General features: G+C 41.3%; 1 protein-coding gene across 4 annotated transcripts; it reads right to left on the bottom strand.

The window, feature by feature from the left end:
* Positions 1–223,179: 223,179 nt before the first annotated feature.
* LUZP2 (leucine zipper protein 2) lies at positions 223,180–510,774 on the bottom strand. 4 transcript variants are annotated; one of them, XM_053389373.1, is made up of 13 exons: positions 510,357–510,774; positions 369,034–369,151; positions 367,992–368,062; positions 363,923–364,004; positions 350,462–350,524; positions 306,505–306,567; positions 299,859–299,921; positions 283,864–283,980; positions 275,781–275,855; positions 274,141–274,305; positions 241,751–241,840; positions 225,635–225,715; positions 223,180–223,611 (listed from the first exon to the last, which is right to left on the bottom strand). In XM_053389373.1, exons 1-13 carry the CDS (start codon positions 510,416–510,418, stop codon positions 223,507–223,509), a joined length of 1,155 nt encoding a protein of 384 aa, XP_053245348.1. In that variant the 5' UTR covers positions 510,419–510,774; the 3' UTR covers positions 223,180–223,506. The 4 variants fall into 4 exon arrangements, with proteins under 4 accessions (XP_053245348.1, XP_053245374.1, XP_053245358.1 ...); XM_053389399.1 differs by having other exon boundaries at positions 369,034–369,147; positions 510,357–510,589; XM_053389383.1 differs by lacking the exon at positions 283,864–283,980 and having other exon boundaries at positions 510,357–510,764.
* Positions 510,775–534,027: the final 23,253 nt, after the last annotated feature.

Genomic DNA, 534,027 nt, shown 5'->3' with positions numbered 1-534,027 from the left:
CAAGGGGTGTAAGAGAACAAACTTACTAGTCAGCATAACAAAAAGAAGATCTTCAAGGGGTTTGCCTCTTTAAAAGGATCAGTCCTTCTCAGAGGCCCAGGGTGTCCTAGGCCACTTTCAGCTTTTCAGGCCCCTAGCTATTAAAAAAATAATAACACATACAAGAACAAAATAAGGCACCAAAAACAAGAGTGAAAATAAATTGGTTTTTTTTCATTTAACAAATGCTTCTACGCAATTAAATGGGGGGGGGGGGCTTTTGTGCAACATCACAGTTGCTATTATGCCATAGCACAATCTATATGTTTCAACAACAAAAAAGGACTTTTACAAATCACGTCTGTCCTTTGCTTAAATTATCACCTGAGAGAATGCATCGTGATTTGGTCGTATACTAATAAAACAAGTTGTGAAAATGATAAAATGCTTAAAAACAGTAATGCCAGTGTCTACAGCTGAGGCTCTGTGGCTGTTATTCCTTGTTGGGCTTTTAAAATGTTCAGTTGCAACACTCAAATATAAACCATCCCTACCCCAAATCAGAATGACAGTCAGTTTGGAAGGTGGTTTGCAACACTTGTTTGAGGTCAAGCACAAATCATAGCTGGCCAGCTAATAGGTAACGATAAACTATAACTTTTGCTAAGGGTGTGTAGTGTACTTGTTCACTGTTTTCTTACCATTGCTTTTAGTAACATAAAAACTTGTACCTCATTGGGATTGCACATGAGCAGGAACCTTCAGTTTTACTTTGAATTTTATTTATTTAGTTACAATTATATCTCAACCATTTCCTCCAAGGAGCTCAATGTGATGTACATAGCTTTCCCACTCCTCAATTAATCCCCACAGAAAACCTGAGAGACAACGTTTGGACCAAGATGGGGATTTGAACCCATGGCCGAGCTGGGGATTTGAACCCTGCCCTCTGATGTTCTAGTCTAACACTTTAACCACCACATCACACTGGCACTTTGAGGTTTTCTGTATTGTTTTGTGAATCTCCTTAACTGAAATGATTAAATACTTCAAGGGTTCAACCATCCTCTGTATATTAAAATTACATGAATGTACTTTTATACTGAGATAAAAGATTTCAGCATGATCTTAAAACGGCATTTTACAGTAAATTAACACAATACATTAAAGGGATACATTCATAGTTCTCCTCTACAGCATCTATTGTCAAACATCACCACCTTCAGGCTTGTTCATTGTAACGAACACAAGAAATGAGAATCCTAAACTGAACATCAAAACAACCAACCAAAGGTTCCTTTTTTTATCCCTCAGGATACAATAGTTGCACTGACTTCCAGATTCAATGTATACACAGTAAGACTAACTCCGCTTGTATAATTCAGGAAGAAGTGGCCTTTTTAATATTGTGCAAAAGTTGCTTTTAAAGCTATGCAAGTCTGGTTGCACAAATTGGACCGATTCAGATGACGTGTGATATAATTTGACCAAGTGCTCAACTTGTCCGAAATCCTTAGCCCCCTGAGAGACAGTGTGGTGTAATGGTTAAAGTGCTGAGCTGGAAACAGGAAGGCTTGAGTTCAAATCCTTACTCGGTGAAGTCGGTTAGTCTCTCATTCTGACCTACCTCACAGATTTGTAGTGAGAATATAATGGGGTGAACTATGCATGCCACCCTAAGTTCCTTGGTGAGATGAAGATGTAATAAACAAACTCCCACCCTCTTGCAAACAGATCAGCCTATGCAATTCAGACCTCATTGTCTCACAATTAGAATGTTCCACTGTAGGGTAACTTCAGACTAATAGATTCAGAGGAATTAAGCCACCCAATTTATGTACTATAGGGGACAGTCTGACATGGACACAAAGCCCCCCTGACCGACTCTGGAAACACTTGCATACAGAGAATGCAATCTAGGTCCCAGTTGTTCATGATTTCTATTATAACATTTCTGACACAATCACAGAAATCACCTCCAGTTAGCTGCTGATTACTGCAAATGATCTGGTTTGCACATTATGTACTCAGTATGAAAGTGTTCTCAGAAACCACCATGAGACATTTCATGTGCATTTTGAATGGTTAACTATTTAGGGGATAGACTAGAGTTCAGCGGCAGAGTAGGCAGACGATCCCAAGTTCAGTCCTCAGCATCTCCAATTAGGACTGGAAAAAGATCTGTCTGAAAAGCCTGGAAAGTCAGGTCCAGTCAGCATAAAAACATGGAGCTAGATGGTCCAGTGGTCTAATGAGGTGGTTATATATATAAAGCAGAGACATCACCTTGCCAACAAAGGTCCGTATAGTTAAAGCTATGGTTTTCCCAGTAGTGATATATGGAAGTGAGAGTTGGACCATAAAGAAGGCTGACTGCCGAAGAATTGATGCTTTTGAATTATGGTGCTGGAAGAGACTCTTGAGAGTCCCATGGACTGCAAGAAGATCAAACCTATCCATTCTTAAGGAAATCAGCCCTGAGTGCTCACTGGAAGGACAGATCCTGAAGCTGAGGCTACAATACTCTGGCCACCTCATTAGACCACTGGACCATCTAGCTCCATGTTTTTATGATGACTGCGGGAGGCAGTGGAAGACAGGAGTGCCTGGTGTGCTCTGGTTCATGGGGTCACGAAGAGTCGGACACGACTAAACGACTAAACAACAACATATATATATATAGATAGATAGAGATAGAGAGAGAGAGAGAGAGAAAGCATGCTTCCATAGGTAATGTGCTGAGGGGCAAGTAGGGGGGAAGTCTAACCTGAATCAGTAGCATTTCCCAAGTGCTCCATGACACGACAACATATTCTAGGCACTGGTGCTTTCAAGGCATAGAGGGAAGCAACAGCATTTGGAGTACCAGCACAGAAACTCCATGTTATAAAATAAATCCCCATTTTAACTATCCTCTTTGTCACATGAACATTTACAGTTCTTATGCCTAAGTATTCTACCTTCAGGCCTTGCTATGATTTTGCTTGCAAATATTTTAGTACGCAGAAGGTAAAGGCAGTAAGCTTGTGGGTGGGGTAAGGGATCTGTAGGTCGGGGCACCAGGAAGAGTCTCTTTTTAAAAAGTGCTGAATTCTATCATTGGCTGACAGGTGTGCTCCCAACGCCCCATTCTTCCTTTTCATGGCTTTACTTGTCCAGCACCTGACAGCATATGACATCAGGTAGATGGGCAGAATGGATGTGGTTTGGGCTGAACCATGCCATAGGCCAAATGAGGAGGCCTAGTGTGCTTGAGGTCACCCACAGTTGCTATGGGGCAACCCTAAAGGGTACGATCCAGCCCAGAAAAAGCAATGGATATTGCATTATGACAACTTTTAGACACCACTCAATTTTTAAGAGTCTACAGAAGTTTTTTTGCCACTTCAGAGGAGCTTAAAAAAACCAAAGTTCAGCAGAGGCTGTTAACCTCAAGACACTTTTCCAGATCAAGGAAATGTTCCATTTAAAAAAGAAAAAAGAAAAATCCAAGTTCATATTATATGTACAGAAAATGCAGCTGACTTTGTACTACATTGGGCTTTCTGAAGCTACAAAGATGTGCCTGACCTTTTCAAACCAGGCAGTAAGACAGTAATAGAAATCCTTTGGTTTCCATACTAGTGCTCTCTCAAGAGTAATTATTTGCTATCTCTGTCATCCCCATTTCCTTCAAAGTATTACAGCTTATCCACAGGTCAGTCACACTTCTTACTGGGCTCTCTGAATTAATACTCAAATAGCCATTACATTCTTGCTTGGGTTAACGTTAATTTTGCTCAAGGTAATTGGATAGAATTTCATATTCCTTCATTTCCATATTTAGTCAGGGATTAATTTGCTCCTTTGAACAGTTATTTACATTAATATATTAGAACATTGACTCTAAATAGGGTTGACGGTTAATATCTACTTAAATAATTTGCGAGGGGCGCAGCAAAATCCTTAAGTTTTTGTGTAACATTTTGTAGAGGGATGCAATAACTATACAGTATCAGGTTTAATGCTGAAAATCAAAGTATCTTATCCAATAATTTGGTATTGAAAGGAATGTGAAATAGGATGGCCATGTGTCTGACTTTATAGAGAGCAGTCCTCTTATTCAAAGGTGTTTATTTGAAGACCTGCCCAGCCCAAATCCATTTTTAACATAAAGAACCACATGAAGGGAGGGCAGGAGCCTTGAAATTGCCTCTCAACAGTGTGGGACAGAAGACTGAGTTCACACAAGGGCACTGTCTTCCTCCACTCTGGTGCAATATACTGTATTTCTATTTTAAGTAGAGTAATTGTTTCTAAATTTGCATCTAAACGCATAAATTAGCATATGGAAATTTTATGCAAGTCCCCCCCTCTTGTTTGTGTTGATGCATTTCATTTTGTGGGGCAAGTGGCCACCCCAAATGAAAACAATGTTTATTCATCATGTCATTTTTCTGTAAGCAATTTATGCACCTGAGAATCTGGATTTGCACTAAAATGGACACTTAACAATAGCAAAGGGCAAACTGCTCCAGGTTTTGTTCAGACTGGAATCAAGAGTCAGGGGTGGAGGTGGAAAGTGTGCAGGAAAGCATTCTGTCCCTACAAGAGTTCTAAATTAGCTCATTGTTGCTGGCTTTTTCCATAAGTGACCCAGTCCGCCTGCATTTGACACTCTTTCTCTCTCTCCCCCCCTTGAGTAACAGGAAGGAAGGATTCCTCTACCCTTCCCTCCCCCTGTCTAATGCCTGCAATGCCACTACAAGCATGCCGTTTTCCCAATTAACAGCCAGGATCTTAAAAAAACCTACACAATACACATTTTTGTTGCAATCTCACTTAGTTGTTTTTTTACACCAAAAGCATCGTATCTGTCCACATAAACATAAAATGTGTGAATGTCCTGTATATTGTGATTTGTCACTATAATTAAGCACACTGCAGAGCAAACCTGCGACATCTATAAGGCACAATTATGTCAAAGCTTAGATGAGACTTGCTTATTAAAAGCCAATCTCAAATTCAGGGGTGGGGAATGTTATGTAGCTGGTTGGCCAAATCCTGAGCTTCCTCACCGCTGTGGGTGGCTTGGAAACCTGGGTGGGGCCAGCCTCCTGTCACTTCCCTGATGTCACAATGACATCAGGTGACCCAAAGTACCCCCCCCCACACACCTTTGCATCAGTGGCTTGAAACCGAGCTGGCAATGCAAACTATTATGTATGCTTAAACCCCCATTTTGGAGCTTGCTATCACCACTGATCTGCACTGACAGCAAATTCACTTTGGGCAGGTATTGGATGACCATGAAGTTCCCAATTTGAATGGGCAGTGGGTTAAGTTTGTGTCTGCCGCTGGGCATCACTAGCACCTATCTAATCTCAGCAGCCTTTTTTGGAAGCAGTGGGCAGTAGAAACAAGCAAAAAGCCCAATTTTTCTTCTTTTAGGTGAGACTCTGTGGAAGCAGGATGGATCAGATTTATGGGTTAACACATGCAAAAGTGACATGGAGTGGAACTAGACAAAGACTCCATACTTGTCTTTGCAAATAGTACTCTGTTTTCTGCTAGGCTTTTGTAGGCCTGGTAAGGCAGAAGGTGAGCTTTATCATGTAGGTTTCCATTCCCTGGGATATGCAAATGTGACTCCTGGCCTACTTTTCTCATCAAACTGGAATGCTTGAACACATAAATTGCAAATCCTTCCATTCATCTTCTTTAGCATAGAAAAATGTGTTGATCACCCACTACCTGCAGCAATGTATACCATAGTATGGGGCTTATATGCTCACCTTTCACTTGAAAGTTTCAATCTCTACAACACTGGACTGCTAAGCGAGCAAGGCCATGCTGAGGCTAAGTTTTAGAGAACCAGGGAGGATCCACTATGTTCGTGAGGCAGTATTTAGATGATTTCCAGTATTAGTAAGCTGCTGATACAATTATCCAGGGAGGAAGCCATTGTGTGGCTGGTTGAACACAATCCATAAATGCACAAATGTTTAGTCCAGGCTTTGACAGTCTTAGGACCAGCAGAAGCAACTGACATGTTGCCCCCAAGAGCAATCCCCATCAACAGAGAGGTTTATTTGTCTCACTCTGGTAAACACTGTCATTTGACAGTATTGCCACATTCTGCTGATTCACTCTGAGTCACAGAAAGTCCAGGAGTCACACAACACCGTGGGTGTTTATTCCCTGTTGCTATATTCAGTGTGTCGATGTGAATTCCCCCCCACCCCCGATCTAGGCTGTAGAAAGCACATTCGTGTTCAGCTTGCCAGATCTAGACAACTCTTACACTTCTCCAATTTCTCATTTAAGCTCATCTTTTAAAAGCAATGATTAAAAAGCCAAGGAAAGGTTTGTACATTTCTAGATCAAGCTTCTATGGTTGATAGGCTCTAGCCCAATTTGGGCATACAGCTTGCCTGTAAAGGTTACAAATGAGCAGGGCAAATGGGGACGAATGCATTGTCCACCACTTGACACATCACTAAGACCATCCGTTTCTACAACTTGTGCTGTTTGAAGTGGAGAGCCTCATCTATTTGTGAAGGCTCCTTGAATGAATTAGAATCCCAATTTTGCATTGTTCCACATTGTGCTGGGGACAGTTACAAGGACCAGAGGCTCCCACTGCACTGTCCAACTCATGGAGAACAAACAAAGGAAGACAAAGGGGGTGGAGCTTAGTGCACTTCCATTGTGTACATGTAGTTTTTATGCATATGCAGCACATCCAAATAGGGCTTTCTGTGATTTCAGTGGCTTCTTGCAGGTTACAAGGACGCAGAGCCATGTGTTTTCATGTTTCCAGTGTGCAAGTTGTACGAAGTGGCTTTTCCAACAATGAGACACACCAGCCCCAGAAATGGAGAAGGCTGAAGAATCTCACAAGGGAAAGAAGCCCTAGTTCCTTGTTTGAACATTACTCAAGAAATGTTGATCGAGGGGAAGACTCTGCAAGGTCTATTGTACCAGCAACTGTTCTCTTCCCCTCTTTTTTTGAAGGAAAAAGACCCTCCTTTTTGCTTCCCCATGAATGCGACCCCCCTGGTAACATTCCAGCTGTGGCCTAAAGACTTCATTCTGTTAGTCAGGCCTTACAAAAACCTAAGTAGATGCCCCTCTTAAAAACATGTCTTTTGTACACATATGTAAGGGCATGTGTGGGCTGGCCAAATACCCCACTAAACATTTCCACAATTCAGACCAAATAAACCAACCCTAAAGGAGCTGCAGCTGCACATCTGTCAAGACCAGTCTGCTTACACACACACATACACGAATCATAGTTCTGTCCGAGTCCCATTTCTGAGGAAGCAGGGGCTATGAGTCTACGAAATACACTTGCCTGAGAACAGAATCCACATACAAAGTCAGACAGTCCAGGTCAGGAAATCACAGAGCCAAGGGCCCAGTCCAGAGGTCAGGTAATCCAGATGAAGAGCAGTAAGGCAGGTCTAAGAACCACAGGCATTGTTTCCAGCATCTGACTCTGCTGAGAGCTCTGTTTAAGAAGGGTGAAGTCAGCTGGTTCTCATCAGTGCCTTCTCCTCCTGTTTTTGAAGGCTGATCAGCTGCAGGTGGAGTCATTCCACCTTTTCATCCTTCAGGCTGCTGTTCAGCAGGTGAAGCTGACTCTGAGCCCATGACACACACACACACACACACTTCCAAACAATGTCCTGCCTTCAAAACATTAACTATTTTCCTTTGATCTACCAAATTTGCTTCCTATTTCAGAATCCTGAACACATATCTCCTGGATCCAAATTTGCATAAAAAGCACAGACTCTCTGCTTGCTGAGCACATAAAGTGTAAAACAAGGACACTTCAACACAAGACCTTGTTACTCTTGAGCTCCACTCCTTTCAAAATGCTTAATGCTCCAGGCTCCTCAAATCATTAGAGGCATCAGACTCTTATCTACATATGCATCTCGTTTCTCTAAGCATGGCCTCCTGGGGGTAAGGTCAAGACTGAAATGGCTAGAAGAGCTGTTCTAAAAAGTGGCTTGTCTCAGTTAAATCACATTTAACATTTTCTTACTTGCCCATATGTCCTTGAAAAGAATGTTTCAAGCATGCATGTGAAAAAGCCAAGGGCAGAGCTGCGTATGTGGCTATATCTGCCACACTGCTAATTAAATCCTTGAAAAATACTACCAAACTGAAGTTCATGTACAGTTAAAAGTCACTTCTTCTCAGTTGTGGATAACACAATCTTGTGGGTGGAATTTAACATTGCACTCTTCCCAGTGCTTTTTGTCTTAAAAAAAAATGTTTAGGGGTACTCTCATTTTGACTCAATCAAATCACCAATTTATAGTTCAAATCGGGAAAAATAAATACAGTAAAAGGGCAAAAGGACAAAGATTCACAAAATGTTTAGGGGTATGCATATCCCTGCATCCCCCCTGAAAAAAAGCACTGGCCCTTCTCATTGTTGATTGCAGCTTGCCAGATAGACCGATCCCCACTCTTCTCCCTGCATGCTGTTCTGGGGGTTTCCCCAACCTCCCTCCCGCAAGCCAATTTCACAGGTGCAGGGGGCATATGGGGGTGGGGGAAAGCAGATGTTGCACAAGCAGAAGTTCTTCCACTGATGGGCCTTGTTAGATGAATCCTAAACAGTGTATATGTACTCAGAGGTAAGCCCCAATGTGTTCAAGGGGGTTAAAAGTTAGAAGCTGTGATGGTTATGTTCTACCTCTACAGCAGGCTCTTCTTATGTTCATATGATAGTTACTTAATTATAGATTTGTGTACCCAAAGATTTCATAGAATCATAGAGATGAAAGGGACTACAAGCATCATCTAGTCCAACCCTCTGCAATGTGGGACTCAAACCCACAACCCTGAGATTTAGAGTCTCAAGCTCTACCAACTGAGCTATCCCAGTTTCATGTGGTTTTTACCGAATATTCTATATCCCAACCCAGCTTTGGTAAGAGAAGATTGGGGTTGGGGGTTGGATACCAGAAGATCCAGACAAGGACCTATCTAGCCTGGCATTCTGGCCCAGGCAAGTAGGACACTGAGTTCAACTTCTTTGTAAGCACTGGATAGCCAAACCATAATTTTCTATGATTTGGTTCAACGTGCTTTTCAGAATACAAACATATAAAGTTGCAAGTTTAAAGGTTTCTCCAAATGACTTCCTGGAACAGTTATTAACAACACACACCAGGGAAAAGATAGCAAATTCAACACCATATGCTAGCAACTGCATATTTTACTTTTTCACATCAAATCAATTGCTTAAAATAATGCTTGGGGAATTTTAAAGGCCACTAGAGGGAGCTCGTAGTTTACATATGCATTCTAGTTACAAATAGAATGAATGAACTTTTTCCTAATATCCACATATCAATACTATGAAAGTTTCACTGAGAGAAAACGCTATTGTACCTTTTATTAGCAACAACGAGTTTAACACAAAGGCTGCACAGGCACTGTACACTTAAAAAAAATGTCTTTCCCCAAAGGATCGTGGGAACTCTAGTTTGTTAAAGTTGCTGGGAATTGTAGCTCTGTGTGAGTCAAACTGCAGTTCCCAAGGTTCTTTGGGGGAAAGCCATGTGTTTTAAATGCATGGTCTGCATGCAGCCATCTACCAGCCAGATGGGGGATGATATTCTTGATAGGGATGGCTCTCCCTACTGGAGACAGACGGGTCTTCAACTTGCAACATCCTCTCCAGAGTGAAGGACTCATCCCATGTATGTGTATGACTGAAAAGGTACAGCTCCAAAAGTGTACCATGAAGATAGGGACACATGCGGCGCTGTGGTCTAAACCGCTGAGCCTCTTGGGCTTGCTGATTAGAAGGTCGGCAGTTCGAATCCCCGCAACGGAGTCAGCTCCCGTTGCTCTGTCCTAGCTCCTGCCAACGTAGCAGTTCAAAAGCACGCCAGTGCAAGTAGATAAATAGGTACTGCTGTGGCAGGAAGGTAAACAGTGTTTCCATGCACTCTGGTTTCTGTCACAGTGTTCCGTTGCACCAGAAGTAGTTTAGTCATGCTGGCCACATGACCCGGAAAGCTGTCTGTGGACAAACACTGGCTCCCTCCGCTTGAAAGCAAGATGAGCGCCGCAACCCCAGTCGCCTTTGACTGGACTTAACCATCCAGGGCTGCTTTACCTTTTTTACCATGAAGATATGCTTGACATGCTCAGGTCAACTGTGCCGTCTCAGATCAAAATGGCCTCTTCAGTTAAAGCAGTGTGGTGCAAGGGTGTGTCAGGAAAGGATGGCAAATGTAGCAGGAGAATTCAAGGACAATCAAAGAAACATTTAAATATTTTAGTGTAGTATAGTATGGCAGAATGGCAGTATGGAAGTGAGAGATGGACCATAAAGAAGGCTGATCACCAAAGAATTGATGCTTTTGAATTATGGTGCTGGAGGAGGCTCTTGAGAGTCCCATGGACTGCAAGATGATCAAACCTATCCATTCTGAAGGAAATCAGCCCTGACTGCATTGCAGATCCTGAAGCAGAGGCTCCAATACTTTGGCCACCTCATGAGAAGAGAAGACTCCCTGGAAAAGACCCTGATGTTGGGAAAGATGGAGGGCACAAGGAGAAGGGGACGACAGAGGACGAGATGGTTGGATAGTGTTCTTGAAGCTACCAGCATGAGTTTGACCAAACTGCAGGAGGCAGTGGAAGGCAGAAGTGCCTGGCATGCTCTGGTCCATGGGGTCACGAAGAGTCGGACACGACTAAATGACTAAACAACAACAAAGTATGGCAGAATAGAATAGAATAGAATAATATTTTTTGTTTGCAGAATACAGCTAGATATCTTTTCAAAGTGAGAGCAAGAACATCAAGTGATACTACAAGCTCACACCTCTTGATGAGTTTGTATACTTACTTAAGAGAGGAGGCTCATTTATAGTTATATTTTGGGAAAGATTCATGTTCTCTTGTAGCTGAATTGGTTTATACAGTCGTACCTCAGATCCCGAACGCCTTGGTACTTGGATATTTTGGCTCCCAAACACTGAAAAAACCCGGAAGCGAGTGTTCTGGTTTGCGAATGTTCTTTGGAATTTGAACATCCGGTAGGGCTTCTGCGGCTTCCTATTGGCTGCAGGACCTTCCTGCAGCCAATCAGAAGCTGCACTTTGGTTTCCAAATGTTTTGGAAGTCGAATGGACTTCTGAAACAGATTCCATTTGTCTTGCAAGCTACGACTGTACTTTCTAGATGTCCCATGAATGCATTACAAAGTAGTTGAGTTCTATGTTGTAAATCAAGCACTGCTCGCGATTGTTTCTTTTTTGTTCCCCAATGTATATCTTATCAATAAAAAAAACCAAAACAGTGTGGCAAGAGCAAATATTTATTCTGAAAGTGTGGCTCAGAGAAAAAAGTTTGAGAACCACTGGGTTAAAGGGTTCAGTATGAGAGTGGCAGACTAGCCCTGAAGCATGTGCAGGATGTCAGAAAGGTTTAGCTGTGTGAGAGAACTAAGATGCTGGCTAAATTCTTTCACAGGAAGCTCGGAAAGTGCACTAATATTGTGGCTAACAATGCAAACTGGGAAGTGCTTGATTTGGATGTTGCCTTAGCCTCAGCTTCTCCTCTGCAACCTGAAAAGAATAATACTGACCTCCCTCGCAGCACAGATTATTAAGATAAGCTTTGTAAGATATGCCAAGTCACAATGTCGTCTTTGACAAAAGCAGCTGGAGAAGAAACTCAGGTTCACTTGAATACAACAAAAATACATACCAGGCACAACCACATACTGCGCTAAACCAGGCCAGAGATGTAGCAATTGCCTTAAGGGCACTGTTCTCAACTTACCCATATTTATGGGTGCAACCAACCCAAAGCCATAGGCATTGTCTTTCCATCTGTTGAAGAAATAAAATTTTGCTGAGCAACCAGCAGCCCTTGCTTCTGAAATGGACTAAACATCCACAGCTCAATGCTTACTTGAAAGCAAATCTCACCTTGTTCAGCACGACTTGCTTCCAAATTGTTCTAACCAAAGGGCTCTAAGCTCAGCATTGAAGTTAGTGACTTTTCCCAGGATCCTTGCATGAAAAGAGCCAAAGGGAAAGATGACTTTATTATTATTATTATTATTATTATTATTATTATTATTATTATTTGATTTTATATACTGCCCTATACCTGCAGGTCTTTTATCTCTGCATAGTACATGTAGTTCTGCAATGCGAAAAGCAAAAAAAGTGTTTGGATGATGCTCTTATGCCTAGATATTTATTTATTTACAGATAATAGAGAATAGATATTTACAGATAATAGAGAATTATCAATCAAGCATGAATTAAGTATGACATGCTCTGCAATTAAAGCAGCAGATTTTCTGTCGGGCTCTGCAGGAAGCCACTGGAACCCAACTTGAGACGGAAACCAAATCTTGTTCTGTCAACCAGTCAATCATGCTAGTTCAGGGAATATACAAAAACTGCAAAATGTGGATTTAAACCAGTGACTGAAATTAGGCTTTTAAATCCTCCCTGGTGAGACAAGTCTACCATTAGTCACCATCCTTCAATCAAAGTACTTTAAAGAGGCACAGAGAAAAAAATGGAGGCATTAAACAGAGATCATTTTCCCAATGCTCAGCTCTACAAGGAACAGATTTCCTGCCAGAAGCAGCAGGTGGTAATTGCCAACTCATTTGAATCTTTTTTTTTTTCCTGTTTCAAAAGACCCATGTTAAAAAAAAGCCATAGAAGGATCAATGCAGAAAATGGGTCTCCACTCTAATTTCTTTCTTTCTTGGAGTTCCTGCAATTTCAACGCCATTTTCCATAGCAGATGCCTCTTTTTCTTCACACAGTATGCCTTGGGGAAGGAAGGCTCTCTTTTAAAATAAAAATAAAAAATGCCTGCTCACAGAATCCATGATGAATCCTTCTTAAACCTGGTGTTTTGTTTACAACACCCTAATCCCCGATCATTGGTCATGGTGGCTGGGGTTGAAGGTCATCCAAAAGCCTCTGGGGGCACCATGTTGGGTATAGCTACCAATCTGTGCTGTTGAGATCTTTAAAAACTGTTTTGAGGTTCTTTACGATCAAGCTGTGTAGACATTTTATGAAACAAAATAAAACAATCTTGGGAAACTAAATGCACAATTATCTTCTAGCTCAGCCACACTTTCCAAGACACCAATTAGATCACAACATGTCATTCCAGGAAGTTCCTCCAGGCCAGAAGCTGGCATGTGGAGCACACTGCAAGTCTTTTGTTGTTGTTGTTTAGTCATTTAGTCGTGTCCGACTCTTCGTGACTCCATGGACCAGAGCACGCCAGGCACTCCTGTCTTCCACTGCCTCCCGCAATTTGGTCAAACTCATGTTGGTCAAACTTCAAGAACACTGTCCAACCATCTCATCCTCTGTTGTCCCCTCTCCTTGTGCCCTCCATCTTTCCCAGCATCAGGGTCTTTTCCAGGGAGTCTTCTCATGAGGTGGCCAAAGTATTGGAGCCTCAGCTTCAGGATCTGTCCTTCCAGTGAGCACTCAGGGCTGATTTCCTTCAGAATGGATAGGTTTGATCTTCTTGCAGTCCATGGGACTCTTAAGAGTCTCCTCCAACACCTCAATTCAAAAGCATCAATTCTCCGGCGATGAGCTTTCTTTAAAAGCAAGGCTTTTAGAAAGATTTAAGAGCAACCAACATCCCATGGTCACGGGGGCATTTCAGGAAGTGCTTTCCAGCTGGAAGCCAGCAGGAGAACTTTGTGCTCTCTGATAAGAGTGAGAATGGTGCTTTCCCTTCCATAGACAAAGCCACCATGTTCAAGCCATCCTGAACACTAAAATAAGGGAACTGCAGCTGCCCCTTTAAAACTGTATGAGAACTTTTCACGGTGCCTTCCCAGTTTGCAATGGGGTGACTGGTCCTGCAAAACTAGGGGAGAAAGTTTTGGCCCAGACACTTAGTCACCTTTTTAGAACAAGAAATAACAACAGAGTGGGTATTGGGGCAGGGGAGTTATCAAGATCAATCTACCTGTGCCAGCTGCATCCTTGTGCCATTGAAGTCCCAGACTGACCTCAAGCTATGACAGCTTACATCTTTTTCTCCTTCTTCTTTTTGTCAAAGGGATACTTAAATCACACTTAACAGCCACCTGGCAGCATGCAATTCTCTTTCACCTAGAGGGCTTCTGCTTGCAGTATTCCACCAGTATCAGAGCTTTACTACTTGGGGAGATTGTATCCATTCAAAATGGTGTTTACCTGGAGAAATTAATGGGATCCAGGGGAGCCATTTAAAGGGGCTACACAGCAATCATATTGCATTTGGGACTGGAGATAAGATGCAGCTGTGCCAGCAGAATAGCTACCGTACCCAACCCCTGCTCAATCCAGGAAGGGAGGGGGGAAATAAGCAACTGGAAAATACTAGTGTTGTGCTGAAAATGTACACACACACACACACACCTGCCACCCTGGTACTCTTTTGTAAGGTTATTTGGGGTGACTTTTGGGGGGGGCAGATTTCCTCAAGGAGGGCATCAACTCTTCCAGACTTTTGTTGGATTTTTGTTGAGGGCTTTACCATTAAGATAGGAGGCAGAAAATTAAACTCCCTTATGTCGATTACAGAATAAGATTTACCACTACCCGAAGCTCAGTGGTGCCATAGTGCAGCAGTCTCATTCCTTAGTCCTATAAAATGTCCCATTGAAATTACTCTCAGTGAAAATGCCAAGTTCATCTGGCCAGTGGGACCATTGTCCTGCACTCCTCATGCCTCTATGAACACTTTATAGGACTGAACAATGGTGTGCTCATTGCAGCTCTGCCACGATCTACTGAGCACACTTATGCTTGACACTAGCAGACAACCTCAGGAATCCCTTCCTTTCTGTCCAGGTTATAGGGCAGTTGAGAAGATTTACAATACACCCCCAAGTATCTAGGACCACAGACTGCAATAGAATCAAAAGTTATGCAGACTCATTTCTTATGTGGTGAGATTTATTATCATGCAGTCTAATGAACAGGTAAATTTATTACAGCCACATGCCAATAGAAGTTGATACACAGAGAGTAATTAACCTAATAAGAGTTTGAGTAGAGCCAAAAGGTCTTACTTCACCATCTGCTTCCTAATTTGTAGAAAGAATTTTGCTACCTTTTCAGTAACGTAGGAAGACTCATCATTTCAATCCACCAGTCTGCATTTGGACTGGATCAGTTTTTAAGAAGTTTTCATTGGGCTCCAAATTAACAAACAACAAATTAACAAACAGAATTTAAATAGATCTTCCACTAGAGTTCATCATAAAGGAAGACTCAGTCTCCCTCTAGATTTGTTATATACAGTATGTAATGAGTATGCCTGTATGCCTGCTTGATTAGAGGAACTTTAGCCATTCCATAATTTAGGATATTGCTGAAGAATATGGAGAGTAGGATACAGGGGTGCCAACTTGAATAAAATATGGGGGGGGCAGATAAGCCCTGCGCCACATAATTCAACACATGGCATGGCACATGCACACCATTTGAATGGCAATGCCCATCAACTTTGCAGGGGGGCAGTTGGCCCCCTCAAATATTTTATTGGACGGGGTGGGGACCTTCTCCTATGGTGAGATATGTCAACTACAGTTCCCAGCTGAGCTAAACCTCTGGTCTCCTTGTTGCTTCTGTAGACTATGGTTACATCCAAACCATACAATTAAATCATATGGCTTCCCCCAAAGGATCCTGGGAATTTTATTAAGGGTTATCCCTTCGGCTGAAACTTTATGCACAGTTAACTGGGAGTGGGTCCAATTGTACTCAGTAGGATTTACCGGTACTTCTAGAAGACATGCACATGATTGCATTGTTTAGGTTTATATCAGTTGCATTTATAGTTTTGCTTGGTGTTACTGATTGGTATTGCGGTATATCAGGTGGGCACAAGTGTCTATTCACTCCAGTCTATTCTATAAGCACCTGGAATTCTGAAGATACCTTTGTGTGTGTCTGCCCAAATGCCCTGACCTAGTTTTCAAACTGTGCATTATAATGCATTAAGATGAATGGCAAGTGAGGGTCACAAGCATTCCTTTTCCGAGCCTGTATTTCTTCTGAGTTCCCATTACAGTTATTACTTCAAGCTTTACACTCCTTATTTACGGCTGTTTTGAAAGTAATAACAATTTCCTGAGGACGAACCTGAGAAAGTCAGGGAGACATCATGCATTTGTCTTTTCATTTTATATTCAGGTTAGGTTTGTTTGTTTTTTTGTATTTTTGCTATTACCAGAAACAAAATAAAGGCATGTTATATAGGAGACTGTCCTATGTTTTTAAAGGGAAGACTAAACATTAAATGAGATGGGAAGAGACCCAGGTCAGGCCTGAAATCATACTTTGGCCAGACCCGTGTATCTTCTCTAAATGAAACTTTGTTTCCCACAGGAAATAGTTCTCTGCTTCCTTTTGAAATTTATATCTTGCCAGGGTTAAAGTCGACATGCATTTGGCACAGTTTTTCACATCAAAAGAGAAAAGTGATTCATATTTCTTGCCTAATTAATTGCAACATCACAATACGTGCATTTTTACTGATTGTGAAGATAAGATACAGCATTCTTTTCCCCCTCCCTCTTTATGTTATTTTATTTTGGGAAAATCCCACATAAGAAACTGAGAACCCCAACTGACACTGAACTTTTCCCATTTCCTTCGGGCAAGTCATCCTTTCGGTGACTATCTCAGTGTTTTGTTACTACATGTGTTTGCATTTATTCAGTTAAAGCTGAAACCCTGTGAAAATCAAGGTCATGGTTTTCATTTGCTTATTCCTCTCCCTGCTTCCCAATTTGGGTTTCAGACTATTTGTCAGTCCTTATGAGAATCTTCTGCACTGTCCCCCTTTTGAAACTTCTGCCTCTGAGAGCTTTGGGGCATGTATGAACTGTGTGATTATGTGCACTCTGCACTGGATTCAGGCACCTTTCGTGGGGTGCTGTACACATGTCATTCCCATGTCCCACCCTATTTGTCCATCCAAAACACATTCTGCTAGAAAGGTTATAATTTAATTTATGCCAAGAATGTACTTCAAGATACGGAGTGTTGCCAAATTGCTCAAGGAAGTTGATGGTTGTGCTACTTACCTGAAGTAAGTTGCTATTTACCTTAGAATCATAGCATTGTAGAATTCGAAGGTACCCTGAGGGTTATCTAGCCCAACCCCATAACACTGGAAGACAGGAAGTGTATTGCACAGTAAGTACTTCCTGTCTTGCACAGCACAGGAAGGCAGGTAGTGAGCACCATCTACTTGCTTAGGTAATCTAGAAACACTCTCTCAGTTCCTGCATGCTGGGAGCTGAAGGGAAGACAGAGAAGCTTCTACTTATCTTCTGCTTTTGGTGTGTAAAGCGCTATAAAAGAAGCAAACTTAAGGTAGGTTTGGCAGAGTGTTTCATTGAACAAGAGAATATTCTATGCTTCATATAAACACACATTCATACACATCTACTTCTGAATGTTATTTCTAAAACGCTGTTCTATGATCCTCCAGAGAAAATTGTTTTCAGATATACAGAACTATTCAGACTTGCTGGCCATCTGTTCAGAAGAGATTTGCAATTTTATCTTCTGCTTCATTAAGACTAATGAATTTTACATTTTGAAATAATTGCCATGACTTAGTTTCCATTTTAAAAGGGCCCTGTGTCTTCAGTACACTCATATACTGATTGTTCTAAGTCCTGAATTTAAAACAAATTAAATTTCAGCAGGTGTGCATAATAATGGCAATCCATTATGACATGCCAACACATCTAAACATGACCAATGGATATTGCCGTCAAGGACAGAAAAGTGCCAACTTAAAAAGTGAAGCAAAAACCAAGCTGGACACAAGCGTTGTAAGTTCAAACAGCATATTAGATGCAAATCGAGGGCAGGCTACAGCATTAAAACACTTTTTTAAAAAGAAAAATCTTGCAAACATAAAAATAAATTGAGTCCTAAAAACATGCAACTCAGGTGTCAAAACTAGGGTAAAAAGTTGCATCTTCAGCATTCTCTGAAAGCTTAATTATGAAGGCACTGTTGGAGAGAGAGGTTTGGAAGAGAGATTCCTACTCTCCACTAGCAGAGTTAAGCACAATGGCAATTGTGTGGCATCTGCCCACATCCACTTTTAAACAAAACTTTTAAACAAAACTTCCCCACAAAAATCCTTAGGCTAGAACAAATCACAGACACTTAGCTTTGCAAACAAGTGAGGATTTTACTCACAGTTTACAGAAGTTACAGCAAAAAGTCTCCATCCATTGGCAGTAAAATGAGGATGAAAAAGGTTCCAAATGACTTAAAAAGGAAAAGAACTTGGTGCCCTTACAAAAAAGAAGTCTATCTGAAGAAGTGTGCATGCACATGAAAGCTTATACCAAGAACAAACTTAGTTGGTCTCTAAGGCGCTACTAGGCAATTTTTTTATATGTTTCAAAAAAGAATCATGCAATCTTTGGGTTAACAAAGATGCAGGCTGTAAAATCTCCATTTTCAGCTCACTTGCAGCATTTGCTAAGTTGGGAGCCAAGTTGCATTGCTCCTTTTTTGCTTGTTCCAGGAAGGAGGAAGAGAAAAAAGAAAAAAGAAAAAGCTTCTGAGGCCCAGCTAAGCCACACCCACTAGCAACATGAGCTCAGGGCTCAGGCTAACCCTTTTAATACACACAAATGTGAGTCTACAGTATAACTGTATATTACAGCACGTACCAGACACACCTTTGTAGGGTGGAAGTTCCACAGCTTAGGAGCTGCCACAGAGAACGCCTCCTTCCAAAACATCACCACACCATACCCCAAACCTCTGAGGGTGGAGAAATTACCAAGAAGGCCCCCTCTGCCCATCTTAGCACCTGAGAAGTTCTTGGCATTAAGCCTGTTGTGCTATCTATGGCCATTATAAATGAATGAATGAATGAATGGCAAGTGGGAGTCAACATTACATAACAATTATTTTCATCATGAAGAAACTGCAGTTATGATCTTTAAGACACCATATTTAATTACAAGTGCCACCACAACTTTATATTTTCCTTCTACCACCAAATTTGACAAGAATCTGGGGAATTTATTTGGAAATCTACCTCTGCTTCCATCCATGCCCAGAATCTGCACGTTTCAATTGATTTTCTGTCAGGAAGGTTTTATTCTTTCAGTACAAAGCACCATACTTCTTTTAGACACTTGAAAACAGAAATGGGAGGAGAAGGGTGGTTTTTTTTTTCTCACAGCAAATTCTTTGGACTTTAAGAATCCTCGAACACACCTGTGGGTTATGGAGCAGAAAGATTCAGCCAGAGGATCTTAAATTCTTCAGGCTTCCCCACCCCTTTCAGATAAAACCACAAATCTGTCTTTGGCACCAGAGGTGCTCTTTTTAAATATCCAAGTAAAAAGCTTATACATTCAAAATGAACCCCCACCCCCTGCACTGGATATGGATCAAGGTGGTTCCGGTTGTTCTGCACTTTTTCTCTCCAAAACGAAATAGAAATACGTTTGAGATTTCAGCATTCATTTGATGCCAAGATCTCTACCTTTTTAAAGCAAGGGTTGCCTTTCACATGCATCTGAGTCCCAGAAGAATCATACAGGGATAAAGAAAGCAGCTATTCGTTTGCACTTGTGATCCTAAGAACACACAACAAAGCAGCCATTGAAATCTATGGGGACCATCTTTCACACACATATATAGTGGTAGGCTGTCAGAGAGCCCAAGTGTGCAGCACATTAGCTTCAAACCTCTCTGCTTTACCAAACCTCTGATCTGAAGCAATGGTAAGATAACAAGGTGGTACCTCACTTCTTTTTCATTGTTTCTGTGCAGGTGGGTCATCCAATTAAACTCCAGAACATGGAAATGGCTTAGACTAGACCTGCTCAATGCTGCAATCTTCTTGGCATAGGGACTTATTTTCTTCGCTTACGCTCTAAAGCACCACTGGTGGCACATTAAATAATGACAATGTAATATGTTATGACGTCAAGATGCTCTGATTTGTATAGTTTCTGATTTAACAAAGGGTTTGTCAGTTTAAAAATAAGTACCTATATACCAGAAGAAAAGGGAGATATGCGAAAACTCTAGTTTACATGCTTTTCTCAGAAGTAGAACTCCCAGTTAAGGGCAAACAGGCAACCCTCCCTGTTGAATTTCCAGAGCCGACTAGAGACTTTTTTTTTTATTCCAGCAGGCATTTTAACTGACTTCTGGTTTTTATTGTTTTAACCAATCTTTTACCTTTTCTGATTGTAGCTAAGCAGTCTACATATTTACATAAGTTTACATATATTTACATAAGTAATTCAAAAATGGCCTTAATTTCATGGGATTACTTCTTGGAAAACATGCAAGGACTGCAGTCTTGCAGCATACTCCTATGCCTACTCAGAAGGAATCCCCACTGAGTTCAATTGAACTTTCTCCCAGATGTATTAGGGATGGGGAACCTGTGGTACACCAGAGGTTGATGGACCAGCCCGAGCCAGCAGGGATTGCAACCTCAATCTCAACACGTCATTACTGGAAACTGTGATATTATATTTGTTTGACCCACACCCCAATGAAGTTGAAGTACTTGGTTAGAAGCCAGTTCTAGCTTTATCAGTGTCAATAAACTAAGTGACTGAATGGCAGTCTCATTAAAGCAGCGTTTTGATACTCATCAGCTTCAAAGCAAATGATCATAACAGGGGTGTGCACCTGTGTCCATGCAGGAATGTCTCCACTCTCTTCGATGAACAAAGGAATGCTCTGGGCACCCAGTGGAGAATTATCATTGATCACAGAACATTGTATTTCATAGAAGAAAATAATTACCTGCTATGAGAGGGAGTCCTTTCATCTGGGCCTAGCAAGTGTACTTTAACTTCAAAGACAAAGAGTTTGGTTTAGGAATGCTCAAGGATTTCATTCAGACCACACTTTTAAATGAACTGGTCTGATTTACACATCCCAAAATAACACGCTGATTGAAACACAGTTATCCTTTGGTTTTCACACCTCTTTTCACAATACAGTTCAGCTACAAAAAAGTGTCAAAACAGTAGTGGTATATATGGTGGTACAGGACTGCAGAAAAGTCTGCCCACACTTTTACTGCTGCTGCTCACCCGAATGAGGCTGGGTGGGGAGCAGCAGGAAGACCAGACCTCACGGTTGTCTCTGGATTGATGGTAGTGCTCCTGGCACTACCATTAACAACAAGTTAACACCACCCATCCCCATCCAGGTAAAGCAAAACTGCTGTCAGAAGGGCAGCTCCATGGTCCCACCAAATGGAAGGTAATGCAATGTTGATCTACACATTAGTCTGATTCATATAAGTATGAATCAACCAGTTCATTTGCCTTGTTCCTCCATGTGCCCATTGCACCAAGGGAGAAACAAGCTCCATTGGCCATGGCGCCTTGCCGGGATCCAAGATGGCGGCAGCAGCAGGAAGGTGAGAGTAAGGTTTACTTGTGGGGTGACAGCTATGCAGGCGGGCAGGCAGCGAGGCGTGGAGCCGCATGGCTCTGCTGGGAGGTCACTCCAGCGGTGTTGGTGGCTTGCCTGCCCCGGGCACCAATAACTCATGCTATGCCACTGCATACTTTCTATCCAAAGGTAACTCTTACATTCACAGAAATCCCTCGGTCCAGACATGCCTAGGAATGAAGGATGTGATTCCCACCGTTTCCTTCTGCCCTGCCATACCACCTCCCATGTACAGTAGTTCTAGAAATGCCTACAACTCGCTCTTGTACACATTTTCAGGGTGGGTTTTTTTTTATACAGGTACACTATTAAAACATTTTTTACTATCTTTTACCAGCACAACCTATGTGCATTACTATTCAAAGGACTGTGTTCCTTGCTATTTGTTGTGCCATGTATATTCAAGTGCAGAGCACAGGTCTCATTTCACATTTCCCTCTCTGCAGAAGAAAAATGAAGCATATTCACACGGAAATGTGTCTGTGATGGTTCGGGATTAGTCTTTGAAACATAACTGGTACATGCAACATTCCTAAACCTCTTGCTGATATTGTTGATACACTGCTTTCAGGATTTTCTGTACATGTATAATGCAAAGGGATCAAGAGCTTTGGGGGTAGAGTGTAAAGCAGCTCCTCACAGATTCCTTTCTGCTCAAATCTGTACTGCAGTAAATTCCACTAATCCATTTCAAAATGCATCGGCCTATGAAGAGCTTCAAGGAATCGCAGGTTCTGGTTAGCAAGTAATGTGGCAAAATGAGCGGCTGCTGCAAATATCAGACAACACGGCGTATCAGACAATGAGGTAAATTGTGGGGTAAAAAACATGCTGATGTTCATTTCCAAGTAAGAGTTCTCCTCACCTGTAATGGCATGGGAAGAATATATTTTTGAGTTTCTTATTGCAGAAATATGGAAATATAGAAAATATGAAGAATATATGCGCATTTTTGTCTAACTGGAATTTTGGGGCAAAGTTTGAAGTTGTTGTTAGGGAATCTGAAACATCTGAGAAATTAGGAGGCAAGAAAAAAAGATAAAAAAGAGATTCAGTAGGGTAGAAAAGTACAGTTTACCTTAGTGATGAAATACATATTTATACAATATGTGTGCTATTCCAACAAATGAGTAAAAAAAGCTGAAGCTGACAAATGCACATTTAGTATTTGCATTTCCTCCTCCATTAAACAAAGAAACAGCAGCAGGACAACAAAATGCTGCGAGATAGCAGTAATCTCACAATACAAGTTGTTTTATAATCAATATGTGTGATTTAAACATCCAGAATCATTAGCATTTCTTATATAAATAAACAGGCAGCGGGGAAACTCCATAATATTTTGACAATACAGAACTTGATAGTAGTATCAAGCTGGGTTGATGACATCAGGGTGTGAAACAATATTATTCCATTTCTTCTTTTTAACTTTCTTAGAAAATTAACTCCAGATCATTAGATACAGGAGTTCATCACCCAGTAATTATCCTTTGCTCACCTGTTACATTCTGACCCAAGGGATTTTAAGAACATCAGAAAAGCCCTGTTGGATCAGGCCTAAGGTAATGGGCAGCATTTATTTATCCTTCTGTAGAAAACTGAGATTCTCCTGCAGAAACAAAGTATTTCTGCTGAATCAGACCAAGGTCTATATATAGTCTAACATCCTGTTCCTGCAGTGGCCAACAAGATGCCTATGCGAAGTCCACCAGCCAGACCAGAGCTCAGTTTTCTGATTCTGAATTTAATTATTTTTTATTGGATAAAAGCAAATGCTATATTTAATATAAGGCTACAAATTATTAATAACTATGATCCAGTTAAGGTTGAAAAGGGAATTCATAATATTTCCAAAATACATCATTCCAATCATATTGCTCTTGACAAAGTCTAACAGCAGCCAATCCTCATTTTGAAACATGTTGTCAACATATAACAGAAGGCACTTCCAAATGTAATGAAATCAGGTTAAATGGGAGGTTGCAATGCCAGTTTTATGGATTAAATTGGTCAGCACAGGCAAACGGGGATGATGTGGCCTGCCCTGGGGAAATCTGATGAGGTTTACGGTGTTAAGAGAAGGCACAATGCATGTGAGGTAATCTCGATGTGACTCATCTTGAATGGTATTACAGTAAATGGAGAAGCCTGTACTAGCCTTATCTAAAGACCAGGTCTGATTCTGCTCAAGGAATCACAAGGGAATGGAAAACCGCAAGGGAATGCAACTAAAGGAAATTCTGTCATTTGGAGGGAATCATGTCAGGTTCGAGCTAGGCATGATACACAGTAGCATCTAACTTTCTGTCAATGTTTTCTTTTAACAGGGGTGTCAACCTCTTTTTAAACTAAAGGCAGGGGCAGCCAGTGAACTGGCTAGCTAGGCAAAACTGCTGGCCACCACCATGTGGGGGAATCATTAGGTGTGATTCCCACCCACATCTTGACACATGAGGAACTGGTGGTGGAGGCAGTGTGTTAAGATCACTGTTGCTGACTGGAGAGTCAACACTCTGGTCTGTATCTACACCAGTGAATAAAATGACAAGAGTATCCACATCCTCTGCCCAGAGGGCGCTGTTGAGCAGAAACATTGTCCAAGGGAGGGGAAGTGATATCATTCCTCTGCTCAAACTCACAGGCTTTTGGAAGCTGTTTCGTGATTTGTTTGTTTGTTTTAAACATATAAGGGAAAGTACAGACAACTGTGTGTCATACCTAGTTTAGCCCTCGAAGACTGAATTGGCTCGGCTGGAAAAGCTCAAGCCTTTCCCATAAAATGTTTGCTTTCCACAGAAATGGTTATACCAGAGCATTCTGTACCATGACAAAAAGCAGATAATTTTATGGAGAAACTTTCCAAACTGTTTAAAGTTTGCGAAGCCCAGGTTTATAAGGTTAACCCCAGGGTTTACACAAAGCATAAACTGTTAAGTTTATTCATGTCTTCCTTTTTAAAAGACTCGGCGTAAAAGCCTTGCAGTTTATTTCACAGGCAGGGATAGCATCTTCCCAACCTTTAACCCAAAGCGTGTGCTGCAAAGGAGGGAGCCAGTTTTGCCACTTAAAACTATTTTTTGAGCAAGTGGAAATGTAGGCAGAATCAAACCTAGTGGCTTTGTCATTTTAACTTTGCACTCAGAAGCAGACATGGCCAAGCTTCTGGGCTTAAAACAAAATGAAACCTCTCCTCCTTATTCAATTTAACATGCTTCTGACATGAACATTTCATAGATATTAAAATATACATTGACTCTTGGGCTTAGCAATGCACGTAAAGAAATGGTTTGCATTTTTGGAGAAGATCAGTGGGGGTTTTTATTGATTTCTTTGAAAAGTTACCAGAAACTGTGGAGACCCCATGGAGAGAAGAAAGACCAATAAAAGCAAAAGAAATACTGCCATTCTAAACATCCCCTTGCCATGCAACCTTAATATGATAGGAAAAAGCAACACAACTGCATAGATTTTGTATTGCTTGCTATGGTGTAACTAAGCCGATATAGGTTATAATTATTAATATACAAGATTACTGTTAGTATTCCCCTTATCCAAACTCAAGACATTCTAAGCCTTCTCATAATCAAGATGATGCACACATGTTCACTAGAAGATGGCAAAGTGTGGCAGCATGTTAAAAAGTGTTCAGCAGGTGGCAGCAGTCAGTACTGGAGTTTCAGCTGCAGATAGCTTATATGCCCTCAGTTTTGCTTGCCAAAGTGAAATTGTCTCATTGATGCACAAAATCCCAGAGGAAAGCAGTTTGTCTAAACACCCAAACCTAAGGCTCTGTGTCATCTTCTGGTGTATTCTGCAGATACTAGTGTGATCTCCCAACTGATCAGCTCTCTCCAGTGGGTTTAATACACTCTAAAATACAGTATTTCTAAATCATCAGAGCAGGTTGTGGAATAAGTAGCAACGTACATGTCACTGGGTTAAACTAGGGCCACAATTTTATTACAGAGAACTGCAACAAAGGTGAAACTGAAGCAAAGGTGGAGAAACTCTTGAGCTTGAGAGAGGGAGTCCTCCTACCTTCACTAGTTATAGGTGAGCTCTACCTGAGGAGCATTCCTTTGTCTGCTTCTGAATCTTTACAGCCACACCTTTACATATGGTGAGGAAGGTTTGCTTGTATCACACTACAGGGAGATGGGTTAAATACTCCCTCCCCACATGCCATGATTCCCGCCCCCCCCCAACAGGACCACTATTTAAAAATAGATACAGTGGTACCTCGGGTTACAGACGCTTCAGGTTTCAGACTCCACTAACCCAGAAATAGTACCTCAGGTTAAGAACTTTACCTCAGGATGAGAACAGAAATTGCACGGCGGTGACGCGGTGGCAGCAAGAGGCCCCATTAGCTAAAGTGGTACCTCAGGTTAAGAACAGTTTCAGGTTAAGAAAGGACCTCCAGAACGAATTAAGTTCTTAACCCGAGGTACCACTGTACACAAATTTTACTCATACATTTCATGCCTCACCTAATTTGGCCCTGAGACTAGGGAATGTTGTTATTCCATGGTGCATGTATGTAACACAACTTTGCATGGTGTTTTCTTCTGCATTATTATTTCTGGTAGTATTAAATCTAAAAGAGAAAGAGAGATGCAGAAAGCACTACCATAAAATGAACTTTGGGCAAAATAACTGCCCATTGTATTAAATCTTTGGGGGTGGGGTAAAGGAATCCAAAATGTCACATAGATTTAAATAATGAATAGAACAATAGCAAAAGAATAGAGGAAAATGAGTAGCATAGAATATGATAACATGTTAGGAGTCTCTGTTCCTCGTTGCTGGTAATGAGTTTTACTATTATTATCAAATATTTGCTGAATAAGTATTATTATCAACAAAAATACAGCCTGTGAGGATGTGGTGTCCCTCTTCCAGTTCTGGAGAAAGAGCATGTTTATCATAGGAATAAACAAAAGACATTTTTGCTGCAATATCCCATTGACTTGGCCTAAAATTAGAGCAATGGTTTTCAGACTTTTTTCCTGGGAGAGCCTGGGGTTTTTAGAAGTGTATCAGGAATTTCTCCATAAGATGATCTGTACTGGTGGACCAGTGTCCAGCTTGCGCAATGGTGGGGTGATGGTGCTCACCTGACCTCCTAATATATGAGCCCTTGCTGTTTACCAGTAGGGAGAGGAGGGGATTGACTCTGCCAATATGTTTGCACTGATCCAACCTACCTGCTCCTCATACCCCGCCCCCTCCTTCCCCCAAAGCAGCAGTGACTCAGCTGTCAAGAGGTTGGGTGAGCACCACCACTCCACCCTGCCATCCACTATTGTTCTTAAGCACTACAAGTGCCAAGACAGTCATGGAAGGATGATGTTCCATGTATCAGTTCTAGCCAAGGTGGGGGTATCTTTTCTTCCTGGGGATCCTGGGACTTGTAGCTCAGTCCCAATTCCCTCACCACTGATGGTGCTCACTTCTCCCTCAATGCAATTTTCATTTTCATTTCATTTTTTTTGCCTTAGCAAAAGGAAAGGAAACCAGAGCCAGAGACCACTGTCACTCAGGCATTTAAATATTCTCAGGGGGAGCAGAAGGATCAAGGAACATCCTGGAGCCCCAATGCTTGCCCAGTGTTCTGCTTAGATGACTTACTGTGTGTGCAGAAACCTGCCCTCCAGATTCTTGAAAGTTCTTTAAACCCATGAAGGAGGCTTCCATTTTTCTTCCTAATTTACAGGCCGCCTTTGAATGTCTGTAGAATTTCAGCCAGCATGGTTTCAAGCTTACCTCAAGTATCTATTAACGATATTATCTAGTTTTCTGCATCTTCCCCAGGTGCCCATGCTTTCACTTAAATTACGACATCTTTCCCTGGTGTTTAATTAAAGCATGGGAATCTAGGTGAGCCAGCTCCTGAGCATCTGAGATTAGTGTGCTCACTGATCATGTCTGTAAGGGAAGTTCTTCCTTTCACCTTTGAAGAAAATCCGCACACCAATTTCTTTCAAAGTAAAAAGACACCACTTAAAATAATTAACAATGAACAGCTGTCAGTTGGACATTAGGCACCTTTTCCACTTTCCCATGTTTGCAGAAAAGCCCAGGAAATGATGTTTTGGGTTTTCCAGGAAGTGCTGATGCTGGGGAAGGCTGCAGAATGAGGACCACTGGAATGAGTGAGTATTTGCAGAATGAGGGAAAACACACAGCTTGGCCACCTTGAAAGTGAGGCAACAAAACCCCTGCACCCTACTGATAAGAATTTCAGCAAAAATTTCCCAATCTGATCTCTACTGGAGACCAGAGCTATGTGTACGCACATAGGCTTGTTACGCACATGCTAGGAGTATCCTGCTGCCTCCTTGTGGCCGTTGCCAGTGCTGAAGTACGTCTTGAGTGCCTGTTCAATCAGCTTCTGCTCATGGAACAGGGAAAGGGAGTTGTCAACTCACCCTTGGCTTTAGGCAGAAAAATGTATTCATAGAATCATAGAATCATAGAGTTGGAAGAGACCACAAGGGCCATCGAGTTGGGCCTTATCATTTATCCATGATTGGGTTTCACCATGTCATCCTAAAATGCTGCAAAATCTAGATTTCTTACCTTTCTAAGGTATTACTTTCATCCACTCGGGAACTTTTTTCATGAATACTTTAGGAACTCTACTGGCAATTGCTGGTGAGATTATTTAAGAAATGCATGTATGGAAACTCATACATAGAAAATGTCAGACATTTTTATCAGGTTGGTATGTGTTTTTCATTTGTTTTGTTCTTGCTGTCAATTATATAATTAAGGTTTTATGTTTTCCACCCTGAAATCCTTGGATGTAGAGTCAATGACAGGTATTTTAAATATATAAATATAAACAGCAATGCACTGTACTCCCAGTGGCTTTCAATGGCCTTCTATAGGGAGGTACATGATCCATGCATATGGGGAAATTTTCTTCTGATGCAAAGGGAAGGGAAACACCTGTAGCTAAGCTCTATTTGGTCTATCAGAACAGCTCGATTTCAGCTTTGTTTACAATTCACTACAACTTTCATCAATACACTGTGACTGGCCTCAATAAGAATGTATATGTATTCATGAATTTTCAATCAATATTTCACTTTTATCCACAAAGTTAATGAAGTTCAAATGAAATGCGATCTTGACTATGCTACCACTCAGTGGATTTGTAACTGTCTGACTGACCGAACCCAAAGGGTGCTCATCAATGGTTCCTCTTCATCCTGGAGAAGAGTGACTAGTGGGGTGCCACAGGGTTCTGTCTTGGGCCCGGTCTTATTCAACATCTTTATCAACGACTTGGATGATGGACTCAAGAGCATCCTGATCAAATTTGCAGATGACACCAAACTGGGAGGGGTGGCTAACACCCCAGAGGACAGGATCACACTTCAAAACGACCTTGACAGATTAGAGAACTGGGCAAAAACAAACAAGATGAATTTTAACAGGGAGAAATGTAAAGTATTGCACTTGGGCAAAAAAAATGAGAGGCACAAATACAAGATGGGTGACACCTGGCTTGAGAGCACTACATGTGAAAAGGATCTAGGAGTCTTGGTTGACCACAAACTTGACATGAGCCAACAGTGTGACGCGGCAGCTAAAAAAGCCAATGCAATTCTGGGCTGCATCAATAGGAGTATAGCATCTAGATCAAGGGAAGTAATAGTGCCACTGTATTCTGCTCTGGTCAGACCTCACCTGGAGTACTGTGTCCAGTTCTGGGCACCACAGTTCAAGAAGGACACTGACAAACTGGAACGTGTCCAGAGGAGGGCAACCAAAATGGTCAAAGGCCTGGAAACGATGCCTTATGAGGAACGGCTAAGGGAGCTGGGCATGTTTAGCCTGGAGAAGAGGAGGCTAAGGGGTGATATGATAGCCATGTTCAAATATATAAAAGGATGTCACATAGAGGAGGGAGAAAGGTTGTTTTCTGCTGCTCCAGAGAAGCGGACACGGAGCAATGGATCCAAACTACAAGAAAGAAGATTCCACCTAAACATTAGGAAGAACTTCCTGACAGTAAGAGCTGTTCAACAGTGGAATTTGCTGCCAAGGAGTGTGGTGGAGTCTCCTTCTTTGGAGGTCTTTAAGCAGAGGCTTGACAACCATATGTCAGGAGTGCTCTGATGGTGTTTCCTGCTTGGCAGGGGGTTGGACTCGATGGCCCTTGTGGTCTCTTCCAACTCTATGATTCTATGAAAACAAAGCACCACTTGTTTTGGTAGATTTCCCCCTCCCCCACCACATACACACTTGCAAGTTCTTATATTATACACTAAACTTGGAGTTAGTCTCATTATATGACAAATAACCAATAATAATATAGCTTCCAATATGAGTCTTCACTTCCATTTTCTGCTTTTTAAAGGAACCTGGTAATAAACTCATTTGATGCGAGCTGTAGCCTCCGGGAAGTTTATTTTCCCTCTGACAACCGTATACAAGGATTAAACCTAATCCCATTAGAGATTCAAGACTGATTGTAGGAATGAGAGTCTGCTTTGTCTCATGCTTGTTGGTAAGAGTAAACAAAACAATATACTATTCACAGGGTCCTCACTGTCAAATACCAACAACTCATGACTCTTTCTGACATAAGGGAGAGTACTGGAGTTGATAAGGAAATGCAAAGACGATCCAGTTGCATGGCAGGCACTATGCAAAGCAGCCAGCCACAGAACCTCATGCCTTTTGAATAAGCAAAATATAGGTGTCAATCAGGAGGAGAAGGGTGCAGGATCTCGGTCAGAGTCCTGGAGAATCTGCTTTGTTGGAGACACCATGAGGAAAAACAACTGGACATGTCAACAATATATGGGAATGCTTCCACTGATAGAATATTTTCTGTAGCATGGCATCTGTTAGATAATTCCGATTACTTCAGGCTTTTCCAGATCTTTATAAGGAATTTCTGAGAAGTGGATGTTCTATTTTGCTGAATCCACATGGCAAGGGGTGTGTAGCACAGATCCCAATGCCTGGTCATTCTGAAGGGTTGACACACAATAGGGCAATCTTGTGTATGCCAGGACCTAGGCCACAGTAAGGTAAAGGTAAAGGCACCCCAGACCATTAGGTCCGCTCACGGATGACTCTGGGGTTGCGGCTCTCATCTCACTTTACTGGCCAAGGGAGCTGGTGTTTGTCCGCAGACAGCAACTGGGTCATGTGGCCACTTCTGGTGAACCAGAGCAGCACACGGAAATCCCGTTTACCTTTCTGCCAGAGTGGTACCTATTTATCTACTTGCACTTCGTGCTTTCGAGCTGTTAGGTTGGCAGGAGCTGGGACCAAGCAACGGGAGCTCACCGCATCGTGGGGATTCGAACCGCCAACCTTCTGATCGGCAAGCCCTAGGCTCTGTGGTTTAACCCACAGTGCCACCCATGCCACAGTAGCCAGAGGTAAATGGTAGCTGTGGGGAAAGTCACCACACTATAGCTCCAAATCATAGGGTGAGTTGTTCTGAAATGGTCAAAAGCAGGTAGCATTCCATGGTAGATATAGCACAGGAGTGGGGGACGTTTTTCATGTCAAGGGGCACATTTTCTTCAGGACAATTTTCTTGAGACCACTGTCATGAATGGGCAGGGCCAGAAATAAAAGCATATTCACACTGGGATCAAACAGAGAGATTTATTGGAATTTAAAAGGCTAATACACAATGTATCATTTTGTTGTTGTGTAATGCTTACTGTTTGCAACTAAATATTTTAAAACCTAGTTCTGCAAGTAAAGCTTTAAAAACTAATTTCTTGTGGTGAAGGGAAGCTATTTCTACACAAGAGTCAGAACAGAAACTTCCACTGTACCATATCTAACACACCAAGCCCACGAATGGCCAGTAATGTGAAATTGCTGCCATACCAAAGGTGCAATTTCTTGCATCCTCCACTATAAGCATTCTTGAACAAATATGTATGTCATAGTCGCCAAAGCGGTTTTCAAACACTTTCCTGTTGCATGTTGGTGGCAATGTGAACAGCTTTGATCAACGTTAGCCATCCTAAAAAGCAGGGGACCTGTGAAAATGTCACATTCTAGCTGAAAATTATGGCACGCTATTACAGTATGTAAATGAAAGGCTTGAGATAGAAAATAGTTTTTAGCATAATTGAAGGTGGTCTTATTCTGTTTAAGAGGACTGTGTTTCTAGCTTTCTTGTGATACCAGACTGAATGAAACTAACCAGTAGAAGATTCAGGACAGATAAACGGAAGCATTTTTAACACAGTGGGTATTCATGAAACTGGATGCCCAAAGGTGTGGCTATTAGTGTTGATGGCCTCAGAAGCGGATTAAGCAAATGCAAGGTGGAGAAGGCTCTCAATGGCACAATGATCAGTGCTATTTTTTTTATAGAAAAAGAGGTGCCAAAACTCACTTCAGATGCCTCTCTTGTTCTCTTATAATGGCAATGGTGCCCATCTGAGAGGTGCCGGAACTCAGTTCTGGCGAGTTCTGGCTGAGGAAAAAGGCCTGGTCATGATGGCTGTATACTAGAGTTGCCATATTTCTAAAAGTGAAAATCTGGACACAAAAGTTGTTGAGCTATTTTTTTGGGCAGAATTGATTGAGCTATTTGGGGGGAAATTCACCCAAAACTCCAAACACTTCTGACATCAGCTGCCATACGCCCTCTTCTCCCAGACACCCCCCCCCCATTTTCAACAATCCCCCCCACCAACCTGGATGCTATTTCTGATGAATGAATCCTGGATATGGGTGGGCAGGAAATTCTGGAGGCATGGCAACCCTACTGTATGCCATCTCCCGTTTTCTGAGTCAGCAGGTATGTACACATTACGAGCTTAAAACACAGTTGAGTTGTTCTTTGTCTCATTTCAAAACTGGGTGTTTTTTGGGGGGCGGTTGTGCATCAAAACACAGTATTTCATAAGAAGTGACAGGATAGCTACAGGATAGGCATGGATTGTGGCTAGTGTTGTGCATATACCGCTTCCCACATCAGCAGTGGGAGCACCCTGGCTTCAGAATAAATGGGAGTGACTACACAGCCAGCATGCTGCCTCAATATTAGCTACTGGGGAGTAATAGCAGGAGAATGCTTGCCACCTTCATGGCTCTTTTGTGGGCTCCCAGTGGCATCTGATTGGCTACTCCTGGAAATGGGATGCTGTACTAGAGAGGCCTTTCAACTGACCTAGGAGGGCTCTCTTTCTGTTTTTGTGACTTGGATATCTCAAGTTCTTGTAATCTGGATGGTTGGGTATTGTAACAGAAAATAAAGGGTGGGGCAGGTCTATTTCTTTGAGGCCCCTCACCTGAGATTCTTTGCTGAGGCTCTTTTCACTGCCCCTCCTCTGAGACTCTGGGATACAAAACTGGGAAAACAAAGTTACCTTCAAAATGCCAGACTTTCAAAGAAGCTTAGCTCTGAGAAGTGATGGGAGATAAAATGACAGCTCTCGTATTGTTGATTTTCTGCTCCCAGGGTGGCCCTGCAATTGCTTTCATGTCAAACAGAGCAAAATATTCTATATTACTAAGAGATTTGAATCAGGAAGCTCATCCACTGTGGTGTATCTGACAAAAGTACCTGCCACGATGGAGAATGATTTGAATTTCACTGCTTATTTGCTTCCTCTCCTTTTTTTGGAGAGCCTATTTTTCTTACTGCCATATTTACAAAAAAGAAAAAAGGATATTAAGCTTCATTGCCTTGCAATGAACCTTTGCTATAAATATTTGCACCGTGTAGAATACTGACATTCACTTTATCCTCTCTGGATAGAACATAAATGTGGATTTCAACCAAGTAAAATCAGGGTGGCCAGCCTGCAAATTAAACAGGCCATTGACAATGTTCTAGTTTCTCAGTCTTCCTATTATATGTTCATATTTAAAGTTTAACTGAATGGGCATAATTACTGTTGCAATGCAAAAATGATTACCAATAAATCATGATAAGAGGTATTTTATTGCCAATGTATGATTGCAAGTAAATTATCCTTTAAAATGGAAAAAAAAAGTCACTGGGAAGCTTGTTTAAGATGTTGCATATTTCATGCATAGAATTTCTGGCAGTGCTCTGCATTCTAATTCCAACTGAATTTGCTAAATTAAAAAAAGAGAATTAACATTTCATTAAAAAAATCCACACTCAGAGTTGCATTATGTGCACTGTGTTATTCAAGCAACAATATATTTCCATTTGCATTCTGATTTTCATTTCAAGGCTACTGTAGTTGCTTTTCATGCTTTCAAGACTCTCCAAGTTTGTAGGAGCAGAAGTGATTCTTGTCACCTTGCCAGCTTTGATGCTATCTAAAAAGGTAAAGGGACCCCTGACCATTAGGTCCAGTCGCAGATGACTCTGGGGTTGCGGCACTCATCTCGCTTTATTGGCCGAGGGAGCCGGCGTACAGCTTCCGGGTCACGTGGCCAGCATGACTAAGCTGCTTCTGGCGAACCAGAGCAGCGCACGGAAATGGTGTTTACCTTCCCGCTGGAGCGGTCCCTATTTATCTACTTGCACTTTGACATGCTTTCGAACTGCTAGGTTGGCAGGAGCAGGGACCGAGCAACGGGAGCTCACCCCGTCGCGGGGATTCGAACTGCTGACCTTCTGATCAGCAAGCCCTAGGCTCTATGGTTTAACCCACAGCGCCACCCGCGTCCCTTTGATGCTATCTAGACAGCCATAAAATTAACAGCCAGTGGTGTTTGCAACAAAACTGCATGTTTCCTTAGATTTCCTCCCCCCCGCCCTCCCCGAGGAACAGACCTGACAGGCACTTAGCCATCAAGTTTCCTATTGGGGGGAATTTTCCCTGATCTTATGGACACAGCAGAACACAACACTGACCCATAGCACTGGACTTTGCAGAGGTTTTACATTGTGCGCTCCAGAATACAGTATAGCTAAATCCTGCCTCCCAGCATGACAACTGGGTCTGTTGTAATCCCTCTGATATTTATTTATAGTAACCATTTTCATAATTTGCATGCCATCTTCCAGAGTTTATAAGGGGAGACAGTCTCTGCCTTCAAGAATTTACAATCTAAATTAGACAAATATAGAATGGAGAGATTAACAAAGGAAACTGAGGTTAGGCAAAAGGAAACAAGACTTGTTCTAGCTAGTGGAGACAGTCAAGTTACTGCTTATGCATGATAGGAACCCGTAGGAATTCTAAGAGAGAGATAATACAAAGTTCTCATTTTATTTACTATATTTATAGATCTGCTAATAATGCACATTGATATTGGCTTGCAATACACAGGACACAAAAGAGAAAGGGAGAATGGGGGGAAAGAGTCAGTGTGGTATGCTGGTTAGAGTGTCAGACTAAAACCTGGGAGACCAGGGTTCAAATTTGCAAATACTGAGCCCAGATGGTGACTGGATGATCTACAGTATACCTGAAGGAGCGTCTCCACCCCCATCGTTTGGCCCAGGCCCTGAGGTCTAGCACCGAGGGCCTTCTGGCAGTTCCCTCACTGCGAGAAGCAAAGTTACAGGGAACCAGGCAGAGGGTCTTCTCGGTAGTGGCTCCCGCCCTGTGGTTTAATTAGCCAAAAGCCTGGGAGAAGAGGAATGTTTTCGCCTGGCACCTAAATATATGTAACGAAGGCACTAGGCAAGCCTCTCTGAAGAGAGCATTCCACAAGCAGAGAACCACTGCAGAAAAGGCCAATTCTTGTGTTGCCACCCTCCAGGCCTCTAATAGAGGAGGCACATGAATAAGGGTTTCAGATGATGATCACAGGGTCCAGGTTGGTTCATATGGGTAGAGGCGGTCCTATAAACTAACATGGCTATTTAACACAATGTTGACACATCAGGTGATTCACACTTTGCTGTAAGCTGGATCTTTTATTTGAAGAAGTGCTACCAGCATGAGTTTGACCAAACTGCGGGAGGCAGTGGAAGACAGGAGTGCCTGGCGTGCTCTGGTCCATGGGGTCACGAAAAGTTGGACACAACTAAATGACTAAAAAACAACAACAGCAATTTTGTATGTATTACCTGATCCAGAGCACTAAAACATGGATTGCCATTCTATACCTCATTCAAATACTATTTCTGAGAATGAGCAATGCTAGCCTATGGCAACATGATTGGAATGTCGAAAGAAACAGCCTTCTGACAGTGATCAAAGAACATAAGAAGATCCATGCTGGATCAAGCCAGTGTCCATCTGGATGGCCAAGAGAACTGCATAAAGAGGATCATGCTAAAACAACAAAGGGACATGCACTATCCGAAGTGGCAACCTAAAAGGCAAAGAAGATTGTGAGCTTGTTGTCTTCTTTGGCATATTGGCATATTTTGCTGGATGCTGGGGATACGTGATAATAACTCTATTTCCTCTGATGAAATGTCATAGTCCGCAGAGCCCAAGCTGTTTATGCAGAAGTTCCAGTAAGCCTTTGAGTGTCTCATACTTCCTTCCTTAGTGGTCTCTGTGAACTCTGTGTTCTTTTGAAAATGAACACTGGAAGAGAAAAATATACTAAAATACATTCGTTCCATCGTCTGGATAAATTAATCCAAAGGACAAGGACAGCTCAGTCCCCAGAAAGAGAGAAAAATGCAGTAAACACTTATGGGCATTCCACTGTCACTTTGAAAGCCGAGAATAGTCTGAGAAGATGTTTTCCTTCATGTTTACATCTTGACATTCTGGTTATCATTCAGATATATATTTGTCACAATCAGATGCTTTAATTACAAAGCTGATTCTGTCCTCTTCGTGTTTACTTTGTCTACGAAAGTAAACCATGGATGAATCAGGTGCGCTGAAGATTTCATATGTTCCTCTAGTGGTTTCTGAAGTATTGTTCATCCTGCTACCACAAAGGGGGCAACTAAGACACTCCCTAGAGGGGATCTGCAAACTATCTTAACTCTGGCTGAGAAGTAATGGGGTGGAATGGAGTAGCAGAGTCACTGCTACACCCATAGCCCCTGTCAAGGGTGCCAACTTGAATAAGCCCCACCCAGCAAAATTGATCACAAGATGTGGCACACACAAACCATTTGAATGGCAACAAGCATCAACTTTGTAGGGGCTCCAGGCCTTAAAAAAATCTAAGGTGCAGATGATATTGACTATTGGGCTATTTCACCTATGTGATACCTATAGAGGCAACCCTATATATATATATAGAGAGAGAGAGAGAGATACACACACACACACACACACACACACATATATATATATATATATATATATATATATATATATATATATATGATCAATGGTTGCAATTGGCCAACGAAGTATAGGATCCAGCTATGTGATTTACTGAGTCAGTAATGACCGCTCCCCACATTAAATGGGGGGCACCCTTTGCGTGGTCGTGCACAGCCCCCTGGACCCTATTTGCACCATTAGCACAGGCTTGGCTTGGCCTTCCCCAGGTGGGATACCTGGAAGTCTCTGCCCACCTCAGCCAGTTGCCCAATCCCGCCTGGGGAGGCGTTGCTAAATGGGGGTGGGCATGTAGTGGTGACCCATGTCCCCCTTCTCTTTGTGGAGCTGATCCCAGGGTTCCCCGTTAAAGGGGTTGTTTTGAGGGGAGGCTTTGGTCGTACGCCTAGTGGTTGTCATTGCTCTCCCCTGCGGCATCAGAGTAACAGGGGTGGGCTCTCTCTGCTTGAATATGTTCTCCAGAGCCAGCCCATCCCCCCCACACACTATGGATAACCCTGATGTTCCCAGATCCCTGACGGGGGACTGGGAGGGATAAACACCCAATGCCTGAGCCAAGGTCTACCCGCATCTGAAACATAATAAAATTGTGGCCAATTTTAATTCCATAGCAAGTTGTCTTGAGTCGTTATTCCATACAGGAGCTGCCCACGGTTTGGGGGACTCCGCCTGTCCACGCAATAAAACATTCCAAAAAGTGTGGTCTATAATTACAAAGAACTCCATGGTCTAAATCAAAACAATTACAGGTTTTTATATCTAAAACAAAGATAAAAAGTAGCCTTGGACTGTACATGCAGACACTTGCACAGACCTGTGGCTCCTGAATGCTCCAGAGCCACTGTATTTGTATATAAAATAAAATTAGATCAAGTGACAAAGATGTAGTCTTGATCATTTTGGCCCCTGTACACTTTTAGCTTATGCAATATTTTTTTCAAGAAGTACGTAGGTATTAGGTAACTTGTGCTAAAAGGTATTTTTATCACTTTACAAGCTACATTACCAAGATCACCAAACCAAAACATTTTATAACAGAGAGGCCGTAAATGGAAAGGTCCACTAATTCAGTCTTCACTCTACAAATCACTCTTCACAAAGGAGATTTACAAACACCCACACCCATTCCAGAGGGAGACTGCAGAAGAACTAAACATAAACAAAAAGGAGACTTTTATATATGAGAATAAACAATTCTAACCTTGGGCTTCCCTTGGCTTTTCCTTTGTTTCAGCAACACAATTCCTGTCCTGACCACATGGTCTGAAAGTTCGGATCAGGTTCTGGCTGTGCACAGGCCTATGGAGACCAGATGACAGCTACCTCTGAACCTGGCACCTTGGAAATGTCAGGCAGGGAGAGGCTGGTACCTGGTGTTTAGCAGTCAAGCTCAGGTGAGAAAGAGGAACTGCAGAGGGATCCGAAAAAGCTAGATGAAACAGCTTAAACACCACATTGATCCGAGTAGACACCATGTGACGAAACTCACCCTGATAGCAGCTTCAAAGGCAGCCCTAGTTTGGTCTGAGCAACAAGGATTCAGCTTGATGCTAGGGTAGTTCACCTTCCCACTCCTATGATGAATAAAATGTTTGTGTGGTGTGACAGGGGTGAAGGGAATACAGTTATACCTCGGGTTACAGATGCTTCAGGTTGCGCGTTTTCAGGTTACGGACGTGCCGAAACCCAGAAGTACCGGAACAGGTTACCTCCGGGTTTCGGCACTCACACATGCACAGAAGCACTGAAATGCACTTTGTGCATGCGAAGAAGTGCTGAATTGCAACCCGCGAATGAGCTGTGGATTGCGGACACTGTGGATTGCGAGCGAGCCTCCCACACATTCGCAACCTGAGTGTCCACTGTAGTCCCAGCGTGCAGCAAGAATTCTTTGCTATCATGCATACATTTGGCCAGTGTGGGAAAGAGCTAAATGTGCATATGGTTGTGAGGGCTTTATGAGTGTACATCACGTTTTCATAATGTACAGAAGACAGAGAAACATTTCTACAGCACGAGGTTGTGCCAGGGGCACAGCATAGGCATGCATCACTTGGGGCTAGCACAGGTGGGTCTGCGACCCCCTCCCATGCCCCTTGAATGCACTAGTGACTGTATAAATCTCCATATGTTCCCATTACAGTTTAATTGGCTTTTCTGCACCTTACCTTTAGCCTTTTCTTGTTCTTTCCCCCTGAACCTTCATGCCCTGTGTATTTCTCACTAAGAGAGCAGGAGCTTTGCCAGTTAGCCACGTCCTCCGCCGAATCTAACGACACGGCTGACTTTCAAGGAAATGACAACAACTTCTGAGTGATTAAATCTGCTTTAGCTAAGAATATTTTGGAATGAAATTCATCAGGGCCACCATGTGTTTTAAGAAACAAAGTTCTTGTGGCATGAAAATACAAAGGCAAACAAAGTTAACGATAAGCATAGTATTTGTGGCCTAAATTTATATTTAATATTTTGCAAGCCTATTTGATATTCATAAAGGATGCGTTGGCAGGTTGCTTAGTGCTGAATATTCTTATCTTTTCTCCCATGGGGAAAAAATGCAGGTTGGACTGGAGATCATTTTGAGCAGAAAAACCACCAGCAAATTCCACTGGCTACATACTCTGTGATGAAAGACTCCCTTTTGCTCTTCCCGAAAGCAATTCCAATCAATTCCCTTGGGAAAGCTGTGGTTCTAATGTCATGAGAAACATAAAGAATTCTCTCTGTTCATTATTTTCCATGCTTTGGGTAATTTGATAATCTCTGACATGCCCCCCTTTTTAGTCATCCCCAACATTTTTGATTTAGTTTTTAGAGAGGATGCTCTAGTCTCTTGATAATCTCTGCACTCTTTCCAGTTCTATGGAATTTGCCTTGTTCACATTGTAGATCTTTATTCCACCCTTGTTCCTGATGCAGATCTTCACTCACCCTTCCTTCCCTGGTGGGACAGGAGCATTTTGTGGTGCACCTCAGGTGCCAAAATGTCTTGGCCCAGCCCTGCCAATAAGCTGAAAGATAGGGAGGGGTAAACTCTTCTCTGGCTCAGATGAAAATCCGAGTTCAATAAGGATTCAGGAGCCATAATTTTAGATTCACAACTGGAAGTGAACATGATGAATCCCGAGGGTTCTTTCTTGCCTCAGAGCTACATCAGTACCTGTTAGTTCCCACCGGTTCAGACAATATTAATGTGCATATGAAATTGACAGTTGCTGTCCTAATGAACATTACCTTATGAGTAGCCAGATGTTTTGGACTATAGTTTCCATCAGCCACAGACAGGCTGGCCAATGGTTCCAGATGATGGGAGTGGTAATCCACAATATCTGGATGACACCACATTGGCTAGTGCTCTTCTACAAAGGCACTGAACATAATTTGCCATTTCATTTCTAATTCCACTGGTTTGGAAATGTTCCTTCTGTAGTTCTTTGCAGCACATTTTCATTTTCATCTCCTTAATATTTTAGTGCTATCAGGAGGTTTACTATATCACCACTTATTCCTGACCATTTATTAAATAGCACCAGACCCAATGCAGAGCGCTGAAAAATATCAATGCTTATGTTCCTTTCATTTTGAGAACTGCCCATTTATTCCTGCCCTCTACTTTGTTCTTTAAACTGTCCTCTTCTGCCGTGACAGTGTTGACACAGAGTAGAAAATACAAAGTGTAATGCTCATTTATGACATTCTTTTCCAATGCCACCTTGTTAAAATTTCACTGTTGAATCTAGTTCCTTTCACAGAATACAGAGTGCATTGAGAGGTAGGTTACATTGCAAAATTCAGGGCAGTTGACCTGAAATGGTCCGGCTATTTTTTTCGGTCTTGCAAAACAAAGTGAACATCGGATAAACAGAAGACTAATTAACAACATTTATATAAATGTACAATTCCTGGTGATACGATGTCAAAGTGAATGGCATTCATAGTAAATTAGCATTGTACAAGCAAACATGGAGACTAACAGGCAGCCAAATTCTCATTTAAAAAAATATTTAGATTTTCCAAGCATCTTTCAGATTCCTTTTTATTTAGAACATTTGGCTTCCTATATATTTCAAATATGTGTGTATATACTACCTGCCCTTCCCCTTTCTGCTGCTGCTGCTGTGAGTGGCAAGGCCAGGGAGTCACATCTGTGGCAGCAGTATGTTATGATTGCTCCATAAACTGGGATTAAGACCCTTCTTTTTTTGTTCAGCCACAAAGTTGGATTCATTGGTTCAAATAATTTTTTAAGTGCATGATTCAACTAAATAGCTTAACTGGTGGAAGCTAGCACAATGACTCCGGCTAGTGCAACAAAACTTCCCGCTCTCTCCATCCCCAGGACTCTGGCAGGTTGGATGAACCCCCAGAATGCAGGGGAAAGAGCGGGGAGATCGTTTTGTCTGGCAAACAGACCTACTTGAGCTGATGGAACAATCACCTTAGCCTGATGTTGAATTGCACCCTAATAACGGAACATTTCATCAGAGGTGGGGAAGAAGATTGGAGACAAGCCCCTGCTTGCTCTTTACAAGAAAACAGGCAGAGGCTTATCTCCAGTCTTAGCACGGTGGGGGTCACAGCACTAAGATCAGACATAAGCACCTGCTGCTGAATTTTACCATCAAAGAACAAGCAGAGCCTTATCTCAGATCAAAGCATCACATACCATATGTCATTAGGTTAAAGGTAAAGGGACCCCTGACCATTAGGTCCAGTCGTGACCGACTCTGGGGTTGCAGTGCTCATCTCGCTTTATTGGCCAAGGAAACCGGCGTACAGCTTCCAGGTCATGTGGCCACATGATTAAGCCGCTTTTGGCGAACCAGAGCAGCACACGGAAACGCCGTTTACCTTCCCTCCAGAGCGGTACCTATTTATCTACTTGCACTTTGACATGCTTTCGAACTGCTAGGATGGCAGGAGCAGAAACCAAGCAACGGGAGCTCACTCCGTCTCGGGGATTCGAACCGCCGACCTTCTGATCAGCAAGTCCTAAACTCTGTGGTTTAACCCACGGTGCCACCCACGTCCATGTAGAATCATAGAATCATAGAATCATAGAATCATAGAGTTGGAAGAGACCACAAGGGCCATTGAGTCCAACCCCCTGCCAAGCAGGAAACACCATCAGAGTACTCCTGACATATGGTTGTCAAGCCTCTGCTTAAAGACCTCCAAAGAAGGAGACTCCACCACACTCCTTGGCAGCAAATTCCACTGTCGAACAGCTCTTACTGTCAGGAAGTTCTTCCTAATGTTTAGGTGGAATCTTCCTTCTTGTAGTTTGGATCCATTGCTCCGTGTCCGCTTCTCTGGAGCAGCAGAAAACAACCTTTCTCCCTCCTCTATGTGACATCCTTTTATATATTTGAACATGGCTATCATATCACCCCTTAGCCTCCTCTTCTCCAGGCTAAACATGCCCAGCTCCCTTAGCCGTTCCTCATAAGGCATCGTTTCCAGGCCTTTGACCATTTTGGTTGCCCTCCTCTGGACACGTTCCAGTTTGTCAGTGTCCTTCTTGAACTGTGGTGCCCAGAACTGGACACAGTACTCCAGGTGAGGTCTGACCAGAGCAGAATACAGTGGCACTATTACTTCCCTTGATCTAGATGCTATACTCCTATTGATGCAGCCCAGAATTGCATTGGCTTTTTTAGCTGCCGCGTCACACTGTTGGCTTATGTCAAGTTTGTGGTCAACCAAGACTCCTAGATCCTTTTCACATGTAGTGCTCTCAAGCCAGGTGTCACCCATCTTGTATTTGTGCCTCTCATTTTTTTTGCCCAAGTGCAATACTTTACATTTCTCCCTGTTAAAATTCATCTTGTTTGTTTTGGCCCAGTTCTCTAATCTGTCAAGGTCGTTTTGAAGTGTGATCCTGTCCTCTGGGGTGTTAGCCACCCCTCCCAGTTTGGTGTCATCTGCAAATTTGATCAGGATGCCCTTGAGTCCCTCATCCAAGTCGTTGATAAAGATGTTGAATAAGACTGGGCCCAAGACAGAACCCTGTGGCACCCCACTAGTCACTCTTCTCCAGGATGAAGAGGAACCACTGATGAGCACCCTTTGGGTTTGGTCAGTCAGCCAGTTACAAATCCACTGAGTGGTAGCATAGTCAAGACCGCATTTTACCAGCTTCTTTACAAGAATGTCCTAGCTCCTGCCAACCTAGCAGTTCAAAAGCATGCTAGTGCAAGTAGATAAATAGGTACCGCTCCGGTGGAAAGGTAAACGGCATTTCCGTGCACTGCTCTGGCTTCGCCAGAAGCGGCTTAGTCATGCTGGCTACATGACCCTGAAAAACTGTCTGCGGACAAACACTGGCTCCCTTGGCCAGTAAAGCGAGATGAGGGCTGCAACCCCAGAGTCATTCACGACTGGACTTAACTGTCAGGGGTCCTTTACGTTTATCTTTTTTAAAAAGTTCATTTAGTATGCAACAATGCATCAAAATTTAAGTGAGCATAAAACTAACAAGTGGGAAAACCCAATAACCTCCTATTCCAAAAGTAATCCCAGAGCTGATAACCTTATTATCTAGAAACTCCTCCCCACCTTATCCCTCAACCCAAAAGTCCCCTCAGAGTTCTTGTGGAATCAGCTCCCTTATTAAGGGTCCTGGGACTGGCAGGTAGGCTAAGGCTGGTAGACATTGCCATTCTCCCAGGACCAGCCCTATGATGTGGCAGAGTGAGACAGCTGCCTCAAGCAGCAGCTGTTGAGGTGCAGGGAGTAGCCAGAGATATGAGTGCCATGGGGTCTGCATACCCGCCAACATTTCTCCGATGAAAATAAGGTAAAGCTAAAAGGACCCCAGACCATTAGGTCCAGTTGCGGACGACTCTGGGGTTGCGCCACTCATCTCACTTTATAGGCTGAGAGAGCCGGCGTACAGCTTCTGGGTCATGTGGCTAGCATGACTAAGCTTCTTCTGGTGAAACCGGAGCAGCACACGGAAACGCTGTTTACCTTCCTGCCAGAGCGGTACCTATTTATCTATTTGCACTTGGGGCATGCTTTCAAACTGCTAGGTTGGCAGGACCTGGGACTGAACAATGAGAGCTCACCCCATCGTGGGGATTTGAACCGCCGACCTTCTGATCGGCAAGTCCTAGGCTCTGTGGTTTAGACCACAGTGCCACCTGCATCCCAACTTTACCCACTTCTGATGAAACTAGGGATGTCCTATTCCATAATAATTTTACAAATTATACACCACCCATCTGACTGGGTTGCCCCAGTCACTCTGGGCGGGTTCCAACATATATTAAAAAATAAATAAAAGAAACTTCCCTATTCAGGGCTGCCTTCAGATGACTTGGGAGTCCCATAACTCCATATCCTGCAACATTTCTCTGATGAAAATAGGGATGTCCTAAGGAAAAGTGGGACATTCTGGGATCAAATCAGAAACTGGTATGGCTTCTGTAAATCTGGGACTGTCCCTGGAAAATAGGGACACTTGTAGGGTCTGGGCCTGCCCTGTGCCTCCTACTCTGGTCTGCTGCCTTCAAGCGCAGTGAAAGGCACTGTCTTTTCACGAGTACTGGAGTAAGATTCAACTACTAGTATGATTGGCTTCTGTATGCATCATGTTGCCCTTTGCCACAGGAAGAAAAATGTCTTTAGCTGGTCTTTCATTTCTCTGGTAGCAAACACATAATCTCTCTCTCTCCCACCACCTCCCTCACTTCCTAGGTTCCTGTTACAGAACTCTGGCATTGGTTCTGTAGTTTTCAATGCCGTTCGAGCATTCTTAATGTAGGGAATTTTTTATGATATCCTTTCGGATGAGTAAACTGCAGGATAAATGGCATCTGTTTAGAATATGCAGCACATGAATCCTTAAAATCAGAGACCTGGTAATACTAGGGAAAAGCATTAGAGATTAGAGACATTACACATTATCATGCCCATTTATTGCATAGTGATTTGTTTTTATTTTTTTATTAGTATATATTTTCTTCCATTTATATCTTGTTCTTTTTCTCTTTGGTGTTTTGTTCTAATCAGTTCTAATTTGGAGAAGTGTGGAAACTGAAGGAGTCTAAGGTTCATATTAATCCAGAAGTATGAATCATATTGTTTCCCATAAAAAAATGTGTATTGAATGATATCTTTGAGCACCCCTAGTCAGTATACCATAGAACTGTAGCATCAACGAGTTGGAAGATCCAAAAGTTATTGTTGTGAGTGAGGGCAACCCACCCACCAACTCCTCAGAACAAACATGCTTGATCCTTCCAGACCTTCATGTGCCACAAATAGATGTGTTTCAGAAGGTGCCAAGCCACAAAAGTCCAAAGAAACCATAAAATTGACATTGACCTGGGGAACATCAGCTGATCTTGGGAAAAAATCCTTCCTGACACCAAATATGGTGATCAATCAGACTCAAGAAATGATGAGCAATCCCATCTGCCGAGTCTTCCCAAGGGAAATTTGTCTGGAGGACAAATCCCCATTGGCCAACATCTTATCCCTGGTTGTCACGGTCCCCTGACAAAGTGAGAGGGAACACTATGTGGGATGGAAAATTTCTACTCAGTGGGACTTCATCAGCTGGAAATGACACTGGATGAATCTGATCTAAAGCCTATAATATAACCATGAGCACACATGCTTTTCATGATGGTCTTTGTTAACTTGTAGGAAGCAGCTCTGAAGCAACATCCATTTTATATATATATATATATAAATACAGTTGAGACCTGTGACAAAATACTGCTGTGGGTCCTGACCTCTAATAGGAGTGCTCCTGGTCAGATTTCAGCCAGCCTCTTTCCCCACTGGGATACAAAAAAACTGCACAGAGCTGAAGTAGCAGCTGTGGGGAGCAAGAGAAAGCTCTCTCACTTCTGCCTTTGCCCCCTACTCCTCCCCAGGAGGCAGTGATGGCAACCATGATGGTTGGCTTTAAAAGAGGATCATGGAGGAGAGGGTGATCAACAGCTCCTAGTCAGGATGGCTGTGTTCTACCTCCACAGTTGGAGGCAGTAATGCTTTGATATACCAGCTGCTGGAAACCATGGGAGAGGAGAGGGCCTTTGTGCTCATGTTCTGCTCCCTGATTTCCCACAGGCATCTGGTTGGCCACTGTGAGAATGGGACACTGGACTAGATGGGCCGTTGGCCTGATCCAACAGGTTATTCTTACGTTCTCCACACTCATGAGGTATGCACAGTTTTTGCTTTCTTTGAGGGCTTTTGTATCTTCTTTCATTTTTAAGTTTTCTTCTTTTTTCTTTCTTTTTTTTTTGGGGGGGGTTGTATCTATTTTCATTATTATCATCATTGTATATTTTATTTTTCTTGAGCGTGCTTTGGAGTTCTTCTGAGTCCCCTGTTGCATATTTATTTGTGTTTGGGTGCTGCTGTTTTCAGTATATAAGCAATAGCACTCTACCCCTGAAGAAAAAGATGAATGAAGATGACCCTACCAATTATGCTAGAGGACGTTTCTTCTTTTCTTGCCTTACATTATGCCTTTTAAAATCAGAGGTGGATGACTCTCTCAGTGTTAGTTTCTCCGCAATTTTTTATTTTTCCAGTCTTCCGTTCAGTTCACCACATTTCTGTATGAGTTTTCACTTTAAAAAAATTCCTCATTAAAGTCTGTTAGCATTTTAGTGTATATTTGTCCCAATATGCCCATGTTTGTAAGCCATCTCCCCTAATATAATTTTCTTTGTTACTTTCAGTAATCAGTTAGGGTTGCCATATTTCAAAAAGTGAAAATCCGGATACGAAAGTTGTTGAGCTCATTTTCTTTTGGCCCAAAGTTGTTGGGCAAAATCTCCAAGGGAAAAAAAAGTTTTTAACCTTTTTTAAAAAGGAAAATCACCAAACCCCCCAACACTTCTGATATGGACTGCCAGGCACCTGGGTTTTCCCAGACATTTTTAGTCGCATTTAGACAATTCCACCCAGATGCCATTTTCGAAGCACAAATCCTGGGAAATTTGGGACGCATGGCAGCCTTATAATCAATGCATTTTTATGCACACTTCTCTCTAATACATACATTTTTGTACACATATTTTGGCAGAAGAATCGCACTGCAAAATTTAGAGAAGTGCAATGAAAGTGTTTTCATCTGCATTTTTTTGGGGGGGGGAATTAGGCAAACTAGGTGCACAGAACCAAATTTCTCCCCTGCTCTCTAATTTTGCATATAGCACTGCTTTTTGTTAGTGTTCCATTAGCCTATAGAATAAAAACAAACCTGAAAAGGCAATGTTAGGAAGGGAAGCCTTTCCATTTCAAAAATGTCAGGGATATTGTCCTTTTTCGAGGAGTTTAGATGGCTGAGTCTGTGTCTGCTGACATAGGCAAGCTGTCCCCACTGAAGAGGAGAGGGCTTGAGTATAGAGGGGGCTGAGTCACTGGTAACCAAGAAACAAACTCTTTCTGAGACTGAGAGAGACAGACAGAAAGGGAAGTGAGAGGGAGCTCCAAGACAAGTTACCCATTCCTCCTAGCCATACACCAGCATATCTTGATATGTCGACCAACACAATTCAATACCTGCTGAATCAGCCAATGTCATTTACATATTTTGCATGCCAACCAGTGCCGCCTACTATACAGTATGTTCTGGGAAAGATGGCCTCTTGTAACAAAAAAGACAGCTGCCTGTTGCTGCCCCGTCATAAATCACTGCACAGTTTTCCTTTAAATAGACTTGGATTTGTGGAACTGCCCCCCTGTCCCCATCTTAAAAGTAAATAGTTCATTAGTGGGAGGAAGAGCACACAAGAGAAATAGGGCCTTTGGGAAACATTAAACTTCTATATCCAGCGTAGTTTCCATCTGTTTCAGCCATGCAAGGATGTAAGTCATGAACCTTGAGGGCAGAGGTCAATGACTCAGCACGTTAGACTTCTGTGTGAGCTTTAAATTACCCACTGGCAATGAACCCTCCGCATTTGAGGAAAGAGTATTTCAACTCTTTAGTCATATAAATCCCCCTCTCTTTCTATATATATGAAAATTGCATCCACCCCCCCAAAAAAAAATCAAGACAAAGATCTTTAATATTAGCACAATGTGGTCCAACATGACTAGGGGCTTTCATATTGGTTCCAAAGGGATTAACTTGTTATTATAGCATCTAATTCAATTTTCTCTCCCTCTTTTTAAGAGCCAGTGAATGATATTGCCAGAATCCCATGGATCATTGCATGCAAGGGTTGCCATGATCTATCTTCCTAGGGACACAAGGCCACAAAGTGGATTATGTTCCTAGGGGGAAATATGTTTTATCAATTGTTATTTATTTATTTTCATTTCTATATTGCCCATCCTCTTACGGGAGCTTAGTGGAAACCATGTAAGACTTCAACCGATACAATGAAAGCATCTACAGAGTACATTTTTACCTAGTGCAATACCAGCAGCTGAAATCTGAGTAGACATTCATGATTCAAAGGCCCAGATGAACAGCAATATCTTTAACTGGCACCTAAATACCATCAGCATAGGGAACAGACATGCACTGTCAGGGAGGGAGTTTCACAAATGAGGGCCTGCCATGGAGAACACCCGTCATTACTCACCACCCTGCAGACCATAGAAGTAAATAGGAATCCACCTTATATCTCCATATAAGGTGAACAATCCTACTATATGTCCCCCAAAAATGGCCTAGGAACAGAATGGAAAGATTCTGAAGACCATTGGTTTATCTATGTTGTCTGCACTGACTGGAATTGGTTCTCCAGGGTTTCAGGCATGGTTCGTGTGGCGCTGTGGGTTAAACCACAGAGCCTAGGACTTGCCGATCAGAAGGTTGGTGGTTTGAATCCCCGTGACAGGGTGAGCTCCCGTTGCTCGGTCCCTGCTCCTGCCAACCTAGCAGTTCGAAAGCATGTCAAAGTGCAAGTAGATTAATAGGGACTGCTCCGGCAGGAAGGTAAACGGCGTTTCCGTGCACTGCTCTGGTTCACCAGAAGCGGCTTAGTCATGCTGGCCACATGACCCGGAAGCTGTACGCTGGCTCCCTCAGCCAATAAAGCGAGATGAGCGCCGCAACCCCAGAGGCGGTCACGACTGGACCTAATGGTCAGGGGTCCCTTTACCTTTACCTAGTCTGTTTTTGCCTGAGCTTGAGTCTGGACTAAGGATTCTGAGCTCCTGTGTTCTAATTCAGTACAGGATATCCAATCACAGAACATTTCAGGATTTGGGCCTCTGCCATTGGCCATGAGCCATGAGTCGCAGCTTGGAAGTTTAGACAGCCAATCGTTGGGAGTGAGAGTGGCCCAGGGCTTCAGAAATGTATATGAGCAGTTCTTGCTGTTATCACTGTGTCTTGCCTTGTGGGAACCCACCTACACTTCAGGTATCTTCCAACTGTAACTGGAGATACCAGGGAAGGGGGGGGGGCAAAAATTGAACAGGTGGAGCCTTTTCTAGTATGGAAATACAATTATGGGAAATGCGTCATCTGTGACATTCTGTCTGCAAGATATCTTATTACTTGTGTGTGGCCCCTCCAACACACCTATCCACAATGAGGATACAAATTTGCATATTACACAAAGCATACGCTAATGTTGCACAAATCTGTGACCTCTTTTGCAAGTCAAGCAGAGCGCCTAATCTGCTTCTAGGTCTAGAAAATCCTGCTGGCATCCCTGCTTAGATATATTTTAATTTTATTTATTTATTTTCACATTCAGTGATCTTAGAGGAGGAACTAAAATGACAGCTATGTCGGGCAGGAAAGGTTTGATGGGCATGGCTCCTAATGTTTTCTTTCCAGGCTTCCAGGGTCTTTCCATTCTGTTCCCAGGCCATTTATTTGGGACATATAGGAGTATTGTTCACATGTTATAGGAACAAAAGTACAAGCTGTCTCTCTCTATGACATTGTCCTCATTTTTAAAAATGGTGAGCATTTTTTCCTGACAGCCAATCTCAACTTTGTCAACACTGGTGACAATGTACTGAGCTACCTTTCAGAATTAAGAGTCTCAATGTTAGCCATTTCCTTTTTAAAATGACACGCATGAGTAGGGATAGTAGACTGTCTCTTCATTTTACTTCTTATGCTCAAGGCTCTTATTACAAGGATGTGATGCTAATTGAACATTACACTTCCATTTGGACTCCTAGGTAAAGTCCAAATTAAAAATGACAACAGCTCAGTAAGACATCTATAGTTATCCTGCTACCTATCAGTAATAATGAAATGGGTTTCACAGAATCCAGAGGTCAGAGAGACTTCTAATAATTTATATTCTACTTTGCAAGTCCACTACATAATTATTTCTCTTGGCAGCTTTGAACTTGGCCTTGTGTTCCTGGTCACAGCTCATTGAAAAAGATGGATGCTGAATATTGATCTTAATTGCCTTAGCTGTCACAAGAACAAGATTTTACATATATAAATGCTTGAAATACAATTTCCCACCATTTTCATTCTTCATCATTATATATATATATAATGATGAAGAGTGAAAATGGTGAGAAATTTAATTTAAGCATTTATTGCAAAAATGAAAACCAGGCCAAGTAGACTGACCCAAGACTTTCATAATCTGGGTCCAAAACTGAATACTCGTAGCCAGTGCTATTTTTCTAGAAAAAGAGGTGCTGGAACACCTCTCTTGTTCTCTTTGAATGGCAGTGGCGCCAACCTGAGAGGTGCCAGAACTGAGTTCCAGCAAGTTCCGGCTGAAGAATGGCCTGCTTGTAGCAGACTTGAATACTATGTTCAGTCATGTTGCTTACATTTGAGAACCCAAAGAAGCCAAATGACCAACAGGGTTCTGGAAACTATAGCACTATAGTCAAAAGCATGAAAAACCCTTTCACTTAGCTGTGAAGTCATGGATAGCCTAAAGCAAACCTCATTTTCCTCGGTTTAAGCTTCTCCCATTTCTTAGAACCAAACTAAGATGACACGTTACGCATGCAATTAGCAACTGAGGGAGCAGAGGGTTAAAGCAAATGACCCCAACCCCACCCCCCATGCAAAGATCCCAAATACAGATCAGAGCTGCAAAAAAAAAAATATCATTTTTTCTTTCACCATTAATTGTACATCAATTACAATGTTCTGTACATTTTTCTCCCTCAAATCCATAAGCCATCAGCACATTTGGTTTTAACAGCAGTTGACAAGTTTCCGTTACAAAAGCAAATATTGTTAAATACCCTTTATTCCACTTAATAGGGAAAGGAATACATACTGATTAAGAACCTCAAGTGTTTGAAAATAGCCAACCACAAAATGTCAAGCAAATTTGTCTGTTAAAATCCATCATAACATAAACAAACATGCTGTTACAAATCAGGTAGTTTAGCCAAATCTGTTTCAGATACATATTAGGTTGATTAGCACATAGTGCTAAACCATAGTTTAATATTACAAGAATGAGTCCCCAGGACTCAAGTACTCTCCATTCCCCTGGAAAGACTGTGAGGAGGAGGTTTGAAGCTTTCACTTGATTATCCACAATTTGCCATGTTGTCCAAACCCAACAAGCCAACTTCTAACTATAGTTTATAATGCTGGCTGTTTTTCACCAACCATAGTTAAGATAAATCACAGTTGAGGGTTCAGATGACATGTTAAACTGATTAATCTAAAATTAACGTGGAAGCTTCTGATCTCCTTGTAGTTGTATCAGAGAAAGAGAGGAGAGACAGGAGGAGCATACAAGCCCACACAGGGCTAGTTTTACCTAGAAGCACAGCATTTGCACAACCTTATTGTTTGGCCTACTTCTCACAAAAGATTTCAAACTTGAGTATGGTTTCTTAAAAGGGACATGTTGTTTCATAAGTTATGAAGTGGCTTAGATGTTTTAAGCAATGTTATTTTCTCTCTCTCTCTTCAACACACAGGGAAACTGAAAATACAGTGGTACCTTGGAAGTTGAACAGAATCTGTCCCGGAAGACCGTTTGACTTCTAAAACATTTGGAAACCAAGGCGCAGCTTCCGATTGGCTGCAGGAAGCTCCTGAAGCCAACTGGAAGCTGCAGAAGTCGCATCAGATGTTCGGGTTCCAAAGAACGTTCAAAAACTGGAACAATCACGTCTGGTTTTCGATCATTCAGGAGCCAAAACGTTTGACTCCCAAGGCATTTGAAAACCAAGGTACGACTGTATGGACCTGATAGCTTCTCACAATGTATATTAAATGTGGAAAGCTATATCTGAAACATACATGAATGTTACATTTCTGTACCGAGATGTGCATGTTTGAATATAAAAACAGAACATCATGCCTAAGATAATCTCGAGCTTTGACAGCACTAAATAACTTTCAGAAAGTGCCTCTGTCTGAAGCAGAATTAACCAGATACAGGTTTAGCATGCTAGTAAAAACTAGGCTTTGAGAAGCTGCCTAGAAACAATCAATGAACCAAGAAAATAAGGCCTTATATTTTGGCTGCAGTAACAAAGCCCCATTTTTATCAATGGTGGTGGCTCGATTTGTATAAATCTCTCCTAGGAGACAATATTCGGAATGCCAGACAGAATTTGTTTACAGTGATTCATTCAAACCTTAGCTAAACCATAGCAACATATATATCAAAGGACTTTCTTCCTACTTTAAACCTCAGAGAGAGAATTATAGTGCCATTTGAAAAGAAAAGCAACCCTCAAGAATCTGATTAAGATAAAGTTCTGGTGCTCTGAAAACGTTGATAATAAATGCTGTCACTTTTTCAACTCATCTCTCATTGTACTTTGGTCATTCTTTGCAAGAGCAACATTCATCAACATGGATGATGAGGAACGGCTAAGGGAGCTGGGCATGTTTAGCCTGGAGAAGAGGAGGTTAAGGGGTGATATGATAGCCATGTTCAAAATATAAAAGGATGTCACATAGAGGAGGGAGAAAGGTTGTTTTCTGCTGCTCCAGAGAAGCGGACACGGAGCAATGGATCCAAACTACAAGAAAGAAGATTCCACCTAAACATTAGGAAGAACATCCTGACAGCAAGAGCTGTTCGACAGTGGAATTTGCTGCCAAGGAGTGTGGTGGAGTCTCCTTCTTTGGAGGTCTTTAAGCAGAGGCTTGACAACCATATGTCAGGAGTGCTCTGATGGTGTTTCCTGCTTGGCAGGGGGTTGGACTCGATGGCCCTTGTGGTCTCTTCCAACTCTATGATTCTATGAACATGATACACATTGTTGTTAAGTTGCTTTTTAATCCATCTGCTGTGAGAAAATAATGCTTAACTGATTGGGGCCACTGTTGGGAAAGCTTATGATAAGCTTGTCAGCATCTCATTAACTTCAGGAAGCCTTTGGAGCTTGCAAATTGATTTAGGGAATCAGCCTTATACAGGGATGTTATTTCAGGCCCACCCCAAATACCAACAACAACCACTATAATGGGAGGTGCTTAAGAACATCAGTTTGAAAAGACTTTGTGAGTGTATTATGTTAGACGCATCCAGCAGATCTCTTCTGCATCTGAAAATGTTGTTGTGGGAAGGGTTCTAGGTTATTCTACATACAAGACTGCTGACATTTTAAGAGCAGGTCAACATATTTGCTTCTCCCTTTCTCCCGAGAAGACACTTTCATAACTCTTACCATGTTTTTGTAACTGCGGATGACTTACAATTGACTTAGATAGAGCCTGAAATATGATTCCCAAGTTGGCGAAGCAGGCTGGTTCTCACATATTACCCCCCCCCACACAAACCCATATAGTCTGGTGAGCAGTGGCAGGGGGTGATATAGTTGGAGAGGACTGGTGTCCAGGTGGATGTACCGTATTTTTTGCACCATAACACTCACTTTTTTCCTCCTAGAAAGTAAGGGGAAATGTCTGTGCGTGTTATGGAGGGAATGCCTATGGGTGGCATGCCTACGGATTTTCCTCCTCTAAAAACTATGTGCGTGTTATGGTCGGGTGCGTGTTATAGAGCGAAAAATACGGTAAATCTTTTTCTGATCCTCCATCTAACCTGCAGGTACCTAGCGGCCTGATTACTGTGTTATTTTCAGGGCAAGCCCACCCATAAGGCAAGGTGAGGCTACTTAGCAGTGTCTGTGAATGCATTCATATTGGGTTTTGTAATTTCCTTCTCTGGTGATTAAGCAGACATGTGCATAATTGCAAGTTATGCAGTATTTTCATACGGTTGCCAACTGATCATTGGTAGTGGTGGGGAAAGCTGCCTTGTCCTATTATGTCAACATCAGTTCAATGTGCAGAAATTAGCAGTGAAACTTTTCACAGAAATATTATTGCCTGTAGTGTCAGTTGCCGAAGATCAAATTGTTGAAGACAGGACTAAAAGGTTCAGGTTCAAAAGCTGGCAACCTTATTGTCTATGGAGTGCAACACTCACTTTGGCTTAGACTTGCAAACCAGTGTTGGAGGAGGAGTAAAACAGTTCTCAGACATCCATGCACATGGTGTCAGGATGGGAAAGAGCTGAAGAGGCAGATGGGGGGTCAGCTATAATAAGAAGCAAGAGCGAGAAGAAAAGGTGGAAGTTCAGCACTAGTCTGGCAAGTTCACAGACACATCCCTAGATGGACAAAACTCTTGCCAAGTGCCATGAAGTTTGGGGAAATGTTTCAAGCAGATCCATGAGTCTTTAAGAAATGAAAAAAATGATGGTGTTGAAGTAAAAACACAGAAGAATATTACCAGACTCAGCCTTGGCTGCAAGATAACGGTAATGAAGTAAACTCAAAACTTTAAAAGGTGTTTCAAAAGGGGGCCTGTCGTTGGCTGCAGTGATGCAACATCGCTCAGCTGTCATTGTGAGCAGCAACATTCATGACTAGAGAGTCAGCAAAAATATTGCCTGAAGTTTGGCTATACCTTGCACTACGTCGATAAATTAAACACAAGATGTCCATACTTTAGTGCAGGGGTGGAGAATCTCAGGCTTGGAGGCCAAGCATGACCCTCCATGCCACACAATCTGGCCCTCGGGGGTCATCACAAGCCACACCCTCTTTTCCCAGGCCACAGCCCTCACCAGGTTAGCTCCACATCCTCCACAAGTATTTTTGCTTTGTTGGAGTATGCCTTAATTCAAACATTTCTGCTATGATATGCTTAAGGTTAGAAAGTGCAATTGCTAAGTCAAGTTCAGCGGAAAACAAGAACCCAAATCCATTTGCTTCAAGCTGTATCTGCATGTGCATGTTAATTACAGCTTACTATAGTTTACATTTATGTCCTATTCCTATGAGATGGTTCCTCTTTCCACTAAACGAACGCAGATCCATGTTTACATTCAGGTGTGGTATGCTTCTTTTGCTTGTACTTCCTGGGGAAACAAGTGATTATACATCAGGTGCAGACATAAGTCAGTCAGAGACATCCCCTGTGAGTCATGTAAGATGACATTCATTATGAAATAGGCTGCGTACTACAGTTAAGGAAGGCAAAGTAGAGATCCAAACTGCAGTTCTTCAGTGAGTGAGCCAGGAATAACGTGAATGGAATTAATGGGGGGGGGGTACATGCGCTCAACAATTCATTAAACAGATGCTTATGAACATTTGTGATATTGCATTGTATTTTTCTTATTTATTTTGAGACAGTAATTTCAAGATTCCGGCACCAAGAGACCTCTCAATAAAAAAGCAGGTTTTGCGTAGGCAAAAGAAACCCCTCTATAAAATTCAGATCTCAATCAATCTTCCACAAAACCTCTTGCAATGTGTCCTCATAACAGTCTGCTGGTGCTCTGGCACCAACTCACAAACTAGCAGCAGATCTTGGCCAGCTATTTCTAAATCACTATTTTAAAGCAGCAGACATCTATCCAATGTATAAAAGAGTCTAGGTTGGTGGCGGCATGTTTCAGATGGTCACACTTGGGATTAATGAGCCACAAATGTCTCACACAGAGATCTGCCACTCCTCCCTTCACAGCTCAGGAAATCGGACAAGGCAGCCTTTAATTAACCAAAGTTTCCCATTTCATCCAAACCTAGAAAATGCAGCTCCCCATTTTGGAACATGTCATGATATTAAATCAATTATAATATCCTAGTTTGTTATGAAACTGGCAACCATAGATTCCAATTTGGGTAGACACATAGATGACAAACTTGGCTGCCCCATCACAGCTTGGTTGTCTTCCACTCGCACCCACATTGGTGAATGTTGATTCTATAAAGCTCATCTACAAGACCAATCATCATCATCTTCCCCACCTGCCCTACCATAATATGTGTGCAAATGTGTTGGCTGGGGTGGGGGAAGCCAATGACAAACAGAGAAAGTTGACATCGCACATGAGGCCTGCTGTCAAAGTAGATGGAGTCATGAAATTAGCAAGCGTTATACTGACCCTTCCCTTTCGCAATGGCCAAATGTGTGTGAGACCCATTCCTGGGAAGGATTGAGAATAATTGCAGAAGAAAAAGGGTTTCAGCTATTCTGTATAGAGACCCAGATAAATCTTTGAGGTTTTGTCATCTCATTTGAAAGTAATAATGATAATTTATTATTTATACCCCACCCATCTGGCTGGGTTTCCCCTGCCACTGTGGGCGGCTCCCAACCAAATGTTTAAAACACAAGACAGCATTAAACATTAAAAACTTCCCTAAACAGGACTTCAGGTGTCTTTTAAAAGTAAGATAGTTGCTTATCTCCTTGACATCTGATGGGAGGTCATTCCACAGGGCAGGCGCCACTACTGAGAAGTCCCTCTGCCTGGTTCCCTATAATTTCACTTCTCGCAGTGAGGGAACTGCCAGAAGGCCCTTGGCACAGGACCTCAGTGTCCAGGCTGAACAATGGGGGTGGAGACACTCCTTCGGGTAAACAGGACCAAGGCCGTTTAGGGCCTTAAAGGTCAGCACCAACACTTTGAATTGTGCTCGGAAATGTACTGGGAGCCAATGCAGGTCTCTCAGGACCAGTGTTATATGGTCTTGACGGCCACTCCCAGTCACCAGTCTACCTGCCGCATTCTGGATTAATTGCAGCTTCCGAGTCACCTTCAAAGGTAGCCCCATGTAGAGCACATTACAGTAGTCCAAGCAGGAGATAACTAGAGCATTCACCTCTCTGACGAGACAGTCTGTGGGCAGGTAGGGTCTCAGTCTGCATACCAGATGGAGCTGGTAGACAGCTGCCCTGGACACAGAATTGACCTGTGCCTCCATGGACAGCTGTGAATCCAGAATGACTCCCAGGCAGCACACCTGGTCCTTCAGGGGCACAGTTACCCCATTCAGGACCGGGGAGTCCTCCACACCAGCCTGTCCCCCAAGAACAATAGTTCTGTCTTGTCAGGATTCAACCTCAATCCATTAGCTGCCATCCATCCTCCAACTGCCTCCAGACACTCACACAGGACCTTCACTGCCCTCAGTTGTTCCGATTTAAAAGAGAGGTAGAGCTGGGTATCATCTGCATATTGATGAACACCCCTCATGATCTCTCCCAGCAGCTTCATGTAGATGTTAAAAAGCATGGGGGAGAGGACGAAACAAGTGAGAGCCCAAGGGTCTGAACACTCACCCCCAAACACCACTTTCTGAACACTGCCCAGGAGGAAGGAGCGGAACCACTGTATAACAGTGCCCCCAGCTCCCAGCCCCTCTAGACGGTCCAGAAGGATGTTATGGTTGATGGTATCAAAGGCCGCTGAGAGATCCAGCAGAACTAGGAAACAGCTCTCACCTTTGTCCATAGCCCGCCAGAGATCATCAACCAGCGCAAAAGTATATGAAGATGGACAATGTGGACATCCTTATTGTATATACCACCAGTACCTGTTCCCCTGTGTCCCCTACCAGTTCAAAACGTTGATTAATTGCACAGATTGCAGCAATATAATAACACATTGTAGGACTAATACAAATCTTAAGTCTAATATAAAGTGCAGTCTTTCCAAATGCCTTTAAAAACAAACAGACCCAGAAGTCTTAAAGATCTAAATGGTCCATCTATTGGACAGGATGCCTTTAACCAGCCCTGATAATTTATCCTGACACATATAACTGCTAGTTGTCAAAAGCCTGTTACACATGTGATTCCAGACACATAATTAGATAAAAAGATGGCACTTTAAAATGAATTTAAATTCAGGCTTACCACTGGGCAAAGAGACTGAAGAATGAAGTTCATGTTTGCACCAATCCACATGTGAATTGCTGAAGTTGGTCTCAAAAATTTCTGGCTGAGAATAACATCTGCCATCCACATCTTCAGGAGAGAGAGTGTCCAGTTCAATTTTCTCAAGTGACATTGCAAAAATAAAAATAAAAATTTGATAAATGTTTCAGTTATCCGCTGGTTATGATGAAGTGACACCAGGTGAATCCATGGCTTGGCTGCCAAATAAAAACTTCAAGAAAATGGCCAGGGGTTCACAAAAACCCAGAATCAGTAATTCCAGTAAAGTGGGTGCAAGCTCAGGTACATCTCCTGGACTTCATAGTTTTCTCCCAGGATTAAAAATGAAACAAAACCCCAAACCCTATTCCTGTTAAGAAAGGTTTTCTGTACTTGTGTGACAGCAGTGCTATGGTGTCTCTGTGTGGCTCCTGAAGAAATAAACAGGATAAGTGAAGACATCTGTATGCTTGCTAAGATCTGCTCTTAATAACTTTGTTTTAGCAGCCCTAATTCACATTTCAATTCTCATTTGTTGAGCTGGGAGGGGCTTAGTCATACCAATGAAAACAAGTGGATTCCACATTGCAGTAGGCAGCTGAAAAGTGGAAGTTAGTTATGCCAGAATTCCCAGACTTTCTCTCCTGGGAAATTTGCAGCAAGGTACCTAAAATCAAGAGCAAACATATGCTTGAGACCAAATGATGTACAGCTGCAGAATCCATGCCCCCAAATACAAATGATTTTCAGCAGCCCAGCATTAAAAAAACTAACCATTTCTTGTGTTTTAATGGTATTATTATTATTATTATTATTATTATTATTATTATTATTATTATGTTATGCCAATTGGTGTGTGTCATTGTGGTTATACACCTTGTGCTTTTATGTGTGGAAAGGTAAGTTGTAAATATAAGAAACGAAAATGAATCAACAAGTAATTGTTAGGCTCACGTGTCTTATGGTCCTCGTGATTTTAAGTAGAAGGTCATGATCACTGGTGTATTTTCACATTACAAAGCAAAACTGCATACCCTGAAAGCATTGTTCAGTCATTGCGGAATCCTGTGTACTTTTCTCAGGGCCTGTGTCAAAGTTTAGCAACCAATAAGCACTCAGCAATCCACAGGAAATTGGCCAGTGACCCTTAAATGAGTAAGAATCTATCTCTTACCTATTCCTCCCATAGAAAATGTGCTCCACTGACCCCTACACCATACATTTAAAGCACATGTCTTTCCCTGACAAAATTATGGGAAGTGAAGTTTGCTCTCCCACAGAGCTACAATGCCCAGCATTCTTAACAAACTACAGTTCCCATGAGTTTTTGAGGGAAGCCATGTGCTTTAAATGTATGCTGTGGATGTGACTCATTTCCAGAAGGAATGCACCATAGTATTCCTGATGTTTTCTCTCCACTTCTATCCCATATGCTGTGCAGATGTACAGAGCATCGCACATCAAAAGAACTTGTTTTCTTCTCCTCCCTCCCTTCAGTGCCTGCCCCACTTTCCAAGCCCAGATGAAGAGTGCTAAGAGAGGCACCTTCTGGCCACAGTAAGAAATTGCAACACAATGTAATACATGGACTTCGCGTTGAAGTTATTCTGGGGCCTTACGGTTTCCTGTATGCCACAGCTGATGAAAATTAGGCCAAACAGTGGTTGATAAACTAACACCACATCAACGGCGTTCCTAATGAACTATAACAAAACAAGAGGCAGTCACAAGGAAATAATCCATAGATACAAAAATTACCATCCCGTGTAGATTTTGGGTGCCTTCCACTGCACAAAATACAGTCCTTGGAGATCATAATTAAGTATATATTTTGCATGACATTTTTCCTTTATGGCAGAAAAATTAATCAAGAAAAAGGGAGGAAACATAGAAGCTAACGCTGTTATCCTGTGCAACTGATGTACTTATCTGATAGCAGTAAACTCAAATCTCTCCAAATCTCCTCAAGGCACAATTTTGTGATGCTTGTTTTGTGGATTGGATTCACAGATAGAGAGAAGCCAATCCTTGCCATCAACAAGGCTTTGGGCTGATTAACATTCTATACCCTTTCAAATGGGTTGGTGGGAGAAGGGGGGGTATTGATTTGGTTTGTTTTTGTTCTTTTTTATTATGTATTTATTGTTATTACTATTATTATTATTATTATTATTATTATTATTATTATTATTATTATTATTTATATACTGCCCTATAGCCAGAGGTCTCAGGGCAGGTCACAGAAAAGTTCAGCATAAAAGCCACAATATATACAGTGCTTTTTTTCTTTTAAAAATGTTTAGGGGTACTCTCATTTTCCTACTCATATTGAAATACTCCCCCTCAATGAGGCCAAACTTAGATTCACAAAATGATTAGGGGTATGTGTACCCCTGCGTCTCCCCAGAAAAAAGCACTGAATATATATAATCAAAATAAAAACAACCCAATAACACCCCGCCCAAAAAAGAGCCACAGTTTAAAAGGGTATAGGATGTCAATCAGATCAACCAAAGGCCTGGTTAAAAAGGAAGGTTTTTGCCCGGCGCCTAAAGGTGTATAATGAAGTGTTTTTATCTTGTACCTTTGTGCTGTGAACTGTCCTGAGATCTATAGATGAACACATTTAATAAATAAAACATTGCACTCACTTTCAACTCCAAATGCTGGCTTTTTCTATTGAAGGAGGGCCCCCACCACTTTGCCATCTTGCACTGAGCCCTTTAATCCCCCCCCCCCCCAATGGCTCATCATCCAGGATGTCACCTCACTAGGAGGCTAGCCTGGCTATTCCAAGAATGAGAAGCCTTGATTAAATCCCAACACTTGCTGGATCCAGGGATTAGAGGGGTCTAGCACCCATTTTAACACTCCAAAGTTATAACATTATGTTTTCACTTGGAAAATGTAATCTCCTGCTAGAGGGGCAAATAAATTGTTAAAGTAATTACGATATGCAAATTTAACTGCAAATGTTTCAGGTCCCATTACCTGGGACATTGCTAAAGCAACAAATGCACCCATGCCCCACACCAAAATGTGTTTTGTTACTATTGTTTTAATTCTCTAGAGTCTAGATGCTTCCTCAGTTTAGCACCAAAGTAAAAAGCCTAAGGGTGTTTATTCTGGTGCTGAAATGATTGACTCCTACCTTTTAATAAAAGTAGTCATCAAAAGCCCATCTCTGAAATGGCAAGGTTAACCGCCACCAATAGCATGTGAACTGAATATCACCTTTGTAATTTTTTATTTTTATTTTTTAAAGAAAATGCAGGCCTATTCCTCAAAGACAAAGCTGCAGCTAGGGCCTGATTATTTGGATAAGCATTACATCTCTTTTTTCAGCATTCTCGCCCTCAGAGGTAATTTTCTTTTCTTTTCTTTTAGTTCAGACAAGCTTTTATCCTTATTGTTGTGCAATGGAGAGAAAGTAGGGCTTGGAAGGCCTGGAATTAATTTCCACTTCTGAGAAGAGTTCTTTAGGTGGCCTTGAGCAAGTCATCTCTCTCAGTCTAAAGTGAGAGTGTTTGTGAAACTGGCAAAGTAATGATGAATGAGAGGAGGATCGTGGAATATGCTGCACTTGACAAGTCTTACATGAATATTTCGTAGGATCACAGAATTGTAGAGTTGGAAGGAACCCCAAGGACCATCTAGTCCAACCCCCTGCAATGCAGGAATCTCAACTAAAGCCACCATGGCAGATGGCCATCCAACCTCTGCTGAAAAACCTCCAAGGAAGGAGAGACCACCACCTTCCGAGTGAGTCTGTTCCACTATCAAACAGCTTTTACTGTCATCCCTTTTCCATAACAAGATACTTGAATGACCATCTATCTCCTGCCTGGCTCCCAACCTGTCTAGGTGTTCTCAAGAGTGAGCAGAGGTCCAAGTTGGCATCCTATGTGACAAGTCACTCTATCACCATTGTCATTTGGAAGATGTCCTATCTATTTCAAAAAATGACGCAATCAACTTCCCTTCTTTTCTCCTCGAAATTACCGCACACATACCTACGTTTCACTTGGATTTGGCACTCTGGGTGAATTATAGTTTTCATTCCATAGACTTCATGTTCCATTGGACAGTTCGCAATTGAACTGCAAATATAGTATTATGTATAAGAGCCCCTCTTCACCAATTCTCACTCTCTCATTTGCCATCTGCCAGCTATGATAATAATTGTACTTCATTTCAGCCTAAAATGAGTATTTCAATATGAGTAGGAAAATGAGAGTACCCCTAAACATTTTTAAAAGTCCATAATTTTCCCTGCTGATCTGCTTGAATATAGCAGTTATGCCAAGACCAAAGAAGGACCACACAATTCATCACTAGAAAGAAGAAAAGTGAGCCACGTCTCCTAATTCTCCTGGTAGAGTGCATATTTATTTTCTTCCCCGTGTTGTATTGTTTCTCATTTCTAAACAGAGCTGAATAGATTGTTTTATGTACAGTCATACCTTGGTTCTCAAACGCCTTGTAACTCGAACGCTTTGGCTCCCAAATGCCGCAAACCCGGAAGTGAGTGTTCCAGTTTGCGAACTTTTTTTGGAAGTCGAACGTCCATCGCGGCTTCCACAGCTTCCAATTGAGTGCAGGAAGCTCCTGCAACCAACCGGAAGCCACACCTTCATTTTTGAACATTTTCAGAAGTCAAATGGACTTCTGGAACGGATTCCGTTCGAGAACCAAGGTACAGCTGTGCTTCTGGGGAGAAAAGGGAAGAGGCGTGAAAAAATACAGTGGATTTTACTATAGTATTTACTTTTTGCCTGATTCCACAGGTGAAGAACTTTAATACTTAGACAGGAAGAGAAAGTAGTTAGAGGCAAGATGTTCTGAATACTAGTTGCTGGAAACCACAGTAGTCCCATTTTCAGGTTTCCACAGGTATCTGGTCCACCACAGTGAGAACAGGATGCTGGGCTTCCTCACACAGTAGAAAGTTTCAGACCAGTTTTACATAGGTCAGTTTCCTGAGGGCATTCTGGAATCTGCTGGTATTTTAAATAACAGTTGTTTAGTTGCAAATATATAGGATGAGTAGCTGGAGAGCATGTATGCACTGCTAATCCCAAAGCCACACCAGTCCCTCAAAGCAACAGCAGTACTGAAGAGCTCTAGCTCTGTGATGGGGCATCTGCTTTGCATGCAGAAAGTCTCAGGTTTAGTCATGGGTTTATCTGTGTCATGCTGGGAAATTCTCCTATGTGAACATCTGGAGAGCTTCTGCCAGCCAGTGCGGACAATACTGAGCTAGTATAAAGCATTTTGCTATGTTCTAGCCCATCAAGAGGACGCGGGTGGCGCTGTGGGTTAAACCACAGAGCCTAGGACTTGCCGATCAGAAGGTCGGCGGTTCGAATCCCCACGACAGGGTGAGCTCCCTTTGCTCGGTCCCTGCTCCTGCCAACCTAGCAGTTTGAAAGCACGTCAAAGTGCAAGTAGATAAATAGGTACCGCTCCAGCAGGAAGGTAAACGGCGTTTCCGTGTGCTGCTCTGGTTCACCAGAAGTGGCTTAGTCATGCTGGCCACATGACCCAGAAGCTGTACGCCGGCTCCCTCGGCCAATAAAGCGAGATGAGCGCCTCAACCCCAGAGTCAGCCATGACTGGACCTAGTGGTCAGGGGTCCTTTAGCCCATCAAGACAGCTGCTGTTGCCAGCTTCAAGACTTTGAAATCTGGCAGTAAATGCAAGCTCTGCTGGGATTGGTTCGACTTGGGAGCTTCCAGAACTCCTGAGGGGAAGTAACTCATGGCAAAAACAGGACTTGAGAGTGCCACTGATCAGCTCGCTCCTTTGTTGATGCTTTTGCATCTGTAAACCAGCTTGAATTCAAGCCAGTAAATCCCATATGCATGGATTCCCCCACGCTGGCACTAATAATAATAATAAAGAGCTAACAACTTGTAGCCTTTTCACAACATCAAACGTCTGCTGTCTGAGGCAGCTGCCTCACTGCCAAATGATAGGGTCTATACAGATGCACTTAGTTTTTCTCTTCTCTGCAAGGGTTAAAAATAGTTAAAATCAGTGCTGGATTTACATATAAGCTAAACAAGCTATGTATAACTTAGGGCCCCATTCTCTTGGAGCCCCCCCAAAAAAAAATTAAAGGAAAAACATTGTATTTCACTATTAATATACTTCTTAATTGTATTTCAGTTCAACAATTACTTTGATAAAATACATATTTTGTGATGTGCAAATGGCTTTAGATACCTATTAGGTCCATAAATTACCATATAGCATATATTTAACACAAAAAACAGTGACAATTTGTTGTTGACAAAGGAAAGCTGGACATATAAAGGGCCTCATTCCCTTCAGTTGTGGGAGCCACAAAGCCCTGGCAAAGGTTTGTAGTGCCACCTGGTGTCTTGCTGACCCAGTGACCAGCATGTCTGTGCCTTACCATGTATTGGGATTGTATTGACCTTAAAAGGAGTTGTGTTTCCTCTGGGCAGTGATGACCCTATATGGTGTGGGTGGGTTTAAGCCTTGGCCAGATGAGGTAACATGAGACACTGGGATGCAGCCATGCGGCTGGAGAGAACAAAGGGTAATAAAGTAACCGGAGGAGAGGAGAAGATGTCTGAAAGGGCTGCTCCTCAGTCCAAGGAAAAATACTAGCTCTCTGCGTCTTTATTTTATATTTAATTACGCCATTTGGAACAGCTGGACTGCTACAAGTGGTGCCCTCTCTGAGGCTGAATAAAAGAATACGGCTGAGGGTTTTAAAAGAGAAAAAACAAGCAACTTGAAGCAAGCAGTCTCAGACAGACTGAGAGAATTTTAAAAGACACTGTGAGAGGATTTTCGATCCAAGCAGTGGATATCATCGGCTCATTGCGCCCGGCAAGGGTTTCACAGCGCTGAATTCATCTTTTAAAAAGATCCAGGTGAGACCGATCCCTTTTCTCTTTCTTTTTACATTGATTTTAGAAAAATGGGCAGCTCTTTGACTACTCCCCAACAGAAATTTTTAAAAGACTTAAAATTTCTCCTCTCCTGCAACAAATTGGAAGTTCCTGAGGGAGATTTGATACAGCTCATTCTGGCAATTGATGAACATTGTCCCTGGTTTCCTGCAGATGGGACTTTGGAATTAAAACATTGGGACAAGATTGGAACACATTTTCATGGGCTTCCCAGCATTGGTGTTCGGAATTTAAATGCATGGTGCAAGGTTCGATATGCTATGGGTTCTTTATCACCAAAAAATATCTCCATAGCTGCATTGCCAACACAAGCTTCAGCTTCTTTAATTCAGCCTGCTGTCCTGCCATGTGTTCCTGCCCTTGCTTTGCCTGCAGCCCCAGATCCCAAACCTCCAGACTGCAGTTCCTCACCAGAGGACCCAATCCTGCAAAAATACCGTGGTCTGGCTGGAAATGATCCTGCTCTTCCAGCAGCAGAAGTAGCTACCCCATTGCAACGTGCAGTACTTGCCTGTAACTTAACTCAGGATACTATGGCATTCCCTGTTATTGTGCCCCCTGCTGGTGCTCCAGCAGGAACTCAAGCCCAGCACCAACCTTTTGACTTTAAAATCTTGAAAGAGCTCCAATTGTCAGTTAGGACAAATGGACTGCAAGCTCCTTTTACACAAGTTCTTTTGGAAGCCACATTAGCCCAGCTTTTGGTTCCAGATGACATCAAGCTTTTGGCACGTACAGTTTTACCCCCATCAGCTGGTGTATTATTTGCTCACGAATGGGAAACTGCCTGCCGTGGTTATGCTCCAGCCTTGTTACAACAAATCAGAGGAAATAATCCTAATCTTACCCTCGCAGAGGTGATGGATGCCATGATGGGGCATGGCCCCTTTGCTCAGGCTTCAGTACAAGCCACACTGCTGCAGATCTTATTGAGGGATACTGCTCTTGCTGCTAAACAAGCAATGAGAAAAATCCAAGGACCTAGAGAATCATATTCTTCCTTTATGGACAGGCTGATTACAGCAGTGAGTAGCCAAATTGAAAATCCTGAAGCCAAACAAATAATTATCAAACAATTGGCCTTTGAAAATGCCACTGAGGATTGTAAGGTTGCGTTGCGCCCGATAATACACAATCCTGCCACAGACACAGCAGCCATGCTTCGCATTTGTCAGTCTGTTGGTACAGCCACCCACAAGGCCCATTTGCTGGCAGCAGCGCTAAATAAAAACCAGCCTGTAACCATTGATAAAACTTGTTTCCAGTGTGGCAAACCAGGACATTTTAAGGCACAATGTAGATCCACGCCACAGCCAAGGCGTCCTTCTACCAAATGTCCAATCTGCAAAAAAGGCTTTCATTGGGCCAATCAATGCAGATATCTTCCTCAAAACCAACAGCAGGGTCAGCACACTGCCCGAAATCAGCAAGGACAACAGCAGGGAAACTGGCAGCAGGGCCCACCCCGGGCCCAGACAAATCAATAGGGGACCCCCCAGAGTCCAGGGAAACAGCACCACAACTTCGCCTGACTCAGGACGTGGAATTCCATTTGCCTTTCTGCCCTTTAAAGACTCATGTTCTCACTGAAACAGGGTTAGACAATCATGCCACTTGTCTGGTATTGCCTTTATTATCTGCACAAGCAACAGGAATTCATGCGGTACCGATGCTAACACACGGACCATATGTGAATTTCCCTGAGATCACGCTATATGCGGATCGTCCATGCAAAATACAATCAAATACTTCAGTGGCGAAAATTATCATTTTCCCCCCATCCGAACAACTACCCCTCATTGCAGCAGCCATGAACATTACAGCCTCGCGCCCTTCTGTGTCTCTGACAGTGGGAGGTCGGCGCATTGTGGGAGTTCTGGACACGGGGGCGGATGTAACAGTCGTGGCAAAATCTGCTTGGCCATCCAGTTGGCCCACCTGTCCAGCCACACAAGTTATTGGTGTGGGAGGTGAATCACAGGCACGGCGCAGTCTCCACCCAATACTCATCCAAAGCGATAGCGGGGTTCAGATCACCCTCTATCCATTAATAATGGACATTCCAGTCTCCTTATGGGGGCGCGATATTTTGGCTATTGCAGACACCAAATTGGAGTCAAATTTATTCTAAGGGCCGCCCCTGCACTTCCACGCACCGCACTGCCGTTACGATGGATCACCACTACCCCAGTATGGGTAGAACAATGGCCTTTACCAAAAGAAAAATTAGCAGTGGCGGCCCAGCTTATCTCTGAACAATTGACTCTTGGCCACATTGAACCGTCCTCATCTCCCTGGAACTCCCCAATTTTTGTTATTAAGAAAAAATCAGGCAGATGGCGTCTTTTACAGGATATGAGGAGAATTAATCAAGAGATACAGCCAATGGGAACTTTACAACCTGGCATGCCAAATCCAAATATGCTCCCACGAGAATATCAGTTGGCTGTGCTTGATTTAAAGGACTGCTTTTTTTCTATCCCACTGGATCCAGCGGACAGGGAACGGTTTGCTTTTACATTGCCAGTATATAACAATTCGCAGCCCACCCAGCGATATCAGTGGGTTGTTCTGCCACAAGGCATGCGGAACTCCCCTACACTTTGCCAACATTTTGTGGATGAAGCATTGAAACCTTTCCGCAGGCGCCACCTAGGGGTCATATGTTATCATTTCATGGATGACATTTTAATCGCTGCTAAGGAACTCCCGCCTGGCATTTTTCAAGAACTTTCTGCCACGTTAGCAGAAGCGGGACTCTACGTAGCACCTGAAAAAATTCAATTGACGTTGCCTGCCACCTATCTGGGACATAAAGTCTCTGCGCAAGCAGCACTGCCTATTGTTCCCCAACTGACTATCCCTTCAAACATGAAGCTTGTGCAATTACAACAACTTCTTGGGCATTTGAATTGGGCTCGCTCTTTCCTTGCATTACCTACCAGCACATTATCACCATTGTTTTCAGCGCTCGCAGGACACAAGGATCCAGCAGATGTAATCCAGGTCACTTCGGCAATGATCACTGCATTACAAACTGTTAATCAGCAACTGCAATCTGTTCTCGTGGACAGGATCACAGAGGCCTCTGCACACGAGCTGCACCTGGCCGTATTTGCTACACCATTGTTGCCAACAGGAATTTTATATGCTCAGACGGACAAGAAGAAGACTATCTGCATTATAGAATGGTTACATTTACCTCATACCCCTCCGAAGAACATTTATTCCGTAATTGAATCCACATCAGACATTGTTATCAAAGGACGTTCACGTGCTATAGCTTTGAGCGGTTTTGATGTTGCATCAATTTATTTGCCTTTTTCACAGACTGAACAGCAGCATTTATTGATCACAAATGCTGCCATGCAAATTGTTTTGGCTGATTTTATAGGTCATCATTTTTAATCCTCCAAAGGATGATCGTTTGACATTTCTGACACAAGTCACTTATGTTTTGGCTAACCCCTTGTCTCTCACACCTCTCCCCTCTACACTAACCCTCTTCACGGATGGAACGAAAAATAGGGGGGGGGTGATGAGGGAGGAGGGAGGAAAATGGAAAAGTTATTTACCTCTCCACAGACTTCTGCCCAGCGAGCAGAGCTAGCGGCTGTGATTCTTGCCTTTCAATCCTTTCCTACTCATTCTTTCAATCTTATTGTGGATACTCAGTATGTATATCGCTTTTTGCTATTTTACCAATATCTTATATTACTCCTTCCTTGGATTCTGACTTGTTTTTCTTGTTTCTTGCCCTGCAAGCCTTACTTCAGCACAGAGAGTTTCCTTATTATGTTGCACATCTTCGCTACCACACATCACACCCAGGGTATTTAGCAGGGAAAATTCAAGAGCAGATTCAGCTCTGAAGAACATTTCTACCTTTTCTCTCTTTTCTGGATCCTATACTAGGTCATAACACCTTTCATCTCCCTGCGAAAGCATTGGCTAAGCAGTTTTCTATTCCTTTGGCCCAAGCTAGGGATATTGTGTCCCAATGTGCTTCTTGTTCTAAATCTCAGCTGGCCATCCCTTTTGATGCTGTCAATCCTAGGGGCACGTCTGCATTGGCGTGTTGGCAGATGGATGTCACACACACACCTGTGTTGGCTCCACTCTCCAAGGTTCACCTCACGGTGGACACCCACTCTGGATTCATATGGGCTACGCCCATGAGGGGGGAAACAGCTCGGCATGTCATTCAGCACACTATCCGCTGTTTCTCAGTCATGGGTAAACCTGCACGCATCAAAACTGATAATGGTCCAGCATATATTTCTAAAACATTTTCGGAAATTTGTATGTTGTGGAATGTGAAATTAACTCATGGTATACACTTTAACTCCATAGGGCAAGCAGCAGTTGCCTGAATCCTACACTGGCTGGCAGTATTCACGGCTCAGCCACTCTCGAACTATAAGAACAGTGTTGTTGAATAAGACTTTTAAGGGTGAAAATTATCATAAGATATGGAGGAATAATATTTTTGTACAAGTTATGATTAAGTTTACTAGTTTATTGCATGCTTCTAAATGTTGGGTATGTATGCCTGCCCCCATTTGTTTTCAAATTAAAGAGGGAAAGAATCATGGGGCATATATCCAAACTGTCAATATACATTGAAATTCATGTTTAATAGCTCTAGTTCTCTTACAGGAACATACAGTGACCAATCTCAGTGCTATAGAAGCGATACCAGTGCATGGCTAAAAACTAGAAAGGAAGCCTACCATGCAGCTTGGAATCAGAATTCTTATATTCTTAGCTTCCGGATGGAAGTTGGCTTCGACATTTATTGATTATAATGATTATTATAGTAGTTATTTGCATTATTTTGTGTTGCTATATACAATGTATTCCTTCTTTAATTTCTGTATGTACTGCATGGTTCTCCAGTCCACGGCCCGCTTCCGGTGTCAAAAGAGTCGCTTATCTCGCTCGACATAACCGTATTGGTACTGATATATATGATTTATGCTTAAAATATAAAGAAAGAGGGCATGTGGGAGCCAGAAAGCCCTGGCAAAGGTTTGTAGTGCCACCTGGTGTCTTGCTGACCCAGTGACCAGCATGTCTGTGCCTTACCATGTATTGGGATTGTATTGACCTTAAAAGGAGTTGTGTTTCCTCTGGGCAGTGATGACCCTATATGGTGTGGGTGGGTTTAAGCCTTGGCCGGATGAGGTAACATGAGACACTGGGATGCAGCCATGCGGCTGGAGAGAACAAAGGGTAATAAAGTAACCGGAGGAGAGGAGAAGATGTCTGAAAGGGCTGCTCCTCAGTCCAAGGAAAAATACTAGCTCTCTGCGTCTTTATTTTATGTTTAATTACGCCATTTGGAACAGCTGGACTGCTACATTCAGTAGCTTAGGGCCTCATCAAACCTAAATCCGGCCCTGGTTGAAATGGATTTTTAAAAAGAATCTGCTTAATTGAAATAAAACAAACAAGAAAAGGCTCAAAAATGATATACAGTATATGTTGGCAACAGCATTTTCGTTCAAAGAACTGAGAGGCTAAAAGAATGTTATCTGGATTTCAAAAGCACCTCATGAATGAGTAGAGAAACAAATTAAAGCATTCATTGTTCTGCTGTTTTGTTTCAATGCGTATTCAGCCTGTTTGAGAAACTGGGTACAAAATTGGATTGAACTTCAAGACTGACAACTGTAGCTTTTACATCCACCTGGGCCCTATACTGTCTTTGAGAAGCCAAAAGTGGCAGCAGCAGACTGGAGTGGGTTTTACCAGCTACGTCTGAGAGCCAATTTCTGGCAGAAATATAGCATGGGCAGAAAGTGTCCGCCAGAAGGTGTGGTGGAGTCTCCTTCTTTGGAGGTCTTTAAGCAGAGGCTTGACAACCATATGTCGGGAGTGCTCTGATGGTGTTTCCTGCGTGGCAGGGGGTTGGACTCAATGGCCCTTGTGGTCTCTTCCAACTCTATGATTCTATGATTCTACCCCTATTCCATGCTCCTGATGTAGACTGGGATGCCCGCAGTCCCCTTTTCCAAAGATTTTGGAAAAGTTCTGCTGGAGATATTTTATTTATTTATTTTGTTAAAATATTTATAGTCCAGCTTTTGACTGGAAGACCCTCCAGACAGTGTGTGAAACACACTTTAAAACAATACAAGAAATGCAACCTACAAAATAAAATAAAGAGCAAGATAATATACTCTCAAAAGAAATAAAAATGGGGGGGGGGAGAGATTTAACATCCTACTAAAGCAAAAGTTCCACCAGCACAAGCATTTCTCACCAATTTAGCTTTCGTGTGTGCGAGAGAGATGTAAAACACGACCTATCATATAGGAGAAGAAGAAGAAGAGTTTGGACTTAATATCCAATTTCACTCTCCTTAAGGAGTCTCAAAGCGGCTAACAATCTCTTTTCCCTTCCTCCCCTACAACAAACACTCTGTGAGGTGAGTGAGGCTGAGAGACTTCAGAGAAGTGTGACTAGCCCAAGGTCACCCAGCAGCTGCATGTGGAGGAGTGGGGAAATGATCCCAGTTCACCAGATTACGAGTCCACCGCTCTTAACCACTACACCGCGCTGGCTGAAAGGTGATGACCTTTCAGATATCCTGGTCCCGAGGTGTTTTTGGATATTTATACATACGAACCAGCACCTTGAAGTTGGCCTAGAACAATTGAAGACCATTGTAATATGGGAAAGCAATTGGGCATTTCATACCACCTGCAGTTTCTAAATACCCTGCAGGGGCAATCCTGTCTCTACAATCCTGCTCTATTAGTTTAATTGGAAATGAGTACCGCAGACTTACTACAACCCAGCAGGCCCTACAATGATACACAAATGCCGGCAGGCACCATAGACACACACAGGCACCCACCTTCCCTCCACCAGCAACATTGCCTTCTTTCTGTGGTAATTAGACTTCATACACAACCCTTTCATTGTGATCAGGGAGTGTTTTTGACGGGGGGCACAACCACAGGCAGGGAAGGAGCAATCCTCAAATCACCACTCTTCCATTGTACTTACTCTTTAAAGAAACCTATCATAGAAAATAGAAGGCTTCTTTGATGTCTATTTGTGACTCTGGGGTGTGGTTTTGGTGGGGAGTCACAGGTGTAACTCTCCTCCCCTCAAAAATTGCCCCTGTTGTGTGATTACAGCTGCAGGAGGGGTAGGACAGGGGATGCTGCAGGTGTCAGGGAAGGCCTCTGTGGAGGTCATATTTTGAGCCTATCAACTAAGGTGTGGATTATCTTTTCCAGGAAGCAGCATACCATGTGGCACACCAGGTGAGCAAAGGCATTCCAGGCCAAGGTCGTCACTTGAGCATCCAGGAAGAAGCCTAGATCTGGAACCACTGCCCAAGCTGCACACCTGATCCTTCAGAGTACAACCCCACCCAGAAGAGGCTGGACCCTCAATTTCATATCACAGTGGCAGACTTTGGGATCTTAAATTTCAGTGGTGCCCTTTGTGACACTAAAATTTGGCACCTCCTTCCACACCCCATTCTACAGCATTGTTGTGGCAGCCCCTGCAGTGCAACACCCAGTGCAGTCGAACCGATCACACTACCCTAAAACTGCCTCTGCATATCAGATTGTCTACTGGACAACAAAGCCTCTATCTTGTCAGGACTGAGCCTCAACATGGTAGTGCATCCTATCAATGGTTCAGGATATCCACAACCTCCTTGGCATGAGTTTAAAAAATGAAGTGCACTGGGTATCTCCAACAAAATGGAGCTGTAGGCATCTGTTTTAAGACTTGTGCTTGATGTAACATTAAGCTTGGCCCCAAGAGAAGTGTTGCCCGAGACCCAGCCTGCAAAATAAGAACCTGGCCACTGTGGCACACTGAATGCACCTGAAATGAATTTGGAGCAGAGAGGTAGCAGATTGAAGGGAAGGCTGCATGAGCTGTTCTGCCTTGCTGCATGGTAGCTTTGTTTCTATGTGTCATTTCTAATAAAAGGAAGATGTTTATGAACCTCTCTAGTGAGTATTGGCCTAAAAGCAGAACCTGCCAGGGAAAGGAAATTCCATCCCTAGAACCTGCAGGTAAAGATAAAATATTAGAGCCACTATCATTCATGGGTTTGTGGCAACATAGCTGGTGCAGAATTCTGCTGCTCATCTCTTTTCTATAATTAATGGCCCATTGTTTGCAAATCAGTCTATAGAATATGCTGCCATAAAAGTAATTCGGGAGATTCCCCTTGGCCAAGGCATGATGATAAACTTGTACTTCAATGCTTAAGAGACAGTTTTAATGTCCAATTCTTTGGATGTTTAAGCTACACTTCTAAAATTATTGGTTTTTTTCAGCAATGCAGCCCATAAACATACATCTCTGTATAAAAATGTCCATCTCCTATTTAATGCTTATAATGACATAATCAGCTCAGCTTCTGTGTTAAACTCTAATGGAAATATTCTTATATCCAGTTGGAAATCTTTCGTGGTTACATTGACCTAACATTTTACACAGGTGTTTCCCTCAACAAACAAATTACCTAATTTAAGGATAATAAAGCAGTCATCTTTTAAATAAGAGGAGAAAATGATGGGTTCATCTATCATAACAGGGATTATTTTATTGTCCATAAAACTGATGAAAGCAATGAGCTGCTGGAGATAAAAAGTGAAAGCAAGAAGACATGTAGGACTTTGAAAGGTCCTCCAAGGGCAAAATTAGGTGACAGCTTATTGCACTGAATAATGCCCCTCCCCACAAAAAAAGGGCAAATAGTGGCAGTGAAGCAAAATTTGGATTATTGCGTTTTGTGTTTTAACACCATCATTTTCACCTGCAAAATGAAAATGTGTCATGTTTGTGTTCTTCTTCATTTGCTCAGTTTCTGCCACAATGGATCTAAAGAGATGGACCACCATTCTGTCTGTTCCTAAGAAATTTGCTCTGCCAGTTTTTCCAAGGCCAGAGCTCAGGGCCAAATAATTTGATCATTATTTTGATCATTGGTGAAGATACTTTGTTGGCATCTATCTGACTCAGATAAGGCATCTGAAGGCATATGGTTTTGCTGCTACAGGTGCACGATGGCATGTCTTCTCTCTGCACACTCCTTCCTCTGCAGTCATTTCTTCTCTGGTCACTGCTGTGAATACATGACCCAGCTGTTTGTCTCCAGACACTGTGATCATCTACAAGGGATTCCCATACAGTGAAGTTAATGTTGCCACGTTTGCAGATATCTTTGTAACACAGAGTTGATCTGCTAACAGGCCTAGTACCTGAAGCCAACTCTCTGCAGGACACGTCCTTGGGGATCCTGCCATCTTCAGTTCTGTGTACATGACTAAGCTAGCATAGATGTCACTGAAACAGAAATGCGAACATGCAGGACATGTGGCCTTGGAAGAGCACATCTTTGTTTGATACTCTGTCCTGCCATGTAATGCCCAAAATCTTCCTGATGCAGCACATACGGAAGGCATCGAGGCATCACTCCTGGAGGGTGTAAGTTGCCCACAACACACTTCCCTAAAGCAGCATACTCAATACGCAAGCCCAGTAGACCTTCATCTTGGTATTGGTCATTAACATCACATTCTCCCATACCCTTTTGGAGAGGCAACCCATTGCTGTAGCTGCATTGCCAATACATTTGTCCAGCCCAGCATAGATGGAAAGCTTGCTGATTATGGCGGAACCTAGGTAGACAAAATAGTCTATTGCCTCAAACATGTGGTCAACAATGCTGATGCATGGAGTGCTGGTGACATTCTGACCCAGAATGTTGGTCTTTGTTAGGCTGATAGTGAGGTCGAACACCAAGGTTTGGGCAAAATGGTTGATGAGTCTCTCTAGAGCTTGGAGTCCGCTGTCAAGGCTGCATCATCTACAAACAACATCTCTTGGATGAGAACCCGCAATACTTTATATTGGTGTGGAGACATACCAGGTTGAACAGACCCCTGTCACTCCTCAAATGAAAGTACACACTATCTTCATTCAAGCTGAAGGCACTGAGAGAAGAATATGCCAGAGAGAGTTGCGGTGAGAACACAGTCCTGTTTCACACTGCTCTTTATAGGGAAGGCGTCCAAGGATGAGCTGCCAAACTGAATGGTGTTGGGCATGTTCTTGTGGAAGGACACAATGATCTTGTGGAGCTTAGGTGGGTATCTTATCTTGCTGAGTAGTGTGAAGAGTCCTTTTTGACTGGCAAGGTAAGGTAATGTACAAGGTAATGTACAAGGAGTGTCTCTGCTCTCAGCATTTCTCCTGCAGCAGGTGCATTGAGAAAATCATGTCAGCTGTTGATCTCTGAGCTCTAAAGCCACATTGTGGCTCAGGATAGACCCTGTCAGCAAGTGACTACAATCTGTTGAGAACTACATGGGCAAAGGCTTTACTGAAACCATGGATATAAGTTCAAAATGACATACAGTTCCCTGCCTGAAACCCAGAGACAGTCGTCTCTGTAGACACTACTGAGATGGACCAATGGTTTGACTCCATATAAGGCAGCTTCCTATGCTCCTTTCCTTTTGATGCTCATGCAAAGGACTTGCAGGAAGCATGACAAAAAAGCACCTGAGCCACACGTGATTTACCCCCCCCCCATCACTCTGCATCTGTCTTGTGTCTGCAGCCATTCACACTGGAGCTCTGATCCTGGATTGCATCACATTTAAATTATGTTTTCCATATAGTGTCACAAGCATTCAGCTTCTGAGTAATAAAAAGGTTACTCAAATAATTGGCATTAGTGCCTGTGAAAGTGATTGTGTCAAAGGATTTTTGGAAATGAATCTCAATTAAAATAAAAATGTCACTGGTGTCTGAAGGAGAACATGTTCTCATAATGAAAAGTCAAAATGTGACATTTCGGTATGTCAAACAACTTGATGTGGGGAAGGAAACTTGCACTTACCATAAAAGAGTTAACCTAAGCCAAAAGTTAATTACCTGTTGCCCCAGATCTTTCAGAAGTGGAAGAATTTGTATCAGGCATTTGTTTTACACAGTCAGAGTAATAAGTCACAGCTTCCTGATTCTGGTAACAGTTACTCAGATTTTCTAAGTGGTCGATAGCTAGATGTCCATAGTTAGCTACTTTCAAAGTTACAATCAGATAAGAGAAGACCTTCTGGCAGTGAATTCGCTTAAATCCAAGCATAGAAAAATGCAACACCTGACTTTCCAGTAGCAAAGCTGAGTCCAGGATGGCACCCAGACTAGAGCTGCCACCAGATGTTACACAGCACAAAATGCAGAAGTGACTTGGGAAGTTCCAACATTCAATGAACTGGAAAGGAAGAGAGTTTTGATAAGGTAAATATTTCTCAGAGGAATGAGTCCTTCTCTGGAGGACCCACAGAAGCATTCATTTAATTCACCTTCTTAATGCCTTGAAGGCCACGGCCATTGCAGTTCCAGCCAAGGTGCCCAATGCAGTGCTTTCCCCTGATCTGTGGGATCATTTTCTGTTTGTGTAGCCAATGATGTGGACGGGACTCCTCCAATGATGTGGCTCCCTTCTTGCTCTCTTGATCCCTGCCCATCTTGACTAGTGGGGTGGGGTTGAATAGTTAGGCCAGGTTGTTGTGAACACATTTTTACACAATGGAGTTCTGCCTGCTGCCCTTAAACAGGCAATTGTGGATCCATCCACCCCGGAAGAAGTCCACTCCTGATGTTAGGGTTTATAACACTTACAGCTTGGTTGCAAACACCCCATTTTGGGGGTAAGGTGGTGTGGAGGAGGATGGCTGAGCAGGTGGAGGAGGTTCTGGAGGAAGCAAATCATCTAGATCCATTTCGGTCTGGGTTCATGTGCTGCTTTGAGACTGAATCAGCCTAGGTTTTGCTGATGAATGGCTTACAGTGGTACCTCACAAGATGAATGCTTCGTAAGACGAAAAACTTGCAAGACGAAAGAGTTTTTCGTTTTTTGAGTTGCTTCGCAAGACGAATTTCCCTATGGGCTTGCTTCGCAAGACGAAAACGTCTTGCGAGTTTGTTTCCTTTTTCTTAAAACCGTTAATATCCAGGGAATCCGTGCTTCGCAAGACGAAAAATTCACAAGGCGAAAAAACTCGCAGAACGAATTAATTTCGTCTTGCGAGGTACCACTGTATATGAGGAACTGCAACTGTTTCTGCTTCTTGCTAGCCCAATGGTTGCCATTAATTTGATTTGAATTAATTTTATAATGAAATGATTTTAGAATGTTATATTATTTTATTGTTGTTGGCCGCCTTGAGCCCGGCTTCGGCTGGGGAAGGTGGGATATAAATAAAAAATTATTATTATTATTATTATTATTATTATTATTATTATTGCTCACTCAGTGGATTTTGAGACCATTGACCATGGTATCTTCATAGACCAGGTCTGTGTCTTGGATATTCACAGTACTGTTCCACAGTGGTTCTGGCCCTACCTACAGTGTCATGCCTAGAGACTAGCATTGGGAGACTGTTTCATTCCCAATGCTGTTTAACATTTATATGAAGCCACTGAGTGTGGCTGGAGTTTGGGGGTAAAGTATTTTCAGTATGCTGATTTCGCAGAGCTTTACTTCTCCATAACATCTGAGTCAGGAGAGGTTGCCTGGGCACAGTGGTGGAGTTGATGAGAGCCAATGAGCTGAACTTGAACTCTGGTGGATGAAGGCCCTGCAGGTTCCATTATTCCTGCCTGCAGGAAATTGGCCAGGTGCCTGTTGGTGGAGTTGCACTCCCTCTAAAACAAGAGGTTCAGAGTTTGGGGGTGTTTGTGGATCCATCTTTGTTACTCGAAACTCAGGTAGGCACAGTGGCTAGGAGGGTCTTTTACCAGCTGCAGCTGGTGCACCAACGATGGCCCTTCTTGGACAGGGATAGTCTGGCCACAATGATTTGTGCATTGGTAACCTAAAGACTTGATTATTGCAACATGCACACTGTGGGGCTACCCATTAACCCGGTTGTGAGGCTCCAGTTGGTGCAAAATGCTGTGGCTGGATTGTTGATGGGGACAGGCTATTGGGAGCCCATAATTCTGGTGCTCCAAAGCCTGTACTGCCTGCCCCTGTGGTACTGGGCCAGGCTCAAAGTTCTTATATTAATTTACAAGGCCCTTAACAAGGCACTATGCCTCTGAATAGTTGCTGGGAATCACAGATCAAGAGAGTGCTGCTGTGCTAAGGTTCTGCTTGAAGGCATGGGCATCTAATTGGCCACAGTGAGAACTGAGTGCTGGACTAGATGGGCCTCTGGCCTGACCCAGCAGGACTCTTCTTATGTTCTTAAGAGTCCTACTGGATCAGACCAAAAGCCCATTTAGCCTAGCATTCTGTTCTCACAGTGGTCAACCAGATGAATATCCAGAGGACACCACATTGCCTCTTCCTGAAATAGTCACTGGATTTCTTCCTCTCTGTTTTATTCAAAGAAGCATCTTCAATGAAGCTACCATGTCTAAATTTAGTTGCTGGTTCAGTTGCATCAGGTGTGTGTGTGTGTGAGAGAGAGAATAAGAAGGCATTCTCTGTGCCTACTACCTTAATTTTAAAAATAAAGTAACCTTAACAGTATAATACAAAGACCGAAAGGACATAGGTAAATGGAACCAAATTCTAAATTATGCCTATCATGTGTTTCAAATGCACAGACATAGAGAGAAGTCCTATGGTCCTTTAAAGAGTTAGTCATAGTCAGAAATACACTGCATTTCCCATAATATATATTATGCTCCAAAACAGTTTACAGAAGAGGCTCAGGCCTCTGCAGAATTTGCATCCCTATTTTACAATAAAAATGCAAAGTATACTAAAGAGAATTGGAAGAAAGGATGTCAACAGAGCCAAAGAGTGCTATCTGCTAAACAGTTAACAGATTCTCATTTGCATCAGAAAGTAAGAGCTTGCAGGAATGCAAAGTATACAGCTTAGGAGGAAGGAAGCTCATAAACCTAACTGTTATGGTTCCTGTGTGGCTTCACACTTATTTTAGTGGAAATTACCTTGAGGAATATTGCATTGTGCTTAGCAGAGCTAAATGCCTTTATTTTCAGCAGTGACAACTCCCCCCACCCAAAAAAACCTTTTTTTAAAAAAAGTTGAAAAAGACTACCTGCCATCAACAAACATCATTCTATAACAATGTCTCAGCTAGAGTGGGAGAAGAAGCTTCTTTTATCTGGTAGATTGTTAACTGATTTGCATGTGGGGGGGGGGAATTTGATTGTGTTGATAGTTAAACAACAGAAAAAGATGCACAGGGTAGAATCCAAAGCAGTGCTTAAATCTTTCTGGTAAAAGCCAGCTGGCAGGGTGGGGTGGGGAGGGAGTCTGTTGACCAGGCAGGATATCCAGAGTGTGGTAAACAGGTCCCTATATGATGAAGTTGTGCCTGCTGCCCTTAGACAGTAAGTACAGTGGTACCTCGGGTTAAGAACTTAATTTGTTCTGGAAGTCTGTTCTTAACCTGAAACTGTTCTTAACCTGAGGTACTATTTCTGGGTTAGCGGAGTCTGTAACCTGAAGCATCTGTAACTCAAGGTACCACTGTAGTGCATCCACTCCTGTAGAAGCCCACCCTAGACCCCATAGCAAGGCTGGGAGGTTTTGCTGCTGAGGCAAAACCCTCCACCACCTCCTCCAATCAGAGCCGGATTTAGGTTTGATGAGGCCCTAAGCTACTGAAGGTAACAGGGGCCTTTATATGTCTAGCTGTCTTTTGTCAACAACAAATTGTCGCTTTTTTGTGTTGAATATATGCAATATGGTAATTTATGGGACCCTATATATAGAAATGAGCAAACCAGTGATATTTTAGGGAGCAGGCTAGCAGGCGGGGCCCATTACTTACACCATAGAAGCCTACACAACACAAAACACTGTTGCTGTATGTAGGTTTTATTTTGTTTGTTTTTTATCTTATATTTTGAAAATGTACATCCAGTTTTTTCCCTTTAATTTTTTCGGGGGCCCCCAAGAGAGTGGGACCCTAAGCTATAGCTTGTTTAGCTTATACGCAAATCTGGCACTGCCTCTGATGTGGGCACACCTGTTTGTTCCTCCAGTCCCATCCCAGGAAATTGACTAGACCCAGGCGGAACAGTAAAATAAAATAATTTACAGTCCAGCAGCTGCTTAAATCTGTTTGGAACAGTCACAACAGTTTGAAACTTGTGGAAAATTCAGTGCACAGGAACTTGGCCTCTGATGTATCTTATGGTCCACATATGCATCGGGCTTAGTTACCTGCACTGGCATTTGCCAGTCATTAATTTAAGCGACAAAAACAAACCCCTAATTGGAAAACCCATAGAACTCTCGAGGTGCCTTTAGCAGACCAAATAATTTTCAAAATATTGAATTGAAGACCATCACACCTATTATAAACAATTATTTTCTAACCCATCTGGCAGGACACAAGTCAGTAGAGGAGATACAACATGTTTTTATTTATATAATTGAGACCTGATCAAAATAAGTAGGAAAGCCATGAAAAATCAAGGGTTTATATTGGATCCTCTAGATTTGCATTTCAAGTTTCAAAGTTTCTAATTTACACTCTTCCCTAGTATTTAACATTTAGACTTCCTTGGCATTTGAAAGAGAGCTTAAATTGATCCCTTAATTATTCAGTTTAAATTAGACTTTATCCTTGAATTGCTGAAAGCTACTGCTTGTCATTTTTAGCAATAATTTGTTTCAAGGTTGAGCTTTGCCTTCCAAAAAAGGCATAACATATTAAAAGGTCACTTCCAACTTTTGTCTTCTCAAATGACTTTGAACCTATGTCTAGTTGAATGCATTTTTCAGAGAAGTGGGATTATTTATGTCAATTACGTATCTTCTGTTTTCATTAAAGACCAGAATTCTATGCCGACAGCAAAAGCTGTGTTTCTAATGTTAGAGCCAAAAGTCAGCCTGCCACTTTGAAAATCCATTTTTTAAAGGAAATTATGATTTGCTCCAAACGTGGGGGAATCATTGGGTAGGCAGCCATTAACAAAGCTAATAACTGCACTAACAGCACCTGTTATGGGAACAGAGTTTGCCAATGATACTTGATCTGTGACATTTTTTGAAAGCTAATTGTGCCATTATTTTTAGAGCATAAAGTAGAGATTCCTTACAGCTGCTTCTGCCTGGTACAGTTCTTAACTTAATTCGTTCTGGAGGTCCATTCTTAACCTGAAACTGTTCTTAACCTGAGGTACCACTTTAGCTAATGTTGCCTTCTGCTGCTGCTGTGCTGCCAGCGCACAATTTCTGTTCTCATCCTGAAGCAAAGTTCTTAACCTGAGGTAATATTTCTGGGTTAGCGGAGTCTGTAACCTGAAGCGTATGTAACCTGAAGCGTATGTAATGTTAGGAGAGAGTCAGAACTTACAGGGTTAAGAAGTTCTGAGTGACGCTTCACATTCCGAGAGGTGTGTTTAGAACACGGAAGTGGGAGTGGTCAGTATCTCTGAGAGAGAGAGAGAAAGACACACACAGTGTGCGTGTTTGCTCCGTTGAGCAAGCAAGATGGGTGAACTGTCCCCAGGCAGGAGATTTATTGCTGTTGTGTTTTGCTAAGGAATAAAGACTTTAAGATAAGGAGACTGCTGCGTTTCAGCCTGAGTTATTACCACACGACAGAACGTTCCTGCTTCTGCTTCCGCTGTGTTTTACGCGCTCTGCTGAGTCAAAGGTCCCAGGGGGGAAGACCAGAGCTGCGCAAGAGAAGTGTGCCGGACCCCTGGACGTAATTGACCCCACAACAGGTTATGGGGGTCAGCAATAAAGATAAGCAACGTTCGTGTGTGTGAGGAGGCTGCAGCCAAAGGCCAGCCGATGAGACGCTGGGAAGTGAAACTGCAGGCAAAGAGGCTGAGGAGCAGCCAAAGGCCAGCTAAGGAGTAGCTGGTGCCAGCCAGGAGTTCGCTGGGAGGATCTGATCTGCCGGACCGGGAGGTACCTGTAAGTAGGCTGGGCCCCCGGGGGAGAGATGGCAGACAGCCAGAAGACGTCAATTCCTTTTGATAAGGTGGACGGGAGCAAGCCCTGGGCCGAGAGAAGGCAGGCACTGAAGAAAGCAGTGGGAGCCAGGCGAGAGGGGGCTGAGAATTGCTCTGAGGAAGCACCAAGAGGCCCAGAGGGGGCTGGAAGTCCAGGAGGGGCTGAGGAATGCCCAGAAGGCCCAGAGGGGGCTGGGACTGTGTTGGAGGGCTGCCGGAATGCCCCTACACGTGAGCTGCATGCTGCAGAGCAGCTGGGAGAAGAGAGGAGCTTTGCACCTGAGAGTGGGATTGCAGGCCATTCCAATGGTCTTGAGAGTGCCCAGGGTGTTTGGCAGGAGCTGGAGGAGGTTTGCAGAGAAACCACAGCAGAAGCCAAAAGCCATTTTCCCAACGGCAGAAAAGCCTCGAGGAGGAGTGCTGCTGGAGAGGTTGGGGGGGCAGAGAAGACCAAAGGCAAGTTTGCAAAGTTTTCCACTAGGCGATGTTTTGTTTGTGCCTCGGCTGAACACCTGCGTCGGAGCTGCCCACAGAGAGCAAGGGAGCCAGGGCAGGATATGTCCAAGGTCGTTTCCCATGGGAACCAGTCGGGTTTCCATGGCAACAGAGGGAGCAGGCGTGAGAAAACTTATCAGCTGACTGCTTCGATGGCGGTTCTGGAGAACACCTGCAGCGAACGCCCCAAGGTCGGGGGCAGCAGGAAGGCAGTTGCTAAGGCAACAAAGAAGGACAACTCCGGAGGGGGGAGAGTCCTACCTTGGGTTGTGGACTTGGCTGCGAATGCCCATCTGGTCACAGCGCCACCTGATGGACAAATGTGGAACTGCAAGGCTGTTTCAACGGAGAAAACAGTTAAATTTGCTACAGGTTCACAGGGACGTGTAACCCATGTTTCTAACATGTTTGTCTCTTTCTTGCAGGCTGAATTGAAGGTTTATGTTCTCCCTGAGATAAAACATTGCCTGCTGTCTGTACCTTGTCTTTTACAGGAGGGATATTCTGTGAGTTTTGAAAAAAATGTTTGCACAATTTCCAGAGGTGGGAAGCAGCTCATAAGTGTTGCAAAAAATCAGAACAATCTCTTTGCTCTGGAATCACCTCTGGAGGGAGCGGGGAACACTCATGTTTCATGTGCATGCGTGTGGCACAAGAGAATGTCACATGGGTCCTGTGAGGACATTCAGATGTTATCAGAGTGCACCAAAGGGTGCAGGGTAAAAGAATGTGGTCAACCTTTGAATTGCAAAGCTTGCAGAAAAGCCAGAAACAAGGGATTTAATGATCCCAGGGTGGAGAGAGTAACCACAAAGCCTTTTGAGCTTGTGCACGCAGACCTGTTTGGGCCTATGCCTCAGCCAATTCTGGGCAAAGCCAGGCATCTGCTGATTTTGATCGATGATTTTACTAGGAACTCCTGGGCTTTTTCTCTGACAACGCAGGAGGAAGCAGCGCAACTGATCAAAGATTGGGTTGCGGAGGTGGAACAGAGGTTCTCCACCAAGGTGCAAGGTTTCCAGTGTGACCGTGGTTCAGAGGTCACTGGGTCTGCTCTAAAGGGTTTCTTTCGCCAGAGGGGGATACGTCACAAGGTGACTTCTCCTCAGAAGAGTGGCGTGGCAGAGCTGAGGAGTAAAGCTCTGGTTCGAGCATCCGAGATTCTACTGGATGACTCTGGTTTGCCTCACAGTTTCTGGGGGGAGGCAGCAAAAACGGCCAATTTCACGATGAACAGGTGCTACAATGCAGTGGTAGGTGACACCCCGTATTTCCTGCTTCATCAGCAGAAGCCGCTTGTGCATTTCTTTCGCACTTTTGGTAGCAGAGCCATGGTGCCTGTACCAAAGTTTCTGCAGCAGGAGGGTGGTTCAAGGTACCAGGAAATGATCTTCTGTGGATATGAGCCTGCGACAAAAGGGTGGAGATTCGCATATCCAGAAGGTGATCAGACCAAGCTTCTGGTCAGTAAACAGGCTGAGTTCTTTGAGCAGGATGGTTGGGCAAGGCGCAAAGTGCGCTCTGACGTTCACTCAGATTGTCTGTCTGACTCTGAGGAGGAAAGAGAGCCAGAGCCTGAACCTGCTGGTGGAGACCAGGTCCCTGAACAGAGCAGGGCGTCTCCACAGGTTGTTAAGGGAGTGTCCAAGAGTGAGCCCTCATCTCCTGTGCGCATAATGGAGAAAGCTCACAGAAGTGTCAAGTCAGAGGGGGAGTCTTCTGATGAGGAAGACGCACACGCTGGCCCCAGTGGGTCAAAAGGAGCACCCCAGTTTGTGCCCAGGCGGTCATCGCGGGCTACAAAGGGAATTCCACCTGAGAGGTTTCAGGTCACAAATGCGTGGGTTGGTTTCGCACAGTGCGAACCTAAGGTTTGTGAGGTTCAACAGGTGCCTAACAACGATGCCAGGAAGGGGCGGAAGGCAATGGGGAAGGTGTTGAACACTCAGAGGTCCTCTCAGAACGTGATTCGAGAGGGGGTGTTAGGAGAGAGTCAGAACTTACAGGGTTAAGAAGTTCTGAGTGACGCTTCACATTCCGAGAGGTGTGTTTAGAACACGGAAGTGGGAGTGGTCAGTATCTCTGAGAGAGAGAGAGAAAGACACACACAGTGTGCGTGTTTGCTCCGTTGAGCAAGCAAGATGGGTGAACTGTCCCCAGGCAGGAGATTTATTGCTGTTGTGTTTTGCTAAGGAATAAAGACTTTAAGATAAGGAGACTGCTGCGTTTCAGCCTGAGTTATTACCACACGACAGAACGTTCCTGCTTCTGCTTCCGCTGTGTTTTACGCGCTCTGCTGAGTCAAAGGTCCCAGGGGGGAAGACCAGAGCTGCGCAAGAGAAGTGTGCCGGACCCCTGGACGTAATTGACCCCACAACATGTAACCTGAAGCGCATGTAACCCAAGGTCCCACTGTACTTGATCTTACACCTTTAGTGGGTTGCATTTCACTTCGAATATTACGAAGTATAGATGGAGATAAATAAGCCCAGCATATTGACATTTAAATAAAACCCCAGATAATTAAATATATTGAGCTCAGTCCAGAGATTTCTGGGTGACCTGATAATTTCACAGATGCCTTGTACATTCAGCTGCCCCCATTGACCCATGAGTTGCCCCACTGAAGTGTGTTTATATCAGGTCACTTCAGTACAACAGAAAAGCTTCCATGATTGGCAGCTCTATGGAGTAGAATGCCATTGACTTGAAAGCTCTGTTTGGGGGATGGGATGCGGAAAAGACTCAAAAGTATGTTCTTAGCACCAGCAAAGGGGCAGTGGTTTTACAGCCTCTTTCTAGGCTAGATTTAGCAGTGCTCAGGTCTAGAGTACAGTCATACCTTGGTTCTCAAACACCTTGTGACTCGAACATTTTGGCTCCTGATTGCCACAAACCCGGAAGTGAGTGTTCCAGTTTGCAAATGTTCTTTGGAACCCGAACATTTGATGTGGCTTCCCATTGAGTGCCTTGGTTTTTGAAAGTTTTCGGAAGTCAAACTGACTTCCGGAAATGATTCCATTCAAGAACCAAGGTACAACTGTACTGCTTTTTGCTTTTTTCTCTTCTTGTTTTGTATATAATTTTTATTTGTCCATTTAACAATATGTAATTACATCATTATTATCCACTTTACCTCTCTGGCTCATTAGAGCCTATTGACTTTCCTCCCTCCTGCTTCATGGCTTTCAAAATTAACCTTTATATCATAGCATTTTATATATTTTCCAATTCTAAATACACTCATTACTTAACAAAAGTACTTTTAAGCATTTTGGGGGTCAATTACGTCCAGGGGTCCGGCACACTTCTCTTGCGCAGCTCTGGTCTTCCCCCCTGGGACCTTTGACTCAGCAGAGCGTAAAACACAGCGGAAGCAGAAGCAGAAACGTTCTTCGTGCGAAGGCAATAACTCAGGCTGAAACGCAGCAGTCTCCTTATCTTAAAGTCTTTATTCCTTAGCAAAACACAACAGCAATAAATCTCCTGCCTGGAGACAGAGCGGACATGTCGCTTGCTCTCTCAACGGAGCTAACACGCACACAGAAAGAACACAGTAAACCACTCCCTTCAGTGTTCTAAGCCCGCCCTCAGAATGTGAGGCGTCATCACTCAGAACTCTTAACCCTGTAAGTTCTGAGCCTCTCCTAACACCCCCTCTCGAATCACGTTCTGAGAGGACTTCTGAGTGTTCAACACCTTCCCCATTGCCTTCCGCCCCTTCCTGGCATCGTTGTTAGGCACCTGTTGAACCTCACAAACCTCAGGTTCGCACTGTGCGAAACCAACCCACGCATTTGTGACCTGAAACCTCTCAGGTGGAATTCCCTTTGTAGCCCGCGATGACCGCCTGGGCACAAACTGGGGTGCTCCTTTTCCTGACCCACTGGGGCCAGCATTTGCGTCTTCCTCATCAGAAGACTCCCCCTCTGACTTGACACGTCTGTGAGCTTTCTCCATTATGCGCACAGGAGATGAGGGCTCACTCTTGGACACTCCCTTAGCAACCTGTGGAGACGCCCTACTCTGTTCAGGGACCTGGTCTCCACCAGCAGGTTCAGGCTCTGGCTCTCTTTCCTCCTCAGAGTCAGACAGACAATCTGAGTGAACGTCAGAGCGCGCTTTGCTCCTTGCCCAACCATCCTGCTCAAAGAACTCAGCCTGTTTACTGACCAGAAGCTTGGTCTGATCACCTTCTGGGTATGCGAATCTCCACCCTTTTGTCGCAGGCTCATATCCACAGAAGATCATTTCCTGGTACCTTGGGCCACCCTCCTGCTGCAGAAACTTTGGTACAGGCACCATGGCTCTGCTACCAAAAGTGCGAAAGAAATGCACAAGCGGCTTCTGCTGATGAAGCAGGAAATACGGGGTGTCACCTACCACTGCATTGTAGCACCTGTTCATCGTGAAATTGGCCGTTTTTACTGCCTCCCCCCAGAAACTGTGAGGCAAACCAGAGTCATCCAGTAGAACCTCGGATGCTCGAACCAGAGCTTTACTCCTCAGCTCTGCCACGCCATTCTCCTGAGGAGAAGTCACCTTGTGACGTATCCCCCTCTGGCGAAAGAAACCCTTTAAAGCAGACCCAGTGACCTTGGAACTACGGTCAAACTGGAAACCTTGCACCTTGGTGGAGAACCTCTGTTCCACCTCCGCAACCCAATCTTTGATCAGTTGCGTTGCTTCCTCCTGCGTTGTCAGAGAAAAAGCCCAGGAGTTCCTAGTAAAATCATCGATCAAAATCAGCAGATGCCTGGCTTTGCCCAGACTTGGCTGAGGCATAGGCCCAAACAGGTCTGCGTGCACAAGCTCAAAAGGCTTTGTGGTTACTCTCTCCACCCTGGGATGGCTAAATCCCTTGTTTCTGGCTTTTCTGCAAGCCTTGCAAGTCAAAGGTTGACCACATTCTTTTACCCTGCACCCTTTGGTGCACTCTGATAACATCTGAATGTCCTCACAGGACCCATGTGACATTCTCTTGTGCCACACGCATGCACATGAAACATGAGTGTTCCCCACTCCCTTTTCCTCCAGTGGAGTTTCCAGAACAAAGAGATTGTTCTGATTTTTCTCAACACGTACCAGTTGCTTTCCACCTCTGGAAATGGTGCAAACATTTTTTTCAAAACTCACAGAATATCCCTCCTGTAAAAGACAAGGTACAGACAGCAGGCAATGTTTTATCTCAGGGAGAACATAAACCTTCAATTCAGCCTGTAAGAAAGAGACAAACATGTTAGAAACATGGGTTACACGTCCCTGTGAACCTGTAGCAAATTTAACTGTTTTCTCAGTTGAAACAGCCTTGCAGTTCCACATTTGTCCATCAGGTGGCGCTGTTACCAGATGGGCATTCGCAGCCGAGTCAACAACCCAACGTAGGACTCTCCCCCCTCTGGAGTTGTCCTTCTTTGTTGCCTTAGCAACTGACTTCCTGCTGCCCCCGACCTTGGGGCGCTCGCTGCAGGTGTTCTCCAAAACAGCCATCGAAGCAGTCAGCTGATAAGCCTTTCCACGCCTGCTCCCTCTGTTGCCATGGAAACCCGGCTGGTTCCCATGGGAAACGACCTTGAACACATCCTGCCCTGGCTCCCTTGCTCTCTGTGGGCAGCTGCGACGCAGATGTTCAGCCGAGGCACAAACAAAACATCGCCTAGTGGAAAACTTTGCAAACTTGCCTTTGGTCTTCTCTGCCCCCCCAACCTTTCCAGCAGCACTCCTTGAGGCTTGCCTGCTGCTTTTGGGGAAATGGCTTTTGGCTTCTGCTGTGGTTTCTCTGCAAACCCCCTCCAGCTCCTGCCAAACAGCCTGGGCACTCTCAAGACTCTTGGAATGGCCTGCACCACCAACCTCTGGTGCAAAGCTCTTCTCTTCTCTCAGCCGCTCTGCAGCATGCAGCTCACGTGTAGGGGCATTCCTGCAGCCCTCCAACACAGTCCCAGCCCCCTCTGGGCCTTCTGGGCATCCCTCAGCCCCTCCTGGGCCTCCAGCCCCCTCTGGGCTTCTTGGTGGTTCCTCAGAGCAATTCTCAGCCCCCTCTGGCCTGGCTCCCACTGCTTTCTTCAGTGCCTGCCTTCTCCCGGCCCAGGGCTTGCTCCCGTCCACCTTATTAAAAGGGATTGACAATTTCTGGCTGTCTGCCATCTCTCCCCCGGGGCCCGGCCTACTCACGATACAGTAGCACCTCCCGGTCCGGCAGATCAGATCCTCCCAGCGAACTCCTGGCTGGCACCAGCTACTCCTTAGCTGGCCTTTGGCTGCTCCTCAGCCTCTTTGCCTGCAGTTTCACTTCCCAGCGTCTCATCAGCTGGCCTTTGGCTGCAGCCTCCTCACACGCACGAACGTTGCTTATCTTTATTGTTGATCTCCATAACCTGTTGGGGGTCAATTACGTCCAGGGGTCCGGCACACTTCTCTTGTGCAGCTCTGGTCTTCCCCCCTGGGACCTTTGACTCAGCAGAGCGTAAAACACAGCGGAAGCAGAAGCAGAAACGTTCTTCGTGCGAAGGCAATAACTCAGGCTGAAACGCAGCAGTCTCCTTATCTTAAAGTCTTTATTCCTTAGCAAAACACAACAGCAATAAATCTCCTGCCTGGAGACAGAGCGGACATGTCGCTTGCTCTCTCAACGGAGCTAACACGCACACAGAAAGAACATAGTAAACCACTCCCTTCAGTGTTCTAAGCCCGCCCTCAGAATGTGAGGCGTCATCACTCAGAACTCTTAACCCTGTAAGTTCTGAGCCTCTCCTAACAAATTAAATATATTGAGCTCAGTCCAGAGATTTCTGGGTGACCTGATAATTTCACAGATGCCTTGTACATTCAGCTGCCCCCATTGACCCATGAGTTGCCCCACTGAAGTGTGTTTATATCAGGTCACTTCAGTACAACAGAAAAGCTTCCATGATTGGCAGCTCTATGGAGTAGAATGCCATTGACTTGAAAGCTCTGTTTGGGGGATGGGATGCGGAAAAGACTCAAAAGTATGTTCTTAGCACCAGCAAAGGGGCAGTGGTTTTACAGCCTCTTTCTAGGCTAGATTTAGCAGTGCTCAGGTCTAGAGTACAGTCATACCTTGGTTCTCAAACACCTTGCGACTCGAACATTTTGGCTCCTGATTGCCACAAACCCGGAAGTGAGTGTTCCAGTTTGCAAATGTTCTTTGGAACCCGAACATTTGATGTGGCTTCCCATTGAGTGCCTTGGTTTTTGAAAGTTTTCGGAAGTCAAACTGACTTCCGGAAATGATTCCATTCAAGAACCAAGGTACAACTGTACTGCTTTTTGCTTTTTTCTCTTCTTGTTTTGTATATAATTTTTATTTGTCCATTTAACAATATGTAATTACATCATTATTATCCACTTTACCTCTCTGGCTCATTAGAGCCTATTGACTTTCCTCCCTCCTGCTTCATGGCTTTCAAAATTAACCTTTATATCATAGCATTTTATATATTTTCCAATTCTAAATACACTCATTACTTAACAAAAGTACTTTTAAGCATTTTCTTTAACTCATTATATATCATTTCCCAGTAAGCCTTTACCTCTTTGCAAGTCCACCAAATGTGCTTAAAGGTATCTTCCTTTTCTTTGCATTTCCAACACTGATTAGATCTTGTCCTGTACATTTTAGCAAGTTTTGATGGGTTTAGGTACCATCTATACATCATTTTCATAACATTTTCTTTTAATGCAGTGCATGCAGTAAAATTAATACCTTCCTTCCACAACCTTTCCCAAGGTTCTAGCTGAATATTATATCCAAAGTCTTTAGAACATTGTATCATCACCCCTTTAACCTCTTTGTCTTTAGTATGCCATTCCAATAATAATTTGTACATTTTCAATAATATTTTCCTCTTGTCATCCAATAAATCCATCTCCAGCCTAGATTTAGCTGTGCAAAACCGGTTTTCTTTTTATCCTCCTTAAACACATCATTTACCTGATGATATTGCAACCAATCCATCAATAACTCTTTTATTTCTTCAAATGTTTTTAAACTTCCTATTTCTTTCAATAAATCTCTATACATGGCCCACTCTTCTTTCATATTTAAGTTTTTGACAGCTATTGCTTCTATTGCTTCTATTATCAATTTGTCCCTTGACACGGGGACATTCCCAGGGGAACTGAAGGAAGCAGTGGTGTGTCCACTCTTAAAGAAAACTTCATTAGATCCCTTGGACCTATCCAATTACAGCCCAGTTTCAAATCTTCCTTGCCTGGGTAAGGTAATTGAGAGAGCGGTTGCTGAACAGCTTGGTAGGTTTCTGGAGGAAACATCGGCATTAGATCCATTTCAGTCCGGTTTCCGTCCTGGTTTTGGGACGGAGACGGCTCTGGTTGCCCTAACAGATGATCTCCGTAGACAACTAGATCGAGGCGGGTCAGGACCGCTGATCCTTTTAGATTTGTCAGCAGCCTTTGACATGGTCGATCATGAGCTTCTGGACCACCGCCTCGCAGACATGGGGATACAGGGCATAGCCCGTAACTGGCTGTGCTCTTTTATCTCTGGTCGGGGACAGAGGGTGGCACTAGGGAGGGAAATGTCGTCGCGCCACTCCTTGGTGTGTGGAGTGCCGCAGGGCGCAATTCTCTCCCCGATGCTTTTTAACATCTTTATGCGCCCCCTTGCCCAGATTATCCGGAGCTTTGGGCTGGGCTGTCACCAATATGCTGATGACACTCAGCTCTATCTGCTGATGGATGGCCACACCGACTCGGCCCCGAACACACTGACCAGATGCTTGGAAGCTGTGGCTGGATGGTTTCGTGGGAGCCGATTGAAACTAAATCCTTCAAAGACAGAGGTCCTATGGCTAGGTCGGGCCCAATTAGTGCCATTGCCTTCCGTTAAGAGTTTGGGTGTAATCCTTGACGCCTCCCTTTCCATGGAGGCGCAAGTTACAGCAACAGCCAAGGCGACATTTTCCCACCTTCGCCGCATCAAGCAGTTGGTCCCTTACCTTTCCCGCCCCAACCTGGCCACAGTGATCTATGTGACGGTCATCTCCAGGTTTGACTACTGTAATTCGCTCTACGCGGGGCTGCCCTTGAAGCTGTCCCAGAAACTCCAGCGGGTACAGAATGCTGCAGCGAGGCTCCTCACGGGGTCTCTGCCATGGGAGCATATTCACCCAGTGCTTTTCAAGCTGCACTGGCTCCCGGTGGAGTACAGGGTCAGATTTAAGGTGCTGCTTTTGACCTTTAAAGCCCTTCACGGCCTAGGACCCTCGTACCTACGGGACCGCCTCTCCTGGTATGCCCCACGGAGAGCTTCAAGGTCCATAAATAACAACACCCTAGTGGTCCCAGGCCCTAAGGAAGTTAGATTGGCCTCAACCAGAGCCAGGGCCTTTTCAACTCTGGCTCCGGCCTGGTGGAACGCTCTGCCTCATGAGACCAGGGCCCTGCAGGATCTGATTTCTTTCCGCAGGGCCTGTAAGACAGAGTTGTTCCACCTGGCCTTTGGCTTGGAGCCAATTTGATTCCCTCCCTCGCTCTCTTTCTTTTTTCTTTTCCTTCTCCTCCTGCGATGAGGCTACATTTTAATATTTTAATGTTCCATTATTTTAATGTTGTATTTTATTTTTGTTTTTAAGTTGTAATCATTAATCTTGTTTTATTATTGCTTGTAAGCCGCTCTGAGCCCGGCCTTGGCTGGGGAGGGCGGGGTATAAATAAAAATTATTATTATTATTATTATTATTATTATTATTATTATTATTATTATTATTGGAGAGAGCCACCAAGGAGTTTTACATTCCAATAATTTTTTATATCTATTCCACACCTCATATATTGATTTTCTTATTATGTGGTTCAGAAATCCTTTATGCACATTTACTTTATCACACAAAAAATATGCGTGCCATCTGTATCTGTTGTCATAACCTTCCAAATCTAGCACAATTGTATTCTCTAATAAAATCCAATCTCTTAACCAACATAGACAGGGTGCTTCATAATATATTCTCAAGTCTGGCAGGGAGAAACCACCTCTTTCTTTTGTATCTGTAAGGAGTTTATATTTGATTCTTAGTTTTTTTCCCCTGCCAGATAAATCTTGATACAGTGGTACCTTGGCTTAAGTACTTAATTCATTCCGGAGGTCCGTACTTAACCTGAAACTGTTCTTAACCTGAAGCACCACTTTAGCTAATGGGGCCTCCTGCTGCCGCCATGCCGCCGGAGCACGATTTCTGTTCTCATCCTGAAGCAAAGTTCTTAACCTGAAGCACTATTTCTGGGTTAGCAGAGTCTGTAACCTGAAGCATATGTAACCTGAAGTGTATGTAACCTGAGGTACCACTGTAATACTTTTTGCCATTCTTTGAAATGCCCCACCCTGCTGATCACCAGGATTGTTTGAAATGAAAGCAACATTTTAGGTAGCACATTCATCTTTACAGACTGTACTGCTTCTTTCAACTATTTATAAACCACTTTACTCCTTCACTTTCTAAGTGATGTGCAATGAAAAATAAAGAATCAGTTAAAATTCACCATAAAATAAGGAAACCAAAGTTCTTAAAATGCCTGCTGACAGAGGTTTCACAAGGAGGGGAGCTGTCTGATCTCAGCCAGGAGGAAGTTCAGAGAATTGGGCCTGCGATACTGAATAGGGAGTCTTGCTAGCATTTAGTCCCTGAAGGGAAGCAGTTTTTAATGGCTCCCACTGATTGAATATCTGAAGCCCTTTCAATGGAACTGACTCCACACTGTATCACCAAAGCAAAAAAATTCTGACCTAGAGAGGGGGTGCTGTTTTTACCCCCCCAATAACGGGATCAGAGGGTTTCACATTATGAATTTAATACAGGGAAGATTCTACATGCCATCATTTAAACTCTATTCAGGCAGTGTTTTTACGCGGATAGTTTTATTATCAGAGAGCCTGAGGCATACCAGAGAACCTAAGCCTAGTGTGATGGAGAATTCTTTGTGCCTGCCTGAAGTAAACTGTAAAGGCTATTATAGCTTCTGAGATCCACTCTAGAGTTTTCTCGAAAAGCAATACTCCACAAAATACTTCTGCCACTTCCTGTGTTGTCAACATATGGAATACTCCGGAATGAACCAGCTTAAAGTAAATTAGTCTTGAGCCATCATTTAAACACTCTGACATGAAATCTGCTGGTCTAGTTGTGAGATCATAAAGAGCTGGGGAAATATGCATCACTCTCAGGTAAGCTATATTCATTCCATATTCCCAGGTTACAAAACTGACAGAAAGGATACTATCAGCCAGCATCATCAATGCAGCAGACACTGATGCTCATTCGGACACTATCTCTACTGTACTTCAGTATGTGTTTTAAATATAATGATGATCTCATAGCCTAGTTTCAAGATCTACCAGCCGGAGGTTGACAAATGTTATTCCTATTTTCAAAAGTGTGTGTGTGTGTGGGAACCCAGGTAACAACCAACCAGTCAGCTTAACGTCAGTACCAGGAAAGGTCCTAGAACAGATAATTAAACAGCCAGTCTGTAAGTGACTGATGTGTATGGGAAGCCCACGAGCAGGTCCTGACACAAGAGCACTCTTCCTTCCTATGGTTTCTAGCAACTAGTATTCAGAAGTATTGCTGTCTCAAAACTTGGTGGCAGAGCATAACCACTGTGGCTAGCAATCATTCATGAATTGCTCTAACCCTCTTTTATTGCCATGCAAGCTAGTGACCATTCCACAGTTTAACTATGTGATGTGTGAAGAACTACCGTATTTTTCGCTCTATAGAACGCACCAGACGATAAGACGCACCTAGTTGGGGGGGGGGAACCAAGAAGAAAAAAATTCTGAACCCCAGAAGCCAGTACAGCAAGAGGGATCTGACTTCTGGGATAGCTTCTCGCTGTTCTGGCTTCGGGAACAGCCTTTGAAGCCTCCGCAGGGCAGCGGGGTGCCTTCACCCCGCTGCCCTGTGGAGGCTTTGCGCAGCTAACCCCAAGCTAGAACAGCGAGACGTAGTGCTGCGCAGCATTCTGTCTCCCTGTTCTGGCTTTGGGCTTAGCCGCGCAGCCTGCATTCGCTCCATAAGACGCAGACACATTTCCCCTTACTTTTTAGAAGGGAAAAAGTACGTCCTATAGAGCGAAAAGTACAGTACTTTCTTTTGTCTGCCCTGATTCCTCCAACATTTTCTAAAACTTCCAAATGTATGGAATTTTATGACAGGCATGTAAGATTTCCTCGGCAGACACGTGCATATGGACAGTATTTCTGGAAGGTTTTTAAAATACTACAACTGGCCTATAACATGCTGCAGAATCCTCCACAAAAATCAAGGAGTTTCATGGCAAACATGCAGAGGTTGGATGGCAGGTGGACAGATCTGGAATGACTTCCCTGTGGGACGTAATTTTAATCCCCTCTGCAACAGCATCAGTAATGAACTTTAAGAGGGACGGGTGAGATAAATGAAGCCGTCATTCTCACTAAACAAACATTGCCGGGGTGTACTTGGTCAAGACAGAGCACTAATTCACAGGCTGTAATAGAGCTTTCAACAATTCAGTGGCCATTAGTTACAGACTCAGTCAAGCTGTCCCACTGGTTTTCTTAGAGAGCTAGCGAGGGGCGCTACTGGCACAAACAATAAGAAATAATGCTTGGCAGCCCGCTCAAGAGGAGCAATGTCATTTTAGGCTACGGCTATAAAGCTTTCCCCCCCTCTTCCTTGCTGATGCCTGGTGCTGCAATATGTCAAGTTAATTAGCAAGCCCTCTGCACCTCTGAAATTATGAAGAAAGTGTTGGGCTCATTAAGAACACACTGCAGTGCCCTAGAGTAGTACCACAGATAAAAGAAAAGAAGCTGAGCTTAGAGGGCTCTTTCATGGTGCAAGGGTCAAAAGTCACAAAACTTGTAAAATCTACCACAGATGAGTCTCTCTCACACAAAGTGCAGTTTCCTGAGAAGAATCACACAAGGTTCAGCTGCTGAAGAAAGATAAGTGTGTGTGTAGGGGGGGTACCATTTATGACGAAGCGATCTGCACCAGTGGCAACCCCTTTTGACCTCTGAGCTATAGAGCACTAGCACAAAAAATAGGAACTCTTGGAGTTTAGCAGTATTTTTGGAGAGACTGGGAAGCAGTGGAGAACGTAGCCTGGAATTTTTTTTACGAGATTCTCTTTCTTTGACATTCTAGTCATTTGAAACTTTTTGTTCATACGACTGCTGTGTGGATAGGGAAACACTGTTACCTGGAGCATTAAATGAGTGAGTATTGATTTAGTTTTCAAGAATCCATTGGAACTTGCATTTTCTCCCACTGTAGACTGTGATACAGGTAGGTAATTTTAGACTCTTGGCCAGATGAAATGGTCTTACCGGGGTGGGGCAGGAAGTGAGGAGCTCTTTAGATGCTCGTGTGTATTACTTCATTTACTTTTAAATGTGGTAAGCCAAACCTCCTGGATTTGTAGGAGTGCCAGATGGATGGTTGTAGCAACTACTGCAACTGCCCAGACTTGATTTGTGCACAGCTCCATCCGGCAAAATAAAAAAGCCAAAAAAAAAAAAAAGCTCCGTTCCATCACCTATGCTGCCACTGCAGTTACCATCTTTGATTCCTGAAACCTATACTTACATCCCTTTGTGCTGCAAAATATGAACACCAGATTTTGGCCCGGCAAATATGCATCCAGTAGATGCCCATAAACTTTATTATGAATTAGTTTAATGGAAAGCCTCGAGGGAAGAGATATTGCATAACCCAAGATCGTAAAATATCTGATACCACGGGCATAATGTGTGGTTGAGGTTGCAGATTTGTGACGTGCTGTGGAGCTTCTCCACGGTGAGAGAAGAATTATTTAAGCTGCGGGGGCCATTTATTGCCTTACATACTCAAAAGGTGAACATAATTATCCCATCAATTACCTGAAAAGCAATGAACCTGCCAGATGTAAAGAGCCCTGCAGTAGAAGAAGAATGGTTTGGAAATGTTAGAGAGAATAACAAAACCTCAGGAAATTTGCTTCACAATTGTCAGTTGTGAATCCCCTGGGGAGCTGGGGCGGGAGCCCCTCAGTGGCATGTACAGTACCTGGCACATACAAGGACTGTAAATATCACTATTCATTACAGCAAGACACAATTGGCGTGCCAGGTGTGAGGAGAAAGAGCCAGAGTTAAAGGAGGCAGGGAGAGATCTCTTGTTCTGTTTGATCCCTGGGTCTGGAAGACACTGGCTTATTTGCCATTCCTCAGAAAATTCAAGGCTGACTGAGATGGATTTAAAAGGCAGGGAAACAGAAAGGGCATATCACAAGTTTTGTGTTGATGACTTCTATGTGCGATGACTTCTATGTGGGATGACTATGTGTTGATGACTTCTACATTTTCTCTCTCTCACACACACACGTATGTATGTATGTATGTATGTATGTATATCACCATAGTGATTGGTGTTCGTCTCTTTCCATAACAGAACCAGTTGCTACTGTTCAGCAGTATTCTCAGCAGATAATTAGAAAAGCTTCTCAAATTCAAACCTGCAGCCTTCAGAAAGCTGAGACGTAATAACTATATAGATAGAATATAATCTGCAATCCTAAACAGCTGTATCCTTGATCCTATGGGAATTAAAACAGTGCATTTCCGGGAGATAAGAAAATACCCAACATAATGTGCAGAAGACAGGTGGTTTGCAGTGATTGCTTTCCTTTGCACTTGTTACCTTTAAAGATTATGCAGACTGTGCAGCATAATCCTTTGCAAGTTGACTCAAAACGAAGACCTGTTGATTTCAGTGCTTGCAATTTAGTATGCTTAAAATTGCAGCCTTAGACCTGGCTTGCAAAAAGTGTTCTGTCACTTGTCTGATCTTGGCAACAAAGGAAACCCATCTAGCCTAGTATTTCTCCCTCTCCTGCCCCCTGTCTCCTGAATACCAGTCAGAAGGGAGTTGGGGGAGGGGCTGTAGCTCAGCAAAAGAACACTTGCTTTGCATGCAGAAGGTCTCCTGATGTGGTTGGAGGAAAATTCCTATCTGAAGCCCTTGAGAGCAGCTGCCAGTCAGCATTGACTAGCAGTGCTGTCTAATGAGCTACGTGGGCCAATGCTCTGATATGGCGTGAGACAGCTTCCTATGTCCACCCCCCCTCTCTGGGTTCCTTAGGAACATGTAAAGGATTTATTTCTTTATTTCTGAAATTTGCCACCTTTCAACATTTATTTTCCCAAAGCAGTGCACAAATATAAAACGTAAACATTTTAAAACAGACGTCGAAATTCACAAATATTTAAAGAGGGAACAGCACAAACCAACTGATCTCAAGCCAACAATTCCATCACAAAATATAAGAAATCTAACCCACTGCCATTAGAATACAATGCCAGAAAAGAACCACCAACTGTATGAAAAGCAGATAGAAATAAAAACATATCCAAGGCCTCCCTGAAAGGAAACAAAGAGGGAGTCAACTGGACCTCTTAGATATGGGAAAGGGATTTCCATAAATGTGAGGCCACCACTGAAAGGACGCTGATTCTCATGCCATTAATGCAAAGTCATGATAACCACACTCTTCTGCTCACCCAAGTGGAAGTCCCTCAAATTCTGCATGCCCTGCTTCACACTAAATGCCATGTTAGAAGTTTCCTTGAAACCCAGGAACAGCCTTTGGGTTAGATTACTACAATGTACTCTATGGGGGGCTGCCCTTGAGGTTGTCTGGAAGCTGCAGCTGGTGAAAAATGTGGCTGCTCACTGGGACAAGATATCACCACCAAGCCATTCCTACCACAGAAAGAAGTATACTGGCTTTCAGTTAGCTACTGGACTATGTTCAAGGTGTTGGTTTTGGTGTATAAAGCCCTATACAGCTTGGGACCAGGATACCTAAAATATAATTTCACCCCTTATACACCTAATTTATTACTGTGCTCTGCAGACAATGGCCTCCTGCATATACCATTTAATCAGGTGATCTGCTCCATACAATATCAAAATCAGGCCTTTAGCGTTGTAAGACCTACTCATTCGTACTCGTTCCCATTAAATGTTAGACTGGTGCTATCTCTGTTGTCTTTTCTCTGTCCACTGAAGGCCTTTCTCTTCCAACCTGTCTTTTAAATAGGGATTTTTCCTGGTCTGTGTCTATAGTGTAATTGATTTTAGGTTGCTGTTTTTTTACATGTTCAAATTGTTTTTGTCGTTTGTGTGCTTGCCACCCTGGGCTCCTTTGGGAGGATGGGTGGGATACCAATTTAATAAATATTAATAAATTGTATTAGTCCCTGCAAGTAGGGATCACTTCCAGAAAAGCTGGCCAACAATATGAAAGTCAGTACAAGGGACTCCAGTTTGAACAGCAATGGCTACAGGTGGCAAAGAAAGTTAAGGCAAGAAGAGCAAGTGATAAAGTGTATATAGTTTTTTACAGGGATGAAAACTAAGATGAAGGGAAATGAAAGTGCTTTAAAAAAAATGAAGTGGGAATGAGGGTGACACCTGCTATAAAAGAGGAGCTGAAGGGGAAATAAAAACACCGCAAAAGATAGTGCAAGATTCTTTGTAAGATGAAAAGAGCAGGTGACAGGGAGCATAAAACTGGAACTGCTGACAGTAATCGTTCCTCCTATTATGGACTTGTGATATTGTCACCTCCTGCTCTGACAATAAGACCACACAACGTTTTCTCATTACGTGGAGATCATTTTTTACCCTGACTGCAGTGCCAAGTCATACTCCACTCATCAGGCATACTACAGAAGGGGCAAACCAAATCATCGCCGTCAAATATTGACAATGGCAGTGTTGCTGTGAAATCTAGGATTGCCTTTTTCTCCTGTTTGGCAAAGAGTGACTTTTTTTGGTGACCTCCATTACATTTATACACAGACAGTGGCAGGAACCTTAGCTGTCTTCCAAACAACGTGTTCCTTCATGTACCTTTTATGTTAGTCTCCAGAGGCTTGTCATTTTTATTCATGTATCAATAGCAGAGCTACAAAGACTGCGTACAATTACCTTTTAGGACAAACCAACCTATTACAGTGGTAAAATGAGCAATTGTTCTTCCTGTACTTTTTGATTAATATTTTCATACTGGGCTGAAAACCTTTGTAGTTTTCCCTCGTAAATTTCTACAGACTTATTTTTGACAGCTGTACTAATGCTGTTCTGTCCTGCTTTGTGTACATCTATGCCAGAGCTTTCCAAACTGTGTGTCGCGACACATCAGTGGGGCAGCTGCAGTGTGTAGGTGTGTCGTACAAACACTCCCCACACTCCTCCCGGGGCTGGAAAGTGGTTAGTTTAATCTCTAGTTTGCTAGTAAAACTGAATTACTGTGTTGCAAAATGATTCAAGTCTAAAAAAGTGTGTCACCAACATGAAAAGTCTGGAAAGCTCCAAAAGGCACAGCGCAAAGAGGGCTGCTTATGCAATTTTGTGACTGCACCAAGATTCTCTTTTCACAGTTTTAATCTATGTATCTGGTGATGTTCCTTGTATTGTGGAATGAAGTTAGACCATGTTGGAAGCTAACAACAAATGTTTTATTAACTTTTAATACAAAAGACCTCCATCTTCAATAACCTGCCAGTTTGTGCCTTTTCGACTTCTCTGCAGCTGGCCACAGCCTTTCATTCCTTGCGGCCACCATTTGAAAGAGCATTACTCTGGCAGCATGTATGTTCACTGGTAGCCAGTAAAGCTGTGTGGGAGAGAGAGAGAGAGAGAGAGAGAGAGAGAGAGAGAGAGAGAGAGAACTGAAATCTGAAGCAAATTGTGTATGCGTGAATGTTTTAAACAAAGTTCCGGTTTCTTTTAAGGGAAAAGTGCAGATTGAGACTATATTAGTGTTATTCTGCAAAAAAGAGCAGGTACTTCAGAACTCGGCAGACATTTGGAATGGGAGAATTTTGTAAAGATTCTTCTTTGTTCAATTTTGTTTATTTCCAGAGCAATCCTACTGAGGTTGAGGGGTGGTGGTGGGAGCTCTGATTGTCTCAAACGGGACAAGGTATGAGAAGCATTCCCCTCCCTTTTAATTCTAGTTCAGTTGTGTTTCCTGATACACCACACACACACACACACACACACACACACCTCCCATTGATTCTTCTGAGGTGAAAATTTGCTATACAACTTCCGGGCACTGACAGTAGATGTGGAATGGTCATGGATGCTGCAAAGAAGGCTACCTGCAAACCACCCTCTCTGCTGAGGAAAGTGAGGTCTATGGTTTCTTATGGCCCCTGAGAGACCCCACCAAGCAACACAGGAATGCGCCTTTTGAGAGTTTCTAGCCTGTCTTTTAAAGCATAAACCTTCCCTGCAACAAAATATAACACTAAGAAAAATTAAATTACTAGTAAAAAGAAGTAAATAACATTAAAATAAATTGTTGTTGTTGTTGTTGTTGTTGTTCCTCCTTTTTCCCTGACAGGAACTAAAGCTGGCTTATAGCTAAAATAGAAACAGCTAAAAAACATGGTAGGAGAGCAACTTTTTTTTTTTAAAAAAACACAATTAAATATTAATAGAATATATGTGTATGTGTTTGTGTGTGATTTATTAAAATATACAAAATAGCTTTGAACAATTACAAGATTGCATCCCTAGTCATGGAGAGTTTATTTCAAAATGCATATTCGTTCCCTAAGTGCCCCCCCATCACTAACTTCATCCTGTCCGAATGTGTAATATGAAGGTCTTACTTCCAGGCATCACTTTATTATAGAGAAAATAATAGCATCCTGTAGCACCTTAAAGTCTAACTAATATATTGCATAAGTTCTTATGGACCCTTCATCGGATGCATGAAGTATTATCATCAGTTGACATATTTATATTTACAGATACCTTGGTACAGCTTAAAAGGGAAATTGTGTTGTAAATAGTGGGGCCAAGTGGCAATGAACTGAACAAATGTCTGACGTTTGAATTAGAATTGGTAAAATAAACTCAACAGCAGTAATGGGTTATAATGTCTCTATGTTAAAGAACATTGTATTAGATTAAAAATAGTAATAATAACCATTTTGGATGTTGACCAACAGTGAAGAGGTTTAATTGCAGAGCAGGTTCACACCTGACTCCTGGACTACTGTCTTAATAATAAAGTGGATCCTGAAAATACTGAATATTTGTGCTCCCCAGTCAATGATTCAGTAAGGCTGACAAAAATGCTCTGACTTTGTTGGCCCTGGAAGTGGAAGTACAACATTTCATTCAGATAACTTTGTCTGCCATGGTGAATGGAACCACATAATCAAGAATGAGCTCTGTATAGTATATGGTGCTTAGTATGCATTTAGTATAGAGTTGCTTATTCCGGATGCAAAAACAAAAATAGCTTTTGCTATTTCATGCATGGGATTCAACTAAGGAGCCTCATCAATGGAAACTCTGCACAAAGACTCTACTTCTGCAATGGAGCTTTCTGCCCTCTCTTTCCCCAGCACATCCTTACCCCCGGAAATTGGCTCAGGTGGGGATGAGGTCAGGAGAACCCCCAAAACAGCACGGAGGGAGGAGAGAGGGGATCATTCCATCTGCCAAGCTGAAAGGCTTGGGCTGATGGAATCATCAGAAGAATGTGATGTGGAATTGCTTCCCATATTTCTAATGTATTTTTGGTAGCAGTGAAATACCCTTTACTGTGATTTTTTTTCTGATATTCATTTAATCTAGTAAATTTTCAACATTCTGATGCATTTTTCCTTGTTGCATTTAGTTAATTACATTTGTTTCTCAGGTAATCAAAAAGAAAAGAAACAAAGCACATAGCTGTATCAAGTAAGTTAGACCAGGCCTAGTGAAGTTAATAAACCTAAATTAGTCATGGCCGTTAATTTCAATGGCCCTGCTCTGAGTGTGACTAACGCTGAATAAAACTGTGTGTTTGTAATAGGCAGGAACTGTGTGCATTACTAGATATGACAATTCAGATGGCATTTATACACCTCCCAGCATGAAAATATGCACAAATTGGCCAGACCATTTTGTTTAACAGATGGCAGGAAGATAGAACAGGGCAGGCTCCTTTCCAAAATAATCTGAAAAATCAGTGTCTACATGCTCATATCTTAGTATGTAGGCTAACTCCTGGTGTCTTAAGGTTGGCTGTTCTGATCTGAAGCATGTTTAAATGTGAAATGACAGCCATGCACTGCAGCTGGACATCTGTAGGGCATTCTATAGCAGCACAGAAATTAAGAGTGTAAGCTTTCTTTGGCCACTACTTCAGTATGAAACACTTCCTGCAGTAAACAAGCTCAAATACTTTCTTCAAATAGTTTTCCAGATTTATGCCATCCTGGTCCAGTTCTCCTATTTTTGAAAGGCAACCAACCAGGAGGGTTACCGAGCCCGCAGCCATAATAAAAGGTAAAAGGTAAAGGTAAAAGACCCCTGGACAGTTAAGTCCAGTCAAAGGCGACTTTGGGATTGCGACGCTCATCTCGCTTTCAGGCCAAGGGAGACGGTGTTTGTTCACAGACAGTTTTCCGGGTCATGTGGCCAGCATGACTAAACCACTACTGGTGCACAGAGGACTGTGACGAGCGCCAGAGTGCACAGAAATGCCATTTACCTTCCCGCTGCAGCAGTACTTATTTATCTACTTGCACTTTGACGTGCTTTCGAACTGCTAGGTTGGCAGGAGCTGGGATAGAGGAACGGGAGCTCACCCTGTCGTGGGGATTCAAACTGCCGACCTTCTGATCAGCAAGCCCAAGAGGCTCAGTGTTTTAGACCACAGCACCACCTGCATCCATAATGGGCGTGGCTAGCAAGCAGAAATGTTTTAGCCTGTTCCAACACTTAAATCATTGTGGTGGGAAAGCTTCTTCTGCCCCAGCTGCAACAAAACATGTCTCTCCTGTATTGGTCTCTAACTGTGCTGGGGGGGGGTGTTACTGTGCGCCGTGGTCTAAGTCCGGTCCTAGGTCGAGGGTAAGGAGGCTGTCTGTCAGGGGCGAAGCGAGGAGTCGGGCGTGGTCAGGAACTCAGGAGAGCAGGTCAGGGTGCCGGCAGGAACAGGTTACCAATGATGTTGCTCCCGCAACCTGGGACTGGGCTGACTGGCCTTTATCTCCTCTGAGGCATAGGGCAGTCCTGGCCCACAGGTGACTCGCCTTAAGGTGAGCACTCCTCCTGTGAGAACTTTGTTCCCTCCGCCTCTCTGCCCTGAGCCTCTGCAGCTCAGGAGAGGCTGGAGGGTTACTGGACCCAGAGGCAACCTCACCTTCCCCTGACAGGGCTGGGAGAGGTGCACCTGTAGGCAATGGGTCCTCAATCACCTCCGGAGCCAGAGCGGATTCAGCTGGTGTCTGCTCCTGTGGATCCGGCACAGGTGAGGGCCCTTCAGGTTCAAGCCCCTGCCCCAGCTCAGCCAGCCCTGGAGGTGGGGACTCCTGTGCAGGCTGGGATTCCTCAGGTTCAGACTCTGAATCGGATTCCCAGGCCATCACACTAACCTTCGAACAGTTTGACTTCACGCCCTAAGGCATACTCCTCTGCTGTCTCCTGAGACAGATGGATGCCAACAGCAACAGGAGGATAAAAGTAGTTGCTGCCCATAATAAAATTCACCGCCGTGGCTCACCTAGATTATAGCCAAATCTTCTTCCACTCTGCCAGGTTCTATAAACAGTATCTAAGAAGCCCCTTCCCACTTCTGCTTCCCTTCAATTCAAGTAATGGCATGATAGTCATTCTACATCGGATTAAGGCAGCCTTCCCCAATCTTGTGCCCTCCAGATATTTTGTATTACAACTACAGGCAGCCAGTGCATCTAAATGGTGTGTGATCACTGACTCACATGCCCTTTTGGACCCAGAAGAGGGAAGAACAGAGACAGAACGAGGGGCAGAACAGGGTGGAATGGAACCCCTGCACAAGCTGGTCATCTCCTTCACCATCATACCTGACCACTAGTCATGCTGGGTGGGGCTGATGGGGGGCGTAGAACAACAACATCTGCAGGGCACCAGGTTATGGAAAGGTGGATTAAGGCAACTGTGCTATAGATAGTTCACAGGAGAAAAAGGTTTGTTGTTGTTGTTTAGTTGTTTAGTCATGTCTGACTCTTCGTGACCCCATGGACCAGAGCATGCCAGGCACTCCTGTCTTCCACTGCCTCCCGCAGTTTGGCCAAACTCATGCTGGTAGCCTACTTTGATGCAATGTCTTGATGTCATCATCTCTTTAAAAAGCAAAGTTTAAGTTCATTTGTTTGCACTGCGAACAGACTCTGAAATGCCAAACGTTTACAAGATTGCCTCTTTGGGACAATTTTATCTGCAGTGTAAAATGGCAGTACACACCATACCACAGTGTTACATGCTTTTCAACAATTTAAGTGCAATGAATCTTTATGAGGGGAATGCAAACAGGGACAAAAATACATACTGTAGAAGTTTAACTTAGTCCCCAAGTCTGCTCTTATGTAGGAGTCTAGCTCTCAGCCCTGCCAAATGGTAAACATATAGGTGTCTGCTTGTACTAGGAGCAACTGATGAAAGAATAAATCTGATTACTTGAAGCAGAGCAGGATATTAGTAAACAAGACAAACAAAAGATTGTTCTGGAAATATGTGTTCATATACAGGTAGTAGAGAACTCTTGTTAAGTAAGGAATGAAGTCTAATGGTGATATCACAAAACATATGGAGAAAGGAGCTGTTGTCAGTCTTCCACAACTACAAGATTTTTTTAAAAAAATCCATCAGGTATGCAGTTCAGTGTGGAGTTCATCCTGGTTTCATTTCATAGAATCAGAGAATCACAGAGTTGGTGGGGTCATCTAGTCCAACCCCCTGTAATGCAGGAATCTCAGCTAAAGCATCCATGACAGATGGCTATTTCTGGTATCTTCAGGTATCTTGCCTGAAATCCTGGAGACCCATTTTCTGTTAGCTTAGAGTTAATACTGAGCCAGATGGACCAATGCTCTGATTTGGTATAAGGCAGCTTCCAGTGGCGATGTGGGTAAAACCTCAGTGCCTAGAGACTTCCGGGGGCGGCGCGAACGGTAATGGCGGTCCCCTTTCACTTGTGAAGGGGAAGCTCCGCAGAAACGGGCTGTCCGCTACGGCAAAGCGGAGACCCCTGTCAGAAACCCACAGGTGGGGATAGCCTGTGGTCGTGGGACTCGGCGGGCGCCTGTAGCGCTCCTCCGCTACGTGAAGGGACCCCGTAAGGAGCTCCGGATCGTGTCGGGGGTGGCGCGGCGCTGTGAGTCGATCGCTCTTTTTGCGAAGTGAAGCCGCTAAGCTGCTGCCGGTGAGCGCTGACCCTTTTCCTGGGAACTATTTGGCTACAAACTTCAACCCGTAAGTAGGGGACTTTATTTGGTTCATGAAGATAAATTTAAGAATTTGGCACACAAGCGGGAGACGCAACCAGGAAGTCCGTCTCCCGGGTTTTGTTTCAAGAACAAAGCAAAGACTTTAAAAAAAACCCAAGCCCCGGACTTTGGGTTAAATAAGTTGCAAACTCTCACATCAAGCTTAAAGACCCCCTCTCAATTTTATTGAGGGGAGGAGGGGTGAAAAATCAGCTTTTTCCTGCCGATTCTTTGAACTTTGGGACTGGAAAATATTGAATCCCTGGTTATTGAGCTGCCAGGGTTTGGAATTTGAAGGCTACTTTGGAACTGTTACTTAATATCTCGCACTTTGCTGGGACAATTCATCTTTGTTAAAGAGTAACTCTGTGGAAATTTAAGGGATTTAAGAGGAGTCTGAAGGTCTTTTATAAATTGGATACTGTCCAACGCCTAGAGGGAACTTTTTAACTTTTATGAACTGCGACATTTCTGAACTTTTCTGAATACAGTATCCCCCTAGTGGAACAACTTAGTTTGGCAACCTACTGGGGGAATTTTCCATCTGTTGATTTGGGGATTTCCATGAGAAAGACAGACTGTGAGACTGACCTTGACGCATAGATAAGAAGGGGTATGAGCGGAAGGACAAGATCAGCTAAAGCAAAAACACTGCAAACTACTTTAACTTCTCAGCTACGCAGATCATCTGTCCCCACAATCCCTGTGGCACGAGTGGAAGATATAGAACAACCTAGGCCGGAAGGAATGGCCTCAGGAGGGGACTTTACTTCAGTGCTAAACAAAATTTTGGAAAAATTGGAAGGTTTAAGCAAACAAGTCACTGACCAGTCAGCTAAGATAGACCAAAATACTGCAAGCATTAACAACCTGACCCAACAGGTAAACTTAAATGCACAAACCATTGGAAAGCTTGTGGAAGACACTACTGTAAATCGTAAAATAGCTGAGGAGGCAAAGCAGAAAGTTGAAGAAGTTCAGGGAGAAATTAAACCTATGCGCAAACAGATAGGGGAACACCAGGCACTGCTGTCTATGATCGAACTGAAAAATAAGGAAAATAATTTGAGAATCAGATCTGTACCGGAAATTGATAATGAAAATCTAATCGAGTACCTTACAAAAGAATTTACACAATTTTGGCCCTTGGAAGAAGAAAAGGACTTTAAAATTGTAAGTGCATTCAGACTGGAAAAGGGAGGGAGGAAGATTAAGTCGAGAGACTGTCTGATCTCCCTTAGAACGAGGGAAGAAAGAGACAAAATTCTGAGTGCGCACTTCAAGACGCCTTTAGAGATTCAAGAATCAAGGCTGGAAATTTATAAGGATATTCCTAAGCATTTGTTGGAGCTCAGAGTGAACTACGGTGATCTGGTGCAACTTTTGAGGAGCAACAGGATTATCTTCAGATGGGAATTCCCCCAGGGGATTTCCTTTACTTTCAGAGGGAAAAAAGTCAAAATTAAATCGGTGGAAGATAAAGATAAATTTTTGAACGACTACGGAGAAGACCTTCAGAAAGGGATTGAAGAGCCAAGCGATTCAGGACCTGGATCATCAAGCCTAACACCTGCACCTGGGGAAGTGAAAGATCCTGAGAAAGACACGCCACTTTTGGGAGCAAGAGGAGGAAAATAACATCATCTCAATATGTCTCTGCAACTACTAAGCTGGAATATTCATGGCTTAAATTCCCCGGAAAAGAGGAGGAAAGTTTTTCATTTATTAAAAAAGGAACAATTGGACATAATTTGCTTGCAGGAAACACATGTGATTAGGCTGCACAGAAAAGTGCTAATTAATAAAAAACTAGGCCAAGAATTTATCTCATCAGACAAGGTTAAAAAGAGAGGTGTGGCAATTTATGCAAAAGAAAGCCTATCACCAAAGTTTCTTTTTAAAGATGAACAAGGAAGAATTTTGGCAATTGAAATCCAAACACAAGGAGAGAAATTTTTGATTTTAGGAATTTATGCACCAAATGAGGGGAAATCAGAGTTCTACAAGAAACTGCATGAGACATTGATGGACTTTATGGACTATAACAATATTATTATGATGGGAGACATGAATGGAGTGGTGTCTACGAATATGGATAAAGCACAAAGACAGACCATAACGAAAGAGGGCAGACTACCAAAAACTTTTTTTGAACTGACTGACAACATGGATTTGATTGATATTTGGAGGACTAAAAACCCCCTAGGTAGAGAGGGAACATTCTTTTCTGAAGCCAAAATGACATGGACAAGGATCGACCAAATTTGGACAACTAGAGGCCTGGCACCTAAGATAAAAAAGGTAGAAATCTGCCCAAAAACCTGCTCCGACCATAATGCGGTAAAGATGGAAATGAAACTAACACTCATCGGTTCCTTCAGATGGAGGATGAATGACACCTTATTAAGAAACCAAGACATCGTAAGGAAGGCCCAAAAGACTCTGAAAGACTATTTTGAAATAAATATGAGAACCACGGTTGAAAAAAGAACAATTTGGGACGCAAGCAAAGCGGTTATGAGAGGGTTCCTGATTCAACAGAATGCAATAAAAAAGAGATCTCAAAATGAGAAAAAAGGGAAAATTTTGGAGAAAATAAAACAAGGAGAGAAGAAGTTAAGAGCTAAACCAAACTCAAAAGAGATCTTAAGAGAGATTAAGTTATACCAGGTGCAATATATGAAACTGATTAATGAGGAAGTAGAATGGAAAATTAAACAAATGAGACAAAAGACTTTTGAGTCAGCCAATAAATGTGGGAAATTATTGGCGTGGCAATTGAAAAAAAGACAGAAGTTAAATACGATTACAAATCTTGAGATCGATGGAAAAAACATACAGAACCCCGAGGAGATTAGAAGGTGCTTCCAGAGATACTTCAAACAACTTTATATGCAAGGGCCGCAGAAAGAAACTGAGATAGATCAATTCTTAAGAACCAATGGATTACAAAAAATATCTTCAGAAAATAAATTAGTATTGAATCAGCAAATTACAGAACAAGAAATTGAAGGTGCCATTCAGAACATGCAATTGGGCAAATCTCCAGGACCGGACGGACTAACCTCCAAATATTATAGAACTTTGAAAGACTTTTTAGTTCAACCACTATTTTTTTTTTTTTAATAATATTTTTATTGAACAATTTTTTATATAACAGAAACAAAACATACATGAACAAACATTCAACAATAATGAAACATAAAACAAGTACCATTTCATAACCCAATTTCTAAACCTTACTTCCTCGACCTCCTCTTACTTCCCGTTTCTGTATTCCAAATTCTTACAGTTATTCAGCGAAATCTTGCCTTATTTTATTATAAATTTATGCTAATCACCCTTATTCTCTTTGTCATAACCATTACTGATAGTAACCATTTGTTTTGATCCAACATCATTCTAACTGTCTCCAATTTTATAATATTTCTTTAAATAGTCCTTGAACTTTTTCCATTCTTCTTCCGCCGCTTCTCTTCCCTGGTCTCGGATTCTGCTCGTCATCTCTGCCAAGCTCATATAGTCCATCACCTTCATCTGCCATTCTTCCAGTGTGGGTAGATCCTGTGTCTTCCAGTACTTTGCAATAAGTATTCTAGCTGCTGTTGTAGCATACATAAAAAAAGTTGTATCTGTCTTTAACACCCCCTGGCCGACAATACCCAAGAGAAAGGCCTCTGGTTTCTTGGGGAAAGTATATTTAAATACCTTTTTCAGTTCGTTATAAATCATTTCCCAGAATGCCTTAATCTTCGGGCACGTCCACCAGAGGTGAAAGAATGTACCTTCCTTTTCTTTACATTTCCAACATTTGTTATCAGGCAAGTGGTAGATCTTTGCAAGCTTGACTGGGGTTATGTACCACCTATAAATCATTTTCATTATATTTTCTCTTAAGGCGTTACACGCCGTAAACTTCAACCCGGTGGTCCACAACTTTTCCCAATCAGCAAACATGATGTTATGACCAATGTCCTGAGCCCATTTAATCATACTTGATTTTACCATTTCATCTTGTGTATTCCATTTCAGCAGCAGATCATACATTTTTGACAAATTCTTAGTACTGGATTCTAACAGTTCAGTCTCTAATTTTGATTTTTCCACCTGGAAGCCTATTTTTCTGTCTAGTTTAAACACTTCATTTATTTGGTGATAATGTAACCAATCTCTCACCTTCCCTTTTAATTTTTCAAAACTCTGCAATCTCAGTTTGTCCCCTTCCTTTTCCAAGATTTCCCAATATCTTGGCCATTTCGACTCCATATTTAGCTTTTTAACTGCCTTAGCTTCCATTGGTGATAACCATCTTGGAGTCTTATTTTCCAGCAAGTCCTTATATTTAACCCAGACATTCAGCAGTGCTTTTCTGACAATATGATTTTTGAAACTTTTATGCGCTTTAACCTTGTCATACCACAAATATGCATGCCACCCAAAAATATTGTTAAATCCTTCCAAATCCAAAATGTCTGTGTTTTCAAGAAGCAGCCATTCTTTTAGCCAGCAGAAAGCTGCCGCTTCATAGTACAATTTGAAGTCTGGCAGGGCAAACCCCCCTCTTTCCTTTAAATCCGTTAATATCTTAAATTTTATTCTGGGCTTCTTGCCCTGCCAGACAAATTTAGATATATCTTTCTGCCACTTCTTGAAACAGTCCATTTTATCCATTATTTGTAATGCTTGAAACAAAAACAACATTCTTGGCAAAACATTCATTTTTATAACTGCAATTCGACCTAACAAGGAAAGCTTCAAGTTTGACCATATCTCTAGATCTTTTTTCACTTCTGTCCAAGTTTTTTCATAATTGTCTTTAAATAAATTCACATTCTTAGCTGTCATATTCACACCCAAATATTTCACTTTTTTAGCCACAGTCAACCCCGTCTCATTCTGAAACCTTTCTTTTTCAATCTGTGTTAGATTTTTCTCCAATACCTTAGTCTTTAACTTATTCAATTTAAATCCTGCCAATTGACCAAACTCTTGGATTATTTCCAAAACTCTTTTCGTGCTAGCTTCTGGCTCCTGTAATGTAAGTACCAGGTCATCTGCAAATGCTCTCAATTTGTATTGTTTGACTCCGACCTGAATCCCTTTAACCAACTGGTCCCTCCTGATCATATTAAGCAAAACCTCAAGGACCGATATAAAAAGTAATGGGGAAATAGGGCACCCCTGTCGTGTCCCTTTTTCAATCTTAAACTCTTCTGTTACAACATTATTTACAATTAATTTTGCTTTCTGTTCAGAATATATTGCACCTATACCATTTTCAAACCCTTGGCCTACCCCCATCCCCCGGAGGTTCTTCAACATAAAACTCCAAGAAATGTTGTCAAAGGCTTTCTCGGCATCCACAAATATCAAAACAGCCTTAGTGTTTATATTCACTTCCAGCTTCTCCAAAATGTCAATTATATTCCTTACATTGTCCGACAAATGCCTTTTCGGGAGAAAGCCCGCTTGGTCCCCATGAATCTCCTCCATCAAAACTCTTTTCAGTCTCTTTGCTAAAACATCAGCAAAGATTTTGTAATCCACATTTAGTAAGGAGATGGGTCGGTAGTTCTTAAGTTGGGTCTTTTCAGTCTCTGTCTTTGGTATAAGTGTAATGTAGGCCTCTCTCCACGTATCGGGTGCCCTTTTCCCCTTCATGATCTCATTACAGACTTCCTTCAAAGGTTGTATAAGTCCTTCCTTCAAAACTTTGTAATATTTGGAAGTCAGTCCATCTGGTCCAGGTGATTTGCCCAACGTCATGTTTTGAATGGCATCTTCTATTTCCTGTATTGATATCTCCTGATTCAAAATTGTCTTACTTTCCTGCGAAATCTTTTTCAGCCCATTTTTCTCGAGGAATTGTTGTATATCTGTTTCATTCTGCGGCCCTTGTGTATACAATTGTCTAAAGTAGTTCTGAAAACAATTCCTAATTTCTGACTTTTTAGTTCAACCACTAAAGGAGGTGTGCAACGAGATCTTGGAAGGGAAAAGGGCGCCTGAATCGTGGAAAGAAGCATACATCACATTGATACCTAAGACAGAAGCTGAAAAGACACAACTAAAGAACTACCGTCCCATCTCCCTTTTGAATGTGGATTACAAAATTTTTGCAGATATTTTAGCTAATAGACTTAAAAAAGTATTAGCGGAAGTAATTCACAAGGACCAGGCAGGCTTTCTCCCAGGCAGACATTTATCTGATAACACAAGGAACATAATTGACATTTTGGAGTTGTTGCAAAGGAATATTAATATGAAAGCTGTTTTAGTTTTTATTGATGCGGAGAAAGCCTTTGATAACATTTCTTGGAGTTTTATGAAGAAAAATTTGACAGGGATGGGAGTGGGACAGGGGTTCGAAAATGGTATAGGAGCAATATATTCAGAACAAAAAGCAAAATTGATTGTAAACAATGTGGTGACTGAAGATTTTATGATAGAAAAAGGAACACGTCAGGGTTGCCCTATCTCTCCACTATTATTTATTTCGGTCCTGGAGGTGCTGTTGAATATGATTAGAGGGGACCGGTCTGTTAAAGGAATTCAGGTCGGAGCCAAACAATATAAATTGAAAGCTTTTGCAGATGATCTGGTTTTAACGTTACAGGAGCCGGAATCTAGTATGAAAAGAGCTTTGGAATTGATTAAAGAATTTGGTCATGTGGCGGGATTTAGATTAAACAGGATAAAAACTAAAGTATTAGAGAAGAATTTAACTCCAATGGAAAAGGACAGGTTTCAGAATGAAACAGGTTTAATGGTGGTTAAGAAAGTGAAATACCTAGGGATTAATTTGACCGCGAAAAATTTGAATTTATTTAAAGAGAACTATGAGAAATGTTGGTCAGAAGTTAAAAAAGACTTAGAAATTTGGTCTAATTTGAAGCTTTCCTTGTTGGGTCGAATTGCAGCTATAAAAATGAATGTATTGCCAAAAATGTTATTTTTGTTTCAATCCTTGCAAATTCTGGACAAGATGGACTGTTTCAAGAAGTGGCAGAGAGATATCTCTAGATTTGTCTGGCAGGGCAAGAAACCTAGAATAAAGTTTAAAATTTTAACTGATGTAAAAGAAAGAGGTGGATTTGCCCTGCCAGACCTTAAATTGTATTATGAATCAGCAGCATTCTGCTGGTTGAAAGACTGGCTGCTTCTCGAGAACACGGACATTTTGGATTTAGAAGGTTTCAACAATGTTTTTGGGTGGCATGCATATCTGTGGTACGACAAGGTTAAAGCTCATAAGGCATTTAAAAACCATATTGTCAGGAAATCTCTGTTTAATGTCTGGATGAGATACAAAGATTTGCTAGAAAGTAAAACCCCAAGGTGGTTGTCACCTATGGAAGCTAAGGCTCAGAAAAAGCTCAATATGGAGGCCAAATGGCCAAAATATTGGGAAATTCTGGAACAAGAAGGTGACAGATTGAAACTGCAGAGTTTTGAAAAATTAAAAGACAAAGTGCGAGATTGGCTTTATTACTATCAAATAAGAGAGGCCTATAATTTGGACAAAAAAATTGGCTTCCAGGTGGAGAAATCAAAATTGGAAACAGAACTGTTAGAACCAAAAACTAAGATTTTGTCAAAGATGTATAACTTGCTGTTGAAATGGAATACGCAGGATGAAACGGTTAAATCAGCAATGATTAAATGGGCGCAGGACTTAGGTCATAACATTATGTTTGCTGACTGGGAGCAGTTGTGGACCACCGGTATGAAGTTTATGGCATGTATTGCCTTAAAGGAGAATATTATGAAAATGATTTACAGGTGGTACATGACCCCAGTCAAGCTTGCAAAAATTTATCACCTGCCTGACAACAAGTGTTGGAAGTGTAAAGAAGCTGAGGGAACATTCTTTCACCTTTGGTGGACATGCCCAAGGGTTAAGGCTTACTGGGAGATGATATATAATGAACTCAAGAAGGTATTTAAAAGTACCTTTCCTAAGAAACCAGAGGCCTTTCTTTTGGGTATAGTTGGCCAATGGGTGCCAAAGAAAGATAGAACATTTTTTATGTACGCAACAACAGCAGCAAGAATACTTCTTGCCAAGTACTGGAAGACACAAGATTTACCCACCGTGGAGGAATGGCAGACGCAAGTGATCGACTACATGGAGATGGCTGAAATGACTGGCAGAATCCGTGACCAGGGAGAAGATTTGATTGAACAGGACTGGAAAAAGTTTAAGGACTATTTACAGAAATATTGTAAAATTTTGGAGTGTTAATATGATGTGGGAAGTGAAGGTGACAGGGTTTGTGTGACTTGGTTAAAGGTGAATTGAAAGAAGAATGTTAAAAAGGATAAGGGGTTATGAACAGAACACTATTATGTCATAGTATATAAGAGGAGATATGGATTAAAATATTGGAAAATCGGGACATAATAATTAGAAGAATGTAAAATTAAGTATGGCTAAAATAAGGTTTTGAATTTGCTGAATTGGATTGGAAGAAAGAGGAACACAAAAAAGGGGGATGTGAGGAGGTCAAGACAGAGGGGTATGGAACTTTAGAAATTTAAGAAAAAGGGTTTTCTATTTTTCTTTTTTTTTCTTTTTTCGATTTTTCTTTTTTGGTTATGTATTTTTGTTTTTCTGTTGTATTTGTTTTATATGAACCTTATGTATGGAAATGATACATTTTGAAATGATGAATCTTTTGTTTTTCAAAATTTCAATAAATATTTATTTAAAAAAATAAATAAAACCTCAGTGCCTAGGACTTGCTGATCGCATGGTCGGTGGTTCGAATCCCCGTGGCGGGGTGAGCTCCCGTCTTTCGGTCCCAGCTCCTGCCCACCTAGCAGTTCAAAAGCACCCCTAAGTGCAAGTAGATAAATAGGTACCGCTTTATAGCGGGAAGGTAAACGGTGTTTCCGTGTGCTGCGCTGGTGCTGGCTCGCCAGAGCAGCTTCGTCACGCTGGCCACGTGACCCGGAAGTGTCTCTGGACAGCACTGGCCCCCGGCCTCTTAAGTGAGATGGGCGCACAACCCTAGAGTCGGACACGACTGGCCCGTATGGGCAGGGGTACCTTTACCTTTACCTAGCTTCCAGTATTCCTAGCCAGAATGGAACTGGGTTTGTACTTAGGGTGAGATTTTTCCCCCAGCAGCTTTTATGCCTATCTGATTGAGATAGGTCAATCCATTTCTCCAAGAATGCATAACCTCATACTGAAGAACAAACAGTTGTCTCAAGTAGCACCCCATAGTGTTGATCCAGAAAAATCCAGTGTGACTGTTTCATGGTCACCCATCCTTTTGTGATTATCTGCCTATTGAAGCTTAAAGAACAGAACTCCTTATTGTGAGAAAGATGAAGGACGAGTTTCATTTGCTCGGAAATAGCTTCATTGCTTATCTCCCAGTGATATTCTGATTAGAAGTGAATCGAAGACACAAAGGGCTGAATGTCATCGGATCCCAACATCTTGGGGTTATTTCGTATGCAAGGTGATTCCTTGGACTTTGCCGTACTGATCTACACTGTAACAGCATATCAAACAGAAGGAGGGGGCAACATTTGAATTCTGACCAGAGGCAATTCTGAAAGTCAAAACTACAAATAAATAAAATGAAAAAGGCAGGGGGGGGGATAGATAAGGCAAGTCAGGAGGCCTGCCTAGCAATCCAGCATGTGCACAGAAATGGCAGGTTTCTGTGACAGGTGACAAATTGCATCAAAGGCTAACATATATCATGTCAGAAGATGGCAGCAAGTGAACAGCAGCAGTGACATTCAGCTGCACGAGACTGGTCCGTCATCCCTTGCTTCAAAAGAGATACATACATGTGCTGTGAAGATGAACAAGGCAGGCCCATCCAGTGGTAAGCTGGAGCTTGTGGCCAAGGAACAAATTCTGAAATCACAATGAAGAAGTAGGAAAGTTGACAGCACCAGAGCGAATAAGGAGTTCAGCTGGAAGACAACTTGATGCAGAGACAGCTAGGATGGGTTGCGGTTCTGCACTATTGTAGGGCAAGAGGGGCAGCACTGTTATGAGAGCATCGGGGGAAGGATATAAGGGCAAAGGAGGAGGTGAAGAGACAAAGCAAGGTACAGATTGGGGACAACTTCAAACTTGATAAGAACTTTGCATACCAGTGAATCACGATGTTTTGAGAAACCATCCTGTGTAATCATTAGGAAATTCACACTGAAAATTCTAAAAACAAAATCTCACTTGGATGTCTGTTTGAATAGACATATTAACACATAACACATAACGCGGGTGGCGCTGTGGGTAAAACCTCAGTGCCTAGGACTTGCTGATCGTAAGGTTGGCGGTTCGAATCCCCGCGGCGGGGTGAGCTCCCGGCGTTCGGTCCCAGCTCCTGCCCACCTAGCAGTTCGAAAGCACCCTTAAGTGCAAGTAGATAAATAGGTACCGCTTTATAGCGGGAAGGTAAACAGCGTTTCCGTGTGTAGCGCTGGTGCTGGCTCGCCAGCTGCAGCTTCGTCACGCTGGCCACGTGACCCAGAAGTGTCTTCGGACGGCGCCGGCTCCCGGCCTCTTAAGCGAGATCAGCACGCAACCCTAGAGTCGGACACGACTGGCCCATACGGGCAGGGGTACCTTTACCTTTTAGAAAAAAAACCTGAGATGCATAATAAGACATTTTATGTTTTGTTTTTTTTTAAAAAAAAATTTTATTAACCGACCAATCAAATCAAATCAAATCACATCACATAAATTCCGAATTACAAAGCCGAATTTTAAATTTTTGTTGGGGGTACCCATATTTCAAGTACCGAAGGGGATTCCAATCATCTTCTTGCTGCTGTATTACTGTCCACAAATCTGTCCAAATAATGTTCACAATTCTATCCAGTCCTATCTTGCTGTTCCCACATCTCATCTTGTTATTTTCATATATTTTTCTTTTTTCTTTGTGATCTCTTCTGATAATCTCCTTAAGCAGGTAAAAAAATAAAAAAAACAAAACATTTTATGTTCACATTTTGCTAAAACAATGATTTTGTGGTTTGACACCAAAACTGATCATGGACTCCTTATATTGTCTAAATTTATTTCTTACAAAAGCTTTTAAAAAATAATAATTCAGAAGTCAAAGGAAGGGTTTAGTGCTTGAATAATAAACAGAATTCCAGGAAGAGTTAATGTTTATTAGACAGGCCCAGTGGCTACATATCTGGACAGACCCATCAAACTCTTATTAAGAGGAATAAATCACTGAAACATCAAATGACAGGACCTGACTTTTTAAAGCTTTGTTGCCTTTAGTCTTTCACAGTCTGTTTTACAGCTTATCTCCTTTACCATATTGCAGCAGTATTTTATGGACAGGCTACTCAGTTTTCCATTAATCTGGAACAGTGTCTTGTGGATTCCTTTTAACATTTCTGTCATGCAGGATCATATATAATGTATATGGAAATAACAGGTGGATGGGCATGGTGATGCATTCAGTTCCTAAAATGAGCTTTCTGGCATTTTGGTCAGACATGGCACAGTCATTTATCTTCTACAGTTTACTAAATGAAGCCCATGGATGATGTTTCATTTCATTCTTTCTGTCCTGCTAAATTTATGCCAGGTGCTGCTTTGGTGGCAGTCAACCCTTTGAGTTGTAAAATCCTATAACTAAGCTCCTTCCTTCCCACAAACAACTAAGAGTGAGATGCAGACAATCTATTTTATTGGCTGCAATGGATGGTTCCTTTCATGCCTCACTGCAATGAAGGAAGGGCAAGGGTAGGGACCCTGTAGGCACAGGGGAAGGCCTCTGTAGGCCTTTGCGTGCCCCTGGGGTATCATGTTGGTGACCCCTGCCATGCAGACACCTAGCCATTACTGAATTGTGAAAATTAGATCCACACTTGGATCCTGGACCCAAATGAGATGTTTTATTGTTCTGTTAAGGAGGTTTGCAAACTTCTTATAGACAAAGGGAAAGAAACCTCAGGCTCAGGGAGCCCTCAGAATTCTCCCAAAGCCTCTCTGATCCTGTTTCACACTCCAAATGTTTTTGGCTGCCTGAAATGTGTTCTTGCACTCTGATAATGCCTCTTGCTTGTGTGGATGAAGGACAGAGAGGGGTGTTCTCTTCCTGTACAAACTTTAAATTCATTGCTTCAATCACTTTGGCCTTTGGCCCTGGCCACACTGGCATGCAGCCCTCAGAAGGTAGTCTATAAGAGAACCAAAAAAGATTCAAACGGAAAAGATTCCTCAACCCTATTATACATCTTCTTCTCTTCTTTTTCTCTCCTATCAGTTCACAGCAGCTCTCCCTTCAGCGGCGGACCTTGAGAGTCAATATGAGCTCTTCTGTGTGAATTCCATGATGATAAGTGCCCCAAAGGCTTTTACAAAGCATTTAATTCTCCCTTTTTCATATTGTGCCATCACATTCTCTAAACTAGCAATGGTGACTGCGTTCTGCTCCTGGGTAGAAAGGATCTCAAACTTCCTCAACACTTTATAATGTTATTTCCTGAAGTGAAGGGTGTATTAACACAACCTGGAGGAAATTCTAACACAGATGTATTTAAAAAATAGCAGTGCCTGGGTTCCATCTTTTTAGTCTCTGCCACTGTAGAAATGAGGATATACAGATTGGAATGGGGTTGATCATAAACAGCTTTTAATGACACAGAACATGGAACACGGAGCACAGAACAAGGCAATAAAGTTTCTGAAAAGGGAACCCCTGAAGGATTGTTCTGAAGTGATGAAGGAGGAGACAAATGTCAGAGAAAAGGGTGCATAAATAAGTCTGAATAAGACCCCCATAAGGTTAGAACAATAAGATGCATCTGGGGCTCATTTTGATCCAAGTGTCAGGTCAGTGTCAGAGCTCAGTGAGGGAACATGCAAAGTGACAACAAAGACCATGTGCAGAGTGCCTTTCCCTCACTACAAACTTACTAACTATATCACCCCTGCAAGTGAGGGATTAGGATGAAAATTGCCCCCTTTTGTTCTTTTTGAATAAGAGACTGAAATGATTAGCACCTTCAAAGCCTGACATCTCTTTATATGAGAGAAGCAATCGCCTGCTGGCTACATTCTTGTACAGATTAAAAGAAGGTGAGACCCTTTTGGTTTTTAAAGGATATTGAGTTTATCAAAAGTGTGCAATAACACGATAAATCCGGTTGGTGGCAGCAACAGCATCTGTTTTTTTACTCCTCCCTCCACCCACTTGCTTTTTTAAAAAAATAGCTCTGCCTTTCCGGTAAATTGAAGGTGAACAGGAGACTGGCAGGGATGAAAACAGGTGCCCATTAGGGGAAGGCACAAATAGGACTTCCTGGGGTGATGGGGGCACTTATTTATTTTCCCCTCCCTGTTTTTTAATAAATGTAAATAATTTGGCACTCACTTGGCATATCAAGCAGAGCCAACATGAACACACTAGATGTTAACGGACAGAATTTTTGCAACCCCCCACCCTCAGCTCAGTGTCTTCAGTCTGGCAAGTTTTTCCCGCCTGAGGTGACAGGACATGTTCCTTGTGTTAATTACTAACGGCACAGTTGTCAATAAATGTAGCATGCGTTAAGGAGCACAGAAAGCCAGCTATTAATGCCCCCTTTCCCAGGTGTTTAGAATGTGTTAAATCTGTACTTTTGTGGAAGTTGTTCAATCAATCCATTGCTGCTTCTGTTTTAACCCCACTACCTCCTGCAATAGCTTTTCTGTATGAATGGCTCATCTGCCGAAGCTTGCCAAGTCAATATTTTGGTGAATAAATTAGTTGCTAAATCAGGTTCTCTCCTTTTCATGGGAGATCACATGATTCGTAATCCACCTGGGTAACTTTTTGCATGCTCTGAATGTGCAGGACAAACTCCTTTTCGCAACATGGAACAGGAATGCTCTTGTTCCACAGGAACAATAGCCAGAGCAACTGATAAAAGCAGATGCCACAAAAAATTTAATTGTTACTTGTCAGATAAGACATTGTTGCTGTCACCAGGAGATAGATTGTGCAGTCAGTACTTTGTTGTGCTGAATTTGAATATCAAGGCAGTGGTACAGTGGCACAGAAACTGCAATTCTTAGTGCTCAAACTGCAGTATTTTGTCTGCAGCCAGCATGGTGTAGTGGTTAAGAGCAGTGGTAATCTGGTGAAATGGGTTCACTTCCCCGCTCCTCCACATGCAGCTGCTGGGTGACTTGGGCCAGTCACACTTCTCTGAAGTCTCTCAGCCTCACTCACCTCACAGAGTGTTTGTTGTGGGGAGGAAGGGAAAGGAGATTGTTAGCTGTTTTGAGACTCCTTAAGGGGAGTGAAAGGTGGGATATCAAGTCCAAACTCCTCCTCCTCCTCCTCCTCCTCTTCTTCTGCTTCTTCTTCTTTGGCTTAGCCTACCCATGCAGCAGAATGGGATGGTGCAGTAAAGTAGAAGAGTCCTAGGGTGGCAATAGGGGCTACATATGATTGAAGACTACAACTGTGGAATTATATTTTTTTCCAATGACACTGTACCAAACAAAAAAATAAATGCACTCAGGAAATCAGCACAGCCGGATGTGGGCTAGAAACAAATGTCTTTCCCTGATGCATTCGATGTTGTTGTTTCACTTGCAGGAAGTTTGGCACATGGGAAAGTCATAAAAAAAGGGGAGCCATCTGAGGTTTTACAGTTCACTTTACGAAGTCAGGATTCTGCCATCTTCCTGTGTTGCATTTGTAGACCTTACTTATTTTTTTTGGAGGGGGGAGGGGTTGCTAGCTAGGCTTGCAATACATCAGAAAAATTCCTGACATGTCCTGGTTTTGGGGTGTAAAAATGGCATCAGGGGAGAATTTTGCAATGTGAAGGAAAAAGCAGTGGAAACAGCTCCAAAGGCTTAAAATCACTATTTTGGGGGATGGTTTCCCCCCAAAATTGGGTGTCCACTAGCGAATGTGTCCACTGCAGTGATGAGTGCTGTGTGGGATGTGGTTGTGCGGTTGTCACTATTAGCCACTCAAGTTTCTTGAGACGTATCCTCAGGCTGCCAAATTCAATCAAGTATGAGACGATGTGTGCAGTATTAGGTATACACATGATGGAATATTGGGTGTCGACTAGCACTATAAAATACTGGCTGTGTTGCCATTTCCGTTCCCAACCTTCGAGTCTGCTTTCTGATTTACTTAAGGACTCATAAATCCAGATGGCTCCAACTCATACACAGCAAAATTAGATCTATTGGTATTGACTTGGAATTATTATATAATTCTGGAAAGCAATATATTTATCACGATATCCAAATTAGATGAAGGGATATTGAAAAACAAAACATTGAGTCAGCTGTAAATAAGATCTGCTCCCCCAACTTCTATGATTTAAATACAACTGGTAACAAGACAACTTATATCTCAAAGTTAATAATTCCAGCCCGACGCAGGACATTTATGTTAACCCAACTGAACATTTTCCCCTTAGCTATTTTTAAGAGCAGTTATTTAAACATCCCTTGAAATTATAGACATTGTGGATGCTATTTGAATGTGCCGGACACTATAGAACATTCTTTTCTACTGCCCACTGTACGACCAGCTACATAAACACGTTCTATCCCTCTTTTGGGCACAATGAAAATATCAGATTCTACCTGTCTGATATTAACCCAGAGGTAACTGCAAGGGTAGCTAAGTTTCTGTCAATAGTATCTCTTAGAGTGGTGAATGACACGGTTTAATGGAAGGACACTCCAATGAAATTTTCTGTTGCTATATATATTATATGGATGTTTCTTTGTATATATATATTTTTAAATTGTATGTGGATGTTTTAAAATAGTCTATATCTGTAATGCTTAATAAAGGTTTGGAGAAAGATAAAAGACTATTAGCCAGTGTTCATGAAACCACTTGTAACAAATAGCACAATACCTTCTTTCTAATGAAATGTCCGATATTTGGCATAACTCTAAACTGCATTTTATTTTTGTGACTTTTAATTAATTCTTGTAGGCTTTGTGTTGCTGTGCATAATGGGTATACTCATCTAGCTCTCCAAGCCAGGGATAGGGCAACTGTCACCCCCCAACTCCCATCTGCCCCAGCCAGCATGACCAAGTGCCGGGGATGATGGGACTTGTACTCCAACAGTACCTGAGGAGCCACAGGTTAGCCACCCCTGTTTTGAACCAACCAACAATAGCAAACACCAGCATGAGAACCCACCTCCAGCCACACTTACTTTTCACAAACACTTTGTTTCACCACATTTCCCCCTCTTTCTTCTCAAGCTGTATCTGGTGCTGTCCCTCCACAAAGCTGCAATGCACATCCTGCAAAGGAAGGAGGGAGGGTTATTCTACTGCAGAAAGGCATTCTCATTCTTAGTGGAGAGATGGGCTAGGATAATGGCTCTGAATAATGGCTAGCATTGGCATAGCATTAAGAAGAAAAAGACACGCACACCCAGCCATCTCAAAAGGCCCATAGTAAGAATCTTATGTGACCTGTTCAAACACTGTGGTCTTCCTTGTGGGCCGTTTCATTTGTTTGTTTTCAGAGACCAGTAATCATGCGGCAGGTTCTTTGAAGTGAACTGAAATACAAAATGAAAAATTGCCATTAAAAAAGAAACAAAAACACCAACCCAAACTGAAACCATGCTCATTTCATTAGTTTAAAATATATATAGTCTTTCAGGCCTTGAACCCAGCAGTGGGCAACCTGAATCCTAAGGTTCTTGGTCTAATTTAATGTGGGTGGCAAGAAGAGAAAGATAGGGGGGGGTACTGCAGAAAGAGAAAGGGGCCTCCACATTCATATTACTATTATTATTTCCTGGCTTCTCAGCAATTTACAATGATAAAAGCAATCCATAGTTAAAATATACAATAACAGTAAGACACCCTTAATTAAATATGCAATAAAGCAAACAATTAAATAGCAAATCAATTAAAAGTTTTTTTTTAAAAAAAACAAGTGAAACAATATAACCACCAGTTCAGGGAAATGCTTGCCTAAACAGGAAACAGCATAATGTCAACACCGATGGGGCCTCTCATATTTCAACAGATCTCTGTCTCTGCCCATTTTGGCTCTCACTCCAACCACCAATTCCAGCCTTGCCCATCACCAATTCACAACACCACCCAACAGTTTACCCGTCAGGGAATGCAGCCTTCGCCAGGAAAAAAAAATAATCTCCCTCCATCACTGCTTTAGTAAAGCGGGTGCTGTGTGGAAAATTTCTTCTGCATTTCCCCCCAGCAATTTTCCACCAGTTTACGAGAAAATAAATTGCATTCAAAATTAGCAAAAGGGAAAGAAAAGTTTGTTGAAATTCTGGTGGGTGGACTGTAGGGGTATTGTTGTGCTTACTGTACTTTCAAGGTGGCTGAGGAGTGTTTGTATTCCTGCCCCCTCCCTTTTCGTTCTACAAATTCATCTTCCTTGGCTTTCCAAGGGAATACACCACTTTTTTCTGATCAGGAAGTGTGGGCTGCCAGAGAGGCTGCAGAGCACTGGGGAAATGTTTAGGGAAGAAACCACAATACCACCCTTGGCTTCCTCATAGTGATGTGCTAAGCTTGAAACTTTGAACCTCCAAAAATTCAGAAGTACCCTAAGAATGCAGCAGAGAATTCAAGCTTCTTTGCAAGGGAGAAGAAAGCTTACGCAAAGTTGGAGGATAAATTTTGGCACAGCATTAGGTCAATCATTATTGATGCAATAAAAGGAAAGGTGGGTCAGGCAAAATAATGTATGCACAACAAATATCATTTATTTCAATGGGAATTAGGCACAGCCATGTTTCTCTTACCTGAACCAGCTAAGTACATTGAACAAGAAACAGTGAGAGATGGGTGCAAACTGGATATTTCAAGATTTATCCATTTAAATGAGTTCCTGGATTTGAACTGATGTGATTATACTCAGCATCAGTGGGAGGTCTCTGGTTTAATTTTGTTTTTTTAAAGTGGACCAGTATTGCCACCCAAGGTTTTTTGTTTTGTTTTGGAGTGGGGAGGCTGGTCCTTTAAGTCAGTCCTTCTTCAACTCTTGTTAGCTACCCAACAATAATCCACCCCATGCTTATCAGAAGTTACTACAAGGAGGAGGAGGAAAAGGAGGAGGGAAAAGGAAAAGAAAGGAAAAAGGAAAGGAAAGGGAAAGGGAAAGGGAAAGGGAAAGGGAAAGTTGAAAAAGAAGCATGAATCCTTTTTGTTCCAGTAATAGAGGATCCTGGCAAAGTTGTACACAATTTTATCATGAGGTGAAAACTCTGAAAGCCACTTAATGGTGTTGTGTGCTTATTTAAATAGTTGGTCCTAAACCAGTTTAACTCAAGTGGAAGATTATATCTTCTTATCTTTAAGCAGCCATTGCCTTAGAGCAGAGCTGAAATTCCTCTAAGTCATTACTTTTTCTGATAAAATTTATGAGATTTTTCTCTTTCTTGTAGGCTCTAGAAAAAGAAAGCCACTTTGGAGAATTGTGACTGAATATTCTCCAGCATTATCATTATTTATCTGGGAGGAGGTTAGTCTCCCCACACAGAAACACTGACCTGGACTAATCCTTGATTCCTGGCCATGGGAAGGATGAAAAAACAAAACAAAACAAAACACTGCCCAGGCTTCCAACATAATGCTACTTACAAAGGCAGCCCCAGTTCCAAAAAGAAAAAAAGCACACACCTTAGTAAAGAAGAAAGGAGTTGTGCTACTGCCACTGAAGTTGTGACCTGAGAAACACCAGAAATTACCTTATGCTAAGTCACTCTCCCTGCTGGTAAGCTGTAGTGATAGGAGGTCACCTGAATGCTGCTGTCTGCTACTGATGATGATGATGGTGATGATTAACCTACCTTTATCCCAGACAGTGAATCAAGCCAGCTTACGGAGTACAGTGGTAACTTGGTTCTCAAACTTAATCCAGAACTCCATTCCAAAACCAAAGTGTTCCAAAACCAAGGGGCTCTTTCCCATGGAATGTAATGCAAAATGGATTAATCCATTCCAGACTTTTAAAAACAACCCTTAAAACAGCAATGTAACATGAATTTTACTATCTAATGAGACCATTGATCCATAAAATGAAAGCAATAAACAATGTACCGCAGTCACACAATCAATCAACCAGTAGCTGAACTGGGTTCCACACAGTCACAAAAACAAAACGAAAAGAGCCGCAAAAACAAAAACACAAAATAAATAGCAAAAACAGATGGACCTCAGCCTAACACTCAAAACGGAAGTGTGGCACTCAAATTGGGAGCGTAGCACTCAAATCAGAAGTGTGGTACTCACATCGAAAGCATAACACTAAAAACGGAGCATGTTCGGCTTCCAAAAAAAAGTCTGCAAACGGGAACAGTACTTCTGGGTTTGCAGTGTTTGGGTTCCAAGTTGTTTGAGTACCAAGGCATTTGAGAACCAAGGTACCACTGTAGTGCAAAGGTGGCATAAACATTTCCTCAGTACACTTCAGCCTCCCTGGTTGCAAGCACTTCTTACTCTGAGAAAGCCCCATAGGAGGAGTTAGTTCAGGATGTCTATCTCTAGGCTCTAATTATAACTTTCTTGGCATAGTGGAGGGAAGGTGTTAACTGTGAGAGGATGGCTTGAAATGTATAACATTTGTTATAATATAAATGATTTCTTATACCAAATTCATGCTTTTTCTGTCAAAGTAACTGATAGCCCCATTTTGCAGCTACCTGATGTTTCTGATAGCTTTGACCATGCCCTGTGCCTCTATAAAACTGATCTCTTTTTAAAAAACAAAACAAAAACAAAGAATAATTGTCATTCTCCACTCATTACAGAGAACATCCTGGAGGATCAGTGATGTACGATGAAGGAGATGAGTCATCTATCACTTCTCGTACCAAATTAGCTCTATTGTCAGACCCCAGGAAGTTAGTAGGAAAGTAATTGAGGTATGACACATACTTAGTCAATGTTTGCTGGTGATGGCAGTCCATTGTGGAGGAATTCACAATATTTATGAGATTCCTTCATCTGAAACGCTACTACGCAGAGGCCTCAACTGTATTACAGTTAAAAATGAACAAAACTGTTGCACCATTAATTTATCTCAGATTCCGCCCCCCTCTTTCCCATTATGAAAGGGGTTTCACAATAATTTATCTCTTCTCTACTAGACACAGAATGGAAAATTTGGAAAGTGGAAACTTTACAATGACAGCTTAATGGGCGTGTATCAACTGGTCTGTCACGCGCAGCTTGAACATTTACATGTTAATGTCAGTTCACAGAATCCGACATAATTTCTCAGATTCCCCACCCCCACCCCATCACAAGGAGTGAGAATATTTAACTGTGTGCATGAGTAAGACGGGACTGAGGGTTATTGCCACCAGTTTGCTGCAGCTAAGCAGGGCTGGGTCTGACTTGTGGCTCAATGAGTGACCTTCTGAGTTTTTAAACAATAGCATTCTTAAGCATGATGGTTCCTTGTACAGCTAGGGAGAAGCAACAATATGATCCACTGCATTCCCCCTCCCCACAGTTAGCTCAGTGAGGATTATTAGCTCAGTGAGGGTGGGTGCTCACAGGATCGTACCTTGAGGCAGGCTATGTACACAAGATTTGAAATGCACAGGGCTCTCTACCCCCCCCAAGGGCTTCTGTATCTAACACTTTGCATCTGCACATTCCTTCACATGCTAATGTTGTCTAACGTGGGAGTTAATATTTGTACTATCTATACACGTGGGCCAAAGAATCAAACTGAAATTTTACATTGAGGTCCACCTGACAGTTACTAAAAATGAATCTCACTTGGCACAAAAGCAATTGCTTGTATTCTGATACCCAGGGAATATTTCAGGTGTCAGTAGTGAGGGGGGCAAAATACACACTAAGAGTCTATAACCTGCTGTTGGATATATTCGGATATTATCGCACTGAGGGGACAAAAGCAGTTCACTAAGAACTAAGATCAAACCTATCCATTCTTAAGGAAATCAGCCCTGAGTGCTCACTGGAAGGACAGATCCTGAAGCTGAGGCTCCAATACTTTGGTCACCTCATGAGAAGAGAAGACTCCCTGGAAAAGACCCTGATGTTTGATGGGATGCTATGATTCTATACATGACTGTGGCCTGCTGGGAAGTCTTGCTCCTAAGCTTCGCTCCTGTACATAATGCTGCACAAACCGTTCTAATAGATTCTATACATGACTGTGGCCTGCTGGGAAGTCTTGCTCCTAAGCTTCGCTCCTGTACATAATGCTGCACAAACCGTTCTAATACTAAGACATTCATTCACCACCTTAGAATGTTCAGTTCACATTGAGTTTAGGAAAAACATTGTACTTTGACCCGTTCTTAATGCATAGTTGATCACATCTACGGAACGTGATTATTATGCTCTTTTAAGTTTCCTATATCAATCATTAGTAATTGTTTTAAGTCTTACTATATCATTGGTTATAATTTAATTAGGAGGTCTTCATGCCTGTCTAGTTCTGTGCTCCCTTTCCCAGCCTTTAATCTATCGGTGATTAATGCCTATATGCAACCTTTTGCTTTGTACTTGTGTTAACCAATCAGCGATAAGCACATATGTGGCAATGCTGTAATATTCAATAAAAGAGGCTCCTCAAGACTTGCTCGGGAGATGCCTCCCAGATGACACTCACTACCTGTCTGTCGTTATTTCAACCCAACAGATGTTGGGAAAGATGGAGGGCACAAGGAGAAGGGGACGACAGAGGACGAGATGGTTGGATAGTGTTCTCGAAGCTACCAGCATGAGTTTGACTAAACTGCGGGAAGACAGAAGTGCCTGGCGTGCTCTGGTCCATGGGGTCACAAAGAGTCGGACACGACTAAATGACTAAACAACAACAAGAAGAACAGATGATGTGTGGAGTAGTAAATGGGAGCATAGAATTTCAAAGAAAACAGTCCTTTTGTAATATGGACACATGCGGCCACCTATGTACCCATGTGGCTCCCATCCCTTTCCAACACACACACACGTATCTCGGTGTCTGTGTCATTTATTAATTTGCTTACAATAACTTCTGTAAAAAGACATGTGGTCTTCTGCTAGCTTGGCCTCTGTGTATGCTGTACAGAACTAGAGGGCAACAATGGCATCAAGGATACAGCAGTTCAGATACCTGCCTTGATGCCCCTCTACGTGGTCTTTTTTCCACAATGGCTCATTTCATGGGCTCCTTCCCCCCATTTGTCATTGCCTATGTTTATGAGAAACCCTCACCCTGTATAAGTTGCTAGATAGCTCCTCAGAGTATCTTACTGTAAGAGCTCCTGTACCAAGGTTTTAGGTTTAGCCTTGCAAATTCAGTTTCTTATTTTTCCAGTCTTAAGTTCCATTTGCATTTTTTAAAAGAAAAACCCTATTAGTATTCATCCCCATGTTTGTGCACATTTCTCCTAATATACACATTTTGTATGCAATTTTGCTTAATATACACATGTTGGCAAGTAATGTCCCTTAATATAATGCATTTTGCATGTTGTTTCTCTAATATACATACCGTAATTTTCGCTCCAAAGCACGCGCTTTTTTGCTCCTAGAAAGTAAGGGAAAATGCCTGTGCGTGTTACGGAGCGAATGCACGGATCGGAGCCATGGCTGCTGTCAGTCAAGCAAAGCGGGAGCCGCTTACACGCTCTATGAGGCTCTCGCTTTGCTTGCTTTAAAACAACCTGGAGCTGGGGAGGAGTGAGGGAAGGAAGGAGAGCCATGGCAGCAAAGCCGGCAGCAGCCGCTTACACGGGAGGAGGGACAGACGCTAGCAAAGGTCTGCGCTCTCTCTAAACAGAGCAATGAGGCTGCAGAGGGACGGCAGGAAATTTAAGCAACCAGCAGCAAAATTTAAGCAACCAGCAGCAAAATAAAACCAACCTCGAGCTCTGAGCCACGAGCGCAGTGAAAACCAGGAAGTAAAAAAAAAAAGGCTGGGGAGGGATGAGGGAGAGGGGAAAACTTCGCAAATCCCCCGCGTCTCAGCTGATCCACTGGGAGGGAGCAGCTTGTTTTCAGGCAGGATAGATTTGAGCATTGTCTGGGTCCTAGTGCCCCTACCGCTTTTTTGTGCTCCATTCTATTGCTGCTGGTGGCTGCTTATCACTCAGGCTGCAAGGAGGAGTGCTTTTACACAGCTAATGGTGAATCCCCTGCAATCCAAGTCCTCCTCACTTGCCCAAATCTATTCTGCCTCAAAACAAGGAGCGGAAGGAAAAGGCTGCAAACTGTTAAATGGAAAAAAACCCAGGCACAGGGCAAATACCTTAAGTATACCTTTAAAGCAACAGTGCTCTTTCCCTCCCTCCTCCCCACTCAGCTCACCGAAAAGCTCCTTCTCCACACACCCCACGCTGCTCCTTGTCCCTTGAGTGCTTTTCCTTCCCTCCCCACTTAAAACGTGGTTACAAAGCACGGATCCACATGGATCCTCAGGATTTTTGCACTGGGTCACCCCCAATTCACCATCAGATCACATGTCTGTGGCCACAGCATGAACCATAAAAATCATACATCCACTGTTTCGTTTAGAATATTTTTTTCTTGTTTTCCTCCTCTAAAAACTACGTGCGTGTTATGGTTGGGAGCGTGTTATAGAGCGAAAAATACGGTACTTTTCTGCACACTTTCCCCTTACAAATGCATTTTTTTCCACACTTTCTTGGGTTAGAGAATTCAGAGAAGCGTGAATTTAAGAATGACAGCTGTGTTGCAGCTTGCATATTGTTTTGGGAAGTGCAAACAGTGGCGTAGCATGGGTTGTCAGCACCTGGGGCAAGGCAAGTAATTTGCGCCCCCTAACCCGTGGAGAGTGAGCCAGGTAGGGGCAGAGAGCTGTGAGTGCGAGCGCGCCCCCCCCAGATGTTGCACCCGGTGCGGCCGGCCCCCCCTACACCCCCCACGCTACGCCACTGAGTGCAAATTAGCTGGGTTCACATACAGAGATGGGTGTTGAAGCAAATTTCTCATTCAGTCCTACTGTGGCAAGTTATTTGCTGCAATTCACTTATTTTCGTCTTCTCGTACTAAATGCATGTGGCGTGGGAAGGGGGGTGCGGTGGGTGTGGGGCGCCCCGGGTCCCAACACTGAGGGGGGTGACAAAGTGGCAAAAATATGTGTTTTTGAAAAAAAGAATTCCCACACCCACAGCATGCCCCTTCCTACAGCACTGCAGGAGCACTCTCCCCTTGAGTGATTTCCAGAAACCAGACGCATTGCTGCCTCCAAATTTGCAGACAGAGCACAGCCTTTATGGCTGGTAGCCTTCTACAGCCCTCTCCTCTATGAATCTGCCTGATCCAGAGGTGTAGATAGGTTAAGGTTACCAGATTTTTTCCAAAGAATCCGGGGACACGTCTTCTTTCTTTCTTTTTTTGAAAAGAGAAAAAAAAGTTATTTTAAAAAAAGTTTTTCTTAAGAAGTAATATCTTCTCTTCTGTGGTCTCCTCTGTCACGTGGCCTTCCTCTGGGCCCCAGGCTGCTCTCTTGGAGTGCTAGCCGCCATGGAGTAGGCTCAGGTTGGGCCTGGGATCAGCCATGTGTCCTTGCCATCCCGGTGCTCTCCTACCTCTCTTTGTCAGCAGTGGTGGCAGCAGTGCGGCAAGGTTGGGGTTCCCCTCTTTTTTCTCCTTCCTCTTTCTCTCTCTTCCTTCTCCTTCTCCTCTTCTCCTTCTCTCCACGTCAGCTCAGGGTTTTTCCTGGCCCCTGAGTGCTGCTGGGAAGTCAGCCAGGCACTCTTGCTCTCGGCTTGATTTGGGTTGGGGGGGGGAGTCAGCGGTTCCCCCAGTTGACGCACCGGGCGTCCCTGGTTCCCCTTTGGCAGTGGCAGCGGCAGCAGCAGTTTCAGCAGCCTGGAGCCAGCCTGGTAGTGTAGTTGCCTCTGGCTGACTTCAGGAGCTGCTCACTGCCGTGGCGCCTGCCATTTTGCCTCGCCGGAAGCCCCCATATGATGTGACTTGTGCCATTGAACCAATCACACAACATTCATTCCTTAATAATAAATCTACAACACTTAAAATATACATCTGGGGACATTAAAAGAAATCTGGGGACATTCCGGTGATGGATTTTGTCCTGGGACAAATTTGTGAATCTGGGGAATATCCCCTGGAAACAGGGATATCTGGTAACCATAAGCTAGGTGAGGCGGGGGGCACAGGGCATCACGCTGTGGGGCCTGCAGCATGGCTGAGCCACACATCTCTCCTGAGGGGAAGGCGGCGGGCGGACCGCCTGCAAACTCCACACTGCTTTTCTGAGCAGCATGGGGCTTGCATCTGCCCACCGCCTCAGCCGCCCTACAGCTGAGGGGGAGGTTGTGGAGGGGCTCCACGCAGCGTGCCCTGCTTTGGCTCGCCCCGACTCCATGGGCAGCTTGCCCCGCCCCCATGGGCGGCTCGCTCCACCCCCGGCTGCAGGGCACACATGCCGCCCTGGGCACCCGAGTGGCTAGCTACACCACTGCATTCATACATAAATGGAGAATGGTTCCTAAATGATCAAAAGGTACACATATTAAGAGAGCAAAGGCATGGACGCACACAAAGAGAGAGAAACCTTAGAATGCATGGAATTCTGGAACAGGTTAATTGTAAAGCAGCACTGAATTTCTGTGTCTCAAACTTTGTACGTCCCTGCGCCCTGTGAGATGCTCTTGACAGTGATGCATGATCAGGCCTTTTCATCAGCAGCACAGATTATGGAACTTGCTCGGCACCCCAGGAGGTTCAGTTCTTTTCAACCTTGAGTGCATTCAGACAGCAGGTGAAAACTCTTATGATGCTTGAACAGAGCCGGCCCACTGATAAGGCATGGTGACACACCCGCCTGAGGCGGTAGAAGCGCCTGAGGTGGGGCTGCGCCTGCCCCCACTCTCACCAGCAAGCAGGGGACAGATAAGAAATTATAACTTATGACTCAGACAATATGGGGTCCAAAATCATAGTCAATATAGCTCCCCGATATTTTTTCATCCAGCCAGAATTATTTGCCTTGACTAGCAAATGCATCCACCACACTTATATTCAGCATTGTACTAAAAACTCCATAATATGGAAATGATATAGAAAAGCAGCTTATGGATACAAACAATTTTAACAGTACTTATAATTTGTAGCGTTTCTCACCAGAACGATTTCCCAGGTGGCATTTAAAATACAATAAAATAAAAACTGTTTCCATCATAGAATCATAGAATCATAGAGTTGGAAGAGACCACAAGGGCCATCGAGTCCAACCCCCTGCCAAGCAGGAAACACCATCAGAGCACTCCTGACGTATGGTTGTCAAGCCTTTGCTGAAAGACCTCCAAAGAAGGAGACTCCACCACACTCCTTGGCAGCAAATTCCACTGTCGAACAGCTCTTGCTGTCAGGAAGTTCTTCCTAATGTTTAGGTGGAATCTTCTTTCTTGTAGTTTAGATCCATTGCTCCGTGTCCGCTTCTCTGGAGCAGCAGAAAACAACCTTTCTCCCTCCTCTATGTGACATCCTTTTATATTTTGAACATGGCTATCATATCACCCCTTAACCTCCTCTTCTCCAGGCTAAACATGCCCAGTTCCCTTAGCCGTTCCTCATAAGGCATCGTTTCCAGGCCTTTGACCATTTTGGTTGCCCTCCTCTGGACAGTTCCAGTTTGTCAGTGTCCTCCTTGAACTGTGGTGCCCAGAACTGGACACAGTACTCCAGGTGAGGTCTGACCAGAGCAGAATACAGTGGCACTATTACTTCCCTTGATCTAGATGCTATACTCCTATTGATGCAGCCCAGAATTGCATTGGCTTTTTTAGCTGCCGCGTCACACTGTTGGCTCATGTCAAGTTTAGACTATACAAAACTGTTGTTCCTCACTGTTTTGTCAACCAAAAATAAGGCTTGACTTACTCTTTTCAAACACTGGGAAGCACAAGGCCAAAAGTTCTCCTATGTACATGGACAGTAGCAAGCCTCTTTTCTTTTAGTTTGCAATAATTGCCTTGCCTTTTATATTAAGAGAGCAGGATCAAGTGAATAACTGAAATTCAAAAGCAACTTATAAAAGGTACCCATGCAGTTTTCTTTTGTTCCATTTTCCTAAATGTACTCGAAGGCTACTCTGAGAATGATTGATCTGTGTACAGACTGATTTGTCACCTTTTTTAAAATGTATGCAAATTTAGGCTTTTCAGCTAGCTAGTAACATGCTTGAATGGCAGACAATGCAACAAAAATGCCTTTAGACAAAGCTTTTACTGTCCTAAATGCTACAAAGGACCCATTTATAAATCAATCACTCTCTTCCTCTATGCATCCATTGCCAATTGCCTTTTAACATTCCATCCAATCAATGCTCCTTTAACTTTTCGTATTATTTGCTGGCATTCATAAAAGTCACATTTGTTTTAGAAAAAAAATAATAATCTAGGAGTTGATATCACCGGGCCTGCCAGCATTTCTTACTTCTTTGTTTTTATTAAAAGTGTTATCAGATTTCACAGATACACAGAGACATTCAAACTCCAATGCTTAGTGCAAGTATATGACTGGGGGGAGAGTGTTTTCAAGCTCTTGTGGGGGGAGATATACCCACTGAATGGGGGGGGGGATTGGCCATACTCGTATACCACTAATATCTGCTATTAATTGTTCTTACACACTAATGAGCATCCTGCAGTTGTGCCCACTGCATATTCAGCAGCCCTCTTCAGTTCCACACAGATTCTGATCAAGCACGTTCACCAGTTGGGATTACCATGGTTTGAAATGTCTGTATCCATTCAAACTGTAGGAATCGGCAACACACCAAATGTATGCAATCTTGATGACCCTTTGGTGTTGTGATCCTTTGACATTTTGGCAATTCTGTATCATAACTGACATATGCCCTGACATTTCATTAGGGATCTGACAAATTACTGCATCTGACAAATGTACTGATTGCAATTGCTAACACACTGAGTGAGTGAAATTGGCCTTTCAAATGTTTCATAGTGGAGCTTTTTGGGTTGCACTTTCAGACCTTAACAACAAACAAAGAAACCTTATTCCATTAGACACTGGGATTATTTCATTGTAAGCTTGTCAGCCAGTGTTTACAAACCAATAAAAACCTGCGGTGCTTTCATACTACATGTTTAGTTATGTCTGGTAAAATGAAAAGCTGCCAGTGTTTTGAAAGAGATATGAATTGTTCTGTAAGTTTTGTTGTTTTAGAATTGCTATTTACCACAGAAGCTGTGATATCACTCTCAACACAAACAGCATGCATACAATGACTGAATCACTTTGTACTTGCAGTTATTTGCTGCTTTCCTTTTATGAAACATGCTTAGCCCCTTGTTATCAGCATATGAGTGTGTGTTTGTGTGTCACTAAGAACCTCATAAAAGTGGGGGGGGAGAGATGTTTGCAAAATGAATTCATTTTCTTTCATTCTGTAACGATTAAGAAGTTCGAGACAAAATTTCCTCTCAGAGTAGAGAAGTGTAATGGCTTGATCCTAACATCAAGAATTTGTACTGCACTGCAGGCTCAGCTGATGTTAATCTACCCCGTGTTTAACTGGCCATGTCTACCCTGTAGCATACCTTTTACCTAGAACATTGGTACTGACAACATCTGGGAGTTTATAGCTACTCCCAGTCATGGATCATTTGACTGTACCCAGTAGGATGGGCAGCAATGACTTGGCTCCATGGAATGGCAATACGTCACGCTGAAAAACCAAAGTGTTTGGTTTCTGGAGACTAATGGAGCTTGCACTTTTCTTCCTTGGACTGCACAAGCCCTTGGTAGTTTCCAACCCATCCTCAAGTCAGAAAGGGAGAAACAAAAAAGGGGAATATTATGAATGCTATGTGTAAGGATAGAACTGTTACAGTGTTCTGGCATGTGCATAGCCAGAATTCAATGCTGATACAGCTTGAAATGTCCTTGAAAATCTAGCCTGCCTGTAATTCCTGAATGGGTCATCAGCCCTGATTCTCAGGTGCTGAAATGAGGTGTTTGGTTTTTCCCCATGTGCCTATGCAGTCTACACAGGTGATGAGTGTAAGCAGTCACACTTAGCATCTGTTCATGGGCCAACAGAATGGACATTGGCTATTTACAATAACCATCAATGAAATATACCTGTCCTCCTGGATTACTGGAGTGAGGAAAAGGAAATCGTGGTTGTCTGGGTAATGTTTAAAACACAATATGTCCCCAAAGTGCACTTGAAGAGAGAGAGAGAGAGAATTATACAAATGTGTGGAATAAAGGAAAGTTTTCAATCACATTTTCATTTGTTCTTTCTGTTCCAAAATAGAAGGCGGCTCAGTTCACCCATCGCTAATTTCAACCATATGAATACAAGTGTTTAGCTGTAGGATGTGCTTTCAATGCTGAAGTGTAACACCACATAACTTACTTTATTCAGCATTCATTTTGATTTGCCCCCACAAAGCTTTCACAGTAGTTAGACTATATACAATCTTTACTGAGCATTCTTTTTGATTAATTTATGTGATGGTTATATGACCATGACCATTCATCCTGATTGCCTTGTGGGGTGTGTGTACACGTCTTCTCGTTAACCATTATTTCATCTAACACTTTTCAGTGCATTTCCCTATCGCTTCTGGAACTGCAGAAAGTTAAGTGGATTTGCTGTGGTAGGGTGACAAAGTGCATTTAAAAGTACAAGTCTAATGTTCCGGTAAACATTTGAACCCCTCTTGAAAAGGACAGTGTGGAGGCACTACAGAGGAAAAAATCAAGATTAGGTATAAGGAAGGTCGAATCTGTTAATTTCATTTTCTCCCATTTTCTCATCTCCACCTCAGTCTCACATTCTGTTCTTCACATTTTCCGGGGTTGGTGTGTGTGTGTGTCTTTATTTTTGTCCTCATGAAAATTTGTCAGCATTTTAGTGAAGTTCTTGATAATATATAATGTTTGTAAGAAATTTTTGCCTAAGTTACACATTTTAGCAGATCAGTGTTCCCTCATTTCATGGGAGTCAACTCCTAGGGGACAAGGTCCCTTTGCTCTCTCCAATAAAATATTTGAGGGGGCTGGGCCTCCCCAAAGATGGACATTATAATTCAAATGGTCATGCGATTGATTATGCAGGACAGGGCTTACCTGCCCCCTCCTTGATATTTTATTCAAATTGGCACCTCATTTAATGCATTTTTGTAAACTATGTCCACTAGTATATTCACTTTTGTACATATTATTTGACTGGAGAGCAGCATTACAAAATTCAGAGATATGTGAATTTTGAAGTATATCTCTTTTCTGATGGCTGTGCTTCATATTGTTTTGGAAGTTGTGTATTCATCTTTCAATACAAACATAATTGATTTTTGCCCCCATCCCTAATCATTCATTACACCTATGAGGATACCAATGGAAACCGAATTGCTTGGATGAACAATCCCCATGTGCCAGAAACTGCAATTACCCATGGCTACAAAACACATATCTATTGCACATGTTGTTGTTGTTTTCACTGCATGGCCATGCCAACAAAACATTTGCAAAGGCAGAGATGCAATGTGTAAGATACATCAGTTGTATATTTTATTTTGTGAAATAATGGCTTTTTCAGAAAACAATTTTATTTTGCAGGAATAGATGGGAAATGTTAGTCCTCTTCAAATTAAATTACAATGAACATTGTGAGGCTATGCTCGAACATTTCTGAGACTCATTATTTATTTCCCAAAGATTTCAATAACTTTGAATCTTACATGATTACTCACATGAAGGGAATAGTAATAACACAGGGTGCATTTGTTCACAAGGGTATAGGTGATATTGTTCTACTCTTACTATATTGGGAAATAGAGGCTAAAAATCATTAGCACAGGAAGAACTGAACATACCGTAGTAATGAAGTTTTATATCCAGCTGTAAGAAAACTGATTTGTTTGTGCATGTGTATGTATGCATGCAAGCCAAACTCCATGTGGTGTCAAAGGTTCGTGAACTAATCTAACCTATGCACATTCTCTCTCTCTCTCTCCCCTAAACATAGCTGATGGTCAGATGAAGAAATCTGCATAAGGGCCTTAGTATGGAGCATATCCCTTCCATAACAGTTCCCTTATTTTATTTATTTATTTACTTATTTATTTATTAAATTTGTATCCTGCCCTTCATCTTAAGATCACAGGATGGTTCACAACATAAAAACACAAAATGAGAACACAAATTACATAATAAAGCAAAAACAAACCAATAACCCCCCTATGTAAGTCCATCAGCATAACTTAACTTTTCCCTCAATAGGCTACTGTAAAATTATGCAAAGGTTTTGCCACATCAAATATCAATGGCTTCACAAACATGCACAGTTAAGGACTGGCACACCTCCCGAATAAAGTTTACAAAATATTCCAGTGGAATACTACTTAGCACTTGATTCTTGAGTGACCTTTAAGTTCCCTGTTAACAGGAACCTCATTTGTCAAAACAAAATATATCTTTGCTTTATCCTTTATATTACATATTTGTTTTATTGTTGACCAGAAAACAAAAATGACACACCAGGATATTAAGATGTTCCCAGGGTAAGTTATCTGAGCGATGACTTGAGGCCGATTTGAAACCTTAGTATGCTGGATGAACAGAAGGCAATTTGATAATAATAGCAGGTTGTATCTGTAGTCACTACATTGCTGAGAAGCAGTCTGAAAATTAAATGAATGGATCTGGATTTCTCTAAGAATTTAGATATGTTCCATCATTCTAGTGCCCAAGGCTCTCTATTTTCATACTTATCATTCTCTTTGTATCACCCACTGATTTATTTTCCTGCAAAAACAGCTCAATCCATTAAGCTCCCAAGTCTACTTCTGCTGTTTTCAAACAAGACAACCAAAGGTATGTTTGCACCCCTCCTGCATGAAAATGCATTTTTGTACATTTGCTTTATCAACATTTCTGCCTTTTCAAGAGGACAGATAGCAAGAAGAGAAACCACAATTTATGACCCATGCACATGCAAAGGGTTGATAGATACCTGTCCCCCCTTTCTATAAAATACTCCTTCCTACATGTCTGGTGGACATTGCTGGGTCAGGGGAACTTATTTACGGAGAGCACAAGAGTCAGGAAAAAAACCTCAGACATAACTTTCACTTTGTCAGAGAATTTGACCATATAGGTCAAATTTGACCAGACAACCATATAATGTAACCAATAAAAGTATAAGCATAAGTAATATAGGAAGCTCCAGTTTTACCTGGAGCCACCAGGGATGGAACCTTGGACCCTTTGCACCTATGTGTCCTACTATAGAGCCATAGCCCTCACCCAGAATAATTTTGAAAACCGCTAACAAAGAAAATATCCTCCAGCTGGAAGACTGAGCTTATGACTCCACATTAAGTGGTCTAGAGTGCCCAGCTTGAGTGATGTTTCAGTTTACCCAAGATCTCAGTTTTGCAGGACCAGTGGTGATGAGAAGAAACAGTTCAAAAACTGCAAAAAGTATTGGGTGCCATTTTGGTCAAGAAACAAAGTGGCCCGACATTGAAACGTTCTTTAAGAGAGAGAAGGGGTTTTAGATATAGGAATGCTTTCAGACAAGCAATAATCCCAAATAATATAGAGAGCAGAGGCAGTGAAGTGTCGTGACCTCCAGATCTTACTGGACTGCAACTCTGATCAGCCCCAGCCCAGCACTGCCAATACTCAGGGATGATGCAAGTTGTAGTCTGGTGGCCACCATATTGATTGCCTATAGTCCAGAGTGTACAACTGCATGGAGCATTGTGCCCTACTAAAGTGGCATAGCTGGAGGCAGACTATGGCTTGAAACAAAACAGCAGAAACATCAGCAGGCTTTCCCCCCTCCAGTTCCTGTCCCTATTTCCCCCTCCCAGGAGAGAGAGAGAGATGCCATGGAAGTTCAGAGGGCCCTCTGGAATGACTGCCATGGAATAGATAAGGGAAGCTGTGCTGGAGAAAACTCTTGATCCATACAACATTTATAGGTCTTTAGTTGGCTTATCACCCCTTTGCATTGCAGGCTCATTTCCCTCCCTGTTGTGATGGGTCAACAAGACTTTGCAAGCTTTTGCATTAGGTAATCCATACTCTCTGTGATCAGAGTGTTTGGAGTCTAACCCTCATAAGCCTCAGTAAGCAGGGACGTTTGGAGCTGTGGTCCAACAACATCTGAATGACCATAGGTTGACTATTCTGTAGCATTGGGGAATTCTTGTTTTTAAATGTATCTGATTGACTGATCAGTTAGTGCTCATTAAAGCAAGTTGGTTTTTACAAACCCTGTTTCCCAAGCCTATCAGACTAATCTTATATTTACTTCTAGAAATATAGCAACTGGATTAGAACGGTTTCTTCTTTAATACTTTGTGATCAGCTGCTAAGCACTGTAGGAAGCATTTTAATTAAGCAAGAGTGAATTCTAATCACATGTGACTGGCTTGTCAGAATCAATATTAAGGAATAAGAAATCTGTTGATTTGCATAAAAACAAACAGCTTTTATATGGTAAAAAAAAATGCTTACAAAGAAGCAAAACCATTTAATGGTGCATAGTGATGAAAGCCAAACAGGTTACGCTCAGACCACAATAAATTGCAAGTCTAGATATGTGGCTAACGTAAAGGAACCTTTCCAATATGGAATACACAGCGTTGGCTCTTTGGGATGGCCCTTGAGCATTTCACCCTTCGTGGACCTTTCTTCCTCAGTGGTTCTACCTCCCCACTGAAGCAGGTCCAAGGGGCTCTTATCAGGGGACCTACTGTTGATATGTGGGCTCTTCGCAAATGCCAAGACATGCCAACCCTTCACTCTGGCTCAGGGAATGTGTCATCACCATAAGCTAATAAATTTCTATCCCACCTTTTGTCCCCCAGGAACCAAGGTGGCAAACAACTAAGTAGGAAACAGTGCAATTAAAAATGCAAGGTAAAAACATTTATTTTATTTTATTTTGACAAATTAATAATCAAAAATAAATAAGAATAAAAATGTGCACCCCACCACCGACACCATTCCCTTGTAACTATCCAACCTCCAAAAATTTCAACACCTCTTGTGATGGTTTTACCCCTTTTTGTTTTAACAGTACAAATTCTACAAACTCCCTCCATATCTCCTCAAAATCATTTCTCCTGCATATTTCTCATCCTACCTTAATGGCACATGTTAATTTATCGTTAATAGCTATATCCCAAACCTCTTTATACCATTCTTCCATTTTATATTCTGCTTTCCACTTCCTGGCTATAATAATTTGTGCAGCTGTCAATAAATTTGTGAGCAAGTCCTTCATAGCCTATGAACCTTCCACCCCATCGTAAATTGATAATAATGCTACATATGTAAATACCTTTTTCAATTCATTATATATCATTTCCCAGAACGCCTTAATCCTGGGACACGTCCACCAAAGGTGAAAGAATGTACCTTCATTTTCCTTACATTTCCAACATTTATTGTCGGGCAAATGATAGATTTTTGCAAGCTTGACTGGGGTCATGTACCACCTGTATATCATTTTCATAATATTCTCTCTTAAGGCATTACATGCCGTGAATTTAATCCCGGTGGTCCACAACTGTTCCCAGTCAGCAAACATGATATTATGTCCAACGTCTTGTGCCCATTTAATCATTACAGATTTAACCGTCTCATCCTGAGTATTCCATTTCAGCAGCAAGTTATACATTTTTGACAAAGTCTTAGTTTTGGATTCTAGCAATTCTGTTTCCAATTTAGATTTTTCCACCTGGAAACCAACTTTCTTGTCCAAATTGTAAACCTCCATTATCTGATAATAATGAAGCCAATCTCGCACTTTATCTTTCAATTTCTCAAAACTCTGCAATTTCAGTCTGTCCCCTTCTTGTTCCAAAATTTCCCAATATTTTGGCCATTTGGCCTCCATGTTAAGTTTTCTCTGAGCCTTGGCCTCCATTGGTGACAACCACCTTGGAGTTTTATTTTCCAATAGATCTTTATATCTAGTCCAAACATTAAACAGGGCTCTCCTGACAATATGATTTTTAAAAGCTTTGTGTGCTTTCACCTTGTCGTACCACAAATATGCATGCCACCCAAAAACACTGTTAAAACCTTCAAGATCCAAAATGTCTGTATTCTCAAGAAGCAGCCAGTCTTTCAGCCAGCAAAATGCTGCTGATTCATAGTAGAGTTTAAAGTCTGGCAGGGCAAATCCACCTCTTTCCTTTACATCAGTTAATATCTTAAATTTTATTCTAGGCTTCTTGCCCTGCCAGACAAATTTAGAAATGTCTTTCTGCCACTTCTTGAAACAATCCATCTTGTCCAAAATTTGCAAAGTTTGAAACAAAAACAACATTTTAGGCAATACATTCATCTTTATAGCTGCAATTCGACCCAACAAGGAAAGCTTCAAATTTGACCAAATTTCTAAATCTTTTTTTCACTTCAGCCCAACATTTTTCATAATTGTCTTTGAACAAATTCCCATTTTTAGCTGTCATATTAATCCCCAAATATTTCACTTTCTTAACCACAGTCAGGCCTGTTTCATTTTGGAACTTTTCTCTCTCTATCGGTGTTAAATTTTTCTCAAGAACTTTGGTTTTTAACTTGTTCAATTTAAATCCTGCCACCTGACCAAATTCTTGAATTAGTTCTAAAACTCTTTTAGTACTAGATTCTGGCTCCTGTAGTGTCAAAACTAGATCATCTGCAAACGCTCTTAATTTAAACTGTTTGGCTCCGACCTGTATACCTTTAACCATCCGGTCCCTTCTAATCATGTTCAGCAAAACCTCCAGGACCGAGATAAAAAGCAGAGGGGAGATTGGGCATCCCTGTCGTGTCCCTTTTTCTATCTTAAACTGTTCTGTAACCACATTATTTACAATTAGTTTAGCCGTTTGTTCTGAATATATTGCACCAATACCATTCTCAAAACCATGGCCTACCCCCATACCCTGTAGGTTCTTTTTCATAAAGTTCCAAGAAATGTTGTCAAAGGCTTTCTCCGCGTCCACAAATATCAAAACAGCCTTAGTGTTTATATTCACTTCTAACTTCTCCAAAATGTCAATTATGTTCCTTAAATTGTCAGACAGATGTCTCCCCGGGAGAAAGCCCACCTGGCCCTTGTGAATCTCCTCAATCAGCACTTTTTTCAATCTCTTAGCTAATATGTCAGCAAAAATTTTGTAATCCACATTTAATAAGGATATGGGACGGTAGTTCCTAAGTTGAGTCTTTTCAGTCTCTGTTTTTGGTATTAGTGTGATGTAGGCCTCTTTCCACGATTCTGGAGCCCTTTTCCCCTCTAAAATTTCATTACAAACTTCCTTCAATGGTTGCAATAGCCACTCTTTCAACAGTCTTTAGTAGAAGGAATATACCTTCTTGAAGAAACCAGAGGCCTTTCTCTTGGGCATGGTCGGCCAAGTGGTGCCAAAGAAGGACAGAACTTTTTTAATGTATGCTACAACAGCAGCAAGAATACTCATCGCAAAGTATTGGAAGATGCAAGATCTACCCACTCTGGAAGAATGGCAGATGAAATTGATGGACTGTATGGGACTGGCAGAATTGACGAGCAGAATCCGTGTCCAGGGAGAAGAGTCGGCTGAAGAAGATTAGAAAAAATTCAAGGACTATCTACAGAAATATTGTAAAATTTAAGAAAGTTAGATGGTGCTGGATTGAAATTGAGAGGTTTCTAGCTGTAATGATATATAAGAACATAGATGGGGAAAAAAGGGTTTGAAAAATAAGGTAATGTTACAAGCTGTAATGCTTTAAATGAAGGATTTGCTGAACAAATAATCTTAATTGGGATACAAGAAGGAGAAGTATGAGGAGGTCTGAGAAATTTGTTATTTAAAAGTATGGTTTATGAATTTTATGCCTTTGTTTAATGTTTCTGTTTGTTTTGTTTTTGTTTGTTTGTTTAAAAAATTGGAAAATTTAATAAATATTCTTTAAAAAAAAAAGATAATAATGCTACATATGGACTTTTGATGAGCTTTAATCCAGAGATTTCTGTTATCTCCTTAAACACCTTTTGCCCCCCCCCCAAAATGTACAAGGTGTCTTTCAGCCATCAAATGCCTGAGTGAACAGGATTTTTTTTTTAAAAAAAAATTTCTCCTGAATGTTAATAATGAGGAAGCTGCACCTCACCAGGGGAGTGCATTGCACAAATAGGAAACCACCACTAAAAGGACCCTGTCATAGCTCAGTGTCAATCAGGTATCAACTATCAGGAAAGGTGCCTGAAAGCTGAAAGAGACAGATGTCACTGAATGGTTTCCCCCTTTATCAATATTCTACCTCAGATACCGATTCTGAAGCTACATATGTTGCCCAGATTTTGGAATATCTGTGCTTCGCTCCTAATCTCCACTGTCCTTAATCTGTATGTCAGCAGCATCATAGACTTCAGCTTTCAAGCATACACACACATAAATGTGTGAACCCAGTAATTCCCAGCTGCTACCAAGTGCTTTACATCTAAACTTTAAAGGAATTGCAAAGTGGGAGGGGGGATGGAATTACCTTCCTCCCTTTTTAGCTTTGTCAAATAATCAAGGTGGTGGGTTTTTTGGGGGTGGGGAATAAACAAGCAAAGCTTCTGCATTGGCAGTGTCAATATTTATATAAAACATTTTTTTCACCTCAGTTTTTCACTGAAAATCTCCCAGCATGGCTTAGAAAAATCCGTAGTAAGACTGTCTCTGCCCTCAGGTGCCAGTTCTTAAAGTTGCAGATTCTTAGAACAACCAGCCAGAACAGAAACAGTTTAGGTAGCCTGATGGAATGAGTGCTTCTGTGTGTGAGTTGGGGAGAGTAAATGGGAATAGTCTGCTTCCCTTTTCTCTCCCCTAGTTATACTAAGGTGGAGTCATGAGCTCTTTGTTGCTATCTTCTTCCTGCTGGAGAGGGAGACAATAAGGTTCTTGTGTAGCTTTCTAATTTGCGTGTTATAAGCCTACCATGACAGCTTTAATCACTGTTTCTCTGTGCATGGAAAAGCTACCCCTGCCTGTCTGTTAAAGGCACAAAAAACCCTATTAAAAGAATCAGAAACTAGTAACCATGCCAACTCATCTTTGCAGTGGCACAAACAAGTAGGATGCTAGTCAGCTAAGAATGAGGAACAAAAATGAAGTATAAACACACACACACAGAGAGAGAGGCTATCCCCACACTGGGCACTTACTATGGAATAGCCACACTTTGTTTACTCAGTTTTCACAGGGCATCTGTACAACGACATTAACAAAACAGCCTCCTCTCATTTTTTCCATGTTCAGCATTTGTTTTCTTAATAGCTTAGAAAAACTCTATTTTTCTGTCCTAGAAATATTTATAACAATCCCCTTATGCATCCATACCTTTCCCCAAGCAGCATTCCATGTATATACAATGTAAATGATACAGTCAAATATTAAGCAGCTTGTAAAAGGTAAAGCTAAAGGAACCCCTGACCGTTAGGTTCAGTCACAGATGACTTTGTGGTTGCAGTGCTCATCTCACTTTATTGGCTGAGGGAGCTGGCGTAGAGCTTCTGGGTCATGTGGCCAGCATGACTAAGCCGCTTCTGGCAAGCCAGAGAAGCGCACGGAAACGCCGTTTACCTTCCCGTCGGTGTGGTACCTATTTATCTACTTGCACTTTGACGTGCTTTTGAACTGCTAGGTTGGCAGGAGCAGGGACCGAGCAACGGGAGCTCACCCCGTCATGGGGATTCAAACCGCCGACCTTCCGTTCGGCAAGCCCTAGGCTCTGTGGTTTAACCCACAGTGCCACCCGCGTCCCTAAGCAGCTTGTACAATAGTTTAAATTTTGTTATATCACCTAAGTGTCTTTTGCTCTCCATCTTAACAGGTTGTTCCGGAGTGAGCGGTGGTGAGAGGATAGCACTGTCCTTTCCAGTGTGTTGAAGTTTCAAAACCACAGAATCATAGAATTGTCATCTCTGGTCTATGTGGTTTTTAGTGCTCTAAAATGTCATGCCCCACAAGTGTCCCGGAAAAACCGTGGCATCCCATTTTCCCACCCCCACCCCACAAGAGCACAGTGGCCATTTTGTGTGCTGTGCTCTTGCGTGATTTTGTGCTGAGCTCTCACCACAAAGCAAGTTGCATTTTCACACGGTGCCCCAAACCACACATTTTTGCCACTGTGAGAGCATGCCCCCAGCCAAAAGCACATTAAAAAGTGTTGATGATTAATTTCATTGGTATTCTGCTTGGATTATAGCCTGTGTAAAGATTGCTTGGCCGTTTTCCAGATTCTGTGTTGCCATATCGTTTTCTATGGTCTGTCCCTCCTCTCTAGAAATCAACTCTATCACACTAACCCTTACCTTTCCCAAACAACCTTGGCTTTATATCCATTTTATTATCTTCCCCACTCCATCCCCATGGCCTAACTTTGCTGAGGAGGATGACTCATGACAGAAAGTGCAGTGAATAGGAAGGGACAATTTAACCCTTCCCACACACACCCCTGCACACTGCTTCCCCCAAAAATTCACCCCCCTCCAACATTCAGAGGGCTGCTCACTTGGCTTACAGCTTGTTAGAAGTGTGGAAGCTGATTTGTTATTCTACTTCTAGTTTAACGCAGAACCATGGTTTGGTCCTGCTTTATCTTCCCCCATCAGAGGGTGCAAGTATCCTCATAATCAATCTTAAAACTAGTTTTGTGTATGTGGAAAGTATGCTAAGAGCCATTAAAATGAACAAAGAGCTCTGCTTTTTGACACAGCAATTTCATGATAGACACGATTAGGGCATTTCTAGGATTTGTCATGCCTCAACTGCTAATTGTATGTTTTCTTTAAAATAAAATTTTAAAAATGTCCTGTGTTTCTATCCCACACAAGCACCATTAAAATGAGTGGAAATTATTAGCAGTACAGTCCTTGATAGCTGTTACCTCCTGTTAAACAGCACATTTCACACGCAGTGCATAGCTGGGGCATACTCAAGTGCTTTACAAATACGAACTAATTAATTAGAGGTGAACTAACCTTCAAAAGACCAGAGTTCGGGCATGGCACAGATAAGAATAATACTTAGCATTCATTGGTGAGTTCCATCATCAAAGTACTTCACAAACATTACCAAATTGAAGGTGTAACCTTGAAAGTAGTTTAAGTGTCTGGGGCTCCAAGTTAAAAAAGAAGAAAAAAACCATAGACCTTATAAACTGATTCCTCCATGATTAATTATAATTTATGATTAATAATGATTTTGCTGACACAACACACCCAAGCTGATTGAGGATGCAAAATGGGACTAGGACTTCCCATTTATCTTTATTTCATTTTATTGCTTATCACCATGTTCCTGGGGTCCAACACCGTCCGTTGGATTGCAGGCAGTATACGTCCAAACCATGGGCGGGGGAGCACCTGCCTTTGCAAACAAGAACAGCACAGGGAATTTCAATGGCGTTAGCAGAGGTGTATGAATAGCTATGTGCCTGCCTAAAGTCACTACTGAGCCCTGTGATTCAAGTAAGAATGGCTCGGCAGTCAGTAATGGCATTCCGGTGACCCCCCTTTTATGATCCTAATCTTTCAGCTAGGAAAGGTAGAACTTGTTTTGGCTAAAGGAACAGACCGTATAATTGTAAAAAAGAAAATGATTTTACTTGGTAATAGAAGTAATTAAAATACAGGAGAGAAGTATAAAAATCATGTTTTTCAATACTATGGATTGTACTAGCTGCTCAGCTTATACACCAGACAAGCCTATTTCTACAGATGCAATATTTTGCATGAAGCAAAGCTCATTTGTTATTCAGTTCATACAGGTCATGCTTATCAATATTACACAGTGTGTGCGCAGAGAATTACACCAAGGCTTTGGTTGGAAGAGCATGCATTTGTTTGTGTTTCTAGGTGCTGGGAGCTCTGGCTTGCAATTATGCTATTAACTATTTATGGGTTTTTATGGAAATTAATGTTGTTCTTTTGCTTCGAGCCTCACAAAGTCGCAAAAACAGTCTACCGTTTTTAATGATGTGCTGGAGTCTGAGGAAAAGGGGGATGCCCACACACATAACAAACCCCACCCCATTTAAGAGCTTACCCAGTGTATGTAGTGGCTGCAAATATCTCCTTGACAAACAAGCACAGATGGGCTGGATTCTGAAAGGATTTTGGAGTCACTCCTCGGGAGTGAATGAAGTACAACCCAGGAGGGACCTGTCAGAGAAAAGCTGACCCTGAGGTATATGCCAATATGGTCAGCTGTGAGAGGACTGCATTTTGGAGGCAAGCTTTGGATACAGAGTTTACTAACAACTGTAGCCTGCTGAGTGATGAGTTGCCAATGTCTTGGAGCTTATCGTCCAAATCAATGATGAGCACACATGTCCACTTAGGACAAGCCAAAACCCTTTAAAACATTTATTATGAGAAAAGGAAAATTAGGGTTCTTGCTGTTTTCATTGATAGAGAATCAGCTTTTACTAATTAAGTGGTCGATGACACCGGTGGTGTCACTGTACAACAACAAAGAACACAAAATTTGACCTAAACTCTGCAATTCTTATGAATGGAGAACATCGGATGAAACAGAGATTCATGCTGGTAACACTGTACTAAGATCAGAAGACTATCAAAGGAAGATTAAGATTAGAAGAGCTTATCTATTTATTAGTTTACCTATTTTCCATTCATTGCTGAAGAATACTGATCAGTCAGTAGGGAGAAATGAGTATTTTGTTACAGTCATCCTGAATAGATAGCACTGTGAAAAATGTATTTATGAAAGAAAACCATCTGGCTCAAGTCGATGTCAAGTGCCTTTTCATGGTTATCTGCAACAAGACATAGCAGCCCACACCACACAGCAAAGACCATTGTTATATAGCATTCCTGGGTGTATTATTTTATTATCCCCTACATCTGTGAATGATCCAGATAATCTGCTATTCACCCAGAAGCAACACAAGCTCATCCATGATGCCTGCAAACCGCTGTGCTAAAAAGCAAGGCTCCTTCAACCATAGGTTGAAGGCTATAGAGAATGACCTGTTTTGGTGACCAGCTGCAGCTCCCAGACTGGTTTTAAGGGAAGCACCATGCAGAATAACTTTCCAGTAAACCATCTGTGTGGTTATCAGTGGGCGGCCAAATAATCCCTGTCCATTAAAGGGCAAAGTTGGCATACCAGCCAAAGTTGGTAGTGGATGCTCCATGAATTTACGTTTCAGTGTTGACATTTGCTGAAAAATGCTTTTCTGCATGGTGGCACTTCACAAACCAATCCTCAATAGTGGCCCCTCCCTTCCCATGATGGTCACCACAGGGACATCTGAGGGACCATCTTGCCCTGAGAAGAGTGGAGAAGGAAAAGGAGCAGCTTTTTCTAACAGTCTTTTCCAATTTCTTGTAACTTTTTTTTATGACGCTTATTGTTGTAATCATATGGCAACAGCTGAGAAAGGGCCAGGGCCAGGCTTGCTTTAGGCACAGTGATGCAGCCATCTTTGGCAGTGTGTTTTGGGTGTCAGGAAAGGGCTGCAAATTGTTAGTTATTTAATTGATTTTTATAGCAAAAATAATACCCTGCCAGGGTGGAATTGTGGGATTTCCCACCCCTCCATTGCCAAAATAATTTGAGCGGTGCTGGGTACTATGTTCTTTGACTCGGTAGTGAGTGGAACAGCTCCATTTGCTTCTCTGGCATGAGCCAGCCTTGGAGAATCCTGAGGTGCTGGCATGGGTGGTTTCCATCGGGGAAAATCAAAACACAAGTGACAGAGAGCTGATAATGTTAATTCAGATGAAATACAGAAAACTAAGGACAAGCAGACACATAAGAGGCAGGCACTGTAAGAGGCAGGATGAAACAAGGAAAAGGAAGCAGGAAAGAAGCTAGCCTATTTAAAACTACTCTCTCCAAATGAACTCCACACAGTTAGGTACAAATAGGGATTGCTAGCCTGTAGATCCCCCCCCCTTCCATTAGCAGGAGCTGATAGGAAGCTGAAACCCAGGTGAACAGGGGTGGTCTCAGGTCCACCTGCAGCCCAAGGTGTGGAGGTGTGAATACTCATTCGGTGAGAACAAAAAGTGTTTTCATTCGTCATGCAGAACACCACCACATGAATTTTTGCTGGTGGTCTCCTCATGTGGTAATACTTGAATTACCCCTTTATAAAGTCTTTACAAATGAAAGAGATGCAATCATAACAGTTGGAGGGAAAGCTGATGTTCACAGACGTGTTGCAGTCTGAATCAACTGAAGAGGGACAAATCAGTAGGGAGAAAATTCAGAAAAGACAAAGTCCAACTACAGTAGATGAGCGATAACATGATCATAGATGATACTTTTTGTAAGGAGAAGTGTGTGGACCTGAATTTATGATATGGTATATACCAGTGAATATACCAGATATACCAGTGAAGTTGAGGCTCCAATACTTTGGCCACCTCATGAGAAGAGAAGACTCCCTGGAAAAGACCCTGATGTTGGGAAAGATGGAGGGCACAAGGAGAAGGGGACGACAGAGGACGAGATGGCTGGACAGCGTTCAGCTGGACATGAGCCTGACCAAACTGCGGGAGGCGGTGGAAGACAGGAGTGCCTGGCGTGCTCTGGTCCATGGGGTCACGAAGAGTCGGACACGACTAAACAACTAAACAACAACATATCTGCAGATCATGGCATAAGTATAAGAGTGACATAACTCTAATATGACATGGGACCCTCCATGATTAGCTTTGGTGACTATGGAATCAGTCACTGCATCTGGTGTTCAAGGAATCATAAGTGGTGGAGGGAATGCAGGGCTCATTCTACACATTTCTGCTTCACTGTTCAAACTGAATGTCAGAAGACGGGGAGATTTAGGTTTTATTGAACTTTACAAATGTGCATTTTCAGACTGTATAAGAAAGGAATGAACTTCGACCAAACTATGAACTAATTTTCACTTTCCATTTTGTATTCAGCCTACAAAAACTTGAGTAAACTGTATTTCTTAGCAAATGTAACATGATTATCCATTCCATACTATAAACTGACTATCCTGATCCATAAGTTGTGACTTGGTCAACCTTCTTTCTTTTTAAGTCCATAGCTTGCCTGCAACTATTTATTCTTGCGCAGAATTTGGATCAGATTTTTAAGTGAATGAGTGGATTGGACTGGCAGATGCAACAACTAAGTAGAAAATGTTCTCCTTTCTGGAGAACAAGCTCTCTAACTTGGAAGCCTTGTTATGAATTTTGCTATTTGAATTGGGAGGGGGGCACTCAATAATAATATGAGTTTGACTCTAGCTTTACTTTGTAGAGCCATCTATCACCTTTATAGTCCTTTATCAGACATGACATCTTTAGATTGTGGTTCATTTGTAACTGGTGACATACTCCTCAAAATTAAGCAAAGGAAACATATCACAAAATCAATTTATGCCTATTACTTTGATATAAAATGTTAATTATTGCATTTGTGAAATGTGGAAAACAATCCTCAAGGTTCTGTCAGCATATAAAACCATGGGTGAGCATAATAAGACTCCGCAGCTGACATTTCCCTTCCACTGAAATATCATGATTGGCATGCAATAGAATAGAAGCGTGGCTGAATTTATGTTGCATTAATCATCCTTATTTTCATGGTAACAGAGAGTGATGGGGAAATCTTTAAATCACACATTCTCCATTCACTTTCCCCTTCCTGTTCACCAAAAGCAAATATCAAAGCCTTTCAGTTTTAAGGTAACATGTGACACTGGGGTTTCCAATAATGCCAGTGCAAAATTCACTGAATGTGCTGACATAATGAACCCCAAATTATAAGTGCTGGGCAGCATAAGGTAGAAATAAACCTGAACATGACTTTCAGTAAGATCATTGTACATTCGCTGTGAAAGAGCTAATAAGATTTCTATCAGCAGTGACATTTTCTATTTTCCTCAAACTAAAATGTTGTGTCATTTTAGTGTACATGGAAATAAGATGATAAATACAGGATACCAGTTTCAAATGTGTAGGATTTTATGTTAATACACAGTAGCTCCATGGGGGGGGGGAGCAAGTGCCTGCAAAGTTTAAGTACAATCACAAATATACTAATTAGCTGGAGGCAGAGAATTTGAAACAGCTTGGCAGGAAAAGCAACAGCTGTGCTAAGGTTTTTGTGGATATTGTCTTGTCATGACCAGGCCACAGAAGAGAGGGGAGGGGGAACATTATCTCTTCCTTAAATTTCAAGCTGTTCAAGTTGGAAATAAATTAACAATTTGAGAAAGACAATGGGTGCTTTACTGAGGCTTCACAATCCCGCACCGCCCCACTAGCATCCTAAAAGCTGCATGTGAAAGCTTGGTCACAGAAACTGATGCACTGCTAAGTGGAGTTTCCAAAATGCTTCCTTCCATGCTTCGTGTCCCATTTATGGTAAATAATTATGGGAATCAGTTGTACAATTCCAGCAATCTTTACCAAGTAAACCGATTGTTCAAACGCAACTCTCTGTTCCTACCACTTGCAGGGGGTTGCCATATTCAGGTTCCCCACAGCCGGCTGGATTTTTGCACGTTGTGCAGATTGTTTGCTGGTTGTGCAAATTTTACTCTGACTTTGTGGGGAGGCTTTTTTTTTTTAAAAAAAAAGATTCTAAACATATTACAGCACAACACACATCAATAAGCTGTGAAGATGATAGAATGTTTGGGACTTCCGGGTTAGCGTGATCGACTAATGGCGGATTCTCTCTGAGCTCCGGAGGGAATCGGCTCCGCAGGATCGGGTCTTGCCGCTGCGGCGACGCGGGGACCCTCAAAAATCACAGGCAGTGAAGCCTGTGAGCGTGGTGACTCGGCGGGCACCATTTGCGCCCCCCCCGAGCTGCGAAGGAGCCTTTTTAAAGGCTTCGGAACGGGGACGGGGTGAGCGGCGCGGTGCTGAGATTCGACTGCTTCTCCTGCGGAGTGAAGCCGCACTGCCGTTGTCGGAGAGCGCTGACTTCTTCTTGTGAGCAATTGGACTTTAAAGTAACAACCCATGAGTAGTACGGAAATTGGAATTGTAAAGAAAATTTCTATGAATTAGGCACGATCGGGGAAGGCGAAAACAGGAAGTCCGCCTCCCCTCCTTGTAAATAATTTAAAGCAAGGACCTGCTAACTAAGGTCGAGAGAACCCTTTTTTCCCTTTTTTGGTAAAAGACTTTAATTTCACGGTTTGGCAGTATAAGAAATCTTACTGGAGGATAAAGAGCTAATTTTGGGAGCTGAAGTGCCACCGCCCCCGGACCCGGGAGTGCTCCGCGAGAGAGCCTGTTGATGAGGTACTGAAGAGTTTGACAGCTGTCAAATTAGCTGTCAAGACGGAAAAAGAGAACTTTGTTTCTGTTGCTTTTGCTGGTTATATTTGTTACAATTTTGTTACAATTTGTTGAAAACAAGGAAGAGCTGATACAAACTAACTTGATTTTTGGATTTGAACTGGAAGGAATATCAAGGAACCAAAATCCCTCTAGAGAGGGTTCTGGGACATTACAAGAATGGCTGGAGGAGGGAAAATTCAGGCTGAATTGGACAGAGTATTTGTCCTCTTGGGAAAGTTACAAGGCCAAATTGATGTTTTGGCTACAAATGTTACAACTCTGGACTTAACAGTAAACAACATCATTGAATTTGATAAGGATTTGAATCAGGAAGTCTATTCAACTGGGCAAAAAGAGAAACTTGAGAGCTTTGAGAATTTGGAGAAGGAGATATATGTTGTCCCTGAAGAAAAGGAAGGAGGAGCTGTAATTTTGCAGATGACAAAGGAGAGCTTGAGGCCTGACATGATGGCAACAAAGGAAAATAAAAACTTGATGTGGAAAATCTGGCCTGAGATTGAAAAATGGAGAGATCTCCTTATGTGGAGATCTGAAGACCTAAGGATTACGAATTTGCTTAAGGTGGAAGTTGGAGCTTTGGGGACATTTGGACTTGAAAGGAGTAAGAAACAAGATTCGGGCTCCACTTTTAAGTATGGAGGTCTGGCTGGAAGAAACATGGATCCTGTTGGGCCAGAGCTTCTCCAAGATTTGGTGTTTAATATTAAGGACTATCAAAAAAACCGGCAGAGAGGAATTGAGAGAGAACTAAGCGCCTCGGATGTGAGATCTCCAGGCTGATAGTAGATTAAGACTGATGGACATTTGTTGGGGACTGAAACCGGGATGGGGGGGTGGAGTTTGGGAATCCAAAGGGTACATAATTATAATTTGTTCTGTTTTTATTTTGTTCTGTTATTTGTATGAAAATTGGGAAATTCGTGGAAGGGAATTTGGGTTGACTTTAGAAAAAATGTTTTAAGAATGAGTATTGATGTATAAGTATTGATGTTTAAGTTTGGATAAGGCAAAATTGGTTTTTTAAAATGAACTAAATTAAATGAAAATAAGGTTAGCAAAAATAAATTGAGGAAATGGATGAAAGAGAAAAAGCAAAATAATAATATGTTAAATTAAATTATTAAGTTAAAGTTGAGAAATAAGTAATAAGGATTTGCTGAGTTAATAATTTGAATTGGAATACAAGAAGGGAAGGTGTGAGGAGGTCTGAGAAACAAGTTAAAAGAAATAAGCAATTGAAATTTTATGTGTTTTTAAGTTTTGTATTTTTGTATGTTTGTTATTTTTTTGTTTACTTTTGTTTTTGTTTCATTAAAGAAAATGCTAATAAATATTCATTAAAAAAAAAAGATGATAGAATGTTTGCACTGTCCTCATTCTCAGCAGCAGCAGTGCTGTATTTACCAAGATGGCTGGATTAATCAATATTGTGCCCTGCAAATGTTGGTCACGCTGGCTGGGGCTGATGAGCGTTGGAGTCCAACAATATTTGGGGACCACCACATTGCCCCCCTTCCCCGTCTATGACTTTAACATTAATCTTTCTCCTTTTATTTGTTTGCTGACGTCAGCCTTCATCACATCTCATCTAAAACCATGTTGTTGTTTCAGGATCTTTCCTTCCAGTGAGCACTCAGGGCTGATTTCCTTAAGAATGGATAGGTTTGATCTTCTTGCAGTCCATGGGACTCTCAAGAGTCTCCTCCAGCACCATAATTCAAAAGCATCAATTCTTCGGCGATCTTAAACCATAACATAGTATAATTAAAATAAACAAGAATGTGGACATTCTTGTGCCATGAGAAACATCATTCTTGATATATTTAGCTTTATCCTTTAACTTTCACTAAACCTAGTAGCTCTGGCAGATTCTCTTTATCCTGTGCTTTTTTTAAAAGCAAGGTTAATAAAAGTAGGATGTAGGCAGAATATAGAATATTATGCGAGCAAATACTGCACATAAGGAAGTGTTAAAAGTATTTTTAAAACACAGTAATGTCAGCCATTCAGCATTAGCTAATGTCTAGAGCTTTTCAACCTGGGAATAAATTTTCCTATCCTGCTATTGCTATGAACCACCATCCCCACTCCCTGCTGAAGCTGGTAAGGCATATTTTCATTTCATATTCTTAAAGAAAACTGCTGTTATCCAAACTCAGTGAAGTAATAATTTTAAATTAAGTTGGCATGCATCCAGTTTTTAAGTGGCAGAACTGAGTCCTTTAGTACCATTTGCAGTAAAGGTAGAACAATTGTGCTTGAAACAGTCATTATTAACTCAAAGTCCTTACGGATGTTTCCTCAGACACAACTTAAGGATATTAAATTAAGGCCTGATTCCATTTCCATTGAATTTGGTGGTGAGAGCATAAACAAACAGTGGATATATATATGTGTGTGAAAAATAGGAGCTGGAAAAGTAATTTTGGTTGATGTCCTGCCTTGGGCTAGGTTTGGGAGACAGTAAACTTTCATTCTTTACATAATATGAGTGAAGCTTTTTTTGTCAGCATCACATGGATAGGTGTCTTATTATTGCGTGGCCAGGTGGAGTCCCCCCAACCCCAGGCCACCCTAGTGGAATAATGACTCAAGACAACGTGCTATGGGATTAAAATTGGCCACAACTTTATTAAGTTTCAGATGTAGGGAGACCTTGGCTCAGGCATTGGGCGTTTATCCTTCCCAGTCCCCAGCTGGGGATCTGGGGGACATCAGGGTTATCCAGAATGTGTGGGGATTGGGTTGGCTCTGGAGAACATATGTTCAAGCAGAGAGCCCCCCCCCCGTTTTGCCACCGTCACAGGGGAGAGCAATGACAACCTCTTGGCGTATGGCCAATGCCTCCCCTCAAGACCCCTTTAGCAGAGAACCCTGGTATTGCTGCCACAAGGGGGGCGTGGGTCACCATTTCACCCCCTCCCCCCATTTAGGGAAGATAGACTAAAGGATTCCGCCCAAAGCCTGAAACTGCCATAGTTGTGACGTTTTGCTAAGGGGAAGGCAAAACCTGCCAATGCAGGAAAATTCCTTTCCAGCCCTTCAACAGCAACCATGATGTAGCAATGCCTGAGTACCTGTGGAGAGGAGGTTAACCTGCAAAAGAAGGCTTAACTGAAGGAGGGCAGGGTGGGAGATGCTCTGGAACCAACTGACGATTCCCAGGTAAGATCCACCATCTGTTATGTGAGCAGGGTGGTCCCTCCCCCTACCTGGCCAATCCCCTGGCAACACCTCCCCAGGCAGGATTGGGCAATTGGCTGAGGTAGGCGGAGACCTCCAGGTATCCAGCCTGGGGAAGGCGAAGCCAGCCTGTAATGCCAGGAGCCTCATGGGGTCCGGGGGGGGGGCCTGCGCATGACCACGCAAAAGGCGCCCCCCCATTTGATGTGGGGAGCGGTCATTGTTGGTGGAGCAAGAGATCAGAGGTCCCAAGGCATGGGGACAAACAAGGGAGGACACCTTCACCCTGGTGTGGCTCCCCTTTATTACATACACAAGGCAGCAAGAAAACTATTTTATGTACAGCTAAGCAAATCCATTTTTGCTAAACAACTTAGGTTGCAGTGGTGTCCAAAAAATTTTCAAAGAGGGCCAGATTTGATGAAGTGAAGGGCCATGAGGGTTTTTTAGGGTTAAGGTTGTTGAGGTTTTCTTAGGATTTTAGCCCAGGAAATAAATTGCCACAGGGGCTGGATTAAACCAACAAGCGGGCCGGATTAGGCCCCCGAAATGGACTTTGGACAATCCTAACCACTAACCACATTATGACTTACTTCTGAGTAGACATGGCTAGGATTGTGGTGTTAGTGCAACACTATGTTCTCTGCTTCCCTGAAAGCAAAATACTCTTAGTAATTCATCCATCATGGAGAAGTCAAACACAAACAAAAGCTCCCCTTTATTACAGCAACTGATCTAATGATTCTCTCTCTGTGTGTGTGTGTGTGTGTGTGTGTGTTGTGTGTGCAAATGTCCCTTACAGTGGAGGACAAGGGGAATGTACGTGTCACACTTTTCTAGATCTTGGTATATTATGATATTCTGCTTTTATCCAGGAACCTTCCTGCAAGGTATGCCTCTTAATTATACAGGTACAGAAGAGAAGGTTTTTAGAAGGACAGGTAAAAACCTCATTTACATGGCATTAGGAAACCAAGAACAGCAAAGCCAAACAGAGTTAGTAACATGGTGGTAATCTGCAATGTCATTAGGAACAATTGCACTACTACTCAATGAGTTGCTCCAGGGCTGTGCTATAATTTTCCCCCACCACCAACAATTTATTCTAATTCAAAAACTGGGAGACATAATTAAAATATGACTAGCAGCAGTTTAAAACCTTGGGAGAGAAGTACATCATGATGGATTTATACCAGTTAGGCCTTTACTGGGAATCGGATGCCTTTCGGCTATGGTGCAATTAAAAAGAAAAAATCTTGAGTTGTGGTTTCTTTATCCATTAATCTTCCCAGGGCCTTTTTCATGGTAGGACTATGAACCAAAGAATTTCAAGACCATTTATCATGGCAAAATGATTTTTGAATAAAACTGCAAAAGGCTAATGAATTTGCAATTAGGTTTAATGATGGGCTGTCTAAAGCCATTTCTTAAACTAGCCTGGTTTTTGCAGTGAAAATACAGTGACATTGTTTTTCCAGAATACTATATGAATAAAGGTGTAAATTAAAATACATACCTGGTTTCTTACTCTAAGCTCTTTTGCAGTGGAATAAGAATCCCTTGTTTAGATAGTTGCTTTAGCAGATAAACAGTGACACCTATGTATTTTTTCCTCTGTGTCTCTCTCACACACAAACAATGAATACAGGTTTTAGTATTGGGAATTCAGAATTCTGTTCTGGAAATTCTTGTGTCTGCACTGTGGTCAATTATGTTTTCAACAGATGTGCCTATGTTGATATAGGATCAGGAAACACTGGGAATTTCATGGAAATGGATCCAAGCCCCCTGGAATAATGTGAAAGATGGCAAAGTAATTGCTGGTGAAGAGGTAAATAGTGGAAATTGCCTCCTTCCTTCTGCCCACAAGAGCTACTGCTGGATTTCAGGTATTTTCATTTTCAGAAGGGCAATCTATGATATTTGCATTGTACTATTTTAAGCTTTCACAACAAGCCATCTTCTGAAATCTTAGCAAAACCCATAGCTGGTGGGAATGAAATAGGTATAAATCAAACAGACTTCGGTGTGTACTCTGCCTTCAGACTACAAAACTTTGCAACTATGAGCAAAAATACCCTCAAGGAAGTCAGGCACCCCAAGCCAGCAGGGATGATGTGCATATATACAAGTGATGCTCATGTACATGCTGATGCTAATGCACATTGCTTTTTTCCCCAGTCTTCCCTGAACTTGAGGCAGGTGTAGATTGATGGATGGCAAAACACAGCCCCATAAGGGGCCTGGGAGTGGCTCCCCCTGTGGGATAAAGCCATAGCAGTAGCCTCCTGGCAAGGAAGCCATTGCTGCTTAGTGGGAAGGATGAGGTCAGGGTTGTAGCTGTGCATCAGTAGATTGATCAGTAGATAGATCTAGGGCACTAGATTGGCTTTACCGGTGCACCTGCACAGCCTTGCTGTCTCCACTGTCTCCCTGGTAAGTAGCAACAGACCTGCTACTGCAAGGATATTGTCATAGCTCCGTTGCTGCTGGGGCCATTAGTAGCAGTTATCAACACATGACTAGAATGGAGCTAGGTAAGCTGTTTTCATGTGCATTCACAGGATTTTTTTGGGGAGAGGAAGAGTAAAACTTTGAAAGGGAGCAGGCTGATTTCTTACAAAAAGATTGAAAAAAAATAGTGCCTATATATTTTGCCTTGTATCTCAGGTTCTACAAACTCTTGACATCTTTTAAGAAAATGAAATCTAGAGGTTATGGTTCATCTGGGGGGCAGCTGTCCACCCATGCCTAAATGATTATACAGTTTTGAGGCTACAAGGTTCATGCCTCATTGCACACTAAAGGTACAATGAACAAGCTACATATATGGAATCATATCTAGGGGCACGAATTAGAGTGAACAACAGATCATGTACTGAGCGGAGGAAGTACAGCAAATAGTTGCCCAATGTTTTAATCAGTTTACAGAATTTTTTAAAATAAAAGTCTCTGTGCTTGAAGCTAGGGAAACTGAATTCCTGCTGCATGTTTCAAGGCTTTGTACTGCTCTTTAATTGCTTAAAGCGGGATATTACGTCAATGATACAAATATATAATATGGCAACACACATTCGCACTCATGAGGGGGGGAAATGAAACACTGCCTAGCAACTTGATGCGGTGTCTGCCTTTTCTGCTCCAAGTGCAGCAAACAATAATTAAGGGTGCAGTCTGCTTTAAATGTGAAATATAGGGTTTCAAATGCTGTGAACTAGAGAACTCCTTTCAAATGTAAAATTAATGAAATTTTGTCCTCCTTCCCCCCTTGATTTAGCTTCGTTTGTTAAAGTAAGATAGATGCTGCTATTTAGTCTCATTCATTTCTGCCACAATAGCATTAAACAGGAAATGAGTAATTAATGGAGTTTTCTACCACCACAGTGAAACAGGGAATGTATCCATATACCCCTATTAATAATATGAGGTAAGAGAGGTAAGGAAACTTTCTCAAGGTGATATTGGTAGCCTGCAGCCCAACTCAAATTATTATCCAGGGTTTGGTGTCTTTTGACCTATCAGTTTTGCCATAATATATTCTCCTTCTTCCTCCCTCCCTCCCTCCCTCTCTCTCTTTCATATTACCATTACATTGTTTCAGAAGGTGTTTTCTCATAGCATGTTTTTTCTCTTTGTCTGTGCCCTTCAGGGTATTATTTGTGCACAAAATTAAGTATCCAGAAACTGACCTCCAGATATCAGCAGAAAACAACAAAGGAAAGATAAATATCAATCACTGTGACTCCTCTTTCGAAATGAATGCAAGGCACAGTGAAATGCATTATCTACCTTCAATTTTCTTTTAATGTTTTCTCATACTGATAATGAGAATTCCAGTTAATTCCACCACAGAGTTTGAAAAGGGGAGAGAGTTGTTGTTTAAAAAAATGCTTGATTTGTATTGTGACCCCTTTTCTCATTTCTAAGAGGCTAACCAATTGCAGATGACTGAAGAAAACATCCTATCCATTTTGGGGGTAGCAGCTTAAATTAGAAACATTGATTCTCAGCTTATTACATCACAATTGCAACTTTCTCAACACGGGGGCTTTCTTGACTACTAATCACAGATTTCCAGGATCTGAAACTTAAGTAAACAGAAACGATTTCTCTTGCTTGCTCAGAGCAGGTCAGCAGAACATATAGCCTACCAGTAATGTGTTGTAGTTTTTGGAGACTTGATAGACCAACTGCATGTGCTGTCTTTGCTTGGGATTGCATAAGGAATAAATAAATAACTTCACTTTGTCAGATCTCAGGTTGTGCAGTCCGGCTTTAGAGTGAACAATCATGTGATTTCCCTATACAATTGATTCTGTTGTAGTGAAGCAGTCATTTCTGATTGATTTTTAAAGAAAGATAGATAACCCATAAAATATGTCTGAATAAGATTATTTGAAATAAATCACACTGCAATATGGTCAATCCTGGAAAGATAAAATACAGTTGCTGGATCACAATTTTAAAATGGAGTGCAGTAGTACCTCGGTTTAAGAACAGCCCTGTTTACGAACTATTCGGTTTACGAACTCTGCAAAACCGGAAGTAGTGTTCCAGTTAGTGAACTTTACCTCAGTCTACAAATGGAAGCCGAACAGTGGAAGGGCACTGGCAGCAGGAGGCCTCATTAAATAAAGTGTGCCACGGTTTAAGAACAGCTTTGGTTTAAGAACGGACTTCTGGAACGGATTAAATTCATAAACCGAGGTACCACTGTACTGAAATCCCTCCTCAAAAAAGCACAAGGAGGCTACATCTTCAACTGGATGTCCTTTGATAAGCTTTCAGATAGCTAAGCCACAATCAGACACATGCTGGCGATGCGAGAAGACCATTTGCAGCTCTGTGTGGCCACCTTTGGAAGTTCACTGCTGAAACTTAAGTTTACACATATGCCTGCCAAGGGCACTTCCAGTCTGTCACTATTTTCAAGTGGATCACAATCTTGCACATTCAGAAGCTGCACAAATATATAGTCGTACCTTGGAAGTCGAATGGAATCTGCTCCGGAAATCCCTTCAACTTCCAAAACGATTGAAAACCAAAGTGCAGCTTCTAATTGGCAGCAGGAAGCTTCTGCAGCCAATCAGAAGCCACGGAAGCCCCATTGGATGTTTGGCTTCAAAAAATCATTCAAAAACTGGAACACTCACTTCTGGGTTTTGATCATTCGGGAGCCGATTCATTCGGGAGCCAAGGCATTCGAGATCCAAGGTATGACTGTAGTTGATTGGCAGTCCTTGCACAACAAACCCACCCCACCCCCCAAAAAATGGGCCTCCCAACTAAAAAGAGTGAATGTTCATCATATCCCTGTAAGCAAATCAGTAAAGAAATCAGTAAAGAAATCATCGGGAATCACCCCTAAGTTAGAGCACACCTTAAGAAGTCAATATTAATTTTCTAGCAGACTTGTTCTAATATTCCACTCCAATATTGAACCCTAATAAAACTACCCTTATGGTTTAAGATGTAATCTTTGTCTTTGAGCTCCAATAACTTTTAAACTCATAAATGTTAACCTGTTTCAGGGCCTCCTGTCAGTTTTAAGGGCTGGTGAGAAGCACAATAAAGGACCCACAGCTATAGTCACAGAATATTGATACTTAGCACTGGTATATACAGCTGAGTTTATCATCTCTTTCTGAGATACATAAGCAAACAAAGGATAGTGTCAGCAGGAGTTCAGGGTATCTTGATATGGCATGGGATAGAAAGTTAAGGAAAGCCTTTCTTAGCCATCCACCGTCATGTTAACTATCCAAATTATGAAAACAGAGATCTCAATATTGAGGAATGGGGGGGGGTACCTTAAATATAGATTTTTTTCTTAGGAGGGGGCAGGGAATATTTTCAAGCAGACCTTACAGATGGGGGAAAGTGAAGACAATAGAGTAGCATCTGTTTAGAGACAGAAGTCCCCCATGTTTTTTTTTTAATTAAAAAACCCCTGTATGGGATGAAGAAAAGCTTGATGAACAAACATTAGGCAAATTTTTAGACATAGCCAGTTTATTTATATACCACATTTTTAAAAAATACATCTGTGTTGAAAGCAGTTGATATAAACAGTCTGAAAATAATAGATAATAACAAGTACAACATCACCACAACTTAGCACTAAAAATAACTAACAACTAACTTCATTTAGGGACGCAGGTGGTGCTGTGGTGTAAACCACTGAGCCTTGGACTTGCCGATTGGAAGGTCGGTTGTTTGAATCCCTGTGACGGGGTGAGCTCCTGTTGCTCTGTCCCAGCTCCTGCCAACCTAGCAGTTCAAAAGCATGCTAGTGCAAGTAGATAAATAGGTACCGCTCCGGTGGAAAGGTAAACGGCATTTCCGTGCGCTGCTCTGGTTTCGCCAGAAGCGGCTTAGTCATGCTGGCTACATGACCCGGAAAAACTGTCTGCGGACAAACACTGGCTCCCTTGGCCAGTAAAGCGAGATGAGAGCTGCAACCCCAGAGTCATTCACGACTGGACTTAACTGTCAGGGGTCCTTTACGTTTATCTTTTTTTAAAGTTCATTTAGTATGCAACAATGCATCAAAATTTAAGTGAGCATAAAACTAACAAGTGGGAAAACCCAATAACCTCCTATTCCAAAAGTAATCCCAGAGCTGATAACCTTATTATCTAGAAACTCCTCCCCACCTTATCCCTCAACCCAAAAGTCCCCTCAGAGTTCTTGTGGAATCAGCTCCCTTATTAAGGCTCCTGGGACTGGCAGGTAGGCTAAGGCTGGTAGACATTGCCATTCTCCCAGGACCAGCCCTATGATGTGGCAGAGTGAGACAGCTGCCTCAAGCAGCAGCTGTTGAGGTGCAGGGAGTAGCCAGAGATATGAGTGCCATGGGGTCTGCATACCCGCCAACATTTCTCCGATGAAAATAAGGTAAAGGTAAAAGAACCCCAGACCATTAGGTCCAGTTGCGGACGACTCTGGGGTTGCGCCACTCATCTCACTTTATAGGCTGAGAGAGCCGGCGTACAGCTTCTGGGTCATGTGCCTAGCATGACTAAGCTTCTTCTGGTGAAACCGGAGCAGCACACGGAAACGCTGTTTACCTTCCTGCCATATATTTAAAAAAAATAAAAGAAACTTCCCTATTCAGGGCTGCCTTCAGATGACTTGGGAGTCCCATAACTCCATATCCTGCAACATTTCTCTGATGAAAATAGGGATGTCCTAAGGAAAAGTGGGACATTCTGGGATCAAATCAGAAACTGGTATGGCTTCTGTAAATCCGGGACTGTCCCTGGAAAATAGGGACACTTGTATGGTCTTGGCCTGCCCTGTGCCTCCTACTCTGGTCTGCTGCCTTCAAGCGCAGTGAAAGGCACTGTCTTTTCAAGAGTACTGGAGTAAGATTCAACTACTAGTACGATTGGCTTCTGTATGCATCATGTTGCCCTTTGCCACAGGAAGAAAAATGTCTTTAACTGGTCTTTCATTTCTCTGGTAGCAAACACATAATCTCTCTCTCTCCCACCACCTCCCTCACTTCCTAGGTTCCTGTTACTGAACTCTGGCTTTGGTTCTGTAGTTTTCAATGCCGTTCGAGCATTCTTAATGTAGGGAATTTTTTATAATATCCTTTCGGATGAGTAAACTGCAGGATAAATGGCAGCTGTTTAGAATATGCAGCACATGAATCTTTAAAATCAGAGACCTGGTAATACTAGGAAAAAGCATTAGAGATTAGAGACATTACACATTATCATGCCCATTTATTGCATAGTGATTTGTTTTTATTTTTTTATTAGTATATATTTTCTTCCATTTATATGCTGTTCTTTTTCTCCATTGCAGAATCCAAGGTCACATACTTATGGCTGGCAAAGTCTCCCATCCAGACACTGACTAGGCACATGCCTGCTTCTCTTCGACACGTGGTCTCACGTGCTTTCAGACCATACCCTAGGCACGGGCACTCCCTTCTGTTTATATTTTATTAATGTATTTTTAGCATGCCTTTCAGAGCACAGCATGGCAAATAAATTTGGCAAGGCAGTTAAATTGATATAAAATAATTATATACATTATAGCAATTATACCCCCAGTTTAAAAACAGTGAAGTTTGGTAAGTATCATTTGTCTCATACGTTTAAATGTAACAAAATTGCTCCCATAACTGTAGCCTTTGGAGCATATTTTTCAACAGCAGGAATTATCATGAGAAGGGAAGGAAACCATGGATACCCAATATGTTGGGTTCCGCCCAGCGCAAATTTAGCTTCCCAGGTAACCAGATGTTTGGTTTCCTTTGGTTGGGGGAGGAGAGAAGGAAGTTAAAAGAGAAACCTTCCACTACCCTGCTACAGCATTTTCATGACTAACAGGTGTGCTTAAAGCAATCTCTCTTTTAAATCAGCTTTAATGTTTATTTCTAATTGCAAAGGTCTGCAGCAAATAATAAATTCATCTGGCATATATATTTTAAAACCGGTATTAAGAATAGTTGATTACCCCACAGATATTAATCCCTCATTTCTGCGACTCACTCGCATTTCATCTTGTCTTGCTAATAAATGTAGTGGCATTTATGTTTAAGTCAGCCAGCTACAGGATATGTGGCATTACGTATTTTATTCATTAATGGATATTAGCAAAGATGGTTAGGAAGCACATCTTCATCCTTCACGTATCTTTAATATTTTCTCTAATTGAATAACGAGATGGATCTCTTTAAAATTCCTTTGCATATTCAACCAAAGGCCTATCTTAAGCCATATTTGCCACCATCAGTGCCATGCAGCCTGTGGAGAAATAACCTTTTAAAGTGTATTGGAATACAGTGTATACACAGTGTGCATGGGAATGTTTGAAGGGTTCAATTTAAAATGCTAAGGGTGATCTTCACCTAACCAGAGCCAATGAAGCTTTGCTCATTGTTTTCTCTGTGTGTCCCCCATGCCACAGAAATTGACTCAGGAAAACCCCCAGAACAGTGCATGGGGGAGATGGGGGGACATTTTCTCTGGCAAACTGGAATGTTTGTGTAGGCAGAAGAACTGGAAGAATTTGATTTTGAATTCCACCCAAAGTATGGGGGAAATTCTGGGGAATGCTGGGCTCTTTTCCTACTGAGTTAGAGGATTGTAACATTTCACTTCTGATTATTTCGCTGGATACAAAATTTTGGTCACTTATCAGATGGGGAAAGTGATCTGATGAGGAGGGTAGAATAAATGGGGCAGCTGGTGTTTTGCATATTATTTTGTTTTATTTTCAATTGTGTTTTTCTTATCACTGATATGTTTGCCACCCTGAGCTCCTTTGGGATGAAGGGTAGGATAAAAATAATAATAATAGATCAATACACATTAAGTTCTGAACCCAACCCACTTTTCTAGTACCCTGAATTCCTTATCACTACTGTTTTTGTGGTCATGTGGAAACCTGTCAGTTTCATACCATTGTGAAGAGGTGGGAAAAGGTGGGAAGATGCTCAAAGCAGTCTTAATATTGTCATACACACTGATCAGATCAACATTCCGCTTTGGGGGACTCTGTTCATCTCTGATTCTTGTGGCCTTCTCCCAAGTATCTGATAATGGCCACTGTCAAAAAGAGACATACAGCGCAATTCTGGGCAACATGCTGTTGTGCTTAGGGCTTCCCTTCCCATCTGGTTGGCTGTGAAAGCAGGTTGCTGGACAATAATTAGTTCACTGCAGAATTAATATTCTTTATGTCAGTAATTGTGCTCAAATGTAATGGACAACTAGTAATTTCCCAACAAGAATTATTTCAGTTCTTTCACATCAATAATATTGCTCAAATGGAATAGAAAACACTGGTAATTTCCAATCAAAAATTCTATAATTAAACACTTTTCCCCCCCCAGTAGGCACAACTTAGTTGCTTTGATTAATTTGGTGATCATGGAGCTTTCTTCCACAGAAATGAATGTGTTTGGGATTCCAGATCAGAAAGAATGGGATGGTCCAAAGAAAGATAAAGAAACTCATTAAGCTCTTGAACTGTACTCTGAAAACCCTTTAATCTCAGTAAGACACCAGGTTGCTTTATTTTCTGCAGGTAATGTAACTGTACAAGAATGCTTCTTAATTCCTTTGTGCCACTTCTATGGATGTGAAATATATTTACGTGCTATTAGATCATTAGAATGAGAGGTAGAGTCGAAGGAGATCCAGATTGTTGTTTGTAGGCCTCTAGGGATTGTGCGTTCTGTGGGAGAGTGATTGGCAAAACTTCCTACCTCCAGTAAAAAGTATGGAGAAGGTACTGTGCATAGACTTACTTTTGTGTGACCCAAACACTTAAAAATTAAATTAAGGATATGCAACTGTTATGGCTGACACAGTTCTACAGCTTATGGAACGTACTCTGACAGTCAGAGGTTGAGGAAAATGCTGTGGGAAATTGAAAATAAAACTCAGAAGCAAAACTATAAATTGCTGATTATTCTGTTTTTAGATATCCCATAACAGCTGCTCCAGGAAGAACTTACACTGATAACCATGGCTCAGCCCCCATGAATACAATACTATACAGTCGATTCATGAATCAATTTTCAGAGGTAATTCTTTCCTGCATTTTCCAGAGTATTTTTTTCAATCTTTACCCCACCCCCACCCCCACATCCTGAGTGGTTCAAAATGTTCCCTTGCCAAAACAACAACAATACATTTTTTTAAAAAATTGATGTTCATAGTTTTCTTTTCTCTATCTCTCACTGTCCGAAGGCTTGCTTCTTCTCCAAGTGATTCCGGCCAATCAGGAATCATGTTGTATCCACAATAAAGTCATAGCACTACAAAGCTAAACATATTAGGCTTTACTGGGGTCACATTTACTGGACACATTTTGAATTTTGAGAGAGTGCTGGGGGCTCCAGTCACAAAATAGTTGCTGTGGAGGTGGAATAATGAAAAATTAAAGAGACAGCCACTCCTGACAACCTTATGCTTACCACGGACGGCCAAAATGTACAAGCTGTTCTCACCATGTTCCCTTTCGTTTCAGCTGCCCATGAGTACTGTGTTGATGACCATTGTGGTATACAATAATATCCCCTAGAATAAATGACGACAATTATTGCCTTCACTCTAAATTGGTGGGTTGTTTGGGGATGGGTTGGAAAGAGAAATGGAAAGCATTCCAGTTGCTGAGGCAGTAAGGGATATCTGTCATGAATATGGTTTGCCCGCTTTTGAGAACATCAACAAATTGCCCAAAGAGGAGACAATTTCTGTAATGACTGAAGATGTTCACAAAACACCCTCCTGAATACTTAGCCCTACTTTTCATTCAGCTTCTCTTATTTATAGCGTTCCGTAACCTATCACTAGATCCTTCACATACGCAATTCACAAAGATGTATAGCCCTCAAAGCAGACACTGAGGTTGATGTGTTTTGTTTTCCTTATGGCAGTAGATCCAAGATTGATGGAATTGGGTCAAATGAATTCATTGTTAAAACTCACTAAAAACCATCAAACTTTTACAAGGGTAACTGCATCTGCTAATGAGATCAGATATTGCATAGCAGTAAATCAAGACTAGTAAGATTGGAATTTGCTATCAGTAGCAATGCTGCTTCAAAATACTAAAACCAGCACAATTTAATGTTTTCCTCGCACATCCTTCTATTGCAGAGAACATTTTTAAGAAGCAATCAGAATATTTAGGCTAATCTTTGCAGTGACAATACCGAATCTCGAAAGGCTTTTTTTTGGGGGGGGGTTAACACTTTGTCACACTGTTGTTTTTCATACTATTGACCACAATTGGTACAAGTGAATGAAAAATATGGTGCTAGTTGAGGGCTTTTCCATTATAAAGCCAGCAATTTTAAGATTTGTATTCCGTGTTTTTCTTATGACTAGACACAGACTCGGCAAGCAAAATCTATTTCATTTAGATTGCACTTTCAAGTCATTCTGGAGTAGGAACATTGTGGCTTTTAGCCATAATATGTCTTCTGAAACTGTTTTGTAGCATTTATCTCTATGATAGGTATGTGCTACTGTTGAAAGAAAGAAAGAAAGAAAGAAAGAAAGAAAGAAAGAAAGAAAGAAAGAAAGAAAAGTGTGGGGCATTTTCTTTTTTCTTTTATTTGAGATGCTATGAATGAAATGCTACTTTATTTGCATAGAGATTATTTTTATGTACTTTTAAATAAAGGTAAAGGGACCCCTGACCATTAGGTCCAGTCGTGGCCGACTCTGGGGTTGTGGCGCTCATCTAGCTTTATTGGCTGAGGGAGCTGGCGTACAGCTTCTGGTCATGTGGCCAGCATGACTAAGCTGCTTCTGGCGAACCAGAGCAGCGCACGGAAACACCGTTTACCTTCCTGCCGGAGCGGTACCTATTTATCTACTTGCACTTGGACGTGCTTTCGAACTGCTAGGTTGGCAGGAGCAGGGACCGAGCAATGGGAGCTCACCCCATCGTGGGGATTTGAACCGCCGACCTTCTGATCAGCAAGCCCTAGGCTTTGTGGTTTAACCCACAGCGCCACCCACGTCCCTTTTAGAAGTGTTATAATTTGGACAATTGTGCATTTTCCGGGTTGACCCTATTGGAGGCTTGGATCACAAAATATAGTTTTGTGTTGGTGACAGCGAGGTACACAAAGAAGAGCGCAGGTGGTGCAGCAATCTGGCCTAAATCAGGCCCCATGCTGTCACATGACATGAAGAGGGCTGGCTGAAGATCCAATGGATCTCAGGCTGGGTCAGCCCCTTCCTGACCTCAAAAGACTCCACTTTTTAGCTGGCTGTCACCAACAGGGATCCTGCCAGTAGCACATTTGCCTTCCTGCATATCATTAGATGAATATAAGCCCTCTGGATGAAAATAGCGATTTTGCTAACCCAAAGTTGCATAACATTACGTTTGTCCTGCTAGCATTCCAAACCTTAACAGCTTATGTCACCAGGAGCAAAGTCTCTGAAAGACAGCAATCATTCAAAGTCTTACATCCTCTAGTTTGCCAGGTAAAGAAAAGTCTGTAAAAAAGATATACAGAAGTCTGTAAAAGATGTTAATTTACAGTGCAAGCCTAACTATATCTACTCAGAAAGAAGTCCTGTTGAATGCAATGAAGCTGACTCCCTGGAAAGTGGGGTTAGGGTTGCAGTGTTAATATAACTTATTTTTCTTCATTAGGGTCTTAGGGCAGGAAAAGCAGAATTCTGCACCTCTAATATATGTGAAATGTTAATGCATTGCGCAGCATGTGAAGGAACCCTGAGCTGACATTACATAATCAGTATCCAGTGGGCAACATACAGTCATGCGCCAGAGCATTTCATTATCCATCATTGTGCTGGTTCCAGCAAATATTCACAGCAAAGATGATTGAATTTAAAAGAATGCATTGAATTCACAATGCGCAAATTTAGACACAAAACCTCTCTCCTTATATTTTCAGCCATTGCTTTCCAATGCACTGGGAAGTGGTATTTCACATAATCACTGTGTGACATTAAATTAGATAATCAGGAATGTGGAGTTGATTAATTTGGGATTGGCTGTGTGTCAGATTTAGCACAGCAGCAAAGGCAAATGGCATCAGTGCAGGGGCGCCCACACAGTCCTTGCCTGCCTCAGAGTGAAATGTGTCTCTCTTTGGCCACATTTTCCTCTGATACCACTGGCAAGGGACGTGGGTGGCACTGTGGTCTAAACCACTGAGCCTCTTGGGCTTGCCAATCAGCAGGTCGGCGGTTTGAATCCCCGCAACAGGGTGAGCTCCTGTTGCTCAGTCCCAGCTCCTGCCAACCTAACAGTTCGAAAGCACATCCAGAAGTGCAAGTAGATAAATAGGTACCACTCTGGCGGGAAAGTAAATGGTGTTTCTGTGTGCTGCCCTGGTTTCAGTGTTCCGTTGAGCCAGAAGCGGCTTAGTCATGACCCAGAAAAACTGTCTGTGGACAAACGCCGGCTCCCTCAGCCTATAGAGCGAGATGAGTGCCGCAACCCCAGAGTTGTCTGTGACTGGACTTAACTGTCAGAGGTCCTTTACCTTTACCTTTTTACCAGTGGCATGTGGCCCTTGGAAGTTTTCCCAGAAACAAATGTGGCCCTCAGACTAAACTGGCTCCCCACCTTATCAATAGAGGTTCCTGTCCATTACACCATACTCCTTGAATGTTTGAATTGCTTCATAGTTTCACTGCCAATAGTTCAAACGTGTTTTTTTTTAAAAAATAAACAAACAATGGGGGGTAAGGAACATATATAAATTGTGAGGGATAGGCCATGGCAGCAGCCCTTTGTGAGAGAATAGACCCGGTGTTCATTGCCATTCTGAGTTGTGTTTGGTAACTCTATAGATGTTTCACTAAGGGTCTGGATGTTGAACAATGTGTGAAGAACTTCAGACTCCATATATGCAAGGGTTTAGTTGAGCACCGCCCTAAAATATTTCTTTTGCATTCCATTAAAGTAGCTTTGCCAATCTAGTGAAGTAACATATGGTTATTAATGAATTTATCACCATTAAATACTAAACTATATAATGCATTTGTTATGTCACTATCCCATTTACTTCGATATGCTATGCTATCTACTGATAGCAATTTTTGGGGAAGGGGCATGCAGACAGAGTTCCCAACATTGTGTTTCCCCCGATGCCCCTGGTTATGTATCCACAGCCCTGAACAAGCGTCTTTATGAAGGAAGATGGAAAGGGAGTGGGGATCTAAAATCTAAGAAAGGAAATTAAACATCAGCTTCTTGAAATGAGACCTATTTTCAGAATTCACAATTGATATAATGAGATTTGGAATACATGCATTTACTCAAGGTAGACTGTCAAGCAGGAGGATCAGATTCAACCATTAAGTCAAAGTGAAGTTATTTGTGTATCTATAGATAAAATGCTCTCTGTCTCCTGTTGGTTGAAGACTTAACTGGGTAAGACTCAATGGAAATACTTCATTAAATTCTATGTGTATACCAGGAATTATAGCTTTGCTTCTTGCTGCCCTTGTGATGCCCTTTTTGACGTTCCTTTTTAAGTATTCATGAAACGTAACGTGTAAAATCTGGCGGCAATTCTAACTTGAAAGAGCCACTGAAGACTACAGCTTGTTCTCAGCTTGCTTTTCTCTGTTTTTCTATCAGCTGAACTGCAGCCAGTAATAGCATTGTGAGCCAGAATTCCTCTACTGCTCTCAGAGAATCCTTACAATACTGATACATGGTCTATTTATATTTTAATGCCAGGCACAGTGCCTGCTATTTCAGGTAAGTTTTTATTGGGGATGGATCCAGTCATTTATGAGATAAGTTCAACCTTAGTTGAAATCTAATATAACTTTGCTTTTGTATTTCTCTAGTGAGTGAAGTCATTTAACTAAGTCTATAAAGAAATGCAGTGTGGGGTGACTTACCTACACACAAGTATACACATACCAGCCACATTTTTTACATGAATTGGCTTCATCATATTTTGAGTAGCTGTGTTTCTGTTCCATGTTCCTGGGCATGGCTGATCTATGAGGCAAGAGCCTTTTTAAGCCATCTGTGAAGAACCCTCAGTACATGGGCCTACTTAGGCCTGCAAACCCATTTTCCTCAAACCAGGGTCACTTGTGATGTCAGGTGTGGGACAAATAAAGATACAGTTGCCAAGGAGCAATTGGGAGTTTAAAAAGTGCACTCTTGGTTGTTCCTTGGCAAGCAGGGTTTGCTGACAGCACTGATGAGTAAGTTCTTCTTTGCTTATTTGCAGGCATGGTTTGCTTTAAACTAGGCTTCCTCAAACTCGGCCCTCCAGATGTTTTGAGACTACAGTTCCCATCATCCCTGACCACTGGTCCTGCTAGCAAGGGATCATGGGAGTTGTAGGCCAAAAACATCTGGAGGGCCAAGTCTGAGGAAACCTGGCTTTAAACCATGCCTACAAAAGACTTTAAAGACACAAGCAGAGGGGGAAAAGCCAGTCAGCTGAGGGAAACTGTCTGTTTGCAGGTGCCATTTGAATCCCAACCACACCTACAAATAGTTAAAGCGGGATTCTCAGTCAGTGCTACAGGAAGCTCCTTTGAAGCTATCACCTGGAAACATAATGATATCAGGTTATTGCCAGGTGGGCAGCCCTACCTATCTGTCAAAGTGGCATACCAGGTAAGTGGGGTCAGATTGTAGCACAGTTCCCTAGCCTTGCACTAAGCATTTCTGCACTAAACGTTTCAACTTGTGGACAAATTTGCCACAAGTGATGCTTATATTACTTTCATTTTCATAACAGTTCTTTTCACCTAGCTATTTTTGAAACCCAGGATGGTTTAACAACTGCCTGAAAGCCTGTGACACATCCTTTTGTTTTCATAGATTCTTCCTTCTAACTTGTTTTACTGCACATTAACAGAACTGTTAAACTTCCTCTCACTCTCACAGATGCAGGCAGCACAGATCCCATTGTACATTTTTTGTGTTTTGAAAAAGAGGATTTTTTTAAAAAAAGAAAACAGAGTAGGCAGAGGCATTGCAAGAAAATAAATGTTAAAATATTAACATTATCTGAGGGTCAAAAAATAGAAATGAGTCACAATGAGTCATTAGATAAACCACAGCAGTTTTTTAATCTATATACAGTGGTACCTTAGGTTACAGACACTTCAGGTTACAGACACTTCAGGTTACAGACTCCGCTAACCCAGAAATAGTACCTCGGGTTAAGAACTTTGCTTCAGAATGAGAACAGAAATCGTGCTCCGGCGGCGGGGTGGCAGCGGGAGGCCCCATTAGCTAAAGTGGTACCTCAGATTAAGAACAGTTTCAGGTTAAGAACGGACCTCCTGAACAAATTAAGTTCTTAACCCGAGGTACCACTGTAATAGCAGGCATGGGGGGGGGGACTTTCATGAAGACCCTGGAGATGACAAAGGAGGTTTAACCTGCAGAAGAAGAAAAAAGAGCCGGTCTCATGCAGTTTGTTAAAATGAAAGATTAGTTGATTTGGGCAGCAGTTTGCAAACAATGTTGTTACGCTGCAGGTCACTATCTCTGTAGGTTTCCCTGAAATCATTTTGCATCCACTTACTCAATTAAGTCTTGTTTTACTGGAGAGAACAGATGGAAGGTTTTCTGAGCCCTAACTGCAGATGCCAGGGATCCAACTGGAGACCTTCTGCATGCAAACATGTGCTGGAACTCTGAGAAGAAGCCTGTCTTGGAAGGAATAGCCTGGCGGTCACACTGAATACCTGGCATTGTGGTGATACAGTTGGGACTAACACAGCTGAAACCTGGCATGGAAGGAGGCTTCTACTGATGGCCTGAGGATGGGAGGGATTCCAATACTAGTCTGTAGGTAGAGGCCAACTGTACCTTCAGTTGTTTTTACTGCCGTTTTGTCATGTAGAACTTTGTTTGGTTATTTGTGACTATTAGAAATTATGCTTGAAACACAAAAACAATCTGTAGATGATTCTTCTTCTTTGGCGATCACCCATAGCCGAGTAAGATTGTCTTCCATAAACATGGTTTTAACATGAGTTCGTAAGTGACTGTGGAGGCCAATTCTGGATCCACTCGTCCTTCCACAGTGGGGACATTGGTTTCCAGGTGGGAGTTGATCATGGTGTGGATTTGCCAAGCATGCCTTCTTCTTAGCACATTTCTCCCTTGCATCCTGAGTTTGAGTGTCTTCAAAGCCCATGACACCTTTGGTAAAGGCTGTTCTCCAACTGGAGCGCTCTGAGGCAAGTGTTTCCCAATTGTTGGTGTTTGTACTACATTTTTTTAGACTTGCCTTGAGACAGTTTTAAACCTCTTTTGTTGACCACCAGCATTACGCCTTCTATTTTTAAGTTCGAACACATTATTGGGTGATTGGGCGAGAAATTTGATTCAATTTGTATTTAAAGGCAAACTTACCACATTCACTCTTCTGAAACAAAGTGCAAAGTGGAACACACTGAACCTTGGAAATTAACACTTTTCCAAGTTTGAGGTGCAGTTCTCTAATAAATGTTTGCAACAATGCATGCATTAGGAAAAAGTGGGTATAAAAAGGTATTCATAGAATTGTAGAGCTGGAGGGTCATTTAGTCTGCTCACCTGCAAATCAGGAATATTTCGTGAAAACAACATACAAAAATGCATTATATTAGGGAAAGTTGCTTGCCAACATGCATCTAAGAGTCAAAACTGCATACAAACATATGCTTATTGGAATAGATTTGCACTCATTTTTTTAATGAGGATTTTTCCTTTAAATCACAAATCATGGCAGAAAAGTGAAGAACTAAGTCTAAGACCAGGGGAAAATGAGAAACTTGCAGAACAGAAATGGGCAAAGTTGTGCAACCATAGAAACTGGGGTAGGCGAAAGCAGCTCTCAATGCAGTTAAATGATAGTTAATATACATTGCATCAGAATAATGCTCCTTTATCTTCTCTCAGAATACAACAATGTATGGAGAAATGTAAAACTGCTTCCTCTCATTTTCTATCAGCATGGCTATATTTTGTTTAAAGATTGGTGTTCAAATGTGATCTGCATGAGCTCAGCTTCCTTGACTAGCGGCCAACAGAGCAGAGATTCAATTAAGAATCAGTCAATATGCCTGGTGCACTGAGGCACAACCACTTGTAGAGCAGTTCTACGCAAACTAGCTTAGGTGTATTCTGTTGCATTTTTAAAACCCCAAAGTAGTAAAGCTAACTTTATTTCAGAATTATTAACTAACAGCAACTAGAAGAAATATCATTTTAATCCATACTTTAGCCCTGTATGTTTTGTGTGTGTGTGTAAGAGGAGGGAGGAGAGAATGCATATATATATATATATATATATTTGTACCTTGGACATAATTTCAGAACATCAGAACATCAGATATTAAGAAGGTACGTTCTGAATACTTGTTTGTGGCCACAATTTCCTCAGCATTTGGCACAGAATGGGGCCTTAGGGAGAAGGGCAGGTAATAAATTGCTATGATGATGATGATGATGATGATGATGATGATGATGATGATTTAACCATAAATACGATATGTACACGATAAAAATCATGACTACCCTATATGTCTACACAAAAAGCAGACATGTTGGTCCAGAATAAGAAAATCCATATCACAGTGATAGCTTTTTTCAGATCTATCAATATTTCACAAAGTGGTGTGCAAGTTTTTGAGTTCCCCAGAACTCTTCATCAAGCTAGATGGTGTACAAAGGAGGGGAGAGAATAAAGGTTGGCTGGTGGTAAAACCATGAGTCTGTTTTTTGTAAAAGTCTTAAGACCATACATTCTACATCTGTACAATTACTATAGAGTTATCTAGGTTATCTAAGCTAGTAAAAACAAACCTTATCTGCACTTGAATCTTTGCGTAGGAAATAACTACTAATCCAATGACTTTTACAAACTGGCTTTTGCATTAAATATGTATAAGTCTCTTCAGTCTGGGATAGACTGTAAAAGCACAAATTAAACTGGAGCTAAAATACTTTGTCAGTTTAAAATTCTATTAATGCCTTAGCTTGCTTTCCAGTTACCCACTCTCTTTATGAAACCAAAGTATAATTATTAGAATAGAAGCTGAAATCTTGTTTTTTCCCTCCCTTTTAGAGATTTAACAAAGACTTGTCCTGTTTTTTAGTCACTTCCTTGATGAGAATATTGAGATCAGTGGGACTCTTAAAAGCATTTTATTGCTAGATAAATACCCCTTAATGATACCATGGATTTGCCAATGCATTACCTCAACTGTTTTTATTACTTCTACCGCAAACAAGGGGGAAAAGAATGGCAAGTCAATTGTGAGAGGAAAGTGACATCCTAAATCATGTTAATAGGCAGTCTCCTAAATAATTCATCCCACATTTTTTTTTAATTATAGGCACTTGATAGGTACAATGTGTGTCAGAGTAAGTAGCAATTCAGGTTGCCTCCAGTATTTGCAAAAAAGATCCAAGCACATACAAGAAATTTAGATTTGTACAGTTAAAGAGTTCTGTTACACTAGAGCAATACATTAGACTTTTTACAGTTAGGTAAATGACAGGGATTTGTCACAAGGGCACAAGGAGAAGGGGACGGCAGAAGATGAGATGGTTGGACAGTGTTCTCGAAGCTACAAACATGAGCCTGACCAAACTGCAGGAAGCAGTGGAAGACAGGAGTGCCTGGCGTGCTCTGGTCCATGGGGTCATGAAGAGTCGGACACGACTAAACGACTAAACAACAACACCAACAAATGACAGGGAATCACCAATCAGAGTGAGAAGGACAGTGAAGCAGCCACAGGTAAGAGCAATAAGGGTACCAAACAAGATGTTTAAAAAGGCAGATATTTTCACAAAGTACTTTTTCAGAAATTCTTTCTATTCCACACAAATAATTTCTTTTCACACCGCTAAACTTGAAAACAGAAAATACTTGACGTAGTGCTATTTTTCTAGAAAAAGAGGTGCTGGAGCTCACCATGAATACCTCCGTAGTTCCAGCACCTCTGAGGTGGGCGCCATTGACATTACAAGATAACAGAGTTCTGGCAAGTTCCGGCAGAAGAAAAGGCCCTGATTTGACATAGGCCTAAAGAACTCCTTGGAATGTTTTGAGTGGTTCAGACTTCTTTCATCAGAAGTAAAAAGTTTAAGCCAGGAAGGTAGCTTAAAGTCTGGAATCTTTGAAAGCTACTTTTCACATGCTTCACATGCCAAGTTCAAGAAGAGGTTAGGAAGGTATTGTTGTCTCCACCAATATCTGCAACCACCAGCTGAGAAGCATTTGTAGATGGGCAGAAAATCTTCCAGCCTTGAGATTTAAGCTAAGTTAACCCAGGAGCCCGAGATGACAAAACAGCTGCCTCCTTTCCATTCAAGGTCTTCAACCTAGGTTGCCTATAGCTCCAAATGTGCACCCAGTTCCTATTACTTTTAGTTGAGATTTCTTAAGACATGTGTCTCAGTTTGAAATTCACCCACAATGTTTGCGTTAGGATTTCAATTCAGTCGCTGTGTTCAGCAGCCTACATTTGCGGTAATGGTTCTGTTGGAAATGGCTCACAATTACTGGGTCCCTGTAGATTACCTGAGTTTTCCCTGCTGGGCTTTGAGTCACTTCTGCTGGGCTGCCTGACAAAATTGAACCTTTCTTCTGTTAGCATTCTGAATCCATGGCATGTGTTTGACAGCGGAAGTCTTACAAATGATTGGTGGAAGAGAACACAACTTGACATCTAGGTTGAGCACAATGTTTGTCAGGCAGAAAATCATGCTTTTGATGTGAAAATTGGATCAAATTAACACAATATTCACTATACAAAAATCAAAGACGGTTGTATAAGTGTGTTTTGATAATAGGCCTAAAGCCACATACTTGCCCATCCTTCTCCTCCAGTCTTAAATTTGTTCACCTGGAGACGTGTGGGGCAGCTTCATTAAAGAGCTCAAAGATGTTTGGTTCCAAGGGAAAATGGATATAAACTAAGCAATTATCAATTCAAGAGCTGTAATAATGTTCAGAGGAAAAGAACATCAACTCATGATGTCAAAGCAAGAGAATCTCTGAAAAATGGAAAACAAACCAATAATCAAGTTGACTATTGCTTTGACGCAGTCAGTATGGAACTTCATGTTACATACAATCCCATGATTCCCCTTTGGGATCCTTTTATTAGATTTATATGGTGCATAGAAGCATGGGGAGGTGTTCCCAGTCAGTGGAGGCCAGCTTTCTCCAACCTGGTGCCTGCCAGATGTTTTGGAATATAATTTACATCGTTCCTGACCTTAGGCTGCAATCCAACCTTCTGCAGAGTGAGTGATGCAGTTGATAGTGGCATAAATTGGCAAATGATCTGGCCTGGTAATATAAGGGATCTTGAAAATAACAGCACAATCCTAGGCACATCTACTGAGAATTAAGTCTATTGAATTCAGGGGCTTACTCCCAAGTAAGCGGGTTTAGGAATAATAATAATAATAATAATAATAATAATAATAATAATAATAATACCAAATAGTGAAGCTATACCTTGAGTGGTTTTCTAACTTTCTGAAAGGAGAATTCTATTCTTTTGGAGCCACTTTCAGGCAATAAACAACACACCTATGGGAAAACTGAAAATTGCAGTAAACAAAAACTTAACTATTTTAGACCTAACTGTAAATTTTAAACAAGGAGAACGGCACTTAGGGATTTTTGAAATATTAACTGGTTTATAGATGCTTATAAATAAATACATTTTAATAAAGAAATAACAGAGAGCACGATCCAAGAAGCAATGTATGTATTCTGGAGGTTTATTAACTGTGGCAGTCCAAAAGTAAAATCAGCAACTCTCTCTTTCGTATGCAAAATTCCCTAAGAAGAACTAGGGGGCCCTTTGCATTCCAGGCAATAAAAAAGAATAAAATCAGAATAAAAAAGTATAGGAGTGCAAAAAACAACAACACTATTCTGAGGACAAGAAAGAAATGATTTTGATAGAGCAGATTTGATTTCCACTCATGTACATGTCAACAAAAAATTCAACAGAATCACCATGTTTGGGCAATTCAAATAGCTGTCCTGTCACTACTAATGTAAACGCTGTCAAACGGTTTCTCCATCTTTTAAATTGTGCAAGATTGATGCTCCAGTCCCATGCTGTGGAGATTCAGCAGGTGTTTGTGCTTTTGACTTTCAGGCATCTCCTGAAAACTACTTTTTCCCCTGATAGGCTTATGCAGTTGCATAGAATTTTCTTGAGCAACCCAGTTATGCTGATGATTGTCCTGTATTGCTTTTAATATATATTTTAATGGTTTTACACATGGGCTTTTTTTTTTTTTACCAGGCACTCGGCAAAAACGTGTTCCTGTACCTTTTTAAAATGTAATAACTTTTTTTGTTGTTAGCGGGGGGTGGGTGGGAGGGGAGGGGCTGGAACGGCTATACGCCCAATGCCTGAGCCAAAAAGCCACCTATATTCAATAAAGTTGTGGCCATTTCTAATCCAGACCATTGCATACTTGAGTTTATTAATCACATTTTGCATTAGCCACTGCATGGTGGGGGGAGGTGGCACTGCGACTGGGTCCACAATAAACTAACTTTGTGATGAGTTCCCCCCACACACCTTTTTCAAGAAAAAAACTGGTTTTTCATTGCATTATATTTTCTGACTGTGTGGTATACTGGGTCCTCCCTTAAAGAGGGCACGTGTTGCGGTGAGACCTGGCAACCAAACCCTGTGTTGTGGGTAGGTACGTTTGGATAGCCACAACACCCAGTTGGTAGGTCCCTTGATCAGGCCAATGGGACACAGGCTAAACGGATCAAGGGACCTATATATACCTATGCACGTGACCCAGAGCTTCCTCTTTTGGTGTGTGCATCAGAACACCCACCCACCTCTCCCTATATTTAGGGCTTGCGTGCTTGACCTTGCTATGCCTTAATGTGTCTTCTGTCGTTGGGACAGGGGCACGGCTGATTGGCTGCTGCCATTTGGGTTTCGCCTGCCGCGTAGCAGATCGTCACAACTTGTAAGGTTGCGGACAGGCTCTGGTTCAGGTGATAGGGATGGTAGAACGCTCTCGCCATCCCTATGTGAAGGGTATTCCGTTAAAGGAATCCAGGGACTCAATGGTTTGGTGGGGGGGTTGTGCCCATGCCTGAGTCCAGGGGGACACCTTGGTGGTGGACATAGCGTGTTCCCGGCTTTCTTCCTGTATGGGTGTTCACCCTTGGCTGACCTATGCTGGTGCCCTGGGTCAGCGCTGCCTGCAAGGGTGCAGGGAGCTAGTCGAACCAGAGCCTATGCAACCACTCACTTGCTGTAATCAATAAAGTTGTGGCCTAAATTCTGCTAAAAACCAAGCCAAAATTTGAGTCTTGTCTGAATTTATTTAAGGGGGAGGTTTAAAGGTCTGAACATGCAAATGAATACTTTTATACATACATACATACATACATACATACATGTATGACTTGATTAATTGGAACTAGCCATTTCCGGAGCTGTTCTCACACACCCATTCACATGTTCACTGACTAGTGAAAGGACACTCAAAGACACACCAGCTAAGGTCAGCGTGCCCCTCTGACTATGTCACCAGCAACTGCCCATTCAGCTGAACAAGTGAAAGGTGCCCTTGTGCATTTCCATGCATTTGGAAACCCCAATAACATGCCACTGTGTTCAACTGAAAGCACAAATATCAGGTAGCATGGCCAGTGAGATGCACCACTGGGGTATGTGGCAAGCCAGCATGGTTCTGCTGTGTCTTCATGCATTCAGTGAAATCGTTTTTGTGAAAAGGGCTCTGGTTAAGGACAATTCTGCCTTCGCCCATGAGCCTCAAAGGCCACCTTCTCAAGCCTTGAGAGCCTTTTGGGAGGCCTGTTCCATGTGCCCTCAATGAATGATGATAGGCAGGGAATCGTTAGGGCCTTTTCAGTAGTAGCACCCCACTTATGAAATAGCCTTCTTCAGTAGGCTCATCTGATGCCACATTTGTAGTATTTTCAGTGCCAGATGAATACCTTTCTGTTTTAAGTAAGTTAAGTAATCTGGGCTTCTGTTTTTAAATCTGTTTCCAATTTGGGGTCTATGGTGGGTTCTGGGGTTTGTATGTTTCTTTGTCTCTTTGTTGGTTCCTCCCCCCCATTTTCCATAGTTTCATGGTTTACTTTCACATAAAAAGAACAAGTGAGACCCCAAAAGATTTTTTGTTGTTGTTTAGTCGTTTAGTCGTGTCCGACTCTTCGTGACCCCATGGACCAGAGCACGCCAGGAACTCCTGTCTTCCACTGCCTCCCGCAGTTTGGTCAAACTCATGTTTGTAGCTTCGAGAACACCGTCCAACCATCTCATCCTCTGCCGTCCCCTTCTCCTTATGCCCTCCATCTTTCCCAGCATCAGGGTCTTTTCCAGGGAGTCTTCTCTTCTCATGAGGTGGCCAAAGTATTGGAGCCTCAGCTTCACGATCTGTCCTTCCAGTGAGCACCCCAAAAGATACTTAAGCTATAACTTTTTCAGTGGCAAGTCAGCAGCATAATATCTGGCTCCAAACCTAGAGAACATGCTGGAAGGCGTGCGGAGAAAAGTGACCAAGATGATAAAGGGTCTGGAATCCAAGCCTTGTGAGGAATGGTTGAGCCTGGAGAAGAGAAGATTGCAGGGTAACATGATAGCCATCTTCAAGTATCTAAAGGGCTCTCAGACAGAAGATGAAGCAAGCTTATTTTCTGCTCCTCCAGAGGATAGGGCCTGAACCAATGGATTCAAATGACAAGAGAGGAGATTTTGACTAAACATTAGGAAGACGTTCTGACAGTAAAAGCTGTTTGAAAGTGGAACTGGCTCCCTCGGAAATGGTGGACTCTCCTTCATTGGAGGTTTTTAAACAGATGTTGGATGCCCACTTTTTACATACCTTTAGAATAATTAAGATCTCTTTTACTTTACAATAGAGTGTATAAACGTATCAATGATTGGGTGCTGCCGGTATATGATCACTTTCTAACTCACTGTTTAAAGGCAAGACACTATATTTTCCTTGTAATAAAACAATCTTTTGAGAGTTTTTTGGTGTGGAAAGTTCTTTATTGGGGATAAAGGTAAAAGGAACAACTGCGAAAGTTGCATTTTGGAGTCATCTGCATGATGATACATATGTGGGTTTCAGACATACATCATTACAGGAGAGGTTAAAAGAAAATCCAGATTGAGGGAGTGGAAAGTATGGGAAGGTGGTGATTTGGATGAGAACGTCATATGGACAAAAGAGAACAAATGGGGATACAGGAAGCTTGCTGTCCACGTTAAACAACAATATAGATGAGCCCATAGATTCAGACTGAGATTGAATTCATTATTACAATTTTTCAAGATATGTAATAATTATAATACCTTTATTGTCATTGTACAACCTGTGTACAATGAAATTAAATGAGCCTCCTCACCCCACCCAAACACTCAATCTCTTATCGAACAACACACCACCTCACAAGTCAATTTTGCTATGTTATTTTCCATTCAACAGCCTAACAGCCCACAGATAGAAGGTATTTTTTAGCCTGTTGGTATGGCTGATTATACTTCTATATCTCCTGCCTAAGGGTAGAAGATTAAATAGGTGATGACCGGGGTGTGAGTCATCCCTGAGAATTTTTCTCGCTCTCCTAAGGCAACGATCCCTTGCAATGTCATCTAGCAGACTCGAGGGACAGCCCATGATATCATGTGCTGTATCCACCACCCTCTGTAGAGACTTTCTGTCTGTGGCTGCCAGGCCAGCATACAACACTGTAATATGTGTCTAATTCAGAACATAATCTGAGGGGGGGAAACTACTTGGGGTTGAAGAAATACACAGCCGAACATGGTGGTTTTTTCCACGTATACCACAATAGTTCTCGATAAATGATTCATGAAATCTATAGATAGCAGTGGAAGAAGATTAGCAGGCAACATAAGAGATTAGGTCCACCTATCATTAACTCCTACTTATGTCCAGTAAAAGCTATATGATTTCACAGAACTTGCTAAAAGCAGCAATCAGCTATGCTTTACAAAGCAGGTGTTGTAAAAAGCCACCTGAGAGCTCTCTTCAAGCATCACACGGAAATCAGCATTCACACAGTGGAGAAAGGTATAAAATCAAAAATTCAATGGTTTGAATTAGATGCTTTTCTCCCCTTGTTAGCTGCTATTCACATAATGCCTTGCTGGTTATTCAGTGCGGTTGCTATTTGAGATACAAACAGTGGCTGCATTAGAAACCACACTTCCTTTGAATGTTTTCATTTGTTTATCACTAATAATTCTGCTGCTGTGTGAAGTGTTGCAGATTAATGGACAATCCTGCTCTCAAAATTCCAAATAACTTAAAGAGAACTGCAATGTTTCCAGTGAATAGGCCTGCACTGTGCATGGCATCTAAATAAACATGTTGGACAAAAAGATGTCTGTGCTAAGTATCTAATACTTAGTCTGCAATCATCCTTTTTGTGAACTGATTTCACACGGCAACTTACTTTTGGAAGACCTAATGTCACAGTGTACTTTTTAGTAGGGCTGTTCGTTGTTCAAAACTTCTTGTGAACATTTACTAGGATGCTAGAAAACACAGTTACCATTTCTCAGCATTCCTTCCCAAAATATTTGCTTCTTCATTTCAATTGCCCCCAGTTGCCTTGACTTCTATCACCATCACATACCGTCAACGACATCATCAAATAGCTAAAGCTGACTGGCTATGTAACATCTGATGCCATCACTTTTACACTGCAATGCCAGATTGTGTTAATCCAAAAATGGGGGAAGAAGAAACGGACAGTGTAAAATCTGGTACTGAAAATGTATAAAGCAGGGGAAACTATGAAACCTAAGGGCACCAGAAAACATTGTTTATTTGCACTAAGTGATTTTAATGAGAAATGCCCCTTCTGCCAGAAGCATTAGTTTTTATTTGAACATTGATTGCAGATTGGTAGGGAGCCTAACCTTTTATTTATTTATGTATGCAACAACCTACTGTGTTTGAGCAAAGGAAGGATAAGAGTGAAGGATAATGTAAGTTTTTAAGAAATAGTGCTATTGCAATTCCCACTTTTACCCCCACTCTCAATCTCTTTCCGTCTTCTGTATTTTGGAATGGTTAAAAAGCTTATATTGTCATGAGTTGGCTTTGATCTCTTTCTGTCAGCTGACAGCTTCTTGTTAATTTATGCCACATTTGCCTAAAGCCGAGATTGTCAACTCAGTGTGTGGCACTTCAGCCGCTCAGGTCCCATTAGGATGAATGAAAGATGCAGAAACCAAAGCTTTTTGAACCAAATGGAAACTGGAAGGAATGCAAATGATCAACTTATATTTATCCAGAGAGGTAAAGGTTCTGTGCACGCTGGCCATCAATTCACATTACGCTCCTCACAAATTGAATTCACTTTGATGGGACTGCAATGGCCAAAGGCTACTCCACATTATCAGCACCTTTGGATGATATAAGTGCAAAGGTTTACACTGGAAGTTTCTTTGGTAGATATAAATGCAATGATTTGCTTCAGATCCCTGCCAAGTGGTTTACATAATGCATGTCATAGCCTGAATTTTCCAGGCTTTTCATTCATTGTGAGCATACACACACAGTTGAGGTTATAATGCAGGCAAAGTTTCTGGCATAGGAGCCCAATCCTAGGGACCAAGGTCCCTTCGGCTTCCCCAATAAAATATTTGAGGGCACCCCCCCAAGTTGATGGGCACTGCAATTCAAATGTTGTGTGTGTCGTGTCTTGTGATCGATTATGTGGGGCGGTGCTCACCTGGGTCCCCCTAATATTTTACTCAAGTTGACACCCCTGGTTCCTGGTTTTATTATCACTGGCCACAATAGCTTCTCCTGAATCCAGAAACTATCACAGGGTTTGAAAAATATATACCGCTGGGATTGTTTTTGCTTTCTTCTCATCCATTAGTCTGAAATAACCTTAAAATGAGCACATATTTCCCAACCCCACCTTGAAAGAGGTGCTTAATGAAGATGCAGTCTTCCTTTCGTCTTCTTTTTACTAAATCTGTTTGGCTTGCCATTTTTTTGCCGCTGACATTCAAAACCTGCCCTCAGGGCTCACAACTTAAACCAAAATTGATGTGCTAGAGCAGGGAGGCGGGAAAGAAACGGGAGAGAGAAAAATAACAACCCAGGACTAAGCTAACTGGCATTCCCCTTGGGAAGTGCAGTGAATCAATACGGCACTGGGAGAAATGAAAGCATTGGAGTAGGGAAAGAAACGGCAGTCTTTAATAGATGAAGTAGATTATAGGAGCCCCAGTCGAAAGCATTTTCTTCACACTGGAGTCCCAAGGAGTTCTTCATTGCCCATTGAGTTCTCAGGGTTCTGTTGAAGTCAGAATTTCCTTTGCCATTGTATTCTGGTAAGAATGACTTGGGGTTTCACTTTTACAACACCCTGTTGTAAAAGCATCCCCAGCACCTCAGGTTCATAAAGTGCAAATGGCTACTTGCTTTGCAGGGGTTGAGGAATTCAAAAGAAGGGTGAACACATTATGTCAGAAATAGTAAACCCTCTTGCTTATATCATTCAGGCAAGGCCAAGGTAGAGTACTTAATGGCTGCTACAAATCTATATGTGAGCCCTCTCAGAGGAAGTGAATGAAAAGGAAGGAGTTGTTATTCCTGTGACAGGTCATTGCACTCTCTATAGTGAAGATGCATTAGACAAACTATCTGTTCTCCAGTTCTCAAGGGCCCCCAGATTGTTACAAGTCATTTTGGAGAGATTCACTCTCACCAGGGGGAAGTGCTGCTGTCACAACAGGTTGTTGCTTATGCCTTGCACACCCTTCTGTACTCAGAAATGAAAAGGAAGGATGACAACTCACAACAATACAGTTTAACAACCTAACAATTATGACAGTTAAAAGATCAATGAAAACAAAGAATGAAGTTCAAGTTCAAGCATACTTGCCTAAGCAAGTGCGTCTCCAGGAGCTGGAGGAATGCCCATACTGATGGAGCCTCTCATATTTCAGCAGGAAGGGCATTCCATAACATTGGTGCCACCAGTGAAAAATCCTCCTCACTTTTTACCAAAAGCCAATCATCATTGTCCTTGGGCAAAACTAACTGGGTTCCATTTGCTGATCATAATTTGCTTAGGCGATAGTGGAGAAGAAGACAGTTTTTCAGAGTTGGTCCAGAGTTGTTGAGAGCTTTATATGTAAGTAGTGGGATGTCTAAAGTGGCATTGTGGCTAATAGGCAACCACTGCAGAAGCTGTAATACTGGCTTGATACATGCCTGATAAGGAGCACTGTTCACAACCTGGGCCACAGCATTCTGCCCCAGCTGCAGCCTCCAGACCAACTGCAAGGAAAGCCCCATGTAGTCCAAATGTGAGGTTACTAATGTGTGTCACAATGGCCAAATTATCCCTCTCCATGAAAGGGTACAGTTGATACACCAGTCAAAGCGGGTGACAGTAGCTCTTAGACACAGAGGCTACCTAGACCTCCACAGGGGAAGATGGCTCCGAAGGTGGTTCCTCAGTTGTGAATCTCTGTCTTCAGAGAAAGGAAACTGGTTCTTTATTGCTATGCATTAAGAATTACAATAAAAAATACTGTGTGTGTGTGTGTGTGTGTGTGTGTGTGTGAGAGAGAGAGAGAGAGAGAGAGAGAGAGAGAGAAAGGCACTCCAAAGCTTGAAAGAAAGATATTGACAACAAAACTGAGGGATTTACAAAAGTTTAAGTACACAGCTTCTGTCATTTGGGACTGATTACTACAGTTGCTTCCAGAAAAACGTGTTTAACGAGCAATCAGACTGATCTGTTTGCCGAAAGATTAGACAGCTATTTAATGAGTGTTCTTCCTGATCTGTTTGTGAAGCGATTAGATGATGTTTGGTCAAAGCAAGTGCTAGCCCACACTTCCCAGTGCATTTCCACTTCTCTTTCCTTATCGCTAAAAGTCCAGTCTTTTGCCGAAGTGGGTTTGTTTTGCAAGACTGAATTTTCTGTTACGAATCCCACCTGAAAACAGTGAGAGTTTGGAAGTGTGTTCCAGTCCAACTTAAAGGATGGATGGAATCTGATTCTGTCTGTTCTGCTCGCAGAATGGCTTTTGCTTTCCAGTTAGAGGAAAATCAGGCCAATATCTTCTAGCATCTTGCTTGAAGGTTCTTGGTGGGTAATTACTCATCAGACTTCTCGCTCTGCAAATTCTATCTCATCTCCTCTTTTGTTTTTGTCTGCAGTGCCTTTTCACTCATAAATTGAGACCCTGTTGTTTTATTCAACAGAGTTTGGCTTCATATTGTTTAATAGAGAGCACCCTATGCTGGTTCCCATTGATTTATTGCCCCCTCCATGCAGATTAGTCTGTTGTAAATATATTTCCTCTCATTTCAAGAAAAGAAAATCTGTGTTTCAAAAATGACAAGTGCTATGCGCTTTACCCTGCAATGCATTATGTTTTGACTAAGCGAATCTTCTGTCCAAAAGCCCATATTATTGTGATGGATAACAACACTGTATATTTCACAAGAGAAAGGCGACCAGACTGACTGACTCAATTTATGGCGAAGAGGCAGGAGTAAACAATAAGGAGTGTTCTTTTATGTAAGTGTCACATCGTAAAAAGAGAAATTACTCTATGCAACTTTTCAAATGACGACATGGTAGTAGGTCTCAACATACTTAGAAGCCACCCTAGATTTCTTCTTGGTTGAAGTTAGCAAGTAGTATTTTAAAGGCAATGGGGAAAAGTAAGAAGAGTAAATATTTACTCATACCCCAGATCTTTCCCATGTTAAAGGTAAAGGGACCCCTGACCATTAGGTCCAGTCATGACCGACTCTGGGGTTGCGGTGCTCATTTCGCTTTATTGGTCAAGGGAGCCTGCGTACAGCTTCCGGGTCTTGTGGCCAGCATGACTAAGCCGCTTCTGGTGAACCAGAGCAGCACACGGAAATGCCGTTTAACTTCCTGCTGGAGGTAATCTACTTGCACTTGACGTGCTTGAGCAGGGACTGAGCAACGGGAGCTCACCCCGTTGCGGGGATTCGAACTGCCAACCTTCTGATCGGCAAGTCCTAGGCTCTGTGGTTTAACCCACAGTGCCACCCGTGCCCCTCTTTCCCATGTTACATGGTGACAAAATCAATTTCTAATAAGAAGGAAGGAAATACTTAAAGGATATTGGTCACTTGCATATGTTTTAAATACTGTGGCTAGATGCTGGTGGGAGATACTTTGAGGGCTGCTGCCTTTAGTAGCAATATTCTTGCTTTTTCAAGAAAAAGACTGATGTGCATCAGGTGAAAACAGGCGGGTACACAGCAGACATGAACAGTCAAAGACAGGAGTGTGGGTCGAACAAGAACACCACTTTATTCATTGTGGTACATTGAGGATTCAGAAGAAAATAGGGAGGATAAATTACCCTCCAACACATCCTAAAGTGCTCAGACATTTAGTATTTGTTTTATTTTATGTGCTTATATACTGCTTTTTGTCACAAGTGACCTCATAGTGCTTTGCACCATGGTCTTCTTATGTTAAGTTTTATGATGGTGCTTCAGTTCTTGCATGTAGAATTTCTAAGAATTGTTAGCTGCTTTTGAGGAATATTCACCCTGTTTATTTTGAATGTAATTTAAATTGGTGAATGAGGGCCAATTAATTGAAAGGAATTAATTTGGGACAGGATCTCAGTGGGAAATTAATTGGGGTAAATTAACTGACAAGGAACAACTTATTTGGGTGATCCAAGGTGATGTACAAACTAGTTGAAGAATTGCTACTGGACTACACTAAGGACTCAGCTACATTAGTAAAAAAAACAATGTTTTGAATGCGTTATAAAGATGCAACACCAGATGGTGCAGGAGAGCAAAAGAAATTCTTTGCTGTTTCCCATAGCATGTTTCTCTCTCTTTTTATAACGATGACTTGTTTATAGAGGTTTCCCCCCTGTGTGTAGATCCACCCTCAGACTATAAATAAGTACCCAGGCCTATGAGGTAAAAGAGTAGATGCAAATTTAGCAATGATTACTAGAATTTATTTAATTTCTAATTTTCCACCTATGCTTATACATTCCTTTTTCATTTTTGTTTTTGGTACATATCTTCATTTTTTGGGGCAATGTGTAAGCTGCTAGTTTACAGTCACCTTCAGCCCACACAGGGCACAAAACATAGGCCCTAAGGGCTGTTACTACTCTTTCACCGCTTTGTTCACATACTGGTAGAACAGGTGCCTCAGGCCCTCTAAACTATACCTCACCTCCCACCGCTACCTCCCTCGCTTTAGTCTCTACACACCTCACAGGCCCAAGAACTGCAAATGAGGCCAATGGAGACAGGACGTAGGGCTTATGTAGCTCCAGCTTGTCCCACCACTTTGACTGTTGGGCTGGCATGGTTGACATCTACAGGTCCTGCCCCCATCTGTGACCGGGTAAAACTTTGTTTTCCCTGTTGCTTTGGAAGGTGGAAGATGGAGCTGTATTGTAGCTTCCTGATTATTTTGTAAGCCGGCGAGTTTCATTTTAAAACACGCTCGGTTATATTTGCAGCATATTACAGAAGTGGGGCTTGAGTCTGAGCTAAACGAAAGTGATGCCAGAAATTGGATCTCAGCAAGAAATGCAGCCAGTTGCTTGGAACATGCACCTTCATTTCCTATGGATGTCACATAGATAAACATCCCTGGACAGATTAGGCATTATTTACCCTTGCTTTTCTCACCACCCCCCACCCGCCGCCCACTACATATGTGTAAATGTATTCCTTCTGGGTTCCGTTCTTTATCTCATTAATGCAATTGGAGCATGTAACTCCAATTAGCCTTAATGGCAGGTGCTTGTGGGGCCTTAAGGGAAGATGATACTCCTGCTAATTTAATTCCTTTCTGGCACAGAGGAGCTAGCTTTATTATGGTAGGGGAAGTTGCAGGAGCGTCTGGCTGCCTTCACGAGCAAATAATATCATCTAGACAGTGCTGCAAAGAAAAGGAGAGCAGTATAAGCAGAGAGTTATGTAGGTGATGTAAACAACAACAACAACCCTGTGTTTATTTCTAACCTGGGGACAGCATATCATGTTTAAGAATCAGGAAAGAGGAAGATGCATTGTCTCTTTTAGGAATCGTTAAGATTTACTACACAAGAGCTGAAGAAGTTCCTTGAGGCAACCTTCTTCTGATGACCTCCTGCGTGTGATAGTTCATGTTCTGAACAGTGGGGTAGGAAAAGGCATTCTTTTTAATGATCTTATTTCAAAGAGAGGAGTATGTATGACTACAGAGAGAGTAGGGGGGAAGCATTCTTACAGAAGTTTTAGGATGTCTATTTTTTAAAGGAATATGTGTTGGTGTGATCTTTGGTTTTGCCCTTTCTGACCTTTAGCCGATGAGGACAGAGAGAGTTGTATTAGGCGATTGTTGCTTGCTGGAGGCACTCTCTCTGGAAAAGGTGTAAAGGTAAAGGACTCCTGGACTGTTAAGTTCAGTCAAAGGCAACTATTGGGTGCAGCGCTCATCTCGCTTCAGGCCGAGCGAGCTGCTGTTTGTCTGCAGACAGCTTTCCGAGTCATGTGGCTAGCATGACTAAACCACTTCTGGTGCAACAGAACACCGTGACGAGTGCTAGAGCGCATAGAAACGCCGTTTACCTTCCTGCCTCAGCCATACCTATTTATCTATTTGTCCTGGTATGCTTTCAAACTACTAGGTTGGCAGGAACTGGGACAGAGCAAAGGGAGCTCACCCTGTTGCACAGATTTGAACCTTCCGATCTTCTGATCGGCAAGCCCAAGTGGCTCAGTGGTTTAGACCACAGTGCCAAGACCCTGGAAGTGACTGAACTATTGTGCTTAAGAGAAATATGAAAGGGTTATAGGGTGAAATAATACTCCTTCTATCCAAATCCTACTTTCTTCCTAGGGTTACCAGCTCTACTCCCCCACCAGGTTCTCTTTTATTCTTATAGTTGCTCGTTTGGCAGAGAAATCAGAAGATAGATGCCGTAGATGATATATAGATAGATGATAGATGATAGATAGATAGATAGATAGATAGATAGATAGATGATAGATTGTTGGTTTTCTTTCTTGCAACAAATATCCATCACCATTACTAAACATTCATTTTCCAATTTCCCCTCTCCCTGTTGACTTCCCTCAACCTCCATTTCTGGTTTGTTACATCAAATGGTACAATCTACTGTTTATATATGATACTATGTTTTCCCTTTGTTATATTTCTTGTTCCCTGTAAATAAAATTGTAAATGTTTATTTAAATCCTGCCGGTGTGTCCATGTTTTTTGTTGTTTCTGCAAATGTTGTAAAGGGTTCCCATTCTTTTTCAAAGTCACTATTGTCCTTTTCACGCATCTTGTCCATTAATTTTGCTAACTCTGCATAGTTCATCAACTTTTCTTGCCATTGTTCTTTGGATGGTACTTCTCCGATCTTCCAATTTTGTGCTATTTACATTCTTGCTGCTGTTGTAGCAGAGAAATCAGAAGTTCTAATAGAAACAGCCATCTCTTTGGTCTCTAACTGCCTGTCCTCAGATAGAAATCTCAGCACATGGGACATATTTCTTGTAATCAAGAAATATTTCTTGTAAACATTGCATATGTCAATATGACATCATTGTAATGATTACTCATATTTCTTGCATGAATGCTACAAAAACGGCCACTCACATCAGTGTCAGTTGAAGTGACAATTAGTTCTACAAGTGCAACTTTCCCTGGTCCTTACCTGCCTGCAGTTATAGTCAAGATGGAGACTGACAGTCAAGATGTGGCCATTTGAAGGCAAAATGAGCTGGAGCTCCCTGGTTACAGAGTTGAAACCATTATAGTATCTTCCTCCAAGTGGAATCAGTTCAAATGGCTGAAATCCATATTAGGTATAAACTTTCCAATGTGATAGTTTACTTCCACTTAAAAATCTGCTGTGCCTTGGATTTCCAGTGGGGACACAATCCTGGGTGACTGCCTGGAACCCCCTGGAATCTTTCTGCCTCTCGGCAGAGATTGAGATGGCGTGTAACAATATTTTGAAGTCCTTTCTCTTTGGAAAGACATTTGATATGGCCTGAAATGCAATTTTATACTGTGCTGATCTTATAGGATCTTACTCCAGCCTAATTTTTTTTATTGCTTGGTAAACTGCCTTGGGTCTATGTTTTAGAGCAGGGGAAGGAAAACCTTTTAAGTCCAAGCACTGCAGGCCCTTGTGAGGAATTTTCCAGTGTGCCAAATGATAGTGGTGGGTGAGGACACATACAAAAACACAAACACCCCTCCATCCTGGTAAGAGGCATTAACACAATTCAAGGACACATTCTGACCAGGCCCAAGCACTCCAGAAATATGTGGAGCAGGACCAGAGAAAGTGTATGTCCTATGGAGGGCTGGTGTCCTAGGAAAGTGCCAAGGGCCAGATAAGGAAGCCTGGAGGGCAACATACACACCCACAAGGTTTCCCACCCTGTTTTAGGACAATGAAAGTATGACATGCAAAAATGTAGTAATAAATGAACAATATTAATATAGTTAATTCAAAATGGAAGGTGGTAGTTGACCTAACATCTGCACCGTGAGATTATTTCATGCTGTGCCAGTGACCTAAATCTTAAATCCTTCTTCCAGAAGCAGCTCAGTTCCTCCTTCACAATTTGCCTCTTTGTGAAGTGTGTGTCCAGGATAGCAGTAAATCCCAACAGAACCCTTTATCTTGGGCCAGCTAAGGGTGAGTTCACTCACTATCTTAATCATATGGTATAATTTCACTTACGGTCTGCTAACCTGAATATGTGGAAATGCTAGCATCTGTCTCCACATGGTGAGTCACCACAGATCATTGCCTCTTGCAACCTCAGGCACATTATCCAGTTGGGAACCAAGATATGAAGTGATAAGAAGCAATGATCCATGTAGACTCACCAGGTAATGATTGATGTTAGTAGCTTGACTATGTGAGTTAGCTGTAAGCCTGTCACCTCAGAGAAATTCAGAGATTGGAATATGAATATGCTAATAAAGAGACACTGTGATCTAGGGATAGAATCCTCTGAATGCAAACTTCAAGTATACATAGAAGCAGTTGGAAACTGGAAGTTCATACTCTGATGCTGACACTGAGGTATTCTGTCAGTTCACTCTTTTTCCCTCAGATATCAGCCCTTCACTCACTTCCATCCAAACTTCTTGAAAAAGCATAGGGCCAAACATGCATATTTGGACTTGGGGAATGGGCAGCTGTGGCAGGGACAATGTGGAACAGATAAGTAGTGGGCAAAGAAAGGGTTAAGCACCCATCACTGCTTCTCCTTATATAACCCCTTCCCTCCAGAGTGGCTTTGTCTGAGGCAACTTTATTGAAGACCTGTGTACACTGTAGCTGGTGGGTAGGGGAGTGCAGGAGCAGGCAGGAAACCTCAAGCAAGTTGGTTCCTTCCTTTGCTCTGTGTCCAACTAGTCTCTGGCACAATCTGAAAGAAAATCAAAATTACATACACCAACATTAGAGGCTGGGTAGGTTGGTCATCCTTTTATGTTCCTGGAGTGGACCAGACTCCCAAATACTTCTCTCTGGCTGCTTCAGAAGCCCCACCTATTTGGAGCCAAACAATATGGCTGATTGGCACCCAGCTCCACTCACAGACTCCTCTCTTTGCCCAGCTATGAGGAGCCTTGCCCTGGGCAGATGCTTCCTTAAGCTTCCTGCCCTTTCCTCTACGGCCACACTGGCCCACAATGACTGCTCCTAATAAGCTGAAAACAGGGGGGTAGCACTTTAGTGAATTACTTCCAAAACATACTGATGGATGGGATCTCAGAATCAAGTGTTAGCAGCCTTCCTTCTAACATGAACTGTTCATCTATGCTCTGAGACTCTTTCCCCTGATTTCGTAAATATGGACATATCAGCAAAATAGTCCATTAGCTCAGGAAGGGGAGCCCTTTTGATTTAAAACACAAATCTTAACAAAACAGAATTCCTATTTTGCATGCTGCTCAGCGCTGAAGGATAGGTTGTTTGTTTCAAATTCTCATGGAAACAGCTGGAGCCATCTCAATGGAAATCTCCACTGAATGAGATTGAATTCAGATCATTTCCTTACTTCAAAAGAAAGTCTCTGCTTGCTCTGCAATGTTGTTCATTACATCGAAGAGGCCCATTCAGGCCCTGGGCAGAGAATCGACCAACTCTTGAAATAAGGGTGGATAAATTAAACCTCTAAACCATATGTACTTAAGAGTCTAATTTCACGATTAAGTAAATCCTGTTGCAAGTATCATTGCCTACATCATAACACAATGAAATGGAAGTGGGAACATTTTAATGTGTTACACAGAAGCTCAAAGGAACAGATTAATCCAACAATAACCAACTACAGCATTTCTTGAAGTAAGCCTATTCATTTGGAGCAGCTGGCAAATTAGGATTGTTTCAAAAGGTGTTAGGGGACAGAGCTCTGTTGGCAATTTTAATATGGCATAAACTTTCATTTAGGTGGTTAGGGAGCTTGAAGAGTATTCAATTCAGAAGCAAGTGTTAGTTATGCACAATATATCAAATGCAGAACAGTTATTTTCCTTTTTTACATAGTTCCATGCATTTCAAATCTTGCCTGTACTCAGTTTTGGAAACAGATGAAAATACCGCTTAATTGCTTTTTTTTTTTTTAATCCTCCTTTCTATCCACATTCCAGTAACTCAGCTTCTCTGCAGTTACAAAAAGAGAAGGTAGGTGCCATACTGAAGGTCTCCTAAAATTCACTGCCTTTAAACCACACAGCTAATGAAGCTTTAACCATGACTGACCTAAGGGTCAAATTGAAATACCTTCAACGGTATTTAGTTTATTTCCTGGATGTTTGGTTTGTTGGGTGGTTTTTTTAATGGATCTGCAGAAGTTCTGTTATGCTTCAACAAAATGAAAATTCAAGTAGAGAGCATTTGGGCACATGCAAACAGATCCATCTCAAAATCCTTTTGTAAGTTTGGACCTATGTGCTCTGCCCCAGACCTTCCATGTTGAGTGTGAAGGTCTGAGGGCCACTTGTTTATGTACTTGATTGTACCTGCTTAGAACCAGTCAGGGACCCTGCATTATCATTGTTCTTGATTGCATGGAGGCTTCTCACTACATTCACTTGAGGACACTAAGAAGCCCATCAGTCTTTCTTATTTAACATAGGAACATTGGGGCAGGAACCTATTAAGGCCAGCATGTGCATAAAGACTTTGCAAGTGTGGTAAGACATATGCCTGCCCCCAAACTCTGTTTAAATTCCCTGTACAGGCTTAATGACCAAGCTAGGCTAGAGTCCGCAGACTAAAGTAGAAAACCAATACAGAAATTATCACTCACCCAGTCTCCTCATGCCACTTCTCCCACAAAAACGGTCTCCTTCCAGTTACATTTTGCCCCATAAGGGAAAATCTAATAGTGCATTATCTTTTATCATGTTATTCAAAGCAACCACTGGGGTTGGCTTTTACTAGTGCATGTAAAGAGTTCACTAAGTGCATGTGGATGTATGTCTTTGAAAAAGTTGTGTCCTGCCCTTTCTCTAAGGAGTTCAGTATAGGAAATTCCCAGGCAGTCTCTCGCTTAGGTATTGCTAAGATCGAGATTAATTTACTGAAAGGATGGAATTCCTTTGGTACCTGCAGACCATGTTCCAAATGCCCTTACAACACATCAAGAACTGGTAAGCAGTGTTTAACGCATGGAATTAACATTAGCTGTATTGCAGTCAGAAATGAAAGGGCCTTTTCAGATTGAAATCAGACAACACAGGGAATGCTAAAAAGTGCTGTTACTATGTTTGCTTGGGGCATGCATCTGCAGACTGCTTCGCCATAGTCCGGGGTAAACTCTTTGGGAGCAGAAATGACTAGAGCAATGTATCTCAGATTTGTGCTAGGGGAACCATTCCCAGCTGCAACCTTGTCTCTGTCCCGGAGAATAGGCTGGTATTTTTCCAGTAGGGCTGGCCTAAACTAACCAAAATTCCAAAAGGACCCAAGCATGGGTAGTTTATGGATTGTATATTCTAGGTAGTTGGGTGCCCATGCAAGGTATTCAATGGAGAAATGGAGATGATATCACAGCTTTCAAAAAAATGAAAATATATAACGAAAGAGCAGTTAAATGGTTGTCTCTTGAAGATGTCCCAAATCTTTCCTTTTGGGTCTTTCTTCCCCTCCTATGCCCTTTCCCCTGAGTCCTCTTCTGAGTCTTCTTTGCCTCCCTACACCTTTCTTCCTCCTCAAAAGTTTTGTGCACTCAAAAGTTTTTGCACCCCTGAATCATTATCCTCTTCTACAGGGCCCTCAAGAGGCCATAATTAAAGATCAGTAATCATTCTCGTTCTCATCTTTAAATCTGCTCTGCTTTTTGAAGGCCTTCTACAATTCCCTCTCCACCCAACTTCCCCTCAGTGCCCCATGTAATCTCAGGGGACTTGTTACTTGTCTGCATGTCTGGTTATGTGAGGAATGTGTTCCAAGAACCGTCATGTAAACTGCAGCTTGGTAGGATTTCTGAATTACATCATAAGTGAGTTGGTTAGAAATATTTCACATCTATGAACCCCTACAAATTGCTCCAAGTTATTCACCCAGGCATTTGATCAGGGCAAAATGTGATCAAAACTGGCAATGAGGGATTGTATATTTACTCTCTTGAAAGTGTAGCACAATAGTGACATGGACAGAAAGAGGCTTTTTTCCAACATGAGGGAACATTCAAACATCTGTCCCTACCTGCAATCTGAAGCAGTAACGTTTAATGCCAGTTTTAATATGGATGTTCTGAAGTGTGTTGTTTGGCTATAAGTCATTTACGGGGAACCTGTGGCCATCTAGGAATTGTTAGACTCCCATGGTTCCTGACTGTTGGCCAGCCTATTGGGGCTAATGGAATTTAGCAGTGGCAGATGGTCATCACTTGACCTACTGGGGCAGCTAAGTTGAGATGGAGCCGAAGGGAATATCCTAGGTGAAGGTAACGGGTTCTCATTTCTTCCTCATCCTATTTCCTTACAAGTATACTCTTGATTCAAGCACAACAATGGTGCAGTTACTTAGCATCAGACTTATTGATGGGGAACCTCTGGGCCACTAGGTCTTTTCGAGCAACCCACACCCACCTTTCCTGGACCCAACACCATATATCACATCAGACACAGGAAAATTCAAACAGTGGACAAATGGAAGGAGAATGTGAAGTCCTCTCAGAGTATTTGCAACCCTCTTTGAGGTGTTGTGAAAGGTACCAAACTAATGACTCAAAGTGCTGGCTTGGAAAAAAATGCACAGAGAAGCAAATATGTTTTCCTTACTTTCCTCTGACCAGGATGTGGCCATTCGCTCTACTTCAGAGCTGTGATTATTATGGCATCAAGGTAAGCACTGTGACAAATTTTAATGAGCTGGCTTAATATTCTTGTAACTCATTAACCTACTCCAGAATTGCCAATATAACCTTTGACTCTCAAATGTTTGAATGACCAGCACATTATTCTGCCACTTTTAAAACATTTTAAGTAGGATACATGTTTATACAGAAATTAATAGTGCAAGTTAATTATTTGATAGTAAGAAGTGGACAATATATATAAGTACCACTGATTTTAAAAAATATGCATAAAAATGGAATGTCTTCATCTACAAAAGAGTTGTGGTTCTTCTGATTCAATCTGCAGAGCAACATCTTAGCTGTATTTGATCATACTGCCTCTCTTTTAAAATACTACTTTTCCCCAAAGCTAATTTGTGCAAAATCTTAAAGGCGTCATTTTGGCAACTCCCCAGGTGACTATGAAGACCCCGTCAAAACAGGGGACTTGTCATATGGCTTATTTCAGAGTGACACAGTATGCATTTTAAATTCTGGGAATCAGCATTCAAGCTCTTGGCTAGCTAATGTAGGTGTGACGATATAATGGAGGGAAAGGATCATATTATTTTCAAGTTGTCGAAGTGGCAGGTTAGCTTGTGAAACCTGGGAATGGCTGTTAAGGGAAAGCAGGCACACTGACCTATGGTGTGTGAACTAATAATAATGCTCAGATGGGGGGTGGAAGAGAAATTCCTTTCAGGTTGCATTTAAAGGCAAATGTACCTAAGTTATACTTTCCGGAAAAATCAACAGACTGATGAGCAGCCAGTGATTTCATATTTGCATTTCTCTGAATTTTGCAAATAATGTGTACCAAAAAATTAAATTCATAAAATTCATACACTGCTTGATGGTTTAAAAAAGACCTCAATGAGGTTTACAAATAGATGGAACAATAAAATTGAGAAAAATCCACAACCATACAAAAGCTAAAATACTAAAATATTAAAATGACCTCAACTTTCTAAGCATCTGGGTAGGCTTGTCTAAACAAAAATATTTTGAGCAGGCATAAAAATACGTATGCTAGAGGAAAGCATGCATACAAATACATATAAATTAATGAAAATAACACACAAACATTTCCTAGCAAAGACATATATATTAGGCACAAATGATTTTTTTATTAAAATGCTGACCCATTTTCATGAGGACTGGTCTCCTGAGAGAGGCATGCTTGTGGTTCGAGGACCCGACCCCCGCGAAGTGAAATGAAGACACAAGGACAAGTGATATAAGGTTGATGGGCTAGAAAAGGCCACAACTTTATTGATTACAGCAATGAAAAGGTATTGGCTTAGGCATTGGATCGAAAAAGTGGGTTTATTCACCAGTAGGTGGAGCCTGTTGATGCTAATCCAACTATAGGCTCACCCCTGCTGTCACCGAGGGTCGTGCCATGGCCTCCCGCCAAGCAGGCATCGGACAGAATACACGACCGCCAGATTCCTTTAACGGAATACCCCTAAAAATTGAAGGCATAGGCGATGGCCACACCTAGCACTTCGACACACAACACATTATTCCAATGCCTAACCTACCCACCAATACCACAAAAGTTGTGACGATTGCTACGAGGTAGGCGAAAAAACCAAAAAGCCTAATGCCAAATGGAAAAACTCCTACCAGGCCCCCCGGGCAACCAGGGTGACCAACCTAAGGTCCATAGCAAGGCCAATGACCTAAGCCCTAACTAAAAGGGAGTGGAGGGTGGGTGACTTGCGATGGGACGACGATGAGGAATGAGGCCAGGGAGAGGCTGGCACTGCAGCAAAAGGCTGCTGAACACGCCCCCTCCACGGCACCTGGTTGGGTGGCCATCGGGGGGGCGTGAGCGCCAGCCAGGTGAGCTGGAGGCAGGGGGCAACGCCCCCTGCTGGGCGGTGCTCGGGCTCCCGCCCACAACCACTCCCCTCTCTTTCAGGGAGGAGAGTCTTTCCCATGTTAGGGTGAGAATGAAAGACTGGAATCTCTGCATAAGGAAAAGATAGTTGGTTAACAAGGAGTAATTTACTACAGTTAACTTGCAACCAGTTGGTGAGTCAGTCAACTGTCTTCTTTATCACTGTTGAGGAGAATTTTCCTTCTGGGTTTGATCAGATTCTGGCTACTAGTAAAAATTATGCCACTACGTGACTTAACAAATGCTGGCATATGCGTCACAAAAATATCACATAGTTCTGATTACCATCATGAGTTTGGTCAGGCACTTGGTGATATGGGACTATACATGGATTTTAAAAACGAGTTAATAAAATTTACGCAGATGGATATGCAGATGGGTACATAAAATTCACTCTAACGGTACACTCCTATGCATGTTTACTCACAAACGAGCACCACTGAATTCAGTGGGATTTACTCCCAGGTAAGCATGTGTAGGATTTCAGGCTTAATAAATCAAGAGGAAAAAGGATTGCAGTAATTATTCATAAGCTTTAATGGACTCAGAATCCATTACCTTAGCTAATGAAAGCCTCTTGTGTATCATAGGAGGCAATTCAGAGAAGACATCTGTTCAGTGTTTAGTTGTGGTTAAACAAGAAAATTATCTTATACTCATCCAAAATTAGGAGAGAGAATAATGGAATGCAGTACCATGATACTGTGATATAAGAAAATAGTGTGTGTCAGGTTGGATTCTCTGCATAAAAAATGTCTTGATGACATAGGAAGAGGATCCAGAGAGGGCTCTTGACCTCCCTTTGCCCTAAACTTCCTCTCTGAAATTTAGAAAGAGACTGTAGAGAAAAATGCAGCCAGGAAAGGCAGAGTGTTGTGTGTAATATGGTGGGGTTTTTTATTGGGATGGCTTGTTTTTTAAATGTTTTGGCTACAGTTTCCACTTATTTGAAAGTTACTTCTATTTTTATAATTGGAAGAGAGGGAAATGATGTGAAATATGAGCGAGTCAGAAAGAAAGCTAGCTAGTGATTACCTCACAGCATTCCAAGACAAAGCCAACTGAGTTTTGATTTTGATTTCTGCTGTACTCTAACCTGTAGTGAGGAGAGAAGATCTGCCTCCTGCTGCTTTGCACAGTGAGGGGGTAGAAAAGGTGCTACGGTTTAATGACAAGAGGGAGTCTTGTGCAACTTTCTCCTCCTAAGTAAACTCAAGTGCAAGAAGCAAATTCTCTTGTCAGTTTAGCCAAGATATGTATGTGCCTTCTGATATCTTGCAATTTTTATTCTTGTTCTTTTCTCTTCAGGTGGTTCTGTTTTCACTGGGCCACCTTGTACAATGCTGTCAAAATACAGAACTGACCTCCATTTAGCTCTTTCTTGAGGTCAATATTTTTTCTGACTACAGCACTGAAATATTCCATCTCTCTTTTACAAATATCTTTGGATGGATTCACTCCTGAGATCTATTACTGGTAGTGAGAACCTGGTATGGACTGTATGACTCCTTACCTTTACTTTTAGTTGGCAAAAACGGCAGAGAAGAAAGGAATGATAAGTTTTGGATAAGTCATTAGGTTGAGGTCTACTAACAAACTGTTCCTTGTACAACACAGCATAGGGTATATTCTTGTATTGAGCATGCAAGCTAACACAACAGAAATCCAAGACCCTGATCCACCACACTGTGTCCCAAATTTAAAGTGATGATGATGATGATGTTCCTGCCCAGTTCTTATTGGCTGCATTGGGGTCTGCTGGTGGGGGTACCTCTCTGAGAATCTCTTCTGCTTCTGTAAAAGGTGCAGCAGGGTAGACGCTGCTGCTGTCAGCATCACCTTCGCTGCTCCAATGGAACTCCAGTGGAATTCCCTGGAATGGGGCAAGGAAGATCACAGAGTTGGACCCAACAAGGAAACTGCTGGATCCTAGCCAGCCCCGGTACAAGCAGTGGGTCTGATTCAGCCCTCTCTGCTGCACCAGCCTATAACTATAGGACTGCCATATGTCCAGATTTCCCTGGAAATTACCGGGATTTCAAAGGCAGAATTGACTCCTGGGGGGGGGGAGGGATTTCCAAAAGGCTGTGCTTTGTCCTGGATCTTAGGCAATTGAAAAATTGTGCTTTTTGGAATTTTACTAAAAAATGCTAGCAGTAAGGACTATTTCCTCTGGCATCATGAACTGTTTTCTTTCAGAACTGACAATATAATTTCATATTCTGTTGGCATGTTACAGTCTGAGATAGTGAAAGCTAAATCAAAAGTAACTATGTTGTGCATTCTTTTTATTATTAACATCAAATTGGGTGACAACAATAAACTTCATATTGTTTCAGACCTATTTTTCATATCCTTAGGTTTTTTTCTTTTTAATTTCTCATATAGTAAGGTTTAATTGGAATTTGATTCCTATGAAGGTATTATTTCATGTAACCATTCCATATGTTCTAAATAGTTTTGTGACTGATTTACTACCAGTGCAAAAACTCTATTCTTCCTCTGCCTAGAGAATGGTTGATGAAATCTCTGTGGAAATGGACAAATTAACCAACATAATTCATCCAAGAACTTGATATTCTTGATCAATGAGCTGTGCACAAAAATGGTGCCTATTTATCACTCTGTAGTACTCAAAATGTAACTGTATGAGATTAGCAAGAAACTTACTTCTGGAATAATTCTGTTTTAGTTTGTAGTGTGAGCTTGTGTGTGTGCAAGCCTAACAGCCAGCTGTTGATGGTTGGGGTCATGGCTTGGGACCAAGCACAGTCACCTCCTTGCCAGCAGAAATATGTGCTGCTAATGGCAGAGGGAAATGACCTCTGCTACGATGGAGGCCTGAGATCCATCCAAATGGATGGAAAACTACAATTGGCAATCCTGTTGCCAGCAACAGCCAACAGAAAGCCCCAAAATTCACACTGTTCACACTGAATGCACTTGCCTCTGTAGTTCACATTAATAATAGATAGTCCTGGGTTTTAGTAGAGAGAAGCTCTATAATAGCCCTGCCCTCCAGTATTTTCTTATCTTGCTTGCTCCTTTGTTGCATGTCAGTACAGGTTCTGGTTCTATAAATAACAGGAATTGGCCTAAACTGACCACTATTTCGATCCAGTATTGTCACTCCTTAGGCAGAACCCTGAAAAACTTTCACTTGCAATTGTTGCTTTCCTTAATAAAATACCTGGGCTCCAAAAGTTTCTTCCCCTAGAGTTTCAGCTCTTGGGATGTTCAAGGAAAATCATGCAATGTTGACCCCTGACTCTTCTGGAATTGCCCAGCAGCATCCCTTCTTACAAAAAGATAATATTTCCTTATTTCCCCTCCTCCCCAATATATTCTCTCTGCAAGGCTTTCTCATCATCCAGTTCTTTCCAACTTCATGTTATCACTTTGACATTCTTTGCAAAAAATAAATAAGCAATAGCTTAAGAACAGTTGAAGATAGCGCTAGAACTATTTTGGGGTGCACATTGTTGATGGTGCCACTGAGGCTACCTGAGCCTCAAGCAACAGTGAAGGATCCATAAGTACCCCCAAATTATTACCTGCTTCTTCAGAGGGAATGTAGCCCCATCAAGAGCAGGCCACCTTCCATCCATTCAGCCTAGGGAATCGCCCACTAACAGTGCTTCAGTCTTATCTGGATTGAGCTTCAATTTGTTGGCCCTCATCCAGTCCATTACCAAGGCAAGACAACAGTTCAGCACATTCACTGCCTCACCTACCGATGGAAAGGAGAAGTAGAGCTGTGTGTCACCAGCATATTCCTGGCAATATATTTCAAAGCTTTGGATAACCCCATTCAGTGGTTTCATGTAGATGTAAAACAACATAGGGGATACGGCCTTCAATTTGAACATGGACTTCTTTATAGTATTGATTTTATATGTTCATAAAAGTGCTGAGCATCTAGATTTTCCTGGCACAAAAGAGCTTCGAAGCTCTCCCTCTGCCTTGCTTTCCAAGCAGGACTTTCTCCTCTCACAGGGTCTAGGAAGCTCTTGTGAAGTTCCACAGGAACTTGGATGGCCCCACAAACATCTCACAAGAGCATCCTGTGGCTTCTGGAGCTGGCACACCAATATCAGAAGCCCCAGGATGTTTGCATGGGAGATAATTTCCAAGGCTTTGCGTGTACACATTTCTGCATATACGTGGAACCTGTGGAAGTGAACCCCATGTAAGACTGTATTATGAGCTAAATCCAGAAAAGATTTATGGACCCAGATTTTTCACTGTCACCTTCCATTATGGGGCAACATCTTGTACCCAATGCCATGTTAGCCCTGCTGCCAATGGAAAAGAATATAAATCCAAATGTTAAACAAAAAGGGTTGGTCTTCTTTCTTATGAGAGCCGTGAAACAACTAGTTTCTTTCATTTTTTTAAAAACCCTCCCACCACAGAAACTTGGATCTAATATGTGTGGAATACAACACTTGTGGAACACTTAACTCACTACTGGAAGGTGATAAGATGAGTAGTAAAGAAAGATGGAATTGACTCAGTATGGTTTCAATTTATATCATTTATTAACAATACTACAGTAATCTTACTTCCATCTCAGTCACAGCAGCCACTATGGAGAAATTACCTTAATGCTTTAGACTGACGTATACTCAGTAGATGTGAGCTGAATCTGTAATGTAAAAGATTTCCCAAGTTTGTTTTGATGCCATGTGGATGTTGGCGTACAAGGTTTAACTTACAGTATGTACATGTATTTGTCTTGGAAGACTACACTTCATGTTTGGTGATTGCTTTTAAGATTTTCAAAAAAGTTTGTAGGAAATAAAACAGAACACCTGGTGGAAGGGTGGGGTGGGGACAGAGTGATTGCAGTCAAGTGAACCGAAAGCCATAAGGATACCACAAAATTTACAAATTGTCACCTTTATTCAGATTACCAGTGTTTTAAAGACTACTTTTGTCCATTTTGATAATGTATTCATCTTAGAGCAGTACCGGACAAAACATTTCTTTCCTCTGACCATGTGATTTACTAATGCAACTCTTCTCTCCTTTAACAATTGGAAAACGATGTCCCACCTGACCCAAAGTGCATATATAAAGTTTGCAAGAATATGATATACTTATAAAGGTAAAAAGGTTAAAGACCCCTGGACAGTTAAGCCCAGTCAAAGGCGACTATGGAGTGCTGCACTCATCTCACTTCAGGCCGAGGGAGCCGGCGTTTGTCCACTGGCGGCTTTCCTATGTGTTTTTTTCTGTTTTATTAAATTTGCTTAGTAACATAACATTATTATATATATTCTATAAAACAAAGAATACAGAACAAAATTCATTCATACCACAATGCCTAACTACATAACATTAATATATATGGTTTCTGGGGGAAAAGCCTTACATTACAAAATCAGTTCAAAATACCGTCCAGTTTACTATTTTTCTTTTTCTTTTTCTTCCCCTCCCCTCCCCACTCCAGCCTTCCCCACCCCGGTCAGGCCTTTCTTCTTCATATCTTTATCCATGTACACAGTCTGTTCATTTGAACTTGTATGTTAGGGTTGGCTTCCCCTCTTTCTATCCAATTCCTGTAAAATGCCCATTTATTTGTGATTCTTTGGCATTTATTTTCCCATCTATCCTCTGCCACTATCTGTGCAAATATTTCTGATTGTACGTATTCAAAAACATAATCATTCCATTTTTCCGTATTCCATTTGGGCTTTTCTTTCCATCCCAAAGCAATAACTGCCATTCCAGCTAGAATCATTACTGTTTACTTTGTTATTTCCCAGTATTCCTGAAAATAACAAATCCCTATTAACTTCTATGTTTATTTGAAATAATCCAGAAATTACCTCTATAATCTTTTGCCAATATTCCTTCACCAGATTACATTCCCACCACATGTGCGGATATAGTCCTTTTTCCTGACCACAATGCCAGCATTTGGGACTAAACCCTTTCACTATATAGGCGGCTTTCCTATGTGGCCAGAATAACTAAGCTGCTTCTGGCACAATGGAACACCACCAGAGTGCATGGAAATGACATTTACCTTCCTGTCGCAGAGGTACCTATTTATCCACTTGCACTGGTGTGCTTTCGAACTGCTAGGTTGGCAGGAGTTGGGACAGAGCAACAGGAGTTCACTCCATCATGCAAATTCAAACCGCCGACCTTCCAATCGGCAAGCCCAAGAGGCTCAGTGGCTTAGACCACAACACCACCCGCTCCCTGCCATTACCTGTACCTTATCAAAGAGTACCTGCTCTGGAAAGGTATTTCAACTGCCAGAGGCATGATTATTAAATAAGACATAAAAGGGTAAGGGTGTGTGTAATATAGCTAAGAACTCTTCTTCTTTTCTTCTTGTTAACCAGGAAATGTGGCAAAGTAGCTGAATCCATGTCAGAGTCTGTCTAGGGAATTTCCTCCAAACATCACCATTTTCAGTTTTGAGAAGAAGAGAGCAAGCAATACCGCAAATCATTCCAAGCAATGCCCACATGACAGTTACCTTTCGCTTTGCTCGATTTTATGTATTTCTCCTAGGTTCATTTGTAATAAAACTCTCTTCTCCTTAGCTTTCAAACAGAGCACACAAAAGTAATTGCAGTTTGCTAAGAGCACAAAACTTTCAGGAAATATAATGGCTGTCAAATAATTGACAATCATTTTCTTCCTTTTCATTTTCCCCTTCTTGTGAAGCCTATAAAAATATAGACCTTTTTCTTCTTGTGAAAGATATTGCTATTTCCTTTTTTAACTTCTCACAAATGACCTTTTTTTAACATTTCAGGCCAAATAGCTGAAACATTACGTCCTTCCCTGAAGCTCCTCTTGCATGTTAAGATCAGCAGAGAAAGCCCTCTTAGTAGTTCCACTGCTCTCTGAAGTTCAGGGGCGGTGGCAGCCCACCAGAGGACATTCTTTGTGATAACTGCTAGGTTATGGAACTCCTTCCCCAAAGAGGTATGTCTGGCACCTTCATTATACAGCTTCTATACTATTATACAGTGGTATGCTGAAGATGAACTGCTTTGCTCTGGCCTTTGACATTGAGACACATGTTTTTGAGACCAGTCATATTCCTGAAAACATGATTTTTTAAAACTCTTTTTGATGTTGAAGTTCAGATTGTTGTAATCCACCCCAGAGCCTGCTGGAGAAAGGTGGGTGTGGTGATCACACACAGGGCCCCGGACGTTTGACGGTCTATTGACCCTGTGCCACCACTGCGATTGCTTTTTCCACTGCCACCACCCCGTTTTTCACGGGGGCACACGGAGACCAGACAGTTGTTAACATTAACAAATAATCAAGTTTATTTTAAAATGCAGAACAAGCTTATGGTTTCAGTTAATTTTTCTTGTCAGTTTCTGAAACTCTTAGTTCCTAACAACTCCAAACTGATTATTCCCAACTAACTATCTGACTCCACCTGACAATTCCTCTCACTCTCTCACAATACAACTCAACCAACCCACTGACTATTCCTCCCTTTTACTTCACCAACTCCCAAACCTCAACTGACTTTCAAAACCTCCCACTCTAACTTTTACTCCTCCCTTGCATTCCCACTGGCCAATCACATCACACTCATTTTAACCCTTTCCTTACAACTCACCTAGGAGGCAAACACCACAGTGGGTTACAGAAATATTAACAATAGTTCTGTACATCCTCTTTTATATCAAGCTTCAGTCTACACACATTCTGGGTCTCTCATGGTAACTTCTCACAACCCCCCCCAACAGAATTAATAATTCTGTTCAAAGATATATGCTCTGCCAGAGAGTGAGAGTCTAAATGGTCATTTCTTTCTTGACACGTGGCCACGTAGATGAACAAGAACAGGATTTCTCAATCTCTGAATTGGAAAATAGATATTTGTGATACTTCATTACACATTCTTCTGCTCACATGGGTATTATTCCTTGCTGAGGCAAAGTAACTGAAGGAGCAGTCTTGAACAACTGACATTTAAACTTATTCTCAAAGGGAAAATAGAAAGCCAATTTAAGAGGGTGGGTGCTGAATTCAAACTCGCCTCTTTCGTTCAGGGTGGGATTGGTTTGGACTTCACCCATATCAGAATAGCTCTGTTTGCCCATTGTCTCCCACACATCATTTGATTTCTTGAAAGGAAATTGGCCCTGAGCCTGATGCTCCCTTCTTGTCCATTGAACCCCTACAGCCAGCAATGTCCTTTTCCCTCTGTGGAAAGGCATCCATCAATTGTGGAGAGCCTTCTCTGCTCACGGAACTCAGACCTTCCTGGATTCTAAATCCTCCAAGTACTGGTCTATTTCTTGGTTGTTAGGTGGAATTACTGTTCCTCATACTAGTGTTCCCTGGAAGGTAAGGGCTGTCATCAACACCACAGACTGGCTGTAAACAGGCTCCTTGCTGTTGCAGGATCATTTGCCCCATCAAGAAAGAAGTATTATGATATTAAGGTTATTACACCCTGAGAACAAGATCCAGCTGGTGATGCTAAATTTAGTTTCACACTGTGACTTGTGGGAATTTCTTGCAGATGGCAGTCATCTCATCTGCATTGGCAAAGGTAAAAGCAATGTAATTTCATTACTTGCATTGAGCTTCATTCTGTGGCGTATGGTACAAAGCACTGACACTCTGAGAAGACATATTAAGCTGTTGGTTAGATATCATTCAGATAATGAAATGGCCTCAGCCCTTGCGCGTGAACAACATAAGAATCATTTGGGTTTGCTATTTGCCAGGTGCTGTACTTTTACATTCCGCAACATTTGTGGCACGCCACACTTTCTGAGGAACAAACACAAATGAGCACTTAGCCATAAAGCTATCACTTAGTCCGGCATCATTTATCTGTCTTTGATTTAGAAACTCTTTTAACTGCAGGTATAAAATATGTGCCTGCTTTCATTCGATGAGAAATGGCTTTAAAATGAGAGTAAATTCACTTGAGATCATTATTTTGATGTCGTCTATAGCTGCTTCCCTGAGAGTAATCCCCACTGAAGTCAATGGGACTTACAGCTTAGCAGTTCTCTATATGACTGCATATATGACTATATGACTACTTTATTAAGCACAACATACAACCAAAGATTAAAAAAAAAAAGAATAAAGGCAAAAGTGAGTAAACAATGTCATTTTATTATTTTTATTTTCTTTGATTAAAAAATCATGGTCTCAGTAAGTGCAATTTTTATCACCATCAAATGAAACCAATAATAGGCTCCATTAGGATCACTGTTACTGGTATAGTAAAAATCACACGAGGGGAAACACCTGAAAAGGCCTTGAATCTTTTGGCTCCCAGCATTGTCCAGTTCTTACTGTTGGCTGTTTGCAGTTTAGTAGCGCAGAGAGCTTGCTGGGGAGACCATGCATTAAAAAATAAAGGACTCAAAAATAACTTAAACTAGGTTTTAATAAGAAAAACAAAAACTCCTTTTACACTAAGTACATTAACAACCAAACCAGACCCAACCACCAACCCATCCCCCAGGGTAATGGGAGAGCTAGGTGCTGCTCCTTATATACTACACCCAAATGCTGACACACCTTAATCAAATACAACTCAGCAGCACCTGCTATGCTTCACAGCTGCAAAGCTGGGTCTCGTTATCTTGCTCTGGCCCTTGCTTTGGCCCCTTAAAGACATACACATCGGGTGCAACAATGATGAACCTTTACATTTAAATAAACCATTCAACATTTCCCCTGCGGTTCATCATTGTGGAACAAAAACATAAAGCATACTTTGTACATGTCTTTCATGTGTAACCTTTGGAAGTGCTTTAGTAAAAATGTCCGCAATTATTTTGTTCCACTGCATGAGATGCATCGCAGAAAATTTCAAAACCTTTGTCAATACATGTTGTAAACTGCAACCTATAATGTTTGGTGTGTTTAAGGTACATTACCACTCTCTTAAGAGCAGAGAAACATTGTGTAGTAGGCTTTTCCACAAATTTTGCCAGAAAGTGAAAAGCATAAGTTATATCTGGTCTTGAGATTCTTTGAATGAAATTTAGCTTGCCTATAGCAGAACGATACAAAGTTTTGTTAGGAAATGGCTTATCTTCACCTGTAAAGGTGAAACCACACACCATAGGCGTTTCCTTGCCATTTGCATTTTCTAAACATAGCATTTTAACAAGATCATCAATTTTTGCAGTTTGATGAACCAGAAAAGATCCATTTTTGCCTTTCTCAATTTGCATGGATAAGTAATTTTTAGCTATGCCTAACTCCACCACATCAAATTTCTTCTGTAACTGTGATACTACCAGTTCATATTCCTGTTTAGTTTTTGTAGAAATTAGCACGTCATCTACATACACACATATTTTTGTTACAGAGTTTGCCCTTTCCTTTATAAACACACAGTTGTCTGCCTTTCCTTGTGAAAAACCAATATCCAGCAATTCTTTTGCTAAAGTTTGGTGCCAATTCCTTCCACTTTGGTGCAGACCATAAAGGGATTTATTTAATTTGCATACCAAACCTTCAGCGGCGTCTATGCCTTCAGGAACACGCATAAAAATTTGTTCTTTTAAGTCTGCAAACAAATATGCAGTTTTTATATCTAGGTGATAAACAGAATGTCCACGTTGTGATGCATCTTTTAACAAAAGCTTAACTGTTTCATATTTTACGCTTGGTGAATAACACAAATCATAATCTTCACCTGGAATTTGTTGAAAACCCCTAGCAACTAATCTTGCTTTGTACCTTACAACTTCATTTTTGTCATTCATTTTAACTCTATAAACCCACTTTGAATCAATAAGTCTCATATCTGGGGTTTGTGGTACAAGAGACCAAGTGTTATGCTCTTTTAAAGAAGCTATCTCAGAGTTCATAGCTTTATACCAATTTGCAGCTTGTTGCTTGGGTAATTTCTGAACATCATTGTAGCTTTTTGGCTCAAAAACTGCCTTATTGGCATACACAGTATTAAAATGTTCATCTGCAAAACGTTGTGGCTTCTGTCTCTTTCTATCTGAACGTCTTAGTCCAGAAGGAGAGTCAGACTCCTCAGACTTAATGGGACTAAGTGAACCACTAGTTTCAGGTTGTAAATCATTGTCAGATTGAAGAGATGCCTGTAGGCTAAGCTCACGGTCAGAAAACTCAAGAAAATCTAACCTCCCCTCGGGCCCCTTTAACTTTAAATCATCAAACAAATCAGATTCAACAGACTTTTTGTCTTTTTCCATTAATTCAGAAGCACCATTTCTTGCTGCTGCTGCTGCTTCTTCCTCTTCTTCCTCAGTATTATCTATACCATCAGTATCTTGGAAGACAGCAACTCCATTCCAATTTACAGTTTGTATCATGCTTCTGGTAATATGAAATTTGCCAGTTGCTGGTATGTAAATTCTGTACGCCCCCTGCTGGTAGCCCATTAATTTTCCCTGGACACTACGTTCACCCAATTTCTGCTTAGCGGGATAATGCATAATTACATCTGAACCCCAAATGCGTAGGTATTTCAGATTAGGGCGTTTTTTAAACAGCTTCTCATAGGGGGTGACATCTAAACCAGAATGATAACTGCGATTTCTAACATAACAAAACGCATTAAGCGCTTCAGCCCAAAAGTCTTTGGGCAGATTAGCATCGTGCAGATACGTTTTAACCCCTGCCTGTAGGTCACGCTGCACAACTTCAACAAGCCCATTTTGCCAGGGACTTCGGGGGCAAGATAACTCATGAGTAGTCCCCTGCGCTTCCAGGAATTTCTCAAAATCCTCAGAAACAAATTCTCCACCCCGGTCAGAAAACAGGTTCTTAATAGGTTTGTTAAAGTGCGTTTTTACCCAGTTGCAAAAAACTTTGTACTTCTCAAATGCTTGGGACTTCTCAGCTATTGCATAAGTCCAACAATATCTACTATACTGGTCTATCAGAGTAAGCCAGTACTTAGAACCTCCTAATGATGGTGGGAGTGGCCCAACTAAATCACAATGTACACGCTCAAATGGCTCAGTTACTTTCCTATCTGAGCACCTACCCTTGCGTGCAACCTTAATCTTATTCTTGCAACACGATAGACATTGCATAAATAATTTACATGGTTTTAAGTTGAGGCCATTAACAATATTCTTTGTCTTAACTACATCAGCAAAATTCAGGTGTCCCAGAATTCTGTGTGCCTCATGGACACACCCGGAATGTGGCCTTACATTCCTCAACCCCTGGCTTGACTGTGCTGCTCTGCAATTTATAGGCGATTGGGAGTAGGTGCGAAAATACAGTCTATATAAACCATCAGATTCCTGGGCATACAATAGACGTTTGTTCCCATCAAAAAACTCACACATTGACTTTAAGAAACGCACAGTTATGCCTTGACGAGCAAAGCACCTTACTGACAATAAATTGTCCACTGACGGGCAGTAAATGCAGTTCGCTATTGTAATGTTTAAAGAGTCAAGTTTAACAGTACCCCTGCCAAGCGACTGCAAGACTTGTGAATTGGCTAAATGTACATTACCAATTTCCTCTTCGAAAGAAATAAACAAGCTTCGATCATTGCAAACGTGCTGAGATGCTCCTGAGTCCACAACAAAAGACTTCCACTTGGCACGTTTAAGTCTTTTACGATCTGTTGTCCTAGCATGGAAAACTCGCGGCTCGTTTCTGTCTCTACTATACGATGTCGGCTGCTGGGCTGACGACCGTGACTGACGAACAGAAACAGGCTTGGGAGTACTTTGCTTTCTTTTGGATCTGCAGTCCTTTGCAAAATGTCCTTGTTTATTGCAGAACCAACAACGCTTTGCAGCTTTAAATGCAGTTGTATCACCACAGGTTTGCATATGGCGTTCCTCATTACTTCTGGAAATAGGAGTGCTTATGGCACAAGCCTCCCTTCTATCCAACTCGCCCATTAATCTTGCTGTTACCCCTTCCACAGTTAATTGTGCTGGTGGAACAGCAGATATCTGGCTAGCTATACCATCAAAGTCCTCGTTAAGGGAACAAAGAATGATAAAAACATACTGAATATCAGGTATGTCCATGTCCCTTCGAATTAATTCGCCGCGTATTGCCTCCAGACGTCTCAAGTGTGCTGCCAAATCACCACCAGGCTGCAACTTCGTCTGGTACAACTGCTTGAAAAATGTCAATGCTGATGCTGACTCTTTTCTAACATGCACTGCTGCAAGACTGTCCCACATTTCTTTGGCAGTTTTCTTATTTCTTATATAGACTACTTGCTGGTCGCTGACTGCCAAATTAATTATCGCCCTGGCTTTTGCATCTCCTTTTGACCAAGCATTAGTCACAGGGTCAGGAGGGTCATCAGTTACATAGGTCCATACTTCTCTAGAGGTCAAAAGCGCCTCCACCCGAAAAGACCATAAACTATAGTTCTCATCTGTTAGCTGTGGGAAGACCAGAGCCTTCTCAGCTTCAGGAACCCGGTCAACCATTCTGGAACTCTGCCAGACCCACAGAATTACGCTAACAGGAGAAGGAGTTTCCAAACCTTTCTCAGAGTCCAAAAATATGCAGTCATCCACTCAGCAGCTGGGCCCATAACCAAAGATGTTGGCTGTTTGCAGTTTAGTAGCGCAGAGAGCTTGCTGGGGAGACCATGCATTAAAAAATAAAGGACTCAAAAATAACTTAAACTAGGTTTTAATAAGAAAAACAAAAACTCCTTTTACACTAAGTACATTAACAACCAAACCAGACCCAACCACCAACCCATCCCCCAGGGTAATGGGAGAGCTAGGTGCTGCTCCTTATATACTACACCCAAATGCTGACACACCTTAATCAAATACAACTCAGCAGCACCTGCTATGCTTCACAGCTGCAAAGCTGGGTCTCGTTATCTTGCTCTGGCCCTTGCTTTGGCCCCTTAAAGACATACACATCGGGTGCAACAATGATGAACCTTTACATTTAAATAAACCATTCAACACTTACTACTTAGCTGGAGAGCTGAGGTACAATGAGATAATTATGGAGGTAGTTGGCATTTGCCTGGGGAGACAACGGAGGAGTGTACCTTTGAAGGTGAAGTCAAACTGCTGTAAGGTTATGGCGTCTGCTGTGGCTGTAGAGACTGATATGGGAGAGACATGTTCTGAAGCAGCTGGGGCAGATGAAGGCACCCAGTTGGAAGTAGTATGCCTCTGAATACTAGTTGCTGGAATCGACAAGTGGTGAGGATGCAGCTGCTCTCATGTCCTTTTGCTTGCAGGCTTCTCAGGCATCTAGATAACTACTGTGAAAACAGAGTTCTGGACTCGGTGAGCCTTTGGCCTCACCCAGCAAGGTTCTTCTATGAGAGATCTGTACATCACTGGCTTCTTCAGATCTGCAGGTGCCAAGCTAGTTCCCCACCCCCAACCCATGCCTCCATTATTATATTCTATTTCACCCAATAGCATAAAACTAGTGGTTTGGGTGGGCAAGCAGTTTCCAAAATAATCACAGAACAGAATTTTTAAGTTTAGACAAAAATTGTATTTAAGGTCTTGGCAATAAAAAGGGGAGACTTTGAAAGCTATATTTAGCGATGTTTACATGTCCTATGACACACTACATTCACGCCTGATTGAATTATGCTGCTTGAAATAGTGATGGCATGAACTCCACAAATCAAGCTCCGGGTTTGGCTTGGAAAACTCGGCTGTTTGGAAAACAGCCGGTGTTCAGCTGATCCCAAATTAGGTCCATGAAGATGTTATTGGAACTGAAGCAAAGTCCAAGACCCTTGGTCCAAGCATCTATTCTCCATTTCTCTAATCCCTTTACTTTGTCTGCTGCTCTGGTGATGGCTGCAGTTGGAGGAACAGAGGTAGAAGCATCACTGTTGGTCACCCCTTAATTTACCTTGCTTACTGCTCTGCCACCAGTGGAATGGAGGAACAGAGGGGAACTCCTGTCTCTCCCTTCTTTATCCAATGCCTGTGAATCTGCTACAGCTGCATGCTAGGAGCAGAAGCCTTTTAACATGGGGGGAAACTGCATGGCATACAGCCATAAGAGTACACAGGCAGACTGAAAAGGGAAAGGGAATAGCTATGCTGCCTTGCACCATTGCAGGAGCAGCAAGAAAGTTAGGTGAATTGGGTAGAACATGGGGGGGGTGTTATTGAGTTGTTGTTCTTTTTATTTTGATTATGTGTTTTGTGTTTTTATACTGTGATTTTATCCTGTGAACCACCCTGAGACCAGTGGGTATAGGGCGGTATACAAATTTTAATAATAATAATAATAATAATAATAATAGATGGTATGAACTAGCCATTAGACCAGGGATAGCCAATATAATGTTCTTCAGATGTTGCTGGATTGCAGCTCCCATCATCCCTGACAAATGGTCACTCTGGCTGGGGCTGTTGGGAGTTATAGCCCAATAACATCTGGAGGGGAACATCTGGCTACTTCTGCAATTAGGCAAAGGGAAATGGAGTCCTGGCTGCATTTCCCCAGCCATCCTCAAAACAGGTAAATAAAGTCAACGTTCCAAGGGTTTCTTTCAAAGGACCAAGGCCCTGTATATCCAGGGGCCGAGGAAAATACATTGCTAAAAACCCTCTTCTGGTGTTCCAATCAGCAGATTCCACACACGTGCATGCTAACTCTAATGCTCCAGCTCCACTCTTGTCACCCTCATGGTAACTGTCAGAAGTGGGGATCTTGCTTCTACTCGTATTCACTCCTGGTGTGATGCAGAACCCCTAATTTTCAGAACTGCCTCTTTCTTATTGCGCCCAGTGCTTTTCTTCTAGAAAAAAAAAAGTGCCGTTTCTGTGTTTCCTTGAGTACCCCCAGAAAAAAGTGGTTGTGTCACATATAGCTTCAGACTTCTTTGTTTACATAAACAAGAATGACTTCAAACATTTCTATTCATCTCAAGAACATTTGAGAAGAGAACAAACCACAAAACATTTACCCTGCAAGATGGCCTAATTGGGAGCTTATACTAGTTATTTCCCTTGAATGCTGAAGCTAAATCTAGGTTTTCATTTTTTATTTTTTTTAAAAAAGGAGCCTATTAACATACGCTGCTCTTTATGTAAGTAAAGACTTTGTTTAACTTTCCAGGTTAGCCCCTTTCTTTGAGTTTCCCTCAAATGGTGGCTGATGACGTTTAAAGGGGTCAATTTTTCTTCCCCTGCCATTAAAATGGCAAAGTCACATTCAAGTGAATCAGCTTTGTATGAGCACAACTTCAGAAGGAAGAAATGGAAGTATGGTAATTTATTCAAGAAACTGATGGATTCTTGACACTTAAATGATCTAAGCTGCAAAGTGATTTAAATTGTCGCATTGAACTTGGAACCTTTTCTCCCTCCTTCAGAAAGAAGCTGGTGGGACAAATTTTCTCAAAAGGAAAACTTCCGCCATTCAACTTCAACTCACATCAAAGAATAAAAATAGTCACTTTGTTGGGGGAAGCACTTATCAGTCCTACCAAGAGATCCTTCCTAGAAATGAAGAATTTCTTTGATTGGCAAGGAGGAAGGGGTGGTGCGAAGCTGGAAAAGTTGGGTCTTGACCTAGCCAAAGTTAAACACTCTTAAGCACCATTTATTTCTGTAAGAGCATCTGCTTAATTGTTCCCCCAAGAGACACTGACTTTCCCCAAGGCAAAATTTACCCTGTAGCACATGTTATGAATAGCATCCTTATTGCTTGGGGGCATTTTCACAAGACCATTGTACTGCACAAGAATAAAAGAGAGAGAGAGGGAGGGGGGAGTCTTTTCTAGATCAAAACTTATGATGTCCTTCAGTTTTTACTTACATGAAGCAAATATAAATATGCCAGAATATGAAAGTCTGTGACAGGACATGAAACACTTAAGTAAATCAACAAATAAATATTCTAGGAACAGCAAAAATAGCCAAGACAAAGGTAAGGATATCTGTTTTCCAGTGTTGTCAGATGGTATTCTATGAGATCTTTAATTAAGATGTTAACAACATTTTATTCCAATGCACATAATGGGTGTTCACACATCACATTCGGTGAGTATAATCTGTGCACCTGTGAACACAATAACTGAACTTTATTCACATGTAACAGTGAATGAGGGTACAGGTAGTGGACATGATAGTTGAGTTAGAAGGCGGGGAAGTTACAGTGCACAGCAAAAATTTGAAAAAGAAAAAGAAAGAGTTGTGCTAGTGGAACTATTTTGTTGGATGCCACCATCTCACTTTCCTTGTGTTGAGTCTAGGACCCTAACTGCACTGTGCTTTTAAAATGGTATTATGCCACTTTAAAAAGTCCCCCAAATAATCCTGGGAACTGGAGTTTGTTATGGGTGCTGGAGTTCCAGGATTCCTTTGGGGAATGAATGACTGTTCAGAGTGGTATGATACCACTATAAATGTGTAGTGCAGTTGGGGCCTAGGTCTCACATTCCAGTTTTGTCATGTGAATCAGCCCTTTGACTAGGTAGTGTTTGGTTGGTATGATGGGGCCACCAAGTATATCACACCTATAGTCAAGAAACTTCCACTATGTTTCTGGACACAGTGCTGGTTCTAACCCTTGCAGTCCTAAATTATCTAGAGCCAGGAAAACCCACTGAATGATCCTGTATGAACCTGCATAGCAGATATCATCACCAGCAAAGTCCCATGCAGGGATTACGATGCTGGCTATCAGAGAGACAGTTTTTTTCTAAAGCTGAGCCCCAACTGTGGAAAATTACCACAAAGCAGGTTTACCTGATGTCTTTGTCTCCATCTTTTAGGCAACTGGATCCACTGATGTTACTAGAGACTCAGAGAGTCTTAGTGGTTAGAAGCCTCTCTTGAACAGGAATGACTTGGCCACTGTCCTCCATGCTCTGGCAAACCACCACAAGAGCCAACTCCTAGGGGCTGAGGTCACTCCCCCCCCAATAAAATATTTGAGCCCCCCACCAAGTTGATGGGCATTGCCATTCAAATGGTGGGTGGGTGTCATGTCATGTGGGCAAGGCTAACCTGCCCCTTCCCAATATTTTGTTCAAGTTAGCACCCCTGTAACCTCCAGATTGGATTACTTCAATACACTCTACATGAGGTTGTCCATGAAGATGATTTGGAAACTTCAATAGTTCCAAAATGTAGCAGCCAATTTACTGGCTGGGGTTCCATGTAGCACTCAGGTAACCACTGGTTGCTAGTTTGTTTCCAGGCTCAATTCAAGGGGTTCACATTAGTGCTTAAAACCCTAAAAGATTTAGGCCCCATATTTCTGAAAGGCTGTCTCCATCCTTACCAAACTTCTTAGGTGTTAAGATCAGCAGGGGGAACATCTTGGTAGTTCCTCCACCCTTCAGAAGTGCAAGGAATGGTGGCCTGGGAGAGGGCTTTCTCTGTAGCAGCCCCTGAATTGTAGAACATCCAACAGAGGTGCATCTAGGATATTTGATGCATAGCGTTGGCAGTATGCTAAAGATGTACTTCTTTGCCCAAGCTTCCCACACCCCACCCCACCCACAGCTGAGGCATTCTGTTCTGGCTGGACTGGTTTTAATTTTATAATTGCAAGTGTTTGATCTGTTGTTGTTTTTTAAAGAATAACTGTATACTATATTATTGTAACCTGCCCTGGGAAATTAGGGCAAAAAGTGGGCAAGACATCAAATGAAATCAGTTAGTCAGTCAATAAAATCAGGCTTTATATATATATTTTTTTAAAAAAGTTTTGATAGCATTAGGGCCAAAACAAATAAATGGTTGCTGGCCATCTATGTTTTTATTGCTGTTGTTTATGTAGAAAGGCACACAGTCCTTTTTTAAACTGCTTATATTTCATTGTATTGATGTGTTCATAATCTGCAGGCAAAGTCACCTAGAATACCAACCACTGCAGAGAGAGACCATGCAATTTAAAATAAAACTAAAAATGGATAAGTGTGTAGTACAACACCCCTTTAAAAGAAAGACTATGGAAGGTGAGGTGTGATCCAGGTACCATTTATTCTCTCTCCATATTTTAATCCAGGCATAGGCAAACTCGGTCCTCCAGATGTTCTGGGACTATAACTCCCATCACCCCTAGCTAACAGGACCAGGGATGATGGGTGTTGTAGTCCCAAAACGTCCGGAGGGCTGAGTTTGCCTATGCCTGTTTTAATCTGAAAGTCAAGCTGCTTCAATGATCCAAGCTATGCAATGATTAGAGTTCTGCTCTGCTTCCAGCTGCCTTAAGTCCATCGGTCTTTCTTGGGAGGAAACGCAGCAGAAAGAGAATGAAGCAAAGCCTTTTTCTTGGTACTTTGGGCAAAGGGGAGCTGTCAGCTCAATGCAACTGCCCACTTCCTGAGCCAATATTTAGAATATTGTTGTTGAAATGAAGCTGTCCTGGCACTTTCCTATTGGTTTTCAACTTTTATTCTTTTTAATCCTTATTTATTCTAATGAATTGGAAAGATTTTACCAGGCTCTTAAAAAAAAGAAGAAGAAAGGACTAGAGCCACCTAAGGGAAGCTTTAACAAGTATGGTAAAATTTCCAAAGAAGCAGAGCAGGATTTTCATGCATTGCTAGGTTGCTCTTGAATTCCACCCAAAGCAAAATCCAATTCAAGTTTGGAGGTTCTTAAAGTACAGGAGGAATTTCATGGGAAACTAAAGGATTGGATAATACTTTTAATACTTATAAAAGCACAGTGGAGTACCACATCTTGTGTTTCATAAGGATTTGCAAATGTGTCAGTTTCAGTTTCTCATTTTTCCAATCTAAAATTTCACCCCCTCCCAGTTTTCTGCATCCTCTGCATTTCCACATCTTTTTTTAAAAATAAAATAAAATAAAAATCCATCATGAAAATTCATCAGTGTTTTAGTGCAAATTTATCCTAATGTACTATACACATTTTTATATGCTATTTTGCCTAATAAACATATTTTTCTGCACAGCAAATTTCTCATACAAGGCATTTTTGTATGCTATTTTTGTATGCTATTTTCACAGATTGTCATTGACACTTTACCCCAGTGTATGGATTTTTGTATACATTACCATTATTGCAAATTTTGGAGAATTTTGGAGAAGTGCAGATTTCATAAGATGGCTGTGTTTCATTGTTCCAGAAGGTGCAGATTATACAATTCATCTTTAAATGCAAACAAATTCAAATTTTCTTCCCATCCCTAGTACTTCATAGATCAGATTTGTAAGTTGTTCTGTGAGTTTCCTTGTAAACCTATTTCCAAAATATTCAGTATTTTTTACTGCACCTCTAAAACAACATTGCTACCTTATTTCCAGAGAGAATAGTATGTCCCTCACTGTCGCATGAAAGACAAAAAAATTTCCCCACTGATCACTACAACTCCATCACAGAAAAATGGAACATTAAAAAAAAATATGCCTGCCATCCAATTATGAAATATATGGAACCTCAGCCAGAAAAAGGACATGTCTATTTTTGACTTATTTTATATTAGATTGCTGCATCCTGTTTACTTGTGCCTCTAGCTTTGAAACACCCCAGTGATTTAAATTAGGATAATAAACCTTGTGGACTGTGAGAGCATTTGGAAAAATAAATAAATAAGCACCTACTGCTGGTGAAATGGACAGATACATAAATCTCTATGGTAGGGCTGCCTTATGTCTGGATTTTCCCAGACATTACCAGGATTTCAAAGGTGGAATGGATGTCTGGAGGGAAAAGACAAAAGACAGCATTTCTTTTTCACACTGTATAATCTAATTATGAATGTCCACATTGCTCCTAAATGACTTGAAGCCTCTTGCAAGCAACTATGCATGAGCTAGGCTGATACTAGTACATTCATTAATGTGGATGATTTTACAGCATCTGAACTAGGCCTTCAAAATAGATTGCCCCACTTCCTGCCCCACTCCCCCGTCTCACCCATTCTTCTGCCTCCCTTCAACCAAGCTCATTGTGAACATTTAAATAAGGAAGGCTTACAATGCAATCCTAGTCTACATAGAAGTATGTTCTGTTGAGATTGATGAGACTTACTTCCAGGTCTGGGTAGTGCATAGAATTTCAGCTTTAGAGGTTTTTCATAACTGTCACCAGGCCCTTTAAAAAGGTAAATTATTTTTCTCAGAACTTTTCTGAGAATCCGTCAGAAAGCTTCATCTGTAGCAGCTAAAAAACTCCAACTGATCTCAGAAAATGCATCTGAAGAGTAGCTCTTGTTTACATTCACTTTGTTTAGCAAAACCTTGTTCAACAGAGAGCTATAAATAATTCCAGACACTTGCAATTAGTGTTTGTTTCAGTGCCTGCACCTATGAAATTGCAATATTCATCACAAGGATGTACAAAGCCGTCCCTTGTTTTAGTACAAGGGACCATAAACTTTACAAAGCGGCGCTCTTTTCATGTAGCTTAATGTAACGCTTTTCAGACTGGTGAACACCGTATTTTACAATGCATTTTCATGAATCATTGCTCTGGGTCTTACCAGTTCCTGCGGAGTGGGGGGAATGCTTCCATTGGTTATCTAACTACTGTGTTCCATGAAAATATCTTCTTTTGCAGAATACAGTTTGTTATATACATATCATAGGCATCTAATTGTTTTTAAAGTCATGCTTGCTCAAAAGGTTTTGTCAGGGTTGGGCGCAAACCTCAGGCTCATAGGATATGCTTTGTTTTTCACTGGAACTCCAAGATCTAAGAAGCACAGCCAATTTAAAAGGCATATCATTGAAATGAAAGAACATGATTCTATGGAACATATTCCAACTATAGGAATTTTCCCCCCAGAACCAAAACTGTTCTGAACTCCAGGGCTGGCCCAAGACACTTTGACACCTGAGCAAACCACAAAATGACACATCTTCCCACAAAGGAAGAAAGGGTGGGTGTGTTAAGTATAATTGTTTAATTGCACACTGAAATGGAGAGTGCATGTATGTATATTGCTGAAGGGTTTAATGCTGGAAAATTCCATCAGAGTTTTCCTGAATATTGGCCTAGGGTAAAGATAAAGGGGACCCCTGACCATTAGGTCCAGTCATGACCGACTCTGGGGTTGCGGCGCTCATCTCTCTTTATTGACCAAGGGAGCTGGCGTACAGCTTCTGGGTCATGTGGCCAGCATGACTAAGCCGCTTCTGGTGAAGCAGAGCAGCGCACGGAAATGCTGTTTACCTTCCTGCTGAAGCGGTACCTATTTATCTACTTGCACTTTGACATGCTTTCGAACTGCTAGGTTGGCAGGAACAGGGACTGAGCAACGGGAGCTCGCCCCGTCACAGGGATTTGAACCGCCAACCTTCTGATCAGCAAGTCCTAGGCTCTGTGGTTTAACACACAGCACCACCCGCATCCCTAGGGTGCTGCTGGTTTATTCTGAGAAGTTTATTAAGAGAAGCAGGCCCATCCTGTTTCTGAAGCCAACAATATTCTGCTGGTCTTGCATCAGGGCTTTGGGGAGGGAGCTGGGAACATAGGAATCTGCCTTGTGCTGAGTCAGACCCATGGTCTATCTAGCTCGGTACTGTCCACATTAAGTGGCAGCAGCTCTCCAGGGTTTTGACCAAGTAGGCATTTCCAGCCCTACATAGAGATGTCAGGAATTGAACCTGGGACCTTTGACATGCAAAACAAATGTTCTACTGCTGATCCAAGGGGAGAGAAGAGAGAAGGGAAACTCACTAGGAAAGAGGGGCTGTTCTTATTATATGCACCATTTGGAAGTCAAAATCTAATACAGCGGCTTTTGAATTTTCCTGCTGGCCAATATTTACTGCATGCGTTTCCAGATCCACTATCCTTCTACCTGCTCTCAAACTCACTTTTTTTTTGGCATGCTTTCATTAACATTCCTCATTGTCTCTTTACTGGCATTAACATTTAAACAAGAAGTGGGACTTTTCTGCCTTCATTTCCAGAAAATAATGCTCAGAAGGCTATTTTCATATTTCTTTACAATTAAAAAGAAAATTGTGTCTGCTCAAATACAGTGATCTTTCCATACAAAATTGGCTGCTTGGCTTTCCTGAAAGTTGTTTGTAAAGCCCCTTTTAATTTAAGCATTTGAGATGGAAATCAGAGGAAAACAAAAACCCAGATGCAACACTTTTCTTTTCTACAATGAGCACTGATCTGAGCCAGCCTGCACTTGAAAAGTGTGTGGATGTGTATAATTATTATGCCAACCAAAGAGAAAAATAATAATCGTAAGATGTTAAAATACAAAATTACCCCAGATGCCCTTGTCTCTTTTTTTTCATCAGTTATTCAGGCTGAACAAGAAAATATGTACTCTTTATTTTAGGCTGAAAATACACTTTTAAAGAGTTGTCACTTGGAGTTAACCATGTTGCAGAAGCAGCAACAGCTCATGAAGTAGTTTGCTGGAAGTATAATAAAGGCAAAGTGTTGCTGATCATTGACTGGGGGCATGGGATCTAGTGCTGTTATCAGAGACCAGTGCTTTTTTCTGGGGGTACGCAGGAGTATGCATACCCCTAAACATTTTGTGAATCTTTGTACTTTTGTCCATTTACTTTATTTATTTTTCCTGATTTGAATTATAAAATGGTGATTTTTTTGAGTCAAAATGAGACAACCCCTAAACATTTTTAAAAGCAAAAAAGCACTGCCGGAGACCATCATGAAATAGCACTGTAACTACAGGCACAAGGAGATCTAAAACTGCTGAACTGCTCACAGAGCCAAGTGCCTCCTCCTAACACCCCAACAATTTCTCAAAAGATTTCTTCCCCTGCAAAGCAGGCTTCCATTTTCTTGCCCAATTCTTTGGGCACTTAAGGTTTCCCTTAGGATATCTGCAGGTTCTGAGCTTAGCATAGCATTGTGAGACGGCTAAAAGTAGTGTATGGTTTCTAGCCCGTCAACTCAGCAAACTCCCTGGCTGCCAATGCTTCTCGATATGAAAAAGCCCCATAAGAGAAGCTGCTATATCTTTCCCGAGCTTTAACTGAAGGGTGGGGGTTCTGGGCATGTCACTGGTGAGCTTGGTTTGATTTCTCAGGAAAGAAAAGGGGTGGGAGATCATGTTTTAACTTTCTGGAGAAACCAAGCTACTCAAAAGATTGGGAGCCTTCCGGATCTCCCTCAGCATGCATTGGTAATGGCACAGCCTGGCTCTGGAGCATGGAAGTCTGACCCAAATCTCCCTGGTTTGCCTTGTTATTCAGGGTACCCATAGAGGGCCTACATACCCTTACTAGATGTTCTGCTTCTCTCAAGCTCCCTCACAATATATAGTCCACTGATAAAAAGCTATACTCTCCACCACCCTTTTTCTTTTCCCCATTCCTAAAATCTGTCTGGTGGTGGCAACGAGAGGCTAATGGCAGGGCCATGTTGGGCAAGTGTTTCCAGTGGCAACATTGGATGAGCCAGTTGGATCACCTTAGAGGGCCACAGTCAAATAAATAAATACCAATTCCCACAGGAGGTGTGTTTTTTTAACAAGGGTAGTAGCAGTGTAGGATTTACAAGCTGCATTTTGAATAACTAAATTATATTTACCTCATGAGTCCATGAGAAGTTTGACACATTCTCCAAGAGGATGGGTTCGAATTACCCTGGTAGGTGAAACAGAAAGATGGCCTTGCCCTTTCTTCAAGTTTCAAGGCTTCAGCCACAACCATTGAAAAGGCACAGCTGCCTCTCTTTTCTCAGGGTTTCAGTTCTTTGGCTCAAGGAGCCCCCTCAGCAGATTTTAGTTATCTGTACAATATGTGTGGGTTTCACATGATGGTAGCTCCTCCGATGGGATTTCTGCCCCTCCCCCCCATCTACATCTTGGCATTTCAATATTAAATGAAGCACATACTTTAAATATGAATTTTCTCCTCCTGCTCCTGCTGCCAAACCGCCTACGGTGCTTTCCCCACAAGCCTTCAGTAATATTCCTTTATTCCTCTCTTTGACAGATAATCCCTTTGGAAAGTTTTGAAGATGTTTTTAATAGACTCAAGGACAATAAATGCTTCTTTCTACATTGCCTGATTAAGAGGATAAGAAGCCCCCAAACCTTTAAGTAGTCCGTTATATCCTTTGAACAGTAGTTTAAGTGTAGGGATGATTGTGCAGGTTCTCATGGGATGGCAAGACAGAGGAATGTCCTCCAGCATCATTTGGCAAATTAGCATCTCAGGGATAAGACTCAGCTAGAGTATCCCCCTTCAATACAATTCTTGTACTAGTGTACACAGCCCTGAATAACAAGCCCAGGATACCTTAAGGACCACCTTATCCTGTTCACTCCAAGTCAATCACTGAGACTATCAGGAGGAGCAGTTAGTGGTTCTCTATGGACCCGAAGCAGCAAGGAGTCAAGGCTTCAGTGTGGTTTTCCCAACTCTAGGGAACTTTCTCCCTCAAGAAGTTAGACGAGCACCGTCCCTACTGAGTTTCACGCACCTTGCCAAAACCGTCTTACCAGGTTGAATGTGTGCATGTGTGTGCAAAGTTGCTTGTCGACCTCGATATGCAATAATGATACTTATGAAACAGGATTGGTTAATAAAATAAAAATTCTTAATAGCATTTCTTTACAAAACAGAGTGATTTATAATAAGCAAGTTACAGATCAGGGCAGAATAATATTTCAAAAAACTGGACTGTATTACAAAGCATTTTTTTTCCAAACATCCATATCTCTTGGATTATTGCTGAAAGATACTAATCAATCTATTTCAGAAATCTCTAGACTAATTTACAAACATCCATAAAATAGTGAAAAAATTGCATGCTTTAGAAACCTGGTACATTTTCATGCCTCTGGACTAAAAAGATGAAGACGATAGCAAATGAAGAACGTTTTAAAGAGAGCTGGGTGATGTTTACAGAGTCTTTCCCTTGATTTTAGCCAATGCTTCAGGGTTGTTTTCTTTTCTCTCTGTTGATTTTTTAATTTCTGGTTTCATCCATGGAGGACTGTGTGACTTCTGTTAACAGATGGAGAAAAACGCAATCAGTGTTAAAATATTACAAGTGGGACTTGCAGCACAATGTTGCAAGGAATCTCCAACCTTCGGTACTTTCTTTTAAACACCTGCTGAAAACTTTCCTATTCTGCCAGCCCTATGCAGGCAATTAAGAGTACACCCCCCACAACGGTCTATTGTTTTTATTTTATTTTAGATTTCAACATGTTTTTTTAACTTTTTAGGATGTTATTGTTTGGTTTTATGTTTTTATATCGCTGTAAACCATGGTATATTTTTATGATGCAGCAGTATATACATATTTCTTTTTATAAATAAATGCAATAAAATGAATGAGTGAAATTTCCCTACCCCAAAAGAGAGTGGTAAAATTTCCTTTGGTAAGACCCAGGCTCCCTTGAAAGGAATGTAGCAAATCACTTGCCTTGCAAGGCTTTCAGAGCCTCAGCAACAGCAAGGGGGATTTTTCTGTTTCACTCCAGACCAGGAGAAGAGGAGAGAAATCTTGCTCACTGGCATTCCCTCCCCATTTCATCCACTAGGCTATTTTCAGGAACCCATGTGCACCTGCCATACATGATGTCAGATGTGGGACAGGTCTGCTCCCCTTCCTGGGGGACAGTATTGTGGAATGGGATCTGGGACCTCCCAGTGTCCCAGCTGTGGGCGGAGGGATGCCACCCATGTCATAGGGACTCCTGGCCATGTCACACACCCCGGCTGACCAATCAGAATGGCTAGGGGGCATGGCTGTTTGCTGTTTAAATGGTGGCATGGCTGGAGGGCGACCTCCTTTTGCCTCCCATTAACCTAAATATTTGTGTCCGTGTGTTTATTATTTAAGGGAACTGTGGGACCCGCGGCCTTGACATGCAAGTAATGGGTGGGAGAAATGAAGGGGGAAGGAAAAACAAACACCAGAAAGGGTGTTTAGGAAGACTTCAGCCTGTAACTTCAGGTGTAACTTCAGCCTGCAAAAAACATTTTTGTTTAGGTAAGCTTATCCAGACATGTAGAATGGTGACATGCTTTAATTTGGTTTTAGCTTATCATTGATTTTAATTATTTTTGAATGTTAATATACTGCAGCTGTTTTTAACTCTTTATTTTTACTGATAATTGTATTATTTAATCCTTGCTGCAAGCAGCTTTGAGGTTTCATTACAGTCAAGTAGTATGTAAATCTTGTGGAATAAATAGCTTGTAAACAGGAGTAATTCTCAATATCAGTGCTCACTGGAAGGGAACAGCTTTGCTACAGCAAACCTTATGCTTTCTAAGAAAATACATCCATCCTCTTAATTTTTACATCAGCAAGGTCAGAAGGCATTGGTAAAAAAATAATAATAAGAAGAAATCCATATAGCCTGTATTGATAGAACCAAGGTGTCCTGATGGGTAATGGAAGTTGAGGGAAATATAAAATATTTCCAAGATACAAAACATATAAATATTCTGGATCTTCCAAAGTATTGGAGATCTTTATATTATGTGCTATCTTTTCCAGGATCCATGCATTTTTATACCACATAATATTTGCCCTGTAAAGTCTCCCATGTTTGTGCTATAGATATTCTGACTGCTGCCAACAGCTTTGTTTTAAGTTCCTTAGAACGTAATCATTTATTATGACCAGCCCATATATTTAACAATGAAAGCAGTGAGGTCATTTGTACAGTAATCTTTATGCTAGTCAAAACCTCCTGATATACATTAGACCAGAAATCCTTTGCAAGTGGGCACTCTCATCACAGATGGAAACATGTTTCTCATGCGCCACATCCACGCCAACACACTAATGCCAGTCTTGGGGTCATAAGGACATCTGTTTTGGAGTGTGGTGCTGTCTATGAGATCTGTCAAATGATCATCCCTGGGTGTCATTTTTTGGAGTGCTTTCATTAATTACTGCACTCAGACATCTCTCGGAATGCAGATGTTTCAGAAATGAAAACAACTGAAGAAAACAAATCTTCACATTTTATAATTTGCTCAGTATTTATAGAGACAACAAGATTAGCACCTGCATATCTGGGTCTGTTTCTGCCACCTTTAGCTGAAGAGAGGTTGAATTGTTCTGGTTTCCTAAGCAAGTCTTGCCAACCTGAAAAGGGAAACCATGGGATCGTGATTCATCCAATCCATCATAATTTGTATCTCAGTCTAGTAGTATACAACAGAAAATAATGGTCCAAGTGTTTCTGAGCACATCAACTCCATATATTTTGTAACAGTTGAAGATTTGAATGCAAAGAGTTGGAAATGTATCTCGGAAAGATGCAGCTGGGTGGTGCTCTGGAGCACATTTTCAACAAATATGCAAATAAGAAATTCCCCTTCAAATATTACAGAACAGACATGAAAACATGCAGACCCATTATTTCCTGCAAAGGAGTCCTAATTCATAGCATTATCATTATGTCATAATTAAAATAATGGAAATTATCTGTGGCAAATAAACAGGAAAACTCTCAGAGAGGAACAGAGTGTTTAATTATTTTCTTTGCACACACACACAAAAATATTATCCACACACATTTATTCGTGTTATTTAATAAAAGTACATTCTTGTTTCTCTTGCTGAGATAAAGAGTGTTAATTGGCAATTAACCGCAGTGTGGAACTTCAACCGTATTAGAGATGCAGGGTAGCTGACTATTTCACATGTACAGTTTCATGTTCTATCTTTCTATGGGAAATCATTTGAATCTGAACCACACTTCCCCCAAGATATTTAGAATGTGTTCCTGGGGTGTAGCAAAATATCAAGAAGTTGTCATAAATAAGCAGCGACTTCCAAGACACCTAGTACCATCAATATTTTCAAAGACATGTAACATTTCATGCAACAGGACAATTTTATGCTAAGAAATACTTCCTGCATTCTTAATATAAATGTTCTAAATACTCCCCACTTAGGTCATAACTATATTAGTGGCAATAGTGGGAGAGAGGGGAGTTTGGAGGAGAAACAGGAAATAAGAAAGGAGAGGGGGATGGTGATTGTGAGAACAGGCCCTGAAATAGCGCTCTTTATAATATTACACTGTTTATAATAAGTTGGGAATTGCTCCTTGGGTTGCAAAATCAGTGTCACATGAAACAATGGCCATTAACTTTGATGGCATTTAGAGAAAATCATGGAGGATGACTTAAAACAGTGTTGGCATCCGACTGTCTTGGGAGACAATGGAATAGTGTGCCTTTGGGGTTAAAGTCAAACCACTGGACATTTATAGCACCTGCTGTGTCTATAGAGACAGATAAGGGAGAGACATGTTTTATTGCAGCTGGGGCAGAGGAAGGCATCCAGTTTTGCTGGTACAGGTGCACCATGGCATTTCTTTTTTCCTGCACCTCCCAGCAGTCATTCCTCCTCTGGTCACTGCTGTGGATACATGACCTGACACTCTGTCTCCAGGCACTGTGATTGTTAATGAGTTAATGGCTAATAGTAATAGTGACTTTACAGAGACTCTTAAGTCTGGAGTTCAAGAATTAGTTGTTAGTAGCAACAACAGGAGAGAGCTCTTGTCTTTATGTTGGCCACCGTGAGAAACAGAATGCTGAACCAGCTGAACTACTGCTTTGACCCACTAAGATTTGGCAGCATGTGACCCATAGATGAAACCCAACTGTCTGCCATCCAGTTAGATTGCTGTTGGCCACCACACAAGCAAAAGAACAAGGAAACTGCAGTCTTGCCTCCCATACTATTTTTATTTTTTTGTTACTGTAGGATCAACTTAACTTGAGTAATCTGCACAGAATACTTCCAACTGTTCACATGGGGTGTTCAAGAGAAAACAAAGTTTCAGTTTTCCAAAGTTCCTTGTTGTGAACTTCAACAGCCCATCTTCTTACAGAAGACAGCGTTCAAGACTGGACCACCAAGCAGCCCATCGGTCTATTTGCAGCAGAATCCTATGCGTGTGTACTCAGAAGTTGAGTCACAATGTGTACAGAAGCAAACAACCCAAATTACACACCTGCATTTCTTGCATGCAAGTGCTCCACTCCTTTGGATAGCAGTTTTTTGTGTCTTACACTGATAGATCAGGGATCTTTCATAGGGATTATAGTTCATGTGTTTTACAAAATATGGAACAATTAGGTAAATACTGAAACATGTTACAATGTAGGAAATAGATTTTTGTGTGTGGATGTAATTAAAAAAACCACATAGTTTTTACATAAAATGTTAGAAGTGAAGAACAGGATCCCTCCCACTCTCAGCATGATTTCTCATCTTGGCCCCTTTGGAGCTAGTTACTGTGGAGACAGGATACTATGCTGAACATACCACAATTCTCAAACCACCATGTCTTCCTCCTCCTCTCTCTTGCTATGAGTGCCTGGAGTATTGACAACCTGTCAGACACACCAGCTGCTTTTACTTATGAACAATAACAATAACCCCATCAGTGTCAATTGGCAGAGACAAAACCAAAATATAATGCCAACCCAGAGTTGCATGGTTTGTGAAGGAGTGATAGTTCCATCCAAAGTGGAGTGACTAACAGCCTTGTGTGCAATCGACTGTGCCATGAGCAATGTATCCTTTCACATATGGATAAGCATTTTTCTTCTTAGATGAGATATAAGGTTTATGAAGCAGGTCTTGATCTCATCCAAGTTAGGCTGCCACAGCCGCTACTGCTGAAGCTGCACATATATAATAATTCCTGCTGTTTTGGCTCATCCTTCCATTCTCAGACATCCTTCTGGCTCTCATCCATTGACAAGATCTATCCATCTTAGAGAACATCTGGTCTGATACTTCATGGATATAAGTTTCAAAACCCTTAAAATCAAATGATAAGAGTGGACAAGATATTCAACCAGGGCAGCTGGGTTGTGTTCTTTCATTCCCTCATCTAGGTAGTTTTGGTTGTAGGTGGACCAAAATGCCTTTCTCCATTCCATTGCCTTATCCACAGGCAGAGAAAATGGGAGAGGAATTTCAGAGAAAGATGGTGTAAAATAGGGTTAAAAGGGATTAAAAATTTCCCGACACAGTTTACTATTGATGTTCAAGGCAGCGGTACTCCTCCCAGTGGCCAAAAGCCACCATTTTTGTACTTCAGCATGTCCCTGGGAGCTGGAAGCTCAGGATTCAGAATTGTGCACAAAGGCTACAAAAATAAGATAAGCTTCTTCTTCTTCTTTGGCGATCACTCATAGCCGAGTAAGAGTGTCTTCCATAAACACGGTTTTAACAATGAGTTCATAAGTGACTATAGAGGCCAACTCTGGATCCACACATCCTTCCACAGTGGGGACATTGGTTTCCAGGTGGGAGTTGATCACGGTGTGGATTTGCCAAGCGTGCCTTCCTCTCAGCACATTTCTCCCTTGCGTCCTGAGTTTGAGTGTCTTCAAAGCCCATGACACTTTTGGTAAAGGCTGTTCTCCAACTGGAGCGCTCGCAGGCCAGTGTTTCCCAGTTGTCAGTGTTTATACTAATTTTTTTTAGATTTGCCTTGAGACAGTATTTAAACCTCTTTTGTTGACCATCAGCATCACGCTTTGCATTTTTAAGTTCGGAATAGAGTAGTTGCTTTGGAAGATTATCATCAGGCATCTGCACAACATGACTAGTCCAACAAAGTTGATGTTGAAGAATCATTGCTTCAACACTGGTGATCTTTGCTTCTTCCAGTACACTGATATTAGTTCGCCTGTCTTCCCAAGTGATGTGTAAATTTTTTTGGAGACACCGTTGATGGAATCTTTCAAGGGGCTGGAGATGGCATTTATAAGTGGCCATGTTTCACAAGCATATAGTAAGGTTGGTAGTACGATAGCTTTGTAAACAAGCATTTTGGTTTCCTTGCAAATGTCCCAGTCCTCAAACACTCTGCACTTCAACCGGGAGAAAGCCGCACTCGCAGAGCTCAGGTGATGCTGGATTTCGGCATCAATGTTGGCCCCCAAAGGAGTCCCTTCAAAGTTCCCTTTTCCAGTGTAGACCTCCAAGGTGTCTTGGACATAGCTTATCACTTTCCTTTGTACAATAAAGCAGTTTCTCCTAATTTGCTGGTAGAGGCATGGATCAGTTTCATTCCATGGATTAGGTTCACTTGCCATGGATAACTGAGAATACAAGGCTAAAACTGTAAACTCTGTGAAAACCCATGCCCTGAATCTGACCCATTAAGCCACTTTTGGTGCCTACCGCCCCCACTTCCATTTTGCATTAGCCAGTTTAGAATCATCAGTGACATCCAAAATCACATCCAATATCACATCCACTTTGATTTTGGGCAATCACAGCGGGCTAAATGGAAGTCCCTTGCATAAGCAAAATGATGCCATTGGGTGTCACCCTCTGTACATACCCTTGAATGTCATTACTTTTAACCATGCCCAAGAAGGGGATATTAGCAACTGGCCAGTACAGTAGTTACTTAGATATTCCAAATCCAGAGAGGGTTTATTGTGGAGTGATATTACCACTGCCTCGTTCAAGCAAGCAGGCAAGGCCACCCACTCTCGCAAGGAGGCATTAGTCACCTTCCTGGCACAGCCAGTTGTCCCCTCCTTGCTAGTTTTATCAGCCAAGAGGGGCAAGAGTACAGAGCATATGTGATTTACCTAATCAATCCACCTCATCCACATCCTTGAGCCTTAGTAACTGAAACTCATCCAACACAACAGGACTAGACAGTGATCTGGACACCCCATGAGATTCATTTGCTGCGACAGCAGAGTCAAAACATGGTTTTATTATAGTTCAAGAAATATGTTCAATAGATATTGAAGTAACTGCCGGTCAGCATTTAGCCAAATACCAAGAATTAGCACAAATTAAGTCAAAGCTGCATGATTATTTAATTCCAACAGTTATATTGCAGCATTTTACTGGGTGTGGGTGTATATTATAGCAATTCAGAGAATGAATAAGGTAAGCATCTTACAGGCTACTGATAATTACTACTGTGTAGTATCAGGAAAGTGATTTAACAGAACAATCAGGCTATACATTTCTAAGGCCAAATAAGGGGACTTTGAAAGACAATTTTACTAAGGTATTATTCATTACTTTTGGAGGGCAGCTCTATTGCTGGAACACCTGAACAAAACAAAAGGACTCATAAATGTGTCTTTGTATTATTAAAACAATAGATTTTGGGAATCTAAAAGGGTCTATTCCATGAATGTAGTAGCTTTAATATAATGAATATGGACTTATTACATGCTGATTATACAAATGACATTGCCTCAAGGCCTCACCCATATTTAATGTGCTGGCATTTTAGGTCATCTTATAACTTTTTCTCTCTCTCTTTTACTGGACTGTGTACTCACTTCCCTGTGTGTATAGAAGCCAGCACACCATAAAACCCTGCTTCAAACATGCACAAAAAGCTTCAGGCAGCAGTATTGCAATGCTTCTCTGAAAGAAAGAACACAGAATTACATATTCAATAAAGATAGGGCATTGCACTACTGGTGCTGAACTACAGCTGGTAAGTATCACCCCAATACTGATTTTACAAATACAGTATTGTTGTGAACAGGGATTTTCAAAGGCTTATTTGAGTTGATGAGGAGGTGAGAGTTTGTTTCAAATTAGTCCTAATATAAATGAGATTACCCAGCAAAAGCAAGCTCACACCTCTCACTGAGTTTGTATACATACTTAAGGTACATATATAAGAGGCTCATTTACAGTTATATTTTGGGAATGATTCATGTTCTTATGTCGCTGCATTGTTTTACACTTTCTGCATGTCCCGTGATCATATTATAAAGTAGTTGTGTTCCATGTTGTAAATTGAACACTGCTAGGAATAGTTTTTTTAAAAAAATTCCAGTTCATTTCTTATCAATAAATATTTTTTTTTGCTGTGGCGTGTGCACATTTTTATTCTGAAAAAAGTTTGAGAACCACTAGTGTAGACTCTACTGAGCTAGATGGACCAATGGTCTGACTTGGTGCATGATAGATTCCTATGTTCTTATGATAAAGGCTTTTTGCCACAATTTCCCATGTAGAGACAGACTTTCAGTTGAATGAAAATGATGAATCATTTATTTAATTTTTTAGAAAATGAAAATGTACTGAATCAGGGCAATACCAGAACTCAGAATTACAATTGCATTCAAACACAATATCTCATCGGACTTCCGGGTTGGCGCCATCGTCTAATGGCGGATTCCCTCCGAGCTCCGGAGGGAATCGGCTCAACAGGGGTCGGGTTCTGCCGCGGCGGCGACGCGAGGACCCTCAGAAACCACAGGCGCTGAAGCCTGTGGACTTGGTGACTCGGCGGGCACCATTTGCGCCCCCCCGACCCGCAAAGGAGCCTTTTTAAAGGCTCTGGAATGGGGGACGGAGAGCGGCGTGGTGCTGTGAGTCGACTGCTTCCCCTGCTGAGTGAAGCTGCATGCCATGGACGGAGAGCGCTAACTTCTTCCTTTGAACATTCGGATTAAAAGTAACGACCCGTGAGTAACGCGGGTCTTTTATCTTTGGGAATTAGGCACGAACGGGCAAGGTGTTAAAAGGAAGTCTGCCTACCCGCCTTGTAAACATCATAAAGCAAGGATTTTATTACTAAGGTTGTGAGAATACCTTTCTTCTTTGTGGAGAAAAGCAATTAACTTTACGTTGGGGCAATTTAAGTGATTGTGCTGGAGGATAAGAGCTAACATTGAGAAAGGAATTCACCCCTCCCCCAAGACCCGGGAGCGATCAGTGAGAGAGCCTGCGGAAGAGGTATAAAGACTTTGACAGCTGTCAAACGAGCTGTCAAAGTTGGAAGAAAAGGGAAACTCTGTTTTTGCTGACTTTGCTGGTCATATTCGCTACAATTTGGCAACAAATTGTTAAAATAAAGAAGGAAAGGTTAACTTGGCTTTTGGGTGGGAATTGGAAGACATTAAGTAACTAGAATCCCTCTAGAGGGGGTTCAGGACATTACAAAAATGGCTGTAAGTGGAAAAATACTGGCTGAACTGGAAAAGACCTTCACGCTCCTGGGAAAACTGCAGGAACAGATGGATGTTTTGACTGTGAATGTTACAATAATGAAGGGAACAGTAAATAAAGTTGCTGAGCCTGGAAGAGATATGATTCAAGTTCCTGCAGATGAACAGGGAAGTGTTGTTATTGATCTAAAAATCCTTACAGCCAAACAAGAAAAGGAATTTGAGTCATCTGAGGATGTGTTTAAAGAGGAACATGAGGATCTGAAGGAAAAAGATGGAGGTGCTGTGATGTCGCAGATGATCAAGGAGAGCCAGAGGCCTGTTAAGTTGGACACAAAGGAAAATAAGAACAGGATGATGAAAATTTGGTTTGAAGTGAAGAATGGAAATTGGAGAGATCTCCTCATATGGAGATCTGAAGACATATGGAATACAAATTTGGCTAATGTGGAATTTGGAGCCTTTGGGACATTTGGACTTACGAGAAGTAAGAAACAAGATCTTGGCTCCATTGTTAAATATGGAGGTCTGGCTGGAAGAAATATGGACCTTATTGGAACAGAGCCTCTTCGAGATTCGGAATCTAAAATAAAGGACTATCAAAAAAACCGGCAGAGAGAAATTGTGAGAGAGTTGAGTGCCTCAGACGTGAGGTCGCCAGGCTGATTGCAGATGGACTGATGGACTTTGGTTGGGGTTCGAAACCGGGAAAGGGGGTGGTAGGGCTTCGGGAATCCAAAGGGTGTACAAATACATTTTGTTTTAATTAAGTTGGTTTTGCCACTAACATAAAAATGGGGATTTTGGGGAAGGGATCTGGGGCCGACCTTAGAAAAAGATTGTTAAGAATAAGTGTTGATGTATAAAGATTGAGGTTTTTAAGTTAAATTGGGTTAATTAAATTGATGGGGTGAATTTAGGAAAAGTATTTTAAGAATAAGTTTTGAAATATAAAGATTGAGGTTTATAAGTTAAAATTGGTTAATTAAAATGAATCAGAGAAAATAAGGTAAAGTGTGGGGACAAAAATTTGCTGAGCTAAAAATTGGAATTGGAATACAAGAAGGGCAGGTGTGGGGAAATTTGGAATTTGGATATGGAAAGTAAGTAATGTAAACTTTTTCAATTGTTGCTTTTTCTTTTTCTTTCTTCTTTCTTTTTTCTTTTTTGTCTTTCTTTTTTATTTTTTGAAAATTTCAATAAATATATTTTTTTTAAAAAACAAACACAATATCTCATCTTGCTTTCGTGAGGAAAAGGCAGATGCATTCTACTCATGTGTTTCCCTGGTGTGTGAAGGGAAAAGGATGTGGTGAGCAGCTATGCCCTTGATGCCATGCATGTGCAAAGAATTTCTTTCTGAAGATGTGAGGGCTGTGTGTGGAAACACAAGGAGGTGGGGTTATTGGGATGTAACCATATGCCAACAATGAGATGTGTTTACTTGGCCTCGGCACATTTCTTCCTTGTGCACCAGGTGAAGGCATGAGTAAACATTTTTAAAGGGCCTTAATTTATTAGGTCTGGTGTAAAAAAATGACATGGAGCTACAGTGACTCCATATCCCATTACTCTCTCCAGGGCCGGATTTAGGTTTCATGAGGCCCTAAGCTACTGAAGGTAATGGGGCCCTTCATATGTCCAGCTGTCCTTTGTCAACAACAAATTGTCGCTGTTTTTTGTGTTGAATATATGATAATTTAGTGACCTAATAGGTATCTAAAGCCATTTGCACATGCACAATGTAGGCACCCTATATATAGAAATGAGCAAACCAGTGATATTTTAGGGAGCAGGCTAGCAGGCGGGGCCCATTACTTACATCATAGACGCCTACACAACACAAAACACTGTTGCTGTATGTAGGTTTTGTTTTATTTGTTTTTTATCTTATATTTTGGAAATGCACATCCAGGGTTTTTTTCCTTTAATTTTTTTTGGGGGGGGCCCCAAGAGAATGGGACCCTGAGCTATAGCTTGTTTAGCTTATACGTAAATCCAGCACTGGCTCTCTTCTTGTAATGTCTAATACAAACAGAATGTGGTTGGACAACAACATGAGGGGCAACTCCCCAACAACCTCTCTGGTTGCTGGGCAGCCAAAAGGTGCTGAAGTCACACCATGCACCGTACAGTGGTACCTCAGGTTACATACGCTTCAGGTTACATACGCTTCAGGTTACAGACCCCGCTAACCCAGAAATAGTGCTTCAGGTTAAGAACTTTGCTTCAGGATGAGAACAGAAATCGTGCTCCGGTGGCGCGGCAGCAGCGGGAGGCCCCATTAGCTAAAGTGGTGCTTCAGGTTAAGAACAGTTTCAGGTTAAGTATGGACCTCCGGAACGAATTAAGTACTTAACCCGAGGTACCACTGTATGTGTTTGATGTTATAAAGAAAAGAAAAAATGGAGTAACAGCAATAGCTCTGTGTGTCTTATAAGATAACCCTTTGTGAAAGTAATGATCCTCCATCAGGCTTCATCTCTTTCGTAAGGGCATCCAGGCTTGAAGAAAATATAGCTGCAAAAGTTCGTTTAAACTCTTCTTGCCTATGTGCACTCTTTGGGATTTATAGGGTGAGTTTGCACTTTTTCTGTCACAGAATTTCAATGTGGACTTTCAATCTCTATAGCATGGTACGAAATGAAATTCCATAACACTGCTTGGAAGATTAAGGCCATGATCTCTGGATAATCATCTTGCTTCTCTTACTTAATATCTACCTGCAAGTCCAAGTTGCTCAACAAATGTTTCAGAGTCAATGTTGAAAATGGGGCGATATATTTTCATGTGGCTGTTCTTATTAGCTCTACGTGGAGTGACAGACAAATAAAGTATGTGGGAGTTAGGGCAGAGAGGATAGCAAAGATGGATGAGTCTGTATACCCGAGAGGCCATTGTATTAAGCAAGGAGGATACAATTCAGTGGAGATGCAATGGTTGACATGAAATTATCTTTGGAATGGCTGCTCTTGAGAAGGGAGGAATTATGTTATTTTAAGAACCAAGGTACTGAGTTATATTGCACAGTAGGGAGAAGCAACAACACTCCATTATATGCAATATTAAGGCATTTAACTAGGATAATTTAAAACCAAAAAAATGAAGTAATCTGAAAACAAGCCATTCCTTCCCTCAAGAGTTAAAAAAAGAAGTTACATCTCTGGGTTACAGTATGAGATAGATTAGTGACAGCACAAATGAATTTAATATTACCAAGGCCACAGCCCTTTCCTTTTTCATCGAGGCAGCAATTTTGTTTTTCCTAAAGTTCACCTTAAAGGGGGGGGGGAGTGGCTGCTTATGCTATCAGAGGCCACATTCTCCTGTATAATGAAATTATTCTCCTCCCCTGAAAGAAACGTGAGAATTTAAAATGCATATTTTATGGCAAAACATTTCCAAATACTCTTTGTCATATTGTGCCATAATAGTTGCATGTCTATAGATTGAATATACTGCCTTTGTATTTTTATTGCACGCAAAATATCCATTTATAGCCTAATTAGAAAGTGGAGTTCATCATTTTTAGATTCATCTTCATTTTGTTTTACGCTGGTTTTAAGGTATATGCTTGTTTCTTGGTGTAAGTCCTATGAATTTCTTTTGTAAAGGAAAAAGAAAAGTGATAAATAAATAAATAAATAAATCTGTCCCAATGTTGAAAAGACTTTCTGCATACTTATGCAAATCAGGGTGGAATCAACACACATATAAAAACCGTACTGAAAATGCTTTTTTAAAAAGCATTTTTAAAAATACATTGAATTTTCTATAAGGCTCGCCATCGCCATCAAGTGTCACATTGTATATTGCATTTAAAACACACTTAAAACATCTTATTTGCAGCTGTATAGCTGAATCCTAAGTTATGATGAGCAGACTTTGTTCAGGAGCAGTCCCATTTTTCCCCTCTCTCTGTTTTCCTCTCTCTGTTTTTTTCCTCTCTTTTATGGCTTGATTAAAGTCCCTGGTTGAAATGAAGAACCAGCTAATCTACTTCTTTGTAGACTGTGAATTTTTAAAAACTATCCATCCATCTATCCCTCCATCCCCATAGAAAACACCAAAACATTCAATTAAGGTAGCATTCATCAGAGTTCTAAATTACAGAGGACCAGCAGCAGATCAAATATCAAAATCCTTTTTCTCTGTACTCTCAGCAATACTGGCTTTCAAAAGGCTAGTTCTGGCAATGAAGTAACAGGAAGCTTATACACTGCATATATGTTTCACTTATGGAAGAAATATGACCAGAACTAAATAATTGGACCTCAAATTAACAAAGTCATATTATCAAACTGGACATTTTACAGATAGCTAACTTTCCCCAAACTCAGATTTTAATTAATCCAGTTTTAAAATATCTGTAATATGGAGCTTTGCAAGGCCAAGGGCAGCCTGAGCAGACAAATTACAGATGCTTGATAAATGGAGCTAATTGGTGTTGCATCTTTATAATGTCACGATCCTTTAAGTCATTTCTGTGTAGACTCTGCACTGTAGAGCTCTCTTTTGTATCTATGAAATACAACATAATAATTAGAATTTATCCTTGTGGGGGAAGGGGCGGGGGTGGAGAAATGATCTATTTCATTAAATGTATTTCTGCTTCCTGCTTCCCCTTTGTAACATCTTCTTCTCCCTGAACCCAGTTAGTAAATGCCATGGATTGTGGACAGGCAAGTAAAAGTTCTATCAGCCATGCTTTACTGAAATGTCAGATTTGTCCTTACTTGCATTTTTTATATGGGGGAACAACACTGTCTTGACTAATGCTTACATTTTGTTGTTGTTTACTGAATCAAATGTCAGTAAAAGGAAAGGTTTGGATGGGCAAAAGCAATGATGTTGACAGTTTATGACTACCAAGTGACTGTTAAGGAAAAGTAAGTTTATTTATTTCTGTGTTTCCAAATGAAATATGTATGCTTATGATGCAATGATCATCCTCTTTATGCAGCCACTAGAAAGAGAAAGAAGTGAGGAAATTGTGAAGTGAGATATTAAACTACCTAGGACAATCAGAGGCATGGCTCCTGCCTTAACACATTACTCCTTCTTGATCAGTTTAGCATGCTGTTTGATCAGAAAAAGTACCTGGATGCGAAAACTCAAGTGATGAAATATGCAGCTTGATCAGTAAAGTATGTAGCAATTCAGCAAGTTCCAGTAGGTAGCTCAGCCAGTGAATTATACAGCAAAGCTAGGGAAGTACCCAGCTGGGAGCATAAATTATGAAAGTGGCTCAGTCAAGTATGCATCTTCATTAAAAGAATTTGGGAGGAAAAAATAAAATAGTAAAATTCAGCATGTCTCTTGGCTATTAAGTTATGCAAGTGGATATGCAAACGGCAACAATGGGACTATAAAGGTATTCAGCTAAATCAATGAAGCAAGACTCTGCTTAAGAAAACGGCACACTGCAGACCTGCCTGGTCTCATGCAACTTGTTTATTATGGTCGATGAAAATGGAGCAGGTCTAAATTATAAGGATTCCATAGGCTCATTAGAAGCTGGGAATGTATTTTTTCCAGCTTGAAAGAAAAATGAAAAACAGAATAGGGCTCATTTACAATCTTCTCATGCCACCTAGAAGTTACATGTGCTTACTCCTATGGAAGACGTGCAACAACAAAAATTGCTCATTGACCAGTCTATGTGAAAAAGAAACACTAGCCAGACCATCAATCTTCATTCATTTTCAAATGTAACCATGTCTTCACCCTGCACAAAGTGCTAAAGGATTGTACAGTGGTGTATGTTGTGACTGGGGGATGAAAGTGATGTAAGGAGGACCATTTTAAAAGCAAGGAGCAGTCTGGTGTGCTCCAATAAGGTTCATGTTGATATGGTTTGATCTCCCCCCCCCCTGCACCAACTCATACCAAGTAACAGATTAACCCCAATATTTTAAGATTTGTAAAGTTCTTGAATGGAATTGGCACGGGCCTGAAAGTCTTTGCTGTATTACATCTGAGATGGATGTTGATTCAGCAAGCTTAGAAGTTAGAAGTATCTTAGAAGTTAGAACCACTAAACCACCTACTTTGTAAATGCACTCCTGCACCTTCATTAGTCATATTGCTAACTCTCTTGGGATGAAGTAGTGCGTCCCTGTGTTTTAACCCTTATTGACCCTTTAAGGGAAACAGGGAACAACTGAAGTTTAGGCCAAAAAGTTGGTCAATCTCAAATAAGATTTTGTCAACATCCATTTTTCTCCTCTCAATAAACTCTACTGAGCCAAATAGCCAAAGGTGAGTGATCAAATTATGAAGCTTAAATGCCATGGTTGCTGAGAAATATGTACATGATATGGTCCATTGCTCAGCGTCCTCTGCCACCAAATGATTAATGATTTTTAAAAGGATTTGTTTAGTGCAGAAGTATGGTGGAAATAAATAAAACTGTTACCACTTTTTTTTCTTTTAAGAAAAGATGACCAAGGGCAAAGAGCTGGAAATCTGACATAGGATGATGAATGTAAACAATTGAAAACAAAGCAAATTGTTTTATAAAATGCTCAATTCTGATTCTTGGTGGTACTAACAATGATTAAAGTTATACATCACATTCCTGTGCATATATTGCATCAGCAAATTGATTTATGCTAGACTGTGATTGCTTTAATTTATTTTCCATGAATGGTGCTATCATTTAATGAATTGAATTCATAATAACAGCATGTTTGTCTGGTTACCTAGGGTTAGTAAGGGCTTATATTCAGGTATTGTCTTTTTCTCTCCCCCCCCCCTTGAATTTTAAAAGTGTAGCTTATATTTGGATGTGACTTATATTCGGGCCAATACGATAGGTTGTGTTTTTTAAAAAAAATACTTTCTTGTCACTTGTACAACTTGTATACAGTGAGATTACACGAGCACCCCCCACTCAGCTCTCTTAGTCTTAATTCCCCTCGTTTACTGATGCACACCCAACAATCCCGAAAGTCAGTTGCCCTGTAGTTATCTTTTCATTCAGTTGATGTTGTAGGGGAGGGGATTTTAATCAAGCTTGGAATGCATGGGAGGAGATTTTTCCTCCCTTGATATAGTTCCAATGAAAAGTGTTCTCCATGGTGTCCAGTAACCCTGGAAGACAAGGTTCCAGAGGTATTTATCAGAATTTGCCTCCTAGGGATGTGAGCTGGCTTTTTCATTGGAAATGTGCACATACTACAGTCCCAATGATAATCTCCACCAATATTTATTAAAAACGAGGGTGGGTGGGGACCAAGCAGGGCATTTCAAGTCATAAGAGCATTTCAAGGCATAAGTTGTATGTCCATTACAACCATCATTGCATTCCTCATGTTAAGAAAATGAACTTCTGCTATGAGGAGTATTCAATACTGATGGATAACTCTGGAGGATGAAGGTTCAAAATCACATCAGGAGGCTCCATCAGTAGAGAAGATTGCCTTTCCAGCAGATGGAAGCCGATGAAACTAGCAATGGCAAGATAACAGAGGTAGGTATTTAGAAATACACTTTATAATTTGCTGACATTTACAAAAATCAGATGCTCAACTTTCAGATTTTGAATGAATTCATCAGAGGAAGAAAATACACTGGTGCAAAACTATTTTTCTGTTTGGCAACTAGTGTAATCAGACAAAGAATCATACGTTTTCAACAGAGTACCGGCATTTAATATGGTTTGGGCTCATTAATTACATATGGCTTCTTTCACCTCTTTTGTACAGTTTCTTATGGATCATTATTGGAAGCAGAAGCTTAATGAGAAATGCTAGCCCTGAGAAATTCACACTTGCTCCTACCGAGTAGTAATTTATCTTCAGATCTAACTACTCAGAACCTAATCCTATTATTCAGTCTTGAATGTGTTACTGAATTTCCGTTACTTTATTTATAATGAGACGAGAATGGCAGAGGATTAAAGAACAGGAGGAAAACAGTTAAGGTTTTGATTGCGTTCAAGTCAGGAAACGCAGCCCAGCTTATCAAAGTAATGAAGTTCCCTGCCTTCACCCAACGCATCACCTGCTTAGTGATGCACAATTTTATTCTTCCACCACTTCAGAATTGTTTTGCTGATTAAATAGGCAACTCAGAAGTACCATTCATATGATTCTATAGCACTAATTGCTGAATAGTTAACAAGTGCTTCTCTGAATTTCTAACTATTCTGTGTTTCCAGTGCTTTTCAGACAATCTAACAGATAGTCAAAAGGAAGCACAGCCCACCCAATGTCAAGGTACTACAAATATTCCAGATTTCAGATTGTGAACATTCCAGAGGAACGGATGCTGCAGCATGCTTTTTAGGTCATTTTATTTTATTTTATTTTAACAAAAAAAGTATCTCTGACAGGCTTCCTTTCTAATGGGGCAGTTATATAATTACTAATCTACCTATCGTTAACCACATCTCCACGTGAGGGGAGAATTCAGCTGCTTACTTCATACAACAAATTCCCAATTTTCACAAAGCATACCAACCCATTCTATATGACACACATCCAAACACACCCTTGCACTATTTATTTATGACACTGATACCCCATCTTTCTTCCAAGCAGCTCAAGGCAGTGTATCTAGTTCTCCCTCTGCCATTTCATCCTCACAACCACCCTGTAAGGAATGCTGGTTGAAAGATAGTGAATGGTGCACGGTAACCCAATGAGCTTCATGGCTGTGTGGGGATTTGAACCTGTGGCTCTCTCCCACTTCCACCCTCTAGTCTGACACGCGAACCGCTTCTCCATTTTGAATCCCTGCCACTAGGCATAAATAACAAGGCATCAGGCTAGTCAAGATTTGCTGTGATTTGCTACACTTCACAGTGACTTCCTATTTGTACCAGCAATACCTAGTGACAATGCAAGCAGAATGTGCCTCCCTATGGAAAATACCGGTAAACTGATTTGGTGTGGTAAATTCACAAGTGAATAAATCAGGTGGATTACAAGCAGTCGATGATTAAATCACATTTCTAACATTCCTTTTTGAAAGCTTTGCAATCCTGTTAATTAATCTCTGAAGCAAAACCAGGGAGAGTAGACTCTTACATCAAAAGGCATCTCCTTTGCAGCACCTGAATATAAAACAACCTTATTCCCCCTAATATAATGCTATATATCATATTCTGATCATTACAACCAAATAAATATGCATCTCCTCTAAAGTCTGCACACAGTGCACATTAAGTCTTGACTTCTGAATGGATTAAACTTACATCTTGTGAGTTGCATTCCGAGGTGCTTTGATTATTATCTTCATTTCTTGAGGAAACCTGAAGAGTCTCTTTGTCTTCAGGAGCTCTTTGCTAGATGACAAGAAAGATAAAAGACTGTGAAAAAATACTGCAGGGATATTTATCTGTTGGATTTGTCTCTGCCTTCTTTCAAATAACTGTTGTAAACAATTACTACCTGGAAATCAGTAATCTATTTCAAAACATTCAGCAGCACAACTATTATTTGCTATCTGTTGGATCCGAAGAACTGTTTGACGCTCTTGAAAGAGAACTCTCCTGCCTCTGAGCATCCCTGAAAAGCAACTCTTGAGGGCCGAGGGACAGGGATAGAGCTTAGGATCTGCAGTGGGAGATGCTAAATGCTAGAAGCACCTTGCATGAGTTAAAAGGTAAAGGTAAAGGGACCCTTGACCATTAGGTCCAGTCGTGACCGACTCTGGGGTTGAAGCGCTCATCTCGCTTTATTGGCCGAGGGAGCCAGTGTACAGCTTCCGGGTCATGTGGCCAGCATGACTAAGCCACTTCTGGTGAACCAGAGCAGCGCACGAAAACACCGTTTACCTTCCCACTGGAGCGGTACCTATTTATCTACTTGCACTTCATGTTTTCGAACTGCTAGGTTGGCAGGATCAGGGACCGAGCGACGGGAGCTCACCCTATCACGGGGATTCGAACCGCCAACCTTCTGATCGGCAAGTCCTAGGCTCTGTGGTTTAACCCACAGTGCCACCCGCGTCCCTTGCATGAGTTGAAGCCCCACAAAATCTGCTCCATGGTGTTCCCCAACACCCTGGAGCAGATTTTGAAAGTGACAGGGTTACAAAGAAAAGGGAGGAAAGGGGAAAGTCTTACTGCATGTGTGAAGGCCTCATGCAGTGAAGGTTTGGGTGCAACTAATGGTTAAATCTGTCAATTCTGGTTACTCTCATTTTTCCACTTTTGTGTTCATTTCTCCACATTTCCACATCAGTTTGCAAATTATTTTGATGTATCCCCCAGTCAGCAAAGATGAAGCCTATAAAAAAAGGGCTATTATCGACCACATGTGTGGAGTAAATACTTCCGAATTTCCCCATTGGAAATACACATATTGTTAGCTATCGTATGAATTAATTGCTACTGAGCTTAAGTTATTGTGGCATTTTGTTTCTAATATAATTTATTTAAATCTCATTGTAACAGTAAGATATGCAATTGCTAATAACGGATATCTAATTACAATTTACATCCTAATTATAAAGAGCACACCATTCACAAGTCAAATAAAAACCTAGTTAGCAGTCTGCTTGTACAACTGTGCACTCAGGGGTGAATCATTTTGGAAAGCACTCCAGCCCCTTATCCAATTTGTCTTTGCATTTCTGAAGCCTGCTGATGACTTTCATATTTCAGGACTGTGTGTGCAGCATATGCAGGGTTCCGCATTCCAGCAATACTTTCACAAATTAGAGAGATTTACAGGTGAGACCTTTTCATGCTTGACCAAAAATCACGTTTCAAATTTCAGAAACTTAAGAATTAAGTAAAGCCGTTTGCAGTCCATTTAACTTATGCATGGGCTTGCTGATGAAACTAAAATCTATTTGTGTTTGCACAGCTTTCAGTAAAAGATAATATATAAAAGAAGAATTAAACATCCAGTTTGCTTGAAACAGAATAGCAAGCCAAACTCATTATTTTTCTGTGTTGCTCTCCAAATTTTGTGCTGGAATGATACATTCCTGTTCCAGTCTATGCTTCCTATTTTCTCTCTCTGCTTCAATCTATATAGCTCCCTTTTCATTATAAACTACTTACCATTTCTCTTCTTTGTATTATTATAATCTTCCGTGTCTTTCATTATCTCTTCACTGCCTAATACTGCTACGGTGCTCTCTAATCATGATGCTTCTAGTTAGTGACCTTTTTTTGACATTGGTATGTCATTTCAGGTTTTTTTCACCGAATAAGCTAATTTTCAGCTGTTCAGATAGCTTTTCACTCACAACACCTTTTGGATCAGATTGTAACACCCTTGCATTCTTTTTTATTCTTTTTTATTCTTTTAAAATATTTACTAATATTAACAACAAAATATAACAATACGCCAAAACAAAAAAGAAACAATTCCAAATCTTACAGATTAAAACACAAAACTAAGAATGAAAGAAAATAAAAAGAAAAAAGAAAAGGTTACAGACGTTTCAGGTTACAGCCTCCGCTAACCCAGAAATAGTACCTCGGGTTAAGAACTTTGCTTCAGGATGAGAACAGAAATGGTGCGGTGGCGACGCGGCAGCAGCAAGAGGCTCCATTAGCTAAAGTGGTACCTCAGGTTAAGAACAGTTTCAGGTTAATAACGGACGTCCAGAACGAATTAAGTTCTTAACCTGAGGTACCACTGTACATTTTCATATAATTCTCTCATATTAAATAACATGCTGTGAAATTTATGGTTTTTGTCCATAATTTTTCTACTCTTTGTATTCTATTGTATGGCCTAGATCTTGTTCCTACTTTTTAATGGCATTTCCCTTTTCTTCTTTTTCTCATTGTCCATTCTGTAACAATTTGTAGATTTTTGAGATAGTCTTTTGATTATTATATAATATTTCCTTTTCCCATACCGATTTTTTTTTTATCAAAACCCTTTGATTTTTTATCCTTCTTGAACGTTGCTGTTAGCTGGTAGTATTCTAGCCAATTAACCCCACTCTGTTTTAGTTCTTCAAATTTTTTCACTTTTGGGCAATAATTTATCTCCTCCACAAGTTCCCTATATGTTAGCCAGTTATCTTTCATGTTATTTCTATGACTAGCCGATGGTTTTATAGGCGATAGCCACCAGGGAGTTTTAGTTGTTACTACTGCTTTGTTCCTTTCCCAAACTTCAAATAGGGCCTTCCTCACCAAATGGTTAGTAAAGCCTCTATGTGCTTTTATTTTGTCATGTCCTAGGTAGCCATGCCACCCAAAGACTTTGTCCCAGCTCTCCAAATCCAGAACTTAAGGATACTGTTCCTTATCACCTCTATAATCTCTTCAGTCTCTATATCCGAATTTAAATAAATATATTCACTGCTTTCAATTTCCGGAAATTTATTTCCTCTGACATAATCTCTAATTTTATTCTCTTCTTTGTGTTCCAATTCGTATAATTTTTTATAGAAATTTCTGAACTTAACCTTTATTTGATCTGGGTCTGTGGTTTCCTTACCTTGTTCTATAATTTTATTTATAACTCTTTCCACTTGTCTTTCCTTTGTTAGCCAACCCCCAGTAATGTCCAGGACGTATGGCAGCTCTAGCTATTATGAAGTGAGAAGAAATCCCATTTCCATTAGGCTTGGGGTCCAGCAACCTGCTCCATAACTCCTTGAATGACATATGAAAAGCAAGCTATGTATTTCCAGCTTACTTTGGGCATAATGCTAAATCATAATTTAGTATTACATGAATTAACTTGGGCAAACCTCATGCTCATTCATTCCCGCTCTCTCTTCTTCCACCAGCATGCCTGTGAGGAGACCGGAAGCATCCATGTATCATTTTTAAACTAGCATTGCTTCTCGTTGACTGTATACTGCAGGTGCAGGGAAGGCCACAGGAATGGGGTAAAAGAGAGAGAGAGGGTGAGGAGGAAGGGGGAGGCTTATATATACATATGGTCTCTGTGTGTGAGATGTATGTGGTGAATGTGAGGGAGGAAGGGGGAGGGATTTGTGTGTGAGAGAGAGATGCATGGGTATGCAGTGTTAAATGTTAAAAGTTGCATTTACTGTGACAACTTCTTGGTGAGTACCGGCATCTTTTCTTCTTAAAAAAAACAGTGAGTAGGACACAGGTGACCTCACAGCAACCATACGGTTTCCATGGGAGGTTTGTGCTATGCCAGGCCACCCATGGCAGCTATTTTGTGACTGGCACCCACAGCACTTTCTCAAATTTAAAAATGTGACCACTGGTTTAAAATCACTGGGAACCCATGGAATGTTCCGTAGCCATAGTCCTCTGCCTTCCTGTACCTCACCTCAGCCTAGACTTTTCCTTTGCCCTTTCCAAATGTCAGAGATTGATGTGCATTATAATGAGTGAAATAATATTTGATCCCCTATCAACCAGTCAGATGTCAGGCTACCTGGTATCTTCGCTGTATGTAACGAGCTGAGATTAGAAGCACCTGCTGTAAGGGAGAGGTTTTACCTGTAATCCCAGCTCGTTACAGTACCAGAACTATATGGGGGGGGGGACTTGTCAATGATCTCAGGGCAGTCAAACATGGAAGGGGACATATTATGCTTTGGGGGTGTTTTTCTGCTAAGGGGACAGGACACCTTCACTGCATCGAAGGGATGATGGAGAGGACCATGTATCGTCAAATCTTGGATGAGCACCTCCTTTCCTCAGCCAGGGCATTGAAAATGGGTCAAGGATGGGTATTCCAGCATGACAATGACCCAAGACACACGACCAAGGCAACAAAGGAGTGGCTCAAGAAGAAGCACATTAAGGTCCTGGAGTGGCCTAGCGAGTCTCCAGACCTTAATCCCATCGAAAATCTGTGGAGGGAGCTGAAGGCTCAAGTAGCTACACATCAGCCTTGAAATCTTACTGACTTGGAGAGGATCTGGAAAGAGGAGTGGGACAAAATACCTCCTGAGATGTGTGCAAACCTGGTGGCCACCTACAAGAAACGTCTGACCTCTGTAACTGCCAACAGGGGTTTTGCCACCAAGTACTAAGTCATCTGTCGCAAAGGGATCAAATACTTATTTCACGCATTATAATGCACATCAATCGCTGACTTTTGTCTTCTGGGTTTCTGGGGGTTGTCCTGTTGTTATTCTGTCTCTCACAGCTACAATAAACCTACCATTAAAATTATGGACTGGTCATTTCTTCGTCAGGGGGCAAACGGGCAAATTTAGCAAGGGATCAAATACTTTCCCTCCTCACTGTACCTTAGGTCAGGATTACTGTACTGCTGAGGCCATTACTGCTTGAAACAGAACAGGAAATACGCTTATGATTCACTCTGTGAGGACAGGGCTGACTTGGGAATCATGAATTGGGGCTCTCCATTTCAGGAGTGTGGTGAAGGTTGTAGCTCAATGATTGAACATCTGCTTTGTGTGCAGAAGGTCCTATATTCAGTCCTCAGGATTTCCAAGTAAGTATGGGAGAGACGCCTGGAGTGCTACAGTTAATAAGTGTCAACAATATTGAGGTAGATGAACCAACGGCAGTCCCTATATTCATAAGGGACATCACACTAGTATTTGGTAATGGGATCAAATAAATGAAATATTGGAAGACATGCCTCTCCACACCATTTTCCCACTGCAGTTGCTTGAAATAATTTGAGCAACATGGCCAAGTCATAGACTATTTAGATATAACAAGTGTAGTGTGAGGCCCTATTATCCCAAAGAGATAAAATGTTCAATTTGCATCAAATAAATGAAGCAAGTAAACACAATGAGAACTGACGGGTTTTTTTTTTTTTTTTAAAAAAAGAATAACCATGCAATAATAACCAATATGGGAAAATCTGCTGAAGACATGGCCTATTAAGCCAATTACCAGGGTAGCTTTGAAATATATGACTTTACCCTGTGGCATTAGTAGACATTTAGGATTTCACCTTAAATTTAGATAGCAATGTTTCTAAATTTGACAAAGGCCCCCCTTTGCCTTTGTGGTACGGCTACTCACATTTAAAATACAATTACACTTCTATCAAAATGCCCACTTTAATATGAAGCTTCATCTTATCCCTCCAATCTGGCCGGCTGAAGTCTGCTGATGCCAGCTCAGTTAACTCCCTGTGAGGCAACAATAATGACAGATGAGCAGCCAGACAGATGGCAACTAATAGGCCAGGACTAAACCTAAGCTTGGCAAGGCCCACTGTGCATTTGAACATCTATCTAGGAGATTTTTTTGCTTGGTATTTGGGACAAATACCAATACATTTTTTCACAGAAGGTCAGAGCAGCTTGGTAGGAGAAACTAGCAAGAGCATTCTGGACCTCCAGTTCTGTGAAGAACCTGTGTCTCCCATACATGACCCACCCCTTCTGGAAGAATCAAAAGCACAAGCCTCTGTAGGATGCTTCACACATAACAGCAACTGAAAGTAGCTGTGTCATATGTGTCAATTTCAGTTTTTCCTCAGTTTCTCACTTTTTCCAGTTTGGTTCTCTACATTTCCCCATTGGGTTGGGCAGATTTCTCTAATATACATGTTTTTTTATATTCCTCCTTCCCTAACTGCACATTTTTTTGCAAAACAATTTCCTCTTATATAAAGTATTTTTGTATGTTATTTTCAAGACTATATTCATTTATAGACGTACTCTAGTATATGCATTTCTGTACACATTATTTGGCTGGGGGACTACAATATGAAATTCAGCAACATGCTAATTTCAAAGGATGGTTTCTTTTGGTTTGCAAATTGTTTCAGAAAGTGCAAATTACCGTATTTTTCCATGTATAAGACTAGGTTTTTTCCCTAAAAAATAATGTCCAAAATTTGAGGGTGTCTTATACACGGATATATCTTTCCCAATTTTCTTAAATTGGAGTCCCCAAAAATAGGGGGCGTCTTATAGATGGAAAAATATGGTAAGTATATTCACATTAAATGCAAACTTAATTGAACTCTCAAAATTGCAGCTTGAAGAGAATCTGTTTGTGGTGGCAGTGCCTTCTGAAATCTAGGGAGCAACAGCGCACAAGATGGCCTCCTTACTGGTGGTCCTTAGGCTATGTAACTCCTTCCCCTTGAGGATACACAAGGTATTGTCTCTTTTAAAATTCTGCCAATAGTTTACGACACATTTCTCTGCTCAGATCTTTGAATGGATCTAGTTCCTCTTTGCAATATTGTTATATTTGTGGAAAATTATTTCTGAACAGGTTTTGATTAACTGTTTTAATCGTCATTTTGAAATGTTGTGCACCCACTCTCAGGTTCTTTTGGTGATGAATGGGTTATAAAAGCAATAAATAAACAGCTATGCAAATACGAGTAAACTGAAAAACCTGCCATTTGTAAATGTGCTTAAACCAGTTCTCACTAAGCTGATGCCCTCTGGATGTTGTTGGATTTGAACTTCTTCCAAGCCCCAACCAGCATGACCAATGGTCAGGGATGAAGAGAGTTGTAATCCAACAACATCTGGACATACAAAGAGAATGGTAGAAGATCCCAGGCATTTGTTATAATGTTTGGTTTCTCAGTCTCTTTAATGAACAGGCACTATTGTTCAAAAAATTCTGAAAAGGATCTGACATGGTTATCCTAGGCCAAACCTTTCCCAAAGTTAAAGCGTTCCATTCACCAGCTGTTCCGTAAATCACCCTACCTAAATCAGAACACAGCTGGTAAGAAATTCTAAATTAATTTGCATTCATTTGATTAAAAGAATAAAGGAAAACCCTGAAGCCAAACTGATTGCCCAAAGTGGTGATTATTTCCTTGCAGGCATCATGCAGGTACCAATTAGCATAAACACGAATTCCCTCTCTGTGCTAAAAGGTTTTACTGAACCATATTTTATGGAGGCCACCATCTCTAAAGCGAAAGAATATAATCATATTTTTTTAAAAAAAATCTTCACCACTTACTACTTTCTCTTTTCATATTTTGAAAGAGAACACCCAGCTGATATGTGCAATAGACTATTAGCTTGCAGCATTAGATTCAGGTAGACCTCACTGTATAAAGAAATCCTCAGATTGCCAACTCCAGGTTCTGAGATGCTGCTGGGCAGTAAACCCTCATTGGACCTCCTCTCCTTCAGTGACTCTAACAATTATTCGCTGCTGTGGTTGCTTCTTTTCCCCATCATTGCCATTACCTGCTTACTAGCAGTGGGCTTGCATGTTTCTATGAGCCTCATGAGCAAAGCCATTGGGAGTCTCATAATCCCAGCAGGGTCACCCAAGACAGTAAGGTCAAAGGGGAGGAGCTAGACAAAGAATGATCCAAAAAGTCCTCAATGGCTGAACAGGCGGGTGATAACAAGCGGTATGTTACAACGGCTGTGAAGGCAAATGAAGGCTGCAGCAAATAAGAATCTACTGGTCGTCGTGATACTCGTGCCATCGGAATAGAGCCTTACTGCAAAGACTTTGTGTTGGTCAGTGTGCACTGATCTCCACACATAAAACAAATTCTTGCACAGGTGTCTTCCAAAAAGCCATCCCAAACCCAAACCATCCCTCTCCCAAAAAGTTCCGTGGTGATCAGCAAATGGTAATGGTGGCAGGACCGTGAAATCTGGAAGCCCCTAGTCATGAACCGGCACATGGCCGGTGGATACAGGTTCTGTCGTTCTGACTTAAGGAGTGAGGCAGTTTAGTAGCTCGGCAGTTGTATCCACGACTGAGCAGTCCTACTTAGGGTCCACTTTGCTCACCCCCAAAAGGGGGAGGGGCAAGAAAAGGTGCTGTAAACATAGTCTGCCTCTTTTTCCCCTGACTGTGTTCATGGAAAACAATCTTACTCGGCTATGAGTGATCACCAAAGAAGAAGGAAGAAAGAAGAAAAAGAAGAAGAAGAGGGCCAATGAGAAAGCAAGGATCTGCACCTCAACCCCACTGTTTGCTTGTTCATCCCTCTGGGCCAGAATGAGAACAAACAGACTGCAATAGTGAAGGGAAGAGGATCCAGGGGGCTTTTGTAAGTGCCCCCTTCTATGGTGTGGCCCCTTGGCAGATGCCCAACCATGTTGGTTTGATGCCAGCATGAAAAGCTTATGCCAAATAATTCAGTTGTTACAGAAACCTTGCTTAATGGCTAAAGCCGCACAGAGAAGGCCATAGCTCAGTGAAAGTGCAGCTGCATAGCACGCTGAAGATCCCAAGTTCAGTCCATATCATATCCAGGTAAGACTGGGACAGGTTCCTGTCTGAAACCCCAGACAGGACAATACAATACAATAGACAATACAATAGACAATACAGTGATACCTCGGGTTATGAGTGTAACTTCAGGTTACAGACGCTTCAGGTTACAGACTCCGCTAACCCATAAATAGTACCTCGGGTTAAGAACTTTGGTTCAAGATGAGAACAGAAATCGTGTGGCAGTGGTGCGGTGGCAGTAGGAGGCCCCATTAGCTAAAGTGGTACCTCAGGTTAAGAACAGTTCCAGGTTAAGAACAGACCTCCGGAACGAATTAAGTTCTTAACCAGAAGTACCACTGTACTGAGCTAGATATGACCAATGATCCAGCACAGTATAAGGCAGTTTCTGTGTAACTAATCCTATGGTGTAAGATTAAGCCTTATTCCTTAAAAAGTGCACCTTGATGAGATCTGACAACTTTCTGCAATGCAGCAAAAGTTATCGGCATTATTGTATGGTGACCTTGCTTTATCTCCTGTCTTGCCCCCCCCCTCTCTCTCTCTCTCACACACACACACACTTCTCCATAGTAGTAAATAGGTGTTAGGCAATGTAGTGATACTTTGGCTTCAAGCAAATGAACAGGGGTAGGACAGTTTGACCCCAGACATGACTAAAAAGTGGCTGCTTAATTTCTTGCCATCTCAAAAAGAACTTCAATAGAGCTGTGGCTATTGACTATTGAAGTGAATGAATCTTGTGTCCTGGTCCTAGCCACTTGCCAGAGGACCAATAGCACATGGGAGTTTGCTTCTTCTTCTTCCAGAAAAAGCACTCCAAAGCAACTGATAGTGGGCCTCCAAATACAAAATTTCAGCCTAGCCCCAACCCTTTGCCAGACAATTTAGTAGAGGCCTCTGATAATGGAAGGTGGAAGGTGATTTTAAGCAATTCCACCTCCCCCTAAATATTCCTGTACCACTTTCCATGCTGTTCTGGAGGCTCCCCAACTTTTTGTAGTAGTTGAGTGGAGGTTGCAGGGGGAGAGGGAAGTGGTGAAAAATCACTCCATTAGGTGAGGTATATTTTGGAATTAAAGCCTTTCTATTTGTGGATTTGAACAAAGGAATTCCACTAAGTGGAAATTCCTTTAGGAAAAAGACAATTTTGATAGGAATTGGAGTACATGTACACATGGTACATTTAAAAAAATCACCAAATATCCATCAATTTCTAATGATTCCTTGAGTTGGATATATTGTGTTAAGGAGGACAACTCCACATTTAGACATTGGACTTTTGTGGGTCCTCCTCCTAGTTCTCTGAAACGTTGATTAAACTTTAATCTGTTTCATAATTGTCATTAAAAGGTGTATTATTGCTGTCTTGCATCTCCTGTTCATAGCCTCTTTCAGCATATGTTGTAAGTATTAACATATGCAGTACCAATGCTAGTAACTATGCTTTTATTATTGTGACACTTTCCCCCATTTGTTTCAAAATCTTCTCTGTGGGTCAAAGGAAAAACAGCAACTTCCTCAGCTGCCTATTGATAAAAACACAGGAATACATTGTTTCATTTTAAAACACTGAAACTTTCCACACTGCACAACTCTTTGCCCCAGACCTACTGGGCAAACTAGTTGCTAATAGTGGAAAGGAGGTCTGCTGGGATCAATCTATGACAGTAACAGCCATTTAAAAGAGATACAAGAAAGCATTCCATGGGGTTTCAAGAGCCTGGGGAAAGTGTTCTTTTCTCAAAAGCCTCAGACACTGCTAAGAGCCCCACTTAGAGGGACTAGGCTGAAAGATGTTCTCAATAAAAAACAGGGGGGAATCGTGAGCACTTCTTTAATATACGCCCCCTGGGAAACTATGTGTTTCAGAAAGTTACAGTTAAGAACATTATTTCTTACACTTGGGGATTTATGGGGGGGGGTGTACTCTATGAACCTCTGTCTTCCTCTTCTTTGGCGATCACTCGTAGCCAAGTAAGATTGTCTTCCATAAACACGTTTTTAACAATGAGTCCGTAAGTGACTATGGAGGCCCATTCTGGATCCACACATCCTTCCACAGTGGGGACATTGGTTTCTGGGCAGGAGTTGATCATGGTGTGGATTTGCCAAGCGTGCCTTCCTCTTAGCACATTTCTCCCTTGCGTCCTGAGTTTGAGCGTCTTCAAAGCCCATGACACCTTTAGTAAAGGCTGTTCTCCAATTGGAGCGCTCACAGGCAAGTGTTTCCCAATTGTTAGTGTTTATACTACTTTTTTAAAGATTTGCCTTGAGACAGTCTTTAAATCTCTTTTATTGACCACCAGCATTACACTTTCCATTTTTAAGTTCGGAATAGAGTAGTTGCTTTGGAAGACGATAATCAGGCATCCGCACAACATGTCCAGTCCAACAAAGTTGATTTTGAAGAATCATTGCTTCAACACTGGTGATCTTTGCTTCTTCCAGTACACTGATATTAGTTTGCCTGTCTTCCCAAGCGACGTGTAAAAAATTTCAGAGACACCGTTGAGGGGATCTTTCAAGGAGTTGGAGATTGTCTATGTTTCACAAGCATATAGTACAGTTGATAGTACAATAGCTTTGTAAACAAGCATTTTGGTTTCCCTGCGTATATGTCTGTGTATAGACACACACAATGGGATGAAGCGCAAAAATGTATAGCTATACTTGGACTTAGAATTTAGATTGCAAGCTCTTGAGGTCAAAGAACTGCTTTTTGGTTATGTGAAACAGTTCCTGCTTTTAAGCTTCCCATAGGAACCTGGATGGCCACTGTGAGAACAGGAGGCTGGACTAGATGGGTCACTGGCTTCATCCAGCAGGGGCTTCTTGTGTTCATATGGTAACACACACATAAGAAATAGTACATGTCTTAGTCTTTAAAGTGCCACAACACTCTTACCTGTATTTACAAAAAGAAATAGGGATACGTGTCTCTTACTGTTCTTAGCGTGTCATTTCCATGTGTTTAGTGGTATTACATTTTAAGTCTTATATAAAAAGACAAGCTGTAACAAACCAAAAAGAAGATAAACTGGAGAAAAACCAAGAATAAATACACTTAATAGTGTAATCCTATTCATATCTGCTCAGAAACAAGCCCCATAGATTTAAACTGGAATAGTCCCAGATAAGTGTGTTAAGGATTGCAACCTTGTTTATTTTTCTAAAGGAAATGTATGCACAATGTGTTATGTCACCTTGGAAGAGGGCTAGACACAACAGCACCTCCTTTTGTTGCCTTTAGCATTAGTCACCTTCATTATCTATTCCGTGGGAGGTTAGGAAAGTGATTGGGAAATGCAGAAAAAATTGTGGGATAAATGACTTGTGTAATGGAAAGATGTGTAACTACCACACAAGTGAATCAGGATGAATGCACAATAAAGACCAGGTATTGAATGACCTCCATGTAAGTTTTGTGCCAGCAAATCAGAATGAATGGTCAAAAAACAGATTTTTATTGGTTGTAACTTAAATTTTATCTTACAACGTTGTGGTTGACCAAGACCTGGTTTCCTGTTTTCTGCATCTGTGTTGCGAACCTAACTTCAACAGATTGGCTGCATATGTAGGAAAGCAACACAAACATTTATCTTATGGGAAATTGTAGAGGGAAACCCAGCAATGTGGTCATTGCTTTTTATTTGCGTCCAGTATTCCAGCATTTTTGTTCTCATTTGTGCAAAAGCAAGCCAACTTTTCTGGGATTGCATCCAGAATACAAATGGGATATTTAGGGTATAAGCCTGAAGCCACTTTATCCTATAAGATCCATGCATTTCAATAGATGTGTTCCTTGCTGTTTTGACAACTGGACTGTCACTTTGATTTCATGTCTTCTTCTGGAGACAAACTAAACAGAAAGTAAGAAGTCATCGCAGGTTTCTTTTTAAAAAATCAAGTTGAGAGAAAGAAAGAGACTGACCAAATAAGAGTTCCCTTCAGTATATGAGCTCATTGTTTCCGCAATTATCCCATTTGCTTTGTCTTGAGTTCTGCCATGCCACCCTGCACTTAAGCTTACATCTCAGTTTAAAGGTCTGATAACTGTGAAAAATACTTATCAGCAGAACAGCCCTGCAGAGTAGCAGCTGCTTTGCCAGCTGGAGATAAAGTGCTCTAGGTATTATTGCAGATGCTTTGAGATTTCTGGCAAGTCTCTGAAGGCAGTGCTGGCACTGCCCTCTTCACAGTCAATGTTGTCACTGCCTTGTTTACTTTCACATCAAGACAAAAACTACAGGAGATCACTTTATAACTGATCTGTTTTAAGCATACAGCTTTATTATCTGAACTCCCAAGTTCATTTGTTTTGTTTTGTTTTACTTTACTGCCTTTCTGTTCCTAAATTCCTTCTGCTGAACTATAGAACAGAACAAGACATAGCATTACATCTCACAGAACACTAACCTCCCTAAACTGAGGTAGTGTAATGTTGTGGCTAAGAGGAAGTATTTGGTTCAGATTTGATTTTACCGCCATGAAAATTCCACCTTTACCTTATAATAATAATATTATAATAATAATTTATTATTTATATCCCGCCCATCTGGCTGAGTTTCCCCAGCCACTCTGGGCGGTTCCCAATTGAGTGTTAAAAACAATACAGCATTAAATATTAAAAACTTCCCTAAACAGGGCTGCCTTCAGATGTCTTTTAAAAAGACTCAGCCTCCATCAACAATATCAAGATAATGATGTCAACCTACCTTTACATAATAAATATTGATAGAGAAGCATGAAGAGTACGTTGAACATTTCAAAGCACTATATAAATATATCAATCTCTAATTAGTTTGTAAAATACACTGATTTCTAAAACATTTAAATATGTAATTTCAAAAATATTATTGAAATTTGTGTTTGCATTATCTTGTTTCTAGAGCTAGCAATAACCAAACTTAGGAATCCTGCATAAACTGTGTTTGTCCTATCAGGGGGTAGATTCCTGCTCTAAACATTGCTTGCAATTGAATGCTACAAGCCGATGAGCTGCTCAGCATATGTGCACAATCAGTGCTATGATCACAGGTAATCACAGTCTTTGCAATGAGGGGTCCTGTACCTTTTGTTGCAGTGTGGTTTTATCCTGTGGCACTGTCCTTGTAGTTCTACATTCATAGAACACCAGTCTCTCACCTTTCACACCCATGCAGAAAATCAGTCTTTGTAGTAGCAGAAAGCTATTTCATCCAGGGGGGAAAAATGGCATGTTGGTTTGAGCCTATGTAAGAACCCATAATCAGATAGCAGTCATTTTCAAATGGGTTTTTTCTGGAAGCTTATATTAAGTTTTTTGGTTAGAAGATCAGCAACAACAGACAAGCTTCTCTGAAAATTCAAATTTATATCACACTCTTTCTCCCCAGAATGAGGGCAGCTCAAATTTATAAAAGGAAATGAAAACAATTTGAAACAGCACTGTAACATATCACTGACATTAGCTGCATGTACTAGGGTGTATGGGAAATCTCAACAGGACTATACCATATGAACTAATTGTACATCCTTGAACACATCACAGAATACTTTGTAATGTCCAAGGGTCAATGGCTAGCTTGGAATGATTCCTTATTCATACATACATACATACATACATACATACATACAATTAGTTATCTGCTGCCACTTTGGGCATAGAATACCCAAGATGACTCACAATATCTTAAAAAACACAGTGAATATAAAATAATCAAAACTGCCAAAGGCAGCAACATTATCAATTATTTTAAAAGGCTAGTTAAAGTACTTAATGAAGACTAATAGAAGACTATTCCTTGACAAATAATCTGATATGGAAAAGGAACCTAGATCGCAGTAGGCTTGAACATTGCTGGTGTTGAAAGACATACATTGTATAGGCATTATGGGAGTGCACAGCAAGAAGTCAGCAGTATGCTCGCAGCAGCAGCAAGAACAACCCAGGAACTTCAATTCAGCCTGGACCCTGAAATTCAACTTTTTCTCTCAGCACAGTTGCATTGTGCCATTTTTAGATAACCATCTCACCGGAGAAAACTTTTCTTCTGACCTCCTTTAAGCATGCTACCATTATAAGCACTACATATTCCCTGAGCACCCAAAAGCTTCTTATTGCAGTTAATTAACTACAGTTGCCTCATCACCCATTTCTAGAAGAAAAAAAATGCAGGAGGAAAGCATTTTCTCCACTTTGTACAGGGCAATAAACTGGCTCAAACCCCCCCAAGTTTCCTAGGGTAACAAATTATATTTATTATACCTTTATGGCATCAGAATATATGAAACTATAAATAGCTTTTTCTGGGTATTAAACACCCAAATTCCTGACTACTGCAAAGTCCATTAACATTGAGTGCATGCTAGTATTATGGATAGGATTGTTGCTAATAACAAATCCAAAAGAAAATTCAGTTAACTGCTTCATTAACATCTGTATGATATTTGTTAAAAAAATATTCCTCATGGAATAAAGAATGTTTTTCCCTTCTAGGTTCTTACATATATAGTTTTGATATAGATTCAATTTTGGTCATTGATCATCGTTAGACTACTAATCCCGTTTCTGTGTAGCAACAGTAATAGACTGAGAGCAAACCTTGCATCACATGCTTCCTCTTCCTCCATTTTTTTTTGCGCCCTATAGAACACTTCCTGTGTTCAATAGACCACAGTTGCAGCTATATCTCTATTTACAAACCAGAGAATAAACCCTTCTTTGGGAGTAATAAGAAAATGTGGTTTATTAACCATGGTAGCAGTGTTGAATCAAATGCAATGCCTGTTTTCAGGGTACTTTATTAGACAAATTTGAACTGGGCCACTGAGAGCTGCAGTTGTTTTTATTATTATAACATTTTATTGTTTTCTGCTACATTCTTACTCTTATGTTGAATTTGCAGTTTCAATTTTTACTGCATTTTTATACCTTTCGGTTGTCTTTAAATTTTTAAGCTGAGGTGTTTAATTGTATCAGAATGAACACATTTAAAAATACGGCATGTCAGCTAACAAAACAGAGCCTCTCAAAGCAAATATATGTAATGAGTTCTGCTACAGATGACAATCCTGGATGATGTTTCATTAGCCTACACATGGGACCTATACATAGGCCCTGAATCTCAAATTCTGGAGTACTGTCTGACCACCCTGTTTTGTAATACAGTGGTACCTCAGGTTAAGTACTTAATTCATTTCTGAGGTCCATTCTTAACCTGAAACTGTTCTTAACCTGAAGCACCACTTTAGCTAATGGGGCCTCCTGCTGCTGCCGTGCCACCGGAGCATGATTTCTGTTCTTATCCTGAAGCAAAGTTCTTAACTTGAACCACTATTTCTGGATTAGCGGAGTGTGTAACCTGAAGCGTATGTAACCTGAAGCGTATGTAACCCGAGGTACCACTGTACTGGGGACTCTCAGAGATGGGATTTTGGATTAGGCAGTCATTGTTCTGACACAATCAAACTATGTGCAAATCAAGAAATGATTTGTGGACTGAGACAAATATGTATAAATGAGAAAAAGAAATACAGTTAAACAGGGGGTGGAAGCTTGCAAAGAACAAAATTATCATCATAAATGCTGTTGGAACCTGAATTCCAGACAACATTACTGCATTATTTTACATGACAGAAACTACACTATTAACACATTACCTCCATCACAACTGGGCAAACAACCCAGCAGAGGGTCATTGAACATAGTGAATTCTCCAAATGGCTCCCAATTACAGAAACACCTGTGCCTGTAATTTTATGCTAATCCAATGGAAAATGCAACGTTCAGCACTACGAATCTACATAATTTCTCATTTATTACCTGTAGAGTGTTAGCTCATTGTTTTCAGATTTTGTTGCCGTTTAAAGAACATCATTTCAAGGGGAGCTGAAAGGACATACTCAAAGCCCTTCTACGTGTGCAGTTATTGACACTCAATCTTTCTGTATCGACATATGAAGATATACTTGGGAGAACACATGATGCTGACATAAAAGGGAGAACAGTTGAAAGATAAATGCAAACATTTACAAAAGCCAGCTCCCAAGCTCAAGGGGGTATGCCGCTCCTGATGATATACACCACCTCCTCTGAACACAGAAATTGCCAGCAACCAACAGCAATATGTTGAGAAGACAGTGACAATGGTAAAGTAATTGCTTCATGTGATTATCCGTGGGGATTTTTTACTGTAACTGGGTGGGTGTTCCCACACCTGCCTGCAGCTTCTGTCACTTCTTAACTTTTTGGCTGAAATATAACAGGGACATAATATTCAGCGGAAGAAAGGAAACACAAACGCAGCTTCTCTCTCATTCTCACAGCAATCTTAGTATGCAAAACCCATGGGTCGGAAGGAGCAAGGTTAACAAGTTCATTGATAACCTAAGAAGAAAGCAAGTCTCATTAACTTGCATTTGCTTTGCTATGCATCTTGATTTTTATCCCTGCTGGATTTTGAAGGGGAGGCAAATGTTCTTCTGTCATGTAATTGTGCTCCTTTAAAGCCAATTTAGCTAATGATTCAAGCACTTTCCTAAGGACAGAACCATCTGTGATGATACAATGCAAAGAGAAGGGTGGGCTGGTTGACTCTGAAATATGCTAGCTTCATCCAGGCTGCAAACTCAGGCTGCACTCCCTTGGTGAGTGTTCCAAACATCAGATGGTGCTGGGGTCACAGTGCAGAGCCAGACATGAAGAGGCTCCTGTTCAGAAGATCCCAAAAAAGCCACAGACTCATGAGAAAATCATGCCCAGGCTCTCCTGGAAAGCAGTGATGCTTCTGTAGATTTATTTCAAGAAGAGGCACTGTCGTGCAGCAATGGGGGAGATTTGTTTTGGTCATTTTTTAGTATGAACCTACACAAATTCCCAAATCAATATGCAGACCAAGACACAGTTCTCCTTGGAAATGTGCACATCTCTGGGTTTTGTGATGCAGTTCTCTCTGGCCCACCACGTCAAGTTTATAATGATGAAGAAGCTTACTTATTCAGATTGGCCCTGAAGAAAGAAAATTGTATTTTTGATTCAGGCATTTGAAAATTCATTCCCCCCCCCCCCTGCTTTCTTGGCTCACATAGTCCTTTCTGTTTTTGCTTCTAGAATCCTCAGATGCTGCTACTCCTTTCCAGATGCTGTTATCCTGCACTCATCACCGTTCCATTCTAGAATCAGCAGTGGTCAAGCCAAGACACACTGCTTGTTGTAATTGTCATTTACATTTTTATTCTATCCATCTTAGGGTGGTGTACATGTCATTGTTGTCCATTTTATTCCCACAGTAACACTGTAAGTTACAAAGGGACGAGAGAAGATGATTCCTGGTCCAAGGTCTGATCTTCCTAAACTAGCACTTTATCCACTGTATTATGCTGGGTCAATCCAGTATCTAGTTCCCATGCTTGGAATGATGAGTCCCTCTTAAATGGAGTGCCGTGATGCAAACTAACTCTGCCCATTAGCAAAAGGTACACTCTGTCAAATAATTCCAACTCTTCATGCTACCCTACTACAAGAAAACTCCAGTAAGCAACCCCTGTGCGTAGATCACGCATGTGTTGCATGAATATTCACACCGTAAACCCATTTGAGGGTAGGCCATACCTCAATGGAAGAGCAATTGCATAGCATACAGAAGATCCCAGGTTCCATTAAAAAACAGATTCTTGCCCAAATGCTGTATGCAATGTAGGTGAATTAAAATACTGTCATTGCCACTAGCGAAGATGAAATCCGAGCAATATCCTCAAGCCAGAAAAAATATAGATAGGAAAAGTAAAATAGAGCAGAGGAATTACCAAAAGGCTTTTCTGTAATGTTTTTCACTCTGCCTATAAATCTGATCAGATTTGTCACCTAAAATGCCAGCCAGCCTGATGATTTATTATACAGCTAAGAAACTTCCTATTACCCTACTGACATTTGTGCCATTAAATATTTGCCCTCTTTCCATTTTAATCAGATTTTCGGGGCTTTGTAAATTGTCTCTTGAAATCACAGTATGACGGAAAAAATCCAGAGCAGCAGCAGCAACAACAAAAAGGACCACCCAGAGTACTTTGCTTTGTGACTCTTCCATATTACAAAAAATGTAGAAAAGGGGTAATGTAGTGTGACACACTACATGCTCCAATATCTATGTTTTAAAGGACTATATTTCAGAGTGGTATGTACTATCCTTCCAGAAAAGACACAATATCCATTCCACTGATGTCTGATGGGTTGAAAGCAGCTGATATTAATGGGGGAAAATATCAAGTGTTATGGGAAGCTTTTTGTCAGTTTCACAAAGGGAGCTCTGGGGACTTAGAAGCACTCATTTCTCTTTACATTGCAAAGATTTCTATGCTTCCCACACAGCATCAGCAGCATTTGACAACATATGTGTAGAATCTGTTTTGTAAACTATATGAGATGAAAAAGTGGGGCTATATGAGATGAAAACAGAGGGCAGTGTTCAACTCAATAGTTGTGCTAGCACAAGGATTAGCACTAAAATAATGGGATTTTCCTGTGCCATCCTCAGATCTATTCTTGAAGGCAGAGGCAGATTCCAGGCAGCGTGACCTGTTTACTCTCACTGGGTGCTGAGCCAAGCGGGGCACTGCTATGATGTAATGCAGGCACAGAATGGAAGCCAAGAGGTGCCCAACTTTGGCCTCACACCGCTGAAACTTGAAAGACCAAAGTCTGTATATCACCTCTACTGTATATCTCCTGAGGCCACCTCCTATTGTAAGCTCAAAATCCTGCACTGATCAAAATGCTATCGAAATCCCAATAGAAATTCTCAGTCCCCTGACAATGAGGCTCAACAATGGAAACATTTTGCCGAGGATGAAAAGTGAAGGAGAGATTTTGGCACAGCACTAGTAATTAGTTAAGGAAATACATAGCTGCCTGCTACATATTAAGTGCATGTCTGGTTTGGCCCTGGCTTGTGGTAAGAGCAACAGTAAGCTTAGGTCCTAGAGAGAAAAGTGGAAATCTCCATGTACTTTCACATGTCCAGGGGACTTTTTTCTTACAATCTGAAAGCATAGTGTTCCCTGAAAATTCCCAGTCACAATATAATAATTTAAGGGGTTTTTCTTGTTTGTTGGTTTTTTTTGGGGGGGTTACATGGATTTAAAAACGAGTAACCCTCTAACAGTTTTAACAACCTCACTGGCCTCCTTAAACATCATTTCTCCGTGCTCAGTTGCTTAATAAATTGTAACCTTGCTTTGTACCTCAGATCAAACAAAAACCTGCTTTTATGTATCTGTGATATATACACACACATGCACACATATATACATAATCATTTTGCCATTAACAGAGAGAGAGTATTTGCAAGGAATATAAAGTGGCAAAAGCTTTAGTATGGTTGCATTGCCCCTTACGTGATGGTACTAAAATTAGGGTAAACTTCAGATGATACATTTTCAGTGCTTCATTTCACTTTCACATAAGAGAGGGATGTTTTTCCCTTCAGGGCGAAATACTAAATGGGAAGATGCTAATGAAGTTCCATGGAGCTTCGCTGCTTAACTGCACACCTTCTTGTTGTGGTTTTGTTTTTTAAAAAGTCTGCATTCGCCTTCTCCTGAAGAAAGTCTTATTCCATTTTCCTGCAGTTTTCGTGGTCAGAGAAGATGTCCAAGAAATATGCATGCTATTTGTGCCTTGTCCTTATGATCTCCTGTAACAGCAAATTTGGAGTAAAGACTGCTGTGCCAACTTGTGCTGTCAAGTTGCATCATGATTATAGGTTGACTTCAGTAGGTAGTCATGTCACAAAGCTACAATATGGCACATATATGGGAATAGGAACAGGAATATGGCAAAGGCAAAATAGGATGAAACTCACATTCCATTCCATTTTAGAATCATAGAGTTGGAAGGGACCATGAGGCTCATCTAGTTCAAACCTGCAGTGCAGGAACCTAGACTCACACTCTAGCAACTGAGCTAGGCAGCAAAAGAAAAAACTCACATCCCATTACATTTACAAAAAAAAACCTTGTTTGTTATCCCTAACTAGAACCAGAGGGAAGATACAAAGGTCTGCTTGCGATGGGTCAAGTGACAGTTAAATTGTTGCACTTCTTCCCTGTTGCTGAGATGGCATTCTGGCTTTTGGCTGCCATATACAGAACAGTAGCATCCAATTTATATTTAATGTTTGGGCATTTGGTGGGCAATCCATTCAAATCCATTAGTACATAGTTATAGGCTAATGAGAGTTTGGAATTCCATCAGAAATGAATTGATGAGATTGAGAGTCCCGGCTGAAAGGAATATAAGGCCAAATTCAGTACTGTTTGGAGGTCAGTTGTGTGTCTTTGGCGAACTGTGAATAGGTTCAGAAAAGGACTTCGGAAAGGTTCAAGGAAAGCTAGAGAGAAAGGCAGCTGGGAGATGAAGAAAACTGAAGCTGATATTTCTTAAGGCAGAAGCTAAGGAGGCTTGCAAAAAAGGGAGTGTAAACTACAGCAGCCTTTGAGACAGCTAAGGCCATGGTGGCAGAAGGTGCGGACTTCTGGTGAAGACCCCAGTAAAGCTGAAAGGTAACTAACTAAGAAAGGTGAACCCTGAACAAAGGGAAGACTTCAAGAAAAACCCTCTTGACAAGCCTGTGAGTTACCTGGGGGTGGAGTTAGGACTTGACTAAGGGACGCGGGTGGCGCTGTGGGTTAAACCACAGAGCCTAGGACTTGCCGATCAGAAGGTCGGCAGTTTGAATCCCCCTGTAGCTCTTTACTCATCTTTGTTTCCTCTCTTCCTTGTTGTTCTTCACAGCCACAAATTCCTATACTTCTCATTATTTTCATATTAGGAAGTGACTCCTGAGAGAGAAAAGGCACTTCCCAGGAGAAGGAGACAGTCAAATATGTGTTGTCTGGAGCTAAATTCCCTCTGTATATCATATTAGCTGGCTAGGCAGCACTCACAACCAAGTTGGTTTACATTAGACCTTCACATGGCAAAGTAATACCAAGGAATGGACATTACTGAATGTGCTCAGCTAATTTTCTTCAAAGAGTAATAGTGCAATGTACTGTCTTGTACTTGAGAAAGTTAAGATGCACTGAAGTCCATAGAACCGAACAGGATATGTTAGATGCACTGTGGATGTGGACTGATACCCAAGGCACAGTGTCTAAAGATGCTATTTAGATCTCAGTCTTGATGTTTTATGAAACAGTGTGGAAAAGGCATCGTTTTATCTTTCTGTGATATTTCTCCTGTCTTTGTTTAGTATTCTGTTTAGCAAAATTATTTCTGTTGAATAATAGCCATTTAACTATTTTAATTAGATTCTTATTGTACTTTTAGTGTGAAAGCCACTAGAGAGTACAGACCATGTACAGATGCAGATTTATGAGTGTATTTATCACAGAGGCTTTGCAAATTACTCCACAATGTTCATGTTTCTGCTGACACTTCAGAATCTAACCCTTGCTCTTCTCTCATATATGCTCAGATACACCAATAACAGTTAGGCAGGGTAAAAAGCAGTCAAACATGGCAAAAAGTGTGGGGGGTGGGGGTGGAGGAGAAGAATCATCATGCCTAAACAGGAAGGAATTCTTGACTGAGAAAATGAATAGGGAATTACATTTCTAAAACATATTTTTGAAAACAGAAATGTTGTTTTTGCTGTGACTACAAAATGCCAACTGCATACAGTATGTCATAAACTGGCATTTAAAAAAAATCAATGCTGTTCAGAAGCTATCATGACTAGAGATGGCACGGAGCGATTATACAAGTCATCTCACCTCACTTCCAATTTAACAAAGATAACTTGCGTAAAGGGAACACACAAACTCCAGCTATACAAAGGAAAGCTTAAAGCAGGGTTGGGGAACCTGTGGCACTCTAGATGTTGTTGAGCTACAACTTCCAGCAGCCCCATCCAGTATGGCCAATGGTCAGGGATGTTGGGACCTGAATTCCAACAACATTTGGAAAGTTACTGCTTCTTCTACTCTTAAACTAAAGGTAATAGCACATGGGTTTTCCACAATGTGTTGATATCAGTTTTTCAGTGCTGAGTGTTGACTGTTTATTTTCCCCACATTGATTCCTAGGAAGACATGCAAATGTTACACCTGAAAGTTAATACACATTCATTTCCCAGGGAAGAATTGGAATCCTTAGGCCCACTTCCACATTTCAGCTGCCTATGCATCTTATCTCCAGGAACAGATAATAATTTGCATTTGCTCCTTGGTAATGTTAATTTAAGAAGAATGACATGTCATCACTGCACAGCATTCCTCTATCCCCGCTCCATTTTCCTAGCTTTCATCTTTGGGTGGGCAGGAAAATGCTGAGTAAACATCATATTATCATTCACACATTTTATTCAACCAAATGTTACTGGAGGGAAGTAAGGGAGACATGGGAAGTGTTTCAGGTTAGTGGTGGCAGCCACATAATATTGATAGCATGTTGTTTGGGCCCAAGAGACAAATAAGCATTTGTGCATTTGGACTTCAGAGGAGGAACAACAAAACTAATACTTAGAAGGGAGAAGAGCGATCTTAAATAATCCCTGGCTCTGCTATCCTTGACATGATGTGTATGTGCACACCAGCATAATGTGCGCCACATCTTGCTTTGGTTCAACAGCAGTACCACACCATACCCTGGGCCTGAGGTCCATAAGGCAGAACAGGGAAGGTATCTACAAATCTAACTATATTACCATGTTGCTACCATAGCACAAGGATTAAGATTAACAAAATGTACTCAAATGGTTCAAGGAAGTGCATTCACCCAGTGTCCCTGGCCCAGTTTTCCTGTATAGAAGAAGAAAGAGAGAGAGAGAGAGAGAGAGAGAGAGAGAGAGAGAGAGAGAGAGAAAGAAACTAGGGAAATTGGAGAATCTGAACTATTTTGTTTTCCTTTGGAAGCAGTCATGATAATAAAAAAGCAATTAGTCACAGGCTAGTGAGCAGTTCTTTGTGCACAATGTTCTATGTAAAGCATCAGTCACACAGACTATCACACAGGGCCCCAAAGGCAATTATAGTCGACAAAGAAAATAAACACAAGTAGGTTAGAATGTATCAGAGCAGAGGTAGGACCTGTGGGTGAGAGGGACTGACGAGGAACAAACAGAAACAGATCACAAGGATATCCGGGACTTCTTGAAGGGATGGGTAGGGTCACAGTGAACAGAAATAATAAAAAATATACAGATAATGAGGGCACAACTTTCCTTAAATAGAAAAGAGAGAGCATGTGTTACATTTGTGTGTGTATGTGTTTAAATTGTTGCATGCTACCAAAATCTCTGAGTAGTGCAAGATTCCAGGGGTTCCAGGCACTTACCCAGGGTTCGTGTTTCCTCTGGGAATGAGGAACAGCGGAGACTGTGGTGTCTTTATGAGATATGGTTTATTCACACATATATGCAACCTGTGGCTACGATGGGGGGGGGGGGCGGTTCCACAGCATTCATACCCCAATAAAGTCCTGCCACAGCCATAGATTCCTGCAGAAATCAGGCCTGGCTCTCTCTCTGCCTTTCCAGCGTGCAGCTTTTGCACCCAGCTCTTAGCTTACATCACAGCAAGCTCTGTCTTAAAAACTCAGGCTTTGCCCTTCTATCTACGAGTTGAAGGAGGGGCCGCACCCATTTGCTATTTGGCACAGTGGGCCATTACCAGGCTGGCCTGCCTATTCCAGGAATTAGAAGGGGGCCCAGGCACCCCCAAACACATAAGAATATATAGCAGCTCTTGCACATTAAGTGCTATGAGGAGGGCTTATAAAGCATGTTTGTAAAATGTTTTGGGAAGTCAAAACATATCACTTGATTTAGATTTGCAAGCCGTTAAGTATCCTGGGGCAGCATCTTGTCCATTTCCCATTTGAAATGGAAAGCTAACTAGGCACCCTTCATCATTGACTTACCATCCCACAGCTGTCCAGCCAGCTAAACCTTGCGTAAGTCCCCTCTGTTTATTTCAGGATAAATATAAATAATTGCCTAGGTAACCATTCATTCACAGGATGATGAATGCCATCACTTGTGCTCTTTGATTGCCTCCAGTAAAACATATTTTCTGTGAAAGACTATCAACTGATGAAGTGCTTTATCACTGTTTAAATCATATGACCATGCAAATCAATCCACAGTGAGCCCATGAAATTAGGGCTCACTGAGCCCTATAGTTATTCGGCTGTATGCAGGTGCCATATAATCATGCAAAGAATGATTTTTTAAGTAAATAGAGCCAAAATATTGTATTATGTTTAACAAGGGCTACCCATTTACTATTTTATGTACAGTGTGCACATAAGTATCTAGTCACTCAGGATGATAAATATTCACTGCTCAATTTTCAAACATGGTTAATGAATGGTTAAAGGGAAATCATCTCTTTAAACCACCAGGAAATTGGATTTCCCTTCCCCTATGCTTTTCCATAAGCCTTTTTCTAGACCAGCTTTTAAAGACAATGAGATGAGACTTATTACATTAGCTGTCCACTGAAGGTCAAACTGGTTCAGGTGTCTGCTAAGGTTTTCAAATAGGAAAATCAAGAATAAGTTCCAATGGGAATTGTCAGGATTTCAGCTTATATCCGTAGATTGTTTCTTAAATCATTCAGGACAAAATAAATTGAATTCCTGCATTGTTGATAGCCCACTTTCTCCACATTTTTATGGTCAATGATTCAACACGTTTCAGTTTAAATGATTAGACGTACAATCTGTGGCTGAATCATAAAGGTCAATCTGCCTGATTCATTGCTGAAAATTAATGCTCTTTTCTAGTGAATGTTTTCTAGATGGTATCTTAATCAAGCGCCAGACAAAAGAGGAGTAATTCATCACGAGCCACCTTTCCTACTTTAATTTCTCTTTACGTTAGAACACAACTTTATAATACTGGATTAATAATACATGCATCTTATAGAGATACCACATTAATACTCATTATATAAATCATTAATGAATGCTTAATAACATTTAATTCCTTGTGGAGTTTGCTGGCAGTTGCATTAAGCTTTGTAATTTACAAACTATTCATACTTCCCTTGCAGCAATAGAGAAGGCTAATAATAATAATAATAATAATAATAATAATAATAAACCATTTGTATGATCCCAACATATGCCTTCATGTGGTTAACATTCAGGAAGGCTTGGCATTAGCCATGGTTTTATCTAGGGGCGCTGGTTCATGGGGGGATAAGCTGTTTGGGGCCCCCTTAGTATTTTGGGAGAGGGGGCCCAGGCCCCCCTCATTGTGTGGGGCACTCAGACATGTGGGGCTTGGAGTGGCTCTTAATATCTAATGAGTGAAAGATGGGTTATAAACATTTTAAATAATAATAAAATATCATTTATTTGACTTTATAGAAAACAATTCCTTTCCCAAAAAAATATTTGATCTTTATGCTACAGCTTAAATATATACCTGGTGCTGTTTTGTATTCATCACAAATGTCAGGTAAGTGAATGGATTTGTTGTTGTTGTTGTTGTTGTTGTTGTTGTTGTTGTTGTTAATTGAATCTAGAATTTGTGCAAATCAATGAAGCAGACTCAGTTTAGTACATTAGATCTATGCACTCAACTCCCTTTTGGATTCAGCAAATCTTGCAGATGTGATTGTAATAGTGGAAAGCATATTTTAAACTGGTTGCATTAGGTGACCCTCGGTCCCTCCCAGCGCTAAAATTCTATGATTCTGTGATACTCAGTTTATTTTTCACTCCCTATCTAGGGCAAAAAGTACACATTACTTTAGCATCAGAATGAACATATTCTGAAACCCAGGTTTGGCAGGGGGGAGCCCTCATGGGCCAAACTGGGACCAATGCAGGTCCAAATCTGGTCCATGGGTTGCCCACCCCTGGTCTATACTACAGTGGCTTCTAGGCTTTTCAGACAAGAGACCTTTCCAGCCCTTCCTGGAGATTTCGAGATTGAACCAGGGACCTTCTGCATGTAAAACAGATGTTATATCATTAAAACTATGGTCCTTCCCCCTTTTCATTGTGGGAAATTAAAATGGCATTTTGTACACTCAGAAGTGTTAGAATTCCTGCTCCATGATTTCAGTCGTGGGATTGTTGTCTATCACATGACGGTGTATGTTTTGACTCCACAGAGTGGGAAGTGACGGAGACAGGATGTTTGTGTTACTGTGTTCCGTGAAGTGGGACTATTGTCCTTTGTTCTTTTTCTCTTTGCTGTCTGATGCTGGAGAGAGAGGGAGCCATGTTGCAGTGCTCCGTGTGTGTTTATATGTAAATAAAGTAGATTAGCCAAAATGCTGAGTTGCTGAGGTCTGTTACACAAACTGCGAACACTCTGAGGATCCCTAAGTGTGCCGGTGTCTGTTGGCATTGGTCACTGTGATGTTTGGGCAGAAGAAAGCTCTTGAAGCTCCCAAACGATCGACCAGGAGGGAGGGAACATGCCAGTCGAGCATGTGTCTCTACCAGGGTCCTGCTCAAGTGTAGGCTGAACTCCTGACAAGAAGATGGGGTAAATCACCCCACCCCACAAAGAAGAGCACCAGACAGGCATCAGGCGTGGGTACCACCAGGGTGTTGGGGTCTTAGCAGCTGCAAAATGATGCCCAAAGTTTAAAAATGAATGCCAAGCGTTCTGCTAAAAGCCTGCTGAAAGTTCACATTCTGCAACATGAGGCACATAATGTTTTCCTTCTAAGGATAAAATTAATCTTACAAAGCAATGTGTCCTCATGAATGACACAGATATTAGGCATAAGAAACAGGCCTGTAATAAACAATATATTTCTGGGTTCTTGCTGACAGGGTGTCATAGCAACAGCTTGAAGTTCTTGCCTAAGAGAAATATCTTCTTTAGAAATGAGGGACTTTGGCATGTTTTGATAAGAGAGGTCACATGGAGGTAAAAAAAAACCCCAACCTATACGCATTAGGAAAGCTTCATATCTCTCTCGTATTGGAAACGAAAAAAGAACCCACCACGTAATTAAATTTATATTGTCTTATATGCTCTTCGGAGAAGAATGCTTTGTGCAAAAAGGTCAAACCATGAATTTAAATTGGGATATTATGATAAATGAAATGATCAGCATTGGTTCCAATTTTAGCAACCAAAGTGATTTCTTTTTTTTTAAAAAAAAATGATTCTAATTTAGGAACACTTCTTGGCCTCCCCTCAAAGGGAAATAATTATTGCCTGGATCTTCCTAGTAATGCCAGCTCTGTTGATCACTTGTTTCAAGAAGTGGTGATTTGGATCCAAAAGACACACCCATAGAGGGCTGGCCCTCTTAACTTATAGATCAGTGGCTAGAACCACATAGATAACCATGAACCTATATTGCTGGAGAAGGAAACTCTGATCCTAAACCTCTGCTGCCTTGTGGAACATCTTCAGGAGAAGAAAGGGCTAAGGAGTAAACCCTACACAAATCCAGAGTGGAGTCTGTGAGACACTTGGATAACATCCTGTACCGCTTCCTTCCAGCAACTCCTGCAGCCAAGCTGGTGCCAAACTTATCGTTCTGCTTTCCTTTGGACCACATCAGTGAGGCCGAGAGGGGGGTCTTGTCATATGGGCAGCCCTGGGGAGGTAACTTCAGTATTGCTGATGCAACAACACCAACACAGGATGCAGCAGTTACAGGTCTCCAGCAGTTTGATGTCACCCTGTTGTCTCTCAAGACAGATGGGTGACAACAACAATAATATTGATGGGGACTACGTTTTGTTTTCAATGGATTTTGACTACTGTTGTGCTAATTACTTTCATTTCTACAGAGTCTGTACAAGAGTGATTGATCTAAAGTTCTGTCTACATTCTGATGTCTTCTCAAAGGTCCTTTTTGCGGGGAGTTTACAGTTCCAATAGGATCCATACTGGCACAAGAAATGACAAGTTCTAGGCAAGGGATCTCTCTCTCTCTCTCTCTCTCTCTCTCTGTGTGTGTGTGTGTGTGTGTGTGTGTGTGTTGAAGCTTTTGCACCTGGGTCAGATATGCTGAACAGCATTCCCTGCCCCTTCATAATTTGTAGCCTCAAAAGGAATTGATGGATCAGAAAAATTTAGTGACTCAAATGAGCACTTTTCAGCCTTTTGCCTGTTTCAGCCTGAGGGTGACATACCCTTATAGACAAGTTTATGGGAGCCGACTGCCAAGTGATGGGCAGGGGCCAGAGGCAAAAGTGGTTGGAACAAAGGATGTGACTCTAATCCTTATACTTTATCTAGACTCCAGAGAACAATGCAGGTATGTAGAATTGTAATGGAGTTGTGACTGGAGAGTAATATATTATTGCAAAAAAAGAAACAGAAAAAAAGAAAAGAAACTTGCCAGCTAAAATAGTTCATATTCTTTCTGAGATCATAGTTCATACATTTTGTCCTGAGTTTGTTAAACATTTTAAAAAATTCTCTGCTAATGTCAATTCAGATAAAGTATATTATTATAGGACCCATATTGCATTGGGTGAGCCTTCGGTAAGAGAGTCCTATGTAAAAGGAGAACAACTCTCCTTTTGCTAGAGGGTGGAGGAAATAGTGGGTGACAAACATGAAGTAGTACCATTGTTTTAACTTGTTGGGGTAGGGTGTGTGGAAGGGAGCCTTCTCTTTACACACACACACACAGTGCAAATTCCCCTCAGTGGCACAAACAGGGGCATTTTTCAGGGTGTCTAGTTTTGTGGATTGGGGGTACGGCAATCTATTTGCAGTGGGATAGTGAAGAGAAATCCCTCATGTGCCGTCTTCCCAGTAAGCATCAACTCCATGGCTAGGCCAGTAATTAATTAAAGACAATACATAGCTGCACACTGAGCAAACATCTCATTCGGCCTTAAGGCTGCAGTCCTATGCACACATACATAAGGCATGCCACTTGCTGGAGAGTGGGCTCTATGAAACTACGGGGACAACAGGATTTTATATTTATTTGTGGCACAAAGAAACTAGTAAGAGACTGTGCCCCCTCCTTCTCAACAATGGACCTGCCATTAGTAAGCATGCCTGGGAACCAAAGGACACAGAGATAGGATGGCTGTCACCCATTGCCAAAAATCTCTTATCTCCTTATACATACTTTCTAAGAGAAACACACACTGACTCCTACAGCATTGCCCAAGACAGATATTGTCAATGTAATATGAATTTCAACCTATAAATGATATGTAAATTTGACACCGAGAAAAGCCCATGATTTGGTAACTGGATGGATAATCCCTTGAAGTTATGATATTTACAAGGCAAGACATACACTGAAGGTTAAGCTGCTTCTTATCAAAAGTGACAGGATTCATGAGCACTGAGACTCTGAATTCTGTGTCACTTTTTAAAAAAGCACATGTACGCATTAAAAAAACAACACCTGAGTCATATACACTGATGGAAAGGAAAAGCTCACGCAATTACAGCTAGGGCTAGTTAGCTTTTAATAGGAAGACAAAGTCAAGGACTACATACATAACAATGCCTGTCATCATGAAAGTGTTCTGTGATATAATTCCGTTGCAGAAGGTATAATTCTGGCTCAAACCACGATTCCCTGACAACCTATTTCACAGTAGCGAGTTTTCAAGGGTTTTGTAATCATGGATAATGTACAGATTTACAATAATGAGGTGTCCATGAGTAGAAGAGCAGGATTATGACCCATTATTTTCCCTCAGACACATTCATGGCATGTACCAGTATGAGCAATATCTCTGGAAGAGATAATATTTTTTGGTGAATGATGTTAAGTAAACATGTTGAGTATATTAAAACCCACCTGTTAGTGATTGCTAACCCTGGAGTGTGGCTCTACAAGGCTGTGACCAGAAAACGTTGCTAAGAAGAAATTTAAAGTAAATTTAGGAGCCCCTCCTTTGGTAAGACACCTGAGGAATTCCAAGGGGAGCAACGTTTCGGAGTCATGATGCTGGACTAGCAGCTCTTATGCTTTTAATGAGGTGCCTTTGGATTACCTTGTTCTCATCCCGAAATAAGTATTAATAGCAGAGTGTCACCTGCTGTCCATGTCCATGATTCCACTGAGAAACAAAAGGGGTCTTCAGCTCTGATAACATGCACAGTAAAAGCAGGAAGAGGAAGAAGGATCACTGGCCATGTGAGCTGCTGGCTACACCACTCAGCATTATTGTAAAGGAGGAAACACATGTAATGATATGCACTCATGGAGCTTCTCCATCTGAGCAGGTTCTTGCCTGCATGGAGGAGTCTCATGTGTGTAAGCTACTTTTCCACAAATGCCGAATGTTCAGGCCCCATAGTATCCAGTCAGTGCATCAGAGCTAGGGCTGTCCTGAATTGACAAGGATCATTTCTCAGCCATTAGAAATTACAATGGTACCTTGGTATGCACACGTCTTGGTTTGCATACGTTTTGGATTACAAACACGTCAAACCCGGAAGTGTGTGTCCCGGTTTGCAACCTTTTCTTGGATTACAACCCTTTTCTTTCTTTCTTTCTTTCTTTCTTTCTTTCTTTCTTTCTTTCTTTTTTGGATTACAAACAATTTTTTTTTGAGGCCCCATTGGCGAAAGCGCACCTTGGTTTACAACCTGTTTTGGTTTACAAACGGACCTCCAGAATGGATTATGGTGGTAAACCAAGGTACCACTGTACCTGATTCAGTTACACCAGCCCTGCGAATGTGACTAGTGGACATGATCTTTTCCCCACTCATATGTTCACTTAAAACAATGGAGTGTACATATTTGCACATCCCTACAATGAAATCTGAATGACCCAAGTTAGTAAGCAAAGGGGTAGGTGGGTGGGTGTACAACACCATGAAATTCCCTGACTGTCCAGCCTGGAGTTGTAAGGGTATACATGTGCATAATCAACTTGAGAAAATAAGTGGGACTTTTCTATACTCCATGAAAAAAATCTTAAAGTTATTTATTTAGTAGGGCTACAACGGAGGATTACTGACACAGTGATGACAATTGCTGGTATGTTTGGGGATTATATGCAGCTGCTATTACACCATCACCACTAAGGCACCAATGGTTGCTACTATATGTTACTGGATTAGTGAAGCATTTAAAATTATTGCAAGTCTTCTGCACTGCTGCTTGATTCAAATTATGCTTTGCATTACTGCATTTCAGTAATAACCAAGTCCTAAGAATGCAATGGGATAAAATTTCAGTCATGGCCAATTTGTCTCATTGCTTTCAGCTGCAATTAGTGGCAACAGGCCTTTGCAGGAATAGGAATTATATCAGTAAACTCTGTTGAACGGTATATTAATTACAGGCAGTATCAATAAACTGCATACCAAATAGGAGAGATTATATACTATAACAGTTAACTATGCAGATGAGGCTTCTATAAGAGCAAATATCCCAAATCTTCTTCAGCAACAAGAAAAATAGTAAAAAGTAACTTCAGTGACAGCAAAGATGGGCTTAGCATTACCTTCAAAATTCATCCTAATCTTTCAATGAATTTAAAATCCTTCTTAGTTCCAGTTTGATGGACTTTCAGGACACACTCTCATTTTTAAAAAAGAAGAAAAAAGATACCTTGGTGCTTGTCACTTGAAATGGAATTTTTGAACCATTTGTAACTGGGGATGTCTGTCTCTCAGTCGGTCTTGAAGGGATTATATTTGTAGTGGGAGGCTGATTGTGCAAAACTGAAGACAGGCAGAGTTGTACGGTCTCCTTCAGAGCCTTCAGCTGTGACTCCTGAGGGGGGAAATGTCATTCGATCTTAACAAGAGATTACAGAGGATCATATTTTACTCTTTACAATTTTCAGCAACTAAAAAAACCTGAATGAAAACCAACGTATGACCGAGCACACAAATGAAAATAGGAACCAGGCATGTGACACAATGGCTAAGTGTACTATTCCATTTTTTTTTCCATAGGAAAGAGGCATTTCTGTTTGGGAACTCCTAGCTTGTTTCTCACCTCAGCTATCTGTGTTTCACACACTGGAAAGAGGACAGGATGGCAGTGGATTCCCTGCCCTTGTGATTCTTCCACCCTTGGGTCAGCAACTGAGCTTTGGCCATAAAAAAACACAGTTTCCAGGTGGTATGAACTGGTCCAGAATGCCTTGGAAGGTGGTGGCTCTTCTGTGTTAGATTTGATAAAGCAGTTGTTATATGGCCACATATAACGGATGCTGTGCATTGGATTTCTGACATTATCAGGGAACACTATGCTTCTAAGGGGAACATGAGAGGCTCCAATAATCCAACGCACTGCTAACCCTACACCTTTCCTCACTGCTGCTTGTACAACAACCCTCAGGATGTTGTGGCGGTGATGTGGGAGTAAGGAGTATAAACAAGCCCCGCATGGAAAGACTCAAGCCCCTATCTTCTGTCTCCCATTACAGTGTTCATTCCAACTGGACTACCAGATGGATTTTGGTACTGATCCACGTGAGCATTTTTTTCTGGTTTTCACCCTTTCCTTGGATATGTAGTCTGCCTCTTGCAAAAAAAGTTTGTTTTCCTCACCTGGGCACCAGGACATTTGTGCTAATATCTGAGAAGTGACTGTGTGGGAAGTACTAGGTACTGGAGAGGACACCGACTATGTGACATGTGCACTGGATTATTGGTGCCTTCCCTGCATGTGAAAGCATTATCAACAAGACACATCCACCAGTGACTATTGGCACGTTTGCTGGTGTTTCTGGGGATTTCATTATGGTGTTGCCTCTGCTGGTGGAACAAAGAATCGCCTCACATTATGCTGACACCAGCCCAGGCATAGTAGCCACCTAGCTAGATGAGATTGCTTTATATTTTACAACATATTCCTGTCTCAAGAAAATTTTCACACAACACACATTTTCTCTCTGTAATGATGCTCTGTGCTATAGTTCTTACAACATCACATCTTTTGGGTCCCAGCTGTATTTGGATATTTGAAGCTGTAAAACTCATAATGATTCTCTTGCCCCTTACCGAGCATGTTGTGAGAGGAAAGAGAGATGGCTCTTCTTCATCATCTTCAATGAACAAATGCCTCTACTTAGACTGTCATACTGCAAGAACTTCCCTCCTCTCCAGGGGGAATACTCATTATGCATACAATCAAATATATGTCTACATTTTTACAAGAATAAGATCCTACATTGTCATATTAGACTGCAATCACTGTCTATTAATAGAGCTGAAAGATGTGCTCAGAAGAGTTCTTACTTTGTCAAGAGCTGCTTTCTCCAATTCTTCTTTTGCAATTGCTAGTTTTTGTTCCAAGTCTGTAAGCTGCTGTGCCTGAGGGAAATTTAAAAACAAATTAGCTGGTATAAATTATAACCCTATTTCGTCTAACATTTCTGTGAAGAGGGTGCGAGAGTTTTACTTTGGAAGGTAAGAAAAATAGATGAAATAAAAAACCCCATCTTGTCAATATAACCAATTCTCAGGGGAATATTACAATTGATGAATTGAAGGAGGCCTTTGGTGTGGGAACATTTTATTACAGTATCTAAATCCAGCCTTGTTCAGATGAATGTTTTGTCATTGATTTGAAGGGGAGGGGGGGAAATCTCATCTTGTGCTAAAATATTTACAACCCCCATCAAAGCATAAGCATTTCATACACAGTTAGTAAATAAATACTGCATTGTATGTTTCTAAGATGCTTAGGATAGAACTACATGTTGCAAACATGTGGAAAAAGCTAAATTTTACTTCTCCTAGTGGAGGAAATCATCTTTAGGATAGGTAATGTGGAGCAGAAAAGCCAAGAGGAGTGTTTCCTTAATTTTTTCTACTCTTGTCACATCTCTATGCAAGTTGCTTCGCCTCCTTACATTTCTTTCATCTCAATGCATGTTTGCATCTCCAAACATGTTGGCTCATGTAGACAGAAAACCTACCTGAGGGTTGGACATTATTAGAAGTAGGAAAAGTGCTTCCTTTTGCTTCTAAGACTGCTTTTCTGTATAGGGTAGTGTGAAAAATGTGCTCCTAACTGCTCCTATTTATTTCATTCTATATTTTTCTCGAACCACTAGATAGAAGATTTGTAGCTTAGGCACTGCTTCATTTCTTCAACTTAAGGAACCAGCTATTTTTTCAAAGATGTTCCACTTCCTTGCTTCCTTTCTGATAGACCTCAAAGTACTAAGCTACATGCCTTGTTTCACTTCTTGTACTTCTTCTTCTTCTTCTTCTTCTTCTTCTTCTTCTTCTTCTTCTACTACTACTACTACTACTACTACTACTACTGCTTACCCTCTGAGAATGACATAACTGCTGCTATTTGAGCTGGCCAATTGTTTTAGAGTAGACTTGTGGAGACTCGTTCTCCATAGAAGGATTCATTATGGCAAAGCAGACTAGCACTGTACCAGTGCAGCCATCTGCAGGGAGCTCAACAACCCCTTGGTATTTGAAATAATGGACAAGGCGGTTAGAGGATGTATGGTGGCTAATGGATTGAGGTTGAATCCTGACAAGACAGAAGTACTGTTCTTGGGGGACAGGGGGCGGGCTGGTGTGGAGGACTTCCTGGTCCTGAATGGGGTAACTGTGCCCCTGAAGGACCAGGTGCACAGCCTGGGAGTCATTTTGGACTCACAGCTGTCCATGGAGGCGCAGGTCAAATTTGTATCCAGGGCAGCTGTCTACCAGCTCCATCTGGTATGCAGGCTGAGACCCTACCTGCCAACGGACTGTCTCGCCAGAGTGGGGCATGCTCTAGTTATCTCCTGCTTGGACTACTGCAATGCGCTCTACGTGGGGCTACCTTTGAAGGTGACCTGGAAACTACAACTAATCCAGAATGCAGCAGCTAGACTGGTGACTGGGGACCGTATAACACCAGTCCTGAAAGACTTACATTGGCTCCCAGTATGTTTCCAAGCACAATTCAAAGTGTTGGTGTTGACCTTTAAAGTCCTAAATGGCCTCGGCCCAGTATACCTGAAGGAACGTCTCCACCCTAATCGTTCTGCCCGGACACTAAGGTTCAGCGCCGAGGGCCTTCTGACGGATCCCTCACTGCGGAAGCCAAGTTACAGGGAACCAGGCAGAGGGCCTTCTCGGTAGTGACGCCTGCCCTGTGGAACACCCTCCTATCAGATGGCATTTAGAAGACATCTGAAGGCAGCCCTGTCCAGGGAAGTTTTTAATGTATGACATTTTAATGTATTTTTAATCTTTGTTGGAAGCCGCCCAGAGTGGTTGGAGAGACTCAGCCAAATGGGCGGGGTACAAATGATAGATTATTATTATTATTACTACTACTACTACTACAATGGAACATGTCAGAAATTATGGATGGTATGGGAGATGGGATTGTGCCAATTAGTGTCACAGCACCATCCAAATGAACACAAATATGATCGTTCCCCATATTGGAGGGAGTAGAATCAGTGCTGCTTACTGGGGCCAGGAATAATTATTTCTAAAATAGAAACCACGTCTTACAATGAAACTAGCAAAATTATTAGTAGTATAATTGTTCTATTTGTAAATTTAAATGGCTTTGTGGTTACATCCAGTGTTTATATAGGGAAAGGGAGAAAGGATACTGGACCAGATGGTTATCTCTGCTGTAATACATTTTTATGAGGCATTTAACTTTTTTTTTTTTTTTTGCACATGAATTGCTCTGCAAGGTTTTAACTCATAGGTCATAAAGAACATTACATTTAGGGCTCTTGGCTAAATATTTCCAAACAGGCAATTGCAAGAGCTTACTGCTAATTTTTCCCAAAGATGCCACCATCCAGATGTCTGACTTTCCTATTTCCTTTACAGAACTACAGGAAGAGACACTTTCACCCTCTCAATCATTAATGTGTGGCATTGGCAGGCTGGTAGTTGGCATGAAATGCAAAAAAATATATATGGCATGCACTGAATTAAGATATGATGTTAAATATATTAAATAGACTCTGAGCAAAAGCAATGTCAAAGTGAATGGGAATTCTTCCACCAATATGAAAAGTAAATTAGGAAGGTTCAGTAAAAAGTTAGATATTTTAGAATCATAGAATTATGACTACCTATAAGGGACTATGTTGGTAATCTAGCCCAACCTCCTGTAATGCAGGAATCTCTTGCCCAATGTGGGGTTCAAACCCACGAGCCTGAGATTGACAGACTCATACTCTACCAACTAAACTATAAATCCCAGTGAACTGAATGCAAGATTTCAGTCCACACAAGGACTTAACTGTGGAGACTCAGGTCCAAATATCTAATCAACCCCTCTCAGTGGGTGCTCCTGAATCAAGCTAAGTATGTGCAAGTATGTTTTTTGTAGGAGTACCCATAGTGCGATATTTCATCCAAATTTATTACAGTAGGTTACAGATGAGGTTCAGGAGAGAATAGCCTTTGCTGAGAAGAGGAGAGGGGAGCAATATTGTGCTATTTATTCCCCCTCCTCCCAAATAACACCAGGAGTTTTGTGTGCTCCAGAACAAGAACGGAAGAGTTTTCAGCCTTCAAAGAGGAGAGCCCACCTAAGCTGAAATTGACAAAGAAATCATCCTGGCATGCCAGAATGAACACTCTTCCATGAACAGCATGGAAAAGTTCAGAAATGTCCCATGCCCGCTCCTGCACAGCATCAATTTACCTTTGCAAAGCAATGTCCTAATTGCTTAGAGTTAGGAAAGATCTGATGGACTTTCTAGCTCTGATGGATGCCATTCTTTCCTTGAAAATCCCTCAGCGAGGGAAATTCCAGAATTTCTTAGCTATGAAAGGTTGCTCCTAGGGTACAGTGAAGCTACATAAACCAAATCCATCTCCCTGTAATTTAAATCCAGTTTAATCATCTCTAATTTTTTGAATGAAAAAGCAGCACCTGGAAGAATTTGACACCAAAAGTATTTTCTTGCCATGGCTGCCATTTGTAGTCCTTCCAAGATAGAAAATAATGAGCCCAATAAACATTCTTATTCATATCAGTAAATCCATTAGTGGTTTAGCCAGAACAGTCTTTTAAACAAAATATATATGCATTGCCCTACCTATCATTTAATCCCATTTCATGAGAAAGAGAGAGGGAGAGGGGGAGAGAGAGAGAGTGCATGTATGCACAAGCGTATACATGCATTTTGGTTCAACTGATTGACTTTAATGTCTGAATCTCTTTCACAAATCCTTTCTTCGTTCACAGGCCATTGAATCAATAAGCTGGACGTATCAATCCTCCGGCCACATAACTTGTATAACAAACTTGCAGTAGAAAGCTGTTTGGTTCAACAGATTGATTGGTCATTTGGAAGTCAATCATGCTTAAAACCTCTACCTTTTTATTGTTAGATTATTCCTAAATTCCTTTTCAAAGTTGTTAAGGGGGGAAAATGTTCATAGGTTTCCATTTTGATAAATTATGATTCAAATTTGGACTTTGCATTAAAGATGATGAAACATCTATCACTGTAGCAGATGAAGATTAGCCATGGACTGTGAAGACCCAAGAGAAAACCTGCACTGTCCCCACCAGTACTTCTCACCCTATCCTATCTCACAGGGGTGCTGCAATGATACAATTGGAATGCGGCTAACCCTGTGCTGCCCTGAGAACATTGGAAGAAATGTGGGGTTCAAAAAGGGATAAAATCAGTTGTGGTGTTCAACCTTCTAAAATGAATTCTCAAGTGCATACGCTGGCCACGGTTGGCATCCCAAAAATGGTGAGTAGAAGGCTGGGGGCCTTTTACAGCCCCCACCCCGGGTCTCTGTGTCCCCAAAATACTTGGAGGGCTCTCCAGAACATTCTGTGCTGTGGTTCAGGGGCTGCTGTTGGAAAGAAAATCAGTGGAACTAGTGACAGTCTGGTGCTTTCTGCTTGCTTCAGAAGGTAGGATATAGCCCTCCAGGTTGAGGTGGGGAGATAATTATACTTAGGAAATGTAACTGGGAAATGAGGGAGAAACAATCTTGGGTAGTCATTATGAGAGGCATAATGAAAATTAAGAAGTAATAGTAAAGGAGTGTATCACTTCAGTACTGGGAACAAAGGCACAACATCAGAAGTGAACTTTAACAGATTAATGTTGCTTTTTTCAAGTGCCAGTTATGAAAGTCTTAGCAATTGTTTCTCCCTACTGCAGTGGTTTACAGACTTGCTTCATTTAAGCAAGCCTTTTGATATTAAATAATCTACCAAGGAATCCCCACACATTTTCCACAAATTCCCAGCACTTTGCAGAGGACTCTGCCCAGGGAGCACAATAGACTTCACATTTCTTCAAGACAACATTCAGACTTGTTAGGTTTCATCATTGCACACAAACAAAAATCCACCGTATGTATATCTGACAAACAAATATGAACATAACATCTTACAAACACAGAACATAAAATGTGATTTAGCATGTAAATGATGTGTATTATATTTAAGGCTACCTACCTATGCAATATATAATATAGAACAGAAACAGAATGAATACATATTGTTTTTCACATGATACACATGAAATTCTAATAGGATTAAAGTTCCATTAATGAAATCCGAGCTCTACATCAGCTCCTGTGAACCACAGCTGAAAAAAGCCAATGTTACTCAAAGTTGTCTTAATGAAAATTCACATTTAAGAAAACTTAATATCTAATAAACATTCCAAGCATAGCTACTCTTGAATACTATTGATCTAATGGAAGATTTCAAATATTGTCCTGATCAGTAGAGTGGATCCTAAGGAAAGGGCTCTTAATGACAATGCAAGATCCTTGCTTAAGAAAAGAGAACTAAAATTCATCAGTGTGCTACTTCTAGCACAAGGTATTGTGCAGTTGCTTGCACAACGTCATGCACAATTTATAAAGATAGTCTTTGCACTAAGTCCATATTGCACTAAGTTTTCAGGAAGTTCTTCCATTAGTTTGTCGAACAGGACTGTCACCAGAATTTCTGCCAGCCCTAATATTTCTAGAGTAATTTAAAAACATCTTTGGAAGTCTCTTCTGCCCCACCATAGTGAAATGTTTATTTTATTTTAATATTTCCTGCTTCCTAGAGATCACAGTGTATTCCAAGTGGCCTTTCATAGTTAAATTGGATGCTATGTTACCAAATGAAACTTTTTTCAGTATGTTGCGCATAGTTTATATCAGAAGTAATTATATATTAAAAGGATCTTGAATTAATTAATTTCATTGAAATATGAAAAGAAAATGAGACAATATGTAAACACTGAGTATAAGAGGGCCTTCCTAAAAGAACATTCAGTAATTGTAATAATTATCCTTTCAAATGCATATCCTATTAGTTTCAGAATCTTTCATTTTGCGAACTGCAATTGTATACTTGAGAACAATTCATTGTTTCTAATTAAATCATTTTCTTTCTTTTTTTCCTTTTTTAAAAAACCTGATCTACTCTCAGGTTACTTTCGGGTATACATTTTTAACGTTTCACTGAAAAATTAAAGACAGATAATAATTGTTTTGCCCAATTATACTGAAGAGTTAAATCCTGGTGACCTGAGAAATAATTATCCATTAAAAGTTTTGGAAATGACAGATGAGACGAAAAATAATGAGCAGTTTACAACTGAAGAAGTTGCCCGCAGAGACTACTGTAGTTCCCTTTTATCCCATTCTAGCTAAGACCTCTTCAGGTGTTCAGTCTGAATGCATGAAGGAGCGAGGGAAACATGCTTTGTGGGCCCCACCTCTTCAATGATTCTGCATGCGCCGGGCACATTCCATGGCCAATGAATGATTGACTTGAGCCTTACTCACACATATGGCTTCCAACAAGGGGACAGGAACCCTGGTCAATCACATATGATTCCTCAGCTCGATTTAGCAGCCAGGACTGCATATGTGTAGCCCTGTCAAGTAAGGTGGAATTGAATGAATGAGCTGTACAGGAGAGGGAAAGGGCTGAAATTAAGTCCCCACTCCCCTTCTAGTTCAGTGAATTGGTGTACTTTCCAGTTTCTCTTACATGGTGACCAGAGCCAGCCCACCATGTTTTGCTACAAGAGGAAAAACAGAAAAAGGCCGCCCCCTCCTTCTCTTCCCCTGCTGTGTGTCTGCTGGGGGCAGTGGGCAGGTGCGCAGCAGGGGAAGGAGAGGAAGCAATGGTGATGGCCGACAAGAGCAGGGCATGCTCCATGGAGGCCTGATCTGCTGCCTTTCCCAGCTATCTGGAGCCCACTGCCCTGAGGCAACTGCCTACTTCACCTCATGGGTGGGCTGGCCCCAAGAGCAACATAAATGTAGCCACAGCTTCTGCATGCATAGATGGTAGCATCACAGTCATGATGCTTAACATTTGATTCACTTGTGGCAGCTTTTCCCTACATGGAGATAATTTTCATTTTGAGGGAAAACATGTACATAGTCACTTGATGTCTGTAGTGTGTTTATTATAATTGTGATGACATTCTTCAGGAAAAAGCCTGGCCAGATTTATAGATAGATTTATCAGTTTTGTCTCTATTATGACTGGGGTTTTTTGTTTATTATTCATTACGTAGGAATGATTCTCCTCATTCTTTTACTCCTGTTATTAAAGGTAAAGGGATCCCTAACCATTAGGTCCAGTCGTGACTGACTCTGGGGTTGTGGCGCTAATCTCGCTTTATTGGCCGAGGGAGCTGGCATACAGCTTCTGGGTCATGTGGTCAGCATGACTAAGCCACTTCTGGCGAACCAGAGCAGCGCACAGAAACGCCGTTTACCTTCCCGCCACAGTGGTACCTATTTATCTACTTGCACTCTGACGTGCTTTCGAACTGCTAGGTTGGCAGGAGCTGGAACAGAGCAACGGGAGCTCGCCCCATTGCGGGGATTCGAACCGCCAACCTTCTGATCGGCAAGTCCTAGGCTCTGTGGTTTAACCCACAGTGCCACCTGTGTCCCTCCTGTTATTAATGACATGTAAATTTATCCTGTAAACTGTCCTGTGATCTTCAGATGAAGGACAGTATATAAATTTAAGAATAATAAAAAGGTCCTAAGTAGCTATGTGCCACTGGAATGCTTGCAGATCCTAACACCGCCCACACACAAAATATGGATGTAATTCTAATTTGGGCACAAATTCTTACAGATATGCAGCCCTGCATATGTTGCCTGCCTTGTATGCTCTCTCTACACACCCATGCGCATCTCATGTACACAACAGTTCACCATAGAATTGTAACTACTCTACTCATCCCAGACACCTCTGGAGCAGAAAAACTTGCATAACTATCTTTAGAATTAGAGTTTTCAGAATCCAAACAGGTGTTTCTGGAATGGGAAACAATAATTTATCAGAACACTGGTGGAATTTTTTTAAATCACCTTCAGAACTCACTCTGTGTTTTTGACAAACCACTTCCCAACCAATTTTCTTTGAGCATACACTCATTTCAGACTGAAAATAAAAGTGTTTCTCTACATGCCCTAGAGTGTAGGGATCTGGACCAGAGATCTGCAAGACAGTAATAAATATGATGTTATGTTATTTTTCAATTTTCAATTTTAGCTTTCAGAGTTAAATAGTCAAAACACGGATAAGCAATGTAATTTAAACATTGCTTATTCCTGCATAGACATGCATATGATTGCACTGTAAGTGACTTTATTTCTGTTACTGATTATATATCTATATCTCTCTTTAAGCATAATTGTCTTTGTACTGCAGCTGTACATTCTATCTTTTCCCAAATTAAAAAATGAATCAACAGTGTGCACTGTTAACTTGTTCTCTCCGTATTAAAAGTAGCTAATTACATATCCTAGCATATCCTAGCAAAACTGATATTCCAGGGAGAATAGAAGCTATAAACACATTTCAGCAACAAAAAGATTCCTTCACTATTAAAATGTAAAGTACTGTTATCTCCTCAAATTGAAATCCCTATAAAATGCATTTTTATAGTGCCATCAATCTGTCAACAGCTTGCTCTGTGTAAGTAAACTTCGGTTTAATCAACAACACTCGTGGCAAGACACAAATGCCATGATGACTTCAGTTTCTCCTATGCTTGGGGCCTGAAATACTCTCAAACGTTGCAAATGTCAGACTCCTTTCAATATGTCAGTGCTAGTTAGCCCAGTTTCATACACCTTGTGATCTCCCCTGAGCTGAATGCAGCCAGGTATTGCAGCCTCACAAGGGCTTCTTGACTGAAGAGTGAAGTAAAAGTGCTTTAAATAATAATTTAAAAAATCTGTCCTCCCCACCTCACCAAGACAACTTAGAGACTGGCTGGTGACACAGTAGATAGGTATATTATCAGAAGGACTACAAAGTGATGCCATTATGGGTTCCATAATGGTTTTACCTCTATGGACTCTGGTCCATGGAAACCAGGTTCCCAAACTTTGTGTGACACCATCCTTCATTGCTGGTGAGGCTAAAGATGCTCATAATTCCCCTTGCTACTAGGCTTAATCGAAAGTAGCCATTCAATTTTGTTTTCATTGTGTGTGTGTCCCCCCCCCCCCACTTTCAGTGCCTGTCTGAAACAACCAATCCCAAGATTGTTCCCCAAACTTTTGCTCATCTTATCTGAACTTGCTAGGAGCGCTCTTCAAAGCGCAAAACTAAGATAAAATAGAGGAGAGCATTTGTGGCTCTTGCAGGGGCTCCTAGAGTAATATCAGAAATAAATTAAAATTATTGTTTGCTTCTCCCATCTCCTTCTGCTGTCTGCCCAATTATTAACATTTAAATTGTAAGCTCTGCAGGACACAGATTTATTCTTTAACTGATATGTATATTTAAGCTGTCATGTATATTAATGGTGCTGTGTAAATGAAAAACAATAGAAATACATTCTAAATATGACATCCTTAGTGCAAAAGGTTATTGACTGTAGTTCAGGAAGAGTATGTATGATATAACTACGTGAGATCTTGTCTAAGAAGAAAGGTTAGTTACAAAGTTTAAAAGACATAAAACATAATAATTTCACTCACTGCATGTGCATACATACATAAATACATACATACATAAGAAAAAACTAGATATATTTGTGAACAAGACATAGCAAAAGAAATGGGGTTGTTATGTCAGTTCACTACACTAACATTACTTAAAGAATTTATAGCAGCTTTTGGATATGAAGAAGTAGATATTTTCCCCTTATGAAAGAAATTTCACAGTGGTGACTTTGTTAAAGATGAGAAATAGATATAGAAACTCCCAACTAAATTCAATATGTTATCTTAATAACAAGAGACGTAAGCCTGGAGACAAGAATCTGAAAGATATTATATTTTTATTACTGAACTGCTGTTAGCATATTGTTTGCAAGAAAAAGTACTGAAACCTATTTTATTCTGGATGGGCACACTAAGGATTCCAGAACTGGCAGTGGCTTGCTTTTTTTTTTTTTTTTTTTGCAAAAAATACCCCACTCCAACAGCCCTACCCTTATCAGCAAGACTCTTTACCAAACCATTCTCTTCATCAAGAATGTTTTGTCTAGGAGAAAAGAATCTATTGCCTTAGAATTTCATAAGCTGAAATTAACAATCAGTCAAGAAAAACTGGATTTTTTTTTCATTTCCCCCAAGGTTGTATTGAAATGTTCATTTCTTCAAAAACGGAAAAGAATGTAAGAGTGATACTTGAAACTCAAGATAAAACATGCTAATGTACACTGGGCTTTTAATGTAACTTCTAAGCACCAAAGTCAATTACATTTTATGTCTTCATTCATATATATCACCTCTTCAGTAAAATAAGGGTGTCTCCTTACCTACTGCTGTTAGGGGTTTCATGAAATAGCAGTTCTCAGTGTCTACTAATAGCTCAAACCCAGGTGTGTTACTTTGTATATATATTACGGTGAACTTATGCAAAGGAAGGTAGAGCTATTTTACCATAAAATAGGAAAACCAACCTCAGAAGGTGAGGCTTTGGCCAGCCACATATGACCAGGTAAGTGAAATTTATGATGTTTAAAAGGGCAGTTTCCCATTGCATTAGGTTTCTCTAATGATGCACATAAGGAAATATCATCTGCAAATATTGTGGTTGGGTCTGAGACAATTGCAAGCACAGCAAGATGCCAAGAAGACTACTGGGGCAACGACAAGAGAAGATTTGGGAGTAGGAAAAGAAAAGAAGCTTGAAGGACATTCTGGGGAGGCCTGATATATGGGCCACAAGGTAAGTTGCTCTACTGCAACCTGGAGAATACCTTCCAATTCATCACTGCTTCAGGAGACAACACAGAACTTCGGTTGCCCCCATTTGCCTATCCAATCTCTTATGAGCGCTGCAGCATACCTGAAATCTGACTCAATATGACAGGCAATTCACTGCTGCTGTGCATTTCAATAAATGGCAGTTTTGAAGATGCAGTGAGATGTGTCTCATGCCCCACCACCTTTGTGTCAGGAACAGACTGGAGCCAGAAGTGTATGTGACTTTCTGCTTGGAGAATGATCCCACTGCCAGTCCCAGCATGGCTGTTGGTTGGCAGATCTTGATAAATATTCTGACACCACCTCCCTAAATGATGTCCCACTCCAGGAACCTACTGATCTGAAGGATTCAGTGTGCCCTGGCTCATCACACAGCCTATCCCCTCTACACTCATTGACAAAACCCCAGGAGCAAATGGCAAATGTGGTGGCAACTCTAAGCAGGTGGCCAGGCCAAGAGGTGCAGTGCGTACCTGGTAGTAAGAACCCAGAATGAGCCTCATTCTAGAGGGAGGAAAGTCTCTATGCATCACCTGGATCAGGGCCCTGCTAATGTTCTAGGAAGGGTTGGGAGCAGGTGTAAAACTGTTTGGGTTTGTAAGAAACTGTTTCTGGCACAGCATCACATTCTGGTCCGTTCCTGTTGTATCGTGACTCTGTGGTTGGACAGCTCTTCTGCTACTCAACCCACCATGCTAGAGACATTGACTTGTGTCGTAATTCCTTGGTCTTAATGGTGAAGTCAGGAATACAAGCCCACAGCAGTGGTAGCAGAAATGCCACAAGGAGTTGCAGCTGTGCTGGGCTAACCACTTGATGCTTATTGAGAAATATGAATGTGTTGGTTTTTGTATTGATTTCTCTATAATACTGTGTACACACACACACAAGTCTAAGGAAACAGAAATGAGTATATGTCTCTGTGTGTCTGAAACACATTTTAAGCACACCCCTTCCCTCAAATAAATTGCTGTAGTTTACCCCTCACAGAGTTACAATTCCCAGCAGCCCTTAACAAAGAGTGTGGTGTTGATAATGCCAAAGTTGCAGGTTTGATCCCCGTATGGATATTGCCGCATTGCAGGGGGTTGAACAATATAATCCTCAAGGCCCCTTCCAACTTTACAGTTCTATTATTCTGTTCCCAGAATTCTTTGAGGGAAAGAATGTGCTTCAAATGTGCTTTAAAGGTACAGAGCAGAGAGACGGGCTAAAATAGCAAATATTAGAACTGAGAGATGAGAGATTAAACCATAACTTAAGGAGACAATGCCTTTCATGAGACTATCTTCACAGTCAAACAGTATGCAGGCTTTAAAGTTGTATTCGATGCTTTATCAGAGATAGGATAGCTGACTTTCAATCTACAGACCTGGCTTGCTCACTAAATCAAAGATTGGGAGTCAGCTACTAACCTTTTAGCACATCAAACAGATGTGAACAATACATTTACCAGCTGTGAGTTAGACTTTTAAAAAGACTATTGTTTTAGATGCCGTCTTGATGAGCACATTAATGACTCCAGAAGCACTGCTGCATGCTTAATGGGCTGCAGTAAGGTCTGTTTTGATACTACTGTAGCCCGAGGGTGAACAATAGTTGCAAATACTTCTGGGGATTCTTTCCTCATGAGATTTCTCTGTGTGTTCATTATATCCAGCTAGCTTCATTAGTTCCAAATTCTCCAGTGAAAATGAAAAATACAAATTTCGTCCTTTGACATAGCTTTGTGAATAGTTGCATGTATGCTGTGTTCCTAATCCAGCTTTGCCTAAGGAGAGTCATATGTCAAAGCAAGCTTTGAAGCATTTCACCAGTCGGATCAAGAGCTGCAAACATAAATAAGATATGCACAAAAATGCACATTGGAATGCTTACCTGTTTGTGACCATCTATCTGCACTGCATTACATTTAGTTGGGTGCCCATTTTCATGCACATCCACATTCTGATGCACCTTCTCATGCGTAAACAACTTCTTAAAGTATGATTAAAAACTGGTTCATGGCACACATGTCCTCAAAACAAATAGTTTTTTCCCTTTCATCCTCCTTCCTAATCTGTCCTGTCTTTCATTAATAGTGAGTCTGTGTGCAAATTTTTAATCTTTGTTCTAGTTTAGTAGATTTGAGCACTTGATCATTAGCTTCACAAAAGTATGTGGCAAATAGGTGCCAGCATCAATTCATTGCATCCTTTCAGATTTGTGTGTATGCTAAAGTTAAGGAGATGACAATTGAGCATTATTCAGGTTCATGGGTGTTGTACAAATTACCGTACTTCAGTTCTATCTGTGTGTCTAAATTGCCAATAATGGTTTCATTATAAATTATAAGCTGTCCTGGACTAGGAATGTCTGCTAGGAGCTTCACAGAGCTTTTGATTTACATATAAATGTTTCCGTTCACATGCATGTAGTTTCTGGAGCTTCACTGGCTGATTTCTTATTCTGGGAGCTGATACGAATAAATCAAAAGTTGCCCATGGAAAAATTTGGCAGCTCAAATTTGGGGAATGTTGATGGGCAATTGTGATATGAAAGTGGCTTACCACTTCCCCTGCTTCTACTTTTGCTACCACTTTGTGGCAGTGGCAGTCTTCCCAATGGCACTAGATGGTGGTAGCAATTTCTACCCCCAGAATGCCCCTGGGAACAACTCTGGGTCATCACAGAGACATATAGGAAGGGGTGGGGAAGATGGTAGCCAGTGGACAACTTCTGGTAAATCCCTCAAACTATCCCATTTTGCATTCACAAAAACAAACAAACCTCCATTAACTATGCCTGTGAATCAATGTTCTGATGTGAACTGAAAATTAGCCCTTATATGAGCAGAACATGCCCAGGAAGGTCATTTTTGGGTTCAACTCATTGACTTTAGGACTTCATTTTACTTCCAACTCTGCCCACATTTAGATTCTGCTTGCATGGTATGTATTTTAAATGAAATCCTGAGCTTCTTTCCAAAGGCAATATTTGCTATGAGAATTTGAGTAATTGTATATTTACTTAGTTCCAATTATTTTCAGCAGGGGAAAAAATAGATCATTTCCCCCCCATTGCACATCACGTCTTTCTTACTAACACTCATGAGAATAAATCATTGATATTTTACTTGATGATGTGATCAAGCCACTATCTCAACTATAGTCTTCACTGTGAAGAACAGGTTCCATTTTGTGTGTGTCTGTCTCACTCTTTTATTCAGTGAGGCTTCTTGATTCATTTGCCAATCATTCTCTCCTTTATTGTTCTGGTTTGTAAAAGGAGGACCATGATAAGACAGAAGAGAGAGCAGAGAGGGAAGTCAGCAGGGTGTCATGGCAATATTTGTCAGGAATCTTGGTTTTACCATAATTACATACATACAAGTCATGACCCATAGCTTCATTGCATAAACTTGAGTCTTAGTATTTCTCTATAAAAGCTGCCCCTCTCATTTCATCCCACTGCTACTGGGAATCCTCTAAAATACATACAAAGTAATATATCATTTTTCTATTGCCCCCCCACTCAGACAACAGAAACAAATCAAAGCAGAAAACATGTTTAAGCATTTGAAACACTTCTAGACAAAAAACTATAAGCCCAGATGCCTTTCATTTATAATTGGATCTGAAAAGAACTAGCATATGGACCCTGAGTGCCCTTAAAAATGGCACAACAAGTTGTATTTATTTCCAGATTACTTTTAAACATTGTTATGTATTCCAAGTAAACATACACAGACAGCAGATCATTTCCAGACATCTTTGTTTTGATTTTTTTTTAATAATGCAACTTCCCAATGGATAATTCTAGCCTAAAATTTGTTTTGCATATGTGTTACGTATTGCGGTACATGTAATGGGATGAAGTAAGGTGGGATGACATCCCACTTCTTTTCAGACTACCCTGTAAGATGTTTCATCAGCCTGACACAAATACAGTAGGGAAACATTTATGGATAAGTAAGAAAATGGGGCTTTACATTTGTATTGCTTCATGGGAGTGTTTTCAAGCTGTGTCTCTGGATCTTCATGGAAGTTAATCCAGGGGAAGGGGTCTTCAGGGAAATGATGAGAAAAGGCAGGCTAGCTTCCATTCCCCCCCCGCCCCCGCTACTTGAGTTCTGGATGTACCCAATGCACAGCTGGGAGTAACCCTGAAACATATCACAGCTGGTCAGAAGAGGTGTGGATGGAACTTCAGTGGGTAGTTAAGATTTCAGTGTGTTTGATTAAAGTCCCAGCGTTTATTATGGAGGCGAGAATGGCTTCTTCATTCACTTTGATTCAGCAATGGTAAGGTAATAAACTGCTCACTGGAAGGACAGATCGTGAAGCTGAGGCTCCAATACTTTGGCCACCTCACGAGAAGAGAAGACTCCCTGGAAAAGACCCTTATGCTGGGAAAGATTGAGGGCACAAGGAGAAGGGGACGACAGAGGACGAGATGGCTGGATTGTGTTCTCGAAGCTACCAGCATGAGTTTGACCAAACTGCGGGAGGCAGTGGAATACAGGAGTGCCTGGCGTGCTCTGGTCAATGGGGTCAAGAAGAGTTGGACACGACTAAACAACAACAAGGTAATAAAAAGGTATATTCCTTGATGCATAAGGGTGAATGTGGAGACTGGATTAGAGGGCTTTTGTTCTAGGATGCAGATATGAAATAGGGACCTAGCTGTATTCATTTCCTTACTCATCTCAACATTCCCCAAGGCCTCCATGGGGGAAAGCAAAAACATTTCTTTTCCCCTGCGCCAGAGGTTTCATTCTTTTTCTGGAGCAGATCCGTTTCCTAGTAAAATGCAGAGGAGTCTGCTGGACCCACTCTCCCTCCTAGAAGCCATGGGTCTTGTACAGATTTCAGTGATGGAATATTTCCTCAGCCATAACTTTCCATTAATCGTATGTGCTCTCTAGCAAATATGTGGAGAAAGCACAGGATTTTCTCAGAAAACAAGCCGATGAAGAAACAAGAACATTAAGAAAGTGGTCTTAGTGATGTGGGCTGTTCTCCTTCTCTGGAGTAAGGCCCTTGCATTAATCGCATTACATTTATAACTCTTATTCTTCTGCTGTCACAATGGTGATGGTGAGTAGTCATTGGGCAGGATCACAGATACAAAAATGAAGGACCTCATAAGGGGTCTTGTCAGGATGCTACATTATAGCACCAGCAGTAGCTCATGTGCAGATTCCAGTTGATGACTAGGACCACTGGAATGACCCATGCAAAGGTGGATTCAAATTATCAGTCAGCTCCCTGATGGCAGCCATCTAACACACTAAACATTGGGGTTGTTGTTCCCAATATAGTTGTGGCTATTTTCAGCCCACATCTGGACTCTGCATGCTATCCCAAGTGGGGGATTGGCTCCTGGAAAATATGCCACATGCATGTGGGCAACAATTGTGATTTGCTGTTTTAAACTTTAATTGTGTTGTATTGAATTGCTTTATTGTACATTGCCTTTGGTATTATTTAATGACAGGCAAAATAGAGATGTTTTAAATAATGGGCACAGAATGAAGCCTACATCCTGGAAAAGACCCCTAAATATAAAATGCAGATGAAGGGAAATAGTGACAAAAAGAAGGGTAGGAGACATATATTCAAGTTTTAATATAGATTTATAATTGCTTGTATGATGTAATATTTATGAACTGATATTGGGTTAATGATCTATAAAACCATAATTAATCCATACCAGTGAATAGGTCAAGCAAAGGTTGTAATGAATCAAAGCTCTCTCTCATCTTCACATGAAGATTCCTTTGCTATTTTTATAAACCTGTGAAGGAAACAAGAGCCCCTTTCATCTCTGACATGTTAGAAACAGTCTTTCTATTGTTTTGTAGCTGCTTTGAATGTGGCCTTGTGCATTAAGAAGGTTATTACATCTTTAATGAACTGAAAAAATCCAATTTGGAAAGTTTTGCATGCCCCTGAGGTGGCCTTAAGTTTCCAGACTTACATTTGAAGTTAATGGCACCTTTAATACGTCGCCCAAGTTATTTTGTGTGACAAGGTTAGGCAGATAAATTTAGCTGGAGTGGCAGCAGCAGCAGCTCTGCAGCCATTTCAAACAAGAGGGGTCCTTCAAGCTGATTATGCAGGTGCTGCTATTACTGAAAAACTGAACGACTGGTTTTGTAATTGACTTCAAAAAAAAAAGGTTGTGGTTCTGGCCCAAGCTGGCTATGTGGTTTTGCCTTTGCTCTGATTGGGACTTTGAAGATGCCCTAAGGAGAAGCACTAGAGATAATTAAGATGCTGAAGATCTCGGAAAGTTAGTAGTGCATTTTTAAACTGTCCTGAGCTCTAGGCCAAATGGAGCTTGAAAGGGAAGGGGAATACCCAGCTGTGATGAGATGCAAGACAAGCCCAAAGCAGGTCATCATGTGGCTAAGAGTAAAATAAAATAGGAGGAGGGAAGAAAGTCATGTTGTGCTGAAAATATCTTCTGTGTTTGCCAGACCACAGCCCCACCTATTCTCTATCAGTGAGGGGGAAAAGAAATTGCATCCAGAAATGATCAGAGGACACAATTATGTGAAATTCTCATGGATGGGGTGCAGGTTTTGCTATTGCATATCCTCTCGAGGTGGCCATTCATTCAGCAAGCAAGTGGTGTGTGCCTGTGGGTCTGTGTTGGTGTTCCTGTTGTTCTGGGATAATTCTCTGGCACACTGGTCAGATCTAGTTCCCCACCTTTTAGATAAGTCCAGCCCAGTACCCACCAAAACTCTAAAGTGGCTTACTCTAAAGCGACAGAAAAAATTAAGTCTCATTTACAAGAGAAGAAAACTTTCAAGAAATCAGAGGGCAGGTTTCAGCACAACTCTAGAAGAAAGAAAGAAAGAAAGAAAGAAAGAAAGAAAGAGAGAGAGATTATAAATTGATATTAGATTGTTGGGCTAGGACCTTCAAGATTAGGGTTCAAATCCCAATTCAGCCATGAGACTTTCTGTGTGAGCTTGGGCCACTCACTGCCTCTCCATCTAAACTACCTCACAGGGTTGTTGTGGGGATGAAATGAAGAGTGGTGAGCCATGTGTGCCACCTTGAGTTCCTTGGAGAAAAAGGCAATCAACCGATCCCTCAATTAACAAAATATGTTTCCATGTGGTTCTATAGTCCTATAAGATACAGTGGTACCTTGGTTCTCAAACTTAATCCGTTCTGGGAGTCCGTTTGACTCCCGAAGCCGTTGGAAAACCAAGCAGAAGCTGCGTCGGACATTCGGCTTCCAAAAAACATTCACAAACTGGAACACTTACTTCCGGGTTTGCAGCGTTCAGGAGCTGATTTGTTCTGCAACGAAGCTGTTCAAGAACCAAGGTACAACTGCAGATCACTGTTGCTCAAAGAGGAACACACCTAGTGCTTTCTTCTTCTCCAGGGGTACTCAAGGGTAAGCAGTATTGGCACCTCTTTTGGGTTGTTGTTAAAAAGTATGGCGTTTACTGTAACAACTTCATGGTGATTACCGACACCTATTTTTCTAGAAAAGTACTGAACACACCTCAGTTGGAAAAGTCAGCATTCCTGAGCCCTTTATTTTCTCTTGGCCCTCTAAAGGCCAATGAAACTATCCTGAATTGAATGGGTGAAATAATTTAACTTCTTCCCAGCAAATGTGATTTATAAACTAACAGCTTTGTATACTGATGTGGCCAAAGAGTAGCCTAAGAATTTAAAGCTAAATAAAAAGTCCAAGAGCCTGAGGGGCAATAAAATAAAACAATGGCATAAGAATAGGAAAATAAGCAGTGAAGCCTTCCCATAATAAATGTACTTGATGACATAATGCTTGCAGTTGCAACTGTGCTGCTTCATTGATTTCACTTGGTTTTGTATGAATAAACATGAGAGCGGTCAACCATATGGAGTCAGCACTAGCAGCAGTGGTGAAGCTTGATCTTTTTATTTTAGAAATGGAGATGCTCAATGAAGCAGTTGCCTCTTCTAATACTCACATTCAGCGGGTGACGTCCCTCAACCTTAGCTCTGGGTATTCAACTGTGAGTGATCTGTGCTTTCAGTCCATGCTTTTCAGACCTTGCGCTAATTAGAGTAGGGGCTGAAAGCTGGAATGGAGTGGATGGGGAGTCAAAAGCGCAAAGGTTTAGGGTTGAGGTGAGTTCCTCACCACTACCACTTGCTTATTCTTGAGGAAGTGAAACATCTTATAGACCAATTCCTGCTTTAGGCCAGAGGGTGGGGAAAGTTTCAAAGTTTTTTGGGCCAAGGGTGGCATTCCCTTCTGAACAACATTCTTTCAAGGCCAGCAAGAGGCAATGTCAAAGTTCAAAGACCAATTCCAACCATGCAAAAACATTAAAGAGAGGTGCAAGGCAGGGCTGGTTCAGAGATGAGGAGAGATGAGGTGTGGCTGGGAAGAGGGCGTGGTGTGGGGAGAGCCCTTGCTCCTGCTTTAAGCTGTGAAAGATACAGATCTCACCTGTCAATGATGCAATATAACGCAGAGTCCAAGAAAACATGTTCAATGAGGATAGGCATTGAAAGTTACACACACATGGACCTAGAGCTTCTTGTCACTTCTTTAGCTCATTCCTTCTCAATAATTTTAAGATAGGTATATCCCAATGAACTTACAGTGATTTCTTATGATTTCTTATTTATTTATTAAAATAATTTCCCTGCTGCCTTTAAAAATACAGTATAGGGCATTAGAAAGCAACAAAACAATAACTGGACAGCAATCAAAATCACGCAAAGCCAAACAATTAAAAACACCTGAGAATACAAAATCTAAGAAACAACACAAAGCAGTACAATTGCTAAAAGAAACCCAGAAAAATCAGTAATAAAAAGCCTTATAAGAAAGGTTTCAGAACGCTGTGAGATCATCCTAGTTCATCCTCGCAACTACGCTTTGAGCCGACTTAGGATGAGAGATTGTAAGTGGTCAAAGATCATCCTCTATGCTTATTGAGTGGTGTTAAAACCTGGACTCCAACAATCTGCTCACTGCAGCACATGGTTCTTCCACTTCCTTGATCATTTGCAATATACACCCCCCATGCTACTCACTGCCTGATTATAAATATGTTTATTCGAACATAAGTCCTACTAAGTTCAAATTGAGTTATCCTTCAAAGTATGCCTGAGATTCCAGAGCTAGACTGTGATCATGCATTCTTAAAGCCCAATACCATGCATATCTTCTCAGGATTAAATCCCATGGTGTTCAGTGAGACTAATTCTAAGTTAAGAACTACGGTACTAAGCTGATTCTGCTGCTGTCTGTTATGACTCACACTTCTATAATTTGGCACACTTATTTAAAATGATTTCTATTGAAATCAGTGAGACTGTATTCCTAATGAACATGGTGAAAAATAGAGGGTTCCTTTGTTTCACTAAATCTGCAGTGATTTCTCAGTTTGCATTTGTTTTTGTTTTTTTGTTTTTTTGGTGATTTAATAATTTCAGGTGAAAAGAAATCAAGTTATAAAAAGCTGATGAGATGATAGAAGGAATTTATGTTCAGCAGTTTAGAATTTTCAACATAGAGCACATGTCTAGAATAGGTTCTAATGGCACATAAAAGCTCTGAGAGCTTTCTTCATCAGAAAAAATGATTAGTAATAGAAGGATAGTTTATAGGGTGCTTTTCATTGACAGTGTACTGAATAGAGCACTAAAGAATATAGAAAATTTGCTCTACTTATTGGGCACGGGTGCAATCAAGCACATTTACGTAAGGCACAAAGGACATGCCCCTCCAACAGGGAACAAATTACACCAGCTCTGGAACACTGGAAATGTCTTTTTTGCCCCATTGAACTCAGTGGAGTGTCCTTCTGAGGAGGTATGAATAGCAAAATGCAAAACTTGCCCCTACTTGCAGGATCACAGGACTCTTTTATTTTTATTTTTATTTTATTTAATTTATTGGATATATATATATATATATATATATATATATATATATATATATATATATATATGTGTGTGTGTGTGTGTGTGTGTGAACCACCCTGAGACCTCTGGATATAGGGCAGTGTGTGTGTATATATATAGGGCAGTGTGTGTGTGTATATATATATATATATATATATATACACACACACTGCCCTATATCCAGAGGTCTCAGGGTGGTTCACAAAATAAAAATAAAAATGGTCCTGACTTTGGATTGTACAGCCAAACAAAAAAGTACTTGTTGAGGATCAAGCTTTAGTAAAAAGAATCTCTTCGTGCTCCTCAACCCAAATGGGACTGAACTCCAGTGAACATGGTGGGTTGTACTTAAGAGTATCCAGGATTGCTATAATACTGTTGTGGGCACGCCAACCTCCAAGCAATGAGAGATTCCAGGCAGGGGCGTAGGAAGGGGGGTGAGGGGGGTGCGATCCGCCCCGGGTGCCACCTCCTGGGCAGGGATCACTGTGACAATCACCCTTGTGGGTGGCCCACCCCGACCCCGGGTGCACGGCATGTTCACCGCTCCAGGAGCCGGAGCGGCCAGCTATGCCGCTGATTCCAGGGGTTCCAGAGCTTACCCAGTGTTGGTTTCCTTGGAATGAAGATCAATGTACATATGGTTATATGGATATATGGTGGGAGGGTTTGCTGCATTAAACTCTAACAGATCGTGCCTACCCATCAGGTTCCTAGATCCCGACCCAAAAGCCATAACTTTGGATTCAGTATATAGAAAGACAACCTGGCTTTCAGTACAGTCGTACCTTGGATCCCGAACGCCTTGGTACTTGGATGTTTTGGCTCCCGAATGCTGCAAACCCGGAAGTGCGTGTTCCGGTTAGTGAACGTTCTTTGGAACCCAAACGTCCAACAGGGCTTCTGCAGCTTCCGATTGGCTGCAGGAGCTTCCTGCAGCCAATCAGAAGCCACACTTTGGCTTCTGAACGTTTTGAAAGTCGAACGGACTTCCAGAACAGATTCCGTTTGACTTTGAGGTACCGCTGTATCAGCCAAAACACAGAGACCACATTGGTCTATTGTTCTCCATCCCAGGATGATGCAGCATCTAGTCTGGTGAGGTGGGAAAAGGCTCACCCATTTGTCTCTATGGCAAGAGGGCAACCACTTTGGCCATGTAAATGGCAGTACTTAACTGGCCAGCTAAGGGCATTATCTTACAACTTGACTGACTGGTTCAGCTTCTTCTTCTACTAGTTTCCAAACCTCACAAACACAGGATCACAGATATGTAAGGGATCTATGGATAGCATCCATATTAACCACCACAAACATATAACAATACTTTCACCTTTTTAACCCCTTTCAAGAAAAACTAGGAAATAGACATAGATAATCAGACAGGATATTTTTCTACTCAGAGATCAACTCCAATGTAATTTGGGGTAGTAAAATGTCCCAAATTTCACTCAATTTATTCATTTCCCAACATTTATATACCGCTTGTATATATAAATATAGCCATGTGTGTTCTGCCAGAAGAACAGCACTTTAATCTGCTTCCCAGAATCAGTTTTTGCTTGGGGGAAAGAAGGACTTTTTAAACACCAGTTAATTAGTTCTTAAACAGAAACGAATGAATTGACACAGGCAATCTTAGTGAATAATTTTCTGCTTCAAGCCATGTTCAGACAAACTCCTGAACACACATCTAAACTAAAGTGTGAAGTTCTGATGATGATGATGATGAAGATGATGATTAATTATACCCTGCCCATCTGACTGGGTTGACCCAACCACTCTGGGCGGCTTCCAGCATATATAAAAACATAATAAAACATTAAACCTTAAAAAACTTCCCTATACAGGGCTGCCGTCAGATGTTTCCTAAATGCTTACAAGGCACATTTCCAAGTAAAACTACTTGCACATGACATCAAGCTATCACAGATTAACTTAACACAAAATGCAGATTACAACTTGGTTACAAGCACAAAGCAAAGATAAAATTCATGCAAAGCATGCAACTCAAACAGGTGAGTCAATCCACAGACTTTACATCAAATAACATACATGCAAGTTGTTGTTAAGAAAGGATATTTTAAAAGACATTCTGGAACACCTCTACCCTGTTATAGATAGGAATGTGAGGTTCTGCATCTCAAATCCAAATGAAAATCCATGAGGTAGAAGATGAATGTGGCAGTAAAACATTATCACTATTTTTGCATGCATAAGGCAGGCATGTGGGTATCATTTGCCAGGCTGATATTGTACTTTCTTTCTGGCTTCACTAGCTACAACTAATACGTGCTGTTGTACAGTTTGTACCATTGGGAGAAGGTGCAATCTCCAGTTTTCTGGGCACTGCTACAAGCCCTATAATTCCTGATCACTGGCCATGCAAGCTGAGGCTCATGGGAGTTGGAGTCCAACATAATCTGGAGGCTAACAGGTTCCCAGGCCCTGTTGTGCCCATTTACTAAGTAAAATGGAAGGGAAATAATTCTGCAACTTTATAAGTACACAGAAGATTTTCACCATCTCTGTGAAAGGAAATCTCTGGTGGAATGATTTATTTACAAAAAATAAAATGGAAATAAAAAGCAATCCAGCCTCTTAAATGAAAGATTTAAAGTATGATTGACCAGAAACAGAAGAGTCTTGCTCTTCATTTCACAATTTTTGAACTTCTGTAACAGAGTCATTTTTTATCCAATATTTTGAAAACTTATAAACCTCATGAAACTGATGTCAGTTAGAAGAAGCTGTATGGATTATATACAAACTATCACTTCTATGCTTAGAAAGGCTAGACTACTGGAAACACCTTAACTGTGACTTCACTTCCATGGCTATATAATATGTAATAGTGGGAAAGTGATAAATGAGAATAATTGAAAACACATCACAACTTTGCTAGCTGTGTAAGAAGTCTGACTATAAATATCAGTGAAGTAAGTGTTAGTACACAGTGCTAGATGGTTTGAAGATTTAGAATTAACAGACTTCACCCTTTAAGAACATTTTCATAGTGAAAAACTGCTGAAATCATTGACATTTTCGACAATGTATCACAGAAATCAAATTTGCCCTTTAGTTTTCCAAATCCCTTTGAATATGTATGGTGATAGGTAGTCATTTCTGCCCCCCCAGCACAGGTTAGAATAATAAAACCATTGGACCATATTCCCTTAATGTTACACTGCCTGTAAGCAAATACCTTTGCCAGCTCAAGTGACAAACTCACCTTAAAAATCAAATCCTTTTTCCCATAGCGAAGCTCCTTCAGTTGGGCTTGAATCTTTTTTGACTGCAAGCAGAGGATAATACATTAATCCTTTAAGTAATTTATATTTTAAAACCTGCAGAGGAAAATATATTAAAGTTCAGGTAATAGGACAGTATATCCGGGGTGGGGGGAGGTTTGGTAAAATTACAACTGTTGATGAAACGAGCTGTGTTTGCTACAGCTACGCTGGTCTTGCATACATTATGCACATAAAACAAAGGACCAAATTTACCACTTTATAAAGAACACGGCAAGAACAACTGCCACGTCAAGAATGAGATTGCTCTTAATACACATGTTGGCCTGGAACACGAGTGCAAAGTAAGCTCAGTCAGGTCAAGGAGACTTTGCCTTTCCCTCTTTCACCCTTAAGCTCTCTTTGGCCCTCAAAAATGGGTGATCAGAGAACCCTTCTGAACAACATGAGGTAGGGTGCAACAGAATGTTAAGGGAGGGCACAGTACCCAAAATTGAGTGGAGCCACTTTTCATGATTCCGTTTAACTCACAGAATATGGATCTGCACCTCTCCCCCCACCCCACAACCCCACCCCATGCTACTTTGTTTAAGATTATTTCCATTCTATCTCTATCTCTATAATGATCTCTATAAATTGGAATAATCAATTAGGGTTTGGAGCTATCCAGACTTTTCACAATTTGTAGTGAGAAAATACCGGTATCTGTTAGAAATTGTTTTTCATCACTTTGTATCTGCAAATAAACCACTCAGGAAATTCTTGTTTGCAACCACATAAGCAGCTTGCTTCCATGGGGATTTAGTTGTGTTTACCACACCATCATGGAGACACAAAATAAGTCTGCAAACCACTTTGGGAACAGCTGGAGCTGCTCTGACTAGGGCAGTGGTGGCCAAACTTGGCCCTGCTGCTGTTTTTGGACTACAACTCCCATCATCCCTAGCTAACAGGACCAATGGTCACGGATGATGGGAATTGTAGTCCCAAAACAGCTGGAGAGCCAAGTTTGGCCACCACTGGACTAGGGACACTCTGAGGTCCTGAGAAGTTGCTGAAAGGTTCCTGGTGGAAAGGTCCTGGTTCTGGTCATGCCACGCCCCCCCCCCATACTCTTTAAATTGTTTTTCCCTGAATTTGCCAATTCTGTTAAAGTGCTTTAACAGGCTGTGGGGGGGAGTGCTTTGAAGCATTGATGAGTGTAAATGCTATAAAGCTGCACACACAGTGACTTAATGTCAAGAGGAGCATTAGAGAAAGGACCTTGTAACCAGGGAGCTTGTAACCAAGGACATTGTAACCAAGTGGTAGCTCAATTCTATGCGTATCTACTTGGGTGTAAGGCATATGGAGTTCGCAGAGACTTCTACCCTCGTAGATTTGTATGGGATGGCATCCTAAACCAGACTGCAGGATTATCTGCCCCCTTAGTTTCTAATCTAACTAGAAGTTGCACTGCAAAGTCTCAAGGAGGTATTTCCTAGCCCTGCTGCATGTGATCTTTTAAGCTGGGGAAGCCAGGGTTTGAATTTGAACCTTAATCGTATGCATGGAAAGCATTCATCTAACACTGAACTGCAGCCACTCATGAGACAGGATCATTTTTCATAATTAAACTCTGCAGATCAGAAACATGAAGTGAACTTCCTCCCTACGTGCTGAACTTCGCTTTGTCTCTTGCAGAAATGTTATTCAGCCGGTTCTATTTCACAGGCTGCCTAGTGGCATAATGGCAGATTGGAATCGCAGGTATGAGACACTTCACTACAAGATAAATCTGAAAGCTTTTTTTGCTTTTTGCTTTTTTGCCTTTGGAACAATATTTAGAACACTGACTTCATGGTCTAGAGGGAGCAAAATCAACCTCAAAAAGAAAATGTTCATTGACAGCTACATGGCTACAGACCATTTTCACTTGGCTTAAAAACCCTATTAAGCTGAGAGCGACATTGGTTCGTGAGAGCAACTTTGATCTCATCCATGCTACACTGCTGTCTTTAATGTCACACTGGCCAGTCTTGCCTGAACATGATCTATTCTTTTTTTTAATCATAATTAAAAAAAACCCCAGAAGCAAGAGCAGAAATCCTGCAACCCCACCCCATAGCTATTTATTTTAGATAATTAACTTACAAATTTTAAAGGTATTATCATTCATTCCAATTGCAAAACTGATGCTGAATTATCTGCTTTGTCATAATCAGACTCAAGTTGCTATTAATTTTTCAGTTTAATAATATTCAGTATATTGATAGCTCATTAATACTGAGTGAAACATTGGAAGCTGCCTTATACCAAGTCAGAAAGTCTGTGTATCGGTGTTATCTGCTCTGAATGCAAGCGGTTCTCCAGAGTCTAAATGTTTTGCTCATTTCCTGCTTCCTGGTCCTTTCAATTGGAGTAGCTAGGGAATGAACCATGGAAAGCTTATGCTTTGCCCCAGAGCTATGGTCCCTCCCCAAAAGAATTTAGGGTCTATTGCCTAATACTGTCAACCATGATCAGATACAGGCCTACAAACAGGGCTGTTTCCAAACTATTTTGCAAATTAACATGCTGAGTATTTAATGTGACAACATCAGAGTTACGCAAGCTGCTCCGAATCAGGGACCTATCTTTGGAATCACCAAGATTCTATATGTTTATGTTATCTCATAGGAACATAGGAAACTGTCTTTCACTCAGCAAAGTCACAGATCTCTGTCTAGCTCAGTACGCTACACTGATTAGAAGCAAATCTACAGGGCTTCAGACAGGCATCTTAGTAGCCATACCATGCCTGGGATGGGCCAGAGTGCCAAGATCAGTGCAGTGCCAATGCACTGGCAGAGCTAACCTGGCAATCTTGCTGGTGTATCTGTCCTGCATGGACCTCATTGCCACCTCACCCTTTCCCATCCTGGTAGGCAGCAGTGACATAGGCTTCCGGAGGTTAAGATGAGTGCCACTGTGCCATCCCATGGCCTGCTTTGGGGATAGAAAGCCTTCTTATACCAATCCAATTCCTTGGTCCATCAATCTTAGAACTGTCTACAATGACTGGCAGTGGGTCTTTCACAGCCCTACTTGGAGATCTCTGGGATTTAACCCTGAGCCTTTTACACGCACAAGATGTCTTCTATCACTGAGCTATGGTTGCTGTTTTTAAGTGAAGAATGCATCACAGGTTCTGTTATATTCGGTAAACCCACAGCAAGGCAGGTTTATTATTAACAAACCTTCCTTTATAAAATGTATTTCTTTTAGAAAGGTGCTCAGTGAACAATTCTAGAAGCTTGTCAACTCACAAAGATCTATGGGCAAAAAATACTCAGGGGCGCAGATTTAATATGAGGCACCGGGAAGTAATATTCCCTGTTTACCATTTAAATGTAAACTCTCGTGTTACATTATTCACAGTTGTGTAGCAAATATTAAAATGTGCATAAACATCATGCAAAACAAACAGAAAAGGAACAGTTGTAAAGTAACAGTGCAGATCAAAATATGATGTTCCCAAATGAAATGTTATGGAGTTACAGAAGAAAACCGCTGATGTTGGCTGCATCCACACAATTAAAATGATTCACAATTTAGATTAAAAAAGAAAATGGTGATTAATATGATGACAAGGAGGTGAGCATTCCTTCTTGCCACATTTTGTATATTGAAAAATTATTCAAATGATTGGCTAAAGATGTATTCAGGGAATCATGGTGAACCCTCTGGAAAAGGATATCCATATCTATATATCCTAATTTACAATAGTTTTATTTAGGCCTGCATTGAAAAAGCAGCCCTTTCTGTTGGCTGCGAAATTGCCTCCCTGCATTTAACTCCCCCCCCCCCCCGCTTTTGAATGAGGACCTATGAACATGAATGAAGTTTTCTCACTGTTCATGGGACACCTCTTATCTTCTGGCTTTTGTGTGTGGCTCTCAGTGCAATATGGGAAGATAAGAGAGTACATTTTCCAGTTGCCTAGGTGGGCCTTGTGTCTGTCAAGGACTGCATTTCCCCAAGAGTAATCTGTTAGGGGCTGCACACAGGCAGTGAGAAGGAACACAGCCAAAAAACAGGCAGGGTTACCTCCTTTTCGCTCTTATTTTCTGTCACCTGCTTCTGTGTCTTTCTTTCCTCCCTAGTAGTGTATTGGGGTGAAACAGATAGCTCTTCCTATACCAAAGGGTTATTTCTGGTCCCTTGGTATGTCATCATTCATGGACAGATCAGCTATATACTTACCAACAATCTAAAATATATATATATTATGTGCATTAAAATATATATTAACAGTTTGTGGTGTTCATTCTATTATACTTAAAAGCAAAAATAAAAGGTGCAAGAGTACAAAAGGAATGAACAGACTTGAATAACCTGCACTTAAAAGAAGCAAGGAAGATCAGGTGAGTCAGAAAAGACATGGACTTATTCCATTTTACATTCATAATGGGTTTTGACTAGGGGCGTAATCTGGATTTTTTAAATTCAAACATGGATAACGGTCTGCTTAAAATTAGTGCAAACCTGATCATGTAAACTAGGCTGAATTGCCTTCACCAATGATTTCCGCAAATGTAATTTATCTAATAAGTGTGCCACATGAACAGGAGAGTGATCACAAATTTAATAATTTGGATTTAATTACAGTTGTCCTCTGTGAAATGGCAATCACGTTTGTTGATTGCATTGCTGTTAACACCCCCTGAACCTTCTCTTCCTTTTTTTAAAGCATTGTGTTTTGATATTAATTTCTCAGTGCAGCATTGTCTTTTTAGAGCCTTGAAGAAAGAAAAATGTTCATTAAATATTCCTCCTAATCAGCTGTACTAAGATATGCTAAAAAAAAATTAAATTGCTTAATCAATCAATTCATCCATTTATTAGCACGACAGCCACCAATCTCCCAACCCATTCTGTTGTACCTGACAGGGTACAAAACGCATGGCACTGTTTGGGTTCATCAAGAATTCTACTCCTGAGGAACAGCGTAGGTGCCAAAGCTATTATTCTGCCAGCAGTCATTCTTCTTTCAAGTATGATAGCAAGTGTGATAGCTTTGCATGATCCTGCTATGGCAACAGAATGAGGGGATGGCTCACCAGAAATGTACTGTAGCTACCACAAAACAAGCACAATCCTATTTGTGTTAAAATGTGGCACAAATATATTTTGATGGTAGAAAGGGTCTGCCCCTTTTGTCTCTGCATTGTGATTGCAAAGAGATTCACACTTTACCATAGCCAAACATGTTATTATGCTGGGAAAGCAGAAATTAAGATTTTAAAGAAATGTTCTACTTCTCACCCTGTGAAAAGTATAAAATTATCTGTTTGCACAATAGAGGAGGTGACAGATTTCAAACAACCTTCTGCACATTTTGATTCTGCTGAAATCAACCATTTTCAGCACAGTACTTTTTTATCATGCTTTAACATTGTATCGCTCCTGATCTCAGAAACATCTGGAATGAGGGTCAAACTAAACACGCTGGCAGCAGATTGTGGTGCTTAGACATGAATCAGCCCCAGTCCAGTAGAAATATTAGGTGGGATATCTGTAACTTAAGTCAGAAGACAGGGGTTGTGAATTGATAGGCGGGAGGACAACTTCTCAGAAAATAAGGTGGGCCATTTTGAGGTCATCCCCCCATCAGTCTATCTTCTAAGCCAATCAGATGTGAACATGAGGAAAGTCACACATCTGTACTTGAAATGGCTCAGTCTATGGTATGGACCTGTGAGGCACCAACTTGGAGCTCCTCAACCTTGCCAACACCATGCCTTGTCACCATCCTAATGACCAGCAGTACTGCTGCCACTTATGGGCACCACCGCCACTTCCTCCTTGCATGAACTGCTGCTTTGTGACACTCTGAAATGCCTAAACTATGAGCCCAGATCACAGGTGCTGACTCAGATGCATCATTAACATTGCAAGGTTTTTGATACAGTGGTTGGGCTTTTTATTAGATTTGAAACATTGCTTAGGAGTTTTATTATATTGATTTATTCACAATATTTTCTATCCATTTCCCCCTTAAAGCAGATGAAATAGCAGAATGTTTATGATTGACTGCACAAATGACTTCAAGACTCTTATTCTTGGACACGTATTTGCATTATGAATGAACATGTAAGAATCTACTGCAGGTAACCAGACACTTTTGTGCACAGGATTGTCTTGACACTTGCACAGAATTTTTTCTTTATTCCTGAAATAAATTTATGCAGTGGCAGACTTGGGTATTATTGTTCCCTGTCCAAGGCCAAAAAGTGCCTCCACCGATTTGTCCTTGGACTGCCCTCCCCAAGGTGGGTAAGGAGGCACCTGGCTTTGGGAAGGAGGCACGAGAGCTCAGCAGGGTCCCACAGCCCTCCCATCTTTTTTTCAAATCTGGGAAAGTGCTAACTAGGTTTTGGGAAGGAGGATGGTGGACTCTAGGACCCTGTCAGAGTCTCTTACCTCCTTTCCAAAGCCCAGCACCTCACTTACTGGACTTTGAGATGACACCCCCTAGGCTCAGCACCCAATGAGTGCTCACCCTTGCACATCCCTAAATCCGCCCCTGATTTGCAACAGGCTTCACCAATAAATCATTTCCTCCATTGGGCTTGCTGGGGTCAGAACAAAACAAATCCTACTCACCTCTTCAGCATGAATGCCACAAAGCTTGCTTCCAGAAAGGAGTTTATTTTTCAGGCTTTTATTCTAAAGGGAGAAGAATAAATATATAGATATATATCACGAGCATGCATTAAATTATTAAGAAATCATCTAAATATTTTAGCATGGTATACGTAAATATATTTAGGATAGCAGTGAGGACAAAAATACATTAAGAATGAAAATAAATATATAAATAGCACAAGTAGCATTTTCTCTTTCCTAGATGCCTGTGGAATTTACTTTTAAATAATCATTTGAGGAGACAGAAAAGCACACTTAAGTTTTCAAAAATAGACTGTCAATCAAGGTGGAAAGTATTTGTTTGGACTAGCCAACAATATGGGCTAGAAAGGGTGATAAGTTATGGAAAGACACTTTCACCCACTGTTGACTTAAATGAAGCAATTCTAGTTTTTGCTATGTATGGACTTTGTCCCTAGTTTTAGTGCATTTTCAGCACATGAAGGGGCTTGTCTGAACTCCCCCGATGTCTTCACACATAAACGTCACTAGCTCAAGTGGAAGCTGCATTGGCACAGGGCATAATCATGTGAAGCATCCTTGTCACAAGTCACCACGCTTCAAATTTGACTGGATAGGAAACCACGTGGGACCTGCAAATACTGTTCAAGCAATTTAAGAACTGCCCCCACAGTCTTGTTACTTGGTAGCTGATTTAATATACAGATTCTGTAAACAGAGAGACTGAGTCTATTTTAATTCCATTCATCGTCATGCTAAGAATACAGTGAAGCGGACCAGAAGACTATCTTTGCTTCTGTGCAGGCACCAAACTAGCCACACATTCTAGTGTATGTGAAAAATTTCCCAGATACTTTGCAACAAAAGCTGTACCAAGTCTTTTCACTCTTCCCCCACCTCCATTTTCTGCCCTCATTATTGCACAGAAACCCATTACTATCTATATTTCATTACATGTGGGATATTAAGAAGCCTCATGAAAAAGCTAAAGTGGTTTCTAATGGATCTTATGTTTTTTTAAACACCATGCTACTCCAATCGAGGAGAGCTTGCATAATTAATACCACATTTTTAATATATTAACAACATTTACGACATTGACAAGCAGTGCAGATGTTCTGGATACAGGATGATCCTGTAGAGTAAAGTGAGAGGCAGACTGCAAAAATTGCTTTCAGGCAATTTCCCATTTCTGGCTTTTATACAGCAAGTGTAATAATACTATAGCACTTACTTACAGAGTCAAATAAAGCTCAGGAACCATTGTCTCGAGCCCTGGAGGCCCTATTTCTTTTCTATAAAACGCCACTTTGGGAAGGAATGATTCTGAACAGAGAAACAGCAGGGAGAAGACTCATCACTGTGTTGCTTTGCCCTGCAAAGGGTACTGAAACATGTTTTGGCAGCAACCCAACATGGGCAAAGTGGATGTCACGGGATATGAAGAGGCATATAAGTAAAGGATTAAGCACTCTCTCTTCTACTGTTGTTTCTCTACCCCTCCTGAGGTGTATATATATATTTCCCCTTAAAAAAAAAGAAGGTCATCACGATTCAGTACATTCACTTGGATGCAACATCTGTTTAGGTCTTGTGAGTTAATTATTTGGGGAAATCACCATGAAATTGGTGCATAATCTTTACAATTAAAAAAAATGTTGGTCTGGAAAGCTTTTCACACTAGATAAGACAATCAAAACTAGATGATTGTATCACAAGGAAGATGTAGGCTAGGGGTCTTCAGGAACCTCTCAAAAGAAGAAGAAGAAGAAGAAGAAGAAGAAGAAGAAGAAGAAGAAGAAGAGTAGTAGTAGTAGTAGTTTGGATTTGATATCCCGCTTTATCACTACCCGAAGGAGTCTCAAAGAGGCTAACATTCTCCTTTCCCTTCCTCCCCCACAACAAACACTCTGTGAGGTGAGTGAGGCTGAGAGACTTCAGAGGAGTGTGACTGGCCCAAGGTCACCCAGCAGCTGCATGTGGAGGAGCGGGGACGCGAACCTGGTACACCAGATTACGAGACTACATCTCTTAACCACTACACCACACTGGCACTTAGGAGTGCCTAAGGAGGAGTGGCTTGCGATTTTGCTCCCAAATTCAATAGCTCCATTTTATTAGTGGGAAGGACCATTTAATAAGTCAAATGAACTCCAGTTGGCTGAGGTGGGAAGTAATCTGACTATGCAGAGATTAAACATCAGGAAGAACTTTCTGACAGTAAGAGCTGTCCAAAAGTGGAATGGACACCTTCCTTGGTGGTAGACTCTCCTTCCTTGTAGGTTTTAAAACAGAGTTTGGATGGCCATCTGTCTTAGATGCTTTAGTTGAGATTCCTGCATTGCAAGGGGTTGGACTAGATGACCCTTGGGGTCTCTTCCAACTCTACAATTCTATGATTCTGTGATTCTATTAACTACAGACAAGGTCAGTCTGGGGAGAGGGATTGCCCCTCTTCCTGGAGAGGAGGCAGAAGAAAGCTTTCTGCTTGTCACAACCAGTAGGAGGAGTATCAGAGGAATATCCTTCACCTTGATGCAATAACTCTCAGGAAAAATGAAAAGAAAAGAAAAGGGCTAGAGCATTTCTCTTTGATTAATTTCTGTTAAATGCCATCCCATTACTTTCCACACTGCAGCATGCAGTGCCTAGGAAATCCACATCAAAACATATTTCAAAAATGAAATATGTGAAGTCTTTCAGTGACAACCAGCTATAAATGATATGGAAACGAAGCCCTATGCATTTGATTCTTTTAGATAAGCACACTGCAGTAGTAATGCAAATTTATTTCTAACTAGTAATAGCATCCTCTAAAATTATGCATGGGAAACATGTTATCAATTGAAACAGAATATTAATTGAATTCAGTACATCAAGCCAGATTTAAGTCTGCATTCTAATGGAAACTCTGAAAGTTTGAGTTGTAAATAAGACATTTCTTAGTTTTATTGGATGAAATCTGCTTGCTAAGACTGATGCAAAAAATAATTCCCATTCACTGTTTACATTTGAAATCCCTCATGTGTCCTTTGCACAATTCCTGGGTAATGACAGCATGCAGCATCTTGTTTCACACACATTTTAACTTGTTCCTGTCTATTACCCACTGAAAGTGGCTCCTTCTGCAATGATAAATCGCTTCAAGCTGCTTGATGCAGGTGTTTGTGGCACTATGAGGCAATGAAGAGGAACTACAATATTATTCTACAGAGAACTCAGAATTCACACTTTCAGCACATCTCCTCATTTCTTTGGAGCACCTATGCAAAGCCAGTCAATCAGCACAAAGTGGAAGAGACTAAGGATTTTCTGCCATGCATTAATTGACTTTGTCCTCAACAAGGGTACATGTCTGAGCTGGCATTTCACAGCTATAGTCTACACTGTCCCTTTTGTTCTTGATGCCAAGAGCCAATTGGTCTAAGCCATCCTTAGGTTATTTTACACCTGCTGAGTCTTATGCTGTGCCAAGGGCAGTTTTTAAATATACTTATGGATTGATTCTACAATTTTTTGCATAGAGCAGGGGAGCCTCAAAGCAGCAGCAATGCACTTCAGCTTTGGGGAGCTTACATCTTTATAACTTTATCTGGATTTTTTCCTCTGGCCCGGTGTTCAATATCGTAAACCCAGAGCAAAGTATCCAGGCAGGAGACAGTGGGAAATCTGGCACAAAAAGTGATTTTCTTTCCAAAGACAAATGCAGAGACTCTGAACTACAGTTCGATCTAGTCAGGCCAGAGAAGAGGAGGTCAAGGGCATCACAGCGCTCCGAAGGATAACTCGATTAATTATAAACCAATCCGAAAGAAAGCTTGAGAGGAATACTGAAAGCTGGCTGCATTTTCACAGTGAACAGAAAGAAATCTGGGAAGGACATGGTAAGCCTAAGGCAAGAACATCACACTCTTCACCTCAAATTAAGAATGAGTTTGAAGGTAACTTCTATTCACTGTTAAAGCAGGAGGTGCTAAATTCAGTGATAATTACTGTGCTAATGCATTGCTCATTTGGCTATGATACCTCTGGAGGTGATTATGGAGGAGGGACATTGAATCTACACAGAGTGCATATCCCAGTTGTTACACTTCACAAACGTTTGCAACAGCTTCTTGTACCACCAGCCCACTCCACACTACAAGCAAGTGCAACCCACAAGGTCCCTGCCATCGCTGCTGAGGGAATCATGCTTTGAACCTGCAAAAAAGGATAGCTCCTTCTTCAAAGGTACTTGTGTTAACTCAATTTCATGGCTTCCGCCTTAGTACCAAACAGAGAGTGGGAAGTGTCCATAACACCTTTATCTTAACATTCACCAACACTGACACCTTTATGCAGGGCCCTAGTTATGGAACTCACTCCCATAGAAGGTGGTGATGCCCGCCAATGGCCTTGAAAGAGGAGCAGACCAAATCATTGAGGTCTATTGATGGGTACTAGCCACAATAGCTACACTAGGCCCTCCACATTTGTAGCAGCAATGCTCCTGAATACCAGTTGCTGGAAATCACAGGAGGGAAAAGTGCTCTTATGCCTGAATCATCCTTGCAGGTTTCCCACACGCATCTGGTTGGCCACTGTGAGAACAGAAAGCTGGACTAGATAAGCCATTGCCCCGATCCAGCAGGGCCTTCATATGTTCTTAAGTTTAGTAGTGTCTATATAAAAACAGGAAACTGCCTTATCCCAGGTCACATTGTTGTGGGAATGTTCAGGGAGGCAGGAGAGGATATTTTGTTTATTAATATCCTTCCTAACTTGCGCTAGCAAGTTCTATAACTTAGCAAAGTTTTATATTCCCCTTTCAAATGCACAGCAGACAGCTGGTTGCAGTCTTGCTTAATCCTCTCACTATCATACAATTCAGTATTAAATTGTATGTTCCTGGTATGTTCTCTTTTAATCCCTCTTAAAAAGAATAAACACGCCACAATCTTGTGTTAAGTATGTAAAAGAAGTTTACTCACACCATCAGTTCACAGTTGGATCCCTGAAGGCAGACTTAGTTACATACGTGTTGATCTATCCCATATGGGGATAATCCCAGTGTCCTCTGTTGGCTGAAAGTCAACAGAGCATTTCTAGCTAAAAAAAGCTGCTCCAACGACAGAGGAAGTCAAAGAGAGGAAATCAAAGAGAGGGGAGAGTGTGCTGTATGACTTGCCCTTTTGTTACCTGGGCAGGTAAGGTCACGCCCACCTCTGGTCACATGCAAAGGAAGTATGTCCCAGCCAGGAAGAAACAGAAAGTTTTTGACTGGCTGGACCAAACATTCCCCCGCATGTCCACTCTAGGAAAACAAAGAATGTTGTACTTGACTTGTGGATCACATCCCACAATTGTCACACTATTTGTCTAGCTGTCCCAGTATTGCTGGCAGCTCTCAAAGTTCTTACCTGAGGTCTAGTTAGAACATTGGACTAGGACCTAAGAGACCAGGGTTCAAATCCCCACTTAGTCATGAAGCTAATTGGATGACTTTGGTCCAGTCACTGTCTCTTAGATGAACCTGCGTCACAGAGTTGCTGTGAGGGGGGAAATGAGGAGGGTGAAAACTGTGTATGCCACCACATTGAGCTCCTTCAGGAAATGCTGAATAGAAATAAATAAATAAACTGGAAATAACAGAGATTGAACTTAGAACCTTCTGCATGCAAAGCTTTACCTCTGAGCTATGGAATTTCTAAGATCCTCAGGTACACTTTGGGAATGACTCATGCATGAGCAATTTTGATTAAAAACTTAATTTGCCTGAATGCTTTTTCTTTTTCTTTTTAAGAGACATTTTGGACAGTTAACCTCCTTCCTTGCCCATCGCCATGGCACAGGTATACCAGTGATCAGTGTAGAAGCTTGCTGACAGCATGATGAATAATGATGTCATATTTACTTATTAAAGCAATACTCAACAAACCTCACAAGATGACAGGTTAAATTTATCAAGGGCACTCACGGGAACCTGTTGCGAAGAGCAAATGAACATTGTTGTTTATAGTTGGAGTGTTATTTGGTGTTACTGAGCTCTGACCACATTGCATTGTTTTGCATCTTGATTAATACTGATGATATTCCTTCTCTTGCAGTTTGCAAAGCACATTTAACCTGTGTTCAGGTTGGGCAAATAATCTGGCTGTTCAACTAATTATAACATTGTATTCATAATAATAGGTTGATGATCATGATAATTCAGAGGAAGAAACTGTCCAGCTTATTTTTCACTATTCTTCATTTTATTATTTCAACTACTGTTTTGCACTTCTAACCTGCCCTATCTTCAAGACTCATGATGGGCACAACACAGAAGCTAACACCAAGAAGCTAACACAACAGAGCCTTTCCAAGTTCCCTTCTTGCTGTACACAAGCCTTGTTTTAAACTTCCACTCCCTGCCACTCAGTGTCACCCTTTGCATGCTCCCTCAAACCTCTGACATTTTTTAAAATTGTCACTTTTTCCTTTCAGTGTTCTTCATCCCTGCTTTATTCAAACCTCTGTCATTGTTTAAATTTACCACATTACATGATATAGCCAGCTGCCCACTGACCTACAGAATCATCATGTGAGTGAGAGCCCTGACGGTTTGGTCAAGCAAAATTTACTTAAGCCTGGATTTGATTTCTGCACTGATGAATGATCTTAAACCTTCAGTCAGGCTTGGACAAAGATTGCAACGAGGCACCTGTGATCTTTTTCTGAAGGCATTTGCTGTCTCACTGTCTAGGAATAAGTTTAAAGAAAGCAATTGTCCTGGACAAGTCACACAATACAGTGATCAGTTAAGGAAAAAGGAAGTGGATGTTCTCTGAGCCCCAATCCAAATGTTATACTCAACACATCAGTCATGAGTTTCCTCCCTCCCACAACTATATGTCTTATTTATGACAAGTATAAGACATTATTATGGGATATGTGCACATTCACTTAGCAAATGCTATCACAGACTGCCTGCAAGGTATCTCAGGTCAAAGCCTACTAGGGACCACAACACTTATCTGCATGCAAAACTACTGGAAGGTAGAGCAGAAACACCACTTTAATAGGATTCTGATCATCCACCCTTTCTGGAGATGCAACTTTATTATTTTCCTCATCTGTAGGCTACTTGAATTGTCTTTAAAAACATCCCCATTCACAGTGCAATAATCCACACAGTAACCAGGTCCAGACATTACGAAGGCATTCATTCAATGCTTTTTATATTAATAGAAAATATATTTTATACTTAACCACCAAGTTAAGCATATGAAACACAACTGCTCAAATAGCCAGGGGTTTATTTTTAATAACCACTTTTTATTTAATATACAGTAATTGTTAACACTAAACATAGCCCTTAGATTTAGTGAAAATGTCTCATTAAATCCAAAATAAATGAATCACCAAGGTAATTTGGGTAATATACAAGAGCAGTGAAGTGTTTGCATCCTCTTCTCATTAAGCACATTTAATAACTAATATCTGTTCTTGGTCTATGACATTATTGCTTGCTTCACTTCCTAGTAATTTCAGCATCCCAACTGATAGGAACCATAAGCAAAACATGCAAAATCTTGGTGACCATATTAATGTGTGACTGTATTTCCTTTATTAACTCATTAACAATATTTAAATCTGGTATAAACACCTAGCAAGACAGAAGGGAAGGGCCATGTGGGACCATGGCAAGCATTAGGGTCCACAGCAGAAGAAAACCCTAATTAAAACCTGTGAGATTGTCCCACTGGTGTTCATCAGTATCATCTAATTCAGTAAGTGAACCAATTCACATCTTTATGCTAAACATGAAGAGCTCCACTGATTGGTTGTGCTTCCCCTTCAATGTGTCAAATGCCATCATTTCTATAATAATACACCAGAACCTATTCCCATATAAAGCATCAGCAAATGACATGGCTCTTTCTGAACTGTAACATGCCAGGATGGAGGTTGCAGATTTGATGCTTAGCTTTTTCTTGTTGTAACAGTTTGCTCATGTTTACATGAGCAAACTAGACTCTGTGACGTTTTGAAAGTTTCTGTCACAAATAGTTGGCACTGCTGCATGAGAGTTGAATGAAAGTAGCTCCAACCAAAAGAAGTGTTACTAGGCCCTAGTTTTAACCATACAGTTAATATCTAATATTAAATAGCAAGCAACGTACTGTTCAGTGGGAGAAAAAACAACACCATTATGCAGGAAGGCTCACTACAAATTAACCAGTGTCTTCTCCCGGATATTAAGAAGTGGGGGCATAGTGTTTGTTTATGCAAGGAGAATCACATTCTCTTTCAGAAAATTATTTCCCACAATCAATGCCAATCTAGACATTTTACCCACTTTCTGGAAGGCGTTATTTGTTTTGATCAAGATAAATTTGAGTCTGCTTTCCCTTAATGAATAGAGTAAATCAAACTATGCCGAGCCCATCTTCAGGACATTTTATATAGGAATCATTTCTCCTCCCCAAAACAAAACAACAACAAAAAACTGCATTGTGTTTCTCTGGACGATGACAGGGCTGATTGCCAAAATGAGCTATTTCCCATTTCCTGTTAAATGATGGCTCTTTACAGAGGTTTGATAGCACAGGGGAGGGTGCGTGGGGAGGAAACAGCAGTGAAGGGCAAATAAACATCCTACTATGTTTTCGTTAGCAGCGTTGGTATTGTGAGTTATGCAAATTGCTTTTCAGCAGAGTAGGAGTTTGCTTTATATGACATGAAATGGTGAATTTTCTAAAATCCAGGAAGGGTTGCCCAGCCCTTCAATCATACAAGAGAAAGATAAATTGACTTTCATGAAGCTTACTATAAGGAATCTAAATGAAGTGGAGGGGGGGCACTTCAGCCAGAGAAATGGATGATAACTTTTATAAACAAGAATAACGCATAAGAGACAATAATGAATGTGTGTGAGTGGAGGAGCCACAACCTCAGAGAGAGAACATCATTCAAAATCAGTCTATAATACATACATGTGTGTTCACACATGCACATACACACTCCAATGCCCTCTTCTTATTTGGCTCCTAACATGATAGACATATGATAAATTAACTGGATTAGAAAAGGAAGGAAGGAAGGAAGGAAGGAAGGGAGGAAGGGAGGAAGGGAGGAAGGAAGGAAGGAAACAGGTGTGGCAACACCTGTGGCCCTCCAGATGTTGGAGTACAACTGCCATCATCCCTGACCATTAGACATGCTGCCTGAGGCTGATTAGAGTTGAGTTCAACAACATATGGAGGTCCAGAGGTGACCCACCCTGGAAAAAGAATGATAGATAAAAGTGACGTATGTAGGAACCCAATGAGATGTGGGGAATGTTGACAATGGACTGAGATGTAAAGGTGTCTGCAGAGCAAAGAAACTGGGGAAAGAGGATGCCAGGGACTAGAGCAGGTGTAGGGGTGTGTGTGTGTGTGTGTGTGTAGTTATTCCTGGGATATTTCTCCATGCAATTACTTTTTCCTTTAGAGTGGCCTTTTTTTTCCTCTGTGAAAATTATTTCACTTCTTTCAGTAGATTGGTCCTCCAAATTCAGGAGAATATAAATTCAAATTTTTGTTTGTAAATTTAAATTAGGGAAATTTGTTTCACATAGATTTTCCCCTAGCCCGCCCCAGCAAGAACATTTAGCCAAACAGCCTAGATGGTGCCAAGATGGCCAGGTGCCTTTGCGTGCCATTGGAGCGAGAGAGGCAGAGCGGGAAAATCCTTGGTGCCAATTGGTACATTCCTAAGGTAGTCCAAGGAGGCAGGCAAGACTTGATCCGTACTTAAGGAACAATCTGCCTTCTCTCCAGCCTCTCCGTTTGCTGCAGCAGCCTCCCTTTCTGTCTCCCAGTGTGCTTCAGGGTTCCCACTAGGGGGCCATATAGGATTTTTTTCTCCTATCCGTATTTTGGATTGCAGATTGTTTTGTTTTTTTGCCTACTTCACACTGAATAGCAGGATGGAGTGCTTAGGGTTTTCATATTTTAAAAAGTGAGAATCAGGATGCAAAAGTCTGAGGGGAAAGGGTTTGGCCAAGGTTCGGGGGGGGGGGTGTTGAGCGTTTTTAAAGGGAAATTGCCAGAACCTACCCCTTCTGACATGCAGACGGATTTTCAGACATTACAGCCATTTCCACCCAGACGTATGGCAACCCTAGGAATGCTTGATCTGCTGTGTTGTTAAATAGGTTAATCTTCTGGATTTTTTTCACTGGGTCAGGAGGTCAGACTTCCTTATCCACCTGAGGTGGACTAAACGACTAAACAACAACAAGGGAGCCATGCCCAATTCCGTAGGCAAGGCTGGTTCATCCAGGGGCTATAGTTACTCAGTTCAGTTATCTCCTGCTCCATAGTCAACCTCTTCTGCTGGTTTTAATTTAATGTCTAAATAAAAGTGGCCTAGTTCAGCCCCAACTTGAATTCCTTATTGCGACTCAATTCATTTTAGCCCTTCCAAATCTGTGAGACCAGCCAGACCAGGTTTCTGCAGAGGCAACTGGGGCAGGACTGGTTTTATATAACCACTGCCTCAGTTTTGGTTCCTTCACCAGCTATTCAACCAAGCAATCATTTATTGTGTTTGACTAAAAGCCATTACAAAATCCTCAGCTATTCAGAGCACCTACTCTAGAGACTTTGTCTCTCCCTTCCCTTCCCCTTGACTGTGGCCTTTGGGAACCTGGTTGTCTGCCTGACCTGACTACATTCCTGCCTCTGGCCCTGCTATGACCTACCATGAACTCATCTCTGGCCCTTGTGGGCTCACCCCCATCCAGACCTTTGGATTGTCCACAAAAGGAATCAGAATTTGGACACTCCTTTTTGCTTCTTTGCTGGGTGTTCACCTGTTCGTTGGGAGGTATCTATGACTGTTCAGATAGCTCTTTTCCACAACCTCCCCCCAAAACCCTTCAATTTATTTCTACACCGTTTACCTCAAACTTGTTCTAGAAAAGCATGTTCACTTAATGATTCCATTCACGTAGGAAGCATTTCTAATTAAAGCAAAGCAATGGATTTAAACAGAGAATCCCATTTTACAGTATTTGATTCTGAGATGTAGGGTAATTGCTTGCACTATGCAGGATTGTGTAGTGAGGAAGCCTGGTGATTCTTTGATCCTTTCTTCTGAAGGGAGTGATTGGGAGCTTCCAGTGCTGCTTGCAAGATTCAGTAAAAACAGAGCACCTTTTCAGAGATATGTCAGCCTGCAGCACCATCTTTCCATTTATTTGAGAAATGGTGCAGAAGTGTTTGACCTCCGCAGGCTGCAGATTGGGCTTAAAAAGTCCATTACTGTGAACTGACAGCACCACCAAAGGCAAACTGATAAAAATGAAATGAGCAACATCCTGAAGCTATATATGCAAAGAAAAAAAGGGGGGTGTAATCTAAATATCAAATGCGTTATTGAATTCCTGGCTTCCAAACAACACTGCTGCTGCATTGAACAAGCGTGGGAGGAGGCAGAGTACCACTATTTAGCTCCACATCTTTTATCTTTCTTCTACAGACTGTAGAATAGTGCATTAAGTTCTGGCAGGTTAGTAAACATTTGTATTGTGACCATTGTCTTAAATATACCCTTGTGGAAAGAGAATAGGTATAGGTACAAGAAACAGGAACAGATTACCAAGATTCTTGGAATGAAAATGGCAATAGGTTGCCCTCCCATTAATATAATTTGTAAGTTGGTTCCCCACCGCACCCCCCACATAAATGCAGGCAATCGTGCTAGTGAGCTTTCTGTTCCAAAATTGCCCCAATGCATATTTTGTAATCTATTGCATGTGCCCATGGAGTCTGGCACTGGGAAATGCCATGAGGTGGCTGAGTCCAGCTGTGTACTTTTGACACTATCAGGGTGTGCATTGAGACTCTGAAACCATCTCCCTAGAAAAGTTAGACTGGCTAGAAGTTAGTCCTTCCACTAGCAGGTGAACACTTTCTTATTCCAACAGGCTTTTGGGGAACTGATTTCTTTTAATGAAAGAGATGGTGCCGTGCTGTTTTTATTGCAATTATTTGTATAGTTTTAATAGTATGCCTGTATATGTTTAATTGTTGTTGTTTTTTAACCCCCCATGTTTTTAGCTGTTTTTATTTTTCTCTGTAAGCCACCTTGAGTATCTATCAGAGAAAGAGGCAGGGTATAAATAAATATATAATATTACTATAATAACAGGGTCTCAATTCAGAGCAGGGGCCCCTTGCTGGCAATTTCTGAAAGGAAAGGGGTTGTACTCATGACAAAAGTACATGATTAATGTCACGTATATGTTGAGCACAGAAAGGGAAGAGAAGACTATTGCAGATATCACCAGAAAGTGAAAAGACAGCAGAAGCAGCAACTTACCCAGATACTAGGTCTCAGTCAAGGAAAAGGTACACAAGGGACTCCATAAAACCAGGCAAGACATTGGAGATTCTTCCTGAATGTCCCTGAATTAAGGTCAGGAGGCAAGTAGTGGCTGCTCTCCTATATTTTAACAGGCCTAATGCATGTAGATGGTCATGCAAACAGCCAGAAATGCTGCCAAGTTTCACATTTCCTGGCATAGACATACAAACCAGAGCACATGAATTGATTTTAGAATGTATTTCAATTAATTGACTGTGATTTTATGTAAACTGTGCTATTTTTACTGTTGTTAGCCGCTCTGAGCCCGGCTTTGGCTGGAGAGGGCAGGATATAAATAAAATTTTATCCTTCTCCTCCTTCTCCTTCTCCTTCTCCTTCTTCTCCTCCTCCTCCTTCTTCTAAAGCTGAACTCAAATACGAAGCAGTATTACAACCTCAACAATTCCGATGCAGTTCAGAATGCAAAATGAGTTTCTACACAGGCATGAAGAGTGCTTTTTAACTTAAATTATCTTTTAATTGAAGTCCTGGGCACCAATTAGTACTGAGACAGAGCTAAAACACCCCAGAAAGGACTGTAATTTTAATTGAACAAAGAGCCATATGGAAGGAAGCAAATACTTTGTTTCTGTCATCTCACTATAAACCAAAGAGGTCAAGAATGACACTCCCCCTGGCTGCCTTGAGGGAAAACGTTTGCTGTGTGGGATGTGGTAGCCAATGGGAGGATGGATCTAAGATATGCATCCTTGTAAATAACACTCGACTGGACTAGCCAGTTTACTACTCTAAGCAGCTCTGCTGGCCGATTCACCAAGGATGTCATAGAGGCTGAGAGATATAATCTGTTAAGTTGTGGGTGAACATATCAGACAACACAGCGATTTTTCAAACAGCTCTTGTTTATTGGCCCCCTGCATCTCACTATTCCGTAGTGAAACTAGGGCCTTGGCAGGAACATCAGTCATGCCACCTGGAAAATCCACCAGTCTTCAAAAGACCCTCAGATTCCATCAATCTGATTGGTCACCCATCCTCCTTTGGGGTCAGTCACAGACAATCCAAACCTCACTCTCAACTTTAACTTGGTCTATATTACAAAACATACGGTTTCCACTCTTGCTTAGAGAATCTTTAAAGTTCTCTGAGCAAGAATAGATTCCCATATTTTGGTAATCCGTATATGAGCGGAATAGTATCTTCTGACAGTAGGTACAGACTTTTATATCTTCTGACAGTAGGTGCAGACTTTAAGTCAATGAGGCTAGACCAGTCCATGGCAGCAGAACAAAGTAAAACCATTTGTCCCTTGCTATCTCTTCTCACTGTGACAACTAGGCCAAGTTATACCAAACTAGCAAACTCTGCTAATGCTCTATGTCTCCATTCCTCTAGAATAGTTGCAGAAACCATCTCTATGTGTGCACTTCATCTGAGAGCCGTTTTGCACATAATCAATAGCCTGGATCAAACTGACCTGGGTTTTAACACAACATGATGAGCTAGCAAAAGTGCTTCTGAAAAAATCTACAGCAGTTTTATAGTAATTCATTAGCTAACCTTTTCAACTACAAGAGTGATATAATTTAAATAGCTCAGAGATTACTGGCCTGTATCACTGAAGTCAAACCCACATAGCTTAATGTGATTTTATTTTATTCCATTTTATTCCATTCACTATTCTCCCCCCCCCCCACATCTGCTTTATGCTCCTTCACTTTATAAAGAAAATAACTACAATAACAGCCTCAGTAAGAGTCTGTACCCTTCAGGAAAGCAAACAGGTTAGGTGATCGAAGGATCTTCATTTCTTGCACAGATAAAAAGTTCCCATTTCATCCCAACTTTACTGAACTGGCTCAGATCTTGCCCTTTCTTGAAAAGGTAATTTTCTAGGCAATAATGTGTCATCACACTAGGAGAAAGCTGTTTACTCACACACCCCAAGACAAATGGAATGAAAAACACATCTCCTAAGAACAGCTTCTACTCCATATAGCACTGCAGTACAGATACTATTCCGACTGAAATGCTGGTTTTGCAAATGCATGTAAAACAATCCCTATAGAAGGAAAATAAACATAGATTGAGTTTCAGTGATCTTGGAGAAGACAGGGGCTTTCATGCAAGGAACGTTTAGATATTATTTTTTAGAAAGTGAATTTTAAAAACTTTTTTTGGTAGAACTGGATGCAACTTGCAGGCATCTGACACATTTCAGAAAGACTTTCTCCAGACAAACCATAGGCTGTAATTAATGTTTTTTATTGATTTACAGCTCATGGCTTGTCTGGAAGAAACCACCAGCTTGGGTTTGAACAATATGCAAAGTCAAGCCATAATTTAGCTGACAGTGGTGCAGCAGTAGCAGGACTCCGGAAGTCCTCATGCTCACACATTTGCACTATGTCATGGTTTGGCTCCCTCAAATATGTGTTTTTAATTGGAGTGACCTCATAAAATAAATTTCTGTGATGAAAAGTCAGCACTGCTTGTTGAAACAGAAGATCCCCAAAAGCCTTCCTAAGACGTTACTAGTCAGTTGAACACAAACATTTGAATTCACTTAAAGTTTGAAGCCCATTTTGAATCCTTGTCAGAGCCATGACAGCATTTGTTAGAAACAGACATCAAGAGTTGCCAGATGGCTATCCATCCTTACAAAGCAAAATCATGTGCTACCTTTCTCTATGTTCCTTTCTGCACTGACCACTTATAGTGGTATAGCTGCCATTTCATCTGGTGTGTCAAAGAGCGAATTTGTAGCTGATTGTCTCCACTTGTGGTCACATGTCACTCTTATTACATAGTGGGCATGGAGTTTTTTCTTTCCACACTAATGTTGGGTTGTGCCTGAATTGAGAAAAAATCCATGGCTGTAGTCATATTCCTTATGTACCGTCATGTTCCTCCAGCCAGTAAATCTCAGAATAATGAGCATGAGCCCTTTCACAGCACTCTTTTTTGGGGGTGTGTGTCTTTTTTTAACACCTAGTATTCAGGAATGTTGTGGGAGTATCAGAGATTACGTGTCTATGGTGAACCTGGCTATTGTGATGTAATTCTGTCCGTAGCTAATGATCGCTGTCAAGCACACTCCTTTGGTCTCTATCTGCCAGATCTTTATTTTGAACTGAGCTTGCAAATGGACAGCTCGCCCCTGTCAGAGGGAAGTAATGCAAAATGTCTCCCAAGCCATGGCCATCAACCCCTCCACACAGAAACGGGGACGACATAAATCCATTCCAGATCTTTCCCAAAATATGGATTGCTTGTGGTAGAATAAAAGTATTTTTTCAGCTAATTATTCCAGAATATTAGCTGAATAATGATGACATTGTGTGACAGCGTGCTGAAAAATGTGACACACTCACCCACCCATCAACTATACCACAGTAAATGAAAGCAGAAGGGCCCTACCAATCTCTTTTTAATACTGTATTGGCCCGAATATAAGCCACACTTCCCCCCCAAATTTTGACCATGAAAAGTTAAAGTGGGGCTTATATTTCCGACCTTACAAAAATTGGCTTGGAGTGGGCTTGTCCCCAGATGTTGCTTGGTTTTGGCTGGGCCGGCTCCCAAGATGATGTTGCAGTGAGGGGAGGGAGCCAGAAGGCGGCGAGGAGGAGGAAGGAAGGGAGGAACGCGGACAAGAGAGTGAGGAGGTCTGCTAGGAGGAGGAACAGGAGATGTAGCCGATGTGCTGGGACTGGTGCTAGCCCGAGGTGAAGAAGAAGAAGAAGAAGAAGAGTTTGGATTTGATATCCCGCATTTCACTCCCCTTCAGGAGTCTCAAAGCGGCTAACATTCTCCTTTCCCCTCCTCCGCCACAACAAACACTCTGTGAGGTGAGTGGGGCTGAGAGACTTCAAAGCAGTGTGACTGGCCCAAGGTCACCCAGCAGCTGCATGTGGAGGAGCAGAGACACGAACCCGCTTCCCCAGATTACGAGACTACCGCTCTTAACCACTACACCACACTGGCTCTCAGGTGCTGCCTGGCTTTAGCCCAACGAGGGGCGTGTGAGTCCCAGCAGCCGCTGCCTCTCTCCGCCCATCTTGTCGGGGGGGGCATGGTGGTGCTGACCCTCTGGAAGCCCTGCTTCCCACCGCTGTTGCCACCGGCAGTGGAGTAAACGTGCTGCCTACGTGGCCTCCCTCAGCCCCCGCTCCTCCTCGGGTATTGTCTTTTTTCCCCTTCAATTTTAAAGATGCGGCTTATATTCGGGTCAATAGAGTACTTCTATAGACTTTTGTTAAAGCAAAAGCCTGTTTAACAAAAGATTCCTCCCCTAGTTTTGCAGAAGGCTATGGATAAGTTGTTATCAGAAGAGGGATCCTCTCACCATGAAAATCTTCTTGCATTGATGCTTTTGCCCGCACTCCAGATGTCGCCCATTCTTTATAGCATTTTCTCTACAGTGGCATCTGTGCTTGTGAAAAGCACCTCAGACATATTTGACTGGTTGGTGCTATTTAAGATTATTGTGGGTTAGGGTGGGTGAGTAAGAAGGAGGGAGTGCCATTTGTTTTCAGTACACTCACCTGTGTTTCCACAACATTATTGGGGGGGGGGGGCGGGAACCACCAGAAAATAAGAAAAATAAGAGTTGCAGACGTCCAAAATCAAATGGATACTTGGTTTTCATTGATTTTCCCCACAGATCAAATAAAACCCTTGTAATAAAAATTAAGGCCTAGATCCTCAACAATTCTATTAGCAACCGAATCACACACAACCTCATAGGATAAGATAAAGGTAAGCTGTAGCAGACCTTAGATTGCTGCAAAATTGGTACAGACCACAAAACCATCAGAGGAGCAATTTAGATGTAACAGTATCTTTTTAATGTGAACAGTTGTACTTAAAATTTCTACTCATGTACAAATCCTGCACTATAGACACCCTCTCTGCTATATACAGTGGTACCTCATGTTAAGTACTTAATTCGTTCCGGAGGTCCGTACTTGACCTGAAACTGTTCTTAACCTGAAGCACCACTTTAGCTAATGGGGCCTCCCGCTGCCGGAGCACGATCTCTGTTCTCATCCTGAAGCAAAGTTCTTAACCTGAAGCATTATTTCTGGGTTAGCGGAGTCTGTAACCTGAAGCGTATGTAACCTGAAGCGTATGTAACCTGAGGTACCACTGTATCGGGGGGGGGGTGTTCTTGGGTTCTGCATTTACATGATCATTTTTGCATATTAGAACATCTTCAGTATAATCTGATCTATTACAGAACAATGAACGTTCAGAAACGTGAAGGTTTTTGATGTCACATTTTGAGTGGGAATGGAGAGGTGAAGGAACCATCAATCCAAGCACCCTTGAAAATGTCAAAAGCACACACTTCACATTCATGAAACTGAAAAAAGTTATTGGCACTGCCTCAAAACTAGGCCATGGTCAGATCTTGCCTGCTTATATGTGCCACAGCTGCCATTCTTTTTCCAACAGGAGGGATTGTTTTGAACATTCAGGGTTTTTAATCTGATTGATAAAACTTTCTTCAACTCACAAGAAGGATTATGGTCACTGAAAACTTCTCATTGTGCCATGACTGCATTTTCCTTTATTTTTAAGAAGCGTACATAGAAATATGGATTGGCAACTCCCCAAATACTTTACCTTTTGCTTCCAAATTGACATCTGCTAGGAATTTTCATATTCTTGTATCACTCTCATGCTGCATTATCAGTAAATTAAAAAACAATTCTCTTTCTCCCTGTCTTTCTGGTAACATTCACACATCACACAAAATAATTGTTTAGAGCGGCATGCGTGAGTCACAGTAAGCTTTGGGCTCCCATGCTCCTTCCCCCTAATTAAAACAAACAAACAAACCAGAACAACAAGGCAGATACATTGTTGTGGTTCAGAAATGCAGAGCTAAAAGAGAAATTATTTCAAGGGAAGGGAGAGAGGTAGCATTCAGAACATGGTGGTGTAATGCTAAGCAGATTGAATACCTTTTATTTTGTTTGCCAGGCTTTGCCTCGCATTTACATCTCACCACCACTAACTGGGAAAATAAACCTTCATGAGAGTTTGTGTCAGATGCAGGAAAACTTAATGGGCCAGATTCAACTGAATACTAGTGGGAGTCAGTGCAACAAGTTCCACTAGCACAACACGGCTTCTCTCCCATCTCCTTTCCCTGGGCATACCCCCAACTTGGCGTGGGGCAGCAGGAGATCTCCCAAAATTATGCCAAAAACCTTAACAAAAATTCTGTGAATTGTGATACATTTAGGGGGTGGCTTGGGGACCTCGACACGCAAATGGAAATGATTGCACTGACGAAGCAATTTCCTTAGCACTCCCTTGAGTTCCACCCAATTTTAAATGAATAAATAAGGTGCTAAGACCAGAAAAGAGGACTGTGTCACTTGTCCATCTCAGTCATGTTGGATTAATAACCTGTGATGTCACAGGGCACTCCAAATAGCCTGGCAAGCACTGGCAGAAGGAAAACTGCATTCTCTCCCCCCCCCCCCCCACACAAATATTATAGTGTGAACATGGAATTCTTAGCAGTAGGCAATCTGGAGTAAAGAAGTGTGGATCTGTAGCAAATGTGCTAGCTTGTGGGAGATAACTGTGAAGAATATATCAAATGTCACTTGTCTGTGAAGAAGAGAGATGTGGTGCCACAGTCGCTATTCATGCTTGGGGGGGGGGAATTATCTTGTTCTAGCCAACGTTTTACGAATCTAGATTTTCCCTGGGATGGTGCTGTTTTGAATAATTTAAAAAAAAAAAGCAAGCAAAAGTCTGGTGGATAAATCTGAAAGACCTGGTAAGTGAACCAATTCCCTGTAGCTCCCTAAAAAGAGCAAGCAATTGTAAAGCATTTGTTCCTCATTAAGAGAAAATGTTGCAAGGTGGAGAATGGCAGCTGTTGATGAATTTAGGTATGGTGTGGCCTTGAAAGTGTTAGCAAACCTTCTTAGACTTTTCAGTCACAACCAATGGAAAATAAAAAGCACTACACAGCTTTGCAGTTGGCTGCAGAAAGTTGTAGGGTATGTCTATACAGTTTAAATTGTAAACATAATCAACACAGCTCAGTACCTACCCCCTGAATAAAACTTTGTAGCCTCTCTTGTTTCTTGTGCCGTATGACAATGATTTATGAGAACACTAGATGCTGTTATACTTACTGGCTATTTTGTGTGCATTCACAATCTTTAATAAATATAGAATCAATTTCTGATGCATTATCCATCCAATACGCATATACTTCAGCCCATTGCTTGATAAATAGCTTGAATGAAACATGCTGAATTGGGTTTCTGAGCGTATAAAAATGTAGGATGCAGTTTGTACTGGAGGCATCCATTATTAAACCACAGACTTGGTATACTTATGTGTCTCCTGCCCCCATTGATTTTTTATTTGGCTGCACAAAATAAACAAATAAATCATAACAGCAATTATTATTCTGGAGACAATTCAACTATGATCAATATTTTTTTAGAGGACAGCAGTTGCCAGCATACAATGGTGATACAAAAGGTTAACTCTTCCAACCATGAACACTTTCCAAACGACACAGTACGTTAATCAAGTGGTTTGCCGTTAAGTGAAGGGTTTGCTATCATGATTAGCTGGGGGAGGAGGAGAATAGCTCACCTAGTTCAGGACTTTGGCATGGAGGGATAGGAGGGACCTTTCATTCAGACCCTGTTGTGTCAGCTGATGTTCATGAGCGTTTTCTCATTACAGAAATAGCAGGTGCAGCCAAGTTCAATCTAGTCAAAGACTTAAGGCTTCCTCCTTCATGATAGGGCCCAATACAGACTGAATACCCATGTGAGCTATTTGTGTGGGGGATGGGGAAGACCCCGGCCCTGGAAAGTATATGACATGATTAACTGAACATTTTACTTGGTCCTTACTGATTCTGTTCAGAATGTTCTTAAGCTTTGCAATGACCATTACAAGCTTATCAAGTTCCTTCTTTCAGTACCAGTACAATCAAATTAGCCTTCAGCACTGACGCAGCGAAAGAAAGTAATGACATTGTGGATCAAATCTGATTCCCACCCACCTCTCTTGATCAGTGCTTATCAGGAAATCTCTCAAGGCCCTGGATGTACGATAGCCAAGACAAGGAGCATGACACTGTACAAAAGGGAAGGGAGACACTGAGACGTTAAGACAAACTAATTAAAGGCCTTATCTGATTTTCAAAACCAATTTTGTAGCTGTATACACATTTGTGTGTGCACGAATTTTGCAAATTGGGGAGAAGAGAGTTTGATCATCCTTATGGGAAACTAGAAGCCTGAACAAAAGAACTGGCTGATTAGTTTTAAAAAAACCCACGCAGCTAGCACAATGCTTTGGGGCTCTCATTGCCCCCTTAGTTTACGAGGTCATAATGTCTCAGTGACAGCAGGGATCACAATTAAAAGATTTTCCATCAAGTTCTGGAGTCTGATCCAGCAAACCTCTGCTCTGCTTGCTTATTCCTTCACCTGCCCACTGCATTCCCATTAAGAACATTCTGCCCTTCCTGTTTTTTGGACATAGCATTTTATTTCCTCTTTCTTTAACTCCCTGTCTCCACTACCCATTGTTTCTGCAAGCTCTTTTCAGACAACTGCTTACTTTGCCCACCTTCCTTTCATCAACGCCTTTCCCCTTAATCAGCTTCTCTTCCTATGCCTTGTACCATATATGCCATCATCTTAAACACTGGGAAGTTTCTTCAGAGTCTCCACTCTGATTCGTCCCACTCTAATTCCATCTCTCCTAAGGTCATTGCCTCCCTTCATCTTCCCTGTGGAAGGACCACAGGTCTGTGGTAGAGCAATGCTTTGAATACAAAAGGTCCCAGGGTCAATCCCTGCTTCTCCAGGAAGGGCTGGGAGAGATTTCTACCTGAAACTCTGGAAACACTTAGGTAGATAGACCATTGGTCTGCCTTACAACAGGCAGCTTCCCATATATCTATGATGTTGGGCTCCCCGTCCTTAGTTTCTCTAAGGGAAAGCAAATTGAAATGCACTTCAATTTGCATAAAGTTTAAAATGCGTGAATTAAGTAGCTTCATATTTTAATACAGTAGGAACAAACTACTCCTACATATCTGTAAGCTTGGAAACAGAATGCATGCATTGAATGTAAAACTCCCAGACTGAATCATTGGTATCTCCAGATTAGGATTGGCTTGATATATAGTAGCTTCTTATGTTTCTCATTATTATAGTACTCTACACCCAAACATTTGTGAAACAGGACCAGTGGCTCTTTTCTCCCTGTTCCTGGTTCTTTAGATCTAACCGTTCCATTCTATACCCAGTGGTACAAATACAGAACTTAGTTTTATCTTCCACAAATCCAGTTTAAACTATGCCTCCATGTCCTATGACTATAGCAGGTAATATAATCACACACAAAAACTTTGGCACAAATGCTCTAGAAAAAAAATGTATTTACTGGAAGCGAGAATGGCTAGAATTATTTTTGCATGGAGTTGCACTTAAGATGACTGTCACAATACGTGATTAGAGAAGACTCTGAGCATATATGCCAGGCACAGAGGGAAACAGATTTAAGACTTTTCTTCATATTAATACCCTTTTTACAAGCCAAGTTGGCATTCAGCATTTTGGCAAAAATAACATCAGAGACATAATTGATCCAAAAAGGGAACAGTGTTTTTTATAGAGGCAGCCAAGAGACCTGAATGCTTTTCTGAAAAAAACATAGTCATCATTGCTACTATGGAAATGATGGCCTGGTTTTTAAACCGGTTACTACAGCTCCCAAAGATTTCCTGAAGGAACTAAGAAATCTTCAAAGTAATTCAGTTCAATAAAGCAATCCAGGATTTGCTGCTAGTGAGGCCTCAAGGCTATGCCAAAAGCATTATTTTATTATGTCAGTTCATCAACATCTTGTATGATGATAATGAAGAACATTGGTCATGGTGTTGTATTTAATGTCCCCCCCATGTAAGTAAAGGTCTCAAAAAATTACTAGTTACTGGTACATATGAGGTAGGGAGAAGAATAGTTAGCAGAGCGAGATGGGAAAGAGGGGCATCCTGGGATATTACAGAGCAATTTTGAAATGAAGTGGGGAACCATGTGAATAAATCTTTAGTAAGCTGGTCCATCAAAGAAGTATAGTGTAAATTTACTAATAAGATGGCATCTAGCACCTGCAGGATTAAATAGAATTCACAGGGAATAAGTTGGATAACTCATTGAAATCATAAAATGGAAAGTGAAGGTTGCGCTTGCAAGAGAAAAAGGACAAAGTAGCAAGTAAGCAGGAGCTTGTTATTAGAAACTGTTGCAAGGGAAGGTAAGGGAGTTGGAAGTTTCTGTGCCTTGTGATTAAACCAGGAGAAGCTAGTAGAAGAAAGTATATGGAAAATAACTGTCCCATTTCTTCTCTTTGCTTGTAAATGTATAAACACTTGTGTTGCTTTCATACTTGATGTGCCACCCATCAAATACGATGTCATGTTGCACCAGCCTTGCAATGCCTAAAAAAAATGCCCAGTTTTGCTGACTTCTGGAGTCTGGAATGTATTGGCTGTCTAGGTTGAACCCACAGGGCATTGGGCATTGAACCCCCATATTTACCCAACAACTCCCTTTAAATGTCAGAATTGTCAGGACAGCAATGGGCATTTACTTCACATGTGGTGGGAATGCCTGATCATAGCAAATTACTGGAGAACAATGTATTTTAGATGTAACTGGATGGACCAACCCTGTTGTTGTTCCTTTTTAACCTTAATGGTAAAGAATGGCTTAAAGATTGAAACCATTGGTCTCTATCTTAATAGTGGTTGCAAAAATCATATGGGCCAGATGGAAGAACCAGAATATTCCAACAGAGTGGAAATAGTTAATGACGTGTATACAATTTGCAGTTATGTACCATTGGACATAATTTGTATCAGGGAAGGAAGGAAGAGGGTGTAAGATTGAGTTTTCTGAGATATGGAATTGCCTTATTGATTATTTGGATAGATAAAATGGTAACGTAAAACTGGAAAGATATTTATGTAGATTGTGTAAATTATAAATTAATAAAGAAAAGAAAGCTTACCACCTTCTTCTAAACTAGTACATCACCAGGGAGTAAGCTCAAATGAATTCTGTTAGATTTATTTCTGAGCAGACATTGTTAAGACTGTAATATTAGACCTTCTGGCATCTATTCCCCTTTCTTTCTCTCTCCTTTTTAACGTTTATGCTTAGCCAACTTCAGTTTCATCCAGTTCCAAACTTTACTTCATTACCTGGGCAAGTATCAGCTGACAGTCATACATGAATATAAAATAATTAGAGTACAGATAGAAAAAGAAAGGTTTCAGAATGAGACGGGGTTGACTGTGGTTAAAAAAGTGAAATATCTGGGTGTGAATATGACAGCTAAGAATGTGAATTTATTTAAAGACAATTATGAAAAAACTTGGACAGAAGTGAAAAAAGATCTAGAGATTTGGTCAAACTTGAAGCTTTCCTTGTTAGGTCGAATTGCAGTCATAAAAATGAATGTATTGCCAAGAATGTTGTTTTTGTTTCAAGCACTACAAATAATGGACAAAATGGACTGTTTCAAGAAGTGGCAGAAAGATATATCTAAATTTGTCTGGCAGGGCAAGAAGCCCAGAATAAAATTTAAGATATTAACGGATTCAAAGGAAAGAGGGGGGTTTGCCCTGCCAGACTTTAAATTGTACTATGAAGCAGCAGCTTTCTGCTGGCTAAAAGAATGGCTGCTTCTTGAAAACACAGACATTCTGGATTTGGAGGGATTTAACAATATTTTTGGGTGGCATGCATATTTGTGGTATGACAAGGTTAAAGCGCATAAAAGTTTCAAAAACCATATTGTCAGAAAAGCACTATTGAATGTCTGGGTTAGATATAAGGACTTGCTGGAAAATAAGACTCCAAGATGGCTATCACCAATGGAAGCTAAGGCAGTTAAAAAGCTAAATATGGAGTCGAAATGGCCAAGATATTGGGAAATTTTGGAAAAGGAAGGGGATAAACTGAGATTGCAGAGTTTTGAAAAATTAAAAGGGAAGGTGAGAGATTGGTTACATTATCATCAAATAAATGAAGTGTTTAAACTAGACAGAAAAATAGGCTTCCAGGTGGAAAAATCAAAATTAGAGACTGAACTGTTAGAATCCAGTACTAAGAATTTGTCAAAAATGTATAATCTGCTGCTGAAATGGAACACGCAAGATGAAACGGTTAAATCAACTATGATTAAATGGGCTCAGGACATTGGTCATAACATCATGTTTGCTGACTGGGAAAAGTTGTGGACCACCGGGTTGAAGTTTACGGCGTGTAACGCCTTAAGAGAAAATATAATGAAAATGATTTATAGGTGGTACATAACCCCAGTCAAGCTTGCAAAAATCTACCATTTGTCTGATAATAAATGTTGGAAATGTAAAGAAAAGGAAGGTACATTTTTTCACCTCTGGTGGACGTGCCCGAAGATTAAGGCATTCTGGGAAATGATCTATAATGAACTGAAAAAGGTATTTAAATATACTTTCACCAAGAAACCAGAGGCCTTTCTCTTGGGTATTGTCGGCCAGGGGGTGCTAAAGAAAGATACAACCTTTTTTATGTACGCCACAACAGCAGCTAGAATACTCATTGCAAAGTACTGGAAGACACAGGATCTACCCACACTGGAAGAATAGCAGATGAAGGTGATGGACTATATGAGCTTGGCAGAGATGACGAGCAGAATCCGAGACCAGGGAAGAGAAGCGGCGGAAGAAGAATGGAAAAAGTTCAAGGACTATTTAAAGAAACATTATAAAATTAATGACAGTTAGAATGATGTTGGATTAAAATAAATGGTTACTATTAGTAATGGTCATGACAAAGAGAATAAGGGTGATTAGTATAAATTTATAACAAAATAAGGCAAGATTTCGCTGAATAACTGTAAGAATCTGGAATACAGAAACGGGAAGTAAGAGGAGGTCGTGGAAGTAAGGTTTAGAAATTGGGTTATGAAATGGTACTTGTTTTATGTTTTACTATTGTTTGATGTTTGTTTATGTATGTTTTGTTTCTGTTATATAAAAAACTGTTCAATAAAAATATTATAAAAAAAATAAAATAAAATAGAATAATTAGAGTACAGTGGTATCTCCGTTTAAGAACAGTCCGGTTTAAGAACGATTTGGTTTACAAACTCCGCAAAACCGGAAATAGTGTCTTGGTTTGAGAACTTTACCTCAGTCTAAGAACAGAATCCGAACAGTGGAAGGGCACCAGCAGCGGGAGGCCTCATTAGGGAAAGTGCACCTCGGTTTAAAATGGACTTCCAGAGCGGATTGAGTTCATAAACTGAGGTAGTACTATATGATTGCCCATTTTTACCAGTCTGCAGATAAAATCAACACATAAAGTCCCTGATCTACATATCAAGTCATTATATCATTTCATTTCCACACACATTTGTCTCCACCTCCATTCACTGCCACCAAATGTATCTGTCTTCAAGTCATGCTCAACTGCCATTTCCTATTATGAGTTGTTAGAAATTCTTTTGAAATCAGTGTATTTCTTTTGTTGTTGAATGATACACCAAGAAAGCTCTGAAATTGAATTCAGCTAACCTAGACCTCACCTTGATAAGAGTCTGTCTCTTGGTTGATCTAAGCATTAAACACTGGCAAGTGACAGCTCAGACTGGACTGCTGAGCTTGGTGACTCCAGAATATGTGGTATATTGTTATGCTGAAGCATGGGGATCAATAGCATTGTGTGTTTGCACATGCACACAAACACACATACATATTTTATGTAAATGCAGAGTGAATCTAATGAGCAAACGTTTGAAGTAAAACAAATCTGGAAAAGAGCTACTAACTTAGAGGTCCTTCTACTATGTTAGATTACAAGGCATGGAAATGAAGCTGATGAAACAAGCAAAAGTTCCAGGGCCATCTCTAGCAATCAATAGGATCAAGCAGTCACGGTTCAAACCGACGATCTGCCTGAGAACCGACAGGACCTTTGTTTGATGCTGATAGGATGTCAGATAATATCAGGCTCCATTTTCATAATGCATTCTGTGCCCATGCTGTAAGCAATGCAATACAAAATAAAGGTCTAATAGAATGTGACATGGTGTCACTAGGTAGCAGTGTTGTACTGGCTCCTTGGGAATATGGCTATTTGAAGAAAACCATCTGCTGAGCATTTCTGCCTCACTAGGTGTTTGCAAATGGAAGACATTAGTCCAAACACTTTAATAATAACTGGGTTATCTAGGCCACTATTATATACCACTGTTCCTCAACCTTGGGTACACAGTTACTGTTGTACTGCAACTTCCATCATCCCCATGCAGCTTAGCTATTGGTCAGGGATGATGGGTACTGTGTTCCAACAACATCTGGGTATCCATGGTTGAAAAACACTGCTCTACATTGACTGGCACTGACACTCCTGGGTTTCCTATGGTAAACATTCCTAGATTGGAGATTCCAGAGATTGAATCTTAAAACTTCTGCATGAAAAGTGTGTTCTGCATGAAAAGTGTGTTCTACTGAGCTACAGTCCCTATGGGTCCTTTTCCCTTACACCACTGTCAAAACATCATTTATGAACTGAAAAATAGCAAGCAACTCTTTTCATCAATCATCTCTCTCTCTCTCTCTTTCTCTCTCTGTGTGTGTGTGGTTTTCCCCCCTACCACCACAACTATAAAAAGATTATGAATGCATGTTGTCAGAATCCCTGCTTTAGGCACCTCTTCCAGATAAAATCATGCAATGCCATGGCCATAAGACACAGGAAATATGTCAGTTGTCACTTTCAACTACTATTTAATAGCTATGTCAACAAATACAAGGAGTGCACACGCATCATTTTGCTTGTGTATTTTAAGGCTGCAATCCTAAGCATATATATGGGGACGTAAGTCATATTGAAATCAAACTTCCATTTAAATGTAGTGATCAGGATGCACAAGATTAAAATTAGCCAGGGGCTCACTGTTGTTGCAGCTAACTACAGGGAGAAAGGAGCTGGGAAATAAATAGCCATGTGGGTCCATGATTTGTGATACTTTGGGCCCACATCACCAGAAGTTTCACAAGAATCAGAATTTAATCTCTTTTCATTTTAATCCTTGGAAATGAGAGTTGAAATCAGGACCTATACCTGACTTCCTGAATCTTCAGTTGGATAATGAAAGCAGGGCATCCCAACCAATTCCACAAAAGAACACAGTGGGTTCTGACTGGTTGCTTTTTAAGAGACTAGGACTTTTTCCCCTGGTCATCCCTGATTGGCTATTGGGCTATTCTACCTCAAATGTATCCTTAAATGGTAGTAATGCCTCTTGCTTGTTGGCATGTAGGATGGAGATATATTTGTGTGAGAGAGGGACTGTAGAAACCTCGGACATTTGTGTGGCTTGAAAGCAACCTACTATCTGTTGTTCCACCCACTCATGTCTCTGTCACTCTCCACCATGGGCACGTGGCCTGTGGGATATCACCCAATATGGAATGCAGTTCTCAGGCCTTTGATACGAAACAGAAGGAAGGATAGGACAGTGCATCCTGTTAAGGACATCAAAAGAAGGACTTAATGTAACAGGATACACCTTAGGGTTGCCATATTTCAAATAGTGAAAATCCAGACAGAATAGTTGTTGAACATTTTTCCAATTTTCGCCCAGACACTGCTTCACACAACCCTACAAACCATTGGTGGAAATAGAAATGTAATGGTATACAAGGAATCAGGTTATTGGAAAACAGCCATTACAGGTTTTTCTGTTTTGGGGTTTTGTTTTGTTTTTGCAAAAGAAAAAAAAATAGATACAGGTAAGAAGGAAATAAGCAATAATGGAAAAAAAATATGAAGAGAAGGAACAAAGTTGATAAGAACAATGAAAATCAAAGCCTTTCTTCCCAAGAAAGGAAAAATATAAATTATCTGAGATCTTGTTTCCTGCTGTGATAAGAGTGCAGATTATCAATATGAAAAAAGCCAGTGAGAAAATACAGAAGTGACCTTGAATGCATATTGTAAAAAAAGTCTCTTGAAGCATATATCAGCTGTGGCTACAGTCCATGTCGACAAAGAAATAAGTCCCATTGAAGTCAATACTTTTTAAAAACTTGCTTTTAACATAGATTTTTGTTGACAATTTAATGTAGATTTTATGTTCTTCATAAGCAGCTCAGATGTTTTATTTACCATTAAGCAGTACAGTGGTACCTAGGGTTACATACACTTCAGGTTACATACGCTTCAGGTTACACACTCCACTAAGCCAGAAATAGTGCTTCAGGTTAAGAACTTTGCTTCAGGATGAGAACAGAAATCATGCTCTGGTGGCGCGGCAGCAGCAGGAGGCCCTATTAGCTAAAGTGGTGCTTCGGGTTAAGAACAGTTTCAGGTTAAGAATGGACCTCCGGAACAAATTAAGTACTTAACCCGAGGTACCACTATATACAAATTTTGCTAAATAAAATAAATAAATGGAGTTTAATCCCAAAGTGTTATACTATTTTAGGATGTTTCATGTCACATTTAAGGCTTCATTCCAACCCACCCGCCCTTTGTGCCAGGCTGGAAGCAGAGTGGGGGGTGGGGCTTGGATTGTACAGAGATGTTCCTCTGCTCAGACCTCCGGGCTCCCATTAACCTCTGCCCATCCTGTCCAGAAAACATGCAGGCGAGCTGAAGTACCACTGGTGGGATATTTGCTGGAAGTAGTGTGTGAAAAATTCCAAAACTGTGTGTTTTGTGGATTAGGGGAGGCTTGGTTGTCCTTGCCCAAGTACTGCTATCACTTGACAGCATCTGCCTAGTGGCTGTGCCAGGTCCAGTAATTTGCCTGCCACAGTGGTGCAGGGATTTGTTGTCCACCCTGGCTGATGTGAGTGACAGGACTGAGATTGCATCAATTTGTCATACCCCATTGGCCAGGGTTTGTATTGTTATGTTAGAGAAGATAACACCACACTCTGTGGAAGAACTATAAGCTATAATCTTTTGAATTATGTTAATTATTTGTCTGCAGTTTTGTCAAATGGCTGCTAGAAATCATTGTAGTAGAAGTATCTGTATACTTCTGAGGAGGATTTTAAATGTTTCATTTTGTTTCCCACAACAATTTTGAACACAGTTTGAATTGTAAATACCTAACTGGGAGGAGGGACTGGTCTCCTAGCTGAAGTCAATATTTCATCAGGACATGGCAACACAGAGAGCTTAACAGTCTCTGAGTATAATGGCACTAGCTAGAGGCTGCACAATGTCTTGTGCAACACACATGTTGGATTCAGCAGTTGTGTTCTTGAAAGAACAAGGTTCCACGAGCACAATGGCTATTGTGTTGTGACTGGCCTGACACAACTAGATACCATCCATCGCATTGGGGTTCAGCTGGCACTCTGCCAAGAGGCAGTTTAACTGATGCTTTTGCCCCAGAGGGTCTTGTGCCTTAATAAGTTATAACAGTCGGTCGGAATGCGCAGCTATTATATAATTTAGTGGAACGTAAAGAGGTCAACTTCTTTTGTAGGCATTCTATTAAAATCTGTTGGTCCACAGTTGTAAACCAATGAAGCTTTGGGATTACAGTGAATGTTCTTAGTTGGAATGTTTTGGCTGTAAAGAATACAAGGCTGAGCACTGTTTAGGGGGTAGTTAGGCAGTCTTTGAGAGGAGGGAGCCGAGACAACGACTTAAGCTGAAATCACGGAAAGCAGCAGTCAAGAAGGTCTGCAAAGAGGAAGAGACTCCAGTTGCAGTTTTTGGAAAGAGCTGAGGCCAGTGTGTCAGCCGTTAACCTGAAGAAACAGAGAGTTCCCTCACTAGGAAGACATCTGGTGAAGACTTCTAAGGTAAGTGGGATGAAAGGCCTCTAAGGTAAGTGGGATGGGAAACTGGGTGGGTGGGTGGGTGGGACTTCCAGTGAAGTCTTCTAATCAGCCTGCAGAATGAAGCTAACAGGATAATTGGTATCAGTATAGCAACAGGAACTACAGCAAGTGCACAGCCATCTTTTTAAAGCAGGAGTACAGCATTAACGTAAATGGAGCAACAGTAGTATTGATAAGCCGTTATTAACCAAAGTATCGCAACATATTCAACCTGCAAATAAATCTATCTTGTTATGTTATTTTAAGCTAAAATGAAAGTTATTTAGTTTTAACTTTCCAATCCTAGTGTTTTTGTCCCATTCTTATAGCCTACTACTTTAAGTGAGTAAATGCATACAGAGGCATCCCCACCCTTCCTGGATTTTAATGATGGCAATGGGGAGATAAGACAGATAAGGAAAGCAGATACTCTTTAATATATGGTGGATTTGGCAGAGTTCCTGTGCATGATAATAATATAGTGGTGAGAATATTAAACCACAGCTGGCTACATTCACTGAAAGTGGTCATAGTGAGGGTTGGCATCAACCATTTGAGCGATGGAGGAAACATTACCCTTTGTGTGGCCAGTGTCATTGCGTGACCAGGGATCATAAGGAAGGAATAAAGACTCTGACAATGTTATATGGAATTAAAAATAGGCCACAACTTTATTAAACTTCTGAATATAGGAAGACCTTGGCTTAGGCCTTGGGCATGTATCCCTCCCAGCACCCCAGCTGGGGGGAACTGGGGCTCATCAGGGTAAATGGGATATGGGGGTGCTCTGCGAGATGTAAGTGTAGCAGGCAGCCAGGCCCATATACAGGGTAGTTCACTGACGACTTCTCAGTGTATGGCCAGTGACACCCATATATATAACCCCTTTAAGAGGGGACCCTGGAATCGCCACTGCAGGGGGTTGTGTCACCACTTCATGCCCCCCCCCCCAAATAGGGAAGAAAAGACTAAAGGATTCCACCCAAGGCCATAACCGCCAAAGTTGTGATGAATTGCTACGGGGAAGACAAAACCTGCCAATGCAGGAAAATTTCTTCCCAGTCCTTCAACAGCAACCAGTCAAAGACCGCAGCAGTGCTCACTAAACAGGAAGAAAAAGTTAACCTGCAAACAAGAAACATTAAACAAAGGGAAGGTAGGGAGGGTGAATCTCCAGAGCTGACTGCCTGGCTATTGTCAGCTCCACCCCCCTATTTATAAATGGGGCTGGCCCCACCTCCCAGCAAGAAACTTGATTCTGAGGCTGGGCGTGAACCTCCAAAAATTAACACTGAGAGGCAAGCCAGCCCTATTTGCCAGTAAGCTGCCTGGGAACTGTAGCACCATGCGCAATCCTGCAAAGGGCACCCACAGTGTAAAGTGTGAGTGCTCATTATATGACACAATCTGTAGATGGCACTGGATTTAGTTGTGTCTGGATTGAATCAGGATTTTCTTATACAGTGGTACCTCTTGTTGCAAATGGGATCCGTTCCAGAGGCCACTTCGCAATGTGAAAAGCCCGCAACCTGAAGTGCCGTATCTGCGCAGGTGTGTGGCGCGATTTGGTGCTTGTGAGCATGCGCAAAGCGCGATTTAGCGCTACTGCGCATGCAGTGAAATCCGGAAGTAACCCTTTCCAGTAATTCCGGGTTACGTAACATGAGATATGACTGTACTGTTCTGTTCTCAATGGAGAGAGACGGTACAGTAAGCTTATTGTCTGGCTTCCAGAATGGTGCATCCTCTAAGTCTCCTATGACACCCTCACTCCCAGTTTCATGGTGACAGTCAAATCTGGTTGGTTACATGGTAATGTGACATTAGCACATTTCTGGTATCTTCCTTGATTGGCTGAGGTAATTTTGGATTAGAAAAAGCATGAAAGCAGCAGCAGGGAGGTGAATGGCAGTAAGGAGCAGCTAACAAAAAAGGAGGAGGAGATAGTAGCTTTCCCTATTGTCCTTCACATGTGGGTTTTTGTCCTCATTTTAAAATCTGGGGATTATGAGAAATTTGGCCTTGTAGCCTTTGCTGATAAATTTAGTTTTAGAAAAGGCAATAAGGATAGTAATGCAAATTGATGCAAGCACTGTGAGTTTTATCATGTAAGTCATTTGGCTGGTGGCACTGAGGAAAAATAAGTTAAAGAAAATGTTGACATGATTGAAAATAACTGATTTGAAGATTGAAATATTCATTAATCAGGCTGGAAAAGGCTTTATAAAGGTAAATGGAAGGTACTTGAAATGTAAATTAATTTGAGCTGAATAATTATACATGTTAAATAGGTAGTTTTAGGCTTCTTGAAGTGTTAATATTTGGGACTAATGAACTGTAAAACGATGATGGGGGAAGAAATTCAAATAAATGGAAATCTCCATTTGCTGCTTTTCTTACTGAAATCTAAGCATGCTTCTAGAATTTTAGGTAGTACCTTGCAGCAGTTTCACCCATAGCATACTCTCTCAACCTCCACCCATCATGGGTAATTTGAGCTAGCTGAGAGTCCAGGGTGTGCCTAATGCATATTTGTGGGTAGGTGGAGAGGTGCCTGGTTCCTTAAAGGAGTGTGACTACTCCTAAATATGACCTCCTTGGTCCTTGAAGTACATGACATCATCCACCCATGCACAAATGCCCTTTTCTGAGTACAGTGGTACCTCTACTTATGAGCACCTCTGGTTACGTATCCTTTGGGATACGCACGTGGCAAACCTGGAAGTATTTTTCTGGGTTTTGCCGCACTCTACCGTGCCGCGTGCATGCGCAGAACAGGCACCTCCGGTTGTAAAAACCTCAGGATCTGACTGGAGCTCCAGAACAGATCCCTTCCGCAACTGGAGGTACCACTGTAAAGTGCCTGAGAGAATAGTGACAGTTCAGCTGTAGAACGGATTATCTTGACAAATTTCAGTCTGGGTTGAGGCCTAGCTTTGGGATGAATCAGCCTTGGTCACCCTGATGGATGAAAAAGTGGCGTAGCGTGGGTTGCCAGTGCCCAGGGCAAGGCAAGTATTTTGCACCCCCTAACCCATGCTCATTAATTGTTCCTCATCATCCTGGAAAAAAGTGACAAGTGGGGTGTTCTGTCCTGTGCCTGCTGTTATTCAACATCTTTATAGATGACATAGATGAAGGAATTGATACTCATCAAATCTGCAGCTGACACCAAACTGGGATATATGTATTATATTAGGGGACATTGCACACACGCACATATATGGTGAAATTATACAAAAATACATATTGGAATGCAAACTGGGAAATTGGCTAACTGAATTTAAAACTTTTTTAAAAAATGAAATTGAGAGAAACAGGAATTGACACAACTGTCACTCCTTAGCATACTCCCCCACACACCAATTACCTCAGAAAATGCATATGAACATTCTGTGACTCATGACAATTCAGGAGCTAACGTAGTTCATTAAACAATCGGGAGATTTTAAATGAAATAGGGTCACATACTCTTAAGTTACCATTTAAAAATTTGTTGAATGTCAACTGAATCTGTTATTGGCCTAAAATAGAAGGTACAGCAACACCACATTTTCTTGTGATTTTCACATCACTAGAATCCACTACCATATTTTCAAAGCAGCTCCAACGAAACAACTGTAACCAATTCCATAATCTCTTATATAGAGTCTCTGAGGTAAAGGTAAAGGTACCCCTGACCATTAGGTCCAGTCGCAGACGACTCTGGGGTTGTGGCGCTCACCTCACTCTATAGGCCGAGGGAGCTGGCGTTTGTCTGCAGACAGCTTCTGGGTCATGTGGCCAGCATGACTAAGCCGCTTCTGGCGAACCAGAGCAGCACACGGAAATGCCATTTACCTTTCCGCCAGAGCGGTACCTATTTATCTACTTGCACTTTGACGTGCTTCCGAACTGCTAGGTTGGCAGGAGCAGGGAGCAACGGAAGCTCACCCCGTCGTGGGGATTTGAACAGCTGACCTTCCCATTGGCAAGCCCTAGGCTTTGTGGTTTAGACCACAGTGCCACCCACATCCCTCTCTATAGAGTCTCTGAAACTGAGTACAAAACATTAAGTGTGAGCTGATTATTTATCTTACAGCTGGTACGTCCAAGGATTTAATCTTGAGATGCATGAGGTAATTTCATATACTGTTTAAACCAAATAATCCATGCTTTGTATATCATCTTTGTAGAAGAGAGCATAAGGAGAAAGGTTATCTGTGTTAATGGCTCAAATGTCAGTGCTTCCTTTAATCCATTCTTCACTGGTTACATGTTTGACTTTGTTCTGCTTGAACTATGGGCCTGTAACCCAACTTTCCGAATGAATCTGTGCTCCTTTTATCACTTCCCTAATTATGTAGCAAGCCTGACACACAAAATCTTCTACAAGATTTTCAAGCAACCCTGCTAGCTCTGATTCACATTTTATAATCTCACTTCTTTGGTACACTTAAGACTTCTTTGATTCCTTAAGAATATCTACATATATTTTTTTTCATTGTTGATTGAAATGTTTTCAGCAATGTTCGCAAACTGTAGTCTGCAGACCATAAATTCCATTCAGGTGGACTGCGGAAAGGTTGCAGAAAGGTAGAGAATATACATACTTGAACCTGCACTTACATTTCTTCTCCTGGCATTCCTTTTTGCCCTGGGCTGGATTTATCAAATGGGTTAACAATGTCCTGACCTAGGCTCATGTTTTCCAAAATCTGGCTTTGCTACAGTATACCATTCAAACCCACCACCCTTAAAATATTACCAGGTAAAGGGTCCCTTTTCAGAATCCTGGCCAATACACCACTGTTTTGGATTACAATACTGATACTGCAAAAATAAAAAATTAAGTGGTCTGCTAAGACAACCAGCAATGTTCAAGTAGTGCAAATTTTATGAACTGTTGCAATAGGGGAACTCACCTGTCTAACTATGCAGTTGGTAATACAATCCATATAACAATAACCATTTCCCATATTTTCCCTCTTTTGCCTTTGGTCCTTACATTTTTTAAAACACATGCTGACAAAGCCATGTGACACTCCTAGAATCCCAATGGCATGAAATTCTGCTCATACAATTGAAATTTTCCTTCCTCTTCTCTTCCCTTTAGCCCTTCATACATCAGTAAAATCTGCTCTGCAGAGTTGGGGGACATTTTGGATAAAATGTTTGGGCATGGAGCAGAGTTGTAAGTAACTTGTATGTTGTGCAAAGAACATTCAAGTTTCTTGACTCATAAAAGTCAAACTGTATTACCTTGATCAATAGACAACAGGATCTAGCAGGTAGGCGTGATTGTTCCAGTGCAGATATTCCAGCAGCATAACTTAAATGAGGGCTCGATGAGTCACATTTGAAAAGCCCCTTTCCTACACAATAATCCATTCTGTACAAATGAGAGCTGGGACACATGCTTTTTCCATTGTGGAAACAGCTCTACGTGTGAGCTGATACCATATGCTGAGGTAATTAAACTGCCATTATGAACATCACTAAGAGCAAGCACTCAAGAGTAGTACTTAGCAGAGTCACATGGTCATCTCAACATGTGTGACCAATGGATCCCAATGGCATGAAGCTTACAGTGTCAGAGATATTTATATGACCTTAGATATATTGTTTTCCATCACACTTATATATTAGAACATACAGAGAAACAGAAACTTCAGCAACAGCTTTTCTAGTTTTTTTATGCATTTAGATTATTCTAACTATAAAAGTGTTACTGCCACTGGGCATTTCTCTGCCCCCACCTCTCATCGTTAGCTATTTTACACTGGGAAAATGTACACTGTGTACAGGAAAATACATAATGCAGTGATGGCACATCATACATTGTATTTACCTAAACATTACAAGGAAGAGGTCAAAAGAGATATGAAGCAGTGACAGTCTAGTTAATCCCTTGCTGTGTTAAGTGCTGTCAAAAATGCAATGCATACTCTAAGAGTTTTTGAAAGGTATGTATGTCTATGCCTGGAATCCTAAGAGGTTTGGCAATGACATGTGGTTGTCTTAAATCATGGGAATGTTCTTTTCATAAATAAAATATTGCTAACACAATTTGAATAATAAGTTTCAAGGAACTTCCACATATATAAAGGTAAGGAGACCCCTGACCATTAGGTCCAGTCGTGACCGACTCTGGGGTTGCAGCGCTCATCTCGCTTTATTGGCCGAGGGAGCCGGCATACAGCTTCCGAGTCATGTGGCCATCATGACTAAGCTGCTTCTGGCAAACTAGAGCAGTGCACGGAAACTATGTAGCTAAATACTTATATTTACGGTATAACCAGCTTCAGGCCACAGGAGTAGCCAGGGGGGGCAATCAATAAAAATACTTAACTAAGGATCTTGCCCGCTAACATGAAGCCTGTCCCCCAACATAAATCCTGGCTATACCCATCCTACGCCTCAGGCATTTGCTTGCGCTGGACCAAGAGGAGGCATGTCTCCATTGCTGATCAAGAAGAGAGAGGGAGGTGAAGTAAGTACTATATGCTCCTTCCTCTTCAGGAGAGGAGGGAAAATGACATCACAAAGAGCCCTCTCAACCAATTGTATTTCTATGGTCTGAGTATCTGCCTATCAGCAGTATAGCTCTGTGAACTTAGCCCCTTCTCATGCTAACTAGCAAGAATACAGTGGTACCTCGCAAGACGAATGCCTCGGAAGACGAAAAACTCGCAAGACGAAAGAGTTTTTCGTTTTTTGAGTTGCTTCACAAGACGATTTTCCCTATGGGCTTGCTTTGCAAGACGAAAACGTCTTGTGAGTTTGTTTCCTTTTTTAAAAAAACCGCTTGAAGAGGTGCAGTTGCGACTGACCATGCTTCCCAAGACGAAAAACATCGCAAGACGAAAAGACTCGCGGAACAAATTAATTTCGTCTTGCGAGGCACCACTGTATCTATTTGTTAGGTTTGGCTGCTAATCTCCCACATATAGATAGGCGAGGTAGTAAACATTTTAATGGGCTAGTAATTTCTATGGATTTATTTGCAAGATCATGTGCTGTCTTGATTTATCCTGATTTATCCTGCCCCACAAGTCTCCATAAAGCAAGTTATGAGTCTGTAAAGGGCACATGTATGGACCTATAGCTATGTTCATGTGGTTGCTTCATGCAGCTGGTGACCTCTATGCATGGAAAAGAAAATCTGAAAGGCTTGTCACAAGACCAAGAAAATTCTCCACTAAATTATCTTGAAGAGGTCCTCTAGAGAAAAAAAGCAGATCTTTCCTACAGTTCATTTTGTTCTGTGTTTTTAACTTGTTTTGTAATTCAGTACAAAGAGAGACTCAAGTGCTCCCTTAATTCTTCTTTCCAGAAACTCTGACATTTATATCTTTCTACCTTAATAATAATAGTTTGGTGACCCATTTCTATAAGCTATTATATTGACAAAGAGGTTCACAGGGTCCTGCTGTGCCTATTCAGCTTGGTTGCTATGGGAAAATATTTACTGCTTTGTACAGATGTAGGAACCTAATCTAACCTCAGCTCAAATCCTGTCAATGACATTGCTGCACTCACCATAGTGTGTAGCACAGTTGTGTTGTGCAGCCATTCCACTTGGCTACCAGCCTCAGAAAGCCTCCTAATTGACCAGTTGACCTGGTTCCCAAGGCTACTCTGGGCACCAGATTTCCTTTTACATCCTGCTCACCCGCTTGTGCTGTTTAGCAATGGAGCTGCAGCACTGTGAACCCTCAGCTGGGCTCTATTTTCCTCTTTCGCAGTCTATTGCATGGATAACAAATGGCAAGGTGGAGGAGATTGCCTCATTCATTCTCCAAGTGGTGTTTTGCTTTCCTCATTTGGAAGGGCAGGGTCCATAGACATGTTGTGGATGTTGTTGTTCTTAAACAAGCATAGTACATACATGCATCTGGAAGGGCTGCTAAGAAGCCCTTAGAGGCATCCTAAGGGACTTTCACTGGCTCTAGAGCTGGTATCAGAATTGAAAGATCAGTCCAATGTTCCCGAATAAAAGTGGAAGGCTTCAAAAAGAAGTTGAATTGGATGTAGGTGGCACAAGGAGAAAACCACTTAAAACCTCTCCCATACAAACTTTCCCGTAGCACCTGAGATGTAGAGAGAAAACTCTGCTCAGTGTATCTTCCATTCATTAACAAACTCGTCTAGGCAGCTTGGATTTGGGCACTCATTTTCTGAACATCTCTTTCAAGGGCAATGCCCACCAAGCTTTATCGCTGTCTACATTTCATTGGTTCCTGAAAACTTATTGTAAAACGGCATTTTAATTTGTGTTTTGAATGTGAAAGATAAAGAATGCATGCTAATGCAATCCTATGTATTTACTCAAAGGTTTCACTATGTTCAGTGGGGCTCACCTTTTAGTCAGCCTGCAAAAGATTGCAGGCAAGACATGCTGTACTGATCATACTTTTCTATCGCTAGCCTTCTGGACTTTTTCTTTTTTAATTATAGTTTACAGTTTAATTTTAAATTGAATGTTAAATTGTATGTTTAATTTTGTGTTCCACATTGGAAAGCATCTGAAAAGGAAACCTATCCGTATATATAGTATAAATATAAATAAACTATAGATAGGCCAGAGTTCTTAGCTTGCATCGTATGCCTGCCTACAAGCATCTTTGGCAAGCAGCCTTTAAAAATTATATATAGGAAACTCTTTCAGGCAGAATCAATGCAATTCATCACAAAGATTTTGCCGGTACCATTAATCCCACATAAGCAATTTTTTTCTATTTCCTTTAATGTAAGGATTGCTTTTCACTTACATTAACTATGGGGTGAAAAATGTAATAAGTTTTTTCTACAACTTTGTGAGGGTTTGTTCTTTTTTAAAACCAAAACTATATCTGCCGACACTGGAAAATGGCATGCTAGGATTTTTGACTTACAAAAATATTTGATCTTATTTGAGTTCCTCAGGTCTTTGTCTCAGGATTAACTGAACCAGTTAATCCTGGTGATAGGTAAGATCAGTGCTTTTTTCTGGGGGGGACGCAGGGGGACGCATACCCCCAAACATTTTGTGAATCTTTGTACTTTTATTTTTCCTGATTTGAACTATAAAATTGTGGTTTTCTTGAGTCAAAATTAGAGTACCCCTAAACATTTTTTTTTTTTAGAAAAAAGCACTGGGTAAGATAAATGACTCATTGATCCTGTGCTGTGGTTGATTTCAGAGAAAATAGGATGAACCTACCCATCACTTTTGTGTTGCCCCCTTCCCATTGAGATACAAAAAAATATAACTAGCGTCAGTATAACAAACTGGTTCAGGCAGCTTCAACTCCCACCCCACCACTCAAACTTAAGGGATTCTAGGCTGTACTCTGCTAGCAGCAGGTTTTGGGCATCAAGATGGAGATATGGCACCCTTTTGTGTTCAGCTGTTTGCCTGGAATATTTATTAACAGGTCCTGAAGAATCCAAGAACAACATCTATATGTTTACACATGCATTTCCTTGGGAACTGCTTATATTTTCCATTCCCATTTCTATTTAAACTTTGCTTGATTGCATTGCAAACAGCACTTTTAATTACATTTAATTTACTATATAGCAGTAAGGCCCAGCATGTCAAACAATATGCTCTTTAAAAAAAAAAAAGCAAGTATCTGGTAGGTACACTCCTGGTGGCACATGTTTTAATGAGAATTAAAACCAATCTTTTAAACTTTAGTTTGATTTTGCAAGTGGTCATATTTCCTGTGTTCTGAGCCTTGCAGTCATATCCACCTATGCTATAGCTCCCACACTCAGGAGACTTTTGCTTGCCCCCTCCAGCCTCAGAAACCTACCACAGCTATAATGCACCAACCATGGTATTACTATTATTACTATTACTATTAAATATATTACCTACCCTTCACCAGCAAGTCCCAGGGTGGGTTACAACAATTAAAGAGTGGGGAATTAAACAGATTACAGCCACAAGAATAGAGGAGGCTCTGAAAGCACACATATCAGATGTCAAAGGTCAGGGAAAAGAACCTACCCAATCAATCAAAGGGAATTTAACTCACGACCTCACAGCACATATGGGTTTTAATCAGCCACTGCTTACTTTTAGCTCCTCTCCCATGGGTTGAGCTAGTTGGGTGCCTACTGATACGGTGTACTCAGATCACCAGGCATTGGCTTTTAGCACAACCATAGTTTCCTTTGGGTTTTGATTCAGTGACCACCCATAGCATGGCCACTAAAGTTTGACTGTCAGTATGACTCAAGGCTTTTCATCAGCAAACCTTGTGAGACTGCTGTAATGGTTCTAGGGGTTGCTCGTGCGTAAGTTGCCGCCACTCCTGGCTAGGTTACCTGGTTGAACCCTTTCTGTCTGGACAGCCCTTCACTTTGTGACTGTCTCAGTCGCTGGCAGAATCCGTCAGTGGGCGTTTCTTGAACCTGTTCCAGCAAAGAAGTTCTTTGACGCCAAGTCTCCTCCTACTCTCCCTGCGCGGAAGTCTTTTGCGCAGGGAGGGCGTGGGCAGCGGAGGACCCGTGCTCTCCCTGCTGGTCTCCGGCGAGGAGTCCTGGAGCCTCCTCTCTGATTCCCCCATCTGCCCCCCTTCTCCACTGGTGTTACACTGATTTCCTTCCCCAGCAGATGGGCTGCCTCTCTCCCTACTGGGACCCTCTCCGGCATCCCTCTGGAGCCTTCCCTCCGCCTCTAGCTCCAATGGCAGTTCCCTGACAACTGCATTGCACATATAAACAACCAAATAATCGCCCCATTCAATTTCCAACAACAGAAAAGGTTATTCTTTTGATCCCTTGTGAACAATCATAACATGGAATATTTCTTTGCTTCCTTGGGGTTATTAAAGGTGGTAAAGCTAAACTTCCCAAGCTTACAGAAAAGTATGACCACAGAGTTAGCAGTGCATCCAGGCGACAAGGATGTTTACAAAAAGGCCAGTGCTTTGCATTTTTGTTCACTGAAACATGCTGATGAAAGCACTGCGAAGTTCCAGTCTTGTTTAAAGAATAGCATTCATCAAAATTCATTAGGCACCGCTAAGCGTTTAGGTGAACCGATGCAAGCAGTCCCAAAGCAGCCATAAGCTTCCATTTCATACCTTTTATTTTTATGCGTCTTTTAAAGCGTTTTATGTGAAAGGAGAACATAGATTTTTGTATGACTCCCCAAGAGACATTTTAGCGCATTTCCCATCCCAAAGAGGCTTGAGAGATTGCAGGTAGAAAATGAAATTGTCTCGCAGGAGCTGGTGGGTGACAAATGCTTCAACCAAGCTGATATATAATATAAAGTGGCAGAGAAGATCAAAGCTCTTTATGCTACCAGGGATCAAATACTTCACACAGCTGGAGGAGCTGCAAACCCCAAAATGTGCTAAAATGATTTCAAATGGTTTGAAGAAACCTAAATTGAGTTATTTCTTAATATCACCTTTACCTGAAAACAGGCAGCTTAAAAACAACGAAATACAATGCAGGTATTTTTGGTGTTTATGATACCAACTCTGTAGAGATGGGGGAGAAATTTGTTTCTTTGCATTTTAATGTGAACCTACCTAATTTGTGCTTCCCAAACCAAAATGGAATTATCCTTTGAAATTTGCACTGCTGTGATTTTGGAGATGCTGTTCTCCATCCAAATGCATGTGTACATATAGGTATATATTGGGGGAAAGTGTGTATTTTGGTGAAAATAGTACAAGAATGTCTGTATATTCCTGCCTGATCACTAAGGTCTGCAAGTGAGGCCCTCTGCGTCATACGACAGCCTGCAGAAACCCATTTGGCAGTGATCAGGGAGAGGGCTTTTCTCTATTGTAATGCCACCCTGTGTCATTTGCATCCCCTCTGAAGTGAGTCAGGAGCCAGTGATGATAGGCTTCTGGCACATATTTATTCACTCATTCCTCTCAGCTGCTCCACTAAGTTACTTGCAAACGCTATATTGCATTCACTGCATGTGCTGAGCTTTTTTCATGGATTTTTATTTTAGATTATTTTAAACCACCTTGACTTTTTTTTTTAAAGCTGCCAGATAAATGATTTTGATACAGTAAATGATGTTAGGGAAAATCTCTTGCAAAAATGTGTATCTTAGGAGAAAAGCACGCCAACTGCATACGAATTTCCATGTGAACCTAAAATAAAATTTCTGATGCAGAAATGCAGTGAACTGACTGGAAAAAATGAAACTTTAAAGATGGCTCAAAATTGTTTTGTTTAAAGATGCTTTTTTCATTGACCAATTCACAGAATTTTGTTCCTGATGCTTCTGTTTTTCACAAGTTTTTACACTGATTTTATTGTTATTATTTACTGTGTTTGTGACTCACTTTGAGCATCTCATGGGGGGGGAGTTGTGTATAAATATTTATACAAAAATAAATAAATCAGCAAAACATAGCCACTTCTTTAAAAATGGAGCGGATTCACAAGCCTACTGTAAATGCCCTTAAACGGTGAGGCAACAACTTCTCACAAACAACATCTCACCACAGAGCTGGTGAATTATTTGAATTTGGACTTAATAGAACTTGATTGCTTTGAGAAATACTGTTTATTCATACACTCAAAGAAATGAAGCACTGAACTCAGTGGAACTTACATCTGAGTAGGATTGTGCTGGGAATATGATGTAATATAAGCAAAACTCGATAGTTCCCATTTTCAATTGTACATTCTTTCTTTCTCTCTTGTTTTTTGAAAGACAATAGAACCTGTTTAGGGTTGCCATACGTCTGGAATTTCTCGGACATATTCGGAACACTGTAGTCGGCAGTAGTGTCAGGACAGAAATCAGTAAAAAAAAAAAAAAGTCCAGGGAAATCTGGACGTATGGCAACACATGTTGCCAGGGTCGTTTGTGCCATTTACCAAAATAAAAGCTCAAAAATGTCATTTTTTGCAAATTTGCAAAACTTTTCTGGCTGGCTTTTCACTGTTTGAAATATGGCAACCCTATCGAGAATCAGTCTTACTATAGAGAATTTCAAATACTTGTTTCCTCCTGTTTCAGAACATAAAGTTAAAAATCCATTATTATATCTAAGCCATAAGAAAACCATTCACTAAAATGTGAATTTAAGGCAAACAGACATAGTTATTTCTGAATGTTCATTTTTCAGTCAGGGCAGGGACAAAGAACCCAGGACAAGAAAAACCAGTGGAGGGGAAATGCAGATTTCATGAAAAACAAGCAGACAGGAGTTTGGAACAGGCATGCTATCATAACAGGAAAAACCTGGGAAAGGCAGGCTTACCAAAGATACAAGTCACCAGAAGATAATCAGATATCAGAAGCATGCCAGATTAGCACTAAAATTCCAGGACAGAATTAACAACAAGGCAGGTGGGATAGAGTGGGGATGGCTAACCTCTTGGCCAACAAATGCTGCTGGACTACAACTCCTAACACTTGGCAGGCCACAGGTCGCCCATCCCTTGGCTACAGATTTCAAACTTCAGGCCTTGAACATAAGATAGAATGTTGCACAATATATCATTAAGGGGTTAACTGGAGTCAGCAAAGACTATTTCCCTAGAATGGGGCCAGGTTGCTCAAAGGAACGAGGTGTAAAAATATGGCAGAATAGAAACTGGGTATTGTAAATACCCCAGGCATCCAATCTCTGTAACTTTTTATTCAATTCCACAGAAACAAATACAGATATTTCATATACAGTAATTGTACACTATCATTAACGATGGACGTATTTTAGGTATATTTCTGACAACTAAGCATCCTCTTACCTCGTTTTGAAGATCCCTGATCATTTTGCTCTTCCTTTCCATTTCAGTCTTCAAAAAGTTAATCTAAAAATGAAAAATAACCTTTTAATTGATTGCCATAAATTCACCCAAAAACTCCCAAGAGAGAGGCATCTTATACTTTTTATAGATCAACTTTTACCTGAGTACCTTTTAGAAAGGGGATTCTTCTCTGTCCGCCCAACCACTATTAACACTCTTTGATGAAACATTGGAAGAAGTCCTATATAACAACTTGGGCTACTTTTAGTGATAACAAGGTTGAAGATGGCTAGACAGCAGAAAAAGGAAACTGGAATGTATAGCAGAATGTGGAGTGTGTGGCAAAATTTGGCAGGTGTCTCCCTCAGAAAAACTCGCATAACAAATGGATGAGCATTAGTTAAACAGGATAAATTTTGGAGCATTTGGTTCTCATTCTTATCATTCTCTAGGTTGGGTGGGGAGGTAGAAGAGAGAGTAATTCCCTTTGGAAAGATGCTTTACCTTGAGGAGATTATAGTGGATATATTATACTATGATCCCAGAATACAATGCAAGACTATATTTTCTGTCGTATATAACACAGGCATGGACAAAACACAACACATTGCTGTTTTTTCTGGGGACTATACTACTTCAGGACATATTTGAGAGCACACATTGAAATGATCTATTATTTTTTTAAAGAAAACCTTTCTACACAGGGAAGGCTACTTTAGCAGACCAGAGAGTTTTGACTAGAAATGTTTCTTCTGACACTCCAACTCCTGATGGGGACAATTTTATCTCTTCTCACATCATCTTATCCCTTTTTCAGAATTCTGTTTTTCTCCCTTTATTCCAGTCCTACCTATATAACTAGCATCTAATAGCCTACAAAGAAAATTATTAGAGTTGAACATGAGAAAAGCAAACAAACCCTAATGCTGTGCCAAAATCTGTCCTCCAGTTTCTTGAAAGTCCCCCCCCCACACACCTTTTCTATCTCATTCTTGGGTCAATCAATAATTTCTTTAGATTATCCACGGAGGCAGAATTTTTAGCTTATTTTATCACTGTGAGCCCCGAAGGATAAATGTGATTTCTCTTCCAGCAAGCATTTCTCCAGTATTTTGCAGCCTCCCTCAATGTCCATTCTTCCTTTTAAAAAAATGCAAAGCCCCATGGGAGGAGTTGCCTCTTGTCATGTTCCCCTGGACTGTAACTGAAGTCTGGGGACCAGGGCTGCAGAGTTCACACCACTGGTGGTATCATTTGTAAAATGAAATAAATAACATTCACAAAGTCACTTTCAAGCAAGGTAAGTGCATCAAAAACTCTGCACCACAATAAAGAGAACTTCTCCTAATTTTCTCTCCCTTTTGATCTTCTTGAATGCAATTTGTTTTTTCATTACTTGATGGAAAATCTTTGGAATAAAATCTCAGACTTAAATATGATTGATTATGATACTCTCCATTGCCTTAATGTGCTCAGACTAAAAGAGATCCATTATTTCAGAAAAAATCAAAACAAAATAATACGTTCCATGTATAAAGCCTATGACGATGGCATTCACTTAGCTTTTTGTCATGTGATAGGGCAGCTATCATACTTCTTACAAACATCTTATTAATGCTCAGAATAAACCATATGATAAAATATTGACTAATATGCAGTGCCATAGTTATTTGCATTTCTCTACCATATATGTTACTTGGTCAGGAGGAATACACTGTCCCACATTCCTCTCACTCCCGTCTCAGGGTTGCATGTGGGACTTCTCATATTTTATATCTGTTCAGTTATACATGATTGATTGTGGTTTCTGTATGATTCCTTCAAGGATTTCTGTAATGTTTGTATTTTATTATTTATGTAGAATACTTGTACCCCACCCCCTTTGTAGACTTCAGACCCTGATGAAGTGGCTTACAAAAAATTCTCAAAATAAAAATCACACACAAATTGAGGTCAGGAACAGAAATTGCATGGTGTCCAAAGGAAACCAAGATTACTCAGACAGCGTTTCCTGTCATCATCATTGATCTTCCCTGGTATGCCAGTGAGCAGCTCCCTAAGGTGTCCTGAGGCAAGGGAGTGAGGCTGAGCAGATGGATCTCACACAACCCATAATGAAAGGAAGTCTTCCCTTCATGTCAATTGGTAGTTGCCAGACAACAGCTCCTGAATTGGTCCTGTGAGGCAAGTGAAGGGGCCTAAGCAGCTGGACTTCTCTGAGCCCAAGACTGAAGGAGTCTTCGCTTGCTAGCAGCTGGATGCTGCCAGTCAACAGCTCTCAGAGAGGCGCCCCTGAGGCAAGGAATTTGCATGTGAGGATTAGTAACTATGGTGTTATAGCTAGGTATCTAGATACAGATTTTTAAATTCAATAGATTTATCTCACTATAACTGTATTATTGTACTCTGTCAACCAGCTTAATTCCATGAATAACATTCCTCTTTATAGCTTCTTGACGGGACGCGGGTGGCGCTGTGGGTAAAAGCCTCAGCGCCTAGGGCTTGCCGATCGAAAGGTCGGCGGTTCGAATCCCCGCGGCGGGGTGCGCTCCCGTTGCTCGATCCCAGCGCCTGCCAACCTAGCAGTTTGAAAGCACCCCCGCGTGCAAGTAGATAAATAGGGACCGCTTACTAGCGGGAAGGTAAACGGCGTTTCCGTGTGCGGCTCTGGCTCGCCAGAGCAGCGATGTCACGCTGGCCATGTGACCCGGAAGTGTCTCCGGACAGCGCTGGCCCCCGGCCTCTTGAGTGAGATGGGCGCACAACCCTAGAGTCTGTCAAGACTGGCCCGTACGGGCAGGGGTACCTTTACCTTTACTTATAGCTTCTTAAGTCTGTAAGGAAAAGCCTCTTGGCATTCACACCTCACTTCCAATAAGTCAGAACAACCTGATGAAGTAAATTCATTTCACACATTTTTCTTAAGTGACTTCAAAAGCCCTGAAGTAAGATCATTCTAAGCACTATTTACTGAATCTCTCCTGCTAATTCCCTCTTCAGTTGCACTAATTTTCCTCTTGTCTTCTTGAAAGATGCATAGGCAATGATTTTGTCAGATGTCTGGGTCTTAACTGCAACTCACAAGATTATCTGTGATGGGTCTCTGCGCTTGTTTTCATATAATGAGCAATCCCCTTTTTAAATCATCTGGGCAAAATTGAGATCAGAAACTAATGATGTATTACTGAGATGAACTATATAAGCAACACAGAAGTGGTAAGAGATCAGCTACCCGGATCATCGTGGCATGGTGGGAAATACTTCAAACCTGTTACGTTTTCAACCATGAAACAGAAAAACAAACTAAAAGGAAACAGTTGTTAAGGTGTAAATGTGAAATTATTTAGCTAAGAAATACACTCAGGCTACATCCTATACACACTTTCTTCATTGTACTAGGGATTGCCTCACTCAACATTTTAAAACAACTCAACCCATAGTATTCAAGAAATAAGTGGAGAGGTCAGCTTGTGGAGTAGTAAGGTAGCCGAGTTAGCTGATACCAAATTGTTCAGAGTTGTTAAAGCAAAAATATTTTGTGAAGAGCTCCAAGAGGACCCCTGCAAACTGAGTCAAGGGGTGTGTGTCTAAATTTCAATTACATATATGCCTACAGTGGTACCTTGGGTAGAACATTAAGTTGCACAAGCAGAAATCATTGTACTGATGGAACATTCACACAGTGCTATGTTAGATGCAACCACTTTTATTTATCGCTTCTCCAGGTTAAACAACCTTGTCCAACCTTTCTTCTTAGCATTTGGTCTCCAGCCCCTCCGTATCTCTTACTTCCTTCTCTGGAAATGTTCTAGTTTGTCAACATCTCCTTTCAACTGTGGTACCCAGAACTGGACACAGTGTTGCGTGTTGAGTCCCACAATGCCACCCACCGAAAAAGTCACACTTCACACATCAATTTTTGGCATAATTTTGGCCACAACTTTATTCAAAATACAAAAAAATGTGAGTGGTTGCTTAGGCATTGGTTATGACTATCTGTCCTTGCCCTCAGGGACAGAGCTGGCCTTCTGGACACCAACGGAAGCCAGCGTGGGAAACAAGTATTGGGTGAGAAAATGAAGCTGGGCATCAGTCCCTCACTTCTCACCCTCATGTTCCTGTGGGGCTTGCAAGTCCGATGCCAGGGACAAGGACGAAAATAATGGCAAGCCCCTGGATTCCTTTAACAGAATTCCCTTTCCGCACCATTTGGAGGGGCAGGCACTTACCCCTCCAAGAACCAATTTAACCAATGCCTAACCACCAACCTTACAAGTTGTGATGATTTGCTACGCAGTAGGCAAAAACCAAATGGCACCAGCCAATAGCCAGATGGCAAAATTCCTACCAGGCCCCCGCTCCAAGGCGGACAACCCCATGACAGGCATAGCAAGGTCAAGCAATCAAGACACACCCCCCTATTAAAGGGAAGGAGGGCGGGTGATCTGATGCAAAATGGCCAAGAGGACGCCCAACATTGCGCGTCCTGTATTTAAAGACTCTGACCCCTCCTCCAAATTGGCAACAATCAAAACTCCCCAGCAACCCAATTTAACCACTTAAAGGCTTGGGTTCCTGCCAAAATCTGCCCAGTAACAGGCAGGGTGGCTTGTTCTCCCAACCGCAACACGTGCTCTCTGTTATGGAGAACACACTTTCCAGTTGAGGTCCACCTAAGACATAATAGAGTAGCACCAATACTTCTTGTGTTCTGGACCCTGCACTTCTATTGATGCAACATGTAATTGCAGTAGCCTTATTAGTCACTGCATTGCACTGCTGACTCACTTGTATGTTGACAGCTTATTATTTAACAATATGCTCTCATTAGTGAATTTTGTTGCACCAACACAGGAAAAAGGACCAAATCTGAAGGATTTATCTGTTCTTTCTAAGGCAAAACATTGGTAGGCAGTTCAAGAGTACTTTAAAAGCTCTTAAATAAGATTAGCAGCACATCTCAGGAGGATTTCATGCATCTCTATATTTAAATTAAGGCTGCCATTTAAAAATCTGGGAATATAGCACATTATCTGGATTCTGTATTTTTTTCAGTTTTATCGAAGGACAATGACATTATGTTTCTAGGAGACAAGCACTCAATGCTACACAAAACTGTGTGTTTGTGTTTCCAACCTTATTATACTTATTATAGGAAATGAAGGTTATTTTTCATTTCCTGACCTTTATTATAACAGGCTTTAGACCTTGAAAAATTCAAATTAAACCATTTTCACCCCTGAAAAATAGACTGTGTGTAAATGGTGATGATGTGATTCTAGAAGGCATTTACTTAACACATAAGATGGCTAGTAAGATACCCATGTATCGGGTGATATCCAATTGTGGTACCCCACTTGCACAACACATTTCTGCTTGAGCGAAATTGGACTTACCCTTTCTCCTGTCCTGTATCCAGTCCACCACAGCCTTCCAATTTGTTTTGGAGGGCTGTGGACCCTCTTAAAAGGGGTAGGAAGGAGATCCCCATTGCATACATTGGCATAAATCTAGATTTTGCCTGATATTATAACTGCGTATTCTCATTACTGTTGTTTCACTTCCTTGCCTTTGGTCTTGTTTGCCATATAGGGTGAAACTATAGCATCTGGTGCACCCCCCAAAGGGTTTAAAATGACTATGTTTACTCTTTGGTAATCATTGCAGCTTTTTTTGCCTTACAAATAACTTTTGCATAGGTGTAGTAATTTGTCTTTCGGTTTTCCTTTGGCTGCAGATTCCTGACTCAACCCATTCCATCGCGTGGCAAGGTCCCAAACCCTCCCTGGAAGTGGAATAAAGACACATGAAACAGTATTTTAGGTTAATGGGTGAAAAAGGCCACAGCTTTATTGGTTACGGAATGTGAGTGGTATTGGCTTAGGCATTGCGTGGCGAGTTCCCGCCCCCCACCAGGATAAATAAAGACACGAGACACCATAATTTAAGGTTAATTGGGCGAATTAGGCCACAACTTTATTGAATTTCAGGAATGAGAGGCATTGGCTTAGGCATTGGTCCTAACGACTATCCGGCTCCAGCCCATTTGCTGGAGACACGGGGAAGGGTTAACCTTATATCGGGGGAGTCTCCTGCCAAGGCACGTCGACTAGGAGCTCCCCCGGGTCACCGCTCTGGGGCGTGCCTTTGGCCCTCACCTCCATAGGCTTCGGACAGGGCCACGCCCCCCGGAGTCCTTTAACGGACCACCCTTCGGTCGCTGGGGGGAGGTGATGGCGTTCCTCCCCCCCCACACATCCTCTTAACCCCTTCTTACCAATGCCTACCGCCAATGCCAAGAAGTTGTGACGAGTTGCTACGAGGTAGGCGAAAAACCAAAAGGCCAGAAATCGCCAATTGGGAAAAATTCCTACCATGCCCCTTGCGGCGACAGACCGAAGTCCATAGCAAAGTCAAAGACCTACCTAAGCCTAGTTAAAGGGAGGGAGGGTGGGAAAACGTGGGGGTGAGCCGGCGAAAAGAGGGTGAGCCCCCTCCGTGCCGGCCCTAAATAGGGTAGGCCATGCCCCCCCAGCCAGCCAGCTGATTGGCTGGCTAGGGGGGGCAGACCCGACTGGGATTCCCCTGCTCTCGCGGGGGCTGCGACCAGCCCCCGCTCATGTGGGGTGGGCGTGAAGCCCGCAACCCCACCTCCTGGGCAGGCCGGAAGTGGCTTTGGAAACCACACAACTAGGACAAAAAAGTTGGCTTCCAGGTGGAAAAATCAAAATTGGAAACAGAGTTGTTAGATCCCAAAGTTAAGAATTTGTCAAGAATGTATAACTTGCTGTTGAAATGGAACACTCAGGATGAAACGGTGAAGTCTGTTATGATTAAATGGGCACAAGATGTTGGACACAACATTATGATGGCTGACTGGGAACAGTTATGGACCACAGGTATGAAGTTTACGGCATGTAATGCCTTAAGAGAGAATTTAATGAAAATGATCTACAGGTGGTACATGACACCAGTCAAGCTCGCTAAAATTTACCATTTGCCTGATAATAAATGTTGGAAATGTAAAGAGACTGAAGGTACATTCTTTCACCTTTGGTGGACATGCCCAAGGATTAAGACTTTCTGGGAGATGATCTATAATGAAATGAAAAAGGTATTAAATATACCTTTCTGAAGAAACCAGAGGCCTTTCTCCTGGGCATGATTGGTCAATTGGTGCCAAAGAAGGATAGAACTTTCTTTATGTATGCTACAACAGCAGCAGGAATACTTATTGCAAAGTACTGGAAGACACAAGATCTACCCACCCGGGAAGAATGGCAGATGAAGGTGATGGACTACATGGAACTGGCGGAAATGACTGGCAGAATCCGAGACCAGGGAGAAGAGTCGGTGGAAGAAGATTGGAAGAAATTTAAAGTTTATTTACAGAAACATTGTAAAATTAAGGAATGTTAGAAGGATGTTGGAATGAAGTTATGTGGTTTTAGCATAAATGTTATAAAGGATTAAGTAAAAATAGACTGTTAATTGGTGAAAGGAGGGAAAGTAAAGTTACACTATATTAAGATAAATTATAGGACAAAAACTGGGAAAGATGGAAAGGATTTGCTGAAATAGCTAACCGAACTAGAATACAAAAAAGGGAGGTGTGAGGAGGTCAAGGAAACAAGCAAATGAAAGATAAGTTATGGGAAGGTTTGTTGTGTTTTTTAATTGTTTCTATTTTTCTGTTTTTTCTGTTTTTTTTCTTTTTTTTCTTTTTCCTTATTGTGATGTGTTGTCTTGTTTTTGCTTAACTTGGTGTTTTCTCTTTTTTCTTTTTGTAACCTTTAAAACTTTAATAAATATTACTTTTTTTAAAAAAGGAAACCACACAACTATATCTGACTCTTGCGTGTCTGCAGGAGTCTTGGAAGGGTTAACTACCAGAAGGGGGAGCTCTGCTGATGCACATCAACTAGGAACTCCCCCAGGGTCACCACTAGGGGTTGTGCCATGGCCCTTCTGGGGCTTTGGACAGAGAGCACACCCCTCAGATTCCTTTAATGGAATACCAGGGAGTAAAGGAACATGTCCTCGGCCGTGGGCAGTTTAAATAGCCCATGTCATGCCCCCGGACCATCCGGATTGGACAGCCTTGGGATGACATGGCCGAGGACCAACCAATGGCGCAGGGGCTATCCCACCCCATGCGCATGGGGAGGGCTTGCTTCCAGCTCACAACGTCATCTCCCCAGGGGCGGGAAATGGCTTTGGTTAAAATGTTGTTCAAAACATGATTTTTACCCCACCCGAGGTACAATATATAAAATGTCCCACTCACGTCTTTCAACATGAGAACCTTTAAATTTTTCTGCAAGTTGTTATAATGCTCTTCTTTCAAGACAAGCTCTTGCCTCTTCTGGATCACAGCATCACAGTCTCATTGCACCAACGCCTTGGGCATGTGGGAGCCGATCATTTCAGGACTATCTCTGAGCTACATCAGGCTTCACATACTGTTTTCAGAATAAAACCACTGAAATTCTAGAAAAACTCCCGACACAATTTGAGGTCCTGCCCAGAATGCAAAATTGGGCAGATATTTAACCCATATCTACAGAAAGCACTAATCTAAACTAGTTGCCTGTTATACTGAGGACCACTTCACCTGGCATGTTTTCCATGTTTTCTCCTTGGATCTCTTAGCGATCAGTGCCACCATAGTGTTTAAAAGAGAAGTGTGTTTCTGTAAACTCATAGAGACATGTGGTGGACAGGCTCCTTCCATTACTTGTCCAGTGGATAATTTGGGACATCTAGGAAATGTGTGCTACATTAAATGTGGAGTGACTTTTACAAAGGCCTTTGGTACTTTCTACAGAGACTCCATCTTAAATTGACTTGCTATATTCAGCTGCCCAGAGGGATTTAACACAGAGGTGAGGCAATCTTGCAATGGAACGATAGACTGATGGAGAAAGATGGTGTTTTCCCATTCTCTTCTGAAACTACAACTAGGGATGTGATCGTGCACTAATTCTTTTTACTGCACAGTTTTGCTACTATGCTTCTGAAGGCCTTCCATGATGTTAATGTGAGAATAAAGATCTGATTTAGAGCAGATGGTAATCTATTTAACCTTGAAAAGCTCCTAGCAAAAGTAAGGTATTTGAAGAAATAGTTCAGGTGCTATCATTAGTGGATGATTAAGCCCTAGTACCTTATGCTTTAGAGGACAGACAAGTAATTATTGACTCCTTTTCAGCAGCATGTACACATTTCAAGCTAATTATTAATGTAAACAACACAAAGAGTTTCATATCCAGCATTCGGGATGAGATTTATGTTGCACCAAAAATTACTAACAGCAATGATGCCTTATTGATAATGGTTAAATTCCCACCTCGGGCAGTGCCCTGACTTGTGAATCAAGTATCAGTGATGAAAATGCAGAATCAAGGAGCAGGAAATAGTGTAGCTTTCAGCAAGCCTCACACAAACCTACGTGAGAAAAGAGCTGTGAGCCTTCAGACACAATTGAAGGTACATAGACTTGCAGGATGTCTAGACAGGTTGAAACATCAAGTTGCTAGATCTCAACAGGGAGATTTCCATCCCTCCCCTCATTGCCCTTATGCCTGTAAAATTATCCTATAGGAATCTGTGGTGTGTCTCTCTGACTTCGGTTTCTCTCTCATTTGACTATGGGCTGAAAGTTCCAACTCAGGAGTTGTTTTCTGGTCTAAATAATTATGACTCCAAAATAGTTTCTTGCTTAGCATCTACCACAGGTTGGATAGCAAACAAGCATGATTATTTAGCATAGACTAGTAAATGAAGTAAAATTACAAAAGCTGGATGTTTCCATGAAAAGACAATAAATTTCCTAAATTCATGTTTATACTAGAAACTACAAAACCAGGAATACAAAGTACCATGTTTTAAAAGCTTCTGAGCCAAAGATGGTAAAAAACGTGGGGATAAACAATCCAAATTTTCCCTTACATAGTACAGACATTTGAGATGAATCCAATAGGATGAATTGTGTCAATGGACTCTGCATTTATCAACATTTCAGCAAGCTAAATTCTGTCTTAGCCACAGAATTTGCTGCACATTAGATACATGCAGATAAAATAATTCTACTTAATTCCATCACAAACATAGAACTTAAGACCCGATGGAGAGAAAAGCAAGGGGAGGTTACAGGGGGACAACTGGGAGATGGAAGGATTAAGCTTGTCTCCTTTCACCCATTCCTTCTTCCGTGCAAAACACACTCCCTCTTTAAAGCAGAGAAGCAGACTATGGAGTATGTTAAAGTGATTTCAATGGTTCATTTCCCCCCTAGAGTTACATAGTTGTGAAACAGCAGTTTGTGCTTTTTATCTGCCTTTGACATCTGTGGTCAAAGGCAGTGTGTGGATAATATTGTTAAAAAGGGACCCATCAGCCCATATAGTAAGGTACAAGGGAGGGTCTTAGCTATGTTGGTCTCAGCCCCTTTAATGCAGTACAAAGTAATAGAATGATGAAGTAAGAAACATATAATTTATTTCAAGGTTCCTTGAGTGTAAATCATTGCAGAAATGGACTGCTTATGATTTACTGAAAGAAAAAAAAGCTAAAGTCTCTGATTTCCAATTGCTTTTTAAGGAAGTAGCATATAGAACAACCACTGTTTGTTTTTGTTTCTTCAATCTAAACTTGCTTAGACTTCCAAGAGAGAAAATTTGCTTAATTTAGTTTAAAATTGCTTCTGTGTATTTAAAAGTGAAAGCAGAAATATGATGTGTGGGTGTGCCTATGTATGTAACATTCCTTAAATGTTCTGGTCCCATTGCTAGATCTTTCATTCTGTCAATACTTAAGGTTTTTTTTAAAAAAAAAGAGGAAGGAGTTTTTAAATAGTGGGAGAAACCTCACAAAGTGAATTAAAAAATTATTAGAAATATACTGAGCATCCCTCCCCCCAGTCATACCTTGGTTGTCGAATGGAATTCATTCTGGAAGTCTGTTTGACTTCCAAAAACGTTTGACAACCTGCATGCAAGCGGAAGCCGCGTCAGACGTTTGGCTTCCTGAGAATGTTCTCAAACCGGAACACTCACTTCCAGGTTTACAGTGTTTGGGAGCCAAAATGTTCGACTCACAAGGCATTCAGGATCCACAGTATGACTCTCTCTCTATGCGTGCACGCGCGCACACACACACACAAACAACAACAACAACACACACATCCAGTGAATTCAGGCAGGTACATAACTGGTAAAATATTGTTGTTAAGAGTATAAGCAATAAGTTTGAAAGTACCTAGTTCATATTTCAGGTTAACTATGACTTGCCTGTACAGTACAGTCAAGACACCATTCCTCACTCCCACTTTTCAACTATATACAATTGTGATCATCATAGTGGTTTATCTTGTAGGGTTGCTCTAAGGAGTACAGAAATAATAATAAAGAAGTACACAGAGTAGGAAGGAAAGTATGACTATGTGCACCTTGAATGATCCATGAAATAGAGTGCTTTTCTGAATTTTGCTACCTGGCAAAGTTTTGCAAGACTTCATGGACCACAGTTTTAGGGACCCATATTTGTCAGATCTTAACAGAATCAAAATTAGTTATATGGTTGGTTAGTTATTTTTATTTGTATTACCATCAGGCATGCCCCTTTATGATGCTTGAGGCAAAAAAGGAACATTCCGCTCCCTTGCCATTCCCCACCCACCACCACCTCCTCTCTTACCTGTGTTGTGAAGCACCAGCAGTGGCCCTGACTTCTAGTGAGGTCTTGCAAGATCTAGCCAAAGTCTCATGAGATCTTGTGTGTTCTGTGAGGTCTCGCGAGATTTTGACAATGCTTTGCAAAATCTCACTGAAAACCAGCACCGCTGCCAGCGCCACTTGTCTGAAGGCAGCAGAGGCAGTAAGGCAAGTGGTGGAGACAAGTGTCAGGGACTAGCAGGATGCTGACAAATGTGCACGGGGGAAGGGGGACTGGAGTCTGACTCAAGAGAGTGGTCCCGTGAATTATGGGGACCTCACCAGCCAAGAGACAAGAGCCGGATGCAGGGGAAGCTTCAGAGATGGAGTTGGAAGAAGAGGAGGAAGAGGCAGGTCAGACAAGTGAAGGGCCGGGTGCTTCCGTTCCTTTCCTGCACCACTGTCTCCCAGAACCAGGAAGGGATTAAAGAGGGAAGAGCAGAGGCAGCTTCCACACAGGCATAGTTTATGGCTGTGCGTGCACAGCCTGTCAGGGGGAGGTACAAAAAATGGTGGAGGAGGAGTGGCCACCTACTGCAGCAACTGCTTCATAGAGCGCAGACCTGGAAATAGCTGCCTGGATGCTAGACTGTTGTACATGGGCATTCAAAGCTGTAGAAAAATGGTAAGTCCACTTTTGACAATAAAGAGTTAGCTATACGCCATATGCATTCCTTTGGCTGGGGAGCACCCATGACAGTGAGGTGGGCATCACCTCTTGGGCTTCCACCACTCAAGGCGAGTGTCTCACCCTGCCTCATCAATAGGCCAGGCCTACGATCAGGAATGGTACCAATGAATTTAATCAAAGTTGCACTGTTTAGATTTAAGAGGCCTTCTGTAGACACATTACGTGTACATGGATTTTGTACATGTCCATGGAATTATCAGGGACTAGCTTGGAAACAGAAGAATGGTGGGAGAAACCAACTGGGGAACCCCCAAGGGAAGAAGGCTCAGAACCCAGGGACTGGTGGTGGGACAATGATTAGTCATCAGAGAGAGAAGACTGGGAGGAGGAAGTGTCCAAAGCTGAAGTGGAAACAGGGCTTAGTGAGCCGAAAGAGTCTATGGCAGAGAGAAGTCCAGAATAAGAATCAGAGGTTGAAGCAGGAATGTAGGATAATGTCAAGAACCAAGCTAACAGAGCACATAATTTATTTGAAAGTATCAAAATGGCCACTGAAGCAAAGCAGAACCAGCTATTCACTGCACATTTAACCAGACAGCCTGTGTGAACAGAACCTCAGATTACAGGTGCACACCTTAAGAACCAAAGGACAGAAGTGAGCTCAGCAACACACTAGTTACTCAAGTTTGGGAGAGGGTCAGAATTCTTTCAAACTTCAGATATGGGGATCTTTAAGAGTATGCCCAAAATAGATTATTGTGTCCCTTCCATTGAAAATTGAATTGGATCATACCCATGTCGTTCAAGATTGTAACTCTTCTCTATCTTTATTTGTGTTAGTCCTTGATAGGTTAGGAACAACAGGTTGGAAAGTCGCTTCTTAAACCACCATGAAACAATAGTTAGTACAGTGATAGCAAGATACCCTTCATATATTTATCAGCAGTGAATTTTGTGAGATTCTTTGCTTCCACAAAGAGTCTTCTAGAGTATATTCAATATATACCAACAGCCTTGTTCATGCAGACATATTTGAGCTATTGAAGCATTTACAGAAGAGAGGGGCATGGAAAGGTTGGAGAAAATAATAACAAAGAAAGAAGAGAAGTTACTCACTGTAGCCTGCTGCTTTTCTGCCTTCTCAGCTGCCTCATTAAGCTGTTTTTGAAAGGCCTCCTGGAGCGATTTCATTTCTTCCCTAGTTTATCGAAGAGACAAAACACAAACTTCATCTCTATTGTACACGAGGAAAGAATGCTTTTGTTTACTCTCTTTTCATGACAAGGCACTTTTAATTACACTGAATAACCACTGGTTGTGCTTTGTTGGGGTGGCTTATTAATAAAGCCACAGATGCCCAGTGCACACCAGTGAGGTTCCAAAATGAAAATTCTTTTGTGTCTACTGTATAGAGTACTGTGCAAAATGTTATTTAAGCATTCTTCATATTCTAATTCACTAACTCTCATTTTCAAAGCAAATTGTTTATACTTAGATCTCCATCACTTCCCCTCAGCAATTGTTTAGAAGGGATGAGTAGGAAAAGATGCAGTTGCAAACTCTTAGGGAGACCCATCTTTTCCCATTATTTTCAGGTAGCAACTGAGCTTCAGCTGAACATAGGCATCTTAAACAGAAGACTTAATTTTGGCCTCGTTGGTCCAGATCCAGTTCCCAGACAGATAAGATTCCTCAAAGTGAACGACACCTTCGTAGTGGCACTTTCTGACAGCTGTTCTGAGGATCAGACATAGCAAGATCCAAAGAGATAAATCTTCAGGACAGGGAGAATAAACATGTTATGTGAGGTATAAAACCACGCTGACGACGGGCGGGGTGAATTTGGTCCTTTTATCTGCCTCTGTTTTGTCCTGATTAATTACACAGAATACAGTTGCTGCTACGTGTAGGTCTTTTTTCATGTAGACACCAGAAGTATTTGAGATCAAGTGATCTGACAGATTTTAAGAAACACCCCAGACTAGTTCTATGCTTACTTGGGAATAGGGAAGAGCATATCTGATAATTTTAGTTCCTCATTTTTCCTATCTTCATTTCTCTGCCTCAGTTGTTTTTAAAAACGTCCTCATGAAAATTCAGAGGTTCTTTTGTGCAAAATTTCTCCTGATATACATGTTTTTGTAAGCAATTTCCCCTAATATTATGCATTTCTGTATGTTATTTTCATCAATACAGTATATGCATTTTAATGCACACTTTATCCTACTACATGCTTTTTTGTACATATTACTTAATTGGAGAACTGCATTGGAAAATTCAGAGCTCTGCAAATCGCTGTGTTTCCATTTGTGTACATTGCTTTGTTTTTTAGAAAGTATTAATTAGGTAGGTTGATCTTGGAATGTGAACTGAATTGAATGTGTCGCTCATCCCAATTTGGGAATAAGCTTCATTGAACTCAGTGGGACTTATTTCTGATTAAACATGCACAGAAGTACACTGACTGTAGTTTAGGTGACGAAGCATGAAGCACAATCCAGATAAAATTAAAGGATTGTTAGGGGGTGATTCCCTAGACCAGGTAGGGCATGCGTAGGCAAACTAAGGCCCGGCGGCCGGATTCAGCCCAATCGCCTTCTAAATCCGGCACGTGGATGGTCTGGGAATCAGCATGTTTTTACATGAGTAGAATGTGTCCTTTTATTTCAAATGCATCTCCGGGTTATTTGTGGGGTACAGGAATTTGTTCATTATTTTCCAAAAAAACATAGTCCGGGCCCCCCCAAGTTCTGAGGGACAGTGGACTGGCCCCTTGCTGAAAAAGTTTGCTGACCCCTGAGATAGGTGGACAGCTGTACTCTCCTAAATGAGCAGTAGTTTGGGAGTACTTCTGAATCTACTACTGTCACTGGAGTTACAAGCTGTGGCTCTATATGGACTGGAATAGTGTAGTTTCTATTATATATTCACTGGTAACCTTCAAATTAGATTGCTACAATGTACTATACAGTGTATGGGACTGCCTTTAAAGGCAGTTCAGAAACCTTAGCTGGCACAGAATTCATTGTCTAGATGGTTGATTAGGAGTTGAACTATAAAGCCATATGAGGTTCAGGACCCATATAGTTTAGGGACCACCTTTCCCTGCATGAATTTACCTGGACCCTGGGTTCATAATCTGAGGCCCTTATTCATATGTACATTGCAGGGAGGTGCAGAGGATGCAACACAAGAACTTTTATTTTAATTTAGTGGTGGCTCCCCAATTCTGGAATACCATCCTCCAAAAGATTCACCTGGCTCCATCACTATCAACTTTTAGGCACCCGGCAAAGGTTTATCTGTTCACCCTAGTTGTGCCCTAGCCTGCACAAGAGTTCATCTTTTAGTAGCTTGGGGTAGGATTTGTCCTGTTTATGTTAATGCATATGAAGGGTTTTAGCCAATATTATTGTTGCATTTTAAAATTTGCATCATGTATACTTTTATAACTGCATGTCACTTTGAGACATTTTTGTAGTCAGAAGTGAATAAACACAATAAATAATAATATTAATACTACAAGTATTAGTAATAAATAAATTTATTGAGTGCTGAAGTGAGTGCTGAGTTTGCCCAATCTGATTTACCATGAATGGTGAATACGAGTTGGACACAGATCCAATAAATGTGAATTGAGCTGTGAGCTGATCCTTAGTTTCAGCTTACCTTCAATGATTTAGGCTGTTTTACAGCAGCTAGAAGCAGGGTTGAACTTGCAATCCAGATCATAGAAAGAGCAAGAATATAAACTAGAGATTAAGGTGTGTTGGTTTCCACTCAAGCAGCAGCTCACAACTTTAATACAGACATGCAGCTGAAGAATGACAGGTCCCAGTCTGGGACACAACATTTTGATTGGACAAGTCATGTATTAAAACTAGGAGAAACTGTGTATACAGCCAATTAGGGTCAGCACAGTGATTCCTGACAGCTCAATAGGTAAATTGGAGAGCCCTTCTTATTCTGTGTTTTAGAAGATTTATCACAGGATGCACAAGACAATGTTTCAGGGCTGAGATGTTGTGCATCTGGCAGGAAGTCTTTGATGTGTCATTTAATCTATGTTCCATGGGAGCCAAACATACAACGAATGTGACGCATCCCTCACATTAATAACAAGCCAGTTTTCATGCCTTGGCATTTTATCATTGTGAGCGTCGTAAAAATGTGTGCTTCCATAAACAGGGAGGGTGGAATCATTAATTGTTATATTATCCACAGAAGTGGTTTCCACAGTGTGTTCTTAGAGTGTCAGGAGAAAAATCTAGAAACAAAAGAAAATGCGCTGCTTCACCGAAAATGCTAATCTGCACGTATCATGCTGTCTGTCTCAGAGAATCAGCACAATGAAGTCAAGCTCTGTATTGGTTTCCCATGGAAACAATCTTCATGCATTTCAGATGGATTATGACAAGTTTGAAATGAAACTTCGCTTTGGAAAAAAAAACAAAAAAACAAATGCTGTCTGTTCATAGTAGTGATAGGAAAACTGCCCTCAGGTCAAACTGCAGTCATTTTGGAGATTATGAACATCTGGAAAGACATTATTTGTTTTTTGAAAGTTTGGTTCCAGCTCACTATGGCAGAGCATCTGCATTGATGCTGTCACATCATTACACCAAATTAGAATGCCCCCTGGGAAGAGCTGCTTTCAGCATACCATGATGGAGAAATTCACCTGGAAATTCTCATATGCATACAAACAGTCATAGGTTTTAGATGTGCTTTGTAAAATGAAGACAGAAGAGAGAGGACATAAATGCTTCTACATAGGAGAGGGACAAATTCAGGAGATCCATAGCCCAGGAGTACTCGGAGGCCTGGTTTTGCTTCTGTATGGCCAGGCATGCTTTTACCATGAGTAAAGTATTCAGCACCATAATTCAAAAGCATCAATTCTTCAGCAATCAGCCTTCTTTATGGTGCGAGCTTGACCATAAAGAAGGCTGATCACCAAAGAATTGATGCTTTTGAATTATGGTGCTGGAGGAGACTCTTGAGAGTCCCATAGACTGCAAGAAGATCAAGCCTATCCATTCTGAAGGAAATGGAGTGCTCACTGGAAGGACAGATCCTGAAGCTGAGGCTCCAATACTTTGGCCACCTCATGGGAAGAGAAGACTCCCTGGAAAAGACCCTGATTTTGGGAAAGAAAATACGACAGATAAATGTTGACTTGTACCTTTGTTTTTGGCCTAATTCCAAGAGTTTCTGTACGTCGGTTTTAGCAGATGCCTCATCGTTTTTCAAAGACTGAGAACAAAGGGAAGAAACAAGAAGTTCTTTACCATTTCTTTTCAAGAAGCTCTTTACCATTTCTTCCATAGTAAAATTATTAATGGTGCCCCTTTTGATAAAATGCTTTCTGTGAATAGCATATTTTAAAGCCAAGAACAAATGGAAATGGAATCAGCTTTGTTCGTCTGCTGCAAGGCTTCACAACATTTCCACATTTCTTTTGACTGACACCTTAATTGTCGTAAAAAAAAGCCACCTTTGGCCCAACATCTCTATATGTCCCTCTGTAATTATGCCAGAGAAGAACTACTGCCTAATGTGAAGGTCAATGACAGATTCACATGTAATCTTCCTTTCATGGACCTGGTCATTTTTATCCTATACATATATAAAAATACATAATAGCCACGAGGGATGGGTGGATATATTTCTTATCCATGCCATTTTTGCCTATGTTCATTCATAAGTCTGCTCCATCCCATTTCTTTATTGGTTCATGAAAAATCAATGAAGATTCTACATTCATGGGTGTAGAAGAACTACTTTATTTGCTGTTAGATGTGAACTGCTCCTTTCTCTCTAGTCAAAACTAGGTCCACCACCTCTATACCCCATCTTCCATCACTCAAGCCATTGTTATGGATGTAGGAAGGGAAGGACCAGCCTTCTTCTCTAGATCATCAGGTTGTAGAAGCTGTAACAGTGCAGATAAGTTTAGGTAATGAATAGGGAAAATTTGGAAAAATATTTGCCATGTTTGAGTGGTGAAGAAGTGGTGGTGCCAGGCAGGCGTGTATAGTAAGAAGAAAAGGGCAATAGAAAATGGAAGGGTCAGAGTCCATTTCTCTCATCCAAATCCCCACAATCTGGCTGTGATGTTTCATGGCTATTTTCCTAGTATATTAATCACAAAATGCTTGCATTATGAAATGGAGTGAATGATGACTATGTGTCACAGGGCAGTTGGGGAGGATGAAGATTCGTACCTGGAGGTTTACTTTAATTCCTTCAAGTTCTCTGGATGTCTTTGACAGCTGGCGAAGAATGTTGCTCCTTTCCTTAAAGACTTCTTTAAGTTGTCTTTCCAGTTCTTCATAGCCCTGTCTAACCCAGAAAGAACATCAGTGAGATTCTCTCAGAGCAACTGAAACAAACAAAGCTTGAAATCAGAGATCCAGTTTATTACATTTGCATTCAGATAGAAGCAGGATCCATTTCTGTCTTCCTCTCATAGCCTCTCATCATGTCAAGCATATCAAAGTCATTCAGGTCTAGAAAATGAGCTGCTTCATTTGGGTCTGCAGGATTGTCCTATAACCCAGGTTTCTGGGGTTTGCCCAGTAGGAGGCAAAGTGTGCTGCCAGTATTCTGCTCAGTCATTTAGAGAGAAAGGTGCATGCACCCACCTTTCATTGTTAGTGAGGGAAAACACAGAGAGAGTTGATGTGTACATAAGATATTACCCAATATGATATGAAAAGACAAGAGTTGAACATCATGTGTCTGGATAAAGAAATTCCACGTCCCTTTATGAACTATTTCCCCCCTTCCCCTGGGTGGAATTGAGCTCTCACATAGAAAATAGTTATAAAAATAAAGAAATGCATAAAAACAAAATAAAATACCATGAAGATGTTTAACAACACTACCAAAAATATAGTATGCCACCTAGTATTGATCATCAGTGTCTTACTGCTGACTTAACTAGTTAATGTTTTATACAATAATCTCCAGCCTACACTCTACAATACCTACATGGCACCAGCAAACCTATCCTTCATTTCCACAAAGGAGATCAATAGCAAATAGTTGAGTTTCCTTTTTTTGAAATGTAAATCCAAAGTGAAAACCCACAGCACAATACTTGTTTGAGTCTGGAGCCAGAGAAAACCAATATCCATGTGCATTGCCGAGAAATAAAGCAAATTATATTTTGAAGCCATGAAAGAAAACACAGAGCAAGGGGGAATGGATCAGCAGGGAGCCAGTAACCAAAAGTGAGTGAATATCCTTTGTACCGCAGGATCAATAGCTACTTCCTGTAACCCTGTTGTTCACCTGAATGTTGTCTAATGATGTCATTTAAACAACTCTTGACTAAAAGAACAGTCATTCAAACAATATATACCCTTTGTGAATTCTATAAATGGCAACTGAATGTTATGTGGTTACACTGTCCTCCATTGCAACTCAGCTGAATCCAAGTTGGACCAATCAATGAATTTTTATTATCAGCTTTTGCCTGACACCCCAGAACCATTTACTATATCACTTTTAGAGAATATAAATTCACGGGGGAAGCCTCTAGAGCTGGTGTACATGAGCACTGCACCCTGTCCAGTCTAGCAGTAGCTGCACATCATTACACTGCCCCTGGGTCAGACTAGCTGTGTGAGAGGATCCATGGTGAGGCGGGTCTGGAGTTCCCCAAAATACAGCTGAGTTCAGTACAGGCTCAGCTGCCATAAGTGAATTGGGCCCTACATAAAGATTCTGTAGCAAGGAATTCCTAGAAAGATGCTCAAGGTTTCCTCTCAATGTAGAAGCCAGAAAGTTGGAAAAGCACTACAATGAAGTAAAAGTACAGTATTTGAATAGAACAACCACCACCACCACCACCACCATTGCATTTTTAAATGTAAAGGTCATAAAATGGGGTGAGTGAGTGGGTGGCTGTGGTCTTGTGATCCAAATGGTGTCATGTTAATTAACTGTCCAATAGGCGCCTGTTATACACATACAACCTTATTTTCCATAGCGCTTACTGCAACAAGAAACAATTTTCCCCAAGCCAAATGCTTGGATTATAGCTTGTGGAGGAGACTGAGGTGCACTGGTCGCTCCTGCTAGATGAGGCAAATTAAACTCATTTCCTCTTCTTTGTTTCCTTTGTACAAGAGATGACAAGACAACTCTGTGACACTGTCTTTATTTATGTACTTAGTAACATTATTCCTCATGTTGCCAATGCTGCAGACATGAGTCACACAGTATGAACCAAAGAACTGTCTCCTTCCTTGTGAGTCAAGGGCAAGCTGCATTCCAACATTTATTAGCCTGGGATTTTCTACATATTTTAGATTCAGCTCATTGCTTTGAAACCAGAAATAAACCATTGGGAAAAACTATATCTCAGCAGTAGGGCACATACTGTGCAAACCTCAGTCCCTGGCATCTCTATAATAATAATAATAATAATAATAATAATTTATTATTTATACCCCGCCCATCTGGCTGAGTCTCCCCAGCCACTCTGGGCGGCTCCCAATCAAATGTTAAAAACAGTACAGCATTAAATATTAAAAACTTCCCTAAACGGGGCTGCCTTCAGACGTCTTTTAAAGATAGAATAACTGCTTATTTCCTTCACATCTGAAGGGAGGGTGTTCCACAGGGCAGGCGCCACTACCGAGAAGGCCCTCTGTCTGGTTCCCTGTAACCTCACTTCTCGCAATGAGGGAACTGCCAGAAGTCCCTCGGCGCTGGATCTCAGTGTCCGGGCTGAACGATGGGGGTGGAGATGCTTCTTCAGGTATAGAGGACCGAGGCCATTTAGGGATTTAGTTAGAAGCATGAGACCATTCACATTGTGGGAAAGGTATTTCTGCCTTTGACCCTGCCCATCAGAATAGCCTATACTGTGCTAGGTGGACAAATAGTGTGACCTGATAGAAGGTATCTTCCTATGTTCCTGCCAAATACTAGCACTATCATCTACTCACACATCTTTGGATAAGAGGTGCATTAATCCATATCAATGTGAGCTGTACCTTTTTCAGTCCTGTGTAGCCCGTCAATCTACACAGTCATTTTTAATTATGGCCTCCATGCTTTTGTGTTCTGAGCATAGCAGAATGACCTGAGACATATCAGTGATTAGCCAGGCACTACTTACAGTTATAACTGTATGGAAAATCCATAAATCTTATAATGGACTGCAGGGGGCAGTAACCAAGGTTTAGAGCAGGCATGGCCAAACTTGGCCCTCCAGATGTTTTGGGACTACAATTCCCATCATCCCTGAACACTGGTCCTGTTAGCTAGGAATGATGGGAGTTGTAGTCCCAAAACATCTGGAGGGCCAAGTTTGGCCATGCCTGGTTTAGGTGGATTCTGTAGTGTTGGTCAGCAGCAATGGCGGCAGCAGTGTTAGGGCAAGAGGATTGACTGCCAGTAGGTGACAGTGTTACTAGCTGGGGATAGCAGAATCTCTTTATTTTGGTTTCTTTCAGTTTCTTATTTTTCCAATCTTAAATTCAACTCTCCAGATTTGCTTCTGAATCTCTTTTAGAAGTCCTCGTGAAACTTTGTCAGCATCTTAGTACAGTTTTTTCCTTATATGTACATTTCTGTATGTTATTTTGCCCACTGTACACATTTTTGCAAAGTAATTTCCCCTAATATGCTGCATTTTGTATGCTATTTTAAGTAATGTATGCATTTATAAGCACAGTTGACCCTATGTGCATATATGTACACATTACATGACTGGAGAACTGCAAAATTCAGAGAAATGCAATATTAAAGGGATGACTTTCTTTCCAATTGTGTAATATTTCAAGAAATGTGAACTAGGTAGGTTTGCTTTCAACTGCAAACTGAACCAAATTTCCTCCCCATCCTTATTCTCAGCCCAGAAGCTTGAACCTGAACCCTAGTTCTCTTCCCTTCCCATTTGAAAAATTACATACCATGTCAGTGTATTGCTTAATTATGGGAATTTCAGCACTTGCCCTGATTGAAACTGTAAGTAGTAAGAGCTGCATAAGAGAAATGGAAACAATGTTTGTTACCAATGCATCTGAACAGCATGGGAACTTAATTACTAGATCTGAGTGAAAATTGTATTACTTAGGGTGGATTATTCTTCTGTTTTACTTTCTGATCTCCTGTTGCATTTATGTTTAAAATCTCTGGGTTAGTGTACATGCTGTTTATTGTAGCATTTATGAGTCCCTGGGGCATGTAAGTGTGTGTGTGGGAGAAGAAAATGTATGAAATCATCAACTGTTTGGGAATGGTAATTAAATATTTACTTAATTCATTACAGGCTCAGTTTTGATGTGCTGAGATCCTCCCATGCCTTTGTGACATTCATGTATGGAGTGAATGCAGAAACAGTAATGTGAATGCAATCAGCCACAAAGACTGAACCAGTACAAACCCATCTATGTGCATGGCATATATATGAGCAAACCTCCCATACAGAGCACAGTAATAAGCTCTATGAACCTGGCCTGGAGACTGCAGCTAGTGCACAGTGCTGCTTCCAATAATCATAACCACCACTTTGATGTGGTGCCATTTAAATGCCCATCATGCAGGATCTTCACCATCTGTCTGTATGGTACTCCCTATACCAACTGTCCTGAGTTTTAAGATAAACAACGAGCCTACTTGAGGTCCAGCCAGTTTGTTGTTCACTGTGCAGGAGATCAGAACAGGGCTTTCTCTGTGATTGCACCCCAGTTATTGGTGGTGTTATGTACAACAAATCAAGGTCTATAGTACAGTATGTGCTCATCATTGTAGTAGACAGGGTTGTTGTTGTTTTTAAGAGCTGGAGTTCGTACTTACAAGCTGCTCTAAACTTAATCTTTTAACATGTACATGGTATTTCCCTCCTTTCATTTGATAGTTCCACTCACCAATCCAAGTCTCAATATATAGCTGGTAAAATTAATAGGGCGTGTTTGAACTTGTAAAATATCGTTCTGCAATGGTCTGGGCAGTGTGTAGAATTTGTATTAACGAAGGAGAGCAGATAAATAGCACCTGGCAATATGCCAAGGAAATGAAGTAATTTGTAGCTTGTTACTTGAAATTGTCTAGTATCTGTCCTCAATGTATTGATGCAAAATCAGTCTAAATTTGAGAAAGAATTAGAGCAGAGAGTGCCTGCTCTTGAATCAAGAATAGATATTGCCATGAACATTGCTGTCCTTTATGCTTATTTATTTGACATCAGGATCAGTAACAGTGGTAGAGCACATGGCTGTCTGCAAAAGATTCATTTCCAGGTAGGGCTGGGAGGGTTGCCTGCCTGAGACCCTGGAGAGCCACTGCCAGCCACTGTGAAACTACTGTGTAGCTGGACCAATAGTCTGATGGTGTAAAGCAGCTTCTTAAAGTTTATGTAGCCTTCATTCCATTCCATGCTCCACAGAACTGTTATTTCCAGGATACACAAGAAGCAGCAATGACTGTCAAATCTGTCCTTTAGATATGTCTAAAGGTAAATTTAAAGTAAATAAAGTAATGGGGGGGAGAGAGCACAAAGTCCTAGGAAGTTCCGGGGACTTCCGGGTTGGTGCCATTGTTTAATGGCGGATTCCCTCCGAGCTCCGGAGGGAATCGGCTCCGTAGCGTCTGGGTCTGCCGCTGCGGCGAAGCAGAGACCCTTAAAATCACAGGCGCGGATGCCTGTGAACACAGAGACTCGGCGGGCACCATTTGCGCCCCCCCAATCCGCGACGGAGCCTTTTTAAAGGCTTCGGAACGGAGGCAGGGTGAGGCGTGGTGCTGAGAGTACTCCCTCGCCTACGGAGTGAAGCCGCAAGCCATTGACAGAGAGCGCCAACTTCTTCCAAGACCGATTGGACTCTAAAACATAAACCCGTGAGTAATACGGAGATTGGAACTTTAAAAATTTCTAATTTTGGATTTGGAACGAGCGGGAAGGGGCTAAAAAGGAAGTCCACCCCCCCTCTTTGTAAACAATTTAAAGCAAAGGACTGGGCAGCTAAGGTCGAGAGAATCTGTTTCTTGTTTTTCAATGAAAGATCCTGACTTCACGGTTTTGACACTATAAGAAGATTTGAAATTGGGTAAATCGTGGAAGGGAAATTTTGGTCGACTTTAGGAAAAAGGTTTAAGAATAATTAATGGGGTATAAGTATTGATGTGTGATTTTAATAGGGTAAAATTGGTTTTTTTCTTTTTAAATTAATTGAAAATAAGGCTGTTAAAAATAAATTGAGGAAATGGAAAAAAGAAGTAAAGTAAAACAATAGTATGTTAGAACAAATGTTTAAGTTAAGGTAAAGAAATAAGTTAAGGACTTGCTGAACTGACAATTTAAATTGGAATACAAGAAGGGGAGGTGTGAGGAGGTCCGAGAAATAAGGTTAAGAATAATAAGTATCAGAAACTTTATGTGTTTTTTCTATTTTTTGTTTAGTTATGAATATTATGTATTTTTGTGTTTCTTTTTTTTGTTTTGTTTATTTCTTGTTTGTGTCTGTTGTGTGTTTCTTGAAAATGCCAATAAATATTTAATAAAAAAAAAAAACAAAGTCCTAGGAAGTTCCTAAAGAGAAATGAAAGATGCAGTGAAAGAACCTAATATGAACCTATTCCAAAATGAAGCAAGTACCACAATGCAGCCATCCTTTGAAATTCATACTTCTATGAATTTTGCAGTGCTGTTCTTCAGCCCAAAATACCTACAAAAATCCACATATTGGGGGAGAGTGTACATTAATATATAGATGTTCTATATAGTAGAAATAACATGCAAAATGTAATTAAATTAGGAGAAAACATTTGCACAAATGTGAATGTTAAGCGATCTTTCACAGGAAGAGAATGTGCATAGTATAAGGGGAATCACACAGTAAAACCCGGATGAATTTTTGTGAGGTCTTCTTTAAAAAACAAAAACAAAAGTGAACTAATGCAGAAATTTGGTGAACTGAAGTTAAGACCAGAAAAATGAAATAGTGGGCGAAACTGACCTAGGCACATTTGTCCATCTCTTTTAAAGCTAGAAGGCAAATGGGAAGGTAGGGGTGAGAAGCTGAAGGAAGAGAGATTTAAAGAAAACAGATAGCTTAATGCCATGAAAGTTGAGATATTCACATTGTGGCTCAATTTGGAATGGCCTCAATGAAAGTAATTTATTTTCAATATCAGTCATTTTATAATTGAGACCATCCCAATGTCTGGGCCCTGTCATATTTGCACTGATGTCATTGGGGACATAATGGAACCTAGAAGCCCATGCTATCATGAGTCCCTGAACCCCATCCCTCTACTCCCTTTCCCATGATTTATGCTTGGATTTAGGACCCAGGTGAGCCACAACCAGCACCACTGGTTAAGTTGTAGGTCAGGAAGAGACAAGAAGGCAGCAGTGACAACAGCTCACAACAGTAGAGAGCAGCCCACGTGAAGTCAGTAGCAAACTTTGAAGGGAGCTAAGAAGAATAAAAAGTTGTTCTTCAATCCCACTACTCAACTGAGCTTAAGCATTATTACTAATTAACAACAGTGACAGTCACAGTTATTTTACCATTGTAAACCAATCAACCTCTGTCACTCCCTCCACCTTCTATAAATCCATCTGCTAAGTGCTCAGAATTCAGGACTAGATGCGTTTCTCTCCTGAATAATACAAAGAGCAAGGGGGTGGGGAAGAAAATGGATTTTTAAGCCCTAGGGAAAAGCAAAGTCTCATTTTGCAATCTACCTTCTGTATACTCTTTTGGCACATCCACTTCCTTGACTTAACAAAAAACCCCAACAACCATGCACATAAAACCCACAGTCGAAAACTGGAGCATAAAGCACAGGCTGGTAGCACCCATGCCTGTCTGAGATCATTAAAAACACAGCTAGATGTACTCATCATAACTTAATAGTTCTATTACAGAAATAATTGCCATGACATCTGCAGATGCTAACATCAGTGCATACATTTAGCTGTTTATTATAAATATGAATATTTGTCCCTTATTAAGTAACAGAACTCCTTCTTCAGTGCATGCTATCATGCTACGTGATCCACACATGGTTTGACAATTGCCTTTGTTTATATGCCACTCACACCAGAGTGTAAGAAAATGTGGGGGAGCAACTTTTACATGTTTGCTAAATCTGAATAGGCAATAAATTCATGGGCAATAAATTGAATTTATATGTTTGAAATATTTCCAACATCACCTCCCATCAAAAGAGATTCCAGGGCAGAACCTTATTGACTTTATTGAATTGTATTAATAGTTTTGAAGAATTTGTTGCTGTTTGGTTTATTTATATGCTATTGTGTTTGATATTCTAATGATTGCAATTGTTTGTTTTTAATGCTATTGCGATTGTTGAGAGCCACTTTGAGCTAAACATCTGAAGTTGAAAAAGCAGGAAACAAATATCAAAACAGAACAAAATGCACTGTCCTCCTCTTGAAACTGGAAAAGTGAAAGCACCTGAGAGCCTAAGAATCTCAAGGCATACTAATTGGCAATGGTTATTGTCATTGACCTGTGAACACCTTTGGGGTGTGTCACAGCATGCATGTCAGTTCTCTTATGACCACCTCACTGCATGATACCTGTGGCTGGATGTCACAGTGCGTAGATGCAATGCTGGGTTGGCAGCCTTTATGGTTATGAAAGTTGAATACTTCCTGCAGGTCTGTGTCTATTTCCACTCTATGATATAGGAGGATTCAAGCAATAAGATAGTACTGGACAGGAGGCATTAACCAGGTGGGGAAACTAGGATCTGGATAGCTAGAAGAGGGGGTCTCTTAGGAGTCCTGAACAAGTAAGCGAATTGTCCAGGGCCAGAATGCTTGGCAAGGTAGTGTTCCCTCCGAGCTGTTGCACCAGTCACTCTCAGGTAGCAATGGAAGAGTTTTATAGTGGACTTACTTTTCCCACCTCCTCCTAGATTTCAGCAAGGCCCTGATCCAGACTATGCCCCAGACCAGTGGTTGCTTCCTTCTCCCAAATAGGATTGATGGGCCTTGAGTAGTCAGGCACTTTGTCACTGGTTTGGGGCTTCAGTGGGTCTGGTGTCACCTAAGTGGCTTCAGTGGGTCTGGTGGACCTCCTAAAGTCCTGGGGGTGATGACTGGGTGGCAGTGCTGGCAGAGGGTTGAGTCCCTTAATACTTCAGCTTCCTTGGGCAGGGAGTCTTATGGGGGAAGACTTCCTGTTTTCCCTCAAGTTGTGTTGACATCCTGGGGTCATCACCTGTGCTGAGGTCTACAGTAGAATCTCGCTCTTTGGATGAAGTCTGATCAGTGGGTTCTAAATAATCCTTTATCAATAAATTATATCAAACATACATTCCTTGGTAGTTAATTATATTAGGGAATGGGAGATTGTGGGCTGATTGACATCATATCCCAAATATGTTGCACAGATGTTGCTTACTATGAACCACTTTGAGAGACAAGTAAACTTGGGTTGGTTATATGTAAGATTTACTTGAATTACTATACTGTTGCATGAGAATTGCTCTGAAGACTTTAAATGCTGCAAAAATATATATATTCTAAGACCTCACTGGTGATGGTAATGTCACTTGGTTCAGCAGGAAGAAGACTCAAAAATTGCTCCCCATTTGTCACCTCTGCTCTGGTGAAATATCACCATGGTGATCTACTGTTCATCTTCTCTTTCTTTGCTTTTGAAAAATCTGCTTGTAAGTTATGTCAAACAGATCTATAATGGTATCACCACTCCTTTGATGTGTCTAGGAGGAATGCGAAGAGACACCCATTGTGTTTTCTATGCGCATCACTTACTGAAGGCATAGTCCTAAAAATCGCTTGGGAATAATTTAAAGAAACAATGTAAATAATGTAGAAAGTTTAGAAAACATGGATACTGAGGACTTAAAGAACCTAGAACATGTATGTCTGTACACAAATGTATGTTCTCTACCGGTTCAACTTGAGTGCGATAAATATTTCACTAGAAGACTATGAAAGACGGAATACTCTGGAATACTAAGTCTTTTCCTGCAGATTTGCTCCCACAGTTCAGATGAAAAGGCTTTATGCAACTCCTTCCTGTTGTTGCTGATGTTGTTCTCACAGTGGCATTCGATTAGCAAAAGATGTTATTTCTCAGTGCTCCCTTGGCAGTGCCAACTTTCTTAGATGTTTGTGACATCTGTGGGAAACAGAGTTTTGTGTGTTTCTCCAGCTAAGTAAGCTGCTCTTTGCTATTCACGTAAAACTCGAGCGCTTCTGCTTGATCTTAAAAAAAAAAAGGGCAGTTGGACTCCTGTAAAATGTGTATTGCTGCTAAATAATTCACAAGTTAGTCTAATAAAACGGTGTTAACCAAATGGTGGGTTTCAGCTTGAAATCAAAGATGTTCCCTAGCCTTTCCGAGCTGCAGTGCCTCACGATAAATTATTGATGCGATCATTACTAATACCACATTTTTTAATGCTCACCCTGTTGCAATTTTTCAGCCTCACTTTCCTTATTGACTTGTCTCGTTAAGGCAACTCGGCATGTCAGCACCACTACTTCCTGAGTTGCACAGAGGCTGCACCCACAGTTCATGAATGATGCAGGCGGATCTCGGAACCTTGAGAACATGGCTTGTAACACACCCAACACTTTCCTGCAGGTGGACATCACAGGAGAAGATGGTGAGAACCATGAAAAGGGAGAGCAGGGACCTTGAAGGTGCTCATCAATAGTGAGCACCTGGACAGGAGATTGAGCAGGTATCCAGACCACCTGGTCAGTCATCTGGAAATGTGTTGTGTTTATGTTAAAATTACAGTAATTACAGGCAGCAACCATTTTAGGCATGTCAGATATGTGCACGACTGCAACTGCGCACTTCACACCGAACCCAGAAGTGACACAAAAACATCACGAAAGGGGGCAGGGCAGAATGGGCTCTTTGGAGGCTTTTTCAATTGTGCTTCATTTCACTTAAATGTGCACCACCTTGGAACATAACCCCTGCATAAATTGGGCGTTGTCAGTAATTCTAAATCTGAATGTATACAAATAAATGAGTAATTTTCAAATTTTAAGCAAACTCTTTCTTGGAAATGCAACCTTAGGAAGAGCTTTCCTTCAGGGGTATATATTTGAAGCAGCAGCGAGTTGTGGTGGGATGGAGTTGTTGAGCCATCCTCCTCATACAGGCATCCCTTCAGCTTGTCTGGATGGAGCATGGCAGCAGTGAAGACAGGGTCACATGGTTGCATCAGCAGAACTGTCACCATCAATTGGGTGCTTCTGCTGGACAAGGGCACACACACATGGCCCAGAAGTTGCTGCCACCCACATCATCCAGGTAAACAGCAGTGGTGCTGGTTTTATGATGGTGGCTCCACCCCATCACACAGAATCATAGAACTGTAAAGCTGGAAGGGACCCTATGGGTCTTCTAGTCCAATGCAGGAATCACAATTAAATCATCCCTGTCAGATGGCCATGGTTCACTTCTGATATGGGGCTTAGTGCTTCTAATACTTTCTCTTTACCTTTGGATTTCAGATTAGCACAAGCTCTCACTGCCACAATGCCTTTTTCTTGCTTCTCTGAAAATCTACCCTTAGTGAGTGTGCAGAACCCCTGGCAAACTACAGGAATGTTTCTGCTAGGAAGTTTCTATTGTACATTTCTGCTTTAGGGCCAATAAAAGCCTGAGGATGAGTACCTCCTCTTCATATCCTTGATCGCTGTACACTGGAATTGTGGTTTTTGAGGACATCCAGATCCTTTGTAAGGAACTAGAAAACTTAGCAAACTACCACGCCCAGGGAACTAAGTGCTGGGAATTTTATGTTGGTAAGGGTTGGGGCCTAATGATGTCCTCAGAGAAAGCTTCCTCTCCCCAGGAGGCAGGTTTTGGGGAAAGGAAGGACAAGTGAGAGGATTTGGAATGGATCTGAGCCCCAGGTAATAGGCCCCAGGTCTCCAATGTACCCAAGAGCATGAAAAAGCCTAAAGTCTATTATGGGACAAATTTTACAATGAGCTTATTTGAGCCCAGTCCAACTGAAACTAAATTAGTTAATTTAGAAGGACATTTTCCAAATCTAGACTGGGTGTTAATTTGTTGTTACATCAGGGAGACATGTTTAAGTTCATTAGCAATGATGATTAGATGCCATCTGTAAATACAATATCAGGCAAAATTCACAGTTTCAACATTTTAGCATTGTTTGCTATATATAAATAAAATAAGCATGCTAGAGCACTCTCTAGCATGATGCAAACAGAATAATTTGTAATGCTAATTACCCTAATTTGCATAGGAAATTTTCCAACTCAAAAATTCCCAGAAAACCCACACCTTTAGTTTAAGAGGAGAAGTATAACTTTACCTAGCGTTATGAATTTCAAAGCTATGTCTTAAACATTATGCAGGATCTGGGACTAAATTTACATCTCAAATTTACCTTCCTGTCATCAAACAAGAGAGTATTGTGTGAAGGATTAAGGGTTGTATATGATCATTTAATTTAGAAAGATTTCTAATCCACTTAATAATAGAGCTCTCTAAGCCTTGTCCTTAGTAAAATTGTAGATAAAATGCAGCTAATATCAACCAAAATATTAAAAACAAATATGTGTGTGTGTGTCTTTAAAACACAGTTAAAAACACTGTTTTTAACACTGTTTAAAACTTTAAAATGAGTATATGTGGCTATAGTATATGTCTGGGTAGGCTTGTTGAAATACAATATCTGAAACAATATGCAAGTTCTGCTGAGTGAAGTGGTTACGTAGGCACATATTGGGCAATGAGTTCTCCTAAGTTAGCCAGCTCCAAGCTATTATGGGCTTCATATACCAAAAATACAAAAAGCAGAAAGTGACTAGTAGTGCAATACTATACGTATATGTATTCAGAAGAAAGTCCCATTGAGTTCTGCAGGACTTATTTCCAGGTACCCATGTTCAGGAGTGCAGTATATGCGATTTTGTTATTGCATTTATGGGATGTTAAATTGGCTACTGTCATAGAAAACAGCAGGAATAAGTCAGAGAAGGTAGATGTAAGCAGTCAAAGCAGGATGTATCCACAACAACAACTTTGATCCAGCCATCCAGCTGCAGTCTTTCTGCAAACAGCAGGAGAATCTAATGTAGCATCAGTTAGAAGCCTATCGTGCAAAGAGAGAGAGACATGACCATTCTGAAAAAGTATAAAGCACAAGAAGAGGTTAATATAGCAGGAAGTTTAAATTTCATCAGTAAACCCTTCATCACACTGGATTTCATGTATGAGTTCACTGCAGCTAATTTTAGCCATTGAGCCGTGAACCCCAATAACTTTCACAGGTTCCCAAGAAAGATGTACTTCATTTTCTTCAATAATCTCATTTCTCCAAGGCCTTTGGATAAATGAAGGCTGAGTTGTATTTCTCCTGCATGCAGTCTCAGCAGGTTACTGCATGCAATAAGAAGAGCTGCACTGTGATCATGTGCAATCATTTTTAAAGGGTTTGAATTACTATCAGATTTTGCAAGCATCTTTACAAATAATTGTCAGATTTATCTACAGAGTACAATGGCAAATGTAAGATGCCACGGATGTCTTTCTTCCTAGATCTGATTATGTTTTCCAAGAGGTATATTTATCAAGCGTTAGAAGACAAGAAAGCGATTCAAGTCTACTCCCCGAGTGGTAATACCCTGTTAAAAAAAACATTTATCTTTTAAGATTTGATTAGAAGTGATCAGCTGTTACCAAAATGCTCTAGAAGTCTTGATTATTTTTACATGTTCTTGACTTGAATGGGGCAATTAGTTCCTTTGTAATATAGAAGTAAATGTCACCTTTTATATAACTTTGCTAGAGACAGACAGTTGTTCCCTTTGTATTGTACAATGTTTTTGTCATTCAGGTTTGAGAACCATTTGATGGCACATTTTCTCTAGCACTTACTTTGGACCATCCATAAAGATCATGTTCTTAGAATCTTATATGCCTACTTATTCTCAACAAGACATTTATATATATTTCAAAGCAAAGTGGAATTCATCATTGAGGGTAAGATATCCCTTAAACAATGGGTGATTCGTGACTCTATCTCTTTAGTTGGGTCTTTACCAAGCCCTTTGAATGGTACCATCATGAAAACAAGTAGTCAGGGCATCTCGTTCAGATAATGCATTACATTCAAATATCATTGAGAATGGAGAGATAGACTGATACTCTATTTGGCTGAACTTCTTCTTTGGCAATCACTTGAGATTGTCTTCCATGAACACAGTCTTAATAGTGAGTCCATAAGTGACTGTGGACAATGGTGTCTCTGAAAATTTTTACACATCACTTGGGCAGACAGGCGAAGAAATGGCAGTGTAGAAGCAAAGATGACTAGTGTCAAAGCAATGATTCTTCAACATCAACTACATTGGACTGGTCATGTTGTTCAGATGCCTGATTATCGTATTCCAAAGCAACTGCTCTATTCCCAAGGTTTAAAGATGCTCTCAAGGCAAATCTTTAAAAATGTAGTATAAAACTGGCCTCTGGGAAACTGGCCTCTGAGCGCTCCAACTGGAGAACGACCTTTACCAAAGGTGTCATGGATTTTGCTGATATATCACTATGGTAAACTGTCATTTTTTACATAACAAAATAAATCCCATGGAGGCTATACTTCTCAGGAGACAGCTTTACCCTAGGAAAAGAGGGTGTCAAAATGCTTCTGATATTGGATTTTAAATAAATAAAATAGATAAAGCCAAGTTGATAACAATTTGAATGATTTTTGTTCTTTGGTCTCTCAAAAGAGAGTTTCCATTTTGTAAGGCAATGGGTTGGATCCAGATTTAGAGGAGAGCCACTGGAATCAATGGAACTACTATAAACAGGATTTGGTCTAGATCTAACCAACGACAAGTTAACAAATTTGAATAAACAAATCTACCTCTTTGTGTTAGAATGGCGTTTTATTATTTTCTTTTTCATTACCTAAGGCAGACTGAGGCAAACCATCAGAAATAAAATAGACTTTTAAAAAGAGATGTAATAAAGACTTTGCTTTCACAAGTTTAGGATATAAACTTTTGTTAATCTATCCATAACAGCTTTCTGCCCTCCAGATTAAACAGCACAATCATTCTCTGCCGATGGTCACAGCTCTGACCCTGACAGGAGATCTGTGCAGCAATTAAGTGATCTTTGGCTGTGTACACACAGCGTTAAATGTTAATTCCACTGCATCTTGTGCAAACTCGAATAGAGTGAACCAGGTATCCTGGTCCTCCCCAGTACTGCACGGACAACCAATTCATGCTCAAAGCATGGAGAAACCAAGGAGCAAGATGATTGGAACCCTCAATGTGAACTGTGCACAGATATCTCATTCCAAGCAAAGGTGAAACATTTCACAGTAGCACTAAACCACCTGTCTGAAGGCTGCTGGGGAAAGAAGGATGTATAGAGCCCCATTACCACTGCTGTGCATGATGAAGAGGGTTGACCATGCTCTACTCAATCCTACAGCCACAGTGGACAGCAGTAAAGCAAGATGTGCAACTTGAATAAACTTAGAGCACTCAGCCCTATCAGTATAGAACAATGCCATCAAATGTAGCCACTCTGCTCCACTAGGATATGGTTGAGTTTGTTGCTTGAGGATTATAGTCTGATCCCACTTCTCATTAAGGCAGAATATTGTTGTGAGAGGCTTGTGGCTCCCCTTTGCTGCAGAAATGCACTGCAGTTTTTGGCACCTTTAATCAAAGTTAAGTGAAGGAGACTTTACATTAAGTGACAACAGCCTGCCCCAATCTTTTTGTTTCCTCTCAGTCATGGATTAATGAAGAGGCTGTCAAGTTTTGTGATAGATGTTGGTGCATTAGAGTGACAGTTGTTCATTGGGCTTTCTTGCAAAGCTGAACTTTGACTGATGGAGAGAACACAATTGTTTTAAGGCACATCTAATGAAAGAACAGCTGATTCCAGAATATGTGCATAGCTTATGGGTGGCAGTTACCTCATCTAAATCAGAAAGTGGATTTTCCATGGCAATAAAAAACCCTATATAATGAACTATACATATTAAAGAATGAAATATTAGCCAGAAAAAAGTATGAACAACTGTTCAAGGGAGTTATGCATAACAACAAAACCCACTTAGCACTTATACATTGCTAGCTCTGCAAAATCATTAGATAATTAAACCTTACAGGAATCCTATGAGACCACTGTGGGGATAAATGGTGTTCTCAGTAATACCAACTCAGCATGTTTTGATTGCCACTGTTTAAACTGCCAATAAAATGGGTATGCAAAACCCTCATGAGTCAATGCTTCACCATGTTCATAAGCATTTGTTAGCACCTAGAGAATGTTAAAAGAAACATGTTTCTATCCCTCATGGTTGCTGCAAAAAAAGGGACACATTTTCTCCCTCTGAGGAACGTTCCTAACATTACACATCTCTGGTCGTTGTCTGAAAATGCTAGTACAGAATGTGTAACCTGGTAATTCACTGCTAAAAACTGAATTCTGTGTCAGTGCAAAACTATGAAAGTGGGTGGTGTGGTAAAATTCGATGGAGTAGTAGAAAACAGTCATTGCTCCATGTATATGGTGAAGCAATGGTATGCATATGCTGACGTAATATTTAGACAATGTCATAAGTAGAGGGTTGATTAATGGATTGCTTCTTTGTCAATCTACTGCTTACAAGGACAACATCCAGCTTTTAGTACTGAAGAGCAATGACCACATTCCTTACTCTTAGGATGTTTAAACCAGGTGTGGAGGCTGTTGGACACAAAGTTCCATTGTCCCTAATCATTGGCCATGCTGGTTGAAAATGATAGGAGATATGTAGACTTCAACAATGTTTGGAGGGTCACAGGTTCCAAATTCCTGATTTGAATTCTAGAGTTCTCTCTTTTTTCTCCCCTCTCTAAATATAGTGAATACAATGGAGATGTATGCTAAAACCTACTATGGGTTAGGAAGGGTTTTCATTTTGAGGAACTCCACAATATCGTTCATAAGAGAGACCCATGCCTATTTGTTCCATTCTATTTATATCAGAACTTAAGCGTTGCCTTACTAGAGCAGAGCAAAGTTTATCTAGTCCAGCATTTTGTCTCCCAGGGTGGCCAAATTCTGAAAGCAGAAACATGCTGCCTGTCCCCCACTGTTCATCCTGAAGTGCTATTCAGGTTCCATTTGATTTCTATTTCACACCCCTCCTGAGAAAACCCAAATAGCTGTTTGTTCCGATTCAGTGCTAAAGAGTGGTTTTCTGGGGAGAGGGGAGCAGCAAGACAAGAGGAAGTGTGAATGAGCCCTAAGTATAGAAGTTCTCTCCTTTAACTGTTGTAGTTGTGGTGAAGACATACGTGTAATAAATTTAAGTACATGGTTAAGGAACACGTCACCTTCCAGATCTAGGGTGTTATTGGGTGTCACTACCAGATAAGTGAGTACAGCCATTCTGTCTACTCAGAAGTAAGTTCCATTGAATTCAAAAGCACTTGTTCTCAGAAGTGTGTACAGAATTGCAGCCTTAACAGCCGAAAAACTATGCTGAACTTCTATAGTGGAGCTTTGTTGGCTCTGCCCATGATTAAGAACTGGTAAAACTGGCTGACTGATCTACACAGAACAGCGCAGAATTTATTTTATAATTATGGGACTTCCCTGCAGCTTTTAAACAGTTTGTTCATTTATATAATTGCACATTCTTATTGATTTGAAAACCGGAGTTCTAGTATATTGTTGTTTATTTTACTGTATGTTTCTAGATTATGTGTGCCTCAACAAAATTTTCTTTTCTTTTGTGATTATATGGAATTAGGATTGTTAGATTCATGTATTTTTATTGATTTAACTTTATATATCTAAGTACATTTATATCCTACAGTTCTAGTTATGTCAAAGAGACATCAAAGAGACTGCTGACATGTAGGTATAACAGCAAAAGTAATGATTGTTTCAGTATGGGGGAAATCCTTCCTTTGGTCATTGATCTTGTAATTGAAATCAAATATCCAGAAAACCTTCAGAATCTTTTATTTTTATTTTATTTTGCAGTTATTAGTCTTCTTTTGCTTAATGGTAAAATATATGTTTTAATAACAAGGAATGTGAGATATCTGGATATTGCAGCATGTATGAATAATGCATTTGGAGAAGGGAAAACAAGTTTAATAACCTGAGTCAGGCACTGCAGTTTTAAGCATCCTCTTTTATCTGATTTAATGAAAACGAATTATGTTTGTGAACGATAGGAACAAATCTTTGTTTACACAATGCTATTTTTTAATATAAAATATTTTAAGCAAGGTATGTATTAATCGGGGGAAAGCTTATGAGGCAGTCACCTGGGGTTAATTGCTACTTAATGTGCACTGCATTAGTCATGTCATTTTCATCTTGTGTAAATGGAGTTAATTTGTTTAGATGCACATAATGTGATATCTGATCCAAGGACCTTTTTCTGCAGATGGAAGCACGGCAACACCTGAATACTTGCCTCTCATCTCTTTTAGAGGCACTGAGGCAAATTGTGATCTTAATAATAACATATGACATCAGTCAAGGCACCTCAGAGATTACACAGTTATGAATGTGATCCATTATGCATTATGAATAAAGCATACTCTTTGCCTCTAACTAGAATAAGAGGAAAAGGGAAATTCAATGAGAAATCTAGGTAGGGAGTGTGCTATTATGGAGAAGAGGTGACCAATGTACAAAATAAACCTAAGACCAACTGACCCATGATAGATCAGAAATGTCTGTGAAGTGTTTGGACTAAAATTATAATGCTGGATTTTAAGTACCGTAACATGTTTCCAAATGTTTGGATGATAAACCAGTCTACCAGTTTCCAAAAGAAATGTCATAAATCCCATTCCTTTACATCAGGAGGGATAGGGAAGCTGTCGCCCTCCAGATGTTTCTGAACTAGAACTCCCATCATCCCTCACCATTGGCCATGCTGTCTGCTGGAAATTGGATTCCAATAGCATATGGATGGCCATAGGTTCTTCATCCCAGCCTTATATCATGTTTGCAGTATGATCCTATGCATTTTTGCTAAGAACTGTGTTGAGTGGGACTTGTTCCCATCTTAGTGTGCAGGGCCTAGCACATTTGCCATGCTTAAAAGTGCTCTTTAGAAAGGGAGAAACAGTAGAGGAAGGCTCCAACATAAAATTTATGATGTTTGAGGCTCTTCATTTGGAAGAAAAAGACAGGGGGAAACATGAAAGAGATGTATAAAATTAGAACCAGCATCATGCAATGAACATGGTTGCCCATAGCTACAAAAGAACCATGGGATCCAGCATTTTCAAAATCTTTACATATACTACAGCTACTGCAAGCTTACAAAAGCAGGAATTCTACATTTTACATCCTGTTGTGTCCATCTTTCTAATGAGAAAGAAGCCAGATCATCAGCCCATGTGATTGTACATTCAGTCAATAGGATTCAAATGGGCCAATTTTGCACAGTGAGCAGAACATTTCAGCTCCATCTCCTTAGTCTAGAGAATGTAATGTGTGTTGTGCATAAGGAGCACACCATGTGTTTAAGTTTTTCTGTTCAATTTGCATTCAGCTGAGTGGGGAAACTCAGTATCTGCAAATATGGATTGGATTTGGGCACATATGTTAAAGGATAGCTCTTGCAAGCAGGAGAACTTTCTCAAGTAAATGGGGTGTTTGGGTTTAATTCCATTTTATAGGTGATAATCAAAAGTTAACTAATTCAGTACAACAAATACCTGTTACAGATAATGCTGCTTTTGGATATCACTGCCTGTGTTGGTTGCTATATTCTTGGGACCAGGGAAAGGTCTGAGGAAAAAAGGTGCTGTTTGTTGTTAAAAGTAAAGCAGGTCTTGGTCTGGTTGAGACCCAAGAACAGCCATATAAAATGTTGTGGGCTACCTAAAGGAGAGTGGTGTGTGTGAGAGAGAGAGGGGGCAGAGAAAGAGATCTTTGCTAACTTGTAGAAAGCTTCCCAGGCCACAGGACATTTCCAATTTTTCAAAGGATGTTGATCCTACAAAATGCTTTCAACTTGGCACCATTTTGGAAAAGAGGAACAAAATTGATCTTTGGGCCTTAAGTATGGTGTTGTGGCCTTCTAAAACAGTGCACATTACTTTACCAGCCAAACAACATCACCCACACTGATTAGCTGGAAGCATCTGGACTTGTTACTCCCTGATAACATTGTAAATCTGAGGAGTCATCCTGGCTTTCAAGGTGAGCAGAATGGCCACAACCAAAGTGAACAATTGTTGGCCTCCTCTATGGAGCTATTAAAGATAGCACTTCTACTTACCATAAGGGGCACTGAGCCACTTAGTAAAGGAATACAGCTCAGGTAACCCAAGAACGCTTCAAAGGTTGTATTGATTTGCCTTGTTCCTGAACTATAACCTGGTATTCTTGAGGGGATTGCAGTGTTAAGAAGAACAGTTATAAAAGAATCTTTGTTTTTATAAGATTGCCCTGTTCTATATCTTGTAATTGTTTTTCATTTTATCAGAAGTGTAAAATAATAGACACTAAAACAGTCCATACCACAGGCTCTGATAGTGCTGGATGTGGGAAAAAATTAACTGGTTACAAGTTTTCGATCAGCATTTTTTTTCCATGTAGCACTTGCGGACTTTCTACTGAATGAACTATACACAGAGAGAGAGAGAGAGAGAGAGAGACAGAGAGAGACACAGACAGACTTGCTTTTAACACACTGAGATTCCGGACCCCCTTAAATAGGCAGGTTTCTGGATGAAACATCGGCTCTGGATCCATTCCAGTCCGGCTTCTGCACTGGTCATGGGACCGAGGCGGCTCTGGTCGCCCTAACAGATGATCTCCGCAGGCAGCTGGATCGAGGCGGGTCGGGGCTGCTGATTCTTCTAGACCTGTCAGCAGCCTTCGACATGGTCGATCATGAACTCCTGGACCACCGCCTTGCCGATGTGGGGATCCAGGGCACAGTCCTTCAATGGCTGCGCTCAATGGCTTCAATGGCTGCGCTCTCTGGTCGGGGACAGAGGGTGGCGCTTGGGGGGAAATTGTCATCAAGCCACTCCTTGGTGTGTGGAGTGCCTCAGGGTGCGATACTCTCCCCAATGCTTTTTAACATCTTTATGCGCCCCCTCGCCCAGCTTGTCCGGAGTTTTGGGCTGGGTTGCCATCAGTATGCCAATGACACCCAACTCTATCTGTTGATGGATGGCCCTCCTGACTCAGCCCCAGACACACTGACCAGATGTCTGGAAGCTGTGGCTGGATGGTTACGTGGGAGCCGGTTGAAGTTCAATCATTCGAAGACAGAGGTCCTCTGGCTGGGACGGGACAATATGGGATTGAGGGGGCAACTCCCATCTCTTGCGGGGGTGCAATAAGTGCCAGCACCGTCCGTTAAGAGTTTGGGTGTAATCTTCGATACCTCCCTCTCTATGGAGACGCAGATTACAGCTATAACAAAGGCGGCATTTTTTCATCTCCGCCAAGCTAAGCAGTTGGCTCCTTATCTCTCTCGCCCTAACCTAGCCACTGTGATCCACACGACGGTCACCTCCAGCCTGGATTATTGTAACTCGCTCTTCGTGGGGCTGCCCTTGAGACTGACCCAGAAACTCCAGCGGGTGCAGAATGCTGAGGCGAGACTCCTTATGGGGTCTTCGCTGCGAGATCACATCCATCCGGTACTATACCAGCTGCACTGACTCCTGGTGGAGTACAGAATCAGGTTTAAGGTGCTGGTTTTAACCTTTAAAGACCTATACGGCCTAGGACCCTCGTACCTACGGGACCGCCTCTCCTGGTATGTCCCACAGAGGAACTTATGGTCTGCAAATAAAAACATCCTGAAGGTCCCAGGCCTCAGAGAGGTTAGGCTGGCCTCAACTAGAGCCAGGGCTTTCTCCGCTGCGGCTCCAATCTGGTGGAACGCTCTGTCACAAGAGACTAGGGCCCTGCGGGACCTGACATCTTTCTGCAGGGCCTGCAAGACAGAGCTGTTCCACCAGGCCTTTGGTCAGGGCGCAGCCTGACTCCCTCCTCTGGCAATCTGCACAGAATTTTGCTTAACGGTTGCCATCAATTTGATTTTAATTAATTTTTATAATGAAATGTTTTTAGAATGTTGGATTGTTTGATTGTTGTTAGCCGCCCTGAGCCCGGCTTCGGCTGGGGAGGGCGGGATATAAATAAAAATTATTATTATTATTATTATTATTATTATTATTATTATTATTAAATAAGTACTTGGTATTGTTATATAAATTTCCATCTAAATAATAAGAATGCAGTGAACATTTGCAATCTTCCAATCCTAATTCAAAGCCACTGGTTAATCGATAATGGGCAAGTGCATCACACAAGCAGAGTTCAATAATATTACTGTGAAATAATATTAACATTGCAAAAAAAGTGGCAGCTAGGCACAGATTATGGCAACCAGGTGTAGCTATGGTTTAAAGAGCAATCTTAAGTATGCTTATTCAGAAGTCCCATTAAGTTCAGTTAAGCCTCCAGCTGTTTAGAAAGAGGTGAAATCCAACTGAGTCTCTAGCAGATAAGAACATAAGAAGGTCCACCTGGATCAGGTCAGTGGTCCATCTAGTCCAGCATCCTTTTCGCACAGTGGCCAACTAGATGCGTGTGGGAAGCCTGCAAAAAGAATCTGATCCCAACAGATGCTGAGGCTGCTAATAATAATAATAATTCAATGTCTAATGCATCAGATCTGTATTGTGAAAGCAACACACACACATTTGCAGATAAGTTTCCTGAATATGCCAATGTGTAGGAAAGCAGAAATATCCACAGATATAAAGGAGCAGATTTCACACATGTCTAGTAGAAGCATGATTAACTATTCCATTCTTTCATTTTTAACCACCAGTGGTGCCTTGTGCTAGACCATTAACAAGGCACGTGTCTTATTTCCTTGGAGGGCTCAATCACTGAAAAGTATTTTCACTAGCTTCTTGGTAATTTTGTAGTGTGAGAAACTGCCTGTTCCTACTGTGAGAGAGCGAAGAGCAAATAGAGCAAAATAACACATCCCCCCCCCCCTCAGTAATAGAACAAATCAAAAAATCTCTCTCTTGCTTGTTCTCCTTCGTTTGCATCTACAAAAAGCATTAAATAGCTTCAAGGGAGATATTTAACATCCTAGAGGGAAAGCCATATAAATTGCCAGTCAAGGTTATAGCAGTGTGGATTAACTGTTAACATCTTAAATATGCCCTGCAAAGTGCCTGTAGATTGCTGTGTTTCCCTAATAGAGAAATATGTTACAGTGTTGTAAGAATACATGCTATGGTATTGACATGGGGATATTAAATGGCTGTTGAAAAGCTGTGCTGTAATGAAGTGGCTGCACTGATACTTATGTTAACCATCTGACCATGAGCATAAAACCCAAAATAATATACAGAATTATGATTGCTTCAGATGTATCTCTTATGTTATGACCCTTCTGCTACATTATAACCTGCTTATTTGATAGTTTTTTTAATGAACTTTTTACAATGGGTCAAGTGAAGACAAACTCACTTGACAAACTGATCACTCAATTATGTAATTATGTCAACATGCAAATATGCTATTTCAATCCAGCCTCAGGTGGCACATGCTTATAATGAGTAATCTATCCATGTTTGATATTGCTTCCCTTTTAGCATTGTTTTATATATTATCTTCTGACTGAAAACAAATGCTGGATTTTCTATAATTCTATGGAAGCCAATCACTGCAACTGAACTCAGTAATTAGAAATCTCTTTTTTTCTTATACTTTTGTACCACATGATATACTAGTTCTACTAGTTCTTGTTCTACTTTAACTTATAAGCATTCTCTTTCATTTGTGTTTTTGTATATAATAATATTAAATATAATATGGTAGGATATATGATATAAAATGAAATGAAAAAGAAAAATACATAATATAATATATAGAATAGACTATAAATAACAATATTGATTATATTATTATAGAGTCTTGTTGCACCTAAAATATTTTATTGTATTATTTTAAATTTATTAAATATCAAATTTTTATTATAACATAAGCCATGAATGGGAAATCTGTGCTTCTCCATATTTTGCTGGACTACAACTTCCATTGGCCATGCTAACTGCAGTTGGTAGACATCAGAGTCCAATGACAATTCTTCTTCTTCTTCTTCTTCTTCTTCTTCTTCTTCTTCTTCTTCTTCTTCTTCTTCTTCTTCTTTATAGTGTCACTATGCAAGGCACTTTGAACAGTATAAAATGGCAGGTCATTGCCCCCTTGCACTAATTTGTGGTGCTCATAACTTTTCAAGCTGCTATGCCATTGCATGAGCAAACCTAGTTAGAAAAAGTGTTGTCTACATGCAATGATCAGGCGGAATTCAAGCACTCTCTGATACTGTTTGGCACCTTGATGATGAGGTTGTCACCTCATTCACTCTCTAAAAAAATGTTTGGAAAAGATCAATATAATTACAGTTAATCAAACTGTACATTTGGGTAAACAAATTGCTGCTGCAGTTTTAAAACAAAGCAGACTCTGCTCGCTTGACATGCAGCACTACCCATCTTCACTCTTTGGCAAGGCAAGCTCTGCAGCAGCACAATCATTTGCGGAGCAAAGCATGTTTGTTATTCTCTCCAGTCTATTCAACAGAGAGCCAAAAGCGTGTGTTGTTCCCCTGAAGTTATTTACCCCAATTTGTTTTCATTTGCAAACAAGATTTTTTTGTTTTACATATGAGGCCTCGACCCCATCTGGGCATACAATCAAATATCAAAGAAAACAAAGTGATATTATCTAAAATGATCATGTCAACCCATCCCTTGGCATCAGAATCCTACTTTTCATCCATTCTGACATGCAAAGGCAATCATCGGTTTATTCCCACCACTGCTGCATGCCCAGATCCTGAGGACAAAAAACAGTTGACGGGCATCATATTCATAGCCTGACAATGAGCTTACCACAGAGGTCAATCTGGCAGCTGCTGGAGACAGAATACTGGCACAGGTGCAGTTTTAGATGTTGTCCTCCCCTTTAAATATAATACTTCACATACTTCAAAACGTATCAAGCTAGCTCTGTTGTGTTTGGGGTCTTTCTGCTCATTCTGCTGAGTGGAACCTTGGACTTCTGCCTCAAAGTCCTGACCACTGGAGTAGATGGGCCCTTGATTCATAGCTGTCAACTTTTCCCTTCTCTTGAGAGGAATCCTATTTGGAATAAGGGAATTTCCCTTAAAAAAAAGGGAAACGTTGACAGCTACGCCTTGATTTGGTCCAGCAAGGTAATTCTTATGTGTTTATGTATTTAGAATTACCTGCTCAAAATAGACTGGATACAATTTTGGAAATCAGAAAAGTTCATAGGAAAACAATTCTCAAGCAAATTCCCTTAGTTCAGATTTCTCACATTGCTTAATTTCTCTTCTCCCATTATCATCCTCCACACAAAAAACCTACACTTAGGGATGCTATTGAGCTTAGGTGTCTTAAACTCAAGACACTACATGTGAAGATGTTTTTCAGTATTATCATTTTCCATTTCACCACTGACACTCTCCCAAACATCTCTAGCTCAGGATGGGAAACCTTAGGCAGATGTAGTCCTCCAATCCTCTTTTTCTATCCCCTGGGATTCTCCCTGTAACAAACCTGCAGCCACACACCCTCTCCCCAAGCCATGCTCTTCACCAAGCCTGCTTTGCACCTTCCACAGTGTTTTTGTGTCTTCAAACTATGATGATGCTTCTTGCCTGCCAGGATGAATGCTGGAGAAGGGTGTGTGTATTAGCTAGCCCACTGTACAAAGGTAAAATTTGCATGGGTTGCTATGTCCACTGTTGCACCTGGCCCTGCCCTCATCACTGTCAAAAGGTTGTGCAGAAGGGAGCTCCTCAAAGTTCCCCATCCATGAGCTAGCCAAAGGTTGGCACATTTTAGTTCCATCATAACTATGCTTTGATTTGTCTGGATATGGGGTATTTGCGCATCGAGGTCCCCAAGACACCCCCCCCCAAAGAAAAACACAATTGACACTTAATTTTTGTTTAAGGTTTTTGGCATAATTTTGGCCACAACTTTATTCAAATTACAGCAATGTGAGTGGTTGCTTAGGCATTGGTAGCACTAACTGACCCCACACGGGGACAGCTCTGACATTCGCACCCCCCACGAAGTCAGCAAGGGTAAGTCACCTGGGGAGAGAGACGGGACTGGGAGCCATGCCTCACCTCTCCCCAGAATGCTCCCAGGGGCTTGCGTGGCCCTAGCCCCTTGCCAGGAGGTTTCGGACAAAAGCATGGTGAGCCCCTCGGTTCCTTTAACAGAAAATCCTTGAAGCAGCAGCAGCATTTTGGAGGGGCAGGCACAGCCGAATCCATACCCCTCCACCACCAGAAGCATTTTGGAAGGGCAGGCACAGCCAAATCCATACCCCTCCAGCAACCAATTCCAAGACCAATGCCTAACCGCAAACCTTACAAGTTGTGACGATTTGCTACGCAGTAGGCAAAAACCAAGTGGCACACACTAATCCGCCAAATGGACAAAATTCCTACCAGGCCCCTGCCCCAAAGCAGATGACCCCATGACAGGCATAGCAAGGTCAAGCAAACAGCCTAAAATTAGGGAAGGGAGGGCGGGTGATCCGAAGTAAACAGCGAAAAGAGGAAGTTCCTCGCTGCGAGCATTGTATTTAACAAATAGGGCTGTCAATCAACAAATGGCAACATCTAGATTTCCCCAGTAACAGCCCGCCCCTGTTTAAAGGATGGCCAAACCATTTGCCTAGTAACAGTGAGGTGTCTTGTCAGCCCCATCTGCAACCTGTGCTCTCCATGAGGGAGAACACACTGTATCATATTTCAAAAACTCATTTTAAAATCTCTTGAGATTTTAAAGGTCAAATTTGAATTCTGCTGAAATGTTTGAATTGTGTTTCAGCTTTACAGTAAATATATGCAGGAGTGCTGCTGGTGAGCAAAATACAAGTTGTGGCAGTTCAGATCAAGACCAATACAATACTCATCCATGCTCTTCCCTTGTTCCCAGGTCATGTTCAGTGTGTGATTTGCACATCTTCTTGATATAGGGGATACATGAGTGAGTACACGTGTAGCATAGGGTGATGCACATAGTGTAGTTTGGTTTGCCACCCAGAAATATGGGGAAAGGTTTGCTTTGCACAGTGTTTCTGATTAATGCTCAGCAGGCCTTTAGCAAAAAATCATTTTGCTCAAAGGCAGCAATTCTACGGGTTTTTCATTCAGCAGAACTGACCCTGGTACCGTAAAGAACACATTTCAGGACCAGGGTACTCTGATGTTTTTGCTGCCTTCGGTGAAAGTGTTAAAATGTATTCTTTAAAATACAACAGGGAACAGTGTTTTCTCAGAGGTGTGTTCTGGAAACCAATGTTTTTTTGCCGTTCATTCAACAGCAAGTGCAGAACTACTTCTGAGACCCCTGTATGGATATGAGATATGAGTCTTGCCCCTGGCTTGCAGCTTACATCTAAAGTAGGGGACACACAAGGGCTTAATGATATGTTTGTAGTTCCCCTAAGACCCAACGTCATAAAATATGTGATAGTGGCAAGGTAGTAAACTACCGACTAGGGCAGCATCAACATGTTTATCACAAGTTTTATAATTTATGTTATTTAATGGGCTGAAAACAAATGAGAACATCTAAACTTGAACTTGAGCTGTTATTTATTTAATTTGCCAACAAGCAACTGGACAGATTGAAATAAGACAGTGGCTTCTACACCAGTGAGGGTTGTTTTTTTTTTAAAAAAATAGAGCTGCTCTGCAAATCCACTAGCACAACTATTCATTACTCTCCTTCCCCTCTCTAGTTACATATAGGAGGGCTTCCACCTTTATTTTCTCAACAGTGCCTCTATGTTTAGCACCTACTTGACAGACAACTGAGAAGTGAACTGTTCCCCATAATGTCAGCAATAAGGAGATGTGTGCTTGTTTAATTTATTCCTTTCAATCACTGGTTATAAAGATGCAGAGCACGCGAGTAACTCACCAACATTAAAATCGACTTGATTTAGGCTGAATTATTTAGCTGCTTGTTTTAGGCTGGATTATTTAAATTGTGATAGTTCCCAAGACAGAAATGGAGGGAGGGAGGGAGGAAGAGCCAGCATAGTGTAGTGGTTAGAGTGTTAGACTAGAACCTGGGAGAGCAGGGTTCAAATCCCCACTCAGCTCTCTGGGTCACCTTGGGCCAGTCACAGTCTCTCAGCCTAACCTACCTCACTACTTTTTTGTGAGGATAAAAGGAGAGGGAGCAGAACCATGTACGTTACACTGAGCTCCATGAAGGAAAAGGGGGATATAAATGTAATAAATACATGAATAAATAATCCCTTTCCTATGTATGTAGAATCAGACACAATCAAGAGACTACTGCATGGTTTGTACCTTCAGTTCTGTGTCTCCATAGCGTGGCCACTCAGGGAAGCTTTGATTCGAACTCCTTGGTTAATCAATGATGCTATCACTTCCAGCGGTGGAGGAAGCCTCTCAGGCACCTGGGGCAAACCACCCATAGGGGCAGGGCAAATCGCCCATAGGGATGGGATGCATGGCACCCATAGGGACAGGGTGTGTGGTGCCAATAGGGATGGGACAGGGCTAGTGGTGCCTATAGGGAGGGTTCGGGCATGTGGCGCCCATAGGGATGGGGTGCACTGCGAGGCCTCAGCCACCCTACAATGGGGGGGGGAGGCAGTGGGTATGACTGCAGGCCCCACAGTGAGTTCCACCTGCCATTTTGTCACCCCCATCAGGGTGACACCCGGGGTAGGCCGCCCCCCTGCCCCTCTTCCTATGCCCCTGATCACTTCTATGGTGTTCAATAATGTTCCATGGTTTTGAGATGTTGATAGAACAAGTGTCACGTGCTTCCAGTCTTTACCACCAACCTTCAACCACAATGACATGTAAGCAGATTACAACTGAAGACCCTGATGTAAATTCACTGATGTAAATTGGGCCACCTACAGGATCTATGGAATAACTAATATCCGCTGAACTCCCTCCAGGTCCAATTTTCAAAGGCAATCTGATAGCAGGAGTGCTGGCTCTGAATATGGCCCATCATCGCATGCTGGTGGCTTGTACACAAGTCCTCTGATATTCCATCCATGTTGTAATAAGGAAAAGGTCTAAGCGATCAGCATTCTTGAAATTTGCTCACAAGAGTTAAGCTCACCAACTCAATTTCAAGCAAACAAGTTGAAGTGACACACTTCTGGATCCCTTCATTGCCTTAAGACTCTCAGTTCCACTTTCAGCATATACTGGAGGGAAGTACATAAACTTGTATTATCTAAATCACACTCTTGGTACCATTCCCCTAACGGTGAGCACAACAGCACTGAATCAAAATAACTTCAAAATGTGAAATAACTTCAACTAATGTGAATTAGTTGACAAGAGAGCATCAATGATAACTCATGCCTCAAGTGCCAGAGTACAATGAAGTGTGGCATGTGCATTGCTTGTATGCTCCTGGAGAAATGTATGTGGTGTGGGCCATAGGCAGCATTGCAGGAAATGCATTAACCCCCCCCCCACAAGAAATCTAGGAGTGGCAGAGAACAACTAAGATATGTCTCTCCAAGATACTGTGGATGAAGAATAGTTTCATTATTAGAATCCATGTTGTAGAGCTCAACGATTTTGATAATATGGGGAAAGCTGAAAGTGCACCAAAATGAAGCCCTTATAGAATGGATTTTACATACAACTATATCTCAATTTGTTGAGACATTCTCCAAGCACTTATAATATCTGTGAATTATTATTTCTCTGAAACAGGTATCCAGTGTGAGATGAATTCAAGCCCATTTTTAGTGCTATTTATTATTTCACCCTTCCATCAGCTTTGGAGACCATGGCATTTTATCTTCACTTAAAATATCTTTTCTCTGTTACTTTTTATGATGCCTTATAAGCACCTCAAATCTAAAGAGATTATGGTCACTAAACCCTACATATTCAGTCAGCAACAGATACGAAATCCATCACTTTCTCAGACCATAATCCAAAATAGTTTCTTATCCTTTCGGTAAGTATGCAGAAAAACTAAAAAACTAAAAAAATACGAATAGCACAAATAGAAGGGAATCTATCTATAAATGCATATTGCTGAAATCATACTTTTACATTTATTTAGTCATTTGTGTTGAAGACATCTTTCCTTTCCAGAAAATATTTTGGTTGTTGCTGACGTTCACGCATAGAACTGAGACCTCACCTTAAACCTTGCGCCTACATGAGTAACTTTTGCCTTATGCATGGTTGCCCTTTGGCAAGGTTGCATATTTACTTAGGATAATGTAAGATTTCGATTAGAGCCATATGAACATGTCTAATTGAAACAGAAAACTAAAGCGGAGGTGGGGATACACAATCTAGCTTGGCCAGAGTTAATTATTCCACAAATCTTACATAAAGAAGAGAGTGAGTTTGAGGAAATTGCTTTTGTTTAATGAAATGAGTTCATGGACCAAACATCCTTAGCTCTGCCATATTTATTTAATTATTTGCAGCCTCGTAAAAGAACACCTGCTTTGGCCTCCAGCTACCTTTGCCATCAATCAAACAAGTACTAATGTGACTTCGATTAGACAAGTACTAAATTCTTAGGACAGCATAAACACCAATTTATTACCAAACTCCTTCATGTCCTTATTGTACTAACTGTCAGAAAAGTATATACATCTAATAGAATCCTTGCCTGTCACATGTCCTGCCAGATTAACCTTTACCCAGATGGTTAAAAGATCAACTCTTTGCAATCACATTCTGTTTCTACATGCTCATATGTCTTGCAAATGTCAGCTGGTATTTGGAAGTAGAGTCGGAATCAATTCTTTTCAAAAATGATACTCCTTCCATAATTTCAGTAATTTGTTTTCACTAAGTTGTTATTAAGGATAATGTTAGTATGTCATACCAAGCTTTGCTAGTACAGTGGTACCTTGGGTTACGTACGCTTCAGGTTACATACACTTCAGGTTACAGACTCCGCTAACCCAGAAATAGTACCTCAGGTTAAGAACTTTGCTTCAGGATGAGAACAGAAATCGTTCTCCGGCGGCGCGGCTGAATCTGGCCAGTAAGTGGAAGAGTACATTGCTCTGGGTTCCAGGATATGAAAGGAAGTTGGGATAAAATTGTGAAATAAATCACCTTAAAACATAAAATAAGATAAAGAACATGTGCAAAAACTACAGTTACGTTTAATAGTTTGAGATCATGGGGTAGGTCAAATGTGATGTAGCCTTTGTGTATTCTGATACAAATCAACAAGTCTGCTCACCCCTCTTGGTGCAACGGCGTTGCGGGATGGTAGAGGCTTCACTGGGGCCCTGACGTGGGAACTGGAACAGCCCTGCTCTTCCGGGGGGGGGGGGCAGAAGCCCTTCTGCCTATCAGAAAGCGGACCCTAGCCTGCATCCTGCTTTGACAAATGGGGATGCAGGCTGGGACTTAGGGTGGAGCTGACAGAGCGGGTAGGCTTCCCTTGGATCTGCCCCTTGTCCATTTAAGCAGCCTGCACCTGGGGCATTATCCTTTGTGTGTTTTGAGACAAACCGACAAGATCCTCACCTCCCAGGTACAGAGAAAAATGGGCAGCCACCCATCAGCTTTCCCACTCCCTGAATGTTCTGACATAGCCCCCAGCACAAAGAATTTATCAAAATTCATTTAAAATTGTGTATTTTAGGGGGGCATGTATTTAAAATTAATATTTTCAGAGATAATAGTCGCATAAAATGCATACTATATGAGATTACCCATTTAAATGAAAGAGTTCTGGTGGTTTTTGTTTTTTGTTTTAAATTCGCATTACTGTTGAAACAGGATATAACAGACTTGGGAATGAACACATGCAAGAATGACATTTGCTGAAAATGGATTGATTTCCCTGTCCCTAGGTTTTTCCATTATAGCTTTGATCTTTAGTTTCCTGTTCTTTTGTATAACCAAACAACACATCCACATGTCTCATCTCAATCTTTCTTGCACAATACACAACCTGGAAAACATGAAATATATACAGTCTGAGACAGTCATCTCTTTCCTGCTTTTTTCCTAATTAGACAAAGGAAAGGAATATGAGCTACCTCTGAGGAAATAAACTGACAAGAACATTGCAGCCCCTCAAATACTGTCACCTTCCATTTCCTGGTATGGGTAGCATTGTCATCTTGAATCAACACTCCTCCTAATGAAGTGTTTGTATTAAGAAATCTAGCTAGCTATAAATAAGCACTGCGCAATGGAAGAAGCTGGCAAAATTAGATCAAACATACAGTCAGTAAAAGGGACTTAACCTGGCATCAAAAGGACAGAGTAGCAACTAAGAAAACCTTTTTTTTTCTAATTTGCTAGCTCAATGAAGAAACTTCAGAGGGGGTTCCATTAGTTAAATCTGGGGATCATAACTGGTCCCAAAGGGTGAAGTGGTAAGTAGCCATATTGGTATTGTGGTCCCAGGTCACTAAGGATTGTGTAGAGCAGTCTATGGAGAAATACTATTATCAAGAGGCAAAATTTTATTGTAAGAATGTTGCAATGCTTTAAACACTGATTGGAATGTATGTACCGTAGTTAACGGTTAAACGAAAGACTTTGTCTTTTATTCCTGGCTTGAGCCAATTAAGAATTATAACGTATATGAGCTGTGCTGAAAGCCTGCCAAGTTAAATTCTCACAGTTGTTCACTGTTGCTAAGGAAAGCACAGTGTACATTTGAAATCTTATCTTTACCTTGGTTCTCAAACGTAATCCATCCCAGAAGTCCATTCGAGTTCCGAAAATGTTCAAAAACCAAGGTGCAACTTCTGATTGGCTGCAGGAGCTTCCTGCATTCAAGCGGAAGCCATGTCAGAAGTTCGGCTTCTAAAGAATGTTCAAAAACTGGAACACTTACTTCTGAGTTTTTAGTGTTTGGGAGCCAAAACGTATGAGTACCAAGGCGTTCAAAAACCAAGGTATGACTGTACTGACAAATGGCATGGTTTATGATTCATCATTTACTGGACATTCCATTAAAATCTATTGGTCCATAATTATGTGCCAGTGTGGGTCTATTGGAAACAAACTGATTGGCTGAAAGATCCTGGCTGAAGGGAATGCAAGACTAGGCTTGGCCTTGCTTAGGGGATTCAAGCAGACTTTAGTGGACTGTGAAGAGGATCAGTGAGGAACTCAAGAAGCTAGTCTGAAGACAGGAGGAAGGCTGGAGAGTGAACATGAAGCAGCAGAGTTTGGCAGCAGATGAAGTGTGAAAAGCCCACATGGAAACTGACATAACTTGAGGTGAGAGCTGAGAAGGGTTGCATTAAGAAGGCCCAACCCCTAAGGAGGAGGAGGAGCCTTCAGTAGCCTTCTTGGGGAGAACTGAGACCAGAGTGCCAGCACATGGAGGATTCATCAAAGCTGAGGATTCATCAAAGCCCTGACCAAAGTTGAGACCTGATGAAGACCTCAGAAAAAGGTATGTCATGGGAAACTGCCTTCGTATATCAGATCGTTGGTCATCCAGCTCAGTATTATCTACATTGACCAGCAGCTGCTCTCCAGGCTATCAGGCAGGAGACACTCCTAGGCCTACGTGGAGATGCTGAGGATTGAACTTGAGACCTTCTGCATGCAAGGCAAATGTTCCACCACTGAGCTATGAGCTTCTGCCACCTCCCCCAGGGAGCTGACAGGAAGTGAACCGAAATACTTTTGGTAAAGTCTTCTGGACTAGGCTGTAATTTAAGTGGGCTGGAGTTAGGAAGGGTAATTCACAAGGACTATTGTATAAGAAAAAGAACTAGAGCAGGCACTTAAGTAATAAGTGCATCTTATATCCCACAATGAGCTAACTTTTATTTTACAACTTACGTGAAAGTAAACGCATTATGTTATATTGACAATCCTTTTTACTAAATTATAATATATATTTTGTTTTAGTTCTGAGTAAGAATATCTGATCAGCTTTGTTTCATGCTTGTAAACAGCTACTGTATTGGTAAAAAGGTAAGAGGTAAATAAAAGTATTGAAATAAATGGAAACAGCAGAAAGAGAAAATGATAAAAAGTAGGTATTTATAAGGCTTAAAGAAGGTGTCACTGGTGGGATAAGACAAATATCCAGGCAGCACAAATTCCATTTCCTGACAATTGGTGAGAAGGCAAGGAATTAGTAATAAAAACTATTCCACATGCCCGGCATAGAGAATATGGTCCTCCACAGACTGATGGCAAGGTACAGGGATATAAGGATCCAGGCCTAGGAAAACAATAAGCAGTCCACCACAAGGTCAGAAGCATGACTGCCAAGAAAATTTGAACGTATTTGATGTAGGTGGGAGCATTCCCCGGTCAACTTGTATTTTGGAGTACATTTACATTTTAAACTCAGAGTAAACTGTTGTGGCATTGATTGTGACTTGCATATTAACATTTAAGTGACATATAAGCATGAAAGCAGTGAATGGGCAAGGACTGGACCTACATTTCCATTTCGTTGCATGGAGACCTACATATTTAAACATACATGCAGCTTCCATTATATATTTAACTACGTGCTGGGATTATGCTTCCGGGGCATCTGTTATTAGCCATTTGCTCAGTGAGGGGCAGGTGGTGTGAAAAATAAATGCCCCTGAAGTTTAGCAGGGGTGGAGCAAAATGTCCCCAGATATTTTTCGGTGTGGGTGTTGTGGCTCTTGCCATGGTTTTTTCTTCTTTTTAGGTGATATGCATTAGAAAGGGGTTTGTTGTTGTGTTTAAAAATAAATAAATGATGGTTTATGAGATCTCACCACAAAGATCTCCATGCTTTCTCCTTGGTGCACAAGACTGGGGGTGGGTTGGCTTACATGGAAAGAAAATGGCTACAGAAAGGGTGTGTGTTTCTTTTTTCCAGCTTAAAAAAAGTGTGGCCATCACCACCATCATGCTATCTGCTTCTTCCTTGTCCAGAAATCTCATTGATTCATAAAGCCTACCAACCCATGAGACCCAGAAGCAACTGAGAACCAGGAACTGGAGAGAGCAGCTGCAGGACTTATTTAAAAACTTCTCATCAACCACATTTCAAACATTTTTTAAGCATGGGGACTGTTGCAGTGGCTCCTGAGCTCTCAAGCTGCCACTACAATACTATTGCTTCTTGCATGCCACTTCTTGGTATAGGATGCCCAGAAAAAACAGGGAGGAAGCAGAGGACATTCCAGTGGCTTGGGTTAAGCTGCAACTATGTTTTTTTAAAGCTTAAAGTAATAATAATAATAATAATAATAATAATAATAATAATAATAATAATTTATTATTTATTATTTATACCCCGCCCATCTGGCTGGGCTTCCCCAGCCACTCTGGGTGGCTTCCAAAAGAATACTAAAATACATCAAACATTAAAAGCTTCCCTAAACAGGGCTGCCTTCAGATGTCTTCTAAAAGCCTGGTAGTTGTTGTTCTCTTTGACATCTGGTGGGAGGGTGTTCCACAGGGAAGGCGCCACTACCGAGAAGGCCCTCTGCCTGGTTCCCCCCCCCTCTCTCTCTCACACACACCCTCCCTCATCTCATTTAAAGGTAAGCCAAGCCCCATTCTGTGCTATATGGAGGAAGTCAGGAGAGCATTACTGTAGCACCTTGGGACTTGTCTTTAAACTATTTAAAAATTTCTTTAGAAAGAAAATACTTCTCCCATCACCAGCCATGTTGTTGCAAAGAAAAAAACCTAACATAAACCACAACTGAAAGCTTAGCGAAAATTTCCCCCTGAAAGCAGAAGGAATTTCTCCCCATTTTTTGGTGAGGCAGCAGCTGTAACCAGAGTAGTGTGGGGCAATTAAGTGCTAATTGAAATAGTGCCAGTTAACAGTGCCATGGTTACAATTTTTCCATTTATGTCTTCAGCTTTGAAAAAGAGGTCCGAATTGCTGCTTCCATTTTTACTAATATAATTGTCTTAAATTAATCTAATGAAGCTCTTTTGCTGCATCAGACTGAAGAAAAGGATAGTTGACCTTTTGGCTAAAAATGACTAGTGACCCAAGAATGTTAATTGAAAACTTATTTGCATAATGCTGACACTCAATAATTCTGAAAATTAAAGACTGTTGAAGTATTTAGATTAGGCAATCTAAAATTAAGGCATTTAACAGCATTTGGGGCATTTTTTGTGGATATGAAACTTTTTTTCTAATTATAGTAGTACCAACGAATCTATTTTTTTTCCTATTTCCTCTTTTGCCTTAGGATGTAATGACTTTTTTCATCTAGCCAACATGAAGAATACTTGGAGCTTTGCTGAGAAACTAACCCTTAGAGTGATTAGATTATTGGATGCTTTGGAAGGTGCAGTGGTAGAATTAAATCAGATGATTTGACCTAGAAAGCTTTGGATTAGATGAAATTACAAGCTCCTTAGAGAAGGATCAAATTGGTTGGTGTCAAATGCCACCCTTCGGTATAAATGGTCTCAGAGCGGTTCAGGACAATAAGAAAAACACAATGAAAATCAAAGTTTTAAAAAATGTTGCATTAAATAGCTAAATCTAATGGCTGTACTCCTAAGAATACTTCAAAGTATGTCCCAATTAAATATATGAGATTTCCTAAGAATCATTAGGATTAGTTTGAAATGGCCTAGATATCAAATCTTTCAAGAAAGCCTATGGAGTATAAATTTCTGGTACTTTCAGGCAAATTCCCAGAGTTCCTGAGACTTAAGCCGCATGGCTGGAGAAACCAAGAGGGACCGCAATGCAACAGTCCAGACCATTGTCAGCATTAGCCAGTTAGCTGAATGATATCTCAGAAAGTAACACAGTGTTTAGCAGACATCTCCAGTGGTAGTAGCAATAAGGTATAGTGTGCAAATGCATGAACTCACGGCAATGTGCGTTTTCGCTAGGAACTAAATCCTGTTGAAATATTACAGTCCAAGGGAATTTGAATATTAGCTGACAAGAAAAGAAACAAGCCCATAGAGCCAGTGGTGGAGCTTCATGCTCCGGCACCGGGGGGCGGAGAGCAGGCTGGGGCAGGGCTAGTGCATGTCTGGGGGTGAGGCGCGCCGCCCGCAGGGGTGTGGTACATGTCCTGGGGTGGGGCGTGCCGCCTGCAGGGGCATGGCGCCCAGTGCAGGCAGGGAGGCAGCCACAATGGAACCCCACTGAGATCGCACTGCCAGGGGCAGTGTGCTCCCCCCCCACTTCTCTTCCTCCACCAGTGCATAGAGCTTTCATATGAACATGTTTATAGGTCCTTATTCAGAGCACGGATCAGTTGGTTAGGTGTACTGGGAATGACTCTCATTCCAACTGCGGCTTGACTCAAAAGTATGTCATACTGATTTCAACAGGATTTACTTCCTAGCGAAAATGCATAGTGCAGTGAGTTCATGCATTTGCACACTATACCTTCTTGCTAGTACCATTTAGAAAAGAAGCACATTTCCTGAAGTAGAGTCATAGAATTGTAGAGTTGGAATGGAACATGAGGGTCATCTAGGCCAACCCCCTGCAGGAATCTTTTGCCCAACATGGGGTTCAAATCCACAACCCTGAGGTTAAGAGAATCATGTTCTATTGACGGAGCTATCCCAGTTGCTGTGTATTATTCATTCCCCTTACTCTTTCCTCATATAATTAGCTTTCAAGACAACAAGAGCCCAGGATTATATTGGCTGTTTCTTGAGCGTTCATTCTGTTTTGCTTGCAGGGAGGTTGTGCAACATTGCATCAAGCAACTGCTGTCTCACAATTTCAAGGGCATTTTCCTATCACTTTCCTTATCACAAAAAGTCTGGGTGGTTTTGTTTGTTTATTTGGGGATGTTGTTGTTGTGCAAGAGTACCTGAATTTGCTAGTATATGACAGAACTTCACCCAAAATTAGTGGCAGTCTGGAAGTGCCCTGTGTTACTTCCAGCTTCACAAATAACAACAAAACACAAAAATGTTAGTTGAGACTGGAAGCAAAGATTGCTGGTCTCCTCATCTGGTTCAGCTGCTCAGAGAAGAGAGGAGAGGAAGTGTACAATTCCAAGGCTCATGCATGCATGCAACACAAAACTATGGTCTAGCTGCTCAAGCTCCATCAATTTCTCTAGAAGCCACCAGAAATGGGTACTACTTATTTCATAGTTCTGTGAGACAGTTCTGTGAGCTGAAGTTTCTTCAGTTATGAAGGAGTGCATCCCAGTTCAAGAAAAAGAATGTAATAATAATAATAATAATAATAATAATAATAATAATAATAATAAAATTCACACATTGTAGAACACTTGGCCACTATTAAGACCTCACTCAATCGAACATTCCTGCATATATTGCTCTGATCCCCACGTTCTTCAAATGCCAAGGAAATCAACTGGACATTTTGAATTAAAAAAATAATCTCCTGAATACTACCCCACTGTTAACTTCTTCAGTGTACTATTTACAGCCATTCCTATTTCCTTTTTCTAAGCACTTCATCCAGTGAGGGATTCTTATCCCCATATCACAACTTCACAAGCTTGTGAATAAGCATTCATGTGAAAATGCCTCAAATGCCTTCAAGGAAATATGAGCACATAACTTTTGCTCCATTCCTCTTAACTGTGCGTATTAACATGCTGAGAATATTTTGATAAGATGCCACATGATTGAGAATCCAGATTTTCAAATTTCAAAAGGTTCGAAGTCCAGGTGTGCTTTGGAAAATTAATCATCCCACTTATTTAAACTGCCCAGACCCCTGGCACATGTAAAATTGAGTAGCTGTTCCTTAAAAAACAGCCTGTCTACATGATTTCCTGCTCTAGAGTCAGGCAAAGATTAAAGTGAAGTGAATAATATTTCTGCAGTATTTCAGAACTTTAGAAATAGATTGCCTATGGCCATCCTGTGGAAATACAACTCTTACTCCAAACTGGCTCATCCAACACAAAAAGGTGAAACATATATTGGCTATATCTCTATGTTATGAGCATGATCTCACCTTTATCCAAGTCTCATTGATTTCAACAGGAAAACGTAAAATTCATTTAAATTACTACCACTGAAATCAGTTAGATGAGAGGTTCATTTTTCTTGCATTGCGCTTCTTGTTTTCCCTCAAGAATTTCCTGTAAATCTATCCTAAATATGCTTCTTCTTCAGCACTAATTTCTAAGAAAGGTGTCTTGTTTTAATTTGTGCATTTTTGCTTTATGCTCATCACATTTTTGTTTTTTTGTTTTTACTGGATAATAACCAAGGCTAGTAATAATCAGACCTATTTTTATAGGTAGGTCTGCTCCGAATATGACAAACATTAGGTATCAGCTCCTGAAATATTTATGCAAACCATTCTGGAATTTGATCTTATTTTATTGGATGAAGGGTAGCACATAAATTAAATTGAAATAATATAACATCAGCCCATTATTAGCAATTCCATTGTTTAGATTATTTGAATTACGAGCCAGTCACTGTGTCAAGATCTTGCCTTTTCACAAATCCTGACCTGTTGCTATTTGGAGAAGTTCTATTATACTCACCATAGTCCAGAATAAAATGTTTTTCCCCCCTTGATCCTTTGATATCCGTGGCTACCCTGACTTACACTGTATCAGGCCAATGGTCCCTCTAATCCAGGGGTCCTCAAACTTTTTAAACAGGAGCCAGTTCACTGTCCCTCAGACACTGTTGGGGGCCGGACTATAGTTTGAAAAAATATATATGAACAAATTCCTATGCACACTGCACATATTTTATTCATAGTGCACAAAAAAACAGGAAAAACAATACAATATTTAAAATGAAGAACAATTTTAATCAACATAAATTTAGAAGTATTTCACCCAAGTCACTCGCCTCACACAGTGCAGCCGAAGGAACTCTCAGCCACGCACCATAGAGAGAAAGAACACAAAAGCACTGGCCCGTCTGCTGCACATGTGCAGGATTGCATCATCTCTCCTCTTGTGCATGCACCGCCCCCTTCCCTCAACCAACCAACCAACCAACCAACCACTCGTGGTATCAACGGACGCCAGATGCAGAGGTTGTGCTCGCAAACAGAACGCTGCACTTCCTTTTGCCATAGACCCATTAGATAGCGGCGGGTTCTGCAATTGCTGGGCAGGCTGAGTTCAGGACCATAGTTTGAGGACCCCTGTTCTAATCTAGCACTGGCTTCTCTAATGGGAGTAGCAGTGGCAACAGCAGACAGGATACCACCTGACTTGATGGTATTTATTTTAGTTAAAAAAGACTCAATTACAAACTAACTAACACAACAAGCATGTGAAGTGACATACATTTCACCTTCTTACTTATTTGGAGTGCTTAGTCAGAAATCACTCCAACTGATTCCAATGGGACTTCCAGGTAAGTGTGCTTTGGATCAAAGCTTTAGTTCAATTGACTTACAGAGAAATCCCATATTCTATGCAGGTCAGCTGCATTAAGGCCCGTGTGCTTGCAGGTCTTTAAATAAATATGCTGGTAGAGCACCAGGGTTATGTCAATTTAGGGTTATGTTGATCAGAGTTTTTGTTGGGTTTTAAATTCACAAAGCACAAAAACCAAAAGTCACCCCCTCAGCCAATGTTTTAGAAATGCCCATAAATTCTGAATTACCTGTGTGTGCTTTACCATTTCCCCTCTGTGAGCCATGCCCTCATTTTACTACAAGCTTTGCATATATGTGCGTGCATATAGATATAGATATAGATGAGTGTGTAGAAATATATACACATATAACATTAACACTTTGACCTCTGATGACTGGGTTGGCAATATACTTATGGCCATTCCATCTATCTATCTTATCTGTCTATCAGTCTATCTATCTATCTATCTATCTATCTATCTATCTATCTATCTATTAGGTGCCATCATGCATAATGCTTACCTTGTTTCCATTATGCACATATTTTGGATAAACACAGCCACTATTGTGTTGAATATAGGGAATATAGTAGCAACTGTGCACAACTGTCAAACAGAGGTGTATGAAGAAACAGTGCTTTTGTGACAATTCCCCACAGCTCTTTCCTTATACATGAGCATTTCTTAAACTTAAACTGTCACTTGAAAAAGGGAAAGGCTGAAATTCTAATGTTAATATTTTTGCCAGCCTGCACTGAGCATGGCTGTGTGCTTTTCAAATGACAAACTCAAATGACAGTTCATACATCTGAAAGTTTGCACATCAATCTTTTGAAATGTGAGCTTTAAGTGATGCCAGTCAAATTTGGCTGTTGGACAGGCGTGAAGCAACATTTTGCATACGAAGTCTTGAGTCAAAGTTTCTTCATGACTCTGGACTGATCATACACCAAGTGAGATTTACCTTGGCCTTGGCAGACAAGAAAAAAAGTAAAATAAAATGGAAAAGGCCTGTTGTTTAACCTCCTTATGCAGTTATCCAGAGTTTCCTCATGCTTTCTCCTTAAGCCCTACAGGTAGTTGGAAGGGAAATGAACAATACTGTATCTTCTTTTGCTTTTTCAACAAATCAGAGGATGTTTCTTTCTTTTATGTAGAAGCAGACCTGCCCTGAAAAAGAAAAAGTGGTTGGATATTCCCCTTCATTGTACCTAGGGACATCAACCACTTCTATTTATGTTTACGTGACAATGGATTGAAATGGAATTGAGAACCCTTTCAGGAAAATTTCTTCAGCAGAGGACTGTTATCTGTAGATGAGAACACGTGGCTACCTAGTTTGCCTTCTGGGAAGCTCAATGCCTTTTCTTCTGAAATATGTCAGAATGGAACCCTTACAATTGCAGGTTTATTTTTTGTTTCTTTGGAGGGGCAGCTTTGCCATTGGCAGAGTTAGAAATCCAACTATTCACATACCAGAATTTCCTGTTAAGACTGAGCAGTGGCACTCTTGGCTGTAAGAAATTATAACTGGATACTGTATTCCTTCCAGTAGCACCTTATAGACCAACTAAGTTTGTTATGGGAATGAGCTTTCGTGTGCATGCACACTTCTTCAGATACACAGTGTGCATGCACATGAAAGCTCATACCCATAACAAATTTAGTTGGTCTCTAAGATGCTAGTGGAACTGGAAGGATTTTTAAAATTTTGTTTCGACTATAGCAGACCAGCATGGCTACCTACCTGTAACTGGCTACTGTGTGTGGTTGCTAAAAGTAAAAATTACACTTAGGTTGGCAAGGAGCCGGCTTACTTTTATATTAGTTTATGTGTGAATTTTGTTATTTTCCTCTTGCTGAAGCCTCTTTGTGACATACACTAGAAACAGATTAAAAACTATTTAAAAAGCAGGACAAGCCAAGCAGCAAAAAAATAAAAATAAAAAATAAAAAATGAGCAAACCAAAACAAGAAAAAGAAGGGGGGAAACCCCTTGCAATCCTGACACAGATGCACCAACTCTTAAAAAAAACAAAAAACAAACAGAAAACTGTTGGCAACCCAGTTTTCTTTAAGAGGTTCATACCTACCATTGTATCATATGAGATGCATGGTAGACTTGCCTAAATAGCAATTCCTGTGCTCTTATGTTTGCATGGTTGCATGCAGTTCAACACCATCTGTGGATCTGAATTGCAAGGTGACACTCAAGCAGCTGTTCCACCCTATAATTCCCACATACGTCTAATGATAATCAAATTTGTTTTGATGTTATAATCACTATGTTGATTGATGCCATCGATCTGACACTCCTAACACTCATTACAAGAATCCTAGCATTATTTGTGGGAAGTTCAAAATAGGTCAAGAGTGTATTAAGTATATTGCCATTTCCCGAAAAATAACTGACTCATTGATCTTCTGTTCCTCTACCTTATGATGAGTTAAAAGGTTACTTTCCCAGTGAGAGCAGTATACCATGAGAAGTGCAATAGGAACTATTGATGAGATGTCTAAGGAAAATATATGTAATTTGATACCTGGATGAAATTACTTGCAGTATCCATTTTGGCCCTTCACAACTGAAAGCTTTTTCTTCTTTGTTGTTTTTTTGTTTTAAAATCCTCTCAATCCATGCTATGCAGGCTGATTTCATAAATCATAACTGAATCATGCTTAAGCAACTTGCTTTCTGATCTGCTTTTTCACTTTCTTAGTGAAGAACATCATTCTTCATCTGTCACCTGTTCTTCAAAATGCCTCTGCAATTATTTGACATTTTTTATTGTTCCCTCAATCCCTGTGAATTGCTTACTTGCTCAAAACACAAATAGGAATGTTTTGAACAGGAATACAATCCTCAGGACAGGTCCTCAGGGCATTATGAAAACAGTACTATCCTCATATTGCTTGCCACTTATTCTGGACATTTGCATCACCTACAGTTATAACCTGCCACTTGGAACCCAAAGTGGTGTAGAAGTGGTTCCGAGGCAGGCACTGACCAGACCCAGATCTCCTTAACGTCAACAAGGTGTCATAAGACCAATTTGGTGCCTGGCCTCTCCTTCCCCTACTCTCCTTCTGCCCCCTCCAATTGGCTCTGAAGGGTAAAAATAAATAAATCCCTTTGTACAGGCCATGGTGGGAAAAAGAGGGTCTATTCCATCTGGCAAGTTGAAATGCAGTAAAAGATGAAAGAGTGATCAAGAGAGTATGTGACTGAATTCCTCGCAAAGAGAAACATGACAGTTTTTATATTAGAAAAGCTGGAGATTAATTTTAAGTGACCTTGGTACATATAAAAAAAGCCAATAGAAGCAAATGGGGTAGCATTATCCACTTGATGTGAAGGCCTGTAAGCTACAAAAAGCAACATCTTCAGATGGTAAAATGTAATCCTTCATCCAGTTGTAGAATCCCCCTTCTACATCAATATATTCACAACAGAGATTACCTTAGCTAAGTGCTTGAATCTAGTTAGTACAGCATGCTAAAATGGAATTTTTCTTTTATATTTTATTTAGAACAGATTAATAAAAATGGAAAATAACATAAAAATGCAACTGCATATGTAGACTGTAGTGAGCAAAACACTTAAATAAACACTTAGGACATTTAGATTGTTTGTATACTCCATTCGTCTCACTTGCTGGCTCATTACCTTGTCATGGTGAATGGGCTTGCACATTCCTATGATCCTTGTGAGTAAAGCTTGAATTCAGGACAAAAAGGAGAAACGTGCTAAGAGGAAGACGTGTTTGGCAAACCCTCACCATGATCAACTCCTGCCCGGAAACCAATGTCCCCACTGTGGAAGGATGTGTGGATCCAAAATTGGCCTCCACAGTCACTTATGGACTCACTGTTAAAACTGTGTTCATGGAAGACAATCTAACTCGGCTACAAGTGATCGCCAAAGAAGAATACTCCAATCCTAACCATGCAATCCAATGTATCTGCAATGTTCATATTTTGTGATTCTGCACTCTGAATAGCATGTCTACTCTGAATATTCTAAGGCCAAAACATTTCTGACATTTTTTATTTTTTTTAGTTCTTCCTGAACTGTTCAAGAATTTCAGTCCACCTCCAAGATAATATTTTGTGACATAGCCTCACCAGTTTCCCAACGTGATTTTGGGGTGCAACCATGGAACCAATTTTAATATTGTGTAACAGCCTAGGTAGCTACCCTTTCCAATCCTCTTCTCTTAGTCTATTGCTTCTTTCTTCCACCAATATGAACTGACAAAAGAATTTCATTAACTAACAGCTGAAATTACTCAGAAGAGAGTAATTTCCCAATGCACATATATGTAGTGAAATCTCCATACTCCAATTTCATTACCCACAAGCAGCATGGAAGGTTGAAGGAAGCCATTTCCATTCAGACCTAGAACATCCATATCTGACAGGTTTTAGGGTACTTTCAGATGACAGAGTTTGCGGGTTATGAGCATTCTGAATCACCATGCTGTTATGGGATCTGGTCTCCTTCTACCCTCACCTAGGTGAAATCTACACACAAATAAAAAACACTGTGAAAATGTTTTTTTTAAAAAAAGTTTTGGAAAAATATATTGAATTTTGCCATAGCTCACTGTTGCCATCTAGTGCCACATTTGTATATTGCACTTTACAACATACCTAAAATGTTTTATTTGCAGCTGTATCGCTGATTCCTTAGTAGCAGAAGCATCTAAGCAAAGAAAGACCTGTGAAACTAAGGTGCCTTTCATCAGTCTACTACAAAACCCCTTCTCAACCCATATGTATTTTTAAAAATACATCTGAGTCTGTCTACTGCTTGCACTAAAGTAGATTTATTGAACAGTATTTGTTGTTGTTTTGGAGAAATGTACTGTTTTAATGCCATTAAACCCAATGCAATAACACAATTAAAAACAGAAAAATACTCCCTTCAGGTAGAAGAAATCAAGGCCGAAGAAACGCAAATGAAGTGAAGAGAAAATAGGTTCAGATATCATAATCTGGAGTGTACATAATCCACAAATTCAGCCAGCTAGACTAGGTTTGCATGCTTCAGTTACGAACCAATGTAGCAGAACTACAGGTCAAGATGAGGACAATCAAAATATCATGAACACATCTGAAAATGCCAACGTTTGTATCCTTTAATGGAGAAACCCAAGACATGGGTTACTGAGCTAATAAACAAACACATCACTGATTTTTACTGCCGGGGGGGGGGGGAAATCACCTATGATCTTGCATTTAGATTGATGCATAAATGTTTGTGCCTGTGCTAGCATACAAATATTCCCAAGCACACCTGAGTGCCAACTCAGAAACTTCACTTTAAAAGCTGCTTCCTCAAAGTCTTGCCGGTCTTCTCTTTGTAACGCATGCATGGCACCTCTAACACACGACACTCATCCCACATGAACAGCCCCTGTAGCTGCACAGCTCAAATAGTTATCAATACACTTTAAATCTGATGGAGAAGCTGCCCACAGACAAAATCAATATTTTCAATTGCATCTTATTCCTAACGCCATGTTTCAAGCCAATTGTACATTCGCTCATCCACGATTTAACACCAGTTCCCAGCTCACTAAGGGTGTGCATTTTAAAAATAGAATGAAACCAACAAACTCCATTTCTTTCATTCGCTTTAATTATAATGAATGGGCATTCAAATGAATCTGTTCCAAAGGAACGTTCCATTCAGAAGTCATTTGATTCATGAAGAACTTGCTGGTCTGAATTGGAGTGCTGGGACGGCTTGTACAGGTCATAACACAAAGTTAAGCACAAAGGCACTAAGTGAGTGGGCAAGCAGTGAAATTGATAGGCTGGAAAGCTGTCCAACATACAGTGCTTCTTTTTCTGAGGGTACCAAAGGGTATGCAATACTGGCACTTTTTCCCCTAGAAGAAAAACACTGGTTAAAAGTGTGGCATGAGTGGGGGAGACCATCAAGGCAGTCTATAAAACTGGATAGCACCTGCTTCACTGTGCATATGCTTGTTCTTTCTCTGTATGCAACTTCTCTTCCTATGCTGGAGAAGTCCATCCATTGTTCCACTGCTTCTTTAGTCTTGACTCACCACAACTGTGGTATTCAGATGAGCATCAGATTCCAGCCATTCAACCACCAGCCATTTATGCAGTTGCCTGTACATATCTAACTTTAAGACTGTTATCTCTGTAAATGATAATGTTAGAGTAGGTATCTACAATAACTATTAGGTGCATAGCTCTGGCAGAGTTTTAAGCTCACCTTGGGAAGTGTAAAACATTTTGGCTTACTTCCTAAAAAGCAATTGACGCTGTATTTTTAAGATTATGATAGTCCCGCTGTTATTCTTCCTATCCCTCTGTGTTCAAAATTTTCATAAGGATGTACTATATGCATCCAGGGATGCTTGTCACAATATACTTTGTACAGTGGTACCTCGGGTTAAGTACTTAATTCGTTCCGGAGGTCCGTACTTAACCTGAAACTGTTCTTAACCTGAAGCACCACTTTAGCTAATGGGGCCTCCTGCTGCTGCCACGCCACTGGAGCACGATTTCTGTTCTTATCCTGAAGCAAAGTTCTTAACCTGAAGCACTATTTCTGGGTTAGCGGAGTATGTAACCTGAAGCGTATGTAACCTGGGGTACCACTGTACCTTGACGTAGATTTTTGTGTACAAAATAGATGCTGGTACTGTACTACTTGTGAAAAATGAATGCTTGTTTGAATATATGCTTGAAACTTTAATAAAATGTACATGTGAGGCCACAATGCTCTCCTGGTTTTGGCTTTCAGTGGGGGAAGATGTGATTTACCAGTGCATGTGTCCTGATGTATCTATTACTTAGTGCTAATACTGGAGTACAAAACTAATTGCAAGACACTGAATATAGATTGCAGTGAGCTTAACTCACTATCCCTTCTGCCAGTTCAAACAACGCCTGCAATCTGTAGTTGAGTTTACCATAGGAACTACAGTGTGATATTCACTAGAATGTGTTGCTTCAGAATATGACTTTCCTCCCCGCCCCCTTCATCATTTCTCTTAAAAATATAGGAAAACCATACAGTGAAACAGTGGGGAAATAAACACTTGGGGTGGGAAGGCAAAGCAACCAGAAAGTCTGTTTTCTCATTTTACTTTCTTATTTCTCTATCTTTACAGATACCCTGGGATTACGCATGCATTTACATCAGTATACATGAGTCTTAGAACTGTTACTTTGCGGCAGGAGTGAGGAAACAGGGGGCTGAGGGTTGCATGCAGCCCTTGGCTGAATTTCCTGTGCTTGGGTAGGCAAGGATTGGAGGCAGAAAAGTAGGGTGGGTGGGTAATTGTAAGAGGGGCAGCCAAAAGAGATAGAGTTGGTAGCTGCAATACCACACTCAGGCCATCTGCAGTGGTGGCGCTGCAGATAGAAGTCAGCAGCTCCTTCCTTGTGATGTAGGAAATAAGGTATCTGGTTCCTACTATAAGGTTCCTGGTGTCCTAGAATGTACTTTCTTTGTTTTTGTTGATTGGTACCAGTGTTCAATAATTTGATCATTGCACTTACAAGTAGGAAGAAGTATTTATGGGAGGCCCAAGTACATCCTAATATAAAAACAACATTACCAGTTTCTTCTTTGCAAGAGATATAAGCCACCACATTCAAATAATTATGCCCAGTTATTATCTAGTACAGGCACACTATGTTTAAAGCAATACACTAATTTATTTTACATTCTTCAAAGAATAATGACAGTATCTGTTCTCCATAGCTACAATAGACCCTACTTTACATTTCCATAACTCATCAAAGAAACTGTCATAGCACACTAAATTTTCACCTGTTTAAAATGGATCGTTGACTTTTAGAGCACCTGGGACAAGATGAATGCTTTAATTGACTTTCTTTGCTCCCCAGATAAAAAGAGCAACAGCTACTCCAAAATAACCTTGGTAGAAAATTTGGCAGCTTAGCTCAAAAGGGCTTCTAACTTTCTTTTCTTTAGTTTTCTTTTTTTTAAGCTGAAAAAGAAGAAAATCAAAATATCTCATTGTATACATTACTTGTTGCAAGCAGTGCCAAGGGAATTTTATATCATTCTTTAGGGTCTTCATGAAAGTGTTTTTTTATTTCAAATGAGTTTTAAAAAACAACAGCCCTCCATTTTCAGCATCTCTATAATTTTACACTGTCTCTTAAACATCCCTTAAAAAACCCCAAAAACTTCAGAAAAAGCATTCTGAAGTGAAACCATAAGCAACCATTCATTTAATAGCTTCCAGCTTGCAAGTGCAAAAAACAGGGTAGAAAAATTCATGGAGGAAAAGCCTATCAGTGGCTACTAACAGTGATGATTATGTTGTACTCCATTGTCAGAGGCCGCCTGCCAACCTAGCAGTTCGAAAGCACCCCCGGGTGCAAGTAGATAAATAGAGACCGCTTACTAGCGGGAAGGTAAACGGCGTTTCCGTGTGCGGCTCTGCCTCGCCAGGGTAGCTTTGTCACGCTGGCCACGTGACCCGGAAGTGTCTGCGGACAGCACTGGCTCCCAGCCTATAGAGTGAGATGAGCGCACAACCCTAGAGTCTGTCAAGACTGGCCCGTACGGGCAGGGGTACCTTTACCTTTACCTATTGTCAGAGGCAGCTCTGACTACCAGTTGCTGGGAGGTACAAGCAAGGAAAATCATGTTGTCCTCAAGTCCTGCTTGCAGGCTTTCCATATGCATCTGACTGGCCACTGTGATAACAAGTTTTTTTCCTCTTTGTTAAAACACACACTCATAAGAATGTTTGGCTATATAATGGATATCGTAACTGCATTTTAAAGCAATATCCCCAATATCTACCCCAAAGGCAAAAGAGATACTGCGATTTTCCTGGGAGAACCACTAGAAAATAGGGAGAGTAGAGACTGCATGCAATTACTTCCAAAGTTAGGCTTTGTGCAACATGTGTAACAGGAACATTGCCTGGAGCAATCAAATAACTAAAGAAGGTGAGCACCATATGTAGATCTAGGGAGCTTCAGAACTTCTTCTGTATGCACCAAACCTCTAAGCCTTTGAAAATATTAGACTGATCCAAACCTATTAAGCAGGATGGGTGTCAAGGCCCAGCATGGTCAGGCATCAGCCATGGGCCGGTGCCCAACAAGCAGCCTACTGACATGAGTCTCTTGACCTTGCTACAATGGGGAGGTAACTGCAGTCAGGAAAAGGCAAATCTGCCATAGTGAGTGGAGAAATACAAGGCATGATATCATCAGCTCTTGTACAGAATCTGTGTTGCCAACAAATAAGACAAGAACAGACTACACTCAAGTAATGCATTTTTAAAATATGCTACTATGCCTATGGAGCATTTTCCTGCTTTGTGCTATATGTAACTGCATGGAAATGAACTCTAGAAAGCAGCTTTCCAGGCATGTCTGACAGGTCGATCGCGATCTATTGGTCGATCGCAGGGTGTTCCTGGTTGATCCTGGTTGATCTTTGGTTCTTGACCTCCAAACCCTCTCCCCCCCAAAAAAACCATCCTCCCTAAAAAAAGCTCAACAATGGGTAGATCTCAGTTTCTTAGGAGTTGGACGTGCCCGTTTAGACTACTATGATTTTCCAGAAATGAACTCTGCTTTGACCTTGAGTAAGTGTCAACGAAGGGATTGGCTCTTCTGGATAGAATTCAGAAGGGACCTGCAACTAATTAGAAACACCCACTTTTCTCCTTGGTATCCACTTCTGAGAACAGGGCATTTTATAGCTAATTATCTGACCAAACTCTCACCAGTTTCCTGAAGGCCTTTATTGAGCTGTGTTTCCAAGTGATGCCCATTGCAGTCTTGGATGGCCACTACTACAAGGTCCTGTACCTACTTTGTATTTGCGGTCAACCTCAGGTGGAAGACACCAGCCTGCCCCTTATATAGAGACCCAAGAGATCGATTTCTGACACTTTTGTTTGCACAAGCAAACCCCAGCAGAAATGGCCTAGTTTCTTTTGAGTGACAACGATAGTTTTCTAACACAAAGGGTGGCCCCTCTAGGCAACTGGATGGGGGGGGGGACGAGTTAGATGAAATTGCTATAAATTGTTGTGGTGATTCAGAGGTTTAACTTGAAATGAAGCTGGATTTGAGTTTGTTGGAATCTCTGGTAACCTCTCTCTTATGTCATAGATTTTGGCTCATATTATGGATGTCTTGTTGTCTGTATTGTTTTATTTGTACTGCTGCTGCGGGTTTGTCATGGCCTTTGGCTAGAGCTATCAACATATTGATTCACTGAGGAAGGGTGGGGCAAGGAGGCCCATTTTTTGCTCCAGGGCCAGAAGTGGCTCACGAGGTGGGGAGAAGTCACAGTGCTAGCTTCCTGGCATTGGTACTGTTTACCAGGGTGAAGAGGCAGGACATAATAGGAAGGCCAGGGCTGTGTGGGTGGCAGAGCCAATGTGGCACTCCAGTCAGTGCACCCACACAGCCCTTCACCATCCCAGTAAGTGGCCACAATGCCATGGCCAGGAAGCTAGAGTGTGAGCCACTTTTGCCAAGGGCCCTTTTAATACCTGGAGCCAACACTGAAAGCTTGTGAAACAAAAAAGCTCTGAGAACTGGCATATAAAGAACTGGTGAGTATAAAGTTTTGTCTCCGAGCAGCAACTTTTTCCTCGGTAGAAATAATTCTACCATTTCAAATAAGCACAAACACCATTCATGTTTGTTCTATCAGCAGCTTATGCCCAGTGGCCAGAAAAGCTGCTTCCATTTCCCTGTGCCTTTGTACTTGCTTAATAAAAGCAGGATAGAGAGACCCAAGGCCGCTTGATTATTGTGAAGAACTCTTTCATATCAAGGCCTTCAAATGGCAGGTGGCTCCCCACTTCCCTGGTGGCCTTGTGCTCTGACGTGAGCAGCTCAGATGCAAAGGATGCTTTCCTTTCCACCTCTAAATTGCTATGCAACAATCTTGCGAGTTCAGTCAGCTGTGCTTTTTGTTTCTTTCTTTGCCAAGATACGTTCATAAAGCAAACAATACTGAGTGTCAAAGGAAGGGAGGGGAAGAAAGCATTTATACAAGTGGTTCTTAATGGATACAGGATACATTATAGAAACAAGGACTTATGAATCTTTCATGCAGGCATCTTTTCTCCCTCAAGAGCTCTTACTTGAAAACTTATTGGTCACAAGTCAGAGAACGACCATAAATGGATCCTGAGGCCTTGCACATGACCAGAGGGACTCGTTTTCTTGGTTCAGCAGGTTCCCATTGCTGCAGCAGAAATTGTTTTGGAAAGTTCCCATAGTATGTCAAAGGAAGTTGCTAGATGGCCCTCTGGATGATTTTGGCTGCAGCTCTCCTCAGCCCCAGTTAGCATGGTCAATAGTCAGGGAGAGCACCAGGTTGGGGAAAGCTGCCATAAACTGCTATGTGCAAAACAAAGCTCCACAAGGTGCCTGGAGCAATACACACAGTTATCTCCATTGCAGCTATAATAATGTTTTCTCCTCTAGTGACACAATCTTAAAATTAAACAAGGTTCTTTTCCTATTTCTGCCTTGGCCTATGGCTTTTAGCAATAAATGTATTATTTACTTTTTTTCTTTTGCAAAGAAAATAAAAGTTGACACTGAACTCCTTAATCTGGAATCTCCCTGCACCAGCACAAGCCGGGAAATGAATTTATCTGAGTCTAAACTTTTGACAATATTTCCTTCGGCACTCTGGGTCATAACACAGAAGTGGGAGTTACTACTGTGTGCTTTTTTACTATGCTGCAGGCTGCAGTGATTCCCACACAACTCTACAATCTTGATCACTTAGAATCCTCTTGCCACATTTGTTACATTTCCCTTCCTCTCTCCTTTCCCTTTTGCTAGTCAAGAATTCATTTTCACATGCTTCCTGTACACAATTATTATTGCTATTATCATTTTATTACCCGCCCTTCACCCCAAGGTGAACAGCAGGTCACAACATTAAAACACAGTATTAAAACAAGTGGTTTTTTGTTCCAGAATTGTGGCTCTAGCTTTAAATATCCAGCAGAACCCTGAATGTATGAAATTGTATCTATGTTACCAAGATGTTGTTTTTGACTAAAGAGGTGGGTAAGAGGGCTCAGAATGTACCAACCTGCCTCAATCCATTCCAATATTCATTTGCACTTTCTGACACAATTGATTTCTTTTGCACAGCTGCCAAGTGCACAGCCTCTCCCTTCCCCCATGTTTACAGCTGAGGTTTTTCAGGAAATGAGGGCATTCAAGAGGGTTGTGGATCACTAGGGAGAAAGAATGAAACAACATTCCCAAACACCCCTTGGCCACACTGGAAGGAAATTCGTCTTGCCCCTTTGATGATTTCCACATTGGTGGAGAATGGTAAAAACAATAACAACACATACAAAAAAATTCTGCGTGACACTAATTCTCTCTACAGTGGACCCTTGGGTTATGTTACCTTCAGGTAACATAATGTTCGGATTGCGAACGTGGCAATACTTCTGGGTTTTGCCACGCGCACATGCGCAGAAACACTCTGCATGCCTCGTGCATGCACAGAAGCTCTCTATTGCACCGTTCACATGTGCAGAAGTGGCGCCTCATGCTGCAGACTTTTTGGGGTACATAAGGACCCCTGGAATGAATTCAGTTCATATCCTGAAGGTCCACTGTAATTTAATGGTGACTTTGGAACAAAGAACAATGCCTTGTACTGTCAGACCTCTGGTCCATCAAGATAGTATTGTTTGTTGGCAATGGCTGGCAGTGATTCTCCAAGGTTTCATCCCTACCTGGAGAAGCTAGGGAATGAACCTGAGACCATCTGCATTAAAAACCATGCAGTCTACCACTATGATTTGGCCCTTCTTGGTTATCATATCGCGTGGGGTGGGCAGGCTACACTCTTTATGTGTAATCTGTGCCCCTGTGTGTCTGCTGTCCTTATTCACTGTCTTTTCCAGCTTGGATTCCTCAAAACAATGTTGACAGGACTCTGGCAAAGAGCAAAGACAGGCGTGATGGCACCGTGTAAACCTGTCAAGAGAGCTGCATGGAATTGTAGCTATATTTTTCTTTCTGACATTAATGGGAATCTCACAGCCCAAATCTCTCGCAGCTTTTTAAAGAAAGCAAACCAAAACCCTCCTACTCAAGTTAGGAGGTGTAATATCAATTCCATGCAAATCAGGTGAGGCATGCAGTATTTATTGTGGCTTAACTCTGTAGGGACCCACGGGATGTGTCAAGTTTGGTATTTGGAAACCGATTCAGACACAAACTCCAACCAGGAAAAGAAATTGGGGGATTCAGGAAAGTGAACTGAGCAAGTGGGGACATTATCATTATGTGAAAGACAGTTATGTGTCACAGTTTTTTTAAAAAAAAATGGGGGAAAGAGAAGAATGTGGTGTTAAAATCATTCTGGTAGCATTATTTCTTTCCAGCACTCCCAAGTGTCAATGTGTTGCTTAACATAATAACAGGAATCTAATGCAGAGAAAACTCTTCCTTCCAACTTAGTCTCATTATACAGAAATAAAAAACCTGTACTGTACATGGAGGTGAGGAGCAATGAGAGGAAGAAAGCCAGGTTAAACCAAACTCTGTGGGAAGAGGCTGAATTCTACCACTTAGTACAATATATCTCATATACAGGAGGAGAGGGATCATGATTGGGACTGCCACACAGGGAGAGGGGCTTAGCATTGCATGCTGAAAATGACCAATGCCTACTATTTGCTGCCAAAAGTCTGACCTGCTGCTTTGGCACCTTTGGGTAGGTTGTGTTTTTTTAAGCAAGGGGACCATTTTCATCAAGAACACACTACAGTCCCAATTTGTATCCCCCTCCCAAGATGGCTGATGGAAATTTCTAGTTGGAAAAAGAACATCAGCCACCATGAAACAAACAATGACACGTTTCACAACGCTTTGCCAATTGGCAACACTTCTGAGATTTCACCTGGTATTGCCAGGCTGCATCAACAGAAGTCTAGTGTCCAACCAAGGGAAGTAATAGTACTGCTCTATTATGCTTTGGTCAGACCAAGGTTCTGGGCACCACAATTTAAGAAGGAAGATGACAAGCTGGAATGTGTGTAGAGGAGAGCAACCAAGATGATGAGGGATGGTTGGGGGAGTTGGGTATGTTTAGAAGAGACTGGGAGGAAATATGATTGCCATCTTCAAATATATAAAAGGGCTGTCACATGGAAGATGAAACAAGTTTGTTTTCTCCTGCTCTGGAGGGTAGGACTCGAGGCAATGACTTCAAGTTGCAAGAAAGGATATTCTGACTAAAAACCAGGAAGAACTTTCTGACAGTATGAGCTGTTCAGCAGTGAAACAGGTTCTCTCAGAAGCTTGTGGGCTCTCCTTCCTTGGAGGTTTTTAAGCAGAGGTTGGATGGCCATCTGTCATGGATGCTTTAGCTGAGATTCCTGCATTACACGGGGTTGGACTAGATGACTCTTAGGGTCCCTTCCAACTCTGCACTTCTATGATTCTATGCCCACATACTTTACATCATATTTTTGCAATATGGATTGGGCCTAGCTTGCTCAGTAAAATATCCAGATCAGCAACTCCATCATTAATCTCTAAAACTTTTTGTTCCTCTTTTGTACCTAGTTTTGTCAGGTGTATGTCAGGTCGCCTCTGATATGATTTCAGAACTGCTAATGCAATCAGTTCCAGGCCTGACATATCTTAGTCTCCCCTTGATCTAGTGCAGCTGGAAGAACCACAAAGCAAAACAAAATGACATTTCCCGTTGCAGCAACATGACCACCTTGAATACAAGATATAGGTTGCAACAAGGGCTTGATACTAATAAAGTAAATCTAACAGGCCACGCAAAGAGATCAGCAGGCAAGATCATCAGGCACACAGACAGGCAACCCAGGAGAAGAAAAACAAGTGGAGATGCTTTCATATGGAGCTAGTACTATGCTTTCCCAAAGAAAGTACATATTCTGGATTTTAAGGGAAACAATTGCACAGTTTTAGCCTAGGCATGTTGGGTTCAATTCAGACTTGGTCAGACTTAGAGTAGATCCATTAAAATCGATGAGACTACCTAACTTAAGTCCTGTTAATTTCAGTGTGTCCACTCTATTACTAATAGTAGCTGTGTCTACTCATAAGTAAGTCCTACTGGCTGCTCTTTCTTTAGACTCTCCTTCATTGGAGGTTTTTTAAACAGAGGTAGGAAGGCCATCTGTCAGGGAATCTTTAGTAGTGGTTCCTGCATTGCAGGGGGTTAAGCTTGGTGACCCACTGGGTCCCTCCCAGCTCTCCAATTCTATGATTCTATGCTTTGTTGGGGCTTACACCCAGGGAGGTGGAGTTGGGATTGTAGCCTTAGTCTGGGTCTGATCTATTGGATTTTATGAACATAGATGGTATTCACACTCCATTCCTGTGTGGAATATGGGGGTCTGCGGAGGGAGGCCTATCTTCTGACTCAGTCCAGGGTGAGATGAAATTGACACAGATGTACAATCACAATAAGAAATAGGTTTCCGGAATCTGGTAATCAGAATCATACTGCCTCTCCACAGTTAGAAACAGCATACATCTGAATACCAGTCACTATAAACCACCAGTCAGCAATGGACTGTTGGTAACTTAAAAGAGCATCTTCCTGGTGGCTGCTTTCCAGCTCTGGAAGTCTTTGCCAACAGACGCCCATCTAGCCTCTTATCGGATGATTTTTCCTTGGCAGGCAAAGACCTTTATTTAGACAGAGCTTTGACATCGTCAGTTGAATTGTTATGGCCACTGCCAGTTTTCTATTGGTATTACTGATTTTATTGGTTTTCACCTACTTGTCTTCGTGTCTTAATTTTTAATTGGTCTTTTACTGTTTTTAGGTGCCCCTTTAGGTTTCACCTTTGGGTGAAAAGGTGGAATAAAAATGTAACAAGCAAGCAAACAAAGACAAGCAGAGAAATAAACATCTGCATCAAGTCCCTCAGTCCAACATTCTTGGGGTTTGTGGCTAGGCTAGTGCATTTTATGAAACATGGGGAAATGGGAAATCTCTCTATATAACTGCAATGAATGACAATGCTTTTCATATGGAAAACCCAATTCAAAAACTTTTTGTTTTCTGATGACTATGAGCCTTTGTCAACTTAGGCTTTCAGGTTTTAGACGTAGAGGTTTTGTGTGCTTTGTAGAAAAGCAAATGAGCATAATAGGATGATTTTACAGAATAATGTTTCTCTTTCAGAGAAAGGGGTATTGATGGATGAAAACTCTTTACATAGCTGGAATCATTATGTTCTTAACAGATTGTATTTTGTAAGTAAGAAACCTTGTTCCTCTAGCACTTTGTTCTTCTCTCATTCATACAATATAATTCCTGCTTATTAAAATAAAAATTTGAAAGTCCACATTCCCTTGATAATACTTTCAGATCCAGCACATTTAGAAGGTCATGTCTATTGTTTTGACTCTTTGAATAGAATCAGAGAGATAGACACACACACACCAATGTCAAACCAAACACATCTTTGCTTTTACACTGAATATACAAGCACAGTTATGTTTACTTTTGTCCTATTATGAGGGAAGATGCATTCAGAAAGCAAGAACTAAGGCTTCAATGGTTTAATTATATAAACTGTATAATTATATAGCCCAATAAATAATGCTTTTGCACATTAGTGCATCATTGTCTTATGCTGAATGTACAAACATTGTTCTCCTCTATGAGAAAAGGAAGATGCCTTCAGACACTGATGGTGAGGACTTCATTAATTTACTATATATTATATTGCCCAACAAACAGTGCTTTTCAAACACTGCTTTTCAAGAGCCAACTTTTAAAAAGTTTCTAAGAGTTCCATGGATGAAGCCAAATGCCTCCTGAGAACAAAGATGGAAGGCTGCCAAAGGAATTTCAAAATTTACATTATTTATTTATGCTACAGTTGCAGACATAATCATACAAAGTTGTACAAAATAGTGCTACTCTGCCGTCTGTGTGACAACTATCAACTACAGTGAGGATATACAATACAGTGAGGATATACGGCAGCATGGCAAGATGGAGGTGAACCGATTACACTGGGGAATAAGTGAGAAAGTAGTTTCAAGATATGGCCAATTGGCCCATGAAAAACATACTACTGGAGAATATTTGGGTATCACCCATCTTAGAAGTGCTCATATTGGACTATCTCTCAATGTGCTCAGTTTTCATGCAGGAATGAGTGTCCATTGCATTTATTTCCCATAATTGCTGTGAGGAACCCCCTTTATATTACACAGAGAATATGCCACTGTAGACTATTCATTTAACAATGGTGGGAACTGATAACAATGGAAAAATTAATACCTAATTTTATGCAAACTATCTATGGGGTGGGAAGAGCAGAGGAAAGATAAACACAAGGAGACAATGAAAGGAGAGGAAGAACGAGACAGAGAAAGACATAGAGCGCATTCCTTGCTTAGTTTATTTTTATTTCTCTGTTTTGTTAACTGCTTAGTTTTAATTGATAGTTTTGTTCTGATTTCACTTAGCTTTTAGGAATTGTGTTGATTGTTATTGCTTGTATTTTTAATATTCCCTATGTAAACTGCTCAGAGATTTTTTTATATTAAGCAGTTGAAACGTTTTAGAAATAGATATCAACTGTCATGTTTTTCAGTAGTTTAGTAACAGTCTTCCATTGGAAGTGTTTACATTTTATATGAATATAGAGTATATTCCTGAAATACTTTGAAGGAGGAGGTAGCACCTGAAGGTATGAATTAAATCCACAGTCACTTTGGGAGGGGGAAAGGGTGTGTGTCTGTGGAAGAAAAGCTGTCAGAGAGGATAAGAGAGATGGGGAAGGCGGAGGTGTACAGCACACCTCTACACATCAAGATCAGACTTATAATTAGCTAATTTCACATATTGCCATAATTAATCAAGTTTTTCAGTCCCAATTTGCAGCCCATGTAATAACTCCAAATTCTATTTTTTATTCTTAGGTCAGCCTGTGCCAGCTCCATATCTGCAATCATATGGGGAAACTCTCTTTTGGTCTTTGCTCAAAGGAGGAAGAGATGCTATACAGTTGGGTACGACTGCAACTCTTTTGTAAAGGGATTCCATGCTAGATATGATGCATGCATTCAGACACAAAGCAGCTCCCCAAATTGGAACTTCATGAGAAAGTAGCTGTGACACCTTTACTATTGCTGTAATGCTTTTGACTTTAGCCTGTCCCTCCTTTCCAAACCTAGGAGACCATTTCTCTTCCAGAAACTGCTGGTGAGTACATCACTTTCTCCAGCTCAGAACTCCTCTCATCATCAGACACCTTCTATTAGCAATCAGTTTGGATGCAAAGTTACTATCACCCTGTGCTCCAGAATATAATCAGCGTTCTGTAATTACATTGTTTTGTTGCTGTTCCATTGGTGTGCCACCGGGGAGACAACCCCCAGACCTGAATGTGTTATCTCCCTACCACTTCCATTTTTAGTCTTCTAGACAGAGGGTGACAAAGTGGCTCATTAACAGCTTCTTTGCAGACTACAGTTATTTCACAGCCACTCTCCTTTCCCTTTTCACCCCATTTGTTGTTGCACAGGGGAAAGCAACACTGCCGTTTAGAGCAATGTGTGCTGATTTTTACTAGTAATAGCAGGATGAAAACTTTGACCCAATGCATAGCTGTGGGAAAAGGGTAGTTTCCTTGTTGGGGATAATTAGGAAAGGAAGTTTAAAAATGGCCAATATCATTATGGTGCTAAGCAGATCTATGAGCTGATTGCCCTGGAATACTATGTATGTACAGTTCTGGTCACTAGACTACAATGCACACACCCACACCCACACCCACACATTGTAGATCTAGAAAACGTGCAGAAAATGACAAACAAACCAATGCAATGAAATGTTGGTCCCCCACAAGATATTTCAATTCCACATACCACAGGTTCATCAGTATAGAGAAACCGCAAACTCTAAAGGACAGTGGCATTGCAATGCTTCAACAAACCTCACTAAATGAATTTGTACAAATTTGTAAATAGGGCATGTAGCATGCTCTTTGATTGCAAGGTCTAAGATCCAATTGGTTTCCGTTTGTACTATGTACAAATTGTACTCTTCATTTGTACTCTTCATTCACTGAAGGCTGATCATTAGATTTGTATAAGTATTTTTGAAGCTGCCAATGAAGTTGAATATTGGAAGAATAGATAAAAGAAAGTACAGTGGTACCTCAGGTTACAAACTCCACTAACCTGGAAGTAGTACCTTGGGTTACGAACTTTGCCCCAGGATGAGAACAGAAATCATGCACCAGTGGCACAGCGGTAGTAGGAGGCCCCATTAGCGAAAGTGCGCCTCAGGTTAAGAACGGACCTCCGGAATGAATTAAGTTCTTAACAAGAGATATAACCACAATTCCTCATGCCGCTACACTATGGAATGTGCTCCCACAAGGGGTTTGCACAACTTGGGTTGCTTTAAAGGAAGGTTAGACAAATTCATGGAGAATAAGGCTATTCATGGTTACGAGTCATTATTCCTGTGTTCACCCTCACTGATGGAGGAAATATGCCCCTGGTTACCTGTTGCTCTCTGGCTCTGATTGTGGGTTTCCCATAGGCTTCTGGTTGGCCAAAGGATGCTGGACTAGAAGGGCACTTGGCCTAATCCCGCAGGGCTTTTTCTTATTATCTTTTTTTCCATTCCTATAATACAAGCCACTTCAAAATGGAACTATAGTGGTGCTGTGCCCTGCATGAATGAGACTATCACCCTATTCAGATGTTCTCATGTGTTGCTCCTCACACGAGAAGAATGTTGACCTGATCATTGGCCCTGAAGACTGAAGTGGGAATCCTACACTGCTTTGTGTAGGCTCCCTGTATGATTTAGGACACAGCATGCTCACCTTTAGGAAAATATATAATTCTGGTGCTATTATGGGGAGGGAACTGGAGGAGCCCTAATGTGTGTGTGTGTGTGTGCGCACGCGCATGCAAATCTTTATGCATACCTAAATGGTCTTGTTCTATCTAGAGACTGAATAGGGGAGTCATCCTTCACTGTCTCAAATAAGGAGATGAAAGTCTAATCTACACATCCTGAAAGATCATGTACAACAATCCTTTCTGAACTACATCAGCTCATGAAGCATAGAGGGATCATATGTTTGTTCACTCCCCTATGTAAAGAAACAAATGTGAATGTGGCAAAGTAGCTAGTGTGAGAATGATTCAAGTCCTGACTTTGTCCTGGCATTCTAATTATTTGATGTGCATCCATGCTGTCTTTGATGTAGAGGAATATTTAAAATGTGATCCCCACTTGCAGTCTGAAGTGGTACAGTCCTGGGAGATCTGTACAGCTGTACCAAAACTCAACTATCCTCCTAGCAGATTCTCATTTTTAGGATAGCACAGTGGTTCAATTAGAGTTGCTATTTGACATTTTAAAGGCATGAAGAATCTTCATGGAAAATATAGCTGCACATAAATTTACTTTTAATAGCTTTCTACCTGCTACAGGAATCATAACATAGACTGTTCCTTAACAGGAAACAAGTCATTTTGATCATAAGTGCCATGCATTTTGCAGTAAATATGCAGTATTTTGATTAATAATATAGTACTCCACAAACCTTAACAATTGTCCTACAGTTTACATCTTACTTTGCTAGTTAACACTTCAAATGTTGTTGTCTGTTTTTGTTGTGCTATGTGATTACATGGTGAACATATATTTGCACATATATTTGCATTTATTTGTTGTCCTTTGTATTAGATGGGCAGCTTAGCCGAACCACTCTTTTCCACTGGAGTTTCAGCTTGTGAATTAGATGCATGCGTCAGATTGAAACACAATTTTATTGCTGCAATGTTTGCTGCTTTCACATTGTTGCTGCACCATTTAAACCAACAGAAATGACTCCTCCAATTAGCTTTTCATTCTGCTCCTGTTCTTTTCAGTAATAACACTTTCATTCACCTCCACCCCAGTGTTGCACATAAACATGGCCAAACCATTCTTTCCTGTATTCATTATGAATTTGGCCTCTTCTGAGTTGTTGCCAGAGCATTCTTTTCTATTAATTCAATGATAAGTATTCACTGAATCAGTCACACACATAATTATAAATTATGTAGGTGGCTCTCTGCACAGGAAACTTGAACCACATAGCACAAATAACAAGCTGTAGGATTAAGCATCCTTCCCATTCCATTCAGAAATTTGCATTACATGGGACAGCCACATTCAGGACGCCATCCATATGCTATAAATTGGCCCATTAATATTATTTACATTAGTATTTTAGTTTTCCTTCCTACTCATGTTTCCTTTTGTGTTGCTAAATTTACATGCTATTAATTTTGCTCTAGAAAAACATGGCATCTGGCAGCTGGATTTTTTTCCTTCCAGTCCTGGGATTGTTTTCTCAGATGTAAGTTCCACAGAGTTCAGGGGAATTTACTCCCAAGTAAAACTGCCTAGATGATCATATATAGTGAATGAATGGGAGAAAATCTGAGGAACTAGGAAGGCCGTGAAAAAAATGGTGATAGCAGAAAGGCAGCATATTAACTGAAAGATGAAGGACATTGCAGAAGATGTTTTCCTTGTGAACTTGCTGCCATGAAACTCAAACTGTTCTTCTATACATTCTCCCTGTTTCTTCTTCCACTTAATGGATTATAAAATTGTTAGAAATATGCCAGATTACCAGTGTGTAATAGAGATATCTTCTTCTTATTTACAAAATTGATATTATGGAGCCATTCACTTCATAAGCTTTTCATGCCTGTTAGCTAATAATAGCCTCTGAATCAGAAAGCTTAAATGATCAAAAGGAATTCACTTTCCAAACCAAACTCTGGCTGTCATGAATGCTATAAGTGTTAATCTTTTCTGTAATATGCAAATATGTTCACAAACTCACGGTCACATGCCTTTTGATGTATGCAAAACTGAGTTTAAAAGCACAAGCTTATCTTTAAGATTTTCTTTCTAATTTTATTTTTGCAGCCTAGCCAGCTGAAGAATTATTTTGCGACATCTTTCTTGCAGTAACCCTGCAGTTAGTTTTATTTGTTCAGTTATTATAAATATTTACAATCCACCTTTTATAGCATAGGGCTCCCAAGGTGACTTACAACATCATACAGGTGCGCACATGCACACACACACACTTCAAATGTGTATATATAGAATCTCACACAAAACTTTTTTTATAAAAAAAATAACACAATGTGTTGGTTAAATTCAGACTGAAATATGATAGTTTTCAAGGTCCATTTAAATTCTAATAAAAATGAGAGTATCTATGGAGAAAATTCCACAAGTGTGGGGTTACCACCAAAAAGACCTTGTTGCAAAACAGCAGCGTCTGGGCTGAAGGAAGACTCCACGCAGCAAATGAGAAATAAAAAAAGGTTTATTATTGGCTTACTGGCCAGCAAGCTGACTCAGAGGAATCAGTTTCCAAAGTCTGAGTCCCCTCCAAAGGGAGGGGCTCCTTCACATATACATTTCTGTTATCTCTTAAGGCACTACATATGCATAAACTGTGGCAAAATCCTTCCAATTCTAGGCTACATCACCCTATTAGCATATCATTTATGGTCTTTCCTTAATTGCATATACATTAAACAAGCACACAATGAACTCCTTCTAAGCAGCACCTCGCTGCACATGATCCCTTTGCATTTCTTTCCTTATATGGGTTTACCTAAGGGAGTTTAGAGGGACGTGGGTGGTGCTGTGGGTTAAATCACAGAGCCTAGGGCTTGACAATCAGAAGGTCAGCGGTTTGAATCCCCGCAATGGGATGAGCTCCCATTGCTCGGTCCCTGCTCCTTCCAACCTAGCAGTTCGAAAGCACGTCAAAGTGCAAGTAGATAAATAGGTACCACTCCAGTGGGAAGGTAAATGGCGTTTCCGTGTGCTGCTCTGGTTTCATCAGAAGAGGCTTAGTCCTGCTGGCCACATGACCCGGAAGCTGTACGCCGGCTCCCTCAGCCAATAAAGCAAGATGAGCGCTGCAACCCCAGAGTCGGTCACAACTGGACCTAATGGTCAGGGGTCCCTTTACCCTTTACCTTTAAGGCAGTTTAGGACATGGAACAAGGCACGTGTCCCTTTCTTATGCAGACACTCTGGAATGTGTTTTTGCAAGAACCTGGTCTTTGATGAACTTTGATGGTGGGCCTCTGAGGCCAATCTTAGGGCCTGAGCAGCTCTGTATGAAAGCACCACAAACTCTTTTCTATTTTCTGCTAAAAAGTCAGCTTATTTTATTATCTGTGAAGGGGAGACTCTTTCGATTGTCCAGGGCTGTAAAGCAGTGCTATTTAGAATAATGATTTACCCATAGAAATAAACATCAATTTACCCATAGAAATAAACATCATGCTTGAGAAAACCCTACATTGGGCATGCAAGAAAGTGATAAAATCTCATTACATCCCCCCCCCCCCGTTTTTGAAGGATCTGTTCTGCCTCAGCACAATTTGACTATTAAGTGTTTCGACAACAGGAATCTATACAGTTTTGTGTAGTGGCCAAACTGTTTGCTAAATATACCACAAGCCACACCCAAAATTGACATACAGGCCCTTCCATTCTTGGGGGTTGCTTTGCTTATATTTTGGCTATGTTGATCCAAATCTCTTGCTACACAGTGCAGTACAAATCTTCGAGTTAATGGCTCCTGTTGGACATAAAATTTTGTATTTCAGATTGCTACAATCCAATGTTCATCACAATTAAGTTTGCCATGCGCCCAGAATTTCCCAGAATTTTGAAATGTGGCAGCCCTAAGACACATTGTAAGCAATGAATGGGACTTGCAGTCCAATCTTATCCATGTTTTCAGTGGAGCTTACTTTTAAGTAAGTGTGCATAGGAATGCAGGCCATCCTTCCCTCACAACCAACCCCAATCCTACCAATTTCAATAAGGTTTGTTGTAACTGACCTTCACTGGATTAGGCCCTACCCATTTGAAGCTTTTATCTTCTACTCATTTGTGACTTTCAGTTCATGCATTTGTTATTATTTAATTGGGCTTCAGTATGGCGGTGGTGTTTTTTTAAAAAAAGATGTGCTTTGTACAAGGCAAGTCCTTTAAAAGAGGCCCCGCGGATACAGAGTACACATGTTCCACGGGGCCTCTTTTAAAAGACTCACCCTATATATTGGTGTTTTTATTGAATTTCATATCTTGATTCATATTTCAGCATCTGAATGTCGGTTATTTCATGAAAAGTGACTTATTGTTCTAGCAGTATGCCACTCCCCTGCCCTACTTTTTTATGATTGCCGGATGAAGTATTATATGTATTTGTGAAACTGAATGTATCTTCAGTGAATGCATTTATTGATTGATTTGCAATCATTTCTATACTGCCAGTGTTAACAAAAAATGTCAGGCTGGTGAACGGTATAAAACCAATAATAAAATTACACTCATAAAACTAGTATAAAATACATCACAAAAAAGTAGATTTGATTAATATAGCTGGATCAGCCCTCAGTGAAAGTCTACTTTTAAGCAGGTGTCTACATTTAGTACTGAAATTGCCTGTTTGCTGTTCATTTGAAGCACGTTCCAATGGGCAGGTGCTACCACACTAAAGTCCCTGGTCTTAGTGGGCTTAAGATGAACCATGGGACCAATCAGTATTTCTGAGAGTGAAAAAAAGTCATAATGTCATAATAACTCAGACGTAAATTGTTTAAGATTATCATTTAACTGTGAAAGGTGTACCACATGAATAACCTCCTATACTTTTGGTAGACATCATCCGTATATTCATTAAATCCAGTACTGTAGAGATCCTCATTTCTCCTCCATTGGCTGTCTGCTCAAATGAAGAGGCTGTTAGTTTATCAGTGACAAATGTACTGCATTTAACGCAATAGGACAGTCCTTTAATTTGAGCACCTAGCATGGTGTCAACCTAAATCTCTTTCAGCTGATTTAATTAGCAAAGCACCATGTTAATCAATTTGCAATTAAACTTTCTGAACCTTATACAGGATATATATATATATATATATATATATATATATATATATATCCCTTCACAAAACAACAAAATAGAATTAGCTTAGTAATAAAAGCAATTTATGGGAGCTTTTTCAAAAGTAAATGCATTGTACAGTTGATGAATTATTCATTGCTAGGTATCTGTAGCACATTTACTGATTTTAATGAGCTTTCCTAAATTCATTTCCCCTACTAAATCACATGATTTACCTGCATGTTTATTAATGGAAAAGGATCCATTAATAAAATGTAGTCATCAATAAACTATCTTCCTAATAATGAATCTATAATTTCTATACTGCATGATTTAGTGTCGTATTATGCAAGCCACATTCTCTCTGTTGACTAAACCTCGTTTAACCTGCTGCTCATTGCACTGTGAAAGTAGAATACAACTCTTTGGGTTTATGACAGTTTCTAGGTGCTATTCAGAGGCAACTAGCGCTCAACATTATAAAATCCAGTTGTAAAAGCCCTTTCCGTTGCAGCTGTTCTTCAACTGTACAAGATATGGAGAGCCCCATTCTACAGACATCTGCTTTCTGAAAGCCCTTGCTAAATGGCATAGACCTTATGCCCCCTGCCCCGTGAATGAAGGCAAGAGGTAATATATGGATTGGTGAAAGGCCAAAACTTTATTAACTTACACGTATGTGCCTGTGCGATGCTGTCTCTTTCCCCACATGCCCTCCCTGCAATCTGTTCCAGAGGGTTGGAGAGTAACCCAGATCATATTTTATTCTTTTGGGGGGGGGGAATCTACTGATAGGATGGCTTCACTGGATACATCCCAGAGTTTCAAAATAACACTTTCTCTTTTTAAAAAAGCAAATATTTCACAGCTGCAAATAACAATTTCCAATCTGACTGGCAAAGCGCGTTCTCCAATTAAATGACAGCGCGTGTTGCAGTGTGGGCCGCCGGGCCAGCCCTATGTTGCCAGGCAGGTTAATGATTGTTGCCTGGTGCTTTGATTGGATAACCGGGTTGCTGGGGCAAATTGTATGTTGCAAATTGGGTGGGTGGGACCATAGTCTTTAAATATTGGGGCACTCTGGTTTTCCTTTCTCTTTTGCAGAGTGCATCGGATCACCTGCCCGCCCGCCCTCTTTTCCGGTTGACCTTGCTTTGCCTGTCATGGGGTCGCCTGCCTTGGTGCAGGGGCCTAGTAGGAATTTTACCATTTGGCTGATTGGCTGTGCCATTTGGTTTTTGCCTACTACTTAGCAATTCGTCACAACTTGTAAGGTTGCGGTTAGGCATTGGTTACAAAAAGCTGGTGGTGGAGGGGTCAGGATAGGCTGTGCCTGCCCCTCCTATTGCACTGAAGGGAATTCCGTTAAAGGAATCCTGGGGCTTGCCACGATTTCGTCCAATCCCTGTCATGGGACCAAGGCCGGCAAGCCTTGGGGAGCTGTTGGGGTGAGCGGCGTGGGTCCGACGCTTAGCTCAAATGATCCCCACCTTTGACTTTCCCTTCTACTGGCTTCCGATCGGACCTCGGTATGTCAGTTCTGTCCCAGGTGGGGGGACAGATAGTCATAACCAATGTCTAAACAACCACTCACTGATTTTGTATTTTAATAAAGTTGTGGCCAAAATAGTGCCCAAAAACCAAAACTAAAATTACATGTGATGTGTGAAATTATTTGAGGAGTGGCCTGGGGACCTACACACGCAAAAAATCACACACTGCAATATAAAACAGAGAGGAAGGATGGTTTAAAATCCAACTCGGCATATCAAGAAAAATTGAACAGAAAAACAGTCTTTAAATTCCATAAAGATGCAAGCAGTCTTCTGAGAGGGAATTTCATAAATGCAGGACATTCGTTGAAAAAGCCTCAGCTGTCCGACATAACAGATGAGCCTGAGTGAAGATAGTCCTTCAGTTGCTGCATTAAAAAAACCCAAAAAAAGCTTCAAAACACACATTCTGTATGATGTTTTGGTACTGATGCTTTGGTACTGACTGCAGATACAAAAACCACTGATGGGTCAAAGCTAGAACATGGAAGAGCAGACATACCCATCAAAGGGAAAGGGCCTACACATCCCTTGAGAATAGCTCTAACCATCTTAGCTCATTCTTTTCAACAGAATATTGGACTATTTAAAAATTAGCATCTAAAAACCCCCACCGCTTTATAGCTGATGGAGGTAGTACTGGGCTTCTTGATCTCTGTAGCAATATTTTGTTTTTATTTCTTAATTTTCAAAATTGTGTCATTTATACATGGCAGTGAGTGAAGGGTAGGGAGCTTTCAAAGTAAAAGAACATAAGAAGAAACTGCTGGATCAGGCCCATCTTGTCCAACAGCCTGTTTTCACAATGGCCAGCCAGATGCTTGTGGGAAGCACAGAAGTAGGATCTGAGTGCAACAGTATCTTCTCTCCCAGGGTCTCCAGCAGCTAGAATTCAGAAGCTTACTTCTTCTGACAGTGGTGGTAAAAGAGCCATCAAAGATGAGCAAGATGGATTAAACCTTTGTTGTGTCTAATCACAATGCTATTTTCTTGACAAATTAATGTTTCAGGAGCTGTCTGAATTCTTGAGGGCTCTCATATCACTTGGAAAGTAGGAGCCTGTATATAATGGAGTGGACACACACCTTATCGCTTTCATCACACATGTGTCAAAGTGTGATATAGAGGCAATACAGCCATCCAATTTCATGCAATAGATTAAAATGTGGGAGTTTAGCAGCCAAATCTAACAAACACAAATTCTTGCTAGCACGAGAAGGGGCTAAGTCCACACAACTGCATTCCTGGGAGGCAGATACTCTGACCATAGAAATGCAATTTGTAGAGAGGGCTCTGTGTGATGTCATTTTGCCCCCTCTCCTGGAGAGGAAGCAGTATATATAGTATTTCCTGTACTCCCTCCTCTCTTCTTTTGACCAGTGTTGGGTGCAGTCATGTCTCTGCTTGCTCCAGCTTTTGGCACATGCCTGAAGTTATAGTGTCAATAATGGAGTTTTGCCTGCATTGTTTTTTACTGCTGTCTTTGCTGTGAACCAATGCACCATTATAAATTAATAAATCATATTTTAAAAACTTTCTTCCCAAGTTGTTGCCTGATTGTTTGTTAAACAGGGTAAGAAAGGGGAAGTAAGCTTACTTCACAACTGGATTTACTCAAAAGAAGACTTTACAGCCTAATTCCTCTGTTTGTTTGTTTCTTTGTTGTTGTTGTTTTAATTTTTGCTAGCATTTTAAAACTGTTCAACCCATACAAATGGGTCTCTGGAAGGTAAACTGCAATTAATATATCCTCTCCTACCTATTAAAACCTATCCCACCAAAAAGAGGTGTGAGGGAGACAACATGAAACAGGTGTTTCTGTCATAGGGTGTCTACGTGCCTTTGCATTACCCTGAGTATTATATCTGAGGTGATGGGAAAGATGACCCCTCTCAACCACACACTTTTCCAGTTTCAGTAAATTATTGATATTTAAAGAGCTTAACAGGTGTAAGACTTAACAATGATTTCTCACTTGTTCTGTTCCTTGTTCACTGTGAGAAGTGAGGTTACAGGGGATCAGACAGAGGGCCTTCTCGGTAGTGGCACCTGCCCTGTGGAATGCCCTCCCAGCAGATGTCAAGGCAATAATCAACTATTTTACTTTTAAAAGACAACTGAAGGAGGCCCTGTTTAGGGAAGTTTTTAATGTCTGATGCTGCATTGTTTTTAATATTCGGTTAGCCGCCCAACTGGGGTATAAATTATTATTATTATTATTATTATTATTATTATTATTATTATTATTATTATACCTATTCACTGCAGTGGGCTGAAAGTGTGAATTGTCAGATCCACAGGGGTATTGGTTTGCTCTCAAAGTAGGGGATGAAAAAATCTACATTTTGGGAGGTGGTTTCTATCATAGGTAAGGAACCTTTGGCTGTCCAGATGTTGCTGAATTAAAAACCACAGCAAGCATGTCCAATGGCCTGATGCAATGGGAGTTGTGGTTCAGCAGCACTTGAATGGCCAACAATTCTCCACACCTGGGTTCTGTGTAAGATGACCTCAGCAAAGGGGAACATCATTAATCTGCAAACATCCTGCACAGATCCTATTTCAGCCTCATTTGGAAAATCAAAGTGTGGGTGAGTTTACCTGATCAGTTAACACATCAGAATTAATAGTTTGCTGTGAGATGAGCAGAATCAATCATGTGATAATCTGCTTTTGTTAAGCCATTATCATGAATCTATTGTATTATGGATGATTCTTCTTATTCCATCAGTCATTAGCTAACAAAGCTAGGCAGGCACAGTGAGCGAGAGAAAAGATGGCAATATGATAGCAGAGCTGCAAGAGCAAGTTTCATACAAACAAGCTAGCACATGATAGCTGCAATTTATCACATGGAAACTATGCTTAATCACATGAATAATTTGTGTGAAGAGATTGTGGGTCTTCATCAGTGAATAGATTATTTTCTGCTGAACTTGCTACTTCACTCCATCTGACTCCCAAACAACACAATTTTCATTTCAACAACTGTAAATCTTGAATCATAGAATCTTAGAGTTGGAAGGGTTATCTAGTCCAGCCCTCTGTATTGCATGAATCTCAGCTAAAGCATCCATGACAGATGGCCATCCAACCTCTGTTTAAAAACCTCCAAGGAAGGAGAGTCCACCACCTCTCGTGGGAGCCTGTTCCACTGCTGAACAGCTCTTACTGTCAGAAAGTTTTTTCAAATGTTTAGTCAGAATCTCCTTTCTTGCAACTTTAAGCCATTGGTTCGAGTCCTACCCTCCAGTGAAGGAGTAAACAAGCATGTTCCTTCTTCCATGTGACAGCCCTTAAGATATTTGAAGGTGCCTATCATATCTCCTCTCAGTCTCCTCTTTTCCAAGCTAAACATACTCAGCTCCTTCAAGCACTCCTCATAAGGCTTAGTTTCCAAGCCCTTGATCATCTTGGTTGCCCTTCTCTACACATGTTCCACCTCGTCAACATCCTACTTAAATTGTGGTGCCCAGAATTGGACACAGTCTCCATGGAAGGTAGCAAGTATGTTATCAGCACACTCATCCATGATCAATAGCCTTGGATCTGCTGAGGTTAGATCAAGAATGGAAAAAGACTCCTCCAAAGACAAGACAGTTTACTGTTATGCAGACTGTTAAATTATATATCACAGAGACACTTACGGTACACAATCACATTCCAAAACTAATTAAAGAGAGGAAAAAGTTACTCAGAATTCAAGTTAGGAAGCCTACTAGTCATTAGAATACTAAATAAGTTTTCTATGGATTGTTTTTGTTCAACAACAACAACAACAACTGCTGTGACTTCACAACTCTCCAGAATGTGATAGATAATGCAAACTGATTTTTTAAAAAATTTAATGGCCGCTTTAATTTGCTGCCACATTTGAATATAAACACATTACAATTATGCTTATGATGCAATGAATAGTAGAACTTTACCAATTGTAATGAATTAGACAAATTTAATTAAACCAATGAAAATAATAAAGAATGTAAATGAGGTTAAAATTAAAATCAATTCAGCCGTTCCTCTGAGTTATTGAACTCTGCTCATAGCTTTTGTGCCTTTTGTCTTACAATGGGTCCACTGCGGAGACCTTTCTAGTTTAAACAATAGCAACTAATCCTCATCAACACCTGTATTCTTTGTTTGGGGGTATTATTTTTCATCTGCATGTTTAATGCTGCTTGAAAGGCAAAGAACCACATAAATGTTTATTATAATTTCAGTGACATAAAACCATGGAATAACTAGTGCAGCAACTTGAAAACGTTTTTTTTGGGGGGAGGGGGGTATATGTCTTCCATGTATCAAAATAATTTTGCTTTTTCTTTGCTTGCTTGTTTAGCCTGGTTTGTTACTCCTTCTTTATTTTCTTACTACATTTTGATAAGAGAGATTAACTGAAGAATGTAAAGATTAAAACTTCTGTGAAACTGCATTTCTGACAACAAACTTCTAAATTGTCCACTAAGCAGCAGCAGCAAAAACAAAACAAAACAAACCATTACAAATAGGATTGTAGCCCTTGAAAAACTAACAGACATTTTACTATAGCATAGTTTTGGACTAGAGCGCATGTCGTCAGATGCATGGAGTATGAACATCTGTTGGCAGGAATACATGTACATGACTGAAAGGTGGAGGAACATCTTTTGGAGTTTAAATATGGGAACTGAATGCAAAGGTACAGTCCATGACAGAGCCTTAATGGATATAAAATGACCCTTCCAGAAGCACTCATAGAAACTGGGAATTGGTTAGAGGAGCCCGGTAGTGAGAAACATTACAGTGCACCTTTTAGACTAGTCCATCTTAACAAGATGCTCAGGGCTGAATGAGCAATCCTACAACAAGATCCACCAGCATGAGTGGGATTAGGATTCACAGGATCTATGGTTGAGTAGTCTAGTTCACAGTGCAGCCAGGCCACACAGGCTTAATTCCCTCATCCTTCTCTCAGCTGAAGATACACGGGCTTCTCTCCATCATCCCACTCAGGAAGGACCAAGCATGCTGAACTAAATCCAGTGGATCTTAAACCCTGAAAATGGGTGTTCCGGGGGCATGAGGGGACTTAGGCTGGATCCTAAACCCATTCAGCTTCACCATGTGACCTGGCGACCCATAATAAGTCAAACCGGCAAAAAGAGTGGTGTAATTCAATCACCATTTTAAAGACTTGTTTCCCCTCTGCCAGGCATAGGCCACCTCAGCCAGCTGTATCCCAACTCCTGAACAGAGTTTAAAACTGCTGCACTCTAGGCCCACTTAACTTACACCCGGCTTGCCTTATGCTAGCTTCTTGTATATAAGATTACTCCCATGGTCTACTCAACAAACAAACTGGTCCACATTGTTGGATTAAGCCTGACTTTGTTCTATTGAAAAGGCTTTTCTTGCCAGCATCCTGAAAACCTAAAGACAATCAAATGGAAACCTTCCTAGATAGAAATCCAAATAAGATACCGTTGTGACCAGAGATCTTAGAATCATAGAGTTGGAAGGGGCCACAGGGGTCATCTAGTCCAACCCCCTGTGACACAGGAATCTTTTGCTAGGCAGTAAAGAACATTACTCAGTTATGATGATGATGGTGGTGATGATTTTATACCCCATTCATCTGGCTGGGTTTCCCCAGCTACTGATCTGAGACCAGGACCACAATCCTGCGTATGCTCTTTCAGAAATATATGTTCCACTGTATTCAATGAGACTCACTTCTAAATAAGTCTGCTTAGGATTCTGTAGCCTTACTCATCTAAACTGATTTACTGACAGAGTATGACAAGTTTTATTTCTTTGTTTGAAGAAAAAAACAGATTTGTATCCCATCTTTTGTCCCAGAAAAAGGTCAACAACTTGGACCTAGGGATATTAGTCCCTTCCTTCTAGAGGAGTTGCCAGTAATTGTTCAAGGGATGAGAGCCTGTACTTCTTCCAGTACCAAAGACACAGATTTCGTTCTGCTTAAGGACACAGAATGTGACTCGTGGCCCAAGTTTCTTTGCTTTAAAGGAAGACTGTAAAACCACACATTTGACACTTTTGAATTACCACACCACCTTTGTAACTTCAGTTTCTCTATAAAATGAGCCACCTGGTCATTGCAACAGCAGGTAAGGAGGTCAATCTGTTCCCTAAACATACAAAAGCAGTATGTCAGGGATAAGCAGATAGCCTAGCTTCATAGGAAATACCCTCCCACCAACATCTAGTTCTCTGTGCAAAAACTGGAAACCAATACAGAATCGAGGATTATTTCATCTGTTCCACATAGGGACGTGCCTTACTCCAGGTCAGGCATCAGTCCATCTAGATCATGATATTCAACACTGACAGGCAGCAGGTCTCCAAGGTTTCAGGAGACCCCACCCCTATTTTGAGATGCCAGAGCTTGTGGACATGACCTTTTACTAGCAAAGCAGTTGCTCTACCAATGAGTTACAACCCTTTCTCACTTCGAGCAGCAGACCATGTAATTTGGAATGTCAAAATCTGAAAAGAACTTCAGAAGAGAAGCATGTCAGAAAGATCCCTAATTTTAAATCATACTATGTTGTTTTGTCAGTAAAATCCTACTAATTTTGCTTGAGGGGAAACCCCCCTCCTTCAAAAATCTTTTTGAAATCTCCTGTTTTTCAAAGTTCTTTTGTTCAGAACACTGTCAACATTTTCTTCCGCAGCCCACCCCCTGTTTAATAGGGTGCGTGAATGTGCAGTCTTCACTCATGTTGATTAGCAGTTAGGAATGAAAATGCTCCAGCAATATTGATTAGAGTACTCATGAAAATAGATTGTTCACCAGGAAAACTAGGGTCAATGCTGGCTTTTATATCTCAGCCATCTGGCAAGATTGCTTATTATAATTCCTTTCTAAATCTATACTGGCATTTTCTCTTCCATCTTCTTGTGTTCTTATGGCCTGTTTGTACACACATAACTCTTCACCATCTATTGATTTAGTTCTGTTCACTTTCTATTTCCCTTAGTGCTTTCTTCCTCCATAGATTGATTCCTAGTTTCACCCAACACAGTTTCCTAAAATTTACTTGGCTATAATTAAATGTCTTCATTTTCTTCTTCTAAAAATATAGCACAAGTCAAAGGACCATTCCTAATGGTTTGGGTGTACAAGGTGATGTTGACATCCCATCCCTTGAGTGTCCCAAATTTTGTCCTTTGGCAATTGAGTAAAATGCAAAAAAGAAAAAGAAAGAAGAGCTCTTTGTTTTTTCAGATAAAGCGTGTTCTCCATTAAATGAGAGCACGTGTTGCGGTGTGGGCCACCGGACCAGGCCTCTTGTTGCCAGGCAGGTTAATAGTTGTTGCCTGCCATTGTGATTGGATAACCAGGTTGCTGGGGCAAATTGTATGTTGCAAATTGGGTGGGTGGGACCATAGTCTTTAAATATTGGTGCACTCTGGTTTCTCTTTCTCTTTGCAGAGTGCATCGGATCACCCGCCCGCCCGCCCTCTTTTCCGGTTGACCTTGCTTTGCCTGTCATGGGGTCGTCTGCCTTGGCACAGGGGCCTAGTAGGAATTTTGCCATTTGGTGATTGACTGTGCCATTTGGTTTTTGCCTACTACTCAGCAATTCGTCACAACTTGTAAGGTTGTGGTTAGGCATTGGTTATAATATGCTGGTGGTGGAGGGGTCAGGATAGGCTGTGCCTGCCCCTCCTATTGCGCTGAAGGGAATTCCGTTAAAGGAATCCTGGGGCTTGCCACGATTTCGTCCAATCCCTGTCATGGGACCAGGGCCGCCCAATCCCTGTCATGGGAATCCCTGTCATGGGACCAGGGCCGGCAAGCTTTGGGGGAGCTGCTGGGGTGAGCGGCGTGGGTCCGACGCTTAGCTCAAATGACCCCCAAGTTTGACTTTCCCTTCTACTGGCTACCGATCGGACCTCGGGATGTCAGTTCTGTCCCAGGCGGGGGGACAGATAGTCATAACCAATGTCTAAACAACCACTCACTGATTTTGTATTTTAATAAAGTTGTGGCCAAAATAGTACCCAAAACACCAAAACTAAAATTACGTGTTATGTGTGAAGTTATTTGAGGGGTGGCCTGGGGACCTACACACGCAAATACAGCAAACCATACAACCTACTCTTCAACAGGGAGGAGCAACAACACTATTATCCAACCAAGTTCATAAACTATGCTAAATCAAGCCACTTCCATACCTGTAGCAGTTCCTTCCACAACTGCCCATGAATCCTCAGAAGTCATTTATTTTGCTCTTTTTTTGTTTTCTGTATGAAATACAACAAAATGAAACTGCACAGAAATCTTCATCCATTCATGCTCTGTTTGATTTTATTTGTTTAGTAAGTTTTTCCATCAACACTACTTTCCATACTTGTTGACACCCAGTATCCAAGTTTTTCCAGTGCCTGATACAGAGGGAGATGCTCACATCGAGCATAGTAACAGGTGAGATGAATGGAAAGTTAGTATGCTAACATACCCTCCAACATTTTCCCGGTGAAAATAGGGACTCCCCATTCCATAATGATAATTTTACTATTTATATCCCACACATCTTACTGGGTTGCCATATATATATAAACATAATACAACATTAAATTAACCCTAAATCAGGGACGTCCTTGGAAAATAGGGAGGGTCTGTGCTAATGAGGTGTGTGTTTTTTGTAACCTAATCTTCTTACATGCTTGTTTTCTATGCATAATTATTTTTTTAGGACAGTCTCCCTGCACTTCAGTCTCCCTGCACAATAACCATTATTTATGCACATTTTCCATTCAATGTATTAGTCACAACATATCAATTAAACATATATGGCACTTTCACACTTTTAAAAACATACTTTCTCTTCTTTGTCTGGGAAGATTTAAGGGGCATGTTTTTTGTTTGTTTTGCTAAAGGAAAACGATTTGGGAGAAAAAATTCATTAGAAAACACTAAGTAAGAAACATCAGCTTAAAATTACGGACTGTCAGGCAGCTATGATGCTCTCATTTGAAATCAGTAGAGTAGAACTGATTTCAAGCTGGCTTTCAGTTCAACTGCTGCAAATTAAAATGTTTTATTTATTTATTTATTTATGACATCAGAGCATGGACCAGCTAATACCCTCAGATACATTGGTGTCGGTCTCCTTATGTAAAGACCAAATTTATTCAAGACTTTAAATAAAATACAGAATGGGACTTAAATGAGGAGGTTCAAAAACACTCTAGACCTGTGATGGCCAAACTTGGCCCTCCAGCTGTTTTGGGACTACAGCTCCCATCATCCCTAGCTAACAGGACCAGTGGTCAGGGATGATGGGAACTGTAGTTCTACAACAGCTGGAGGGCTAAGTTTGGCCATCACTGCTCTGGACTATTGGCCCTTCAGATTTGTTGGACTCCAACTTCCGTAAGCCCCAGTCAGCATGGTGATTGGTCAGGGGTTTAAATTATTATTTATTAAATTTGTATTTTATCCTTCATCTGAAGATCACAAAGTGGTTCACAACATAAAAATACAAAATGAGAACATAAATTATAAAACACAAAACAACAAAACAAAACCAATAACCCTTTCCCACAAGGACCCCAGATCAGTGCAAGCAGGCGAGGAGATGGGGGTGTCATTCCGTTTGGCAAGATGAAATGCTCGTTCTGACAGTACAATTGACACAATGGGACGTTGAATTTCTCCCAAAGATTACAAATCAGTTTATTTTTTTAAAAGTCTTGAAATAACACATCAGGAAAACAGGCTAAGCTACACCTTTTTGAATAGCCATGCTAGATTTCCACAGACATTTTCTTCCCATATGGAGGAGCATTAAAACATACATTTTCTTTCTGTTTTCTCAGGTGGTATAATCCTAGCAGAAGTTCACCATATGCTTCTCCCTCACCCGAAACATGTAAATTGGCCCATATATCTAATCTAATGTTTGTAGACTCCCTCCCCAAAAGTTATAGTTGGCTTTGTGGCAGAGTATGTCCTAATAATGTCATTTTTACTTTCAAATAGCTACAAATGACCGACAAGAGAAGCTGCCTTAAGGTGTTATTGACATTAAGGAGATGTGAGGTTTCATTCCTAGTCTCCCCAGCCTTCAAAGTTGTGCAGCTATTTCTGCCAATGACACCTTGCAGCATAATCACTTATATGCATGGAGACTCCCCCTCATCAGTTGGACCCCTAGGCAACCTGATAAGTAACTATAGATATCCCAGTTCCAGGCTCCCTACAAAGGTTGCACGCTGTTCCAATTACACTCATTGGTGTTCTCCCAAAACCTATCAAATGCAAATGTGCTCTAGGAATAGCTAGCGATTGCAAATCAAGAAACCCATTAAAGGGATCGCTTCTATTTCCTACAGCCAAAAGCTTAAACAAAGTACCAAAAGGGGGGGGGGACCAAAGAAACAAACTTTATAATCTCATGTCGGGATTTCCTCTGGGCAAGTCAGGATGTCAAGATCTCCTCTTTTGTATTAATTCGGCTCACTCAGGTTTGTTATATGAGACTTGAGGATTCGCTTAGTTATATACAATCATTCATTCCAGTGTAAAACCAAAAACTAGCATTGGGCAGACATTCTTACCTAAACTCCCTCTCTAAACTATTGACTCAAATGTAATCAATTTTGCAAATAGAAGAGGCTGACTGTGGCTGAGCCGTTCATTAAAGAACACTTCATTCACAAACCTAATTGATTGTATGAAACACTTCCCACAGTCCAGTATACAGTGGCATGCATTTAGCTCCAAATGAAATCAATGGGTCTTAATCGCACATAACTGCACTGGACTAAAACCACACCCATTCTCATTAATCAGGTTCTTCTGCAGCCCCCTGAATAAAAGTCGCATATGGATGTGTTTCTTTAAGTTGTTTGGCCAATCTGGTTTGAATTTCTCCATGGCTAAGAAACCAGTCATTTGTTCTCTCATCATTTATCGCAGTTCTTCATAGATTTAGTGTACACATTAATTGTTTCAGCCCTCACTGTATGAGGAAGTGCTAGTGGGAGTAGTTCTGCAAAGATGAGATAATGTACTGTAATAAACTGGGGATATGCCTCCATCCATCACAAATATGACATCCTACATCCTGCAAAACAGCTTTCCATCTTCCGTCACTCCAATATTATAGAAAATATAAATTTCAATTTCACAGGGCTTGTTTTTTTTGGGGGGCGGGGAGATTATTTAGGGCTTCATATTTCAATTGTTGACTCAGAAAACTATACTGAACAGGGTTACATGTAAAAATGAATCAAATGGAGACACAGCAATGCTCAGTAAGAAAATATGTGTCTGACAGTTAGGTTGTTTGTTTCTTAATACATTGATTGGAAAATTAATGTTTTAACCCCAGGGCTGTCAAAAGCAGAGCAGAAGGAACTGGGCTTAAGCCCCGTTCCGTGCCCAATAAGCATGCCCGGCAGCGCTTTGGCCCATAGATTGCAGCAAAATACTGGGCAATGTTTTACCAAGTATCTTCTCTGTGTGATGGGTCATGGGAAAAAGCTGTCCCATGAGCCCTTGCAAAGAGGGGAGGGGAAGCCTATATAAGGCTGCTTCCCCTGGAGCTCACAGCCATTTTGCTTTGAGAGTGAATCCAAGCCATGGCGGACTGTTACAGGCCACCTCAGTCTTGCAGAGCGGCAGAAGGACTCTGGCACTGGTCTTGGCACTTAATGAGGGAATGAGGCTATGCAAACACTAGTGCCTTTGTGAAATATGGTTTACTCTACACATATTAACAACCTGAGTTTTGGTGGAGAGAATTCACAGCATTTACATCTCCAGAGGGATTTGTCCTTCCCAGCAATGCAGCGCTGGATTCAGAGGGATCCTAAGTGCCATCACCTGGTCTGTTTGTAACAGCCTGCTCCAGCCAACCAGCATGGCTGCTCCCATTCAGTCCCATGTGGAGTTCTGCCTACTTCCTCCTTCACAGTAGCTGTTGCAGAAAACAACTCCTTCCCTTCAGCTTCTAGCTCTGCCCCCCGTCACCCTGGCAACCTCCAGTTCAAAACCTCCTGCGAGGCACTTTTTCCTGCGGTGACATCACACAGACCGTAATTCTGGCACCCTTTTGTCCGGGTAATGACTCTGTTATTACCTGTCTTTGTTCTCGAATGGTACCTCTCTAAGCCCAGCTCCTGAGGAAATGGGCTTGACGACTTTCTTCTTCTTCTTCTTCTTCTTCTTCTTCTTCTTCTTCTTCTTCTTCTTCTTCTTCCTCCTCCTTGCGAAATCAATTGATCAAACCCCACATTTTTTTATTAATTCCAGAAACTATGGGGAGAACCTGGCACCCAGGAATTTTAGGGGATCCTTGCCCCCTGAAAGCCCATAACAGGATCATTAACAGTGACTCGCTTTGATGCAACATAGTCTAGCCTCCTGTCAAACAAATCATGATGACTACCTAAGAAACAGGCCATCTGGAAGCGCCCTTGGACAATTACTTTAAAAAGGTTGTATATATAGACACTTCAAATACTATGCTCACTATTTTTCATGTTGGTTAGAAATTGCATCTAGTTCCTTGAATGAGATTATGGTCAGAGGCATAGCTGGATAGCACAGTCGGTAGAGCATGAGACTCTTAATCTCAGGGCCATATGTTCAAGCTCCACGTTGAACAAAAATTTCCTGCATTGCAGGGACTAGGACTAAATGTCCCTTGGGGTTTCTGAGATTCTATAGCCCAGTGGTAAGGCATCTTCTTTGCATATAGAAGATCCCAGGTTCATTCCCTGGCATTGCAGGCCGTGTTGGAACATATCCTCACCAGAAGCCCTGATGATCTGCCATGCAGTGTAGACAATACTGAGATAGATGGACCAGTAATCTGCCTTAGTACAAGTCATCTTCCTATGCTAGTACAAGTCATCTTCCTATGTTACAATGTCTGGAGGGCAATAATGTGGTCACATATGGGCTGAAGGCACCTTCCCATGTTCCTAATTATTGTGTACACTTACAAGCTTTCAAAATACCTCAGAATGAGATATTAATATCCATGAATCCCATTGCTCAGTTTTTCAGTTACTTTTCGTTAGCATGCTCTCTTTTTAAACATACTCTTTGCAAGAGAAGCATGCATTTGGGATATGAAATTGGGATTTATTTGGTGAAACTCTTTCTGAGAGCAGTGCTTGGTGAAAATAACATTACCAAGCTATTTAAGGACATCATGGTTGTGGCTGTGTTCCCTGAGCTCTACCAGCTGCATCTTCCAGATAAGCAGCCTGACTGGGCAGGGATAGCACTTTCCATGGTGTTGAAAACTCTGAATTTTGACACGTGATCTTGTTTCTCTCTGCAAGATGCTTATCTACCTGTTACCCATCTTGCATATTACTAGGAAGGAACACCAAAAGAAAAAGAAAGGCGGGGCAGGGGAGCTTGAAACTCCACAAGATTAGAATGTTGAATAATACTTCAGTTACGGTTTTCTTGCAAGCACGTAGCATTCCTGCCTTCAGTTGCTAAATCTTATTATTCACAGAAATGCATATTTATCCTAGGATTTCAAGTGGGGTGAAAAGGAGAAAAAGTTGCTTTCAGACAACAGCTTTGTTTGTTTTTTACACAGTACTTTTTAAAAAAATGGAAGTGCTGCTGGATTTCAAGGAGCAAAGAATTATCTGTTTTGGGTTTTTGAAGGGAGTATGAGTACTTGTTGGCATCTGTCTTTCTCAAAAGACAATGAAGTGCATCTCTGGGGGTGAATTCAAACCTCTGGAGAATCACAGCGCCTGCTGTGGCTGCAGAGACTGGTAACTCTATCTGCTGCCTCCCACATTGTTTTTATTGCATTAGCAGCACCGAAGTCACCTCTCTGGGGCACAAGGAGCTCACATATTTGCAAATTAAACCCTAAGCTGGACTTCAGCTCTAAATAACTAGCACACACAGGTTGCTTTTATTTGAATGAATGCGAAGCATTCATTTATTGTAATGACATGTCTCTGAGTGCAAAACCTGGGTGTTCAAAGCATTCAAATTCTTCACACATACATAATGAAGGCAAATCTTCCCTTTCTTATTCTTTGGCAATCACTTGTAGCTGGGTAAGATTGTCTTCCATGAATAAGGTCTTAACGGTGTGTCCATAGGTGACTGTGGAGGCCAAATCTATGTTCTTCTACAGTGGGAACATAGGATTCCGGGTGGGAATTGATCACAGTGAGGATTTGCCAAACATGCCTTCCTCTTAGCTTGTTTCTCCCTTTCGTCTTGAGTCCATGCTTCTTTAAAGTCCATGACACCATTGGTAGAGGCTATTCTCCAACTGGAGTGCTTGCAGGCCAGTGTTTCCCAGTTGTCAGTGTTTATACTACTTTTTCCACATTTGCCTTGAGAGCATTTTTAAACCTCTTTTGTTATCCACTGGCAATTTGCTTTCCATTCTTAAATTGATAATAGAGTAGTTCCTTTGGAAGATGATAATCAGGCATGTGAAAAACATGACCAGTCCAGCAAAGTTGATGTTGAATAATCATTGCTTTGACACTGGTGATCTTTGCTTCTTCCACTACATAGGTATTGGTTTGCCTGTCTTCCCAAGTGATATGTAATTTTTTGCAGAGAAACCGTTGATAGACCCTGTTACTATGGTCCCCTACTGGACATGCAGAACCATCAGTGACAGCAAAGTTTCAGTAGAACAGCCATAATGGATAAAAACGGATGCTAAGAATGAAAAATTCAGTTGTGTGTTAGGTTGGGGAAGCTGCTTTGATCTTATTTGCTGAATCTCACTGACTGCCATGTGAGACCCAGGCATCCTGGATGTTGACGTATGAATTACATCACCATAACATTGACATGATTAGGATTGTGCTTGCCTTTTGAAAAGATGCTAAAGTCATAAAGAGAAAAGCAATAGCAGCACCATGGGAATGGAAATATAAACATTGGTGGAACATTTCAAAGGCATAACCTTGAAAAGCAGGGGTCCCAGTTATGCTTCCTACCAGACAGGTCATGTTAATCCATAGTCTATATCTTATATAGGTTTGCATATGTAAGTAATGAAATTGGCTTAAAAGATTGGAAATTCCATCCTTGTGATGTGATTTCTGACCAATTTATAATGTGTTCAAAGATTTATTTCCTCACTCTCTCTGCTTGCTGCCTACCTGACTATTTTTGACATTTTTTTGCCCAGCTGAAGGTTGCCCCACAGCTCGGGTTGCATAGCTATCAGCTTTATTCCACAATGGTAAATAGGCTAGTAAAGTTAGGAATTAGATTAAGTTGTGGTGCTTTGAACACAATTGGATGTATTGGAGGAAGGTAAAAGGATGCCAAATATTCAATTAGGATACAACATAATAAACACAATGCAATTATAATGCTATTCCTGTGCATTCAGATTATATTTGACACTAACTTAGCTTTGCTCCTGAGAGGGTTAAAATGTGACTGGAGATGGGTCAGACTTAGAACCATCCAGAGAAGCCCTGAGATGTGTAAATCCTTTATGGATTCGAACTTTATATTGATTTCCGTTTACAGTGTTAAAGATTTGGCCTGGATTTTCACTCTTGACGTGAACCTCATGGAGAACTGCCCTGAACTCCTTTGACAGCCTGAACTTAGATGGCTGCAACAGTGATGGTTCTATAATGTGAAATTGCAAAGGAAGAACAAAGCAGGGAAGTTGTGAAATTGCAAAGAAAGAACAAAAAGGAGAAACCGAGCGAGAGCTTGGCAGCAAAATGAACATGGTTTCAACAATCAAAACAGATGAATAGCGCCTTTTGTAAAGGCATTGTTCATTGACAACCATTTTAAGGTATTCATTTGCTAGGTAGCTGCAAAAAAAGAAGAAGACATCCACGGAGGATAAAATTTCAACTTTTTAATTTGTATTGTTGAATGCCTTCATTGCAGCGTCACCTGTTGATTTCTGTTCCTAAATTCCGAGCCATTCTCTGAAGTGAAAGCACTCTTTGATTTTACACAGTTCAAAAATCCCAGTCAAGAGGGAAAATTCAAGGTGAATATCTTTATTTAGCATGTTGCTCCACATTTGTGGATATTACACGTGCCATCTAGCATGACAGGCTCACAAATAAATAAATAATCTGTTGCATTATACATTCCACCTCACCACCACTCTAGTTCATCTTTTTAAAAATGTAGTCATTTGGATAACCTCACAGTAATAATTCAGCTCCATCGTGGACAGAGAGGTGCTGCGGTGTCTTAATTTTGGATCCTTGATTCTATCCAACATAGGAAAGAAGGCAGGGAGAGACTGCTGCACTGAACTGAAAAACAACTACAACCCACATTCTACACCCATCATTAGCATTTTCAGCACTAACACTTGTTACTTGGGAAATGGTGGATGGGAAGAAACCACTTCTGCCAACAGGAAATCAGCACTATCAAAGCTGAGAGCAAGAACCTACCATTGTGTGATGTGAGAAACCATTGTGCGCAGTCATGTGCATTGTTACTGTACATAACAATTTCTGGGAAAGATGGCTATATTTTCACTTTACTGCCTATGAGATTTTCTTTTCCTTTCTTTTCAAATGGATGCTATTATTCTTTCTCTGTATCTTTCCAACCTGACATTGTTGTCATAGATTTACCAGAGGCCCTTCAATAAATCTAGAATAACTTGAGTGGTTTTACTAGACCTGCACTTTTACACTGATGTAAGTGAGAGCACAATTTATCTCCTCTCATTCCATTGTGACTGAGATCTAACGGCTAAGTTATAGGGAATGCAACCAGGGCTTTGCCAGATCAGATCAGCCTCGTGGACCCTTTCATTCTATAGCTCATGGTGAGATTTTAATTTTAATTTCTCTGGAATTCCACCTCTCATGATGTTCTGGAGAGTCACCATACCCTCTAAAATAAATGTTGGGTGGGGCACTGAGGACTGCCAATTCTTCTAGTGTGACTCTTCTGCTTGATCAGAAGCTTTCTACAGATCAAAGGCATTCTGTTTGGGGGACACAAAATCTGGATGAAACCAGGACAACTCTCCCAGCAAAAAGTGTTACCCATTTGCTTTGATACTGATAGAAAGTATGCCACATACGTATGCTCTGATTTGCTCTTGGGCTCCAGGCAGTACCGTTCTTATCTTCACACCAGTGTTAGCAAATGTTCTATGCATGCCTAGAAATGAAGTCAGTGGGGACATATTCGTTATGTTTATACAAAGGACAAGCTGCTGAATCTCTGAGGATTGGGTGGATTCTGCAGATCTATAGGGCTAGAATATTATACTAGCTGCTTTCCCCCAATGTGTATTAAAATGGTCCATGGACACTGGGAATGCAAATTTTGTTCAATTCCATTATAGCGTTGTCACCTCACCTCATAACGTAACTTCCAGCTACGTGTTTCTACTTCTAATGCTGGTTCCTCTCATTCCTATGAACCATGCCCTTTGTAGACATTTGATAAGCTTATTCCACATATCACAGCATCAGCAATACCAGTGAGATAAGTAATCTCCCTTTAATGTAACCACTGCACTGTCATTTGCAATTGGATTCTTTCACACAGTTCAAGGCACTGTTTCCACTCATATACATGGATAATATATTATTCATTGACCCTTGTGGCATCCAAACCAGGAAAATGGCATATAGCTGGCAGAAAACCTCACACACAAAAAAGCTAGTTGTGTGTTTGGATTTTGCAATAAGGACAGCCCTGTTCTCTTGAAAGGAGAGTTTACAGAGGAAAGCTTAGGAAACAGTTTCCACGCAACTGATGACAATCTAATGTTGAGTTTAACAGACTAATGGCTGGAGTTCTTAATGCCTCAAAAAGATGAGAAACATATTTGCAGCTTAAGGGTATTTATCCAAGTATTTTTTTTAAAAAAAAAAGCAAAATGAAGGTCTACATCCTGGAGGTGTTTAACTGACTGTGCATGATGTATATCCCTTCATAAAGGTTAACTACCTCAGTGAAAGTGAGGCTTAATAAGGCTGGATGGAATAATACATGTATCTGTGGTTTGTTTGTTTGTTTGTTTGTTTGTTTGTACAATTCACATATCACTTAATAAGGCAGGATCTCTTAGTGGTCTTCATAAAATAGACTAAATGCAAAGAATAAATAAACACTGGGGAAGAAATCAATATCATAGAAAAAAATACATCAGTAATATTCAGTAAAACAAAAGTTTAAAAACCTGAGTTACAACTGAGGAAAGCTATATAATATAGGTTAAGCTGAGCAGGGCATGATAAAAAGAAAATTGAAAATTTAACAGTCAGCGTTCATCAAAGCCTAGCTAATAATAATTCATGTAAAGTTTATATGCTATCTCTGCCTCTTGGATTATCCAAGGGGAAAACATCCCAAAAGGTGGGTGCTGCCACCCCTTTGTACTGTCACCAATTTATAGCCTGATCTCTCCAGAAGATCTTTAGATATCAGCTTGGTCAGTACCTAGGGAGGCAGTCCGCTGAGCAGTCTGGCCACAAGGATTTTAAAGTGGGGGGCTGCCTAGTCCTGAATTGGGATAACTGTGCCCCTGAAGGACCAGGTGCGCAGACTGGGAGTCATTTTGGACTCACAGCTGTCCATGGAGGCACAGGTTAATTCTCTGTCCAGGGCAGCTGTCTACCAGCTCCATCTGGTACACAGGCTGAGACCCTACTTGCCCACTGTCTCGCCAGAGTAGTGGATGCTCTAGTTATCTCCCGCTTGGACTACTGCAATGTGCTCTACGTGGGCTACCTTTGAAGGTGACCCAGAAACTGCAATTAATCCAGAATACGGCAGCTAGACCGGTGACTGGGAGTGGCCGCCGGAATCATATAATACTGGTCCTGAGAGATCTGCATTGACTCCCAGTACATTTCCGAGCACAATTCAAAGTGTTGGTGCTGACCTTTAAAGCCCTAAACGGCCTCGGTTCTGTATACCTGAAGGAGAATCTCCACCCCCATTGTCCAGCCCGGACACTGAGATCCAGCGCCGAGGGCCTTCTGGCAGTTCCCTCATTGTGAGAAGTGAGGTTACAGGGAACCAGACAGAGGGCCTTCTCGGTAGTGGCACCCGCCCTGTGGAACACCCTCCCATCAGATGTCAAGGAAATAAGCAGGTATCTTTTCTTTAAAAGACATCTGAAGGCAGCCCTGTTTAGGGAAGTTTTTAATATTTGATGCTGTATTGTTTTTAACACTTGATTGGGAGCCGCCCAGAGTGGCTGGGGAAACTCAGCCAGATGGGCTGGGTATAAATAATAAATTATTATTATTCCAAAATCTGTGCCAATTTTGATCAGGTTCCAAACTAATCAGGGGTGTGGCTGGGATGTGCACATGGGGAACTTAGAATCATAGAATCATAGAGTTGGAAGAGACCACAAGGGCCATCGAGTCCAACCCCCTGCCAAGCAGGAAACACCATCAGAGCACTCCTGACATATGGTTGTCAAGCCTCTGCTTAAAGACCTCCAAAGAAGGAGACTCCACCACACTCCTTGGCAGCAAATTCCACTGTCGAACAGCTCTTACTGTCAGGAAGTTCTTCCTAATGTTTAGGTGGAATCTTCTTTCTTGTAGTTTGGAACCATTGCTCCGTGTCCGCTTCTCTGGAGCAGCAGAAAACAACCTTTCTCCCTCCTCTATGTGACATCCTTTTATATATTTGAACATGGCTATCGTATCACCCCTTAACCTCCTCTTCTCCAGGCTAAACATGCCCAGCTCCCTTAGCCGTTCCTCATAAGGCATCGTTTCCAGGCCTTTGACCATTTTGGTTGCCCTCCTCTGGACACGTTCCAGTTTGTCAGTGTCCTTCTTGAACTGTGGCGCCCAGAACTGGACACAGTACTCCAGGTGAGTTCTGAATACAGTGGCACTATTACTTCCCTTGATCTAGATGCTATACTCCTATTGATGCAGCCCAGAATTGCATTGGCTTTTTTAGCTGCCGCGTCACACTGTTGGCTCATGTCAAGTTTGTGGTCAACCAAGACTCCTAGATCCTTTTCACATGTACTGCTCTCAAGCCAGGTGTCACCCATCTTGTATTTGTGCCTCTCATTTTTTTTGCCCAAGTGCAATACTTTACATTTCTCCCTGTTAAAATTCATCTTGTTTGTTTTGGCCCAGTTCTCTAATCTGTCAAGGTCGTTTTGAAGTGTGATCCTGTCCTCTGGGGTGTTAGCCACCCCTCCCAGTTTGGTGTCATCTGCAAATTTGATCAGGATGCCCTTGAGTCCATCATCCAAGTTGTTGATAAAGATGTTGAATAAGACCAGGCCCAAGACCAGAACCCTGTGGCACCCCACTAGTCACTCTTCTCCAGGATGAAGAGGAACCATTGAGGAGCACCCTTTGGGTTCGGTCAGTCAGCCAGTTACAGATCCACTGAGTGGTAGCATAGTCAAGACCGCATTTCACCAGCTTCTTTACAAGAATATCATGGGGCACCTTGTCAAATGCCTTGCTGAGATCAAGGTATGCTACATCCACTGCGTTCCCTTCATCTACCAGGCTTGTAATTCTGTCAAAAAACAAGATCAGGTTAGTCTGACATGACTTATTTTTCAGAAATCCATGCTGACTATTGGTGATCACAGCATTCCTTTCTAGGTGCTCACAGACTGTTTGCTTAATGATCTGCTCCAGAATCTTCCCTGGTATTGATGTCAGACTGACTGGGCGGTAATTATTTGGGTCCTCTCTTTTCCCCTTTTTGAAAATAGGGACATTTGCCCTCCTCCAGTCTGCCGGGACTTCGCCTGTTCTCCAGGAATTCTCAAAGATGACTGCCAGTGGTTCTGAGATCACATCTGCCAGTTCTTTTAATACTCTTGGATGCAGTTCATCTGGCCCTGGAGACTTGAATACATCTAAACTAGCCAAGTATTCTTGTACTATAGCCTTAGTTATTCTGGGCTGTGTTTCCTCTGCTGAATCATTTGCTCCAAATTCTTCAGGTCGGGCATTGTTTTCTTTATCGGAGAAGACTGAGGCAAAGAAGTCATTGAGGAGTTCAGCCCTTTCTGTGTCCCCTGTTTGCATTTCACCATCTTCTCCTCTGAGTGACCCCACTGTTTCTTTGTTCTTCCTTTTGCTACGAACATACCCATAAAAGCCTTTTTTTGTTGCTTTTAACCTCTCTAGCAAGCCTGAGTTCATTCTGTGCTTTAGCTTTTCTGACTTTGTGTTTACACATGCTGGCTATTTGTTTGAATTCCTCTTTGGTGGTTTCCCCCCTTTTCCATTTTTTGTACACATCCTTTTTTAATCCTAACTCAGTTAAAAGTTCTTTAGATAGCCACCCTGGCTTCTTTAGGCACCTTCCATGTTTCTGTCTCATTGGTATTGCCTGAAGTTGTGCTTTTACTATCTCCCTCTTAACAAACTCCCAACCATCATGAACTCCCTTTCCTTTTAGTATTACTGTCCATGGGATCTCAGCCAGCACTTCCCTAAGTTTTATGAAGTCGGCTTTCTTAAAGTCAAGAAATTGAGTCCTAGTATGCTTGGCTGCTCCTTTCCGATGTATAGTAAACTTCAGAAGAGCATGATCACTTGCGCCTAATGATCCTTCCACTTCTACCCCACTAACCAGGTCATCAACATTGGTTAGGACCAGATCTAAAATGGCAGTTCCTCTTGTTGCTTCTCCCACTTTCTGGACAACGAAGTTGTCTGCAAGGCCAGTGAGGAATCTGTTTGACCTTATGCTCTTGGCTGAGTTTGACATCCAACAAATTGAAGTCCCCCATTACTACTATCTCCCTTCCTTTTGCATGCTTGGCCATCTGCAAACTTATTTATGACTACATCATTTCTCAAGTTATCACATTGAAAATACTGTTTACGAATACGACTTAGGATTTATGTTAAAATGTTTCTCTTGCTACTGAAAATGATGTGCAAAATGAATTTCATCCCGGATGACTACTAGTAGGATCCCAATCACCTTTAGAAGAAGTATGAAGTATGTGACAGGACACAGTGAAGTGTTTTCTTTTCAGAAATAGGGAGAAAGCTTTGGTTAAATCTATTATTTCTACTAAATATAGGAGTTTTTCTAAATGCATCTTTTGAGCTGAAGCTCTGGAACCTGTACTGAACCACAGAGGAATTGCATTAAAATTATTTAACAGTAATTGCATGCTGTCAAATCAATTATCTTTCTTCCTCAAAAAATCTAATGGAGACTTCTTGATAACATGTTGTATAGCTGCTTTTCAAAGGGGACCAATTAGCCAAATGAATTCAAAACAAGAATGTTTGCACTGCTGTTTTAGCACATATTATTGTTGAGAAAGCTCCCAGTCTTATATGATAATTTGGCACAGTTGTGTTTCATTTCAGTGCCTAAAAAATACGGGAGCTGGTTTGGGGTGTTGCTGCTGCTGCTTTTGTCTTAGTTTATCCTGTGGGATTTTTCTCTATGAGGGGTGAAAGTGTCATCCATCCAAGCATTTATTTCCTATTGACAAAGAGAAACAAGCCACACTCTAGATATGCAATATCTCCCATTTGAGAAAAATTAAAAGTTCAGAAGCTAAATGCTCTTGCTTTTCCAATTAGACCTTTTTGTTATTTAAACAGATGGTTATTTTCAAGTGCTTTCTCCCAAGAGACAGGACAGAAAATATGTTAACATAGAACTGTTCTTCCTTATCATTTCATTCAACGAAGGCTAGCTTTATTTCCTTCTTAATATATCTACAAAGCATGGGGGATGCTGTGTGAAAGGAACTGTATCCTTCTACAGCAAAATATACATCTATAGAAAGTCGCTTAGTCCAATCCTACTATGTTTACTTTCATTTCTAAGCGATTATTTTCACGCTTCAATATTAATCTAATGATTTTTTTAAGTACAAAAGATTTCCTTCAAGAGTTCTAAGGTACATAGCAGACACAGGACCCCTGTCTTTCTTGAAGAAAAGCCCAGACAAGGATGCAATGGTGTTTTCAGGAATTGTAGGCACTGCGAAGGCTGCAGAGTGCTGACCGCTGATGAGGTGGATTGTTGAATTAACACTTGGCAAAAGTGAGGTGAGTACAACACACAAACCATATGTAGAATACCATAGAGAATTTCACCAAAAGGTTTCTGCCCTCCTTTGAAAATTTTCAAATGCAATTTTGTTTCTCATTAATCAATGAAGGATAGTCAAAAAAGAACTTCATGCAGGAATGAGCAGAATCTTCATGGGGTTTGTAGGTTCTGTTTACACACACACACACACACACACGAAAGATTGCCCATTTGACAAGAGATACCTTTCATCAAAATATGAATCTATTTAATATGGTTGGGGTCGTTTCTCAACCCTGGAGCATGAAGTCTACAAGGAATCATAACACAAGAAAAACAGAGATTCGCAGACACTCAGTAGTCACTCTCTCTGTTTTGATCAAAGACATCATGATGTAATTATTTCTATGGGCTTTTTCAGATCTGAGTAGCTGGGTAGAATACTAGTTAAATCTTTAATGGAAAGAAACAGACACCACCCTCAGCCACTTTGAAGCAATACAATATAATTTTGATAGGCATGGGGTTGATCTTAAAGAAATTCCATGCATGAGGCAAACACATGGAAGCCTCCTTGGGGAGGAATACATATTTCAGGAAACTGGAGGTCAGGTTCTGGAACAGTACTAGTAAGCATTGCCTCCTCCTACCCTTCTCTAAAGTAGCCCTTTATCTCCCAAAGAAGAAATAAATAAAATATATTGCTAATTTAAATGCAACCAGCTTCTGGTTGTTGTTGTTGTTTGTATAGTAGTTAAGAGGTATAAATCCCTGATTCAATCTCCATTTAAGCATGAACTCACAAGGTGAATTTAGGCAAGTGCCAAAGCTCCATCATTTGTAGAAAGCAGAGGGCCTTCTCGGCAGTGGTGCCCTCCTTATGGAACACCTTCCCATCAGATATCAGGGAGATAAAGAATTACAAACTTTTAGAAAACATCCTTTTAGAAAACAACAGCCCTGTTCAGGGAAGTTTTTAATGTCTGACATTTTATTATTTTTTATATTTTGCTGGAAGCTGCCCAGACTGACTTGGGAAACCCTGCCAGATGGGCAGGGTATAAACAATAGTAGTAGTGGTGGTAGTAGTAGTACAGTGGTACCTCGGGTTACATACGCTTCAGGTTACATATGCTTCAGGTTACAGACTCCGCTAACCCAGAAATATTATCTCGGGTTAAGAACTTTGCTTCAGGATGAGAACAGAAATCGTGCAGCGGCGGCGCAGCGGCAGGCCCCATTAGCTAAAGTGGTGCTTCAGGTTAAGAATAGTTTCAGGTTAAGAACGGACCTCCGGAACGAATTAAGTACTTAACCTGAGATACCACTGTAGTGGGGAGGGGGGGTAGTGTCAGAGTTCATGGAAGGATCGCTGAGAACATGTACGTAGAAATTTGTGACCAATGTAGAAAACTGCTATATGTATTATTATTGAAGTCTCTAACTGAAAACTGAATATGCACTTAAGAACCTAACAAGTTCCCTGTTGCATCAGTCCAAGGGCCCATCTAGTCCAGGACTCTGTTCTCACAAATGTCCATGTGAGCGCCTGAAAGCAGAACCTGAGTGCAACAGTGCTCTGCTCACCTGTGATTCCCAGCAACTGGCATTCAAAGGCATATTGCCTCTGCCAGTGGAGGTAGAACATTGTTCCCAGTAGCCACTGACAGCATGAACCTCCACGAATTTCTCTCATTCTCTTTTATTCAAACAAACTCCATAGCTTAGCAATGCTCTGTGTAAACAAGTACTTCCTTCCAACATTCTGTGTTCCCAGTCTTCCAACATTCAGCTTCATTGGATGTCCCTGAGTTCTAATATTCAGACAGAGAAACGTATTCTTACCCACGTCCTCCTCCACATCACACTTAATTTTACTCACCTTTCCTCTAAGCTAAATGCCCCAAAAGGACGCGGGTGGCGCTGTGGGTAAAAGCCTCAGCGCCTAGGGCTTGCTGATCGAAAGGTCGGTGGTTCGAATCCCCGTGGCGGGGTGCGCTCCCGCTGCTCGGTCCCAGCGCCTGCCAACCTAGCAGTTCGAAAGCACATCAAAGTGCAAGTAGATAAATAGGGACCGCTTACTGGCGGGAAGGTAAACGGCGTTTCCGTGTGCTGCGCTGGCTCGCCAGATGCAGCTTTGTCACGCTGGCCACGTGACCCGGAAGTGTCTCTGGACAGCGCTGGCCCCTGGCCTCTTGAGTGAGATGGGCGCACAACCCCAGAGTCTGTCAAGACTGGCCCGTACGGGCAGGGGTACCTTTACCTTTACCTAAATGCCCCAAATGTCGAAACTTTCCTCATAGGGGAGTTGCACCATCCCCTTGACCATATTAATTGTGCTTCTGTGAACCTCCCAGCTTTACAGCATCCTGTTTCAGGTGAGCAGAACTGCACACAGCATACCAAGTGCAGTTGCACTATAGATTTGTATAATGTCATTATGATATTGGAAGTTTCATTTTTATTCCCTTTCCTGATGATCCCTGATGCCTTTTTTGGTAAAACTGCCACACACTGGGTCAACATTTCTGAGATAATCACTCCAACCCCAAGGACCGATTCTTGAAATTTAGTCATTGCCAATTCAGGTCCTCTGTGTGTGTGTGTGAGAGAGAGAGAGAGAGAGAGAGAGAGAGAGAGAGAGAAATTTAGATCTTTTTTTGCTCCAATATGCATCAGTTTACACACTGAATTGCAGTCTTTCAACAATCTTGAATAATTCTCCTCAATCCAATCTCTCTCTCTTTGTATACTAGTCTGTCCTCATATCTGTCTACAGTGCATTTCCTACTGAGTCTTGGAACATGAATAATGAACAATTATCCCTTTGGCAAACCAGGAAATGAGAAGGTCTGTGTTAAGCATTTGAAGATCTCACATCAAATCTGTGCAGAATCAAGAATAGAATCTCTATTCTTAGTCCCCATTAAGTGCTAGACTATGTTTCATCTCTGGATAAAATAATGTTATATGTGAACTTGAAATTGATTCCTGTAATATGACAAGGGGGAAATCATTCTATATGTGGAGATGACAGCACTTTACTCATTTAAGGGTAGGAGCATCTGGTATAGAGTGAAACAGGAGAAAGAACAAGAAATATTCTATTGGGAAAGGCCATCTATTTCATAAATGTAAGTTTCAGTGACATGTTACAAAATGAATCCCAAAAGAACTGTTGTACATAATGTACAAGTTTATTACATATTATTAATTGGCAATGGCTGCCATGAGGCCAATAATTAGGGGAAATCTGGACCACAACAATTATACCAATTAGGGGCTTCATTAAGAGTTGAGTAATAAATACATTCCATACTTCGCAAAGTCTATCTGCCTGTGAGCTCTTGCAAGGACTTATTCACATTATTTTTAAGGTGATAAGATACGGTTTGAGTGAAAGGTTTGAGGGTTTTTTTTACTCTCCCAGACATGTGACAAAGGTGAAGAACCCTGCCTTAGGGGACATATTTGGTGGTACCATTAAAAGTAGCAAACTGCCATTTTGTTGTTTATTATTATCCCTTTACAACAATGGGTAGCACTTTTTATATTTTCTGCTTGAGGCACAGAAATATTACTGTTATTATAGTGTCTGAGACAGAACTGTATATTAAAGAGACAAAGCATCTAATACTGGGGTAATTATGGACATTGCTGCCAGCATTTTGTTTCTAGCATGGGGTTCAAAGAACGCCTGTTCAGCTGTAACACTCAGCAGATTAATTAATTTGGGAAAGAAAATCTTTCTGAGGATAACATGGTGACAAATTTACTTACACTACCCTAAGCACTTTAAAAGAAGGGTAAGACGCAAATGTTATAAATAAGGAATAAATACAGTGTTTTATGACCTTGGCCTCTAGAGTGGCCTTTCTGTATATGTTCCATAACATTTCATTTGGTTTCATAATTAATACTTCTGTTTTATTATGTTGAACTACTTTGAATAGAGGATTTGTTTTACTTTCCTTTATTTTTAGTGCAATCATTTTTTATTTGATCTTTACATTTTGCTGGATTCTTTAGCAGTGATCAATGGCATCTGGGCCAAAGAGTACTGTCTGGCTTACTGGCAATGGCCCATTTACAGGAATACAAAATAAAATAAAATAAAAAATACTACATTTGAGAGGTTACATTGAGTTGCGTAATTTTGCAGTACTTAAATAAAACTAGCAAGCAGCAGCAGCAGCAATAATAATAATAGTAGGATTTTTGTTGTTGTCAGAGGGCTCTAGCTTCTGTATTTAGAGGCTTACTTATATGCAGACTCATGCATGTGTTTGTGTCAAGAACTGTAGTGTGTACAGCAAACAGGGACAAATATGGCCAAGGGGAAATTCCTGGGACTTAGGAGGCTAGAAAAATGGCCACCACAATAATAGAAATTGTTGCATCCATACCCATAATTCCCTGGGTGAATGTGAGTTTTTCACATATGCATGTTCTTTATAAACTGGCCCACAGAGCTACTTGGAACAAAGACCTTATTTTTTTTTAAAAAATGTATTCTCCACTTCAGTCATCCTTGGCAGATGCAAGTACAACACTTCCCTAAAAAGTTCCAAGAAAGGAGATTAGGTCTCCCTAGAGAGTTTTCTCTGTTGTTGAGGTGCTCATATAACTAGGAAGTTTGTTCTGATATCTACCATGTTCTTCCACCCTTTTCTCAGTAGCTTCAATGTCCAACCACTATCCCATTAAATTCAGCATACTTTCAAGGTATTCCCTCATTCCCCCCTTTCCTTTCAGATATATACAGCTAGTTCATTCAAGCTTTTCTCAAACGATTTAGTTTCTGTTCACTGCTGCTCAGCTACACATTGACCAGGCAGTCTCCAAAATCAGCAGTTCAAAGTGTCAGCTGGCATATTTCCTAAGCCTTCATGTAAGTGTGCAGAATTGGTGGCATTTATGAACACACACCAGTCAAATCACATTAATCACAACATAATGTAGCATGACTAATTTCTCCTCATGAGTAAACACCTACTTAAGATCAATAGCACGTAATATTTCAGTAAACAGCTGTTGAATGAAAGCCTCTATTAACACTTCTATGATGTTAAATCTTTTGTACTTCCTCAAGAGATGGCAATAATGGAAGGGTTTTTTAAAAAATGGAAAAAATGACATGTTCAAGCCAATTCTGACAATTCTGACAACTTCCTAGGAAGAAGGTAATTAAGTATAACTTCCTCATTTTGCAAATGGAGAACCGCAGGCACCTCAGCCTCCTGCAGAGCACTTCGTGGGGAATTACCTATCTAGTTATGGCAGAAGTTGAACTAGTCACCTTGTCTTTCACTCAAATTAAGGCAATAATCAAAGTATTTTCAGGTCTTAAACTAGAGCTATATGAATGCTACAAATATTTTAAATTAAAGTATAAGTATAGCTATTTCCAACGATCTGGAGGTTTTTTTAATAGGGCCTACTCTTTCTTAGTACGTCCTCCCTGTGAAATGGCTCATTTTACCACAATGAAAGCAGCAATGAAAATAAACTGAAGCAGAGCTGTGGTTATGCAAACAGAATCTTAGAAGATGGCTGCCGAGTGCTTGGAGCAGGATTTAGAGTTCTAAGGCCAACTCTAATGCAAGTCTCTGTTCTATAACCAGTTCTTAGTACAGTACCTGTTTTTATTCCCTCTTCGGTTTTACTTTTTTATTCCTTTTAGTGCTCCGTTTTGTTGATTTAATTTATTGTTTTATTGTTCTAAAAAAGGTAAAGGTAAAGGACCCCTGACAGTTTTTTGTTGGTGTGCTTTCGAACTGCTAGGTTGACAGGAGCTGGGACCGAGCAACGGGAGCTCACCCCGGTGCAGGGATTCGAACCACCAACCTTCTGATTGGCAAGCCCAAGAGGCTCAGTGGTTTAGACCACAATGCCTCCCGCGTCCCTTTTTTGTTCTAACTCCCCTTAAATTGCAAGACTGCACGAAGCTAGGCTGGGCTGAGTACTTTACCAGGCAGTGCTAAATGCAAGGACTATGATAGCTTTCTGAAGATGCTTAAATTTTGCAGCTTTGTTACATGTTCACCTTTAATTCTGTCAATGTGGACCTACTAAACTGTATACTTTAGCAAACCTCTTTAGGTCTGCATAATAACGAAGTCCCAATTGAAAGTCACAATTGGTAAAAGCTAACAGTTGTTGATTATGCACTGCTTTGAAGTTTATCTATTCACTCGTTGAATTTCTGTCCCACCTTTCCACCAAATACTGCTCCGGGTGGAATTTCAGGGGCATGGCAACACAAAATCAGATGTAAGCAAACTTATTATCAACCATATTGATTTTTCATTTACAGAACAATTATAGATTTTTTTTACAAAAAACATTTTATGCCACCATCATTTTTAAAAGACGCACCCCAAAATAGACCCCAGAGTTTGGTCCTAAATTGCATGATGCTTCACAATTTATACTTTGACAAAAGCAACAAACAAAATTCCTAGAAAGCTGGTGTAGCCTATAGTGGTTAAGGTTGCAATCCTAGCCATCTCTATGCAGAAGTAAGGCTCATTAAAGTAATTTCCAAGTACTTCCTTTTGCCTGTGCTGAATCACCTGCCAACATTTACAGATGAGAAGACAGCTGTAAGTCTGAATAAATGACCAACTTCCCTGTGCAGCATCTATCACCCAAATGCATAAGAAATGTCTTGCTTCACCAAATCAAGGCCCATCTATCTCCACAACCTGTTTCCACAGTAGCCAACCAGATGCCTATGGGAAGCTCAGAAACAGAATCTAGATGAATATTTGTTGTTGTTGTTGTTGTTGATTTATATCTCTTTCCCCCGAAAACATATAAAACGTAATTTAAAACATATAAAACGTAAATTAAAATGTAATTAAACTATAGTAGAATTAAAACAATATAAGAACAAACAGATAAAAATACAGATTAAAAAAACCACTTTGTATTGCTGGCTGTGTTCTTCTGTCATATTCAACTGATGTAATCTTTTTGCATTTAGTTACTGTGTATATTATGTTTGCTTCAGAGATTTACCTTAGCCAAGCTGAGACTGCTCAGTTTTAAGTCCCTTGCTGCATCATTTTTTGTACTTTCCATGCCATATTCATCTTATTTATAGATTAATAAACCATGAATAGGTTGTGTGGTCTTCTCTTATATACTCAGAAGCTCACACTGAATGGGCGCTCTCTTTTAATTAATCATTTCCTCAGCATAGTAGGGGTTTACCACAAAGTCAGAGAGAGGAGCATCGGGTTGAGAAAGAATCAACTGCTGAGAGGATTAAACATAGTTTTCAAAACTAGTTTAATATAAGACCTGTTGTATACTTGGAAAAGCCTGTTTGGCATCACTGGCATCTGGTTTTGCAGTTAGGTGACAGCAAAGTGAATCGCGCTGAGTCAACAAAGCACCTCAAATTATCCAAACATAGATAGTGGACAGAAAAACAGAGCAACAGAAGTTCTTGTAAACAAACTGCCTCATTGGCTTCTCTATCATACTGCTTATTGTGTGCTTTGCTTGCAGAGTTTTGTACATCCAGACATGGACAGAAGACAAATGACATTCCTTGTCCCACTTCCAGTCCCTTGAATTGTAGCCAGTGTTCCTCAGATTAAATTCCCCATCTGTAAAATGGGAATAATCGTGAATTAACTCGTATGGCTTTTGTACAGATATGAGAGATAGACAGATTGTCGAGCACTTGTGCATGAGTCAAAGGTAGATGATGCCTGAGAGAGCAAACCAACTGTGAGCTCACAAATTGAGCTCGGCTGTTGTTTTCTGTTTCTCTTTCTGTGAAATTGAGAACAGGATGTTTGTGTCACTTCCTCCTCGTCCTGCAATCTGTCGCAAACAGCTCCTCTACCACCTACATAATGTCAAAAAACAAGGGTCCTGCTGTCACCGCACCTGTCTGCTTTCCTTTCAGTATGAGCTGTTTAAGATGCCTCCTTATCTGAGGCGAGTTGAAAGCTTGTTGGCAGAGGGAAGGATCTGAGCAATACCCGCCATACGAAATATGGCAATTCCAACTATTAAAGGTCACGCTTAGCTAAGCATCTGAAAACCAGCGTGCTTATCTAAACTTCACACGCTTTGCAAGGCAGACTTCAGAAGCTGATGGTTTCATACCGTTTCTTCCAGCGGAAGCCATTTCCACTTCAGTTGTACTGCTAGGATTGCACAGGCTGAAGCAAGCTGCATTTATCAGCTCAACAATGGTAATAATCACCCCCTTCCATTTTAAATAGTTGGTTTTAAATTAAGGCCTGTTAGTCACCTGTCACCCTTTTTATTCTAAAGTGCTTTAAAAAAAACTTAAAATATCTCACAAAGTCTTCTCTTATGCTGAAATAGTCTCTGATGAAGCACACAGAGAAATACATGAAGACAGGAACCTGCTTTACTCAAAGCCAAATCAGAACATCAGGGCCATCAAGCTCAGTATTGTCTAAATCCATGGTTCCCAATGTGGGGCACACGCCCCACAGGGGGACAATTTGATTTTTAAGGGGGTAATTTTAGAATGAGTTATTAACAGTTAATGGCCTCGAAATATACTCAGAGTCCTGTAGTGGATTTCATGCTCTTTATTGCAGCTTGTAAAACAGTGATTCATTTGCCTCACCAAAGCTCAGGCTTTTATATACATTATTTACACAATGAGTCCCGGCTGATTGGCTGATTCTGCTTCCCTCCTGGAGCCTGATTGGTCTTTTCCTGCAGGCCAATCAGTTGTTGCATTCTACGATCCTACCAGCCTAGTAGGCTAATTAACTTCCTCCTGGAGCCTGATTGGTCTTTTCCTGCAAGCCAATCAGTTGTTGCATTCTAGGATCCTACTTGCCTATTGTTCTAGGATCTAAGCTTAGTACATAACAGGCCTTTTAGACTTGCTCCATGTGAATAGGAGTTCACTTTTTGAACAATAATAATTATATGTCACTGAGGGGTGGTGTCAGGATTGTAGAGATGCTTAGGTGGGGCATGGCCAAAAAAAGGTTGGGAACCACTGATCTAAACTGACCTCCAGAGTTTCAGACAAGGACTTTTCCAGAGCTACCAGGAGATGGCTAGGATTGAACTTGAGAACTTGGCTACGCAAAAGCATGAGCTCTGCCCTTGAGCAATGGTGCCTCCCTGAACAGGACACAACAGCTCAGCTGCCTCCAGCAAAACACCTCTCTCAAAGTATTAACAACAAGGAAAAGGTTGTGGACAGAGTGTGGGTGAGGGGGAAAGGGATTGTATCCACTTTCCTCTGATGGTCCCCCTGGCCACTTGTCCTTTCACACACCATAAGTGTCCTTGTGTGACACCACTGCCCTGTTGTTTGGGCAGAGGGAACAACTCCTTGTACAGTACTGTCATTGGTAGCAGTTGATGTAACAACAACAGTGGGGTTATGGTTGGGTCCTGGAAAGATGTCAGCAATATTCCTATCATGTCTGTATCGTGAGGCTGTTAAACCCAGTTCCATGAGTTATACGGGCCCAGTTGTGCCAATTCAAGTCGTTCACAGGATGTATGCTGGGAGAAGAGACTTCTGGGTACATGTTTTGCATTCAGGATGTCCCAGGTTCCATTCCCAGTATCTCCAGGTAGACCTAAGAAAATCTCCTGGCTGAAACTCCAGAGAGCCACTTCCGATTGACCCTGCTGAGCTAGATGTACCAATGGTCCTGCTCAGTATTAGCAGGGCTGGATTTAGGTTTGATGAGACCCTAAGCTACTGAAGGTAATGGGGCCCTTTATATATCCAGCTGTCCTTTGTCAACAACAAATTGTCACTGTTTTTGGTGTTGAATATATGCTATATGGTAATTTATGGACCTAATAGATATCTAAAGCCATTTGCACATAAATGTTTTATTTTATTAGTTTTTTATCTTATATTTTAGAAATGTACATCCAGTTTTTCCCCCCTTTAAATTTTTTTGGAGCCCCTAAGAGAGTGGGGCCCTAAGCTATAGCTTGTTTAGCAATGTTTCACAGTTCCCATGATTGCTTGCTGCTTCAATACAATTGAAATGATTTACCAACAATTCTAGTTCATTTCTATGGAAGCTTTTTGTGGGGAGGGTTCTGTCTTAAATGCCTTTCAGAAGAAATGTCATACTTTTGTATTGCTTTTAAGAACCTGAAAAACAACACAGCTTAAAAATATCTGTTTTCAAGAGTGAAAATTATTTTGCTCTTTTAAAAATAACAAAAGAGCAAACCAAAATATATACTTAGGTTTAGTGTGAACTTTTCAGTCAGAGGCCATTTTAGCGACAGTAGTTCACTAACAGCTTAAAGTGCTGCAAGTCGTTCAGTGGTAATTGTTGGAGGGTTACATAAGAAACACGGGACCAATCCTGGTTTCTGCTTTAATGCACTCAGTTCCCATGGAATCCAACGGGCATCATTGCCTTTAGCTATATAACTCCATTTAAAAGAGTTCAGAGAAATAGAAATGATGTATAATTTAGAGCTTTGAAGAAGAACATATGGTGAGAGGCTCATGAAATTCAGCTTATATACTTTGAAGAGAAGCAGGACCATAAGGTGCTTTTTAACACAGCTCTCAATAAAAAGCTTTTAAAAGGCATCACAAATTGGTATCAGAGGCTTATTTGAGGGTATTTTCTCCCAGACTTGAGAACAGTAGGATACAAACTGCAGGAAAGCAAGGTCAAGTCCCAGTGGAGCATGGGTCAGATTTCTTAACATGCAAAATATTTAAATTACCCTAACAAGAAACTCAAAGTAAGAACAGAAAGGACAAGGATTTGGCAGAGAAGATATGTCAGTAGTTAATTAGCTCCTTGTGGCAGGACATGAAGCACCCAACAGTGTTATGTCATGAGTCCAAGTGTAACTGAGAAAGCAATTTACACTAGCAGAAACCTTCACAGCAGTGGCTCCTATAGTCTGAGCCTGTCAGTGTTTGGATTCTGGCTCCTTCTTGGGCTCTGAATGGATATAACATTGGACCTCAACTGTTCTCCAGAAGAATGTGGCAGTCAACTAGAAGCTGCTAAGAACAAAATGTTTTGTTTTTTAAATTAAACGTCTGTCTTCCAGGTACATTGATCTCCTCATGTCTGTAAATTCCTTTTATTATCTCACAGTACAGCACAGAATTTGCTACTCTCTTGCACCCCTGGAAACTTCTTCATTTATCTACACCATGCTGAGTATGAATTCTGTTCAAATACAATGGACTTCCTTTTGCTAACATGGACGCTTTTCCCTTGGTGTGATCAAGAATGCTTTTCATGCATTTGAAACTTTGTTTCAAAATGTTCATATTTGGCAAGAGGCAATATTCACGGGATTGGAGGTGGGGGCTTGCAATCCTTCTACAACCCCCTGCTTGATGCAAGAAATCAAGAACTAGAGCGTCCCCAGGAAGATGGCGGACAGCTAGAAGATCTCCCATGACCTAGCTACCACTACTCTTCTCAGTAATTGTATTCTTGAGAAACTGCTCTTATCATCAAGATATTCTGCCCATTTGTTACTTAGGACCATTATAAGCAGCCCAGCACTCTGGGTCAGCATGAGACAAGTCTTTACTTTACCATATTTGAAGGGCAGTATCATGTTTTCCCCTCAGTCTTCTCTAGGGATGGATGGTTCTGTCAATTTTGGTTCTCTCTCTCTCTCTCTCTCTCTCTCTCTCTCTCTCTCTCTCTCTTCAATTTTAAATTCAGTTCTCCATGTTTCTGCAGCAAGTTATGATTTTGTTTAACAAATTGCTTATGAAAACCCATCCACTTCTTTCCTACTAAGCACATTTTTGTATGTAGTTGTGACTAATATACACATTTTTGGAAGTAGTTTCCCCAAATATAATGGTTATCATATATTTATTTATACCCCACATTCCACATTCTCCCCTGGCTCAAGGTGACTTATAGATATAATGCCTTTTCTGAATGTTGTTAGCACTAATATATGCATTTTAGGCACATTCTCTGATAGGAGAATGTATGTTGTACACATTGTTTCACTGGAGAACTGCCTCACCCAAATTCTAAGAAGTGAGCATTTTGAAGGATAGCTATTTTTTCAGTAATGGTTGAAGAAATGCAAATTTGGTAGTTTCACATTTCTATGCAAACAAAAACAAATTTCATCCCCATTTCTACTTTCAAGAATGGCATATTTGACCAGGGTGCAATAATCTGATGTGCTAAGTACTCTCTCTTATTTACAAATGTCAGCAAATCTGCTTTACCATTCCTCCATTGATACTTATGAACCATTCTACCCATTTACTGTTGCACTGCACTGTTTCTTTAATCCAGACCAAATATGGCTAGGACATTTTATTTCACTGCTTCAGTGAAGCTCTTTTCCTAACTACTGTGCTTATGAAGTGAAAACCCTTTTAAGTCCCATTGATTAAAATGGTAGATATTTAAACTCATGCTTACTCTTCAACTGAAATCAAGGGAACTTTCATGTACTTTGGTTCGCTTCTGGGTGGCTTTGAGAAAGGAATTGCTGCTCAGTAAGAAATGTTTCCGAAGGCATGACAATTATACGAGCAGTTTCAAAGTATATGGAACTGCAACAGGATCCTCCAAAGGAAGGCTGTATCTCACTAGAGAAGTCTTTGAAGCATTCCATTAAGAGTTGAGAAAATAGTATCAATGATGGCAACTTTTAGAAATGTGGCAAGAGGAGCAGTGGAAGGAATTGCCACATGCAAGATGGAGTGGATGGCCATCTGTAATGGATGCTTTAGTTGAGATTCCTGTATTGCAACGGGTTGCCTGGGGTCCCAACTCACCAATTGTTCTCTTAAAAAATCAGAGGCATATAAAAAATAATGCTGTAATAAAATTGTCTGTGAGTCAAAAGCATGTAAGGGATTGGAACACAATTAATCTGAGAATTCAAACAGCTGTTTACTTATGCAGGTTTCCTCCCACATTTAATTGGCAGGATTTTGAACCATGTCTTCTGTTGGGGGGCGGGTATTCTAATGGACCTGGTTTCTTTGTTCCGTCAACATCTTCAAGGCTTAAACTAAACACACCTAGATGATCTGTAGCTAGCAGTTCATGATCTAACATAAAGATTTTTGGTTCTCAGAAATAATCTTATCAGTAAAGGGAAGAAAAACACACTGTAAAATGTGTATGCTTTGATCTCTCGAATATAATTGGACACAGGGAACACAGGAATAAGCTGCCTTAGTATAAGTCAGAACACTGTTCCATATAATGCAGTATTTTCTACATTGACTGAATTCAGTAGGGATGGGTGAATTTCAGTTTCTCTTAGCATTCTAATCATAAAACATTATCCACATTTTCACAACAGTTTGCGGATGAAAATTGATAGCATTTTAATGTGAATTTCGGCTAACGTACACATTTTGGATGCAATTTTCCAATGCATTTCTGTATGTTATGTTCGAGAACATATAAATTTCATGCACATTTTGATACATGCATTCTAAAACACATTACCAAGCTGGAGAGCTGCCCTGAAACATTTGAAGAATGGCATGTTTGAGAGGATGCCGTGTTCAGGCTGCGTATTGCTTTAGAAAGTGTGACTTCAGAAGATCTGCCTTTAAATGGAAACTGAACTGAATTTCTCCCCCATCCCTACCTGGCCTTCAGAGGTGAAGCAGGTGGGATAGGGCAAGAGCTATAGAGGCACAGGATGAGCTGCACCTGAAGATCCAATTATCTATCAAAAAGCAAAACTGATAAAGCAGATTCTTACACCATCTTTAATCGAGGGAGGATGTTCCAAAAAAGCACCTAAAAGTTAACATGATGAACCATTACTTTGTGTTTCCAATATTCTCTCAGGAAGGTGAACTGATTTAATGTGAAATGTGAAATAAATTAGGATCAAGTTAAGGAGACCTGAATCTGGATCTGAAAGGACTTTCAGGTGACATTTAAAAAGATGTGCCTGTATGGTATGTGTTTGGTGTAGCTAAATAGACAGACAGGCCTGCGCAAGGGCATAGACGTAGAATAGGCAAGCTATTCTGAACTTAATCATTCTGATCCAGCACTTGGGTTGCAGTGTATCAATATGCGCAAACACAGTGGATTCCACTGCACACACAGAGAGAGATACACACAGTTTCCAGATTTGCCTTCTATATCTATAAACAGAGCAGGATTTTGCTCTACATGGGAAATGAAACGGAAGTACATCTCAAGGGGTCTGCTTCAGCTGTCACTGAGAAACGGCTCTGAACCCTGGGTACCATGCACAGTAAAAAATAAGAAGTGACAAATAAATATTAATATTAGCTGTGTGTTGCAGTCTTTTGCACCTGGCTGTTCCTCAACTAAGTCCATTATCTTTCAGATAAGATGGCTAAAGGGGTAGCTGTAACAAACCATCAGTCCATTAGTCTTTTTGTTTATCTATCAATAAGGCTATTTTCTAACTCATCCGTTTTATAATGCTTTAATAATGAAAGGCACAGCCTCATGTAAGTGCTGAGATCCATCTTTACATTCAATGGAATTCTGTTATTAAATTTACCGTATTAACATGCTGTGAAATTTTAATTGGAAATAGACAGCAAGGACTGGCTTCTTCATACTCACTTAGGTTACAATTTTCTAGAAACTTATATGACAGTACTGTCTCCTTGAAGTCAGAAACACTCATAAAAAGTATGTGAGAGCCAGTGTGGTGTAGTGGTTAAGAGCAGTAGTCACGTAATCCAGGGAACCGGGTTCGCGTCTCCGTTCCTCCACATGCAGCTGCTGGGTGACCTTGGGCTAGTCACACTTCTCTGAGGTCTCTCAGCCTCACTCACCTCACAGAGTGTTTGTTGTGGGGGAGGAAGGGAAAGGAGAATGTTAGCCGCTTTGAGACTACTTAAAGGGAGTGAAAGGCGGGATATCAAATCCAAACTCTTCTTCTTCTTCTTCTTCTTCTTCTTCTTCTTCTTCTTCTTCTTCTTCTTCTTCTGAAAAGTGGTCATTTTATCCATTATGGTTATTTGAATATGTATTACACTGTCAGCGGGGGGGGGGGGGAGGAAGGGTGTGTGTGATGGGTGAGGGCTGCCCCTGGTGTCACCACTGAGGGGGGTGACAGAATGCTGGGCGGCACTCACCGTGGGGCCTGCAGCGCACCTGAGCCACGCGTCTCTCCTGCAGTGGCTTGGGCGCCCGCAGGCTCCGTGCTGCCCAAATGGTCCATCGCTGCCTCCCCCCCACAGCTGTAGGGCGGCCTCAGTGGGAGGAGACAGGCAGACTTTGGAGGCCCCGTGATGTGCCCCGCCCCTATGGGTGGCTCGTCCCGCCCTTGCCCCGCCCCTGCACGCATCACCCCAGGTGCCCGAGCGGCTTCCTCACCAGCTGACTGTCAGTGTGCTGCAGTGCTTTCTGGCAGAACGAATGCAAGTCTCTGCCCAACTGAGTTTATAAACTACATTTCCACAGTCGGGAAGGGATTAGGAGGAAATAAATGTAAACTGGGAGATAAAACCTGATTTAATACCTGGGTCTTCTCGGCAGTGGTGCCCGCCCTGTGGAATGCCCTCCCACCAGATGTCAAGGAAATAAACAACTACCTTACTTTTAGAAGACATCTGAAGGCAGCCCTGTTTAGGGAAGTTTTAAATGTTTGATCTTTTATTGTGTTTTTAATATCCTGTTGGAAGCCGCCCAGAGTGGCTGGGGAGGCCTGGCCAGATGGCTGGGGTATAAGTAATAAAGTATTATTATTATTAATTATTATTATTATTATTATTATTATTATTATTATTATTTACTTCAGTAGGACCCATGTGATCAGCTGCATGAGCTGGAGGACTGGCACTGGTCTTAGGTGTGAAGCTTGGAATCGCTTAGAGGAGGGCTGAGGAATCCTGGGCCCTCCAGAGACTGTGGGGCATCAGTCTCAGCCAGCACAAGAAGTGTTATGGATGATGGAAGTTGTAATCCAGCAACATCTGGTGAGTCAAAGGTTTCCAACCCCAAGACAGACATCATCCACACTATGCATTTAAAGCTGTATCATTACACTTTCAGTAGTCATGATTTCCCCCACAAAGAATCTCGGGAGATGTAGTTTGCTGGTTTGTTAGGAAACCTCTATTCCCCTCACAGAGCAGCACCAGATTTAGGGCTGCGTGGGTGGTTCCCACTCACAGGGCACCGATGACAACAACCTATATTTATATGGGTACCTACTGAAAAGATAAAAAGCAGCTGTAGCAATTGGGTACAGTTTTCATCCAGAAAAGTAATTATGCCAGGTCCTGCAGAAATCAAGTTCTGAAATGCATGGGACTTCACCTACTCAAATGACTAACAGGTCCCAATGATTTCAACGAGGATTAAGCATAACTATCTTATTTCTGACCTAAGTTCAGTACTATGTTTGAACTTCTTGTACCAGAAAACAAAGCAACATAGCTTGCTATTTTTGTATGGCAATGTGCTATATACTGGTATCTCCGTTTACGAATTTAATTCGTTCTGGAAGTCCGTTCGTAAACTGAAAGCATTCTTAAACCAAGGCATGCTTTCCCCAATGAGGCTTCTCACCACCGGTGCCCTTCCACCGTTCAGCTTCCGTTCAGCTTCCAGGGCAAGGTTCACTAATCGGAACACCTATTTCTGGTTTTGCAGAGTATGCTGCCCGAATAGTTTGTTAGCAGGACTGTTCTTAGACCAAGGTACCACTGTATTGGATGTTTTCTTTTTATGCCATTTGATCTTGAACCAGCTGCAAGGTGGCTTTCACATGGATGTATAATCCAGGACACATATTGCTTGAAATATATTGCTCCCTGTGGTGAGTAAACCTGAAAGACTGGCATTACACTTATTAGTGCTTGGAATCTTTGTAGGTTAAATCCTTGTACAGTTTGCATAACCTGCATTTTTTCCCTTTCACTTGAGATCCCTTAGCAATCTTTGAGCTTGAAGTAGTCATTGTTGATTAGACATTACACATGCTAGGTGCACAAATTTGATTGCTTTTGCATATTTTGCCAACCACATCTTCAATTATTTTGCTAAGTAAACAGAGAAGATTGTCATTAACAAACAATGCACACTTTAAATTAAGACTGCAGTTAACTTTTCATATCTTACTTTTAAAAAAAATCCTCAAGATCTTAGATCAAAAATAAAATATTTCAGAAATAAGGCTTACTGTTAAAAATAAAATAAAATAAAATAAAAACAACCCCCCCAATGGTACATTGCTAGTTTCATATTGATTTGTATTGGCTTTCAGTGATTATAATCATTAGTGGCTATATTATCACTTCTGTGGTATAGTATTTATTAACAGAGAACCTTCATACCATATCTTACAAGATTTATGTGCTTGGTCCTATTGCAGAATAAGTCAGCTGCTTCAGGCAGAGGATGTTGGGATGGCAGGTGTTAGGATTCTTGCCCTGTGCTTGCAGTCATGGGATTGTTTTTTATCACATCACGGTGTATGTTTTTATTCCACATAGTGGGAAGTGACGGAGACAGGATGTTTATATTACTGTGTTCCATGATGTGGGACTATTGTCCTTTGTCGCTTTCTCTTTGCTGTCTGATGAGAAAGAGGAAGGAGCTGAGTCAAGATGCTCCGAGTGTATTATATGTAAATCAAGTAGATTAGCCAATACTGCTGAGCTACTGAGTCTGTCACACCGACTGCTAACACTCTGCTGTTCCTAAAGTATGCTGATACCTCTTCGCTGTGATGTTTGGGCTGGAGAAAGCTTTTGAAGCTCCCGAATAACCGACCAGGAGGGAGAGAACATACCAGTTGGGCATGTGTCTCTACTGGATGCCTACTCACTTGTAGGACGCTCCTGACAGCAGGGGAGTGCTATTGAGGCCTTGGAGGACAGAACTCTGTTTACCGCATAGCCTACTCTGTATCCCATTTGCAAGTTTTGCCCAGATTCGCTGTAGGGACAGCCAGTGTTGAAGTAAAATTCACCTGCCAGTCTAGCTGGCTTCTGTATATGGGGTTGGAGGCATCTTGTCCTTTGCCTCTGGAAAAAAAAATCCTGGGACTGGCCCAAAGTATTTCACGGATGGAAATATACAGAATAAGTTTATGCACTGCCACTGCTATGCTCTCCTGCAACTCCCACTGCAGATATTCAGCCAGATACAACATATGCAAAGGGCTTCAGAGGAAGATGACCACAATCTATCTACAAGTACTGATCTGTGTTGGTCCAGTCATTCCAGAAATAGGGTAAATGATAATTGGATGCAGAGTATGCATGTTTCAAGCAATCTTTGTAATATTTTGTTTAAAAAGAGAAGAAAAGAAAAATGACATAGACGAACCTAATAACTGGAGTCATTTATTACCTTGGAAACCTCCAGTTCCTGGAATAATAAGATAAATACGTTTCATTGCAGAGCTTATAAAATGAAAATGAGAAAGCAGTTTTGTCAAATTTGTAAAATCCAATTTGGAAAGTACCAGCACATTAGCTTATAACAAGACATGATGAATCTTTGAATCTGTTCAACACACACCTCTACACATGCCTCATAAACACCATTATATTTTAATACTTCACTTATACATAATGAATAAAGTTGCCCTGGAGCATTTTGGGGGAAAGTTGTCGCTATATGGAATTAGGACCTTATGTGCTTCACACCTTTAAAAGGAAATAGTGAATTGTTTAGCATACAAGCATTGACGATCACAGATTGGTTTGGGCAATAAGATTTTCTTATTTATTTATTTAACAGCCATTTTCAACCACTTAATTTTTTTTTTTGGGGGGGGGATGTTGAAACTTTCCAAGAACACAAACTTTTTTTTAATTTACAGGGCTTTACATATGACTTCTTTTCAATACAAAAGATAAATGTGCTTTCACTCGTATGCATAGGAGCCCTGGACAACACCAGGACAACTGAGCACATGGGTAGAATTGGCCAAATTGACTGACTTGTGTTCTATCTTCTACAATCTGTAATTGCAAAGAAGTATCTTAGCATCAAAGATGGCTGCTTCTCTGATCAATAAAGCTGCTTAGAGTTGAGATTTTTCCTGCTAACCTGCAGCATCGTAACCTCATGTCTTGTTTTTCTGGAAGTCACTATCTACTGAGGACCACAGTACCTCAAGAACATAATGCCTCTCTACATATGAGCCTACCCAGACTCTGATATGGTCATTTGAGGCCCTTCTTCATGTGCCTCCTCCACAAGAGATTGCTGACATGAGAATAGACCTTTTCTGCAGTGGCTCCCCATTTGTGGAATGCTTTCCCCAGGGAGGTTAACTTGGCACCTTCATTTTACATCTTTAGATGTAAGGTGAAAATGTTCTTTAACCTGGCCTTTGGCTGATTAACATACAATACCCCTTTAAACGTATGGGTGGATTATTGTTTTGTTTTTGTTTTGTTTTTATTATGTTATAGGTATTTTTATCTTGTATTTTTATTCTGTGAGCCACCCTGAGATCCATGAATGAAGGGTGGTATCAAATTTAATAAATAAAATAATAAAAAGGAGCTTTTGCCACCCACTAAAGCCATGTCACCTCACAAGGGCAAATAAGCACGCACTCTAGAACTGGGCCCCATGCAGGCATCAGGAAACATCCATATGCCTAATACTTTGTATGATATCTAAATGTCACAGCACTCCATGCCTTTGCTTTTCACCAATGCTCCATTGGGGGAATTCGACATGGAACAAGAAAGGAACCATCTGTTTGGGGGAATGTAAAGCAGCTGCTCTCTTCATTGTAGCTGCCTTTGTGCTTATTAAACTTGTAATTCGCAACTCTTTCTTTTTTAATTAAACAAATTCTTGGTTACTTGTTACAGAGCAAAAATTATCACCCAGAACTCGGAATTTTAGTCGAAGTCAACAAGAAATGAAACACACTCCTGTGCATTTAAAATGGAATTAAATTTATGAGGCATATGGAGTATAGCGCTGCAGAAACAGACAGCAGTCCTATTGTTATTAATTCTGCAAGTACTAATGCTCAGAGAGGAAAAAGAAAGAATTACAACCCATTGTATTGCTTGTAGTTCGATGCCTCTGCTATTATTTCAAGCTGTGTTTCGTAAGACACACCCACCCTGTATGTTAGTGTCCCCTTTGCATTGACCAAAAGATGCACCTGCTCAATTTAAATGTCTCACAGCTGTTGTATGGATGTCCAAGAAGCTACTTCAAGAGGTCATGTCAGGAGCAATAGCCTTTGCATGCAAATTGTATCTGGAGTAATAGGTGATTCTTTCCAAGGTTGTGATGTCAAGCCAATTGTGAATGTGGGCGGAACTATTTTTAGGTGCGTCAAGTGATTCAGGGACGGGCTAATGCTCTATTTAAAGGCAGATATAAGAGAAATATTCAGACTGAGTTAATTTAAGAGCTCAAGTATTTCAACGTTTCTTATTCTTGGGGGGCTTTGAGGAGAGAGGACAGTTTTTAGCTCTTGCCCGTGTGGTAGATGACAAGGTGTACTAAGCACATAAGAATTACATTGCTGACCAAAGCTCCATTTAGTTCAGATCTTTGCCTCTAAGAGTAGCCAGCATTGGAAACTCTTAATTGAAACCTTGTTAGTCTCAAGCTTCTGGTATACAGTGAATAGTGTTTCCTCTGAATAGTGAAATCCCATTAAGAGAGCAAAAAACAACAGATCTATTATCCACATCCAGATTTAATAATCTTTTAAAGTCATCACAGTTGTGGCTATTTCTGTATCTTGGAGCAATGAATATCACGTGTTAATTTTAAATGAAAAAAATGACTTCTGTTTGCTTGTGTGAACTACCAAACAATTTTATTAGATGACCCCGAGTTATATTATTTTGAGGGTGATAACTTCCCTTTTCATGTACACATTTCATAATTTTATAGACCTCTGTTGTGTTCTCCTGTTTATGTAGGTTGGCAACTGTCTTTCTCAAGAGCCACTTGAGAGTGCCTCCAGGAGTGAAGTAAAACTGTTGTGTTAGCAGCACCAAAGTGTCCTCCCCGGAGCACAAGCCTGGGCTGTGCGTATGGAGGTCCTGGGCTACCCAGATGCCAAGACCCTCAGCCTCACTGATGTGGTTGAAAGAAAGCAGAGCAGGATGTTTGACACCAGCTTGGCTGCAGGAATTGCTGAAAGGAAGCATACAATGTTCCATCCAACCATTTTCGGGACATGACTCCGAATTTGTGTAGGGATTACTCCTTAACCTTTTCTTCTCCTGAAGATATCCTACAAGGCAGTGGAGGTATAAGATCAGAGTTTTCCTTCTGCTAGATGAGCTACCTGCCCAAGTTGATGAGCCCCATCTGCCCCTCACTTCCCTCTACTGGACAGGCATAGGCAAACTCGGTCCTCCAGATGTTTTGGGACTACAACTCCCATGATCCCTAGCTAACAGGACCAGTGGTCAGGGAAGGTGGGAATTGTAGTCCCAAAACATCTGGAGGGCTGAGTTTGTCTATTCCTGCTCTACAGCATGTACAGAAACCGCCTTCTTGACTTTTGGAATCTCCCCCCCCCCAAGACTATTGGTCTTGTTTGCTCAATCTGCCAGAGCCTGTCTTTGCATGTGGGGTAAGTCCCTAACTCACTGATAGTTGAGACACATCAGCTACAACCTTTCCCTCACCACAGATATTACCCTTCCCCTAACACCCCCATTAACATTAGCTTATAATGCTAAAATAAAAAGATCCAACGTCTTCTGTCTTTCTTCACAGGAAAAAAGTTCAGACACCACCAGCACCCCTACAATCATTGTTGCTTGATTTTCATGCATCTTGTCAAGTTCAAAATGGGATTGGCTGTTTTATTACATTTTCAATGACTAATAATAATAATAATAATAATAATAATAATAATAATGTTGTGTGTCTTACCATTGTGTCTTGCCATTACATGGCAAACCTGTTCCACTTTCTTATAAATAAATTATCAAGTTGTCTGTGTTCCCTCACTCTTAGAATATTGGTTAATCTTACCTTGTCAGCTAATTAACAAATTCTTACTATCCAATCTTCTAACTTTATACAGTGGTACCTCGGGTTACATACGCTTCAGGTTACAGACTCTGCTAACCCAGAAATAGTACCTCGGGTTAAGAACTTTGCTTCAGGATGAGAACAGAAATTGTGCTCCGGCAGCGGGAGGCCCCATTAGCTAAAGTGGTGCTTCAGGTTAAGAACAGTTTCAGGTTAAGAACAGACCTCCAGAACAAAGTACTTAACCGAAGTACCACTGTATTCTAATTCACCCCCACCCCAATTCTGACATGCTGGATCAAGAGCCTCTACCGAGACACACCCTTTCACTTAATCTACTCATACCTGTCTATTCATCTAGTTTTGAATGATCCTTTTGGAGTTCTTCAGTTTGCTTGGGATTTTACAATCTGGAATCATTTATTGTCATCTGGAAACTTCTCCACTTCACTGTTTACCTCTTGATACCTGCCTTTACTCAGGATATTTCTCAAATCTGTGGCTGTGGACAATGGCACTGAACTGGGCACATGGGCAGCATATGATATGTGGAACACCTACCACATCAGAGATGTTTGACTTGGCACAATATTTAAGAATTTGCCATTTTAAGAGAAAATATTAGTTCCAGTTAAGGTTCCTACTGCTGTGAAATGAAGAGCAGCAAGACAGGAAGAGACAATCTTCTCTTCTCTTAGGGGTGATAAGCATATGGAAGAGAGGAGAGGAGATAAGCATATGGAGGAGAGGAGTTTCATTCAAATTCCTCCTTTGGTGATTGAGGTATGATATTTTACTCTGCTGAAGAAATTGGGAGTTGAGTCTCCAAATTGGATCAGTTTCTGTTTAGGTTCCATCAAGCTGGCAATTGCTTTCAACGGACGATTTCTAGGACATGGGGGTCATATCTAAAAACTAATGTTGATGTTCACTTTCGCCAACATTTTCCAATGAAGATGTTTTGGATAAGATGGCTATTTTCTTTATACGTGTCATAAACATCATGCCTCTTTCCCATTGCTCTGAACACCTTTGTGGGGTGACATCTCACCTGTTACTGGCATTTAAGCACAATTTGGAAATGCAATTTTCTTATCTAAACTGAACTACTCTAGTCCCATAACCCTTGTTTTAGCATTTGGATCTATAATCTTTTAAGTGATGATTCAGTTATTATCCAAATTGTGCCCTGAAATTTCCTTGGCAATCTAGTGGCTTCTCTCTGAGTAACATTGTATTCACAGAACCTAGGTAGACACAGGCTCATGGCTTCTGTATTCTCAGGTTTCTGAATGCTACCATAATAAGGCACTTGCTGTATTCTTGTTCTCCCACCTTTTGCTCCACTTACTCTAATTTACCTTTCTGCTACTATAGTAACCTGGCCGACAGCTTCCATTCCCTAAGTACATTGGTATAATTTGGTGGTACATGTAGAGCTCTTCGCTGTATCTCCCTGTCATTTACAAATGTTTGAAGAAAATACCAAATCCATTTGTCCACCTCCAGTAGGACCAAACTACACATCATCAGATCTCCCAACTTTTCCTTTCCTTTTAAACTTTGAAACAATAAAAACAGTTATGAGTGAGGAGGCTTTAATTTTTCTCCCTATGCCACTTACATCAAAATAACTTACACAAGCTGTTAACCTCATGTGAGAAAAACACAGACACAGATGCTATGTCTATTGGTCTCTGTAAAATATGTATTTTTCTCTATCACTTGGTCTGCTGTTGGATTTCTAGATGTTCATTTACCTCCTTGCTAGAGGCTAGAAGGAAGCCTTGGCAAACAAAAAGGCTAGTCTTGCCCATTGATTCCTTGTACAGATTAAGACTATTGCCAATTGGCCATCAACACCTGTCACTCTAGGATTACATCCCACATTGTGTCATTCACTTTAGAAAGATAAAACCGATTGTCACGGATGTAAAATTATCGTAAGTGGTTTTCTCTTTAAGTACCATTAGTAAGCTCTATTAGGTAAATAGGCATTCAGTGAGCAGGAGCAGGAAAAACTATGCCAGATTCTGTTATGTCTTGCATAGTTTGCTGGAAATATATTTATTTCGTTTATTTATATTCTATATAAAAGAAATCCTAGATAGCCCCTCGTACAAAATATCCAAGTGGTGTATGACAAAATTTAGAAAAGGGATAAAATACCTTTAAAAGTAACACAGAGTAATGATAAAAATCACTGGCTCATCTTAAAAGCTTAAGAGAGCAATTCCAAGTATAGGAAAGCAGTATGAGAGGTTAAGCTGGCATCCAAACTATGTCCTACCATTTTAAGCCTGCTAGAGGGAAAACACATCTTAAAGTCTGAATAACACCACAGTTTACTGGATGCCAAGTCATGGGACTGAGCTGAACAGAGTAAGGATCCAGTATATGTCTCCCTTTCCTGGTCCCACCCAATCACTCCCCCTACAATGCCCATTTTCCAGGACTTACAACAGTATAAATTCCAATAGTCTTGTCTCAGCTGGTTTAGCACTCCAGCTGTGCTGGGAACCTGCTGACTGAGCCAGAGATCTGCCCAAGTCATTCATCTTGGTGGATCTAGAGTTAGGACTGCATCCTTAGGCACTGATAATAAACAAATCTCAAAGAAGCAAGATTAGAAGCAAGGGGGCCTGCTGAAGCTCTTCTGGAAGATTCTTCTAGCACTTAGGACTGGTGATGCTAAATGCCTGAAGCCAGTTGGGCTTCTGAGAGCACCTCTGGACGATCTGATTATAACATCTCATTACACATTTCAAAGCCATCACCCCATTCCTGCTTAAAATTTTGCAAAATAAAGGAAAAGAGGTTCAGATGTGGGGAGACGGCAGGCTGAAGTGAAGAAGAATCAGACAGTATGATTTAGAATTGAACATTAGGCCCCTCCAGATATCTCTTTATTGTGCATTCATGGTTATTTGTGCACATAATGCCATTGGGGAGGTCATAGGAGATTCCTCCTGCAATAAGACTTGTGGTGCTTATACTGCTTCATTTCCAGTAGGTGCATATCCTGCAACTTCCTGTTGAAATCTCATAATGTTTCAGAGGACAAATGTTCTCTAGTATTTATTTATTTTGCCCTGCTTTAGTGGGGCTACAGTCCCTGCAGACATCAGTAGTGTGGTAGCACTAGGGAAGCATCACAAAACTAATAATATTGTAGACTATATCTACCACCAATGCACAGTTATTGTGGCAAAAATATGATGCAGAATAAACCCACAATAAAACATCACTCTGGAGGGGGCCACCAATGGTGAAACATGTCAGCATCGCCCTTGAGCCAGTGCCACCAACTGGACTCACACAGTTCAGCCCCGACTGGGCTAGGCGAGCTGGGTAGCACTTCCAGAGACCACCTTCTGCACAGGAACAGGTCAAAGTGCTGTGGACTCACAGCTTAGAGTTGTGAGCACCGGATTCACTCCAACAAGAAGACAGTTGTCGCACAGCAGAGTATAGCAGAGCATAAACGACTTGGAGAGCAGCTCTGTAGAATATCTTCTTTATTCTATCTACAACTATAATACACAACTATATACAGAGCTATATGAGGTCTAAGCAAAATGAATGCTGAACTGCACTGAGTGCCTGCAGCTGCTCTTAGCAGCAACCTTATCTATACACACGATCTCTAACACTCAGTCCCTCTCTCTCCGACACACTGACTGACTGACTCTTTGATGTGGTGCTGGACACAACTGATCATATTCATGATGTACCAAACAACTACTGTCAGTGATGTAGCTAAACATATATGTGTGACACTCTGGGCTAAATATTTTCAGTCAGGTATTTATATCCCAGCTTTCAGCTCTGTTGAGTACTCAAGGTTGCTCACAACATTTTTAAAGAGTTGTAACAATTTTAAACACCACAGTGAAGAATGAAGAATAAAACATGTCTTACTTGGGTCACTCACCTATTCAGCTGGACCAGGATAATTGAGTCCACTGGAAAAGACAGGTAGATAGGGAGGTTTGTCCTCACCAATCAAGTTCTCTATCAACTCATTTTATATTTTTTAATATCTATATATCTATCTATATCTATATACAGCGGGTGGCGCTGTGGTCTAAACCACAGAGCCTAGGGCTTGACGATCAGAAGGTCGGCTGTTCGAATCCCCAATGGCTGAGCTCCCATTGCTCGGTCCCTGCTCCTGCCAACCTAGCAGTTCAAAAGCATGTCAAAGTGCAAGTAGATAAATAGGTACTGCTCCGGTGGGAAGGTACATGACATTTCCATGTGCTGCTCTGGTTCATCAGAAGCGGCTTAGTCATGCTGGCCACATGACCTGGAAGCTGTATGCCAGCTCCCTCGGCCAATAAAGCAAGATGAGTGCCGCAACCCCAGAGTCATCCGCAACTGGACCTAACGGTCAGGGGTCCCTTTACCTTTACCCTTTGTATAATATTCTGTTCCCCACACTACATCATGTGAATCTTGAAAAGGATCTCATTGAAACCAAACCTATAAATACAGATGCAGATATTGCAGTGCTAAACAAGCTCTGCTCAGAAGTAGATTCCATGGAATTCGAGTGGGGCTAGGTTAGGATTGAGGTTAGGATTGCAGTCCTAGTTATTATAGTTCAGTTTTATTAGTTGTGGTGGTGATTTTAAAATAACAGTGCAAATCACATTAATCCTAAGCAGCCTTTTGCCCATTCCATGGTGTACTGTAATGTAAACTGCTAAGACCTTAGTCATTATCTAACCATACACACATTTGGGGATACATATAGCTAGAGGAGTTATGAAAGTTTATACAATCATTTGGCAGAATTGGCAATCTGCTTTTAAAATTGACTTGTTGAATGATTAGTCGCAGTAAAATTTCCCCCACACTCCTCAATGTGTGCACTTTCACTCTTGTCTGAACATATAGTTGCCTTTGTTGTTTTACTTTTGGCCCTTAGCATTAATGTAATCTGTCTTCAAATATATGTAAAATACAGATACATGTGGGAGGGATAATGCGTCCGCAACTACCAAACAAGCTCATTGCAGACAGGCAATAACATATTACAATGTCATTTTAAAAGGAGTCAAAATTAAATCCCACTTCAAATTGATTGTACAATGAGCCCATAAAGAAGTTAAATGCGTTTTTGCAAGAAATTGTTAAAGCTGCCCAAGTAATTGATTTAAAACTGTCGTTAGCCTCAATAGTCACTGCAGGGAAACCACATACAAGTTACTTCATGGTCCCTGTGTCATATCCTGCCATTGCTCCCTCACACACACAGACACACACTTCCTAATTTATTCTGCAATAGGTTGAGAAATCCATTTTTATTTTCCCCTTATTAGAAAAACTTATTTCTCATTACTTTGCTCTTCCATTAAACCAGGGACAGGGCCCCTCTGGCCAGCAGTGGAGCAAGCTGATTGGGTGCCTGGGGCAGCATGTGTGCCCTGCCCCTGGGGGCAGGGCCAGCTGCTCATGAGGGCACCTTGGGACCCCAAGGAGTCTGCCTGCCTCCTCCTCCTAAGCCGCCCTACAGCTGAGGGGGAGGCAACAGGCAGACTGTTTGGGGCAGCGCAAATCCTGTGGGCGCTCAAGCCACCGTGTCACTCCCAGGAGACAGGTCCCACAGTGAGTGCTGCCCACCATTTTGTCACCCCCTTCAGTGGGGACACCCGGGGTGGGTCACACCTACCACACACCCCTTGCTATGCTCCTGCCTCTGGCTCTCCCAATCTTGTTGAACTGCAACAGAGGAACTTACAAGCTAAACCTCAACAGCGAGAGAGATGACAAAATAAAGGAACTTTGTATTCTTTCCATTCTAGTGGCTCCAATACGAAGCAGGCTGGGGCGTGCTCAGGCTCCTCATGATACCTTTGCAAATTTAACATAAAGGTCTGAAGAAGGTTTCTAAGTGCGTAAACCTTTGTTTATTGTGGAGAAGTTTTGATGCGTGTTCTGTGAGACAAAATGCTCTCTTCAAACTAAACACATGAAGATATGCAGAGAAGTCTCCATGCCTGGAGAATTTGCTAGTAGGCCTCGGGTGTGTGCTTCTTCCCGCTCTGGATTTTATTTATTTTTTTTCTATAATTTGTACTAAATTTTCTGTTTTACATTTTAGAATATTCATTTAAACAACCTGAAAATGTCATTTTACATAACAGAAATCCCTGCATATTTTACATAAATTAAACCATTTGGTATTCCATTATTACATCCAACAAAACTTATTTATACTGTTGAATTTATCTTAATGCTGCTAACGTTTTCAAATGTACACAAGTTCCCCCCATATATTCAATAAAAAAATTCCAATCTTCTTTAAAAGTATGTTCTTCTTGTTCTCTTCTTGTGTATGTAAGTTCCACAAGCTGCACATATTCCATAGTTTAAGTTGCCATTCTTCATTAGTTGGGACCTCACTTGTTTTCCATTTGGGGGCTAACAAAACACAGGCTGCAGTAGTGGCATACGTAAATAAAAAATTTTGACACGTGGGAATTTCCATCTGAGTTATCCCCAACAAAAAAGATTATGGTTTTTGTTTTCATTTTGAAAAGCACTTTTAAACTTTTTTCCCCCAATTCATTATGACTTATTTCCCAATACTCTTTTTACCCTTTTACAGGTCCACAACATATGAAAGAACATACCCTCAACCTCATTGCATATCCAGCACTTATCTGATTCAGTCTTATACACAGGGCTGGATTTAGGTTTGATGAGGCCCTAAGCTACTGAAGGTAGCGGGGCCCTTTATATGTCCAACTTTCCATTGTCAACAACAAATTATCACTGTTTTTTGTGTTGAATATATGGTATTTATGGACCTAATGCGTATCTAAAGCCATTTGCATGTAACAAAATATGTATTTTATCAAATTTGTTTGTTTTTTATCTTATATTTTGGAAGTGTACATCCAGGTTTTTTTCTTTAAATTTTTTTGGGGGCCCTAAGCTATAGCTTGTTTAGCTTATATGTAAATCCGGCACTGCTTATACATTTTAGCAAGCCTTCTTGGAGTTAAATACCATCTGTGAATCATTTTCAGGTAGTTCTCCTTCAAAGAATAACATGCTGTAAACGTCAGATCACTCTTCCAAAGTTTTTCCCAGAGATTGAAATCTATATTATGTCCTTTATCTATTGCCCAATGTGTCATTGAGGCTTTGACAAACTCGACTTTTGTCCCCCCCCCCCGCCCTGCATTTTAAGCTCTTCCGTGTTCAGGCAGGTGCCTGAATCAGGGGGACTTTCATCGGATATCAATCAATCAACAAAGTGAAGGCATAGCCCAACTTACACAGCTTTTATGTGTGAATTGAGTCAGATATAGTAATTTGTAATGTGGTAATTAGTACTATGTCCCTTTTTCCTCTGTGGGAACTATTTTTATCATAACACACTGGAGTGGATGTCTGATTAATACTTTAAGCACATCTAGCTCACCTCTTTTAGACTTGGCAATGTATCCAGATGCATAACATTAGGGACCGAAAAGAATGGAAGAGAAATTTTTCTTCAAGGCACTAATTGGCAGAACTGGGTCAGCCTCCTAGCAGCGCCTTCATCCCTGGCAATGTTTGAGACAGAGAGGTGCCTAAGTCTGAGATGTTGTGTTTTAAATATGGCCCGTCGCTGTAGTGTTTTCGTTTAGAAAGGGAGGCTCGTGTGGGATGTGAAGTACTCTTTGAGATACATCCTGAAGAGGGTAAGATGACAATAATTTAACTGTACTAGGTCACAACAGTATGTGGGAGGGCAGAGGATTTGGCAGATATAAGAAAACCCATAGATGATGAAGCACAAAAGTTATCCTTTCTGTACAAATCAAGACTGTGGCTGGCCTGCTCCCAAGTCCCAGAGTAAGCCATCTGCAGCAGAAATGTAACTAACACTGGAGCCTAGAGGAGACTTTCCAGAGCCTTTCACCTTGAGGATCTGACTGAAGGATTGTTAGGCTGTATACACACTATACGTTTAAAGCACATGCCCTCAAGAATCTTGGGAACTGAAGTTCACCCCAGCACCCTTACCAAACTATAGTTCCCAGAATGGTTTGGGGGAAGGGTTGTGCTTTAAAGGTATGATGTACACACAGTTACAGTCTTCCTTTCCTTAAGTGCAGGTATGGAGAACTTGCGGCCCTCTAGAAGTAGTTGGACTCCAAGTCCCATCATCCTTGAGCATTAGCTATGTTAGTTGGGACTGTTGGGAATTGGAGTCCAACAGCCTCTGGAGCATCAGAGGTTCCCAAACCCTATCTTAGAGCAATGCTAGAGAAATTTGCAATGCAACATATTAATTAAAATAGCATTCTAGCTTTAAAAACAAATAACTCCTGGCCTGCAAAAAGTTTTGTATCAATACTACTACTACTAATACTACTAAAATGATGGTGGTGATGATGATGCCACTCATTTGACTGGGTTGCCCTAGCCACTCTGGGTGGCTCCCAACAGAATATTAAAAACACGATAAAACATCAAACATTTTTTAAAATAAGGCAATTATTTGAGAAGAAGAGAATAAATCACCACATGAAAATCTTCGCAATAATTTTTTGGTTTGGCCAGCACTGTTAAATTGATGTAAGAAAGAATTTTAGAAATTCATTTTTATGCCTCCTCATTCTTGCTTTTCTGAACAGCTGTCAGCAGTCCACCACAGCTAGACATGTAAACCCATAGGCATTTATATTTTAATCAGATATTTTAAATTGACATGTATGGTACCCATTGGAGAAATTCTTCTCTGCCTATAGAGATTAATTACAGTTATTCAAGGATCTTCATTAGGCAGGGCTTGGTCACTTAGCAGTGAAGGTGGAGAATAGGAGCTGCCCTCTCTCATAGGAGCATTGCCATTGAAATAGTTTTTGTGTGTCACATCATGTGATTTATTATGCAGGTGGGACTTACCTGGGCTCCCCCAATATTTTATTCAAGTGGGTATTCCTGCCTTCTCTGCAATGGTACCCCTAAGAGTAGCATTTTCTTTTCCTCCATTGTAGTGAGTAGCGGTGTTCTAAACTCCCATTGTTCTAGGCGCATTTTGCAACAGGGAATTTCATTAGCGCAAGAAGTTTCTGAGCACTGGATGCAGTACTGTGCCTAAGATTTCAGATTAAAACTGCGCAGTGGAAGAAAAGGAGGACCTTTTTCTGCCTTCCCACTTCCAGCTACTCTCTAAAGACTGGAGAAGAGACCCTCTTAAGAATATTAAGGTGGTGAGCAGGGGAAGGACTAGACCATGTGAAAAAGGAACATAATATTTTAGCTGCAGTTCATTGATTTCCAGCTTTGCATTCATGTTATTAAAAAGTGCTCCTAGACATTTTGTTGTTGCACCCATAACCGAGGTTTAAGGTGCCATTTCGCTCATAGCTTTCATAGCTCAGTTTCTAACACTGGTGAGTAGCTTTCTCTTAATTTGTATGGGAAAAGGCAAAGGTGAGTAACTCAAGGATATGATATGGCTGGAACTAAGAAGAAGAAGAAGAAGAGTTTGGATTTGATATCCCGCCTTTCACTCCCCTTCAGGAGTCTCAAAGTGGCTAACAATCTCCTTTCCCCTTCCTCCCCCACAACAAACACTCTGTGAGGTGAGTGGGGCTGAGAGACTTCAAAGAAGTGTGACTGGCCCAAGGTCACCCAGCAGCTGCATGTGGAGGAGCGGAGACACGAACCCGGTTCACCAGATTACGAGTCTACCGCTCTTAACCACTACACCACACTGGCTCTCTAACACTGGTGAGTAGCTTTCTCTTAATTTGTATGGGAAAAGGCAAAGGTGAGTAACTCAAGGATATGATATGGCTGGAACTAAGCCTAACCCTTGCCCCAGTGACTGCTGCCATTGAGGAAGTAGTATACTCTTATCTGCACAACAATGCCCCCATTCACCTGAAAAGCTCCCTCCTATGTTCTGTTGCTTTGGTAGTGTGACTGTGTAACAGAATGTTGAGGAAAGACTTTCAGAAAGGCAAAATGTTGCAGTGTATAGCAACACACTAAGGACTTCAGGTCTCTAGACAATCTGGGAAAATACTGACTTCTCCACTGTAAGAGCTACAAGATGATTTTGAATTATTTTTTCTATTTTGTAGTTGGTATTTTCAGATTAGAGCTCCCTTTTTCCTTTTCTTAAAAAAGCCACGTGTATCAGGGTTTTGATGGACAGAAAATCAGTACTGCAGGTGCCATAACAGTATGACAGCTAGCTCCTCTGCTGCCTCTGATCAACAGCAACTGCAGCTGAGGAAGTCAATATAATGGAGACTGTTGTTCTTCCATTATCCAAGAGGAGAGTGCCAAAATCACCAGAGAGTGTCCTTTATGGCTGATGGGAATCAGCTTCTTTCCCAAATACTAAGAAGCAATTCAGTTAGAAAGAAATAAACGAGTATATATGTTTGTGTGTGCCATAGATACAAGCACAATCAAATGTACATGCACACATGCATATGCCAACAAACTTGGAGTATGACAAATAAACATAAATTGCCGAATTCTACTCTATAATAACTTTTGCATTGCAGTAAAATACTCTTCTGGACAGCATAGGTAATCATTCCCTTTTGCCACTGATAAAAGATTGTAATAGCCCAACTTCAATTCATCTGCTATGGGGAAAATATGTTTTATTTTATTTGTAACTGAAATCTAACACTTCCATCAAGTCTTGCTGATTCCAAGGAAAGTTACTTTCATGCCTAAATGCTAAGAACATCCTCCATTTAGTATTATGTATGTTTAAAGCAAATTGCACTTTCTTTAGGAACAAAAAGGAAGGGGGGAATGGGAGAAGCAGAGGCAGCAGATGAAAGCACCAGGTGTCCCTGGAATTTTATAAAGAATGCACAGATCTGAATGCACAAACTCAGATTTTCTTCAATCAGCTGAAGAAATCCCCTTCCTCACAATCTTCCTTAAGCCAGTAGTTTTATGTTTCTTTTTCCTGAATAGCATTTGAGGAGCTTAGAGCTGTAAATATATACCTTATACATACCTCTGCACAAATATGTATAATCTAATTCCCTGAGTGACATTACTGAATGACAATTTACTGACATGGATTAATGTTCAGCTTTGCAGTTTGATGCCATGTTGGATTTTATAACTATCACTTTTATCAGGGACGCTGCGATTGGGTGGCTGGATTGAAAACTACTGAACCTTCCCTTTGAGGTTCGCTATTAGATTAGTTAAAAAACACACAACAACCCTCTGACAGTGAATCTTCTCCTCTCCTCATTAGCTGGTGGCAGAAATGGGAAAAATGCTCTCAGTGAATTACTCGCATAGCCAGCATTAAATGTACATCTGTGAAATATGTTGTGATTGCCCAGGCATTGCATGTAGAAGACTGGAGCAACCATTTCCAATTCTAAGACTTATGTGTGTTTGTGTGCATATTGCGTGTGTGTATACACACACAGGGCCGGATTTAGGTTTGATGAGGCCCTAAGCTACTGAAGGTAATGGGGCCCTTTATATGTCCAACCGTCCTTTGCCAACAACAAATTGTCACTGTTTTTTTTGTGTTGAATATATGTGACAGGGTAATTCATGGACCTACAGTGGTACCTCGGGTTAAGTACTTTATTCATTCCGGAGGTCCGTTCTTAACCTGAAACTGTTCTTAACCTGAAGCACCACTTTAGCTAATGGGGCCTCCTGCTGTTGCCGCCGCGCTGCTGGAGCACGATTTCTGTTCTCATCCTGAAGCAAAGTTCTTAATCCGAGGTACCATTTCTGGGTTAGCGGAGTCTGTAACCTGAAGTGTACATAACCCGAGGTACCACTGTAATAGGTATCTAAAGCACATTCAGAATGTAGACACCCTATATATAGAAATGAGCAAACCAGTGATATTTTAGGGAGCAGGCTAGCAGGCAGGGCCCATTACTTACATTAAAGGAGCCTACACAACACAAAACACTGTTGCTGTATGTAGGTTTTTTTTTGTTTTTTTATCTTATATTTTGGAAATTTGCATCCAGGTTTTTTTTCCTTTAATTTTTTTGGGCCCCCCAAGAGAGTGGGGCCCTACACACACACACACACACACACACACACACACACACACACACAGTTGATTGTGGCACACTGTGTTTCTCCTTTCAGTTTCTCCAGATCTTTTAAAACTAAATTCTAGAAGAGGACCACTTTCAGTATCTTATGCACAACTTCAAAATATGCATCCCAAATCCATGCAGCTCAGTGGTAGAGCAAATGCTTAAGTCTCCTGTTTGATGCACAGTGTCTATGTTCTGGTGACACCTTCCTTATATGCAATGAATACCGTCCCTTCAGCTTTCTTTACAGTGCAACCCTACACACATATGCTCACACAGTGCTCACTGAACTCACTCAGCTGGGAGAAATCTCATTTAATTCAATAGGGTTGTAGGAAGCTGCCTTCTGCTGAGTCAGACCATTGGCCCATCTGGCTCAGTGTTGTCCATGCTGCCTGGCAGCAGCTCTCCGGGGTTTTGTGCAAGAGCCTTCCTCCCAGCCTTGTCTGGAGATGCCAGAGATGGAATCTGTGACCTTCTGCAGGTGCTCTACAACTGAGCTGTGGCACTTACTTCTGACAGGGTTAGAACCATGCTGTTGATCTACATGGCTCCAAAAGTCCTCCCCATATCCAACCTATAGACTGCAAGGGTATTCAAGCAGGGGCCTCAAAGCTTCCATTCGGGAGGCCAAAAAACGATGCTATAGCAATGAAACCCATTATTACAATTAGAAAGTATGGCTCCACTTATATTGCACCAAATGGACCCTAAAGTACAAATATAAAGTCAGTTCCAGTCCCCAAATGTAATAAAAGATGATGTCTAGAGAGAAACAATACCTCACTAACTGGCCTTACAACCTACCCGTTCATGGGGGGAAATCTGCTCGTCATATCAAAAGGCCTTTGGCTTCACTTGAAATTCCTCAGAGGTTTTGTCTGAGGAGGAACTTAACACCTTCTCCTTGAATTCCACTTGAAGCAAAATCCTGTAGCAACCTAGCTATCTGCAGATTCAAACAAGTGTTGCCTTGAAGCTCTTCAGGCAGTTCACCTGAAATGGAAGCCACAAATTTGCTTCTTATTTATCTATAGATGAAGTTTTGGGGGCAACTCTAAAAAGGTTGGGAGAGAGAGAGAGAGAGAGAGAGAGAGAGAGAGAGAGAGAGAGTGTACATTGGCCCCAGGTAGGATTGCTGTGAAAATGAGATTACTTATAGCTTGGGATGGCAGGTCAGCACATTGTTAAAAATACGTATTTGTATTCAGGCTGCACTGGCTGGAACATGATTAGCCCCCCACCTTGCTGAAATGCTGACTTTAAAGAGACTGGTTGTGGGGTTTTTTATATAAAAAAATAGTTGGCAAAACACAGCTGCTTCTTTCGTATGTAGAAAGGCTTCTCTATCTCCACATCAAGCAGATATTCAATTTCTTTGCTGTATCAGGAGGAACAAAGAGTCAGTCTAAAGCTTGTTCAACCATATCTGTCATTTCAATTTTTCACACATTGACTTCTTTCCCATCTACATTCACACCTTGGTTCCTGCCCACTGCTACAAGCTAGTCTACAAAAAATAAAAAACGGATAGAAAGTTTGGAAAAAACCCCCAGCCAAAATCCATAGAAGTATGAATTTCAAAATCAAATCAGAGCCTTAACTGAAAACAATGCCAAAGTCTTCCCTTTCTCCCAGATCGGGAACAGAGCATATTTCTTTCTTTTAAAAATATCTGGTCTTGATCACACATGCAAGTTCATCACTGTAACATCAAGTGGTGCCTTGTACGAATGAATAAGCAAACCATCACAGAGCAAATGGCACAAACAGATCTTTAATCTCACTTGCTTTCAACTTAAACAAATCTCAGATACAAGAGAATTGGTTCGCACATTCAAATGGAATGTGTGCATCCCAGAAAGGAAAAAGAACCAAATCAACCTACAAACAAGGGAAGAGAGACGACTGGTTCAGAATACATGTGGCAATATATGAATTTCACAAATAGATTGCCTCAGGATTCAGTGGATCCATGATCAACTTTTCCCTGTCCCACCCCTCTAATGCCCTGTTTCAGGTCCTAGGTAAAGGGTAAAGGGACCCCTGACCATTAGGTCCAGTTGTGACTGACTCTGGGGTTGTGGTGCTCATCTTGCTTTATTGGCCAAGGGAACCAACGTACAGCTTCCGGGTCATGTGGCCAGCATGACTAAGCTGCTTTTGGTGAACCAGAGCAGCGCACAGAAACGCCATTTACCTTCCCACCGGAGCAGGACCTATTTACCTACTTGCACTTTGACATGCTTTCGAACTGCTAGGTTGGCAGGAGTAACCATGCAGTAGGTTACTAGATGGCAGGTGTGCTATTTCTCCCATTGAAACTTAGCCATTTGCTCACATTTTATTACCTGTTCACTAGTTTTTATGTGACATTTGATGCTTTCCTCAGGTTCAATAGGATATTGGAAATCTTTTTTTGCTGCTACTGTAGTATAACCGATAAGTGCACATTACGAATGGCAATTTCCCTCCCTAGTTTATGTCGCAGCCTTTCATTGTGTCCTGCCACAGGACCCATAATTAAGAAGCTGCAGAAGGGATGATTAAAGACCATAATAGATGAGGCAGTAATCATTCCAGTGATGGCTGTCCACACCATGAATTCACATGCTGCTGACTCAGAACAGAAGGCACTTTAATACCCTTGTAACTGGCTGATTGATTACCCATTTCATTGACAGACAAATGAATACATGCTAGCACATAAGAAAAAGAAGAAAGTAAGACAGGCACCCCACTTCTCTCTGGGGAGGTGGCAGTTTACAGGGGCTGAAAAACAGACGAACTTGCTGGAGGTTCTTGTAAGGAGGATAAGGTCTATTTGTCTGAAGTCTCACATGCCTCACCATGTGTATTACTGTATTTTAATAGTTGGTTGGGAGCTGCCCAGAGTGGCTGGGGAAGCCCTGCCAGATGGGCAGGGTATAAATAATAAATTATTATTATTATTATTATTATTATTATTATTATTATTATTATTATTATTATCAGAAGATATAGCTCCTCTATAAGTAACAGAAGGATAGAGCCACACCAACTAGTCTAGCCCGTGACATGTTTTGTGACTAGCCCTGACCATGATATTGACATGTATAACCCCCGTGTCAGCTAGGACTAAAAGCAGAATGTTCCCCTATCCCAGTGAAACGTTTAACAGTTGGGTGGGGCAGGAGGGGGTGGTTTGGGGAGAAAGCATGTCCTCCCTCAAAGAGGGCATGTGTTGCGGTGAGACCTAGAGACTGACCTCCTGGTTGTGATTGGGTATATTAGATAGACACAACACCTGATTGGTAGGTCCCTCATTGCTGGGTTTAATCTGGCCAATGGGGAGCTGACTAAATGGACCGGGGGACCTATTTAATCCCTTGCACGTGACCCAGAGCTTCCTCTTTCGGCTCGTGCATCGGAACACCTGCCCACCTTTCCCTATATTTAGGGTCTTTTGTGATTGACCTTGCTGTGCCGTCGTGTGTCGTCTGTCATTAGAACAGGGGCATGGCAAGAATTTTCCCCACTTGGTGGATTGGCTGTTGCCATTTGGGTTTCACCTGCCACGCAGCAAATCGTCACAACTTGTAAGGTTGCAGATAGGCACTGGTTCAGGTGATAGGGATGGGAGACCAGTCTCACCATCCCTATGTGAAGGGTATTCCCTTAAAGGAATCCAGGGACTCAACTTAGTTTGGTCAACCCCCAAGAGGGGGTTGTGCCTGTGCCCGAGTCCAGGGGAGCATCTGCGAAGCGGACATAGTCTGTTCCCGGGCCTTCCACCTTCCTCAAGTGTTCACCCTTGGCTGACCTATGATATAGCTCTGGGTCAGCGCTACCTGCAAGGGTGCAGGGAGCTAGTCGAACCAGAGCCTATGCAACTACTCACTTTCTATAATCAATAAAGTCGTGGCCTAAATTCTGCCAAAAACCAAAACTAAAATTTGAGGCAAGTGTGAGTTTCTTTAGGGGGGAGGCCTCTGGGTCTGAACATGCAAAGACCTGTGGGCCAAATTGGGGTGTGTGTGCATCAAGACAAAAGTGGATAAGATCTTGAGGTTTAGAAAATATTATTAAATGCATCCCCTGTTATTCTTATTGGCAGCCATTTAAGTGTGAAGAAGAATCAGTGGAGCAGCCATCAAAAGGCCACAAGGTGAGGGGGGGGGGAGAGAGTAGGCAGCAGCAGAGAAAAGCTGCTACTGAATAATAACAATATATTACATACTTTGGAGAAAACCTACTGAGTTCAAGTTGTATTATTTTGCTCTGCCATTCAGTTTTGCAAATGGGGACATCTGTGTGCTTGAAGTGGTACTTAACAAGAGAGTTAAATATCAATTCAGTTTAGCAGGATAGTAAAGCAGCAGAGTTTTCAACAGGAAAAATAAGCTTATCCATTTTAACATCTACTATTTTGTCTCATCTTAGGTCTGCCTTCCAAATCCAAAACATCTTTTTCTAGTGTACCTGTACGATTAGCATAAACTTTCCCTAATGCAAGCAGAGCATATCACATTTCCTTGGGGCTCCCAATAGTGGCCACTGCCACAAATATTTCCACACAGCATATTCAAGGATTGGATATTTACATGCAGTGGATCCAGTTCCCTCAATTCAACTCTGATGGAGCTTAGCCACATTCATCCTCTACTAAATCAACAATGGACAACAAGCGTAACTGTGTAACTTGTATACATCTCGGTTTTAGCATATTGGTGCGCAGAGGAATAGGTATCACTTCTTGCCAGACTTCTTATTAGACACACGCCAGCAGTGAATTAGGAATGTCAACCGATTCCAATAAGAGGAATGTGGTTATATGGGGGAAGGTGCAACTATAAGTAATTCTAAGTTGTTAGAAATACAGATAGTATGGAATTAACATGCATAATAGCAGTAACTAAATTGCAACCTAGTCTAAAATTAAATAAAACCCTGTGTTTAAAACTATTACAAATTACAGGCATGATCCACTCCAATGTAAACATTTTAATATCCAATTGCTTCCACTGAAAGGTACTTACTTACTGTAGTAAGTAGATACCCAGTCTTCTCACTGAAACCAACAAAATGTTTACTTTTGCATGCATTCCAGGCAAGTAAAACATTCCACTGCCCGAGACAGTTGCGCTGCCACTGCCTCCTCCTACCACTTCTGTTTTTGTACCATTGCTTGACAAAGCAGTAGCAGGATGGATACTCAATTCCTTTCTCCGAGGAAGGAGTCCTTACTCAGAGTTATACATTGTGGTGTTGCTTTGCTGTCAAGGGGGACAAATTCCTTTTCAAATATGTTTTAATATTATTTTAAATATTAAATGGTAATTGGTGGCCATTGCACAAAGCGGAGGTGGTGCAGGCACTCTCTGGACAGCCTCAACTGCAAAGTGTTGCCCTGAAGAAGGACCCCTTCCTCAAAATGAAGAGCCATGTAACTGTAGTTCCACTGCTGTGTCAGCAGCAGCAGTGAGTGAGCGGACAGGTGAGTAGGTGGAAGGATGGAGGCAACAGCAGTAGAAGGAAGATGTTTGAAGAAGGACCCCTTCCTCAAAATGAAGAGCCATGTAACTGTAGTTCCACTGCTGTGTCAGCAGCAGCAGTGAGTGAGCAGACAGGTGAGTAGGTGGAAGGATGGAGGCAACAGCAGTAGAAGGAAGATGTTGGGGTGGCAATGTTGAGCCAGTCAGCCATGGAAGGTTGTTAGCCCTGCAGGTGGCAACTGGGATCACAAGCAACCACACATAACCCCAATCAGCTGCCTAAGTCTTGTAGCTCTAGTCTTTTAAAAGCAAACTCTCTTCAGGTCCAGTGTATGATACTATTCCACACAAATATTGGAAACCCTTAGAATCCAGAGAACTTCATCCAAATGCTATTCTTGTTAAGAACCAGATATCACATTGATTTCACTAGTTTGCCATGGCATACACATCCAAAATGGAGTCAAACACAGAGAGATGTGTGCAGTCACGTTCTCCACTTTCTGAAGTTGCAAGAAGTTGGAACATATTAGGCTATCCCCACAACAGCCTGATCACAATTGGATCAGACCAACAATAAAATCCAGCAATATTTTATTTTTATTTATTATTTATACCCGCCCATCTGGCTGGGTTTGCCCAGCCACTCTGGGTGGCATCCAACAAAATATTAAAATACAACAGTCGGTGAAACATTAAAAGCTTCCCTAAACAGAACTGCCTTCAGATATCTTCTAAAATCTGGTAGTTGTTTTTCACTTTGACATCTGGTGGGAGGACATTCCACAGGGCGAGTGACACTACTGAGAAGGCCCTCTGCCTGGTTCCCTGTAACTTGGCTTCTCGCAGCGAGGGAACCACCAGAAGCCCCTCAGTGCTGCACCTCGGTGTCCGGGCAGAATGATGGGGTGGAGACACTCCTTCAGGTATACTGGACCGAGGCCATTTAGGGCTTTAAAGGTCAGCACCAACACTTTGAATTGTGCTCAGAAACGTACTGGGAGCCAATGTAGGTCTTTCAAGACTGGTGTTATATGGTCTTGGCGGCCGCTCCCAGTCACCGGTCTAGCTGCCACATTCTGGATTAATTGCAGTTTCTGAGTCACCTTCAAAGGTAGCCCCATGTAGAGTGCATTGCAGTAGTCCAAGCGAGAGATAACTAGAGCAGGGGTGAGCAACCTTCTTCAGCTGTGGATCGGTCCACCTGACTATATTTTGAAGGGGGGGGGGGGAATGAGCGAATTCCTATGCCCCACAAAACCCCCAGAGATGCATTTTAAATAAAAGGACACATTCCACTCATGTAAAAACACACTGATTCCCGGACCATCTGTGGGCCGGATTGAGAAGGCGATCTGGCCCCCGGGTCTTAGGTTGCCTACCCCTGAACTAGAGCATGCACCACTCTGGCAAGACAGTCTGTGGGCAGGTAGGGTCTCAGCCTGTGTACCAGATGGAGCTGATAGACTGCTGCCCTGGACACAGATTAGCCAATCGCAGTTTGGAAATCTGACCGTACCATCAGGCTGAATGAAGCAGATGCTTCGAGTAGAAGATACCAGGGAGCTGCAAAGGACAGAAATGTGGTCTGCCCAGGACACATACACACCCTCTCCAAGCTAATTTGCTGTTCCTTGCACTATGTTGAAAGAAGATTCAGCTACCAGTCTGGATGGTTTTTGTATGTGTCATGGTGAAGGGGCTGCATCTTATTTTTTCTCTCAGACATTAAACAGTATTGGACTAATATGAACCTAACAGTCCTTCTCTGCTGTCTCCCCTAAAGACAACAAGAGGTTTACAGCACACTTGCCTCTAAACTTACAGATGTTACTTAGCTGTTATCATGGCTGATACTTGTCTTTCCGTCTATATGAACTTGTCTAAATTTCAGTCATGCATTAAAAATATCAACCCTTGTGCTAGCAGTTTCACAAATTCAGATTGACTGTGTAATAGCTCATTATTACACGAATGACATAATGTTTGAACTCACTTTAAAATGAGTTTTGAGGGTGCCGCAATGCATTTTTATCAGAGTCAAAGAATCTGAACAAGGATTTGGGCATTCCCTGCATTTTGTAGCATTCCCCCCAAATCATAAGTCATCAAAGTAGTTATTAAGTCTTCAAGCTCAGTCCATCCCTGATGTAGCTATATTGATTTTTGTGGTTTTGCAATCAATCGAAGTAATACCTGGAATGGATATGAACCATTATGTTTATCAGGAATCCAATGAATTGACTGATGACTAGGAGTGCTATACTGGAAAAATGATCATGTGTGGCTGTAGTTCATTACAGTAGCTCACAAAGGAACATTTATCTGAAAAGTCCGAGGTGTTACAAGGTTCAAATATAGGACCAGTCCCTTCCTCTTCCTTTCACTGTTGTCTATGGTCCACAAAGCAGAGGAAAAAACAACACCATTTCAGATGTACATTTTACAAGAAACCAGAAAATATTCCAAGACAATAGAAAAGCAAATGAGAAATGAATTATGTGTCAAGAGGGAAGCTTGATCTTTCAAATTCAAACAGGCAAAATTAAAGAATAGCAATGTTTATAATACACAGATGGCACAACAACAGTAGCTGCGCTCTGAAGCGAACATGATTGAGGGCTGGATGCATACATGCATTTGTTTCTGTTACACATGTTGGCATGTAATGGCACATCACAACAATTTTTTGCAACAAATACGTATGTGATTGTACCAGGAGACATTTGCTTTTTAATGGTATTTGGTTCTCATCAGATTCGGTAAAATGGAATTTGAGAGGGGGGTAGAGAAAACGCAATACTGCTTTTTCATCTAATGAGCAATTGCAAACTTTGCTTATTAAAAAAGTTTTTGACATGATAGAAGATAGTAGGATAATTTGCTGAATTGTAGAAAGTTGTGGAGCTTACAGGAAGAGAACAGCAACCCTCTGAAAGCACCCTCTGATGAGTCTTGTCACTGTTCTTGATTTTATTTATTTATCATTGCCTTTATATCCAGCCTTTCCCCCAAGGAGTACAGGGTGGCATGTGTGGCTTTCCCCATTTTATGCTTGGAACAAGTGTGTGAGGTAGGTTAGGCTGAGAGAAGGCAACTGCCCCAAGGTCACCACGGGAGTCACTGCTGAATGGGAATTTGAACTCTTAATTGCTATCCCAAACAGGCTCTCCTAAATGTGCACTCAAAGCATCATTCCTCAAGCTGATGCCCACCAGAGGTTATGTACTGTATCTCCTATCAGTAACAACAAGCAAGGCTGCATTTGCTGGAGTTGATAGGTACACTGTTGTTGCTGCTGCTGTTGTCACTATATTTTATTACCTGCCCTTCACTCTAAGGTCCCAGGGGAGGTAACAACAATGAAAACTCAAGTTTAATATGAAAACACAATATTACAATATATCAGAACTATTTAAAACAACTTCGTACAAAACATAATGAGAGCATCAGGCTGGGGGAAGCTATTATAAAATAAAGGAAGTGGTACTGATTAAATTTGTCTGTAAAAAAATGAACATTTACTAAAACCTCCAGTCCATTATTTTGGAAAATGGTTTATAAATACGTACAAGAAAAAAAATGTCAGGGGGGAAACCTGGAAAGTAAAGCTGATTATATAACTTTGAAGATGAATGCTTCAGAAATGGTGCCATCAACTAGTATCTTTTTCATGTGAAGAAGCAGAGAAAGATCAGAAGTTGAATGGCATCATTGCGATGCTCACATATCTATATATGTGCACATACAGTGGTGCCTCGCAAGACAAAATTAATTCGTTCCACGAGTCTTTTCGTCTTGCGATGTTTTTCGTCTTGCGAAGGACGGTCCGTCGCAACTGCGCCTCTTCAAGCGGCTTTAAGAAAAAAGGGAACAAACTCGCAAGACGTTTTCGTCTTGCAAAGCAAGCCCATAGGGAAAATCGTCGTGCGAAGCAACGCAAAAACCAAAAAACCCTTTCGTCTTGCGCGTTTTTCATCTTGCGAGGCATTCGTCTTGCGAGGTACCACTGTACTTGGCAAAGCTAAATCACAAATTTCAAAATAGCTTTGTTGCCAGATGTTAGTGCCAACAAAATTATGGCACCCTTGCGGCATAAGGAAGCGATGCTTTAGTGCCTTTAGTGTCTACTCTCCCATCCTCTCCATCTTGGGGTCCTTCCTTTATTTCTCTGTCCCTTTCTATAATGATGCGAAGCAAACCAGACACAGCAATTCACATCTTGTAGTATGAGGTGATCCCATAGGATGGGGAAGATTTAAAGTTCAACCTTATGCGTGTCTACTCGGAAGAGCCAATATCTAGTCTTGCCTTTCTTCAGACGTTTTTTATACTTGATCCAGTCACTGCAAGAAGAGATAATTAATGCGCTGATTACTTCTGCCTATTGCCTAAGTAAACACTAGGTAAAGAGGTTGCCTTGGCACAGGGCTAGGAAAGTCAATATTGTAGTTTTATGTTGCAAGTTCAAAGTTTCATTTTAGGATCATATTTTTTGCTTAAACAACAGAGGCTTTACCCAATACCCATATCTGCTTTCTCTGCTGTTCTTAGGAAAAAATGTGAAACATTTTGCCATAAGCATTTCGGGCATTAGAGTAAAAGGGTATGAATGTTTTAAATAAATAAATAAATTTAAAATGAAACCCAGAAATTGTGTCTTCATGACTCGAGAAATCTATATTCATTTCTGTCAAGTCACTAATGTGGCACTTGTTCCTGTGAACTGAATTACAAAGTGCTTTATAATAGCAATTTAAAACGGCTGTGGAATGGTTCTATTGAACTTTGGGCGGGGGGTGCTGCCATAATCCTTTCCCCTGCTATTAAACTAATATGAGACCCAGTTATATTTTCTTTTTTAAATAAACCAAATCTTACCCTATTATTGTACACCCATTTAGTGAGTGTCGGCATTACACACATTATTAGGAGTAAACAACATTTTCTTCAGGTTGTATTACATGCCTGTTGATGACTGCAAGATCAGGTTTCAGTTTACACTGCGCACCATTTTAGACACACACACACACACACACACACACGACACAAACACTATAGAAAAGGTTGCTAGCATAGGAAGAAAGACCCCAATAGGTTTCTGTTATTAATAAAAGCAATGGAAAAGCGCATTGGGTGGAATCCAGTTGGTTAAGCTCCAAGATCAAAATGCGTATGTCAGCAAAATGAAGAGGAAAGCAATTTTTGGTGAATCTTCCTCTGTCTGCAGCCATCACCTCCCCCCAGCCTCCGTTGCAACCATCTGATCCAAAGGGTTGAGGCACCCTCTTGGTCAGATGGAAGGAGGGAAGCTTCAGGGAGGAGCCAAAACTTTGAGGTTTGCTATACACATGTTGCAAGTTATTTCTTTCTTCAAATTTTGATTGGAAAACAATGTATATGCCTGTAAGGTTTTTTATTATTATTATCTTAGAACCTCAAGAAGTTTCATAAAGATGCAGTTGTTGACTTATCTCATTGACTTGAACCAACTCCACTCCTTCAGTAGAAAAAGCTTTTGAATAGCGTGACACCCGTAGCCAGAGTTTGACAAGGTTACCAACCATATTTGCAAATGATGGTGCAAAAAAACAAGCAGCCTGATCCTGCCTTTCTAATGATTTTCCAGCTATTCTGACAAAACTGTTCATTTACTCATTTAACACCAGGAAAGATTAGCTTCTCTAGCAAAGGTTCACCATCTAAATCTTGATCTATTTAGCTGTTTTTTTTTGCTGGAACCTGAATTACAGTTTCCCCCGAGGAAGAACGCGGATGTTCAAAATGTGCCGTAAAATCTGATAAGTAATTTGTTAATAAATCTTCCCATACATATTGTCTTTCTCTTTTCTCCATTCTTCTGCTGAAGAAACAACAGCCAACGGGGGTGGGATGACAGTGTGCAGGCCTGAAAAAACGACAAGCATTTAGGCAGTCTAAGCTTCTGAGGGGGAAAGTTTTCAAAATTGCTAGCTTTGACCCAAATATGGAAAATATTCAGCACAGTCCTAGCATTCTTTAAAATCTATAATAATTTCACAGTAGTGGTAACTTTCTGACATCTTTTAAAATATACACTTCAGGCAAAGAAAGAAAGCTAAAATGCAAATTAACCTTTGAATGTATTTTCACAGTACATTGTGGTAACAATTCTGGTATAATGAAATAAAAATACCAAAAAAAAGCAATTAGAAAAAGAATACCAATGCCTATAAACTGAAAAGTTCGGGGGAACAGACTTCTGACATATGTATATCAACTTTAATTTCTGGTTATAAGCTACCAGTAGTCACAAAATTAAAAGACACCTATTTCTTGGAGAAGAAGAGTTTGGATTTGATATCCCGCCTTTCACTCCCTTTAAGGAGTCTCAAAGCGGCTAACATTCTCCTTTCCCTTCCTCCCCCACAACAAACACTCTGTGAGGTGAGTGGGGCTGAGAGAAGTGTGACTAGCCCAAGGTCACCTAGCAGCTGCATGTGGAGGAGCGGAGACGCGAACCCGGTTCCCCAGATTACGAGTCCACCGCTCTTAACCACTACACCACACTGGCTCTCCAGTGTGAAGAGAAAGGCGATGACAAACCTAGACAGCATCTTAAAAAGCAGAGACATCACCTTGCTAACAAAGGTCTGTATAGTTAAAGCCATGGTTTTCCCAGTATGGGATGTATGGAAGTGAGAGCTGGACCATAAAGAAGGCTGATCACCGAAGAATTGATGCTTTTGAATTATGGTGCTGGAGGAGACTCTTGAGAGTCCCATGGACTGCAAGAAGATCAAACCTCTCCATTCTGAAGGAAATCAGCCCTGAGTGCTCACTGGAAGGACAGATCGTGAAGCTGAGGCTCCAATACTTTGGCCACCTCATGAGAAGAGAAAACTCCCTGGAAAAGACCCTGATGTTGGGAAAGATTGAGGGAACAAGGAGAAGGGGACGACAGAGGATGAGATGGTTGGACAGTGTTCTCTAAGATACAAACATGAGTTTGACCAAACTGTGGGGTCATGAAGAGTCGGACATGACTAAATGACTAAACAACAACAACAAGAAGAAGAAGCAGCTACCAGAATACTGGAATAGAAGCAGTATCTGTCTGGCCTTGTTAAACTTTTAATACTTGCAAACATTCTTTTTCAACAATGCACATAGTGTAGAGTGTATTGTTAGAGCAGAGGGTCAGAAATCTGCATTGGAGGTCTGGAAGTTTTCAGGGTGCTTAATGCTCAGAAGTAGCTAATTGGGTAAAGGCAGACCTGCTACACAAACTTCCCAGCAGGTGGCTCAGCACCATGCACAAGCAATGGCAGAAGTGCCGGGTTGGGTCTGCTGCCATGTTTGCACCACACAGACCTCCTGCTGTCTAACCCCTCTCTCTCCTGGTAAGCAACAAGGTTCCTGCAGGAAGGCTAGAGTAGTGGCTCTGTACCACCCAGCAAACTGCTTTTGTTAATGCTGTACTCTCCACTTAGCCAGTATATTAACTTGTGATCCTAAGAATTATTTGCTGAGAAGGATACTTCAAAAGCTACGTCAATACAGCTTCACTAAAAAATATTTCATGGTTGTAGGGCTATTGGAAAAGTCCACAGCCATACCAGCAAAGTTCTTTAAGAAAAGCTACAATCCATAAGACAGTTAAACTATACTACTTGGAATGATTTGACCCACTGGACTGCCAGCTAGAAAATAAATTGCTTAGAGTGATTAAGATGCGATTCCTACTGGCTAACTACAAAATCACAGCCTACTGTTCTATGAGCTCAAATAATTCATGTGCCTGCAAATGTTAGAGCTGAAGTAAAGTGTTAAAAAGAGGGCACTGCTACGCGTACCCCAATTTTCCTAGCTGGTGAAAAGTTTCAGGGCTTTCAAAGGTTTCCTGGGTTTGGTTGCTTTTGGAATGAGGTCACTGGAGATGTGATCTCATTTTATATATATATATTTGCATTTATTGAACAACAGAGCAAAACTGAGGAAAGTTAGCACGAGCCACAGATAAGCTAGCTCACAATTGGGATGCGCTTTAGGCTCACTTAGTTGGTAGGAAGTAAAAAATTATATGGCGTGTGCCAGAGTCCCGAAAAATGCCTGGAGAGAGCATTCCACAATGGGGTGCCATCACGGAAAAAGTGCTTTTCCCACCTGCCTCATACCTAGCCTTACCTCAGAAAACAGGAGCATCCAGAGGAGGGCTTCAGATAATGACCATTTGGGCATATTCGCATAGGAGCTGGTAGTCCTTAAGATACCGACTCCCATGATTTCAACAGTGTCGGTCAGGTTGCAACTCAAAGAAACACACAATACATAGACAACTGTATCCCTATTTACAACTATTGAAGCGGTGGCAGTGAAAGGTGAAAAGATACAAAGGAGCATGTATTGGGATGCCGCAGTGCTGCTTTCTTGACCCAGTATGCCTAGAGGCTGGGAAGGAAGAACAATCGCCAATGACTTTCCACCAGATAGATTTCTGACAGCACATCTTACAGAAATGTCTCTTTCTGCGAACATTTACTCTTAGGTATGTTCTGGCTGGGCTGATGGGGTCTCTAGTGCAAAACAATTGGCAGGCACCAGGTTGGCAAAGACTGTTTTAGGCAAGAGAGCTTGAGAGTACACCTTATTTTTTTATTATTTTGACCTAGCTTCCATTTTACTGATAAAGCCCCAGTTGGAGACCTAGATCAGAAGACTCAAATCATGACTCATGATTTGGCCACCAGCAGTTTCAAGGTACTGAAATCCAGAACTTTGATTGTGATTATTCTACTTTGCTCATGGGAAAAATACAATTTAGAAAAGGAAATAAGTTATTCCTGAAAAAATGCATGCAGAATGCATACTTATTTAAAAATATACTCCTCTTCATAAACACACACACACAGAGAGAGAGATAAATGGGGATAACCCCCCCCCAAGGAATAAGAATGGTAAACTTTATCTTAACTGTCTGCATGCTCCCCTCACCCACCAATCAAGTGGACTGTCCACTGATTCTAGTGCTGGTAAATACAAGAAATGAAGATTGTTCTGTGTCCATGACAAGTTGACAGGAAAATACTTCTAAAGAAATCTCAAAGCACTCGTGGCTTTAGCTATGCCTGAGCTAAGCAGTTTCACACAGCAGGATAATAGATTCCCATCTTCACTACAGCAACTGTTCTTGCAAACCTTCTCAGCTTGGGCAATTGCCTGAGCATTAACCATATGTTAGCAAGGAACAATCTTAGATGCTACAAACTCAACGACATTCTTCTAGAATAAATTACAGGAGAAATATCACTGGCTAAATCCTGCAAGAGAAAAACCAACAGAAGGCTGTGTACACCCTATTGCACTCACATCTTTGCAAGGACAAAGTGGCTGCAGAGAAGTCCCTATGGGGCCATACCCATAGTTCTTCAGAGTTACCACATTACCAAAATACCACCCCATATGCTCACTTCCAACAGCCTCCTGAATTATTGTCATTGAATTATGCCAATATTTAACACAAAATAAGAGGGTAACTTCAAAAATATATTCTCCAAAAGTTAGGATTCAAAATCAAAATGTAAAATGTAACATACAAATGCCCCCTGGTGCAGCTTTGTTTCAAATTATATGCACCCTAAAACTAATGCTTTAGAAGGCAACTTCCAATTAGTTCCCGGAGCCAATTTGTCTACTGTCTCCTCCCTCTCACTCCTCTTGTGTAATTATGGGCATTCCCAATAAAGTCTCATCTCTTAACATGCTTCTAGCAGTAATGCAGTATCAATCAACTCTTGTTTCTTTCTGTTAAGCATTCATTAAGAGCCCAAATAAAACCTACGTTATTTTTAAAAAATCACTTTCTCTTGGAGCTGCAAATCTCTGTGGCTTCCAGTGCAGGTTCAAAACCCTAGTGGAAGCTTCACAATAACTTGTTGTTGTTGTTTAGTCGTATAATAATAACAGTTCTAAAAGGAAGTTACTTGTAAATCAGTACTCACTGGTATGTAATCAGTGACTGGTTGGTGATTTGCACACACTGGTATATCTTTTCAATATCACTAGAAAAGAATCAAGCTAACATGCATTTCAGAACTATGTGCAAGTTGAGTTCAAGTCTGAAAGTTACACTAATGGACACTCAAGTATATTTTTCTAGTTTTGTAATCTAAAGCTGCAAGCCTAACCATGTCTACTCAGAAGCAAGTCCCACTGAATTCAGTGGGGCTTACTCCAAGGTAAGTCCAGAGAAGAAGAAAATTGTTTACCATTGATATACTTCATAGGCAAAGAGGTTTACGTGACAACCTTTTTAATGACACCCTTTCAAAGTTTATTGGCCAAGATTCTAGGTTACAGCAGCTGATACTCTGATCTCATTTTCTTTCAGGAAATCTATTCAAATTTTGAAAACATATGGAAATGCAAATATGCCTTTCCTTTTCGTTTCTTTGTAAACAGGAGATAAGTTGGCAGCCATCAACTCAGCTATAAAAGCACTTCAATCAAAAGCCCATTTAAGATGCAAACTTTTATCTCTTGGTGAGTTGCTTTTTCCATCTCAAGCCTCCATTTGAATTTAACTCCTGTGTCATTTGGCAATGCACATACAGTTTAGCCACCAAATCAGCAGCCTGAATTGACAGAGACTTTTATACAACAGGATATTTCCAAGATCTACTCAGTAAGTCAAAACAGAGCCTCAGATAATTAGCAAATTGCAACACAAGGCTTCAAAGAGAATTGCATGGTCCATCAAAGAGCATCTGATGGATTCATTACTGGCTGAGCAGGGCAGAACCTAAAATTACAACTTCTTTAAAAGTGTAGACAGCTGAGTAAGAAGTCCTGGCACATCTCAGCACAAAACTATTTGTGGTCCTGCTGCTTCTCTCTCTACTTCTTTGACCCTTCCTTCTCAGTTACACCTGCAGTTGGCAGGCACTCTTGCTCAGGTGGATTACATCTGAAAACCCAACTGTTTAGTGAGTAATCTTGTTTCAGTGACAGTACACTTAGAGCCCAGAATAGAAAGCTTCTTCAAATCCACTGCTGGAGAAACCTTGCAGGAAAGCAAAACTTAATCATAAAGGGATATGGGCAATTCTCTGAGACATGCCTAGGCGTGGGCACACGGCTTTTTACCTTCTCTTGGGACTTAAAAGTTTACAAGGTACTTAATAGCCAACATAGCAGGAGGTTGTCATTTTCTTGTTTATAAGCACCAGGAAATTGAAAGCCATGCACTGACAGCAAGACGTCGGAAGAGGTCTTTACTCAAACAGATCCTACTCTGCACACAGTATTAACTTTCAATCTGTGTGCAATGTGGCTGTGAGACAGAGTGTCATCCCTTAAGATCTGATTTACTGCACATGCTATGTGTACCGGCTGCAGGACATGCTGCCCCTGACTCAGGAATAAATGTTCTCCATAGATCCCAAACTGTGATGCCCAAAATTGAAAACTCAAAACCTTTTGTTGATTTGAAGCCAATACACTGGGAGATTTCTGTATTTCTGGAACTTTAAAATATTACCCCTGCCATCCCGATACCATTCCAGGCTCATGCCATTCACAAATACATACAGAAAGGCTGAACACGGTTATGTTTCAAATGTAAAACTCCTACTGCAATAAAACTGTTCCAGGCTTTGGCATTCTATTTTCCAGCTCAGATCTCCTAACATCATAAATCCACGTTCTCCATTCCCATTTCTTTAGCTTTATTTCCACTGGAACACATGCAAAATTGCTACAGCTATACTGGACGTCAGGAACAGTTTTGCTTCATCACAAAAGCGTTTGGGTCATTGCAGAGCTCGCAGTTTCCCTGTTACCAGCTAAGGAGATGGATGGACTGGACTAACTAGGAAATGACCCAGAATCAAAGACGTGTGTGTGTGTGTGTGTGTGTGTGTGTGTGTGTGTGTGAGAGAGAGAGAGAGAGAGAGAGAGAGAGAGAGAGAGAGAGAGAGAGAGAGAGAGGAGAAACATGAAACGAAAACCTACCCTGGAATCAGTTCAAGAAAAGGTGCTCCCTGAACTTACAAGCATGAGAGAAGCCGGAATGAAAATCAAGCTTAAAAAAATGCACCTTAACTGTTTCTCAAACACATTCCAAAGTCAGAGATCTGTGCACTCACCTGGTGCTGAGAACCAGAACAGGGAAAAGGGACAGCAAGTAACGAGGCAGGATGAATTTCATATTGTAAGTGTGTCTGTTGCGTTCTCTGGGGCTCGCTGCCGCTCTCCCTCCCTTCTTTATTCCGCCGTCTCTCCCAGAGCTTCTGATTCCCAAAGTCCTTCCTCTGCAAAGAGCCTGCTCCCGCGTGTGACGGTCTGTAGATCTGGAAAAAGCAGACAGACCAACACACTGACTAATGAAGGCTGCTTAGAGTGGGGTTTGAGCTTCAGGAGTGATGTCACAGGCAATGGAGCTGCTGCTGCAAGCCTCCTGCCTGATAGCCTGCGATTATTCAACACAGCGACTCTATTGATGTCCTGAAGGATTTGTTATTACTAGCAGTTTAAGTGGCAACTAGGGAGGGAAGTGAGAGCACCGTGGATGCTACTTAGCTCCCAGGCTAGGAGTGCACATCACTTTTGCCTTAAAAATGATATCTAGGGAAAAGCACACAGACGCAAAATCTGTCTGTTGTTAGAATTAAAGTTGCATCACTCAACAGGATTTGCAATGTAGAACGCAGGTCAGGTTTCTTTAAATTAACAGACAAGTTTCAAATTAACCTCATGCACTGTGCATACGAAGGCTGTACTCTGCTCAGTTAGAAATGGAAGTTATCGCGCCAATTAGAAGCGCAAATCTTGGCGGCATGGGAGTTGGCACCGAAACAAATGAAGTAAAAATGCACCCCAAAAGATATACTGAAATGTTAGTGCCACTCTAAAGACCCTGAGATGCCACAAAGTCCTGAGGCACCTATTTGAGGGACAATTCAAATTTCTGCTTTCTGTGTTTGTGTGCCTTATGCTTTCTCTCTCTATATGTCATTTAATTAAGAAAAAAGCCCAACAGTTGGCATAAATGTCACACACTGTATTAATTTGTGTGTGCATGTTCTGAAAGAGGTTAAATTCTTTACATGATGGTCCTCATCTTTTACTGGCAAACTGTTTTTGACAGAAGTGTAAAAGTCCTGAATGCCCTTCACTCCCAAGACACATAAATAAAACTCCACTCTTTGATAGGCAATAGATTCCCAGATTTTAAGGTATGACAGAAATGCAGAATTTAAAGCATAATGCAGTTACATGAAATGAGAACAGCTTGTTCTGGAAAGTGAAGACGGTTACATGGGTCATAAGAAAGGAGAGTTCGGTTGCCTGAATACATAATTGCTCATGCAGAACGCATCAGAAAGATTTAAAATGGTTTGATACATCATACAGTGGCAATACATTACAGACAAAAGCTTCCCAGATTCAACCTATGCTTCTTTCTTTTCCCCCTCTGGCAGATTAGGAAAGGAAATATTTGGCAACCATCAGCTATAAACATGCTAACTAGAAGCTAATTCAGTTTAAATGGCAAAATGCACACATGGTAATTAATAGTGAACGGGGCATGCATAGTCAAATGGCAAGGTGTCGTTGCAAATAAACATTGTAGAAAAATTCAAACAGAATCAGCATACCCTCCAACATGTTTCCATTGAAAATAGGGAAGTCCCATTCCACAATGATAATTTTACTATTTATATTCCACACATATTACTGGGCAGCTTCCAACATATATTAAAAACATAATAAAACAGTTTAAAAAAGCCATTCCCCAAACAGGATTTCCTTCAGAAGACTTGAAGGTTGAATAACTCCATACCCTCCAACTTTTCTCCAATGAAAATAGGGACATCCTAAGGAAAAGTGGGACATTCCGGGATCAAATCAGTAACCGGGATGGCTTCTCTAAATCAGGGACATCTCTGGAAAATAGGGACACTTGGAAGGTCTGAATCAGCCCCCTGTTTTCATATTTATGATGTGGAAATGGATATATACCCTTCACAGTGAATGGTGCTAATATAAACTATTTTCCTTTTTGTATTTAAATGACTTTGCCCTGGCATAAAGGTAGAGATTCAGGTTCAAGGGACCCATGCCCTTGATGTGCCGTCCCCTGTGTGTGCTCACGGGATCCTAATTGTATGCCTCTGCTATTTGAAAAGCAATGTGCAGGCAACCTCAGTGGATTGGATCCAAAGTTTGCTCACACTGGAGGCAACATCCCTCTTCCCTGGAGCGTAGTTCTGCTCAGATGCTCCTGCCAGCAGAAGGTGGCAGGGATGGAATGGAAGAGAAACTGGCACCAATTTTGTCTCTCTCTCCTGAGCCACATCCTTCACTGTTCCAAAAGGTCCCCCAATGCTCTGAAACAGATTTCAGCAAGATAAAATCAAGGGAAATGACTTCCCCTCCTGCTACCAGAAGGACTCATCCACTGAATCAGATGCCTTCCACTGATGGAAACAGCCCTTCTGTTCTTGGGAAGCAGTTTGGATCCAGCCAAACACATTTAAAATAGCCCACTATACTGAAACAACATGGCTCCATGCATTGCTGCATTATACACTGAGAGGTGTTTTGAAATATACTACATTATTGAAATACTGGTTTGGTACAGAAGGGCCCTCCCTATGTAACATTTGTAAAGCTATAGCAGGGTGGTCCAATACATAGTCTGAGGGCCACATATGGCCCCTGAGGCCTCCTTTTGCAGCCCTCAGCAACATTTGATGCAGAACCCACCCACAACTCTTGTGCTGCCTTCCACAGGGGGAAGGATGCTGGACTTTGGGAAGGAGGTGTGAGGGCTCCGACAGGCTCCTAAAGTCCTCACTTAGCTGGCTTTGTAAAAGCAGTGGATGGGCTGGGAGGGCTGTCAAATTTTGGCCTTGTTTCCCCGCCCATGCAAGAAGGCAGGATGTGACCCATTGGTACTGTGTCGAAGTACTTTTGCAGCCCACTTGGTATGAAAAGTTGGACTGCCCTGTGCTATAGCTACAGGATTTTCCTGCCTACTTCCAACTTAATGTCATCAATCATTTCATCGCTTTTTCAGGTTACTGTAGCTATCAAACGACCTTTTCTTCTGTCTCAAAAAACCTGACATTTGTGAACATTCCAGCATGGTTCCACAATGTTGTTCAGTGTGAAATGTTGGTTTCTGCAATGTCTCACATTATGGATGGTGCTTGGGATTTGTGGTTTGAGTAACATCAGTGGTGTGAATGGCCCACTACAATTTCACATCAAAAACCCTTGGAACAAACAACAGTGTCAGGTTTAGCACTTCTCTCACAAAAGACAAGGACACTGGCAGTTTTACTAGTGGAGGTTTATTTAGCTATTATGGGCTTTCAGCAATTCAGGCTCCCCACAACTCATTCCTCACTGTCTGAGTCAGTTGACTTGACTGGCTTCTGGCCCCTCCCAAGGCCAGATACATGCCAAATCCACCCCTGCTTCCTGCGGGTCTTCCTTTGTTCTAATCACTTGCTCCACCTCCTACTTCTTGGAGACTCAGGTGCAGCCCATTCCTTCTTCTCTGGAGTTTAATCCAACTCCCTCCTATCACCTGCATCCTGCTCCTTCATCTCTGTGCTGCTGCGAAAACTCACAGGCAGCAATCTAGAGCGAGAGGGGCTTATCTCACTTTCCTTGTGTGAAAGAACCAAGTTTCTGTTTTCCTCCCTCTCTGCAGATTCCGCTCTGCCGGCCATGTCTCTGACAAACAGCTAGAGTGCTACAAACTGTATGTGTGGAAGGCTGTGTAGAGATACACTCTGTATGCGACCATGGTGGATTGGCTCCAGAGTTTGCTCTCACCAGAGGTAGCAACCCTTGAGTGTATTGTTCAGAATGTTCCTTCTAGCAAAAGGAAAGGGGGGGGGGAGAGAGAAGAGAGATTTTCACCAATTTCCCCTCCTGCACCAGCTCCCAGCAGAGTTCCCCAATTGGTATACATTTATAAACTAGAATAGGGGCTTAGATCAGAAACCTGAATCAGTCTAGGTTTGGCAAATTTAAGTCTAAACTGAAGCTGAATGCCCAACCTTGGTTCTCCACACACCATCTGATCTTTAAGGCATTTTAAACAGTCACAAATACAACCACATTCTAGTCATAGTTTGAGGATGTGTTCTATTGAGAAATAAGAGTGTGCATATTAATAAAAAAGACCATATTTGATATCTCTCACTTTTTTCACTATTCCATAACTACAGCAGTTAGAATAGCAGCTATTCAGTTCAGCATGATTTTTCACAGTTCCCTATTAATGTGAGAATGTGTTTTTTTATATTTAATTTCTTTATATTGCATGGCAGAGCCAGTCGTGTTACCATAGTGATGTGGTGACCTATTACTGGAAGCCCACCTCTCAGATCCTCACCTTTCAACCTTGCCAGGCACCTCACCTTCAGCCCATTAAACCAACCTTCTGTCATTTACATCCAGAGTGATGTTTACTTATTTATTTTTGAGTGAAGGGAGGAAGTTTTTGCCATTTGGGGGAAAGGTGAGTGGAAGATTAATTTCTGAATTCAATCACTGTTTTGCCTCTCAACAGAAACATTTTCTCAGAGGGGGGAATTAAAACTTAAGAAAGCTTCCTATTCCCTGTGCTGCCGCCACATTTTATAAGGCATCTGGTTAGTCACCACAGCTTAGTGTAATGGGCCTTAACATACCAGGATGTCACACTGAGAAGTGATTCTGAGATCAATGTATCATTGACTACATCTGTCAAAACCTAGTCCCTCAAATAAACCACAATGACAAATTATAGTCAAGCCAACGCAAATGCATAGTTACTTTGGGAGACCTGATCTACTGCTCCAGTTAAATCAGTGTTTCCCAAACTTTGGTTTCCAGCCGTTTTGGACTACAATTCCCATCATTCCTGACTACTGGGTCTTGCTAGCTATGGTTGATGGGAGTTGTAGTCCAAAAACAGCTGGAGACCCAAGTTTAGGAAACACTGACTTAAATGAACTGAGCTTTGCAAATAGGGGGGGGTTGTGGGGAGGTTTATAAAAGATAGTGCTTCCATTTGATGCTTTCCCATTCAATGATGATGTTTCTTCTGTTTTCCAATAGGCACATGGAGACCAGGATGCTGGTTTAGATAGTCCTTTCCCCTGATGCAACATGTCTCTTCTTGAATTCATTGATGCTATAAGCCAGGGATGGGAAAAATCAGGTCTGGGTTCTCAATCTCCCTCCCCCGACCCTTCAAACTTTCCCAATCCCCAGCCACTCTTCCTCTCCCCAACCCATGCCACTCACTGCCCTTGCTTTGCATCCTCAAGTATTTTGCCTGGCTGAGATATATCCTAGACTCTTCCTTGTCTGGATGGAGCTCGAAATAGGTGTGCCTAGAAACTAGCCAACTGTACAAAAGTAATTGCTCCACCCAATCTTTTGCCCCAGGCCCCAACCACCACTGACATGTGGTCCCCAGAAGATGGCCCAGAAAGGAATGAGGTCCTCAGGTTGACCCCTGCTGTAAGCTTTTAAGGCAGGCACTCTTCTACCACTTGACTTTTGCTCATCAATATTAGTAACACTAAACACTATGAACCATTCCCCACAGTTAATGGATATGTGGGCAGAATTCCTTAAGGAAGCCTCCCTCAGCCTGTTGTTGTTGGACTACAAATCCCATCATCCCTGCCCATTGGCCATGCTGGCTAAGGCTGATGGGAGTTGTGATCCAGCAGCACCAGGGGGACCCAAAGCAGAGAAAGGCTGCTTTAAGGTGCTTAGTGCTACAAACACTGGTGGGCACATGGCTAACAGTGTAATGTGTGAATCAACCATCATTGTTTAGGAGCATGGCATGGTTTATTCAGAAATTACTGGAGTAGATTATTTGTGCAGAAGCAGTAGCAAAAGACACACTAGCTGTATATTATGGAGAGGTGACAAGATGCTGGCATTCCTACTTTGCCTGTAAAGTATAAATATAAAGTCATCTGGGATGGAAAATACCAGTTTATCAAGGTGCTCTCACAATCTCAAACACAAGAGGTTGTCCCCCAAAATGGCTCAAAAGAACTACTACATTAAACAGTTTTTAAAAAATAACCCAAAAAACTCCCACTCTCCATATACTAATTAAAAATGTGCAAATGAAGTAATAATTCAAAACAAAGGTAATGCAGCAAAGTCTTGACAGTTGTTAATTATACCTAATATTTGTTAACCAGATCATTAGTTCTAACGATTTGACTGCAAAGTGCTGACTGTTGCAGGGCATAAAACAAAGCTTGCAATCTAATTATTATTTATATTTTTTTGTACACTCCGCGACTTAGGCATTACGTTGAATTGTCCTTACAACTTAGAAATCTAATAAAGCACAAAAAACATCAAAAGAGCAAAAAAGGGAAAAGCAATCAATTAATGAACAACAGGACCACCACCACCACCTGCAACACAAGCAATAAGGAGATTCTTAAAATAGATAAATTTCAATGGGATTGCAGTGAGTTCGTTATCAGAATAAAGCAAGTTAAGAAGTGTTCCGTTACCCAGTTCTCCACAACACATCAGGCTTCTGAGAGACTTCTGTTTTCAATTTTCAGCAACAGTAAGAGCCAGTGCAAGCAGCTTTAGTAGGGAGGAAAATATGCTCATGTTTGGGAAATTAAAATGAGAAGCTTACTCTATAAATGTGTCTCGTTTGTTTGTTTAGGTCCAAGGTTGTTGAAAGCCTTCTTTCGGCATGCTTTACTCAGAAGCATATCTCACTGAACTTCCTGAGTCTTACACCCTAGTAAGTGGAACGAACACAGTGGAATTTAGTTCTGCTACTGTAACTGTCATTGTGTATGTGGGTTCCCGACCTCCCATCCTTTGCATTTTCATCTGTGTGTTTTGTGGTGGAGACCCCTTTCTCTTTGTCTAGGATCCCCATATGATCTGGAGTCCTGATCTTGCAGGGTCCCCACTGCAAATGTTCCTCTCCGGGTATGTTGTGACGGGTGTGTGCCCCTCACACAATGGCAAGTGCGTGGAAGAAAGAATGTTTCTATAGGGCTGTGGAGTTGACTTGGGAACTTACGGTCCTGTATAGATGAAGCCGTATAGACTTTGACAGTAACTGGGTTTTTATGTTGTGGGGGGCACTTTAAAAAGCCAATGGGTGGGGCATTCTCGTATTCCACTGCCTTGGATCACCTTTTGTCAAGTCGGCATAAAGGCCAATTATACTTATTGGTTTTATTTTTCTCTTCAATGTTTTGATTTTCTGTTATACTACTTCTTTTAAAAACGGAAGTTACATTTTTAAAATTGTGGGGCTTTTTTGTTAAGCTTGCTTCAAGCTTACTTCAAATCAGGATAAAAATAGAACTTAAAAAATCTCTTCCATTTGTAGGCAATAACAATGTAGCCAGTAAGCAAAGGTGAGCATTGGCAATGCCTACATAGAAATTAAGCCACAGTCCTCCAATTGCTCTGATGACCTCACTGATTTAATTGTAGGTTTTGAGAGTAACTGAGATGCAGATTACAATCTTTTGTCTCAAATGAATTCTTACATACCACATCTCTACAGTTAAAGCAGTCGGTGTGGGAATTAGTTTTTTAAAAGGTGGAAGAAAGGATCAGTGAGCACACTGCTTTCAGGCACTGTGTAGGCAACCTCATAGCTCTCTGTGCATCAATTAAATTCTAAGGAAAGATGCCTTAAGGTGACTCCACCCAAAGGGTTTCTTTTCAGATCAGGAACCACGGGCAACTGGGAGCACTGTAGAAATTCTTAATGGGGGTAATAATAGACACTCACACTACCCTTGACGACCTTCTGACAATGTTATGCTTAACCCCATACTCATTGCCCAAATGGTGCTCACTAATGGTTCCTCATCATCCTGGGGGGACGACGACTGTCAAATGGGGTGCTGCACAGCTCTGTCCTGGGCCTATTGTTGTTCAGCCTTTTCAGATGAAGAAATTAGGGGGATTCTCATCAAATTTGCAGATGACATCAGACTGTGAGGAGTAGCTAATGCCACACAGAACTGGGATTCAAGATGACTTTAATACATTGAAGAACTGGGCTCAAACTAACAAAAGGAATTTAGATAGGACAAATGTAAGGTTCTGCACTTAGGCAGGATTAACCAGCTGCACAAATATAAGACAAGGGAACATCTGATCGTTGTTGGTCGTTCATGTGAAAAGGATTTAGGTGTCTCAGTAGAAGTCAAGCTTAAGATGAGTCAATGGAAGTGTCCAGATCAATGGAAATAATAATACTGCTCTATTCTGCCTTAGTCAGACCATACCTGGAGTACTGTGTCCAGCTTGGGGCACCATGACACCACATTTTAAGAAGGCTATTGACAAGCTGGAAGCAGAGGTGGATATTGGAGAACACAACCAAAGACCATCCCACTTCCCTCAGTGATTCTTTTCACAGGTCTCCAGAGTAGCTCCTCCTACAGTCTCATAAACCTTCAGAACTCCAGAACGTTCTGTGGCTTCAGATGCAGCTTCCACTAGAGCTGTATTCAGCTTGGGTAATTTTTTTGCGTGGGGGTGAATAGGACAGAAGGCCACCCCTCCAAAGATAGGATTCATCACCAGGAGCATGAAATTGTGATGTGGTATAATTTTGATACAAGTTGGGATAGAATGTTCCAAGTGGATGTCTCTTGCGCTGCTGAGGGCAGCCTACTTGTTGCCTGAAGCAATGGCAAAGCTTTACAATACAAAAGAAAACAGGAGAAAGAAGCATAGCCACCTTGCCTTTAAAGGGAAACCCACTGTCATCTGAAAGTTTTAGAATTTTCTCCTGGAAAGCTCTGGACATACCCTCCATCTCACGAGAGGCTGAGTGGTCCCACAAAAGGGTATATGGTCAGCCTGGCCTTATACACTCACACTGTTACTAATTCTCTCTCTTTCTCTTTGCTTAATAGTTTGTTAAAGAGAAAGAGGAGCTAAAACCATTTCTAACACTTCTCATTTAAACCTCATTAATACTAGCTAATTATTTTTTGCATTGAATTTCAAGCTTCTTTGCAGTCTTTACTATACCTCAGGAAAAAAAATCCCCTGGCCAACAGAGAATGGCAGGCATTAAATTAATGGGCACAGTAACTGGAAACGGAGGGTTGACTTTAGTTTGTATAGACTGTATATTGAACAGCATGCTTATCTGCACTTAGCACATGCAATTATGGTAATTCTCAGTAGACAAAAGTAAATGGTCACAGATGAGCAAAAATTACATTGCTGAGTCATCCTGAAAATTCATGTCTTCTACGCTGCTTCAAACATAACCTCTAGATATTATACCTATATATTTCTGATGCTATACCCTTTCCTTTATGTTTACCCAGGACTGCAGTATCTAGATGCTCTTGATTTACTTCTACAAATTCCCTAATGGTGTCCTTGCAGTTCTTAAGGAACATAGCAGAATAATACCAGTACAGAAAATTTAAATAGTATGTTCCAATACATCACTGTGTATAGGAGGAGCTATTCTTTATTAAACGTATTGTGCCTGTCCTCTGAAAGGGGCTTGGGGTGGCAAACACCCAAGCAATAAAGCAGTTAAAACATCTCAACAATTCTAATGCAAGTGCAGACTGGGAAAGATCTCTACTTAAAAGACTTTTATTTATTCAATGATATGCATAGCACAAATCAGGGACAGGGAATATGTGCCACCTCTCCAGATGTTGCCCTCAGTCCCAGTCAGTATGACCAGTGGTCAGGGATAATGGTTGCTGTAGTCACAGCTTAGCCACTCCTTGAATACATGGTAAGTTGCCATATTCTGAAGAGCAAGAAAGAGGACACATTTGTCAACTTTATGGCAATTATGGATTGCTATGACGACTCTACCCATGAAAAAGTGGACATGTCTTGGAAAAAGAGGGCATATGGCAACCCTATCAGGGCTGGCCTCAGTAAATTTCATTCTTGGGCAACTGCAGGAGTCCTGCTAATGTATGGGTGTGGGTATCGCTGTAGTCTAAACCACTGTGCCTCTTGGGCTTGCGGATCAGGTTGGTGGTTCAAATCTGTGCAATGGGGTGAGCTCCCATTGCTCTATCCCAGCTCCTGCCAACCTAGCAGTTCGAAAGCACACCAGTGCAAATAGATAAATAGGTACTGCTGCAGCAGGGGAGTTAAACAGCATTTCTGTGTGCTCTGGCTTCCGTCATGGTTCCATGGTGCCAGAAGCGGTTTAGTCATTCTGGCCACATGACCCAGAAAGCTGCCTGTGGACAAACGCCGGCTCACTTGGCCTGAAGCGAGATGAGCGCCACACCCCATAGTCACTTTTGACTGGACTTAACCCTCCAGGGGTCCTTTACCTTTTTTTTTTACCTGCTAATGTCTGCCCTGGCCCATATATATTAGTTGTGGTAGTGGTAATCAATAAAATAATAAATATAAATATAAATAAAGTAATAAATAATGGTGTTCAGAGCACCCTTTTATTTGACCACAATGCCCTGATCTCACATAACCATGGGACCTTGTAGGAAATTTGCTTAGATTCAGCCATCCAAGGCCAGCGCTGCTAGAACAACACTACCACAACTAAATAAGCCTACCAGGGTCCACTAGCAGAACCAGGTGAATCCACCCTTTGCCCAGAACCCTCTCAAATCTGATGCCAGCCCTAGATTTGTCATTTTGATTTATTCTGCAGGAGGAATTAGTAGGAACAGAGATGTGCTGAAAATCCTCTGTCATGTATTGATTGATTTGCACCTATCTGCTCTGCTTATTTCTTTGGATAGATTGATGATACCCTTGTGCCTTACACAATTCATGTGTTTCCATCCTAACAAGAAATGGGATACCAAGAATTAAGCCCAAATTTCCCCACAGCCTTGCCCAAGACATTTCCTCATACATTTTATGCAATGTTCCATGAATAACCTGATCACATCTCCTTTTTGAATAGTTTTTGTGGTGCTTGCTTCTGCTTACACCTATCTGAGACATGCAGGGCTGAGCGGTTAACTTGGAACTAATAGTTACAGCCATATTCTGATTTGCACCCGCCTTAGAAAGACAGGACCACACCTTCCCTGCTTTAAGGATGCACCCAAGTCCATGCCCCTCCCATGGACTGCAAGAAGATCAAACCTATCCATTCTGAAGGAAATCAGCCCTGAGTGCTCACTGGAAGGACAGATCATGAAACTGAGGTTCCAATACTTTGGCCACCTCAAGAGAAGACTCCCTGGAAAAGACCCTGATGTTGGGAAAGATGGAGGGCACAAGGAGAAGGGGACGACAGAGGATGAGATGGTTGGACAGTGTTCTCGAAGGTACCAGCATGAGTTTGACCAAATTCTGGGAGGCAGTGGAAGACAGGAGTGCCTGGCGTGCTCTGGTCCATGGGGTCACGAAGAGTCAGACATGACTAAATGACTAAACAACAAAAGCCGAGTCCGCAGTTTTAGAAAGTACAAGACAAGCCAGAAGACCTGGCTATGCTGGCTGAGTTACTGCAGGTGTTGGGGGAGGGAAGAGAGGGCAGATGAAACATGTTGAGGGCGCTGAGTGTCTCTTCCTTGTGCCCCAAGACTGTGCAAGGCAGCTGCTTTGGAGACGGGGCAAACACCCCAACCCAGAGCTCTCACAAGCCATTTCCACTGACATTCCAGGTTGGGTTGGAGGAAAAAAAGCTGTATCAGCACATCCTTGAACATCTGAATGATGCTCATGAGGAAGAAGAATAAACCTTCATTCCTGGCTTTGATGTAGTCAACCTTGATTACTACTTCCACTAAGAGCAGCTCACTGAGCACTCCACCTTGTTACCAGATACTGAACAACTGGGTGGTCTTTAACCAGACAATTTGGCTGTCTCAGGTCTGTCTGGGCAGAGGAAGCTGTGGTGAGGTGCATCTGGAAGGCAGACAGTTTCCTGCACTTTGCCTTGGTTCTCCATCATGGTGTGTGGCCTGGTGATTCAGCTGCGATTCCTGCATTGCAAGCAGTTGGACTAGATGACCCAGGGGACCCCTTCGAACCCTACAATTCTCTAAGTGCAGGGCTTGAAATATCCATGGGGAACTCATATTCATTAAAAAGGGAGCACAGGTCTGGATATCAAAAGTAAGGTGTGCAGAAATGTGTCCTCAATGAAGTGAAAGGCATAGCGCATGACCAGAATGTCAATCGGTCCATCATTCATAGCACATGTAAGACTCTGGATCACAGCACAACTCTGTGACTGCAGTTTTGTGTCAACATTTTTAAAAAGATTAGTTTTAAAAAGTCAATAAGCAGTAAGTTCCAAATCATATCTATACATCTGATATAGAAAACTGAGAGGAGAGATGCAGCTGGGTGTTCATAAGACTTTTTATTGCATAATCCTTATTCAGGTAAGCTCCGAAACATACTCTGCATTGAGATGTGTAATCATTCTTTAAATGCAACTGACGGATTGCAATTATAATTCTCGTTCATTCATAAAAAGCGCAAACACATGCATCATTCTTGTGCCTAATGCTTTCCCTTTTTAAAAAAACAACAACCCACAAAAATGTCCCATTTCCTTCGGGTCCTCTGTGTTTTCTCTCCTGAATCATTTTCAGACAAAACGACAGGCTACTGCCTTCCATTTCTGAAACCCAAAAAAGCTGTTCAGCTTCCTCCAACAGAGAAAGACCTCAATCCTCTCTTGTTCCTTCAACTCACAAATCTTTCAAACTAAACTTGTAAAGTTACTTATTGTTGTCAAGTCCCACAAATCTTCTGAATGGGATGAAAGTAAATTATAATTTAGCACCTTCGTGGGTTTGGGAGGGGAAGAAATAGAACATCCAGGATTGTACTGTATTTTATCCAGAAGGATTTGAAACAGCTTATTCAAAACACATTCATGTCAGTATAAGAAGACAAAATATGATGGCACATTTAGGCAAATTTCTCGTTAAACCGAATTGTGACTATGGCTGTAATTATATGCACACTTAGATGGCTGTACATCCCATTGAGATATGATTTTAAGTAAAATGGAATGTAAGTTCGCTATACAGTATTCACTTTCACCCATTAGTTTCAATAGGTTTTAACTGAATTGATAGATTTGGGGCAAGTGTCTTGCAGCTATACATGTTGCATCCTACTGTGAGATTTACACCCAGGTAAATAGACATGATCACAGACTCTGTGAGAGATTCAGAGTGAGTGGGGCCTGGTAAAGATTTAATAGTATGCTCAATTGATACAGAGTTAACTCTTCACATATATTCCAACCAGGCCTTTTTTGCAGCTGGAACTCACCAGAATTCAGTTCAGACAATTCAAAGGTGTGTGCCATTGCTATTACAAGAGAGCAAGGGAGGTGTTCATTTCAGCACCTCTTTTTCTAGAAAAACAGCACTGATTCCAACTAATGGAGTAGACAGCAGCTTGAGGAAGGCCATCGAAGGGGATAGGGCTGAGGCAAAATTTATCCTCCAAGAACTTTCAACTCCAAATGGGGCTAAGGTTTTAGAAAATAAGTATAATCACTTGGTTGATAGGAGGTGTGTGATTTCAGGGACAAACCTATTTGCATCTTTTAGTGAGCCGATGGCTAGGATGGCAACAACAGATTTTATTTTTAATTTGATTTTGCCACTGCCACATCTCCTGGTAGTCTTCACCCCAATTACCAGAACAATGGGTTCTGACCAAATTGAATGGTCAAGTCCATTTAGAGGGTAATTATCTGCCCACTGAAAATATGTTTCATATTACAGCAGTGTGGTTTCTATATCAAGTATATGTTACAACTTTTAATTTTTTGCATCTTTTTTTTAAACCACCACCCGCTAACACTACCTCCTTCTTGTCTGAATTCAGCTTCAGTTTATTGGCCGTCATCCAGTTCATTATCATAGCCAGACATTGATTTAGCATTTCCACTATCTCCCCTGGGTTTGATGAGAGTTGGGTGTTATCCACATACTGATGATATTGCAAGCCAGATCCCTAGATGACTTTGTCCCCTGGTTTCATGTAGATACTAAACAGCATGGAAAATAAGACAGAACTTTTCAGAAGCCCCAAATATAAGCAGCAAAAATTCAGCAGCAGCACCTTCTGGAAATTGTATTTCACTGAACAGCCTCCCACACCCAGCTCAGACAGCATCTCTGAGAACATGGTATAGCAGTTAGCATGTTGGACAAGTGCCTAGGAGACCAGAGTTCAAATCCCCACACAGCCATGAAGCTCTCTGGGGGCACAATTCCACTGCCTCCTCTGTATGGTCAGTGTGTATAACTGTACTCTGAGCAGGGTTATTGATGGCAGCAATCCTCAGGTTGAGAGCCTCCTACCCATGTTTCGATCAGCTTGGTTAAAAACAAAAATGATAACTTCTGTTCCCCGTATATTTCAATCTCTGAAGCTTTCCATTTGAGAAAGTTCTTTTTGTCCTGATGGATTCCATCTTCTCTGAAAATACTCACTAGCTATTTCATTCACAGCAGAAGCTAAAACTAACAGTTAAATCATCTCTCGCCATGGTATTTTCCTGGTTTCGCCACATTGGGTAAGTGCACTGACTGCATTTAGCAATACAGTTTACCTGGGGTTATGTAACCTACCCTTTTAACCAAGGTCTTGCTCTCTCCTCCCCCTCCACAACTTATTCCCCTGTGATGCTCCAGCTCAGGGCTTTTTATGCTGTCATCAGCTCTTATTTTTGGCAATTCTCCTCAAAGCAGAGAGGTACACAGTGGCACATACCTTTGAAGCAGGTACTAATGAAACAACATCCTACTGTTCATAAATACCAGATTGTCTTTGGAGGCTTCTACCTTTAATACGACCCTGATGCAAGCATATTCAGGCACAGCAAAGTCATGCAAAACCTAGTATCTAGGGGTTGGGGAAGAGCACTGAGGATCTGGATGTGCATTGTCACACAAATTTACATTTGACCTCTATCTCTGACCTCTGTGGGTATTGCAGATATAAGGGAATGTTCAGGGATTATTTTTCCCCAGCAAGAATTCACTAGATCTCAGTTCTGGCACCTCTTAGGTGGGCGCCATTGCAAGAAAACAAGGGAGGCATTCATGGCGAGTTCTGGCACCTCTTTTTCTAGAAAAACAGCACTGTGAATGTGCATGCCAATGAAGGAATCTGTCCTTACGTTTTCTAATGGTGCATAATAAGTATTTCCATCTTCTGGATGTTCCAAAGAATTACCGGGACTCAAAATTAATAGCCTCACATGGAAAGATCTGTTATAGTTTAATTAGTTATAAGACTTTTGTGCTGAAGGCTCAGAGAAGGAAATAGCATTTTAAAAAAAGTTATAAATAATACCATTTTCATGTTCAAATGTTAAATGCTATCCATTTATTTATTTTTAAAAAAAGCTTCCTATGCCTCTGGAACAGCTCAAGCTTCTCAGACTTCTGAGAGTGAGAATGCCATGGATTTCTTCTGTTATGAATCTGATACTTTCTCTCTTTGCATGACTTATTTAAAATGATTGCCATTTGTTGACGACAGCTCTACTGTATTATCTGCTAGCTCCTACGGTATCTTGAGGATATCAAATTTCATTTTTAGAAGAGGAAAAGCTTAATTTATAGGAGAACCCTGAAAATATATGAGCAGCTTCTGTGAAGGTTTTAATTTAATAACAGTCAAAGGATCTGATAAAGTTTTATTCAGAGTAAACAAAGGGAAAGTCTTCCCTATGGACTGGAGGAAAGTCATAATTCAGCCCACCACTCTCTTCCCTCCTGATTTTTATATAGCTATTATTCCAAAATCCCGTTAAAAACCACAAATATTTGTAGAACACATTGCAACCAAATCATCTTAGAATACTATGGGCACTCTTCATGTAGATACAGGTTCCCTTATGCAGATCAGCTGAACTGGCTCTCCAGCATCTCCAATGGGTAGGTAGCAAGGTGGCAAAAATAGGATTGCCACAAAATAGGATAGCCATTCAGAGTGGCTAGGGAAACCCAGCCAGATGGGCGGGATATAAATAATAAAATGTGTTATTTTCCCCAACAGAGCTGAGACCTTTAATAGCTGTGCAACAGGCAGATATTCAAGAGGTGAAATTTTCCCCAACATTGCATTTCCTTGTTCCTGAATACCAAACATATCAAACTTCAGTATTTTAGTTAACTATCTGACAGGAGAAGCTTGTAACCTACAGGGAGGCAAGTGGGTAGAGAGAATAGCAACAACTACAACCCCATTGCACACCATGTGGTTTCATATGCAACACTCTTCTGGGTAGCACAACAAAGTTGTTGTTTTTTTTAACCTATGTTCCTAGTTCCCTAGATTGGGGCACAAGGCTTTTTGGGGGGCAGAAGATGCCAGTATTGAATTAGATTTAATATCAGCCAGATGGGATCTTAAATTTCAAAAGTGAAAACAACTGCCGGGGTTGGTTCTGACTAGATTCCAATTAAAATCCAATTAGAATTCAATTAGCATCTAGTTTTGTAAGCGGTAGCAGCACTGAATAGACTGCAAGCCATGACTAATGCATCATACTCATTAGGAGTCATCACTCCTTCAACTAATAAAAAATCTATAGTAAGGATCTACAGCAGCATGGCTTCTATTAGCAGCAGTAGATACATTCAATAATTTGCATTAAATCATTGTAAAACCTATCCCACAGGTCACAAACAAAAACAATGGGCTAGATTCAGCCAAAGTTAAACATTTTAAGGTCACATCGATTTCAATGCAGAGGGAGTTAATTACATTTTTAGCGCAGCCATTTAGCAGTACAATCCTTCATCTACTCTCAAGTTGTATTAAGTTCAATGGAAGTTACTTCCATGTAAGTGTTCAGGATTGCTGCCAACAATTCTTAACTTTGCCTGGATCATGGCCATTGTTGTTTTCAGTGTTGGCTGAGAAAATCACCCTTGCATTGACTCAAGCTGAATTGAGATGTTGAAATTTGTCAGCTTATCACTTCCCATATAAGCTAGAATAACATTTTCACTTCTTTCCATAATGCAATCATTTGCAAAGCTTCTGCCTTCAGGAATCTATTTCTGTGTCAGTTTGTAGACCAGGGAATCTGAGTTGCAGAAGATTGTGGTCCATGTTCTACGGTGCTCAGTCAGTTCACGAAGAGTGCTAGCCAAGACTATTCTGCCGCGTTATCATACCTCATTATTGTCATAGAACACATCCAATATTCTCCTTAGCTATGTTTCTCTAGCCTTTTTCAGGTATTCACTGCACATATATTGAGCACACAGAGAATGGAGCTGGGTTGTTATCACAGCTTACAGTCTCTGCCCTTCACGTGTCCTCTAGCCCCAGCCATTTGTGCCTTGTTTTCAACACAAGAGCCCGCAAGGCATATGGCTATCCCAGGCCTCTCTGCACATTTGGTGTCAGCATGAAGGAAGGTCTGAAAAGGGTACATTACATGGACAGGGTTTTAGGGGAGGGGTAGTACCTCACATGGGGGGACATGTTGTGCTCCTTCTGGGTGTCCTGAACCCCTGGCCTACCTGGCAGCAAGTTCAAAATCTGAAAGTTCAAAATGTGAAGGTCAATCCAAGTAGCCAAGTCCAAAATCCAGCAGTCAGGATACAGTCCAGAGTCAAACCCAAAGCACAGTCCCATGGAGGCCCAGAAGCATCCAAGTCAAGGTCCCTCAACATGGGCAGTTGAGCAGACACAGCACCCCAGCTCTGCTGCCCTTTTATACTCTGCATGCTGATTGCAGCATCTGGGCTTGATGAGGCATGTGACCCTCACCTGTTCCAAGCCTACTCCAGCTGAGGACTCACACACCGAGCCCCACCTGGCCAGCTGGGGAGCTGGGCTCTGGGCCCTTGCCTCCCTCAACCTCCTGGAGTATCCCATCCACTGCTCCCTCTGCCTCAGAGCCTGTCGTGTTTGTGAAGACAGGGCCCCCTCTGGCTCTGGTGATGGGTCCTGCTGCTCTGGTTTCTGTGCACTGACCCTCATCCCCTTGTCACCCTCAATCACCCCATGAGTACTTCCTACACCAATCTTCCCTTCCCCATCCCCAGCTTGCCCCAGTGTGTCCCAGTCCCAGCTACATCCCTCGCTGGGATCCTCTTCCTCCTCCCCATTGCCCTGCCTGTTCATGACACTGGGGTAATTGTAGCTTCCACCTGCACTCTCACCTGTGGCTCTCAGAAGCTGTCAGCATGCAACAGCGGCCACACCCCAGGAACAGCTTCAACTGGCCATCTAAGTCAGCTGAGGGTATCCGATGGGTCTTCAGCCCTTGGTGATTTAGGGACGTCCCCTGCATGCGAAGACAGGCTCTTGTGGATTGAGCGGGCGGGATCAATAGTGAGTCCAATTGTCCAGAAGGCAGTTTCTGTGCATGCTGTAGAGAAAAGTGAAAGGCAGGTGGGGCTCATCAACCTGGGAAGGTAGCACAGCTAGGAGAAGGAAAGCTCTAGTCCTAAACCTTTGCTGTCTTGTGGGATGTCTTTGGGAATAGAAAAGGATAAGGAGTAAACTCTACACAAATCTAGGGTGGAGCCCCTAAGATGGTTGGATGGTGCCTTGTACACATCCTTCTAGCAACTCCTGTGGCCAGCTGGCGCCAAACATATTGCACACAGGGCTTTTTTTTTCACCTGGAACTCACTGGAACTCAGTTCTGGCACATCTCAGGTAGGCACCATTGCCATTCTAAAAGAATGAGGGAGGTGTTTGTGGCTGCTTTGGTGCTGCTAACACATTGGTTTGACTTCATCCCCGGAGGTGCACTCCATTTTCTCTCGAGACAGATGGATTCCAGCTTCGTGACACTGGCACATTATCTTTCAGTAAAGCTCATTGCCACTACTGATCTTGTCATTTTGTCCCAGAACACATCCATTGCTCTCCTTAGCCAAAATTTCTTTTGTAAATTGCCTTGGAGATCCTTCTGGTAGACAGACAAAAGATAAGAGAAAGACAGACAGACAGACAGATGAAAAGGTGCCTGAGGAATCCCAGGTTTTCCTAGAGCATGGTTTCTACATTTTTGCTATAGTGCTGCCTCAGCCTTATTTTTCAAGCTTCCTTTGGGGTAATAATACTTTCTCATAGCAAGGCCTGGTTATTTTAAGTCTGAGAAAGCAGAAGTAGCTGATCCTCCATAAACTGTCACCTTACATTAAAAGGCCCTGTAGGACAAACAGCATTACTGTGTAATTCACTAGAAAATTGAGTCTTCATGCTAGCTCATTTTTAGTCAAGCCAGAAAAATTGTACTGACCTATGATTCAGTGTTTGAAATGATGTAGAACAGTATCTGCTAAGAGCACTTGAGCTAAGAATTTCAGATTCATTCCATCCAGGATAAAGGCTGAATGCCCAGCAGTGAGATTTTCAAAAAAGCAACCTTAGAGTGTTAACACCACAAACACCAAGCTTTCTAAGGTAAGGCTATAACTACAAGAACAAAAAAGGTCACCTTTAATTTTGGCAAATGTAGAGCATAATATGCTTAGAAGAGCTATCCTTCTGTTTTCATTTTTAAAAGCTTGGGCTAATATTTACATTTCAATTCCAAAATTACTTTGGGTGACTTTATTGAAATCTGGTACTTCTGATTATTCTATTTAAATAAATGGAAACAGCTTCCATCAAAACTAGTTCAGCTGTTCAGTTTGCTTTTAACAGTATGAAGTGCAGTCTTGCCAAACTGTGCAAGGCTTTGAAGTCAATGTTCCACAAATGATGCCGTGAGATTTATTCTACAGCACTGCGTGCTTCTGGTTTTTGCCTCTTAACTTTTGCCCAGGCTTTCTTTTGACAGGAGCTGCATGACTTTGTCCTGCTCCTTAACCTTCTCCCTCTCCCTGCTCCCACTGTCCATGTGTTTGGGAAGGTCTGAAAAGGTTCCAGCTCATGGAATGTTTGGCAACTTCCTCCTTCAAATCTCTCAATGTGTAAAATGATGGTGGGGGAGGGGAGAGAGAGAGAGAGAGAGAGAGAGAGAGAGAGAGAGAGAGAGAGAGAGAGATATGCAATGTAAGGTGCAAGGCCAAAGGGAGGCCTCTGCATCCCATTCAGCATGCTTTGCTTCATCAAACCAAGAACAAACAAAGGGGATAGTATTTCTAAAATTAAGCAAAACTGGCACAAAAACTTTCCCATTTGCAGGTGGCAAATCTGAAGAAGGATTTGTAGCTGGGGATTATTTACACATTTTTTGCACTAAAATGTATCAGCTGGTGGAGATCAAAAGGCAAAGTTTTGTAGGATCGGCAAATTTATTTGCAAATTTCTAGAGGCTTATTGTCTAGCAGTGATACCACTGCTTTCTCCTTTTCCTCTTTTGCTGCCCTTGGCTTCCTCCCAAGGTTGGCTACAGGTAGGATCCAGTTTGGGTGAAGGCAGGAAAGTATCAGAAGGGCAATAATGAGGCCATAGATAAGACGGAGGTTAGTCACTGGATCAAGAACATGAGGAGCAGAGGGCCATAGGCAGCATTTATGGTTACCAGCAGGCTGGAGGATAGACCCTGGATCAAGCAGACAAGAATTAAAGGGCCAGAGCTGAGTACAAAATTGGGAGCGGGAAGAAGGTCAACTTCCAAAACAGCAACAGAAGAGTGAAATGCTCAAGACAAGTTACTCAGACTGATGAACTGGCTTGGATGTATGTGCTCCAGTTGGTTTAGAGCATCGGCTGATTATCTTCAGGCTGGAACTATAACTTTGTCTCAAAGACAGGGTGGCTCATCTGTGGGCTACAACTCCAACCATCTCTGAGGTCCATTAGCTATGTTAGCTGGGGCTGCTGGGAGTTGTATTATTACGCATCTGGAGGACTATGCACTGGCCACTGATGCTCTAAGGTCTAGACTTCCTGGCTTCCTGAAGACCCAGGATGCAAGGAGTAAGGTAGTGGAAGGCCCTGGTTTGAAACCTGCTTGGTATGTCCAGTTCCCCCTGCAACGTCCCTGGACCAATACTTTGTCTGACATTGTATTGTTCCAGAAGGAAGGGGAGGAGTATAGGTGGCCACCAGGGGATATGGTAATAGCAAACACTAAAGAAAAAAGAAAAAAAGTTGGCCTAGGTTTATATGTCAATGTTATGAACAAAGATGTCATTGAACCACATTTGGGTATTCTTCACTGCCACATGAACTAGACTTTTTGCTAGCGTCAATGAAAAGGAAATTGATATATGTGGTCTTTCAGGAGCTGGAATTAAGGAGGGGGAAAGCAACCGATACTCAGTGTCACAACAAAACATGATTAATGCAGAATCCAGGGAAAGGACTCCACTACGGCTCAGAAATGAACATGCATGTGAAGAGAATTGTGGGTATGTTCCATTTCTTTCATGAAGTCACTTGTGCCCGCTTCAGGGTGAGACTAATTGCTGTTCCCTAAGACTTGCTGCACCAGCAAACAAATATTTAGAATGTGCATACGCAGAATGCTGTGCCAGCAAAATATCTCCAGAAGCATTACATTATCAAAGCAAGCTCTGCAGCCAGGTGCATCAGTGCAATGCTTTTAGACTGGACTACTGGGATGGTGTGAAATGGTAGCGGCTCAATGAAATATCAGTTTGCCCTCTATAAGGACATACCATGAAGGCACTTATCCACAAATGCATGCAGTGCCCAAAGACAGCATTACTCAGCTGTAATGGAACGACGATTCTTTCCATCTATGCTTTGCATGTGACCCATTGAGTCACCCACTGCTATTGTTCAAACTCATGCTGCCACACTGGCTCAAGACACATATTTCTATACTTAACTCTTCTCCCAGGCGTTTGATGGATTATGATCATTTTGCTGTCTATTGATGTTATTTTTTTTGCTGCTGAAGCTTTTACTGTTTTATTGGCTCTGTTTTATTGTGTGACTCGTATGTAATGCATTGTTCTTTTTTCTTATTTAATGCCATGCATTAGGCCTTTTTTAAAAAGTTAAGTCACTAGGAGATCACACGTCAAGCAACTAATAAACTGTAATAATAACCGTAGTAAATAAGACATGTCTGAATTTATATTTGCTGTTCAAGTGGATGACTGGCATTGGGGGGAATGTCTTCTCTATGTTGCCCTTGGTTCTAATTCTGCTGGGCAGAATCAGATCACCAGGTGGGGTGGAACCATCATGCTAGCTTTCCAGAGGGGTGAGATGCCGGGAGGTCAGCATGATGCAAATGCACTAGCAAAGTCAATCCTGTGTTCCTGCTGCTGCATTTGCACCACACTGACCTTCACCTTGCTCCCTCACCCTCCCAGTAAGCACCCAACTGCCAGAAAGCTAGCACAGTGGCTCCACCGCCACTCAGTGAGCCTCTTCTGCTACTGGAGGATAGGCTGCTGTCAGGCTGGAACAGCTGATCCAGAAACTAGCACAATTTGACAAATGAATAGGAGCACCGTATGGGTAACTTTGGGTCTTTTGTCTTGATGGCAGGAAATCTCCATAAGGTTCCTAAGCAAGGAAAACAAAGTCCAAACAAAAAGTGACTTAACCCACAAGGGAGTTTTACCGAATAAAAAGCAAAAGGATACAAAATCAGTGTCAATATACTGAAGGTTATCCCAGAAGAAAAATGAGGAGGAAGAGTAGGGGAATGGCAGTAAGCCAAGGGCAGCTCAGCAGTTGTGTTTGTGTGAAAGAGAGGGGGGGTACTGTATTACTACTCAATCAACTGGGGTAGGGAGATCAATCCTTTGCAAGCAGGGTAAATCCAAAATTCAGCAAGGACTGGCATTCCCAGGCAATGGCAGGAGCATCAAATGCAAAGGTGGGCAGAATTCTAGGGACTTTGAGAAAGAAATGTAGGTAATGTGGATATCAGCAGGCAAACAACCCCAGCCCCTATCCCGGGCACACAAAATTCAGGGATCCCCCTACATTTCTAGTGGTAAAAAACACAAAACAAGGTGTCCACTAAAGGGAATTTTTCAGAAGAACAACAGAGATGGAGGTAGCAAGGACATTTCTGAAAAGGAATGATGTTGAGTGGGATGTCACAAAGGTGCCCTGATTTCGTTGAATGTGGCCGTAGCACATTCAAAAATAGCACAGGGGCTAAAGGGAGAGTTGAGGCTAGCTCAGCCAGTCCATTACCTCTATCCTTTGTTTTCAGCCCTTGCCAGCTTCACAACTATGGGAACTGTGAGACAAAATGGAAGCATGAGGACAAAATGGCAATACACAAGATCCTCATTTGACCTAGAAATCATATATTATGCAAGTAGAACAAAATGTCTTCATTTCTGTTTTTTATGCCATTTAGTTTCTCAAGCTAGTTCTCTCTCTTTGAATTGCTTTCCTACTTGAGGCCTAGTTACACAGTCTGCTTTTCTTTTTTTTACTTCATCTTGCTGTCAGTGGTTATAAGTAGAAAATTCTCCATGTTTCATGTATTCTATGACTCAACCACAGAATCAGTTTTTGTATACCAGGGTTGAGCCCTGGAATACATAAATAAAACTGTGCCACTAACCTATGTAGAATGCACATCCCTTATTGCTAAATATCCACTTACTGTTTTGAAGATGCATGTTGTATGGAGCAGGACAGCCACCCAAGTTTGGCTCCTGGAACTTATCTTTAGGAAAAAAACAAAGGCTGCCCAACCACACCTGTCATTGCAAGCATACTGCATAAGCAGAAAATAAAAGCCTAACCCCTTAAAAATACATTACTAGACTTATCCCCTACTCTCTTTCTAGCAGCTTTTTCCACTTCCTTTCCATCCTCTCCTATAAACCATCCATTCCTTACCCTTACCCTTACCCAGGAACTCAGTTGGGGAGTTTGTTCTCAATATTAATTTATGTC

The sequence above is a fragment of the Podarcis raffonei genome, chromosome 1 (assembly GCF_027172205.1).
Source record: "Podarcis raffonei isolate rPodRaf1 chromosome 1, rPodRaf1.pri, whole genome shotgun sequence".
Classification (NCBI taxonomy): Eukaryota; Metazoa; Chordata; class Lepidosauria; order Squamata; family Lacertidae; genus Podarcis; species Podarcis raffonei.
The sequence above is the reverse complement of the archived record's forward strand: the minus strand, read 5'-3'. Positions and strand labels throughout refer to the sequence as shown.

Excerpts from the sequence above, each read along its gene's own strand:
- LUZP2 (XM_053389373.1), bottom strand. The coding sequence starts at position 510,418 with ATGAAATTCATCCTGCCTCGTTACTTGCTGTCCCTTTTCCCTGTTCTG. Across the intron at positions 369,152-510,356 it reads GTTCTGGTTCTCAGCACCAG|ACAGGGCTATGAAGAACTGG; the intron begins GTGAGTGCACAG and ends TTTCTGGGTTAG. Across the intron at positions 225,716-241,750 it reads CGGAATGCAACTCACAAGAT|GTTGGCAAGACTTGCTTAGG; the intron begins GTAAGTTTAATC and ends TTCCCTTTTCAG.